This window comes from Pleurodeles waltl, chromosome 3_1 (assembly GCF_031143425.1).
Source record: "Pleurodeles waltl isolate 20211129_DDA chromosome 3_1, aPleWal1.hap1.20221129, whole genome shotgun sequence".
Classification (NCBI taxonomy): domain Eukaryota; kingdom Metazoa; phylum Chordata; class Amphibia; order Caudata; family Salamandridae; genus Pleurodeles; species Pleurodeles waltl.
This window is the reverse complement of record NC_090440.1, coordinates 646660978-647237693: the sequence shown is the minus strand read 5'-3', so window position 1 is coordinate 647237693 and position 576716 is coordinate 646660978. Positions and strand designations below refer to the sequence as shown.

At 43.8% G+C, this 576716-nt stretch overlaps 1 protein-coding gene across 1 annotated transcript; it reads left to right on the top strand.

Annotated features, from left to right (window-relative positions):
- Positions 1 to 140105: 140105 nt before the first annotated feature.
- Positions 140106 to 469749, top strand: LOC138284410 (intestinal mucin-like protein). Its single transcript, XM_069223147.1, has 15 exons — positions 140106 to 140495; positions 145644 to 145961; positions 164918 to 165465; positions 181815 to 181992; positions 213082 to 213099; positions 264676 to 264707; positions 281670 to 281844; positions 314223 to 314321; positions 323683 to 323723; positions 361469 to 361594; positions 370016 to 370114; positions 390387 to 390515; positions 392761 to 392806; positions 414253 to 414364; positions 468913 to 469749. Exons 2-15 carry the CDS (start codon positions 145793 to 145795, stop codon positions 469076 to 469078), a joined length of 1938 nt encoding a protein of 645 aa, XP_069079248.1. The 5' UTR covers positions 140106 to 140495; positions 145644 to 145792; the 3' UTR covers positions 469079 to 469749.
- The last annotated feature ends 106967 nt before the right edge of the window (positions 469750 to 576716 follow it).

Below are 576716 nucleotides of genomic sequence, written 5' to 3'. Positions count from 1 at the left end.
GCGGTCGCAAATGAAATTGAATAGCATTGCGAGTCGCAAATAGGAAGGGAACACCCCTCCCTATTTGCGAGTCGGAAATGCATTTTGCGAGTCGGATCCGACTCGCAAAATGCATTTCTGCATAGCAGAGAGGCTTTTGCGCCTCTGAGGTAGTTGAGGCGCAAACACTTTGCTACATCTGGCCCTTAGTCTCCAAAGGTGGCTCATGTATAGAATGGTGAGGCCAAGCTTTTGACAAGGACATTCTAAACTCAGTTTAGCCACAGGATCCAAATTCAATTCCATCTGAACGTTCCTCCATGCTACTCCATCAATAATGTTAAATACCTCTGCTGATTTTCCAAGACAGCAGATTAGTCCTCCACAATATTTTTGCGTTTTGTGGTACTGCCCAACTGGTAACGTCATGCCTCCACTTTCCTTCTAGTGCTACTTTTTACTTTCAGTACTTGGCCTTATATTCTGTTCTATTTGTAAGCAGCTCAGAATGGGCCACTGGCCTACTCAACAGTGCAAAAGTCTTCACAAGCAAGTTGAATTGTTTCTTCATATCTCTTAAAGCAGGAGAGTGTCATGTGAGCGTTAAGTTATTGTTTCCTGGTTCAGATCATTATGTTTAAAGATTTTTGTCAGGGCCATGACAATCTACTAATAAATTAAAAATATGCCCTCAATCAGAGTTAATATGGTATTATTTTTCTATCTCAGGAGGCAGAAATATTATAAGGCTTTCTGAACATTAGACACTCTCCAGCCTCAGTGCTTCTTTTCACAATATTGGTTCCATCTCAGATTTTGTTAACTAGTAGCATAATTCTCTTCAGCAGTTGTCTTCAGCTGTTCTTTGTATCTGAGACCCTTGGTTAATTTATGTTACATGAACCTAATGATATGTCTTTCTGGTAGCTGAAGTATATAATTTGCTCTAATAAAGCTAAAGTGACAAGTATGTTACTTTGCAAGTTCTGTTTTCCACAAAAGCAATGTGTTGATCTTGCCGATATATCAGGAGTTACTTGCAAGTTTAGATTATTAACTGGAATAATGAACCAGTTCTTCCTAAGACTTAGACTTGGAATGCTCCAGTGCCTATGAAGTTCTTCCATCAGATTCGGGATGAGTTGTTGTGGATCCAGAATCTCATTAAGGATGCTAACCAAGATGATATTCAAGTTTTTACACTTTCTTATTTCTGGCTCAATATATGTTCAACAACCTGTTTTGTATCATATGGCTGTGCAGTGTTTCAGGCTGAATGTATAAGTTATAAAAACAAACTATATGCTGACTATTAACTCCACTCAAACTTAATTTCATAATTAACATACAGTCAGAATTTATTGGAAACTGCAAGGCCTCCAACTTAGTGGAAATAAAACTCATCAACACTCCTGATATGGTCCTTTATCTGAGAGTTTAACCACATATTTTTGACGTGTAATATAAATTAAAAACATAATTAAACCTTAAAACGTTTTTCTTGTAAACAAATACCTTACTACTACAGTATGGATGACATAGCCAGTGTTCTAATTAACCTATAGCTTCAAGCATGGGATAATTATATCTTTCTTTTCCTGTTTATAGACCCACCTACTAATGACTGCAAACTTGCACTGGAAATCCTCAACTGGACAAATTGGTTCGATGTAACAAATCCATTGTATGATAATGGGGATTTTGAGACAATTCAGAACATCACTGCTGCAGGACATGAAGTATGTAAGGCCCCAAGAGATATTGAGTGCAGAGAAGAACCCCACCAGGATAATAGAACAATCGAGCATGTTCAAAATGTGATCTGCGAAAAATCAAAAGGACTTGAATGCTACAATGAGGGAGATGTATTATGTCTAAACTACCAAGTCAGATTCTTGTGCTACAGCTACAACTTTGAGGTGTGTCAAACATCAACACGACCGTCGACTTCTACCTTAACGATCTCTACTACCATCAGATCAACATCAAGAACAACCAGTACTCCTCCTACAACCAGATCAACCACTACTCCACCTTCTACAAGAAGTACAACAAGTGGTCCCTCTTCCACTGGCACAACTAGCACCCCAAGAACCTCCACTTCTACTAGCACAAGAAGCAGTACTTCCTCTTCTACAAGGAGTAGTACTTCTCAGCCCCCAGTAACCACAAGTAGTACTTCCTTTTCTACAAGTACAATACCTAGTACTCTCTCATCTACAAGAACACAAACCAGTACTCCCTCTTCTACAACCACTTCACTCAGCACTTCACAATCAAGTGGTAAGAAGAAATTATGTTGCAATTGTTCACTGATCTTCCTGCATATATTCCTTGTAAGTGTTTAAATGGATTGAAATCCAGCAGGAGCTGGCTTCAAATCACAAATAGATGTTACAATTTTACTGGTCTTTAAGCCATGCTCCCAAAATATGCTTAGGGTAGTTGTCTATAAGCAAAGTGAATTACATAAACATTGCTAGCTCTCGCCACAAAAATTATATTAGACGTTGAAACTCAAATATTTTTGAATGGTGCTAACTACAAAAGGCTTACAATTACAAGGAGCTACACTGGTTGTTAAAAACAAGGGCCTGTGACAATGCAGAAATGTTTAATAACTAGTAGGGCCCAAGTCAAAGTGGCTATAAGGTTATTAGAATGTTCTACCTACAGTTGGTAGAATCTTATGAATAGAAAGGGAAAACTTCAAGGATAAATATTAGAATTTTGGCAGATTGGTAGTACACCAGCTAAAATCTGACGAATTAAAGTTTTATTAGGGGTTGACAATAAAGCACAGGTTACGCTGTTTTCTTTCAACATTGTGAAATATGTCAAATTCCTGGGCGCCACCCATCATGAATTTCAGACTCACACATTCACTATACAATTTCTATAATATTATTACTTATATTTTGCCAAATACATCCTCCTCAGCCATGCAGAATCTTAATTATATGCACCCTTCTTCTAAAAGTATTCTTGCTTCTTAATACCATTACGTCTCAGGGCCTTATTACATGTTTCATGGGGTCATGCCAATTTACTTTGCCCCTCTGAAGGTAACCATTACCACAGGCAAATTCTTACACTGGGGTGAAGGTAACAGTAATACTTGTGGACAAATGTATGATGGAACAACGAATGCTAAAACGATGCATGCCTGAACAATGAGGTCGGAACAACGGCCACGTTGTTACCAGAAATGCCTTTACCACTGATGCCTTTAAAACGATTTTCAATGTAAAGGCATGCCTAGAAAATTCATGTGTAGGACAGCATGGTTAGTTCCTGCATGTCACCTCCAACCTGCCCTAATGTGCAAAATGATCCTACCCCTAATACTAAAAGGACCCCGGTCACCGACACTGTCCGTAAAAACAGAACTACGTAACCACTCCACCCCGAAAATTACAACTACCCTGACCCCCACCCCTAAAACACAACTACCCCAATACCCCCACACCCACCCCTAAAAACACAGTTACCCCAATCCCCCTACCCCTAATACTAAAATGACCACACCCTGCAACTAAAAAACAAAACAATACCGAAGAATCCACCACGCCCCTAGAAACAAAACTACCCGACCACCACACACCCCTAAAAAGAAAACTACCTCAAGCATCCCATGACCTTAAAACAAAATTACCCCGTCCCTAAAAAGACAACTACCCCTATCCCCTGCCTCTAATACGAAAACTACCCCAACCTTCCACCCCTGCCCCTAATACTAAATCCACCCTGACCCCCACCCCAACCTAATATTAAAACTACCCCTACCCTCCACCCCCACCCCTAATACCGAAACTACCCGACTCCCCACCTCAAAAAACTAAAACAACCCTGTTAGAAATGGGGTTTTTGGTTGGCAGTCAGGTTACCTCCTGTCCAAGCAAAAGCCCTCACTCTAGTCAGGGTAAGTCACACACTATCCAAGATTATCATGTGCCCACCCTCTGGTAGCTTGGCACGAGCAGTCAGGCTTAACTTAGAAGGCAATGTGTAAAGTATTTGTGCAATAAATCATACAATACCACCATATAGCACCACAAAAATACACCACACAGTGTTTAGAAAAATATATAATATTTATCAGGATAATTGTAGGTCAAAAAGAATAAAGTTGCAATGGAAAATTGTAGAAATATCACAGGGAAGTGATATAAAGTGTCTTAAGTCTTTAGAATGCAATACAGTGTCTTTCAAGCACAAAGTACCTGGTTTCTGGTGGAAAATCTCCTCAGAGGGCCACAGGAGAAGAGATGCGTGGAAAAAGGGGTGTGTGCGTCGATTTCTCCTCAGCACACACAAACTTGCGTCGTTCTTTTCCACGCGGGGAAGTCGGGCGTCGTTTTCCGGCACGCAGACAGTCTCTTTTTGTGGATCGCGGGGATTACCAGATGTCCCGGGTCTGTGCGTGGATTCTCCTGCTTGTTTTCCGGCTGCGCGTCGTTCTGCGGGGCTGCGCGTCGAAGTTTCGATCTCACGGTAGGCGTCGCGTCGATTTCTCCTTGGAAGTCGGGCGGCGTTGTCCTTGCGAGGCCGTGCGTCGAAAGTTTGGTCTCACGGCAGGCGTCGCGTCGATTTATCCTTGGAAGTCGGGCGGCGTTGTCCTTGCGAGGCCGTGCGTCAAAGTTTCGCACTCACGGTAGGCGTCGCGTCGATTTCTCCTGGAAAGTCGAGCGGCTTTGTCCTTGCGAGGTTGTGCGTCGAAGTCTCGATCGTCCCGAGGGCGTCGCGTCGATCAGCGTCGGTGTGCGGCGTTTTTCTCGCCGCGAAACAAGCTGTGCGTCGAAATTTTCGGCGCACGGAGCATCCAAGTGAAAGGAAGAAGTCTTTTTGGTCCTGAGACTTCAAGGAACAGGAGGCAAGCTCTATCCAAGCCCTTGGAGAGCACTTTCACAGCCAGACAAGAGTTCAGCAAGGCAGCAGGGCAACAGCAAGACAGCAGTCCTTTGTAGAAAGCAGACAGGTGAGTCCTTTGAGCAGCCAGGCAGTTCTTCTTGGCAGGATGTAGTTTCTGGTTCCGGTTTCTTCTCCAGCAAGTGTCTGATGAGGTAGGGCAGAGGCCCTGTTTTATACCCAAATGTGCCTTTGAAGTGGGGGAGACTTCAAAGAGTGGCTAAGAAGTGCACCAGGTCCCCTTTCAGTTCAATCCTGTCTGCCAGGGTCCCAGTAGGGGGTGTGGCAGTCCTTTGTGTGAGGGCAGGCCCTCCACCCTCCCAGCCCAGGAAGACCCATTCAAAATGCAGATGTATGCAAGTGAGGCTGAGTACCCTGTGTTTGGGGTGTGTCTGAGTGAATGCACAAGGAGCTGTCAACTAAACCTAGCCAGACGTGGATTGTAAGGCACAGAAGGATTTAAGTGCAAAGAAATGCTCACTTTCTAAAAGTGGCATTTCTAGAATAGTAATATTAAATCCGACTTCACCAGTCAGTAGGATCTTGTATTACCATTCTGGCCATACTAAATATGACCTCCCTGCTCCTTTCAGATCAGCAGCTGCCACTTCAACAGTGTATGAGGGCAGCCCCAATGTTAGCCTATGAAGGGAGCAGGTCTCCCAGTAGTGCAAAAACGAATTTAGGAGTTTTACACTACCAGGACATATAACTACACAGGTACATGTCCTGTCTTTTACCTACACAGCACCCTGCTCTAGGGGATACCCAGGGCACACATTAAGGGTGACTTATATGCAGAAAAAGGGGAGTTCTAGGCTTGGCAAGTACTTTTAAATGCCAAGTCGAGGTGGCAGTGAAACTGCACACACAGGCCTAGCAATGGTAGGCCTGAGACAAGAAAAAGGGGCTACTTAAGTGGGTGGCACAATCCGTGCTGCAGGTCCACTAGTAGCATTTAATCTATATGCCCTAGGCACCTGGAGTGCACATGACTGGGGACTTATAAGTAGATTAAATAGTTCAATCAGGTATGATCCAAAGTTACCATGTTTACAGAGAGAGAGCATATACACTTTATCACTGGTTAGCAGTGGTAAAGTGCGCAGAGTCTAAAAACCAGCAAAAACAGTATCCAAAAAGAGGAGGGAGGCAGGCAAAAAGTTAGGGGTGACTACCCTAAGGCTGTCAGGTCTAACAAACCCCAACCCTCCACCCCATCCCTAAGAACTAAAACAACCCCAACCACTCACCTCTAAAAAGAGAACAACCCGACCCCCACCCCTAAAAAAAAATACAACCCAGACCACTGACGAGTCCCTAAAAATAAAACCTCCCACCACAAAAAAGCCTACCCCGACCCACCACCCCTGCCCTTAAAACACAACTACCCCACACCCACCCATTACCTAAAAACACAACTACTCCGACCCCACACTGCCACCCCTAAAAAGAAAACTACTCCAACCCCACCCCTAAAAACACAACTAACCGCGACCCCGACCCGTACCTTAATACTGAAACTACCCCTACCCCTCACCCTCACCCCTAACACTAAAACTACCCTGACCCCCACCCTGCCCCTAAAAGCTAAAACTACCCGAACCCCACCCCTGAAAACAAAACAACCCCAACACTACCCCTAAAAACATAACAACCCAGACCCCCCACACTGACCCTAAAAACACAACTACCCCGACCCCCACCTCGCCCCTAAAAAAAACTCTACCCCAACCCTGCCCCTAAAAGCACAACTACCCCCGACCCCCACCGCTAATACTAAAACTACCCCAAACCCCACCCCAACCCCTAATACTAAAACTACCCCATCCTCCAATCCCACCCCTCATACTAAAACAACCCTGAGCCCCCACCACTAAAAATTAGGACTACTGCAATACTCCCACCCCTGACACTAAAAACCAGAACTATCCCGATCCACTCACCCATCCACTAAAACCAGAACTACCCTGACCCCAACCCTAAAATCCAGAACTACCCTGAGATCCCACCCTGCCCCTAAAACCAGAACTACCCTGACCCCCACCCACAAAAAACAAACTACCCTAACACCCCAACCTAAAAAATAAACTACTCCCACTCTCACCACTAAAAACCAGAACTACTCCGATCCTCCACCAAGCCCCTAAAAAACAGAACTACCCTGATCCCCCACTCTTGTCCCTGAAATGCAAACTACCCGAACCCGCCACCTATGCCCCAATCTTGTAATTCACCCCATCCCTAAAAACTATCCCCAACCCTACCCCAGCCCCATTTACCTGAACGCGACCTCTCCCAATCTGCTCTGCCTTTTTTACTGTCTTAACCACGCATGTGCGTAGTTCAGCACATGTGTGGTTAAGGCAGAGAAAAAGGGAGTCGTTGTTCATGCAACTGAGGTTCTGCTTGTGTTGTACACAACTTCCTTGTTCCAGAGTCATGGTTCCGGACGTTTCCCCTTGTAGACCCATGAAGCTCCCATATATGTTAAGAAATTATCTAGGAAATGTGAAACCTTTGGCTTGAATGGTTCGATTATTCCACATTTTCTCTGCCATTTTAGTCATGGATATTCCAACCCTCAGCATGTAGAGTCTTATTTTGAAGTGTACCATATTTCGAGTTTTCTCAAGGGGTTTGTAGGTATGTTAGAAAGAAATCATCAGGCTTCAAAGTGACCTTCGTGCTCCATCAGAAACTACAGGACAGTATAACAAGGCGCTTAGTCTCTGTGGAATTTAAACATTAACACTGATTAAAACAGAATGCTAGTACCAACTAATACGATATTCATTGCTTATATATAATTTAGATCATAGAGGCCTATTTATTGGGGGAAAATTTACCTCCATTATTAGTGTTTTTTTAGCAGTCACTAACTCAAGATGAGGAGGAAGGACTGAGTAGCATGGTTTGGATTCATACCCGAAATCTGCAGTCATGCTCGAGTATTTCCAGTTTTGATGAACTACTTATGTGGGATGTCTCAATAGAGGTTTTCAAACAATTATTGCTATTACGCCACATTTTTCTTCATGTTTCATTGAAAAATGGTATGTGGTGATTTTGTCACCATTAAATGTGTTAGGCTTGTATTTATTTGATGCACCAGAATGGGGAGATGTGACCACTATCAAGAAAAGTACCGAAGGTTAGTGGATATTGTGAAATACAAACACAAATAATAAAAATCAGGCATTATTCTATGTCAAACACTCTTCTCGCAAATCTCCTAAGACTATGAAGTTCTGCTCACCATTGGTTATGCCTCATGTGGTTGGTGCACTGTATGAATACTAAGCAATTTAGAAGCTGCCTTACCCTCACCTTCAATATTAGTACACACCAGCTCTTCTGCTAATACTATTTACCTATGTAGAAATTGGGATAAATGTATATATGCATGGTTGCTTACCTGCTGTCACATTCAGTATGTATGCACTACAGATTGTAAATACGAATGATAGGAATAAATTATTGGGCCAGAGACTTCATCACACAGCCATACTCAAGTATAGGGATACTGAGTGTCCCCACAGCCAAACAATCCATGGTTTTGAGCACTGAGTCACTTATAATACTGATTATAAACATACCTTATCCACGTAACGTTGGTTGTATTGACAATCTGATGCCTAGATTTGCTGTACTCTTATACTCTGAGGTCCATCTTCTTTTCTCAGCCATGACTTAAGAACAACTCTCTACCTCAAATTATGCTTTCTGATACAACCTTGGTTAAAGTAAATTTTCTCAAACCTGGATTTTGTGAGTTACACCCACAAATACCAAAAGATCAGCATTTCAGTCTTTGCTAGGGTGTTCTTTACAACCATCCCAGTCCCTAGGTATAGATATTGTTCTGAACGCCACCCTGAGCGCTGTTCATTCAACCACACATCAGTTCAGATCATCTTCTGAGCTGTCATTCTGACCTGCTCTCGCAGTCCTTGGAATATATACCTCACTCTTTCAGTCCTGAGCCTTAGAAATTATGATATCTTTATGCTCCTTTGGACCTTCTGTCCTTGGCATAGCTTGTTCAAGCCTAGGCCTCATTATTTATTCCTAGCAATCCTATAGTTTGTTCTCCTACATCTCAGCATGACTATCTTTCCCTTTTAAATAGCCAAGCTCCAGTAGTGACTGGCTTTCCTGCACCTGGGCATACCTCTTTGTCTTGAGCCGGCATATTTTGGTTTGTTCAAGCTCTGAACCCAGCTAGATCTGTCAGACGTAGCTCATATCACTTGAATCAGCCCTGTTTCTAAATTCCTCTTTCATTTTAGGACTACACAGACAGCAACAAACTGTTTGATTCCCTTTTCATGAGGACTGGCTTTGACATCAAGTTCATTGTGACTGCTGTACTTCTCCTTCAAATGGGAGAAGGTGAATAGAGTATGACTTATGTCTTCATGTTCCAGATGAAAACATTTGTTTAGAATAAAACCTGCTAATTAGACATGTATTCCTTATAGTTCCAGGGTTAGGCTACTATTTTACAGAAGCATTCTCCTGATTAAAAGTGATGCTTTTATTATAGATATTTTTAGATATACAAACAACAGATTTAACATATCAAATTTACTTTTTTTCAAAATAAAATACTGCGGTCATCTGGAGAATGAAAATGGGTGACAGAGGAATGGGTATTGTTAGTGTGTAGGAGAAGTTGTGTATTTACAGGGGTATATTTTCAAAAGTGTCAGGAACACTTTCATCAAACGTGGATGCTAAAACACTAGAATCTGAAATTGAAGAAATATGCAATTGTAAATGACAATGAATGTTAATTTTCTAGCCATTTTACTTTAAAGGATGATGATTTTGAAGTTCTGCATTAGTATTGGTTCAAACCACTAAAATTCTCCCTCTCTACTGAACAGCCTTAACACCATCACGCTGTGTCTATGCACGCGAGGATTGTGTATGGTCGGAATGGCATGATTCCACAAATCCAGCCAATGCCAGTGGAGATATCGAGACACCGGAAAGTTTAAGAAAGGCAGGAATTACAGTCTGTGTATCTCCAAGAATGTTTCAATGCAGAGCAAAGGAGCAGCCTGGCATACTATTAGAGGACCTCAACCAAAATGTGAAATGTGACGCTTCTGGACTCGTGTGTTACAATAAAGATCAAACTCAAGGAACCTGCCTCAACTATGAAGTTAGGTTTTTATGCTGCACCTATGAGCCTTGCAAAGGTAAGAATACCTGAATTTTGAAGCATTTCCCCCTCAAAATAATGTTATTCTCAGTTCCTAAGATATGTTTGCAGTTTGTTCAATTCAATGAAATGTAATTGTTTTCAGGGATGGCTTAATGCCTCATTTATTATTTTCCACCATATTAAATGTACCCATTTATGTGAGTTTTATGTAGGCCAATTCACAAACTTGGATTGTGTTTGAGGTGCAATTTCAAATAAAATACCTAAGTTGAACAGTTTATAACTTCTGTGGTTTTTGACAAACCTGTTCAATATCTGGCTGACCATTAACATGTTCTTCGTGCCATTACATTTCAGGTTTCATGGTGATACTTGGGGAGGTCATGAAATGGAGGGGTGTCAATAAGCTTTTCTTTAATAATAACTTGGGCTCAGTTTCTCAAACCTGCATAGAATTTGGGTGCCAGCATTTTAAGCACAGAACTGTCAACAATGTTGGAAACTAAAGAAGAGGAAATAAAAATAAATTATTTGATAATAACACTTGTGCTGCTTGACAGATCAGCTCATTAATTGAGTTACAGTTGCTGACAAATTAGGTCGGCAACTTTTTTCTGCACTAAACCACTAAAAGTGTCTCTTTTTTGCTACATTTTAGCACTGTGACAAGTTTTGTGCAATTCGGTTCAGCAGCGTTTTCTGTATCTGAAACCTAGAATTCTGATTAGAGCTATAACTCAATATGTCTCTATATAGCAATGTAAGTTTTGTTCTCCTGGATGTATCCACAGGCAAAATAATGAGGCAAGTACAGAACCTGGCAGTAGTTAATACTCATAGGATACTTGCACCTGATGGGGCCCTCCATGCATGGACTCAGTTTATGCGTTTCCTACTGAAACTCCTTCTGATGTCCCCTTCCAAATCACTTTAATTCTCTGCCCCCGGAGTAATCTTTGAGAATTACGCCAGAGCCCCCCTTGCCCTGGCCTCTTCTCCTCACTGCAATCGAAGCTTCAGGGTATACTGATGTCTTTCTTTTTCATCCACTTGATAATGTCTTTCTTTTTCACCTACTGGATGATGTGAAGATTGCTGGTGTTCATGTGGGCTCAGTGGTCTTATAATGTAGCAATGATAGGAGCAGGAGTGAAGGGGTGAAGACTGAGAAATGCAGCAATTCTCATTTCCTCCAAAATGTCCCTACGGAGAATGCTGACCTTTTCTTTCATCTCCTCTGTTGCTGTCATATTGCTTGTCTTAGGGCCAGATGTAGGTAGGTAGGAAATTGCGTCTTGCAATTTGCGAGTCCGTGCGACTCACAAATTGCAAGTCGCAATTTGGTATGCAGAAAGGTGTCACAGACACCTTCTGCAACTCGCAATGGGGTCGCAAAGACCTACCTCATTAATATTAATGAGGTGGGTCACAGTTTGCGACCCCATTGCGAGTATGGGCACTCACGGGTATGGTGGGCTGCTGGAGACAGCAGACCACCATGTCCGTGACTGCTTTTTAATGAAGCATTTTTTTTTTCTCTCCGCAGACCGTTTTCCTTAATGGAAAACGAGCTGCACTTAGAAAAAAAAACGAAACCTTTAGTTTCGGTATTTTTCAGAGCAGGCAGTGGTCCATAGGACCACTACCTGCTCTGAAAAATTATTTTTATTTCCATTCACAAAGGGGAAGGGGTCCCATAGGGACCCCTTCCCGTTTGCGACTGGGTTACCATCCACTTCAAGTGGATGCTAACTGCGATTTCATTTGCGACCCCTTTTGCGGTCGCAAATGAAATTGAATAGCATTGCGAGTCGCAAATAGGAAGGGAACACCCCTCCCTATTTGCGAGTCGGAAATGCATTTTGCGAGTCGGATCCGACTCGCAAAATGCATTTCTGCATAGCAGAGAGGCTTTTGCGCCTCTGAGGTAGTTGAGGCGCAAACACTTTGCTACATCTGGCCCTTAGTCTCCAAAGGTGGCTCATGTATAGAATGGAGAGGCCAAGCTTTTGACAAGGACATTCTAAACTCAGTTTAGCCACAGGATCCAAATTCAATTCCATCTGAACGTTCCTCCATGCTACTCCATCAATAATGTTAAATACCTCTGCTGATTTTCCAAGACAGCAGATTAGTCCTCCACAATATTTTTGCGTTTTGTGGTACTGCCCAACTGGTAACGTCATGCCTCCACTTTCCTTCTAGTGCTACTTTTTACTTTCAGTACTTGGCCTTATATTCTGTTCTATTTGTAAGCAGCTCAGAATGGGCCACTGGCCTACTCAACAGTGCAAAAGTCTTCACAAGCAAGTTGAATTGTTTCTTCATATCTCTTAAAGCAGGAGAGTGTCATGTGAGCGTTAAGTTATTGTTTCCTGGTTCAGATCATTATGTTTAAAGATTTTTGTCAGGGCCATGACAATCTACTAATAAATTAAAAATATGCCCTCAATCAGAGTTAATATGGTATTATTTTTCTATCTCAGGAGGCAGAAATATTATAAGGCTTTCTGAACATTAGACACTCTCCAGCCTCAGTGCTTCTTTTCACAATATTGGTTCCATCTCAGATTTTGTTAACTAGTAGCATAATTCTCTTCAGCAGTTGTCTTCAGCTGTTCTTTGTATCTGAGACCCTTGGTTAATTTATGTTACATGAACCTAATGATATGTCTTTCTGGTAGCTGAAGTATATAATTTGCTCTAATAAAGCTAAAGTGACAAGTGTGTTACTTTGCAAGTTCTGTTTTCCACAAAAGCAATGTGTTGATCTTGCCGATATATCAGGAGTTACTTGCAAGTTTAGATTATTAACTGGAATAATGAACCAGTTCTTCCTAAGACTTAGACTTGGAATGCTCCAGTGCCTATGAAGTTCTTCCATCAGATTCGGGATGAGTTGTTGTGGATCCAGAATCTCATTAAGGATGCTAACCAAGATGATATTCAAGTTTTTACACTTTCTTATTTCTGGCTCAATATATGTTCAACAACCTGTTTTGTATCATATGGCTGTGCAGTGTTTCAGGCTGAATGTATAAGTTATAAAAACAAACTATATGCTGACTATTAACTCCACTCAAACTTAATTTCATAATTAACATACAGTCAGAATTTATTGGAAACTGCAAGGCCTCCAACTTAGTGGAAATAAAACTCATCAACACTCCTGATATGGTCCTTTATCTGAGAGTTTAACCACATATTTTTGACGTGTAATATAAATTAAAAATATAATTAAACCTTAAAACGTTTTTCTTGTAAACAAATACCTTACTACTACAGTATGGATGACATAGCCAGTGTTCTAATTAACCTATAGCTTCAAGCATGGGATAATTATATCTTTCTTTTCCTGTTTATAGACCCACCTACTAATGACTGCAAACTTGCACTGGAAATCCTCAACTGGACAAATTGGTTCGATGTAACAAATCCATTGTCTGATAATGGGGATTTTGAGACAATTCAGAACATCACTGCTGCAGGACATGAAGTATGTAAGGCCCCAAGAGATATTGAGTGCAGAGAAGAACCCCACCAGGATAATAGAACAATCGAGCATGTTCAAAATGTGATCTGCGAAAAATCAAAAGGACTTGAATGCTACAATGAGGGAGATGTATTATGTCTAAACTACCAAGTCAGATTCTTGTGCTACAGCTACAACTTTGAGGTGTGTCAAACATCAACACGACCGTCGACTTCTACCTTAACGATCTCTACTACCATCAGATCAACATCAAGAACAACCAGTACTCCTCCTACAACCAGATCAACCACTACTCCACCTTCTACAAGAAGTACAACAAGTGGTCCCTCTTCCACTGGCACAACTAGCACCCCAAGAACCTCCACTTCTACTAGCACAAGAAGCAGTACTTCCTCTTCTACAAGGAGTAGTACTTCTCAGCCCCCAGTAACCACAAGTAGTACTTCCTTTTCTACAAGTACAATACCTAGTACTCTCTCATCTACAAGAACACAAACCAGTACTCCCTCTTCTACAACCACTTCACTCAGCACTTCACAATCAAGTGGTAAGAAGAAATTATGTTGCAATTGTTCACTGATCTTCCTGCATATATTCCTTGTAAGTGTTTAAATGGATTGAAATCCAGCAGGAGCTGGCTTCAAATCACAAATAGATGTTACAATTTTACTGGTCTTTAAGCCATGCTCCCAAAATATGCTTAGGGTAGTTGTCTATAAGCAAAGTGAATTACATAAACATTGCTAGCTCTCGCCACAAAAATTATATTAGACGTTGAAACTCAAATATTTTTGAATGGTGCTAACTACAAAAGGCTTACAATTACAAGGAGCTACACTGGTTGTTAAAAACAAGGGCCTGTGACAATGCAGAAATGTTTAATAACTAGTAGGGCCCAAGTCAAAGTGGCTATAAGGTTATTAGAATGTTCTACCTACAGTTGGTAGAATCTTATGAATAGAAAGGGAAAACTTCAAGGATAAATATTAGAATTTTGGCAGATTGGTAGTACACCAGCTAAAATCTGACGAATTAAAGTTTTATTAGGGGTTGACAATAAAGCACAGGTTACGCTGTTTTCTTTCAACATTGTGAAATATGTCAAATTCCTGGGCGCCACCCATCATGAATTTCAGACTCACACATTCACTATACAATTTCTATAATATTATTACTTATATTTTGCCAAATACATCCTCACCTCAGCCATGCAGAATCTTAATTATATGCACCCTTCTTCTAAAAGTATTCTTGCTTCTTAATACCATTACGTCTCAGGGCCTTATTACATGTTTCATGGGGTCATGCCAATTTACTTTGCCCCTCTGAAGGTAACCATTACCACAGGCAAATTCTTACACTGGGGTGAAGGTAACAGTAATACTTGTGGACAAATGTATGATGGAACAACGAATGCTAAAGCGATGCATGCTTGAACAATGAGGTCGGAACAACGGCCACGTTGTTACCAGAAATGCCTTTACCACTGATGCCTTTAAAACGATTTTCAATGTAAAGGCATGCCTAGAAAATTCATGTGTAGGACATCATGGTTAGTTCCTGCATGTCACCTCCAACCTGCCCTAATGTGCAAAATGATCCTACCCCTAATACTAAAAGGACCCCGTTCACCGACACTGTCCGTAAAAACAGAACTACGTAACCACTCCACCCCGAAAATTACAACTACCCTGACCCCCACCCCTAAAACACAACTACCCCAATACCCCCACACCCACCCCTAAAAACACAGTTACCCCAATCCCCCTACCCCTAATACTAAAATGACCACACCCTGCAACTAAAAAACAAAACAATACCGAAGAATCCACCACGCCCCTAGAAACAAAACTACCCGACCACCACACACCCCTAAAAAGAAAACTACCTCAAGCATCCCATGACCTTAAAACAAAATTACCCCGTCCCTAAAAAGACAACTACCCCTATCCCCTGCCTCTAATACGAAAACTACCCCAACCTTCCACCCCTGCCCCTAATACTAAATCCACCCTGACCCCCACCCCAACCTAATATTAAAACTACCCCTACCCTCCACCCCCACCCCTAATACCGAAACTACCCGACTCCCCACCTCAAAAAACTAAAACAACCCCAACCCTCCACCCCATCCCTAAGAACTAAAACAACCCCAACCACTCACCTCTAAAAAGAGAACAACCCGACCCCCACCCCTAAAAAAAAATACAACCCAGACCACTGACGAGTCCCTAAAAATAAAACCTCCCACCACAAAAAAGCCTACCCCGACCCACCACCCCTGCCCTTAAAACACAACTACCCCACACCCACCCATTACCTAAAAACACAACTACTCCGACCCCCCACTGCCACCCCTAAAAAGAAAACTACTCCAACCCCACCCCTAAAAACACAACTAACCGCGACCCCGACCCGTACCTTAATACTGAAACTACCCCTACCCCTCACCCCCACCCCTAACACTAAAACTACCCTGACCCCCACCCTGCCCCTAAAAGCTAAAACTACCCGAACCCCACCCCTGAAAACAAAACAACCCCAACACTACCCCTAAAAACATAACAACCCAGACCCCCCACACTGACCCTAAAAACACAACTACCCTGACCCCCACCTCGCCCCTAAAAAAAACTCTGCCCCAACCCTGCCCCTAAAAGCACAACTACCCCCGACCCCCACCGCTAATACTAAAACTACCCCAAACCCCACACCAACCCCTAATACTAAAACTACCCCATCCTCCAATCCCACCCCTCATACTAAAACAACCCTGAGCCCCCACCACTAAAAATTAGGACTACTGCAAGACTCCCACCCCTGACACTAAAAACCAGAACTATCCCGATCCACTCACCCCTCCACTAAAACCAGAACTACCCTGACCCCAACCCTAAAATCCAGAACTACCCTGTGATCCCACCCTGCCCCTAAAACCAGAACTACCCTGACCCCCACCCACAAAAAACAAACTACCCTAACACCCCAACCTAAAAAATAAACTACTCCCACTCTCACCACTAAAAACCAGAACTACTCCGATCCTCCACCAAGCCCCTAAAAAACAGAACTACCCTGATCCCCCCACTCTTGTCCCTGAAATGCAAACTACCCGAACCCGCCACCTATGCCCCAATCTTGTAATCCACCCCATCCCTAAAAACTATCCCCAACCCTACCCCAGCCCCATTTACCTGAACGCGACCTCTCCCAATCTGCTCTGCCTTTTTTACTGTCTTAACCACGCATGTGCGTAGTTCAGCACATGTGTGGTTAAGGCAGAGAAAAAGGGAGTCGTTGTTCATGCAACTGAGGTTCTGCTTGTGTTGTACACAACTTCCTTGTTCCAGAGTCATGGTTCCGGACGTTTCCCCTTGTAGACCCATGAAGCTCCCATATATGTTAAGAAATTATCTAGGAAATGTGAAACCTTTGGCTTGAATGGTTCGATTATTCCACATTTTCTCTGCCATTTTAGTCATGGATATTCCAACCCTCAGCATGTAGAGTCTTATTTTGAAGTGTACCATATTTCGAGTTTTCTCAAGGGGTTTGTAGGTATGTTAGAAAGAAATCATCAGGCTTCAAAGTGACCTTCGTGCTCCATCAGAAACTACAGGACAGTATAACAAGGCGCTTAGTCTCTGTGGAATTTAAACATTAACACTGATTAAAACAGAATGCTAGTACCAACTAATACGATATTCATTGCTTATATATAATTTAGATCATAGAGGCCTATTTATTGGGGGAAAATTTACCTCCATTATTAGTGTTTTTTTAGCAGTCACTAACTCAAGATGAGGAGGAAGGACTGAGTAGCATGGTTTGGATTCATACCCGAAATCTGCAGTCATGCTCGAGTATTTCCAGTTTTGACGAACTACTTATGTGGGATGTCTCAATAGAGGTTTTCAAACAATTATTGCTATTACGCCACATTTTTCTTCATGTTTCATTGAAAAATGGTATGTGGTGATTTTGTCACCATTAAATGTGTTAGGCTTGTATTTATTTGATGCACCAGAATGGGGAGATGTGACCACTATCAAGAAAAGTACCGAAGGTTAGTGGATATTGTGAAATACAAACACAAATAATAAAAATCAGGCATTATTCTATGTCAAACACTCTTCTCGCAAATCTCCTAAGACTATGAAGTTCTGCTCACCATTGGTTATGCCTCATGTGGTTGGTGCACTGTATGAATACTAAGCAATTTAGAAGCTGCCTTACCCTCACCTTCAATATTAGTACACACCAGCTCTTCTGCTAATACTATTTACTTATGTAGAAATTGGGATAAATGTATATATGCATGGTTGCTTACCTGCTGTCACATTCAGTATGTATGCACTACAGATTGTAAATACGAATGATAGGAATAAATTATTGGGCCAGAGACTTCATCACACAGCCATACTCAAGTATAGGGATACTGAGTGTCCCCACAGCCAAACAATCCATGGTTTTGAGCACTGAGTCACTTATAATACTGATTATAAACATACCTTATCCACGTAACGTTGGTTGTATTGACAATCTGATGCCTAGATTTGCTGTACTCTTATACTCTGAGGTCCATCTTCTTTTCTCAGCCATGACTTAAGAACAACTCTCTACCTCAAATTATGCTTTCTGATACAACCTTGGTTAAAGTAAATTTTCTCAAACCTGGATTTTGTGAGTTACACCCACAAATACCAAAAGATCAGCATTTCAGTCTTTGCTAGGGTGTTCTTTACAACCATCCCAGTCCCTAGGTATAGATATTGTTCTGAACGCCACCCTGAGCGCTGTTCATTCGACCACACATCAGTTCAGATCATCTTCTGAGCTGTCATTCTGACCTGCTCTCGCAGTCCTTGGAATATATACCTCACTCTTTCAGTCCTGAGCCTTAGAAATTATGATATCTTTATGCTCCTTTGGACCTTCTGTCCTTGGCATAGCTTGTTCAAGCCTAGGCCTCATTATTTATTCCTAGCAATCCTATAGTTTGTTCTCCTACATCTCAGCATGACTATCTTTCCCTTTTAAATAGCCAAGCTCCAGTAGTGACTGGCTTTCCTGCACCTGGGCATACCTCTTTGTCTTGAGCCGGCATATTTTGGTTTGTTCAAGCTCTGAACCCAGCTAGATCTGTCAGACGTAGCTCATATCACTTGAATCAGCCCTGTTTCTAAATTCCTCTTTCATTTTAGGACTACACAGACAGCAACAAACTGTTTGATTCCCTTTTCATGAGGACTGGCTTTGACATCAAGTTCATTGTGACTGCTGTACTTCTCCTTCAAATGGGAGAAGGTGAATAGAGTATGACTTATGTCTTCATGTTCCAGATGAAAACATTTGTTTAGAATAAAACCTGCTAATTAGACATGTATTCCTTATAGTTCCAGGGTTAGGCTACTATTTTACAGAAGCATTCTCCTGATTAAAAGTGATGCTTTTATTATAGATATTTTTAGATATACAAACAACAGATTTAACATATCAAATTTACTTTTTTTCAAAATAAAATACTACGGTCATCTGGAGAATGAATATGGGTGACAGAGGAATGGGTATTGTTAGTGTGTAGGAGAAGTTGTGTATTTACAGGGGTATATTTTCAAAAGTGTCAGGAACACTTTCATCAAACGTGGATGCTAAAACACTAGAATCTGAAATTGAAGAAATATGCAATTGTAAATGACAATGAATGTTAATTTTCTAGCCATTTTCCTTTAAAGGATGATGATTTTGAAGTTCTGCATTAGTATTGGTTCAAACCACTAAAATTCTCCCTCTCTACTGAACAGCCTTAACACCATCACGCTGTGTCTATGCACGCGAGGATTGTGTATGGTCGGAATGGCATGATTCCACAAATCCAGCCAATGCCAGTGGAGATATCGAGACACCGGAAAGTTTAAGAAAGGCAGGAATTACAGTCTGTGTATCTCCAAGAATGTTTCAATGCAGAGCAAAGGAGCAGCCTGGCATACTATTAGAGGACCTCAACCAAAATGTGAAATGTGACGCTTCTGGACTCGTGTGTTACAATAAAGATCAAACTCAAGGAACCTGCCTCAACTATGAAGTTAGGTTTTTATGCTGCACCTATGAGCCTTGCAAAGGTAAGAATACCTGAATTTTGAAGCATTTCCCCCTCAAAATAATGTTATTCTCAGTTCCTAAGATATGTTTGCAGTTTGTTCAATTCAATGAAATGTAATTGTTTTCAGGGATGGCTTAATGCCTCATTTATTATTTTCCACCATATTAAATGTACCCATTTATGTGAGTTTTATGTAGGCCAATTCACAAACTTGGATTGTGTTTGAGGTGCAATTTCAAATAAAATACCGAAGTTGAACAGTTTATAACTTCTGTGGTTTTTGACAAACCTGTTCAATATCTGGCTGACCATTAACATGTTCTTCGTGCCATTACATTTCAGGTTTCATGGTGATACTTGGGGAGGTCATGAAATGGAGGGGTGTCAATAAGCTTTTCTTTAATAATAACTTGGGCTAAGTTTCTCAAACCTGCATAGAATTTGGGTGCCAGCATTTTAAGCACAGAACTGTCAACAATGTTGGAAACTAAAGAAGAGGAAATAAAAATAAATTATTTGATAATAACACTTGTGCTGCTTGACAGATCAGCTCATTAATTGAGTTACAGTTGCTGACAAATTAGGTCGGCAACTTTTTTCTGCACTAAACCACTAAAAGTGTCTCTTTTTTGCTACATTTTAGCACCGTGACAAGTTTTGTGCAATTCGGTTCAGCAGCGTTTTCTGTATCTGAAACCTAGAATTCTGATTAGAGCTATAACTCAATATGTCTCTATATAGCAATGTAAGTTTTGTTCTCCTGGATGTATCCACAGGCAAAATAATGAGGCAAGTACAGAACCTGGCAGTAGTTAATACTCATAGGATACTTGCTCCTGATGGGGCCCTCCATGCATGGACTCAGTTTATGCGTTTCCTACTGAAACTCCTTCTGATGTCCCCTTCCAAATCAGTTTAATTCTCTGCCCCCGGAGTAATCTTTGAGAATTACGCCAGAGCCCCCCTTGCCCTGGCCTCTTTTCCTCACTGCAATCGAAGCTTCAGGGTATACTGATGTCTTTCTTTTTCATCCACTTGATAATGTCTTTCTTTTTCACCTACTGGATGATGTGAAGATTGCTGCTGTTCATGTGGGCTCAGTGGTCTTATAATGTAGCAATGATAGGAGCAGGAGTGAAGGGGTGAAGACTGAGAAATGCGGCAATTCTCATTTCCTCCAAAATGTCCCTACGGAGAATGCTGACCTTTTCTTTCATCTCCTCTGTTGCTGTCATATTGCTTGTCTTAGGGCCAGATGTAGGTAGGTAGGAAATTGCGACTTGCAATTTGCGAGTCCGTGCGACTCACAAATTGCAAGTCGCAATTTGGTATGCAGAAAGGTGTCACAGACACCTTCTGCAACTCGCAATGGGGTCGCAAAGACCTACCTCATTAATATTAATGAGGTGGGTCACAGTTTGCGACCCCATTGCGAGTATGGGCACTCACGGGTATGGTGGGCTGCTGGAGACAGCAGACCACCATGTCCGTGACTGCTTTTTAATAAAGCATTTTTTTTTTCTCTCCGCAGACCGTTTTCCTTAATGGAAAACGAGCTGCACTTAGAAAAAAAACCGAAACCTTTCGTTTCGGTATTTTTCAGAGCAGGCAGTGGTCCATAGAACCACTACCTGCTCTGAAAAATTATTTTTATTTCCATTCACAAAGGGGAAGGGGTCCCATAGGGACCCCTTCCCGTTTGCGACTGGGTTACCATCCACTTCAAGTGGATGCTAACTGCGATTTCATTTGCGACCCCTTTTGCGGTCGCAAATGAAATTGAATAGCATTGCGAGTCGCAAATAGGAAGGGAACACCCCTCCCTATTTGCGAGTCGGAAATGCATTTTGCGAGTCGGATCCGACTCGCAAAATGCATTTCTGCATAGCAGAGAGGCTTTTGCGCCTCTGAGGTAGTTGAGGCGCAAACACTTTGCTACATCTGGCCCTTAGGCCCTCATTCTGACCCTGGCGGTCGGCGGAGAGACGGCGGTCGGACCGCGAACAGACCGGCGGTATTAAAAATGGCATTCTGACAGCGGCGGTCCCCGCCGCGACCGACCGCCACTTCTCCACTCCGACCGCCACAGCGGTCATGACCGCGGGGCTGGAGTTTGCGCACTCCGGCCCGGCGGTCGTCCCAAGACCGCCAAGGGTATTATGACCCTGCCTACCGCCGCGGTTTCTTGCGGGCGGGAACCGCCGTGCGAACCATGGCGGTAAGCACTATCGGGGCCAGGGAATTCCTTCCCTGGCACTGATAGGGGTCTCCCCCACCCCCCACTACCCACCCGAGTCCTCCCCCCACACCCTCCACCCCCCTGCGACCCCCCAGAGGTGGTACGAACCCCCTCCCCACCCCCACCCCGACATGCACATACATGCACCCCGACATGCACACACCCCCAACACGCACATATACACACCCCCTACACACACATACACAACGGGGACACATACCCGCACACATACATGCAGACATGCGCACCTGCCGAACAGCACACATTACCCATAGACACAGCAGCACCCCCCGCCCGCATACACGCACTCACACACCCCCTCTACACACTCACACGCACACCCCCATGCACGCCCACATCACACAACACCCCACCACCCCCCCCCCTCACGGACGGTCAACTTACCTTGTGCGTTGGTCCTCCGGGAGGCGACGGGAGCCATGGGGAGGTGACCGCCAACAGAAGACCGCCAACAGAAGACCGCCACACAGAAATGTGGGTCGTAATTCTGTGGGCGGTGTTCTGCTGGCGTGGCGGTGGAGGTTGACCAGTCTCCACTTTCCCGCCGACCGCCAGTGTGGCTGCTGGCGGTTTTCCGGCGGAACGCTCCCAGCGGTCAGAATGCGCACAGCGGCATACCGCCGCGGTCGGCGGTCTTCACCGCGGCGGTAACTCGGCGGTCTTGCGAAAAGACCGCCAAGGTCAGAATGAGGGCCTTAGTCTCCAAAGGTGGCTCATGTATAGAATGGTGAGGCCAAGCTTTTGACAAGGACATTCTAAACTCAGTTTAGCCACAGGATCCAAATTCAATTCCATCTGAACGTTCCTCCATGCTACTCCATCCATAATGTTAAATACCTCTGCTGATTTTCCAAGACAGCAGATTAGTCCTCCACAATATTTTTGCGTTTTGTGGTACTGCCCAACTGGTAACCTCATGCCTCCACTTTCCTTCTAGTGCTACTTTTTACTTTCAGTACTTGGCCTTATATTCTGTTCTATTTGTAAGCAGCTCAGAATGGGCCACTGGCCTACTCAACAGTGCAAAAGTCTTCACAAGCAAGTTGAATTGTTTCTTCATATCTCTTAAAGCAGGAGAGTGTCATGTGAGCGTTAAGTTATTGTTTCCTGGTTCAGATCATTATGTTTAAAGATTTTTGTCAGGGCCATGACAATCTACTAATAAATTAAAAATATGCCCTCAATCAGAGTTAATATGGTATTATTTTTCTATCTCAGGAGGCAGAAATATTATAAGGCTTTCTGAACATTAGACACTCTCCAGCCTCAGTGCTTCTTTTCACAATATTGGTTCCATCTCAGATTTTGTTAACTAGTAGCATAATTCTCTTCAGCAGTTGTCTTCAGCTGTTCTTTGTATCTGAGACCCTTGGTTAATTTATGTTACATGAACCTAATGATATGTTTTTCTGGTAGCTGAAGTATATAATTTGCTCTAATAAAGCTAAAGTGACAAGTGTGTTACTTTGCAAGTTCTGTTTTCCACAAAAGCAATGTGTTGATCTTGCCGATATATCAGGAGTTACTTGCAAGTTTAGATTATTAACTGGAATAATGAACCAGTTCTTCCTAAGACTTAGACTTGGAATGCTCCAGTGCCTATGAAGTTCTTCCATCAGATTCGGGATGAGTTGTTGTGGATCCAGAATCTCATTAAGGATGCTAACCAAGATGATATTCAAGTTTTTACACTTTCTTATTTCTGGCTCAATATATGTTCAACAACCTGTTTTGTATCATATGGCTGTGCAGTGTTTCAGGCTGAATGTATAAGTTATAAAAACAAACTATATGCTGACTATTAACTCCACTCAAACTTAATTTCATAATTAACATACAGTCAGAATTTATTGGAAAGTGCAAGGCCTCCAACTTAGTGGAAATAAAACTCATCAACACTCCTGATATGGTCCTTTATCTGAGAGTTTAACCACATATTTTTGACGTGTAATATAAATTAAAAACATAATTAAACCTTAAAACGTTTTTCTTGTAAACAAATACCTTACTACTACAGTATGGATGACATAGCCAGTGTTCTAATTAACCTATAGCTTCAAGCATGGGATAATTATATCTTTCTTTTCCTGTTTATAGACCCACCTACTAATGACTGCAAACTTGCACTGGAAATCCTCAACTGGACAAATTGGTTCGATGTAACAAATCCATTGTCTGATAATGGGGATTTTGAGACAATTCAGAACATCACTGCTGCAGGACATGAAGTATGTAAGGCCCCAAGAGATATTGAGTGCAGAGAAGAACCCCACCAGGATAATAGAACAATCGAGCATGTTCAAAATGTGATCTGCGAAAAATCAAAAGGACTTGAATGCTACAATGAGGGAGATGTATTATGTCTAAACTACCAAGTCAGATTCTTGTGCTACAGCTACAACTTTGAGGTGTGTCAAACATCAACACGACCGTCGACTTCTACCTTAACGATCTCTACTACCATCAGATCAACATCAAGAACAACCAGTACTCCTCCTACAACCAGATCAACCACTACTCCACCTTCTACAAGAAGTACAACAAGTGGTCCCTCTTCCACTGGCACAACTAGCACCCCAAGAACCTCCACTTCTACTAGCACAAGAAGCAGTACTTCCTCTTCTACAAGGAGTAGTACTTCTCAGCCCCCAGTAACCACAAGTAGTACTTCCTTTTCTACAAGTACAATACCTAGTACTCTCTCATCTACAAGAACACAAACCAGTACTCCCTCTTCTACAACCACTTCACTCAGCACTTCACAATCAAGTGGTAAGAAGAAATTATGTTGCAATTGTTCACTGATCTTCCTGCATATATTCCTTGTAAGTGTTTAAATGGATTGAAATCCAGCAGGAGCTGGCTTCAAATCACAAATAGATGTTACAATTTTACTGGTCTTTAAGCCATGCTCCCAAAATATGCTTAGGGTAGTTGTCTATAAGCAAAGTGAATTACATAAACATTGCTAGCTCTCGCCACAAAAATTATATTAGACGTTGAAACTCAAATATTTTTGAATGGTGCTAACTACAAAAGGCTTACAATTACAAGGAGCTACACTGGTTGTTAAAAACAAGGGCCTGTGACAATGCAGAAATGTTTAATAACTAGTAGGGCCCAAGTCAAAGTGGCTATAAGGTTATTAGAATGTTCTGCCTACAGTTGGTAGAATCTTATGAATAGAAAGGGAAAACTTCAAGGATAAATATTACAATTTTGGCAGATTGGTAGTACACCAGCTAAAATCTGACGAATTAAAGTTTTATTAGGGGTTGACAATAAAGCACAGGTTACGCTGTTTTCTTTCAACATTGTGAAATATGTCAAATTCCTGGGCGCCACCCATCATGAATTTCAGACTCACACATTCACTATACAATTTCTATAATATTATTACTTATATTTTGCCAAATACATCCTCACCTCAGCCATGCAGAATCTTAATTATATGCACCCTTCTTCTAAAAGTATTCTTGCTTCTTAATACCATTACGTCTCAAGGCCTTATTACATGTTTCATGGGGTCATGCCAATTTACTTTGCCCCTCTGAAGGTAACCATTACCACAGGCAAATTCTTACACTGGGGTGAAGGTAACAGTAATACTTGTGGACAAATGTATGATGGAACAACGAATGCTAAAGCGATGCATGCCTGAACAATGAGGTCGGAACAACGGCCACGTTGTTACCAGAAATGCCTTTACCACTGATGCCTTTAAAACGATTTTCAATGTAAAGGCATGCCTAGAAAATTCATGTGTAGGACAGCATGGTTAGTTCCTGCATGTCACCTCCAACCTGCCCTAATGTGCAAAATGATCCTACCCCTAATACTAAAAGGACCCCGGTCACCGACACTGTCCGTAAAAACAGAACTACGTAACCACTCCACCCCTAAAATTACAACTACCCTGACCCCCACCCCTAAAACACAACTACCCCAATACCCCCACACCCACCCCTAAAAACACAGTTACCCCAATACCCCTACCCTAATACTAAAATGACCACACCCTGCAACTAAAAAACAAAACAATACCGAAGAATCCACCACGCCCCTAGAAACAAAACTACCCGACCACCACACACCCCTAAAAAGAAAACTACCTCAAGCATCCCATGACCTTAAAACAAAATTACCCCGTCCCTAAAAAGACAACTACCCCTATCCCCTGCCTCTAATACGAAAACTACCCCAACCTTCCACCCCTGCCCCTAATACTAAATCCACCCTGACTCCACCCCAACCTAATATTAAAACTACCCCTACCCTCCACCCCCACCCCTAATACCGAAACTACCCGACTCCCCACCTCAAAAAACTAAAACAACCCCAACCCTCCACCCCATCCCTAAAAACTAAAACAACCCCAACCACTCACCTCTAAAAAGAGAACAACCCGACCCCCACCCCTAAAAAAAAATACAACCCAGACCACTGACGAGTCCCTAAAAATAAAACCTCCCACCACAAAAAAGCCTACCCCGACCCACCACCCCTGCCCTTAAAACACAACTACCCCACACCCACCCATTACCTAAAAACACAACTACTCCGACCCCCCACTGCCACCCCTAAAAAGAAAACTACTCCAACCCCACCCCTAAAAACACAACTAACCGCGACCCCGACCCGTACCTTAATACTGAAACTACCCCTACCCCTCACCCCCACCCCTAACACTAAAACTACCCTGACCCCCACCCTGCCCCTAAAAGCTAAAACTACCCGAACCCCACCCCTGAAAACAAAACAACCCCAACACTACCCCTAAAAACATAACAACCCAGACCCCCCACACTGACCCTAAAAACACAACTACCCCGACCCCCACCTCGCCCCTAAAAAAAACTCTACCCCAACCCTGCCCCTAAAAGCACAACTACCCCCGACCCCCACCGCTAATACTAAAACTACCCCAAACCCCACCCCAACCCCTAATACTAAAACTACCCCATCCTCCAATCCCACCCCTCATACTAAAACAACCCTGAGCCCCCACCACTAAAAATTAGGACTACTGCAATACTCCCACCCCTGACACTAAAAACCAGAACTATCCCGATCCACTCACCCCTCCACTAAAACCAGAACTACCCTGACCCCAACCCTAAAATCCAGAACTACCCTGAGATCCCACCCTGCCCCTAAAACCAGAACTACCCTGACCCCCACCCACAAAAAACAAACTACCCTAACACCCCAACCTAAAAAATAAACTACTCCCACTCTCACCACTAAAAACCAGAACTACTCCGATCCTCCACCAAGCCCCTAAAAAACAGAACTACCCTGATCCCCCCACTCTTGTCCCTGAAATGCAAACTACCCGAACCCGCCACCTATGCCCCAATCTTGTAATCCACCCCATCCCTAAAAACTATCCCCAACCCTACCCCAGCCCCATTTACCTGAACGCGACCTCTCCCAATCTGCTCTGCCTTTTTTACTGTCTTAACCACGCATGTGCGTAGTTCAGCACATGTGTGGTTAAGGCAGAGAAAAAGGGAGTCGTTGTTCATGCAACTGAGGTTCTGCTTGTGTTGTACACAACTTCCTTGTTCCAGAGTCATGGTTCCGGACGTTTCCCCTTGTAGACCCATGAAGCTCCCATATATGTTAAGAAATTATCTAGGAAATGTGAAACCTTTGGCTTGAATGGTTCGATTATTCCACATTTTCTCTGCCATTTTAGTCATGGATATTCCAACCCTCAGCATGTAGAGTCTTATTTTGAAGTGTACCATATTTCGAGTTTTCTCAAGGGGTTTGTAGGTATGTTAGAAAGAAATCATCAGGCTTCAAAGTGACCTTCGTGCTCCATCAGAAACTACAGGACAGTATAACAAGGCGCTTAGTCTCTGTGGAATTTAAACATTAACACTGATTAAAACAGAATGCTAGTACCAACTAATACGATATTCATTGCTTATATATAATTTAGATCATAGAGGCCTATTTATTGGGGGAAAATTTACCTCCATTATTAGTGTTTTTTTAGCAGTCACTAACTCAAGATGAGGAGGAAGGACTGAGTAGCATGGTTTGGATTCATACCCGAAATCTGCAGTCATGCTCGAGTATTTCCAGTTTTGATGAACTACTTATGTGGGATGTCTCAATAGAGGTTTTCAAACAATTATTGCTATTACGCCACATTTTTCTTCATGTTTCATTGAAAAATGGTATGTGGTGATTTTGTCACCATTAAATGTGTTAGGCTTGTATTTATTTGATGCACCAGAATGGGGAGATGTGACCACTATCAAGAAAAGTACCGAAGGTTAGTGGATATTGTGAAATACAAACACAAATAATAAAAATCAGGCATTATTCTATGTCAAACACTCTTCTCGCAAATCTCCTAAGACTATGACGTTCTGCTCACCATTGGTTATGCCTCATGTGGTTGGTGCACTGTATGAATACTAAGCAATTTAGAAGCTGCCTTACCCTCACCTTCAATATTGGTACACACCAGCTCTTCTGCTAATACTATTTACTTATGTAGAAATTGGGATAAATGTATATATGCATGGTTGCTTACCTGCTGTCACATTCAGTATGTATGCACTACAGATTGTAAATACGAATGATAGGAATAAATTATTGGGCCAGAGACTTCATCACACAGCCATACTCAAGTATAGGGATACTGAGTGTCCCCACAGCCAAACAATCCATGGTTTTGAGCACTGAGTCACTTATAATACTGATTATAAACATACCTTATCCACGTAACGTTGGTTGTATTGACAATCTGATGCCTAGATTTGCTGTACTCTTATACTCTGAGGTCCATCTTCTTTTCTCAGCCATGACTTAAGAACAACTCTCTACCTCAAATTATGCTTTCTGATACAACCTTGGTTAAAGTAAATTTTCTCAAACCTGGATTTTGTGAGTTACACCCACAAATACCAAAAGATCAGCATTTCAGTCTTTGCTAGGGTGTTCTTTACAACCATCCCAGTCCCTAGGTATAGATATTGTTCTGAACGCCACCCTGAGCGCTGTTCATTCGACCACACATCAGTTCAGATCATCTTCTGAGCTGTCATTCTGACCTGCTCTCGCAGTCCTTGGAATATATACCTCACTCTTTCAGTCCTGAGCCTTAGAAATTATGATATCTTTATGCTCCTTTGGACCTTCTGTCCTTGGCATAGCTTGTTCAAGCCTAGGCCTCATTATTTATTCCTAGCAATCCTATAGTTTGTTCTCCTACATCTCAGCATGACTATCTTTCCCTTTTAAATAGCCAAGCTCCAGTAGTGACTGGCTTTCCTGCACCTGGGCATACCTCTTTGTCTTGAGCCGGCATATTTTGGTTTGTTCAAGCTCTGAACCCAGCTAGATCTGTCAGACGTAGCTCATATCACTTGAATCAGCCCTGTTTCTAAATTCCTCTTTCATTTTAGGACTACACAGACAGCAACAAACTGTTTGATTCCCTTTTCATGAGGACTGGCTTTGACATCAAGTTCATTGTGACTGCTGTACTTCTCCTTCAAATGGGAGAAGGTGAATAGAGTATGACTTATGTCTTCATGTTCCAGATGAAAACATTTGTTTAGAATAAAACCTGCTAATTAGACATGTATTCCTTATAGTTCCAGGGTTAGGCTACTATTTTACAGAAGCATTCTCCTGATTAAAAGTGATGCTTTTATTATAGATATTTTTAGATATACAAACAACAGATTTAACATATCAAATTTACTTTTTTTCAAAATAAAATACTGCGGTCATCTGGAGAATGAATATGGGTGACAGAGGAATGGGTATTGTTAGTGTGTAGGAGAAGTTGTGTATTTACAGGGGTATATTTTCAAAAGTGTCAGGAACACTTTCATCAAACGTGGATGCTAAAACACTAGAATCTGAAATTGAAGAAATATGCAATTGTAAATGACAATGAATGTTAATTTTCTAGCCATTTTACTTTAAAGGATGATGATTTTGAAGTTCTGCATTAGTATTGGTTCAAACCACTAAAATTCTCCCTCTCTACTGAACAGCCTTAACACCATCACGCTGTGTCTATGCACGCGAGGATTGTGTATGGTCGGAATGGCATGATTCCACAAATCCAGCCAATGCCAGTGGAGATATCGAGACACCGGAAAGTTTAAGAAAGGCAGGAATTACAGTCTGTGTATCTCCAAGAATGTTTCAATGCAGAGCAAAGGAGCAGCCTGGCATACTATTAGAGGACCTCAACCAAAATGTGAAATGTGACGCTTCTGGACTCGTGTGTTACAATAAAGATCAAACTCAAGGAACCTGCCTCAACTATGAAGTTAGGTTTTTATGCTGCACCTATGAGCCTTGCAAAGGTAAGAATACCTGAATTTTGAAGCATTTCCCCCTCAAAATAATGTTATTCTCAGTTCCTAAGATATGTTTGCAGTTTGTTCAATTCAATGAAATGTAATTGTTTTCAGGGATGGCTTAATGCCTCATTTATTATTTTCCACCATATTAAATGTACCCATTTATGTGAGTTTTATGTAGGCCAATTCACAAACTTGGATTGTGTTTGAGGTGCAATTTCAAATAAAATACCTAAGTTGAACAGTTTATAACTTCTGTGGTTTTTGACAAACCTGTTCAATATCTGGCTGACCATTAACATGTTCTTCGTGCCATTACATTTCAGGTTTCATGGTGATACTTGGGGAGGTCATGAAATGGAGGGGTGTCAATAAGCTTTTCTTTAATAATAACTTGGGCTAAGTTTCTCAAACCTGCATAGAATTTGGGTGCCAGCATTTTAAGCACAGAACTGTCAACAATGTTGGAAACTAAAGAAGAGGAAATAAAAATAAATTATTTGATAATAACACTTGTGCTGCTTGACAGATCAGCTCATTAATTGAGTTACAGTTGCTGACAAATTAGGTCGGCAACTTTTTTCTGCACTAAACCACTAAAAGTGTCTCTTTTTTGCTACATTTTAGCACCGTGACAAGTTTTGTGCAATTCGGTTCAGCAGCGTTTTCTGTATCTGAAACCTAGAATTCTGATTAGAGCTATAACTCAATATGTCTCTATATAGCAATGTAAGTTTTGTTCTCCTGGATGTATCCACAGGCAAAATAATGAGGCAAGTACAGAACCTGGCAGTAGTTAATACTCATAGGATACTTGCTCCTGATGGGGCCCTCCATGCATGGACTCAGTTTATGCGTTTCCTACTGAAACTCCTTCTGATGTCCCCTTCCAAATCAGTTTAATTCTCTGCCCCCGGAGTAATCTTTGAGAATTACGCCAGAGCCCCCCTTGCCCTGGCCTCTTTTCCTCACTGCAATCGAAGCTTCAGGGTATACTGATGTCTTTCTTTTTCATCCACTTGATAATGTCTTTCTTTTTCACCTACTGGATGATGAGAAGATTGCTGGTCTTCATGTGGGCTCAGTGGTCTTATAATGTAGCAATGATAGGAGCAGGAGTGAAGGGGTGAAGACTGAGAAATGCGGCAATTCTCATTTCCTCCAAAATGTCCCTACGGAGAATGCTGACCTTTTCTTTCATCTCCTCTGTTGCTGTCATATTGCTTGTCTTAGGGCCAGATGTAGGTAGGTAGGAAATTGCGACTTGCAATTTGCGAGTCCGTGCGACTCACAAATTGCAAGTCGCAATTTGGTATGCTGAAAGGTGTCACAGACACCTTCTGCAACTCGCAATGGGGTCGCAAAGACCTACCTCATTAATATTAATGAGGTGGGTCACAGTTTGCGACCCCATTGCGAGTATGGGCACTCACGGGTATGGTGGGCTGCTGGAGACAGCAGACCACCATGTCCGTGACTGCTTTTTAATAAAGCATTTTTTTTTTTCTCTCCGCAGACCGTTTTCCTTAATGGAAAACGAGCTGCACTTAGAAAAAAAAACGAAACGTTTCGTTTCGGTATTTTTCAGAGCAGGCAGTGGTCCATAGGACCACTACCTGCTCTGAAAAATTATTTTTATTTCCATTCACAAAGGGGAAGGGGTCCCATAGGGACCCCTTCCCGTTTGCGACTGGGTTACCATCCACTTCAAGTGGATGCTAACTGCGATTTCATTTGCGACCCCTTTTGCGGTCGCAAATGAAATTGAATAGCATTGCGAGTCGCAAATAGGAAGGGAACACCCCTCCCTATTTGCGAGTCGGAAATGCATTTTGCGAGTCGGATCCGACTCGCAAAATGCATTTCTGCATAGCAGAGAGGCTTTTGCGCCTCTGAGGTAGTTGAGGCGCAAACACTTTGCTACATCTGGCCCTTAGTCTCCAAAGGTGGCTCATGTATAGAATGGTGAGGCCAAGCTTTTGACAAGGACATTCTAAACTCCGTTTAGCCACAGGATCCAAATTCAATTCCATCTGAACGTTCCTCCATGCTACTCTATCAATAATGTTAAATACCTCTGCTGATTTTCCAAGACAGCAGATTAGTCCTCCACAATATTTTTGCGTTTTGTGGTACTGCCCAACTGGTAACGTCATGCCTCCACTTTCCTTCTAGTGCTACTTTTTACTTTCAGTACTTGGCCTTATATTCTGTTCTATTTGTAAGCAGCTCAGAATGGGCCACTGGCCTACTCAACAGTGCAAAAGTCTTCACAAGCAAGTTGAATTGTTTCTTCATATCTCTTAAAGCAGGAGAGTGTCATGTGAGCGTTAAGTTATTGTTTCCTGGTTCAGATCATTATGTTTAAAGATTTTTGTCAGGGCCATGACAATCTACTAATAAATTAAAAATATGCCCTCAATCAGAGTTAATATGGTATTATTTTTCTATCTCAGGAGGCAGAAATATTATAAGGCTTTCTGAACATTAGACACTCTCCAGCCTCAGTGCTTCTTTTCACAATATTGGTTCCATCTCAGATTTTGTTAACTAGTAGCATAATTCTCTTCAGCAGTTGTCTTCAGCTGTTCTTTGTATGTGAGACCCTTGGTTAATTTATGTTACATGAACCTAATGATATGTCTTTCTGGTAGCTGAAGTATATAATTTGCTCTAATAAAGCTAAAGTGACAAGTGTGTTACTTTGCAAGTTCTGTTTTCCACAAAAGCAATGTGTTGATCTTGCCGATATATCAGGAGTTACTTGCAAGTTTAGATTATTAACTGGAATAATGAACCAGTTCTTCCTAAGACTTAGACTTGGAATGCTCCAGTGCCTATGAAGTTCTTCCATCAGATTCGGGATGAGTTGTTGTGGATCCAGAATCTCATTAAGGATGCTAACCAAGATGATATTCAAGTTTTTACACTTTCTTATTTCTGGCTCAATATATGTTCAACAACCTGTTTTGTATCATATGGCTGTGCAGTGTTTCAGGCTGAATGTATAAATTATAAAAACAAACTATATGCTGACTATTAACTCCACTCAAACTTAATTTCATAATTAACATACAGTCAGAATTTATTGGAAACTGCAAGGCCTCCAACTTAGTGGAAATAAAACTCATCAACACTCCTGATATGGTCCTTTATCTGAGAGTTTAACCACATATTTTTGACGTGTAATATAAATTAAAAACATAATTAAACCTTAAAACGTTTTTCTTGTAAACAAATACCTTACTACTACAGTATGGATGACATAGCCAGTGTTCTAATTAACCTATAGCTTCAAGCATGGGATAATTATATCTTTCTTTTCCTGTTTATAGACCCACCTACTAATGACTGCAAACTTGCACTGGAAATCCTCAACTGGACAAATTGGTTCGATGTAACAAATCCATTGTCTGATAATGGGGATTTTGAGACAATTCAGAACATCACTGCTGCAGGACATGAAGTATGTAAGGCCCCAAGAGATATTGAGTGCAAAGAAGAACCCCACCAGGATAATAGAACAATCGAGCATGTTCAAAATGTGATTTGCGAAAAATCAAAAGGACTTGAATGCTACAATGAGGGAGATGTATTATGTCTAAACTACCAAGTCAGATTCTTGTGCTACAGCTACAACTTTGAGGTGTGTCAAACATCAACACGACCGTCGACTTCTACCTTAACGATCTCTACTACCATCAGATCAACATCAAGAACAACCAGTACTCCTCCTACAACCAGATCAACCACTACTCCACCTTCTACAAGAAGTACAACAAGTGGTCCCTCTTCCACTGGCACAACTAGCACCCCAAGAACCTCCACTTCTACTAGCACAAGAAGCAGTACTTCCTCTTCTACAAGGAGTAGTACTTCTCAGCCCCCAGTAACCACAAGTAGTACTTCCTTTTCTACAAGTACAATACCTAGTACTCTCTCATCTACAAGAACACAAACCAGTACTCCCTCTTCTACAACCACTTCACTCAGCACTTCACAATCAAGTGGTAAGAAGAAATTATGTTGCAATTGTTCACTGATCTTCCTGCCTATATTCCTTGTAAGTGTTTAAATGGATTGAAATCCAGCAGGAGCTGGCTTCAAATCACAAATAGATGTTACAATTTTACTGGTCTTTAAGCCATGCTCCCAAAATATGCTTAGGGTAGTTGTCTATAAGCAAAGTGAATTACATAAACATTGCTAGCTCTCGCCACAAAAATTATATTAGACGTTGAAACTCAAATATTTTTGAATGGTGCTAACTACAAAAGGCTTACAATTACAAGGAGCTACACTGGTTGTTAAAAACAAGGGCCTGTGACAATGCAGAAATGTTTAATAACTAGTAGGGCCCAAGTCAAAGTGGCTATAAGGTTATTAGAATGTTCTACCTACAGTTGGTAGAATCTTATGAATGGAAATGGAAAACTTCAAGGATAAATATTAGAATTTTGGCAGATTGGTAGTACACCAGCTAAAATCTGACGAATTAAAGTTTTATTAGGGGTTGACAATAAAGCACAGGTTACGCTGTTTTCTTTCACCATTGTGAAATATGTGAAATTCCTGGGCGCCACCCATCATGAATTTCAGACTCACACATTCACTATACAATTTCTATAATATTATTACTTATATTTTGCCAAATACATCCTCACCTCAGCCATGCAGAATCTTAATTATATGCACCCTTCTTCTAAAAGTATTCTTGCTTCTTAATACCATTACGTCTCAGGGCCTTATTACATGTTTCATGGGGTCATGCCAATTTACTTTGCCCCTCTGAAGGTAACCATTACCACAGGCAAATTCTTACACTGGGGTGAAGGTAACAGTAATACTTGTGGACAAATGTATGATGGAACAACGAATGCTAAAGCGATGCATGCCTGAACAATGAGGTCGGAACAACGGCCACGTTGTTACCAGAAATGCCTTTACCACTGATGCCTTTAAAACGATTTTCAATGTAAAGGCATGCCTAGAAAATTCATGTGTAGGACAGCATGGTTAGTTCCTGCATGTCACCTCCAACCTGCCCTAATGTGCAAAATGATCCTACCCCTAATACTAAAAGGACCCCGGTCACCGACACTGTCCGTAAAAACAGAACTACGTAACCACTCCACCCCTAAAATTACAACTACCCTGACCCCCACCCCTAAAACACAACTACCCCAATACCCCCACACCCACCCCTAAAAACACAGTTACCCCAATCCCCCTACCCCTAATACTAAAATGACCACACCCTGCAACTAAAAAACAAAACAATACCGAAGAATCCACCACGCCCCTAGAAACAAAACTACCCGACCACCACACAGCCCTAAAAAGAAAACTACCTCAAGCATCCCATGACCTTAAAACAAAATTACCCCGTCCCTAAAAAGACAACTACCCCTATCCCCTGCCTCTAATACGAAAACTACCCCAACCTTCCACCCCTGCCCCTAATACTAAATCCACCCTGACCCCCACCCCAACCTAATATTAAAACTACCCCTACCCTCCACCCCCACCCCTAATACCGAAACTACCCGACTCCCCACCTCAAAAAACTAAAACAACCCCAACCCTCCACCCCATCCCTAAGAACTAAAACAACCCCAACCACTCACCTCTAAAAAGAGAACAACCCGACCCCCACCCCTAAAAAAAAATACAACCCAGACCACTGACGAGTCCCTAAAAATAAAACCTCCCACCACAAAAAAGCCTACCCCGACCCACCACCCCTGCCCTTAAAACACAACTACCCCACACCCACCCATTACCTAAAAACACAACTACTCCGACCCCCCACTGCCACCCCTAAAAAGAAAACTACTCCAACCCCACCCCTAAAAACACAACTAACCGCGACCCCGACCCGTACCTTAATACTGAAACTACCCCTACCCCTCACCCCCACCCCTAACACTAAAACTACCCTGACCCCCACCCTGCCCCTAAAAGCTAAAACTACCCGAACCCCACCCCTGAAAACAAAACAACCCCAACACTACCCCTAAAAACATAACAACCCAGACCCCCCACACTGACCCTAAAAACACAACTACCCCGACCCCCACCTCGCCCCTAAAAAAAACTCTACCCCAACCCTGCCCCTAAAAGCACAACTACCCCCGACCCCCACCGCTAATACTAAAACTACCCCAAACCCCACCCCAACCCCTAATACTAAAACTACCCCATCCTCCAATCCCACCCCTCATACTAAAACAACCCTGAGCCCCCACCACTAAAAATTAGGACTACTGCAATACTCCCACCCCTGACACTAAAAACCAGAACTATCCCGATCCACTCACCCCTCCACTAAAACCAGAACTACCCTGACCCCAACCCTAAAATCCAGAACTACCCTGAGATCCCACCCTGCCCCTAAAACCAGAACTACCCTGACCCCCACCCACAAAAAACAAACTACCCTAACACCCCAACCTAAAAAATAAACTACTCCCACTCTCACCACTAAAAACCAGAACTACTCCGATCCTCCACCAAGCCCCTAAAAAACAGAACTACCCTGATCCCCCCACTCTTGTCCCTGAAATGCAAACTACCCGAACCCGCCACCTATGCCCCAATCTTGTAATCCACCCCATCCCTAAAAACTATCCCCAACCCTACCCCAGCCCCATTTACCTGAACGCGACCTCTCCCAATCTGCTCTGCCTTTTTTACTGTCTTAACCACGCATGTGCGTAGTTCAGCACATGTGTGGTTAAGGCAGAGAAAAAGGGAGTCGTTGTTCATGCAACTGAGGTTCTGCTTGTGTTGTACACAACTTCCTTGTTCCAGAGTCATGGTTCCGGACGTTTCCCCTTGTAGACCCATGAAGCTCCCATATATGTTAAGAAATTATCTAGGAAATGTGAAACCTTTGGCTTGAATGGTTCGATTATTCCACATTTTCTCTGCCATTTTAGTCATGGATATTCCAACCCTCAGCATGTAGAGTCTTATTTTGAAGTGTACCATATTTCGAGTTTTCTCAAGGGGTTTGTAGGTATGTTAGAAAGAAATCATCAGGCTTCAAAGTGACCTTCGTGCTCCATCAGAAACTACAGGACAGTATAACAAGGCGCTTAGTCTCTGTGGAATTTAAACATTAACACTGATTAAAACAGAATGCTAGTACCAACTAATACGATATTCATTGCTTATATAATTTAGATCATAGAGGCCTATTTATTGGGGGAAAATTTACCTCCATTATTAGTGTTTTTTTAGCAGTCACTAACTCAAGTTGAGGAGGAAGGACTGAGTAGCATGGTTTGGATTCATACCCGAAATCTGCAGTCATGCTCGAGTATTTCCAGTTTTGATGAACTACTTATGTGGGATGTCTCAATAGAGGTTTTCAAACAATTATTGCTATTACGCCACATTTTTCTTCATGTTTCATTGAAAAATGGTATGTGGTGATTTTGTCACCATTAAATGTGTTAGGCTTGTATTTATTTGATGCACCAGAATGGGGAGATGTGACCACTATCAAGAAAAGTACCGAAGGTTAGTGGATATTGTGAAATACAAACACAAATAATAAAAATCAGGCATTATTCTATGTCAAACACTCTTCTCGCAAATCTCCTAAGACTATGACGTTCTGCTCACCATTGGTTATGCCTCATGTGGTTGGTGCACTGTATGAATACTAAGCAATTTAGAAGCTGCCTTACCCTCACCTTCAATATTAGTACACACCAGCTCTTCTGCTAATACTATTTACTTATGTAGAAATTGGGATAAATGTATATATGCATGGTTGCTTACCTGCTGTCACATTCAGTATGTATGCACTACAGATTGTAAATACGAATGATAGGAATAAATTATTGGGCCAGAGACTTCATCACACAGCCATACTCAAGTATAGGGATACTGAGTGTCCCCACAGCCAAACAATCCATGGTTTTGAGCACTGAGTCACTTATAATACTGATTATAAACATACCTTATCCACGTAACGTTGGTTGTATTGACAATCTGATGCCTAGATTTGCTGTACTCTTATACTCTGAGGTCCATCTTCTTTTCTCAGCCATGACTTAAGAACAACTCTCTACCTCAAATTATGCTTTCTGATACAACCTTGGTTAAAGTAAATTTTCTCAAACCTGGATTTTGTGAGTTACACCCACAAATACCAAAAGATCAGCATTTCAGTCTTTGCTAGGGTGTTCTTTACAACCATCCCAGTCCCTAGGTATAGATATTGTTCTGAACGCCACCCTGAGCGCTGTTCATTCGACCACACATCAGTTCAGATCATCTTCTGAGCTGTCATTCTGACCTGCTCTCGCAGTCCGTGGAATATATACCTCACTCTTTCAGTCCTGAGCCTTAGAAATTATGATATCTTTATGCTCCTTTGGACCTTCTGTCCTTGGCATAGCTTGTTCAAGCCTAGGCCTCATTATTTATTCCTAGCAATCCTATAGTTTGTTCTCCTACATCTCAGCATGACTATCTTTCCCTTTTAAATAGCCAAGCTCCAGTAGTGACTGGCTTTCCTGCACCTGGGCATACCTCTTTGTCTTGAGCCGGCATATTTTGGTTTGTTCAAGCTCTGAACCCAGCTAGATCTGTCAGACGTAGCTCATATCACTTGAATCAGCCCTGTTTCTAAATTCCTCTTTCATTTTAGGACTACACAGACAGCAACAAACTGTTTGATTCCCTTTTCATGAGGACTGGCTTTGACATCAAGTTCATTGTGACTGCTGTACTTCTCCTTCAAATGGGAGAAGGTGAATAGAGTATGACTTATGTCTTCATGTTCCAGATGAAAACATTTGTTTAGAATAAAACCTGCTAATTAGACATGTATTCCTTATAGTTCCAGGGTTAGGCTACTATTTTACAGAAGCATTCTCCTGATTAAAAGTGATGCTTTTATTATAGATATTTTTAGATATACAAACAACAGATTTAACATATCAAATTTACTTTTTTTCAAAATAAAATACTGCGGTCATCTGGGGAATGAATATGGGTGACAGAGGAATGGGTATTGTTAGTGTGTAGGAGAAGTTGTGTATTTACAGGGGTATATTTTCAAAAGTGTCAGGAACACTTTCATCAAACGTGGATGCTAAAACACTAGAATCTGAAATTGAAGAAATATGCAATTGTAAATGACAATGAATGTTAATTTTCTAGCCATTTTACTTTAAAGGATGATGATTTTGAAGTTCTGCATTAGTATTGGTTCAAACCACTAAAATTCTCCCTCTCTACTGAACAGCCTTAACACCATCACGCTGTGTCTATGCACGCGAGGATTGTGTATGGTCGGAATGGCATGATTCCACAAATCCAGCCAATGCCAGTGGAGATATCGAGACACCGGAAAGTTTAAGAAAGGCAGGAATTACAGTCTGTGTATCTCCAAGAATGTTTCAATGCAGAGCAAAGGAGCAGCCTGGCATACTATTAGAGGACCTCAACCAAAATGTGAAATGTGACGCTTCTGGACTCGTGTGTTACAATAAAGATCAAACTCAAGGAACCTGCCTCAACTATGAAGTTAGGTTTTTATGCTGCACCTATGAGCCTTGCAAAGGTAAGAATACCTGAATTTTGAAGCATTTCCCCCTCAAAATAATATTATTCTCAGTTCCTAAGATATGTTTGCAGTTTGTTCAATTCAATGAAATGTAATTGTTTTCAGGGATGGCTTAATGCCTCATTTATTATTTTCCACCATATTAAATGTACCCATTTATGTGAGTTTTATGTAGGCCAATTCACGAACTTGGATTGTGTTTGAGGTGCAATTTCAAATAAAATACCTAAGTTGAACAGTTTATAACTTCTGTGGTTTTTGACAAACCTGTTCAATATCTGGCTGACCATTAACATGTTCTTCGTGCCATTACATTTCAGGTTTCATGGTGATACTTGGGGAGGTCATGAAATGGAGGGGTGTCAATAAGCTTTTCTTTAATAATAACTTGGGCTAAGTTTCTCAAACCTGCATAGAATTTGGGTGCCAGCATTTTAAGCACAGAACTGTCAACAATGTTGGAAACTAAAGAAGAGGAAATAAAAATAAATTATTTGATAATAACACTTGTGCTGCTTGACAGATCAGCTCATTAATTGAGTTACAGTTGCTGACAAATTAGGTCGGCAACTTTTTTCTGCACTAAACCACTAAAAGTGTCTCTTTTTTGCTACATTTTAGCAGTGACAAGTTTTGTGCAATTCGGTTCAGCAGCGTTTTCTGTATCTGAAACCTAGAATTCTGATTAGAGCTATAACTCAATATGTCTCTATATAGCAATGTAAGTTTTGTTCTCCTGGATGTATCCACAGGCAAAATAATGAGGCAAGTACAGAACCTGGCAGTAGTTAATACTCATAGGATACTTGCTCCTGATGGGGCCCTCCATGCATGGACTCAGTTTATGCGTTTCCTACTGAAACTCCTTCTGATGTCCCCTTCCAAATCAGTTTAATTCTCTGCCCCCGGAGTAATCTTTGAGAATTACGCCAGAGCCCCCCTTGCCCTGGCCTCTTTTCCTCACTGCAATCGAAGCTTCAGGGTATACTGATGTCTTTCTTTTTCATCCACTTGATAATGTCTTTCTTTTTCACCTACTGGATGATGTGAAGATTGCTGGTGTTCATGTGGGCTCAGTGGTCTTATAATGTAGCAATGATAGGAGCAGGAGTGAAGGGGTGAAGACTGAGAAATGCGGCAATTCTCATTTCCTCCAAAATGTCCCTACGGAGAATGCTGACCTTTTCTTTCATCTCCTCTGTTGCTGTCATATTGCTTGTCTTAGGGCCAGATGTAGGTAGGTAGGAAATTGCGACTTGCAATTTGCGAGTCCGTGCGACTCACAAATTGCAAGTCGCAATTTGGTATGCTGAAAGGTGTCACAGACACCTTCTGCAACTCGCAATGGGGTCGCAAAGACCTACCTCATTAATATTAATGAGGTGGGTCACAGTTTGCGACCCCATTGCGAGTATGGGCACTCACGGGTATGGTGGGCTGCTGGAGACAGCAGACCACCATGTCCGTGACTGCTTTTTAATAAAGCATTTTTTTTTTTCTCTCCGCAGACCGTTTTCCTTAATGGAAAACGAGCTGCACTTAGAAAAAAAAACGAAACGTTTCGTTTCGGTATTTTTCAGAGCAGGCAGTGGTCCATAGGACCACTACCTGCTCTGAAAAATTATTTTTATTTCCATTCACAAAGGGGAAGGGGTCCCATAGGGACCCCTTCCCGTTTGCGACTGGGTTACCATCCACTTCAAGTGGATGCTAACTGCGATTTCATTTGCGACCCCTTTTGCGGTCGCAAATGAAATTGAATAGCATTGCGAGTCGCAAATAGGAAGGGAACACCCCTCCCTATTTGCGAGTCGGAAATGCATTTTGCGAGTCGGATCCGACTCGCAAAATGCATTTCTGCATAGCAGAGAGGCTTTTGCGCCTCTGAGGTAGTTGAGGCGCAAACACTTTGCTACATCTGGCCCTTAGTCTCCAAAGGTGGCTCATGTATAGAATGGTGAGGCCAAGCTTTTGACAAGGACATTCTAAACTCAGTTTAGCCACAGGATCCAAATTCAATTCCATCTGAACGTTCCTCCATGCTACTCTATCAATAATGTTAAATACCTCTGCTGATTTTCCAAGACAGCAGATTAGTCCTCCACAATATTTTTGCGTTTTGTGGTACTGCCCAACTGGTAACGTCATGCCTCCACTTTCCTTCAAGTGCTACTTTTTACTTTCAGTACTTGGCCTTATATTCTGTTCTATTTGTAAGCAGCTCAGAATGGGCCACTGGCCTACTCAACAGTGCAAAAGTCTTCACAAGCAAGTTGAATTGTTTCTTCATATCTCTTAAAGCAGGAGAGTGTCATGTGAGCGTTAAGTTATTGTTTCCTGGTTCAGATCATTATGTTTAAAGATTTTTGTCAGGGCCATGACAATCTACTAATAAATTAAAAATATGCCCTCAATCAGAGTTAATATGGTATTATTTTTCTATCTCAGGAGGCAGAAATATTATAAGGCTTTCTGAACATTAGACACTCTCCAGCCTCAGTGCTTCTTTTCACAATATTGGTTCCATCTCAGATTTTGTTAAATAGTAGCATAATTCTCTTCAGCAGTTGTCTTCAGCTGTTCTTTGTATCTGAGACCCTTGGTTAATTTATGTTACATGAACCTAATGATATGTCTTTCTGGTAGCTGAAGTATATAATTTGCTCTAATAAAGCTAAAGTGACAAGTGTGTTACTTTGCAAGTTCTGTTTTCCACAAAAGCAATGTGTTGATCTTGCCGATATATCAGGAGTTACTTGCAAGTTTAGATTATTAACTGGAATAATGAACCAGTTCTTCCTAAGACTTAGACTTGGAATGCTCCAGTGCCTATGAAGTTCTTCCATCAGATTCGGGATGAGTTGTTGTGGATCCAGAATCTCATTAAGGATGCTAACCAAGATGATATTCAAGTTTTTACACTTTCTTATTTCTGGCTCAATATATGTTCAACAACCTGTTTTGTATCATATGGCTGTGCAGTGTTTCAGGCTGAATGTATAAATTATAAAAACAAACTATATGCTGACTATTAACTCCACTCAAACTTAATTTCATAATTAACATACAGTCAGAATTTATTGGAAACTGCAAGGCCTCCAACTTAGTGGAAATAAAACTCATCAACACTCCTGATATGGTCCTTTATCTGAGAGTTTAACCACATATTTTTGACGTGTAATATAAATTAAAAACATAATTAAACCTTAAAACGTTTTTCTTGTAAACAAATACCTTACTACTACAGTATGGATGACATAGCCAGTGTTCTAATTAACCTATAGCTTCAAGCATGGGATAATTATATCTTTCTTTTCCTGTTTATAGACCCACCTACTAATGACTGCAAACTTGCACTGGAAATCCTCAACTGGACAAATTGGTTCGATGTAACAAATCCATTGTCTGATAATGGGGATTTTGAGACAATTCAGAACATCACTGCTGCAGGACATGAAGTATGTAAGGCCCCAAGAGATATTGAGTGCAGAGAAGAACCCCACCAGGATAATAGAACAATCGAGCATGTTCAAAATGTGATTTGCGAAAAATCAAAAGGACTTGAATGCTACAATGAGGGAGATGTATTATGTCTAAACTACCAAGTCAGATTCTTGTGCTACAGCTACAACTTTGAGGTGTGTCAAACATCAACACGACCGTCGACTTCTACCTTAACGATCTCTACTACCATCAGATCAACATCAAGAACAACCAGTACTCCTCCTACAACCAGATCAACCACTACTCCACCTTCTACAAGAAGTACAACAAGTGGTCCCTCTTCCACTGGCACAACTAGCACCCCAAGAACCTCCACTTCTACTAGCACAAGAAGCAGTACTTCCTCTTCTACAAGGAGTAGTACTTCTCAGCCCCCAGTAACCACAAGTAGTACTTCCTTTTCTACAAGTACAATACCTAGTACTCTCTCATCTACAAGAACACAAACCAGTACTCCCTCTTCTACAACCACTTCACTCAGCACTTCACAATCAAGTGGTAAGAAGAAATTATGTTGCAATTGTTCACTGATCTTCCTGCATATATTCCTTGTAAGTGTTTAAATGGATTGAAATCCAGCAGGAGCTGGCTTCAAATCACAAATAGATGTTACAATTTTACTGGTCTTTAAGCCATGCTCCCAAAATATGCTTAGGGTAGTTGTCTATAAGCAAAGTGAATTACATAAACATTGCTAGCTCTCGCCACAAAAATTATATTAGACGTTGAAACTCAAATATTTTTGAATGGTGCTAACTACAAAAGGCTTACAATTACAAGGAGCTACACTGGTTGTTAAAAACAAGGGCCTGTGACAATGCAGAAATGTTTAATAACTAGTAGGGCCCAAGTCAAAGTGGCTATAAGGTTATTAGAATGTTCTACCTACAGTTGGTAGAATCTTATGAATAGAAATGGAAAACTTCAAGGATAAATATTAGAATTTTGGCAGATTGGTAGTACACCAGCTAAAATCTGACGAATTAAAGTTTTATTAGGGGTTGACAATAAAGCACAGGTTACGCTGTTTTCTTTCACCATTGTGAAATATGTCAAATTCCTGGGCGCCACCCATCATGAATTTCAGACTCACACATTCACTATACAATTTCTATAATATTATTACTTATATTTTGCCAAATACATCCTCACCTCAGCCATGCAGAATCTTAATTATATGCACCCTTCTTCTAAAAGTATTCTTGCTTCTTAATACCATTACGTCTCAGGGCCTTATTACATGTTTCATGGGGTCATGCCAATTTACTTTGCCCCTCTGAAGGTAACCATTACCACAGGCAAATTCTTACACTGGGGTGAAGGTAACAGTAATACTTGTGGACAAATGTATGATGGAACAACGAATGCTAAAGCGATGCATGCCTGAACAATGAGGTCGGAACAACGGCCACGTTGTTACCAGAAATGCCTTTACCACTGATGCCTTTAAAACGATTTTCAATGTAAAGGCATGCCTAGAAAATTCATGTGTAGGACAGCATGGTTAGTTCCTGCATGTCACCTCCAACCTGCCCTAATGTGCAAAATGATCCTACCCCTAATACTAAAAGGACCCCGGTCACCGACACTGTCCGTAAAAACAGAACTACGTAACCACTCCACCCCTAAAATTACAACTACCCTGACCCCCACCCCTAAAACACAACTACCCCAATACCCCCACACCCACCCCTAAAAACACAGTTACCCCAATCCCCCTACCCCTAATACTAAAATGACCACACCCTGCAACTAAAAAACAAAACAATACCGAAGAATCCACCACGCCCCTAGAAACAAAACTACCCGACCACCACACAGCCCTAAAAAGAAAACTACCTCAAGCATCCCATGACCTTAAAACAAAATTACCCCGTCCCTAAAAAGACAACTACCCCTATCCCCTGCCTCTAATACGAAAACTACCCCAACCTTCCACCCCTGCCCCTAATACTAAATCCACCCTGACCCCCACCCCAACCTAATATTAAAACTACCCCTACCCTCCACCCCCACCCCTAATACCGAAACTACCCGACTTCCCACCTCAAAAAACTAAAACAACCCCAACCCTCCACCCCATCCCTAAGAACTAAAACAACCCCAACCACTCACCTCTAAAAAGAGAACAACCCGACCCCCACCCCTAAAAAAAAATACAACCCAGACCACTGACGAGTCCCTAAAAATAAAACCTCCCACCACAAAAAAGCCTACCCCGACCCACCACCCCTGCCCTTAAAACACAACTACCCCACACCCACCCATTACCTAAAAACACAACTACTCCGACCCCCCACTGCCACCCCTAAAAAGAAAACTACTCCAACCCCACCCTAAAAACACAACTAACCGCGACCCCGACCCGTACCTTAATACTGAAACTACCCCTACCCCTCACCCCCACCCCTAACACTAAAACTACCCTGACCCCCACCCTGCCCCTAAAAGCTAAAACTACCCGAACCCCACCCCTGAAAACAAAACAACCCCAACACTACCCCTAAAAACATAACAACCCAGACCCCCCACACTGACCCTAAAAACACAACTACCCCGACCCCCACCTCGCCCCTAAAAAAAACTCTACCCCAACCCTGCCCCTAAAAGCACAACTACCCCCGACCCCCACCGCTAATACTAAAACTACCCCAAACCCCACCCCAACCCCTAATACTAAAACTACCCCATCCTCCAATCCCACCCCTCATACTAAAACAACCCTGAGCCCCCACCACAAAAAATTAGGACTACTGCAATACTCCCACCCCTGACACTAAAAACCAGAACTATCCCGATCCACTCACCCCTCCACTAAAACCAGAACTACCCTGACCCCAACCCTAAAATCCAGAACTACCCTGAGATCCCACCCTGCCCCTAAAACCAGAACTACCCTGACCCCCACCCACAAAAAACAAACTACCCTAACACCCCAACCTAAAAAATAAACTACTCCCACTCTCACCACTAAAAACCAGAACTACTCCGATCCTCCACCAAGCCCCAAAAAAACAGAACTACCCTGATCCCCCCACTCTTGTCCCTGAAATGCAAACTACCCGAACCCGCCACCTATGCCCCAATCTTGTAATCCACCCCATCCCTAAAAACTATCCCCAACCCTACCCCAGCCCCATTTACCTGAACGCGACCTCTCCCAATCTGCTCTGCCTTTTTTACTGTCTTAACCACGCATGTGCGTAGTTCAGCACATGTGTGGTTAAGGCAGAGAAAAAGGGAGTCGTTGTTCATGCAACTGAGGTTCTGCTTGTGTTGTACACAACTTCCTTGTTCCAGAGTCATGGTTCCGGACGTTTCCCCTTGTAGACCCATGAAGCTCCCATATATGTTAAGAAATTATCTAGGAAATGTGAAACCTTTGGCTTGAATGGTTCGATTATTCCACATTTTCTCTGCCATTTTAGTCATGGATATTCCAACCCTCAGCATGTAGAGTCTTATTTTGAAGTGTACCATATTTCGAGTTTTCTCAAGGGGTTTGTAGGTATGTTAGAAAGAAATCATCAGGCTTCAAAGTGACCTTCGTGCTCCATCAGAAACTACAGGACAGTATAACAAGGCGCTTAGTCTCTGTGGAATTTAAACATTAACACTGATTAAAACAGAATGCTAGTACCAACTAATACGATATTCATTGCTTATATATAATTTAGATCATAGAGGCCTATTTATTGGGGGAAAATTTACCTCCATTATTAGTGTTTTTTTAGCAGTCACTAACTCAAGATGAGGAGGAAGGACTGAGTAGCATGGTTTGGATTCATACCCGAAATCTGCAGTCATGCTCGAGTATTTCCAGTTTTGATGAACTACTTATGTGGGATGTCTCAATAGAGGTTTTCAAACAATTATTGCTATTACGCCACATTTTTCTTCATGTTTCATTGAAAAATGGTATGTGGTGATTTTGTCACCATTAAATGTGTTAGGCTTGTATTTATTTGATGCACCAGAATGGGGAGATGTGACCACTATCAAGAAAAGTACCGAAGGTTAGTGGATATTGTGAAATACAAACACAAATAATAAAAATCAGGCATTATTCTATGTCAAACACTCTTCTCGCAAATCTCCTAAGACTATGAAGTTCTGCTCACCATTGGTTATGCCTCATGTGGTTGGTGCACTGTATGAATACTAAGCAATTTAGAAGCTGCCTTACCCTCACCTTCAATATTAGTACACACCAGCTCTTCTGCTAATACTATTTACCTATGTAGAAATTGGGATAAATGTATATATGCATGGTTGCTTACCTGCTGTCACATTCAGTATGTATGCACTACAGATTGTAAATACGAATGATAGGAATAAATTATTGGGCCAGAGACTTCATCACACAGCCATACTCAAGTATAGGGATACTAAGTGTCCCCACAGCCAAACAATCCATGGTTTTGAGCACTGAGTCACTTATAATACTTATTATAAACATACCTTATCCACGTAACGTTGGTTGTATTGACAATCTGATGCCTAGATTTGCTGTACTCTTTTACTCTGAGGTCCATCTTCTTTTCTCAGCCATGACTTAAGAACAACTCTCTACCTCAAATTATGCTTTCTGATACAACCTTGGTTAAAGTAAATTTTCTCAAACCTGGATTTTGTGAGTTACACCCACAAATACCAAAAGATCAGCATTTCAGTCTTTGCTAGGGTGTTCTTTACAACCATCCCAGTCCCTAGGTATAGATATTGTTCTGAACGCCACCCTGAGCGCTGTTCATTCGACCACACATCAGTTCAGATCATCTTCTGAGCTGTCATTCTGACCTGCTCTCGCAGTCCTTGGAATATATACCTCACTCTTTCAGTCCTGAGCCTTAGAAATTATAATTCTTTATGCTCCTTTGGACCTTCTGTCCTTGGCATAGCTTGTTCAAGCCTAGGCCTCATTATTTATTCCTAGCAATCCTATAGTTTGTTCTCCTACATCTCAGCATGACTATCTTTCCCTTTTAAATAGCCAAGCTCCAGTAGTGACTGGCTTTCCTGCACCTGGGCATACCTCTTTGTCTTGAGCCGGCATATTTTGGTTTGTTCAAGCTCTGAACCCAGCTAGATCTGTCAGACGTAGCTCATATCACTTGAATCAGCCCTGTTTCTAAATTCCTCTTTCATTTTAGGACTACACAGACAGCAACAAACTGTTTGATTCCCTTTTCATGAGGACTGGCTTTGACATCAAGTTCATTGTGACTGCTGTACTTCTCCTTCAAATGGGAGAAGGTGAATAGAGTATGACTTATGTCTTCATGTTCCAGATGAAAACATTTGTTTAGAATAAAACCTGCTAATTAGACATGTATTCCTTATAGTTCCAGGGTTAGGCTACTATTTTACAGAAGCATTCTCCTGATTAAAAGTGATGCTTTTATTATAGATATTTTTAGATATACAAACAACAGATTTAACATATCAAATTTACTTTTTTTCAAAATAAAATACTGCGGTCATCTGGAGAATGAATATGGGTGACAGAGGAATGGGTATTGTTAGTGTGTAAGACAAGTTGTGTATTTACAGGGGTATATTTTCAAAAGTGTCAGGAACACTTTCATCAAACGTGGATGCTAAAACACTAGAATCTGAAATTGAAGAAATATGCAATTGTAAATGACAATGAATGTTAATTTTCTAGCCATTTTACTTTAAAGGATGATGATTTTGAAGTTCTGCATTAGTATTGGTTCAAACCACTAAAATTCTCCCTCTCTACTGAACAGCCTTAACACCATCACGCTGTGTCTATGCACGCGAGGATTGTGTATGGTCGGAATGGCATGATTCCACAAATCCAGCCAATGCCAGTGGAGATATCGAGACACCGGAAAGTTTAAGAAAGGCAGGAATTACAGTCTGTGTATCTCCAAGAATGTTTCAATGCAGAGCAAAGGAGCAGCCTGGCATACTATTAGAGGACCTCAACCAAAATGTGAAATGTGACGCTTCTGGACTCGTGTGTTACAATAAAGATCAAACTCAAGGAACCTGCCTCAACTATGAAGTTAGGTTTTTATGCTGCACCTATGAGCCTTGCAAAGGTAAGAATACCTGAATTTTGAAGCATTTCCCCCTCAAAATAATGTTATTCTCAGTTCCTAAGATATGTTTGCAGTTTGTTCAATTCAATGAAATGTAATTGTTTTCAGGGATGGCTTAATGCCTCATTTATTATTTTCCACCATATTAAATGTACCCATTTATGTGAGTTTTATGTAGGCCAATTCACAAACTTGGATTGTGTTTGAGGTGCAATTTCAAATAAAATACCTAAGTTGAACAGTTTATAACTTCTGTGGTTTTTGACAAACCTGTTCAATATCTGGCTGACCATTAACATGTTCTTCGTGCCATTACATTTCAGGTTTCATGGTGATACTTGGGGAGGTCATGAAATGGAGGGGTGTCAATAAGCTTTTCTTTAATAATAACTTGGGCTAAGTTTCTCAAACCTGCATAGAATTTGGGTGCCAGTATTTTAAGCACAGAACTGTCAACAATGTTGGAAACTATAGAAGAGGAAATAAAAATAAATTATTTGATAATAACACTTGTGCTGCTTGACAGATCAGCTCATTAATTGAGTTACAGTTGCTGACAAATTAGGTCGGCAACTTTTTTCTGCACTAAACCACTAAAAGTGTCTCTTTTTTGCTACATTTTAGCACCGTGACAAGTTTTGTGCAATTCGGTTCAGCAGCGTTTTCTGTATCTGAAACCTAGAATTCTGATTAGAGCTATAACTCAATATGTCTCTATATAGCAATGTAAGTTTTGTTCTCCTGGATGTATCCACAGGCAAAATAATGAGGCAAGTACAGAACCTGGCAGTAGTTAATACTCATAGGATACTTGCTCCTGATGGGGCCCTCCATGCATGGACTCAGTTTATGCGTTTCCTACTGAAACTCCTTCTGATGTCCCCTTCCAAATCAGTTTAATTCTCTGCCCCCGGAGTAATCTTTGAGAATTACGCCAGAGCCCCCCTTGCCCTGGCCTCTTCTCCTCACTGCAATCGAAGCTTCAGGGTATACTGATGTCTTTCTTTTTCATCCACTTGATAATGTCTTTCTTTTTCACCTACTGGATGATGTGAAGATTGCTGGTGTTCATGTGGGCTCAGTGGTCTTATAATGTAGCAATGATAGGAGCAGGAGTGAAGGGGTGAAGACTGAGAAATGCGGCAATTCTCATTTCCTCCAAAATGTCCCTACGGAGAATGCTGACCTTTTCTTTCATCTCCTCTGTTGCTGTCATATTGCTTGTCTTAGGGCCAGATGTAGGTAGGTAGGAAATTGCGACTTGCAATTTGCGAGTCCGTGCGACTCACAAATTGCAAGTCGCAATTTGGTATGCAGAAAGGTGTCACAGACACCTTCTGCAACTCGCAATGGGGTCGCAAAGACCTACCTCATTAATATTAATGAGGTGGGTCACAGTTTGCGACCCCATTGCGAGTATGGGCACTCACGGGTATGGTGGGCTGCTGGAGACAGCAGACCACCATGTCCGTGACTGCTTTTTAATAAAGCATTTTTTTTTTCTCTCCGCAGACCGTTTTCCTTAATGGAAAACGAGCTGCACTTAGAAAAAAAACCGAAACGTTTCGTTTCGGTATTTTTCAGAGCAGGCAGTGGTCCATAGGACCACTACCTGCTCTGAAAAATTATTTTTATTTCCATTCACAAAGGGGTAGGGGTCCCATAGGGACCCCTTCCCGTTTGCGACTGGGTTACCATCCACTTCAAGTGGATGCTAACTGCGATTTCATTTGCGACCCCTTTTGCGGTCGCAAATGAAATTGAATAGCATTGCGAGTCGCAAATAGGAAGGGAACACCCCTCCCTATTTGCGAGTCGGAAATGCATTTTGCGAGTCGGATCCGACTCGCAAAATGCATTTCTGCATAGCAGAGAGGCTTTTGCGCCTCTGAGGTAGTTGAGGCGCAAACACTTTGCTACATCTGGCCCTTAGTCTCCAAAGGTGGCTCATGTATAGAATGGTGAGGCCAAGCTTTTGACAAGGACATTCTAAACTCAGTTTAGCCACAGGATCCAAATTCAATTCCATCTGAACGTTCCTCCATGCTACTCCATCAATAATGTTAAATACCTCTGCTGATTTTCCAAGACAGCAGATTAGTCCTCCACAATATTTTTGCGTTTTGTGGTACTGCCCAACTGGTAACGTCATGCCTCCACTTTCCTTCTAGTGCTACTTTTTACTTTCAGTACTTGGCCTTATATTCTGTTCTATTTGTAAGCAGCTCAGAATGGGCCACTGGCCTACTCAACAGTGCAAAAGTCTTCACAAGCAAGTTGAATTGTTTCTTCATATCTCTTAAAGCAGGAGAGTGTCATGTGAGCGTTAAGTTATTGTTTCCTGGTTCAGATCATTATGTTTAAAGATTTTTGTCAGGGCCATGACAATCTACTAATAAATTAAAAATATGCCCTCAATCAGAGTTAATATGGTATTATTTTTCTATCTCAGGAGGCAGAAATATTATAAGGCTTTCTGAACATTAGACACTCTCCAGCCTCAGTGCTTCTTTTCACAATATTGGTTCCATCTCAGATTTTGTTAACTAGTAGCATAATTCTCTTCAGCAGTTGTCTTCAGCTGTTCTTTGTATCTGAGACCCTTGGTTAATTTATGTTACATGAACCTAATGATATGTCTTTCTGGTAGCTGAAGTATATAATTTGCTCTAATAAAGCTAAAGTGACAAGTGTGTTACTTTGCAAGTTCTGTTTTCCACAAAAGCAATGTGTTGATCTTGCCGATATATCAGGAGTTACTTGCAAGTTTAGATTATTAACTGGAATAATGAACCAGTTCTTCCTAAGACTTAGACTTGGAATGCTCCAGTGCCTATGAAGTTCTTCCATCAGATTCGGGATGAGTTGTTGTGGATCCAGAATCTCATTAAGGATGCTAACCAAGATGATATTCAAGTTTTTACACTTTCTTATTTCTGGCTCAATATATGTTCAACAACCTGTTTTGTATCATATGGCTGTGCAGTGTTTCAGGCTGAATGTATAAGTTATAAAAACAAATTATATGCTGACTATTAACTCCACTCAAACTTAATTTCATAATTAACATACAGTCAGAATTTATTGGAAACTGCAAGGCCTCCAACTTAGTGGAAATAAAACTCATCAACACTCCTGATATGGTCCTTTATCTGAGAGTTTAACCACATATTTTTGACGTGTAATATAAATTAAAAACATAATTAAACCTTAAAACGTTTTTCTTGTAAACAAATACCTTACTACTACAGTATGGATGACATAGCCAGTGTTCTAATTAACCTATAGCTTCAAGCATGGGATAATTATATCTTTCTTTTCCTGTTTATAGACCCACCTACTAATGACTGCAAACTTGCACTGGAAATCCTCAACTGGACAAATTGGTTCGATGTAACAAATCCATTGTCTGATAATGGGGATTTTGAGACAATTCAGAACATCACTGCTGCAGGACATGAAGTATGTAAGGCCCCAAGAGATATTGAGTGCAGAGAAGAACCCCACCAGGATAATAGAACAATCGAGCATGTTCAAAATGTGATCTGCGAAAAATCAAAAGGACTTGAATGCTACAATGAGGGAGATGTATTATGTCTAAACTACCAAGTCAGATTCTTGTGCTACAGCTACAACTTTGAGGTGTGTCAAACATCAACACGACCGTCGACTTCTACCTTAACGATCTCTACTACCATCAGATCAACATCAAGAACAACCAGTACTCCTCCTACAACCAGATCAACCACTACTCCACCTTCTACAAGAAGTACAACAAGTGGTCCCTCTTCCACTGGCACAACTAGCACCCCAAGAACCTCCACTTCTACTAGCACAAGAAGCAGTACTTCCTCTTCTACAAGGAGTAGTACTTCTCAGCCCCCAGTAACCACAAGTAGTACTTCCTTTTCTACAAGTACAATACCTAGCACTCTCTCATCTACAAGAACACAAACCAGTACTCCCTCTTCTACAACCACTTCACTCAGCACTTCACAATCAAGTGGTAAGAAGAAATTATGTTGCAATTGTTCACTGATCTTCCTGCATATATTCCTTGTAAGTGTTTAAATGGATTGAAATCCAGCAGGAGCTGGCTTCAAATCACAAATAGATGTTACAATTTTACTGGTCTTTAAGCCATGCTCCCAAAATATGCTTAGGGTAGTTGTCTATAAGCAAAGTGAATTACATAAACATTGCTAGCTCTCGCCACAAAAATTATATTAGACGTTGAAACTCAAATATTTTTGAATGGTGCTAACTACAAAAGGCTTACAATTACAAGGAGCTACACTGGTTGTTAAAAACAAGGGCCTGTGACAATGCAGAAATGTTTAATAACTAGTAGGGCCCAAGTCAAAGTGGCTATAAGGTTATTAGAATGTTCTACCTACAGTTGGTAGAATCTTATGAATAGAAAGGGAAAACTTCAAGGATAAATATTAGAATTTTGGCAGATTGGTAGTACACCAGCTAAAATCTGACAAATTAAAGTTTTATTAGGGGTTGACAATAAAGCACAGGTTACGCTGTTTTCTTTCAACATTGTGAAATATGTCAAATTCCTGGGCGCCACCCATCATGAATTTCAGACTCACACATTCACTATACAATTTCTATAATATTATTACTTATATTTTGCCTAATACATCCTCACCTCAGCCATGCAGAATCTTAATTATATGCACCCTTCTTCTAAAAGTATTCTTGCTTCTTAATACAATTACGTCTCAGGGCCTTATTACATGTTTCATGGGGTCATGCCAATTTACTTTGCCCCTCTGAAGGTAACCATTACCACAGGCAAATTCTTACACTGGGGTGAAGGTAACAGTAATACTTGTGGACAAATGTATGATGGAACAACGAATGCTAAAGCGATGCATGCCTGAACAATGAGGTCGGAACAACGGCCACGTTGTTACCAGAAATGCCTTTACCACTGATGCCTTTAAAACGATTTTCAATGTAAAGGCATGCCTAGAAAATTCATGTGTAGGACAGCATGGTTAGTTCCTGCATGTCACCTCCAACCTGCCCTAATGTGCAAAATGATCCTACCCCTAATACTAAAAGGACCCCGGTCACCGACACTGTCCGTAAAAACAGAACTACGTAACCACTCCACCCCTAAAATTACAACTACCCTGACCCCCACCCCTAAAACACAACTACCCCAATACCCCCACACCCACCCCTAAAAACACAGTTACCCCAATCCCCCTACCCCTAATACTAAAATGACCACACCCTGCAACTAAAAAACAAAACAATACCGAAGAATCCACCACGCCCCTAGAAACAAAACTACCCGACCACCACACACCCCTAAAAAGAAAACTACCTCAAGCATCCCATGACCTTAAAACAAAATTACCCCGTCCCTAAAAAGACAACTACCCCTATCCCCTGCCTCTAATACGAAAACTACCCCAACCTTCCACCCCTGCCCCTAATACTAAATCCACCCTGACCCCCACCCCAACCTAATATTAAAACTACCCCTACCCTCCACCCCCACCCCTAATACCGAAACTACCCGACTCCCCACCTCAAAAAACTAAAACAACCCCAACCCTCCACCCCATCCCTAAGAACTAAAACAACCCCAACCACTCACCTCTAAAAAGAGAACAACCCGACCCCCACCCCTAAAAAAAAATACAACCCAGACCACTGACGAGTCCCTAAAAATAAAACCTCCCACCACAAAAAAGCCTACCCCGACCCACCACCCCTGCCCTTAAAACACAACTACCCCACACCCACCCATTACCTAAAAACACAACTACTCCGACCCCCCACTGCCACCCCTAAAAAGAAAACTACTCCAACCCCACCCCTAAAAACACAACTAACCGCGACCCCGACCCGTACCTTAATACTGAAACTACCCCTACCCCTCACCCCCACCCCTAACACTAAAACTACCCTGACCCCCACCCTGCCCCTAAAAGCTAAAACCACCCGAACCCCACCCCTGAAAACAAAACAACCCCAACACTACCCCTAAAAACATAACAACCCAGACCCCCCACACTGACCCTAAAAGCACAACTACCCCGACCCCCACCTCGCCCCTAAAAAAACTCTACCCCAACCCTGCCCCTAAAAGCACAACTACCCTCGACCCCCACCGCTAATACTAAAACTACCCCAAACCCCACCCCAACCCCTAATACTAAAACTACCCCATCCTCCAATCCCACCCCTCATACTAAAACAACCCTGAGCCCCCACCACTAAAAATTAGGACTACTGCAATACTCCCACCCCTGACACTAAAAACCAGAACTATCCCGATCCACTCACCCCTCCACTAAAACCAGAACTACCCTGACCCCAACCCTAAAATCCAGAACTACCCTGAGATCCCACCCTGCCCCTAAAACCAGAACTACCCTGACCCCCACCCACAAAAAACAAACTACCCTAACACCCCAACCTAAAAAATAAACTACTCCCACTCTCACCACTAAAAACCAGAACTACTCCGATCCTCCACCAAGCCCCTAAAAAACAGAACTACCCTGATCCCCCCACTCTTGTCCCTGAAATGCAAACTACCCGAACCCGCCACCTATGCCCCAATCTTGTAATCCACCCCATCCCTAAAAACTATCCCCAACCCTACCCCAGCCCCATTTACCTGAACGCGACCTCTCCCAATCTGCTCTGCCTTTTTTACTGTCTTAACCACGCATGTGCGTAGTTCAGCACATGTGTGGTTAAGGCAGAGAAAAAGGGAGTCGTTGTTCATGCAACTGAGGTTCTGCTTGTGTTGTACACAACTTCCTTGTTCCAGAGTCATGGTTCCGGACGTTTCCCCTTGTAGACCCATGAAGCTCCCATATATGTTAAGAAATTATCTAGGAAATGTGAAACCTTTGGCTTGAATGGTTCGATTATTCCACATTTTCTCTGCCATTTTAGTCATGGATATTCCAACCCTCAGCATGTAGAGTCTTATTTTGAAGTGTACCATATTTCGAGTTTTCTCAAGGGGTTTGTAGGTATGTTAGAAAGAAATCATCAGGCTTCAAAGTGACCTTCGTGCTCCATCAGAAACTACAGGACAGTATAACAAGGCGCTTAGTCTCTGTGGAATTTAAACATTAACACTGATTAAAACAGAATGCTAGTACCAACTAATACGATATTCATTGCTTATATATAATTTAGATCATAGAGGCCTATTTATTGGGGGAAAATTTACCTCCATTATTAGTGTTTTTTTAGCAGTCACTAACTCAAGATGAGGAGGAAGGACTGAGTAGCATGGTTTGGATTCATACCCGAAATCTGCAGTCATGCTCGAGTATTTCCAGTTTTGATGAACTACTTATGTGGGATGTCTCAATAGAGGTTTTCAAACAATTATTGCTATTACGCCACATTTTTCTTCATGTTTCATTGAAAAATGGTATGTGGTGATTTTGTCACCATTAAATGTTTTAGGCTTGTATTTATTTGATGCACCAGAATGGGGAGATGTGACCACTATCAAGAAAAGTACCGAAGGTTAGTGGATATTGTGAAATACAAACACAAATAATAAAAATCAGGCATTATTCTATGTCAAACACTCTTCTCGCAAATCTCCTAAGACTATGAAGTTCTGCTCACCATTGGTTATGCCTCATGTGGTTGGTGCACTGTATGAATACTAAGCAATTTAGAAGCTGCCTTACCCTCACCTTCAATATTAGTACACACCAGCTCTTCTGCTAATACTATTTACCTATGTAGAAATTGGGATAAATGTATATATGCATGGTTGCTTACCTGCTGTCACATTCAGTATGTATGCACTACAGATTGTAAATACGAATGATAGGAATAAATTATTGGGCCAGAGACTTCATCACACAGCCATACTCAAGTATAGGGATACTGAGTGTCCCCACAGCCAAACAATCCATGGTTTTGAGCACTGAGTCACTTATAATACTGATTATAAACATACCTAATCCACGTAACGTTGGTTGTATTGACAATCTGATGCCTAGATTTGCTGTACTCTTATACTCTGAGGTCCATCTTCTTTTCTCAGCCATGACTTAAGAACAACTCTCTACCTCAAATTATGCTTTCTGATACAACCTTGGTTAAAGTAAATTTTCTCAAACCTGGATTTTGTAAGTTACACCCACAAATACCAAAAGATCAGCATTTCAGTCTTTGCTAGGGTGTTCTTTACAACCATCCCAGTCCCTAGGTATAGATATTGTTCTGAACGCCACCCTGAGCGCTGTTCATTCGACCACACATCAGTTCAGATCATCTTCTGAGCTGTCATTCTGACCTGCTCTCGCAGTCCTTGGAATATATACCTCACTCTTTCAGTCCTGAGCCTTAGAAATTATGATATCTTTATGCTCCTTTGGACCTTCTGTCCTTGGCATAGCTTGTTCAAGCCTAGGCCTCATTATTTATTTCTAGCAATCCTATAGTTTGTTCTCCTACATCTCAGCATGACTATCTTTCCCTTTTAAATAGCCAAGCTCCAGTAGTGACTGGCTTTCCTGCACCTGGGCATACCTCTTTGTCTTGAGCCGGCATATTTTGGTTTGTTCAAGCTCTGAACCCAGCTAGATCTGTCAGACGTAGCTCATATCACTTGAATCAGCCCTGTTTCTAAATTCCTCTTTCATTTTAGGACTACACAGACAGCAACAAACTGTTTGATTCCCTTTTCATGAGGACTGGCTTTGACATCAAGTTCATTGTGACTGCTGTACTTCTCCTTCAAATGGGAGAAGGTGAATAGAGTATGACTTATGTCTTCATGTTCCAGATGAAAACATTTGTTTAGAATAAAACCTGCTAATTAGACATGTATTCCTTATAGTTCCAGGGTTAGGCTACTATTTTACAGAAGCATTCTCCTGATTAAAAGTGATGCTTTTATTATAGATATTTTTAGATATACAAACAACAGATTTAACATATCAAATTTACTTTTTTTCAAAATAAAATACTGCGGTCATCTGGAGAATGAATATGGGTGACAGAGGAATGGGTATTGTTAGTGTGTAGGAGAAGTTGTGTATTTACAGGGGTATATTTTCAAAAGTGTCAGGAACACTTTCATCAAACGTGGATGCTAAAACACTAGAATCTGAAATTGAAGAAATATGCAATTGTAAATGACAATGAATGTTAATTTTCTAGCCATTTTACTTTAAAGGATGATGATTTTGAAGTTCTGCATTAGTATTGGTTCAAACCACTAAAATTCTCCCTCTCTACTGAACAGCCTTAACACCATCACGCTGTGTCTATGCACGCGAGGATTGTGTATGGTCGGAATGGCATGATTCCACAAATCCAGCCAATGCCAGTGGAGATATCGAGACACCGGAAAGTTTAAGAAAGGCAGGAATTACAGTCTGTGTATCTCCAAGAATGTTTCAATGCAGAGCAAAGGAGCAGCCTGGCATACTATTAGAGGACCTCAACCAAAATGTGAAATGTGACGCTTCTGGACTCGTGTGTTACAATAAAGATCAAACTCAAGGAACCTGCCTCAACTATGAAGTTAGGTTTTTATGCTGCACTTATGAGCCTTGCAAAGGTAAGAATACCTGAATTTTGAAGCATTTCCCCCTCAAAATAATGTTATTCTCAGTTCCTAAGATATGTTTGCAGTTTGTTCAATTCAATGAAATGTAATTGTTTTCAGGGATGGCTTAATGCCTCATTTATTATTTTCCACCATATTAAATGTACCCATTTATGTGAGTTTTATGTAGGCCAATTCACAAACTTGGATTGTGTTTGAGGTGCAATTTCAAATAAAATACCTAAGTTGAACAGTTTATAACTTCTGTGGTTTTTGACAAACCTGTTCAATATCTGGCTGACCATTAACATGTTCTTTGTGCCATTACATTTCAGGTTTCATGGTGATACTTGGGGAGGTCATGAAATGGAGGGGTGTCAATAAGCTTTTCTTTAATAATAACTTGGGCTAAGTTTCTCAAACCTGCATAGAATTTGGGTGCCAGCATTTTAAGCACAGAACTGTCAACAATGTTGGAAACTAAAGAAGAGGAAATAAAAATAAATTATTTGATAATAACACTTGTGCTGCTTGACAGATCAGCTCATTAATTGAGTTACAGTTGCTGACAAATTAGGTCGGCAACTTTTTTCTGCACTAAACCACTAAAAGTCTCTCTTTTTTGCTACATTTTAGCACCGTGACAAGTTTTGTGCAATTCGGTTCAGCAGCGTTTTCTGTATCTGAAACCTAGAATTCTGATTAGAGCTATAACTCAATATGTCTCTATATAGCAATGTAAGTTTTGTTCTCCTGGATGTATCCACAGGCAAAATAATGAGGCAAGTACAGAACCTGGCAGTAGTTAATACTCATAGGATACTTGCTCCTGATGGGGCCCTCCATGCATGGACTCAGTTTATGCGTTTCCTACTGAAACTCCTTCTGATGTCCCCTTCCAAATCAGTTTAATTCTCTGCCCCCGGAGTAATCTTTGAGAATTACGCCAGAGCCCCCCTTGCCCTGGCCTCTTCTCCTCACTGCAATCGAAGCTTCAGGGTATACTGATGTCTTTCTTTTTCATCCACTTGATAATGTCTTTCTTTTTCACCTACTGGATGATGTGAAGATTGCTGGTGTTCATGTGGGCTCAGTGGTCTTATAATGTAGCAATGATAGGAGCAGGAGTGAAGGGGTGAAGACTGAGAAATGCGGCAATTCTCATTTCCTCCAAAATGTCCCTACGGAGAATGCTGACCTTTTCTTTCATCTCCTCTGTTGCTGTCATATTGCTTGTCTTAGGGCCAGATGTAGGTAGGTAGGAAATTGCGACTTGCAATTTGCGAGTCCGTGCGACTCACAAATTGCAAGTCGCAATTTGGTATTCAGAAAGGTGTCACAGACACCTTCTGCAACTCGCAATGGGGTCGCAAAGACCTACCTCATTAATATTAATGAGGTGGGTCACAGTTTGCGACCCCATTGCGAGTATGGGCACTCACGGGTATGGTGGGCTGCTGGAGACAGCAGACCACCATGTCCGTGACTGCTTTTTAATAAAGCATTTTTTTTTTTCTCTCCGCAGACCGTTTTCCTTAATGGAAAACGAGCTGCACTTAGAAAAAAAACCGAAACCTTTCGTTTCGGTATTTTTCAGAGCAGGCAGTGGTCCATAGGACCACTACCTGCTCTGAAAAATTATTTTTATTTCCATTCACAAAGGGGAAGGGGTCCCATAGGGACCCCTTCCCGTTTGCGACTGGGTTACCATCCACTTCAAGTGGATGCTAACTGCGATTTCATTTGCGACCCCTTTTGCGGTCGCAAATGAAATTGAATAGCATTGCGAGTCGCAAATAGGAAGGGAACACCCCTCCCTATTTGCGAGTCGGAAATGCATTTTGCGAGTCGGATCCGACTCGCAAAATGCATTTCTGCATAGCAGAGAGGCTTTTGCGCCTCTGAGGTAGTTGAGGCGCAAACACTTTGCTACATCTGGCCCTTAGTCTCCAAAGGTGGCTCATGTATAGAATGGTGAGGCCAAGCTTTTGACAAGGACATTCTAAACTCAGTTTAGCCACAGGATCCAAATTCAATTCCATCTGAACGTTCCTCCATGCTACTCCATCAATAATGTTAAATACCTCTGCTGATTTTCCAAGACAGCAGATTAGTCCTCCACAATATTTTTGCGTTTTGTGGTACTGCCCAACTGGTAACGTCATGCCTCCACTTTCCTTCTAGTGCTACTTTTTACTTTCAGTACTTGGCCTTATATTCTGTTCTATTTGTAAGCAGCTCAGAATGGGCCACTGGCCTACTCAACAGTGCAAAAGTCTTCACAAGCAAGTTGAATTGTTTCTTCATATCTCTTAAAGCAGGAGAGTGTCATGTGAGCGTTAAGTTATTGTTTCCTGGTTCAGATCATTATGTTTAAAGATTTTTGTCAGGGCCATGACAATCTACTAATAAATTAAAAATATGCCCTCAATCAGAGTTAATATGGTATTATTTTTCTATCTCAGGAGGCAGAAATATTATAAGGCTTTCTGAACATTAGACACTCTCCAGCCTCAGTGCTTCTTTTCACAATATTGGTTCCATCTCAGATTTTGTTAACTAGTAGCATAATTCTCTTCAACAGTTGTCTTCAGCTGTTCTTTGTATCTGAGACCCTTGGTTAATTTATGTTACATGAACCTAATGATATGTCTTTCTGGTAGCTGAAGTATATAATTTGCTCTAATAAAGCTAAAGTGACAAGTGTGTTACTTTGCAAGTTCTGTTTTCCACAAAAGCAATGTGTTGATCTTGCCGATATATCAGGAGTTACTTGCAAGTTTAGATTATTAACTGGAATAATGAACCAGTTCTTCCTAAGACTTAGACTTGGAATGCTCCAGTGCCTATGAAGTTCTTCCATCAGATTCGGGATGAGTTGTTGTGGATCCAGAATCTCATTAAGGATGCTAACCAAGATGATATTCAAGTTTTTACACTTTCTTATTTCTGGCTCAATATGTTCAACAACCTGTTTTGTATCATATGGCTGTGCAGTGTTTCAGGCTGAATGTATAAGTTATAAAAACAAACTATATGCTGACTATTAACTCCACTCAAACTTAATTTCATAATTAACATACAGTCAGAATTTATTGGAAACTGCAAGGCCTCCAACTTAGTGGAAATAAAACTCATCAACACTCCTGATATGGTCCTTTATCTGAGAGTTTAACCACATATTTTTGACGTGTAATATAAATTAAAAACATAATTAAACCTTAAAATGTTTTTCTTGTAAACAAATACCTTACTACTACAGTATGGATGACATAGCCAGTGTTCTAATTAACCTATAGCTTCAAGCATGGGATAATTATATCTTTCTTTTCCTGTTTATAGACCCACCTACTAATGACTGCAAACTTGCACTGGAAATCCTCAACTGGACAAATTGGTTCGATGTAACAAATCCATTGTCTGATAATGGGGATTTTGAGACAATTCAGAACATCACTGCTGCAGGACATGAAGTATGTAAGGCCCCAAGAGATATTGAGTGCAGAGAAGAACCCCACCAGGATAATAGAACAATCGAGCATGTTCAAAATGTGATCTGCGAAAAATCAAAAGGACTTGAATGCTACAATGAGGGAGATGTATTATGTCTAAACTACCAAGTCAGATTCTTGTGCTACAGCTACAACTTTGAGGTGTGTCAAACATCAACACGACCGTCGACTTCTACCTTAACGATCTCTACTACCATCAGATCAACATCAAGAACAACCAGTACTCCTCCTACAACCAGATCAACCACTACTCCACCTTCTACAAGAAGTACAACAAGTGGTCCCTCTTCCACTGGCACAACTAGCACCCCAAGAACCTCCACTTCTACTAGCACAAGAAGCAGTACTTCCTCTTCTACAAGGAGTAGTACTTCTCAGCCCCCAGTAACCACAAGTAGTACTTCCTTTTCTACAAGTACAATACCTAGTACTCTCTCATCTACAAGAACACAAACCAGTACTCCCTCTTCTACAACCACTTCACTCAGCACTTCACAATCAAGTGGTAAGAAGAAATTATGTTGCAATTGTTCACTGATCTTCCTGCATATATTCCTTGTAAGTGTTTAAATGGATTGAAATCCAGCAGGAGCTGGCTTCAAATCACAAATAGATGTTACAATTTTACTGGTCTTTAAGCCATGCTCCCAAAATATGCTTAGGGTAGTTGTCTATAAGCAAAGTGAATTACATAAACATTGCTAGCTCTCGCCACAAAAATTATATTAGACGTTGAAACTCAAATATTTTTGAATGGTGCTAACTACAAAAGGCTTACAATTACAAGGAGCTACACTGGTTGTTAAAAACAAGGGCCTGTGACAATGCAGAAATGTTTAATAACTAGTAGGGCCCAAGTCAAAGTGGCTATAAGGTTATTAGAATGTTCTACCTACAGTTGGTAGAATCTTATGAATAGAAATGGAAAACTTCAAGGATAAATATTAGAATTTTGGCAGATTGGTAGTACACCAGCTAAAATCTGACGAATTAAAGTTTTATTAGGGGTTGACAATAAAGCACAGGTTACGCTGTTTTCTTTCAACATTGTGAAATATGTCAAATTCCTGGGCGCCACCCATCATGAATTTCAGACTCACACATTCACTATACAATTTCTATAATATTATTACTTATATTTTGCCAAATACATCCTCACCTCAGCCATGCAGAATCTTAATTATATGCACCCTTCTTCTAAAAGTATTCTTGCTTCTTAATACCATTACTTCTCAAGGCCTTATTACATGTTTCATGGGGTCATGCCAATTTACTTTGCCCCTCTGAAGGTAACCATTACCACAGGCAAATTCTTACACTGGGGTGAAGGTAACAGTAATACTTGTGGACAAATGTATGATGGAACAACGAATGCTAAAGCGATGCATGCCTGAACAATGAGGTCGGAACAACGGCCACGTTGTTACCAGAAATGCCTTTACCACTGATGCCTTTAAAACGATTTTCAATGTAAAGGCATGCCTAGAAAATTCATGTGTAGGACAGCATGGTTAGTTCCTGCATGTCACCTCCAACCTGCCCTAATGTGCAAAATGATCCTACCCCTAATACTAAAAGGACCCCGGTCACCGACACTGTCCGTAAAAACAGAACTACGTAACCACTCCACCCCTAAAATTACAACTACCCTGACCCCCACCCTTAAAACACAACTACCCCAATACCCCCACACCCACCCCTAAAAACACAGTTACCCCAATACCCCTACCCCTAATACTAAAATGACCACACCCTGCAACTAAAAAACAAAACAATACCGAAGAATCCACCACGCCCCTAGAAACAAAACTACCCGACCACCACACACCCCTAAAAAGAAAACTACCTCAAGCATCCCATGACCTTAAAACAAAATTACCCCGTCCCTAAAAAGACAACTACCCCTATCCCCTGCCTCTAATACGAAAACTACCCCAACCTTCCACCCCTGCCCCTAATACTAAATCCACCCTGACTCCACCCCAACCTAATATTAAAACTACCCCTACCCTCCACCCCCACCCCTAATACCGAAACTACCCGACTCCCCACCTCAAAAAACTAAAACAACCCCAACCCTCCACCCCATCCCTAAGAACTAAAACAACCCCAACCACTCACCTCTAAAAAGAGAACAACCCGACCCCCACCCCTAAAAAAAAATACAACCCAGACCACTGCCGAGTCCCTAAAAATAAAACCTCCCACCACAAAAAAGCCTACCCCGACCCACCACCCCTGCCCTTAAAACACAACTACCCCACACCCACCCATTACCTAAAAACACAACTACTCCGACCCCCCACTGCCACCCCTAAAAAGAAAACTACTCCAACCCCACCCCTAAAAACACAACTAACCGCGACCCCAACCCGTACCTTAATACTGAAACTACCCCTACCCCTCACCCCCACCCCTAACACTAAAACTACCCTGACCCCCACCCTGCCCCTAAAAGCTAAAACTACCCGAACCCCACCCCTGAAAACAAAACAACCCCAACACTACCCCTAAAAACATAACAACCCAGACCCCCCACACTGACCCTAAAAACACAACTACCCCGACCCCCACCTCGCCCCTAAAAAAAACTCTACCCCAACCCTGCCCCTAAAAGCACAACTACCCCCGACCCCCACCGCTAATACTAAAACTACCCCAAACCCCACCCCAACCCCTAATACTAAAACTACCCCATCCTCCAATCCCACCCCTCATACTAAAACAACCCTGAGCCCCCACCACTAAAAATTAGGACTACTGCAATACTCCCACCCCTGACACTAAAAACCAGAACTATCCCGATCCACTCACCCCTCCACTAAAACCAGAACTACCCTGACCCCAACCCTAAAATCCAGAACTACCCTGAGATCCCACCCTGCCCCTAAAACCAGAACTACCCTGACCCCCACCCACAAAAAACAAACTACCCTAACACCCCAACCTAAAAAATAAACTACTCCCACTCTCACCACTAAAAACCAGAACTACTCCGATCCTCCACCAAGCCCCTAAAAAACAGAACTACCCTGATCCCCCCACTCTTGTCCCTGAAATGCAAACTACCCGAACCCGCCACCTATGCCCCAATCTTGTAATCCACCCCATCCCTAAAAACTATCCCCAACCCTACCCCAGCCCCATTTACCTGAACGCGACCTCTCCCAATCTGCTCTGCCTTTTTTACTGTCTTAACCACGCATGTGCGTAGTTCAGCACATGTGTGGTTAAGGCAGAGAAAAAGGGAGTCGTTGTTCATGCAACTGAGGTTCTGCTTGTGTTGTACACAACTTCCTTGTTTCAGAGTCATGGTTCCGGACGTTTCCCCTTGTAGACCCATGAAGCTCCCATATATGTTAAGAAATTATCTAGGAAATGTGAAACCTTTGGCTTGAATGGTTCGATTATTCCACATTTTCTCTGCCATTTTAGTCATGGATATTCCAACCCTCAGCATGTAGAGTCTTATTTTGAAGTGTACCATATTTCGAGTTTTCTCAAGGGGTTTGTAGGTATGTTAGAAAGAAATCATCAGGCTTCAAAGTGACCTTCGTGCTCCATCAGAAACTACAGGACAGTATAACAAGGCGCTTAGTCTCTGTGGAATTTAAACATTAACACTGATTAAAACAGAATGCTAGTACCAACTAATACGATATTCATTGCTTATATATAATTTAGATCATAGAGGCCTATTTATTGGGGGAAAATTTACCTCCATTATTAGTGTTTTTTTAGCAGTCACTAACTCAAGATGAGGAGGAAGGACTGAGTAGCATGGTTTGGATTCATACCCGAAATCTGCAGTCATGCTCGAGTATTTCCAGTTTTGATGAACTACTTATGTGGGATGTCTCAATAGAGGTTTTCAAACAATTATTGCTATTACGCCACATTTTTCTTCATGTCTCATTGAAAAATGGTATGTGGTGATTTTGTCACCATTAAATGTGTTAGGCTTGTATTTATTTGATGCACCAGAATGGGGAGATGTGACCACTATCAAGAAAAGTACAGAAGGTTAGTGGATATTGTGAAATACAAACACAAATAATAAAAATCAGGCATTATTCTATGTCAAACACTCTTCTTGCAAATCTCCTAAGACTATGAAGTTCTGCTCACCATTGGTTATGCCTCATGTGGTTGGTGCACTGTATGAATACTAAGCAATTTAGAAGCTGCCTTACCCTCACCTTCAATATTAGTACACACCAGCTCTTCTGCTAATACTATTTACCTATGTAGAAATTGGGATAAATGTATATATGCATGGTTGCTTACCTGCTGTCACATTCAGTATGTATGCACTACAGATTGTAAATACGAATGATAGGAATAAATTATTGGGCCAGAGACTTCATCACACAGCCATACTCAAGTATAGGGATACTGAGTGTCCCCACAGCCAAACAATCCATGGTTTTGAGCACTGAGTCACTTATAATACTGATTATAAACATACCTTATCCACGTAACGTTGGTTGTATTGACAATCTGATGCCTAGATTTGCTGTACTCTTATACTCTGAGGTCCATCTTCTTTTCTCAGCCATGACTTAAGAACAACTCTCTACCTCAAATTATGCTTTCTGATACAACCTTGGTTAAAGTAAATTTTCTCAAACCTGGATTTTGTGAGTTACACCCACAAATACCAAAAGATCAGCATTTCAGTCTTTGCTAGGGTGTTCTTTACAACCATCCCAGTCCCTAGGTATAGATATTGTTCTGAACGCCACCCTGAGCGCTGTTCATTCGACCACACATCAGTTCAGATCATCTTCTGAGCTGTCATTCTGACCTGCTCTCGCAGTCCTTGGAATATATACCTCACTCTTTCAGTCCTGAGCCTTAGAAATTATGATATCTTTATGCTCCTTTGGACCTTCTGTCCTTGGCATAGCTTGTTCAAGCCTAGGCCTCATTATTTATTCCTAGCAATCCTATAGTTTGTTCTCCTACATCTCAGCATGACTATCTTTCCCTTTTAAATAGCCAAGCTCCAGTAGTGACTGGCTTTCCTGCACCTGGGCATACCTCTTTGTCTTGAGCCGGCATATTTTGGTTTGTTCAAGCTCTGAACCCAGCTAGATCTGTCAGACGTAGCTCATATCACTTGAATCAGCCCTGTTTCTAAATTCCTCTTTCATTTTAGGACTACACAGACAGCAACAAACTGTTTGATTCCCTTTTCATGAGGACTGGCTTTGACATCAAGTTCATTGTGACTGCTGTACTTCTCCTTCAAATGGGAGAAGGTGAATAGAGTATGACTTATGTCTTCATGTTCCAGATGAAAACATTTGTTTAGAATAAAACCTGCTAATTAGACATGTATTCCTTATAGTTCCAGGGTTAAGCTACTATTTTACAGAAGCATTCTCCTGATTAAAAGTGATGCTTTTATTATAGATATTTTTAGATATACAAACAACAGATTTAACATATCAAATTTACTTTTTTTCAAAATAAAATACTGCGGTCATCTGGAGAATGAATATGGGTGACAGAGGAATGGGTATTGTTAGTGTGTAGGAGAAGTTGTGTATTTACAGGGGTATATTTTCAAAAGTGTCAGGAACACTTTCATCAAACGTGGATGCTAAAACACTAGAATCTGAAATTGAAGAAATATGCAATTGTAAATGACAATGAATGTTAATTTTCTAGCCATTTTACTTTAAAGGATGATGATTTTGAAGTTCTGCATTAGTATTGGTTCAAACCACTAAAATTCTCCCTCTCTACTGAACAGCCTTAACACCATCACGCTGTGTCTATGCACGCGAGGATTGTGTATGGTCGGAATGGCATGATTCCACAAATCCAGCCAATGCCAGTGGAGATATCGAGACACCGGAAAGTTTAAGAAAGGCAGGAATTACAGTCTGTGTATCTCCAAGAATGTTTCAATGCAGAGCAAAGGAGCAGCCTGGCATACTATTAGAGGACCTCAACCAAAATGTGAAATGTGACGCTTCTGGACTCGTGTGTTACAATAAAGATCAAACTCAAGGAACGTGCCTCAACTATGAAGTTAGGTTTTTATGCTGCACCTATGAGCCTTGCAAAGGTAAGAATACCTGAATTTTGAAGCATTTCCCCCTCAAAATAATGTTATTCTCAGTTCCTAAGATATGTTTGCAGTTTGTTCAATTCAATGAAATGTAATTGTTTTCAGGGATGGCTTAATGCCTCATTTATTATTTTCCACCATATTAAATGTACCCATTTATGTGAGTTTTATGTAGGCCAATTCACAAACTTGGATTGTGTTTGAGGTGCAATTTCAAATAAAATACCTAAGTTGAACAGTTTATAACTTCTGTGGTTTTTGACAAACCTGTTCAATATCTGGCTGACCATTAACATGTTCTTCGTGCCATTACATTTCAGGTTTCATGGTGATACTTGGGGAGGTCATGAAATGGAGGGGTGTCAATAAGCTTTTCTTTAATAATAACTTGGGCTAAGTTTCTCAAACCTGCATAGAATTTGGGTGCCAGCATTTTAAGCACAGAACTGTCAACAATGTTGGAAACTAAAGAAGAGGAAATAAAAATAAATTATTTGATAATAACACTTGTGCTGCTTGACAGATCAGCTCATTAATTGAGTTACAGTTGCTGACAAATTAGGTCGGCAACTTTTTTCTTCACTAAACCACTAAAAGTGTCTCTTTTTTGCTACATTTTAGCACCGTGACAAGTTTTGTGCAATTCGGTTCAGCAGCGTTTTCTGTATCTGAAACCTAGAATTCTGATTAGAGCTATAACTCAATATGTCTCTATATAGCAATGTAAGTTTTGTTCTCCTGGATGTATCCACAGGCAAAATAATGAGGCAAGTACAGAACCTGGCAGTAGTTAATACTCATAGGATACTTGCTCCTGATGGGGCCCTCCATTCATGGACTCAGTTTATGCGTTTCCTACTGAAACTCCTTCTGATGTCCCCTTCCAAATCAGTTTAATTCTCTGCCCCCGGAGTAATCTTTGAGAATTACGCCAGAGCCCCCCTTGCCCTGGCCTCTTCTCCTCACCTCAATCGAAGCTTCAGGGTATGCTGATGTCTTTCTTTTTCATCCACTTGATAATGTCTTTCTTTTTCACCTACTGGATGATGTGAAGATTGCTGGTGTTCATGTGAGCTCAGTGGTCTTACAATGTAGCAATGAAAGGAGCAGGAGTGAAGGGGTGAAGAATGAGAAATGCGGCAATTCTCATTTCCTCCAAAATGTCCCTACGGAGAATGCTGACCTTTTCTTTCATCTCCTCTGTTGCTGTCATATTGCTTGTCTTAGGGCCAGATGTAGGTAGGTAGTAAATTGCGACTTGCAATTTGCGAGTCCGTGCGACTCGCAAATTGCAAGTCGCAATTTGGTATGCAGAAAGGTGTCACAGACACCTTCTGCAACTCGCAATGGGGTCGCAAAGACCCACCTCATTAATATTAATGAGGTGGGTCACAGTTTGCGACCCCATTGCGAGTATGGGCACTCACGGGGATAGTGGGCTGCTGGAGACAGCAGACCACCATGTCCGTGACTGCTTTTTAATAAAGCATTTTTTTTTTCTCTCCGCAGCCCGTTTTCCTTAATGGAAAACGAGCTGCACTAAGAAAAAAAACCGAAAACTTTTGTTTCGGTATTTTTCAGAGCAGGCATTGGTCCATAGGACCACTGCCTGCTCTGAAAAATTATTTGTATTTCCATTCACAAAGGGGAAGGGGTCCCATAGGGACCCCTTCCCATTTGCGACTGGGTTACCATCCACTTCAAGTGGATGCTAACTGCGATTTCATTTGCGATCCCTTTTGCGGTCGCAAATGAAATTGAATAGCATTGCGAGTCGCAAATAGGAAGGGAACACCCCTCCCTATTTGCGAGTCGGAAATGCATTTTGCGAGTCGGATCCGACTCGCAAAATGCATTTCTGCATAGCAGAGAGGCTTTTGCGCCTCGCAAACGGCGTTTTTCACTGTTTGCGAGGCGCAAACACTTTGCTACATCTGGCCCTTAGTCTCCAAAGGTGGCTCATGTATAGAATGGTGAGGCCAAGCTTTCGACAAGGACATTCTAAACTCAGTTTAGCCACAGGATCCAAATTCAATTCCATCTGAAAGTTCCTCCATGCTACTCCATCAATAATGTTAAATACCGCTGCTGATTTTCCAAGACAGCAGATTAGTCCTCCACAATATTTTTGCGCTTTGTGGTACTGCCCAACTGGTAACGTCATGCCTCTACTTTGCTTCTAGTGCTACTTTTTACTTTCAGTACTTGGCCTTATATTCTGTTCTATTTGTAAGCAGCTCAGAATGGGCCACTGGTATACTCAACAGTGCAAAAGTCTTCACAAGCAAGTTGAATTGTTTCTTCATATCTCTTAAAGCAGGAGAGTGTCATGTGAGCGTTAAGTTATTGTTTCCTGGTTCAGATTATTATGTTTAAAGATTTTTGTCAGGGCCATGACAATCTACTAATAAATTAAAAATATGCCCTCAATCAGAGTTAATATGGTATTATTTTTCTATCTCAGGAGGCAGAAATATTATAAGGCTTTCTGAACATTAGACACTCTCCAGCCTCAGTGCTTCTTTTAACAATATTGGTTCCATCTCAGATTTTGTTAACTAGTAGCATAATTCTCTTCAGCAGTTGTCTTCAGCTGTTCTTTGTATCTGAGACCCTTGGTTAATTTATGTTACATGAAGGTAATGATATGTCTTTCTGGTAGCTGAAGTATATAATTTGCTCTAATAAAGCTAAAGTGACAAGTGTGTTATTTTGCAAGTTCTGTTTTCCACAAAAGCAATGTGTTGATCTTGCCGATATATCAGGAGTTACTTGCAAGTTTAGATTATTAACTGGAATAATGAACCAGTTCTTCCTAAGACTGAGACTTGGAATGCTCCAGTGCCTATGAAGTTCTTCCATCAGATTCGGGATGAGGTGTTGTGGATCCAGAATCTCATTAAGGATGCTAACCAAGATGATATTCAAGTTTTTACACTTTCTTATTTCTCGCTCAATATATGTTCAACAACCTGTTTTGTATCATATGGTTGTGCAGTGTTTCAGGCTGAATGTATAAGTTATAAAAACAAACTATATGCTGACTATTAACTCCACGCAAACTTAATTTCATAATTAACATACAGTCAGAATTTATTGGAAACTGCAAGGCCTCCAACTTGGTGGAAATAAAACTCATCAACACTCCTGATATGGTCCTTTATCTGAGAGTTTAACCACATATTTGTGACGTGTAGTATGAATTAAAAACATAATTAAACCTTAAAACTTTTTTCTTGTAAACAAATACCTTACTACTGCGGTATGGATGACATAGTTAGTGTTCTAATTAACCTATACCTTCAAGCATGGGATAATTATATCTTTCTTTTCCTGTTTATAGACCCACCTACTAATGACTGCAAACGTGCACTGGAAATCCTCAACTGGACAAATTGGTTCGATGTAACAAATCCATTGTCTGATAATGGGGATTTTGAGACAATTCAGAACATCACTGCTGCAGGACATGAAGTATGTAAGGCCCCAAGAGATATTGAGTGCAGAGAAGAACCCCACCAGGATAATAGAACAATCGAACATGTTCAAAATGTGATCTGCGAAAAATCAAAAGGACTTGAATGCTACAATGAGGGAGATGTATTATGTCTAAACTACCAAGTCAGATTCTTGTGCTACAGCTACAACTTTGAGGTGTGTCAAACATCAACACGACCGTCGACTTCTACCTTAACGATCTCTACTACCATCAGATCAACATCAAGAACAACCAGTACTCCTCCTACAACCAGATCAACCACTACTCCACCTTCTACAAGAAGTACAACAAATGGTCCCTCTTCCACTGGCACAACTAGCACCCCAAGAACCTCCACTTCTACTAGCACAAGAAGCAGTACTTCCTCTTCTACAAGGAGTAGTACTTCTCAGCCCCCAGTAACCACAAGTAGTACTTCCTTTTCTACAAGTACAATACCTAGTACTCTCTCATCTACAAGAACAACAACCAGTACTCCCTCTTCTACAACCACTTCACTCAGCACTTCACAATCAAGTGGTAAGAAGAAATTATGTTGCAATTGTTCACTGATCTTCCTGCATATATTCCTTGTAAGTGTTTAAATGGATTGAAATCCAGCAGGAGCTGGCTTCAAATCACAAATAGATGTTACAATTTAACTGGTCTTTAAGCCATGCTCCCAAAATATGCTTAGGGTAGTTGTCTATAAGCAAAGTGAATTACATAAACATTGCTAGCTCTCGCCACAAAAATTATATTAGACGTTGAAACTCAAATATTTTTGAATGGTGCTAACTACAAAAGGCTTACAATTACAAGGAGCTACACTGGTTGTTAAAAACAAGGGCCTATGACAATGCAGAAAACGTTTAATAACTAGTAGGGCCCAAGTCAAAGTGGCTATAAGGTTATTAGAATGTTCTACCTACAGTTGGAAGAATTTTATGAATAGAAAGGGAAAACTTAAAGGATAAATATTAGAATTTTGGCAGATTGGTAGTACACCAGCTAAAATCTGACAAATTAAAGTTTTGTTAGGGGTTGACAATAAAGCACAGGTTACGCTGTTTTCTTTCAACATTGTGAAATGTGTCAAATTCCTGGGCGCCACCCATCATGAATTTCAGACTCACACATTCACTATACAATTTCTATAATATTATTACTTATATTTTACCAAATAAATCCTCCCCTCAGCCATGCAGAATCTTAATTATATGCTGCACCCTTCTTCTAAAAGTATTCTTGCTTCTTAATACCATTACGTCTCATGGCCTTATTACATGTTTTATGGGGTCATGCCCATTTACTTTGCCCCTCTGAAGGTAACCATTACCACAGGCAAATTCTTACACTGGGGTGAAGGTATCAGTAATACTTGTGGACAAATGTATGATGGAACAACGAATGCTAAAGCGATGCATGCCTGAACAATGAGGTCGGAACAACGGCCACGTTGTTACCATGAATGCCTTTACCACTGATGCCTTTAAAACGATTTTCATTGTAAAGGCATGCCTAGAAAATTCATGTGTAGGACAGCATGGTTAGTTCCTGCATGTCACCTCCAACCTGCCCTAATGTGCAAAATTATCCTACCCCTAATACTAAAATGACCCCGGTCACCGACACTGCCCGTAAAAACAGAACTACGTAACCACTCCACCCCTAAAATTACAACTACCCTGACCCCCACCCCTAAAACACAACTACCCCGATACCCCCACACCCACCCCTAAAAACACAATTACCCCAATCCCCCTACCCCTAATACTAAAATGACCACACCCTGCAACTAAAAAACAAAGCAATACCGAAGAATCCACCCCGCCCCTAGAAACAAAACTACCCGACCACCACACACCCCTAAAAAGAAAACTACCTCAGGCATCCCATGACCTTAAAACAAAATTACCCCGTCCCTAAAAAGACAACTACCCCTATCCCCTGCCTCTAATATGAAAACTACCCCAACCTTCCACCGCTGCCCCTAATACTAAATCCACCCTGACCCCCACCCCAACCTAATATTAAAACTACCCCTACCCTCCACCCCCACCCCTAATACCGAAACTACCCGACTCCCCACCTCAAAAAACTAAAACAACCCCAACCCTCCACCCCATCCCTAAGAACTAAAACAACCCCAACCACTCACCTCTAAAAAGAGAACAACCCGACCCCCACCCCTAAAAAAAATACAACCCAGACCACTGACGAGTCCCTAAAAATAAAACCTCCCACCACAAAAAAGCCTACCCCGACCCACCACCCCTGCCCTTAAAACACAACTACCCCACACCCACCCATTACCTAAAAACACAACTACTCCGACCCCCCACTGCCACCCCTAAAAAGAAAACTACTCCAACCCCACCCCTAAAAACACAACTAACCGCGAACCCGACCCGTACCTTAATACTGAAACTACCCCTACCCCTCACCCCCACCCCTAACACTAAAACTACCCTGACCCCCACCCTGCCCCTAAAAGCTAAAACTACCCGAACCCCACCCCTGAAAACAAAACAACCCCAACACTACCCTAAAAACAAAACAACCCAGACCCCCCACCCTGACCCTAAAAACACAACTACCCCGACCCCCACCCCGCCCCTAAAAAAAACTCTACCCCAACCCTGCCCCTAAAAGCACAACTACCCCGACCCTCACTGCTAACACTAAAACTACCCCAAACCCCACCCCAACCCCTAATACTAAAACTACCCCATCCTCCAATCCCACCCCTCATACTAAAACAACCCTGAGCCCCCACCACTAAAAATTAGGACTACTGCAATACTCCCACCCCTGACACTAAAAACCAGAACTATCCCGATCCACTCACCCCACCACTAAAACCAAAACTACCCTGACCCCAACCCTAAAATCCAGAACTACCCTGAGATCCCACCCTGCCCCTAAAACCAGAACTACCCTGACCCCCACCCACAAAAAACAAACTACCCTAACACCCCAACCCAAAAAATAAACTACCCCCACTCTCACCACTAAAAACCTGAACTACTCCGATCCTCCACCCAGCCCCTAAAAAACAGAACTACCCTGATCCCCCCACTCTTGTCCCTGAAATGCAAACTACCCGAACCTGCCACCTATGCCCCAATCTTGTAATCCACCCCATCCCTAAAAACTATCCCCAACCCTACCCCAGCCCCATTTACCTGAACGCGACCTCTCCCAATCTGCTCTGCCTTTTTTACTGTCTTAACCACGCATGTGCGTAGTTCAGCACATGTGTGGTTAAGGCAGAGAAAAAGGGAGTCGTTGTTCATGCAACTGAGGTTCTGCTTGTGTTGTACACAACTTCCTTGTTCCAGAGTCATGGTTCCGGACGTTTCCCCTTGTAGACCCATGAAGCTCCCATATATGTTAAGAAATTACCTAGGAAATGTGAAACCTTTGGCTTGAATGGTTCGATTATTCCACATTTTCTCTGCCATTTTAGTCATGGATATTGCCACCCTCAGCATGTAGAGTCTTATTTTGAAGTGTACCATATTTCCAGTTTTCTCAAGGGGTTTGTAGGTATGTTAGAAAGAAATCATCAGGCTTCAAAGTGACCTTCGTGCTCCATCAGAAACTACAGGACAGTATAACAAGGCGCTTAGTCTCTGTGGAATTTAAACATTAACACTGATTAAAACAGAATGCTAGTACCAACTAATACGATATTCATTGCTTATATATAATTTAGATCAAAAAGGCCTATTTATTGGGGGAAAATTTACCTCCATTATTAGTGTTTTTTTAGCAGTCACTAACTCAAGATGAGGAGGAAGGACTGAGTAGCATGGTTTGGATTCATACCCGAAATCTGCAGTCATGCTCGAGTATTTCCAGTTTTGATGAACTACTTATGTGGGATGGCTCAATAGAGGTTTTCAAACAATTATTGCTACTACGCCACATTTTTCTTTATGTTTCATTGAAAAATGGTATGTGGTGATTTTGTCACCATTAAATGTGTTAGGCTTGTATTTATTTCATGCACCAGAATGGGGAGATGTGACCACTATCAAGAAAAGTACCAAAAGTTAGTGGATATTGTGAAATACAAACACAAATAATAAAAATCAGGCATTATTCTATGTCAAACACTCTTCTCGCAAATCTCCTAAGACTATGAAGTTCTGCTCACCATTGGTTATGCCTCGTGTGGTTGGTGCACTGCATGAATACTAAGCAATTTAGAAGCTGCCTTACCCTCACCTTTAATATTAGTACACACCAGCTCTTCTGCTAATACTATTTACCTATGTAGAAATTGGGATAAATGTATATATGCATGGTTGCTTACCTGCTGTTACATTCACTACGTATGCACTACAGATAGTAAATACGAATGATAGGAATAAATTATTGGACCAGAGACTTCATCACACAGCCATACTCAAGTATAGGGATACTGAGTGTTCCCACACCCAAACAATCCATGGTTTTGAGCACTGAGTCACTTATAATACTGATTATAAACATACCTTATCCACGTAACGTTGGTTGTATTGACAATCTGATGCCTAGATTTGCTGTACTCTTATACTCTGAGGTCCATCTGCTTTTCTAAGCCATGACTTAAGAACAACTCTCAACCTCAAATTATGCTTTCTGATACAACCTTGGTTAAAGTAAATTTTCTCAAACCTGGATTTTGTGAGTTACACCCACAAATACCAAAAGATCAGCATTTCAGTCTTTGCTAGGGTGTTCTTTACAACCATCTCAGTCCCTAGGTATAGATATTGTTCTGAACGCCACCCTGAGTGCTGTTCATTCGACCACACATCAGTTCAGATCATGTTCTGAGCTCTCATTCTGACCTGCTCTCGCAGTCCTTGGAATATATACCTCACTCTTTCAGTCCTGAGCCTTAGAAATTATGATATCTTTATGCTCCTTTGGACCTTCTGTCCTTGGCATAGCTTGTTCAAGCCTAGGCCTCATTATTTATTCATAGCAATCCTATAGTTTGTTCTCCTACATCTCAGCATGACTATCTTTCCCTTTTAAATAGCCAAGCTCCAGTAGTGACTGGCTTTCCTACAACTGGGCATACCTCTTTGTCTTGAGCCGGCATATTTTGGTTTGTTCAAGCTCTGAACCCAGCTAGATCTGTCAGACGTAGCTCATATCACTTGAATCAGCCCTGTTTCTAAATTCCTCTTTCATTCCAGGACTACACAGACAGCAACAAACTGTTTGATTCCCTTTTCATGAGGACTGGCTTTGACATCAAGTTCATTGTGACTTCTGTACTTCTCCTTCAAATGGGAGAAGGTGAATAGAGTATGGCTTATGTCTTCATGTTCCAGATGAAAACATTTGTTTGGAATAAAACCTGCTAATTAGACATGTATTCCTTATAGTTCCAGGGTTAGGCTACTATTTTACAGAAGCATTTTCCTGATTAAAAGTGATGCTTTTATTATAGATATTTTTAGATATACAAACAGATTTAACATATCAAATTTACTTTTTTTTCAAAATAAAATACTGCGGTCATCTGGAGAATTAATATGGGTGACAGAGGAATGGGTATTGTTAGTGTGTAGGAGAAGTTGTGTATTTACAGGGGTATATTTTCAAAAGTGTCAGGAACACTTTCATCAAACGTGGATGCTAAAACACTAGAATCTGAAATTGAAGAAATATGCAATTGTAAATGACAATGAATGTTAATTTTCTAGCCATTTTACTTTAAAGGATGATGAATTTGAAGTTCTGCATTAGTATTGGTTCAAACCACTAAAATTCTCCCTCTCTACTGAACAGCCTTAACACCATCACGCTGTGTCTATGCACGCGAGGATTGTGTATGGTCGGAATGGCATGATTCCACAAATCCAGCCAATGCCAGTGGAGATATCGAGACACCGGAAAGTTTAAGAAAGGCAGGAATTACAGTCTGTGTATCTCCAAGAATGTTTCAATGCAGAGCAAAAGAGCAGCCTGGCATACTGTTAGAGGACCTCAACCAAAATGTGAAATGTGACGCTTCTGGACTTGTGTGCTACAATAAAGATCAAACTCAAGGAACCTGCCTCAACTATGAAGTTAGGTTTTTATGCTGCACCTATGAGCCTTGCAAAGGTAAGAATACCTGAATTTTGAAGCATTTCCCCCTCAAAATAATGTTATTCTCAGTTCCTAAGATATGTTTGCAGTTTGTTCAATTCAATGAAATGTAATTGTTTTCAGGGATGGCTTAATGCCTCATTTATTATTTTCCACCATATTAAATGTACCCATTTATGTGAGTTTTATGTAGGCCAATTCACAAACTTGGATTGTGTTTGAGGTGCAATTTCAAATAAAATACCTAAGTTGAACAGTTTATAACTTCTGTGGTTTTTGACAAACCTGTTCAATATCTGGCTGACCATTAACATGTTCTTCGTGCCATTACATTTCAGGTTTCATGGTGATACTTGGGGAGGTCATGAAATGGAGGGGTGTCAATAAGCTTTTCTTTAATAATAACTTGGGCTAAGTTTCTCAAACCTGCATAGAATTTGGGTGCCAGCATTTTAAGCACAGAACTGTCAACAATGTTGGAAACTAAAGAAGAGGAAATAAAAATAAATTATTTGATAATAACACTTGTGCTGCTTGACAGATCAGCTCATTAATTGTGTTACAGTTGCTGACAAATTAGGTCGGCAACTTTTTTCTGCACTAAACCACTAAAAGTGTCTCTTTTTTGCTACATTTTAGCACCGTGACAAGTTTTGTGCAATTCGGTTCAGCAGCGTTTTCTGTATCTGAAACCTAGAATTCTGATTAGAGCTATAACTCAATATGTCTCTATATAGCAATGTAAATTTTGTTCTCCTGGATGTATCCACAGGCAAAATAATGAGGCAAGTACAGAACCTGGCAGTAGTTAATACTCATAGGATACTTGCTCCTGATGGGGCCCTCCATGCATGGACTCAGTTTATGCGTTTCCTACTGAAACTCCTTCTGATGTCCCCTTCCAAATCAGTTTAATTCTCTGCCCCCGGAGTAATCTTTGAGAATTACGCCAGAGCCCCCCTTGCCCTGGCCTCTTCTCCTCACCTCAATCGAAGCTTCAGGGTATGCTGATGTCTTTCTTTTTCATCCACTTGATAATGTCTTTCTTTTTCACCTACTGGATGATGTGAAGATTGCTGGTGTTCATGTGAGCTCAGTGGTCTTACAATGTAGCAATGATAGGAGCAGGAGTGAAGGGGTGAAGACTGAGAAATGCGGCAATTCTCATTTCCTCCAAAATGTCCCTACGGAGAATGCTGACCTTTTCTTTCATCTCCTCTGTTGCTGTCATATTGCTTGTCTTAGGGCCAGATGTAGGTAGGTAGGAAATTGCGACTTGCAATTTGCGAGTCCGTGCGACTCGCAAATTGCAAGTCCCAATTTGGTATGCAGAAAGGTGTCACAGACACCTTCTGCAACTCGCAATGGGGTCGCAAAGACCCACCTCATTAATATTAATGAGGTGGGTCATAGTTTGCGACCCCATTGCGAGTATGGGCACTCACGGGGATGGTGGGCTTCTGGAGACAGCAGACCACCATGTCCGTGACTGCTTTTTAATAAAGCATTTTTTTTTTCTCTCCGCAGCCCGTTTTCCTTAATGGAAAACGAGCTGCACTTAGAAAAATACCGAAACCTTTTGTTTCGGTATTTTTCAGAGCAGGCATTGGTACATAGGACCACTGCCTGCTCTGAAAAATTATTTTTATTTCCATTCACAAAGGGGAAGGGGTCCCATAGGGACTCCTTCCCGTTTGCGACTGGGTTACCATCCACTTCAAGTGGATGCTAACTGCGATTTCATTTGCGACCCCTTTTGCGGTCGCAAATGAAATTGAATAGCATTGCGAGTCGCAAATAGGAAGGGAACACCCCTCCCTATTTGCGAGTCGGAAATGCATTTTGCGAGTCGGATCCGACTCGCAAAATGCATTTCTGCATAGCAGAGAGGCTTTTGTGCCTCGCAAACGGCGTTTTTCGCTGTTTGCGAGGCGCAAACACTTTGCTACATCTGGCCCTTAGTCTCCAAAGGTGGCTCATGTATAGAATGGTGAGGCCAAGCTTTTGACAAGGACATTCTAAACTCAGTTTAGCCACAGGATCCAAATTCAATTCCATCTGAAAGTTCCTCCATACTACTCCATCAATAATGTTAAATACCGCTGCTGATTTTCCAAGACAGCAGATTAGTCCTCCACAATATTTTTGCGTTTTGTGGTACTGCCCAACTGGTAACGTCATGCCTCTACTTTGCTTCTAGTGCTACTTTTTACTTTCAGTACTTGGCCTTATATTCTGTTCTATTTGTAAGCAGCTCAGAATGGGCCACTGGTATACTCAACAGTGCAAAAGTCTTCACAAGCAAGTTGAATTGTTTCTTCATATCTCTTAAAGCAGGAGAGTGTCATGTGAGCGTTAAGTTATTGTTTCCTCGTTCAGATCATTATGTTTAAAGATTTTTGTCAGGGCCATGACAATCTACTAATAAATTAAAAATATGCCCTCAATCAGAGTTAATATGGTATTATTTTTCTATCTCAGGAGGCAGAAATATTATAAGGCTTTCTGAACATTAGACACTCTCCAGCCTCAGTGCTTCTTTTCACAATATTGGTTCCATCTCAGATTTTGTTAACTAGTAGCATAATTCTCTTCAGCAGTTGTCTTCAGCTGTTCTTTGTATCTGAGACCCTTGGTTAATTTATGTTACATGAAGCTAATGATATGTCTTTCTGGTAGCTGAAGTATATAATTTGCTCTAATGGAGCTAAAGTGACAAGTGTGTTATTTTGCAAGTTCTGTTTTCCACAAAAGCAATGTGTTGATCTTGCCGATATATCAGGAGTTACTTGCAAGTTTAGATTATTAACTGGAATAATGAACCAGTTCTTCCTAAGACTGAGACTTGGAATGCTCCAGTGCCTATGAAGTTCTTCCATCAGATGCGGGATGAGGTGTTGTGGATCCAGAATCTCATTAAGGATGCTAACCAAGATGATATTCAAGTTTTTACACTTTCTTATTTCTGGCTCAATATATGTTCAACAACCTGTTTTGTATCATATGGTTGTGCAGTGTTTCAGGCTGAATGTATAAGTTATAAAAAACAAACTATATGCTGACTATTAACTCCACTCAAACTTAATTTCATAATTAACATACAGTCAGAATTTATTGGAAACTGCAAGGCCTCCAACTTAGTGGAAATAAAACTCATCAACACTCCTGATATGGTCCTTTATCTGAGAGTTTAACCACATATTTGTGACGTGTAGTATAAATTAAAAACATAATTAAACCTTAAAACTTTATTCTTGTAAACAAATACCTTACTACTACAGTATGGATGACATAGCTAGTGTTCTAATTAACCTATACCTTCAAGCATGGGATAATTATATCTTTCTTTTTCTGTTTATAGACCCACCTTCTAATGACTGCAAACTTGCACTGGAAATCCTCAACTGGACAAATTGGTTCGATGTAACAAATCCATTGTCTGATAATGGGGATTTTGAGACAATTCAGAACATCACTGCTGCAGGACATGAAGTATGTAAGGCCCCAAGAGATATTGAGTGCAGAGAAGAACCCCACCAGGATAATAGAACAATCGAGCATGTTCAAAATGTGATCTGCGAAAAATCAAAAGGACTTGAATGCTACAATGAGGGAGATGTATTATGTCTAAACTACCAAGTCAGATTCTTGTGCTACAGCTACAACTTTGAGGTGTGTCAAACATCAACACGACCGTCGACTTCTACCTTAACGATCTCTACTACCATCAGATCAACATCCAGAACAACCACTACTCCTCCTACAACCAGATCAACCACTAATCCACCTTCTACAAGAAGTACAACAAGTGGTCCCTCTTCCACTGGCACAACTAGCACCCCAAGAACCTCCACTTCTACTAGCACAAGAAGCAGTACTTCCTCTTCTACAAGGAGTAATACTTCTCAGCCCCCAGTAACCACAAGTAGTACTTCCTTTTCTACAAGTACAATACCTAGTACTCTCTCATCTACAAGAACAACAACCAGTACTCCCTCTTCTACAACCACTTCACTCAGCACTTCACAATCAAGTGGTAAGAAGAAATTATGTTGCAATTGTTCACTGATCTTCCTGCATATATTTCTTGTAAGTGTTTAAATGGATTGAAATCCAGCAGGAGCTGGCTTCAAATCACAAATAGATGTTACAATTTTACTGGTCTTTAAGCCATGCTCCCAAAATATGCTTAGGGTAGTTGTCTATAAGCAAAGTGAATTACATAAACATTGCTAGCTCTCGCCACAAAAATTATATTAGACGTTGAAACTCAAATATTTTTGAATGGTGCTAACTACAAAAGGCTTACAATTACAAGGAGCTACACTGGTTGTTAAAAACAAGGGCCTATGACAATGCAGAAAACGTTTAATAACTAGTAGGGCCCAAGTCAAAGTGGCTATAAGGTTATTAGAATGTCCTACCTACAGTTGGTAAAATTTTATGAATAGAAAGGGAAAACTTCAAGGATAAATATTAGAATTTTGGCAGATTGGTAGTACACCAGCTAAAATCTCACAAATTAAAGTTTTATTAGGGGTTGACAATAAAGCACAGGTTACGCAGTTTTCTTTCAACATTGTGAAATATGTCAAATTCCTTGGCGCCACCCATCATGAATTTCAGACTCACACATTCACTATACAATTTCTATAATATTATTACTTATATTTTACCAAATAAATCCTCCCCTCAGCCATGCAGAATCTTAATTATATGCTGCACCCTTCTTCTAAAAGTATTCTTGCTTCTTAATACCATTACGTCTCAGGGCCTTATTACAGGTTTCATGGGGTCATGCCCATTTACTTTGCCCCTCTGAAGGTAACCATTACCACAGGCAAATTCTTACACTGGGGTGAAGGTAACAGTAATACTTGTGGACAAATGTATGATGGAACAACGAATGCTAAAGCGATGCATGCCTGAACAATGAGGTCGGAACAGCGGCCACGTTGTTACCATGAATGCCTTTACCACTGATGCCTTTAAAACGATTTTCATTGTAAAGGCATGCCTAGAAAATTCATGTGTAGGACAGCATGGTTAGTTCCTGCATGTCACCTCCAACCTGCCCTAATGTGCAAAATGATCCTACCCCTAATACTAAAATGACCCCGGTCACCGACACTGCCCGTAAAAACAGAACTACGTAACCACTCCACCCCTAAAATTACAACTACCCTGACCCCCTTCCCTAAAACACAACTACCCCGATACCCCCACACCCACCCCTAAAAACACAATTACCCCAATCCCCCTGCCCCTAATACTAAAATGACCACACCCTGCAACTAAAAAACAAAACAATACCGAAGAATCCACCACGCCCCTAGAAACAAAACTACCCGACCACCACACACCCCTAAAAAGAAAACTACCTCAAGCATCCCATGACCTTAAAACAAAATTACCCCGTCCCTAAAAAGACAACTACCCCTATCCCCTGCCTCTAATACGAAAACTACCCCAACCTTCCACCCCTGCCCCTAATACTAAATCCACCCTGACCCCAAGGCCAACCTAATATTAAAACTACCCCTACCCTCCACCCCCACCCCTAATACCGAAACTACCCGACTCCCCACCTCAAAAAACTAAAACAACCCCAACCCTCCACCCCATCCCTAAGAACTAAAACAACCCCAACCACTCACCTCTAAAAAGAGAACAACCCGACCCCCACCCCTAAAAACAAATACAACCCAGACCACTGACGAGTCCCTAAAAATAAAACCTCCCACCACAAAAAAGCCTACCCCGACCCACCACCCCTGCCCTTAAAACACAACTACCCCACACCCACCCATTACCTAAAAACACAACTACTCCGGCCCCCCACTGCCACCCCTAAAAAGAAAACTACTCCAACCCCACCCCTAAAAACACAACTAACCGCGAACCCGACCTGTACCTTAATACTGAAACTACCCCTACCCCTCACCCCCACCCCTAACACTAAAACTACCCTGACCCCCACCTTGCCCCTAAAAGCTAAAACTACCCGAACCCCACCCCTGAAAACAAAACAACCCCAACACTACCCTAAAAACAAAACAACCCAGACCCCCCACCCTGACCCTAAAAACACAACTACCCCGACCCCCACCCCGCCCCTAAAAAAAACTCTACCCCAACCCTGCCCCTAAAAGCACAACTACCCCCGACCCCCACCGCTAATACTAAAACTACCCCAAACCCCACCCCAACCCCTAATACTAAAACTACCCCATCCTCCAATCCCACCCCTCATACTAAAACAACCCTGAGCCCCCACCACTAAAAATTAGGACTACTGCAATACTCCCAACCCTGACACTAAAAACCAGAACTATCCCGATCCACTCACCCCACCACTAAAACCAGAACTACCCTGACCCCAACCCTAAAATCCAGAACTATCCTGAGATCCCACCCTGCCCCTAAAACCAGAACTACCCTGACCCCCACCCACAAAAAACAAACTACCCTAACACCCCAACCCAAAAAATAAACTACCCCCACTCTCACCACTAAAAACCAGAACTACTCCGATCCTCCACCCAGCCCCTAAAAAACAGAACTACCCTGATCCCCCCACTCTTGTCCCTGAAATGCAAACTACCCGAACCTGCCACCTATGCCCCAATCTTGTAATCCACCCCATCCCTAAAAACTATCCCCAACCCTACCCCAGCCCCATTTACCTGAACGCGACCTCTCCCAATCTGCTCTGCCTTTTTTACTGTCTTAACCACGCATGTGCGTAGTTCAGCACATGTGTGGTTAAGGCAGAGAAAAAGGGAGTCGTTGTTCATGCAACTGAGGTTCTGCTTGTGTTGTACACAACTTCCTTGTTCCAGAGTCATGGTTCCGGACGTTTCCCCTTGTAGACCCATGAAGCTCCCATATATGTTAAGAAATTACCTAGGAAATGTGAAACCTTTGGCTTGAATGGTTCGATTATTCCACATTTTCTCTGCCATTTTAGTCATGGATATTGCCACCCTCAGCATGTAGAGTCTTATTTTGAAGTGTACCATATTTCCAGTTTTCTCAAGGGGTTTGTAGGTATGTTAGAAAGAAATCATCAGGCTTCAAAGTGACCTTCGTGCTCCATCAGAAACTACAGGACAGTATAACAAGGCGCTTAGTCTCTGTGGAATTTAAACATTAACACTGATTAAAACAGAATGCTAGTACCAACTAATACGATATTCATTGCTTATATATAATTTAGATCAAAAAGGCCTATTTATTGGGGGAAAATTTACCTCCATTATTAGTGTTTTTTTAGCAGTCACTAACTCAAGATGAGGAGGAAGGACAGAGTAGCATGGTTTGGATTCATACCCGAAATCTGCAGTCATGCTCGAGTATTTCCAGTTTTGATGAACTACTTATGTGGGATGTCTCAATAGAGGTTTTCAAACAATTATTGCTACTACGCCACATTTTTCTTTATGTTTCATTGAAAAATGGTATGTGGTGATTTTGTCACCATTAAATGTGTTAGGCTTGTATTTATTTCATGCACCAGAATGGGGAGATGTGACCACTGTCAAGAAAAGTACCAAAAGTTAGTGGATATTGTGAAATACAAACACAAATAATAAAAATCAGGCATTATTCTATGTCAAACACTCTTCTCGCAAATCTCCTAAGACTATGAAGTTCTGCTCACCATTGGTTATGCCTTGTGTGGTTGGTGCACTGTATGAATACTAAGCAATTTAGAAGCTGCCTTACCCTCACCTTTAATATTAGTACACACCAGCTCTTCTGCTAATACTATTTACCTATGTAGAAATTGGGATAAATGTATATATGCATGGTTGCTTACCTGCTGTCACATTCACTACGTATGCACTACAGATAGTAAATACGAATGATAGGAATAAATTATTGGGCCAGAGACTTCATCACACAGCCATACTCAAGTATAGGGATACTGAGTGTTCCCACACCCAAACAATCCATGGTTTTGAGCACTGAGTCACTTATAATACTGATTATAAACATACCTTATCCACGTAACGTTGGTTGTATTGACAATCTGATGCCTAGATTTGCTGTACTCTTATACTCTGAGGTCCATCTGCTTTTCTAAGCCATGGCTTAAGAACAACTCTCTACCTCAAATTATGCTTTCTGATACAACCTTGGTTAAAGTAAATTTTCTCAAACTTGGATTTTGTGAGTTACACCCACAAATACCAAAAGATCAGCATTTCAGTCTTTGCTAGGGTGTTCTTTACAACCATCTCAGTCCCTAGGTATAGATATTGTTCTGAACGCCACCCTGAGCGCTGTTCATTTGACCACACATCAGTTCAGATCATCTTCTGAGCTCTCATTCTGACCTGCTCTCGCAGTCCTTGGAATATATACCTCACTCTTTCAGTCCTGAGCCTTAGAAATTATGATATCTTTATGCTCCTTTGGACCTTCTGTCCTTGGCATAGCTTGTTCAAGCCTAGGCCTCATTATTTATTCATAGCAATCCTATAGTTTGTTCTCCTACATCTCAGCATGACTATCTTTCCCTTTTAAATAGCCAAGCTCCAGTAGTGACTGGCTTTCCTGCAACTGGGCATACCTCTTTGTCTTGAGCCGGCATATTTTGGTTTGTTCAAGCTCTGAACCCAGCTAGATCTGTCAGACGTAGCTCATATCACTTGAATCAGCCCTGTTTCTAAATTCCTCTTTCATTCCAGGACTACACAGACAGCAACAAACTGTTTGATTCCCTTTTCATGAGGACTGGCTTTGACATCAAGTTCATTGTGACTTCTGTACTTCTCCTTCAAATGGGAGAAGGTGAATAGAGTATGGCGTATGTCTTCATGTTCCAGATGAAAACATTTGTTTAGAATAAAACCTGCTAATTAGACATGTATTCCTTATAGTTCCAGGGTTAGGCTACTATTTTACAGAAGCATTTTCCTGATTAAAAGTGATGCTTTTATTATAGATATTTTTAGATATACAAACAGATTTAACATATCAAATTTACTTTTTTTTCAAAATAAAATACTGCGGTCATCTGGAGAATTAATATGGGTGACAGAGGAATGGGTATTGTTAGTGTGTAGGAGAAGTTGTGTATTTACAGGGGTATATTTTCAAAAGTGTCAGGAACACTTTCATCAAACGTGGATGCTAAAACACTAGAATCTGAAATTGAAGAAATATGCAATTGTAAATGACAATGAATGTTAATTTTCTAGCCATTTTACTTTAAAGGATGATGATTTTGAAGTTCTGCATTAGTATTGGTTCAAACCACTAAAATTCTCCCTCTCTACTGAACAGCCTTAACACTATCACGCTGTGTCTATGCACGCGAGGATTGTGTATGGTCGGAATGGCATGATTCCACAAATCCAGCCAATGCCAGTGGAGATATCGAGACACCGGAAAGTTTAAGAAAGGCAGGAATTACAGTCTGTGTATCTCCAAGAATGTTTCAATGCAGAGCAAAGGAGCAGCCTGGCATACTATTAGAGGACCTCAACCAAAATGTGAAATGTGACGCTTCTGGACTTGTGTGCTACAATAAAGATCAAACTCAAGGAACCTGCCTCAACTATGAAGTTAGGTTTTTATGCTGCACCTATGAGCCTTGCAAAGGTAAGAATACCTGAATTTTGAAGCATGTCCCCCTCAAAATAATGTTATTCTCAGTTCCTAAGATATGTTTGCAGTTTGTTCAATTCAATGAAATGTAATTGTTTTCAGGGATGGCTTAATGCCTCATTTATTATTTTCCACCATATTAAATGTACCCATTTATGTGAGTTTTATGTAGGCCAATTCACAAACTTGGATTGTGTTTGAGGTGCAATTTCAAATAAAATACCTAAGTTGAACAGTTTATAACTTCTGTGGTTTTTGACAAACCTGTTCAATATCTGGCTGACCATTAACATGTTCTTCGTGCCATTACATTTCAGGTTTCATGGTGATACTTGGGGAGGTCATGAAATGGAGGGGTGTCAATAAGCTTTTCTTTAATAATAACTTGGGCTAAGTTTCTCAAACCTGCATAGAATTTGGGTGCCAGCATTTTAAGCACAGAACTGTCAACAATGTTGGAAACTAAAGAAGAGGAAATAAAAATAAATTATTTGATAATAACACTTGTGCTGCTTGACAGATCAGCTCATTAATTGAGTTACAGTTGCTGACAAATTAGGTCGGCAACTTTTTTCTGCACTAAACCACTAAAAGTGTCTCTTTTTTGCTACATTTTAGCACCGTGACAAGTTTTGTGCAATTCAGTTCAGCAGCGTTTTCTGTATCTGAAACCTAGAATTCTGATTAGAGCTATAACTCAATATGTCTCTATATAGCAATGTAAGTTTTGTTCTCCTGGATGTATCCACAGGCAAAATAATGAGGCAAGTACAGAACCTGGCAGTAGTTAATACTCATAGGATACTTGCTCCTGATGGGGCCCTCCATGCATGGACTCAGTTTATGCGTTTCCTACTGAAACTCCTTCTGATGTCCCCTTCCAAATCAGTTTAATTCTCTGCCCCTGGAGTAATCTTTGAGAATTACGCCAGAGCCCCCCTTGCCCTGGCCTCTTCTCCTCACCTCAATCGAAGCTTCAGGGTATACTGATGTCTTTCTTTTTCATCCACTTGATAATGTCTTTCTTTTTCACCTACTGGATGAAGTGAAGATTGCTGGTGTTCATGTGAGCTCAGTGGTCTTATAATGTAGCAATGATAGGAGTAGGAGTGAAGGGGTGAAGACTGAGAAATGCTTCAATTCTCATTTCCTCCAAAATGTCCCTACGGAGAATGCTGACCTTTTCTTTCATCTCCTCTGTTGCTGTCATATTGCTTGTCTTAGGGCCAGATGTAGGTAGGTAGGATATTGCGACTTGCAATTTGCGAGTCCGTGCGACTCGCAAATTGCAAGTCCCAATTTGGTATGCAGAAAGGCGTCACAGACACCTTCTGCAACTCGCAATGGGGTCGCAAAGACCCACCTCATTAATATTAATGAGGTGGGTTACAGTTTGCGACCCCATTTCGAGTATGGGCACTCACGGGGATGGTGGGCTGCTGGAGACAGCAGACCACCATGTCCGTGACTGCTTTTTAATAAAGCATTTTTTTTTTTCTCTCCGCAGCCCGTTTTCCTTAATGGAAAACGAGCTGCACTTAGAAAAAAAACCGAAACCTTTTGTTTCGGTATTTTTCAGAGCAGCCAGTGGTCCATAGGACCACAGCCTGCTCTGAAAAATTATTTTTATTTCCATTCACAAAGGGGAAGGGGTCCCATAGGGACCCCTTCCCGTTTGCGACTGGGTTACCATCCACTTCAAGTGGATGCTAACTGCGATTTCATTTGCGACCCCTTTTGCGGTCGCAAATGAAATTGAATAGCATTGCGAGTCGCAAATAGGAAGGGAACACCCCTCCCTATTTGCGAGTCGGAAATGCATTTTGCGAGTCGGATCCGACTCGCAAAATGCATTTCTGCATAGCAGAGAGGCTTTTGTGCCTCGCAAACGGCGTTTTTCGCTGTTTGCGAGGCGCAAACACTTTGCTACATCTGGCCCTTAGTCTCCAAAGGTGGCTCATGTATAGAATGGTGAGGCCAAGCTTTTGACAAGGACATTCTAAACTCAGTTTAGCCACAGGATCCAAATTCAATTCCATCTGAAAGTTCCTCCATACTACTCCATCAATAATGTTAAATACCGCTGCTGATTTTCCAAGACAGCAGATTAGTCCTCCACAATATTTTTGCGTTTTGTGGTACTGCCCAACTGGTAACGTCATGCCTCTACTTTGCTTCTAGTGCTACTTTTTACTTTCAGTACTTGGCCTTATATTCTGTTCTATTTGTAAGCAGCTCAGAATGGGCCACTGGTATACTCAACAGTGCAAAAGTCTTCACAAGCAAGTTGAATTGTGTCTTCATATCTCTTAAAGCAGGAGAGTGTCATGTGAGCGTTAAGTTATTGTTTCCTGGTTCAGATCATTATGTTTAAAGATTTTTGTCAGTGCCATGACAATCTACTAATAAATTAAAAATATGCCCTCAATCAGAGTTAATATGGTATTATTTTTCTATCTCAGGAGGCAGAAATATTATAAGGCTTTCTGAACATTAGACACTCTCCAGCCTCAGTGCTTCTTTTCACAATATTGGTTCCATCTCAGATTTTGTTAACTAGTAGCATAATTCTCTTCAGCAGTTGTCTTCAGCTGTTCACCCTTGGTTAATTTATGTTACATGAAGCTAATGATATGTCTTTCTGGTAGCTGAAGTATATAATTTGCTCTAATAAAGCTAAAGTGACAAGTGTGTTATTTTGCAAGTTCTGTTTTCCACAAAAGCAATGTGTTGATCTTGCCGATATATCAGGAGTTACTTGCAAGTTTAGATTATTAACTGGAATAATGAACCAGTTCTTCCTAAGACTGAGACTTGGAATGCTCCAGTGCCTATGAAGTTCTTCCATCAGATTCGGGATGAGGTGTTGTGGATCCAGAATCTCATTAAGGATGCTAACCAAGATGATATTCAAGTTTTTACACTTTCTTATTTCTGGCTCAATATATGTTCAACAACCTGTTTTGTATCATATGGTTGTGCAGTGTTTCAGGCTGAATGTATAAGTTATAAAAACAAACTATATGCTGACTATTAACTCCACTCAAACTTAATTTCATAATTAACATGCAGTCAGAATTTATTGGAAACTGCAAGGCCTCCAACTTAGTGGAAATACAACTCATCAATACTCCTGATATGGTCCTTTATCTGAGAGTTTAACCACATATTTGTGACGTGTAGTATAAATTAAAAACATAATTAAACCTTAAAACTTTTTTCTTGTAAACAAATACCTTACTACTACAGTATGGATGACATAGCTAGTGTTCTAATTAACCTATACCTTCAAGCATGGGATAATTATATCTTTCTTTTCCTGTTTATAGACCCACCTACTAATGACTGCAAACTTGCACTGGAAATCCTCAACTGGACAAATTGGTTCGATGTAACAAATCCATTGTCTGATAATGGGGATTTTGAGACAATTCAGAACATCACTGCTGCAGGACATGAAGTATGTAAGGCCCCAAGAGATATTGAGTGCAGAGAAGAACCCCACCAGGATAATAGAACAATCGAGCATGTTCAAAATGTGATCTGCGAAAAATCAAAAGGACTTGAATGCTACAATGAGGGAGATGTATTATGTCTAAACTACCAAGTCAGATTCTTGTGCTACAGCTACAACTTTGAGGTGTGTCAAACATCAACACGACCGTCGACTTCTACCTTAACGATCTCTACTACCATCAGATCAACATCAAGAACAACCAGTACTCCTCCTACAACCAGATCAACCACTACTCCACCTTCTACAAGAAGTACAACAAGTGGTCCCTCTTCCACTGGCACAACTAGCACCCCAAGAACCTCCACTTCTACTAGCACAAGAAGCAGTACTTCCTCTTCTACAAGGAGTAGTACTTCTCAGCCCCCAGTAACCACAAGTAGTACTTCCTTTTCTACAAGTACAATACCTAGTACTCTCTCATCTACAAGAACAACAACCAGTACTCCCTCTTCTACAACCACTTCACTCAGCACTTCACAATCAAGTGGTAAAAAGAAATTATGTTGCAATTGTTCACTGATCTTTCTGCATATATTCCTTGTAAGTGTTTAAATGGATTGAAATCCAGCAGGAGCTGGCTTCAAATCACAAATAGATGTTACAATTTTACTGGTCTTTAAGCCATGCTCCCAAAATATGCTTAGGGTAGTTGTCTATAAGCAAAGTGAATTACATAAACATTGCTAGCTCTCGCCACAAAAATTATATTAGACGTTGAAACTCAAATATTTTTGAATGGTGCTAACTACAAAAGGCTTACAATTACAAGGAGCTACACTGGTTGTTAAAAACAAGGGCCTATGACAATGCAGAAAACGTTTAATAACTAGTAGGGCCCAAGTCAAAGTGGCTATAAGGTTATTAGAATGTCCTACCTACAGTTGGTAGAATTCTATGAATAGAAAGGGATTACTTCAAGGATAAATATTAGAATTTTGGCAGATTGGTAGTACACCAGCTAAAATCTGACAAATTAAAGTTTTATTAGGGGTTGACAATAAAGCACAGGTTACGCTGTTTTCTTTCAACATTGTGAAATATGTCAAAATCCTGGGCGCCACCCATCATGAATTTCAGACTCACACATTCACTATACAATTTCTATAATATTATTACTTATATTTTACCAAATAAATCCTCCCCTCAGCCATGCAGAATCTTAATTATATGCTGCACCCTTCTTCTAAAAGTATTCTTGCTTCTTAATACCATTACGTCTCAGGGCCTTATTACATGTTTCATGGGGTCATGCCCATTTACTTTGCCCCTCTGAAGGTAACCATTACCACAGGCAAATTCTTACACTGGGGTGAAGGTAACAGTAATACTTGTGGACAAATGTATGATGGAACAACGAATGCTAAAGCGATGCATGCCTGAACAATGAGGTCGGAACAACGGCCACGTTGTTACCATGAATGTCTTTACCACTGATGCCTTTAAAACGATTTTCATTGTAAAGGCATGCCTAGAAAATTCATGTGTAGGACAGCATGGTTAGTTACTGCATGTCACCTCCAACCTGCCCTAATGTGCAAAATGATCCTACCCCTAATACTAAAATGACCCCGGTCACCGACACTGCCCGTAAAAACAGAACTACGTAACCACTCCACCCCTAAAATTACAACTACCCTGACCCCCACCCCTAAAACACAACTACCCCGATACCCCCACACCCACCAATAAAAACACAATTAACCCAATCCCCCTGCCCCTAATACTAAAATGACCACACCCTGCAACTAAAAAACAAAACAATACCGAAGAATCCACCACGCCCCTAGAAACAAAACTACCCGACCACCACACACCCCTAAAAAGAAAACTACCTCAAGCATCCCATGACCTTAAAACAAAATTACCCCGTCCCTAAAAAGACAACTACCCCTATCCCCTGCCTCTAATACGAAAACTACCCCAACCTTCCACCCCTGCCCCTAATACTAAATCCACCCTGACCCCCAGGCCAACCTAATATTAAAACTACCCCTACCCTCCACCCCCACCCCTAATACCGAAACTACCTGACTCCCCACCTCAAAAAACTAAAACAACCCCAACCCTCCACCCCATCCCTAAGAACTAAAACAACCCCAACCACTCACCTCTAAAAAGAGAACAACCCGACCCCCACCCCTAAAAAAAAATACAACCCAGACCACTGACGAGTCCCTAAAAATAAAACCTCCCACCACAAAAAAGCCTACCCCGACCCACCACCCCTGCCCTTAAAACACAACTACCCCACACCCACCCATTACCTAAAAACACAACTACTCCGACCCCCCCACTGCCACCCCTAAAAAGAAAACTACTCCAACCCCACCCCTAAAAACACAACTAACCGCAAACCCGACCCGTACCTTAATACTGAAACTACCCCTACCCCTCACCCCCACCCCTAACACTAAAACTACCCTGACCCCCACCTTGCCCCTAAAAGCTAAAACTACCCGAACCCCACCCCTGAAAACAAAACAACCCCAACACTACCCTAAAAACAAAACAACCCAGACCCCCCACCCTGATCCTAAAAACACAACTACCCCGACCTCCACCCCGCCCCTAAAAAAAACTCAACCCCAACCCTGCCCCTAAAAGCACAACTACCCCGACCCCCACCGCTAATACTAAAACTACCCCAAACCCCACCCCAACCCCTAATACTAAAACTACCCCATCCTCCAATCCCACCCCTCATACTAAAACAACCCTGAGCCCCCACCACTAAAAATTAGGACTACTGCAATACTCCCACCCCTGACACTAAAAACCAGAACTATCCCGATCCACTCACCCCACCACTAAAACCAGAACTACCCTGACCCCAACCCTAAAATCCAGAACTACCCTGAGATCCCACCCTGCCCCTAAAACCAGAACTACCCTGACCCCCACCCACAAAAAACAAACTACCCTAACACCCCAACCCAAAAAATAAACTACCCCCACTCTCACCACTAAAAACCAGAACTACTCCGATCCTCCACCCAGCCCCTAAAAAACAGAACTACCCTGATCCCCCCACTCTTGTCCCTGAAATGCAAACTACCCGAACCCGCCACCTATGCCCCAATCTTGTAATCCACCCCATCCCTAAAAACTATCCCCAACCCTACCCCAGCCCCATTTACCTGAACGCGACCTCTCCCAATCTGCGCTGCCTTTTTTACTGTCTTAACCACGCATGTGCGTAGTTCAGCACATGTGTGGTTAAGGCAGAGAAAAAGGGAGTCGTTGTTCATGCAACTGAGGTTCTGCTTGTGTTGTACACAACTTCCTTGTTCCAGAGTCATGGTTCCGGACGTTTCCCCTTGGAGACCCATGAAGCTCCCATATATGTTAAGAAATTACCTAGGAAATGTGAAACCTTTGGCCTGAATGGTTCGATTATTCCACATTTTCTCTGCCATTTTAGTCATGGATATTCCCACCCTCAGCATGTAGAGTCTTATTTTGAAGTGTACCATATTTCCAGTTTTCTCAAGGGGTTTGTAGGTATGTTAGAAAGAAATCATCAGGCTTCAAAGTGACCTTCGTGCTCCATCAGAAACTACAGGACAGTATAACAAGGCGCTTAGTCTCTGTGGAATTTAAACATTAACACTGATTAAAACAGAATGCTAGTACCAACTAATACGATATTCATTGCTTATATATAATTTAGATCAAAAAGGCCTATTTATTGGGGGAAAATTTACCTCCATTATTAGTGTTTTTTTAGCAGTCACTAACTCAAGATGAGGAGGAAGGACTGAGTAGCATGGTTTGGATTCATACCCGAAATCTGCAGTCATGCTCGAGTATTTCCAGTTTTGATGAACTACTTATGTGGGATGTCTCAATAGAGGTTTTCAAACAATTATTGCTACTACGCCACATTTTTCTTTATGTTTCATTGAAAAATGGTATGTGGTGATTTTGTCACCATTAAATGTGTTAGGCTTGTATTTATTTCATGCACCAGAATGGGGAGATGTGACCACTATCAAGAAAAGTACCAAAAGTTAGTGGATATTGTGAAATACAAACACAAATAATAAAAATCAGGCATTATTCTATGTCAAACACTCTTCTCGCAAATCTCCTAAGACTATGAAGTTCTGCTCACCATTGGTTATGCCTCGTGTGGTTGGTGCACTGTATGAATACTAAGCAATTTAGAAGCTGCCTTACCCTCACCTTTAATATTAGTACACACCAGCTCTTCTGCTAATACTATTTACCTATGTAGAAATTGGGATAAATGTATATATGCATGGTTGCTTACCTGCTGTCACATTCACTACGTATGCACTACAGATAGTAAATACGAATGATAGGAATAAATGATTGGGCCAGAGACTTCATCACACAGCCATACTCAAGTATAGGGATACTGAGTGTTCCCACACCAAAACAATCCATGGTTTTGAGCACTGAGTCACTTATAATACTGATTATAAACATACCTTATCCACGTAACGTTGGTTGTATTGACAATCTGATGCCTAGATTTGCTGTACTCTTATACTCTGAGGTGCATCTGCTTTTCTAAGCCATGACTTAAGAACAACTCTCTACCTCAAATTATGCTTTCTGATACAACCTTGGTTAAAGTAAATTTTCTCAAACCTGGATTTTGTGAGTTACACCCACAAATACCAAAAGATCAGCATTTCATTCTTTGCTAGGGTGTTCTTTACAACCATCTCAGTCCCTAGGTATAGATATTGTTCTGAACGCCACCCTGAGCGCTGTTCATTCGACCACACATCAGTTCAGATCATCTTCTGAGCTCTCATTCTGACCTGCTCTCGCAGTCCTTGGAATATATACCTCACTCTTTCAGTCCTGAGCCTTAGAAATTATGATATCTTTATGCTCCTTTGGACCTTCTGTCCTTGGCATAGCTTGTTCAAGCCTAGGCCTCATTATTTATTCCTAGCAATCCTATAGTTTGTTCTCCTACATCTCAGCATGACTATCTTTCCCTTTTAAATAGCCAAGCTCCAGTAGTGACTGGCTTTCCTGCAACTGGGCATACCTCTTTGTCTTGAGCCGGCATATTTTGGTTTGTTCAAGCTCTGAACCCAGCTAGATCTGTCAGACGTAGCTCATATCACTTGAATCAGCCCTGTTTCTAAATTCCTCTTTCATTCCAGGACTACACAGACAGCAACAAACTGTTTGATTCCCTTTTCATGAGGACTGGCTTTGACATCAAGTTCATTGTGACTTCTGTACTTCTCCTTCAAATGGGAGAAGGTGAATAGAGTATGGCTTATGTCTTCATGTTCCAGATGAAAACATTTGTTTAGAATAAAACCTGCTAATTAGACATGTATTCCTTATAGTTCCAGGGTTAGGCTACTATTTTACAGAAGCATTTTCCTGATTAAAAGTGATGCTTTTATTATAGATATTTTTAGATATACAAACAGATTTAACATATCAAATTTACTTTTTTTTCTAAATAAAATACTGCGGTCATCTGGAGAATTAATATGGGTGACAGAGGAATGGGTATTGTTAGTGTGTAGGAGAAGTTGTGTATTTACAGGGGTATATTTTCAAAAGTGTCAGGAACACTTTCATCAAACGTGGATGCTAAAACACTAGAATCTGAAATTGAAGAAATATGCAATTGTAAATGACAATGAATGTTAATTTTCTAGCCATTTTACTTTAAAGGATGATGATTTTGAAGTTCTGCATTAGTATTGGTTCAAACCACTAAAATTCTCCCTCTCTACTGAACAGCCTTAACACCATCACGCTGTGTCTATGCACGCGAGGATTGTGTATGGTCGGAATGGCATGATTCCACAAATCCAGCCAATGCCAGTGGAGATATCGAGACACCGGAAAGTTTAAGAAAGGCAGGAATTACAGTCTGTGTATCTCCAAGAATGTTTCAATGCAGAGCAAAGGAGCAGCCTGGCATACTATTAGAGGACCTCAACCAAAATGTGAAATGTGACGCTTCTGGACTTGTGTGCTACAATAAAGATCAAACTCAAGGAACCTGCCTCAACTATGAAGTTAGGTTTTTATGCTGCACCTATGAGCCTTGCAAAGGTAAGAATACCTGAATTTTGAAGCATTTCCCCCTCAAAATAATGTTATTCTCAGTTCCTAAGATATGTTTGCAGTTTGTTTAATTCAATGAAATGTAATTGTTTTCAGGGATGGCTTAATGCCTCATTTATTATTTTCCACCATATTAAATGTACCCATTTATGTGAGTTTTATGTAGGCCAATTCACAAACTTGGATTGTGTTTGAGGTGCAATTTCAAATAAAATACCTAAGTTGAACAGTTTATAACTTCTGTGGTTTTTGACAAACCTGTTCAATATCTGGCTGACCATTAACATGTTCTTCGTGTCATTACATTTCAGGTTTCATGGTGATACTTGGGGAGGTCATGAAATGGAGGGGTGTCAATAAGCTTTTCTTTAATAATAACTTGGGCTAAGTTTCTCAAACCTGCATAGAATTTGGGTGCCTGCATTTTAAGCACAGAACTGTCAACAATGTTGGAAACTAAAGAAGAGAAAATAAAAATAAATTATTTGATAATAACACTTGTGCTGCTTGACAGATCAGCTCATTAATTGAGTTACAGTTGCTGACAAATTAGGTCGGCAACTTTTTTCTGCACTAAACCACTAAAAGTGTCTCTTTTTTTCTACATTTTAGCACTGTGACAAGTTTTGTGCAATTCGGTTCAGCAGCGTTTTCTGTATCTGAAACCTAGAATTCTGATTAGAGCTATAACTCAATATGTCTCTATATAGCAATGTAAGTTTTGTTCTCCTGGATGTATCCACAGGCAAAATAATGAGGCAAGTACAGAACCTGGCAGTAGTTAATACTCATAGGATACTTGCTCCTGATGGGGCCCTCCATGCATGGACTCAGTTTATGCGTTTCCTACTGAAACTCCTTCTGATGTCCCCTTCCAAATCAGTTTAATTCTCTGCCCCCGGAGTAATCTTTGAGAATTACGCCAGAGCCCTCCTTGCCCTGGCCTCTTCTCCTCAGTGCAATCGAAGCTTCAGGGTATACTGATGTCTTTCTTTTTCATCCACTTGATAATGTCTTTCTTTTTCACCTACTGGATGATGTGAAGATTGCTGGTGTTCATGTGGGCTCAGTGGTCTTATAATGTAGCAATGATAGGAGAAGGAGTGACGGGGTGAAGACTGAGAAATACGGCAATTCTCATTTCCTCCAAAATGTCCCTACGGAGAATGCTGACCTTTTCTTTCATCTCCTCTGTTGCTGTCATATTGCTTGTCTTAGGGCCAGATGTAGGTAGGTAGGAAATTGCGACTTGCAATTTGCGAGTCCGTGCGACTCGCAAATTGCAAGTCGCAATTTGGTATGCAGAAAGGTGTCACAGACACCTTCTGCAACTCGCAATGGGGTCGCAAAGACCCACCTCATTAATATTAATGAGGTGGGTCACAGTTTGCGACCCCATTGCGAGTATGGGCACTCACGGGTATGGTGGGCTGCTGGAGACAGCAGACCACCATGTCCGTGACTGCTTTTTAATAAAGCATTTTTTTTTCTTCTATCCGCAGCCCGTTTTCCTTAATGGAAAACGAGCTGCACTTAGAAAAAAAACCGAAACCTTTTGTTTCGGTATTTTTCAGAGCAGGCAGTGGTCCATAGGACCACTACCTGCTCTGAAAAATTATTTTTATTTCCATTCACAAAAGGGAAGGGGTCCCATAGGGACCCCTTCCCGTTTGCGACTGGGTTACCATCCACTTCAAGTGGATGCTAACTGCGATTTCATTTGCGACCCCTTTTGCGGTCGCAAATGAAATTGAATAGCATTGCGAGTCGCAAATAGGAAGGGAACACCCCTCCCTATTTGCGAGTCGGAAATGCATTTTGCGAGTCGGATCCGACTCGCAAAATGCATTTCTGCATAGCAGAGAGGCTTTTGCGCCTCGCAAACGGCATTTTTTGCTGTTTGCGAGGCGCAAACACTTTGCTACATCTGGCCCTTAGTCTCCAAAGGTGGCTCATGTATAGAATGGTGAGGCCAAGCTTTTGACAAGGACATTCTAAACTCAGTTTAGCCACAGGATCCAAATTCAATTCCATCTGAACGTTCCTCCATGCTACTCCATCAATAATGTTAAATACCTCTGCTGATTTTCCAAGACAGCAGATTAGTCCTCCACAATATTTTTGCGTTTTGTGGTACTGCCCAACTGGTAACGTCATGCCTCCACTTTCCTTCTAGTGCTACTTTTTACTTTCAGTACTTGGCCTTATATTCTGTTCTATTTGTAAGCAGCTCAGAATGGGCCACTGGCCTACTCAACAGTGCAAAAGTCTTCACAAGCAAGTTGAATTGTTTCTTCATATCTCTTAAAGCAGGAGAGTGTCATGTGAGCGTTAAGTTATTGTTTCCTGGTTCAGATCATTATGTTTAAAGATTTTGTCAGGGCCATGACAATCTACTAATAAATTAAAAATATGCCCTCAATCAGAGTTAATATGGTATTATTTTCCTATCTCAGAAGGCAGAAATATTATAAGGCTTTCTGAACATTAGACACTCTCCAGCCTCAGTGCTTCTTTTCACAATATTGGTTCCATCTCAGATTTTGTTAACTAGTAGCATAATTCTCTTCAGCAGTTGACTTCAGCTGATCTTTGTATCTGAGACCCTTGGTTAATTTATGTTACATGAAGCTAATGATATGTCTTTCTGGTAGCTGAAGTATATAATTTGCTCTAATAAAGCTAAAGTGACAAGTGTGTTATTTTGCAAGTTCTGTTTTCCACAAAAGCAATGTGTTGATCTTGCCGATATATCAGGAGTTACTTGCAAGTTTAGATTATTAACTGGAATAATGAACCAGTTCTTCCTAAGACTGAGACTTGGAATGCTCAAGTGCCTATGAAGTTCTTCCATCAGATTCGGGATGAGGTGTTGTGGATCCAGAATCTCATTAAGGATGCTAACCAAGATGATATTCAAGTTTTTACACTTTACTATTTCTGGCTCAATATATGTTCAACAACCTGTTTTGTATCATATGGTTGTGCAGTGTTTCAGGCTGAATGTATAAGTTATAAAAACAAACTATATGCTGACTATTAACTCCACTCAAACTTAATTTCATAATTAACATACAGTCAGAATTTATTGGAAACTGCAAGGCCTCCAACTTAGTGGAAATAAAACTCATCAACACTCCTGATATGGTCCTTTATCTGAGAGTTTAACCAAATATTTGTGACGTGTAGTATAAATTAAAAACATAATTAAACCTTTAAACGTTTTTCTTGTAAACAAATACCTTACTACTACAGTATGGATGACATAGCTAGTGTTCTAATTAACCTATACCTTCAAGCATGGGATAATTATATCTTTCTTTTCCTGTTTATAGACCCACCTACTAATGACTGCAAACTTGCACTGGAAATCCTCAACTGGACAAATTGGTTCGATGTAACAAATCCATTGTCTGATAATGGGGATTTTGAGACAATTCAGAACATCACTGCTGCAGGACATGAAGTATGTAAGGCCCCAAGAGATATTGAGTGCAGAGAAGAACCCCACCAGGATAATAGAACAATCGAGCATGTTCAAAATGTGATCTGCGAAAAATCAAAAGGACTTGAATGCTACAATGAGGGAGATGTATTATGTCTAAACTACCAAGTCAGATTCTTGTGCTACAGCTACAACTTTGAGGTGTGTCAAACATCAACACAACCGTCGACTTCTACCTTAACGATCTCTACTACCATCAGATCAACATCAAGAACAACCAGTACTCCTCCTACAACCAGATCAACCACTACTCCACCTTCTACAAGAAGTACAACAAGTGGTCCCTCTTCCACTGGCACAACTCGCACCCCTAGAACCTCCACTTCTACTAGCACAAGAAGCAGTACTTCCTCTTCTACAAGGAGTAGTACTTCTCAGCCCCCAGTAACCACAAGTAGTACTTCCTTTTCTACAAGTACAATACCTAGTACTCTCTCATCTACAAGAACAAAAACCAGTACTCCCTCTTCTACAACCACTTCACTCAGCACTTCACAATCAAGTGGTAAGAAAAAATTATGTTGCAATTGTTCACTGATCTTCCTGCATATATTCCTTGTAAGTGTTTAAAGTGATTGAAATCCAGCAGGAGCTGGCTACAAATCACGAATAGATGTCACAATTTTACTGGTCTTTAAGCCATGCTCCCAAAATATGCTTAGGGTAGTTGTCTATAAGAAAAGTGAATTACATAAACATTGCTAGCTCTCGCCACAAAAATTATATTAGACGTTGAAACTCAAATATTTTTGAATGGTGCTAACTACAAAAGGCTTACAATTACAAGGAGCTACACTGGTTGTTAAAAACAAGGGCCTATGACAATGCAGAAAACGTTTAATAACTAGTAGGGCCTTAGTCAAAGTGGTTATAAGGTTATTAGAATGTTCTACCTACAGTTGGTAGAATTTTAGGAATAGAAAGGGAAAACTTCAAGGATAAATATTAGAATTTTGGCAGATTGGTAGTACACCAGCTAAAATCTGACAAATTAAAGTTTTATTAGGTTGACAATAAAGCACAGGTTACGCTGTTTTCTTTCAACATTGTGAAATATGTCAAATTCCTGGGCGCCACCCATCATGAATTTCAGACTCATACATTCACTATACAATTTCTATAATATTATTACTTATATTTTGCCAAATACATCCTCACCTCAGCCATGCAGAATCTTAATTATATGCTGCACCCTTCTTCTAAAAGTATTCTTGCTTCTTAATACCATTACGTCTCAGGGCCTTATTACATGTTTCATTGGATCATGCCCATTTACTTTGCCCCTCTGAAGTTAACCATTACCACAGGCAAATTCTTACACTGGGGTGAAGGTAACAGTAATACTTGTGGACAAATGTATGATGGAACAACGAATGCTAAAGCGATGCATGCCTGAACAATGAGGTCGGAACAACGGTCACGTTGTTACCACAAATGCCTTTACCACTGATGCCTTTAAAACGATTTTCATTGTAAAGGCATGCCTAGAAAATTCATGTGTAGGACAGCATGGTTAGTTCCTGCATGTCACCTCCAACCTGCCCTAATGTGCAAAATGATCCTACCCCTGATACTAAAATGACCCCGGTCACCGACACTGCCCGTAAAAACAGAACTACGTAACCACTCCACCCCTAAAATTACAACTACCCTGACCCCCTCCCCTAAAACACAACTACCCCGATACCCCCACACCCACCCCTAAAAACACAATTACCCCAATCCCCCTGCCCCTAATACTAAAATGACCACACCCTGCAACTAAAAAACAAAACAATACCGAAGAATCCACCACGCCCCTAGAAACAAAACTACCCGACCACCACACACCCCTAAAAAGAAAACTACCTCAAGCATCGCATGACCTTAAAACAAAATTACCCCATCCCTAAAAAGACAACTACCCCTATCCCCTGCCTCTAATACGAAAACTACCCCAACCTTCCACCCCTGCCCTAATACTAAATCCACCCTGACCCCCACCCCAACCTAATATTAAAACTACCCCTACCCTCCACCCCCACCCCGAATACCGAAACTACCCGACTCCCCACCTCAAAAAACTAAAACAACCCCAACCCTCCACCCCATCCCTAAGAACTAAAACAACTCCAACCACTCACCTCTAAAAAGAGAACAACCCGACCCCCACACCTAAAAAAAAATACAACCCAGACCACTGACGAGTCCCTAAATATAAAACCTCCCACCACAAAAAAGCCGACCCCGACCCACCACCCCTGCCCTTAAACTTAAAACACATCTACCCCACACCCACCCATTACCTAAAAACACAACTACTCCGACCCCCCACTGCCACCCCTAAAAAGAAAACTACTCCAACCCCACCCCTAAAAACACAACTAACCGCGACCCCGACCCGTACCTTAATACTGAAACTACCCCTGCCCCTGACCCCCAACCCTAACACTAAAACTACCCTGACCCCCACCCTGCCCCTAAAATCTAAAACTACCCAAACCCCACCCCTGAAAACCAAACAACCCCAACACTACCCCTAAAAACAAAACAACCCAGACCCCCCACCCTGACCCTAAAAACACAACTACCCCGACCCCCACCCCGCCCCTAAAAAAAACTCTACCCCAACCCTGCCCCTAAAAGCACAACTACTCCCGACCACCACCGCTAATACTAAAACTACCCCAAACCCCACCCCAACCCCTAATACTGAAACTACCCCATCCTCCAATCCCACCCCTCATACTAAAACAACCCTGAGCCCCCTCCACTAAAAATTAGGACTACTGTAATACTCCCACCCCTGACACTAAAAACCAGAACTATCCCGATCCACTCACCCCACCACTAAAACTAGAACTGCCCTGACCCCAACACTAAAATCCAGAACTACCCTGAGATCCCACCCTGCCCCTAAAACCAGAACTACCCTGACCCCCACCCACAAAAAACAAACTACCCTAACACCCCAACCTAAAAAATAAACTACCCCCACTCTCACCACTAAAAACAAGAACTACTCCGATCCTCCACCAAGCCCCTAAAAAACAGAACTACCCTGATCCCCCCACTCTTGTCCCTGAAATGCAAACTACCCGAACCCGCCACCTATGCCCCAATCTTGGAATCCACCCCATCCCTAAAAACTATCCCCAACCCTACCCCAGCCCCATTTACCTGAACGCGACCTCTCCCAATCTGCTCTGCCTTTTTTACTGTCTTAACCACGCATGTGCGTAGTTCAGCACATGTGTGGTTAAGGCAGAGAAAAAGGGAGTCGTTGTTCATGCAACTGAGGTTCTGCTTGTGTTGTACACAACTTCCTTGTTCCAGAGTCATGGTTCCGGACGTTTCCCCTTGTAGACCCATGAAGCTCCCATATATGTTAAGAAATTACCTAGGAAATGTGAAACCTTTGGCCTGAATGGTTCGATTATTCCACATTTTCTCTGCCATTTTAGTCATGGATATTCCCACCCTCAGCATGTAGAGTCTTATTTTGAAGTGTACCATATTTCCAGTTTTCTCAATGGGTTTGTAGGTATGTTAGAAAGAAATCATCAGGCTTCAAAGTGACCTTCGTGCTCCATCAGAAACTACAGGACAGTATAACAAGGCGCTTAGTCTCTCTGGAATTTAAACATTAACACTGATTAAAACAGAATGCTAGTACCAACTAATACGATATTCATTGCTTATATATAATTTAGATCATAGAGGCCTATTTATTGGGGGAAAATTTACCTCCATTATTAGTGTTTTTTTAGCAGTCACTAACTCAAGATGAGGAGGAAGGACTGAGTAGCATGGTTTGGATTCATACCCAAAATCTGCAGTCATGCTCGAGTATTTCCAGTTTTGATGAACTACTTATGTGGGATGTCTCAATAGAGGTTTTCAAACAATTATTGCTATTACGCCACATTTTTCTTTATGTTTCATTGAAAAATGGTATGTGGTGATTTTGTCACCATTAAATGTGTTAGGCTTGTATTTATTTCATGCACCAGAATGGGGAGATGTGACCACTATCAAGAAAAGTACCAAAAGTTAGTGGATATTGTGAAATACAAACACAAATAATAAAAATCAGGCATTATTCTATGTCAAACACTCTTCTCGCAAATCTCCTAAGACTATGAAGTTCTGCTCACCATTGGTTATGCCTCATGTGGTTGGTGCACTGTATGAATACTAAGCAATTTAGAAGCTGCCTTACCCTCACCTTTAATATTAGTACACACCAGCTCTTCTGCTAATACTATTTACCTATGTAGAAATTGGGATAAATGTATATATGCATGGTTGCTTACCTGCTGTCACATTCACTATGTATGCACTACAGATTGTAAATACAAATGATAGGAATACATTATTGGGCCAGAGACTTCATCACACAGCCATACTCAAGTATAGGAATACTGAGTGTTCCCACACCCAAACAATCCATGGTTTTGAGCACTGAGTCACTTATAATACTGATTATAAACATACCTTATCCACGTAACGTTGGTTGTATTGACAATCTGATGCCTAGATTTGCTGTACTCTTATACTCTGAGGTCCATCTGCTTTTCTAAGCCATGACTTGAGAACAACTCTCTACCTCAAATTATGCTTTCTGATACAACCTTGGTTAAAGTAAATTTTCTCAAACCTGATTTTGTGAGTTACACCCACAAATACCAAAAGATCAGCATTTCAGTCTTTGCTAGGGTGTTCTTTACAACCATCCCAGTCCCTAGGTATAGATATTGTTCTGAACGCCACCCTGAGCGCTGTTCATTCGACCACACATCAGTTCAGATCATCTTCTGAGCTCTCATTCTGACCTGCTCTCGCAGTCCTTGGAATATACACCTCACTCTTTCAGTCCTGAGCCTTAGAAATTATGATATCTTTATGCTCCTTTGGACCTTCTGTCCTTGGCATAGCTTGTTCAATCCTAGGCCTCATTATTTATTCCTAGCAATCCTATAGTTTGTTCTCCTACATCTCAACATGACTATCTTTCCCTTTTAAATAGCCAAGCTCCAGTAGTGACTGGCTTTCCTGCACCTGGGCATACCTCTTTGTCTTGAGCCGGCATATTTTGGTTTGTTCAAGCTCTGAACCCAGCTAGATCTGTCAGAAGTAGCTCATATCACTTGAATCAGCCCTGTTTCTAAATTCCTCTTTCATTCCAGGACTACACAGACAGCAACTAACTGTTTGATTCCCTTTTCATGAGGACTGGCTTTGACATCAAGTTCATTGTGACTTCTGTACTTCTCCTTCAAATGGGAGAAGGTGAATAGAGTATGACTTATGTCTTCATGTTCCAGATGAAAACATTTGTTTAGAATAAAACCTGCTAATTAGACATGTATTCCTTATAGTTCCAGGGTTAGGCTACTATTTTACAGAAGCATTTTCCTGATTAAAAGTGATGCTTTTATTATAGATATTTTTAGATATACAAACAACAGATTTAACATATCAAATTTACTTTTTTTTCAAAATAAAATACTGCGGTCATCTGGAGAATTAATATGGGTGACAGAGGAATGGGTATTGTTAGTGTGTAGGAGAAGTTGTGTATTTACAGGGGTATATTTTCAAAAGTGTCAGGAACACTTTCATCAAACGTGGATGCTAAAACACTAGAATCTGAAATTGAAGAAATATGCAATTGTAAATGACAATGAATGTTAATTTTCTAGCCATTTTACTTTAAAGGATGATGATTTTGAAGTTCTGCATTAGTATTGGTTCAAACCACTAAAATTCTCCCTCTCTACTGAACAGCCTTAACACCATCACGCTGTGTCTATGCAAGCGAGGATTGTGTATGGTCGGAATGGCATGATTCCACAAATCCAGCCAATGCCAGTGGAGATATCGAGACACCGGAAAGTTTAAGAAAGGCAGGAATTACAGTCTGTGTATCTCCAAGAATGTTTCAATGCAGAGCAAAGGAGCAGCCTGGCATACTATTAGAGGACCTCAACCAAAATGTGAAATGTGACGCTTCTGGACTTGTGTGCTACAATAAAGATCAAACTCAAGGAACCTGCCTCAACTATGAAGTTAGGTTTTTATGCTGCACCTATGAGCCTTGCAAAGGTAAGAATACCTGAATTTTGAAGCATTTCCCCCTCAAAATAATGTTATTCTCAGTTCCTAAGATATGTTTGCAGTTTGTTCAATTCAATGAAATGTAATTGTTTTCAGGGATGGCTTAATGCCTCATTTATTATTTTCCACCATATTAAATGTACCCATTTATGTGAGTTTTATGTAGGCCAATTCACAAACTTGGATTGTGTTTGAGGTGCAATTTCAAATAAAATACCTAAGTTGAACAGTTTATAACTTCTGTGGTTTTTGACAAACCTGTTCAATATCTGGCTGACCATTAACATGTTCTTCGTGTCATTACATTTCAGGTTTCATGGTGATACTTGGGGAGGTCATGAAATGGAGGGGTGTCAATAAGCTTTTCTTTAATAATAACTTGGGCTAAGTTTCTCAAACCTGCATAGAATTTGGGTGCCAGCATTTTAAGCACAGAACTGTCAACAATGTTGGAAACTAAAGAAGAGGAAATAAAAATAAATTATTTGATAATAACACTTGTGCTGCTTGACAGATCAGCTCATTAATTGAGTTACAGTTGCTGACAAATTAGGTCGGCAACTTTTTTCTGCACTAAAAGTGTCTCTTTTTTGCTACATTTTAGCACCGTGACAAGTTTTGAGCAATTCGGTTCAGCAGCGTTTTCTGTATCTGAAACCTAGAATTCTGATTAGAGCTATACCTCAATATGTCTCTATATAGCAATGTAAGTTTTGTTCTCCTGGATGTATCCACAGGCAAAATAATGAGGCAAGTACAGAACCTGGCAGTAGTTAATACTCATAGGATACTTGCTCCTGATGGGGCCCTCCATGCATGGACTCAGTTTATGCTTTTCCTACTGAAACTCCTTCTGATGTCCCCTTCCAAATCAGTTTAATTCTCTGCCCCCGGAGTAATCTTTGAGAATTACGCCAGAGCCCCCCTTGCCCTGGCCTCTTCTCCTCACTGCAATCGAAGCTTCAGGGTATGCTGATGTCTTTCTTTTTCATCCACTTGATAATGTCTTTCTTTTTCACCTACTGGATGATGTGAAGATTGCTGGTGTTCATGTGGGCTCAGTGGTCTTATAATGTAGCAATGATAGGAGCAGGAGTGAAGAGGTGAAGACTGAGAAATGCGGCAATTCTCATTTCCTCCAAAATGTCCCTACGGAGAATGCTGACCTTTTCTTTCATCTCCTCTGTTGCTGTCATATTGCTTGTCTTAGGGCCAGATGTAGGTAGGTAGGAAATTGCGACTTGCAATTTGTGAGTCCGCGCGACTCGCAAATTGCAAGTCGCAATTTGGTATGCAGAAAGGTGTCACAGACACCTTCTGCAACTCGCAATGGGGTCGCAAAGACCCACCTCATTAATATTAATGAGGTGGGTCACAGTTTGCGACCCCATTGCGAGTATGGGCACTCACGGGGATGGTGGGCTGCTGGAGACAGCAGACCACCATGTCCGTGACTGCTTTTTAATAAAGCAATTTTTTTTTCTACCCGCAGCCCGTTTTCCTTAATGGAAAACGAGCTGCACTTAGAAAAAAAACCGAAACCTTTTGTTTCGGTATTTTTCAGAGCAGGCAGAGGTCCATAGGACCACTACCTGCTCTGAAAAATTATTTTTATTTCCATTCACCAAGGGGAAGGGGTCCCATAGGGACCCCTTCCCGTTTGCGACTGGGTTACCATCCACTTCAAGTGGATGCTAACTGCGATTTCATTTGCGACCCCTTTTGCGGTCGCAAATGAAATTGAATAGCATTGCGAGTCGCAAATAGGAAGGGAACACCCCTTCCTATTTGCGAGTCGGAAATGCATTTTGCGAGTCGGATCCAACTCACAAAATGCATTTCTGCATAGCAGAGAGGCTTTTGCGCCTCGCAAACGGCGTTTTTCGCTGTTTGCGAGGCGCAAACACTTTGCTACATCTGGCCCTTAGTCTCCAAAGGTGGCTCATGTATAGAATGGAGACCGCCAAGCTTTTGACAAGGCCATTCTAAACTCAGTTTAGCCACAGGATCCAAATTCAATTCCATCTGAAAGTTCCTCCACGCTACTCCATCAATAATGTTAAATACCGCTGCTGATTTTCCAAGACAGCAGATTAGTCCTCCACAATATTTTTGCGTTTTGTGGTACTGCCCAACTGGTAACGTCATGCCTCCACTTTGCTTCTAGTGCTACTTTTTACTTTCAGTACTTGGCCTTATATTCTGTTCTATTTGTAAGCAGCTCAGAATGGGCCACTGGTCTACTCAACAGTGCAAAAGTCTTCACAAGCAAGTTGAATTGTTTCTTCATATCTCTTAAAGCAGGAGAGTGTCATGTGAGCGTTAAGTTATTGTTTCCTGGTTCAGATCATTATGTTTAAAGATTTTTGTCAGGGCCATGACAATCTACTAATAAATTAAAAATATGCCCTCAATCAGAGTTAATATGGTATTACTTTTCTATCTCAGGAGGCAGAAATATTATAAGGCTTTCTGAACATTAGACACTCTCCAGCCTCAGTGCTTCTTTTCACAATATTGGTTCCATCTCAGATTTTGTTAACTAGTAGCATAATTCTCTTCAGCAGTTGTCTTCAGCTGTTCTTTGTATCTGAGACCCTTGGTTAATTTATGTTACATGAAGCTAATGATATGTCTTTCTGGTAGCTGAAGTATATCATTTTCTCTAATAAAGCTAAAGTGACAAGTGTGTTATTTTGCAAGTTCTGTTTTCCACAAAAGCAATGTGTTGATCTTGCCGATATATCAGGAGTTACTTGCAAGTTTAGATTATTAACTGGAATAATGAACCAGTTCTTCCTAAGACTGAGACTTGGAATGCTCCAGTGCCTATGAAGTTCTTCCATTAGATTCGGGATGAGGTGTTGTGGATCCAGAATCTCATTAAGGATGCTAACGAAGATGATATTCAAGTTTTTACACTTTCTTATTTCTGGCTCAATATATGTTCAACAACCTGTTTTGTATCATATGGCTGTGCAGTGTTTCAGGCTGAATGTATAAGTTATAAAAACAAACTATATGCTGACTATTAACTCCACTCAAACTTAATTTCATAATTAACATGCAGTCAGAATTTATTGGAAACTGCAAGGCCTCCAACTTAGTGGAAATAAAACTCATCAACACTCCTGATATGGTCCTTTATCTGAGAGTTTAACCACATATTTGTGACGTGTAGTATAAATTAAAAACATAATTAAACCTTAAAACGTTTTTCTTGTAAACAAATACCTTACTACTACAGTATGGATGACATAGCTTGTGTTCTAATTAACCTATACCTTCAAGCATGGGATAATTATATCTTTCTTTTCCTGTTTATAGACCCACCTACTAATGACTGCAAACTTGCACTGGAAATCCTCAACTGGACAAATTGGTTCGATGTAACAAATCCATTGTCTGATAATGGGGATTTTGAGACAATTCAGAACATCACTGCTGCAGGACATGAAGTATGTAAGGCCCCAAGAGATATTGAGTGCAGAGAAGAACCCCACCAGGATAATAGAACAATTGAGCATGTTCAAAATGTGATCTGCGAAAAATCAAAAGGACTTGAATGCTACAATGAGGGAGATGTATTATGTCTAAACTACAAAGTCAGATTCTTGTGCTACAGCTACAACTTTGAGGTGTGTCAAACATCAACACGACCGTCGACTTCTACCTTAACGATCTCTACTACCATCAGATCAACATCAAGAACAACCAGTACTCCTCCTACAACCAGATCAACCACTACTCCACCTTCTACAAGAAGTACAACAAGTGGTCCCTCTTCCACTGGCACAACTAGCACCCCAAGAACCTCCACTTCTACTAGCACAAGAAGCAGTACTTCCTCTTCTACAAGGAGTAGTACTTCTCAGCCCCCAGTAACCACAAGTAGTACTTCCTTTTCTACAAGTACAATACCTAGTACTCTCTCATCTACAAGAACAAAAACCAGTACTCCCTCTTCTACAACCACTTCACTCAGCACTTCACAATCAAGTGGTAAGAAGAAATTATGTTGCAATTGTTCACTGATCTTCCTGCATATATTCCTTGTAAGTGTTTAAATGGATTGAAATCAAGCAGGAGCTGGCATCAAATCACAAATAGATGTTACAATTTTACTGGTCTTTAAGCCATGCTCCCAAAATATGCTTAGGGTAGTTGTCTATAAGCAAAGTGAATTACATAAACATTGCTAGCTCTCGCCACAAAAATTATATTAGACGTTGAAACTCAAATATTTTTGAATGGTGCTAACTACAAAAGGCTTACAATTACAAGGAGCTACACTGGTTGTTAAAAACAAGGGCCTATGACAATGCAGAAAACGTTTAATAACTAGTAGGGCCAAAGTCAAAGTGGCTTTAAGGTTATTAGAATGTTCTACCTACAGTTGGTAGAATTTTATGAATAGAAAGGGAAAACTTCAAGGATAAATATTAGAATTTTGGCAGATTGGTAGTACACCAGCTAAAATCTGACAACTTAAAGTTTTATTAGGGGTTGACAATAAAGCACAGGTTACGCTGTTTTCTTTCAACATTGTGAAATATGTCAAATTCCTGGGCGCCACCCATCATGAATTTCAGACTCACACATTCACTATACAATTTATATAATATTATTACTTATATTTTGCCAAATACATCCTCACCTCAGCCACGCAGAATCTTAATTATATGCTGCACCCTTCTTCTAAAAGTATTCTTGCTTCTTAATACCATTACGTCGTAGGGCCTTATTACATGTTTCATGGGGTTATGCCCATTTACTTTGCCCCTCTGAAGGTCACCATTACCACAGGCAAATTCTTACACTTGGGTGAAGGTAACAGTAATACTTGTGGAAAAATGTACGATGGAACAACGAATACTAAAGCGATGCATGCCTGAACAATGAGGTCGGAACAACGGCCAAGTTGTTACCACGAATGCCTTTACCACTGATGCCTTTAAAACGATTTTCATTGTAAAGGCATGCCTAGAAAATTCATGTGTAGGACAGCATGGTTAGTTCCTGCATGTCACCTCCAACCTGCCCTAATGTGCAAAATTATCCTACCCCTAATACTAAAATGACCCCGGTCACCGGCACTGCCCGTAAAAACAGAACTACGTAACCACTGCACCCCTAAAATTACAACTACCCTGACCCCCACCCCTAAAACACAACTACCCCGATACCCCCACAACCACCCCTAAAAACACAATTACCCCAATCCCCCTGCCCCTAATACTAAAATGACCACACCCTGCAACTAAAAAACAAAACAATACCGAAGAATCCACCACGCCCCTAGAAACAAAACTACCCAACCACCACACACCCCTAAAAAGAAAACTACCTCAAGCATCCCATGACCTTAAAACAAAATTACCCCGTCCCTAAAAAGACAACTACCCCTATCCCCTGCCTCTAATACGAAAACTACCCCAACCTTCCACCCCTGCCCCTAATACTAAATCCACCCTGACCCCCACCCCAACCTAATATTAAAACTACCCCTACCCTCCACCCCCACCGCTAATACCGAAACTACCCGACTCCCCACCTCAAAAAACTAAAACAACCCCAACCCTCCACCCCATCCCTAAGAACTAAAACAACCCCAACCACTCACCTCTAAAAAGAGAACAACCCGACCCCCACCCCTAAAAAAAAATACAACCCAGACCACTGACGAGTCCCTAAAAATAAAACCTCCCGCCCCAAAAAAGCCTACCCCGACCCACCACCCCTGCCCTTAAAACACAACTACCCCACACCCGCCCATTACCTAAAAACACAACTACTCCGACCCCCCACTGCCACCCCTAAAAAGAAAACTACTCCAACCCCACCCCTAAAAACACAACTAACTGCGACCCCGACCCGTACCTTAATACTGAAACTACCCCTACCCCTCACCCCCACCCCTAACACTAAAACTACCCTGACCCCCACCCTGCCCCTAAAAGCTAAAACTACCCGAACCCCACCCCTGAAAACAAAACAACCCCAACACTACCCCTAAAAACAAAACAACCCAGACCCCCCACCCTGACCCTAAAAACACAACTACCCCGACCCCCACCCCGCCCCTAAAAAAAACTGTACCCCAACCCTGCCCCTAAAAGCACAACTACCCCCGACCCCCACCACTAATACTAAAACTACCCCAAACCCCACCCCAACCCCTAATACTAAAACGACCCCATCCTCCAATCCCACCCCTCATACTAAAACAACACTGAGCCCCCACCACTAAAAATTAGGACTACTGCAATACTCCCACCCCTGACACTAAAAACCAGAACTATCCCGATCCACTCACCCCACCACTAAAACCAGAACTACCCTGACCCCAACCCTAAAATCCAGAACTACCCTGAGATCCCACCCTGCCCCTAAAACCAGAACTACCCTGACCCCCACCCACAAAAATCAAACTACCCTAACACCCCAACCTAAAAAATAAACTACCCCCACTCTCACCACTAAAAACCAGAACTACTCCGATCCTCCACCCAGCCCCTAAAAAACAGAACTACCCTGATCCCCCCACTCTTGTCCCTGAAATGCAAACTACCCGAACCCGCCACCTATGCCCCAATCTTGTAATCCACCCCATCCCTAAAAACTATCCCCAACCCTACCCCAGCCCCATTTACCTGAACGCGACCTCTCCCAATCTGCTCTGCCTTTTTTACTGTCTTAACCACGCATGTGCGTAGTTCAGCACATGTGTGGTTAAGGCAGAGAAAAAGGGAGTCGTTGTTCATGCCACTGAGGTTCTGCTTGTGTTGTACACAACTTCCTTGTTCCAGAGTCATGGTTCCGGACGTTTCCCCTTGTAGACCAATGAAGCTCCCATATATGTTAAGAAATTACCTAGGAAATGTGAAACCTTTGGCCTGAATGGTTCGATTATTCCACATTTTCTCTGCCATTTTAGTCATGGATATTCCCACCCTCAGCATGTAGAGTCTACCCCATCCTCCAATCCCACCCCTCATACTAAAACAACACTGAGCCCCCACCACTAAAAATTAGGACTACTGCAATACTCCCACCCCTGACACTAAAAACCAGAACTATCCCGATCCACTCACCCCACCACTAAAACCAGAACTACCCTGACCCCAACCCTAAAATCCAGAACTACCCTGAGATCCCACCCTGCCCCTAAAACCAGAACTACCCTGACCCCCACCCACAAAAAACAAACTACCCTAACAACCCAACCAAAAAAATAAACTACCCCCACTCTCACCACTAAAAACCAGAACTACTCCGATCCTCCACCCAGCCCCTAAAAAACAGAACTACCCTGATCCCCCCACTCTTGTCCCTGAAATGCAAACTACCCGAACCCGCCACCTATGCCCCAATCTTGTAATCCACACCATCCCTAAAAACTATCCCCAACCCTACCCCAGCCCCATTTACCTGAACGCGACCTCTCCCAATCTGCTCTGCCTTTTTAACTGTCTTAACCACGCATGTGCGTAGTTCAGCACATGTGTGGTTAAGGCAGAGAAAAAGGGAGTCGTTGTTCATGCAACTGAGGTTCTGCTTGTGTTGTACACAACTTCCTTGTTCCAGAGTCATGGTTCCGGACGTTTCCCCTTGTAGACCAATGAAGCTCCCATATATGTTAAGAAATTACCTAGGAAATGTGAAACCTTTGGCCTGAATGGTTCGATTATTCCACATTTTCTCTGCCATTTTAGTCATGGATATTCCCACCCTCAGCATGTAGAGTCTTATTTTGAAGTGTACCATATTTCCAGTTTTCTCAAGTGGTTTTTAGGTATGTTAGAAAGAAATCATCAGGCTTCAAAGTGACCTTCGTGCTCCATCAGAAACTGCAGGACAGTATAACAAGGCGCTTAGTCTCTGTGGAATTTAAACATTAACACTGATTAAAACAGAATGCTAGTACCAACTAATACGATATTCATTGCTTATATATAATTTAGATCAAAGAGGCCTATTTATTGGGGGAAAATTTACCTCCATTATTAGTGTTTTTTTAGCAGTCACTAACTCAAGATGAGGAGGAAGGACTGAGTAGCATGGTTTGGATTCATACCCGAAATCTGCAGTCATGCTCGAGTATTTCCAGTTTTGATGAACTACTTATGTGGGATGTCTCAATAGAGGTTTTCAAACAATTATTGCTATTACGGCACATTTTTCTTTATGTTTCATTGAAAAATGGTATGTGGTGATTTTGTCACCATTAAATGTGTTAGGCTTGTATTTATTTCATGCACCAGAATGGGGAGATGTGACAACTATCAAGAAAAGTACCAAAAGTTAGTGGATATTGTGAAATACAAACACAAATAATAAAAATCAGGCATTATTCTATGTCAAACACTCTTCTCGCAAATCTCCTAAGACTATGAAGTTCTGCTCACCATTGGTTATGCCTCGTGTGGTTGGTGCACTGTATGAATACTAAGCAATTTAGAAGCTGCCTTACCCTCACCTTTAATATTAGTACACACCAGCTCTTCTGCTAATACTATTTACCTATGTAGAAATTGGGATAAATATATATATGCATGGTTGCTTACCTGCTGTCACATTCACTACGTATGCACTACAGATTGTAAATATGAATGATAGGAATAAATTATTGGGCCAGAGACTTCATCACACAGCCATACTCAAGTATAGGGATACTGAGTGTTCCCACACCCAAACAATCCATGGTTTTGAGCACTGAGTCACTTATAATACTGATTATAAACATACCTTATCCACGTAACGTTGGTTGTATTGACAATCTGATGCCTAGATGTGCTGTACTCTTATACTCTGAGGTCCATCTGCTTTTCTAAGCCATGACTTAAGAACAACTCTCTACCTCAAATTATGCTTTCTGATACAACCTTGGTTAAAGTAAATTTTCTCAAACCTGGATTTTGTGAGTTACACCCACAAATACCAAAAGATCAGCATTTCAGTCTTTGCTAGGGTGTTCTTTACAACCATCCCAGTCCCTAGGTATAGATATTGTTCTGAACGCCACCCTGAGCGCTGTTCATTCGACCACGCATCAGTTCAGATCATCTTCTGAGCTCTCATTCTGACCTGCTCTCGCAGTCCTTGGAATATACACCTCACTCTTTCAGTCCTGAGCCTTAGAAATTATGATATCTTTATGCTCCTTTGGACCTTCTGTCCTTGGCATAGCTTGTTCAAGCCTAGGCCTCATTATTTATTCCTAGCAATCCTATAGTTTGTTCTCCTACATCTGAGCATGACTATCTTTCCCTTTTAAATAGCCAAGCTCCAGTAGTGACTGGCTTTCCTGCACCTGGGCATACGTCTTTGTCTTGAGCCAGCATATTTTGGTTTGGTTAAGCTCTGAACCCAGCTAGATCTGTCAGACGTAGCTCATATCACTTGAATCAGCCCTGTTTCTAAATTCCTCTTTCTTTCCAGGACTACACAGACAGCAACAAACTGTTTGATTCCCTTTTCATGAGGACTGGCTTTGACGTCAAGTTCATTGTGACTTCTGTACTTCTCCTTCAAATGGGAGAAGGTGAATAGAGAATGATTTATGTCTTCATGTTCCAGATGAAAACATTTGTTTAGAATAAAACCTGCTAATTAGACATGTATTCCTTATAGTTCCAGGGTTAGGCTACTATTTTACAGAAGCATTTTCCTGAATAAAAGTGATGCTTTTATTATAGATATTTTTAGATATACAAACAACAGATTTAACATATCAAATTTACTTTTTTTTCAAAATAAAATACTGCGGTCATCTGGAGAATTAATATGGGTGACAGAGGAATGGGTATTGTTAGTGTGTAGGAGAAGTTGTGTATTTACAGGAGTATATTTTCAAAAGTGTCAGGAACACTTTCATCAAACGTGGATGCTAAAACACTAGAATCTGAAATTGAAGAAATATGCAATTGTAAATGACAATGAATGTTAATTTTCTAGCCATTTTACTTTAAAGGATGATGATTTTGAAGTTCTGCATTAGTATTGGTTCAAACCACTAAAATTCTCCCTCTCTACTGAACAGCCTTAACACCATCACGCTGTGTCTATGCACGCGAGGATTGTGTATGGTCGGAATGGCATGATTCCACAAATCCAGCCAATGCCAGTGGAGATATCGAGACACCGGAAAGTTTAAGAAAGGCAGGAATTACAGTCTGTGTATATCCAAGAATGTTTCAATGCAGAGCAAAGGAGCAGCCTGGCATACTATTAGAGGACCTCAACCAAAATGTGAAATGTGACGCTTCTGGACTTGTGTGCTACAATAAAGATCAAACTCAAGGAACCTGCCTCAATTATGAAGTTAGGTTTTTATGCTGCACCTATGAGCCTTGCAAAGGTAAGAATACCTGAATTTTGAAGCATTTCCCCCTCAAAATAATGTTATTCTCAGTTCCTAAGATATGTTTGCAGTTTGTTTAATTCAATGAAATGTAATTGTTTTCAGGGATGGCTTAATGCCTCATTTATTATTTTCCACCAAATTAAATGTACACATTTATGTGAGTTTTATGTAGGCCAATTCACAAACTTGGATTGTGTTTGAGGTGCAATTTCAAATAAAATACCTAAGTTGAACAGTTTATAACTTCTGTGGTTTTTGACAAACCTGTTCAATATCTGGCTGACAATTAACATTTTCTTCGTGTCATTACATTTCAGGTTTCATGGTGATACTTGGGGAGGTCATGAAATGGAGGGGTGTCAATAAGCTTTTCTTTAATAATAACTTGGGCTAAGTTTCTCAAACCTGCATAGAATTTGGGTGCCAGCATTTTAAGCACAGAACTGTCAACAATGTTGGAAACTAAAGAAGAGGAAATAAAAATAAATTATTTGATAATAACACTTGTGCTGCTTGACAGATCAGCTCATTAATTGAGTTACAGTTGCTGACAAATTAGGTTGGCAACTTTTTTCTGCACTAAACCACTAAAAGTGTCTCTTTTTTGCTACATTTTAGCACCGTGACAAGTTTTGTGCAATTCGGTTCAGCAGCGTTTTCTGTATCTGAAACCTAGAATTCTGATTAGAGCTATAACTCAATATGTCTCTATATAGCAATGTAAGTTTTGTTCTCCTGGATGTATCCACAGGCAAAATAATGAGGCAAGTACAGAACCTGGCAGGATACTTGCTCCTGATGGGGCCCTCCATGCATGGACTCAGTTTATGCGTTTCCTACTGAAACTCCTTCTGATGTCCCCTTCCAAATCAGTTTAATTCTCTGCCCCCGGAGTAATCTTTGAGAATTATGCCAGAGCCCCCCTTGCCCTGGCCTCTTCTCCTCACTGCAATCGAAGCTTCAGGGTATACTGATGTCTTTCTTTTTCATCCACTTGATAATGTCTTTCTTTTTCACCTACTGGATGATGTGAAGATTGCTGGTGTTCATGTGGGCTCAGTGGTCTTATAATGTAGCAATGATAGGAGCAGGAGTGAAGGGGTGAAGACTGAGAAATGCGGCAATTCTAATTTCCTCCAAAATGTCCCTACGGAGAATGCTGACCTTTTCTTTCATCTCCTCTGTTGCTGTCATATTGCTTGTCTTACGGCCAGATGTAGATAGGTAGGAAATTGCGACTTGCAATTTGTGAGTCCGTGCGACTCGCAAATTGCAAGTCGCAATTTGGTATGCAGAAAGGTGTCACAGACACCTTCTGCAACTCGCAATAGGGTCGCAAAGACCCACCTCATTATTATTAATGAGGTGGGTCACAGTTTGCGACCCCATTGCGAGTATGGGCACTCACGGGGATGGTGGGCTGCTGGAGACAGCAGACCACCATGTCCGTGACTGCTTTTTAATAAAGCATTTTTTTTTTTCTATCAGCAGCCCGTTTTCCTTAATGAAAAACGAGCTGCACTTAGAAAAAAAAACGAAACCTTTTGTTTCGGTATTTTTCAGAGCAGGCAGAGGTCCATAGGACCACTACCTGCTCTGAAAAATTATTTTTATTTCCATTCACAAAGGGGAAGGTGTCCCATAGGGACCCCTTCCCGTTTGCGACTGGGTTACCATCCACTTCAAGTGGATGCTAACTGCGATTTCATTTGCGACCCCTTTTGCGGTCGCAAATGAAATTGAATAGCATTGCGAGTCGCAAATAGGAAGGGAACACCCCTTCCTATTTGCGAGTCGGAAATGCATTTTGCGAGTCGGATCCGACTCGCAAAATGCATTTCTGCATAGCAGAGAGGCTTTTGCGCCTCGCAAACGGCGTTTTTCGCTGTTTGCGAGGCGCAAACACTTTGCTACTTCTGGCCCTTAGTCTCCAAAGGTGGCTCATGTATAGAATGGTGAGGCCAAGCTTTTGACAAGGACATTCTAAACTCAGTTTAGCCACAGGATCCAAATTCAATTCCATCTGAAAGTTCCTCCACGCTACTCCATCAATAATGTTAAATACCGCTGCTGATTTTCCAAGACAGCAGATTAGTCCTCCACAATATTTTTGCGTTTTGTGGTACTGCCCAACTGGTAACGTCATGCCTCCACTTTGCTTCTAGTGCTACTTTTTACTTTCAGTACTTGGCCTTATATTCTGTTCTATTTGTAAGCAGCTCAGAATGGGCCACTGGTCTACTCAACAGTGCAAAAGTCTTCACAAGCAAGTTGAATTGTTTCTTCATATCTCTTAAAGCAGGAGAGTGTCATGTGAGCGTTAAGTTATTGTTTCCTGGTTCAGATCATTATGTTTAAAGATTTTTGTCAGGGCCATGACAATCTACTAATAAATTAAAAATATGCCCTCAATCAGAGTTAATATGGTATTACTTTTCTATCTCAGGAGGCAGAAATATTATAAGGCTTTCTGAACATTAGACACTCTCCAGCCTCAGTGCTTCTTTTCACAATATTGGTTCCATCTCAGATTTTGTTAACTAGTAGCATAATTCTCTTCAGCAGTTGTCTTCAGCTGTTCTTTGTATCTGAGACCCTTGGTTAATTTATGTTACATGAAGCTAATGATATGTCTTTCTGGTAGCTGAAGTATATCATTTGCTCTAATAAAGGTAAAGTGACAAGTGTGTTATTTTGCAAGTTCTGTTTCCACAAAAGCAATGTGTTGATCTTGCCGATATATCAGGAGTTACTTGCAAGTTTAGATTATTAACTGGAATAATGAACCAGTTCTTCCTAAGACTGAGACTTGGAATGCTCCAGTGCCTATGAAGTTCTTCCATCAGATGCGGGATGAGGTGTTGTGGATCCAGAATCTCATTAAGGATGCTAACCAAGATGATATTCAAGTTTTTACACTTTCTTATTTCTGGCTCAATATATGTTCAACAACCTGTTTTGTATCATATGGCTGTGCAGTGTTTCAGGCTGAATGTATAAGTTATAAAAACAAACTATATGCTGACTATTAACTCCACTCAAACTTAATTTCATAATTAACATACAGTCAGAATTTATTGGAAACTGCAAGGCCTCCAACTTAGTGGAAATAAAACTCATCAACACTCCTGATATGGTCCTTTATCTGAGAGTTTAACCACATATTTGTGACGTGTAGTATAAATTAAAAACATAATTAAATCTTAAAACGTTATTCTTGTAAACAAATACCTTACTACTACAGTATGGATGACATAGCTAGTGTTCTAATTCACCTATACCTTCAAGCATGGGATAATTATATCTTTCTTTTCCTGTTTATAGACCCACCTACTAATGACTGCAAACTTGCACTGGAAATCCTCAACTGGACAAATTGGTTCGATGTAACAAATCCATTGTCTGATAATGGGGATTTTGAGACAATTCAGAACATCACTGCTGCAGGACATGAAGTATGTAAGGCCCCAAGAGATATTGAGTGCAGAGAAGAACCCCACCAGGATAATAGAACAATCGAGCATGTTCAAAATGTGATCTGCGAAAAATCAAAAGGACTTGAATGCTACAATGAGGGAGATGTATTATGTCTAAACTACCAAGTCAGATTCTTGTGCTACAGCTACAACTTTGAGGTGTGTCAAACATCAACACGACCGTCGACTTCTACCTTAACGATCTCTACTACCATCAGATCAACATCAAGAACAACCAGTACTCCTCCTACAACCAGATCAACCACTACTCCACCTTCTACAAGAAGTACAACAAGTGGTCCCTCTTCCACTGGCACAACTAGCACCCCAAGAACCTCCACTTCTACTAGCACAAGAAGCAGTACTTCCTCTTCTACAAGGAGTAGTACTTCTCAGCCCCCAGTAACCACAAGTAGTACTTCCTTTTCTACAAGTACAATACCTAGTACTCTCTCATCTACAAGAACAAAAACCAGTACTCCCTCTTCTACAACCACTTCACTCAGCACTTCACAATCAAGTGGTAAGAAGAAATTATGTTGCAATTGTTCACTGATCTTCATGCATATATTCCTTGTAAGTGTTTAAATGAATTGAAATCCAGCAGGAGCTGGCTTCAAATCACAAATAGATGTTACAATTTTACTGGTCTTTAAGCCATGCTCCCAAAATATGCTTAGGGTAGTTGTCTATAAGCAAAGTGAATTACATAAACATTGCTAGCTCTCGCCACAAAAATTATATTAGACGTTGAAACTCAAATATTTTTGAATGGTGCTAACTACAAAAGGCTTACAATTACAAGGAGCTACACTCGTTGTTAAAAACAAGGGCCTATGACAATGCAGAAAACGTTTAATAACTAGTAGGGCCCAAGTCAAAGTGGCTTTAAGGTTATTAGAATGTTCTACCTACAGTTGGTAGAATTTTATGAATAGAAAGGGAAAACTTCAAGGATAAATATTAGAATTTTGTCAGATTGGTAGTACACCAGCTAAAATCTGACAAATTGAAGTTTTATTAGGGGTTGACAATAAAGCACAGGTTACGCTGTTTTCTTTCAACATTGTGAAATATGTCAAATTCGTGGGCGCCACCCATCATGAATTTCAGACTCACACATTCACTATACAATTTCTATAATACTATTACTTATATTTTGCCAAATACATCCTCACCTCAGCCATGCAGAAACTTAATTATATGCTGCACCCTTCTTCTAAAAGTATTCTTGCTTCTTAATACCATTACGTCTCAGGGCCTTATTACATGTTTCATGGGGTCATGCCCATTTACTTTGCCCCTCTGAAGGTAACCATTACCACAGGCAAATTCTTACACTGGGGTGAAGGTAACATTAATACTTGTGGACAAATGTATGATGGAACAACGAATGCTAAAGCGATGCATGCCTGAACAATGAGGTCGGAACAACGGCCACGTTGTTACCACGAATGCCTTTACCACTGATGCCTTTAAAACGATTTTCTTTGTAAAGGCATGCCTAGAAAATTCATGTGTAGGACAGCATGGTTAGTTCCTGCATGTCACCTCCAACCTGCCCTAATGTGCAAAATGATCCTACCCCTAATACTAAAATGACCCCGGTCACCGACACTGCCCGTAAAAACAGAACTACGTAACCACTCCACCCCTAAAATTACAACTACCCTGACCCCCACCCCTAAAACACAACTACCCCGATACCCCCACACCCACCCCTAAAAACACAATTACCCCAATCCCCCTGCCCCTAATACTAAAATGACCACACCCTGCAACTAAAAAACAAAACAATACCGAAGAATCCACCACGCCCCTAGAAACAAAACTACCCGACCACCACACACCCCTAAAAAGAAAACTACCTCAAGCATCCCATGACCTTAAAACAAAATTACCCCGTCCCTAAAAAGACAACTACCCCTATCCCCTGCCTCTAATACGAAAACTACCCCAACCTTCCACCCCTGCCCCTAATACTAAATCCACCCTGACCCCCACCCCAACCTAATATTAAAACTACCCCTACCCTCAACCCCCAACCCTAATACCGAAACTACCCGACACCCCACCTCAAAAAACTAAAACAACCCCAACCCTCCACCCCATCCCTAAAAACTAAAACAACCCCAACCACTCACCTCTAAAAAGAGAACAACCCGACCCCCACCCCTAAAAAAAAATACAACCCAGACCACTGACGAGTCCCTAAAAATAAAACCTCCCACCACAAAAAAGCCTACCCCGACCCAGCACCCCTGCCCTTAAAACACAACTACCCCACACCCGCCCATTACCTAAAAACACAACTACTCCGACCCCCCACTGCCACCCCTAAAAAGAAAACTACTCCAACCCCACCCCTAAAAACACAACTAACCGCGACCCCGACCCGTACCTTAATACTGAAACTACCCCTACCCCTCACCCCCACCCCTAACACTAAAACTACCCTGACCCCCACCCTGCCCCTAAAAGCTAAAACTACCCGAACCCCACCCCTGAAAACAAAACAACCCCAACACTACCCCTAAAAACAAAACAACCCAGACCCCCCACCCTGACCCTAAAAACACAACTACCCCGACCCCCACCCCGCCCCTAAAAAAAACTCTACCCCAACCCTGCCCCTAAAAGCACAACTACCCCCGACCCCCACCGCTAATACTAAAACTACCCCAAACCCCACCCCAACCCCTAATACTAAAACTACCCCATCATCCAATCCCACCCCTCATACTAAAACAACCCTGAGCCCCCACCACTAAAAATTAGGACTACTGCAATACTCCCACCCCTGACACTAAAAACCAGAACTATCCCGATCCACTCACCCCACCACTAAAACCAGAACTACCCTGACCCCAACCCTAAAATCCAGAACTACCCTGAGATCCCACCCTGCCCCTAAAACCAGAACTACCCTGACCCCCACCCACAAAAAACAAACTACCCTAACACCCCAACCTAAAAAATAAACTACCCCCACTCTCACCACTAAAAACCAGAACTACTCCGATCCTCCACCCAGCCCCTAAAAAACAGAACTACCCTGATCCCCCCACTCTTGTCCCTGAAATGCAAACTACCCGAACCCGCCACCTATGCCCCAATCTTGTAATCCACCCCATCCCTAAAAACTATCCCCAACCCTACCCCAACCCCATTTACCTGAACGCGACCTCTCCCAATCTGCTCTGCCTTTTTTACTGTCTTAACCACGCATGTGCGTAGTTCAGCACATGTGTGGTTAAGGCAGAGAAAAAGGGAGTCGTTGTTCATGCAACTGAGGTTCTGCTTGTGCTCTACACAACTTCCTTGTTCCAGAGTCATGGTTCCGGACGTTTCCCCTTGTAGACCCATGAAGCTCCCATATATGTTAAGAAATTATGTAGGAAATGTGAAACCTTTGGCCTGAATGGTTCGATTATTCCACATTTTCTCTGCCATTTTAGTCATGGATATTCCCACCCTCTGCATGTAGAGTCTTATTTTGAAGTGTACCATATTTCCAGTTTTCTCAAGGGGTTTTTAGGTATGTTAGAAAGAAATCATCAGGCTTCAAAGTGACCTTCGTGCTCCATCAGAAACTACAGGACAGTATAACAAGGCGCTTAGTCTCTGTGAATTTAAACATTAACACTGATTAAAACAGAATGCTAGTACCAACTAATACGATATGGATTGCTTATATATAATTTAGATCAAAGAGGCCTATTTATTGGTGGAAAATATACCTCCATTATTAGTGTTTTTTTAGCAGTCACTAACTCAAGATGAGGAGGAAGGACTGAGTAGCATGGTTTGGATTCATACCCGAAATCTGCAGTCATGCTCGAGTATTTCCAGTTTTGATGAACTACTTATGTGGGATGTCTCAATAGAGGTTTTCAAACAATTATTGCTATTACGCCACATTTTTATTTATGTTTCATTGAAAAATGGTATGTGGTGATTTTGTCACCATTAAATGTGTTAGGCTTGTATTTATTTCATGCACCAGAATGGGGAGATGTGACCACTATCAAGAAAAGTACCAAAAGTTAGTGGATATTGTGAAATACAAACACAAATAATAAAAATCAGGCATTATTCTATGTCAAACACTCTTCTCGCAAATCTCCTAAGACTATGAAGTTCTGCTCACCATTGGTTATGCCTCATGTGGTTGGTGCACTGTATGAATACTAAGCAATTTAGAAGCTGCCTTACCCTCACCTTTAATATTAGTACACACCAGCTCTTCTGCTAATACTATTTACCTATGTAGAAATTGGGATAAATATATATATGCATGGTTGCTTACCTGCTGTCACATTCACTACGTATGCACTACAGATTGTAAATACGAATGATAGGAATAAATTATTGGGCCAGAGACATCATCACACAGCCATACTCAAGTATAGGGATACTGAGTGTTCCCACACCCAAACAATCCATGGTTTTGAGCACTGAGTCACTTATAATACTGATTATAAACATACCTTATCCACGTAACGTTGGTTGTATTGACAATCTGATGCCTAGATTTGCTGTACTCTTATACTCTGAGGTCCATCTGCTTTTCTAAGCCATGACTTAAGAACAACTCTCTAACTCAAATTATGCTTTCTGATACAACCTTGGTTAAAGTAAATGTTCTCAAACCTGGATTTTGTGAGTTACACCCACAAATACCAAAAGATCAGCATTTCAGTCTTTGCTAGGGTGTTCTTTACAACCATCCCAGTCCCTAGGTATAGATATTGTTCTGAACGCCACCCTGAGCGCTGTTCATTCGACCACACATCAGTTCAGATCATCTTCTGAGCTCTCATTCTGACCTGCTCTCGCAGTCCTTGGAATATACACCTCACTCTTTCAGTCCTGAGCCTTAGAAATTATGATATCTTTATGCTCCTTTGGACCTTCTGTCCTTGGCATAGCTTGTTCAAGCCTAGGCCTCATTATTTATTCCTAGCAATCCTATAGTTTGTTCTCCTACATCTCAGCATGACTATCTTTCCCTTTTAAATAGCCAAGCTCCAGTAGTGACTGGCTTTCCTGCACCTGGGCATACGTCTTTGTCTTGAGCCGGCATATTTTGGTTTGTTCAAGCTCTGAACCCAGCTAGATCTGTCAGACGTAGCTCATTTAACTTGAATCAGCCCTGTTTCTAAATTCCTCTTTCATTCCAGGACTACACAGACAGCAACAAACTGTTTGATTCCCTTTTCATGAGGACTAGCTTTGACATCAAGTTCATTGTGACTTCTGTACTTCTCCTTCAAATGGGAGAAGGTGAATAGAGTATGACTTATGTCTTCATGTTCCAGATGAAAACATTTGTTTAGAATAAAACCTGCTAATTAGACATGTATTCCTTATAGTTCCAGGGTTAGGCTACTATTTTACAGAAGCATTTTCCTGATTAAAAGTGATGCTTTTATTATAGATATTTTTAGATATACAAACAACAGATTTAACATATTAAATTTACTTTTTTTTCAAAATAAAATACTGCGGTCATCTGGAGAATTAATATGGGTGACAGAGGAATGGGTATTGTTAGTGTGTAGGAGAAGTTGTGTGTTTACAGGGGTATATTTTCAAAAGTGTCAGGAACACTTTCATCAAACGTGGATGCTAAAACACTAGAATCTGAAATTGAACAAATATGCAATTGTAAATGACAATGAATGCTAATTTTCTAGCCATTTTACTTTAAAGGATGATGATTTTGAAGTTCTGCATTAGTATTGGTTCAAACCACTAAAATTCTCCCTCTCTTCTGAACAGCCTTAACACCATCACGCTGTGTCTATGCACGCGAGGATTGTGTATGGTCGGAATGGCATGATTCCACAAATCCAGCCAATGCCAGTGGAGATATCGAGACACCGGAAAGTTTAAGAAAGGCAGGAATTACAGTCTGTGTATATCCAAGAATGTTTCAATGCAGAGCAAAGGAGCAGCCTGGCATACTATTAGAGGACCTCAACCAAAATGTGAAATGTGACGCTTCTGGACTTGTGTGCTACAATAAAGATCAAACTCAAGGAACCTGCCTCAACTATGAAGTTAGGTTTTTATGCTGCACCTATGAGCCTTGCAAAGGTAAGAATACCTGGATTTTGAAGCATTTCCCCCTCAAAATAATGTTATTCTCAGTTCCTAAGATATGTTTGCAGTTTGTTTAATTCAATGAAATGTAATTGTTTTCAGGGATGGCTTAATGCCTCATTTTTTATTTTCCACCATATTTAATGTACCCATTTATGTGAGTTTTATGTAGGCCAATTCACAAACTTGGATTGTGTTTGAGGTGCAATTTCAAATAAAATACCTAAGTTGAACAGTTTATAACTTCTGTGGTTTTTGACAAACCTGTTCAATATCTGGCTGACCATTAACATGTTCTTCGTGTCATTACATTTCAGGTTTCATGGTGATACTTGGGGAGGTCATGAAATGAAGGGGTGTCAATAAGCTTTTCTTTAATAATAACTTGGCTAAGTTTCTCAAACCTGCATAGAATTTGGGTGCCAGCATTTTAAGCACAGAACTGTCAACAATGTTGGAAACTAAAGAAGAGGAAATAAAAATAAATTATTTGATAATAACACTTGTGCTGCTTGACAGATCAGCTCATTAATTGAGTTACAGTTGCTGACAAATTAGGTCGGCAACTTTTTTTTGTACTAAACCACTAAAAGTGTCTATTTTTTGCTACATTTTAGCACCGTGACAAGTTTTGTGCAATTCGGTTCAGCAGCGTTTTCTGTATCTGAAACCTAGAATTCTGATTAGAGCTATAACTCAATATGTCTCTATATAGCAATGTAAGTTTTGTTCTCCTGGATGTATCCACAGGCAAAATAATGAGGCAAGTACAGAACCTGGCAGTGGTTAATACTCATAGGATACTTGCTCCTGATGGGGCCCTCCATGCATGGACTCAGTTTATGCGTTTCCTACTGAAACTCCTTCTGATGTCCCCTTCCAAATCAGTTTAATTCTCTGCCCCCGGAGTAATCTTTGAGAATTACGCCAGAGCCCCCCTTGCCCTGGCCTCTTCTCCTCACTGCAATCGAAGCTTCAGGGTATACTGATGTCTTTCTTTTTCATCCACTTGATAATGTCTTTCTTTTTCACCTACTGGATGATGTGAAGATTTCTGGTGTTCATGTGGGCTCAGTGGTCTTATAATGTAGCAATGATAGGAGCAGGAGTGAAGGGGTGAAGACTAAGAAATGCGGCAATTCTCATTTCCTCCAAAATGTCCCTACGGAGAATGCTGACCTTTTCTTTCATCTCCTCTGTTGCTGTCATATTGCTTGTCTTAGGGCCAGATGTAGGTAGGTAGGAAATTGCGACTTGCAATTTGCGAGTCCGTGCGACTCGCAAATTGCAAGTCACAATTTGGTATGCAGAAAGGTGTCACAGACACCTTCTGCAACTCGCAATGGGGTCGCAAAGACCCACCTCATTAATATTAATGAGGTGGGTCACAGTTTGCGACCCCATTGCGAGTATGGGCACTCACGGGGATGGTGGGCTGCTGGAGACAGCAGACCACCATGTCCGTGACTGCTTTTTAATAAAGCATTTTCTTTTTTTCTATCCGCAGCCCGTTTTCCTTAATGGAAAACGAGCTGCACTTAGAAAAAAAAACGAAACCTTTTGTTTCGGTATTTTTCAGAGCAGGCAGTGGTCCATAGGACCACTACCTGCTCTGAAAAATTATTTTTATTTCCATTCACAAAGGGCAAGGGGTCCCATAGGGACCCCTTCCCGTTTGCGACTGGGTTACCATCCACTTCAAGTGGATGCTAACTGCGATTTCATTTGCGACCCCTTTTGCGGTCGCAAATGAAATTGAATAGCATTGCGAGTCGCAAATAGGAAGGGAACACCCCTCCCTATTTGCGAGTCGGAAATGCATTTTGCGAGTCGGATCCGACTCGCAAAATGCATTTCTGCATAGCAGAGAGGCTTTTGCGCCTCGCAAACGGCGTTTTTCGCTGTTTGCGAGGCGCAAACACTTTGCTACATCTGGCCCTTAGTCTCCAAAGGTGGCTCATGTATAGAATGGTGAGGCCAAGCTTTTGACAAGGACATTCTAAACTCAGTTTAGCCACAGGATCCAAATTCAATTCCATCTGAAAGTTCCTCCATGCTACTCCATCAATAATGTTAAATACCGCTGCTGATTTTCCAAGACAGCAGATTAGTCCTCCACAATATTTTTGCGTTTTGTGGTACTGCCCAACTGGTAACGTCATGCCTCCACTTTCCTTCTAGTGCTACTTTTTACTTTCAGTACTTGGCCTTATATTCTGTTCTATTTGTAAGCAGCTCAGAATGGGCCACTGGCCTACTCAACAGTGCAAAAGTTTTCACAAGCAATTTGAATTGTTTCTTCATATCTCTTAAAGCAGGAGAGTGTCATGTGAGCATTAAGTTATTGTTTCCTGGTTCAGATCATTATGTTTAAAGATTTTTGTCAGGGCCATGACAATCTACTAATAAATTAAAAATATGCCCTCAATCAGAGTTAATATGGTATTATTTTTCTATCTCAGGAGGCAGAAATATTATAAGGCTTTCTGAACACTAGACACTCTCCAGCCTCAGTGCTTGTTTTCACAATATTGGTTCCATCTCAGATTTTGTTAACTAGTAGCATAATTTTCTTCGACAGTTGTCTTCAGCTGTTCTTTGTATCTGAGACCCCTGGTTAATTTCTGTTACATGAAGCTAATGATATGTCTTTCTGGTAGCTGAAGGATATTATTTGCTCTAATAAAGCTAAAGTGACAAGTGTGTTATTTTGAAAGTTCTGTTTTCCACAAAAGCAATGTGTTGATCTTGCCGATATATCAGGAGTTACTTGCAAGTTTAGATTATTAACTGGAATAATGAACCAGATCTTCCTAAGACTGAGACTTGGAATGCTCCAGTGCCTATGAAGTTCTTCCATCAGATTCGGGATGAGGTGTTGTGGATCCAGAATCTCATTAAGGATGCTAACCAAGATGATATTCAAGTTTTTACACTTTCTTATTTCTGGCTCAATATATGTTCAACAACCTGTTTTGTATCATATGGTTGTGCAGTGTTTCAGGCTGAATGTATAAGTAATAAAAACAAACTATATGCTGACTATTAACTCCACTCAAACTTAATTTCATAATTAACATACAGTCAGAATTTATTGGAAACTGCAAGGCCTCCAACTTAGTGGAAATAAAACTCATCAACACTCCTGATATGGTCCTTTATCTGAGAGTTTAACCACATATTTGTGACGTGTAGTATAAATTAAAAACATAATTAAACCTTAAAACGTTTTTCTTGTAAACAAATACCTTACTACTACAGTATGGATGACATAACTAGTGTTCTAATTAACCTATACCTTCAAGAATGGGATAATTATATCTTTCTTTTCCTGTTTATAGACCCACCTACTAATGACTGCAAACTTGCACTGGAAATCCTCAACTGGACAAATTGGTTCGATGTAACAAATCCATTGTCTGATAATGGGGATTTTGAGACAATTCAGAACATCACTGCTGCAGGACATGAAGTATGTAAGGCCCCAAGAGATATTGAGTGCAGAGAAGAACCCAACCAGGATAATAGAACAATCGAGCATGTTCAAAATGTGATCTGCGAAAAATCAAAAGGACTTGAATGCTACAATGAGGGAGATGTATTATGTCTAAACTACCAAGTCAGATTCTTGTGCTACAGCTACAACTTTGAGGTGTGTCAAACATCAACACGACCGTCGACTTCTACCTTAACGATCTCTACTACCATCAGATCAACATCAAGAACAACCAGTACTCCTCCTACAACCAGATCAACCACTACTCCACCTTCTACAAGAAGTACAACAAGTGGTCCCTCTTCCACTGGCACAACTAGCACCCCAAGAACCTACACTTCTACAAGCACAAGAAGCAGTACTTCCTCTTCTACAAGGAGTAGTACTTCTCAGCCCCCAGTAACCACAAGTAGTACTTCCTTTTCTACAAGTACAATATCTAGTACTCTCTCATCTACTAGAACAAAAACCAGTACTCCCTCTTCTACAACCACTTCACTCAGCACTTCACAATCAAGTGGTAAGAAGAAATTATGTTGCAATTGTTCACTGATCTTCCTGCATATATTCCTTGTAAGTGTTTAAATGGATTGAAATCCAGCAGGAGCTGGCTTCATATCACAAATATATGTTACAATTTTACTGGTCTTTAAGCCATGCTCCCAAAATATGCTTAGGGTAGTTGTCTATAAGCAAAGCGAATTACATAAACATTGCTAGCTCTCGCCACAAAAATTATATTAGACGTTGAAACTCAAATATTTGTGGATGGTGCTAACTAATAAAGGCTTACAATTACAAGGAGCTACACTGGTTGTTAAAAACAAGGGCCTATGACAATGCAGAAAACGTTTAATAACTAGTAGGGCCCAAGTCAAAGTGGCTATAAGGTTATTAGAATGTTCTACCTACAGTTGGTAGAATTTTATGAATAGAAAGGGAAAACTTCAAGGATAAATATTAGAATTTTGGAAGATTGGTAGTACACCAGCTCAAATCTGACAAATTAAAAGTTTTATTAGGTTGACAATAAAGCACAGGTTACGGTGTTTTCTTTCAACATTGTGAAATATGTCAAATTCCTGGGCGCCACCCATCATGAATTTCAGACTCACACATTCACTATACAATTTCTATAATATTATTACTTATATTTTGCCAATTACATCCTCACCTCAGCCATGCAGAATCTTAATTATATGCTGCACCCTTCTTCTAAAAGTATTCTTGCTTCTTAATACCATTACGTCTCAGGGCCTTATTACATGTTTCATGGGGTCATGCCCATTTACTTTGCCCCTCTGAAGTTAACCATTACCACAGGCAAATTCTTACACTGGGGTGAAGGTAACAGTAATACTTGTGGACAAATGTATGATGGAACAAGGAATACTAAAGCGATGCATGCCTGAACAATGAGGTCGGAACAACGGCCACGTTGTTACCACGAATGCCTTTACCACTGATGCCTTTAAAACGATTTTTCATTGTAAAGGCATGCCTAGAAAATGTATGTGTAGGACAGCATGGTTAGTTCCTGCATGTCACCTCCAACCTGCCCTAATGTGCAAAATGATCCTACACCTAATACTAAAATGACCCCGGTCACCGACACTGCCCTTAAAAACAGAACTACGTAACCACTCCACCCCTAAAATTACAACTACCCTGACCCCACCCCTAAAATACAACTACCCCGATACCCCCACACCCACCCCTAAAAACACAATTACCCCATTCCCCCTGCCCCTAATAGTAAAATGACCACACCCTGCAAATAAAAAACAAAACAATACCGAAGAATCCACCCCGCCCCTAGAAACAAAACTACCCGACCACCACACGCCCCTAAAAAGAAAACTACCTCAAGCATCTCATGACCTTAAAACAAAATTACCCCGTCCCTAAAAAGACAACTACCCCTATCCCCTGCCTCTAATACGAAAACTACCCCAACCTTCCACCCTGCCCCTAATTCTAAATCCACCCTGACCCCCACCCCAACCTAATATTAAAACTACCCCTACCCTCCACCCCCACCCCTAATACCGAAACTACCCGACTCCCCACCTCAAAAAACTAAAACAACCCCAACCCTCCATCACGTCCCTAAGAACTAAAACAACCCCAACCACTCACCTCTAAAAAGTGAACAACCCGACCCCCACCCCTAAAAAAAAATCCAACCCAGACCACTGAGGAGTCGCTAAAAATAAAACCTCCCACGACAAAAAAGCCTACCCCGACCCACCACCCCTGCCCTTAAAACACAACTACCCCACACCCACCCATTACCTAAAAACACAACTACTCTGACCCCCCACTGCCACCCCTAAAAAGAAAACTACTCCAACCCCACCCCTAAAAACATAACTAACCGCGACCCGACCCGTACCTTAATACTGAAACTACCCCTACCCCTCACCCCCACCCCTAACACTAAAACTACCCTGACCCCCACCCTGCCCCTAAAAGCTAAAACTACCCGAACACCAACCCTGAAAACAAAACAACCCCAACACTACCCCTAAAAACAAAACAACCCAGTCCCCCCACCCTGACCCTAAAAACACAACTACCCCGACCCCCACCCCACCCCTAAAAAGAACTCTACCCCAACCCTGCCCCTAAAAGCAAAACTACCCCCAACCCCTACCGCTAATACTAAAACTACCCCAAACCCCACCCCAACCCCTAATACTAAAACTACCCCAACCCCTAATACTAAAATTCCCCCATCTTCCAATCCCACCCCTCATAATAAAACAGCCCTGAGCCCCCACCACTAAAAATTAGGACTACTGCAATACTCCCACCCCTGACACTAAAAACCAGAACTATCCCGATCCACTCACCCCACCACGAAAACCAGAACTACCCTGACCCCAACCCTAAAATCCAGAACTACCCTGAGATCCCACCCTGCCCCTAAAACCAGAACTACCCTGACCCCCACCCACAAAAAACAAACTACCCTAACACCCCAACCTAAAAAATAAACTACCCCCACTCTCACCACTAAAAACCAGAACTACTCCGATCCTCCACCCAGCCCCTAAAAAACAGAACTACCCTGATCCCCCCACTCTTGTCCCTGAAATGCAAACTACCCGAACCCGCTACCTATGCCCCAATATCGTAATCCACCCCATCCCTAAAAACTATCCCCAACCCTACCCCAGCCCCATTTACCTGAACGCGACCTCTCCCAATCTGCTCTGTCTTTTTTACTGTCTTAACCACGAATGTGCGTAGTTCAGCACATGTGTGGTTAAGGCAGAGAAAAAGGGAGTCGTTGTTCATGCAACTGAGGTTCTGCTTGTGTTGTACACAACTTCCTTGTTCCAGAGTCATGGTTCCGGACGTTTCCCCTTGTAGACCCATGAAGCTCCCATATATGTTAAGAAATTACCTAGGAAATGCGAAACCTTTGGCCTGAATGGTTCGATTATTCCACATTTTCTCTGCCATTTTAGTCATGGATATTCCCACCCTCAGCATGTGGAGTCTTATTTTGAAGTGTACCATATTTCCAGTTTTCTCAAGGAGTTTGTAGGTATGTTAGAAAGAAATCATCAGGCTTCAAAGTGACCTTCGTGCTCCATCAGAAACTAAAGGACAGTATAACAAGGCGCTTAGTCTCTGTGGAATTTAAACATTAACACTGATTAAAACAGAATGCTAGTACCATCTAATACGATATTCATTGCTTATATATAATTTAGATCATAGAGGCCTATTTATTTTCAAGATGAGGAGGAAGGACTGAGTAGCATGGTTTGGATTCATACCCGAAATCTGCAGTCATGCTCGAGTATTTCCAATTTTGATGAACTACTTATGTGGGATCAAATGTCTCAATAGAGGTTTTCAAACAATTATTGCTATTACGCCACATTTTTCTTTATGTTTCATTGAAAAATGGTATGTGGTGATTTTGTCATCATTAAATGTGTTAGGATTGTATTTATTTCATGCACCAGAATGGGGAGATGTGACCACTATCAAGAAAAGTACCAAAAGTTAGTGGATATTGTGAAATACAAACACAAATAATAAAAATCATGCATTATTCTATGTCATACACTCTACTCGCAAATCTCCTAAGACTATGAAGTTCTGCTCACCATTGGTTATGCCTCATGTGGTTGGTGCACTGTATGAATACTAAGCAATATAGAAGCTGCCTTACCCTCACCTTTAATATTAGTACACACCAGCTCTTCTGCTAATACTATTTACCTATGTAGAAATTGGGATAAATGTATATATGCATGGTTGCTTACCTGCTGTCACATTCACTTTGTATGCACTACAGATTGTAAATACGAATGATAGGAATAAATTATTGGGCCAGAGCCTTCATCACACAGCCATACTCAAGTATAGGGATACTGAGTGTTCCCACACCCAAACAATCCATGGTTTTGAGCACTGAGTCACTTATAATACTGATTATAAACATACCTTATCCACGTAACGTTGGTTGTATTGACAATCTGATGCCTAGATTTGCTGTACTCTTATACTCTGAGGTCCATCTGCTTTTCAAGCCATGACTTAAGAACAACTCTCTACCTCACATTATGCTTTCTGATACAACCTTGGTTAAAGTAAATTTTCTCAAACCTGGATTTTGTGAGTTACACCCACAAATACCATAAGATCAGCATTTCAGTCTTTGCTAGGGTAATCTTTACAACCATCCCAGTCCCTAGGTATAGATATTGTTCTGAACGCCACCCTGAGCGCTGTTCATTCGACCACACATCAGTTCACATCATCTTCTGAGCTCTCATTCTGACCTGCTCTCTCAGTCCTTGGAATATATACCTCACTCTTTCAGTTCTGAGCCTTAGACATTATTATATCTTTATGCTCCTTTGGACCTTCTGTCCTTGGCATAGCTTGTTCAAGCCTAGGCCTCATTCCTAGCAATCCAATAGTTTGTTCTCCTACATCTCAGCATGACTATCTTTCCCTTTCAAATAGCCAAGCTCCAGTAGTGACTGGCTTTCCTGCACCTGGGCATACCTCTTTGTCTTGAGCCGGCATATTTTGGTTTGTTCAAGCTCTGAACCCAGCTAGATCTGTCAGACGTAGCTCATATCACTTGAATCAGCCCTGTTTCTAAATTCCTCTTTCATTCCAGGACTACACAGACAGCAACAAACTGTTTGATTCCCTTTTCATGAGGACTGGCTTTGACATCAAGTTCATTATGACTTCTGTACTTCTCCTTCAAATGGGAGAAGGTGAATAGAGTATGACTTATGTCTTCATGTTCCAGATGAAAACATTTGTTTAGAATAAAACCTGCTAATTAGCCATGTATTCCTTATAGTTCCAGGGTTAGGCTACTATTTTACAGAAGCATGTTCCTGATTAAAAGTGATGCTTTTATTATACATTTGTTTAGATATACAAACAACAGATTTAACATATCAAATTTACTTTTTTTTCAAAATAAAATACTGCAGTTATCTGGAGAATTAATATGGGTGACAGAGGAATGGGTATTGTTAGTGTGTAGGAGAAGTTGTGTATTTACAGGGGTATATTTTCAAAAGTGTCAGGAACACTTTCATCAAACGTGGATGCTAAAACACTAGAATCTGAAATTGAAGAAATATGCAATTGTAAATGACAATGAATGTTAATTTTCTAGCCATTTTACTTTAAAGGATGATGATTTTGAAGTTCTGCATTAGTATTGGTTCAAACCACTAAAATTCTCCCTCTCTACTGAACAGCCTTAACACCATCACGCTGTGTCTATGCACGCGAGGATTGTGTATGGTCGGAATGGCATGATTCCACAAATCCAGCCAATGCCAGTGGAGATATCGAGACACCGGAAAGTTTAAGAAAGGCAGGAATTACAGTCTGTGTATCTCCAAGAATGTTTCAATGCAGAGCAAAGGAGCAGCCTGGCATACTATTAGAGGACCTCAACCAAAATGTGAAATGTGACGCTTCTGGACTTGTGTGCTACAATAAAGATCAAACTCAAGGAACCTGCCTCAACTATGAAGTTAGGTTTTTATGCTGCACCTATGAGCCTTGCAAAGGTAAGAATACCTGAATTTTGAAGCATTTCCCCCTCTAATTAATGTTATTCTCAGTTCCTAAGATATATTTGCAGTTTGTTTAATTCAATGAAATGTAATTGTTTTCAGGGATGGCTTAATGCCTCATTTATTATTTTCCACCATATTAAGTGTACCCATTTATGTGAGTTTTATGTAGGCCAATTCACAAACTTGGATTGTGGTTGAGGTGCAATTTCAAATAAAATACCTAAGTTGAACAGTTTAAAACTTCTGTGGTTTTTGACAAACCTGTTCAATGTCTGGCAGACCATTAACATGTTCTTCGTGTCATTACATTTCAGGTTTCATGGTGATAGTTGGGGAGGTCATGAAATGGAGGGGTGTCAATAAGTTTTTCTTTAATAATAACTTGGGCTAAGTTTCTCAAACCTGCATAGAATTTGGGTGCCAGCATTTTAAGCACAGAACTGTCAACAATGTTGGAAACTAAAGAAAAGGAAATAAAAATAAATTATTTGATAATAACACTTGTGCTGCTTGACAGATCAGCTCATTAACTGAGTTACAGTTGCTGACAAATTAGGTCGGCAACTTTTTTCTGCACTAAACCACTAAAAGTGTCTCTTTTTTGCTACATTTTAGCACCGTGACAAGTTTTGTGCAATTTGGTTCAGCAGCGTTTTCTGTATCTGAAAGCTAGAAATCTGATTAGAGCTATAACTCAAGATGTCTCTATATAGCAAAGTAAGTTTTGTTCTCCTGGATGTATCCACAGGCAAAATAATGAGGCAAGTACAGAACCTGGCAGTAGTTAATACTCATAGGATACTTGCTCCTGATGGGGCCCTCCGTGCATGGACTCAGTTTATGCGTTTTCTACTGAAACTCCTTCTGATGTCCCCTTCCAAATCAGTTTAATTCTCTGCCTCCGGAGTAATCTTTGAGAATTACGCCAGAGCCCCCCTTGCCCTGGCCTCTTCTCCTCACTGCAATCGAAGCTTCAGGGCATACTGATGTCTTTCTTTTTCATCCACTTGATAATGTCTTTCTTTTTCACCTACTGGATGATGTGAAGATTGCTGGTGTTCATGTGGGCTCAGTGGTCTTATAATGTAGCAATGATAGGACCAGGAGTGAAGGGGTGAAGACTGAGAAATGCGGCAATTCTCATTTCCTCCAAAATGTCCCTACGGAGAATGCTGACCTTTTCTTTCATCTCCTCTGTTGCTGTCATATTGCTAGTCTTAGGGCCAGATGTAGGAAGGTAGGAAATTGCGACTTGCAATTTGCGAGTCCGTGCGACTCGCAAATTGCAAGTCGCAATTTGGTATGCAGAAAGGTGACTCAGACACCTTCTGCAACTCGCAATGGGGTCGCAAAGACCCACCTCATTAGTATTAATGAGGTGGGTCGCAGTTTTCAACCCCATTGCGAGTATGGGCACTCACGGGGATGGTGGCCGGCTGGAGACGGCAGACCACCATGTCCGTGACTGCTTTTTAATAAAGCAGTTCTTTTTTTCTATCTGCAGCCCGTTTTCCTTAAAGGAAAACGAGCTGCACTTAGAAAAAAAAACGAAACCTTTTGTTTCGGTATTTTTCAAAGCAGGCAGTGGTCCATAGGACCACTACCTGCTCTGAATTTTTTTTTTAATTTCCATTCACAAAGGGGAAGGGGTCCCATAGGGACCCCTTCCCGTTTGCGACTGGGTTACTATCCACTTGAAGTGGATGCTAACTGCGATTGCAAATGAAATTGAATAGCATTGCGAGTCGCAAATAGGAAGGGAACACCCCTTCCTATTTGCGACTTGGAAATGCATTTTGCGAGTCGGATCCGACTCGCACAATGCATTTCTGCATAGCAGAAAGGCTTTTGCGCCTCGCAAACTGCATTTTTTGCTGTTTGCGAGGCGCAAACACTTTGCTACATCTGGCCCTTAGTCTCCAAAGGTGGCTCATGTATAGAATGGGGAGGTCAAGCTTTTGACAAGGACATTCTAAACTCAGTTTACCACAGGATGAAAATTCAATTCCATCTGAAAGTTCCTCCATGCTATTCCATCAATAATGTTAAATACCGTTGCTGATTTTCCAAGACAGCAGATTAGTCCTCCACAATATTTTTGCGTTTTGTGGTACTGCCCAACTGGTAACGTCATGCCTCCACTTTGCTTCTAATGCTACTTTTTACTTTCAGTACTTGGCCTTATATTCTGTTCTATTTGTAAGCAGCTCAGAATGGGCCACTTGTCTACTCAACAGTGCAAAAGTCGTCACAAGCAAGTTAAATTGTTTTTTCATATCTCTTAAAGCAGGAGAGTGTCATGTGAGCGTTAAGTTATTGTTTCCTGGTTCTTATCATTATGTTTAAAGATTTTTGTCAGGGCCACGACAATCTACTAATAAATTAAAAATATGTCCTCACTCAGAGTTAATATGGTATTATTTTTCTACCTCAGGAGGCAGAAATATTATAAGGCTTTCTGAACATTAGACACTCTCCAGCCTCAGTGCTTCTTTTCACAATATTGGTTCCATCTCAGATTTTGTAAACTGGTAGCATAATTCTCTTCAGCAGTTGTCATCAGCTGTTCTTTGTATCTGAGACCCTTGGTTCATTTCTGTTACATGAAGCTAATGATGTGTCTTTCTGGCAGCTGAAGGATATAATTTGCTCTAATAAAGCTAAAGTGACAAGTGTGTTATTTTGCAAGTTCTGTTTTCCACAAAAGCAATGTGTTGATCTTGCCGATATATCAGGAGTTACTTGCAAGTTTAGATTATTAACTGGAATAATGAACCAGTTCTTCCTAAGACTGAGACTTGGAATACTCCAGTGCCTATGAAGTTCATCCATCAGATTCGGGATGAGGTGTTGTGGATCCAGAATCTCATAAAGGATGCTAACCAAGATGTTATTCACGTTTTTACACTTTCTTGTTTCTGGCTCAATATATGTTCAACAACCTGTTTTGTATCATATGGTTGTGCGGTGTTTCAGGTTGAATGTATAAGTTATTAAAACAAACTATATGTTGACTATTAACTCCACTCAAACTTAATTTCATAATTAACATACAGTCGGAATTTATTGGAAACTGCAAGGCCTCCAACTTAGTGGAAATAAAACTCATCAACACTCCTGATATGGTCCTTTATCTGAGAGTTTAACCACATATTTGTGACGTGTAGTATAAATTAAAAATATAATTAAACCTTAAAACGTTTTTCTTGTAAACAAATACCTTACTACTACAGTCTGACAATGGATGACATAACTAGTGTTCTAATTAACCTATACCTTCCAGCATGGGATAATTATATCTTTCTTTTCCTGTTTATAGACCCACCCACTAATGACTGCAAACTTGCACTGGAAATCCTCAACTGGACAAATTGGTTCGATGTAACAAATCCATTGTCTGATAATGGGGATTTTGAGACAATTCAGAACATCACTGCTGCAGGACATGAAGTATGTAAGGCCCCAAGAGATATTGAGTGCAGAGAAGAACCCCACCAGGATAATAGAACAATCGAGCATGTTCAAAATGTGATCTGCGAAAAATCAAAAGGACTTGAATGCTACAATGAGGGAGATGTATTATGTCTAAACTACCAAGTCAGATTCTTGTGCTACAGCTACAACTTTGAGGTGTGTCAAACATCAACACTACCGTCGACTTCTACCTTAACGATCTCTACTACCATCAGATCAACATCAAGAACAACCAGTTCTCCTCCTACAACCAGATCAACCACTACTCCACCTTCTACAAGAAGTACAACAAGTGGTCCCTCATCCACTGGCACAACTAGCACCCCAAGAACCTCCACTTCTACTAGCACAAGAAGCAGTACTTCCTCTTCTACAAGGAGTAGTACTTCTCAGCCCCCAGTAACCACAATTAGTACTTCCTTTTCTACAAGTACAATATCTAGTACTCTCTCATCTACAAGAACAAAAACCAGTACTCCCTCTTCTACAACCACTTCACTCAGCACTTCACAATCAAGTGGTAAGAACACATTATGTTGCAATTGTTCACTGATCTTCCTGCATATATTCCTTGTAAGTGTTTAAATGGATTGAAATCCAGCAGGAGCTGGCTTCAAATCACAAATAGATGTCACAATTTTACTGGTCTTTAAGCCATGCTCCCAAAATATGCTTAGGGTAGTTGTCTATAAGCAAAGTGAATTACATAAACATTGCTAGCTCTCTCCACAAAAATTATATTGGACTTTGAAACTCAAATATTTTTGGATGGTGCTAACTACAAAAGGCTTACAATTACAAGGAGCTACACTGGTTGTTAAAAACAAGGGCTTAAGACAATGCAGAAAACGTTTAATAACTAGTAGGGCCCACGTCAAAGTGGCTATAAGGTTATTAGAATGTTCTACCTACAGTTGGTAGAATTTTAAGAATAAAAAGGGAGAATCTCAAGGATAAATATTAGAATTTTGGCAGATTAGGAGTACACCAGCTAAAATCTGACAAATTAAAGTTTTATTGGTTGGCAATAAAGCACAGGGTATGCTGTTTTCTTTCAACATTGTGAAAAATGTCAAATTCCTGGGCGCCACCCATCATGAATTTCAGACTCACACATTCACTATACAATTTCTATAATATTATTTCCTATATTTTGCCAATTACATCCTCACCTCAGCTATGTAGAATCTTAATTATATGCTGCGCCCTTCTTCTAAAAGTATGCTTGCTTCTTAGTACCATTACGTCTCAGGGCCTTATTACATGTTTCATAGAGTCATGCCCATTTACTTCGCCCCTCTGAAGTTAAGCATACCACGGGCAAATTCTTACACTGGGGTGAAGGTAACAGTAACACTTGTGCACAAATGTATGAAGGGAGCAACGAATGCTGAAGCGATGCATGCCTGAACAATGCAGTTGGAACAACAGCCACGTTGTTACCACGAATGCCTTTACCACTGATGCCTTTAAAACGATTTTTCATTGTAAAGGCATGCCTAGTAAAGGCATGTGTGGGACAGCATGGTTAGTTCCTGCATGTCACCCCCAACCTGCCCTAATGTGCAAAATTATCCTACCCCTTATACTAAAATGACCGGGTCCCCCACCCTGCCCGTAAAAACACAACTACGTAACCACTCCACTCCTAAAATTACAACTACACTGACCCCCACCCCTAAAATACAACTACCCCGATACCTTCACACCCACCCCTAAAAACACAATTTCCCCGATCCCACTGCCCCTAATACTAAAACTACCACACCTGCAACTAAAAAACAAAACAATACCGAAGACCCCACCCCACCCCTAGAAACAAAACTACCCGACCACCCCATGCCCCTAAAAAGAAAACTACCCCAAGCCTCCCATGACCTTAAAACAAAATTACCCCGACCCCACACCCTGGCCCTAAAACACAACTACCCCGATCCTCTGCCTCTAATACGAAAACTACCCCGACCTTCCCCTGCCCCAATATTAAATCCACCCTGACCCCCCCAACCTAATACTAAAAATATCCCGACTCCCCACCCCCAAAAACTAAAACAACCCTCCACCCTGTCCCTAAGAACTAAAACAACCCCAACCACTCACCTCTAAAAAGAGAACAACCCCGACCCCTAAAAACAATACAACCCAGACCACTGACCCGTCTCTAAAAACAAAACTAACCCGATCCCCACCACAAAAAAACTACCAAGATCCGGCCACACCTGTCCTTAAAACACAACTACCCCACCCCCACCCATCCCCTAAAAATACAACTACTCCGACCCCCCACTGCCACCCCTAAAAAGAAAACTACCCCACCCCTAAAAACACAACTAACCCCGACCCCGAACTCTACCTTAGTATTAAAACTACCCCTACCCCTGACCCCCACCCCAATACTAAAACTACCCTGACCCCCACCATGCCCCTAAAAGCTAAAACTACCCAACCCCCACCCCTGAAAACAAAGCAACCCCAACCCTACCCCTAAAAACAAAACAACCCAGGCCCCCCACCCTGACCGTAAAAACACAACTACCCGACCCCCACCCCACCCCTAAAAAGAACTCTTCCCCAACTCTGCCCCTAAAAGCACAACTACCCCAACCCCTACCGCTAATACTAAAACTACCCCAAACCCCACCCCAACCCCTAATACTAAAATTACCCCATCCTCCAATCCCACCTGTCATAGTAAAACAACCCCGAGCCCCCACCCCACCACAAAAAATTAGGACTACTGCAATCCTCCCACCCCTGCCCCTAAAAACCAGAACTACCCCGATCCACTCACCCCACCACGAAAACCAGAACTACCCTGACCCCAACCCTAAAATCCAGAACTACCCTGACATCCCACCCTGCCCCTAAAACCAGAACTGCCCTGACCCCCACCCACAAAAAACAAACTACCACAACACCCCACCCCCACCCTAAAAAATAAACTACCCCCACCCTCACCACTAAAAACCAGAACTACTCCGATCCTCCACTCCCGCTCCTAAAAAAAAGAACTACCCTGATCTCCCACCCCGCCCCTAAAAACCAGAACTACCCCAACACCCCACCCAGCCCCTAAAAAACAGATCTACCCTGATCCCCACTCCTGCCCCTAAAATGCAAACTAACCCAAACCCCCCACCTATGCCCCAAGCCCTTAATCCACCCCATCCCTAAAAACTACCCCCAACCCTACCCCTGCCCCACTAACCGGAACGCATCCTATCCCTATCTGCTCTGCCTTTTTCTCTGTCTTAACCATGCATGTGCGTAGTTCAGAACATGTGTGGTTAAGACAGAGAAAAAAGGAGTTGTTGCTCATGCCAGTGTGGTTCCGCTTTTGTTGTACACAATTTCCTTGTACCGGAGTCATGGGTCCGGACGTTTCCCCTTATAGACCCATGAGGCTCCCATCTATGTTAAGAAATTACCTAGGAAATGTGAAACTTTTGGCCTGAATGGTTCGATTATTCCACATTTTCTTTGCCATTTTAGTCATGGATTCCCCCAGCCTCAGCATGTGGAGTTTCATTTTGAAGTGTACCATATTTCCAGCTTTCTAAAGGGTTTATAGGTATGTTAGAAAGAAATCATCAGGCTTCACAGTGACCTTCGTGCTCCATCTGAAACTACAGGACAGTATAACAAGGCCCTTAGTCTCTGTGGAATTTAAACATTAACACTAATTAAAACAGAATGCTAATACCAACTAATAAGATATTCATTGCTGATATATAATTTAGATCATAGAGGCCTATTTATTGGGGGAAAATGTACTTCCATTTTTAGTGTTTTTTTAGCAGTCATTAACTCAAGATAAGAAGGAAGGACTGTGTAGCATGGTTTGGATTCATACACCAAATCTGCAGTCATGCTCGGGTATTTCCAATTTTTATGAACTACTTATGTGGGATCACATGTCTCAATAGAGGTTTTCAAACAATTATTGCTCTTACGCCACATTTTTCTTTATGTTTCATAGAAAAATGGTATGTGGTGATTTTGTCACCATTAAATGTGCAAGGCTTGTATTTATTTCATGCACCAGAATGGATAGATGTGACCACTATCAAGAAAAGTACCAAAAGTTAGTGGATATTGTGAAATACAAACACAAATAATAAAAATCAGGCATTATTCTATGTCATACGCTCTACTCACAAATCTCCTAAGACTATGAAGTTCTGTTCACCATTGGTTATGCCTCATGTGGTTGGTGCACTGTTTGAATACTAAGCAATATAGAAGCTGCCTTACCCTTACCTTTAATATTAGTACACACCTACTGCTATTACTATTTACCTCTGTAGAAATTGGGATAAATGTATATATGCATGGTTGCTTACCTACTATCACATTCACTATATATGCACTACAGATTTTAAATATGAATGATAGGAATAAATGATTGGGCCAGAGCCTTCATTACACAGCCATACTCAAGTATAGGGATACTGAGTGTTCCCATACCCAAACAATCCATGTTTTTGAGCACTGAGTCACTTATAATACTGGTTTTAAACAAACTTTGTCCAAGCAACGTTGGTTGTATTGACAATCTGATGCCTAGATTTGCTGTACCAAAAGATTACCATTTCAGTCTTTGCTAGGGTGTTCTTTTCAACCATCCTAGTCCCTAGGTATAGAAATTGTTCTGAACACCACCCTGAGCGCTGTTCATTCGACCACACATCAGTTCAGATTGTCGCTTGACCTCTAATTCTGACCTACTCTCTCAGTCCTTGGAATGTATACCTCACTCATTCAATCCTGAGTCATAGAAATTATGATATCCTTATGCTCCTGTGGACCTTCTGTCCTTGCATAGGTTGTTCAAGCCTATGCCTCATTATTTATTTCTAGCATTCTTATAGTTTGTTCTCCTACTTCTCAGCATGGCTATCTTTCCCTTTTAAATAGCCAAGTTCTAGTAGTGACTTACTTTCTTACACCTGGGCATACTTGAACCTCCTTATTTTGGTTTGTTCCAGCTCTGAGCCCAGCTAGATCTCTCAGACGTAGCTCCATATCACTTGAATCAGCCCTGATTCTAAATTCCTCTTTCATTCCATGACTACACAGACAGCAACAACCTGTCTGTTTGATTCCCATTTCATGAGGACTGACTTTGCACCAAGTTTATTCAGACTTTAATACTTCTCCTTCAAATGGGAGAAGGTGAATGTAGTATGACTTATGCCTTTATGTTCCTGATGAAAACATTTGTTTAGAAAAAAACATGCTACTTATCCATGTATTCCCCATAGTTTCCAGTGTTAGGCTACTATTTTACAGAAGCATTTTTTCAATTTTTCTTTTATTATAGATTTGTTTAGATATACAAACAACAGATTTAAGATGTCAAATTTAATTTTTTTTAGCAAAATCAAATACTGCGTCATCTGGAGAATGAATATGGGTGACAGAGGAATGGGTACTATTAGTGTGTAGGAGAAGGTGTCTATTTATAGGGGTATATTTTTAAAAGTGCCGGGAATACTTTCATGAAACATGGATGCTAAAACTCTAGAATCTGAACTTGAAGCAATATGCAACTGTAAGTGTCAATGAATGTTACATTTCTAGCTATTTTACTTTAAAGAATGATGATTTTGAAGTTCTGCATTAATACTGGTTCCAACCACTTAAACTCTCTCTCTGTACTGAACAGCCTCAACGCCATCACGCTGTGTCTATGCACGTGAGGAATGTGTATGGTCAGAATGGCATGATTCCACAAATCCAGCCATTGCCAATGGAGATTTTGAGACACCTGAAAGTCTAAGAAGGGCAGGAATTACTGTCTGTGTATCTCCAAGAATGTTTAATTGCAGAGCAAAGGAGCAGCCTGGCATACTATTAGAGGACCTCAACCAAAATGTGAAATGTGATGCTTCTGGACTTGTGTGCTACAATAATAAGCAGACTCAAGGAACCTGCCTCAACTATGAAGTTAGGTTTTTATGCTGCACCTATGAGCCTTGCAAAGGTAAGAATACCTGATTTTCTGAAGCGTTTCCCCCTCAAATTAATGTTCTTCTCAATTCCTAAGATATATTTTCAGTTTTTTTAGTTCAATGAAATTACATTTGTTTCAGTGATGGAGTAATGACTCATTGATCATTTTTCACCATATTAAACGTTCAAATTTGTGTGAGTTTTATGTAGGCCAATTCACAAACTCGGATTATGGTTAAGGTGGAAATTCAAATAAAATACCTAAGTTGAATAGTTTATAACTTCTGTGTTTTTTGACAAACCTGTCTGATATCTTTCAGACCATTAACATTTTCATCTTATTATTAAATGTCAGGCTTCACGGTGATCCATGGGTGGGTGGGTCATGAAATAGAGGGTGTCAAAAAGCTTTTCTTTAATAATACCTTGGGTAGGTTTCTTAAACCTGCATAGAATTTGGGTGTCAGCATAGTAAGCATTGTCAACAATGTTGGAAATTAAAATAGGGGAAATCAAAAAAGAACTGATTTGATAATGACACTTGTGCTGTTTCACAGATCAACACATTAATTGAGATATCATTGGTGACCCTAAGATCGACAAATTTATTTGCATTAACCTATCAAAAGTGTCTATTTTCAGCTACATTTTAGTACCATGACAAGTTTTGTGCAATTCTGTACAGCACCTTCTCCTCTAGCAGAAGCTTAACATTCTTTTTAGAACTGAAAAGCAAAATCCCTCTGTAGTATGTCATAGCTTGTAGAACTTAGAATGGTAAGAGGAGAATCCAAAGCGCGGATGAAACGTGGAAGGAGAGGAGCGGTGAGAAGCTGGCAGTTAGTGGCATTGGATGGGGCCTCTGTAATGGAAAAAAACTACTTTTGGCAAACCAGTAAGATTTTTTCTTATTTTATGAACACCATACTTCACTGGCGATGAAGGTGGGATGATTTGTTTTTTCCCCGCCTGCTTTCTATTCACTGAACACAGAGGCCTCAACAGGATTACGATCGCACAAGAGCAACGGAGAGGTGAGCGACTTGCGTGAGCAACATACCCATGTGAACAACCTATTTTAAAAGGTTCTCAAAAGCATTATCTCTAAGATAGTGTTTTCCCCTCGACAGGCCTTTCTATGGAAACTGACTAGAACCACGTTACAACTGCTCCGTCTGTGTTTCCTTGACAACTCGTACCACTCATCCGCTCATCTAAACATGCGCTTGACTCCCATGCTCCCACGCGTGTGAGTTGCCATAACAACGCTGACAGCGTCCTCCTGAAGACGCAAAGGATTGAAGCAGCGGAAGACGCAAAGACGCAAAGACGTTCACTCACTTCTAAATTCTTCTCTCATGTACAATATCTTTCCATAACTTAAATTTGTAGGAAATAAACATGAAGATGAGTGGAAAATAAATATAATTAAATTACACCAACCTATAAGGAAGAGACACTTATAATAACTTTCTTTTCTTTGTTTTTTGCTTGGACCATTATTATAATTACAATGCAGAATGTCACTGTGCCCCTCTTTTTTCTAGCTTTACTAGGAGATCCACCTATCAAATGGCAAAAGTGGAAAAAGGTCTTTGAAAGATATTCCAAGGTCTGTGGTGCATCACTTAGAGTGGAAAGAAAAACTGCTTTACTCTTACATTGCCTAGGTTCTGAAGGGCAGGAGGTATTCGATAATCTTCCAGACATAAATAATGAAGATCTAAATGAATATGAAACTTGTGTAGAGAAATTGGACAGACATTATATTCCCAAAGTTAGCACAATACTTGAGAGATATCACTTTGGAAGGCGAAACCAAGAAGAAAATGTATCTGTGGCGGAATATTGTACAGCGCTAAGGAAATTAGCCTCATCTTGTAAATTTGGAACTTTGACAGAGGAAATTTATGTTAGGCTGTAACATAGAGAGAGCAATAGATGAAATTTGGCAAAAAGATGATCCATCACTAGAGGAAGTATTGATTTTGGCAAAGAAAATTGAACATTTTCCCATATGTGTAGAAACCATCTAAAAGGAGGAATGCAAAAATGATACCGTACATATAATCCAAAATCTCACAGAGAAAAAAGAAAGACCAGGTGGGCAGACTTATAAAAAGGAAAGAAAAAGTGCTTTTCAAGGGAAGTGTTTTCGTTGTGGCAGACACGGTCATATGGCTAACGACAAAAACTGCCCGGCTATAAAGGTGACATGCAATTTGTGTAAGAGAAAAGGCCATTACTCCAGTGTGTGCAGAACGAGAAGTGGGAAAGGCAATGTTTTTGAAGTTAGAAATGATTTGGATATCGAGGAAAGCAATGACTTTGATTGTGGTCAAATAATCCAACAAGTTGAAGGAGAAGAAAGCAAAGGAAGGAAAGGTCCCATCGAGGAAGTCATGGTAGATGGGGAAGGAACCAGAGTGTTATTTGATTCTGGAGCAAAGATCATGATTGTTTCAAAGGAGTTCTATATGGGAAAACTAAGGAACAGAGTTAAGTTATTCAAAGCGGATATCACACCGTATGCCCATGGTGGTGAACCCATTAAGCTCCATGGATACTTTTGGGGTTTGCTTGAGTTCAAACATAAATTCACTAATGCAAAGATTTGCATCTCTAAAAAAGTAGACAGTGTGCTCAGTTGGTTCCATCAGAAAGACTTGTGAGTAATTCTGGATCCCAATAGTGATCCACCTGTGAAGGTAAAGGATCAAGTCTTTATCAATACAATTGTGGATCAAGGAATATCTATTAATCAAAAACTCGTGGACAAAGATGATTTTGTTATGAGACTAAAAGCAAGAGCTCCATTGGTGTTTCGAGAAAAATTGGGATGTCTCCAACACTATGTTCATCATTTTGGTCTGAAGGAAGGTGCGAAGCATGGATGCAGCAAAGTTCGTGGAGTACCGGTAGCCTTACGTGGAGAAATGAAATTGGAACTGGAGAGGCTGCAGAAGGAAGGAATCATAGAAGAAGTTGAAGGAACCGAATGGTTGGCACCTGTAGTTGGTGCCAGAATGCCAAATGGGAGTTTACGCTTATGTGTGGACCTAAGAGAACTGAATAAGAATGTGATTGTGGATAGGTATCCCATACCCAATATTTCAGATATGTTGTTACTTGCAAGGTGCAAAGGTGTTTTCTACTGTAGATTTAACATCAGCATATCATCAGATTAGGTTGACTGAAGAATCTAAGGATCTCACTGCATTCATCACACCTTTTGGCACTTTTAGGTATGCCAGACTAGCATTTGGTTTAGTGTCTGCGGCCTCTCTATTCCAACGGGTTATGGAAAAAGTATTGAAAGATCTTGATGGTGTGAGGGTGTATCAAGATGTTGTTTTGGTATTTGGGAAAGATGAGGTTCAACATGAAGAGATGGTTGTTTGTGTGTGAAAAAGGTTGGGAGAATATGGGTTGACTCTCAAGATGGAGAAGTGCAGGTTTCGTTACAAATCTATAGAATATTTGGGTCATACGATAACTGGTGTAGGCATATCCCCGAAAAAGATACGGATTTACAATCACCATCAAATGAGGAAGAACTTATGAAATTTTTAGGTACGGCTGAGTATTATGGTAAATTTGTGAAGGGCTTTGCAAAAAGGTGTGTGAGCATGAGAAGGTTGTTTCGGAATGAAGTGGGATTTGTGTGGAGTGAAGAGTGTGAAAATGAATTTGGAGAGATAAAAGAGAAATTATTTAAAGCTCCCAAATTGAGAACTTTTAACCCCAATCTGCCATCGGTCTTAATTATGGATGCAAGTGCAAAAGGCTTAGGGGCTGTGTTACAACAGGGTGGCCATAAGGACGAACAAGTAGTCCTATTTTTGTCACGAGCCTAAAGGGATGCAGAATTGAACTATAGTGTTATTGAGAGAGAGGCGCTTGCTGTTCATTAGGCAGTGAGTAAGCTTAAGAATTTGTTGTGAAGAAACAAAGTCAAGGTAAGGACTGATCATAAGCCCCTTTGTGACATTTATAAAAAGAAAGGGGTTGATGCGTGTCTATCAGAATCACAAAATGGGTGGTGTCGCTACAAGATTTTGATTTTGATTTTAAGTATATTTCAGGTGCACAAAATAAGGTAACGGACACTCTATCAAGATTAGTGCTGGCAGGTGAATTGGAAGGTGAAAGTGAAGTGGATTGGGATGTCAAATTGTTGTGTGAGATTGAGGAGAATGGATCTGATGAAAGTGTTGTGACAAAGGAAAGATGGCGGAGAGAATGTGAGTGCGATAGCACAATGGTGGAAGTGTTGTCCTTAATAAAGGAAGGTTGGAAAAGCAGGAATGAAGGGAGTTGTGAAGCACAAAAATGTTGGCATGTGAGAGGTGAGTTGTCTAGTAATGATGGGTTTCTATTCAGAGGTACAAAGTTGGTTCCCCCCACCACATTGAGGCAGGAACTTATTTCTCTTGCTCACTCGGGTCATCAAGGAATGTCCAAGACCAAAGGGAGATTGCGTTTGACTTATTGGTGGCCAGGTATGGACACTCAGGTGGAAAGGTGAATCAGAGAATGCATGCAATGTATTATGAGCGAGAAGACTGTGAAACCCAGTGTTCAACCTATGGAGATAAGAGAATGCCCCACTCAGCTGTGGGAGGAGGTTGCCTTGGACATTCTGAGGCCTGTCCGTGGGGAAGGTTGTGAAACGTATCTGTTGGTACTAGCTAATCAATTTTCCAGGTGGCCAGAGATTAGATTTACCAGGAACATTGAGACTAAACAGGTAATTGGTTTTCTTAAGGAAGTGTTTGGGAGAGAAGGGATGCCTAAGAGCATTCTCACGGATAATGGGGTACAGTTGGTATCGAGGGAAACGGAGCAATATTTGGTAGACTGTTCTATAATTCATAAGAAATGTGCGCTGTACCACCCCGAAACCAATGCCATGGTGGAACGATTTAATAGGGTGTTGAAGGAGACCACAGCATTCCCTAAAGTTAGTGGATTGAACTGGAAGAAAGAAGTAATTAAGAGGGTTAAAGCATAGAGAGTCTCACCTCACGCCATTACTGGTAAAACACTTTTTGAATTACTCTAGGCTAGACATCCCAATATATTGGTGTCACCTAGGTGGATGAATGATATGGAAGCAAGGACTGGTGTGGTGGTGTCAGATAAGTGTTGGAGATGAGATGAAAAGGAAAAAATAAAAGCTCGTAAGGAATATTTTGATCACAGAAAGTCATCTTGCGTAACCAAAGTTAAAGTTGGAGATTGGGTTTTGATTCACAAGCCTGTGGGTAAAGGGAGAAATACTGATAAAGCCAAACCTATAAGGGTTGTGAAGCTGATCAACAACGCAGTAAGAACGGAGGATTCCAAGATGTGGAATCTAAATTGTGTGGTGGTACTCAAATGTAAAAATGTGTGGGATTAACTTGTATATATGTATACTGTGTTTTTGGTCTTTTTTTTGTTTTTTTTCCCTCTTTTCCTTGTTTTTTTCTTTCTCTTGGTTTGTAAAAGGGGTAGTTGTGTAGTATGTCATAGCTTGTAGAACTTAGAATGGTAAGAGGAGAATCCAAGGCGAGGATTGAACGTAGAAGGAGAGGAGCGGTAAAAAGCTGGCAGTTGGTGGTGTTGGATGGGGCCTCTGTAATGGAATAAAACTACTTTCGGCAACCCAGTACGACCTTTACTTTTTTTATGAACACCATACTTCCCCCTCTTTTTTTATATCAGTGTAACTTTTAAGCTTCTGGATGTATCCACAGGGAATGTAATGAGGCAAGTGCAGAACTTAGCAGAAGTTAGTACTCACAGGACACTTGCTCCTTCTGGGGTCCTGCATGCATGGACTCAATGTATGTGTTCCCCACAGAAACTTCTTCTTCTGCCCCATTCTGAATCAGTTTTATCCTCTGTTGCTGGAGTAGTCTTTGACCATTAAGACAGAGCTCCCCTGCCCTCTTCTCCTCTTTGCAAGTGAAGCTTGAGGGTATAGCGATGTCTTTCTTTTTCACCTACTGGATGATTTCTTTCCTTTTCACCAACTAGAAGATGTGAAGATTGCTGGCTTTCATTTGGGCTCAGTGGTCTTGTAATGTGGCAGTGAGAGGAGCAAGAGTGAAAGGGTGAAGGTTGAAGGCTGAGAATTCCTGGCAGATGTCTCTCCTCTTCTGTGGTCCCTAGGCTATTTATGAATTCCTCAGTGAAATTAGTTGTGTGCTACTTGGTGGTAAGATGGAGACAGGAGAAGGTTTAGTCCAGTTTTGGGGGTTCAGGTGCGCTGTTGACCAAAGTTAGTTTAGTAGTTTTTTTTGTTGCATTTTGAATTTTAATATGTTTTAAATTTAAAGCAATGGATGAGTAATTAAATACATCACAGTATTGTTTCTCAGTTGCAGCTAATTAATTTGATAAGCTGTGTATGTATTATGTGCAGTTTACATATGCAGCAGTTTCGTAAAATTCCAGGACTGAAGAAATATAATCACATCACCCTCATCCTGATGGTCTCACTTTGCTGTTTTACACCATCATCAAAAACAGCTGCATAATTTAGAAAGCCATCAGGGTAAGTACCCCTGTGTATCTTGCAGACAAGCTTGCCATGTCTTTTGGATTTTGGTGCATCGGCAGCCAGTTTACCATCAGACTTCAGACTAAAAAGTGTAAAAAGAAAAAACAAAACAGGAGACATTTTCCATCATTTCATTCAGGTTCTGGACCAACATCCCTTTATCAATCAGGACATCCCATCCCCCCTCATGCTGCTTCACTTTAGGAATGAGCTGGTAGCTCCCTTCTTTAAAGAACTCAATGCATTAACTGCCCACAGCCCAGCTTCCTCCTGTATAACTTTGTGAACGTCTGCTTGTCTTTGACCTGTGCCATGCTCCCTGCTTTTTGGCTAAGTTTGCACCTCAAAACTAACAAATACATATACGTGCATACATACTCCCTATCATAAGCTACTTCTATTATTTAAATCTATGGGTTAAAGGTGTTCATTAGTTTGTAATATTCTACCAGTTGACCATGTATATTCCAGTGGATATTCCAGTTGAGGTTCCCATATATCTTTAAGCTTTGATGTCCACAGGGAGCTTGTTGACTGGAAAGCAGGAAAAGGCTCTGGAAGCTTGTTATGTCCCTGTTGCTCAAATAGAAGGTCAGCAAAATGCCCCTTGTAGTCACTTCTTGGGTCCTGGGTTCAAGGCAAGCAGGTCCAGTCTTCCTGCCGGTTCATCAGATAGCAGGGCAGTTCTTTTTCTGATCTACACAGGTCCAGGAGTGTTTTGATAAGAGATCTGTGTAGTCCTAATGTAAGTTCAGTGCCAGCCTGTGGGTGGGAAGGGCACATCTTCCCACCCACAGGGTGGGAACAATTCTGGTCAGTTTCTCTACCCCGACTGGGATTGCTGTAAGACTAACTAGAGAAACAGAAGGGTGGCAAGCCTAGGTGTGAGCTTCATCTACCCTTCCAGCACCTTATGAAGTCAGAAAGGGGTTGGGCGAAGCCCACAGCCTATCCTTAGGTGCCCAGGAAGGGGCTGGGCACAGCAATACACATCTCTCTCCAGGAGAGCCAATAACAGTCAAGTGACGCTGAACACTGTAAGAAAGTTATATTTGGCTTAGGCAGTAAAATGCTAAATTTGAAAAAAGGCAATTTTCAAAATAGTCATTTAAAATCAGACTTGCCCATTAGGCTGGACGTTACTTTCCAATTACAATGATTAAATTTTCTAGCTAGTCCTAAGCTGAAGTTATGCATCGTAAAGAGTTATAATGTGAACCATGTTTATTCTATGGGAGAGCCAGCCTTGTTCAAGTAAAAAACATCTTAGGATATTACAGTACATTTAAAGCGTTACGTATACATACTTTACTTCCGTGCACCCTAGGGCTTGCCTTTGGGGTGGCTTACAGTTATTAGAAAGGAAGGTTTATACCGAACAAAAGGGTTATTTTTTAGGTTGAATTAACAGTTCAAAACTGCACATACTGGATTAGGAACAGGTTTGTAGGCATGATTGACTGTGCAACTTCAGTGGGTGGCACAATGAGTGTTGCAGCCCACTTGCAGTATGAAAAATACAGGCCCTTTGTACCTGTAGTACCATAAATTAATGATTTATAAGAAAAGCAAATGTTCTAATTAGGTGTATGCCAATGTTACCATGTTTAAAAGGGAGAGAATGGTGTGGCTGGAGTAAAGTGCACAAAGATCTATAGCCAACAACAACAGGTTAAGCTAAAGAAGTCAAAGATCTGGGTGAATACTACGCAAAATATGGTTATCACCAAAACAGCAAAGTATCAGTATGGAAAATATAAATTGCATGCAACAATGTCATTGGAATGTTTCAAGAGGATAATTTCCCCTAAATTGTCACTCCATTCACCCAAACAAAGCCATCACAACAAGTACCCCTGCTTATCATGCAGATAAGCTGACCATCTTTGGTGCTTTTCGGCACACCAGCAGCCAGGATACCATCAAACTAAGAAGCATAAAAAAACAAGGCAGCAGACATTTTTCATCATTGCATCCAAGTTCTAGAACAACATCCCCGTAGCCATCAGGATCAACCCACTCTGCCACCCGTGCTGCTCCAATTTAGGAATAAAGTGATAATTCACTTCTCTAAAGAACACAAGGCATTACAGGGCATATTTATGAGCCCCTAGAGCCACCAGTGCGTCATTTTATGTGACGCTTATGTGGAGCAATGCCTTGGGCATTATTTACAAGGTGGCTTTAAGCCACTTTTTGGGTCTTAATGTCACCTTGTAAATACGGCCCTTTCACATGCAGCACTTTGTGTGGAAGGAGCGTGCAATGGGTGTTGCTGTTGGCATGTCACATCAACATCTATTGCATTTTGACCCTACCCCAGAGTTACATGTTTTCCTAAACCTGAGGCAGCGCCAAAATCTAACGCTATCCGAGGGGTGGCGTTAGCATGGAGCAAGCATAGAAAGAGCAAAATGCCAGAAATAATTATTTTGTGCAGGGAGAAGTCCCTTCCTGCACATAAACAATCATTTCACACAGAAGTGCCAAATCGCCATTAGTGATTGTTTATGTGCCGGAAGGGACACCATCCCGCACATAAACAATCAAACCCCTCAACACAGACATCCATGCACGATGGTGCAAGGATGCCTGCATTGGCACTAGGCAGCTCAATGTAGCGCCAGTGCAGGGGGAAATGCAGGGGTGCGCCGTATTCTAATAAATACAGCACATCCCTGCATTTTTTAAGTGACGCAATGTGACACTGCCAATTTTGACGTAGCAAAGTGCTGCACCACTTTCAGTAAATCTGGCCTTAACAGTCTACCTCCTAGATTCCCCTGCTATAACTTGTTCACCATCTGTTCATCTTTGACTATGTGCCTTGTTCCTTGCTTTTTCACTAAGTTCACACTACAGAAATGTCACATGCAAATACGTATATACTTCCATTCATAAGCTGTTTCTTTTATTTCAATTTGCTTGTGAAATGTGTGCATTAGTTTCTGATATTCTAACAAGAAACGGTATACCTTCCACTGGATATTCAAGTCTAGGTTCCTAAATATTGTTGAGCTTTGAGGTCCACGGAGAACCTCATGCTGTATTATGTGAATCGTTTACTGCAATGTGCAGAATCCTCTAACTAAATTGTAAAAATAGACAGACTACCATGCCACCAAAATCTTGGCACTTGCCTTTTAGTGGTTAATAATAGTATAGAGGTAAATGTTCTTACATTCACTGGAAACTCCCTTACCAGCCCTACTAGGCTATCTGAGGCTTCTCTGGGGTAATGTGGTTTAACATTTTAGAGACTGTTGCTAATATCATATGCCAAATGCTATGGAACTCTATTGCATTTGGCATCTGTCCTCAACCTAAGCCTCTGCATCTTGAACTTTATATGGTAAAGTTTGATTAAGAATTTGAAATGTAAAATGCAGAGTCTACCTCTAGGACATAGACCGCTCGTCTGCTCACAACAAAGTGCCAACTCTTCCTCTCTGATGGGGTACGAGATGTCTTCTGTCACTTTCAATATGTAGACACAACAATTGGTGGTTCTTTTTGCATCAAAGAGTGCATTGTTATTATGAGGCCTTTTGATATTCAAGGACTTTAACCAAAAAGTTAAATGTTCTGGACTTGTGTGCTATGATAATGATCAGACTCTAGGAACATTTTTGTTCAATCTTCCATCACATTAAATGCACACATTTGTGTGAATTTTATGTAAAAGAATTCACAAATATGGTCTATGGTTAAGTTGCAAATTCCATTTTGACACCTACATTCAATAGTTTGTATCTTCAGTGTATTTTGACAAACCTGTCCAATATCTAGCAGATGATTAACATGATTATCTTACCATTGAATTTCATGTTTCATGGTGATCCATGAAATGAGGGGAGGAATGCAACGGAGGCGTGTCAAATAGGGGGTCAGTGACAAAGTGGAATAGAGTTCTCTAAACAAGTTTTTCAACCTATATTAAAGAAAAATATCCAACAGTGTATGATTAGGCTTCTTACTAATAGCATATATTGAAATGAACTGTCCTTCAGGAAACGGATTGCCAGCCTGTGTCAGATTAAGGGACTCTAGGTAATTTGTGGCCTTTTCTTTGTTAATGGTAGCCTATGCTAATCGATTATAGGCATAGCAGCTCACTATTTTACATTTAATTTTACTCTAATGCGCATAGTATGCCATGCACATAACATGCATTCAATAGTATTATTTGTTCTTCTGCTCCAAGAGGTCCACTAGATAAGCAGAGTAGATAGTGGGCCTGGCTAAACATTATGGGGAATATTTAAGAAAAGTGGCACTGCAACAAAAATCAATAAAGTCTTCTAAAGTTCAAAATTTAAATTCAAAGTTCACCAGGATTTTAGCAAATGTTCAGGGATTTCCTCTCATTGTGGCTTGTCTTCAAAGATGAACTGACCACAGTTAGTCAAATCATAAACTTCCAAATCTTACTCTTCATCTGCATACACTGATTCTAGATAAGTCACTGCTGGTGATGTATACTTTCAATTTGACACTCTTTTAGCAGTCTTTTGGTTGCAGTTGATTCATTTTTGTTATTCTCAGAATGGAATTCCGTTGTCTCTGGTTCTTTTCTGATTGATTCCTCTTCTCTGAGTCTTCCAGTGCAATATTTTGCTGGTTCTCAAGGACACAGTTCACTTGCCTCCTAGATGTGTATTCTGAGCTTCTGTTTCTTCACTTGCGATTACTGCAGAATCTTCTCCACTCAGCCGGAATTATGCCTTGATTGACATCAGCAACTTAACTGATTTTGAACAGCGTGGCAGAGGTCACAATAGTTCGCCGCAGTCTTCTAGAGCATCTGGAGGTGAAAGAAACTGATGACTTTCTACAAGTAGAAACTGCAGACATGCGTGTCTCCACGCCTATAGGGTGTATAAAGTAACGCTACCGTTAGAAGGAGACATTGAGTGCATAATAGACACAAACTTTGGGATCGTGTTGTAAATATATATGATGTCTTGTTGGGCGAAAAAGATTGGCCACCTGAATTTGTCCATACTCACCCATGTGGAGAAGATGTTATTAAACATTCTTTCTTGCCCCTTGTTCCGGAGGAACTCACTGAATCCTATGCCATTGATTGGGCATTGGCACAGGCACCTGTGTTATATTGCAATCATGAAGGATGGGATAAAGAATCTCCCTACCATGTAATTCCCATTAAAAATGAACCTCAACGCCAACCTCAGTATCCAATAAAACATGAAGCAAAAGCACCTGTGAGAGAAATACTCACACAACTAGAGTACCAGGGTGTAATTGAACCCTGTGTCTCCCCAATGAATAATCCTTTGTTTCCAGTAGCCAAACCGGACCATTCATACAGAATAGTTTTAGACTACAGACACTTAAACAGTCATACACGCACATATGCTATACAAAACTCACATAGTACAGCACTGATGAACAACATAGTGCGTAAAAAATACAAAACAACACTGGAGATTTCCAATGTTTTTTTCTGCCAGAATATAGCGCCTGAGAGTAGTGACTTAACAAGTTTTAGCGCACCAGCATCCCAGAATAAATACTGTCATTTACCTCAGGGGGACAAGAACAGCCCAGGACTGTTTGCAGCTCCTGTGACTGCAATCTAGCACAACATTGATCCTGAAGCATTGTCCTATGTAGATGATCTATCTTATGGATGATGAATTGCTACAACATTGAAGATGGGTAGCCCGCATTGCTGTGGGATTTGCTGAATTTGGCTGCAAATTCAACTTCAAAAAAACAAAAATAGCCTTCCTCAGCGTCCTGTTTCTGGGATATGAGCTATCGAGTGAAGCAAAGAGAAAGAGCCTCCAATCTCTATTGGGTTTTCAAAATTTTGGCAGAACTTACATTCCAGATTATGCTTCACGCATGAAACCTTTATATGACTTAATACGTCCTGACTTTTCAAGTACATTTTGGACAGTCAAACACACATGAATACTTAGGGAACTGCAGACAGACATGCTTGCAGCACAACACCTACACACGAGGGACAACAAAACACACTTGGTCATCAGAGTAATTGCTGGGGCCATTGGTTTCACTTATGTAACCTTTAATGAGGGTGAAACTGACCCGATAGCTTACAAATCACATTTGTACTCAGTAGCAGAACAACACTTTGCTCCCACTGAGAAAATTCTCACTGCTGTTCAGATGGCTGTCAATAAAGAAAGACCTCTAGCCCAGGGAAAACGCATTATTGTTGTTTCTTAAATTCCAGCCCTAGAGGCTGTCACAAAAGCAAGCGTCCCAAACGCTAAAGCATTACATCCACGTTGGATACAATGGGCCATGTCTTTGACAGCCACTGATGTAGACTACATCTTTGACCCAATGTTACAAACGCAAACAGTTCTGCAATACCAGCTGGAATATCCAATTCCAGCAAACACATTGCCCATCAAACAATATCACAGAGTCATGCACACCGATGGACCAGCACAACCTGCAATAGGCACAAAGCATCAATACTCTGCTGCTTGCGCAGTCGTAAGCAGCTATATGGAGGACAATAAATTCTGTCCACTCCATACATTTATGCAAGCCCTAGGGGATTGCACAGCACAATTAGCAGAGCTCAAAGCTCTGGTGATGGCACTGGAACATACGGATCCTGCTCAGTATACACTGATTTGTGATTCGTAATATTGTGTCCAGTCCTTCAATGAATACCTGCATTACTGGTGTCAGAATAGGTTCAGAGATTTTAAAGGCAACACCATTAAACACAGACTTCTGTCAACCAACCCACCTTCTCCTCCGACCCCAACGACGCAGCCCTCAGCCTCACGAACTGGATCACCAACTGCGCAGACAACCTCGCTCCCCTCAGACGCCTCCCAAGACAGACCAACACCAAAAAACCTCTCTGGTTCACTGACACCCTTAAGGAATCAAAGAAAACCTGTCACACCCTCGAGAAAGCCTGGCGCAAGGACCACACCGCAGATAACATGACTGCCCTCAAGAACGCTACCCGCGAACACCATCACCTGATCCGCGCCGCCAAAAGGAATTTCTTCACAGACAGACTGGACAAAAACAGCCTCAACAGCAGAGAACTCTTCAACATCGTAAAAGAGCTCTCCAACCCCAACGCCAAAGCCAACACCATCACACCCTCACAAGACCTTTGCAACTCCCTCGCCACCTTCTTCTATCCTAAGATCACCGATCTACAGGACAGCTTCGGACACCAGACCCAGCCGACCACCACAGAACCAACAACCCCAGCCATCACCCTCAACGCCTGGACCCACATCAACACAGAAGAGACCAAAGCCACCATGAACTCCATCCACTCCGGTGCCCCCTCGGACCCCTGCCCACACTTTATCTTCAACAAAGCCGACGACATCATCGCCCCGCACCTTCAGACCATCATCAACAGCTCCTTCTCATCTGCTACCTTCCCCAAGAGCTGGAAACACGCTGAAGTCAACGCCCTACTGAAGAAACCTACGGCTGACCCAAGCGACCTGAAGAAATTCCACCCCATCTCGCTCCTCCCCTTCCCTGCCAAAGTCATAGAGAAGACCGTCAACAAGGAGCTTACCAACTTCCTTGAAGACAACAACCTTCTCGACCCCTCTCAGTCCGGATTCCGAGCCAACCACAGCACAGAAACCGCCCTCATCAAAGTCACAGACGACATCAGAACCCTGATGGACAACGGAAAAACAGTCACCCTCATCCTCCTCGACCTCTCGGCTGCCTTCGACACCATCTGTCACCGCACCCTAATAACCCGCCTCCGCTCCACCGGGATCCAAGGCCAGGCCCTGGACTGGATCACCTCCTTCCTCTCCAAACGCTCCCAAAGAGTCTACCTCCCACCTTTTCGCTCAGACCCCACCGAGTTCATTTGCGGCATCCCACAAGGCTCCTCGCTCAGCCCGACACTCTTCAATGTCTACATGAGCCGACATTGTACGCAAACACAGCATCATCATCACCTCCTACACTCAGCTGATACTTTCCCTCACCAAGGACCCCACCAGCGCCAAGACCAACCTGCAAGATGGAATGAAAGACGTCACAGAATGGATGAAACTCAGCCGTCTGAAACTGAACTCAGACAAAACGGAAGTCCTCATCCTCGGAAACACCCCGACCGTCTGGGACGATTCCTGGTGGCCCACAGCCCTTGGCACCGCACCGACCCCCTCAGACCACGCACGCAACCTCGTCTTCATCTTGGACCCACTTCTCACCATGACCAAACAAGTCAACGCCGTATCATCCTCCTGCTTCCTCACCCTCCGCATGCTCCGAAAGATCTTCCGTTGGATCCCCGCCGACACCAGAAAGACCGTGACCCACGCCCTCGTCACGAGCCGCCTGGACTACGGCAACACCCTATACGCAGGAACCACCGCTAAACTCCAGAAACGTCTGCAACGAATTCAAAACGCCTCCACCCGCCTCATCCTCAACATACCCCGCAACAGCCACATCTCCGCACACCTGAGACACCTGCACTGGCTTCCCGTCAGCAAAAGGATCACCTTCCGACTCCTCACCCACGCACACAAAGCCCTCCACAACAAGGGACCAGAATACCTCAACCGCCGCCTCAGCTTCTACGCTCCCACCCGTCTTCTCCGCTCCACCAGCCTCGCTCTCGCCGCCGTCCCTCGCATCCGCCGCTCCACGGCGGGTGGGAGGTCCTTCTCCTACCTGGCGGCCAAGACTTGGAACACCCTCCCCACCATCCTCAGGACCACCCAGGACCACTCCGCATTCCGGAGACTACTCAACACCTGGCTCTTCGAGCAGCAGTAATCCCTTCCCCTAGCGCCTTGAGACCCGCACGGGTGAGTAGCGCGCTTTATAAATGTTAATGATTTGATTTGATTTGATTTGATTTGATCTAAAGGAAACGCTACCAAATGTCCATGTTGTACACACACTTGGACACCAGCACATTGGAGTACACGTTGCTGGGAATACATTGGCTGATGAAGCCGCAAAGTCAGCAGTGGCTGTAGCTGCTGTTGCTGCAGTAACTCGCTTGAGTTCGAAACCGGATGCAGGCATATGGACTGCCCTGAAAGCTATGGCTGATGGTACGCCCTATCCAGAAGCATTTCCTGACAAATATTCCTACTGAATGGGAGGTTTCCTGAACAAAGAAGTTAAGATCCAGGCGTAGGGGTGCGAGAAATTCCCAACAAAACCACAATTGAAGGGGTAGCATCTGTCCATGCTGGTGTGGTGGCTACAAAATCAATCTTACAAGCCTGCTATTGGTGGCCAGGTGTCTACAAAGAGACCAAGCAGTATTTCCTTTGTTGTGACATCTGCCAACAAATAAAAGTTTCAACTGCCAAACGCCCGCCGCAGACACCCCTCTTGATTTCAAATAAACCTTTACTATGTGGGTACTTGGACCATTGCGGTCCCCTAACACCGGACAGTGCATACAAGTATATTCTAGTCACTATTGATTCTTGCTCCAGATTTCTATGGGTGTGGACACAATGCTCGGCTGACGCTCGGACTGTTATTAAAGATCTGCGAGTCTTTATTGGTACATATGCAGTTCTGACTTTCCACTCGGACCAGGGCCCTGCTTTCACATCAAGGGCATTCAGGGACGCCATGGCTTGGTTGGGGATCCAACTCCAGTACTCTTCTCCATTTCCTCCCGAGGGAAATAGTGTAATGGAACGATTAAACTGTGATTTAAAGCAATGTTTAACAGCTAGAGTCCTAGGTACGGGTCATAGTTGGCTTAATCACCTGTCTGGAGTTCAGAGAGCACTTAACAATCTTCCTAGAAGGTCCCTGGGGGGTCGTACTTCATATGACTGCCTTTTTGGAACTCAAATGCATGTTTTAGATCTTGATGGTCCTGGCGTGGAGGCAGCGGAAACACCCTTTGACGTAAATTAACTTGTCACTGTCTTACGGAATTTATAACAATTCCGTGATGACAATTCTTCTATCAGTGCTGCCTCCACAGGAATCGAGGATGTACCTGTAAGGCCTACCGGCTAGATTCCTAGAGTTGGGGATCTAGTACGTGAAAAGGTTGCTGTGAAAAAGGAATTTGGTCCTTCTTATCAAGCACCAGTTCCAGTCTTGGGAATCCATCGTACCCGAACTGTAATTCTACCACCGTTGGCAGGTGCCAAAGAAAATCATTTTTTCTCCATTGACAATGTCAAACTATACCATGTGGCCAATCCTGCACAGGAGACCAAGGGGAACAACCAGTAGTTCCCGAATCCCTCTCGCTACTGGTCAAAAAGTTCCTCTACAAGTTGTGAGCAACAACACCAACACTTCTCCGAGCTTGGGGAGGGTGGAAAATTATCTTGCATTGGTTCCACTAACATCAAATAATACATATATTTACAAACATATCAACATATTTAAATATTACTTATATATTGATTTTATCATCTGCCGATAAATTATATTTTGACATGCACAAATATTTACAGGAGGCATGTAACCCTCTAAGCAATGTAAGAATCACATCTTGTGATTGATATAATTGCATATTAGTGAATTGCAATATTGCATATTGGTCAAACAGGCTCATCATAGAAATGTTTGACAGCCACAGCTCTGCCAACATTTCTAACACATACTCTAGTTCATACTTCCACTGCAGAATTTGTTCCAACATTCCATATGTGTCTGAAGGCCATCTTAAAGTAGATGTTTTAAGACACAACCCCATATAGAGGGCTTCCTTGTGAATTTTACATTTGAGGTTAAAGAAACTTTTTAATGGGGAAATTATAATATTAAACTAGGGAAGAAGGAAGCGATATTTTAAAGACCAATATAAAACAAGGCTCCGGGAATCTGTTTCTATTGGGTCCAATAAATAACTGATTTCACTAGTTTTCCCCATCCGAATGGGGAATAATTTGCAGTTCTTCACACATTCCACCAGTGTACACAAGACATTTTGAATTTGTACATTTTGGGAGGTTTGACATGCTGAAATTCACATGGAAACATTTCGAGTACATTTGCAAACCTCCAAATTTAGGGGCGCATTTATGAAAAGTGGGGCTGCACCAAGTGCAGCTCCACTTTCGTTGGGCACCGTAGCATCCTGATAATGCCACCATGTGTGTGCCGTATTCGAGATATGGCACACCATGTAGTAGTTAGGGAACTAGCGTCATCATTTTTTACGCTAGTTTGGAACTTTACAGGATTAGCGTCACAAATCCTGATGCTAAACCCGCAAAGCACCCAAAGGCCCATTGAAACCAGTGGGAGCCTCCTTTTAACGCCTGCTTTGAGCAGGTGTTAAAAATGCCGGTAAAAATGATGCAAAGAAATCTCTTAGATTTCTTTGCACCACTTTTTCGGCCCCCCTTGCATATATTATGCATGGCACAGGCATAATGTGGCACAAGGGTTTACAAAGGGGTGCAATGCTTGTAAATACGGTGTGGCGTTTTTGTCCATCTAACGCCACATTAGCGTAAAAAAATGATGCTAATGTGTCCTAAGGATGGAGCTAGGCACTCTTAAATCTGGGCTTTAGCATTCCTATTCCAGTGCAAACATTTGTTTCTGCAGGGATCGGAAAAAACGAGCCTCTATCTTCCTGACAATGGGCCTAAGCAATAATTTCCCTCAGCGCAATGAGGAATGTGTCTGTGGTTTACAAAGTCAAACTTTAAGCTGTGGAAACTGTGATGTTCTACCCTTTTGAAGGAACATTTTATAGACTTCGTTATTTTTTATCTTTTTATTTCAAATATTTATTTGGCTTTCTAATGAACTAAACCATTCATACTTTGACGTACATTGACTGCGTACAGTAACTTTTCCCATACCTCTATGTATCCATATAAATGATGAAACGACTGGTACTGTGTCACTAGAGACAGCGTTCGTGAGATCTGCAGCAATTAATAGTACATACACTTGAAACATGTCTATAGTAGTTTAGTTTTTGACTCGAGTAGCTGGAAAGTGGCCGCCGGAAGATCGAGGACTTTATTTTGCTCTTGTGCACATATCTGAGAATCTAAGCTACGGTAACAGTTGGGCGTAGCAAATTAGAACTGCAACTAACTTAAAGTACAGATAATGCCTAATACTTTTTATTAAATGAATCTAAAAATGTGCATTGTCATAATTACAATTGTTTATTAACATGAGGAAAGTAAATACTAATATGTATCACTTCACAGTTTTTAATTACTGATAGTGTGGCGAATCTATGGCGTGTACCCGCCCAAACTCTGAACAATAAATGAAATTATGTGCCATTGAATTGAGAGAAAATCACCTTTTTCTATAGAAAAATCTACATATGAAAAAACCAGTAGGCAACCTTCTCTGTCATAGGTTACCTAAAATCCATCTAAAAAGTGAGGCTCTCTGACAAAGAAGTTACACGCGTGTAATTCAATGTAAGATATACTCATATCTATCTTTTCCTACCACAGAGCCACTTGCTTCTGACTGCAAGCTAGCGCTGGAAACCCTGGCCTGGACAGAATGGTTTGACAAGACAAAGCCAGTGGCGGGAGCAGGAGAATTTGAGACAATTACGAATATCGAAGCTGCCGGAAAGGAAATCTGCAAGTCTCCAAGAGATATCCAATGCATAGCAGAAAGTTTCCCTTACACACCAATATCGACAATTAACGAGGATGTGATATGTAACAAATCTATTGGACTTATTTGCTTCGATGCTAAACAAAGATATCAACCATGCTTAAACTATAGAGTCCGATTTTTATGTTATAGCTACAACTTTGATGGCTGTCAAACATCAACATCAATACCTTCCACGTTTAAAACATCTCGGCCTACAACCAGCACAACATCTTCAGCCAGCACAACAAGCATTACGCCCTCCTCAACAAGCACAAAAACCAGTATTTCCTCCACTACGGTCTCTACAGCTGGTCCTTCTTCCTCTGGAACTACTTCTATCAGCACTTTATCATCAGAAACCACATCTAGTCGTTATGAAAGTACTTCACTTGCGGTAAGTAGGCAGCAGGCACATGTCTTTTCATACCTGACCTCTCCTAAAAGAGTGTTAAACATTTCACTGCTGAGGGTTATGTGCACCCTGGGAGAAGAGTGAAAAAAAAAAAAAAAGAAAAAAAAAAACAACGTTAGGTTATTCAAACACGTACCTTTTTGGTCTTATGATCCAGCCCATCCATTCAAACAATATATTATTTTCAGCACATTAAGGTTTATATATTGTGTGGGAAACTGGGTTGTTTGTTGACTGGGGCGGGAGCCCTGGTAGAGCATCAGCCACAATCCCTTGCAGGTTAAACCATAAAAAGTCACTAAATTAAACTGTGTTGAACCCTGGGTAACCTGGCACAAGAAAAACAGGCTAAACATAGAAGCAATGTTTTGAGTATTTATGTATTACACAAACCTCAATACAGTGAAAACACAACACCGTAAAAATCCCAAACCAATTCCGAAATATAGAGAACATTTTAATACATTATTTGACACCAAAACCATCAACATCCAAATAGTATGACCAGAGTTATGATTTTTTAAAGTTTAAGGTTCAAAATAGCAAGTCCTCAGTTTTAGAAAATGGCCACATGGGCATCTTTAGCACCACAACCAGGGATCCAGGAGTGAATGGTGACCTCTTGGGGGTTCAAAAGTCACTCAGGCTGGGTCCAGGTGCGGGTTCAGCATGGTGGGAGACTGTTATGTTCCCATGGCTCTGAACAGGAGGCCAACTAGACTAGTTCTTTGAGTCGTTTCTGAAGTCCTGGGTGCAGCTGAAGATGCAGGGCTGACCTTTGAAGGTTCAATGCAGGCTTCGGACTGCAAAGCAGTCCTTCCAGGTACAGCAACAGTCTGGCAGGACACGCAGCAGGTCACAGCAGGAGGCAGTCACATGAGAGTACTTCCACAGGTCCCGTAGTTTTCTAAAGAATGGGTTTGAGAGCCCTATTTATTTTATACCCTGGTGTCCGTCCTGCTCCTAGAAGCTGGGAGAAGTTTCCTAAAGGGTTCTTTGAAATTCCAAGAGTTTCCTGCCTCCCTTTGTCTGGCTCCTATCTGGCTGCACTGATAATACAAGGCTGTTAAGCCTATTGTGTGGTGGCACAGTCCAGCCTATTCAGGTGCAAGTGTTGCTGTGCTTAGCTCAGCCCCCCAATCAAGTCAGTTAATGGACCATTCAGGCTCTGCTAATCCCACTATTGTGTGACTGTCTGGGGTGAATTCACAAAGTCTTAACTGTCAGTTACATCCAGTCATGTGGCCTAAGACAGGCTGCAGGCACAGGGGGCTAAGGCCAGAAAAATGCCAGCTTTCTAAAAGTGGCATTTTCCAACTTGTTACTATACATCTGACTTCACCATTAAAGAGGGTTTATCATTACAAGTTCATAGATACCAAACATGATGAACCTAACACCTCCTGTTTAGGAATTCCAACCCCCAATGTTATCTTAAGGAGGGGTAGGCCTCATAGCAGTGAAAAAATAAATGTGAGAGTATTTTACTACTAGGGCATGAAAAAGTACGTGTCCTACCTTTTGATTACACAGCACTATCTTAGGTGGGATTTATATGTAAAAATGGGGGGTTTAAGGCTTGGCAAAGGAGTTTTAAATGTCAAGTTGACATGGCAGTGAGACACTTTCTTTGGGCTGCAAGGATAGGCCCGTGACATGTTTTAAAGCGCTACTTAAGTTGTAGCACAATGAGTAGCATTTAATTTATAGGCCACAGGTATATAGTATACCACTCTAGAAAGAACTAAAATACACAATCAGCACATGTTTAGGGGAGTAAGCACAAGCATGTTAGCACTGGCTAGCAGTGGTAAATTGCACAGAGTCCTAAATCCAACAGAGCAAAAATCCAGACAAGATGGAGGCAAGCAGGCAAAGCTTGGGGGAGGACCACCTTAAGGCTGACAGGTCTAACATATTGGTATAATTTCTACTCAATAATTCATTGCAACTTGAAGATAAAATGAATAATGTGGAGAATGTTTAATCAGATTTGATTGGTATTTGTTTATATTTTCTCAAATAGGCAAACACAAATGCCAGAATGCTAAGTGTTATAAATGGGATCTTTGGTTGGGAGTCAGGTTACCCCCTGTCCAAGCAAGGACCCTCACTCTAGTCAGGGTAAAGGAGAATCATCCTCAGCTAAACCCCACTCACCCCCTTGGTAGCTTGGCATGAGCAGGCAGGCTTAACTTCAGAGTGCTAGCTGTAAAGTATGTGTACCAACACACACAGTAACTTATGGAAAACACTACAAAATGACACAACACAGGTTTAGAAAAAAAGAAAATATTTATCTAAACAAAACAAGACCAAAATGACAAAAATCCACAATACACAAGACAAGTTATCAATTAAAAACCCAAAACAGTCTTCATGTAATTTTAAACACAACGCTAACGCAGTTAGCATGGAACTGTACCTGGGTGCATCAAAAATAACCCCCCACGGTTGAGTGTGCATCAAACAAGGCTTGCGATGCGTCGATATCACTCACGAGCGAGACAGTGCATCATTTCTCCTTCAGTCAAGTCGGCGTGTGTCGTTTCTTCGCTTCCCAGGAGAGCGATGAGACGATTCAAACCGTACTCTAGGGTCCAGGCAGGCCTTGCGTCGTTTTTACATGCCCAGTGATGTTTGCGTCAGAAATCCTGCCGCACGATGATCCGAAAAGCAAGCAGCTTGGGTCGCGATCTCACCAGCCTCCGGCAGCGATGCTATGCATCGCTTCTCCAGCCGCTTACGTCGATCTTTCAATCGACCTGCAGGCGAGCGTCGATTTTCAGCCCTGAAGCTGGCGGCGCGTAGATTTTTCAGCCACGGGTCAGAGTTGCGATGACCTTTTCCTTGCACAGCGGTCGTGCGTGGATTTCCCACTCTTGGTCTGTCATTTCAGGGTCCCAGAAACTGGATGAGCACCACTGGGCAGAGTAGGAGTCTCAGCAGAGGCTTCAGGTGCTGGCAGAGAGAAGCCTTTGCTGTCCCTGAGACTTCAAACAACAGGAGGCAAGCTCTAATTCAAGCCAGGCCTGACCCCAGACACACACCAGGGGGTTGGAGACTGCATTGTGTGAGGGCAGGCACAGCCCTTTCAGGTGTGAGTGACCACTCCTCCCCTCCTTCCTAGCACAGATGGCTCATCAGGATAGGCAGGCTACACCCCAGCTCCCTTTGTGTCACTGTCTAGTAAGAGGAGCAACCAGCCCAACTGTCAAACTGACCCAGACAGGGAATCCACAACCAGGCAGAGTCACAGAAATGATTTAGGCAAGAAAATGCTCACTTTCCAAAAGTGCCATTTTCAAACACAAAATCTTAAAATCAACTTTACTAAAAGATGTATTTTTAAACTGTGAGCTCAGAGATCCCAAACTCTACATGTCTATCCGCTCCCAAAGGGAATCTACACTTTAATCATTTTTCAAGGTAGCCACCATGTTAACCTATGAGAGCACCAGGCCTTGCAACAGTGAAAAACAAATTTAGCAGTATTTCACTGTCAGGACATATAAAACACTTTACTATATGTCCTACCTTAACCATACACTGCACTCTGCCCTTGAGGTTACCTAGGGCCTACCTTAGGGGTGCCTTACATGTAAGAAAAGGGAAGGTTTAGGCCTGGCAAGTGGGTACACTTGCCAAGTCAAATTTAAAGTTTAAAACTGCATTCACAGACACTGCAATGGCAGGTCTGAGCCATGTTTACAGAGCTACTAATGTGGGTGGCATAACCAGTGCTGCAGGCCCACTAGTGGCATTTGATATACAGGATCTGGGCACCTCTGTAGTAGGGACTTACCAGTAAAGCAAATATGCCAATCATGGATGAACCAATTACATACACATTTTGTATAGGAGCACTTGCAGTTCAGCACTGGTTAGCAGTGGTAAAGTGCCCAGAGTAACAAAAACAGCGAAAACAGAGTCCAGCACACATCAACAACCTGGGAAACAGAGGCAAAAAGTTGAGGGAGACCACAGCAAGGATGAAAAGTCTTACACTAAGAATCAAAATGTTGCTCTGATGGTATTTTAATCATATGTAATATTAGAGCAAATCACTGAATTGTGGCAGAATCACTGTTAGAAATGGGGTTTTTGGTTGGCAGTCAGGTTACCCTCTGTCCAAGCAAGAACCCTCACTCTAGTCAGGATAAGTCACACACAATCCAAAATTAGCCTGTGCCCACCCTCTGGTAGCTTGTCACGAGCAGTCAGGCTTAACTTAGAAGGCAATGTGTAAAGTATTTGTGCAATAAATCATACAATACCACCATATAGCACCACAAAAATACACCACACAGTGTTTAGAAAAATATATAATATTTATCAGGATAATTGTAGGTCAAAACGAATTAAGTTGCAATGTGAATTTGTAGAGATATCACTGAAAAGTGATATGAAGTGTCTTAAGTCTTTAAAAAGCAAACAAAGTCTCTTTCAAGCACAAAGTACCTGGTTTGGAGTGGAAAATCTCCTCAGAGGGCCACAGAAGAAGATATATGTGGAAAAATGGTGTGTGCGTCGATTTCTCCCCAGCACACACAGACTTGTGTCATTATTTTCCACGCGGGGAAGTCGTGTGTCATTTTCCGGCGCGTGGACAGTCTCTTTCTGTGGATCGCGGGGATTACCAGATGTCCCGGGTCTGTGCGTGGATTTTCCTGCTTGTTTTCTGGCTGCGCGTCGTTCTGCGGGGCTGCGCATCGAAATTTCGATCTCACGGCAGGCGTTGCGTCGATTTCTCCTCTGGAGGTCGGGCTGCGTTGTCCTTGCGAAGCCGTGCGTCGAAGTTCCGGTCGTCCCGAAGGCGTCGCGTCGATCAGCGTCGGTGTGCGGCGTTTTTCTCGCCGCGGAACAAGCTGTGCGTCGAAAATTTAGGCGCACGGAGCGTCCAAGTGAAAAAGAGAAGTCTTTTTGGTCCTGAGACTTCAGGGAACAGGAGGCAAGCTCTATCCAAGCCCTTGGAGAGCACTTCCACAGCCAGACAAGAGTTCAGCAAGGCAGCAGGCCAACAGCAAGGCAGCAGTCCTTTGTAGAAATCAGACAGGTGAGTCCTTTGAGCAGCCAGGCAGTTTTTCTTGGCAGGATGTAGTTTCTGGTTCAGGTTTCTTCTCCAGCAAGTGTCTGATGAGGTAGGGCAGAGGCCCTGTTTTATACCCAAATGTGCCTTTGAAGTGGGGGAGACTTCAAAGAGTGGCTAAGAAGTGCACCAGGTCCCCTTTCAGTTCAATCCTGTCTGCCAGGGTGCCAGTAGGGGGTGTGGCAGTCTTTTGTGTGAGAGCAGGCCCTCCACCCTCCCAGCCCAGGAAGACCCATTCAAAATGCAGATGTATGCAAGTGAGGCTGAGTACCCTGTATTTGGGGTGTGTCTGAGTGAATGCACAAGGAGCTGTCAACCAAGCCCAGCCAGACGTGGATTGTAAGGCACAGAAAGATTTAAGTACAAAGAAATGCTCACTTTCTAAAAGTGGCATTTCTAGAATAGTAATATTAAATCCGACTTCACCAGTCAGCAGGATTTTGTATTGGCCATTCTGGCCATACTAAATATGACCTTCCTGCTCCTTTCAGATCAGCAGCTGCCACTTCAACAATGTATGAGGGCAGCCCCAATGTTAGCCTATGAAGGGAGCAGGCCTCACAGTACTGTAAAAACAAATTTAGGAGTTTTACACTGCCAGGACATATAACTACACAGGTACATGTCCTGCCTTTTACCTACACAGCACCCTGCTCTAGGGGTTACCTAGGGCACACATTAGGGGTGACTTATATGTAGAAAAAGGGGAGTTCTAGGCTTTGCAAGTACTTTTAAATGGCAAGTCGAAGTGGCAGTGAAACTGCACACACAGGCCTTGCAATGGCAAGCCTGAGACAAGGTTAAGGGGGCTACTTAAGTGGGTGGCACAACCAGTGCTGCAGGTCCACTAGTAGCATTTAATCTACAGGCCCTAGGCACATATAGTGCACATTACTAGGGACTTATAAGTAAATTACATAGTCCAATCAGGTATGATCCAAAGTGACCATGTTTAAAAAGGGAGAGAGCATATGCACTTTAGCACTGGTTAGCAGTGGTAAAGTGCGCAGAGTCTAAAAGCCAGCAAAACAGGGTCCAAAAAGTGGAGGGAGGCAGGCAAAAAGTTAGGGGTGACCAACCTAAGGCATATCAGGTCTAACACGTGTCCCCCCCAGCTGAAAGTGGGGAGAGCTTCCCGACCTCCTGGGAGCTCTCATCGCTAAGGCGGAAGTATCTGGAGAGACCATCAGCATTGGTGTAGTCAACCCCTGGGCGATGCTCCACCGTAAAGTCCATCCCCTGTCGGGAAATGGACCACCTTAAGAGTTTTGGATTCTCACCCCTCATCTGCATGAGCCATCTGAGGGGCCTGTGGTCTGTCTGAACCCGGAAGTGAGTCCCAAACAGGTAGGGTCTTAGCTTCTTCAGTGGCCAGACCACAGCAAATGCTTCTCTCTCAATAGCACTCCACCTTTGTTCCTGGGGTAATAGTCTTCTGCTAATAAAGACTACTGGTTGGTCTGCGCCCTCCTCATTCAGCTGTGCTAGAACAGCCCCTATGCCGTGCTCTGAAGCGTCTGTCTGAACAATAAATTCCTGGGAGTAATCAGGGGCCTTGAGCACGGGGCCATGCACATGGCTTCCTTCAGAGAATCAAAGGCTTTCTGACAGGCCTCTGTCCAATTCACCAACCTAGGTTGTTTCTTAGAAGTGAGTTCTGTCAAGGGGGACACAATGGTACCATAGCCCTTGACGAACCTGTGGTAGTATCCAGTGAGGCCCAAAAAGGCTCTCACCTCAGTCTGTGTTCTAGGTGTTTGCCAGGCCTTGATAGTTTCAGTCTTGGCCTGGAGCGGCTGCACCCTTCCACCACCTACTAGGTGTCCCAAGTACACCACGGAACCCTGCCCAATCTGGCACTTACTAGCCTTGATGGTCAGGCCTGCCTGTTGCAGGGCCTGAAGCACCTCCTTGAGGTGGAGCAGGTGTTCCTCCCAGCTGAAACTGTAGACAGCTATGTCGTCTAGGTAAGCTGCACAGAAGGCATCTTTACCAGCTAGGACCCCGTTAACCAACCGGAATTGGTAATGGCCATCAGGGGTGGAAAAAGCAGATCTTTCTTTAGCCCCCTCAGTCAGGCCAATCTGCCAGTACCCGGAAGTAAGGTCGAACGTACTCAGGAACTTGGCAGCGCCTAGCCTGTCAACGAGCTCATCAGCTCGGGGGATGGGTTGAGCATCAGTCCGGGTGACTGAATTGAGACCCCGGTAGTCCACACAGAACCGGAGTTCTGGTTTCGCAACTGGGGCAGTAGCCTTGGGAACCAATACCACAGGGCTGGCCCAGGGACTACTGGATGTCTCAATAACCCCCAAAGTCAACATCTTGGAGACCTCCTCCTTGATGCTGGCCTTCGCCTTATCTGACAACCTGTAAATTTTGTTCTTTACAGGGGCACTGTCACCTGTGTCAATGTCATGCACACAGAGGTGGGTTAGTCCAGGTGTAAGGGAGAACAGGGGGGAGAACTGCTCTAACAGCTCATAGCAGTCCCCTCTCTGGGTTGGAGTCAGGGAGTCAGAGAGAATGACACCACCTACTGACCCATCCCCTTCTTTGACAGCGAGGAGGTCGGGGAGAGGTTCACTCTCCTCTTCCATGCTCTCATCGGTGACTAGGAGCATACTGACCTCAGACCTCTCAAAGTGAGGTTTGAGCCGGTTGTGATGGAGGACCCTTAGGGGTTGCCTAGGGGTCTTGAGGTCCACTAGGTAAGTGGCCTCCCCTTTGCGCTCCTTGATCTCAAAGGGGCCAGTCCAGCGGTCCTGGAGAGCCCTGGGCTCTACTGGCTCCATCACCCAAACTTTGTCTCCAGGTGAGAACTCAACTAGAGTGGCCTTCTGGTCGTACCACTCCTTCATCACCTCTTGACTGGCCTCGAAGTTACTCTGGGCCTGCTTCCAGAAGCGTTGGGTTTGTTTGCGGAGGGCCAGCAGGTAGCTGACCACATCCTGGGGAGGGGCCTGGGGAGCTCTCTCCCAGCCCTCCTTAACAATGCTTAGGGGTCCCCTGACAGGGTGACCATAGAGAAGCTCAAAGGGGCTGAACCTCACCCCTTTCTAGGGCACCTCTCTATAAGCAAACAACAGGCAGGGTAAGAGGACGTCCCACTTACGCCTCATGGCCTCAGTCAGGCCACCAATCATGCCTTTCAGGGTCTGGTTGAATCTCTCAACAAGCCCATTGGTTTGAGGATGATAAGGGGTGGTAAACCGGTAGGTCACCCCACACTCATCCCACAGGGTCTTCATTTATGCAGACATGAAGTTTGTGCCCCTGCCAGACACGACCTCCTTAGGGAATCCCACACAAGTAAATATTCCCAACAGGGCTCTGGTCACCACCTTTGCAGTAACGGTTCTCAGAGGGATTGCCTCTGGATAGCAGGTGGCATGGTCCACCAAAACCAGGATAAACCTGTTGCCCAAGGCAGTTTTGGGGTCCAAGGGACCAACAATGTCGATGCCCACCCTTTCAAAGGGGGTGCCAACGACTGGGAGTGGGAGCAGGGGAGCTTAAGCCGTTTCCCTGCCTTCCCACTAGCCTGGCAGGTGGGGCAAGCTCTGCAGAAGTTATCTGAGGCTTTCCTCATTCTGGGCCAATGAAAGTGGGTGTTAAGCCTGTAAAAGGTCTTGTCTTGGCCCAGGTGTCCTGCTAGGGCAATGTCATGAGCCAGGCTTAGTAGGAATTTCCGGTAACAATGGGGGACCACCAGCACACGGTGTGCCCCAGGACCTGGAATCCTACACTCACTGTAAAGGAGATAATTCTCCCAGTAAATATGGTGAGCGCCAGAGGTGTCACCTGCTGCGTGGTCTGTGGCCTGCTTCCTCAGACCCTCAAGGGTGAGGCATTCTCTCTGTGCCTTGCAGAATGCTTCCCTGGTTGGCCCCCCTCTACTTGCCAGCCAGCAAGTTCAGGTAGGTTACCCAGGGCAGCTATGTCCTCCCCGGTTGGCTCAGGGGCCTCCTCTTCCTCAGGGACCTCGTCTACCACCGTGGGAACATTGGAGCTGGGTTTCCCGCACCCCTGGCCCCCCTCTTTGGGGGCTGTCTGGGCAATTTTTCCAGGCTCCAGACACCCTTAACTCCCTTCCCGGGCAGCCATGGACCTTGTGGTCATGCAGACCCACTCAGGTAACCCTAACATCTCCAGGTGAGATCTGAGCTCTACTTCTTTCCAAGCAGTGTGCTCAAGATCATTGCCTAACAGACAATCTACAGGCATGGCAGGACTCACAACTACTTTCAGAGTACCCGAAACCCCCCCCCACTCAAAGGGAACCAGAGCCACCGGTAGGTGACTCTCACGATTGTCAGCGACTATGACCTGGTGGAATGTATTAGGGACTATCTGCTCTGTTGACACCAGCTGACTCTGGATAGTAGTCATACTGGCTCCTGTGTCACACAGAGCCTCCACCTTCTGCCCATTAATGGTGACCCACTGCCTGTACTTGGAAGTATTTTGGGGCATGTGGGCTTTGGGCACCATTTCTCTTTCTCCCAGGGACACTAGGGAAATCTCTACCTGCTCCCCAAAGCTATTTGGGTCCATCTCCCCCCCAAGCGCTACACTAGTCAACCCAGGTGTCTGTCCGGTAGTGGACGGTGCCCTTTTGGAGCACTGGAGGTCGCCTTTATAGTGACCATACTGGTTACACTCCATACATTTGGGGTTGGATTTCCCTGACCTATCATATGTCCCTGGTTTTTTCCCAAATCAGGAGAAGGAATGGTTGCCACCCCCTCCCTGGGAATTCTTTTGTGGGCCTTTTAAGAGTTCCTTATCTGTAAGTTTATCTCCCCCTCTTTCTTCTGTTGGGAACCCTGACCACCTTTGTGGGAGTCCCCCCCAGGTACCTTTTTGGACACTCTGGTGCTAACCCAGATGTCCGCCTCCTCAGCAAGCTTCCTGGGATCAGTCAGCTTACTATCTACCAAGTGCTGGCGCAACTCTGTATAGGTAACATTGAGTATATGCTCTCTCAGAATCAAGTCATATAGCCCTTTATAATTATCTACTTTGTTTCCCCGCACCCATCCATTCAGTGCCTTACTGGAAAAGTCAAAGAAATCTACCCATGTTTGTGTGGTTTGTTTGGTGCTGTCCCTGAACCTCTGACGGTATCCCTCAGGGGTCCGCCCAAACTTGGCAAGTAAAGTGGCTTCCTGAAGTGGGTATGTGTTTTGATCAGGTTGATCCAATGTGAGAAGTGTGTCCCTCCCCAATGGCGGCACATAACCCCACATAGCTACCCCCCATTGCCCTTCAGGAACCTCATGAGCCCTTAGTGCAACTTAATAAGCAGCTAACCATTTATCTATGTCATCTCCCACCACAAAACTGGGCACCACATTTTTGGGTATACGAACCTTCTTTTCTCCAGCAGGTCCTGTCTGTATGCTCCCACCATTATTGCTGGATTCAGACTGTCTTGCCTTGAGCTCCAGCTCCTTGAGACTCAGTTCATGAGCCAATAATAGTTTCTTTTCAGCCAAAGCTCTTTCAGCTTCCACCTGTTTCGCTGCCCTTTCAGCTTCATCTTGAATCTGTTTGGCTGCTCTTTCAGCCTCAGCTTGCTTGGCTTCTCTCTCTGCCCTTCTTTCCTCTTGTTGAGCCTCAATTTTCAGTTTTGCCATTTGCAATTGGAACTCCCTTTCCTCTCTCCTTTCCTCTGCAGTCAGGCTTTGCACAGAGACACTGCTCCCTGGTCTGGAAGGGGGCACAATTGCAGTGGTAACATCATCCACAGATCGCAACAAATCCTCTGAGGGGCCATTTTCTGGCTCCTCTTCTTCATCATCCTCTTCTAAATGGGCTTCTGCCCAGGCCCTCAGCGCCACTTGAAAGTCCTCCTTGGCCCCTTGAGTGGGTACCCTCATTGCCCTGCAGAACCCTTCTAGCTGTTTGACCGTATATGTATCCAACATGACTAGGTCAAAGTCTCCTATTTGAGACCCGGTCAGAGACATGTTGAGTGAGGATTTAGTTTTTGAAAATTGCCAGGAAAAACGAATTTGCAAAAAGAGATAAAAATCAAGTTGACCTTTAACTGTGGGTAGGTAGTGAAATACTTAGCTACTGTATGTCACTGCACAAATACAAGTCCTATCCTCATCGCTGATCACCAATGTTAGAAATGGGGTTTTTGGTTGGCAGTCAGGTTACCCTCTGTCCAAGCAAGAACCCTCACTCTAGTCAGGGTAAGTCACACACAATCCAAAATTAGCATGTGCCCACCCTCTGGTAGCTTGGCACGAGCAGACAGGCTTAACTTAGAAGGCAATGTGTAAAGTATTTGTGCAATAAATCATACAATACCACCATATAGCACCACAAAAATACACCACACAGTGTTTAGAAAAATATATAATATTTATCAGGATAATTGTAGGTCAAAACGAATAAAGTTGCAATGTGAATTTGTAGAGATATCACTGAAAAGTGATATGAAGTGTTAAAAAGTCTTTAAAAAGCAAACAAAGGCCCTCATTACAACTTTGACGGGCGGCGGAGGCCGCCCGCCAAAGTTGCGCCGCAGGAATACCGCACCGCGGTCTGAAGACCGCGGCCGGCATTCCAAGTTTTCCCCTAGGCTGGCGGGCGGCCGCCGAAAGGCCGTCCGCCAGCCCAGGGGAAAACGACCTTCCCACCATGAAGCCGGCTCGTAATCGAGCCGGCGGAGTGGGAAGGTGCGACGGGTGCTACTGCACCCGTCGCGTATTTCACTGTCTGTTATGCAGACAGTGAAATACAAGCGGGGCCCTCTTACGGGGGCCCCTGCAGTGCCCATGCCATTGGCATGGGCACAGCAGGGGCCCCCAGGGGCCCCGCGACTCCCCCTCCCGCCATCCGGTTCCCGGCGGGAGAACCGCCAGGAACTGGATGGCGGGAGGGGGAGTCGGAATCCCCAAGCCGGCGCAGCAAGCTGCGCCAGCTTGGAGGATTCCTTGGGGGCAGCGGGAAACCGGCGGGAGACCGCCGGTTTCCCTTCTCTGACCGCGGCTAAGCCGCCGCGGTCAGAATGCCCCGGTGCCACCACGTCCCGCGGCCCTGGCGGTTACAAACCGCCAGGGTCGTAATGAGGGCCAAAGTCTCTTTCAAGCACAAAGTACCTGGTTTGGAGTGGAAAATCTCCTCAGAGGCCCACAGAAGAAGAGATAGGTGGAAAAATGGTGTGTGCGTCGATTTCTCCCCAGCACACACGGACTTGTGTCGTTATTTTCCACGCGGGGAAGTCGTGCGTCGTTTTTCGGCACGCGGACAGTCTCTTTCTGTGGATCACGGGGATTACAAGATGTCCCGGGTCTGTGCGTGGATTTTCCTGCTTGTTTTCCGGCTGCGCGTCATTCTGCGGGGCTGCGTATCGAAATTTCGATCTCACGGCAGGCGTCGCGTCGATTTCTCCTCTGGAGGTCGGGCGGCGTTGTCCTTGTAAAGCCGTGCGTCAAAGTTCCAGTCGTCCCGAAGGCGTCGCGTCGATCATCGTCGGTGTGCGGCGTTTTTCTCGCCGCGGAACAAGCTGTGCGTCGAAAATGTGGGCGCACGGAGCGTCCAAGTGAAAAAGAGAAGTCTTTTTGGTCCTGAAACTTCAGGGAACAGGAGGCAAGCTCTTTCAAGCCCTTGGAGAGCACTTTCACAGCCAGACAAGAGTTCAGCAAGGCAGCAGGCCAACAGCAAGGCAGCAGTCCTTTGTAGAAAGCAGACAGGTGAGTCCTTTGAGCAGCCAGGCAGTTCTTCTTGGCAGGATGTAGTTTCTGGTTCAGGTTTCTTCTCCAGCAAGTGTCTGATGAGGTAGGGCAGAGGCCCTGTTTTATACCCAAATGTGCCTTTGAAGTGGGTAAGACTTCAAAGAGTGGCTAAGAAGTGCACCAGGTCCCCTTTCAGTTCAATCCTGTCTGCCAGGGTCCCAGTAGGGGGTGTGGCAGTCCTTTGTGTGAGAGCAGGCCCTCCACTCTCCCAGCCCAGGAAGACCCATTCAAAATGCAGATGTATGCAAGTGAGGCTGAGTACCCTGTGTTTGGGGTGTGTCTGAGTGAATGCACAAGGAGCTGTCAACCAAGCCCAGCCAGACGTGGATTGTAAGGCACAGAAAGATTTAAGTGCAAAGAAATGCTCACTTTCTAAAAGTGGCATTTCTAGAATAGTAATATTAAATCGACTTCACCAGTCAGCAGGATTTTGTATTACCATTCTGGCCATACTAAATATGACCTTCCTGCTCCTTTCAGATCAGCAGCTGCCACTTCAACAATGTATGAGGGAAGCCCCAATGTTAGCCTATGAAGGGAGCAGGCCGCAGAGTACTGTAAAAACGAATTTAGGAGTTTTACACTTCCAGGTCATATAACTACACAGGTACATGTCCTGCCTTTTACCTACACAGCACCCTGCTCTAGGGGTTACCTAGGGCACATATTAGGGGTGACTTATATGTAGAAAAAGGGGAGTTCTAGGCTTGGCAAGTACTTTTAAATGCCAAGTCGAAGTGGCAGTGAAACTGCACACACAGGCCTTGCAATGGCAAGCCTGAGACAAGGTTAAGGGGGCTACTTAAGTGGGTGGCACAACCAGTGCTGCAGGTCCACTAGTAGCATTTAATCTACAGGCCCTAGGCACATATAGTGCACATTACTAGGGACTTATAAGTAAATTATATAGTCCAATCAGGTACAATCCAAAGTGACCATGTTTAAAAAGGGAGAGAGCATATGCACTTTAGCACTGGTTAGCAGTGGTAAAGTGCGCAGAGTCTAAAAGCCAGCAAAACAGGGTCCAAAAAGTGGAGAGAGGCAGGCAAAAAGTTAGGGGTGACCACCCTAAGGCATATCAGGTCTAACAATCACTCTCTGTGGTGCACGGTTCATTTGCTGATAGACAGCAAATCCATAACTATACGGAACGCATGAAACGTATGTACCCCTAATTCTGTGCAGCCTAAGGTATCTGTTGGTGGAAGTCAGACGTCCTTATTATTGGCCATCTTAACACATTGAAAGTGAGATTTGAAAGATTTTCAGCATTTTTCCCCCATGCACGGTCATTCTCTCTAGCCTTCTCTTCCTCATACAAGAATATATCACTAATGGAGCTTAATGCACACCTGAGTTCTCATGTCAAATGAATTAGGTAACTTTTGAATATAATCTAATGCACATATTGTAAAAGACATCTTGAAACATATTTTTTCATTTGATTGGTAGCCACTTAGATTCATGGGTACATTAAAAAAATACACAGGTTTTATTCACCCTCAAATTCTGTTCACTAACATTTTATTAACATGTTATGCATAGTTGGTACTCAGTAAAAATAAAAAGTGTAAGTGGAGAGAATTGTAGATAAGTGTTGCTAGCCACAATTCATTGTGACTCATGAGGATTTATTTTAATGATCCCACTCTACTATAAGCTACTCCAATTCACAGTAACTTCAAACAGAAATGTAAAAGCCAAAAGACATGGATCATGAGTAGCTCTTTAGCAAATCAAGAGTCTCTTCTTTTATCTCTTTTACAGCTCTTACCATCATAGCCAAAACGCATTCATACATACTTAAAGGCACTCTTAGACGGCACTGTATATTTTGTCTCGCATGTTCATAGTATTTAACAACATCTGTATATTTTGTTCAAGGCAAAAGTATTTTCTGATTGTTACACACCTATTTTCTTAGCTGCTGTTTTATTAAAACAAGAAAAGAAGGCATAATATGAGCCTCCGGTCTTGAAATAAAATTCCCTGTTCAGGTCGTGAGAGACTCAAGAAGATTCACAGCTGCCCAATTAATGAAAGCTTCCTGCACTGAGTGTAACCCCCACCCCAGAGGTATCATAGGGATCTCAGTTTAGTACCACAATTTGTACCCAGGTGTGCATTTATGGTATAAAATGATAAAAAAATGTTTTTACTTGTGTTGATTTCCTTTATTCTATGTGAGAATGTTGCTTTTAGAAAAGCGGTCAATGGAAGTTCCTGTTATCTGCAACAAGAAGGTGAAAGCAGTAGAGCTGCACTAAACAATGCTTAATTACCTTTATTACCTTTATTCTACAATTTGGCTGGATGTCCTGGGTTCTGATGGTGAGGGACCGATCATCTGAAGAGCATTCCATTGTGATCCTCCTTGATGCTGCGCTGTACTGAGGAGTTGTAGGAAGAGTCCTCTGAATTGTCATCTCTCTGGGTGTTTATGTTTGGGGTCAATTTTGTTCCCCATTGCAGTTAGTGACATGCACCTCAGCGCATTACCACTCAAGGTAGATTCTGCTGCCATTGCAAGCTTAGATGCACAAATGCTGGGCTCCAAATTTAACCCTAGTGCTCTCACAAGCCAGCTATTGTTACCTCAACACAAATCATTTCACAGGTGACTTTGTGTTTCCCCAGGAAGCGCCAATCCTACTGCGATGCTATGACGAGTCATTGTTGGAAAAAAGGAAGCGAAAATCACCAACATTAGAGTAGTATAGAGTGGCACTACTGGGGATTCTTCCTAGGAGCTAATCATTGTTTTAAATAACCAAATTTCTTCATAATGTTCAGTAGTGGGCCGTAAACTCGGCCACGCAGTGGTCAGCAGAGTTTTTGCCGAACTCCGTGCTCCAAGCAGAGCACAGAGTGGGCAAAATTCCTCGAGCTCCACTGGCAAAGCAGAGTGTACCACCTACCCCTAATTTAGAGTTTTGGCTGACAGGTTACTTTGTTATAAACCTGACAGATATCCTGTCCGCCGTATTGCGGTTTCTATAGCTATAATGGCATCGTAATACGGTGGGTGGGAACACCATCTGTCAAACTCTAAATCAGGCCCTTAGTTTTGAAATAAAAGGGAAATTGAAGTTTCAGTGCTTCACTGCTTTCTTCAACCAAAGTAATTCCTCTTGTCAGAACATTCCGTAACCACTTCCTCAGTGTTCATTCACCGGCAAGCTTCAAGTTAATTTCTTTCACATCCATGCGGAGAAATCCGCTTATCAAGTCTCCACTGGCTCATTAACACGTGTATGTGCAGTATCTCTCTTTGCTTACAGAGGGCTTCAGAAGGTTTCTTTTGGAATGCTCTTAACATAATTGGTACTTATCAAAAGCTCATCTTCGTCTTTTTTCTATAGTAGTACACCTATTGTTATTTTGTCATGCTATATTTAAATTAGGATAGGGTGTTCTCAATGCCTTGCATGCTCGTTCTAGCAGATTCAGATTTGTTCATCACTGAATATCCATATTCTATTTTACAGCCTCCATTCAACTATACTATCATCTGTAAAAATGCAACATGCGTTTTGGACGAAACTAACAGCACTGTGATTCTGACTGTCTTGTGTCCGTCAGCGGTGGTTTTTACTTGTCCTCAGGGACAAGTTCAAGTTGAAGTTTATGACGTGGGTAACTGCTGTTACAAATACGAATGTCGAGGTAAGTAGAAATAATGGTAATTTGTGTCTGGAGAACTTTGAAAAGTAGTGGAGCATAAACCATATCTTCAATTGCATTGAGTGAGCGAGCATGAGAGACTAAGGGCCAGATGTAGGAAGCATTTTGCATGGTGCAAACTGCGAAAATCGCAGTTTGAACCATGCAAAATGCTCATTGCGATGCACATTCACATTTTGCGAGTCAGTACTTAACGCCGCCTTCTAAATATGGAGCAAGGCATTGCGCCAGCGGGGTGTCCCTAAAAGTGACCCTGTGATGGCGCAAGTTTCTCGTAAATGAGGCCCCTAGTGTTAGGTTGCTAGATTATATTTCCACTATGATAGATATGTTCATATTGTTTCATTGTTCATAACATGCTTTAGTGCTGTTTTAAGGACTGTGTCAAGCAGCAACCGCATTCCTTGTCATAATGTGGTAAAAGCCACCCCTAAATTACCTGTGCTCCACCCTCTGGTAGCTTGCCACAGAGAAGTCAGGCTTCAGTTAAAGGCAACGTGTAAAGTGCTTGTGCAACACACCTTGTTAAAAAAATAGAACATTCTTAAATAAAAAAATGGAGACCAAAATGGCAACAGTCCAATCAGTAGAACCGGAGATATGCAATTTTAAAGATTTTAGTAAACATAGCACCAAAAATCACAAAGCACCAGCTGTGGATATCTGGGCACGCCAGACTGGGACAAAGTCACAATCTCAGGCTGATGATGATGGAGTCTGGGTTGGCTATGGAGACCTACTTAGGCCTGCTGAAAAGAGTACCCTAAATCCTGGTTTGCAGAGCATTGTGAGGTTCCTCTTTGGAAATGCATCACACAGCCAAAGCGGTGCATCTGATCTAAGGAGCCACGAGGCTGTGATGCAAGGGTCTGCATCATCACTGAGGATCCCATTGATGGGGCTTGTGATGTGAAGCCAGCTACTGAGGATGCGGCATGCAGTCGGGATGACAGATCATTTCCAAGAAGCTGTGATGCTGAGTCCGTTGTTGGCATTGTGCCTGTCGTCACCGGGAGATGCAAGGGCCTGTGCCAAGGATGCATGGCTCAGTGGCTGGTTCCAAAGGTGGTGCGACCTGCAGCGTCTTTGTGACGGGATCAATCCTCACAGGAGCGAAAATGTGTTGGTTCTGCTTGGGGTAGTGCCGCGTGACAGAGGAGATGTGTCAGTTCCTTTGGTTCTACAGGGGCTGGCAGGCATCATATGGCCCACTTCCAAAGGTCCAGGGCTGGGGTGGCACCACTTGGCAAGGTAGACTCACAGATAGAGTCCAGTAGCAGGTGCAAGGTCTTTGGAAGCCTGTTGTGTCCCATAAGCTTCATATCAGGAGGCCAGCCAACTAGCCATTAAAGTCACTCTGAGTTCTGGGTTCAGAGCTGCAAGCCCAGTCCTTTTCACCAGAAAAGAGGGCAGCAGGTCAGCACAGTAGGGCAGCATTTTCTTCAGAAGCAGCAGTCCAGCACTTTGGCAGTCATTTCATCAGCACAGCAGTCCTTTTTTTCCTGGCAGAGTATCAACAGATCCAGAAGTGTACTGAAGAGTTGGTGTCTGAGCGTCAAGTATTTATACCCAGTTGTGCTTTTGAAGTGGGGTTAAACTTGTAGCGACACCGTTGAAGTGTACAGGTGCCCGGTCTCCCGTGCCGACTCCAGTCTAACTGCAGGGGGTATGCATCCCTTTGTGTAGAGACAGGACACAGCCTATTCAAGTGTAAGTAGGGCGGGGCCCACCTCCGCCTTCCCAACTTGCCACTGAGGGCCCATCCAGTCACACTGTGTCATTTTCTAAATTGTAACTTAAAATCCAACTTCACCATAAATTTTCTTTACAATTCCAGAAACACCAAACATGAACTGATTACCACTTCCCTTATAGAAATTACACTTTAATAAACTAACTCCAATGTTATCTTATGGGAGAGGTAGGCCTTGCAGTAGTGAAGAACAATTTAAAACGTACAAGTATATATCCTACTTCTTAAATACGCTGCATTTTGCCCTCTGGGCTTCCTGGGACCTACCCTAGGGGTAACATATGTATTTAAAAAGACAGATTTGGGCCTGGCAAAAGGTGTATTTTGCCAGTCAAAATATTAGGTTGAACTGCACACAAAGACTTTGCAATAGTAGGTCTGAGAGATCAGTGCTGCAGGCCCACTAGTAGCATTTAATTTAACAGCCCTGGACACAGGTAGTGCCACGTTGCTAGGGACTTACAAGTAAATTAGGTATACCAATTGAGTATTAGCCAATCTAACGTGTTAAAACGAGAACACAAGCATTTTAGCACTGGTTAGCAGTGAAAAGATGTGAAAAATCCTAAGGCCAGCAAATTCGAAGTCAGCAAAAATAGGAGGTCAGATGGTAAGAGGATAGGGGACAGACCATGCCAAGGATGCCAGGCCTAACAGTAATATTCTGAGTGGTTATTTTGAGTGTGCTAGGCATCAGAATTATTCCTTAACATGAACACTTTTCAGTATAAAGTGTCTTTTATTAGTGCAGTACTTGTGTGTGATGTGTGCAATTGGCCTTTCAAGTTAACTCTGCATCCCTGAATCCCTGTTTAGGTACTGTTAGTAACCTAGAAAGCACGGACAACACATCAACTATGTTTTGAGTGGGGTTGTGCGGGGATACAGTATTCCATTACTGGTCAATTTAACTAAGTTCACTCGTGACACCTGTGGGTGTAAAAGAAAGCCCCTTAGTAGAGATAAGCCAGAGTTAGAGGATCTGATTCACAAGGTATACTTACACTTTTTTGTATGCTTACATAATAAAAAGTTACAACTGTGGAGTCTCCACAGTCGTATACTTACTATTAACTCCATGTTTGTGAATACCAAAACAAATGTAAAGTTAAACAAAGGTTTAAGTTTACCTTTGTGAATCAGGCACTTAGTTTACCCAGCATGGTACCTAGCTTTGGCGCTCAGATATTTTGGACCCTTGAGTAGTATCTTTTAACATGCAACCACAAGTGAACCGTCATGACATCAATACAGAGAGGTATGTAGTAATCATGGTTACCATCGGAAAGACCTTTCATCATTGGCATGGTCTCCCCTATCTGTTTTCTTCAACTTCCTAGGTTGGTTCTGTGTACATGACACTTTACCACTGCTGACCAGTGCTAATGTGTAAGTGTTCCCTATATACAATATATGTGTACATTGGCTTATCCATGACTGGCATATTTGATTAACTAGTAAGTCCCTAGTAAAGTGCACAAAAGGAGCCCAGGGCCTGTAAAATCAAATGTTACTATTTGGCCTGCAGAAATGGTTGTGCCAACCACATTAGTAGCCCTGTAAACATGGCTCAGACCTGCCACTGCACTGTCTGTGTGTGCAGTTTTAAACTGCCAATTCGACTTGGCAAGTGTACCTACTTGCCAGGACTAAACTTTCCCTTTTTCTACATGTAAGACACCCTAAAGTAGGCCCTAGGTAGCCGGTAACCCCATGGGCAGGGTGCAGTGTATTTTAAAGGTGGGACATGTACTTATGTGTTTTACATTTCCTGACAGTGAAATACTGCCAAATTCGGTCTCCACTGTTGCAAGTTCTATCTCTCTCATAGGTTAACATGGGGGCTGTGTTTAAAGATTAATAAAGCAAATATCCCCTTTGGGAGCAGATAGAAATGTGAAGTTTGGGGTCTCTGAACTCACAATTTAAAAATACATCTACTAGGGAAGTTGGTTTTTAGATTGTGTGTTTGAAACCGCCACTTTTAGAAAGTAGGCATTTTCTTGCTTAAACCATTCTGTGACTCTGCCTGTTTGTGGATTCCCTGGCTGTGCCAGTTCAACAGTTGGGCTGTTTGCAACTCTCCTCTAGACGGGTACCCAAAGGGAGCTGGGGTATAGCCTGCATATCCTGATAGACCATCTGGGCTGAGGGGAGGGGAAGAGTGGACTCTTGCACCTGAAAGGGCTATGCCTGCCCTCACACAATGCAGCCTCCAGGCCCCTGGTGTGTGTCTGGGGCCTGGCCTGGGCAAGACAGGATCTTGAAAACAACAGAGACTTTTCTATGAAGTAGGCCTACTTCAAAGGCAGAAAGGGGTATAAGAAGAGCACCCGAAACCCCTGAAAATCAGATTTCTTCAGATTATTTCTGGAACCAAGAGGAACCTCTGCTAAGGAAAAGAGCTGGAGAGCTGGAGGAGGAGTACTGCCCCTTTGCCTGTGACTGTGCTTTTCTGGGTTGGCCTGCAGTAGCTGCTTCTGCCTGAGAGAGGACAAAGACTGACTTTTGTGTGGCTTCCCACTGGTGAAGAATCTCCAAGGGCTTGAACTGAGCTTGCCTCCTGTTGTTAAAGTCTCAGAAATATCAAAGACTTCTCTCTGCCAACATCTGGGCTTTCTGCTGAGAGTCCTGCCTGCCAAGTGATGCCCTAACTTGTCTCTTGGCCCTTGAAAGGTGAAGCTGGTGGAAAAGGACAGAAATCCAAGCAAAGACTGCTGTGCAGGGAAACTTTCGGCGCACCACCCGACCTGCGGCTCATAAATGACTCGACGCCAGCCTTGAAGCTAAAATCGATGCTCCACTGCATCGCGACCAGGAGATCGATGCAACATGCCTGGAGAAATGATGCGCAACACCCGTAGCAGCTGCTGTTAACAACGCAGGCCCCCAAGCAACGCGGTTTCTTGTTACTGTGCGACCGGATTTCAATGCAATATTGCTGATGCGGAAAATCAACGCAAACCCTGCCTGGACCCAAGGTGCCCATCCGGGATTGACGCATCGCTCTCTTGCGGAAGTGAAGAAACGACGCACGCCAACCCGACCTGAGGAGGAACAACTCACGGTCTCACTTGAGAGTGAGAAATCGCGCATCGCTCGCCTTTTTCGACACACACTCGCCGGTGCGGCTTTATTTTGACTCTACCCAGGTACCTTGCTGCAATAACAGCTTTTTCACTGTTTTCTCAGGATTAAGACTTTTAGGCCCTCATTATAACATTGGCGGTAAAAATAGTCTACTGCAAGTATGGCAGAAATCCAGCTGTGGCCATACTGGCGGATGGCGGTAAGGTGGCACTGCTACCACCAGCAGTGCCACGCCAGTAGACCGCTGCCAACCGTATTATGACAAATAATGTGGCCTGGCGGTGTTCTGCTGGTGGGCACTGCTGGCAGTAGCAGCGCCTCATCCCCTCTCCTGCCGGAGGACCCCCTGGATCCAGGTAAGTCAGGTCTCTGATGGGAGAGAGGAGTGTTATGTATGTGTGTCAGGGTGTGTGAATGTATGTGTGTATAATAAAGTGAGTGGGTGTGTGTTGAGTGTTGATTGTGTGTGTGCATGTACGGACGTGTGAGTGCGTGTGTGTTGTGAAATGTGAATGCATGTCTCCGTGTATGTTTGGAAGTGTGTGCGGATCTGTGTGTGATTGGATGTATGCATGCATATATGTATGTGTGAATGAGTGTGTTTATGCATGTGTGAAGGGGGCATAGATGTGCGGGGTGGGGTGGGGGTATGGAGAGGTAGGGGGGTTGGGGGTAACTGGAGAGGTGGGGGGAGACCCCTTTCAGTGACAGGGAAGGAATTCCATGTCACTGATATGGCCTACTGCCATGGTTTTCATGGCATTACGAACGCCACAAAAACCATGGCGGTAGGCGGGGTCATTATCCTGCAGACGGCACAATGGTGGCCGCCGGGCTTGAGATGGATATCTCCATCCCAGCGGCTGTTACCGTTGTGGCAATCGGAGTAGTAAATTGGCAGGTTGGCTACAGCCAACCTGCCAATGTCGTAATGTGGCGGTAAGTACCACCAGCTCTTTTGGCTGTACTATCACCACATTATCGCCGACCGCCGGGACTGTAATGACCCCCTTATTCTTTTTAAAATTAATGTCTTCTGTATGTTGATTTTTTGTCATTTTGTTTTTGTTTTGTTTAGATAAATATTACCTATTTTTCTAAACCTGTGCTGTGTCAATTTGTATTGTGTTCACTGGGTTACTGTGTGTGTGTGTTGGTACAAATACTTTGCATATTGCTTGTAAAGTTAAGCCTGCCTGCTCATGTCAAGCTACCAAGGAGGTAGGTGGGGGTTAACTGAGGGTGATTCTCCTTTACCCTGACTAGAGTAAATGCCGTTGCTTAGACGGGGGTAACCTGACTGCCAACCAAAGGCTCCATTTCTAACACCATCTACAAGGAAAAAGGGAGTAGCTATGACATTGATTTGTTAAGCTTGACTTTTAAAAGGGTATTTCCCATCTGTGGGTTTCCTGTGTTCTTTGAATCCAGATTATTTTGAATTCATCTGTTTAAAATGGTGACTTCTGTTTCCATAGCAGTAATAGGAGGCAGTTACTCAACATTTCAAGAACAGATGTGTCCCTGATACAGGCAGCATTCACATTTGTACATTTGTAGTAGCTCCTCATGCAGCATTTGATTTTCAGACATTTTACTCATGGATAAATCCATGCCTCAGGGCAAGTAGCAATACCACTTGCACACTATAGAGCACACCAAGATCTGGTAACTCCTTTGACCTACCAAAAACATCGAAACTAGTTTGGGAATACGTTACCACACACACGAGCTCACAGGGAAATGTCCTTTTGGTTCCCCTCGGTAAATGAGGGGCTACTTTGCCAGTACAGGCTGGATACGTACCATTTCCAAATCCTGAGACTGCTACTCACTGAAGTGATAGGGATCTTGGAAGACAAAGTACCACTCACCATATTTTCATCCGTCAATCCACCACCTTTTCTGGGGCGGTACCAATGCCATCAAAAGCCTGGTGGAAACAGAGCACAAAAGTCAAAGGACTCACCATTGGAGACACAGGGAAGAACCACACCGCATGGAACCCGAACTGCAAGATTTCCCAATGATCTTCTACGTTATGCTCCACCTGGAACACCAACACTGGCGAAGATGACGACGGTGAGTACAGCCGCCTAGCACACAAGGGACGGTGGGAGGAAAAAGAGAGTGACACACACACGCACAACACACACTTGACACTCACACACACACCCCATACACACAACCATATGCATTACAAAAACAATTTGATCACAAAAATCTGCAGAATAATGCAAAGGCAACAGGAATTTATGAAAATTATTGTAATCAGTCCAACAATAAATTCAACAATCCGATTTACGCATTAAACAGATCTGTACAAGTGTATAAAAAAGGGAAACTGCTCAGTCCATAGTTCACAGGGCCCACATGACCACAGGGCAAAGTACAAGGCCCCACTCGAATCCTGCCCCAATACGGAGAGAACACTGCAGGGGCATTAGTTGGCAAATAGGCAGGCACCTCAGGGGGAGGGGAGGCACCTCAGCCGGATGCAGAAACAAGCCCACTGGTTCTGGAGGGGGCAACATGCCCTGTGCTCTGTCCTGGGGAATGCAAGGCCACAATCTCTTGAGTGAGTGACTTGCCCACTGGTTCTGGAGGGGGCAACATGCCCTGTGCTTGGTCCTGGGGAGTGCAAGGCCACAGTCTCTCCAGTGGGTGACTTGCCCACAGGATCTGGAGGGGGCAGGCCACACAGCAACCCTTGGAGGCTGGACTATATGGCGCCCACCTGCAGTGACGGCTGCACTGTGGTGGTGGCTGTGGGAGGCTCCTGCTCAGCCCCTGCGCCCTCCGATGGCTGCCCTGTGGTGGTGGTTGTGGGAAGCTCCTGCTCAGCCCCTGCACCCTCCGATGGTTGCACTGTGGTGGTGGATGTGGGATGCTCCATACAGCCCCTGCACCCTCAGATGGCTGCACTGTGGTGATGGATGTGGAAGGCTCCTTCTCAGCCCCTGCAAACTCCGATGGCTGCACTGTGGTGGCGGTGGTGGGAGGCTCCTGCTCAGCCCCTGCACTCTCTGATGGCTGCACAACCAAGGCTGGCGGTGGGGGCTCTGTGACAGCTGCTGGTGCAGACTCCGTCCCCTTCTCTGTAGCTGGTGCAGGCTCCTTCCCCTTTTTTGCAGGTGGTGCAGACTCCTTCCCTTTTTTTGAGCTGATGCAGGCTCCTTCTCCTTTTTTGCAGCTGGTGCACGCTCCTCCTTCCCCTTTTTTTGCAGGTGATGCAGGCTCCTTCCCCTTCTTTTTAGCTTGTGGAGGCTCCTTACCCTTCTTTCTGGCGGGTGCAGGCTTCTCCCCCTTCTTTGTGGCTGGTGCATGCTCCTTCCCCTTCTTTGTGGCTGGTGCAGGCTCCTTCTCCTTCAGTATTGCTGGCCTGGAATCCTTTCCACCACAAGTAGGTGCTGCTACCACTGGGCCCGTGGACTGTTTGGCGGAGGTGCTTGGCTGGGTCTTTGCTACCCTGCCCATAAATGCAGGACGTGGGGGTGGAGGGGTAGGGAAGAGATCAATCTGGGAAAGGAAAAGCTTTTTAGGGGCATTGGGGCGGGAAGAAGGAGAAGTAGTGGGAATGGAGGATGAGGGAGTAGTTGTTAGAGGTGTTTGTCTGCTGGGATGGGTGCAGGTGCATGGGTTGTATGCTGTTGTGAGGTGGATGGCTGTTGGGTGTTTGAGTGCTTGCGTTTGTAAACTTTAGGAGAGGAGGACAAACATGGTGGGAGAGGACACAGGAGACGTGTGCATGGATGTTGTGAAGGTGTCTGCCAGAGAGGTGTGTGCTGTGCTTGGTGGGGTGATGATGCTGGTAGTGGATATTGATGTAGTGCATGCAGGTGTGAGTGTGGACATAACTGGGTGGGAGGTGGAGGAGGAGGAGGGGAGACAGTGAAAATAGTGGATGTTGTTGTGTCTGCAAATGAATGTTGTTTGTGTGATTGCCTGTGGGATGTAATGTGGTGCTTGTGTTTGCCTGTGAAACTCTTGGGTGTTGTCTTGTTTGCATGCTCGTCTGCCTGAGTGCTTGGGATGGGTTGGGGTTGAGGAGATTGGGACTGGGAAGTGGGAGTTGGAGGGGGGATGGTTGAAACAGGGAGAGTGGCTGCCATCAAAGAGGAGGCCAGAGCCTGAATTGATCTCTGTTGGGCCGCCAATCCACTGTGAATGCCCTCCAGGAATGCATTAGATTGCTGCCTTGGGGCTGCCAGCCCCTGGATGGCATTGACCATGGTTTTTTGCCTTACATAGCTGTATCTCAGGAGGTCAATAGCCTCCGCACTCAGGGCAGCAGGGCTCACTAGGGCAGGGCCTGAGGTGCCTGGGGGGAAGGAGATGCCAACCCTCCTAGGTGAGTGGGCGCGGGCAATTCGTTGAGGGGCTACTGGGAGGGCAGTCCTGGTATGGGGGTGGTGGCTGTACCTGCAGCTGGGGTGGTCACAGAGGTGTCCGCCACCAACAGGGAGCTCCCAATCGACGAGGTATCAGAGTATGTGTTGTCCCCTCTAGTATCCACTGTGGTGCTCCCCTTGCTCTCCGTCTCTATGGTGCCCTCAGCGTCGGTGGACTCTGCCTCCAGGGTCCTGTGGGATGCAGCTCCCTATGTTGCTGGTGCCTCTGCTCCTCTGCCAGATGATGCTAATGCACATAAGTACAGGATGACAAGACAAGAAAGGGGGAGAGAGACAAAGGATAAAAAAACGGGGGAGAGAGACAAAGGATACACTGGGTTAATGACTGCAACAACACCACAGTTAGCGTATACAGCACCCTCACACAAAGTTAATAGGCCTACGCGCTATGCATTGCACTACCTGTAAAATGGCTACTCAGCAAGTGAATGAGGAGGGGTACACCCCCCCCAACTGCAGCACACCTGGGACCCACGCAGCCCTGACCAGTAGTGAATACTAACAAGCTAGGGAAGCAGTATTTCATAATGAAACCCTTAACCACCAGAGGACCTACGCTGCTATGTCTGGCCTGACCTAGGGGCACCCACTGACACACAACCACCACCCGGATACAACCCCTCCAGCCGTCAGCTTAAATGATGGCCACTGCACTCACCCCCTTGTGGCTGCTGTGATGTCTTCAAGCGCCCATCCAGCTCAGGGTAGGCCACTGCCAGTATGTCGGCCATCAGGGGACACAGGGTCCAACGGGCCCCCCCTTTCTCGTTGGGAGGCCATCTCCAGCTGGGCTTCTGCGGTCTTCTGTGCCCAGTGTCTCAGGTCCTCCCACCGTTTCCGACAGTGGGTGCTCTGCCTTCCATAGACCCCCAGGATCCGCACCTCCTTGGTGATGGCATGCCATATTACTTTCATTTGATGGGCGCTGACCTGCAGAGGCAACACAGACAGGAGAACACCATTAGACAAACAGTCCAGCCAGTAACACAAATGGCCCACCATACCCGTTTCCATCACCATTAGCACACACATAGCCCAGCACACAACGTGTGCACCGCAAAGAGGACATACATCCACCCCCCCCTTACATGAGGCCTTCACACACACAACTCCATGCATTCATGCCACATGCATCGTGCCTACAGTGTACAAACCTGTTGGTCTGGAGGCCCATACAGCAGTCCGTACTGGGGTAGGACCCCATCCACCAGTTGCTCCAACTCCTCAGAAGTGAAGGCTGGGGCTCTTTCCCCAGTCACACGGGTCATGGTAGGTTGCAGACACAGGTCACAGCAGCGCATTCAGTGTAGGTTCTCTCCTATGGAAGGTCAGGAAACAAGTGATGAATCTGATAGAAAATGCCAGTCACGTCCGCGGCAGTACATACTGTCACCGCTGGCGTAGATCACCATTGGCCACTGTACCACATAAGGCCCAATTATAACCAATAAGGAATTGCACGGTGGTTCATGAACGCCTACCACCACTGCGCACAACATCAGCAGCATTACCTCACTTCCACCTGTCCTTCCACACAGGACAGTCGGACGCCATTTCGGGGGGGGGGGTGGTACAGGCCTATGGATTAATGGTGCATTACAGGATAAATAGGCACATACTTCACAAATTACATTGTCCCATAACATGTTTGCAGATTGCAGAATGCTGTTGTGGCTCCATTGTTGAGTTTGTGACAGCCTCCTCACTCTTTTGTCCCTTAGGTACCTACCGCTGCAGATGAATAGGAGATGGAGACATAAACCTGTGTACAGACCCCTGGTAGACTTGGCTACACTGGAGGACAGGCACTTAATACTCACCTATAAACTGGACAGGGCAACAATCACAGAGCTGTGTGCCTAATTGGACCCTGACCTGATATCTGCTATCCATCACCCCGCTGGGATCCCCCCTCTTGTGCAATTGCTATCAGTTCTCTATTTCCTGGCAACTGGTTCTTTCCAAGTGACAGTGGGCTTGGTAGCAGGAATGTCACAGCCAATGTTCTCAAATGTGCTGACAAGAGTGTTGTCTGCCCTGATAAAACACATGTGCAGCTACATTGCATTCCACCAGGTTGAGGATTTGGCCACTGTGAAGGCCTGATTCTATGCAATGGGACATATCCCCAATATAATTGGTGCGATTGACGGAACACATATTGCGTTTGCAACCCCGTGCCAGAATGAACAAGTGTTCAGGAATCGTAAGAGTTTCCACTCCATAAATGTGCAGATGGTGTGCTTGGCTGTCCGGTACATCTTTCAAGTCAACACTAAGTATCATGGGTCGGTGCATGATGCATTTGTCCTGAGGAATACCAGCATCCCAAATGTGATGTCGAAAGTACAGAGGCAGAGGGTGTGGCTAATAGGTGAGCCCTGGTTCCCATCCAGTATATGCTGGTGGGTGCCTATGGTGTTAGCCATATAGGATAGTGTGTGGCTAAATGTTGTCCCTCAATATTTGCAGATGACTCTGGTTACCCAAACTTATCATGGCTGCTGACCCCTGTGAGGAATGCCAGGACAAGGGCAGAAGAACGTTATAATGAGGCACATGGGCGAACCAGAAGGATCATTGAAAGGACTTTTGGCCTCCTGAAGGCCAGGTTCCGGTGCCTCCATCTGACAGGTGGATCCCTGTGCTACTCACCCTAGAAGGTCTGCCAGATAGTAATGGCATGCTGCATGTTGCACAAGCTGACCCTCAGACGCCTTGTACCTTTTATGCAGGAGGAGGAGCCTGGAGATGCCACTGTTGCACCAGTGGACCTTGTGGACAGTGAGGATGAGGAGGCAGAGGATGAGGATGTGGACAACAAAACATCTGTATACCATCAGTACTTCTAATGACACAGAGGTGAGAAAGTGCAACTTTACATTTATAAGACTTTGGTTGTATTCTGTGTGGCATTTACATTCTGGAATTTCCCACTTATTTGCCCACTTACTGTTATCTCTGGATATTCATTTTGCAGATGTTGGTGATTTGACAAATACTCCTGGTGTGATCACAATAGCAAGCTACAGGTCATTAATTCTATGCTCATTCTATGTACAGTTCATTTGCATTGGTTGTAGCTGTTTCAATCAATACATATTTGAAATACATGACATACTGAAAGTCGATTTTTATCCAAGGGTGTTTATTGAAGTGCTAATATATAGAGGGAAAAGTGCAATGGGATGGGGTGATGATGGAGGAAAGTCCAGGATTTTGTTCCAGTCTGTTCGTAGCACAGGTGCATTGTCCATGGGGACATAGAAAGGGGAGCAATGGAAGTTCAAGGTGGACAAGGTGACTGAGTGGGACACAAGGGGGACAATCAGGAGAGTCTAATTTCCTGGCGGTGGTCTTGGCAAATGTCTCTGGCTTCTGTCTGGTTCCCAGGGAACGTTTGTGGGGTGGTTCACCTTCTGCAGGGGGAGGGGTGCCAGTGGCCTGTTGGTCCTGTGGCAGGGCCTCCTGGCCACTAGCGGCAGCGGAAGTGTGGGGTTGGCCAGATGACTGGCTAGTGGCAGGGGCCTGCTGGTGTGACAATGCCTCCCTCATAATGTAGGCCATGTCTGCCAGCACCCCTGCTATGGAGATCAGGGTGTGGTTGATGGCCGGCAAATCCTCCCTGATCCCCTGATACTGTCCCTCCTGCCGCCGCCTGTTATCCTGCACGTTGTCTAGGATTGGGCCCATCGTGTCCTGGGAATGTTGGTAGGCTCCCAAGATCTTGGAGAGTGCCTCCTGCAGAGTCAGTTCCCTGCTCCTGTCCTCCCCCTGGTGCACAGCAGTCCTCCCAGTGTCCCTGTCGGCGTGTCCATCTGTCCCCTAAGCTGTGTGCCCACTGCCACTGACCCCAGTTCCCTGATTGTCTTGTGTGCGAAGTGTGGCCTGGGGTCCCTGTACAGGGGGTCACACTGCTGATTCATGTGTCCTGGAGACAGAGGTTTGGGGACACTGGATGAGTGCTGTGATGTTCGTTCCTGATAGTGGAGGCTCTGTGGTGGTCTGTGAGTAGGCTTGGGTGACTGGCTGTCCAGTGGTCCCTGATGGGCCAGGTAGATCATCCAGATCCTGAAGACCAGAGTTACTGTCATCACTGTGGGCCTCTTCTGTTGGGGGACTGGATAGTGATGGCACCTCCTCTCCAGTGACATTGGCTGGGGTACCTGTGGGGATGTAAATGATGTATTATGCTTCATGTGTCTGACATATTGTACATCCCTGGCTTCCCCTCTATGGTTGGTGTTGCCCTGCCAGCTTTTACTTGTGTATGTTGGTGTATGGTGGGATTGTTAGTTTCCCTATGCTGTGCATGCTTTAGTGATGAGTGTTCATGCAGGGCTGTGAGGGGTATCCATGCATTAGTACAGCATGCAGGGCTTGGCATTGGGATTAGTGTGATGTGATGGTGGAGTGTGTGGGATGGAGTGGAGTAGTGGGAGTGAGGGTGAGGGTGTGTGATGACATGCAGGTATGGGGGGTGATAATAGTTGAAAGTTGACTTACCAGAGTCCAGTCCTCCTCCAACTCCGGCCAGGCCCTCAGGATGCAGTATTGCTAGTACCTGCTCCTCCCATGCTGTGAGTTGTGGGGGAGAAGGTGGGGGTCTACCACCAGGCATCTATATAGCAAGCTGGTGTCTTGCTGCAATGGAACTTACCTTGCCCCGTAGGTCGTTCTACCTCTTCCTGATGTTGTCCCTTGTTCTGGGATGCTGTCCCATGGCGTTGACCCTGTCCATGATTCTCAGCAATAGCTCCATCTTCCTTGCTATTGATATTTGCTGTAACTGTGCTCCAAATAGCTGTGGCTCTACCCTGACAATTTCCTCCACCATGTCCCTTAACTCCTCCTCTGTGAAATGGGGGTGCCTTTGTGGTGCCATGGGTGTTATGTGATGTGTGTTGGTGAGGGTGTGTTAGGTAATATGTTGGGGTGTGTGATGTGGAGTGCGTGAGGGGTGTATGGGTGTGAGTGGTGTGTGTGTCTAGTTGTCGCAATGGTCTTGGTCTCAGTCTTGTGCCAATGATTTGTATTTGTAAGGGGTTGTTGGTACTGTGGGTGTATGGTTTATAGTAGTGTGTGGGTGTGGTGTGTGTATGGGTGTCAGATGTGTGTTGTTTGAATTGGCCAATTTAATGGTGTTTTGTCTGTGGGTGTCCATTGTGAGCGCGGCAGTATGTACCGCCAATGGTTTACCAATGTTGAATGTCCGCCGTGGTGATTCTTGGGTCATAATGTGATGGCCGTTGTCCTGTTGGCATAACGGTGTAGGTTTTGGGAACGCCACTTTATCACTGACTTTTGGTCTGGCGGATTTGTGTATGTGGCTGTATTCTGTCGGACTGGTGTGTGTGTCATAATATGGTAAACGGATATCTGCCACCGTGGTGGTAAGTTGGCGGGCGTCAGCATGCTAGTAAGCGGAAATTACAGCCATTGTCATAATGAAGGCCTATGTGTCTTCTTCTTGCAGTGGTGACACCTGAAGAGGTGTGTAACACCTGGGGAAGTATATTTTTGTTCATCTACAGTAACACAGAAGAGGCCTTTTCCCTGAATTGCAGCGCTGACTGGCGCAAATGAACCAGGACTTGACCCTGCTGCAGGCTTTTGCTGGATGAATCTTCACCATAACATGTTGTTCCTATGGTCCAGGAATCCTTAGCTGTGTCAACCTGGACTTCTCCCAACAATGCTAAAAAACTAATACTTACAAAATGTTTAGACTTGCAGAGAACCTGGACCAACCACCCAAAACAATCTGCCCAAGCTGTGCTGAAGAAACATGCTTCTCCCATTTGCAGCTTCTCCACAGAAGAAAATCATATTCAGTGGGTCATCAACAAGAAGGTATCCAGCCTTTTGACACTCATTGTCAGATAAAGCCTGCAACCTTGTCCCAATGGAGAATTGTGAGTTTTGAGAAAGAGATTAAGGGCCTGATTTAGATCTCGGCGGATGGAATACTCTGTCACAAACGTGACAAAATCAACAGCTTCAGTGGTACCTCATCCAATTGCTATCTGGCTCCATGAGGACTTCCTCAAATACAGGGTGGAGGATTTGGACTTCCATTTGAGACTATGTCTGACAGTAAAATCTTCGAAGTGCTTTTTGGCACTATTTTTCATTAAAAGTGCTATAATTCATATCTCCGGTTTCCTTTACTGCATATTTGTAGTTTTTTATTCTTTTTGCCAAAATTAAATTAGATTTATACTGAGTTGTGTTTTTGACTTTTTACCTGCTTTGGTACTTCTAAATGTTTTACAAATTTTCTTTAAGTTAAGCTGTTCTGCTCTATGCAGCATCTACCAGGTACTGTTTGTGATGTTATTACTTATGATTGACTTCCATCCACTCCAATTAATGAGCCACTTTCTTACAGGAGAAAATTCTCCTTATAGCTCGTGATGGAGGATGCAGATTAGAATTGAAGGAATCAGTGAAGAACACATTCCTTCAAAATATAAAAAAGAGCCAAGCATATGTCCAGGTATACAATCCAGAAGAAAATCCTAAAAGCTAAGAAGCAAAAATCTGAAATACAAATACCAGCAAAGGGTGATGAACAGAATGAAAAATAAAATAGGGGGAAGAATGCACTGCAACATTCACAGTGATTGTCTCCTCATAAATCTTGGATTAGGCACCTTTGTTAACAATCTATGTACAATCTTCTATTGTGAAATTGGCTGGAAAATGGATTATTATTTGAAGGGGGCGATTGCCTACCGCAAGAAGTAAAAACAACTCTTGCCATGGTAAGCCCATAAGTCACTTAATGAACCAGAGGTCAATCCCTTGGTAGCTATAGGACGGAACAGACAGGCTCAATTTAGGACAATGTGCAAGTATGTATGCAGCACCAAAACAGGAATGAAGTAAAAAAAAGGCAAACAATAAGGGAAATATTTATCAATGTATTGCTTCAACCTTGCACCACGCAAGGTGGGGAGGGTGCATCAACACTGAAATAAGATTTATCAATTTGCGCAAGGCTACCTTGAGTGTCCTTGAGTGGCTTGATAAATCTAGAGTAATGTAGCACAATGCAAATCGCTGTGTTGCATTAGTGTGTCCCAGGGAGACACTCCATGGGTGGGTGTATACACTCCAGATGGGTCCAACGCTCTCTTTCTAAATGCCTATGGATTATTTTGTAAAAGGATATGGGTTACCAAGGAGTTGTGGACCCCTTATATTGGCCACAGTGAGGATATTCAAAAATAAAATATTGGTAAACCCGTATTTCAACTGATAGTCCACATCTTCACATCAAGATTCATGTTTGAATTAGCATATCCAGCCAGGTCAGTAAATCCAATAAAGGTTTATTACGTAGTACATCCATGAAAAGCACAACACCAATATAACGTGCAGAGATGAAAAAAGAAGTGCTGACACATGTTTTGCCCCTAAAGGTGCGTAAACCTGGGGCTTTCTCAAGGCTATTCAAAAATTCTTAAGGTAGATTCTTATGAAACTCCATTATCATATTTAGGTAATCAAGGAACACATATATCGATGTGTACTAAAAATCACGGGATAAATCCCTAAGCTGGAGCATAGTCACTTCTGACTTAGAGATTTATCCTGTGATTTTTGGTGCACACTCCATGGGTGGAGTGTGGCTTTTCCCGTGCATCCACCCATACATTTTGGGGTGTTACTAGATTTACCATTACTGGTAACCCTGGGAATGCATCAAAATGCTACATCTCCCCAGGAGAGGTGCAACTAGGATAAATTACTTTATTTCTCCTTGTCTCTTCCTCTTTCTATGTGTGATGCATTCTGCAGCACACATAGAAAGATGAAAATGCCTCTGAGGATTGTTTTTGTGCAAGAAGATATTCCTTCCTGCACAAAAACAATCCTGCCTGCAATCCCACATTGCAAGGGTGCATGTGTTGGAGCTAGGGAGACAAAAGGGCACCAGTGCAAGGAAAGGACAGATATGCATCGTATACTGTAAAATATTTCCTTTCCCTTTCATGGAGCATAGCTAAGCAAAGTGGCTTCCTGTGCTGTGGTGTGGGAAAGCTTGATAAACATGCCCCTAAAAATTGCCAAACCGAATTACAAATACAGAGAATTTTTTTATAAATAGTACTGAAAAGGGCCATGCATCAATTATAGTCTTTAGTCACTGTAAATAGGGACCTATATGGAATTTGAGGCTGACCATAATGGCCTTGGGTGAGATACACCAACCAGGTTCATATTGGTCAAAGATTTTACCTTCTGACTTAGAGCCTGATTTAGATCTTAATGGACAAGTTACTCTGCCACAACAGGGATGGATTTCCCATCCTCTGATATATAAATCCCATTATATTATTTGGATTTATATTTCAGTGGACTGGTTATCCGTAACCGTTGTAATAGAGTAAATTTGTTCGCCAAGATCTCAATTAGCCCCTAGTCTTTTAAGTCCAAATCAACTACAGGAGTACACTTCTGAAGCCCCCCAGGACCTCAGGGGATGCACTTAAAGACTTATAGGGAGTTAGGCAGAGACCAACAACAGAGTACAGACCAGGTTCAGTTGTTACTGGTAAGCTCAATACATTTGAGAAAGGGCCTCTTGCAGCCTTTTGTCTCCTTGTAGAGGCACAGGAGGTCACCCAACAGACCCTTGCAATCCACGTCTTTGGCGTGGTTACAATGGGGACAGCAGGTCCAGTCATTCAGGGTTCCTCTTAGGTCTCAGACAGAAGGCTCAGTCCTCTTCCGATCTTCCTCAGGTTCAGTAGTGTTCTGAGGAGGGAAATTTGAGGGAAAAGTGTTTTATTTGCCAAAGTTTGAGGTTTGCAAAGGATTCTGGGTAACATAAACTGGTAAGAGCCCCACAAGTCACCCCATCCTGGTGTCTAGTTTTCAAAAGTGCACAAGTTTGGTAGGTTTCCCTAGGTGCCGGCTGAGGTAGAGGCCAAAAGACCACATATAGGCACATAAAAAAAAAACACGTCAGATTTCAATGCAAAAATTTGATGTGTCCATGTTGCATTTCCTGTCGTGGGCATTAGGCCTACCCACACAAGTGAGGTACCATTTTTATCAGGAGACTTGGGGAACACAGAATAGCACAACAAGTCTTATTGCTCCCTGTCTTGCTCTACATTTTTTCCTTCCAAATGTAAGACAATGTGTAAAACTCACGTCTATTTGAGAAATGCCCTGTAATTCACATGCTAGTATGGAGACCTCAGAGATGTGCAAATAACCACTGCTTCTCAACACCTTATCTTGTGCCCATTTTTGAAATACAAAGGTTTCCTTGACACCTATACTCCAGTCTTTATTTTCACCAAATGAATTGCTGTATATCGGGTATACAATGAAAACCCATATAAAGGTGCAGCTCATTTATTGGCTCTGGGTACCTAGGGTTCTTGATGAACCTACAAGCCCTATATATCCCCACAACCATAAGAGTCCAGCAGATGTAACGGTATTGTTTTTGAAAATTTGACATTGCAGGAAAAAGTTACAGAGTAAAACGTGAGAAAAATTGCTTTTTTTAGCTCAGTTTCAATATATTTTTTTTAGCTGTTACTTTCTGCATGAAAACCTTGAAGGATTTACATAAATGACCCCAAATTCAGAACTTTGTCTACTTTTCAGAAATGTTTAGCTGTCTGGAATCCAGTATTGGTTTCACACCTATTTCTGTTACTAACTGGAAGGAGGCTGACAGCACAAACAATAGTAGAAATTTGGTACGTCTTAGTAAAATGCCCAAATTGTGTTAAAAAATGTGGTTTTCTGGTTTAGGCTTGCCTGTTCCTGAAAGCTGGGGAGATGGTGATTTTAGCACCACAAACCGTTTGTTGATGCAGTTTTCAGGGGAAGAAAACACATGCTTTATTCTGCAGCCCTTTTTACAGAAAACATTTTCGCTGTATTTTGGCTAATTACTTGGTCTCCTCCAGGGAAACCTACAGACTCTGGGTACCTTTGGAATCCCTAGGATGTTGGAAAAAAAGGACACACATTTGGTGTGGATAGTTTATGTGGACAAAAAGTTATGAAGGCCTAAGTGTGAACTACCATATATAGCCAAAAAGGGCTCAGCGCTGGCGGGAGAGGTGTGGGGGACGGGAAGACCCAGCAGCTAAGGGGCTAAAAACGGCAGATGTGTTGCAGTGATGATGTAATATTTCAGGAACCATAAGACCTATATACTTCATTTTGGTGACAAAACATTGTTTTTGATGGTCAAGTAGTCTTAAAAATAACTCCTCAGAGTAACCCTTCTGCTATTTTCCAGAACGGGGGCTATAATAGAGGAAAGATAGACATATATAGAAATGAAACAAACAATAATGCTTTTTAATCCTTTTATGTATATGCCAAACAACGTTTATGATCTGAATATGAAAAAAAATAATGTTTATCTCTCCTCTTTTAGACACATTTTCATAGTACACTTTGTTTCGGGAATCGCTTGTGGTACGTTTTCAGAATGTTGAACATTTAAGAAGAGCATATCGACAGGGATATCTTTTTGTAGCACAGGTTTTGCAAATGACTGTATGTGTAAGTTCTGTGGGTGGAGGATTTAGAAATTTTGTAGGTTTTAGCACCCCATCAATATCAACTAAACAAAATCCACACAGATCTTTCTCTACTTATGCATGATCCAAAACATTTACACATCTTCTGATCAAATAGAATGCTCTTTTATTGCGTCCACGCACAGAATATGATGTTGGTGAAAGGTCACTTAGCGAGACTGATCTCTCAAACTCACTGTACCGAAGATCGTCAAATGTTTGAGAGTCAGAACTCGTTTTTCACACATGCACAAGGTATTTATTTCTGCCTTTAAAGTCACATTCTTCTTCTGTCTCGGCAAATCCTTTTAGAAACTTCACAGGTTCAGTAGTTAAAGCTCCAAGCTTTCTTTCAGTTATGCTCATTGTTCTCTTGTAGACATTTGCATGATTCTTTACATTCTTTGACAAATAGTTCAAGATAACTGTCAAAGACAATGTGCAGTTCTTTCAAGTTGCACACTGACTTTGATATCTGTATAACAGTCTGAACGATCTCTCCGAAGTTTTGCATGGCTGAAATCTTGACTGTTGAAAATGGGATTTCTGGTTGGCTAGGGTATGCACCTAAGCCAGGCAGAACCCACCCACTCTAGTCAGGGCGTCAGAGTTGCATATCCAAGATAACCCCTGCTCATCCCCTTGGTACCTTGGCACGAGGACTCAGGCCTATTCCAGAGGCAATGTGTAAAGCGTTTGCACAACACACACAACATATATGTGCTATCCTCACCACAAAGGAAACACAACACCATGTTATATAAAAATAAACTGTACTGCACACAACATTATTTGACCAAACACAACATGTCAGTTATACCCTGCTACCGAAGCAAAACATTAATCAGAACATTACACAGTACTATTAGTTTGCAGAAATCAGCAGTAGTCACACATGGGTTACTCATTATTCTGCAACATGAGCAGTAGTTAGGAAAAACATTATTATCGTAATGCACGTCACAAGATCCTCATAAATGCCCATATCAGGAACATTAGGGAATAAATGGCACGTCATTGAAACATCATATATTATGCTCATATCAGAAACATCAAAAGAATGTATGGCAACTTATACATAAAAAAACAGGTTAGGACAATATTCCCAGAATGTTCAAAACAAACATCTGGCAATTCCAAATACCTGTTCATGTCATGATGCGGGCACCTCGAGGGCTACGAGGGGAACAGGGGCCCAGGGACTCATTGCCACCAAACGTGGGCCGCTTTGGTGATAGGGGGGTGGAACGTACCCCCTCTGTTTTTATACAGGGGGCCCCTCCCAGGGCCCGTACCCAAACCGGGCACCTGCAATCTCTGTGGCCCCCTTGGGACACGACCAACCCTCCCAGGGGGGAGGCACAGCCAGACGACAAGAGGGGCCATCGGTGTGGGGTGCCTCCAATGAGGCTTCCTCCCCATCCACAACTTCCTACAACAGTTGGGGCCAAACTAGAGGAGGGGTCGAGCGGTCTGGGGGGCCACCGATGAGGCTTACTTCCCGCCCACGACCTCCTACAACTAATGGGAGCCCGGTGGGGCAGGGAGCCTCCGATGAGGCCTCCTCCCCGTCTGTCCTTACCACGACTTCCCTGGCACCCGACCTGGTGAACGAGCCTAATGCAGCCCACCAAGGCCACAGCTGTGAAGCCAGCAGGAATTCGGTCTGGTTAGTGTCCCGGGGGTGATCAACGTAGAGCCGGATTTTGCTTTATCATGCCCAGGGGCACCAGATCCAGCGCACTTCCAATGCGTTTGATGAAGAGGGATGCCCTGGTCGCAGTGGTGATTCTCCCCAGCAGCTCATGAAGCACTTCTCAAATCTCTAGAATAAATCCATCCAGGCCAATACGTAGAGCACGACTCAGGCTCTTCAGCCATTCACAGGAGAGGTGCTCTTTAGGCACCGGGGGGGCTAAAATGCAACGCTACTTGGGGGCATTTCCCAAATGGATTTCAAAAAGGTTGCAGAGGGCACGGGCCACAGCAGCCAGCCTCTGGGGACATCAGATGGAGCACAGGGTGGAAAGGCCCAGCACAGACCAGCACAAAGGGGATGCAGACAGTGGCAGTTCTTCCAAGTGACCCAGCAGGTCATAGGTCAGCACAGCAGCAGCAGTCCAAGGTGGTTCCTGGTGAGTACCTCCAGCAGCATTCTGTGTCCAGGGACAAGCATGATAAAGTCCAGAGTGTCTCTCTCGAGCGTTCCAAATTGCGGTGAAAAATCCCCTGTACTTATACTCAGTTTTGCAAAGGTTTAATGAAGAAGGGAAGAGGAGGTTCAAACCAGTTACAACTGTTTCTGGGAGAGCCCCCTCTCTCCTCCAGCACAGGCTCCAAACATCATTTGGGGGTAAACAAGCCCTTTGTGTGAGGCCAGGGCACAACCTTTACAGATGCAAGTGTGCCCGCCTCCCCTTCTCTCAGCACAGGAAGACCATTCAATATGCAGATGCACCTCTGTGACACTTCCACCCTCCCTGTGTACAGGCTGTCTGAAAAGTATGAACAAAGCCCAAATGTCACTCTGCCCAGACGTGGATTGGGGTAAAGCTGCAAAACACCAGAGTCATAAGCACAGAGAAATGCTCACTTTCCAGAACTGGCATTTCTGTAATGATAATAAAAAATCCACCTACACCAGTAAGCGGCATTTCTCATCACCATTACAATCATACCAAACATGCCTACGCTACCCCTCATAAATCAGACAATACCCCCTAGACATAAGGCAGGGCATTTCCAATGCAATCCTATGAGAAGACAACACTCATAGCAGTGTAAAACCAAATAGGCTGTTTGTCACTATCAGGATAGGCCACGCAACCAGGCACATATCCTGCCTTCTACATACATAGCACCCTGCTGATAGGACTAGCTAGTGCCTATCTTAGGGGTGACTTGCATGCAGTAAAAAGGGAGTTCTGGGCCTGGCAAGTAGATTTAGATACCAGGTCCCTGTGGCAGTAACTGCACATGTAGGCCCTGCGCTAGCAGGCCTGAGACAGGTTTGAAAGACTACTTCAGTGAGTGGCTCAAGGAACGCTGCAGGCCCACTAGTAACAATGAATTTACAGGCCCTGGGTATATGGATACCACTGTACAAGGGACTTACAGGTAAATCAAATATGCCATTAGGTGTAAACCAATCATACCAACTTTAGAAGGGAGAGCACCTGCACTTAAGCGCTGATAAGGAGTGGTAAAGTGCTCAGAGTCCTAGAGCCAACAACAAGAGGTTAGAAAAAATAAGAGGAAGGAGGCAAAAAGTCTAGGAATGAACCCGCAAAAAGGGCCAGGTCCAATATTGACCATTCGCAATTGTGACAGATAGCCCACAACGACACCGGTTTTCAATATGGACTTCTTTTCCCATTGTAATTCTTCAGGTGAAACTTTTTTTTCAGGCTCTTGTAGGAGTTTGTGCTTAACTGGTTTGGTTGCAGCATCTCCATCAAATAATGTGTTTGTTGAAGAAGATCATGCAACAGAATGTCCTTGATAAATTCACCCCTTTCTTTTGCTACATCCATCTGTCTATGTGCTTGCAAAACTTGTATTTTTGTAACCTGTTTTGTAGCGTCTGGTTGGATGAAACTCCTACAATGGCATATAAGCGTTAGTAGTTATGTCAAACAGCTTCTTTTCTTTCAATACAAATCTCTTCTGCTTCAGTTCTGCGTATAGTTTTGAATCATGTTCCAGGACATCTAGTAGACGTGTCTTTACATCATTATCCACACATTGTTTGGTAACAAAGTTGTGTAGTCGTACAAGCTCAGTCATTTCAAAGCGGTTTCTTTGCTGCTGCATGAAATGAAGAAGGCTGTCAACATGTTTAATGAAATGTTCCCCTCTCTTTCCCACAAGTTCATGGTGAGGAACAGTTTCATGATGCTCCATTCATTTGTCATCTCTCTGAAAACACTGCAAATAGAAAGGACTTCATGGCAAACTAGCTGCTATTGAACAACATATTTACTTTTACACGTCTGACCAACAATTCCCTTGGAGGTTCTCTGTGATCTCTAGATCGTATCTTCCCTCCTTGTCTTTCACCACAAAATGTCTTTGAATACATTTTCTGTAGAGGTATGGTTTTTACAGCTCTAGCTTCTTCGCTCTTTTCAAATACCAGGACCCAAATGTCAGGTAGTTTATGCAGTCAAGTTCATGACACATAGTAATCAGTGACTCCACAGTGCCCATGTGCAGCTCCCAATCACCTTTCCAGTCAGCATGTAATAAGTTTTCACTAGAGCTGTCATGTGTAATACATTTCCCCAGTACTTGCAAAGCTCTGTTTTTTCTTCACATTCTTTGCATTGTCTTTTAAAGGAAGTGCACCATGTGTCTTATTCACTTCTGAGATACGATATGCGAAACCTAAGTTGTTATTGTTGTTCCAGAAAATGCTCCAACGCAATGTTTCTATAGCCTCAGATATGATGCACATACCTTGTAATGAATTAACATAATGAGTTCCGCTCAATACGGACTGGATAGTTATGCTTCCAAAGATTTCAGCCTCAATAAGTGCATCATCTATGCTACATCCACTGAGATAACTTCCTGCACAATGCAGGACAACTTTTTCCATGTGGCAAATGCCCATAATTGGATAAAGATCATCAAATTCTACTGGATTGCTCATAAAAATGTCAGCTACAATGCAGAAAACACTTTCATTGCAGTAAATTGGCAGGATAGGCTGGTCTTCAAGCTGAGCACGCACATTTTGGAAATTATTTACAGCTGTGTATACAGTTGCGTAGTTTGCGAATGGAGGTCATATTACTGCTAAAAACCAAACCTTCTTCAGTGGGATGGGATTCTGGGAGATCAGAGCATGAATTCTAGCCTGCCGCTGTGTGCAGGTTTGTTTGTTCTGGGCCTACGTGCTCTGCGTTGATGTTACTTTCTTTACAGTCTGGCCACTCCACAGTCGAGTTAATTGCTGAGCGACAGTTCACTTGTGCCTTAGGTTTTCCTGGCTACAGCCCGCGAATAGCACAGTACAGTATTGAGGACCTTCTTCACTGAGCCTTACGGTAGGGTATGAATTTCTGGTCGGTTGTACTGGTCCACACTGGACTTGGTGTAATTTAAGGAGGCCTGTCTTGTCTTCTTAGTCCTAATTTATTCCTTGTTTATTTTTAGGCCTTCCATCAAGGTTGCCCTGTGTGGTCCTGCTTTACTGCCCTGACCTCCCTTATTATAACTACAGAGATTGCTTTTCTTGAAGAATTGGACTCCATAGTATAGTGCATGTTGCTTTTTTGTCACTACCTGGGTTGGGTATTTGAAGGAGTGAATTATAGAAGTTTCTATTCATGCATGTGTACATTCAACTGATTCCAGTGCCATTTTGGTGCCTTGACCTACCTTATTATAATTACTGAGGTTATGTTGTTTAAGAAGTTGGACTCCATAGTATAGTGCATGTTGTTTTTTATTGTCACTATGTGGTTTGGGTATTTGAAGGAGTGATTTATAGCATTTTCCATTCATGCATGTGCACCTATGCGTGTCCATATAACTGACTCAATGGATATTTTATGCAGTTTACACTAGTGTGTGATACTTCTTCAGTTGGGTCTATTTTATTTTGCTTTATCACACTGGGTGTTATCGCTTACCATATACTTCTCAGCATGATGTGACTCACACACTTGGGCTTAGGTGATAACTTTCATTAAGACTTGAATTAATACATAATTTTATCTTTTTCTCTCTATCTTGTTTTCTCTTCTTTCTTCATTGTTGTCCTATCTACCATCTGTTTTTCCCCGTTGTCTTCTCTTCCCCCGTTTCGCCCCAACCCCTTTTTCTATTTGTTGATGCTTATAGGCACTTGGTCATGTAATTAGAACCCCCTTCTCTTGAATGGTGATCCCAGCATTGTAACAGGGATCGTTCAGTGTTCTATCCATGCTCTGGGTTATGGATTGAAAACCCCTTCTCCTTGATCATAGTATTGGACTAAAGGATTGCTATGTGGTCCTATGAAGTGTTAAACTCTTTTCTCCTCGGGCACATTGGTTTGTCCTGATGATGATCCTTGTAGTGGACTAAAGAATCAAAAGGTCATTGACTGTAGTACTTTGACTCAGCTTTTGATTATTTGTATTCAGCAGCAGTGGGCATGAGTACTGTTGGAATGTGACCTCTATTCTTAAATTTTTTGTGTGTCACATTTCTAATGCCTGAGGAATGTCTTTTTTGTATATTGTAGGTTCTTTCCCTGTTTGTGTGTGCTTCCCCCCTATACAATTTAGTTTGTAAATAAATGTGCTGATTTTTACATTTCCTATTTTGGGAATTATAAATATTTCCCTTTAGTCTCTATTTTTCATTTTTCCATTTAGGGACCTGTGTTTCTTTAAAGCATTCTTGTTCCAGAAAGCATTCCAATGCAATGTTTCTATACTCTCAGATATGATGCGCATACCTTGTAACAAACTAACATAATGAGTTCCGCTCAATACTGGCTGGATAGTTCTGCTTCCAAATTTGTCAGCCTCAATAAGTGCATTGTTTATTCCATATCCACTGAGATTACTTCCCGCACACCTTAACACAACTTTCTTCATGTGGAAAACGTCCATCATTGGATAAAGACCATCAAATTCTACTGGATTGCTCATAAAAATGTCAGTTACACTACGGAAAACACCTTCATTACTGAAAATTGGCAGGATAGGCTGGTTTTCAGAGCATGAATTCTAGCCCACAGAGGAACTGTTTTTTCTCCATCCTTCAGTCTGCACTAAATAAGTGATATAATCAATTCAATTACATCAGCTTTGTGGACTGCGGCATGAGGTAGAAGAAGATCCATGTCCTCAGCCACTTTGAAACTTTTTGGTAGAATGGGACGTAGTGATGGCATATAGTCTTTGCACACATTGACCAGGCAATTGGGTTATAAGTTTGCAGCTTCGTTTGTTTATGCCTACAGCTGTCACAACATTTTTTCCAACAGCTACTTCAATGGTACAGTCTTGAAAAAGCAGCATGGCAGTATCATGTGTGCTGGATGTTCCAGACAAAGAAAAGCTCTCTTCAAAGCCAAAATTAGCATGAGCAGTGAATTCTGTCGTTGTACATTCTTTTTCAGAAAAATCTTAATTCCTTTTTTATGGATCAGTACAGAGTCATCAATGTTAACCATTACTTTGCTGATCTCACTGAGTGTGAACCCGTAGCCAGCACTCAAGAGTGGCTTTAAAACTTAACTTTGCTTTTTCAAAGAGTGCAAAACTTAACTGAGGGCTGGCAGTTACGTTGCTGCTGGGAACTCATTGTACATTCATCTTGTATGCAGTTCGGGTGGGCAGACGAATCCGCCGCAAATACATTCACCTCACTGTTTAGATCAGCTACTCGGCTGAAAACCTCATCTTGGAAGAAACTAGCTGCAGATAAAAACATGTTTCTCCTTTGAGATTCACATGCTCTGTACTTTGTTTTATTGTCAGTCCCTTTGGCCCTTGTTCTGGCTAAACCACAGATAACACATTGAAGATCCTCTGGTTTCTGATCAGTTGGAGGTGGACGAGGGGTAGTCATCGATGGGCGTTGCTTTTTGTTGTCATCACTTTCTCAGAAGCCTTGGATGCTTATTTTGATTCACTGGTTTCTGCAATTTTTTGGCAATTTTTGTCCAGGCTTTTGTCCATTGTACACGACTTGTAGCACTTGTTGTTATAATCATAAAATATTTCATCCTCTTCCTCCATCAGTTTCAACCTTTTGTGAAATTCGTCTTGCTGTATTTCCGCAGCATCTCAAACTTTCTTCTGTCCAGCCACAGTTGATGTTAGCTTTTTTTTAAATTATTTTAGCATATGACTAATTTCTCTTTGTTGAAGGAGTCCTCAGATTTTGTAGTTAGCAGCACTCTGTCATGAGGTAAAGATCATCTACTACCACCTGCTTCACTCATGTTTACTAATTTAAATCAACAAAAAACCTGAATAAAAACAATATTAAAATAAAGTACCAATATGATGGCTAAAATACATTGTTATAGGGCCTCCAGTTTGGAGAATGGCGCAAGAGTTGTTCTGAGGAGTTATTTTCTGTCTCTTTAAGACTACTTGAACAAAAAAAAACTACGTTTTGACACCAAAATGAACTATATAGGTCTAATGGTTCCTGGAATATTACATCATCACTGCAATACATCCATCATGTTTAAAAATGCCATCCAGAAGAATACTGGCCAGGAGAACTACCCAGCCTCATGGATGTTCATCACTAACTCTGAAAAAACTGGAAAGGTCATCAGCAGTGGCATGGTCAGTCCCAGAATGATGTTCCACCATGAAGTCAATACCCTCTAGGGAGAACAACTATCTTAGTAGTTTCTGTTTGTCACCCTGTATCTGCTTTAGCCACCTTAGGAGTCTCAGAACTGTTTGAATCTGGAGGTAAGTCCCAAATAGGTATGGTCTCAGTTTCATCAGTGCCCAGACCACAGCAAATGTTTTTCTTTCGATGGCACTCCACCTGTGTTCCATGGGTTGTTGCTGCCTGTTACTAAATGCTACACATTTGTCTAGGTCTTCCTCATTCAGCTGTGAGAGAACAGCCCCATTTCCATGCTTGAAACATCTGTCCGCACATTTAATTCTTTGTTGGGGTTAGGTGGGCCTTGAGGGCTGGTGATCGGCACATGGCCCCTTTCAGGGTGTGAAATGTCTTTTGACACACCTGAGTCTGGATCACATTGCTTGGTTGCTTCCTGGATGTCACCTCGGTCAGGTTTCCTCAGGAGAGGAGAATGTTGACCTCTCATTGCCCCCCTCAATTAGGGCAATATGCTAAAACCCTGATGTCAAGTCAAATGTACTGAGGACCTTGGAAGCCTGTAGCCCGTCAATGAGCTCATCGGCTCTGGATATGGGATGAAGATCGTTCTTGGTGACTGTGTTGAGGCCCCTGTAATCCACACAGAATCTCTGTTCTGGGGTGGATGCAAGAGGGTGCAGCCTTTGGTACCAAAACCGCTAGGTTGACCCAAAGACTAAAGGAATACTCAATCACCCCTAGTTTCAACATCTTGAAGACTCCATCCTTGATGCTGGCTCTTACATTGCCAGACATCCTGTAAGTAGCATTTTTAATATGCATGCTGTCCTTTCTATCAAAGAGATGGGTACCCCAATTGGTGAGCCTCCAGTGAGTGAAAATAGTGAGAAAAACTGCCCCAAAAGGTGGCAACAGTTAATTTGTTGATCTGCTAACAGACTGGGGGAGGTGACTACTCACTCAACTAATCTATCTTGACCTTGAATAGGAGAAGGTCAGGGAGGGGTTCACTCTCCTCCTCACCATCATCCTTCGGCATGAACATATTTAGGATCACTCTAAGTGAGTTTCAATCTATGTCTCGGGGACTCTGCTAGTCCCATGATCATGTCTTTCAGGATAATGGTGGACCTTTTAACAAGCCAATTGGCTGGGGGACATATGGTGTGGAGAACTTGTAGGTAACCCTACACTCATCTCACCTAGCCTAGCCTTCATGTAGGCTGACAAAGTTGGTGCCTCTGTCATATACTACCTACTTTAGACACCCTACAAGGGTGAATATTCCCATCAGAGCTATGGTCACCAACAGTGTAGTCACTGAACTTGGAGGTGTGACCCAAGGGTACTGGTTGGAATGGTCAACTATCAGCAAGATAAATCTATTGCCTGGGGCTATGTTTGGGTCCAGAGGCCCAACAGTGTTTACAATCACCCTCTTAAAAAAATGTTCTCAATATGTGGAAATTTTGGATTGGAACCTTGGGCTTCACACAGGACCTCCAGTATCCACTTGATTTAGTCCTCATATGGGCCAGTAAAAGTGAGTGACCAGGTTATCAAACATTTTGGCCTGCCCCAGAAGTCCTGTCAAGAAAATAACATGAGCCAACTCCAAAAGGAAAGCCCTATAGTACTGTGGGACCACCAACACCTTTGTTGTCCCAAGCTCAAGGACCCCAGGCTCACTACACAGCAGCCCATTAACACTGTAAATATAGTGATCACTAGAGATATCATACTTTTCTGGCCTTAATCGTTTGCCAAATAACCTCATGAGTAGGGCACTCTCCCTGCACCTTGCAGAAATCTCTGCCTAGTATGGTCCAACTGCCATCTGGCCAGCTCAGGCAGTTCTTCCAGGGCAGCCACACCTTCCCCTGTAGGTACCAAAATTGGATTCAAGGATGCATTTTGCCTAAGGAAATAGCACATATGTAAGGGTGACAAGAGATAACTATGTAGTTTCTAACGGTACAGGGACAGCTCACAGCAGGAAGAGGGAGCAATCCCTCTACATTTAGAAACTGCACCCCTCGGTGCCCTTACATACTTTCTGAAGAGGGAACAGTGCATCTATGTTTAAAAACACTGCAGATTAAAGTTTAGTCTGTAGTGCTTTTTCAAACATAGAGAGACACCTCCCTCTTCCCGCCCTGTTTTGAAATCACTGCAGTGCATAGCCCTTGGCACCCTTACATACTCTACAGTAGTACCTGCAAAGTTACAATAACTGCAGAGTATGTAAGGGTGCTGAGGGCTATGCACTGCAGTGAAGTGTTTTCTAAACCGGGTGGGAAGAGGGAGCAATGTCTCTACCTAAAGAAACACTACAGATAAACCTTTATCTGCAGTGGTTTTTAAACAAAGAGAGACTCCTCTCTCTTCCCACCCTGTTCAAATACCAAACCATTGCAGATTAGTTCCACTGGGCCGAGCAGCAGAATTTATCAGTAATTTCTGCATTACAAGAGTACCGTTTTGCATTTATTTTTGTAGAAAATAAACCTGTAATTTTACGATGTCAGGACCTTTACCACTCTCATAAATGAAAATAAAATACATCGTCTTGGAATTTTGTCACAGGGCAAACATGAATTTTGTCAGCAGGATTATAACGTACCACACAGGTAAATGTTCCTCATCTGTGGAGTGACATCAAAGGCCCAGCACAAATAATCCTCATACTCCAACTAATGCTGACATTCCAGGTGTCTTTCTTACACGGTCTACATTTGATAACACATTTATCAGCAAAAACATGTTGCTGTTTATTTTTCAACTGCTCGTGTTCTCCTTCTCTCCTTGTCATTGGTTACTAAGATCAATTGATCAATCGTTAACAAAATTAAATGTTAACAAATTATCTTCAATGTTTTGAGTATTTGTTCATGTGGCTAATATCTGACTTTTGTTTTTTATTTCTTACATGAAGATGCAACAACAGCAAACTGTAAGTATATGCATGCTGTCATTTTTCCATATAACATGACACTATACATGTCCCTATGCTGCCATCAAAGTGTTCTGATGACATGTGATATTTGATATCACCAGCAATGGATGATATCATTTAGAATTTCATTTCTAACATGATGTGTGATGTCATGAACAGTGTACTGGGTCGAGCTTTGGTTGCATTGGTAGCCATAATTAGTGACTTCCAGTGTTTGCCTGAAGACTGTTATCATTCCTATACTTTCACTATGTTTTTTGCTGTGAAGTGTTGTAGAGACAAATATTAGTTTTTTGAACTAAAGTAGCCATGCCATACATTTAATAACCTTTTAATTAATTTATATTTTGATTCTATACTGAATTTAGCTTTAATGTCAATGTAACATATTGCCCACAGACTTCTTCCATCTTCTCTAGAGGTTAGACGTAGGGCTTCACTGTAAAGTCATTGATTATGAAATTTGACATGCAATGGCTAATGTTGTATGTGAGATCATAAGCAACTTATTACTAGTTTGCCTAACCATTACTAGTGCATGTCAATGGTTTTAGATTTTGTTTGTAACCATTATTTCATTTTAACTTTTCTTCAGTGAATTCCTAAGGATTTCTTAAACATACGTTAAGCATCTATATACCCAGTGCTAACCACAGCTTATTTTTTTTCAGTAAATTTCTTAGCTCCTCTTTGCACGAATTTCCAAATTTCGGCCATCCTCACTGTCATGCATAGTACGGGCTGGCCCTAGTCACACACTGTGCCACTGGAGCATCATTTTTTAATGCTCCAGTGGTGCAATGTGCCAGCCCATATTTACAAGGCCATGCAGTGCCACCTTGTGTGGCTTTTCATAGCCTTGTAAATATGGACCCCTTTCACGCATAACGATGTGTGAAAGGGCGTTCCACGGCTGTTGCTTGCGGTGTTCCCATGCAACACCCACGGAACTGGGAGGAATTGGATGCATTTTCAGATTTACAAGTCTGGGAAAGCTTCAGATTCCTACACCACCTCAGGGGTGGCGTAAGAATGACACAAAGGGGAGAAATATATTTCTTTCTCCCTGTTTTTTCCTCTTTCTCTGTGTGCTGCATTCTGCAACACACAAAGAGGAAAATACCTCTTGTGATTGTTTTTGTGCAGGAAAGTGTCCCTTATGCACAAAAACAATCATCCCCGCAATGCAGGCATCCTTGCACTCTGGTGCAAGGGTGCCTGCGCTGGTGTTGGGCAGCAATTAGTGTGCAGGGGAAGAGGACAGGAATGTGCTGTATCTAGTAGATATGGTGAAACAAGGAGCGCCGCCCCGCTTCATGGGCCTCATAAATGAGGCCTGTTGTTTTTTCGGAACTGGTATGGGATCCTCTTGCCTGAACCAGAGGTGCAAGGGAATGCTACTCCTGCTCCTTGTTTAATCTTCTCAATGTATTTTCAGAACTCAGGGACCAAAAAATTGCATTCTATAATGGTGGCTGAAAAATTATTATTCTCAGTGTGGTCAGCCAGTCAGGGCTTCTGGTCTGGATACCTGGCTTTGGACTTATGTAACTAAAATTGGCCTTGGCAGATATAGATCCCACAGCCAAGCAGGTGTGAATATTTTTTCACTTTTGGGTAAGCAGGAGGTTTTATTGGTCCAGATGTCTCTATAATTTAACCACTTCATGCTTAGATGGAAATGTTTTTAAATTGCTAATGTATCAAAAACTACAGAATGGATGGGATTTCCGTTCTAAACGCACAACCCAATTTGGTGTAAGTCTGTTTGGGTGTATTTTCTGTATTGAGAAGCAAAGAATCTTATGGGCTTTATGATGGGAAATTATACTTTTGGCTTCCCCTTTTTTGAATTATGCTTGTCATATCTGCATGGAACTGTCATTAGACACCCAACATGGATGTATTTTTTGGTGCAGATTTAACGAACGCCAAAGTTATTAAGAAAACAAAAAATTCCTTTTCAGTAAAAATGTTGACTTAACCATAAGTTCAGAGGTACTTTTACTACCTGTGACAGATTTCCCCCTTGAGATTTGCATGATTTGCACAAATCTCAAAATATCAAAAGCAAGCTAATCATGGTAAGTTTCTGCCAAGTGTTGTGCAGATCTGTGAAAACTGCTTCAAAGATATTAGCAAATAAATATTTTTGGATTCAGATAACCTTGTCACCCCTTGCTGGATATGCATGAAACCTATACTGGATGTAACATACTAACACCCTTCCACATTCCATTCCTAAGTGTTAAAAAACATATCAAAGTTATTAATACAAAATATTTTTTGCCTTCTCTTTGATGGATCTGCATGAACCTTGTCATAACCACATGTAGGACATTGGGTTATTTGTTGGAGAGGAATACCCCACTTCAAGAAATAATCAAAGTCCTTGCTAGGGTGTACCACAAATGTCACTAAAAACATGTGCTTAAACTCTAGTAAATTGGCACATAGCAGTCAGGTTTAACTTAGAGGCAATGTGCAAAGTATTTTTGCACCAAGAGCAGAATGTGGACTGAATTCTGAAGAATGCAAACATTCCCCCACAGATCCTGGTTTAATCCTTTGTTTTTTTGCCCACCATGCCACCCCAGTTTGGACCTAGCTGTATGCAAATCAGTCTTGACCCAGCTTCCCAGGGAAACAGTTCTGCCGGAAATGCCAGACCAGGTGCTCCCTGGACTGGAAACAAGCATCCTTGTACAGTTTCGGGGTATCACTCATCATCAGCCAGGCTAACTTGAATACAGTGACACAATGAGCACAGGACCCATGTCTGGGCATACCCTTCCTACTTAGGGTGACAAAAGCAACAAGAAGAGACAATGGATGGAATCCTGAAAAATAGAGGCATTCACCCCAAGTCACAGATCTGAGTTTAATCCATTGTTTTTTGGCCCACCACGCCACCCCAGTTTGGACCCAGCCATGTGCTAATTAGTCTTGCCCCTGCTCCCCAGGGGAACAGTCCAGCCCAAACTGACTGGAGGGATGTGTTTGAAATGTTTCAATATTCCATTCATCATTTTATTTTGTACTGTTGAAAAAGTATGTTTGCAACACTGAAACAGTACTAAAGTGAAAACATAGCACAAAACCCCCAAACAAATTTAAAATAATAGGGGATATTTTAATAAATAAAAATCACTAAAAATCACTAAGTAGCATATAGTAATGATTTTTTAGAGCTTGAATAAAAAAAAAACACAGAAAACCACATCATTCCAAAGTGGTTATTTATTTGCATTAAACAGGATCAAAATTTAAGGCAAAAGACCGCATTCGGAAACAGAGACCAGATTTGTCCCAGTAGAAAGTTTAGGTTTGCAATTTTATGGAGAAAGTCCTTGTCGATGGGGTCGTTAGTGTTTTGTGCTTCAAGCTGGTTCCAAAAAAGGGCTCATCAACAGTGGCTGTCTGAAGAGCAGTACCTTGGTGGCAGCCTCAACTCCAATGGGAAGTTTGAGCCACTTGATGTCAATGGTGAGAAAGCTGTAAATAGGCAAAATCCAAAGTTTTGACTCAGGAAGGCATTGCTGGTTGGCATCAGTCCTGGTGAAATCCTCTACATTCAGAAGGAGGAAACTTTCCTGTAAGTCAAGCTTCCTTTAGCAAGGTGTTAGAAATGGGGTCTTTGGTTGACAGTCAGGTTACCCCCTGTTCAAGCAAGGACCCTGACTCTAGTCAGGGTAAAAGAAAATCACCCTCAGCTAACCCCTGCTTACCCCCTTAGTAGCTTGGCAGAGCAGTAGGCTTAATTTCAGAGCGCTAGGTGTAAAGTATTTGTACCAACACACACAGTAACTCAATGAAAACACTACAAAATGACACAACACCGGTTTAGAAAAATAGGAAATATTTATCTAAACAAAACAAGACCAAAATGACAAAAATCCGACATACACAAGTCAAGTTATGAATTTTTAAAGATTAAACTCAAAAATAGCGCTTAGAAACAAAAATGCTTCGATGAGATGTTAACACGGCGTCGTGACGGAGTCGTTCCCAACAAGCCGACACCAGCGGCGCCGGACACGGAGTCGTGTAGACCCCCAAGTACAGTACCTTTGGTGAAGAGTGAAAACAAGCTGATGCACGAAGTCGGGGATCGCGGGGTCTGTGCGAAAGGTTGAATCCACGCACTTTGAGCAGCGTCGGTCACGACGTGGTGCGGCAACTTCCACGGAGTCGCGGATTTCAGCGGGGCTGCTGCGGCGTCGGACCTGCAAAGAGCGCCGCGTTCCAGTGAAGGTCACGCCGTCGGGTGCAGGCGGCGTTTCCGGATTCAGCAGCAGCATCGGTCCGGAGTCGTCCGAAGTGGATTTCCTTGGATTTCCACCAGCTTTCCTTTCAAGGGCCCAGGGACTGGATAGGGCACCACTTGTCAGAGCAGGAGTCTCTCCAGAGACTCCAGGTGCTGGCAGAGAGAAGTCTTTGCTGTCCCTGAGACTTCAAACAACAGGAGGCAATCTCTAAATCAAGCCCTTGGAGATTTCTTCACAAGATGGAGAGGCACACAAAGTCCAGTCTTTGCCCTCTTACTCTGGCAGAAGCAGCACTCCAGGAAAGCTCCACAAAGCACAGTCACAGGCAGGGCAGCACTTCTTCCTAAGCTATCAGCTCTTCTCCAGGCAGAGGTTCTTCTTGGTTCCAGAAGTGTTTCTAAAGTCTGTAGATTTGGGTGCCCTTCTTATACCCATTTTAGTCGTTGAAGTCACCTTTCTTCAAAGGGGACTCCCACCTACTTGTGAAATCCTGCCTTGCCCAGGCAAGGCCTCAGACACAAACAAAGGGGGTTGGAGCCGGCATTGTCAGAGGCAGGCACAGTCCTTTCAGATGAGAGTGACCACTCCACCCCTCCCTCCTAGCAGAGATGGCGAATCAGGAAATGCAGGTTACACCCCAGCACCCTTTGTGTCACTGTCTAGTGCGAGGTGAAAAACAACCCAACTGTCAAACTGACCCAGACAGGAAATTCACAAACAAGGCAGAATGGTTTAAGCAAGAAAATGCTCACTTTCTAAAAGTGGCATTTTCAAACGCACAATCTTAAAATCAACTTTACTAAAAGATGTATATTTAAATAGTGAGTACAGGGACCCCAAACTCCACATGTCCATCTACTCTCTAGGGGAATCTACACTTTAATCATATTTTAAAGGTAGCCCCCATATTATCCTATGACAGAGACAGGCCTTGCAACAGTGAAAAACGAAATTGGCAGTATTTCACTGTCAGGACATATACACCACATTACTATATGTCCTACCTTATCCATAGACTGCACCCTGCCCTTGGGGCTACCTAGGGCCTACCTCAGGGGTGCTTTACATGTAAGAAAAGGGAAGGTTTAGGCCTGGCAAATAGGTACACTTGCCAAGTTGAATTTACAGTGTAAAAATACACACACAGACACTGCAGTGGCAGGTCTGAGACATGATTACAGGGTTACTTGTGTGGGTGGCACAACCAGTGCTGAAGGCCCACTAGTAACATTTGATTTACAGGCCCTGGGCACCTCTAGTGCACTTTACTAGGGACTTACTAGTAAATCAAATATGCCAATCACGGATAAACCAATCACATACACATTTTATAGAGAGAGCACATGCACTTTAGCACTGGTCAGCAGTGGTAAAGTGCTCAGAGTTCAAAAGCCAACAGCAACAGGTCAGAAAAAATAGGAGGCAGGAGGCAAAAAGATTGAAGATGACCCTGCATAAGCAAAAAAGTCCTACACAAGGCAAATGAGAAATTTGAATCTGACTGGTGATTCAACATCGGTTGAAGTAGCTCGGCAGTCTGGTGTGGTGTGACCCTCTTGGTCTTTTGGAGAAAAGTTCACAAAATGTTTCTAAGTCCATTTGCAGTTTATAGATAGGAAGAGTATATTCTAACACCAACCAGAGGTCCAGGACCAGCAAAGGCTAGTAGCATAATCCACAGCAGTTTCAGTTGCAACTGGTCAGCAGCAAAAGCAGAAAATTAAGTTGCAGAAGATGGCCTCTAGAAGCTTGTTGTGTCCATGAAGCTCACACAAGAGAAATCAGCAAACTGACATTTGAAGTTACTTCTGGGATTTCCAGAGGCAAGCAGGTCTAGGCTTCTTTCAGGCTTCAGACGGCAGGGAAGTCCTTTTTTTGAGTTTTCAAAGGGCATGGAATGTTCTGATTCCAGGTTCTGCGGGTACCACTTTTATGCCTAATGCCAGCCTTGGTCCTCGAATACACAGTTACATTGGTCTTCTCTAGTCCCAGCCTATGGCCTGAGTGTTTATTAATGGACTTGTTTCAAACTCTTTCCCTAAAGGCAGGGAGACTGGATAGGTTTGTCCCCATCACCCCTTTCAATTCGTCCTTGCTTTTGAACCCTTCACTTCCATAGCGAGATACAATACCCCACTGGGGTGATGGGGCTGGTAGGGCTCCACAGAGGAAAGTACTGCACTCTTTGCAGATGATGTTCTCTTTTACTAGATTGGGACTCACCTGACGGGACCATGATGTCTCTGCCTCTTCGAGCTCTATGAAGGAACCTCACTCTCCAAGGTTAACTCAAACAAATCCCAGTTAGTACAGATTTTAGGTTGGTATGGTAATCCTCCATTCCAACAAAGTTTTAAATACATAGTGTAGGAGGCTGGACTGGCTTATAGTGGGTACCTAGTGGTGCTTACACCTTGTGCCAGGTCCAGTTATCCCTTATTAGTAGATTAGAAGTGTTCTAGCAGCTTAGGCTGATAGAGGTAGCTATAGAAGAGCAGCTTAGGCTGAACTAGGAGACATACAAAGCTTCTACTATACCACTTATATCACTTAGCACAATATCACAAGAAAACACAACACTCAGAGTTACTAAAATTAAAGGTACTTTATTTTAGTGACCTAGGGCCAGATGTATCATCAAGGCCACTTGCGATTCGGAAATAGCGATTTTTAAGAAATCGCTATTTCTTACTCACAAAGTGCCATGTATCACATTTGTGAATCGGTGATAGCGATTTCTTAAAAATCGCAAATGCTATTACCGATTCGCAAATTGTGATACCAGCCCCATTCGCACCTATGGGCCTGTTGGCCCATATCTGCAATTTTTTTGCATTTCCAAAATTCCGATTTCTGAACCAGAAATCGCAATTTTGGAAAGTGTAAACCCCAGGGTGCTGGGGGCCCAAGGCCCCCTCTGCTGCACCCCAAAAGCTTTTTGGGACATGTAAGGTGCACACATGCCAAAAGGGCATGTGTGCTTTACATGTACAATTTAAAAATGCATTTTAAATGCATTTTTAAATTTTGCACATGGTTACCACCAAGTTCAACTTGGTGGTAGTTAGCGGTTCCTAAATGCCAAAATCGCATTTAGGAATTGCTTCATACATGTGCTAAGGAATCGCAAATAAGGAATCCTTATTTGCGATTTCTAATTAAGAGAGTCGCAATTTGCGACTCTCTCAACAGGGTCGCAATTTTAAGGAATCGCAATTTTAGCATTCTGTTTAGTATTTCATACATTCTGAAATGGCATTTTGCATTCACAAACGGGCATTCGCTCCGTTTGCGAATGCAAAATGCTTTCATACATCTGGCCCAATATGCTAAAAGTATCTCAGAGGATACACTACCTTAAGAGGTAAGTAATATACATAAAATATACACATAAACCAAACTCAGGTAAGTAAACAGTTAGAAAATGAGTGCAAACACTGTAGGGCACAATAGAATGCAATAGGAGACAATAGGTCTAGGGGCAACACAAACCATATACTCCAGAAGTGGAATGCGACCCACGAATGGACCCCAGGCCTAGTGTAGTGTGTATAGGGTCACTGGGAGTGTAAGAAAACACTAAAGGTGTCCAAGATACCCCACCCCAAGATCCTGAAAAGTAGGAGTAAAATTACCCTACTACCCCAGAAAGACAGTGAAGTCGAGATAGGGGATTTTGCAAGTACAACAACTGACTGCAAAGCACTGAAGAAGGATTCCTGTACCTGAGGACCTGCAAAGGAAGGGGACCAAGTCCAAGAGTCATGCAAGTGTTCGGGGGGGGGCAGGAGCCCACTAAACCCCGGATGAAGGTGCAAAAGGGCTGCCTCCGGGTAGAAGAAGCCAAAGACTGTGCAATAACGGAATGTGCCAGTAACCTCTCCTTTGGTCAGAAGATGTCCCACGGCGTGCTTGAGGACACGGAGTTGTTTCCATGCAGAAAGTCCGCAAACAAGCCTTGCTACCTGCAAGAGTCGCGGTTAAAAGTTTTGGGTGCTGCCAGGGCCCTGGAAGGACCAGGAGGTCGCCCCTTGGAGGAGGAGACAGAGGGGGCACTCAGCAACAGAGAAAGCCCAGGCAGAAGCAGGCAGCACCTGCAGAAGCACCCGCACAGGCGTTCAGAATAACTGAGCATGACGGTCGAGTCAGCACAACAAAAGGGAGTTCCATGAAGTCGGAGTCCAACTCAGCGAGATGTGCAATGCAGGACGGAGTGCTGGGGATCTGGGCTAGGCTGATACAGTTAGACACCACACAGGGAACACATACAGGGAATACTTTATGAGTACTGGGGTCCTGGCTAGCAGGATCCCAGTGACACAGGCAAAAACAAACAAACATACAGTAAAAATGGGGGTAACATGCCAAGCAAGATGGTACTTTCCTACAAATAGGAATCCACAGCTCCCTTATACCCGAGCCGGCCATGGAACCTTAAAATGACACCTCTCCTCCCCTTGATGAAAATGGAGCTCAAACTCTAGGCGGCCCTTCCACTCATCATACTGGGACTTGTGAACCTCTATAAAATGATGGTTCTTCTGCATTACCTCTATTTTGTCCAGAACTTCCCTCTATCAATCTCAGATTGGGGGCTTTGAGACCTCATCCTATGGGTCAACCATCCACACTGTAGTGCTTGGGCTAAATGCCAACTATCTGTATACAATGGCTGTGTGACAATGGCAGCTCTCCAATTGTGCTATCAAGCCACGCAATTACTGGTGATCAGTGACTGGTTGACCAGCAGATGGGATGACCCCGAGTGAGGTTCGGGCCTAATTAGCCTTCTTAAATCTTGATAAAGTCAGGGAAATGCTCTACCAAGATCCAACCCCTAAACACCTCCCCAAAGTAACCTGGGTAGACTTTTAGACCTGGCATGTTGCACTACGTTCCATGAGATGGTATGGCATTTTATTTTGTGCTGTTGAAAAAGTATTTTTGCAACTCTGCAATAGTACAATAGTACTAAAGGGAAAACATAGCACAAAACCCCCAAACCAATTTAAAATATATGGGATATTTTAATAAATAAAAATGACAAAACAGTCACTAAGTAGAATATAGTAATGATTTTTTGAGCTTGAATTAAAAAAAAAACACACACAAAAAACACAGAGTTCCAAAGTGGTTATTTGATTGCATTAGACAGGATCAAAAATGTAAGGCAATGGAGCGCAGTTGGAAATAGAGACCAAATTTGTCCCAGTAGAAAGTTTAGGCTTGCACTTAGAACATTTTATGGAGAAAGTCCGTGTCGATGGGGTCGTTAGTGTTTTGCGCTTCTGGCTGGTTCCGAAATGGGCTAATTGACAGTGGCTGGCTGAAGAGCAGTACCTTGATGGCAGCCTCAACTCCAAAGGGAAGTTTGAGCCACTTGATGTCAATGGCGAGAAATCCTAAATTTTGACTCAGGAAGGCATTACACAGACTCAGCAGAAGCCTGTTGTAGAAAGATTGCCACCTCAGACACACCATTGGCCTTCAGGGATTCCAGGCTTAGGGCATAATTGGCATTACAACACTGGGCAACATCCGGAAGGGGAACCATATTAACTCTTTCCAGGACCTTCAGACAAAATATGCCCTGTCTAAGACCCAGTTGCCTAAGTATGCGCTAGTCAGACAGGCTCCACCATGCATCCCCTGAATATAATGCATTGGAAGCCCAGTTACTGGAGGGCAACTTTAAAAATTGAGGGCTATCACACATTTATTACACGATGATTAACAATGCCCCTGATATCTTCACCACTTGAGGAGGAAATAGGAAGCTTGGATTAGTTTAGGACACAGACTGCCAATTAGCCCTAATGCCCTCCCCCCCAGATTTCAGTTTTCCCGACATATAGGACTGGCCCAGCTGAACTATCTTTATTGCACATATATTACCCCTCTGAAACTGTAACAAGCGGAGAAGCTACAGACTCCCATCTGCTTTCGCTGCCCTAGCCCAAACACAGTCTTTTTTTCCACATGGCATGGCTATGCCCTTTGATCATTGACTACTGGAAATGAGCAATGTCCTCTCTCAAGTCCTGGGATACCAACTCCCATTGATGCCTAAAGAAGCCCTGCTGGTGGCTCTAGACGAATCTGGTAATGCCAGAGGGGAAAAATACTTCATTGGTATGCCTCCAATAGTGGCAAAGAGAGATACACTGCCCCAAGATGGAAGTTTACTTCCACACCTATGATTACTGAATGGAGAAAGGGGATAGACTGATGCACGGCATAGCAGGAATCCTTCTATGTTTCATGAGGCTGACCTTCCAAACATGTACAACTATCAAGAAAATGGTTGGATCACTATGGGCTGCAGCTTTTTATGTAGATATTTTGATATGTACTCCTGTGTGGGAAAGTGTGGTGGTTATGACTGTTCCTGTGCAGGACATTATTCACAATCTTGTTTACGGTCTTGAAATCAATAAAATTGGCAATCAAAAAAAGCCTCAATGATAAATCCCTTAGTACCCTCCTGGAAGGAATCAGTTGTGGCCCTATTTTTACAAAAGGGAGCAGAAGTTGAAAGTAATCATACTAGTTGTTATCAAACAATCTCCCTACTAGATAGCACACTTAAAATATTTGGCAGAGTCAAAATTGGAAAATTGAAGGCCTGGGAGGTGGGAAATCAGGTCCTGTTTAAGCTGCAGTATGGTTTTCGCTCTGGCCTTGGAAGGGTTGAGCAATATCTTAACCTTGAGATTATAATAGGTAAATACATCAAGGCGAGGGGATAGGCCTTTAATTTAGCTTTTATGGATTTCTCCAATGCCTTTGACATGGTACACCAATTCATACTTTGGGTCATTAGAGAGGGGATGGGTTTTAAGAAAGCTCTGATAGACCTGTTATGTTGAATGCACTACAACTCAGTGTCCAAAATTTGATATAGACCAAATGGCGAACTCTCTCCTAAAATCAGTTCTTGGGAGTTTACCATCATTGTTCTATGGCCACTTTGCTCTTCTTAGTGTGTATAAATGGGCTGAAATAAATGCTATCTGTGTTCCACAGGGAGAAATATGCCACAGACTAGAAATCATTGTGTCTCGGTCCTACTATATGCCAATGATGCATTTCTAATTTATAGAACCATAAATGGTCTCATGATTTTGATTCAAGCTTTCAGCAATTTTATGAATAACCTGGGTCTAAAAACCAACTCAGTCAAAACATTAATCATGACACTTGGTCCCTGAAACATTAAAACAAAGAATTCTATCTTAGAGTGGCTGAGATGGTTGAAGTGCAACACTTTACGTACCTAGGTATCCCGTTTGCTGTCAACATGAACTGGGAATATTCACTTAAAACCAGGGCACTTCAACTTCAAAGGCCGGTTGAGTCTATTTTTAGCTTTCCAAAACAACTGGGCCACAGACCAGTGAGGGAGATTACCAACATTTGCAACAGTAAGTGTGTTGCAATGGGGAGTTATGGTGCCGGGATCTGGTGATATACCTGTGTTGATCAGATACAATGGCTAGAGAACAAATTTATATATAGCCTGCTGGTGGTTCCACAAACCTCTTCTATCTTTATGTGTCCCTCAGAGGCAGGGTTACCTGGAAGACAAAAATAAACCTAATCTGTTGCTAATGTGGCTGAATGCATGGGGTACTCCAGAGCTTTTTGAGAGAAATCATAGCAGATTGTCTGCTATTTCATGGCTAGCCTATGGCAAACTAGTTTTTAATACCTTGGGGATCTCAGAGTTTTTCACTTAACCAGAAGCATACAGCTGGCTCTAGAGGCTTGGTTAGAAACATGTTTATTAACCATTGATTCAAATTCTTGCAATGGAGTCCCAGAATATGAAATCATCTAGTAATTATGAACTAATCAAATCGACAATAGGTCTTGGGTGCTACTTAAATTCAGTTTTTAATACTTAGTATACATTTTATCTCACTTGTCTGTGTTTTAACAACATTCACATTATACTTTGGGGAATATTTACAAGCCTCTTACGCTCCTTAGCACCACCATAGCATAGTTTTTTCACATTACAGCTGCACTAAACGGGCCCTCATCCTGCTCCGTATTTACAAAGTGGCGCAATGGTACCATTGCGCCACTTTTCAAACCCTTGCGCCACATTATACCTGCATCAGGTAAAACGTATGCAAGGGAGACTTACCCCATCAGGGAGGCCCAAAAAATTCTAGTGGCATTTTTAACGCCTTCCCAGGGCAGGCGTTAAAGTGACAATAGTGCTATATCCTATGAGCCTCCCTGAGCTTTGCTGGACTAGCGCCCAATGCAGTCTCCAACCCCCTGGTGTTTGTCTGGGGCCTGGCCTAGGCAAGGCAGGATCTTGTAAACAACAGAGACTTCTCTTTGAAGTAGGCCTACTTCAAAGGCAGAAAATGGTATAAGAAGAGCACCCAAAACCCCTGATAATCAGGTTACTTCTGGACCCAAGAAGAATCTCTGCGAAGGAGAAGAGCTGGACGCTGGAGGAGGAGTACTGCCCCTTTCTCTGTGACTGTGCTTTGCTGGATTGGCATCCATTAGCTGCTTCTGCCTAAGACAGGACAAAGACTGACTTTTGTGTGACTTCCCACTGGTGAAGAATCTCCAAGGGCTTGAACTGAGCTTGCCTCCTGTTGTTGAAGTGTCAGAGACATAAAAGACTTCTCTCTGCCAGCACCTGGGCTTTCTGCTGAGAGTCCTGCCTGCCAAGTGGTGCCCTAACCTGTCTCTGGGCCCCTGAAAGGTGAAGTTGGTGGAAAAGGGCAGAAATCCACACAAAGACCGGCGTGCGGGGAAACTTTCAACGCACCACCTGCTCTGTGGCTGAAAAACGCAGCTCCGCCGGCCTCATGGCTAAAATCGATGCTCCACCTGCATTGCTGCTGGGAGATCGATGCAACACAGCTGGAGAAACAATGCATAACACCCACAGATGCTGCTGTTAACGACACAAGCCCCCAAGCAGTGTGGTTTCTTGACACTGTGTGATCGGATTTCGCTTGCCCGAACCCAAGTTGCCCGTCCAGGATCGATCGCACTCTTTCAGCAGAGAAGAAACAAGGCATGCCAACCTGACTGGAGAAGGAACGACGCACGCTCTCGCTTGTGGGTGAGAAATCGATGCATCGCTGGCCTCTTTCGATGCACACTCGTCTGTGCGGCTTTACTTTTTATGCTGCCCAGGTATTTTTGTACGCTAACAGCGTTTTCACTGTTTTCTAAAGGATTTACAATTCTTTTGCTTTTTAATTCATAACTTGACTTGTGTATGCTGGATTTGTGTCGTTTTGGTACTGTTTTGTTTAGATAAATATTTCCTTTTTTCCTAACCTGTGTTGTGCCTTTCTGTAGTGTTTTCACTGTGTTGGGTCAAATACCTTACACATTGCTTCTGAAGTTAAGCCTGCCTGCTCGTGCCACTCTACCAACGGGGTGAGTGGGGGTTAACTGAGGGTGGTTCTCCTTTACCCTGACTAGGGTGAAGGTCCTTGCTTGGACAGGAGGTAACCTGACTGCCAACCAAACACCCCATTTCTAACATTGGTGATCATGGGTTGAGATTGGACTTGTATTTGTACTTGACATACTGTGATTAAGTGTACACAACTGTTTTCAGTGCAGACCATTATGTGACCACATACTACTTGTCTTCGCGATTTTTGCTTTTTTTCTATTTTTTAGATTTTCCCCTACGTCCATATTTTTGTTGTACACTTTATTGACTCTTTGAACTTCATTTGGGAACTTATTTTTCTGCCTTTGGAACTTTGCACTTTTGACTCTTCATCCTGTCGCAATCTGGAGATGTATCAGCTGTAGATGCTTTTGATTTAGGGAGACTGGAGAGTTACACAGTTGCTCAACTGAAACAGTTATGTAAGGATCTTGCCTGTCCCATTAAGAGCTCCACCAGGAAGGAGTTGCTGCAAAAGGCACTGAGGGCCTGGTGGCAGCCAAAGAAGCTGAGGGGCACACAGAAGATGAAGATGAGGGTGAGGAGGAGGAGGAGATGCAGATTATTCACAATGGTATAGTGGGCGGGCCTGTTATGTCCAGGGGGAGGGTCGCCAGGGCAGGTAGCAGTCTGTCATCCAAGGGTCTGACTCCTGAAGAGTTTCAGGAAAGACAGGCAGAGAGGGCCCACAAGTTGGAGTTGGAGAAAATGAGGATGGCCATAGAAGAGAAAAAGTTATTGTTGGCTCATGAGCTCAGCATGATGGAGCTGGATCTGAGGAGCCAGTCTAGTAGGAATGGTGGCAGCAATAACTCAGTGCAGCCTGAGGGGAGAGTGCACATTACTAAGGACCTTGTGAAGGTTTACAAGACTGTTGGGGTTTAAGGGATATCAGTCTGCTCTCCATATGAATCTGTTACCTGAAGCTCATTGTGGGACGGGCCTGTGGAATCTCTACCCAGGAGTGCCCTGTAAAAAAGTACACCACATACCGGGGCCAAGAACAGCCCTGGCTACTAGTGGGATGTTGCATTGAGTGCACCACCCATTAGAATAGCCTGTCATGCGTGTATCTGACCTGACAAAGCAGGCCTGTGGAGGCGTAGCTGCACCATGGTTCAGGGTCGCACTTCTAACGCCATAGTGAGTCCTGAGTGGGCCCTCCACTACCCATAGAGCACCCCCTGAAGGGCAGAGCTGGTGGTAGATAGAAGGATGGGCCTCAGTAGTGAAAAACCCCCATCTGGGCTTTCCCTACCTAGGGAATCGTCTCTTCCCATAGATTTTTGATTATTGTCTGCCCAGTGGCCTTAGGACCCTGACCCCTTTCCCACTGTAAGTATGGTGTGAAAGTGTGCGCGCCTCTCCTACCTATGTTAGGAAGGGTGCTTGTCAGTGTGGGTAGGCGTACCCAGTGGTGATTCTGATATGTGACCAGCCTGCCATAGCAGGAATGTAGGTGTGCATTTGCACCCATAGTGTGCTTAAACATGCATCTAGTCTGACATAGCAGGCTTGTGTGTGCGCACTGGCACCCATGGTGTTTAAGTAAGCCTCCAGCCTGCTATAGCAGGCTTCTGTGTGTGTACTTGTGCCAATGGCATGCTTAACATGTATCCAGCCTGCCATAGCAGGCTTGTGTTTGTGCACTTGCCCCCTTAGTATTCTTCAACATGTACCCAGCCAGTCATAGCAGGCCTGGGTGTGTGCACTTGCACCTATGGTGTTTTTAAACAAGTATCCAGCCTACCATTGCACCTAATGTCCCCTTAAACATGTGCCCAGCCTTAAAATGCAGGCTTGTATTTGCGTAAGGGCATGTATGCCCAGGGAGTGTGTTTTCAGTATGTATGAGAGCTGCTCTGCCCAGTTGTTAACATGGAGGAAGTAAAATTACTCCTAGCTGCAATAGTAGGTTGCAGTGGAGCGGCCTCATCATGTTTCCTATCTTTGAATTCATCCTGACAAACCCCTTCCCCTGGTAAAAGTGGTTTTGTCAATAATAACTTAGACATGCCACTTCTAGAAAGTGGGCATCTCTGTTGTCTGAAAACCCTTTGTGTGGATTTTTAAATTCAACTACAGTCCACACTGGAGGTGGGGGAACACATCTGTGCATTCCCCAATGACAGCTATAAACCTTGGACACACAACTGAAATGACAGGCCTCTGCCATTTGGGGTCCTGGCTGGATGGATGGGGGGAGAGGTTTTGATACCTGGCCTCTCGGGCCAAATCTTGGTCCCACTAAAGATTAAGACCTGACTTACACAGCCCCATGGGAGACAGGACTGAAATTTAGGGAAGACAACTGTGGTTCAAGGGTGAACCCTTTGAACCTTCGCTAACTTCAAAGGCACACTACATTATAACCACTGGTGCTACACTGCAGCAATGGAGAGATATACTTGCGGAGACGCAAGACAGAGGTTACTGGTCGGCATCATGCACACTGCCAGAGGATTCTGTTGTGCACCAGGAGTAATTACTGCCCTAGGACGAGACTGTGCACTCTTCCTAAATTGTGGCTGACCTGGACGGATTACCTGCTGCTGTATAGCACTCAGGAATGTGTCTCCAAGGGCTTGTTGGCTTGCCTCCTGTTCACTGAGGGGGGTCTCAGAGACATCAAAGACCTCCTGAAAGCAACCTAATACACCTTCTACCCCTGACATCTGGAGAGCAATGCCCTCTTAAGTGCCAACATCATCTGCTGGTTTCCATCTGACAGCAGCAGAGTGAGTGTGGAACTAAGTATTGTGCCTGGAGACTGGTTTGCCTGCTGCGGAGACTGGAAAGTACTACCTGCATTCAAGTAGTGTGGCCCATCATCGTGGTGCAACGTCACGCATTAGAATCTTGTTGGTGGTGAGCAGATTCACTAGTTTCAGGACTCCACATGGCCCGCTTTATCGATTGTGCCACATTTCTCTCATGCGACTCGCTGACTGCACCCATTGCATACAGTGTTCGATTCACAGTTGTGACCCTCGAAGCTGGAGGCGTACACTTTGAATTTCTGCATTCTACCCCGGGTGGCACCCCTGAACATGCACCTCTGTGTGTGTGACCAGATTGATTTGGTGCTACTTAAGTCATTGTGCACAAGATATTTTGCCTCATTTCAGGGTGGAATGGAATTGGTAATGCTTTGTGTGTAATCGGATTGGTCTGGCGCAACTCTCGTCATTGCATACCGACGTTGTGCTTCATTCCTGGGAAGTACGGAATTGGTAACTCTTTGTGTGTAATCAGATTGGTTTGGTGGGACTCAAGTGCTCTTGTACTAGACATCGTGTCTCATTCCAGGGAGGTCAAGAATTGGAAACTCTTCATATGTGAACAGAGTCGTCTGGTGTGACTCAAGTCATCGTGTATCAGGCGTTGTGCCTCAGTCCAGGGAAGTACAGAATTGGTAACTGTTAGAAATGGGGTCTTTGGTTGACAGTCAGGTTACTCCCCATTCAAGCAAGGACCCTCACTCTAGTCAGGGTAAAAGAGAATAACCCTCAGCTAACCCCTGCTTACCCCCTTGGTAGCTTGGCAGAGCAGTAGGCTTCACTTCAGAGTGCTAAGAGTAAAGTATTTGTGCCAACACACACAGTAACTTAATTAAAACACTACAAAATGACACAACACAGGTTTAGAAAAATAGGAAATATTTATCTAAACAAAACAAGACCAAAACGACAAAACTCTGACATACACAAGTCAAGTTATGAATTTTTAAAGATTAAACTCAAAAATAGCGCTTAGAAACACAAAATGCTTTGATGAGGTGTTAACACAGCGTCGTGATGGAGTCGTTCCCAACAATCTGACACCAGCGGCGCTGGACATGGAGTCGTGTAGACCTCCAGGTACAGTACCTTAGGTGAAGAGTGAAAACAAGCCGGTGCGCGAAGTCGGGGATCGCGGCATCTGTGCGAAACGTCGCGATGTGGTGCGGCGACTTTCACAGAGTCACGGACTTCGGTGGTGCTGCAGCAATGTCGGGCCTGAGAAGGTCGTCACGTTCCAGCAAAGATCACAGAGTCAGTTGCAGGTGGCGTCACCGGATTCAGCAGCGGCGTCGGTCCGAAGTCGTCCAGAGTCGATTTCCTTGAATTTCCACCAGCTTTCCTTTCAAGGGCCCAGGAACTGGATAGGGCAACACTTGTCAGAACAGGAGTCTCTCCAGAGACTCCAGGTGCTGGCAGAGAGAAGTCATTGCTGTCCCTGAGACTTCAAACAAGAGGAGGCAAGCTCTAATTCAAGCCCTTGGAGATTTCTTCACAAGATGGAAGGCACACAAAGTCCAATCTTTGCCCTCTTACTCTGTCAGAAGCAACAACTAGAGGATAGCTCCACAAAGCACAGTCACAGGCAGGGCAGCTCTTCTTCCTCAGCTAGTCAGCTCTTCTCCAGGCAGAGGTTCCTCTTGTTTCCAGAAGTGTTTTAAAGTCTGTGGTTTTGGGTGCCCTTCTTATACCCTATTTCTCCTTTGAAGTACGCCTACTTCAAAGTAAATTCTCTTTGAATGTGAAATCCTGCCTTGCCCAGGCCAGGCCCCAGACCAGGGGGTCGGAGACTGCATTGTGTGATGACAGGCAAAGCCCTTTCAGGTGTAAGTGACCACTCCTCCCCTCTCTCCTAGCACAGATGGCTCATCAGGAAATGCAGACTACACCCCAGCTCCTTCTGTGTCACTGTCTAGTGTGAGGTGCAACCAGCCCAACTGTCAAACTGACCCAGACAGGGAATCCACAAACAGGCAGATTCACAGAAAAGGCATAAAGGCAATAAAGAAAATGCTCACTTTCTAAAAGTCGCATTTTCAAACACACAATCTTAACATCAAGTTTACTAAAAGATGTATTTTTAAATTGTAAGCTCAGAGACTCCAAACTCCACATTTCCATCCGCTCCCAAAGGGAATCTACACTTTAATCTAATTTAATCAGATTTAAAGGTAGTCCCCATGTTAACCTATGAGAGGGACAGGCCTTGCAACAGTAAAAAACAAATTTAGCAATATTTCACTGTCAGGACATTGAAAACACATTACTATGGGGGTCATTCTGACCCTGGCGGTCTTGGACCGCCAGGGTCACGAATGACGGAAGCACCGCCAACAGGCTGGCAGTGCTTCAAATGCCATTCTGATGGTCGCCCCGCCGGGGCCAGCAGTTTTCCGCCGTTTTTGCCCCGGCTGGGATTCTGTCCCCCGTACCGCCAGCCTGTTTCTGGTGGTAAGGAGTGTCCTGGGGCCCCTGGGGCCCCTGCACTGGCAGTGCAGGGGCCCCCTAACAGGGCCCCGGCCAGCATTTCACTGTCTGCTTAGCAGACAGTGAAAAGCACGACGGGTGCAACTGCACCCGTCGCACGGCCGCAACACTGCCTGCTCCATTCGGAGCCGGCTCCTGTGTTGCGGCCCTCATTCCCGCTGGGCCGGCGGGCGCTAACTTGGTTAGCGCCCTCTGGCACAGCGGGAATGTCAGAATGGGGGGCCGTGGAATTTTGGCTGCATGGCGGCCAAATGGCCATTTCCGCCTCCCGCCAAGGTTGGAATGACCCCCTATATGTCCTACCTTAATCATACACTGCACCGTGCCCTGGGGCTACCTAGGGCCTACCTTAGGGGTGCCTTACATGTAAGAAAAGGGAAGGTTTGGGCCTGGCAAGTGGGCACACTTGCCAAGTCATATTTACAGTTAAAACTGCACACACATACACTACAGTGGCAGGTCTGAAACATGATTACAGAGCTATGTATGTGGGTGGCACAACCAGTGCTGCAGGCCGACTAGTAGCATTTGATTTACAGGCCCTGGCACCTCTAGTGCACTTTACTAGGGACTTACTTGTAAATCAAAAATTCCAATCATGGATAAACCAATTACATACAATTTACACAGAGAGCATATGCACTTTAGCACTGGTTAAAGTGCTCAGAGTTAAAAAACCAACAGCACTAGGTCAGAAAAAATAGGAGGCAGGAGGCAAAAAGATTGGGGATGGCTCTTTATAAGCAAAAAAGTCCAACAGTAACGCTTCATGTGCAATTGGATTGGTTTGGTGCAACTCAATTCATCGAGGACCAGATGTTGTGCCTCAATGGAGGGAGGTACGGAATTGGTAACTCTTTGTGTGTGATCGGAATTGTGTGGTGCAACTCAAGTCATTGCGCACCAGACATTGTTGGTCATTACAGCCTCGGTGGTCTTTTAAGAAGACCGATGAGGGACATCCGTGCGGAAGACCGCCAGTAGTGGTGGTTTGCCGCACGGCGTATTATGACCGTTGGCTGCCCTCTGTCGTTTTTCCGATGGAGAGCCGCCAACAGCCATATTTGCGGGCGGCGGGGAAGTGGAGGTTGCTCCACCTCCACCGCCACGCCAACAGAACACCGCCGAGCTAATCACGTCCTGTGATTCTGCACAGCGGTGTTCTGTTGGCGGTGTGGTGTTGGCGGAGCTGCCCCCATGGCTCTCGACCCCTCCCGGAGGATCGACGGAACAGGTAAGTCGATCGTCCGTTAGGGGAAGGGGTGGGGGGATGTTGTGTGTTGTGTGGGTGCATGGGAGTGTGCGTCTGTGTATGTAGGGGGGGTGTGAGTGTGTGTATGCTTGCGGGGGTCGTGCGTGTTTCAGAAATGTGTGCATGTCTGTCTGTATGTATGTCTGTATGGATGTGTGCGTGAATGTGTGAATGTGGGTGTACGTGTCTGAGTGTGTGTGTGGATGTTGGCATTTATGTCGGTGTGTGTGCGTGTATGTGTGTTGGTGGTGCCTGCATGCGTGTCGGGTGTGTATGTGTAAGGTAATGTCGGGGGTCGGGGTCGGGAGGGGGGCCCTGCCACCTTTGGGGGGTGGTAGGGGTGGTGGGGGGTGTAGGGGTGGGAGTCAGGGTGGGGGTGGGGGGTGGAGGAGGGAGCCAAGGTGGGGGTGGGGGAGACACCTATCAGTGCCATGGAAGGAATTCCCTGGCACTGATAGTGCTTACCACCATGGATTTCACGGTGGTTCCTCCCGCTGGAAATCCACGGCGGTAAGCCGGGTCACAATACCGGCGGCGGTACTGTCACGGCCGCCGGGCTGGAGACCCAGGTCTCAAGCCCAGCGGTCGTCTCCGCCCTGGAGCGTTAAGCACCATGGTCATAATACTAAAAAAAAGACCCCCAGCCTGTTGGCGGTCTAACCGCCGCTTTAACACCGTCCGCAAGGGTTGTAATGACCCCCATAGTGCCTCATTCGAGACAGGTGCGGAATTGGTAAGTATTGGTGTATTGTAGTGCCTGGCCTGGTTAGGCATTATTCTTTTGTGAACAGCGTATGTCCTACGGTGACCCTCCCCATTCTATGCATACCAAGGCCTGCCCAGAATCCATGCTGTGGAGAACTGTGAGTCAGCTTCACAAGTAGTGGCAAAACGTCCATTTGTTGACTGTTTCCTGCTCAGCCTGTGATCTATTATTTTCCCCCTACCCTTCCCCCAGGATCTTTAATAAATGTAACTCCTGCTGTGATCAGCCTAACATCTAGGGAAAGGTTGCTTTCATCTTCAACCCGTGGAAGCGGGGTAGTAGTGATTGGGTTGAAGAGTTGAGGAAGGTTTGGGCCCATGGTGCCTGCAAGAGCAGTGACAACTGACCTGCGGCATTTCACTGCACCACATTAGGGTGCTGGGAACAAGTGTGTGCTGGTGTGTGCTATTCCAGTTTGCCTGATATCCATGGCACTGTATAGTGGTGTGAAGTGAGTGCTTGGGAGTGAATGCTTGTGATTGACTACACCGCACAGCAATGTTGCTGTACACATTGTTTCCTTGTCAAAAGACTATCATGTTGGCATTGGTTTTACCCGTAAGGTCTAAGCTGCAGAGCTATTTGAAAGTGCTGGAATTATCTGTGTACATATATTACTGCTAACGTTGTGAACCTGGGTGTTCCCCATTACTGTGCGCTACTAAATTGGAATAATTTCTGGTATGGGTCTTGTGCTGGCAACGGTTTCCCATGTGTACAATTTGCTCATATTGTATTTGACACGGTTGGGCCTATTACTGCTAGTGATATTTTTTAATGTGACTTATGCCAGAGTTACATGATGTTCATGTTGTGTTAATTAACGTATATGTTGAATACAAATCTTCCTTACATACCTAACAGGTGAAGTCTGTTTTTTGATGCTTGGTGTATTTATCGTGTACATGTGCGGTTTCAGTGCTTTACACATTGCCCTTATGATAAGACTGACTGCTCAGTGACAAGCTACCCAAGGGTGAGCGAAGGTTTTTCTATGAGTGTAATCTCCTGCCCCTGATGGGATAGGTAGGCTCTGCCTGGCTAGGGCCTTGCCTAAGCCAGCCAGATCATGCTGCCTCCAACATACCCTAACATCCAAATTCCCCTTGTGTCACATCCAGGTTCCTGTGTACCATCTGTGTCATGCCCAGCGGTCCAAGCGAAGGCACCTCTTAAAACAGAGAGCTGGCCCTGTGTCATACCCAGAGCCTTATGCATACCATCTGTGCCACGGCCAGCGGTCTAAGCGACCAGCAACCCAAAAACTCTGTACTACACCCAGGGGTCAAGCATACCGACTATGTTATGCCAAGTGATCCAGGCGATCACCATTCCCAATGCTGATAATAAAAAAAAGGGACTTCCGAGCATTATAATTTTCCTAGTGTGCCACACGACAAATGTTAGGACTAAGGCTCTGATGAAGTATTTTTCCCTTGTGATGGCTGCTTCAGGATGGACCTCTGCCCCACAGATTAAGCAGAACTTTCAATCAATTGCGGCGTCTGCTCACCTTTCTTCTTTGTGCAAACATGAATCTGTCTGGGCGAGATCTTCATCCTTTGGTCGCAGTCGAGTTTGCAGAATCAATCAAGTCCTGAACGGCTCACCAAAATGTTGCTCGAATGAGGTTTTACCTTAAAAAAACAAGAGACAAAATGTGTCTGGCAAAACAGGGAACAGTTTGTTTAATTAAACATTGCAGCTGGAAGAGAAGTTACAGCACAGGAGTCAGTCTGAGGATTGTCTCTCGAAGAGCATCTAAATGACCCATATTTTATCATTTATCTGAGAGCAATAAACACATCAACATTCTTTTTCTGGTGAAATATGTGAACTATTGACAAGGAGTCACAGGTACACTTTCAAGAAATGCAGGTGGGCCTCGATCTGGCATGGACACCATGTGGGCCAGTGAGTATGTGTCCAGATATCCGGCCTGAGGGCAGCGTGGTTACTGTGTGTGTAGTGTGTGCTGTGTCCAGATTGGCTGAGTGTACCTAACTACGTGTGCCATCTGACTATAAGGTGTTTTGGGAATGCATGTGTCCCTGTGCCATTTGTATTTTTTTGCCCAGCCTCCAGGGACCATGCTACCCTGACCTGTCAGTCAGTAACGTTCAGGCTTGGAAACGCAGAGCCTGCCTGACCACGTACCTACTTGCTGGGGTTCATGGAGCGTTCATAACTGGGGAATCCAACAGGGGTGATGTGACTTTTTCCATGTATGAAAATGTATTGCTCATGTATAAGGTGTTTTGTTGTCATGAATTTGGATTGATGTGATGTCAACACCGATGTTAACATTATCAAATACGTTATCCAGCTGTCGTGAGTATGACAGCTAACTAAAGTTAAAGTAGTCAAACAATACCATCATCAATCTTATAATACAAACTAGGGGAATCAGCACAGCAAGAGACAGAGAAAAAGGAAAAAGAGGGTACAACACAAACAATAAATATATACATGACTCATGTGTACAGCATCCATATTTGAGAAGGAATACCTAATGGGTTTATCTTGTTCGTCTAATAAACAGAAATTCCGTTCCACAATATGGTATGCTTAACATACCTTGTGCAACATAATACCAAGCTGTCTCGAAGTCTCAATCTCCACAAATCATAATGTAAAACATTCATAGATTCTGGCGAGCACATGATTCCAACCTCCGCATGTTATAGTCATGTACGGGTGTCACCGTTTCTAATTGAAAAAGGGTGTCAATCAATCAAATAAACTTTATTCAGCTGTTCACAAGCCATTAAAGCACATAATAAAAATAAATACTCATAAAACTACACAAAAATGGTAATAAAAACATTAAAAACATGTCAAGTACAATACAAATAGTCTCAGAAATTCATAAATTCATAAATTTGTGTGCGTCCTGCTCAACCCCAATAAAAACATTTGAACATCTCTGCAGACCCAAGTTACTATACAAAAGTCTAGATCGCACAGTTACTAGAGAAGAATAATGCATCCACATAAATTCACATTTTAGCAAACATTAAAATAAGCTCATATGACTCCTCATTGGACAAAAGTATAGTATAAAAATAAAGTGTAATACATGGACTCTGCTGTCGAAAGCACAACAAGAAGATCAGACTGTTTGTACTCCAAGCAGCTTCCTAAGAGGGCAAACTGCAATAAATCTCTTTAGTCAAACCAATTGAATGCAATCATACAGACAGCAATACATAGATATAGAAATGAAAGGTTTCCTAAGGTTCTTGAGGGGGCTAAGCCTAAAATCCAATTGTCAGCTCGTTCCTGTAATCTTCTCTTATGAACTATTAAATCACCAATCATAATTAGTTAAAATGTGATATATAATCAGCATATACAACTATTCAAGCACAAAGGCCCGGCACAAATGCTACTTGTTATCCTAGTTTTAGCGCTGTAAATAGTAATAAAATCAAATTTGAAAATAATGTGATTAAAACCAAAAAACAAAAAATGGAGACACCTAATGCGAGGGAAGCCTTCCCTCGAACATGCCTGTCTGAAAATCCCCAGTGGTCCAACAGTCCCTCATGATGTTAAAGCTCTGGCACTGTGATAGCCCTATGGCGAATAAACCTGCTGATGTTAAAAACGTAGTTACCGCACATACGACTAGTGTGGATGAGACATATCTGCATATTCTATAAGCGTTAGCTCGATCATGAAGTGGTAAGACTTTGCAAAGGGGAGTATCCATCTTCCTCTTGGATTACAGTTTATGTTTTCCAGAGCTGCGCCAGCACCTCATTGACAGCAAGCTGACTGACACCAGGAAGCTTGCACAGGAAGCGGACCGCTGGGAGAGCACCAGGGTCCAAAAGAGGTATGGGGGAGACCACGCCAAGGGTGGGCAGGGTCCCTCTCAGAAGAAAGGGGGGATAAGGGTAAACAGGGGGAGTTCTCTAAAGGGCCCCAAACTGATTCCCAGGGTAAGGATTCCCAACCCCCCAGTGAAAAGAAGCCATGGTTGTCCAAAGGGAAGCCAGTGGCAGGTGGTCCCCCACGTAAGTGCTATGCATGTGACCAGGTGGGTCATGTGAGGGGGGACCCCAAATGCCCCAAAAGTACACTGGCACCCACTGGTGCACCGTCCCAGGGTTTGGCCAGTGTAGCGCTTGGGGAGGAGTTGGTTTCAGGTGGGTGGGAACCAGCAGAAATGACCCTTGTCTCACTAGGGGACAGTGAGATGGTCCAGAGAAACCTAGTGCCTGATAACACTAAGAAGTACAGGCAATGGGTGACCATCAATGGACAGAGGGTGGAGGCTCTGAGAGACGCAGGAGCCAGTGTGACTACAGTGAGGAGTCACCTGGTGTCACCTGGTGTCTGAAGAGCAGATTGATCCCCGGGTACTTCACCAAGTAGTTGCGGTAGACAACTCTGAGCGCCTCTGCAGAGTGGCGCAGGTTCCCTTTGAATGGGGGGGGGTCTCAGGTTCCTGGAAAGTAGCTGTGAGTCCAACCATGCCTGTTGATTGTTTGCTAGGTAACGACCTGGAGGATTCCCCTTGGAAGGAGGTGGAACACAGGTCTCACTTGGAGATGTTGGGTCTGCTTGGGTGGATATGCGTATCCACCCGGTCTATGGCAGCCAATCAGGGTAGTAAAGAGCCCCTGGAGCCTGAAACAGTGTCCCAGGGGACCGCCAAGAAGAAGAAGGGCAGGGGGCGCGGGAAACCGGCCCCGAGGTTCCCACGGTCTGGAAGGAGGCAGAGCCTGAGGGTGACACCCCAGAACCTACAGGGGAGCAGGTGGCTGAACTGGGGGAGGTCCCTGAGCTGTCACAGTGGCAGCAGGAAGGGGGACCCACCAGGGAAACATTCTGCACAGCGCAGAAGGAGTGCCCTACTCTTGAGGGGCTGTGGCAGCAGGCTGCAGCCCAGGCGGCTGGCGGGGCGCCAGGTACTCACCTGATATATTGGGAGGATGGCCTCCTCTATAGTGAGCCTAAGGTTCCTCAGCCTGGGACAGCTCGTATGCTGGTGGTACCCCAGTGCTTCAGGGCCTTCCTACTGGGTTTGGCTCATGATGTGCCTTTGGCAGGACATCTAGGGCAGGACAAGACCTATAAGAGGTTTGTCTCCCACTTTTACTGGCCCTTGATGCACAAGCAGTCAGCTGCTTATTGTAGATCTTGTCAGACTTGTCAGGCAAGTGGCAAGAGTGGGGGGAAATGCAAAGCTCCCCTCCAACCTTTACCTGTAGTCAGTACTCCCTTTGAAAGGGTAGGAATTGACATTGTGGGGCCTCTGGGTCCCAAGACAGCCATGGGCAACAGGTTCATCCTGGTCTTGGTGGACCATGCCACACGGTACCCAGAAGCCATTCCTCTAAGGACGGTCACTGCCCCCGTGGTGGGACGTGCCTTAATGGGAGTTTTTACCCGCATGGGGTTCCCCAAGGAAGTGGTATCTGATAGAGGTACAAACTTCATATCTCCTTATATGAAGTCTCTGTGGAAGGTGTGTGGGGTAACCTACAAGTTCACCACCCCTTACCACCCCCAAAAGTAATGGTCTGGTTGAGAGATTCAACCGCACCTTGAAAGGCATGATTCAGGGCCTGTCAGAGCCCATGAGGCGTAAGTGGGACGTCCTCTTGCCATGCCTTCTGTTTGCTTACAGGGAGGTGCCTCAAAAGGGACTTGGCTTTAGCCCCTTTGAGCTCATCTATGGCCACCCTGTGAGGGGACCGCTCAGTCTGGTGAAGGAGGCTTTGGAGAAAGCTCCTAGTAAACCACCCCAGGATGTATTTAGCTACATGCTGGGACTAAGAAACCAGTCTGCCCGCTTCAGGAGTCTCGCTCAGGAGAACCTGGAAGCAAGCCAGGAGGATATGAAACGGTGGTAAGACCAGAATGCCACTCTGGTTGAGTTTCAGCCTCGACAAAAAGTGTGGGTCATGGCACCAGTGGAGCCTAGGGCTAAACAAGATAAGTGGACTGGGCCTTTTGAGGTGGTGGAAAGAAAGAGCGAGGTCACCTATCTGGTAGACTTGCAATCCCCCAGGAACCCTTTGAGGGTCCTACATGTCAACCGCCTCAAACCACACTTTGAGCAAACTGAGCTATCCATTCTCCTAGCGACAGATGACGGGGTAGAGGAAGAGAGTGAGCCTCTTCCTGACCTCCTGTCTGCAGGAGAGAAAGGTGGGTCTGTGGAGGGAGTGATCCTCTCCCCCTCCCTGACTGAGGAACAGCAGAGGGACTGTCGCCACGTGTTGGGACAGTTCGCCTCGCTGTTTTCCCTGATCCCAGGAGTCACACACTTGTGCACACATGATGTGGACACTGGGAACAGTACACCTGTTAAACATAAGGTTTACAGGGTGACTGACAGGGTCAGGGCTTGCATTAAGGAGGAAGTCTCCAAAATGTTAACCCTAGGGGTTATTGAGCACTCCTGCAGTCCTTGGGCCAGCCCAGTGGTATTGGTCCTGAAGGCTGCTGCGCCTGGTGCCACTCCAGAACTTAGGTTCTTTGTGGACTACTGGGGTCTCAATGCGGTCAGCAAGACTGACGCACACCCCATCCCCCGAGCTGATGAGCTCATTGATCGGTTAGGAGCTGCCAAGTACCTCAGTACGTTTGACTTAACATCTGGGTACTGGCAGATTGCCCTAACTGAGGGGGCAAGGGAGAGGTCACCATTCTCTACCCCAGATGGGCACTTCCACTTCAATGTGATGCTCTTTGGGATGAAGAATGCCCCTGCCACCTTTCAGAGGTTGGTCAACCAGGTGTTGGCAGGACTGGATGAGTTCAGTGCTGCCTACCTGGATGACATTGCTGTGTTTAGTTCCACATGGGAGGAACACCTGCAGCACCTCTGGAGAGTGTTAGAGGCCCTGCAGAAGGCAGGCCTCACTATTAAGGCGAGCAAGAGCCAAATAGGGCAGGGTTCTGTGGTGTACTTAGGACACCAGGTGGGGAGTTGCCAGGTGGCACCCCTACAGCCTAAAATTGACACGATTCTGGCTTGGGAGCCTCCCAAGACCCAGACTGAAGTGAGAGCCTTTTTAGGTCTCACAGGATATTACCAGAGGTTTGTTAAGGGATATGGTACCATTGTTACCCCCTTAACTGAGTTGACTTCTAAGAAGCAACCCAGGAAAGTGATCTTGACAGAGGCTTGCCAGGAACGCTTTTGATGCCCTGAAGGCTGCCATGTGCACAGCACCTGTGCTGCAGGCACCTCACTACTCCAAGGAGTTTGTTGTGCAAACAGACGCCTCAGAGCATGGTATTGGAGCAGTACTCTCACAGCTTAATGAAGAGGGCCTAGATCAACCCGTAGCCTTCATTAGCAGGAGGTTACTACCCAGGGAACATAAGTGGAGTGCCATAAAACGTGAAGCATTTGCTGTGGTCTGGGCACTGAAGAAGCTGAGACCCTACTTGTTTGGGACTCACTTCCGAGTTCAGACCGACCACAGGCTCCTCAGATGGTTAATGCAGATGAGGGGTGAGAATCCAAAACTGTTAAGGTGGTCCATTTCCCTACAGGGGATGGACTTTACGGTGGAACATCGTCCTGGAACAGAGCACACCAATGCTGATGGTCTGTCCAGGTTCTTCCGCCTTAGTGATGAGAACTCCCATGAGGTTGGGTAGTTGCTCCCCACTTTTAGCTGGGGGGGACACGTGTTAGACTTTTCATCCTTGGCGTGGTCTCCCTTAACTTTTTGCCTCTGTTCCCCAGGTTGTTGATGTGTGCTGGACTCTGATTTTGCTGTTTTTGTTACTCTGGGCACTTTACCACTGCTAACCAGTGCTAAAGTGCAGGTGCTTTTGTTTAAAATGTGTACGTAATTGGTTCTCCATGATTGGTATATTTGTTTTACTGTTAAGTCCCTAGTAAAGTGCACTAGAGGTGCCCAGGGCCTGTAAATCAAATGTTACTAGTGGGCCTGCAGCACTGGTTGTGCCACCCACACAAGTAACCCTGTAATCATGTCTCAGACCTACCACTGCAGTGTCTGTGTCTGTATTTTTACAATGTAAATTCGACTTGGCAAGCGTACCCACTTGCCAGGCCTAAACCTTCCCTTTTCTTACATGTAAGGCACCCCTAAGGTAGGCCCTAGGAAGCCCCAAGGGCAGGGTGCAGTTTATGGATAAGGTAGGACATATAGGGCCTCATTATGACCCTGGCGGGCGGCGGAGGCCGCCCGCCAGGATCCCGCCCTCCAAATTACCGCGCCGCGGTCAAATTACCGCGCCGCGGTCAAAAGACCGCGGCGGGTATTACGAGTTTTCCCCTGGGCTGGCGGGCGGTTCCAGTTAAACCGCCCGCCAGCCCAGGGGAAAACGACCTTCCCACGAGGATGCCGGCTCGTAATCGAGCCGGCGGAGTGGGAAGGTGCGACGGGTGCTACTGCACCCGTCGCGTATTTCACTGTCTGCAAGGCAGACAGTGAAATACATTTTGGGGCCCTCTTACGGGGGCCCCTGCCGTGCCCATGCCATTGGCATGGGCATGGCAGGGGCCCCCAGGGGCCCCGCGACCCCCCCTACCGCCATCCTGTTCATGGCGGCTTTCCCGCCATGAACTGGATGGCGGTAGGGGGGGTCAGAATCCTCATGGCTGCGGAGCGCGCTCCGCAGCCATGGAGGATTCCAATGAGCAGCGGAAAGTCAGCGGGAGACCGCTGACTTTCCGCTTCTGACCGCGGCTGAACCGCCGCGGTCAGAATGCTCATTGGAGCACCGCCAGCCTGTCGGCGGTGCTCCCGTGGTCGGTGGCCCTGGCGGCCACCGGCCGCCAGGGTCAGAATGACCCTCATAGTAATGTGGTTTATATGTCCCGACAGTGAAATACTGCCAACTTCGTTTTTCATTGTTGCAAGGTCTGTCTCTCTCATAGGATAATATGGGGGCTACCTTTAAATATGAATAAAGTGTAGATTCCCCTAGAGAGTAGATGGACATGTGGAGTTTGGGGTCCCTGAACTCCGAATTTAAAAATACATCTTTTAGTAAAATTGATTTTAAGATTGTGCGTTTGAAAATGCCACTTTTAGAAAGTGAATATTTTCTTGCTTAAACCATTCTGTGACTCTGCCGTGTTTGCGGATTCCCTGTCTGGGTCAGTTTGACAGTTGGGTTGTTTTTCACCTCACACTAGACAGGAGCTGGGGTGTGACTTGCATTTTCTGATTAGCCATCTCTGCTAGGAGGGAAGGATGGAGTGGTCACTCTCATCTGAAAGGACTGTGCCTACCTCTGACAATGCAGACTCCAACCCCCTGGTGTGTGTCTGAGGCCTTGCCTGGGCAAGGCAGGATTTCTCAAGTAGGTGTGAGTCCCCTTTGAAGAAAGGTGACTTCAAAGACTAAAATGGGTATAAGAAGGACACCCAAATCTACAGACTTGAGAAACACTTCTGGAACCAAGAGGAACCTCTGCCTGGAGAAGAGCTGATAGCTGAGGATGAAGTGCTGCCCTGCCTGTGACTGTGCTTTGTGGAGCTTTCCTGCAGTGCTGCTTCTGCCAGAGTAAGAGGGCAAAGACTGGATTTTGTGTGCCTTCCATCTTGTGAAGAAATCTCCAAGGGCTTGAGTTAGAGCTTGCCTCCTGTTGTTTGAAGTCTCAGGGACAGCAAAGACTTCTCTCTGCCAGCACCTGGAGTCCCTGGAGAGACTCCTGCTCCGACAAGTGGTGCCCTATCCAGTCCCTGGGCCCTTGAAAGGAAAGCTGGTGGAAATCCAAGGAAATCGACATCGGACGACTCCGGACCGACGGCGCTGCTGAATCCAGTAACGCCGCCTGCACCCGACGCCGTGACTTTCGCTGGAACCCGACGCTCTTTGCAGGCCTGATGCCACCGCAGCCCCGCTGAAGTCCGCGACTCCGTGGAAGTCGCCGCACCACTTCGTGACCGACACCGCTCGAAGTGCACGGATTCAACGTTTCGCACAGATGCCGCGATCCCCGACTTCGCGCATCGGCTTGTTTTCACTCTTCACCAAAGGTACTGTACTTGGGGTTCTACACGACTCCGTGTCCAGCGCCGCTGGTGTCGGCTTGTTGGGAACAACTCCGTCACGACGCCGTGTTAACATCTCATCGAAGCATTTTTGTTTCTAAGCGCTATTTTTGAGTTTAATCTCTAAAAATTCATAACTTGATTTGTGTATGTCGGATTTTTGCCGTTTTGGTCTTGTTTTGTTTAGATAAATATTTTCTATTTTTCTAAACCGGTGTTGTGTCATTTTGTAGTGTTTTCATTAAGTTACTGTGTGTGTTGGTACAAATACTTTACAGCTAGCACTCTGAAGTTAAGCCTACTGCTCTGCCAAGCTACCAAGGGGGTAAGCAGGGGTTAGCTGAGGGTGATTCTCTTTTACCCTGACTAGAGTGAGGGTCCTTGCTTGAACAGGGGGTAACCTGACTGTCAACCAAAGACCCCATTTCTAACAAGGGGACAGAAGAACAAAACGTGTTCGATGGTTTCCTCACAGGTTTTACAAAATGAACATTTATTGGCCTCGGATCTATTTTTCGGCCAATGGGCGATAAAACTATTAACTGGCAGGGTTCCGTATCTGAGTTGAAGGATTAGGGCACTTACATGGGCAGGTATGGCAAGATCCAAAAACTGCTCTGGCCTAGGTTCGTGGTTGACCATCAGAAACTCTGAGGTCAATCGTCCCACCCCTGCACTGTGGAGGATCTCCTCATTGGCCTTCTCCCAATACCTTTGCTAAACTAATGGGATGGAATTGGTGGGAATCAACTCCGGCCTCTCCCAAAAAAGGGGGAGAGCCAGTTTGTCACAAGCCATTTTCATTTCCCTTAACCAGATAACCTTTATCCAGTTACACTGGGACTTTATAAGATCTTTAATTGCCTCTCGAAAGGGAGCCAGTTCTTCCTTTTTCCATAAGCGAATCCAGTATAAAAGGGGTTTGAAGCCTGCTATATCTTTAATGCTGTTTGTTCCAAGGTCGAATCTAAGAGGGATCAGTGTCATGCCCTTCCCCAGCCTAGGTATATATCTAATGAAATGATTCTCTTTGGTTTGTAGGGCATCCAACTGCCTATGAAACCCCCAGAGCTCTGCCCCATACAATGCTGCACCTCAGATTTGGACTTTATATATTTCGAAAGTGGGGTTTAAGGGTGGACTAACTACACTTCTTACTTTGCAACCTAAGGCCCCTCCTCTTTGACATAAAGTGATGCTCCCTTTTCTAAAGGCCGCATCCCAGCTACCTGAATCCATTAATCTAATTCCCAGATAATCATACTCAGCAACCCTTTCCAGAGGAGTAGTATTCATTAAAATAGTCACTTTTGTTTTAATCTTCTGTGGGCTGTATAACATCAACTTGGTTTTCTTAACATTAACTTTAAAGTCAAAATCTCTACAATAAAGACAGAATTGGTCGGCCCGGTTTTGCAGTCCCTTAGGTGTTTTGGCTAATAAGATGGTGTCGTCCGCATAAAGCAGACCTGGAATTTTCTTACCTGCCAGTTTAGTTGAATACAGTTAATTAAATATTTAAGGCAATTATTTATTTATAAAAGAAAGAGGGACGGAGCTAAAACGCAGCCTTGCCTGACACCTCTTTCAATAGCAACTGGGTCTGTTAATTCGCAGTTTGCCACACCTAATCTGAGCAAAAGTGTTTTCGTGAAGTCAGACTATAAGATCTAAGAGGCATTTGGGGACACCCATATTCGATAATGTCAGCCAGAGTTTTTTCCTAGGGACCAAATCAAAAGCCGCTCTCAGATTGACAAAAATCACATATAGATTCCCACCTCCAACATCCACTGTCTTCCATTTAATTGCTAGGAATCTCAGAACCTGGTCTATTCTGCTAACCGCTGGTCTAAACCCTGCCTGAAGATCCGAAATAGCCCCATTCTCTGTAATCCACTCATCAAGGTGAAGCAGAATCTGTTTGCAAAGGGTTTTTGTAGGTTGTCAAGTAGACAAATTAGACAATAATTAGAGGGGTCATTAGGACTACCTTTTTTAAAAAGGGGGACTATCTCAGCTCCCTTCCATGTCAAGGGGATGGGTGCTCCTGCGGCAACTGCATTACAAACCAAGTTGAAACAGGGGGCCCAAATATCAGGGTTTGATTTGTAGAGGTCACCAGGTATTTTGTCAAGACCCGGGCCTCGCCCCACTTCAGAGAAATTATTGCTGCCTTAGTTTGTGCTACGGTAAATTGGATTGGGGGTGAATCGAGTTTCCCGTTTTCCACCAATGCCCTTGAAAAAGGAACATCCACTTCTGCATAAAGTGACCCAAAGTGTTTTGTCCATGTGACAAGAAGGATCGAGGTACCAGGCAGGGACCGAGGTTCGCCGCTATCATTTGAGATTAGCTTCCAGAACTTAGAGGTATCATTTGCTCTGGTGGAGTCCAAAACCGCAGCCCACCTTTCTTCCTCCCAACTTCTACGGGCCTTAATATTCTCCTGCTTGTAGCACTCTCTAGATTGTCTGATAGGCTCTCTAATCCCCATTCTCAGAACCCTCAATAACTTATGCTTAGCTTCCTTACATGAGTGATTAAACCATCTCTCACTTATTTTGTTCCTTGGTTTGGCAGCCGATTCTTTAATAAAATGTTTTTGGAGGGAATTATATAGTTCCATATGTGCAGCCAAAAGCCTATCCCCATCCTCAGGTGAGCGGAGCATATGCTCCATTCAATCTATTAGTAGGCTGTACATAGATGTGAGGGAGCTCAACGATGAATTCACTATGTCCCACTTGATGTTAAGTTTTTTGTTAGTTATAGCAAGCTGCTGCACATAGTCCTGCGATTCAGAGGCATCTAATGAGTGCAACAGACCCCTAATACTTAAGACTAATGGTTCGTGATCACTTTCTTCGTGTTCCTTTACTGCCATATCGATCATATATATCCCCATAGGCGGATATACAGTAGGAAATAATCGATATGGCTCTTATGGGCTCCCCACCTATAAGTGGGTGGGGTTTGGCATCTGAGCAGGAGCGGCCATTACAAGCACAGAGAGCGTATACAAGGGTGATCTGTTCATTCTAATGCTTTTATTCAAAGATAGCTGCGGAATACCCCAATAAATGTCCTCTTCTTCATAAAGTTCCTGGGCCATTGAATGGGGCTCAAAAGTCATATTAAAATCCCCAGCAACTATAATATAGTGGGAAGCAGATTTACAGAATAAAATATTATCTAAGGCCCTCAAAGCGTCAGTCACACAATTACTCCCCACACTTCTGCAATATGTGTTTAATAGTAGTAGGGGTTTTTCCATAGCAGTCGTCACTATCAGGCCTTGCAAGACGATACAGCCCGTGTCCATCTCTTCGATCTGGAACTTAAGGGAACAACTAACCCAGGTCAATAACCCTCCGGAAGGTCACCTAGAAGTCGCCTTACGGGCTGTGACTCAATAACTTTTGAAGCCGCACCTGAACTTCGGCTCCAAAGCCCATGTCTCTTGGAATAAGCAGATCTTGTGCTCATCTATAAAAAAATCCCCAATCAGGGATTTGCATTTTACGCTCTAGACCTGCTATGTTCCAGCAGAGAACTTTCCCCTGGGATATCAACTTGAGCTTGAGATACATCATTCAAGACTTCTGGTATAACTTGGGATGTCTTGAGTGGGTTGCTTGAAGGGTGCAGTGGGTTCGTGTCATACGCCCCATGTGGCACATATTAATTTATAATGTGATGTTAAATATTAATCCCCATCCCAATATGAATAAAAAGGTCACTGTAATAACAGGTTGAACTAACTAATTACCATATTGATCTTCTAAACACAAATATAGCTACATGTTAACGAAAGGACAGAAATAAAAAATGTGCCATGTGTATGCATGACATTCTGCTCAGAATCTCGTGGCTGATAGTTAGACAAGGAACAGGGGACTGACAAGCACCCACCATAAACAATCATTTGCAATGCAATAGGTCTCGCATGTGCTCGAGTTAGAACTAGTGGTAAATTCATAACTGGATTTTTTTGTCACATAAATTGGTCAACTCTGCCTCATAATTTGGTATTTTCGTGCCACATAATTCTAGTGGTCCTGCAAATAACTAAAGCACTTCTATTTACCTTCTTCCTCTAACTGCAGCAAAACATTAAAAAGTTGGCATTTAGCATCCTAATTTAAATCTGCCATGCTAATGTCAATAGACTACCACTTTCACTACCCCACCATCAGAGCTTCTGGCTGGCTAACACAATTCCCCAAAAAAAGATACAAGACAGCCACATAGGAGTAACAAGAAAAATAAACTAGAAGAGTCATCCTAACATATCAAGAGTGTTCAAACATAGTGTAATAAGGCTGTCAAGTTGGCCTGACTCATGGTCATAATTGTAATAAGGAGAGAGTTATAAAACATATACAATCATCATGTCCATTCACAACATACAACAATTTTTTTTAAATAATTTAGGACAGGGTGCGGAGAATGATTTCCGGATTTCCGGATGTAGATATTGAGATGTGGGTTCCCTGATGTCTGAGATGAGGACATTGGAGGCAGTCTAGGAGGTAAATAGAAAGTTTTTTTTTTCTCCTTTTAGAGGACAAGGGTTGAGAAAGACTTAAATCAGCATAAGTGGCAAGAGAGGGGACCAAAGTATGAGAGATAGTGTATTACTCAGAAACAAGGGAACAAAGCAAACGTTTCCTCAACGAGACACTGACTGAGAGTGTCTACATTATGTACGAGGGATTTCCAAACTAATATAATGAAAATCCTTTCGGGGATACAGGATTACGTTTTAACCCACTTTAGCAACAGGGGGTAGGTTTTCTCTCTGGAACAATCCAATGGTGTGGCAACTCAATTAGTAAGTGTATTTTTTCAATAGCAACATGGGAAATGTTTCCCAGACATAAGGCAGATGGGGGAGGATTTTAGCTGGACATAACTAGGGGAATCTTTTATTCCCTGTATAACTGATCTGGTGTCTGGCATGCTAAGAGGTAATGATGTAACAGAATGTTGGTGTGTGGTGTAGAGGGGTAGCTATGAGATGGGGACAGTTGGGCGGAGGATGAATCCCCGACAGGACCTACCCGCTGTTGAGATAACCAAAAGGCCATATTTGAAATAAAGAACTTAAATCCTACTTGAATAGCTCTAGGCTCACAGCGACACGCTGCCCTCCAACTACAGCACTTTGGAGACGAAGTGTTAAGGACCGCTATGGAAATGCAGCAAGATTCTGGTGGCAGTTGGGAGACACTTTTGGAAGAAGATGGCCCTTTGACCATCCAGGACTGGATCTGTCCAGCCTCAAAGCCACTGGCAACTGCACTGGTTCAGGCTGTGGGACAGGAGAAGACCTATGAGGGGGGTGGCCAAGGACTCGCAAGGAGCCGGATCAAGGGAACAATAAATTGAGATCATCTGTTCCGGAGTATAATACTAAGATTAAGGACAATACTACAGTGACATTGTTGAGGAGACAGCAGCAAGAGGCGGAAACCCCTTTATATTAAACACAGCCATGAAATAACTCATGGAGCTTCAGTCACTGTGACAGTGACATAAGGAAATTATTCTGACCATGAGTGGTCAGAATAATTTCTCATTTAAAGTGAATTTGGCACAGGCTAGTCCATGCCTTTGAAAGTCCTCTGTGCCCTGTTGTTAGTGTACTGCGATGTTTACACACCCCTCCATTTGAATACAACTGTTATATGCAGGGCTTCTACTCAACTCAACTCAACTCAACTCACAAGCCCAGCTACTGCTCTGTGTAAAGGCACAAGCTTGTCCTAAATCACTAGAGGTGTGCACACCGCATGATAAGAAACAACCCTGAGGAGTGCATGAGGTCTTACTGAGTTTCAGGACAGTGGATGGTTATTAAGAGGAATGACTAAAGATATTCCACATATTAAACCGGGTCTGTGCCACGGACATAATGGTTACGTCCTGCGGCACAGTGCTCATGTGCCGAGGACGTAACCATTACGTCCTCGGCACTGAGCTCAGAGGGAGCGCTAGCGTTCCCTCTGTGGGCTTAAAAGGCAGGGATGAAAGGGGAAGCCCTTCCCCTTGTACCCCCGAGCCCTATGACCCCCCCAGTGACGTCCAATGACGTCAGCGCGCAAATGCACGCTGACCTCATCAGAGGCCACTTCCCCATTGCGCTGGAAGCTCAGCTTCCAGCGCGATCGGAAAAGAAATGCAAAGCATTTCTCTTCCGATCATGTGATGGGGGCCTGAGAGGCTTCAAGGGAAGGAAAGGAATTTCCTTCCCTTTGAAGTCTCTCAGAGCATTTCAAAAGCCGGATTATGAAGCAATCCGGCTTTTGAAATGCCCACTAGACACCAGGGATGTATTTTTCAAGGGAAACTGGCCTGACGGGAGTGACCCCTTAGGCAAGGGTCGCTCCCCAAGGGAGCACATTTATTTTAGGCCATTTCTGCCCCCGGGGGGGCAGAATCCACTAGATGCCAGGGATCTTTTTTGTGTGTTTCTTTTGTTTTTGTTCTTAGTTGGGGAGCGACCCCTTAGGCAAGGGTCGCTCCCTAGGGGGCAAATTATATTTAGGCCATTTCTGCCCCTCCTGGGGGCAGATTAGCCTATTTTTATGAGGCAAGTCTGCCCCCAAGGGGGGCAGAAACTACCAGACACCAGGGAGTTTTTTTTTTTTAATGCCAAATTCACGGAAGGGGAGCGAACTAAGGGGAAATTTATTTTAGGCCATTTCTGCCACCCCCCAGGGGCAGAAACCTCTAGGCACCATGGCTATTTTTTTGTGCTTTTTTTTTGTTTTCTTCATTTTTTTTTTAGAGATGGGGAACGACCCCTTAGGCAAGGGTCGCTCCCCTGGGGGGCAAATTGTATTTAGACCATTTCTGTCCCCCTTGGGGGCAGATCGGCCGTTTTTTGTTAGGTCAATCTGGTCAATCCAAGGGGGGGGCAGAAACCACTAGGCACTGGGGATCTTTTTTTTTGTGCCAATGTCACGAAAGGGATGAGACCCCTTAGGCAAGGGTCGCTCCCCGGGAGGATTGGGGGCAAATTTATTTTAGGCCATTTCTGCCCCCCCTGGGGGTGGAAGCCTCTAGGCACCAGGGATACATTTTTTTTTGTTGTTGTTTTGTTTTTTAGAGGTGGGGAGCGACCCCTTAGTTAAGGGTCGCTCCCCTGGAGGGCGAATTGTATTTAGACCATTTCTGCCCCTCTTGGGGGCAGATCGGATGATTTTTGTTAGGTTAATCTGCCCCCATTAGGGCAGAAACCACTTAGGCACCAGGGATTGGTGTGCGTGTGTTTTCTTTAGGGGGGCAGCCCCTTGGGTAAGGATCGCTCCACATGGGGGCACATTACTGTTGGCCATATCTGCCCCCCATTGGGGGCAGATGGGCCTATTTTTGGAAGGCCCATTTGCCCACAAGGGGGGGGGCAGAAAGCCCACCAGAGGTCAAGGAAGTCTATTTTTCAAAAATAAGAGGGTGGTGGTATGGCCATACCCCCACCCCAAATAAATGGGGCCTAAGTTGTTCTGGCCACCTGTGGCAGATGGGGCAATTACCCCTGATCCACACCCCGGGGGGGGGGCAGAAAGTCTACTGGATCCCGGGGAATAAAATACAAAAAAAGTATTGGGGTGGTGGCTACCAACCAGTATGGGCCTGGTTTCGCCCCCACCTCAACTGAAGGGGGTAACAGTCTTTCAGCTCTCTCCGCACTCTAAAACATCTTATCCCACAGCAACCAAGAAGACATTTGATTATTTTGGGTTTTAGTTTTACATTTGGGCCATGAGAGCTTGGCTTACTCTCAAAATCGTCCCACTTGAAATGGTGAGGGCTGCACTTTATGGACTTTGGGACGCTGCCATGTAGAAAAATCCACAAGACCTAGACACATCTGAAAACTAAACATCTGGGTGATTCCAGGGTGGTTAGTTTCACATGCACCCCACACAATTTTTGTACCCACAATCCCCTGCAAACCTCCAACTTTGCTGGAAATCACACATTTTTCCCATGTTTTTGTGATGGAACCTTCCGGAATCTGCAGGAATCCACAAAATTCCCACTACCCAGCATTGTCTCATCTATACTGATAAAAGTTCTGCTGCCCTTGTCAGCCTAAAATTTTTTTTTTGCAAACTGCCCTTTTGGACCCCCTTTGGTTCCCCCTCAATATAGACATGTTTTTGGCTCTTCCCTTTCACAAGCACTTGGCCCACCTACACAAATGAGGTATCATTTTTACCGGGAGACTGAGGGGAACATTGGGGGGTATGAAATGTGTCCCAGAGCGGTGATCCCACACAGAAATTTGGGGAAAATTTGATTTTTTAGCTAAATTTGAGGTTTGCTGAGGATTCTGGGGAAGAAAACATTGGGGGATCCACGCAAGTCACACCTCACTGGACTCCCTCGGGTGTCTACTTTTCAGAAATGTCTGGGTTTGGTAGGTTTCCCTAGAAGGCTGCTGAGCCCAGGACCAAAAACGCAGATCCACCCCCTCAAAAACAGGTGGTTTTGTATTTGATAATTTTGATGTGTCCAGATAGTGTTTTGGGGCATTTCCTTTTGTGGGCAGTAGGCCCACCCACAAAATTGAGGGACCATTTTTATCGGGAGACTTGTGGGAACGCTGGGGGTGGAAGGAAATGTGTGGCTGCTCTCTGATTCCAGAACTTTCTGTCACCGAAATGAGAGGAAGGGGTATTTTTTTGGCCAAATTTTGAGGTTTGCAAAGGATTCTGGGTAACAGAACCTGGTCAGAGCCCCACAAGTCACCCCATCTTTGATTCACCTAGGTGTCTAGTTTTCAAAACTGTGGAGGTTTGCTAGATTTCCCTAGGTGCCGGCTGAGCTAGAGGCCAAAATCCACAGCTAGGTGCTTTGCAAAAAACAGCTCTGTTTTCTTTGTGATAATTTGATGTGCTCATGTTGTGTTTTGGGGCTTTTCCTGTTGCGGGCGCTAGGCCTACCCCCACAAGTGAGGTACCATTTTTATCGGGAGACATGGGGGAACACTGGGTGGGAGGAAATTTCTGGCTCCTCTCTGATTCCAGAACTTTCTGTCACCGAAATGAGAGGAAAAAGTGTTTTTTGGGCCACATTTTGTGGTTTGCAAAGGATTCTGGGTAACAGAACCTGGTCAGAGCCCCACAAGTCACCCCATCTTAGATTCCCCTAGGTATCTAGTTTTCAAAACTGTGCAGGTTTGCTAGGTTTGAATAGGTGCCGGCTGAGCTAGAGGCCACAATCCACAGCTCTGCAAAAAACAGCTCTGTTTTCTTTGTGAAAATGTGATGTGTCCATGTGGTGTTTTGGGACAGTTCCTGTTGCGGGCGCTAGGCCTACCCACGCAGGTGAGGTACCATTTTTATCAGCAGACATGGGGGAACACAGAATAGCAACACATGTGTTATTGCCCCTTGTCTTTCTCTACATTTTTTCTTTCAAATGTAAGACAGTGTGTAAAAAAGACGTCTATTTGAGAAATGCCCTGTAATTCATGTGCGGTGATCCCACACAGAAATGTGGAAAAATTTGATTTTTAAGCTAAATTTGAGGTTTGCTGAGGATTCTGGGTAAGAAAACATTGGGGGATCCAAGCAAGTCACACCTCGGGTGACTAGTTTTCAGAAATGTCTGGGTTTGGTAGGTTTCCCTAGAAGGCTGCTGAGCCCAGGACCAAAAACGCAGATCCACCCCCCGCAAAAACAGGTGGTTTTGTGTTTGATAATTTTGTTGTGTTGAGATAGTGTTTTGGGTCATTTCCTTTTGTGGGCAGTAGGCCCACCCACAAAATTGAGGTACCATTTTTATCTGGAGACTTGTGGGAACGCTGGGGGGTGGAAGGAAATTTGTGGCTGCTCTCTGATTCCAGAACTTTCTGTCACCGAAATGAGAGGAAAGGGTGTTTTTTCGGCCAAATTTTGAGGTTTGCAAAGGATTCTGGGTAACAGAACCTGGTCAGAGCCCCACAAGTCACCCCATCTTGGATTCCCCTAGGTGTCTAGTTTTCAAAACTGTGGAGGGTTGTTAGGATTCCCTAGGTGCCGGCTGAGCTAGAGGCCAAAATCCACAGCTAGGTGCTTTGCAAAAAACAGCTCTGTTTTCTTTGTGATAATTTGATGTGCTCATGTTGTGTTTTGGGGCTTTTCCTGTTGCGGACGCTAGGCCTACCCCCACAAGTGAGGTACCATTTTTATAGGGAGACATGGGGGAACACTGGGTGGGAGGAAATTTCTGGCTCCTCTCTGATTCCAGAACTTTCTGTCACCGAAATGAGAGGAAAAAGTGTTTTTTGGGCCACATTTTGTGGTTTGCAAAGGATTCTGGGTAACAGAACCTGGTCAGAGCCCCACAAGTCACCCCATCTTTGATTCACCTAGGTGTCTAGTTTTCAAAACTGTGGAGGTTTGCTAGATTTCCCTAGGTGCCGGCTGAGCTAGAGGCCAAAATCCACAGCTAGGTGCGTTGCAAAAAACAGCTCTGTTTTCTTTTTGATAATTTGATGTGCTCATGTTGTGTTTTGGGGCTTTTCCTGTTGCGGGCGCTAGGCCTACCCCCACAAGTGAGGTACCATTTTTATCGGGAGACATGGGGGAATACTGGGTGGGAGGAAATTTCTGGCTCCTCTCTGATTCCAGAACTTTCTGTCACCGAAATGAGAGGAAAAAGTGTTTTTTGGGCCACATTTTGTGGTTTGCAAAGGATTCTGGGTAACAGAACCTGGTCAGAGCCCCACAAGTCACCCCATCTTAGATTCCCCTAGGTATCTAGTTTTCAAAACTGTGCAGGTTTGCTAGGTTTGAATAGGTGCCGGCTGAGCTAGAGGCCACAATCCACAGCTCTGCAAAAAACAGCTCTGTTTTCTTTGTGAAAATGTGATGTGTCCATGTTGTGTTTTGGGACAGTTCCTGTTGAGGGCGCTAGGCCTACCCACGCAGGTGAGGTACCATTTTTATCAGCAGACATGGGGGAACACAGAATAGCAACACAAGTGTTATTGCCCCTTGTCTTTCTCTACATTTTTTCCTTCAAATGTAAGACAATGTGTAAAAAAGACGTCTATTTGAGAAATGCCCTGTAATTCATGTGCGGTGATCCCACACAGAAATGTGGAAAAATTTGATTTTTAAGCTAAATTTGAGGTTTGCTGAGGATTATGGGTAAGAAAACATTGGGGGATCCACGCAAGTCACACCTCGAGTGTCTAGTTTTCAGAAATGTCTGGGTTTGGTAGGTTTCCCTAGAAGGCTGCTGAGCCCAGGACCAAAAACGCAGATCCACCCCCGCAAAAACAGGTGGTTTTGTGTTTGATAATTTTGATGTGTTGAGATAGTGTTTTGGGTCATTTCCTTCTGTGGGCAGTAGGCCCACCCACAAAATTGAGGTACCATTTTTATCTGGAGACTTGTGGGAACGCTGGGGGGTGGGAGGAAATTTGTGGCTGCTCTCTGATTCCAGAACTTTCTGTCACCGAAATGAGAGGAAAGGGTGTTTTTTCGGCCATATTTTGAGATTTGCAAAGGATTCTGGGTAACCGAACCTAGTCAGAGCCCCACAAGTCATCCCATCTTGGATTCCCCTAGGTGTCTAGTTTTCAAAACTGTGCAGGTGTGCTAGGTTTCCCTAGGTGCCGGCTGAGCTAGAGGCCAAACTCCACAGCTAGGCACTTTGCAAAAAACAGCTCTGTTTTCTTTGTGAAAATGTGATCTGTCCCCATTGTGTGTTGGGGCTTTTCCTGTCGCGGGCGCTATGCCTACCCCCACAAGTGAGGTACCATTTTTATCGGGAGACATGGGGGAACACTTGGTGGAAGGAAAATTGTGGCTCCTCTTTGATTCCAGAACTTTCTGTCATCGAAAGGAGAGGAAAAGGTGTTTTTTTAGCCAAATTTCGAGGTTTGCAAAGGATTCTGGGTAACAGAGCCTGGTCAGAGCCCACCAAGTCACCCCATCTTGGATTCCCCTAGGTGTTTAGTTTTCAAAACTGTGCAGGTTTGCTAGGTTTCCCCAGGTGCCGGCTGAGCTAGAGGCCAAAAACCACAGCTAGCCACTTTGCAAAAAACAGCTCTGTTTTCTTTGTGAAAATGTGATGTGTCCATTTTGTGTTTTGGGACAGTTCCTGTCGCAGGCGCTAGGCCTACCCACGCAAGTGAGGTACCATTTGTAAAGGCAGACATGGGGGAACACAGAATAGCAACACAAGTGTTATTGCCCCTTGTCTTTCTCTACATTGTTTCCTTCAAATGTAAGACAGTGTGTAAAAAAGATTTCTATTTGAGAAATGCCCTGTAATTCACGTGCTAGTATGAGCACCCCAGAATGCAGAGATGTGAAAATAACCACTGCTTCTCAACACCTTAAGGTTTTCTTGATACCTATTTTTCATTTTTTATATTTCAGCAAATGAATTGCTGTATACCCGGTATAGAATGAAAACCCATTGCAAGGTGCAGCTCATTTATTGGCTCTGGGTACCTAAGGTTCTTAAAGAACCTAAAAGCCTTATATATCCCCGCAACCAAAAGAGTCCAGCTGACGTAACGGTGTATTGCTTAAAAAAATCTGACATCGCAGGAAAAAGTTACAGAGTAAAACGTGGAGAAAAATGGCTGTTTTTTTTACCTCAATTTCAATATTCTTTTATTTCAGCTGTTATTCTCTGTAGGAAACACTTGTAGGATCTACAAAAATTGCCCCTTGCTGCATTCAGAATGATGTCTACTTTTCAGAAATGTTTAGCTCTCTGGGATCCAGCATTGGCTTCTCACCCATTTCTGTCACTAACTGGAGGGAGGCTGAAAGCACAAAAAATAGTAAAAATGGGGTATGTCCCAGTAAAATGTAGAAATTGTGTAAAAAAATTGGGTTTTCTAATTCAAGTCTGCCTGTTCCTGAAAGCTGGGAAGATCGTGATTTTACCACTGAAAATTCTTTGTTGATGCCATTTTCAGGGGGAAAACCACGAGCCTTCTTCTGCAGCCCTTTTTTCCCATTTGTTTTTTAAAAAAATGACATTTTTGCTGTATTTTGGCTAATTTCTTGGTCTCCTTCAGGGGAACCCACAAAGTCTGGGTACCTCTAGAATCCCTAGGATGTTGGAAAAGAAGGACGCAAATTTGGCATGGGTAGCTTATGTGATCAAAAAGATATGAGGGCCTAAGCGCGAACTGCCCCAAATAGCCAAAAAAAGGCTCAGCACAGGAGGGGAAAAGGCCTGGCAGCGAAGGGGTTAATGGAGCGCATAGCAGAGAGATCAGAGATGCAGCAGCGCCTGTTAGCACAGTGGTCAAAGTGATGGGCAAACGTCACGTCTCAGGCTGCTGTGCAATGGTAGTCACAACTTAGGTGGTGTCTTGTTTCCTGCGCACGAGCTATGGGAAGCCTTATATCTTGACCGGTAGCAGAATTTCTGTGACTTCTATTTGCCTGTGCGGGTAGTGGATGGTCTAACAGGGTGTTGTTGGGTGATTGGTAAGCAAGATATGTTGAAGACTGAGTGACTGAGAATGTTTGTCCCTGTACTTTATAAGTAAAGCAATGGCTGTTTTTGTTGTTTGTAAGAAAGGGTCGTATGCAGCATCCTGCGTGTCCCCGTTCGCTGTTTGTGTGGCATGTGAAAGGGAACGATGTAAGTGCACAAAACAACATGTGGCTGTCTAAGTATTGTGTTTTAGCTGCAGGAAAGGATGTTATACAAGGATTGACAGTATTTGTATACCGAGTGGTCAATATTAACATTAACAAAAAAGTAGGCATTCACTCTGAAAGTCTGGATTGAAGTGCTAGTGAACGATGATTACTTCTCAGAGTAGTGAGAAACCTACAATAGTTGAAGCAGAATAAAAAAAAATATATAATTAGATGGAAGCAATAGTACATAACATTCGAGAATTACTTTGTGGTTGTAAATGATATAAAACAAATGTACATGCTCTTAGTATGCAGCTGTCATTCTTACCATGAGATTATCTTCACTAGAGCATGAAGAAGGGGTGTTTTTCTTACTGGGGACATTAACATTTTCTTTATTACTATCAAAGGGCATGATTTTCCTCACTAGGTACAAGGTAAGCTCTTAACTGAACAGATGTGTTGTCTCAACCCCAAAGACAGTTCTCTCACTACGTTCGTTTTTCACAACACGTTACAGTTGCTTTTGTAAGCATGCGAATTGTGTTCTTGCTCACTGGGGTAATTTGCCATAGTCAGTTGCCACTGAGGACCTGCGCACTTCTCTGCCCGTGGCTCTTTCCAGGGAAGGCACTGTGCGCTGATTTAGGGAGTTTTATTTATTTAAAGGAATCGTAGTTTTCGAAAGGGTTATGATGGTTTGAAGGAAGAGCGATATTGACTGCAGGCTATGGAAGATACGTATCTTGTTCGCGTGATATCCTCTAAAGAGAGTGAGCAAGGGCTTTGCTGCTGGCATGGTCACCGTCCGGTAATGTCCCGGGCATTCAATGAAGGTGACCGATCAACAAAGACAGGGGCATTAACAAACAAACGTGCACTCTAGATCACACTTCGAGGTGGAATCATAGCTTTTTAAAATTCACCATTAATACACAACCAGCAGAGGTATTTGAGTGTTCCTCGGTTTGCGCTTCTGCACTGGCACGGTAATGCAGGCCTCCCAACAACCCTTTTCTTTGCACTCCAACCCTCGGCTACCCTGCCTCCAACCCACCAACTCCGGTGCCCTGGCACACTACTTAGGAGTAGATCCATTACCATTGTGGCTGGAAAACAAAGATACTGGTCTGAGAAAACATGGTGACTCAGATCAAGGTCAGTCTTGGGCAAACGCGCAGGCGTCGAGAGTGATCAGAAGCCGGGTACAGGAAGTAGACGAAGAATAACACCTTACCTGTCCACAAATGTGGTAGCAAAAGTGTCTTCTTCCCTTCTTAAAGAGTTGTTTTCCTGCATGCCATCTCACAAACACAAAACTAGAAGCTCAGGCTCCGGAAAGCAACAATGGTCGCCCGTTTCAGTTAGAGAGAGCGGGGGCCCAGAGCTGCCCTCGCAGTGTTATGTGTATGTTTTTCTGCCTGTTTCTTATTTTTTACAATGTATTTAGTTTGTTTAAATAAACTCTAAATTGCATATTTGCTTTATTTAAATCCAGGCTCCTGAAATCATGCTCAAACAAACATCGTGACTGCAGTCACTAATTAGCAGTGCACTCCCTTTCAAGCAGCTCCAGAGCACAGCAGCTGGTCTTTTCCAGCTATGGCCCCACAACAAAGAAATTAAACCTCTCATTCCAAGCCCACCATGGGAGCTCAGATAAACAAGGGTGAACTGGCCATGGAAAAGTTCCCCCTTGTTGTTGGTTTGATGTTTCAGATGAAGCAGGGGGGAGGAGGGACTTGCCCGAGGTGGCTGCTCAGGAACACACATCCAAGGTGTAAGATGAACAGCCAAAAAGTAACATAAAAAGTCCCCTACAGAAGAGGTAATCAGGACATAGCGTAATTACACAGTACTTTGTACTGCTCCCGTAGTGAAAAAAGGCAGGCCAAAGAGGCAGAACTGACCACTAGCAAGCAAGGATTTTTGAAGGACACTGCAACTAACATGAAAACGCTGGAACTCACAGTATAGTATACTTAAAAGTATACAGAAGGCCAAACGCTAATGCTCGACCTAAAAAACAAGGACTTCAGGGTGTATCTACCAGTTCGCTACCATAATATCCCAATATGATACAATGTAGCAAATATGTATCCTAAAGGCTGTGAAAGCTATGCCTGCTGATACTTTGTAACAAACTGAAAGTCTACATACGGGGAAAATGAGCCCCCCAAAAAAGCAACAAGGCCAGTAGAGCTATCCCGCTCCCATAAATTGTAACCAATTCAAAGCCATTTAACTAGGAAAGTACACCTGTTCCCATAACAACAAGAGCACTGTCTTAATTTCAGTTTCAATGATCATGTTAAGGAACCATGTATGTAGAGGCTGCAAACATCCCACTCTACATCAATGAACAGTGTATAGTTCCCGTACTGAATGAGGAGCCATATCTTTATGCTCCTGTGTAGTACAAATCAATACGCAAAGATGAAACAGGGCAAACCCTTCACCATAGGCAGATCGAAAAACCACCTTCTCCATCCCAATCGAGACTAAACCCAATAACACTTCCTTTCCGTTGTTGAGCATGTACCACATCTAAATTAGTATTACTCATAATTCCCATTGGCAATCAAAGACAAGTTACAAGCGCATATATGACCTTGTGAAATTATCCATGTGTAAGCACAAAAGGTCAAAAGACTACTCCTTTCTTTATGCATTGGCTTACCAGAATAAGTGTCAATAACAGTGTCATGCATGGCACATTCGTCTCCTAACAGCATTGCATCTTTTTTACTGGACATCACCCCATGATTGCATTTTAAGGGTTTAATAGCAGTTGCATGTTCATGTGCAGTTGTTTAAGTACTGTCTGTTACTTCAGTGCTATGAAAACCAGGACTTTTTGTAGTGCTCCCCCCATTTTGTGCCCCATGACTGGACAGCCTCTGCCAGGCTGATCCAAGCTGTCTTAATGAGGTGTCAAGCGGCCTGCATTGAGACAAAAGGACTTCAGGTAGGTGGAGCTCTATATGCTGCAGATAAGAATGCAGGAAGGGGGCTGGGTAGCCAAACTGGTCTTCAAAGTGGGAATGACAGGACAGGACACAGGCTTACCACTACTTCCTGCACCCCCAGACAGATAGAAGGTCCAGTAATGGACATAGCAAAGGGGCTGGAAGGGGAGTGTTAACGACATTTAGCCACACAAGTGGGATGGCCTAACCAGATCTTAACATTAAGGAGAGAATAGTGCTTTCTGGGACAAGAATATGGCACACTTTGGAGGAAGTTGTCATACTTCTGGGTGTCACCCTCAGAGGTGAACCCAGCTTGTCACCCAGGAACACTTGATACATATGGGAGAGTTGCCTAGAAATTCAGATCCCTGCCTGGAAACTACAAGAAGAATAAGGACTGCCCTGCTGAAACACTTGTCTGCACACTAAAGGATTGCACTCTTAAGGACTGCATGTGAACACCTGCACACATGATAATCTACCTTGAGACAAGGCTATGTGTTCAATGTAATTGAATGGTACTTCAATGAACCTAAACGGATCTTACAAGTTTGGAGGATCTGTTGGCGCACCTAGTCATTAATAAGTAAACTTACAAAGGGGCACGCATAGGTCGATTAACCTTTTGATTCGCATGGAGTATCCTAGCTGTGATGTGACCAATGTTTCTCAATAACCAATACACAATATTCAATAATCATTACACTAGTCATTAATCAGCAATTAATAATCATCACACCATGACCTTTCAGTCATGAATAACCATAATCCAGTATACTTTTTAGTAATTTTATTTCTCTATTAGTTACAATACCAAGTCATGAGGTTAGTTGAAACTCAATCCAATTCAATTTTATTTGCATTAATTTATTAAAAGGTGCCAAAAACATAACCTAATCAAAGCTTGTATAAGAGCACATTCTAACGCATTAGCATAGGTCAACAAATGAATTAAAAACAATAAGTCAAACTGTGTCATAAAGTTCAGCAAATCAGTCCGTCAACCCTTATCTCCGTAGTCTGTCAATCATCATAGAAAGTAACCCTTATCTAATCCAAGTTAGCATCAGCATGTGGGACTTCATGCAAAACAATTTAGTACAAGAATTTAGAAAACATCTAGCTAAGAAAAACTATTTAGACAGCGCAGTTGGTACCTAGAAAGAAAAGGCACAAAAAGATAATTCAGTCACATTGTCATATCTACCTACCCCTGGTATCGATCAGCAACAAAGTCAATCTTCGTCTTCAGGTCATCAGTCGATCAGCATCACATCAGGCTCTCAATAAGTATGAGCCCAATGACAGAATCTCGAATCACCTCTTCGATCTCACAGTCTCTTCCCTAACATCTGAACTCTCTTCCCTCTGTCACATTGTTATATCAAAGTCATCCAGACTATCCCCCATTTTCTAATTTGTCACTTAATGATGCGATTTTTCCCTAACCCATAAATTTTGTACATCAAATCTATGAATTCTAATATTTCACAGTTCTCATGTCGTTGATTGGTTCGCTTTACGATGTTCTCATCATTCGGGTCAGGTATCGAAAATGTTGCATCTTCTTCTTCAGTCAGTGTCTTCATTGTTCAAGTCCTGGGAAAGTACACGCAGTATTTCATATGTTATTACTCATTTTGATATGATTCGTGAATTTTGGTGGCCACTCTCCGAGGTTACAATTTCAAACGTGCACATGATTTTTCTACGTTAATCATTTTCTACCAATTTCATCATTCAAAATACATAAACATTCATTAATAAATTTTAATTAAGACGTTTGCGTTAACAGAACTTTAATAGCTTATCTTGTGACATACTCTGCTGCATCCACAGTTTCTATTTCAGTTCATGAATATAAAAATTCATAAACATTTAGGAAGTTAGGGGTAACCACCAATGACATTTTGGCAGCTATATCACTTTAAAAGCAGGTGACAATCAAGTGCGGATATAACTTGGACTGTGTTGCTACATTTGAATAAGACCTGAAGGCTTCCCAACCAGTGCTTAATTTGAGCTGGTGGTTGCAGGTGGGGCCCACCAGCACTCATTAGTGGAGTCCTGCACATAATTTTTCCTCAGCAGGTTTTTATAACAGAAAGGCAAAACATAGTGACAAAGAGAGAAAGAAGGGATTTAAAAGAACCTGCCAGAGGGAATCCTGGTATCCACCACACTGATATTTCATAGTGCCAGCTGCCGCATTCTGACAAACTGTTAGGCCCCAACACTTATTTACAAATTAAGAACTGTTCCAAGCATTGCTCAACATATATTTCTGTGAGGGTGAGAATTGCTCACATAATCAACAAGAAACTATGTCATAAAATGGATGATCTGTTTCTATGGGAAAAGGACTGTGCTGCATGTTTCTAGACCGGTGTAACTATAATTTTTAATTTCGGGGTGCAAACCTTTAAAAAGAAACTCACTGTATAAAAACTACAGTTGAGTGGTGTTAAGGTTTGCTTCTAAGCATAGAGTACAATATGATAAACACCCTTGTAATAAAAATGTCAGCTGAAGGCATATCATGGTTACAAAAAAACTAAAACTACTAAATCTTACACATTTCACGCTGTTTTGGAGCTCTAACTCCCTTCAGAGCACTGCACAAAACAATACTGACATCTGAGAAAAAATCACAAATGACTTTATCAGCTGCTTTATTGATATTATAGTTGATGTCATCACTGATGGTTTCATGTATGATATGACTAATATCATAGTGGATTTTTACAGTGCCATTGGGCACCAAACGTTACACAACTTGCACAGGGAAACATACAAATCACCCACACGCAGTGTGAGAAAACTCTTTGTTGGACACGGCTATTTGTGTTTTGTGTTTCAGAAACAAACCCATGGAGGGTTGATTAGGGGGTTGTTTCTGAAAGACAAACATGGAAGTTTAACGAGGCCAAAGCAAGATGGTACCCGGTCATAAACCTCTTTACCTTCTGTGCAACCTCTTCATTGGCAGGTGCAAAGAAGGCAATGACATCCCCACCAGGCAGGTGAGAATCATGTGAAATGGAGGGCGGTTCTCTGCCATGGGAGCTGACAGCATGACGTCTGATAGCCTGCAGGTTTACCTGCCAGGGTCTAAGTAACCTTCTTTATCAGTTAGCAGAGGAACCAACATGTGCAAGCGTTTTCTCTGTTTGAGTCAGATTTTATGTAATATGTGATTTAACACCATTGATCTCTTCATTAAACACTATACTGGAAGCATTGCAACAAATGAAAAATGGATCGGAAATTTTGTGTATTTCTTTTAGATGGATCTAATCTTTTAGTAACTGCAGTACATGTAGCATGTAAAAGGGCATCTGTTGAACAATTGTAATGGCTTTGGCCCATATTTATGGGCTTTTGACGCAGGGCAGCAAGTTCCCTTCACGGGCTGCCCTATATCAAAGGGAAAGGGCAGGAATGTGCCATATCAATTGCACATGGTGCACTCCTGTTCTTTACCACTGTTCTGGCCATAGAGCAAGGGTGTCTGCCTTGTAAGCAGGATTGTTTTTGTGCAGGAATGGGTATCTTTCTGCAAAAAAACAACAGTGGGAGACTTTCTGCATCAAAAACAATGGATGTTTTGTGAGAACACCCACTGCAAACCCCATAGAATGCCTCTCCTGTGCAGAGTAAGGCAACACAGCGATTTGCACTGCCTTGCCTTACTCCAGATCTATGAGGCCATGCAAAGTGGCTTTGTGTGGCCTCATAGATATGAGTTCAAAGTTTGCACCACCGTTGCGTCACCTGGTGGCACAAGATGCTTATAAATATACCCCTTTGTATGTAAGAGAGCAGCAGTCACTACAAGGCTTTGGAGCAATGGGACATGGTAAATCATCCACGTTGTCTTTTTATTCCAGATGCTAGAAAGGCACTGTTTTAATTAATGTACTGTTTGTCTTGGAATTGTGTTTAGGACTGGGATTATTAACAACATATTTCCCTCTCTCGTAGCCTGTGCAGGACCTGATGGAAAAACCAGACAGGTGAGCAATATTTAAATAACAATGATATGTATTCAAAAGATGCTTTTCGTACCTAAAATGCAATTGTGCATACCATCCATTTGGGGTCATTGCAGGTGCTTTGGAGGAATCATGAGATGTCTTGTCTGGGGGCACAGCAATACGTGGTGCAGTATTAAAATTAACTAATGGTAATTCCCTCTCCTGCTCTGGGCCATTCTAAGTTCTTCAGCTGGAAAGGGGATAATAATGGGGAAATATTTGTTTTGGTGCCTATCTCTACATGTTATTTCCCAATTTTGGCAATCACTTCACCCAGACATTTCACCTGCGTGAAATACCCGTTTGAATGATTTCTGACCTGTGGTATTGCTTTGGGACTGGTCATTTTAATTCAGCTTGTAACTCCTGCAACTGGCCAAATTAGGGTTACGAGCAGTGCTTAATTTGTAAATAAAAACGTCCCAGTGCCCAAACCCCTCCTCTTAAACATGCAGCTGCTGCAATAAAATGTGCGAACATGGAATACTGAGGCAGCATAATCCTGAAGGCATCTTGGGCCTCTTCAATCCATTTAAAGCCACTCACTGCCATCTTCAGCTCACTCTTGCATCCTTCTGCTTTCTCCCATTGTGACGCTTTTTCGTTTTTCTCTTCCTCCATCTTTCCCATATGTGTCTTTTGCTCACAGTAAATGCTTGAGGCAGAAAAATGAGTACCGGCCCTCAAAAATAAGTGCTGGTGCTCCGCACCGGAACCAAGAAGCACAAATTAAGCACCGGTAAACAGGTGACTCTTGTTTGGAGTAGTATTCTGCACACAAGGTATGCTGCAAAAAGGTTTCATTCTTACCTGGAGTCTTTGGTCCCGAACGTCCAACAGATCTTTTGACAACATGATTAGTAAGAGGTTCTCGCTCCAGCATTTGCCTTTTCATCTTGCTTTGGCATGTGATATGAAGCTTGTCATAACTACTAGGTATGCGAAAACAATCTTCATGCACACATGGGCATATACTTTGTTTTCAATATATGATTGGGGGGTTTTACTGAAAGTAGTAGGCCAAACATTACTGCTAAACAAGTCTTTTCATGTGGCTTCTGTATCACCTGTTATACCCGGCATCCTTGGAGTGGTTTCCATCTGACTTTTTGCCTTCAGACCTACTGTTTTGCTGACGTTGTTTCTTCTGACATTAGGACATTGCACACTTTACCACTGCTAACCAGCTCAAAAATGCTTGTGCTCTTTCCCTAAAATATGGTAAAGTCCGCTTATCCCCAACTGGCATCATTTTTTACCTTTAAGTCCCTAGAAAAGTGCACTCGTGCCCAGGGCCTGTAAATTAAATGCTGCTAGTGGGTAGGGTACCCCAATCACTCGAAATTCCTTAGTCCATAAAGTGGATATGTAGAATAAATCACTATGGAACTGATCAAATCATACATCCACCAACTTCCACTCACCCATTGGGTACCGACAGCTGAGACAGAAGCAAAACAAGAGGATGGGTCAAAACAATAAACACATTTTTAACAACTGGTATTCTTTAGCAAAACCTGAAAATACTGAAGAAACAGAAAAGACTCAACAAAAAAGGAATTTTTTTGCTCACAAAATTTAGCGTCAAAATCTAGCCTCTCCATCCGTACTGGGCTGTTTTTTTTAACTTTCCAAAGTTTTAAGATTTTCAAAGGATTTAAGCTGAAATTGCCACACTGGTAGGATTTCCTAATAATGGCTCCTGGGAGAAAGATGCACGGTTTAGCAGAAAGTTTTGAAAGGCTAGATAACTGAAGTAGAGCCCATCAGAATTCCTCAGCCAGTGAGCAGAAATATCAAAGGCCTTTAGGCGGGGTTTGATACATTTTTTGCCTCTGTAGTAAAATACATCACAGTTTTTAGAAATCCTAAACCAGAGCAGGCTAGGTCAATTTACCAACTGGTACAAGGGAATCTGGTGGACTGTAACCCCGCACACCACCTAAGTATTACTTGAGGATGGTGCAGTCCGGGCAATGCCCATTTCTGTGATACTAAAGGAATATCTGTTGTATTAGTCACCTCTGAAGTCGTTCACTATGTATAAATACACAAAAGTGTCCTTCCTTCCTAGGTATTATAAAGCCTTTGTTCAAATTAATGTCCTCACCTAGTGCAAATAATTTGTATAAATACAATTAAAAAAATTAATACGAATGTTGCAGTGAAAGTTAATAATAGTCAAGACATAAAATGAATTTCAAAATTGGGGTTGTATTTAAAAAAAACATTGCACTGAGTAATGGATTCAGCCTTTAGTAACCGACCCCTCCCTTCTAGCCCCTAGGCAAAATTTCTTAATACCAGAAGTGCCTTTTAGAATTTCTTAATGTGAATTCTAACCCACACACTTTAGCTGAACAACAGTTTTGTTTATTTAGCTTCTGTACTTGAAGAAGGTCACTGTCTGTCTCAGTTATGCTGTTTCTGAGCTCATTAGCTCCAAGGAGCAGTAGCCTTTGCTAGGGATCTGTGCAGCTCAGCTCTCATGAATCCCCCAGGATGTTGAAGATTCCTCGCTGCCAACAGGGGTAGTTTCTTCATTGGAGCATTGGAGCATCGCCCCCCTCACACACCTGCTACAAATCACCACACGTGTTAACTTTAATTTAAAACATAAAAAGATTTTTCTAAATTAATTCAGAAGAATTCAAAAGGGGTGACGCAGTGCAGCCGGAGTTGTGTTGAGCATTGTGCTCAACTTCTGGGCAAGGTATGGCCAAACTGATTGGCAGGCAACAGATATTCCATTGAGTGGGCATGTCTGGTTTGACAGGTTTCTTAGCATGACCAACCAGACATGCACACTTTAGTCCCTCCAAGCCAGCGCTTTTAAGGAGCCAGGGGTACATAGTACAGTTCCCCTGGTCTCCTTTGGAGCGCTGTGTTCACCTGCCCACCAATCCTTATGTTGTTCTCATGCTGTTTACTACTAGAATAGCATGAAAGCGGTTCCCGTGCTCGGAAGGCAGCGCAGGGGTGGGAGCAACCAGAACATGACCAATCACTGTGTGGCTTTATTTTTAAGTCTTTCAGTGATTGGCCATGTTCTGTTCCTTGTGGGGTCGAATCATATGATACACTAACACTTCCAGTAGGAAGCAGTAGATGGATGAGTAATTGTTTCCTGTACCCAGCACCTAGCCTCTACCGCTGCTTCCCATTTGCTCAGTGCTATCTTGATAATGTACATGTATTACAGTAATCAGTTGGTGGTTTACTGCAGGCTTCACCCACACACTGTGTTTTGCTCTCTGGGCAACACAACACTCAGAGAAACACTGCACCAAACACACACAGACCAGATATGTACATGAAAGGGTGGCGTTTGGACATAGTTGCCAAGGTTTCAAATTGCTATGTGTGACATTTTCATGACTTCAGTTTAAGTATGAGTGACATTTCAACGACTATGAGTGACACTTTCTTGCAAACAAAATCAAGCAATGAAGTCCTTGGAAACACATAAATATTTGAAATTACACCCTTTTCAGCAACAAAATATTGATGGAAATATAAAAAAAGACAACGATAAAAACGAAAAAACAACGCCAATATTTTTCTGAATATGTAGAAGCCTAAGCCTGAACATCAAGCTGACAGAACACTTGTTTCTTCTCTCTGCTCTAAGAGGCCTTACCCCCTTGTTCCTATCCATTATAACTCCCTCCCTATTAATGTTTCAAGGCACACTCTCCAGCAGTGCTTAATTTGTGCTTGTTGTTTCCATTGCGGAGCACCAGCACTTATTCTTTAGGGCCGGCACTTAAGTTTCTGCCTCAAGAATTTACTGCGAATAAAAGAGACATATGATAAAGACGGAGGAAGAGAAAAACGAAAAAGCTACACAATGGGAGAAAGCAGAAAGCTGCAAGAGTGAGCAGAAGAGGCAGGGAGCGGCTTTAAATGGATTGAAGAGGCCCAGAATGGTTTCAGGATTACGCTGCCTTAGTATTCCGTGTTTGCACATTTAATTATGGCAACCGCATGTTTAAGAGGAAGGCTTTGAGCACCAGCACGTTTTTATTGACAAATTAAGCACTGTTCTCCAGTCTTCTCACATTACGCTTTTGCCACTGCTGCTTTCAGGGTTCAAGGATTGAGCACTGTTGGAAAATGGGTTATTGGTAAGGGAAGGTAAGTAGCTACACTTAGCAATAGGCCACTAACCTCCACTTAGGTCCAGTTAGGTCTCAGTAAATTAAACCCAGCTCGACCCTTGGTAGCTTGACAGCGAGCGACAAGGCTTAACTTAGGAGAAAGAGTTTAAAGCATTCAACTATCACAAAACAGTAATTAAATAAAATGCAGAAAACAGTTTAAAAATCCAAAACCAATTTATAAATCAGATGAGGGGAACCTGAGATATGAATTTTTAAAGAATTATTGTTTTCTAGCGCCCAGAAACAAAAAGAAACAAAAAAGAAACGATCTGGTCATCTGGTCGTACCTCGACAAGGGAACAGTCAAAGTTTAAGGCCGACCACGATGGAGCCCGGCTCGGCTACAGCTCGCGGGAGGCCTCGGTCAAAAGTTTACCTTCGCACTTAGTCGTTTTTCTGAAGATTTTCTTCAGTTGGACGAACCTGCCAGTCCAATCTGACCTCATGGAACTCTTCTCCGGATAGGCGTGGCACAGCCCTCAGTGGAGATCTTTACCTTCGGACTAAGACGTTTTTTTGAGGTGAAAATACTTCGACCGGGGTAAATCTGGATCTTGATCCGACGTCCTTGGACCCCTCCTCTGATACGCTGGCTGGGAGGTCCCGTTCAACTTTCTATGTTCGGACTTAGGCTCTTTTTTGGAGATTTTCTTCACCGGGACGAACCTGCAAATTAGGCCGGGTCGCAGTTGAGGCAAGCCGGCTAGAGTTGCTGCGGCGGGTCGGTGCCTCTATGGTCTTTTTTTCAAAAGTTCTCCAAACTCCTCCAAACTTCTGGATCTTCTCCCAGATGTTCCTTTAAGGTTCTTTTGGGGTCCACAGCTCACCCCAAGGTTCCAGAAGCTCTGAGATGATCCTTGGGGGTGTGGACTACAACTCCCAGAATACACCTGGTGCAAACTCCTTTTTGGCCACTGGACAGTGGTCAGCTGGTTCATTTCTTCAGGAGTTGGTGCAGGGGACTCTGGTTAGCACTTTTTCACCTGTAGCAAACAGGGAGTCCCTCCTTGCACCAGTTGAAGCTAGGCAAAGTCCTTCCTGTGGTGAAGCCCAAGTGTGCAGCTGGTGCAGTCCTTAAGAGTGCAGGTTCCAGGTGCAGGCCAGGGGTCCAGAAGGGCAGTCCTTCTTCTCCTTTGGTTCCTCCTTTTTGAAATCTGATGGGGATCTGGTAGGGAACTGAGGTGTGGCTTCAGGTCTGCCAGTTTTTTCCTTGCTCCTGGGTGAAAAACAGGGGGGTCCTGGTTCTCCAATCAGGGGCAGGGTCCTTCCCCCTGTGATGACCACTTCCCAGGAAGTGTGGCAAAAATCAATGCCAGGAGGCAACATTCCTCAAAAATCCATCATGGCTGAAAGTGATTTTTTGAGGTTACATCTGACTGAGCCCACCCACTGGTGTGGCTAAAAATCATAAACACACCCCTCTCCTGCCCTCTCCTAATCTAATTAAGGGGGCACTTAGTTGTCTGGGGGTGCAGGATGTGGGGGTGTTGCTGCTTTGCTCCAAATGTCCTTCTCTGCCCTTGAAGACCAGTTTGGCAGCCCTCCCCTTCCTGCCTCACCATCTGCTGGGGGGAGATCCCCTCCCACAGGCACATCTCTTTCTGTGAAGCCAGGCCACTTCACACCTCATCAAGGCAGCCAGGCCAGGCTGCCAGAGGCTGGTCAATCAGAGCACAGCTGCAAAAACAAAGCAGGGCTGAAATTGGTAACTTTTCAGGTAAAGTTTAAAACTCTTTACCTGAACAAGTTATATTAAATCCCACACTGGAAGTTGTGGGATTTATTATAACAATTAATTTGATACCAAACTCTTCGTATCTGTCACTTAAGGGGACCTTTAAAATTAAAATAAAGTCTCCCATTCTAGCCTATGAAGGCCATTCACTACAATTAGGGAAAAACGGATTTGGCTGTTTTTACCTCACCAGGGCTTAAAAAAATATTTTTATAAGGTCCCTGCTTATAGTTACATGGCACCCAGCCCTAGAGGCATATAGGGCACACATTAAGGGTGACTTATATGTAAAAATAAGGTAATTTAAGACTTTGGAACTACTTTTAATTCCAAAGTCGAATTTGCATATAACTTTAGTTTAAAAGCAGCCAGCAAGGCAGGCCTGCCTTTAAAATGACACTGGGCACCTGTGGGTGCAATACCTATGCTGTGGTCCCTAAACCTACATGCCCTACCATATACTAGGGACTTATAGGTAGGTTGACTTAGCCAATTATAATTAGCCTAATTTGCATATTGATTTTACACAGAGCACAGGCCCTGGGACTGGTTAGCAGTACCCAGGGCACCATCAGAGTCAGGAAAACACCAGCAAAAAGTGGAAAATGGGGGCAAAAAGTTAGGGGGCCTCTGCAATCAGCCCTGTTCTCTCGCAAGCACTATACAAAAAGCACCAGTGCACCCAAAGAGAATATTTTTTTTCTGATGTTTAATTTGGGTTTCACCACTTGACCGGAACAAAAACATGTATTTGGTTAGGACAATCAATTATTGCAGGACGTTCTGTGGACCTAGAGCTTCTTTGAGAAAGAGTAAACCCAGAAGTTTAAGTGAGAGGCAGAATACTGGATTGGATCTGTTAATGTTTTTAATCAGCAGGATTAAGTGTGCTCAACTGAGCTAGATTAGGTCAGATTCACACAGTTTAGGCTGAAGAGATCCACATAACTCTGATTTGTTGCTCCTGTTGATCTACATTTATATGCAGTAGCGGCTCCCTGCACAGTGAAGGGGCGGGGTGGCGCACGACCGAGGGGGGGGGAGAGAGACAATAAAATCATCATAAAAATTAAATTAAATAAAAAAATCTTACTTGACTCCCGAGTCCCCACCACATCTCTGGTCTTCAGGCTGCACTGCAGGCACAGACTCCCTTCCTGCACTCTGGCCGATCCTAACGCTACTCTTGTGCTGCTGGCCCTGAGTTGGTGCTCCTAGGCGGACTGGGAGTATGTGCCTGCTCTCTCCAACCTGGCAACACATTGCTGGGTTGGAGAGAGCTCAGTGGTCATTCTGAGATGGCCGGCCAAACAGACATGCTCACTGAGGGGAGTGCTCACCACTCCCCCTTCATGCTCGTCATACCCATGGCCCCGCCACTTTAAAAATAAAACAATAATAAACATTGTTTATTATTGTTTTATTTTTAATGTTTTGCTGCTGCTGGCGGGGGCGATGCCCCTATACTATAGCGGAGGAGCTGCCAATGTTTATTTGATCCCGCTCGACCAATTACCTGCAGCCTGTGGTCTACGTATGTAGACAAGGCTCAGATTTGGTTGATCTTTATGATGAGTTTACTATTGCCCTTGCCAAATTAAATCAGTTGACAAACATCTTTTGCTGGAGGTGTGGGTGCAGATTATACCCTTGCCATTTGAAATTAAGCTGTATATCTGAAAGAGAAAACTAGTTGCAGATTCCTTATCTTGGAATTCTCCCCAGGCATCAGACTGGATTCAGAAACTTTTCTTTAGCAGTACCTCTGCGCGTCGGTAGAGGGGGGTCGAGCGACTCTGAAGCAACATCATCCCAGACATGATGTTGGCGAAGTACATATAGTCCCTCCCCCGACGCGCCAACATCAGTTTCATCTTTTCTATGCAGCAACATGGAACTGGAGTTGAAGTAGACCTCTGGGCCTTTTTCACCCTGTTTTTAAGGGTATTTCTCCGTAATTTTACTTTTGTAGTGTATATGCCTTCAGGTTCTAAGCCTGTCCTGTGATCGACAAATGTTGGTCATGCACCCACATTCGGTGTGTTTGTGGTGTCTAGGCACTCACCTTGACGCTGAAGATTGAGACACCTGTTATCAGCTGAAGCCCAAGTCCTCACAGGAGTGTCGGATAAAGCTCCTGGTGGCATGGGTGGAAAAGTTTTCTAGGAGGCTTCAAAGTCCAACTTCTTCCTCTCGATCTAGGGAGCACTCTCGAAGTCATTCAAGTACCGCTCCAACGACGTTCCCTGGTCCATCGGCATCCTCAACTAAGTGTTCCTGGGTGGTCATGCCCTTCGACATCACCGCCACAGAACACCTCTCCTTAAGTGGAGTTTGCGCTGGAGTCAACCCCATCTCTTCCACATTATCCGGGTGCCAGGGTGACTCTGACCAAAATGCGGAACTACTACTGGTCCCTGCATGCTATTTTTGGGTCTTCCCCGCCCTCTGGAGCACCTTCAGGCCCTAAGCAGGTGGCGAGTGCTCTGATGGGGTCTCCACCGGTAGCTTCGTCCTCAGTGCCTGTTCAGCCTGTCAACTTCGACTCTGGAGTCGGATCGACGCTGATGCATGGCCTCTTGCAGCCACCATCGTCCGTGCCTGATCCTGTGATACCAACATTTTCCACGGTGCCTGTGGCTCACTCGACTTCACTCAACGCCCTTTCTCCGGAGTCAGATGCCACCACCTCTGAGGAGCTTTCTCCCTTGATCGACATCGACGCCAGGAGTGGCTCCATTAGATTTTGATGTTCTTACAGGGCTTGGCCGTCTTTATTTTCCTTCAGAGGTTCCTACACATCCTCAGCCTCCTTTTTCAGGCCCCCTTTCATTTTCTCAATCGGATTGGGTGCTTGACTTAGCCAATGCGAATAGTCTTGATTCCTTGCCAGCGTCCAGCCTACTCTCGTCCCCTGGTTTAGCGATTGAGGCAAGTTCTGCATTCGCAGACATGTTGAGGTGGGTGGCTGATATGTTGCTCCATTACTGGATTTACATCCTGATCAGACTTCTACTGAACCAATCCTTCTGTATTGTGAGGCTCTTTATGACATCCTTTTGGCTGTTTGGAGCCAGCCTGTTTCTGGTCCCCCTGTGGAGCGTACTATCTCCCACAGACACCGGCCTGCACAGGAAGATCAGTTATGCCTTCGCTGCCACCAACCACTCAGAGTTTTGTGGTCCAAACTGCTTTGGCTGCACATGATGTGATGCAGATCCCTCCTGCCCCCCACAGCAGGAAGCCAGACAGCTGGATGTTGCTGTCTGGAGGATATCCGCCTCCTCTAGCGGTGCCTTATTTTCCACTAACACCTCCTGTGTACTGGCTCATTTCTCCCATGTTCTGTAGGATTTGGTGGAGCGTTTGTTACCACCTCCATCTGAGGAGCTCAAACTGCCCTTGATACGGGATGGTCAGCAGGCGGCCAAACTCACGATTCGCTTTGGTATGGATGCCACTGATTTCATTGGTCAGCTTATGGCTGTGTCGCTTGCAATAAGACGAAGGGCTTGGCTAAGACATTCACATTTTTCGGCTTCCATAAGGGATTCTTTGCTTGACATGCCATTTGATGGCAAATCTCTTTTTGGAGCACACCCAGATTCAGCAGAAGCGTTAGAGCTTTTCATAGTAAGGACTAATGTTACGTCCACCTCTGAGCCCAATCACCTACACAGTTGCATGCTGTTTTGGGTTACCGAGGTCCGTGCAGGTGTGTATCTATGCATGCACATGTTTCTTACAGTTGACGTAGACATCTGGATTTCTGTTTAGCTCCAGAGTGTACTCCTGCTTTTGGCAGAAGCATGGTTCTTACAATTTAGCTGCCTTATGTAGTTGACTTTTCCACTTGCAATTGTGCTGCTGCGCACCGTTTAAGTCTGCAGTCATATAGCCACATAGAGCAGGAGCTCTACTTCTGGGGCATGGTCATAAGCCCTTCTTATCATTTGACCTTCCAAAACTGTGGCTCAACTTCATATATCTTGGTCTTTTCATACCACATATGGTGGTTATCGTTTTTGTTGTACTTTCAGACCAAGTCTGCCGCACCTTAATTTTACCTTTAGGCGGGTCGCCTACAATCTGTTTCTGTGGAGATTGGGTTAAACTATTGCTCTTTTGAATATTTAGATGAAAGCTATTTGTTAAATTTTCCTCCTTCTTGTTCCTAGTTGGGATATTTACTTGTACTCCTACAGGAGCATTTCCTAAATTCTTTAAGGATTGCTGTCCATCAGCGCTGCATTTCCATCCTTCTTCTACAGGAGGTCTTTTCTCCCATGTTTTCTACGGGATTTGTAATAGACATTGTCAATGTTTTTTCTTTAGGATTTACTGTTCTGTTCGCATTTATCCACCTGCAGAACCACATGGTGGCCTTTGAAGGTTCTAATTTTACCTTCCTCCTGTTTTGGTGGGTGACTGTTGTCACATACCTTGTGAATTAAAAAAACAAAACAACAGGAACACCTTAATCAGTTCACTTGATCAACCTATGCTCACATATTCCTTTTCTGTGCCTTTTCTGTGCAGCCCATGTCCACTGCAGTAGTTCCTTTACATACATTGCTTGGAATGCTAGTATTCCCCGTGGCGTTATGCTAACTGTCATAATCCTTCACACAGGATAATGAAGGTTCGGTTCTAGGTGTGTCTCTTCAAGCAGCCCACCTATTATCTCTTTCTTAGCTATGCTGCGGAATCACATACTTTTTTGTATGTACTTCTTGGCTGCATTCTGTGACATTTCACCTCTCTGATATCTATATATTATCGTTGCCGGAATGCCTTCCATAACCAATGGTTTTGTTGGGTGTCATTTGGTCTGTTATTAATCTTTTGTACACTCCTTTAGGGGTTGTTTCCCTCAACATGTGTTTCTTTCCTACCTGTTCACATCTCTACAGGTACTTTTTCCTACATTTCCTCCCCAGGCATTACAATTTATTGCAGCTCAGTGGTGGGACTGTTTTTTCTCTGTCCACTAGTTGTCTTCCTTTATAATCTTACAGGTTTCTAAGTTCGACCACTTTGGTCCTTTTCAGACATTGCCGAGTTCTGCTGGTTTCAGCATCCTGTTGTTCTAAACCTAAGAATTTTCTGTGGCCTCATGGTCACGGTCAAAGACCTTCACTCTAATTGGTGGGACTTTAAGGCCTGTCTCTTGACAGACCTCACCTTTAATTTCTTTTCTTCTTCTGCCCTGGTCCTACCTTCAGTTTTCCACAGCTGTTTGCTTTCTCTTCAATGTTTTTTTCCCCATTGTTTGTTTTGCTTGTTTTCTTGCGTTCTGTGCTTCTGTGCTGCACCATTCTGTTGGCCTTTTTGAGCGGATAGTTATTCCACTTTCTGTTGCCCTTGATGGCTGCCTTTGTTTCCTCTTCATCGCTGTTTTCGTTGAAGGGTGTTTCTTCCTCCGCTTCATTTTTCTGTCAGGTTATTTCATTGTATTATGACAACACAGTGACATTAGGTTCTTTTACCTAATGCCATGCCATTTCCACTGAAAGGGTTCTATTACCAACCCTCCTATGGTGTTCTGTTTTGTCTATGGTGTGCATGTTCTCTTGCACATTTTGGGCTGAACTTTCTTAGTCCTTCAAGTCTATCATCCCACTGGGTTTTATAACTAGTTTCTTCTAGTTCTTCTAGGTCACACATTGCTGTTTGTCTTCGTACAACTTATGGTGTTCTCCTATTTACTTCAGCACATCAAGTCCTTCTGTTTTCACTTAGTGTGTCCCTTCACAAGTATGCTCTGGTTTGGGGTTATCTATTTCTGCAGTGATAAAGCTGTCACTGGCACATTACTCTGGTCCTCTGGTACCAATTTTGTTGCCTGTGACTTCTATCCAGTTTCATACCTACACGTTATACCATGATGAGTGTTACATGACTATCTCCCACAGTCCATTGGACATTTTTACCCCTTTTGTCATTCAGCTATTTATAGGCAGCTCTGCCTCCCTCACTTGTCGTGGTCACTATCACTATTCTTTTCCAGTCAGGACTTCTCATATCTCCTGTTGATATGTCGGTCACCTATTCATTGTGGGTAACTTACATTATCCTCTCATCATGTCTGTCTCGTGCCTGGTTTACTTCCTCTTTGTTGCGAGGTTGTTCATTGCGAGACTGGTGAGAACTGTTTGCAACCCTCCTCCTGGGTTGATATTGCTTTGGTATCTAATTGGAAGATAAGAAATCGGTAAGGCCTTATCTGGTAGAGACTCAGACTAGCCACAGATTCCTTATTGACTCACCCAAACTCCCCGCTTACGATCTGTGTTCTCTTCAGTCGCGCTTGGGATAGTCTGCTGTATTTTTATTATTGTGAGTATAACATCATGATTTTTCAATCCTAGTTCGCATATAAACTATTCCTCTGCCAGTTTCTATGTGGCTCTGCATTGTTGTGTGGATTCTAGACACAGATGAAACTGACGTCTGTGCGTCGGGGAGGGTCTATATAGACTCCACTGACGTCATGTCCAGGGATGACATCGCTACAGAGTCGCTCAGCGTTCTCAACCGACGCGCAGAAGTAGTGCTGAGGAAAGGTTTCTGGATCCAGTCTGACGCCTGCGGAGAATTCTATGATAAGGAATCTGCGGCTAGTCTGAGTCCCCACCATAGAAGGACAGATCCATTAAGCAAGAGTGGATTCTGGCCCGCTTCTAGCCCCTGTATTTTTTCTTATGTTTTTACAGCTGTTGTGAGTGAATCTCTTTGATTTAGTCTCACTCACTCTGAGCTTCCCCTAGCATACACTTAATTGCTAACTAAAAAAAATTGGAGATAAGAGGCTCTGCACTGGTTACACATCTATTTTTGCACACACTCATGTGGCCAAGTTTTCTCTCAGCGGTGGGATTACTGTCTAACATCTCCTGGTCTGCACACAGGTAACCTGTTACAAACGAGACCTCAAGTAAATTGACTTTGGTCCGTGCAGGCCTTATAACTTAAATGGACATTAACAAAATCACTTGCTCATTTCTTTTTGACTATAAGGTGATTGTAGTGCTTTATTTGAAGTCTGCAGGTTTTTACTACAATCGCACTGCAGATAGGAACGACATCAAAATACTAACTTCACACTGGAACATTATGTACAAAAGAATATATTTTTTTTTCCTGTTTTCTAAAAGGTCCAAAGTGAAAAAATAACATTAATTTGTCCATAATCGTACTCCTTCATATCCTTTGAGTTTTTTATTATTTTCCTGTAACAGCCCATAATGAGATTCAGACTTTAAACTACATTGATGGGCCAAGTCAATTACTCTGCTCACCAGCAGATAAATCAACCCTTCCCCAGACACAAGCCCATTTGGGGGGGCTAGATTATCATTCTACGGGGACAGGAAAGGGGTGTGAGACAAATCTTCATGAGCTAGTTATCTCATACTTATTGATACACTCGGACATGCCCTTTATCGCAGAGGTGTAGGGTGAAGCCAGTCCTCTGGTATTGCTCACACAGGGGCTTCTTTTTGAAAAATTTTAGTTTTCTTATTTCAGTTAGGTTCTCTGGTGACTGTGACTGAACACAATTTCAATTTGCCATCTTGGAAAATCCTAAGGATGTTGTGCAGGAGATGAATGAAGTGAGGAGGGATGAAGTGGCATCTTTGGATTCAGCAAAAAAGGACACCTTTTAGGACTCTACATCTGTACTCTTAAAAGTATGCACAAGGGTAGAGCTCTGGGAGAAGAATTAAGAAGAATAGTGACTGAGGATGGATCTGATTGCTGTTGAACCCCTACCTGGGGTGGACTCTAGGCTTGTACTTCTAAGGACTCTGTGAAATCTTGTATCCAGATCCAGTAACACTATCTTTCTCACACCCTCTGTGGAACAGTAGAAGGTTGAGTTATTGCGGACTCTGCATGAGAGGGCTCCCATGGTACCTCTGTGGACTGGTTTTCAAGTGTGTACCAGTGGAGCGAAATTCTCTAACTCCTGCCTTTCAAGAGGCCTAGAGGCTGTCAGGCCTGGGGAGTGCAAGCAGGCAGTGTGACCTTACTTGAAGGATCTAGGTTGCTGCTTCAAGAACACCCCGGGCAAAATGAATATCCAGGAACTGAGACAGATTTGCAGGTGTTGGGTCCTTTTCAGTTCCATGTTGCTAGAATGAAACAGCTAGGTGTTGACGCTGCTAAATAGCTTTGAAAAGCAGGCTCTCTTTGGAAAGAAGGCAGTTGAAAAAAAAGCTCCTAAAATTCTGAAAACGTTAGATATTCCTAGTTCTGGTCAGTAGAATATGTAATTAGGAGCAAAATGCAAAACCCATTTAATTTTGTATACATGCATCTGTGATTATATCCCATTTTTGGTCTTTGTTTGGTCCTCAGAGAACCTGTTGCTTTGTGGGTCCCACAGAAATCTCAAGCTTATTGCAGTCACTCACACTCAGAGTTAGTGGTGCGGCTGCCTCAACCATGCACATGAAGAGTCTCCAGATCTGATTAGATAACCCTACAAGTGGAGGCTGCCCTTCCAATGCATCTCAAATACATGCTGCCCCCCTGCCTTTCTCCTCGCACTTGCAAGGACCACTTGGGGAGAGCCGGAAGCAGGAGAGGGAGAGGAAAGAGGAATTTGGCGCCCCTGGCAGCTCCTTCACAAGTGAGTCAACCAGACAGTCAACTTGGCTGCTCATCCTTGGTTCCTTATGTGGCTCATGTATCCACAACACAAGGGCCCAATGCAGGAGCGGGAGCACCACAGAGCACCTCATCAGAAAAAAAAAACATGCTGGCTGGTACATTCTTCAGCAGAATGAAATGGAAAGGTTGAACAACTGTGGTCATATCAAAGGGTGCACCCCAACCGACTAAGCTGGTAAAGGATTTCCTCATAATGTTTAGCGAGAAGATACCCTAATTTGCATATCCCTGGCTATGCTCTGGGAGAGCAGAGCACAATCCAGCATACCTGTGAGCACTGAGGCTGACCAGGATAGGTGATGGCCACACTGGAGCCCCTCCTGTGTTTTTTTGTGTCTGATGCCCTTAATCACACGGAGCACAGAACGATTGACCCGTGGGAAGATTCTCTCAGTTTCCAACTACTCCTGTGGCCAAATCATGATCCCATTCTTTGTGCTACACCAACACAGAAGGAGTTTGTACATTTCTTTTTTCTATTTACAGTGTATACATTAACTTGAAAAATCCTGGAGTAAGTGCATGTGCTACGAACAGCAACGTTTTGAAACGGGAGGAAGGAATTCTCGCTTTGTGTTTCTGTTCTGCAGCCCATGCACTACCATGTAGATGTTTTACGTTTTGTGCATGCACTGAAGACATGAAAAAGAAATACAGACTCATTCTTCGTCAGTGCAACACAAAGAACAGGGTCGTGATAAGGCCCATGGAACCCTTTGTTCTGGGGTAGCTTAATGGTTAGATCCTGTCATTACTTGGTGACCATGGTAAAAGTAAGACTTTTGCAGGGCATAATATTGTGGAAATGTACTGATATGTACATTGTTGACAGTAAATCACTCCATGTATTGCTAGACGTCATTGTAATGCAGCGCCCCTTAAAGAGTTTCAGTGTTGATTGACATTGTGTTTGTCTTTATGCTTTGTCTTTGATTGTTGGGGTGATACCCTGCCACATCCAATAGACTAGATTTTTATTAATACACCCCTTCATGCTGAGTTAGACGAATGGGGGGAGGGTTGCGTTTTTTTGGTTCAGAGATTGCTGTTGTGCAGACCTGTACATATGCTTTCAGTGCACAGGTTCCAGAAACCATTTTAGGGATTACCTGAGCTGTGGGACCTTTCTTTAATGTGTGCTCTCCGATGGTTATACGACCATTTAAAGAGTGTCACCGTAGGTATTAGCTCTATATATTTGTCAGTTTATGTGTAATAAAGCATGTTTCCTTTTTATGAGGAAGTCTGGTTAGGTGTCAAAATTACTGAGTGCCGGTTGTTGCAGTGCTCAGTTCTGAGTCTCTAGCCCGCAGCACCTCCCCAGAATAAACCTTTGACTTCTGCCTGCAACCCTAAGAGGTAAATGATAAAATGGGATACTTGGTTCTCACTTGGGGAATCTGCAAGCTGGGTGTTCCAGGACAGAAAGAACCCAGTTTTTACAGTAAAGGCCTAGCACACCTCGGCCCTGGTTCCCTCCGACTCAGACTGCTTACACCTTATTGTGGATAGGTCTACTGCCTAAACCTTTGTGGTAGCTCGTATATGAAAGCCTAGGAAATCTGAGCTCTAGTCTGGCTATCTGCTGATGTAGAGTGTTCAGTGTATTTATATGTTTTATGTCTTGTGCCTCTCGTGCATTTTCGTTTTAATACATAAGTAAGTAAAACTGTTTTTCAACAAAATGTTTTGAATGTGTACTGTCAAATTAACCACATTTTCCTGGGGTAGGAAAACTCCCAAATCCTCCTATGAAGATGTGGGCTCACTTGCTTCGCTCGCGCTCTCAGCGCTAAAAGGAACACCGTTGACACTAGGGATTAGAGGGGAGGGCGCTTGCCGGTATTCTCCCATGAAGAGGTACCTATTGCCGTTTTCAACGAGTGATCCTAGCAGGGGAGCAATGAAATGTAACTCACAACAATAAGGGGGCATGGATATGAACAGAACTTTGAGACTGTAAACTATTAGGTCTGGGAGCACTGCAGTAACTTTACGACAACGTGGAGCCGAAATCTCAAATGGGCTTTAGAATCTGCCAGAGGTGTCACTGTAGCATCTGTCTCTGGTAAAGAAGGCAGAAGGTAACACAGCATCAAGATGTTCATTCCTCAGATCTTTAGTCAGACGTAAAATAGAAAGATGCCCTTCCCAGAGTTGCAGGCAACATTGGGAATGCATAGTGAGCTGGTAATTGCCGTCTCTGTGATTTACATGATTTATAGCACCTGATGGAATGTGATAGGAAAGGGTACAATGTATACAAAATTGAAAGGACACAAAGGACATCTCTTCTCTTTAGTCTTCCTTTGTTATCATAACAACGTTATCAAGCTTGGTTTGTGACTCTCTTTCTGTTTGCAGGTCGGGGACTCATGGATTACTAACTGCAACATGTGTACTTGTACCACAAAAAACAAAGTGACATGCTCAAAGTTCATCTGTGGAACATTGCCAAACTTAACTTGCACTGAAGAAGGTTTCGAAGCTGTCTCGTTTTTCGCCCAAGAAGACCCATGCTGCCCTAAAAGAGAATGTCGTGAGTACCACCTGACTTGTGCTTGAGCAACAGAGAACAGAGAAGCAATTTGAAAGTGAAGGGAGGCTGTGTGTTCTATGACTGTCCCTTCATTAATGATGCACTCAAATTTGGAATGAAGCACACAGTTCAGTAACCCTACTGATCTGACATAATATTATTTTTTTAATGTAAACTTTGCACATGAAAAGGTGAGCATGCATTACTGGTTTAAAACGAACCAGGTGTAGCAGAGACATACGCTTATTAAACAGGGTCGATAACAATGGTTTAGTTGTGAAAGAATAAGGGCCTCATTTACTTAAAAGTGGAGCAGTGTGGCGCTGCGCCAAAACTGGCAGCGCCGCACTGCATCACTTCAGAAACACAGGGATGCGCCGTATTTAAAACAATACGATGCACTGTTGTGTTTTCCCTAGTGCTGGCATTAAAATTAGCTGCCTAGCGCTAACGTAGGCAATCTTGCACCATAGTGCAAGGGTGCCTGTGTGGCAGGGAATGACACCTTCCCGCACATAAACAATCATCAATGGCGTTTTTCTCTTCCTAGGAAAAGCAAACACAAGGTGAAATAAAAGTATTTATCCCTGTAGTGTCGGTTTTAGCACTGCCTCTGGTTTGCAAATCCTTCGTAAATCTGGGGCAGCGTCAAAATGTGATGGGTGTTGCAGTGGAACGCTCACAGCAACACCCATTGTAAGCCCCTTTGCTGCAGAAAACTGCGTCGGTTGCCATATGTAAAAGGCGGTGTTAAGCCACGCAAAGTAACTTAACGCAACCTTGTAAGCATGGGAGATGGCAGTAATGGCACCTTGTAAATAAGCAAATTTTTCAAAGAAGGCCACGGTGCCACTGCTGAATGTTGGGGTTGCCAAATAATAAGACTGCCTGGTGTCTTATGACAGTATACTCTCCTTGCCCCTATGTCGCACTCTCAGAGGTTCCTTTTAATGTCTGCTTTCTCCCTTTGCAAAATTCTTTCCATTTTCTCTGCTTCATTTTCCCTGGTTTGCTGCTTTTTTCTGTCTTGTTCTCGATCGAAGTTTGATGGTTAAAAAAATAGGTCCCGGCCGCCAAAAGAGTGCCAGTTACCCCCTGCCCTGCAACCACCAGCTCAAGTTAAGCACTGATGGACAATAGTGAAATCTCTGCAAAAGGATTATGGACGTGATGCAAACCAGTGATACACCAATCAAACACTGCTTTTAAACCGAAATATAAGTTCTGAAGCACCCTATGTACTAATATGTTGTATTTCTTATTTGCAGGTTGTTGTACGTTGTCCTTGTTAATGAATGTTAAGCAGGCAGGTCCCATTTGAGAGAGACCCTCTCTAAGTCGTTGCAAATGCATGTATGGTGGCGTGCAAGGGACAGCAGACCACGATCCCTGCATTTGCCTTTCCATTCGGAAAACATTTTTTAAAGCGTTCCTTGTCCATTAAACAGATTCCTGTTTCCTGCTCAGCAATACTCAGGTGGTAAATGCAGTGGCCACACGGACCATTGTCTCTTCCCGCTTTCAACCAATTATTCCCATAAGAGGAGCTGTGCTAAGAGGCGGCTTCCCTCATGCAAATCAGTGTCAACTCCAACTTGAGAAGTTGTAACTTTTAAATGGTCTGAGGCCTCAAATTCTTGCCGCAATCCACAGTCTTTCCTGCCCCTTCCTGTTTGTAAATGAACATAGAATACCTATTTTAAGAGTCATAAAAGCTCTTCTGAATCACAAACTGGTTTTTGTCTCTTATCAACAGCTGCTTAAATATAAACTTAATCTGCTCCACATTTAGTAGTTATGTCTGTCATCTGTTTAATTTTGCCTACATATAGTAAATACACCAAGGTTGGAAATGTACATTACTATGATTAGTCTTTGCTCATACGAAGTTGCACAGCCACTCACCACTGACACTGCTCCCTTCGAGGGCTTACTCTATCCTGAGTCACATATAAAGAGTTCTATCAACTTTAGTGAAAGAGGCCTTCTGTTTCCTACTATTCTGTGATCTCCTTCTGACTGTTGTTCATTGCTGTTTTTGCAAATCTTAGCGGCTCTCGGTCGGTGTCTCTTTCGCCCGTTTCAAGGTTCAAGATTTCTTTCTCTTCCTCAATGGATGGAATAGTTGTGGGTCTCTAATAATTTAAATTAAAGATCAGCTTAAATGGAAACCCCCATCTGTATGAACTTGATCTGCTTGCTTCGAAGGTATTCAGTGGGGAAACAGCCCTTACAACGAAGGCTAAACAATGGAAAGCCTTTATAACTAAGGCTTTGCCAACCAAAAAGCTTTTACAACACCAGTCTTTTACAATGACATTTTTTACAACGAATGTGTCATTACCTTACCACGGATGCCTTTCATGGTAAATGCAAGTTTTTTGCACGTAAGTAGAAAGTATTTAATATATATATATATATATCCTTGTGCTCCTGGAAAATCAATGCGTTCCGAAGAAACTACAGTCCCTTGATCTGATCTCTTTTCTAAAGTCTACAATATCTTAGCTCTGCAGGAAACATGGGCTGAGCTGAGTTGTTCGATAACTGGCTTTATTGAGCACTGAAAGCCAGCTCTTAGCGAGAACAAGTACGGCAGACCAAAGGGTGGTCTATCTATATACACCTCAGTTAAATTGCAAGGGAACATTGATAATTAGCAATGGGAGATTACAGCACCCCTCTTGCTGAATAACCTTTACATCAATACCTGTGCAAGAAAGAAAAGGTCAAAACTCAATTGTTTAATACTGATTCTATGCGATTTAGCGAGGGATTATCCTCAAGCAGACTGTTTGATAATTGGGTATTTTAATACAAGCCTTGTCCAAGACCATTATGAGGACGTTGATGGGTCTCTTCCAGGGAGTAATCAGAAAATTAGGGGGCACATGTACATAACATTTTTCCTGTCGCAAACGGCCCGATTCGCAGAATCGGACCGTTTGGGACAGGAAAAAAACATTTTGGTATGTGCAGAGCCTATTTTGGGATTCCGTAGTCTATTTACCAAATTGAAAAATAAGTTTGTGAGTCACAATTAGGAAGGGGCGTTCCCTTCCTAATTGCGAGTCGCAGCGCAATGTAGCATTGTTTTGTGACCGTGAATGCGGTCACAAAACAATCACAGCTAGCACCAATTTGAAACTGGCGCTAACCCATTTGCAATCTGGAAGGTTGTGAATGGCAGGAAAAATATTTTTTCAGCGCAGGCAGTGGTTTATGGACCACTGCCTGCTCTGAAAAACTGAAAAGAAAACTTTTCATTTTTGTTTTTGAAATGCATCTCGAATTCCTTTAAGGAAAACGGGCTGCATTTAAAAAAAAAAAAAAAACAGCTTCATTTAAAAGCAGTCATAGACATGGTGGTCTGCTGTCTCCAGCAGGCCACCATCCCTGTGAGGGTGGCCATTCCCAAAGGGGTCACAAATTGCAAACTACCTCATGAATATACATGAGGTAGGTCATTTGCGACTCAATTGCGAATCGCAAACAGTGTAAAGTACACTGTTGTACATCTGGTTTTGCAACTTGTAAATTGTGAGTCGCTAAGACTCGCAGTTTGCAAGTCACAAAAATGGATCTTTGTACATGTGGCCCTAGGTGACTTGTGGTTCTGCAGCTAAACAGTGTGGGCTATAAAGTGTTGAATTGTCAGTTTCCAGAAGATATACCACTGAACTGGTCAAGAAATCTGCTCCTATCTTGATTACACCATCTCTATCATGGAAATGCTCTCTTCCTTAGAAAGTTATTGTATTGCTCCATGCACAGAGAGTGGCCATTGTCCACAGATCATTACCATAAATTCCAACTTATCACGCCTATGCCAGTGTTATGTGCAAAGGAATATGCACAGAGAATCTTAAGTGCCTGAAAAGAAGTGCCACTGTCAGTGATACCATCATGGCAGAATGTACCCATTTCTTGGCTGAAGCTGGAGCAGGTAATGTGTCTTTGTTTACAGAATGGACGAACCTCATCACCGGATTGCTTGCTAAATTCCTATGAACAGCTTGACGGTTCAGACTAAATTTGCTTCCCTTGCATCCAACAGGCTCAGTCGTGTAGATGCTCCACTCTGGGAGTTCTGATCCCTCCCCCAGAAGGCTTAGCCTAGCTCCTCTTGCCCCTAGGACATCCACTTAATGATTTGCTTCTTCATTTATTGCACTGGTACCTTGTGACTTAACTTTGGTCTTGATGTAATGCTGGTATTTAAACAGTCTCTGAGTGTCACTATCACCTATCAGTAATTCCAGTGCGATGCAATTTTGTCGATGACTGTTTTATTGAATAATTTTCTGGTATATCTTGTGCACCAGCGCTTGGGAGACTTTTTCCCTCATTAGCAGATCAGTGATGTGTGTTTTCGCAAAACGTTTTAGATGCTCCCTGTGGCAGGCACATTTGACAGACCGCACGTTCTTGTAGGAGGCTGGCCTGGTTTCAAGTGCGTACCTATTGTTCTTACACCTTATACCACGTCCAGTTATCCCTTACTAGTGAAATGTAGGCAGTGTCTAGAAGCCAGGCTCTCTAGAGGTAGCTGTAGCTGAGCAGCCAAGGCTTAACTAGGAGACATACAAAGCTCCTGCAATAACACTGTAGTCACACAGTACTCACACGAAAGAAAGAAAACACTCAGTGTTACAAAAATAAATGTACTTTATTTTAGTGACACAAATGCCAAAAATGCCATAGAGACTATACTTCACTAGGAGGTAAGTAATACACAAATTATATACACTAGTATGCAAAAACAGGTGTAAAAACAGTTAGAAACAGTGAAAACTTTGAAAATCACAGTAGTAAGAAATGGGCCTAGGGGGAACACAAGCCATATACTAAGAAAGTGGAATGCGAATGTCGGTTTCCCACGTAGGCAAGTGTAGTGTGTAGATGGTCACTGGGAGTACTATAAATCACCAACGGTAAGTACTTGAACCCATCGCAGAGCCCAGGAAAGTAGGAGTAAAGTACAGTAACTTTCCCAGAAGACACAGAAACACTAGAAAGAAGATTATGCGAGAACCAGAAGAGAATGCAAGACACAAACAGTGGATTCCTGGACCTGAAGACCCATGGAAGAAGGGGACCAAGTTCAAGAAGCACAAAAGAGCCAAGGGAGAACAGGAGCTTATGCTAACCCGGAGAATGAAGGTGCAAAAGAAGAACCTCAGGTGAAGAACAACAGTCAGTACTGCACCCATGAAGATGGATGCAAGTTCCTGGTTGGTGCAGCAAGCCTTGGCACACACAATGCTCACGTTAGTGGAAAATGGCGCTGCCTAGAACCCGGAGGGACCTGGTGGATTCAGGAATCGGGGTAATTGAGCTTTTGACAGTCAATGGGCTAATCCAGTGGTGCTGGTACCCAAACCTAATCCCCAGAGAGAAAGGAAAGAGTTGAGGTTCTGTGTGGACTACAGAGGACTGATTGCAGTCACCATATGTCTAGAGCTAATGAGCTCATTGATAGGTTAGGGGCTGCTAAATATCTGAGTATCTTTGATTTCACTTCAGGCTCTGGCAGCTTGTCCTCAGTGAAGGAGCAAAGATGAGGTCAGCATTCTCCACACCAGAGGGACATTACCAACTTAAAGAAATGACCTATGGCTTAAAGAATGCCCCTGCCACCTTCCAAAGGTTGTTGGACAGGGTCCAGTATGGACTGGAGCAGTTCAGTGAAGCTTTTCTGGACAGTATAGCTGTGTACAGATCCGCCTGGGAGGATCACTTAAATCACCTGAAGTAAGTGCTTCAGGCCCTGCAGAGTTCAGTTGTTTATCTGGGTCAAGTTGTAGGTGGAGGCCATGTAGAACCTCTCCATGCTAAAATCCAAGCCATATTGGTTTGGACTGCACCTACAACCCAGATACAGGTCATGGCCTTCCTTGATCTGACTGAGTATTATAGAAAATGTGTTCAGAACTGTGTGACCATTGTGGCTTCCCTGATAGAACTTCTGAAAAGAGGCCAAAGACAATCATGAGGACCCCTAGAGTGTCAGAAGGCCTTTGACAGTCTGAAAAAAAGATATCTGTTCAGCAGCAGTGTTGCCGGCCCTTGACTACTCAAAGAGATTTGTGGTTCAGACAGATGCTTTAGGCATGGCATTGGGGCAGTGTTAGCACAGGTAAATAATGAGGACCTTGATCAACCAGTTTTCTTCATTAGCATGCAACTTCTCCCCAGACAGCAAAGATGGAGTTCCATTAAGAGGGAAGCCTTTGTTTTGGTGTGGTCCCTGAACAAGCTGAGACCATACTTGTCTGATACTCACTTTCATGTTCAAACTGACCAAGGACCTCTTGGATGGCTCATGCTGATTAGCAGGCAAAATCCTAAATTGTTGAGGTGGTCCATTTCCCTACAGGGGTTGGACTTCACAGTTGAACACAGACCAGGTGTGGCCCATGTTAATGCAGATGGACTTTCCAGATTTTTCCTCTTAACTGATGAGGTCTACCATGGTGTAGGTTAGTTACCCATCACCTTTCATTTGGGATGGGGCCATGTGAGAAAGTCATAATTTTACCATGTTCACCCCCATTTTTTCTGATTGATGCTAGTGGTAACTGACTGTGCCCAGGCTCTGCTAACCAGGCCCAAGACCAGTGCTCTGAATAAAAGGTATATTGTAAAGTACTGCAGCTATAATTAGCAATGACAGACTCCTATAAGTCCCTAGTAGATAACAGGACAAGGGGGATTCAAACAACCTGTAAGTCCCTAGTATATAATAGGACAAGGAAGTTTAGAGGCCCAATAGATTTCCTGCACTGGAGTGTGCACTACTGTCTCTCATGCTATAATTTTTAAAGGCAGTCCTGCCTTGCAGACTGATGTGTGCAAATTCGACTTTAGAATTAAGGGAACTTCAAAAGTGATATTCTACCTTCTTTTTACATATGTCACCCCTAAGGTCTCTCCTAGGTGCCCCAATGGTGGGGTGTCATGTAACTATAAGCAGGGACATTATAAAAGATGTTTTATATTTCCTAATAAGGGAAAACTGTGCCTTTCATTTTTCCTCATTGTAGACAGCTCCGTAGGCTAATATGGGAATATTTTCCATATGTATTGCTAGGAAGGAGCTAAATGTGTCACGAAAGGACTCAAATTATTGGTGATGATAAATCAAACAACTTACCACGTGAATTTATTATAACTAATACAGAGAAGCATTGTTAAGGCTTTCTTTAGTGTAAACCAAATTCCTGCCTGCTAGTGGCCTTTCCTGATTGGTCAGCCTTAACAGGATTAGTCAGGCTGCTCTGATGAGGTCATAAGTATCCTGCACTAAGCAGAGGTTATCTGATGGGGAAGGTCTGCAGCTGCAGAGGCCAGGCCAGGAAGGGGGCTGGGTATTCAATCAAAATGGGCTTCAAAGGCAGCATGGCACAAACGAATGTCAGCCAGCCCTCCCCTCTTACCCTGTGCACCACAGTTAAATAGCAAGCCCATGAAAGGAATTTGCAGATGTCTGGGGGGGGGGGGTTAATGGAAGTGAGACACCCCAGTAGTCTTGCTCCTCTAGAGAAAAATTGTCCATGTTGGATTTTAAATTGCAGTACTTTATTGGACAAGAAAATACCACACTTTGGAGGACACTGTCATGCCTTTGGGTGGCACCGTGCAGCTCATTGGACAGCGATGCCACCCTGCTTGTCCCAAAGATGATTGAATAAAAGTGGCTGAACTGAATTGCAACCCAGATCTGCCTTCTTAAAGAAAAAGAAGAAGGACTGCCCTTCTAGAACCCTGGTCTGCAACCCAGAGGACTGCACTTTAAAGTACTGTTTGTTTTGCACACTGGAACTACAGACTTAAGGACTTCACCTTGCCTTCAAAAGGACTTAGGAGTGGACTCCCTGAAAGCAACATGATAACAGAGCTTTCCTGCACCAACTTTCACATAAGTCCCCAGCCTGAAATTTGTCCAGTAGACTTTTAAGGATTTGTCCTGGTGCATTGTGGAAACTGTGGTCCTAAACTTCCACGGACCATCTCAGAGCTTCTAGACCCATGAATATGTGGTTTGAACAGTTGGAATCATCAAGAGGAGCTCAAGGGAGAGGTTTCAGTAGTTTGGAGCAGCTTTTGGAAAAAGTTGCATAAGTAGTCATTTTGGTGTCATTTTAAAGATAAAAATATTTACTTTTTTATACATTGGTGTGGCGTTTTTATTGTGTTGTGTCTTACTTATTTACTGTGTTGATTAAATGCTTTGCAAACCTGTCTCCTACGTTAAGCCTGCCTGCTCATTGGCAAGCTACCTGGGGTTGAGCCAGGGGCTGGTGTTTTGAGACCTTGACTGGGACTAACATTGTCTTGGGGCATTATTGCTAGTGGTAGTTGTGTACTTATCTCTACTAGTAACTAGCCCCCAATATAAAGACACTTGACAAAATGACTCTTTGTTTTGTAAATTATAGCTCTATACAAACTGGATTGGCCACTACATAACAGTAAATTTGTCAGTGGTTTGTCTCTTATACATTAATATTTTAACATGATGCCAACAAGTCTTTGTCTGGTACACCCACTTCACAAGAGGTAGAGTTGCTATTGAATTTGTTTGAGAAATATTTCCATAGTGGACATACATAAAGAAGTCACTTGAAGACCCATACATGCTTTTGCAAGGCATTATTGCCTACACATAGATTGCAGAGCAAATGCCCAGGGGAATCAAGCCTGTCTGCAGAATCATTTAAGGTAGTCTACTTTTGGTATTTTTCTTTTGCCTTTTCATTTCCACCTTCAAAAAGGATACACTTGCTATTCTCTTCAGTGCTTATGACTACTAATGAAAATACCCTGGAGTAGAAGTAATAGCTCCTTACACATAATTCCAACTCTCCTCTATTAGATCTTCATTACATTCATATTTGTTTGGGTTATTTGGATTTTTCGCCAGTCAGCCCAGTGGAAACTGTGCAGCAGCATTGGTCTTGGCTTCACATGGAGCCGAGGCCAATGCCGTCATGCAGGGGGGCCCTCAAGCACCTTCAGAATGCGCACTGTCCGGAGAGCAGACAGTGCACCTTCCGAAGGGTGCTGGGTGGGGGGCCTGTACTGCTCATGCCATTGGCAATGCAGAGGCTCCCCTGTGGCCCCTTAGCACTGGCTTACTGCCAACCTTTTCATGGTGGTCAGACCAACATGGAAAGGCTGGTGGTAAGTAGAGTTGTAATCAGCCAGGTGGCTGTGAATTAAGACCACCATCTGACCATAAGAAAGTATGTTTACGGCGGGGACCATGGGCTCCTGGTGGTCCGACCCCCAAGGTGCTGACCACCAGAGACTGCCACAGTTGCGGCGGTCTAACCACCAGCCTTGCAATGAGGCCCTAAGTCTCTCTTTTTTAATACTTGAAGCATGAATACAGCAGCAGTCTGAATTAGTTGGAGTCATACCACGCGCATTGTTGGTGCGGCTAGGAAAATACTATTCCCATATTCCAATTTTAATTGTACAATGGTGTTAACTATAGGGATTTTTTATTTAGAAACTAAAAAAGGCAAAACCAACCATAAACCTATTAAATAGTTTTGTGGAGTGTTTTGCCCTCATATCACCTCACTAAGTACATCTTACCCTCTTTTCTAGGGTGAAGGCACTGTGGGAGATCTATACATTACTCTCGTCTGAGTTAAGAAGAGTTTCTCTCTGATATGTTTTCCTCTAGCAAAAGAGTATTACCAAGAAATAATCAGGTGTAATCATTTGACAGCCTTCAATTTCTTTCTGCTGATCCTTTAATTGACCACTGCTTGACCTGTTTTCACCTATTATTCTGACATTTTAGTTCTACGTTTAGAATGTGCAATTTTGAACTTGTCCACCCTTCATATACTGGAGGCCTTTGCGTAATCCAATTCTTGCATATTTCTTATCTGGCTAACAGTATTAAATATAACAGCAATTTGCTTATTGTCAGTAGTGGGGAGAATACATCAGCCACACCGAAAATAATTAGCGAAGAGCTTCCTTTGACTTCATGATGCAATATCTCAGTTATGACATTACTAGCTTTATTCCAATAAAATTGTATCACTGGACAATTCAGAAACATATGTAGCGTATCTGCTCTTTCTATTCCACACATATTGCACTTATGGATTATTTGAGTTCCAATTCTTGACAGCTTCATCAGTGTCCAGTAGGCCCTGTGGTAAGTCAACAAATAGTTCTTCCTAAGTGGGGTGCCTTTAACTGTAGTATAAAGAAAACACATAGACACTTGCCATAAGTCTTTTTCCCAGAATTCCCCAGCTAAATTGAACTCTCCATTTGCAGTGTCCATTATCAGCTAATTCCATAGCACTATTTAATTCTTTGTTGCTGTAGTATTCTGTGACCGTTAAACCAGCTTACTTGAACCCTTTAACCCTTTACGTCTTTTAGTGGATGATACCAGTTATTCAACTAGTAATATTTATATTTGGATAATTCTCCTTCAGTTATGTATTTATCTCTACTTCTTCCCACAAGAGTAATCTTCAATCCAGAAACAGCTGTCCCCTCCGATCGATACCATTTTTCTTTAATGGTTCTCCAAGCTTGCCTCTCATGCAGTTTGGTGTTTTGGGTGAATCCCAGAGTAGAGCATCTTAACTAAAATAAGATATTCCCTCTATCTTTTTTTAAATTGACCAACAACCGCGCTGACGCCTGTAAGACCATTAACTTAATTTTCTTGAAAAATGTTATTGCTCAGAATTTGTACAGGAAATGTGAAACTCCTTGCCTTTGATGTCTTTTGTCATAGCCACCAGTGTTAGACCTCATTTTTCATCTAAAAAGCCCAACAGTATTATTGGAAATCAGGGCTAGCCAACTCTCTTCTTTCTCTGTTCCTTCTCAGTTTTTCCAGGAGATTCTTATTCCCTTGGATAGCCATAGAAATGTGGTTAGCTTCCTGTGTATTATTTGTAGAGACTCTTACTTAAATGACAAAGGTATGGAATTAAATAAAAAGGTGAATTTGGCAAAACTGACAATTTAATCAGATTAGGTCATGTTAGGTCTACAATAGATTGTTAATGGGAGGGTCATCCATTTTCTCAATAATTTCTCAGTTTGCGCCAATGCTTTATTAAAATCTACCTCTGCTACCTTATCTAAATAATGTACTATTTATATCCCTAAGTTCCTCGATTCATTCTTCACTTCACTACATTGTATATATATGTTCAAGACTATGATTTATGTTTTCTAGGAGTTCACAGAGTTGCCTGACATTTCAACAAAATTCTGATTACTTGTTTTATATTGGAGAGGGAATTTCTCATGTTGGATGTATATACCACTAGGTCATCCTCATATAGTGCTACCTACCTCTCCCAGCCATTACATACAAAAGGGTCAATCCCACTATTATGTCCTAAACTCTTTGCCAATGGTTCTATATACTTGTTACTTAATACCAATATGAATCTGAGCAGTAAGGTTACCAATCAGTAATATCCTTGCTCTCAGGTCACTACAGATTTGATGAATTGATGTAGAAAACTTTTCTTCCCAAAGTAAGGGTTAGCTGTAAATATTTTAAGTTAAATCCATCAAATACCTTTGATTCATAGTTTGTTAACACAGCCATGGGTTTATTATATGTTGTCACCATAGTTATTGCACATATCAACCCATATTTCAGTTTGTGTACGTATCTCCCAAAAGGAAACTCTTTTGGTCTTCATGGATCAGCACTGCTACAACCTTGCATTTCTGTTTTGCTATTACACTTGTTAATATTTTATAATCCCAATTCAACAGGAATATTAGTCAATATGACTCACACTCTGACTTTTATCTGGTTTTAAAATAACATTGATAGTAGCCTCCATTGAGGTAGGTGGTAATGGGAATCCAGCCGTATACAGAGAGTTAAAATATAGGAATGACTTTCTCCCATAGCACTTGATATAGCTTGATGGGTATACCATCCAGCCCTGCTGCCTCATCTCTTTTAATTCTCTTAATTGAGTCTCTAATCTTTTCTTGCTGGATCTCCTAGTTTATCTCTGTTGTACATGTTACACTTAGGCTCAGGAGGGATATTTTTGTTAACCACCTTTCTGTTTTTTCCTTCTTCCTCAGCCTCTATCTCTACCTCTTCCACGTAGAGCTCTTGATAGAGTCCTAGGAAGGTGCCTCCTATATCCTGTGCATTCATAAGCAAAACCTGGTTGTCCCTTGTCGCACGCCTTGTCTTATCTACTTTCGTCTTCCATGGTAGCAGCTTACTGCAATTTTCATCATACTCAAAATGCACTAATCTATTAACTTCCAATCTTGTTCATACTCTCTTTCCCAGAGTGCTTTCTAATTCTTTCTTTAAATCTTTTAATCTTCTTTCTACGTCTGATCTCATGGTTTCCTCCAATAAGTGGTCCCTTAGTAATTCTTCAGCGTTTTCTATCTTCCTCTCTAATTTTTCACACTCCTTCTTAAACTTCAAAGAGATTCCCTTCATTAAGAACTAACACTACTGCTCAATAGTCAGATAGATGTTGTACTGGGATGTGTCTTATATCCCGGACCTCTTTCAAAATAACCTAATCTATTAGAACAAAAATTGATTGATTTTTGAACGGTGACCATATTTCCTATCATGAAAATGTACATCTTCTTTCCTCCCAAGCCCTCAATCTTCATATGTCATGCAGTCCGAAATCTTTTCTCATCTTTCTTACATATGCATATGTCTTGGTGGAATTTATTACTTGCCTTTTCGAGGACCTGTCCAGTGTGTTATCAAGCAGAACACTGAAGTCTCCATCCACTACTATAGGTTCTAGTAAGTCTAAAACCAATTTACTAAGCATTGTGTTTTTGCCTTGAAAAAGCTGTCGCTCTATAAGTGCTGTAAGTGATCTGTGGGTAAGGAACAAACCTGGGGTGACATCGAATTGCTCCATCAGTGCGTCAAAAGTCAACAGTTCCCCATTACTGAACAAATTCCCCATTGTAGAGATGTTGTATGCGGCTAGCTTTGAAACCCCTGTTACATCATGCCCGACCGGGAGCGTATTTAGGCAGCACAACGGCATGTCCGGTGTATATGGGGGATTGGATCTTGTACGCTGTAAACTGTAAAATGCGCACCAACAGCTGTGCAGTACATGTAACTCTGATGGATTTATCACGCGTTGCCCTCTTGGGTTCGATAATATCCCCAGGAGGGTTTTGATGGAGTGCTCTGTGTGGTGTCCCATGGTCGTGTCTGACTGTGCTGTATGTAATGCCTTCCCCAGCCACTGTAGCTGGCATGCCAGATAGTATAAATCAACATCCAGTGCTGTCATCCCTCCCTCCACTATGGGCTGTTGGAGTTTATGTAATGCCAACCTATGTCTTCCCGTCCCCCAATAAAACTAGTTAGAATGGAGGAACGAGTAGAGGCAGTGTCGAGAAGCAGGACATTAAGCTAGGTAGAGCTATCATTTTTAATAGCGCTATTCTTCAGGCCGCCAATGGAAGTAGCGTCTTCCAGAACTGGACATCTGTTTGCAACTTCCAGATCACTCTATTCGCATTTCCCTCCAAGAGGTCCCCGGGTTTGTGATAAATGTTTACAGCCAGATAACGGAAAGTGGAAGAAGTCCACTCAAGGCCTAGTGTGTTCCTCACCCTTGGTGTCCTCTCCTGGAGTGGAAAAATGTGGGACTTCTGCCAGTTAATACGAAGTCCTGACAATTCTCTAAACTTCTCCAGCCGGGCAATTGCTCCTGACAGTTCTTTGTCCGCATTGTCTAGAAAAAGTATCATATTATCCATATATAGTGTGATTTGATGAGACCGACCCTCAATGCGTAGTCCCTATAGTAACTGCCAGTTCTTGCTACCTGCGCCAGTGGTTCCATCGCAATGGCAAATAATAGAGGCTAGAGAGGACAACCTTGTCTGGTGCCCCTGCTGACCTCCTATGCCCTTGAGATTATGCCCCCCATGCGAACGCGGGCAGTGGGTGTTGTATATAACAGCTTAGTCAACTTAATGAATCCCCCGGCCCAGGCCCATCGGCGTTATTACAAGCTCCAGATAATGCCATCAAAGACTGTCAAATGCTTTCTCAATGCCCACTGCTATAATTGCTGTGGTTCGTAGGTTGGGGGATTGTGACTGTATTATTTTAGTCAGTCATCTGATGTTAAGGGCAGTGCTACGATGCAGGATGAACCCTGTCTGATCTCTATGAATCAGCATTTGCATATGAGGCATAAGTCTTGTGGCTAGGATCCGTCTGAGTATTTCATAATCCATGTTGAGCATGTCAATGGACAGTACGAGCATATGTCAGTGGCGGGACGTCCTGGTTTCAACAGAGGTAGTACTATAGCTTTGTTTGTGGATGGGGCAGAACTCAAGTTTGCAGCACCTCTGAGTAGAGTGCGCTGAGTTGTGTAGCTAGGAGGTCTATATAGGCACTGTAAAACTCCACAAGTAGTTTGTCTGCGCCGGGTACCTTTCCTCTAGCCATCCCCCCCTGCTGTGGCTATGTCTGTGGGGGATATTGGTTCCTCCAGTGCTTGCTGAGCCTCTTCCCTCAATTCAGGAAGATGAAGGCCCTCTAAACACTGCAATTGTGCTGGGTTTAAGGCCTCTTGTGGGGGGGCATATAGTAATGAGTAATAAGTAATAAATCTAGTGTTGATATCCCCTTGCCAGTAGAGTCTCTTCCCTGTTGGGTCCTCAATCTCCATCACCTGAGAATGTTGTCTCAGCGGGGCTGAGAACCAGGCCAGTAACGCCCCTGCCTTGTCCCGCTCTGCGTGCTGTCTGGAGATATACTTTTTGTAATCAAAGCATTGCAGTTTTTCAGTTGCCAATGCAACCTTTTCCCTAGTTTCAGTAATAAGAGGGGACAACTCCGGAGCCCCAGGTCTCTTATGTTCTAGTTCTCTAAGTTCTTCCTCGTACTTTCCAATCGCCCCCTCGAAAGACCTCCTGACCCCGACCACTTCCGCCATGCACTGACCTCTGATAACCGTTTTAAAAGCCTTCCATTCTAGTGCGCAGGTGGATGCAGTGCCCTGGTTACGTTCAAAGTATTCTCTAATTGGGTCCTTGATGGATTGTCTGAAGGCGCTATCTTCCAGTTATTCTACTCTAAATCGCCAATCCGGTACTGGGGGTGATCCCTTTTCCAGGCTAGCATAAGCAGTAGAGGGTTGTGGTCAGATACCGTGTGGCAGAGATATTCGGCTTCTATTGCTGTGCTATTTACTTCAGGCGATGCCAGAAGAACATCTAATCAAACATGTAAGTCATGTATAGGCGAGTAAAAGGAGTAATTTCGCTCCCGAGGGTGAAGGTGTCTCTGGCAGTCCGTGAGGTCCCAGTGTTGTTGCCAGTTGGTGAAAATCTCAGCCGTCCCATGAGTGGGAGAGTGTTGCAGAGATCTATCCAACTTCGTATCTGCATTACAATTAAAATCTCCACCTATTATGGTTGCCTGAGTGAGGTGCAATCCGAGCGTATGAGACAGGTTGTTTAGGAAGGTGCCTTGATCCTGATTATGCGCATAAATTCCTCCCATTGTAATATCCCTACCCTCCAGTATACTGGACACCAGGACATAGCAGCCTTCCTTGTCTATAACTACATAAATTTTTTTGAACGGTACTCCCTGTCCTATCCACACCAGGACCCCTCTCGTGTAAGCCGAGTAAGCTGTGGCGTAGACCTGACATACAGCTTAGCTATAGCCTTAACCTCCTTATCTGTTAAGTGTGTTTCCTGGAGGATTGCTATATGCACTCCCTGTCTCTTGAGTTGACTATAGATTTTATATCTTTTATTCATTCTAATCAATGCCCTAACATTCCAGGTAAGGAATTTGTAATTAAGAGGTCTATCCATAGTCTGTGTGTAAGTGTGGTGTACCTATCTTTTTTTTTGCCCCGGGTGGCCAAGTTTTGCAAGTCAATGAAGATATTCCTGCCTGTAGTAATAAATGAGATGGAGCTGATACTACTAGTGGTGACCGAACAATGAGAAACAAAACAAATTCCACAATACCCCAACTCCCTCTCCCCAGGACCGGCATCAGAACTATCTCCGTCCAAACCTTCATAAACAGTTTTAACATTGTAGTTGGGGGCGAAGTGCGAAAGACCAAGAGCAGGTCCTGAGGCCCCTATCCCATCATCTAGTTGTGCAGAGTTGTCCATTATTACCCGGCCCCAGCATTGAGAGTTCAGGTGCAATGTTGTAGTTGAACGAGTGGAGGCACCTTCTTGCTAGGCTGTATAGTGTTTGTATGGGTTCCTATTGATCAGGGATGCATAATTATGATTCATCTAGTGCCATCGGAAGTGGACTGGTAGGCAAGTTCAATCCCTCCTTCCAAGAAGAGTTGATGGTGACGGTGAAGGATGGCGTTTATCATAGGATTTCCTGTGAGGTCACCGGGGTTACTTTCGACAGGATGTCTGAGGTGTCACAGGACAAGCAGGAAGCGCTAACAAACGTAGAATCTTGGTCAGAAAGTTTCACAGAGGGGTGCGAGGAGCCAGGTCCCCCCCGTTTAAAGATGCTGCGCGTTTACTGCATCACACATTTCCTGTAATGCTTGGCTGCGTAGGGGTGCTGCAAGTGTCAACAGCTTCCCATTTTTTCTTTGTGCCCCCGTTTGCATCCGTGTTGTGCTTTCCAGGGTCTTTTCCGATTCAGGGCCAAGTGATTCCAGCCATTCTGGCACCTATTGCGGCATAGTGAAGAAAAGTGTGTTGTTGTTTGTGGTGATTTTCAGTTTAGCGGAGAATTGCATGGCATACCGGATGCCTCGTTCTCTTAATTTTTGCTTGATCTCGGCAAAAGAAGCACTTTGCTTTTGAGTGTCTCTAGTAAAGTCCAGAAATATAATTATCAGCTGATCCCCCATTTTAATTTCCCCTTTCAGTCTTGCCTGTGTCATTATAAAATCTCTGTCCTCGAAATGAAGCAGTTTAGCAATGATCGGACGTGGTCTCGCTCCCGGAGCCGGGGGCCTTGCCGGCACTCTGTGTGCCGGTTCAATTGCGAAATATTGCGATAGGCCCTCTGGGGCCACTGCATTGCGTATCCATTGTTCCAGATATGTTTCCATATTAGGTGCTTCCTGTTCCACTTTTTCTGGGAAACCAACCAGTCTTAGATTACTTCTCCGTGCTCTGTTTTCAGCGTCTTCTGTCCATGCCTCTAGAGTTTTAATTTGTGATGTTAACTCGGACACGTTTTTAGTTAGCTTCTGACATTTTGGGGCAAGTTGTTCCAGGGATTTTTCATTTGTAACAACTCTGTCTGTTAGTCGGCGATGGTCATCCCTAAGGAGGGTCAAATCTACAGAGAATGTGTCAATTTTAAGTTCTGGGGCATCTCAGGATGCCTGTATCGCTTGTAATATGGCATCTAGGGTGGTCTCCTGGTGCAAGGCCCTGTTCAGCTCGCCGTCATCTCTGTCCGTCTGGGGTCCTACTGTCACTCCACCACCCGGGCCATCTCGTTTTTTCGGCTTACCCATGGCTGTGCCCGCTTCTATCTTACTTGGGACTGGCGCCTCTTCCCAAATTAGCCCAGGCCTCTGTGTGAGTGTGCATTTTCAATGACACGCTGCCCGGTTCTGCGCCTCTCTAGTGGTCAGCCCCACACACTGTGGGTCCATCAGTCAAAGCAACTATTTTCAAGGTGTGGCGAGGGTCCCACTATTTCCCGTCCCCTTGGGTGAGGCACCAGCAGCCTGGTACTTTCCGCAGGTGCAATGCGAGCGTTCTTGATAACAGTCACAAAGTTGTATTGAACTGCGAATCTCTTTATTCAGGCCCAGCACCAGCACTTTCAAGTTAGGGCCCTTGGGAGTTGTTGCAGCCTCTTCTGCACGAGTGTTCAAGAGTTATGAAGCTCCAGCACGCCTTTGTCCACACTAGCCCTGCCGTCAGTCACTCAGGGGCACGGGCGAGAGGGTGATCACTGCTCTGCTTCCAATGAGTCCTGGATTGTCGGCCCCTTTTGTTGACAGTTCCTCGTTGTGCCCCAGGGGTTCGGCGACCCGCCTCTGGGTCCAGGCCCCGCCGCGGAGGTTTCACTGTTTACTGTCGGACCGCTGCCATTTTGTCGAGCAGTCGCTCGTCGCGGATCGCGTGTTTAATCGCTCCAAATCTGTGCCAAATCCCTTGTAACCTAGTTTTCGCTGCTCAAGGCAAAAAAAACACAAGGCTAGTAAGGGTGAAAGATGCCGCACCTACGTAGAGTGACAACCAGTATAGCGGAAAAATTTCAATGAAGTGAGAAGCCGGTGCCAGGTGGTCGGGTGCCTTACTACCCTAGTAGGCACAAATATGTGTACCAAGGTGCACAATAACATCAAAAGCAATATGACCACGGCACACAGAAATGTACAATCCAAATTCGTATTGAGGAAAAGTATCCCTGGTAGTAAGATTCAGGATGTGGAGAACAAAATATGAAGGTCCCAAGTTGGTATTGCACAGTGTCTTTAATCGTAGGCACAGTTTGCCACAGGATTATGTTGTCTTCGAGATAAAGCCAACACGTGTTTCGTCACTCAGGTAACTTCATCAAGGCCGCAAAACAGTAATCAATGCAAACTAGTATGTAAAAGTACCCGTAGGCGAGTAGGCCTAATCTGTGTCTACAAAAGATTAGTGCCTGTCTTTTGCTACCGACAAGTGATCAAACATGCACATCCATGTGAGTAGAGAAAAGGCAGGCATAGCAACCAGAAATGGTAGGTGGGAACCCTACTTGGTTGTGTAGAGGAGGGAGAAAAATGAGGAGGAGAAAGAAGTAAAGAAAAGAGAGAGGACACCTTGCCGTAAGAATGTGATAAGGTGTAAAAAAATGTTTTATATAAAAATCCCTAATTGACGTGTTACACGCGTGAAGTAAAGTGTATGGTATACTGTGCTCCATGGAGTCCAAGTTGGGCCTACCTAAAAGGTGAGGCACAGAGTGCTAGAGAATAAGTATGGAAAAAGAAAGATAGTATATTAAAGGAGTGCTCATAGAAGGACTCCTGGTAAGGACAGAGTAGAACTTGTAAAGAGGGCAGAAAAAGGGAGCGTAAAGGAGGAGAGGGTTGAAATTGGAATCATACCTGGGCCGTCCGGCCAAGGGAATGAGTATTGGAGAAAACCGATGATAAGGTAAGTGGGTCTTATGTAGTAGATACAAATCTGAAAAAAACGGTATTGAACCAATGAGGGATAGTAACTCAACTATAACAAGTCAGAGTACAAAGAAAAAATTGTTGCGTTGGATTGCAGGCTAGATATATGAGAGTCACAGCTTGATATTACCTTGTGGTATGGATTGTGTGTAGGAGGAAATAGCTCACGACAGTCGGTATGTAGGAATCCAGTAGTAGCAGGGTAAATTAGCGAGGCCCTGATAAGCCTTGGGTCGAGACCCTGCATGAGTAAAAAACTTAGAATTAGGATAAAGTATTGAAGTAATCAGACGGAAATGAACTGTGAAGATGGCGTGCAGGGAAACCCCTAAAGTTAAGAGAGCAACCTGTTGAGTTAGAAGTAGTGCGCGTATAGGCGGGGAACAGTAGGTAGAGTAGCAGTAAGAAAAAGACGGCAGTCCCAAAACAAAATGCGTGGTCCAACCATTCTAAAGCACATTTAAACGTATTGGAAATGTGAAAGCTAGCGTATCTAGCTCTAAGTTAAATCAGCGTCATATAGCCATGCTAAGTGTATGGTAAATCAAATCCCCAGGGACACCACCTGCCACCCTCGCCCACCGCTGGAGGACACCCATGGATAGGGGGACCCATCCCAGGTAGGTACAGGTAAATTGAGGTAAGTATAATGTTTTATTTTTTTTAAGTGCCATATGAGGGCCTAACTTGGGCCCCCCCTACATGCCACTGTGCCCCCGGCCATACCCAGTGGACTAAAGTCCCCTGGCCATGGCCATTGGTCAAGGGGGCATGACTCCTGTCTTTGCTAAGACAGGAGTCATTGCAATGGGGGTTGTGCATCAAAAAATGGCGCAAGTCCGGTTTGAGCCATGATTTTTTACTCAAACCTGAATTACAACCCCCATTTTCCCCTAAACCGGCGCTGCCTGGTTTGAGTAGTTTTTTTACTCTGACCAGCCCGCAGCGCCGGCCAACATTAATCCTTAAATAAGGCGCCCACCTGGCGCGTAGGAATGGCGTTAGCCGGCGGTATATTTATTGGCGCCGGCGCTGATTTATGTAAAAAAGTATAAATATGGGCCTCAGTGTGTCTCTGAAAACCTGCACCTTTCTTCTTATTGGGATTTCTTTAAAGGAAGGATCTGCAGTTGGGTGGCAAGAACATATATAAGTACATTTCTACTGTGCATTCAACTGTTCAGGCATTCATATTTACCCAATTCTATCATTCTCCTAACCAGGATCTTTTGAAAGACTAGCCTCCCACTAAGAGAACAATATTAACTTAATATCTTCTTTTTCCCAGGATTCAGAGGTTTCCAAGTGTTGGAAAATGGGTTATTGGTAGGGCAGGTAGGTACCTACACCTAGCAACAAGCCACTAACCTCCACCTAGGTACAGTTAGGTCTCAGTAAATTAATCCCAGCTCAACCCTTGGTAGCTTGGCAACGAGCGTCAAGGCTTAATTTAGGAGACAAAGTGTAAAGCATTAAAATATCACAAAACAGTAATTAAATAAAACACAGGAAACAGTTTAAAAATCCAAAACCAATTTATAAAAATAGTTTATATTTTTATCTTTAAAATGACACAAAAACGATTAAAATCGGTTCAGGGGAACCGGAGATATGAATTTTTAAAGAATTATTACTTTTCTAGCGCTTAGAAACAAAAAGCGCCAATCGGGTCATCTGGTTGCACCTCGACCGGGGCAAAGTCAAACTTTCAGGCCGACCGCGATGGAGCCCTGCTCGGCTACAGGTCGCGGGAGGCCTCGGTTAAAAAGTTACCTTCTGACTTAGTCTTTATTTTGAAGTTTTTCTTCACCGGGACGAACCTGCCAGGTGAATCCGACCTCCTGGAGCCCTTGTCCGGATACGCGATGTGGGTTTCCTCGGTGAAGACTTTTACCTTCGGACTTAGTCGTTTTTTCGAGATGAAAATCCTTCGACCGGGGTAAACCTGGATCTTGATCCGACGTCCATGGAGCCCTTCTCGGATACGATGGCTGGGAGGTCCCGGTCAACTTTTTACCTTCGGACTTAGTCTCTTTTTTGGATGTTTTTCTTTACCGGGACGAACCACGAAGTCAGGCCGGGTCACGGTTGAGGCAAGCCGGCTAGAATTTCCGCGGCGGGTCGGTCCCTCTCTGGAGCTTTTTTCCAAAAATTCTCAAATCTTTTCCAAACTTCTGGGACTTCACCCAGATGTTCTTTTAAGGTTCTTTTGGGGTCCACAGCTCACCCCAAGGGTCCAGAAGTTCTGTGATGGTCCTTGGGGGGTGCGGACTTCAACTCCCAGAATGCACCTGGCGCAAACTCCTTTTTTGCCACTGGACAGTGGTCAGCTGGTCGTTTTCTTCAGGAGTTGGTGCAGGGGACTCTGGTTAGCAATTTTTCACCTGTAGCAAACAGGGAGTCCCTCCTTGAACCAGTTGAAGCCAGGCAAAGTCCTTCTTGTGGTGAAGCCCAAGTGTGCAGCTGGTGCAGTCCTTCTGAGTGCAGGTTTCAGGTGCAGGCCAGGGGTCCAGCAGGGCAGTCCTTCTTCTCCTTAAGTTCTTTCTTCTTGAAATTTGGTGGGGATCTGAGGTGTGGGGGCAGGTCTGCCAGTTTTATCCTTGTTCCTGGGTGAAAAGCAGGGGGGCCCTGGTTCTCCAATCAGGGACAGGGTCGTCCCCCTGTGATGACCACTTCCTGGGAAGTGTGGCAAAAATGCATCCCAGAAGGCAACAGTCTCCAAAAATCCAACATGGATGAATCTGATTTTTGGAGGTTACATCTGGCTGAGCCCACCCACTGGTGTGGCTAAAAATCATAAACACACCCCTCTCCTGCCCTCTCCTAATCTAATCAAGGGGGCACCTAATTGTCTGGGGTTGCAGGATGTGGGGGTGTTGCTGGGTGCTCCAAATGTCCTTCTCTGCCTTTGAAGACCAGTTTGGCAGCCCTCCCCCTTCCTGCCTCACCATCTGCTGAGGGGAGATTCTCTCCCCCAAGCACATTCCTTTGTGTGAAGCCAGGCCACTTCACACCTCATCAAGGCAGCCTGGCAGAAGCTGCTGCAGGCTGGCCAATCAGAGCACAGCAGCAAAAACAATGCAGAGCTGAAATTGGCAACTTTTTAGGTAAAGTCTAAACTTTTTACCTGGACAAGTTATATTAAATCCAACAACTGGAAGTTGTGGGATTTATTACAACAATCAATTTGATACCAAATTCTTGGTATGTAACATTTAAGGAGACTTTAAAATTTAAAATAAAGTCTGCCCATTCTAGCCTATGAAGGCCATTTACTTCAATGAGGGAAAAACGAATTTGGCTGTTTTTACCTCACCAGGGCTTATAAATCTATTTTTATAAAGTCCCTGCTTATAGTTACATGGCACCCAGCCCTAGGGGCACATAGGGCACACCTTAGGGGTGACTTATATGTAAAAATAAGGTAGTTTAAGACTTTGGAAGTACCTTTAATTCCAAAGTCGAATTTGCATATAACTTTAATTTAAAAGCAGCCAGCAAAGCAGGCCTGCCTTTAAAATGACACTGGGCACCTCAGCAGTGCACCGAGGTGTGCACCACCTATGCTGTGGTCCCTAAACCTACATGCCCTACCATATACTAGGGACTTATAGGTAGGTTAACTTAGCCAATTATAATTAGCCTAATTTGCATATTGATTTTACACAGAGCACAGGCCGTGGGACTGGTTAGCAGTACCCAGGGCACCATCAAAGTCAGGAAAACACCAGCAAAAAGAGGAAAATGGGGCAAAAAGTTATGGGGCCTCTGCAATCAGCCCTGTTTTCTCACACCAAGGCTCTCTGGAGAACAGTTCAAAAGTTCACAAATATACAAATTACTAATGTATTTTACAGGAAAAGAAAACTCCTTCTCAAGGTTCAGTTTTCTCAATCACAGTCTCTAGGAATTAGTCTGAGCACTGAGGTTTGTCTCTAAGACTGACAAGTCTGCAAAGCAAAGAGTTCTTGAATATATATGTACATATATACATTGGCAAGTCTGGAAATCATACACAAGGATTCCTTACTGCAGTTGCTTGAAGTTCTGTTGATAGCCAGTTGTTTGAAGAAGGAAAAAATTCAGCTTCTTCAAAAGGGAAAAAGTAGCTGGTGTGCACACCATAACAAGCAAAATAATTAATTACTCAAAAATGGAGGAATTTTCTATGAAACGTAGTGCCTCAGGAACACTGCTCATTTTCCTCAGGATGACAGTTGAAGTGCAGGGCTCCCAGAGAGAAACAGCTGAAGGGAAGCTTCAGCACGAGAGTAAGGATGAAACACTAGAGCATTGACCTCACAAGGATTTGTGGTCACCATCTTGAGTGGCAGTTAAATCTGAGGAAGCTAGTTCTAAGAACAGCCTCTGCAAGAGCCACCAGGAGTGAGGACGCCGCTGCAACCAATGCGGGTACAAGGAAAAGGGGAATCGTTTTTGCAGAGAGAAGAACTTAACAATGCTGGCAATGGTTTTTGTGATACATTTGCCTGTTTGGACCTGTTTGGACCTGGTCCGGCCTACGGCCAGAGAAGCTGCCCATTTACTCCATTGACCAGAAAGGGCCTTACTCCCTACTCTTCAATCAACATGCAAACAGATTATCAGCAAAGACATCCAACTCTTGCATCACAAAAAGACCTCATACAGATAGCAATGTGTCATCAACCAACACAAAACCCCAAATACCACACATATACACATTTCCACCACAACTACAACAGTAAAACACCTTTGTACTCACAGCAAACACTACTCTATCCATTCCCACTAACACAACCTGCCATCACCCACACAACACAAAAAAAATTATACATTACTTTCAGCTATCCACGTACACACTCCCTGTTCACACAAACCAACAGCACTATCCTCTTTGCTCCCGCCAGACCCCCTTTTATCATGACAATACCTAAACCCAGCCTTCCAACACACCATCTACAAACACCCTTCACCTCTCTTCACCAGTTACACACAATCATACAATCCTCACACTCCACTTCACCACACGTATTACCTCCTCCATTCATCACAACTAACACAAACTCCCCTGACACAATTCCACCCACTCTTATACACCTCATACACTCATCTCCAAAACAAATCACCACCCCTGTTGTACTCTAATACCACTCACCAGCACTAACTCACATACAAATCCTTCACTACTACACAATATCCCCTCTCACTATTCCACAAAAACAATACAGACCACACACATCAGCACATCAAAATAACACAAACATTTATTATACTTTCCGTCAAACCCACTCCCACCCTCATGACTACACAAAGAATGCAAATCCTGACCAATCTTTACCGATACATTCTCACTCTTCACAAACATTTACCACAAGCACCACAACACAGCAACATTCATTCACCTGCCTCTCATCCATTGCACAATTTAGAGCCCTAACCCATAGTCCTTCCAAACGAAACAGACGCAAACAAAATAAACAACATGCCTCTCTTTACAACTTCACATCCCCTTGTCTATTGCATCATAAGGCTACCCTACAAAAAATGTACACTCTTCATGTCTCTCTCGGCCACCAAGTCCACCACCAACACACACAGACCCAACATAATGCCTCCTAAGCCTGCTGGAAGAGGAATACTAAATTGAAAAACAGGACTATTGTGACCCTAACACAGTTATCATAACTAACACTACACCTGCTACAAGCTCAAAGTATATTGCACACCCTTCTTCGAAACAAAACAACACCACCACTAACACACTTTTTCTAAACTGCCAGCTCATAAATGCTCGATAACTCTCAGAAAACAAGCACCACATCTATGACCTGCTCACAGACATGAAACCTGACTTACTATTCCTAACAGAGTCATGTTTGGCAGATAACATGGCCCCAGTGTTGCATGAAGCCATTCGCCCGGGCTATCAAACCCTCCCACACAACCGTATAGGCAAGAGAGGAGGTGGACTAGCTATCATATTCAAACAAGGAATAAATTGCAGTAAAACAGACAATATTTCCATACAAGGTTCTGAAGCCCTCCTCACCAGATGCCATCTTACTACAACTTCCTCCTGTAACTTTCTCCCCCTTAACAGACCTCTAACTAACAACTCAGCATTCCCAGATGCTTTTCTAGATACAGTCTCAAACCTTATTACATTATACTCAAACCTATGCATTCTTCAGGACCTAAATATTTGGTTTGACAAACCCAATATGCCCCATCCAAAAGCTATCACCACTGGCCTAATCGCATTGAGCCTCCATCAGAATGTACACAATCCCACACACATCGCTGAACACATCCTAGAGGTAATTTTTGCTAAGCCTGAACTAGTTATCGTTCATAGCATCACACCAATCACATAGTCAGACCACCACTTGATAACTTTCCAAAATAAAACACCACGAATCAACACAACCCACAACTATTTACATACATCGAACATGGAGCAAACTCAATTTTAATTACTTAGAAACACAACTAACAGCCAATACAAATCTAGATACAATTAATTCTATTTGAAAAACTTTAAGTGGCCACAGGAAGCTTTTGATATTCTAATACCACTCAGAAAAACTAAATAGGGCAAAAGAAAAACAACACCTTGGAGAAACACAGAACTTAAAGAGACAAAGCAACAAATCAGAAGGTTACAGCAGACCTGGCTCAAAACAAACAACATTCAAGACAAACCGCAGTTACGCAAACGTAACAAAATATACAAATCATCAATCTAAAAAGCTAAAAAGAAAGTACTAATCAGACAGAAGTCAAAATGCTAAGTCTGCAGACACATTGGACTCCAATTTAAAACAGTAGAAAACCATCAGCACCAACCCCTTTCCTAAAATCCCCACTAAGAATAAACCAACCCAGCTTCTACAGTCCTTCAAACAAATATCACAAGGTGAATTTATGGGTTTGGTCAAAGCAGGCTTTGCCCTTCTGACCCTTGTCCATCACACATCTCCAAGTATATTCTTTTATCTACTTCTGCTGCTACACCTGTAAGAAGAATCATCAACAACTCTTTAACTTCAGGAACTTTTCCTGAAGACCTGAAAAAGGCATACATACAACTGTTATTAAAGAAAACAAACCTAGACCCACAGGACTCCAACAACTACAGACCAATCACAAATGGACCTTTCCTGGGCAAACTGATAGAAAGAGCAACATTCACCCAGATGTCACAATTCATTGAAGATAATTCCATACTTTCAGACTACCAAACTAAATTCCGCCCAGGAAGAGGCACTGAATCAGCACTCAAAGCAACCTGGGATGATCTTAAAAATGCAGTTGACTGCAATGGATTTGCTGCACTACTTCTCTTGGACCTCTCGGCTGACTTTGATACATGACATCCTAATTCAAAGACTCCACGAAGCCAGCATAGAAGGGACTGCTCTCGACTGGATTACATCATACCCTCAATACAGAACTAATATTATCTCTTCTTCCCCCTTCTCATCCAGACCGTACCTCACAATAGCAGAGGCCCTCAAGGATCAATCATCTCACCTTTGCTTTTCAACAGCTACATGATATCATTACCAGAACTGATGAATGATGTTCAATTCACATGCTACAACTATGCAGATGACACACAAATACTACTTAAGTTGGAATGCCCCAAAGACATTGAAAACTCACATATCTTCATTTGCCTCAAAGATGTTGATCAGTGGATGACTTGGCGCCATCTCAAACTAAATGCCTCCAAAACGGAAATACTCATATGGGGTGACTGGAAAAATGATGACCCACTGTGCACCAGGCCTCACGATCTCGAACCACCTCCTCAATTGTCCAAGGAAATTAAAAGCATTTGAATTACCATGGACTCCAAGTTAACAATGAATGCCCAAGTGGACAAATTAGCACAAACAAGCTTCATCACTCTGAAGACTCTGCAACATATCTTCCCCCACCTCGGATTTCCACACGAGGTGCAGGCTCCATTCTCTCTTGTACTAAGCAAACTGGATTATGCCAATGGCCTCTACCATGGATCATCTCTATTATGAATAAAACTACAATGTATTTAGATCCCCACTGCCAGGCTAATATTACATGTAAAGCCACAAGCCCACATCTCCTCTGCCTTGAGAGCACTACACTGGTTACCCGTTGCCAGAAGATCCACCTTCAAGCTGCTTTGTATCACCCACAAAGCTATACATGGAACAGGACCACTTTTTATCAGAAACAAAATAACCAAATACATTCAACAAAGAAACCTCCGCTCAAGATTGGCATCCCACCTTAGAACACCACCATACAAGAAAAAGCCCATAGGTGGTACATCCTTCCCATTCAAGCAGCCAAACTATGGAATTCATTACCCCCAAAAATAAGATCCGCTGATAACTATCTGGTCTTCAGAAGAATACTCAGAAGTTGGCTCTTTGCTTCATAACCACCATATTCAAAGAGCAATGGACTGCATTTCCCTGTGTTGATAAATATTTTTAAACTGATTATGTGTATATTCTACATATGTATAGTTCTTTAGAAATATGTATCACTACTATGTCATAATAATAAATTACACACGGTTAAATAGGTATATGTATATATATATATATATGTATATATATATATGTGTGTGTGTATGCATGTGTGTTTGTATGTGTGTGTGTATATACGTATATATGTGTATGTTTTTCTATGCTTAACATGTTCATAGGTCTTTGCAGAGCTCCTAGATAAGTTGGTATATGAGATACTTATGAATCAGTGATCTCATTTATATCACACTTATCAAATGTTTTATTATCATGAGCATTTCACTATTAAAAAATTGAGGAAAGATAAATGTTAGAAATGTACAATTATTAATTAACTTCGAATATTACATATCTTGAAAGTCTGTGTTTATACAATACTACTTTTTTTCTCATATTATACCCATTATTATATTACATGAACATATATTCTCTTTTTATGTTTTTATATATCTATTTATTACTTTAGTCCTACTGTACTAGAGAGAAAAAAGAAAATAAAACCTATAAATAAAATTCAAATTATAAATAATTAATTAAAGTAAAGAAATGAATAAAGAAATTAAAGAAAAATTAAAATACTGATTAAAAAATGTATATATATAAACGAAATTATAAATAAATAAAAATAATATAAATGTACTCTCTGGTAAACTTTACTTTGTTTACCGATCACTATATGTCATGTCTCAATCAATCTATCCTCCATCCCCCACTCTGACTCAACCCAAACCCACTCTACTACTTTCATCTCCAAATTAATCCTGCCTAAGCTCTTCCCTCCTCTTCCACATCTAGCTCACTCAAAGCTCAGTTTACTACTATGATCTCCCATACAACCCTTCTAAATTCTCACTCATGTATCTCACCTTTGACATCCAACCCCTCGCTACTATGATCTCCCTAACCCTTTCCACAGGCTCTTCCCTCCTCCATCTCTCCTTTATTCATCCCAAGCCTCATCCTATTACTATAAACTCCCAATTAACACTTCTGGATTTTTCCCTCCTATATCCCTCCATTACTCAAGTCAATTCAACTAACAAACTCATATATCCTCTGCTGAAATTAACTCACAATAGTACTAAAACTGTACTCATATTTCCCTATAATAATCCTCCACTAATTTCTCTTGGGTTCTGGAGTAGCGTGCTACTCGCCAAAAAGTGCTTCTATGTCAGGGGTACTAAGCGCTTTATAAATACTATTACAATGCAATACAACACAATATTGGGTCTATAGTAACGGTAACTGTGTATAGAGGGCCTACCTGATGTATTCGTAATTTTGCTACTACCTACCTCCCATTTGTCACATTGGCCACCCCCTTTGAACAACATGCCTGGTGTGTACATACCAGCTGCTTGGCCCATTCTTGATTTTTAAAAAGGGATCTACATTATTCCCTCAGCAAATACGTTCCCAGTAATATTATGATTTGCGCCTCACAGTTTTGCAGTACTGCAGTATTTTCCCCATCTATACTTTGTCCTCACTCAGTTCACATTACACAATAAGATATATACTGGTGTTCATTTCTCTTTCTTTGTTTTCAATCTTCCATTTATATAATTTTTAGTGCATGCATCTCCCTCCCATCATCACCAGCATAGTTAAGTTTGTCCATACATTTTCCTAGGTCTCACTGATAGTCTTGAGTCCCCTGTGACATATCTGTTTAATAGTGAAGATGACCCTATTTACTCTCAGGGTCTTTTACTTTGAAGCAGTGGATAGAATGTGTTTCTTTACTTCATAACTTATAAAGTTCACCACATTTTTCCATTGGATTTTCCTACTGGTATTGTTCTTAGAGGGATTACATGGGACTCGCTGAATATCTTTCTTTAGGGCTATCATGCGATCTTTTAGGTGGATGGCTTTACTTAGCATATCTACTACAAATAGCTTCAAGTCATCCCCCTAGACGTCCTCCGGAATGTTTAAAATCCTGAAATTATTCCTACGTATATTGTTCTGCAGTCTTTCCAGTTTCTTCTGACTCTTTCTTTCTCTGCTACAATCTCAAGATGTCTTCAGTGCTTGTCTCCACCACACCTTTGAGCTCCTTTACTGCCTACTCAAGTACCTGTGTGGTTTGTAATAAAATATCTTACTTACTTTCCATCATCTCACTGGCCCCAGTATTTCTTTTACGTTGTCTTCTGATACTGAAAATACGGAAAACCTAGTTTTACCTTGTCTGTTAGAGAAAATATCAACTTTTCAATGTGCCCTTCAGCAGGGCCTAATACTCCTTTTTGTCTTTGTGACCTGATATCATTATCCTCTCTCCTTGCCTACTCTATATTACTTTTCTGATTTCTGTACTAATTAATGTTCCCAAGGTACTGGGATCTTTTTTCTGTAGTCATAGGTGCTACTTCCTCACCTGATTTGACTGACATTTACTCAGTAAATCTCCCTTGCCCACTAATGTCTGTCCTTTCTGCCCACTCTTAAGGTCTTAACAGGGCAATCTTGTTTTATTGCTTTCTGCTCATCTAGTTCCCAGTCAGCCCCGCCTCACACTTCTTTTGTCATTATACTTCTTAAACAATACTTTTTCTTAGGTTGTTTTGCCACATTCCTGTTTTGCCTATCCCTTTCCTGACACTTTGACAGTGGAAACCTTCTTATTTGCTTCCCTGCCGGTTCACTCTCTCCCGACTCTTACCTTCAAGAGGCTTCTCATGCTCTCTCTGCCTCTCACTTCTTCCAACATTGGTTTAACATTTGTGTTGTACTTTCCCACATCACAAAGCATCTAAGTATCTCCTGTACGCACAGTATGCATGTGTTGACTCTGCCGTAAACTTCCAGAAGAAGAATTTGTGCTACCTCTAAGTAGTCATGCCTCAACTCCTTAGGTCAGCCAATGAGGGAAGGCAACAGTCTCAGCCTCGTCACAGAGTGGGATGGGGTCAGTGAGACTGCTGACCCTACCTCATTCTGTGACAAAGTGTCACTGATTGACACTCGCCCTGGGTGCTTCAGGGCTTAAACCTGAAGCGCCCAGGTCAAAGTCAATGGGTGACGCTTTCCTCATCACCCAGGGGAGGGCCTCGAGACACCTTTGCTGAGCAGAGGAGGTCACGCCTATAGGAGCTGTGACCTCCTCAGCCCAGCAAAGTTCAACTTAGGCAGCCAGGAGTCTGCGCAAATCGTGCATGTCTCACGCCTGGCTGTCTGAGCTGAAAATGAAGAGTGTCTGTCAGGCTGATCTTTGTTCAGGCTGACAGACACTCTTCATGAGGGGCAACAGTTGGGGAAGTGTGGCCCCTCCACCCTAAAGGAAGGCCGCACCTGCATATGTGGTGAACCTGCCCCCACATTCAGAGATACTGGGGAGAGATTCTGAAATGCATTCGCCAGATTATGGGCACTGAGCTCCCACTCAATCCGCTAGTTGTGTTTGTGTGATCCAAGAGTTGCCCTATGTTTGCATAAACAACCCCTATCAGTAAAATAATTTCTCAGCTTCTGATTGGTGCTTGATTGTCTTTGGCCCAGGTATGGAAGCAAACTGATATACCCCTTATGCATGTGTGGTGGGGTAAGATATGGCCTATTTATGCTATGGAGAAAGTTTAATCTATTATCCATGATTCACAAACAAAATTTCATAAAGTTTGGAAGGCTTTTGTGATTGTGGGGTGGATTTCTTGGCTACTTGTCCTCCTGCACTGATTCACAGGGCCGGCCTCCAGGTGGTTGCGCAAGAAGCCCATGCCTCACCCTGAGGACACACCTATAGGGGGCCAAAAGGGAAGGTGGTAATGGGGATGGGGCGAACAGGGTGGTTGTTAGAATGTATAGACACTGTTTTAGACTGGCAGCTGATGTATGTCATAAGAGTTATGCACATTTGGGATGCTGATTTGTGTTCTCCCTATTAGCTGTTATTTTTGTGTATTTTGTGCTGAAAAAATAAATAAATATAATGTTAAAAAAAGAAAGGAACCAATGTAGATTTCTAGGTTACAAACTGATTTAAGAAAAGCAGGGTTATACTGATAAGCAACTCCTCTTAGGAACACAGGCAAAGACAACTGCTATTGGTTCTCCTACCTACAGGGAATGAGGAAATACTGGTGGTGCGCCGCACAGTATTGCCTGCTATGCAGCCTTCAGCTTGTAATGCTACATTGTTCCCATTTCCTCTCACCCTTCTTCTAAAAATGATTTGTGGAAGTGTTTTTCAGATCGATTGGTTATTCATAGTGACTTTGTTTTCTACTTTAAAAAATTGGCCAGCTTAGCCTGTCATCTCGGTTATCCTAAACATTGCTTTTGCTAGACAAACTGGCTCTTATCAAAATAAAAAGGTATTTTGATTTTTGTACATGTTTGTAAAAAAAAACAGCCCTGGGATGCAGCTCGTGGGTAGAACAATTCACCTCTTATAACTATAATAATAAAGATTCAGATGGAGGAGAAATAGAATTGCAAGTAGGTAACTGTTACTTAGTAATTAGAGGCTAGTGAACGCACAGTGTTTTAGTGAGGAGCCAAACATAGTGAAGACCAATTGAAGGTTCTGTGCATTGGCGCTTAAGACCCCCATCCACTTGAGGTACAGTCTAGTCTTCTGCAGTTGCGAGCAGGGTTAAAAAAAGTTAAGACTTTCAAAAATGTTCTGCCTCCTACTATTGCACACTTATCTTTCTTTCATCTTTCTTATTTACGCCTTACAGGGTGTAACCCCAACCTGTGCCCCAAAAAACAACTCGTCTGTGCACTCGGCTTCCAGCTGACTGTGGAATTTGGACTTTGCTGTGCTAGACTCATCTGTGGTAAGTTGCAATCTTCTACTTTACGTTATAAAACAGCCACTGTACACAGGCAATTGGGATGGTGGTGGAGTCAGTGAAAACTGCTTGTTCAAGAGAAATTAGCTATTAATCCGGGTTAGCACACATGTTCCTAAACTGTGTAACCCTTAAGTGTGTGTAAATGCCACTGTATAACCCCATTAGTTTAATCATTTGCAAAATGGTAACGAACATTGTGCATGATGGCGAACTTATAACGCACCCCAGATTTTCGCTTGTTTCTTCGTTTTATTCTTAATTTGTAAGTGTTGCATATAGACAATATTAACATAAAGGGATATTAATAATGTACAGGTGTTACAGATAAACAACATAAACGTTCACAAAAATCATAAAAAGCAACATAACACAGGAACCAATGCAAATTTACAACATCCGTGGGTTCTAAGGGTATATGAAAATATTACATATATAGATCTTCCAAGGAAAAAAATGAATAATATGGCTAGGTCATTTAGTAGGCAACCTAGAAACAAATGACCCTTTCTCTCACTTTTAAAAACTGACAAATTTGTGCACAGCCCTCAATTATTTCAGGTGTTTCAATTTGGTGGTGTCCAAGTTGTCTTAATGTTGCCTGGCATTTTTGTTGGCTTGGGTTTTAACTTTGTGAGAGTGGCAGCTCACTGATGAGGTATCCTATACTGCAACATCCCAGGAGTTGCCTACTTCTTAATTGTTAGAAATGGGGTCTTTGGTTGACAGTCAGGTTACCCCCTGTTCAAGCAAGGACCCTCACTCTAGTCAGGGTAAAAAAAAATCACCCTCAGCTAACCACTGCTTACCCCCTTTGTAGCTTGGCAGAGCAGTAGGCTTAACTTCATAGTGCTAGGTGTAAAGTATTTGTACCAACACACACAGTAACTTAATGAAAACACTACAAAATGACACAACACCAGGTTAGAAAAATAGGAAATATTTATCTAAACAAAACAAGACCAAAACAACAAAAATCCAACATACACAAGTCAAGTTATGAATTTTTTAAGATTAAACTCAAAAATAGCGCTTAGAAACAAAAACACTTCGATAAGGTGTTAACACGGCGTCGTGACGGAGTCGTTCCCAACAAGCCGACACCAGGGGCGCTGGACATGGAGTCGCGTGGACCCCCAAGTACAGTACCTTTGCGCGAAGTCGGGGATCGCGGCGTCTGTGCAAACCGTTGAATCCGCACACTTCGAGCGACGTCGGTCACGACATGGTGCGGTGACTTCCACGGAGTCGTGGACTTCAGCGAGGCTGCAGCGGCGTCGGGCCTGCGAAGAGCGTCGCGTTCCAGCGAAGGTCACGGCGTCAGGTGCGGGCGGTGTCACCGGATTCAGCAGCAGCGTCGATCCGAAGTCGTCTGAAGTCGATTTCCTTGGATTTCTACCAGCTTTCTTTTCAAGGGCCCAGGGACTGGATAGGGCACCACTTGTCAGAGCAGGAGTCTCTCCAGAGACTCCAGGTGCTGGCAGAGAGAAGTCTTTCGTGTCCCTGGGACTTCAAACAACAGGAGGCAAGCTCTAAATCAAGCCCTTGGAGATTTCTTCACAAGATGGAAGGCACACAAAGTCCAGTCTTTGCCCTCTTACTCTGGCAGAAGCAGCACTGCAGGAAAGCTCCACAAAGCACAGTCACAGGCAGGACAGCACTTCTTCCTCAGCTATTCAGCTCTTCTCCAGGCAGATGTTCCTCTTGGTTCCAGAAGTGTGTCTAAAGTCTGTGGTTTTGGGTGCCCTTCTTATACCCAGTTTCTCCTTTGAAGTAGGCCTACTTCAAAGTAAAGTCTCTTTGGAATGTGAAATCCTGCCTTGCCCAGGCCATGCCCCAGACACTCACCAGGGGGTTGGAGACTGCATTGTGTGAGGGCAGGCACAGCCCTTTCAGGTGCGAGTGACCACTCCTCCCCTCCCTCCTAGCACAGATGGCTCATCAGGATATGCAGGCTATACCCCAGCTCCCTTTGTGCCACTGTCTAGTGTGAAGTGCAACTAGCCCAACTGTCAAACTGACCCAGACAGGGAATCCACAAACAGGCAGAGTCACAGAAATGGTATAAGCAAGAAAATGCTCACTTTCTAAAAGTGGCATTTTCAAGCGCACAATTTTAAATCAATTTTACTAAAAGATGTATTTTTAAATTGTGAGCTTAGCGACCCCAAACTCCAAATGTCCATCCGCTCCCAAAGGGAATCTACACTTTAATCAGATTTAAAGGTAGCCCCCATGTTAACCTATGAGTGGGGCAGGCCTTGCAACAGTGAAAAACGAATTTAGCAATATTTCACTGTCAGGACATATAAAACACATTACTATATGTCCTACCTTAACCATACACACAACCCTGCCCTTGGGGCTACCTAGGGCCTACCTTAGGGGTGTCTGACATGTAAGAAAAGGGAAGGTTTAGGCCTGGCAAGTGGGTACACTTGCCAAGTCGAATTTACAGGTAAAACTGCACACACAGACATTGCAATGACAAGTCTGAGTCATGACTACAGAGCTACTTATGTGGGTGGCGTAACCAGTGCTGCAGGCCCGCTAGTAGCATTTGATTTACAGGCCCTGGCACCTCTAGTGCACTTTACTAGGGACTTACTGGTAAATCAAATATGCCAATCACGTCTAAACCAATCACATACACATTTTGTGAAGGAGCACTTGCACTTTAGCACTGGTTAGCAATGGTAAAGTGCCCAGAGTAACAAAAACAGCACAACCAGAGTCCAGCACACATCAACAACCTGGGGAACAGAGGCAAAAAGTTAAGGGACCATGCCAAGGATGAAAAGTCTAACATTAATCATCCGAGATAACAGTGAGAGAGAGTTTAGTAGAAAGGTGGGAAAAATATTTCGGAACGTCTAAGGTAAAGGAAGAGCGCCTCTGACTTGTATTAGGCAAACAAAGTATGCACTTAGCTAATCTACATATCAATGGACCTTTATAAGTTCAGATCTTCTCAAAGTGGCTGCTGCAGTAGGCGGACACAGTGTAACTGAGGTGTTCTTTTGAATTTCAATGAGACGTATGAATAGGGTGGTGACATTTTCAAGCACCAAAATTCGGATCCTAAAATTGCTTTCATGTCAAATGCAAATATTTTTTTTCTGGGCTGGAAAATATATAGGGGCTGTTTTCTGCGTGTTGGGAGATGATGATGAAGGAGAACTAGCATAATTGTAAACAGCCATGTTCAGTGTTCCAGGACTAAAATTACTAACATTCTAGGACAGGTGTTTGAAAAAAATACAACCCTTGAAAACAAATGTTGATCTGTACATCTATTTTTTGCAAGACAGTGTTTCGTTGAAAGAACTGTGCACCATGACGATGCTGGTACATGGTGGCAAGCTTCACCGATAACTGAATTGAGTCTCATGTTCTTGCTTGACATTTCAATCCAAGATTTTCCACTCCGACTCTTGTACCTCACTGTAAAACCTAGATGTGAGGCTCCTGGACTATTAGTGGGGTCAATTTCATTTGTTAGTTTACTCTGCCCCATACGCTGCCCAAGCTAGCAAACAGCTTCTACTGCCCACTGATCAAGGAAGTTGTGTTCGGAAAGGGTACTGTAGGAGTGTCTGATAAGAAATAAAACGATGCTGCAACATAACATGAATTGATTTTAAACAATGCAGAAAGAGATATATGAAAGTTTACCTCCGTATTGTAAATTATTTTGTGCAATTCAGAAATCAGTAAATCTCCTAAATAATTGATATGACTTTGCAAAGTAGAACTAATAGAACAGGCTTTGAAAAATCAAATAGGTCTGGCTTTAATGTGCTAACACATACATACATATAAAGACATTCAGAAATGTTGTTTGCATTGGAACTCCCTCTTGCGCTAACAAGAAAAATATAGTAAGTTTTTAAAGATATCACAGTTTGCTGCTAGTTTTAAAGAGCCTAAATTCGCGGAAGCCATATAGACCCATTAATGGTGGTATATGGTAATTGTGACTTAGCCATCACAGTGACCATATTGTCTTACCTCATATCCATTGCAAAGAACTACAAAGACTCGTGTCTATAGACATCAATGACACTAATTATTGATGCATACATTGGCTATTAACTGTAAAAGCATATAGAGTTAATTACAGTGCACATCTACTGCATCATAACATACTTTCTGTGGCATACCCTCGGACATTTCCAAACTTTCCAAAAATATGCGATCAAAAAAGTATGTTTTTTTCTAGATTCTAAACTGTCAGTTAACAAGGTGATGACATCACAGTGATTGACTTCACACAACTCTAGATCTTATAATGAGATTGCAGCAAATCCCATCACCTCACATCAAGGTCAGAAGAAACGAGATAGTGGATTTTGACTGAGAAGACATCATGAGATAGAAATGTCATGACTGTTAACTAAAGTGGATAGCCTGAACATCACTGACATGTATCTTCACCAGTACACGTACGAATAAAGGCAGCTACCTATGCACAGCACGACACTTTCGTCCCCCCAAAACAGAAACTCACCCATTAGTTAAGAACTTGCAATAATAAACATCCAGACCTATTGACTTCGTTAATTTGTCTTTTTGCATTGCCACATGTGGTCTTTACATTCCAGTGACCCAGTAATGGATTACAAGTTAATAGCATTTTACTGAGCTGCGTTTACGATCAAATGACAATAGTTTCAATTAATTTTACCAGACAAAAAAGGCAGAGGTCTTTGCTGAAAGCTTCGTAAACCATCGAAAGTTCCATATACTGCTGCCCCTAACCAATGCAATCCTGAGAAATGTATTTTGCTACATTTTATGACGTTTGTGAATTCTAGGGGAAGAAATGTATTTGCCTTAATTGGAGAGGTACGCGCATTCCGTGGATAAAATAAAACAAAACATACTATTTTCAAAGGTAAAGTGTTGTTTATGTAGTAGAACACACAAATACAACCTTTGGCTTCAGTCTAACCACGAAGGTGCAATACTATGAAGTGTCCGTTACTCTGAGGCGGGCAACTCTAAAACCCCACCATCTCTCGAGTGGTTACTAGTTGCATGACGTACACAAATGAGAACATTGTAGAACTGCGCAGTCCCGCTTGTTAGTGACTGGAACTGTGAGTAAGAACCTTGCAGGTAATCATGGGACTGCAAAAGCAGTGCTTTAAAAAATAATAAAAACGAATCGGAACTCCGCAAGTGAAATGTAAACTTTATTTGTCAAAGTATCACCGAAATGTAACAAACATTGGCAAAGTCAATGGGTCTGACCTTGGCAAGCTGGCCAACAGTTATTTTTTTTTTTAGTGCAAGCATATGCCACAAAAATGAAAATAAATGAACACACCTGTCACATGCTTCTACTAAAAATGTGAAACTAAAAGAAAATACATATGCACTGGTGTCATTTTACTAGTGATGGCCAGATCTAAAAGGTACAGGCCAGCGTTACACTCAGGGGATTATGCATCAGCTCTCTGGGCTAAAGTAACTGACAGTAAAGATAAGGGAACAACAGAAGGATTCTGTGGACACCGCAGCTCTTAGCATTTCTACCTCCCTAAGGTTACTTGCTGCAAGGGAGCTAGAGAGAAAGAGATAAGAAAGAAAGAAGGGAGAGAAGGAAGGACAGACACGATGGATAGGGCGAAATAGAGAATTAGTGCAAGAAGAGGAAGGTAGTGTACTGGTCTGAACATTCTAGCTAGGGCTACTTTTGGTTCCCTACTCCAGTTTTGGGAGCATCGTCGCCTGAAACTGCCCAAAAGCCAAAATCCGAGACACTAGAGATAGCCACCTCTTTGAAGCATATGACTGCAGACACGTGGGCCACACAAGATTCATCACATTTCATTTTCATGTAGAACTAAAGGAAAGAAGGCGTCTTTTTATTCCATCATTAGTTACCAGAGAAACCTATTTTGTTTAAACACAATAGAAACCAATGTAGCACGTTTCATAATATGTGGACACATTTTAAAAACATGCATATCTTGACATACTAATATTATTATTGTAAAGAAAACTATGCAGTATTTGTACTTTGTCAATGGCACGCTTTCATGATACTGACTACTAGAAAAATAACCAATAGAAGCCACAAGCACGAAAGAAGAACTGACTGCATACGGGACTGAATAGCAGAGTCGAAATAGGTAAGAAACACTGCAGAGACCATAGCTCACCAAGGCGAGTAGACTGGCAGGCTTCTTGAAATGCGATATGTTCACATTGTCCAGCACTACAAAGCAAAAAACACATCAATATGGAACACTTATTTTAGTTCAACAGGGGAAATCTCAGGCAGTGGCACATGAGCTATTCTCAAGGGTTGGCACCACAGGGGCTCGACTAGCCCTCTCAGCCTGACTAGGGAGTGTCAGGAGAGCAGATTCACGCTGAGAAAGACTTTCTGAATCTTGAGTTTTGTGATTGACCTCTAGTGTAATCATTGAGAGTCTATTCTACCAAACAGGCTTCAGCGGCCCAAAGTTGGAAAGGTCTTAACAGATCCTGGCTGAGATAGTTAGTGGTAGTGGCACCACGATGCAGTGTTTCAGTAGCTCGTGGGCAGCTAGGTCAAGTGTTTTTGTAGGTAGAGTCACCTCAGACCCTGTGGTTGAAAATCTAGAAGTAAGTCCCCCACCTCTATAGTGGGTAAAGGAACAGCAGATTTAGTGGGCTGGCATCCTATCAATTTATAACATAACTCATTTTCTGCTAAACTCGAAATGACTCTTTTAATCACCTGTGATGGTGATTACAATCCTTGCTTGTTTGAATCAAAATACATATATTCATGTCACGTCAATATATACACAATTTGATGACATCCCAAAGTGGTGTCTGAAGTGAATATTACTCTGCAGAATCATAACCACTTCATTTCTTTTAGAGTAAAATATGTTTCACAGATCCATAGCCATCCTGGAAAGCAGGCATGATGAAATGATGTATTCAGTTCAGGGCAGTGATTGGGCATTGATTATGTTATGCAATTATTCTAATCATGAGTATAAGGAATCGAAGTTTATAAGTCACTCATGTCAGAAATAAACTCTTAGCATTTGCCTGACACTATTACAGCTACACCAGTGGAAGTTCTAGTTTGGGAAACAGGGAGGTCTTAAGGTTAGTGACGTCTCAGATGTATGGAAGAACAGCAGTGTGAGATAAAAAGGCCCTATCTTCAGGCCTGTCGTTTGCAAGTAAGAGAAAATTCGAAGGGGAAAGTCTATGAGGAGCTTCAAGATGGCCTGTGCTATTCTGATAGTCACCATGTCCCTGGTTTATGAACCTTCATTCGAAGCCTTTTAAAAGGCCTACTAGTGAATGCAAACATCTCTACCTCTTTGTGAACACCTAGCACCACAATGATACACTATATACCTTTAAGTGTGTATATAGTAGGGAACATACCATTGAGACATTTGATTTGCACCCATACTCATCCAAGGAACCTAAAGTGACAAAGACACAAATTATTGTTCTATTAGGCAAGCAGGAATCCATCAAATATCAGAGATCAACAAGAAGTGTGGGGTATTGGAAAAAATAATGTTAACATTTCAAAGTTAATATGCAACAGTCAAATGCAAGAAAATGAATATAAGAATTGGGCAGTATTTTGAACATAAAAAAAATTGATGTAGTTCTGAAGTCATAGGATGCCTACACAAATATGTTTTAATACATATCCAGTAATTGTATTTTTAATCATGGTCCACCCATTTATTATAGACCATCAAGAATAAAAATTGATTGGTTTATCTTCATTAAGTTTATTATTCTCAAATTGAGGTCAAATAACCTTCACCGCTAGCCCGACACATGTTTTTCGGCACCCAACTTTTTTAAGGCTCACAAAGAAATCTAAATTTTTGAGAGCTACAAAATATAAATCTTTCAATAAAATGTAAACATATACTTGTATAATCCTTCAAATTATACATAATCAAATTCAGTGCATTGCTTCAAATATCAACTCCAAAATCCTTCAAATGATACATAATCAAATTCAGTGCATTGCTTCAAATATCAACTCCGTATATGCTTATTAATGCTCAAATTACATTACATTGACACATTATTTCATGTTATGAAATTGCTCAAAACTATCATGGTAGGTTTACATTGCAAGATCCACAAAAACATTACAAAAGCAACTGAGTACAGACAACAATGGAAAAACCCGTTAAGACCCATATAACAGTGAAAATTAATGAAAATAAATAGTCTAAGACGGAAGAGTGGAAAGCTATCGGTAGATACTGACACTTTCTAATACGCAGAACAATTATACTTCCAATGATAATTTTGCAATTCATTAACTATTGACAAACTATTGGAAGTGCTTCACAAATTTCATAGTTTCAAAATGAACTAGATAATCATAAATCAGTGTAGAGTCAGAGTTTAGTAACGTATCAATTAGGGTATTCAGGAGAAAAGAAGAAATAACATTCCTTGTGTGTGTGTGTGTGTGTGTGTGTGTGGCCTATTGCATTGGCTACTCAAAAACTGAAAGATTTTTGGAAAGAACATATAAGAGCAAGCAGAAATTGTAATTTGAAACATTCTATGACTTTACAATTCTGATTATTAGCCTTTGAACACATTCAATTAAATAAACTTGGGGGTAATATGGAATTTAATTCTGTATGCTTGGTTGTGATCTGATATGAGGGTGGAGATTTAGTAGAGCGTCTGGCAGCACTTCTTGCTTTTTTCCCAGTCTAGTCTTTCTGCTTTTCCCAGTCTTGTCTCTCTCTACAGTTACCACTGTTGGGTGCTGCTCAAGTAAATATCTCCCACCGGTAGCAGCATTCAAATATGGCTTGTGTATATTGACAACAAGGGAAAATTATCATCATTGTCATATATACTGGATCTTGAAGGAATCCACTTCTGAGCACTTGTAATTATTGTTATAATTGTTATTACTATTATTAATGTTAATATTATTGTTTTTATTGTTGTCTTTCTTTTGTGGTATTATTATGATTATTATTATTTCCGTACTGTATATTATATAATATAATAATAATAGTAGTTATTATTATTATTATTATTGCTGTTGTTGCTGTTGTTATTTTAGGGGGCAGGAAAGCTATAGCGAATGTGACATGGGTTTCCCAGTATACATCAGGATCATTCAAAACTCTAGAAAAAACAGAAAAAGGTTTACAATAAGTCTGTGTTCTGATTTAGTGAAAAACTGTTCTTTACGGTATCACCAAAAACATATTTTTCAGGTAGGAATGCAGGAAATTAGTTTGTGTCTTGCATGCATCTGTATTTCATTATTTTAATGCACAGTCTTGTAAATCAGTCTAAACAATATAACTTTCAATCCCAACAGTCCCAAAAGGAGTCTGTGTTCAGAACAATGTTGAATACAAGGTAAGAATCAACAAACACATTTTATGTTTCACTTTTGATCTAAAAGTTAGGGTATCTAAAAGGATTATGTTGCAGCTTCACCTAGATCCAAGATCCAAAGGAATGTAAAGCAAATTGGTAATAAACTGCTTTAAGTTTTATCCTTTTGTAGGGCTTTTATGTTTCATTATACTTGTTGAGGATTTGGTCCACATTCCAGGTTATGGAGGAGCATCTGAGAATAATCTAAGGTTATGGTCAGTGGGCAAGACGCAGACAGTATGCAGAAACACAGCTCCTGCACGTACCAATGTTGAACTTCTATGCATGAGTGTACTGCAAACAATTTCTCCTGTAAAAAGTTTGTTAATGTGGAAAACAGCCTTTGTCACGAAGGTGAAACAAGGAGAGGCCTTCATAGAGATGGATTTTTACGAAAATGCCTTTACAATGAAAGGCTTTTACAACAAATCTTTTTACATCGATTAGGCCTTTACCATGGATGCCTTTTACAACAAAAATCATGGTAAATGTACATATATTGTAGGTAAATAAACAGATTTTAAATATATATGTGTGTGGATATATATGTGCTAAATATATATATTAATATGTGTATGTGTATAATTTGTAGAATATATATCTTTTTAGGATGGGAATGGGTTTTTGGGTGGTAAGAACATTTTTAGGTTTTAGGGTGGGTATGGGTTTTTGGATGGTAAGGGAATTTTAGGTTCTAGTTAGGGTGGGTATGGTCTTTTGAGTGCTAAGGGCATTTTTATGGATTAGGGTGAGTATGGGCTTTTGGGTGGTAAGGGAATTTTCAGGGTTTAGGGTGGGTACGGGTTTTTGGGTGGTAAGGGAATTTTTTGGGGTTTAGGGTGGGTATGGTTTTTTTGGTGGTAAGTGAAGTTTTAGGTTTTCAGTTGGTTTTGGGGTTTTCAGTGGTTTGGGAATTTTAGGTTCTATGGTGGGTATAGGTTTTTGGGTAGTAAGGGGATTTTTAGGGTGGGTATGGGTTTTTGGGTGGTAAGAGAATCTTTTGGGTTTAGGATGGGTCTGGGTTTTTGGGTGGTAAGTAAATTTGTAGGGTTTAGGTTTGTTATAGGCTTTTAGGTATTAAGGGATTTTTTAGGATATAGGGTGTGTGGGTTTGGGTGGTAAGTGGATTATTAGGTTTTAGGGATGGCATGGTTTTTGGGTTGTAAGGACATTTTCACGTTTCAGGGTGGGTATAGGTTGGGTATTTACATTTAAGAATAGGTATAGGTTTTTGGGTGGTAAAGGAAGGTGTCGTTTTTAGGGTGGGTATTGGCTTTGGGTGGGAAGGGAATTTTAGGTTCTGCGGGGGTGTGGGTTTTTGGTGATAGGTGAGTTTTTAGGGTTTAGGGTGGGTATGAGTTTTTGGGTGGTAAGGGAAGGTTTAGGGTGGGTATGGGTTTTTGTAGTAAGGGAATTTGTAGGTTTTAGGGTGGGTTTTGGTTTTTGGGTGCTAAAGAAATTTTAGGTTCTAGGGTAGGTATGGGTGTGTGGATGGCAAGGGAATTTTTAGGGTTTAGAGTGGGTATGAGTTTTTTTGTAGTAAGGTAACTTTTAGGTTTTAGGATGGGTTTTGGTTTTTGAGTAGTAAGGAAAGTTTAGGTTCTAGGATGGGTAGGGGTTTTTGCATGATAAGGGAATGGGTGTGTATGAGTTTTTCAGTAGTATGGGATTTGTTTGGTGTTTATGGTGGGTATGGGTTTTTGTGTGGTATGTGAATTTTAGATTCTAGGGTGGGTATGGGTTTTTGGGTGGTAAGGGAATTTATAGGGTTTAGGGTGGATACAGGTTTTTGGGTGGTAAGGTGATTTTGAGGATTTAAGGTGGGTATGGGTTTTTGGGTCAAAGGGGAATACTTAGGGCTTAGGGTGGGCATACGTTTTTGGGTGGTAAGGGCATTTTTCAGGTTTAGGGTGGGTATGTTTTTTTGGATAGCAAGGGGATTTTTACAGTTAAGGATAGGTATGTGTTTTTGGGTGGTAAGGGAATTTGTAGGTTTTAGGGTGGTTATTGGCATTTGGGTGGGAAGGGAATTTTAGGTTCTACGGTGGCTGTGGGTTTTTGGGTGATAAGTGAATTTTTAGGGTTTAGGATGGGTATGGGTTTTTGGGAGATAAGGGAATTTTTATTGTTTAGGATGGGTAAAGGTTTGTGGGTGGTGAGGGAATTTTTAGGTTTCATGGTGGGTTTTGGTTTTTGGGTGGTAAGGACATTTTATGTTCGAAGGTTGGTATGGGTTTGTGGGTGGTAAGGACATTTTTACGGGTTAAGGTGGGTATGAGTTTTTGGGCGGTAAGGGAAGTTTTAGGGTTTTGGGTGGGTCTGGGTTTTTTGGTAGTAAGGGAATTTTTAGGTTTTAGAATGGGTATGGTTTTTGGGTGGTAATGAACTTTTAGGATCTAGGGTGGATAGGGTTTTTTGGGTGGTATGGGAATGTTTAGGGTCTAGGGTGGGTGTGAGTTTTCCAGTAGTAAGGGATTGTTTAGGGTTTAGGGTAGGTATGGGTTTTTGTGTGGTATGTGAATTTTAGGTTCTAGGGTGGATATAGGTTTTTAGGTTTTAAGAGAAGTTTTAGGATTTAGTTTTGGGTATGTATTTTGGGGTGGTGAGGGAATTGTGAGTGTTTAAGGTGGGCATGGGTTTTTGGGTGATTAAGGGAATTTTTAGGGTTTAGTGTGGGCATGGGTTTTTTGGTGGTAAGGGAATTTTTCAGGTTTAGGGTGAGTATGTGTTTTTGGATAGCAAGTGGATTTTTAGGTTTTAGTGTGGGCATGGGTTTTTAGGTGGTTGAGGACTTTTGACGTTTACGCATGGGTATGTGTTTCTGGGTGGTAAGGGACTTTTTAGGTTTTAGGGTAGGCATGGGTTTTTGGGTGGTGAGGGGATTATTAGAGTTTAGGGTGGGTATGAGTTTTTGGGTGGTAAGTGAATGTTTATAGTTTAGGGTGTTTATGGGTTTTTGGGTGGTATGTGAATTTTAGGTTCTAAAGTTGGTGTGTTTTTTTTGGATAGCAATGGGATTTTTAGGTTTTAGTGTGGGCATGGGTTTTTGGGTGGTAAAGGGTTATCTTCCTGTTTTAGGATTGGTATGAGCTTTTGAGTGGTAAATTAATTTTTACATTTAATAATGGGTATGCGTTTTTGGGTGAAATTTTTATGGATTAAGGTGGGTATGGATTTTTGAGTGGTAAGGGTATTTGTAGGGTTTAGGGTGGGTATAGTGTTTGGGCGGTAAGTGAAATTTTCGATTTTAGGGTGGGTACACATTTTTGGAGTGTGGAGTGTTTGGATGGTAAGGGAATATTGGGGTCAGAGGCTATTTTTTAGGGTTGTTAGAAGGTGTATATATTTAAATTCGGAATTGTGGATATAAAAACTGAAGTAAGGGGCCACCTGGAAATGCCTGTGAACAAGGTCTTGGCAGACCGAAACGCGTAAGGCAGCATTAATTGCATGTAATCGAATTGAAGCCCAGAAAATAAAGAAGCAGCATATACGGCAACTTTGGAGTGCGGTTTATTCCTTCAATTTGATAAAGGAATCTGTGTTTCATATGTAAATGTATATATATATATATATATATATATATATATATAACATTTGGTTGGGACAGCGTGTGTTTGTTCTTTGCCGGCACTTTAGAGACCATTTTATAAGTGCCATTCATTTATTATACTCTTTTATGCGGTGTTAATTTAACCTGCATGTGAACTTTTTCAATAAATTGGAGCTGATGATATTATATACGAGTGATTTTCAATTCTACATTTCACGAGCCCGTCTGGATATTGTGCAGCCCTTTGGTGTGTGACTGAATTGTTTTTGAAAATTATATATATATATATATATATATATAAATATCCTAAAAATCATACACACACAAATATTTTTATATATACATTAAAAAAATATAAATATATGCATGTATGTCTCTCTCTCTCTCTCTATATATATATATATATATACATATATATATATATATATATATATATAAAACACACAAATGTACATATGCAAAAAGGGTTCATACTTGCTTGTTAAATACTTACATTTACTGGTAAAGGCTTTCATTGAAATGGCAGATTAATTGTAATAAATGTCTTTGTTAAAGCCTTTTGTTGTAAAGGCATTTTCATTATAACGCTTGCGTTATAAAACCATTTGTTGTAATGGCATTCGCCATGCTATCATACATCTGGTTTATGTGCATTTGGGTCCTGAAAATGTGCATGAAAGGACTTTAATGAATCTAATTATATGGATAACAAAACTGATTGTGTTTGAATACAATCCATTGTTGCTTATCTTTGCTTCCTTTCTGTGTGTGTCTCTTGGTTAGTGAGAGTGGAGGTATGTAACCCAAGATTACCTAAACACTGTGATCTGAGATGGAAGTTCTCGGATTTTTGAAAGAGTAGAGAAAAGGTAACTTAGGTGGGCTCATGGACAGAAAAAATATAAAAGTAAACACCATTCTTGAACCCCTTTAAATCTACCCAAGAATTGATGCTTTTGTATGTTGTACAAAAAGCACTCTAGTTTTTCTGCCACTCAAATGTAATCAACATTTTAACACTGATAGAGGGAGGCAGCAGGAACTGCCAAGGAACTGTCAGCAACCAGCCAGCAGGCAGTGGGAGAAGTAGGGATGGGACCAATAGGATGCCAGTATCCTTACTTCTGCCACAGCCACCATTCTGTGGATCTCCAAGCCTGTAGAAGTCAGTAATGGTATTTTTCAAATTCTATATGTCCTTGTGGAGGGATGGCAGTGGGGCCTGGCAATCTGGATATACTAGTATCCTCCCGGCTCTCTCTGGGGCTCAAGGACCTTCTGTGTTTCCCATTTTCCCAGGTGCATGGTAATTGTTGGATCTGGCCCTTTTACAGGGTCATTCCCCAGATTTTTTCCTTTTTGCCTCCTTATTTTTCTGACCTTTGTTGGCTGATGTTTTGACTCTGAGCCCTTTTTCACTGCTAACCAGTGCTAAAGTGCATGTGCTCTCCCTTACAAAATTGGTATGATTGGATTATACCTAATTGGCATATTTAATTTACCTATAAGTCCCTTGTAAAGTGGTATCCCTATACCCAGGGCCTGTAAATTAAATGCTACTAGTGGGCCTGCAGTGCTGCTTGCGCCACCCTCTGAAGTAGCCTGTCAAACCTATCTAAGACCTGCTAGCGTTTCCTGCCACAGAGACCTGGCATCTAAATTTACTTGCCAGGCCCTGAACTCCCCTTTTACTACATATAAGTCACCCCTAACTTACACCCTAGCTAGCCCTTTGGGCAGGGTGCCATGTATGTAGAAGGCAGGACATGTGCCATGTTGCGTGGACTATCCTGGTAGTGACAAACAGCCTAACTTGGTGTCTCACTGCTGTGAGTGCTGCATCCTCATAGGATTGCATGGGAAATGCCCTGCTTTAGGTGTAGGGGGTATTGTCTGATTTATGAGGGGTAGCGTAGGCATGTTTGGTATGGTTGTGATAATGGTGAGAAATGCTGCTTACTGGTGTAGGTGTATTTTTTATTACTATCACAGAAATGGCATTTCTAGAAAGTGCACATTTATCTGTGCTTATGACTTTGGTCTTCTGCAGCTTGCCTCCAATCCACATCTGGGCAGACTGACAGCTGGGGCTTTGTGCATACTTCTCAGACAGCCTGAACACAGGGAGGGTGGAGGTGTCACAGAGGTGCATCTCCATATTGTAAAGCCTTCCTGGGCTGAGAGGAGGGAGAGGCGGGGCACACCTGTATTTGTAAGGACTGTGCCCTGGCCTCACACAATAGTGTTGTTAACCCCCCACTGACGTTTGGAGCCTGTGCTGACAGGAGAGAGGGGACACTCCCAGAACCAGTTGTAACTGGCTGGAACCTCCTCTCCCTGCCATTGTAAAACACACTGTAAACCCAGTATAAGTACAGGGGAATTTTCCCCACAATTTGAACATTCTTGGGACATGAAACTGGACACAGAACGCTGATGAATGGACTCACCGGGAAACCACCTAGGACCTCTGCTGCTGTGCTGACCTGTGACCTGCCTGGTCACTGGAAGGAACTGCCACCATCTGCACCCCTTGTGCTGGCCTGTAGTTGGGCCCACCAGCCCTGTGCTTCTTCTTGTTTTGCTTGTTTCCAGGGGCAGGGTGCTGTGGCCCCTGACCCCTGCAACGATCCCTGCAGCTTAATCCTTAGCACTGAGAGAGCGCTCTTCTGTGCCCAGGTGCACTTCGAGGCACCTTCTTTTTCTGCTGGAATCACCGCTGCAGCCCGGGCTTGTGGAAGTGCCCTCGCGCTTTGTGAAGCGCTCCCTTAATTGCCCCAAGATCACTGCCGCAACCCGGGCTTGGAAACGAGCCCTCGCGTTTTCATAAGCGCTTCTCTGCTGTTGAAATTACCGCTGTGAGACCCGGGCGCCGCATCTGCGTCTAGCGCAAGGATCGCGCTGTCTCTAGTGCTCCCAGGGCACTTTTTAAAGCAAAAGAAAGGAGCTAGCATGCTCCTATTGTGTCCCCTGGTGACGCGCGCTTTACGGAGCGCCCCCGGGGCACACGACGGCACCAAATATCAGAGCTGCCTCTCTCACGGACGAGGGAAGGCAGCAGAGTGGCTCGCGCACCGGACCGGGTGCCGCCACATTAGGAAGCAGGTGAGGAGCCTCAACAGAGGCCCCTGCTCCCTTTAATTCCTTTTGGGCAGCTGCACTGCGGACAAGGGCGGCTGCCTCTTTCTGCGCAGGACACGGGGAGGAAAGGGAGTTTCCTTTCCCCCAGCCACTGCCCTAGAGGCACGATCACCCCCACTACTTGAATCTTTGTGGCGCTTTGGGCCCCCCTTTTGGAGAAGGCAACAAGGATCGCGGGTCCCCAGAGGGGTCCGTTCTTTTCACTGTAGAGAGGGTGCAGACCGCCCCTCTCTCCCAAGAGACCTGCGTGGCCCCAGTTGTCGTTCATAGGAGCGCTGGGGGCCCCCATACTCCTCCTCTCAGGCACTAGGAGTGCCCTTATTTCCAGAAACAGGTACTCTCTTGGCCATATGTTTTTCCAGTGTTCTTGCTACAGGCATTAGGGATGTGTGTTATTCATGACCTTGCATATATGTGCTAATGTTCCTTTATGGGCATGTCTAGCTGATATGTATTTTTATGATTCCAGAGTCCAGAGTACTTACGTATTCTGATGTGACAACTGCGTATTCTCGCAGAGTAATAGTAACTTGGGTAACATTCTGACAACTGCTAAGGTAGCAGGGTATTCCTTACGTGTAATGTTGGTCTAATTATATTTTGGGCAATACAGATTATTTTTACATAGCTCAGTGTTGTGTTTACTTTGTGGTGTACATTTTACGTCACGTGTGTTGTGTGGGTTGTGCAAACGCTTTACACATTGCCTCTGGGATAAGCCTGACTGCTCCTGCCAAGCTACCAAGGGGCTGAGCAGGGGTTATCATGGATGTGTAAATCCCTTGCCCTGACTAGAGTGGGTAGGTTCTGCCTGGCTGAGGTGCATACCCTAGCCAACCAGAAACCCCATTTCTAACAGTAATCCTAAGAATTGCCATGATCGGATGGGATGCCCAGGCATGGGAAATTCTCAGATTACCCCCTGCACTTCTGTTAGACTTTTCATCCTTGAGTGATCTCCCTTAACTTTTTGCCTCTGTTTCCAAGGTTGTTGATGTGTACTGGACTCTGTTTTTTCTGTTTTTTTTACTCTGGCCACTTTACTACTGCTAACCAGTGCTAAAGTGAAAGTGCTCCTATACAAAATGTGTATGTCATTGGTTCATCCATAATTGGCATATTTGATTTACTAGTAAGTTCCCATTACAGTGCACTAGAGGTGCCCAGGGCCTGTAAATCAAATGCTACTAGTGGAGCTGCAGCACTGGTTGTGCCACCCACATTAGTAGCTCTGTAAACATGGCTCAGGCCTGCCACTGCAATGTCTGTGTGTGCAGTTTTAACTGTAAATTTGACTTGGCAAGTGTACCCACTTGCCAGGCCTAAACCTTCACTTTTCTTACATATAAGACGCCCCTAAAGTAGGCCCTAGGTAGCCCCAAGCGCAGGGTGCAGTGTATGGTTAAGGTAGGACATATAGTAATGTGTTTTACCTGTCCTCACAGTGAAATATTGCTAAATCCGTTTTTCACTGTTGCAAGGCCTGTCCCTCTCATAGGTTAACATGGAGGCTACCTTTAAATATGATTAAAGTGTAGATTCCCTTTGGGAGCGGATACAAATGTGGAGTTTGGGGTCTCTGAGCTCACAATTTAAAAATGCATCTTTTAGTAAAGTTGATTTTAAGATTGTGTGTTTGAAAATGCCACTTGAAAGTGCGCATTTTCTTGCTTATACCATTTCTGTGACTCTGCCTGTTTGTGGATTCCCTGTCTGGGTCAGTTTGACAGTTGGGCTGTTTGCACCGCTCTCTAGACAGTGACACAAAGGGAGCTGGGGTGTAGTCTGCATTTCCTGATGAGCCATCTGTGCTAGGAGGGAGCGGAGGAGTGGTCACTCACACCTAAAAGGGCTGTGCCTGCCCTCACACAATGAAGTCTTCAACCCCCTGGTGTGTGTCTGGGGCCTAGCCTGGGCAAGGCAGGATTTCACAAACAAGAGAGACTTTCCTTTGAAGTAAGCCTACTTCAAAGGGCAAAATTGGTATAAGAAGGGCACCCAAAATCAAGGACTTTAGAACATATCCACAAACCTAGAGGAACCTCTGCCTGGAGAAGAGCTGAAGAGCTGAGGAAGAAGAGCTGCCCTGCCTGTGACTGTGCTTTGTGGAGCTATCCTGCAGTTGCTGCTTCTGCCTGTGCTAGTGGACAAAGACTGGACTTTGTGTGCCTTCCTTCTTGTGATGAACTTACCAGGAGCTTAATTTAGTGTTTGCCTCCTGTTGTTTGAAGTCTCAGTGACAGCAAAGACTTCTCTCTGCCAGCACCTGGAGCCTCTGCTGAGACTCCTACTCTGCCAAGTGGTGCCTATCCAGTTCCTGGGACCCTGAAAGGAGAAGCTGGCAGGCCAAGAGGGAGAAATCCACGCACTGACCGCGGTGCAGGGAAAAGATTGACGCAACTCTGATCCGCGGCTGGAAGATTGATGCACGTGGCTGGAGAAATGGCACGCAGCATTGCTGACGGAGGCTGGTGAGATTGCAACCCACGCTGCGTGTTTTGCAGATCATCGTGCGGCAGCCCGAACCCGAGAGTGCGGTTCGAATCGATGCATCGCTGTCCTGCAGAGAGAAGAGATGACACACGCTAACTCGACTGAAGGAGAAACGACACACAGCCTCGCTTGTGAGTGATATCAACGCATCGCAAACCTTTTTTGACACACACTCACCAAAGCAGGATTATTTTTTATGCACCCAGCTACATTTCCATGCTAACAGCGTTACCGTTGTGTTTAAAATTATATGAACGACTCTTTTTTATTTTTAATTGATAACTTGACTTGTGTATTGTGGATTCTTGTCATTTTGGTCTTGTATTGTTTAGATAAATATCTTCTATTTTCCTAAACCTGTGTTGTCTCATTTTATAGTGTTTTCATTGAATTACTGTGTGTGTTGGTACACATTCTTACCCCTAGCACTCTGAAGCTAAGCCTGCCTGTTCGTTCCAAGCTACCAAGGGGGTGAGCGAGGGTTAGCTGAGGGTGATTCTCTTTTACCCTGACTAGAGTGAGGATCCTTGCTTGGACAGGGGGCAACCTTTCTGCCAACTAAAGACCCCATTTCTAACAACTTCTATACATGCACAGCAGTGCATAGGGGAATCCTGTAGTCTCTGCCAGTTGCTGAGTTTGCTGTTACATCATCATGGTAATAACCACCACTGCCTCATCTTTTCCCCTGCCTAGCTACCAATCTAATCAAAGCAAATATCTCCAGTGGGCTGTTGCGAGGGATGCATATTTTGCACACATTGTATATGTCAACCTCAAAATTATTACATTTCTATTTGAAAAAAAGAAAATGTTGGAAAGAAATATGAACTTGAAATAATATTTTACCAGAGCACTGGGATGAAACCATATTTTATCCTTTCTTCTAGAATGACAGGCTTTTTTCTCAAAGTGACTTCCAGAGAGAAAACTGTTTAAGGGGGACATTTGTGTGGTTCTATTTCCACCATGCAAGAAATGCTTGGCGGCACTAACGAGCAAAACTAAAGTTGCCACCCTTCCTAGGGGAAGGGGACATTTTCAGAACACACATTTAATATATACCAAATATGCTGGAAGTTTTCTCCCTCCAAATCACAGTAAATTGTACAGTTTCTGTGCAAGAATACCACAACAGTATGCACCATGGTAAAACCTTTCAAAAGCTTGTCTTGCCCGCTGTCTAAAAGAGAGGTAGATTTCAGACAAAAATGATTGTGACTTCTCCTGCTTTTTGCTTATCATTCCATTTACAGCCTTCCTTTAAGCAGGTCCATATTTCCCATGCCTCTTTTTGTTGAAAACCCCAGTCATTGATATCCTTCAAAGTGGGCTTACAACCAGAAATGAATAAAGAAAGGGAAAATGATCCAAGGGAAAAGAGATCTGGTCAATGTTGGCAGATACTGTGGATGTTTAGTGTGTGTGCAGTTTTGCTTGTAAGTTTTAAAACATTTTGCCTTTCAATCCCTAGCATAAACTGCAGTTTATTTTCAGATTCTGACTTTATGGAGGTTAAACGACATCCAAATCGATTAATTGAGTTTCATTTGTGGTTTCTGTAGCTTTGTGTAAATCACCCTTGTAGGGTAGATATAATCAGTCTTTTATTAAATACTTTTGCTGTGCAATATTGTGAAAGGGTCAGGTCTCATCCCAAAAGACAAGGGCTGCAGTGGGCATCTCTTAAGTATCAGCCTCTCTCTCACAGGTGAATGCTGCAGTGGTTGCTTACACTGCATAATAACGGTAATGAGCATTTGTTCCCTTTGTGCAAGCGGGTCCTTTTGATGCACTTTTCAAATCACTTGAAGAGTATCACCCTCCTTGGGCATAATTTCATCCTCCAAGTAGCTCTCTTAGACCCTCCTTGGGAGTCAGGTGGAGTGGAATTACTTTATGGAATTCTGCTCAACATGATTTGAAGGAGGCCAGTTTTTCCTCACCTGTTTTTTGAAGTGTGAGAGAACCAGACTGAATTGTACTGCATGGACATTCCACATTGTAACATTGAGAAGCTTTGGCTGACGCAACAGCCAAACCTCATTCTACATTCATTTTTTTTACAGGTTATATAAAATGTCCCCCATGCTAGAAAGAAGAAAAGGGTGTGCCTATTCAAACTCTTAAGATACATGGATCAATATCAGAAAATAGAAAACATATTCTTCCTGGAATAAATACAACCTTACTTAGTAAAGTGTTTTGTCATTATCAGACAAACATCAAGACTTTTTTTGCATCTCTTTATCCACATTATCAAGTGCAGGCACCCAAAATATATGTGCCTTTTTGTAGTCTCATCATCCATTTATATTGTCAATGGTAGAAATATTATGATTTAGGCATATGATGAATGCCTTTAAAAAAATTACCTCCAGTTCACATCTGTGGAAGTTTCTGTCAAGAGACAATTTAAATAAATACAGGGTGGGTTGAGGAGATAGTGCTTGACTAACCTCTCCTGATTCCCCTCCTTTCTCTTAACTCATTTTTATTCCTCTTCTTTGCAATGCCTCATCCCTCCCGAACAATCCTCCAAATGCAAGTCCTTTTCAAGGGCTTTTCCATCTGGAACCTCTCTGATCTAATGTAAAAGCAGTACCTTTTCTTCTCTCCTTTCTTCACCCTAAAACATTTTCTCCCACCTTCTTTTTAAACGACCACTGACTGAAATGCCATTGCCCTCACATGTCCATATAACAACTTTTTATAAGGCTCCTGGGGATAAGAACACCAATACTGCTATCTCTATACACAGCTCATACTCAGCCAACCTCTCTAATGCTAGATATTTGTGCACATCCGATCATGCTTCTTTGTTTACTTTCACTTACCCTTAGAACCTACATACTGATGTCCACAACTAGTACTTTAGGCCATCCTTCGTTATTAAAGCCCACTCCCTTGATCTTCTGACTGATACCATCAGTGCTTTGCCTAGTAAAATTGAAAATCATTCGTCAAATGTTGACCTTTTAGGATTGAATATCTCCAACACTCTAATCACTGGAAACCCTTGTTCAAATGTTGCATTAGATAAGGTTGTGCTCAGTTTGCACATTACTCAGGATTCTGTGCTTTCGTCAAGAGGTTAATTCAGCTACTACCTCTGCACAGAACTGTTTCACTTCTCGTACTTATCAAAGTCAAGGTTTGCTTAAAGGTTATAGCCATGATCTTCAGCCCAAACAGATAACTACTATGGCTTCAAACATAACAGACTCTCTCCTGAATTTTGTTAAACCTCATGAATGCAACTTATTTCTGAGAACCATAACATTCCTATTATGATGAGAATTACCTATATGTTTTAGACAAAGATGACCCATATTCTTTATGGCTGACATGTATCCGGCTCTCTCCATACACCCAATAAGCTAGTGCTGTGTGCCTATAAGCAGGCACAGAGCTGCACTGACTGAAAGGATAAAGTATTGTGGAATTTTTATGGAACATAATAGTTGGACTCACAGCTCTCACAGCTGGTGGCATTAGTGGATTTCAGACAATGGGATCTTGTTGACATCTTCAGAGTCAGGAATGTTTGTGACAGTCCACTTTAAATTGTTTGAGGCACTGTTAGAAGACTTTGGTTATCATGGATTTTTCTTTCTTTGCTACCTCCAGTCGAGACATGCATTGGAGGTATATAAAACAAAACCAGAACTGATCAATGAGTTCAGTCTACTAGAAGCAAAAATAAAAATGGAACCGATTGCCATATGAGCAATATCACAAGTAAATCATTCACTGGTGGTGAATGCAACAGATCAAAAGAAGCTTTGAGAGCCCAGTGGGAAAAGGAGTTGGGACACACAGAAGATGAAGAATAGCTGGGGTTGCTGTGTGGATGGTCATTTTTGAACTAGCAATGTCATTACCCTTCCAACCCATTTCACTGAAGTGCTTACACAGCCACTACTACACTGGATGATTAGAAAAAATAAGCACATCCCAATCATCAGATTTCCCTAAATATAGATCAGATCATTGAGCTTTTTGCACATTGTATGGATCTGTCTTAAAAAGGCTTAGTTCTGGCAAGTGATTGAATCTACACTTTCACAAGTTTTGGGGTGTCTGGAGGAGCTAACCCTGAAATTGACCCTTCTGGAAATTGTAAGGCAATGCGAAGATACACAAGCCAAACCTAGGGGGACCTGGGTGGGTTGCTAAGGGAGGCATTGCAAGTAATTGACTTCCAAATAGCACTCCATGAGTGGCAGTATAGCCTGGTGGAATGGACAGGTGTGTATACACCTTGAAAAGGATGTATTAGCAAGAGAGTATACAAATAAACATCAACTGATTTCTGGTCCCTGGGTGAAACATTTTGATCTAGAATGTACTTGGCTCATTGAATAACTAACACAGATGCATGGTTATGGAAAACTGAATAAATATGTTTGCAAATTCACAGTGTAGTTTTATTACGTACATTGATACTTGAATAGTAAATAAATTGCCGGTGGGGCAATGGCATGTCCATTCAACAAGGAAGTGATATATAGAAAAACAAGGGAAAGGGTAATTCTGGATTCAAAATCCAGTGACAACTATTGTAAACTTGAGACATCTAATAAAGTGTAATAGAAGGGGGACAAGAACAACAATGGGGGCAAGTCAACTCCCACCCAATTAAGTCTGACCACTATCACTATGGGTTAGGTGAAGAATTTGCAAATATGATGGGCATGTCAATTCACGGAATTTATCCAAGAGATAACAAATACAAGACTCCCATGTCTTATCAAAAAGTAGCAGCAACTGTGTCACAGCCGCCGTCAGCTTCTCCAACCCACGTAAGTCCCACAGTTTATGGAGCCAGTCTGAAAAAGTTAGGGTTGCATTCAATCCCCATTGAGAAAGCAAATGCTGTTTAGCAGCCCCAAGTGTCAACATAATGGTGCAGCCTTTAGTAGATTTAAGAGGGTAGGTTTATAAGTCTGGAAACCACAGTAGGACGTAGTTATGGAATCAGGGAATGCCTGTGTCATAGATCTCAGAAGGAACAAATTTTAGGACACTGCCACAGAATAAGTATAAGGGTACCTGCTTGTCCACAGTGTCGCCAGCAAGCTCTGTTACTTCCCGACTTTCAGCCGGTGAGCCAGTAGTGGGCTATCTTAAGGAACAGTTCTTAACTAGCTGTGTTACGTGGTGAAACACAAGTGAGGTGCAGTTTGTCATGCCACTCGATCTGTAAAGGTGTGTTCACATTCTGTCTCCCACCTACATCATGTAGGAGTTTTAGTCAGTTGTGGTGGTGTGATCAGAGGGTATATACCCAATAGGAGTTGTTTGTCAGAGGTGCGAGTGAGCAACTACTTCTCAAACTGTGTAAGGGGTCTACTGGCATGACGGCAATTCGAAGGCAGTGATACCCAATGTCAAATGGCTAAGTATTGCCAGTGGGCCGTTGCAGGAAGGCCTTAACCTGACTGGAGCTGGGTGAAGTCCATAATTCCTTCAGCATCTAATAGGTTGCCTCCTCTTTCATAACGCGCCCCCTGTGACGGATGATATGCAGGGTCAGTCAGAGTGAGGGGAAAGAATGGGTTCGCTAATATTTGTGTCTGGGGAGAGAAGAGAGTGGACAGGCCCTTCCATGTTTGTACCTGATCCCAAACGCCCATCATAGCTCGCAGTACAAGGGAGATGTACACTCTAGGTGGGTGGTGCGGCTTTTGGTAGCCATGCCACCGTCCAGATGTGCACACCTGCTTCCACCTGATGAATAAATCACCAATGTTTTTCAGTGCTCCGGCAGGACCTTTTCACCATGTAGCACAATTGGGCGTCTTGACAATAGCTCATGAGTTGGATGACTCCCAATCTTACCTCTCCTTGAGGTACGCAAGCCTGCACTTTCACCATTCTTGCCTTCTTGCCCTCCCACAGGAACTCACAAATGAGACTATGCAACTTATCCAGTATCAGTGGGGGAGGTTATAATGGTAATTTCTGTCTATCATAGAACACCTTTGACAAAAGTGTCATCTTGACCACAACCAATCCACCCAGCCAAGAGAGGCCATAGCCCTTCCATTTAGACAAATCTGAATGAGCATTCAGCAGGAGCACAGCATAGTTGTGTTCTGCTGTGGATGCTGGTGTAAGGTGTATCTGTAGGCCAAAATATATCACCCCTGCTAGGCCCAGGTGACTAGGAAGGCAGTCTCTAGCAGTCAACGTATCAGTGCAGCTCTTTCTTAGCAACTCTCAGTCTTCAAGGGCTTGCATAGTTTCCCTTTTTTGCGATCAAGCCAGCCGCAGGTGCAGCAACTCCCGCAACCCCTCCTGAGTCAGCGTGTCACCAAAGAGGGACGGCATATCAGTCAGAAAACGGGCCTCCTCCAGTGAGCAAATGCTCTGCGTTTCATTGTTCCAGCCAAACTGGAGGTGGAAAGGGTGTCCACATTTATACCTGATCCCTTTCTCGTGGAGGAAATCTGTCAGAGGATGGAGGGACAGGCAGCACTGCAGTGTCACAGATGAGATGTCTTGATACAATCCTTTTTTGAGACCTTCAAGTCTATGGTGTTCTGATCACAGACTGCTGATAGAATGGCCTCTTTTTGCCTATTGTGGTGCAAACGTGAGGATATCCTGTGCTTGGCCAGGGAAGCGGGTCGGACGACCAGCCCTGTGGATGCAGTCAATAACTATGTCCTGGTCCTTGAGCATCGGCTCCACATGTAGGAAAAGACATACTGTAAACTCCTCAAGAATTCCCACTATTGCCTGCTTAGGGACTCCCTTAATACGGATGTTGGAGCGCCGGCATCAGTTCTCCGAATCCTCCAGGTGGTACTGCAGTTCCAGGTTCTTGTCGTGCAGTGCAAGCAGTTCATGGTGGTGATGGCCCAGTTCCTGTTCAAAGGCATTGTGAGTCTGTTCAAGTGAATGTACTCGCTGGCCAAACTCACCAACATCTCTCTAACCTCAGATGCTAACTCCTGCTTAAGGGTTGCAAAATCATCCCTGAGGACCCTGAGGAGTTGATCCAGGAACAATCAGGGCATTGTGACTCTCCAGTACTGGGGCCTCCTCTGCTGCACCCAGGTCTGGAGCACATTCTTTGAGCAAGTCCTCCTTCTTCACTGGGGTTTTGGCAAAGAGGTCCATAAAAGGTGCCTTCCTTTTTAGTATGGCGCTGCAAGGTCATTGTGGCCTAAGGTAGATGTCCTGTTTCGGCAAGGGGGCGCAAGCCCAAGGGCTGAGGGGATATAAGCTCACCTGCCACCTTCAGGGCAAGCAGCTCTGTCTCCCAGGCCTCTCCCAGCGCCCACTGTGGTCTTGTAGGCCTCGCTCAGGTGGTGTGGAGAACACAACTGTGTAATCTATGTGTATAGGAGATTGGCAAATGAGGACCTTAGGGTCCGATTGCTGGTTTAGTGGACAACTTTAGAAGTTGGATATGTTGGCCCTACCGCTCTATAGTCTGTGAATGTAAGTCAGAGGATTTTAAAAAGATCCCTCTTATGCACTGGCAGCCAGTATAGCTCTTTGAAGGGCCGCAGAAGGAGAGATACGTGGAAAAATGATGTGTGCGTTGATTTCTCCCCAGCACACACGGACTTTCGTCGTTATTTTCCTCGCGGGGAAGTCGTGCATCATTTTCCAGTGCGCGGACAGTCTCCTTCTGTGGATCGCGGGGATTGCCAGATGTCCCGGGTCTGTGCGTGGATTCTCCTGCTTGTTTTGCGGCTGCGCGTCGTTCCGCGGGGCTGTGCGTCAAAGTTTCGCTCTCACAGCAGGCGTTGCGTCGATTTCTCCTCTGGAAGTCGGGCGGCGTTGTCCTTGTGAGGCCGTGCGTCGAAGTTCCGGTCGTCCCAAAGCCGTCGCGTCGATCAGCGTTGGTGTGCAGCATTTTTCTCGCCACGGAACAAGCTGTGTGGCAAACATTTCGGCGCACGAAGCGTCCAAGTGAAAAAGAGAAGTCTTTTTGGTCCTGAGACTTCAGGGAACAGGAGGCAAGCTCTATCCAAGCCCTTGGAGAGCACTCTTACAGCCAGACAAGAGTTCAGCAAGGCAGCAGGCCAACAGCAAGGCAGCAGGCCAACAGCAAGGCAGCAGTCCTTTGGAGAAAGCAGACAGGTGAGTCCTTTGAGCAGCCAGGCAGTTCTTCTTGGCAGGATGTAGTTTCTGGTTCAGGTTTCTTCTCCAGCAAGTGTCTGATAAGGTAGGGCAGTGGCCCTGTTTTATACTAAATTGTGCCTTTGAAGTGGGGGTGACTTCAAAGAGTGGCTAAGAAATGCACCAGGCCCCCTTTCAGTTCAATCCTGTCTGCCAGAGTCCCAGTAGGGGGTGTGGCAGTCCTTTGTGTGAAGGCAGGCCCTCCACCCTCCCAGCCCAGGAAGACCCATTCAAAATGCAGATGTATGCAAGTGAGGCTGAGTACCCTGTGTTTGGGGTGTGTCTAAGTGAATGCACAAGGAGCTGTCAACTAAACCTAGCCAGACTTGGATTGAAAGGCACAGAAAGATTTAGGTGCAAAGAAATGCTCACCTTCTAAAAGCGGCATTTCTAGAATAGTAATATTAAATCCGACTTCACCAGTCAGCAGGATTTTGCATTACCATTCTGGCCATATTAAATATGACCTTCCTGCTCCTTTCAGATCAGCAGCTGCCACTTCAACAATGTATGAGGGCAGCCCCAATGTTAGCCTATTAAGGGAGCAGGCCTCACAGTAGTGTAAAAAAATTTAGGAGTTTTACACTACCAGGACATATAACTACACAGGTACATGTCCTGTCTTTTACCTACACAGCACCCTGCTCTAGGGGTTACCTAGGGCACACATTAGGGGTGACTTATATGTAGAAAAAGGGGAGTTCTAGGCTTGGCAAGTACTTTTAAATGCCAAGTCGAAGTGGCAGTGAAACTGCACACACAGGCCTTGCAATGGCAGGCCTGACACAAGGTTAAGGGGCTACTGAAGTGGGCGGCACAACCAGTGCTGCAGGCCCACTAGTAGCATTTAATCTGCAGGCCCTAGGCACACATAGTGCACTCTACTAGGGACTTAGAAGTGAATTAAATAGCCAATCATGGATAAACCAATCAATAGTACAATTTACACAGAGAGCATATGCACTTTAGCACTGGTTAGCAGTGGTAAAGTGCCCAGAGGTCAAAAGCCAACAACAACAGGTCAGAAAAAATAGGAGGAAACAAATACCTGGCCATGAATGGGTGCAGTAGCGGCGCTAGTCGCGTTCCGGCCTCAGATGGTCGCAAACGGTCTTTCCTTTGGTGCGCCTTCGCTTGCCAGCAACTCGCCCGCTGCGCATCTGCGGCATGTGCCCCTTTAAGTAGTGGAATACAGCTAAAATTACCGCCATGAAATGAACTCTAAACTAGTACGGCAAGTTCAAGACAGTGCAAAAGTGCAAGAAAAGAACGCACTCAAAAGAAATCAGGTAATAAAAAAAACATCAGTTTCAAATAAAAAATCCCCACAATCGCCAGATAGCGCTCTTCAAATTACACTTTACAGTCAAGGCGCGTGTGACCAGACTATTATGTTGCGTAATAATGTGCAAGTGAATTACATGCATTTAGCACACTTCTTCTCTTCATTTTCAGCTTAACGTTCAGAAAAAAATTACATGATGGGCAGTAACAATAATCATCATCTTTTAGATTGATTTAAGGACCTCTTCTCTGAGAACAAAACCTCAAAGTTGTGACCAAAGCCTTGGTATTATCAAGAATTGACAGCTCCCTTGTGCCTGTCACCCAGACAACCACATACACATGACACTCAGTCACATCTGCATTAATCTGCATACTGAATGGATCTTCCTGGGCTGAAAGGGTGGAGGGTCTGACACTTACATTTCAAAGGCCAGTGGCCTGCCCTCACACAATGGACTGATACACCCCCACTGGGACTCTGGCAGGCAGTACTGGGCTGAAAGGGGAACCTATGCACTTCAAAACCACTCATTGAAGTCTACCAACTTCATGGGCAATTTTGGGTATATAAATTGGGTCTCTGACCCCACCAAATCAGACACTTCTGGATCTACATCTCATCTGGACTGCTTTGCTGAGAAGGACCACTGCTCTGCTGTTGCCCTCCTGCCCTGCTGGCCTCTGCCTTTGCTGGAAGAACTCTGCTTTCCCCCAAAGTGATCTCCAAGGGCTTGGATTAAGCTTGCCTCCTTTTTCTGAAGTCTCAGGACCAACAAAGACTTTACCTCTTCAAGAAACTCCTTGTGTGTCAAAAATCGATACAACGCCTGCAGAAATCGACACAAAGCCTGCATCGCGGCTGAGAAATGGCCGCACAGCCAACTGGAATGACGCAGCACTGACACCCCGACCGGGAATTCCATGCAGTGCCTGCCTTGCAATGAAAAAATTAACGCATCCCCTATCAGATTGACGCAGCGCCTGATCCTTCTTCCAGCGCATCAAGAATTTTCATCACATCATCCCTCAAACATCTCCTCGTTGCAGTGAGGAACCAAGACTGTGCGCTGAAAAACTAAACAAACCCTTGCAGCATGGAAAGAAACAACGCATCTTCTGTGCTGTGCTGGAAAATTCAACGCAACACACTTATTTTTCCACACATCTCCTCCTCTGCGGTCTCCGTGCACCGTTATTTTTTACGCATCGCAGGTACTGTGTGTAACAAAGAAACAAATGGGAATTTCTAACGATTGAGACTCTTTTAAAACTTTTAAAAGTGATATTTCAACTTGTGCTTATTAGATCTTTTTATCTTATATTTTATTATTCAGATAAATATTATCTATTTTTCTAAACCTGTGTGGTGTATGTTTTTGGTGTTTTCGCTCTGTTACTGTATGATTTATTGCACAAATACTTTATACATTGCCTTCTAAGTTAAGCCTGACTGCTCAATGCCAAGCTACCAGAAGGTGGGCACAGGAAAATTTGGACTTACCCTGACTAGGATTGTGGTCCCTACTTGGATGAGGGTGTAAGCCTCTTCCAACTAGAGACCTCATTTTTAGTAACCACCAGCATAACTTCTTAATGTGATGTAATGATGTAATTTGTGAAATTAATAGGAAATTTTGAAAATTATGAGAATTCCACTGTTGTAATGTAATTTTTTTCTGCACTTTACATTGAGTGATAACTCAGAGAGACTAGGTAGTGAAAAAGCAAAAATCTACAGGAGTTAGAGTAGGCCAGAGCCTCATTCATCTCAGAATATTTCCATGCTTCTTTCCCTAATGGTAACATTTGCCTCCTAATGCTGGAATGTATGAAAAAGATGAGGATCTTGGAACATAAATCATCAAAGCAGTGTCAGAACTCTATCACACTATCTAAAAAGTGGAAGCAAGGGGTGTCCAACTAATGACAATGACATTAGAAGGGGTTCAGGAGAAACAAGAGTTGGAGACTAGGGTGGAAGAACTCAAATTCCAACATCATGAAATGTTGACAGCACTGTGAAAAAGGGTTCAAATAGAACAATTTGTGCAGCTATGGTGTTCCACAATCAATCTAACACTCTGAGCTTGAGCAATTCAGCCAGGACCAATTCCAGAAGGAATCAGCTATTCATCAAGACCACATGCATGTTGTCTTCTGTTCCCACATTGTCCGCAGTTCCCATGAAATTATTAACCCTGATGTACTGATAAGCCTTCCTTTTTTTCAAGATCAGGGAGAAAATCCTAAAAGCAGAAAACCGATCTCCCATAATGATGTTGCAATTTCCATATTTCAAGATGTGTTTATCTACTACTCTGTCAAAAGGGATGTCTTTTACAGGCACACAACCCCTGCTATCTAAACAGGTTCCATATTTCTAGGGATACCTTATTTCCCCACTTTTCCATTTGAGTGAGAAACAGCATTCAATGACCCCATGGAGAATAGCACGATGATTAAGAGGGTGAAACTTCAATACCATATGACAATCGCAATGAATAAGAGAAAAACAAGCAGCAGGATGAAGACTAAACACACGATGAGTGTCTGTTCTCCACAATAGCAAAACTCATTGTCCAGGACCTTACAATGTCTCACTAAACCTATGGATTGAGATAGCATCTTCCTCTGGGTTTTGAAAAACGTTTTCCACCCTCACTAAAGACTCGCTTGCTCGAGCTCAACCTCGTCGATATCTAGGTCCTACTCACCCATGATAAAGAGATTGTACATTCTTCTGTAATCTTCAGAAATCCCACTGAAGCACATATCACTTTCCTTCTTAACAGAGATTGGCAGACATGTCCTCTCGACTGAAAAACCTATTAGTTTGCTTTGTTTTTAATCTCACACCACCACCTTGTAAGTTTAAAAATAATGAAATTGTTTCTGCAGCCTAGTTTTCTGGAATAACATCAGAGCAGTTTAAAAAAAACTATTTGTCTGAATATATAACTGAAAATATGCCTTAGGCCCCTTATGAAACATGTCAGTGACTAATGGGAAAACTTATATCTCATACTGCCACCTTTATTAGGTGACCAAAATACAGACATGCTGAATTAGAAGCACATATATATAAATTTGAATCAGACCTCAACAATTCCTGATATGCACACAAATCAAGATCTTAAAAAGGTCAGGGGCAAATTGGAGACTGTTTTTTATTAAACATGCAACCCCTAGCCTACTTGATAACAAGCAATTATACTACAAGAAGGATGAAAAGGCTGATCAGATTCTAATCTATAAAATATAGGTACCTAAAATTCAGGATCAGGTCTGTTTGGTTTCAGATTATATAGAGCTGCTCATTTCACAGGGCTGATGCCTAACAGTCTCACAGGTTCTGTATGTCCACGTCTTCACTGTCTTGGTCTGCTTGAAGTAAGGAAGACCCTCACACAAGGTAGTGCCAAGCAGAAGGTACCCCATATAGAAGGAGACTCAAGGAGGAAAAATCCCAAAAGGAAAAACCTCTCAGTTGGAGGTGAGACTTCGGAGCTGTTCAGGACGTATTGACCTAAGGAACAACTAGGCAGCCCATGAAGGAGATGAAAATCCAGTAGAAATCCAATTTTGACAACAGGATATGTGGACCAGATGCTGGAGAGTAATTGGGGGACAAAATGTAGGAAAATTGGGAGGTAGGATGAAATAACACCAGGGAATAACCAGAGAAAAGGTTAGAAGTGAAGAAACACAAGAAAGTACTGCTCAAAGAATTGCAACGTAAGGAGTAGAAGGCTCTCTCCCCTTTTATAGACAGGATGTAGGAACTAATGTCAAAACCAGCTGCCCTTTATCTTGGCTTGGGAAGGTTTCTGTAGGAATACAAAATTAGCTGCCTTCTTGGATTGGGAAAGTATACCTTCACAGAAGTCTCTGCAGAGGAACCCTGGGAAGGAGAAGTCCAGTTTACTGGAGACTCTGTGCACATTTCATAAGGAAAACCCAGCACAAAGAAAACATCTAGGGGAGAGAACTGCACTGGTGGACTAGCTGCTGAAAGGTGGGCTTGTTCAGTAAAGGTGGAGGCCTGCAAGCCCTGCCAAAAATCTCCCCACATTTTAGGTTTAGAGGAGACTGCGTGTATTGCACGTGCAAGGCGTAATAAGAAGAGAATGGTGGGTGGGACAGTGGCCTCTGCAGAGACAGCACAACTCCACCTTTCTGACTAGTGAGTTATAGACATGTTTACACAGTTGTTTCTGCCTATATTATGCAGACCCATGTGGCTTAAAATAACAATACAATGTCCACTTCCTAACAATCACACCAAATCTTATATATGCCTCAACATCAGAAGACAATTTATATCAAACCATTTCTCATTTGCAATGTGAAAGAAAGTACCAAGGCCTAATGAATTTCTGTCATCCAGCTATAAAGCATTTATTGATCTATTGGTCTATCCTGTTCACTTAAGACTTTCATTATTTTTATGTTATGGACAGAGTGACACCTCGAATTAAGAAACCCACTTTATCTCTGCTGCTCAAATCTAAAAAGTATTCCCTCCATTTGCCCATTTAAATAGTGATTTAAACATTTTCACCTAGATCCATATGACCATACTTGAAGATATATGGATGATACTAATCTCCCCCTACAAAGCAAACTATATAAAAGGTTGGATTGGAGATAATGCCACATTAGACTTTTTATAATCTAGACTGAGCCATATACTACAATACTCAGGATAACCTTGTCTTGCCTGATCCGAATAAGGTGGTTAATAGAGTGAATTGGAATGTTCTTCATTGGACTTTAGAGAATCAGGACTGGGTCCCTGGGTGCTTTCCTTCATCGCAGCAAACTTTGCTGCTCCGTTGGCTACACTGAAAAATTCACTCCATCCTATCCATATCAATGACATTGCCTTGAGGAACAGGCCAAGGCTGTCCACAGTCTCCAGTGATCTTCACCCTCTCGATTGAAGCATTTGTTCAAAATGTTATGCTCAAATCAAGAAATCAAAGGATTGCACACATTTCTTTGGCCATGTTAAAGTTGCCTTATTTGCAGATGATATTCTGTGCTATCTGTAATCCCCAACTATCAGGTCTTCTACTACTAGAGGAGCTATAGCGTTACCATACATTTTGGGACTTAAGACCAACTACCAATAATAAAAAGGTATTGTACTGGCCACAAAAAAAAGAGTACAAGAATATATTTTGGAAAGAAGGCTTTGGGCATGCCACTGTAGGTTTGGTATCTCTTCACTGGCCTGCCACCTACCACCAGGGCATATATAATCTTGTATGATCTTCTGAATAGGCAGGATAAACAGTATAAAAATGGAAAGTATCAGTTCTTAGTAGGTATGTTATTTCCACTGAGTTGAAAATAGGTTTCAGCTCCTTTTTCTCAGTTAAGGAAAAATCCTTAGTGCAAGCTAAAACAGGAATCAAGCAATTGAGAAATACTCCATGGTCCACAAGCACTCAGGCCTTTTCTGACCATTTCCGGGCCAGGATCATTTTGAGGTACTGAAATGGAGCAGTGAGAACTCTTTGAATCGCTCCCTTTCCATTTCCCTGATACTAATTGTTAGACCTGACAGCCTTAGGGTAGTCATCCCTAACTTTTTGCCTGCCTCCCTCCACTTTGTGGACACTGTTTTTGCTGGTTTTTAGACTCTGCGCACTTTACCACTGCTAACCAGTGCTAAAGTGCATATGCTCTCTCCCTTAAAACATGGTAACCTTGAATCATACCTGATTGGACTATTAATTTACTTATAAGTCCCTAGTAAGGTGCACTTTATGTGCATAGGGCTGGTGAATTAAATGCTACTAGTGGGCCAGCAGCACTGGTTGTGCCACCCACTTAAGTAGCCCCTTTTCCTTGTCTCAGGCCTGCCATTGCAAGGCCTGTGTGTGCAGTTTCACTGCCACCTCGACTTGGCATTTAAAAGTACTTGCCAAGCCTAGAACTCCCCTTTTTCTACATATAAGTCACCCTTAATGTGTGCCCTAGGTAACCCCTAGAGCAGGGTGCTGTGTAGGTAAAAGGCAGGACATGTACCTGTGTAGTTATATGTCCTGGTAGTGTAAAACTCCTAAATTAGTTTTTACACTACTGTGAGACCTGCTCCCTTCATAGGCTAACATTGGGGCTGCCCTCATACACTGTTGAAGTGGCAGCTGCTGATCTGAAAGGAGCAGGAAGGTCATATTTAGTATGGCCAGAATGGTAATACAAAATCCTGCTGACTGGTGAAGTCGGATTTAACATTCCTATTCTAGAATTGCCACTTTTAGAAAGTGAGCATTTCTTTGCACTTAGATCCTTCTGTGCCTTACAATCCACGTCTTGCTGGGCTTGGTTGACAGCTCCTTGTGCATTCACTCAGACACACCCCAAACACAGGGTACTCAGCCTCACTTGCATACATCTGCATTTTGAATGGGTCTTCCTGGGCTGGGAGGGTGGAGGGCCTGCTCTCACACAAAGGACTGCCACACCCCCTACTGGGACCCTGGCAGACAGGATTGAACTGAAAGGGGACCTGGTGCACTTCTTAGCCACTCTTTGAAGTCTCCCCCACTTCAAAGGCACATTTGGGTATAAAACAGGGCATCTGCCCTACCTCATCAGACACTTGCTGGAGAAGAAACCTGAACCAGAAACTACATCCTGCCAAGAAGAACTGCCTGGCTGCTCAAAGGACTCACCTGTCTGCTTTCTACAAAGGACTGCTGCCTTGCTGTTGGCCTGCTGCCTTGCTGAACTCTTGTCTGGCTGTGAAAGTGCTCTCCAAGGGCTTGGATAGAGCTTGCCTCCTGTTCCCTGAAGTCTCAGGACCAAAAAGACTTCTCTCTTTCACTTGGACGCTCCGTGCAGCGAAAATTTCGACGCACAGCTTGTTCCGCGGCGAGAAAAACGCCGCACACCGACGCTGATCAACGCGACGCTCTTGGGACGACCGAAAATCCGACACACGGCTTCGCAAGGACAACGCTGCCCGACCTCTAGAGGAGAAATCGACGCGACGCCTGCCGTGAGATCGTAATTTCGACGCGCAGCCCCGCAGAACGATGTGCAGCCGGAAAACAAGCAGGAAAATCCACGCACAGACCCGGGACATCTGGTAATCCCCGCGACCCACGAAAAGAGACTCTCCGCGCGCCGGAAAACGACGCACGACTTCCCCGCGTGGAAAATAACGACGCAAGTCTGTGTGTGCTGGGGAGAAATCGACGCACACACCCTTTTGCCATGCACCTCTTCTTTTGTGGCCCTCTGAGGAGATTTTTCCACTCCAAACCAGGTACTTGTGCTTGAAAGAGACTTTGTTTATATTCTAAAGACTTAAGACTCTGTATATTTTTCAGTGATATCCCTACAATTTCCCATTGCATACTTTGTTCTTTTTGACCTACAATTATCCAGCTAAATATTATATATTTTTCTAAACACTGTGTGGTGTATTTTTGTGGTGCTATATGGTGGTATTGTATGATTTATTGCACAAATACTTTACACATTGCCTTCTAAGTTAAGCCTGACTGCTCGTGCCAAGCTACCAGAGGGTGGGCACAGGATAATCTTGGATTGTGTGTGACTTACCCTGACTAGAGTGAGGGCTTTTGCTTGGACAGGGGGTAACCTGACTGCCAACCAAAAACCCAATTTCTAACACTAATAAATGTAAAAACTCAAGCATACACTGTAGAATTTGAGTTTGGAGAGAGAGTAAACTTGAAATCGGCTGACACAACTTGTACATTGGGCATGACAGGATAGCGTTAGCATGGTGCCAGCAGGGGTTCCATATACATGGAAGACTTTTATGTTGATGGTAACATTTCACATAGATATAGAGGGCTCAAGATGAGCCAACCCTTTAAATCACATGTATTTGTGCAGAGACGGTCAGATCATCTACAAAGAGACATTCTCGAACGTTCTTGGTCTAGAATTTGGTAGAGGGCTGCAAGTTATTTCTCTTGTACATAGTACAAAGAGAGCACTTAGAAGGTAATGCTCAGAAGGTATCAGACAGTGAGGATGAGGGGAGCGCTTGGTGGCTAATACACAAACTGAAGGAGAAGTGGAAGCATGAGCTCTTGCTATCATATGTAGTGGGCATGCAATTGTAAATAAGTTTGGAAATATGTTCTGTTATAAATAAAATTAATCACCAGTAAACAGACACTGTTCAATCAACTGGTTGTGGTGTTGGGTGATGTTGACAAAGGAGACCTATTTTCCCTCTCATCATTAGCTAGTACATTGGTTTTACAGCTATAGCAATTCCACCTGGGCTTTTTGTACTTTAACATGCTGAACAATAGCAAAGAGTGTATATTTCCTTCCAAAACATTTACTGTACATTGTAACTCACTAATTGAGCTTTTTAAATTAGCTGTAAGACCACTGTAAAGGGTGTTTAAACAGCATTATGGCATAGAAAGTTAAATTCCATGTGTAGGCTGCAGTGCATGGTCGCACCATCCACACATATGGCAAAAATGAATGTTGGCCAGAAGCACCACTGTCACAGTGACATGGAAGTTTAAAATTCCTTTGCACAATCAGATAAAGCATTTCAGTGTGTAGGCCTTGTAATATTTCCCCCAAATGTCCTTTATACACACATATAAAATGGATACAAAAATGCACCAAAGGTATTTCCTGCTTCCTTTAGTTTTAAATCTCTTTTATTGCACTTCAAGAAATAAACAATACAGAACAATCTCTACACCACCTCTGTAGGACAGTGATGTGTAACAATGGGAAAGGGTGGTTAACCAGAGGGAGGGGAAGTTAGGAGGATAGACTGGCAGAAGAGAGGAGGGGGTAAGATAAAGGGGAATGTCAAGGGATGGAAGGAAGGTAGGGAGCGATCTGCTGGACAACTCACAGCATCAGAGAATGCAATGTGTACAGGCCAGAGAGGTTGACAAAGCAGATTAAGCTACTACTTGTACCACTCGGTCAACGTCACTGTCCGTTTGTGTGAGGCGAAGTACCCGCAGAAAGGCTGGGTAGGATAGTTCCCTAAATTCTTTAGATAGAAACTATACAGGGTTTTATCAAATTGTGGTAATTTGCGGTCCACCATCGCTGTCAGTTTCTCTATGTCAAGGAGTTCCCATAATTTATGCTGCCAATCCAGCTGCATTTGCAACCTATTTTCACCCTACTTGTACAGGATGACTTGCTTGGCTGCACAGAGAGCAAGGGTACTAGCCCTCCCCTTCACCGATCAGAGGGGGTATGTTAGCGTGTTGCGGAGGTCCAAACAAAATATAGCTGGGGAACTTGGGCAGGTCGGTTTTGTACATCTTGTCAGTGTCTGCCAAGACATCCGTTCAGTATTACTGTATTTTAGGGCAATGCAAGAGAATGTGTATCTGCATTGCTTCCAGTGTCTCTCATCCCTGCCCTGTTCCCATTCAACCGTTCTAGCAGGGGTGTGGTACCAGTAATGCATAATTGTAAGTAAAGTCTCCTTACCGCAGGCGCTACAAGCAGATGCGCAAGTTTAGTGCAAAAAGACCTTAATCTGTGGGACGAGTAAGTAGCCATTTCTCCAAATATGTAAACGGGTCAGCAGGTGTGCAGGTGTGAGTCTGGCTGTGTAACACAGTGCTGTATAGCAACATACTGCCATTGTGCACTGGAAAGGATTCCACTGGATCTGTGCAAAGTCCAGAAGAGCATCTTGGTCTAATAAGCCCTCACCCTTTTGCAATTGCCTTTTTGCCACTGTGAAAATGCAGTCCCCAAGAGAGCTGGAGGTAAGTCGGTATTCCCCATGATCAGCATCTGTGGTGATATATGGGTAGAGAGCTTTTGTACCAACTGCTGCCCCTTATCCCAAACGCCTACCAAATCCCTGACTATGGGAGAGATGCAGACCCTTGGTGGTTAGTGTGGCCTAAGGAGCCAAGCCATGGTACTTTCCAGATATGTATCCTAGCTACTGCTTGGTCTATAAAGCACAAGTGCTTCTCTGTGTTTTCATTCTACCAAATAGCGGAGTTGTACAGCCTGATAGTTCTGCATCAAGTCGGGAATGCCCAGCCCACTTTCCGCCACTGCAAGGAATGCTTGTTTCTTTGCATTGCCTTACTTTTTATTATCCCATATGTAATCTTCAATTAAATCCATGTACGTACGGGGAGGCTGCAGTGGCAATGTCTGCATAACATAGAGTATCTTGGGTAGAAGGGTCATCTTAACCGCTGCAAGCCTTTCCATCCAAGAGAGGTAGCTTCCCTTTCAAGTTTGTAGATCTGATCAGACAGTATGGAGCAATGCAGCATAGTTGCGCTCCACTGTACGCTTTAGTGTGGGAAATATTTGCAAGCCTAGATATGTTACCCCCTGGGTGGCCCAAGGAAAGGTAACGAGACTTTGTAGTTAGGGGTGGTAAGATTAACAGCCTCTGATTTCTGGTGGTTTACCTTAAAGCCCAAGGCTCTCCAAAAGGTTTTTGATTCCCGCATCAGCAGTGGGAGAGATGTGAAGGGTTGTGTAACAGCTATCATTACATCATTTATCATTTTATGCTCCCGATCCTCCTATGGTAATGCCTGCTATATGGAGGTGTCTGCACACTCTTTCTGTGAATGGCTCCATTTGGAGGGCAAAAAGTAGTGACAAGGGGCATCCCTGCCAGGGACGTGTGCTACATTGCAGAGTTGTGACATCAGCCCATTGACTCTGACTGTAGCTACACCGTATCCTTCACCAGAATCTGTTACCAAGACCAGCCTAGACCAGCACCAGCTGAAGATATGGCTAGTGGCCTTCTCAGCATCAACTAAGAGTAGGAGTGCTGGAGTACGAGAGCGACAATTACTATCTATGAGGTGGAAGAGGTGCTTGGTGTTGTTGCTGCAGCCCCTCTCAGGAATGAACCAGGTCTGATCAGGGTCTACTAGGCTCTGCATATAAAGGGCAAGGAGGGGTCACCAATATACTGGTGAAGACCATAGCATCAACACTGAACAATGAGATGGGGGCGATATGAAGAACAGAATGTTAGGTTCTTTCCAGGTTTGGGGTGTGGCCTATCGTATAGTATCTGTGAGGGGCCTGATGCACTGAAATAATATAGAAGGAGACAAGGAGGAGGCCAGTGGGACCGCAAATGCCTTATAAAAGTCAGAAGTGTAGCTGCCTTAGCCAAGTCCTTTACCTGAATGCAGGTGCGTTATGGGTATGAGTACCACATTGGGATAAATATCCCTGTGTAATTGTAAGGAAGCATCTTCAGGGATGCAGTCAGTCTGGACCTGGTTTGGGTAGGTCCAAGTCTCCCCCAGGTAAAGCGCCTCCACTGTGTACAATTTAGGGTATAAGTGCTCAAATTCATGAGTGATTTGCTTGTCTTAAAACACTCTGCAACCCTGTGACCCTTGAATCTCTGATATTCTCTGTTTGAGTGCCTGAACGCATAGCAGATGTCCAGAAGTTGCCCTGCTTTATTGGCCCCGAGTAATATTTTTCTTAAGTATGAAGGAGATCACATTCTGCCTTGTTCATGTCTGGGGCCTTAAGCGATTTTCTGGCTATTGTAAGTTGGCTCTGTTCTTTATGGGAACCAGACTGCTTCTGGGCCTCCTCTAATTCCCTCACCTGTCCTATGTGAAGTTGCTTGTCTTCCATGTCTCTTTTAAGTCAGGCAGTAAAAGCTATAAAGTTGCCTCGTAACATTGCTTTCACAGTGTCCCACAGTAAGTCAACAGGGGTATCAGGTGTGTTATTGGTTCTCAGAAAGGTACGGATCCCGTCATTGATTTCAAAGATAGTTGAGTCATATGTCAGTAACTGATGATTGAGGCACCAGGTGTAGGGTTGAGATTTGGAGTCTGAGATGCATAGAGTGATAGAGACAAGGTAAGTGGTATGAAACAGTGACTACGTTAATGTCCACCAGTGTAGTAGCTACTGTAAAGTAGGGAGAGGTCAGAAAGAAATCTATTCTGGCATGTGTATGGTGAGCTGCTTAGAAGTATGTGTAATCTTTTATTGCTACATGACGCAATCACCACACGTCTACCAATCTCTTGTCCCCCAGCCATTTGAGGCCTGCTTGTGTGAACACCCCTGCCTGCCCTGTCTTCTGAGCAGATCTGTCCAGGAGTGTATCAGATACTGAGTTAAATTTGCCCTCTGTTAGAATGTCTGCATCGGGTTGGCCATCACCCAGCCCATAGCATCCAGGAAGAAGGCCTCCTGATGGTCATTTGGGGTGTAAATGTTATTAAGTGTTAGATGCATAGGGAAAGTAGGCTTCCCGGCAGCTCCACCTGTCTAGCTGACCCAACGCGGGAAGTGCAGGTCCAAAGGGATTGTCATTCCTGCCCTCTCCCTGGTCCACAGTAGAAGTATTGGTGATCAAAGCATGGACTGTAGGTGTTTCTAGTCCCCTTTGAGAGGGTGGCCTTCTTGGGTAAGGAAAATGTCACAGTTGGAGATTCTAAGCACGGAGAAACATGTTAGAAGCTTCACTGGCCCACTGAGGCCTCAGAGGTTTAGACTGAGTTGTTTAACTATTGGCTGGAGTGTGAAATAAAGGCAGACAAGCAAGGATGGATCGAGCAGCAGTGTGTTCTCCCCTATCGGGCCAGCTTAGCCATCACCACCTTAGGCAGTATCCTTGCATGAGTCGCTGAGCAAGAGGAAAGGGGATGCAACACAAAACAGAACAACTGGAGCGTTCACCTCCCAGGAACAAGGTGAACAAAGTTAGAGAGGTCAATTTCGTCGGCGAGTGAGTCCATGAGTCAGAGTTGGAATATAAGTGGGGCTCTGCCGCTTCACAAAAAAAGTGTCACTAAAGAGGGGATAGGGTGACTAGGGTTTCTTAGTTCTAAGCAGGAGTGGCCCCCGGCACCATGGTGATCAGGCCAGATGTCCAGCAGATAAGGTGCAGGCAACCTAACATCTTATTAGTCATTTACAGGGTCTGACATAGTGTCTCACATGCTGTCCTGGCACTGGAGCTGGCGCAGTAAGGCTGTTATCTTTTTGTGGCTCTCTGTTTCCGTGGGTTTACAAAGGTACTTTTTTGCTGTTTGTGAGGGGTGCTACAATGCGCTGAATGAGTGAGGTGGGCGCCGTGGCTTCGGGTGTTGGTTCTCCTACATCTGTGGTGCCTCTATGCCCAGCAATGAGTTCGCCTCCTCCAAGGTGTAGATTGCGCATGTCTTGTTAATCCAGATGAAGATGAGCCAAAAGGGGTGACACCCACTTGTACCAGATCCCCTTCACCCTTAGGAAGGCAGTGGCAGGTCGAAGTTATTTCTCTACAGCGATGTACCGTTACACATGATAAGTCTTGGTATAACCACATCTTTGATCCCTCAAAGGTGTTAGCATCTGGTCTCGCACTGTCAACATGATGGCTTCTTTCTGATGGTCATGATGTAAGCAGGTCAGGATATCCTGAAGCGTGCCATGGGACTTAGCTAGTAGGCCTGCTCTATGGATGTCCTCCAGAACAATGTCATTGTCCACAAGGTCTGATGCCACATGGCAGAACAAAGGGATGATATAGTCCTCCAGTTTCTAAGAGTCCATCTGAAGAGGCACCCCTTTAATTCTGATGTTAGAGTGACACAAAGGGGGTCATTCTGACCCTGGCGGCCGGTGACCGCCAGGGTCACCGACCACGGGAGCACCGCCAACAGGCTGGCGGTGCTCCCAAGGGCATTCTGACCGTGGCGGTTCAGCCACGGTCAGAAAGGGTAAACCGGCGGTCTCCCGCCGGTTTACCGCTGCCCGATTGAATCCTCCATGGCGGCGGAGCACGCTCCGCCGCCATGGGGATTCAGACACCCCCTACCGCCATCCTGTTCATGGCGGGAAACCCGCCATGAACAGGATGGCGGTAGGGGGTGCCGCGGGGCCCCTGGGGGCCCCTGCAGTGCCCATGCCAATGGCATGGGCACTGCAGGGGCCCCCGTAAGAGGGCCTGCAAAGTATTTCAGTGTCTGCTTTGCAGACACTGAAATACGCGACGGGTGCAACTGCACCCGTCGCACCCCTGCAACTACGCCGGCTCAATTCTGAGCCGGCGTCCACGTTGCAGGGGCATTTCCGCTGGGCCGGCGGGCGCTCTTTTGGAGAGCGCCCGCCGGCCCAGCGGAAATGTTTGAATGGCCGCCGCAGTCTTTTGACCGCGGTGCGGTCATTTGTCGGCGGGACCTTGGCGGACGGCCTCCGCCGTCCGCCGTCCGCCAGGGTCTGAATCAGGCCCATAGTGTTTTTAAGATCTTCCAAGTGATATTTTAGCTCCTCGTTTTGTTCCATAGTTCTAATAGTTCACGTCAGGCGTCATCGAGTTCATCTCCTCTTGAGTTCTTGGCTTGTTCCAAAGTGACTAATCTTTGACCTAGCTCTCCCAAGTCTCTCTTAATGTCCTTGACATCTGCTGACATATCTTGCTTAAGGTCAGCAATGATGTCTCTCAAGGTGCTAAATTGGGTCTCTAAAAAGGCACTGGTGACAGGTGCCTCCTCCTCTGGGGGTCTGTTGCAGTCACAGTCACGTTGGAGCATGTTGTAGATTAGACAACCTGATGTTCAGTTATTTTGACGGCGGCCTACTGAGCACATCCTTAAAGGTAGTGTCTTTTTTGTTGAGGTGAGTGGACATTTTGTCACTAGGTCTGCCCCACCAATAGGGGTGGGATGACTGCTGAAAATCAGGGTCCACCAGTCCCTGCTGCTTGGAGTGCCCATGTGTACTCTCTTACTCTTAGGGAGTCCCTTTGGTCAGGTATTCATCAGTGGAGTCTTGTCAGAGGAGCGGGGAAGGAAGGGAGAGTGAACGGTTGGTGAAGGGTCGACCCCCGCACAACTAAAACGCGAGGATCACCTTGAGCCTCATCTTCTGTGGTTGCATCCCCAAGTGTGTGTGTGTGGGGGGAGAAGGGGTTCATGCACTGCAAGTCCCACCAGGTGTGTCTACTAATGCACTGAGGCCAGGATCCCACTGCTGCTTAATCTGTTGGGTCCATTGGGACCCGATACTCACTGAGGCTGCTACGGTGGTGGGTGCTTTCTCGGACGGTCAAAGTTGAGAGCGCTGTGGCGAGTTGCCCTTCCGGGGTGTGTGGTTTGGGTCCTAGAATCATACCAGTCATGGTGTTATTCCCCCTGCGAGTCCTCAGTTTCAGTAGGGCCCACAACAACCTCTGTTGCTGTCTCTGAGGGAATAGGTGTTGCTCTCAGCAGTGCCCCTCTGCCTCTCTCTGCATTGCATCTGGGCCTCTCTCTGCACTGTGTCTGTGCCTCTTATTTTGCCAGTGAATTAAGGTCACTGCAAGCCATTTCTCAGAGCCTTAACCAGCAGCGCGGGACCTATCAACATTTGCCATCCAGTGCCCCTATGCCACCTCAGGCCAGCCCCTACGTAGTTGTGCTGCTTCAGTATCACAAGGCGTGCCAAAGAGCCTTGTATCATTGGAGGCCCGATCCAGTTCTCGGTTGCCGATGTCTCCTCTTAGGCCCAGTGCCGGCCACCGTGCTGTGCTCACACCCCATGTGGGGCTTTGGCCATGTATCACCACGCTCTCATTGCCATGGGACTTGCCGATTGCAAGTGCTGGGCAGTTCAGCGGATGCTGGTAGGCTGAAGGCAATTTAGTACGGCACTCTGGGGCCTTCAGGATCAAGGCTCCTCAGCGGCCACCATCTTAACTGTGTCGGAGCTCCTCTACCGTGGTCAGAGAACTCGCCAACAGATGCTGATGCAACTCCAAACCTGTAAGACTGCTGTCCACTGTGATCAGGGGGCTTCCTTCAAAGTGCTGAAGCCTTGTGGTGCCCAGGAGCACTCCGAATCAGCTGCCTTTGCAAATGAGGGAAGCAGAGCTCTGTGGAGATGCAGCTACTCAAGAGCCATCTTGGACACACCCACTTCCCTGCTTAATTTATAAAATCTGCTTTAATGATGAAATGAGACTATTGATAACTTAAATAGAAATGTAACTTTATTAAAATGTAATTTAGGTTGCCTGAGCCAGAACTGGCTTAAAGCCAGCTCTACCACTTATCACACCTCCAGTGCTGGTATATATATGCTTGGCTGGGAGAGTTAAGGATTTGGAGTACGATGACCTGCTTCAGAGCTCAGGAAGGGTCAATTGATGTTGACTGCTGACCACTAAGCAAGGATTAGCTACTTGGAAAGGGACGGGGACAGTTGGCAGAACAATGGAATCCTTTCACACTACCTAATTTTAATTGGAAACTAGAAAGGGAAAGACCACATGTGCAAGATACTCTTTTTTTGGTCCAAATATCTGCTGGCTCTCTTTCAGCATTCTGATGAAGGCATGCAAGAGAAGTGACCCTATTAGCCCTGGATGAATACCTCTGAACATGAAGTACCTTAAGTATGATGTGTGACCGCGGCCACTTGTTGGAAAAGTATTTATTGTGAAAGTCCTTTTAGAAGGGTGAATATCATTCATGCCTCTATTCTGACGCTATACATTCAACTTAATTGAATGTTCGTGCCCCTTATCCCTAAGCCTTTCAAGGCGAGTCCTTCTTTAAGGGGGCATAACTGGATTTTAAAAAGTTCAAGGAACATCAAAAAATAAGAACAAACAATAACCAACTTTGGTCAATGGTAGGCCCCTCTATAACACAAGGTATATGTTCCCTATTGTAAATGGAGTACTGTTGTCTTACTTTTTTTGCCCTTTTAGATAGCTTGAACTCGACCCCACGGGACTGGAGCGCTTTACATGAGCACCAAATATAACATTGGAGTGCCCTACAGGAACACAAGTTACGATATTCAAGAACACAGTCATTTTTGGGAGGCGAGAAGACATTTAGGGATTTGCCTAGAACCATAGGGTATTGAGCCAGCACCGAGATTCAAACCTAGTTCCTCAGCTCTAAGGCCGGCTGCTCTGGCCGATACACTACATACGGGTGGAATGATTGAGGTGCACATGTAACTAACAATGACGATTCGTAGGCTAAAAATCACGATCTACTTAACCTTGCCCTTAAAATAGCTCGTCTCCAACCGGTGGATGAGGAGGGATGTACGCAAGCAGAGAGAGGGTATTGTTGGGTCTGGTGATGCCAATATGGATAAAACATGCCTATGGCGACCGGCGGATGCTCCGATTCTAGACCCATGGAGGGCAGAATTGGACTTTTACGCTGCTTGTGAGACTAACCGAAGCATCACAGTATATGGGAAGCAGGGAAATACATCAGGTGAGGTGGAATAAATAATTACCTACGGACAGAACGAATATCGCGAAATGGGACATATTCAAAACCGGGAGGTAGTTTCGATCAAATTCAATGTGATTTATTGTTGCTCAAATGTAAACTGTCTATGATTAATATTAACAGCGATGGTGTGCTTTAATTAAAAAAAGTAGAATAAAGAGTTTTAAAAAATCATGATGTGGTCGTCTTGGTGATTCACATTAAGAGTTATGACTACCTAGTTCGTACTCTAGTTTGTCACTGCCATACAGCTACACTACAACATTAAAACAGCATGTATGATACTCATGTGCTGGTAAAATGACAACATCTTTAAGAAGGCTTTCGGATAACTATCCGAGATGTGTGCTAGCAACAAACAGTTCTTTTTAGACAAGGAAACAGTGCTTCATCTTTTACAGTGATGATTTATGGTATTTGAAATATGGTTTGTAAAAAGGGTTTTGAAGTGTTCCAATAGTGATTTATTTTGTGAAAACTGGGGTTTCAAGTTTGTGGCTGACTTTACAGCAATGAAGTTGCCACTGAATTATAATTTAGGAACCATGGGCCAGATGTATGAAACAGATTTGCCGGTTGCAAACAGCCCATCTGGCCGCTGGCGACCGGTAAAAGGCTTTTGCCCATGTACCATCCTTATTTCGCCAGTCGGTAACTGGGGGAACGACTCACACAATAAGTATTTTGAGTCGCTATTAGGAAAGGGCGTGCCAAGGGCATCCCTTCCTAATAGAAAGTCGCAGGGCCGTGTAAGAATGTTTTGCGACTGGAAATGTGGTTGCAAAACATTCTCAGTTACCACCGGGGAGGGGTCCCCAAGGGACCCTTTTCGAATGGGGGTGCACACATTTTTGAAGAGCAGAGAGTGGTCCCACAGACAACAGCCTACTGTTCAAAAATGAAAAGAAAACTTTTCACTTATTTTTTTGTTTTTTGTAATGTAAAGGAAAACAGGATGCATTACAAAAAAAAGACTGCTTTATTTAAAAATAATCAAAGACATGGCGGTCTGCTGCCCCCTTAAGGCCGCCATTCCCTTTGGTTGTGGCCATTCCCAAATGGATCGCAAATTGCGACCTCCCTCATGAATACTAATGAGGTAGGTCTCTTGAGACCCATTTGGAAATCTCAGTGTCAAGCACACTGTACAACATCCCAGTTTGTGATTTCTTAATAGCAAATCACAAAGAATAGCTATTACGGAACCACAAGCCACTTTTTATGTACATCTGGCCCAAAATGAATATTTAAGATGCAGAACTGCAACTTTTCAATATCCCTGTAGGAAAAAAAACAGCTTTGCAAATATATTTTCACAGCTCAGTGGCGCTAACAAATATGATCCACCATTATTTGAAATCTAGGTTAAGACATGATTCAATTTTAAATGTTACTTTAATTTTTGAATGCACCTCTCAGGTCTATCAAATGAGAGAAGAGATGCGAGCACACAACTTTAAAAACATGGTAACCAAAATCGCAGTTGTGCTACTGCAACCAATAAGTGCCTCTTTGGGCTAGTTATGTTAGGGAGGGAGTGGCTATTATACAATGGTTAGGTAAAATAGATTTGGGAGGGAAGGAACCTTCTAGACATTTTCCTAAATTGATTGGGGCTTGGTATAGACGCCCAAGCCGTGTCATGTTTAAGTATTTTGTCTTGACATTGTTCTTTTTCCTTTGATAATCAATGCAATTCTGAAGAGCTGTTGCATCAAAGTCACACTTGTGCCAGACAATTAAAAGTGAATTCATTTAATCTCTATGTCATTCGTCGCCTTTGCTTAGGGTAATGTTGTGACTTTTCAAGCGGAAATGCTCAACCTAATACTATTTTTTCAAGTTTCTGTTTTTTTTGTCTTGTATTTTCTTAGCCAAACATGATTGTTCCCTCCACTCAAGGACCCTGTTTTTCGTGTACGTGCAGCGACAGAATGAACCCGAACTCCCAGCTAAACGAGATAAAATGTTCTACGCAGATGTGTGCACCATGTCCACCGGTGAGTTCTTTCTGTTTATCATCATCTGAGACATATTCTTTAAATTATCAACTCCGCACTCTCGCAGTTACACAGCCATTCGAAATAGCACTGAAGAACCCTCACCATTACTTAGTCTGAAACAGGATCACTGCCCATTCAGCACTACACAATCAGTATAAATATAAAAGGGGCGATCAGACTGCTGCAGAGATAGTGTAAATATTGCTTGAGCTGCTTCATCGTACCACCTTTAGTACATGTACCTCTGGAGCAACTTTACTGTGACACAGCAAATAACACTATCACCAAACCCCCCTCACTGCCCCTTACTAAGTACACATGTGATTTGTAAACCCTCACTGTTACAAAGTCCACAGTAATATCCTGGGGCACCCTCTCTGCTTCAAAGCATGAGCTATACATTCATCCTATTTAAACGTGAACGAGAAGCAGGACCAGAGCACCCGTTGGATCACCGTACTCAACAGATTGAGGATATTGCCCTCAATTGTGGACAGCATACATGAAATACTGTTGAACTAGCAACAGTTAAAACATGAGCCGTTGACTACCTTAGTAGACATTTTTTACAGTGAAAATTGTTTCCTCTTCTTAACTCTCTCTCTCTGTCACTTCAGTCGGTTTGATCACCTACGGCTCCGATTCTGATTAGTTGATAAATGGAGGTGGAGGTATTCCAGTGGGAGTACTGATGCAGGTATCTAATCCCAAAATAGAGCCCACTCTTACTTTTCAGGCCTGAAATTAGGAGTAACATGCTGCACCCAAATTACTGCATCCAATGCCACATATTTCCTTTATTTCCATATACATTTTCTATCTGCTTTGTGCAGAAAAAAGTGTCCAGAGGCACTTTTGTTTCACTAGTGCATTTCCACACCCAGTAAAAACTTGAGGGGTTATTTACAAGAGGCCTGCAGCACCGCAGCATCACTTTTTTAGACGCTTTGGTGGTGCAGGCCTCTCAATCATATCTATGAGGCCATGCAAAGCCACCCTGCGTGGCTTTGCATGGCCTCGTGGATATGGAGTAAGGCAAGGCAGTTCAAAGCGCTGTATTGCCTTACTCTGCGTCAAAGAGGCTTTCTATGAGCGTTGCAGTGGGTGTTCCCACCAACACCCATGGATTTTGACACTCCCCCAGATTTACAAAATCACGTAAACCTGGGAGCAGCACCAAAATCTTACGTCTCCCCAGAGCAGGCGTAACAAGGAAAATTCCACTGTGGATTGTTTTTGTGCAGGCATGTGTCCCTTCCTCCACAAAATAAATCCTGCCAACAACTCAGATACCTTTGGAACATGGTGCAAGGGTTCCTGCTTTGGCAGTAGGCACCAAATTGTGTGCCGATGGTGACTGAAAGGACAGCAATGCATCATACCACCATACCTCGCAAATACAGTGCATTCTTGCCCTTTGGATGTGGTGTAGGGCAGCGTAGCAAAAAGACTCGATGTGCTGTCCTATGCCAAATCGTTATAAATGAGGCCCTTGGAATCTAGCAGTGCAGTATGATCCATGGAGATATTTCTCTCCCCAACTTGAAATCAGGTGATATGTATGCCTCATAAGAGTGAGAACTGAAGAAGTTGTGGAAGGAAGGTCAAAAAAGGTCAAAAAAGATTGCTGTGATCATCAGAGTTGGGGACTGGCATGATTTACCTTCCTCCACAGGTAGAAGAGCGTTCTGATTAGCTGGTCTCTACCAATGAGTCATTTGATGACATGGATTGGAGCAATCACAACTGAAGCTATTCTTGATAGATCATGATCGTTTTTAATGGGCGAGCGCAAAGCGCTCCGTCCATTCTGTAAACTCTCTTTGGGCTTCAAACCACACCAATGTCACTTCAGTCACTTACATTGGTTTCTGGGCTTGCCTTTTAAAATCCGCTTGTTTTCTTTTGTGAAAGGCATGCATACATCATGCCTTTTCCGGTGCTTAGCCCACCTACAGAGCACCGGCAAACTACTAAAAACATGCAAGGCTCGATGTTTTCAGCCTGGGTCTGGACTACTTTATCTGTTTATTTTCCATGCAGCGCGATCGCGCTGCATTTTACATAGTGCGATAGCGCTGCTTTTTTTTTCTTTACAACGCTAATAGCTCTAATTTGAGCAAATGCGAGACCCGTTGCATTGAAAATGCTTAGTTAACCTTTAATCCTGCTCTCTCACTGCTACTAGAGCAGTGTTATATATGGACAAAGCCCCTGACAATTTCACCATGACTCGAGCGTACCTTAGGTTTCTGTCACTGGCGCACGCTCAAAGTTTGTATATCTAAAATTTGAGAATTCTCACTTATCATGAATAGTGTGTGAAATCAGAAGTATTCCAATGCACATATAAAAGAACTATGTGCAAATGGGGACAAGGACGAAGAATGAGACTGGATCCACCTTATGTACTGGAGTCTATTTTTCCCAAAGGACAGTATCTAACATCGAAACTAACAGGCAGGTGGTGTACAACCTGTAATTAAATAGTTCTATTAACTAACCTTGGAACTCCCCATATTATCGAGCCTTAAAACGGATTAAGACCAGCACTTGAGAATTTTTCATATCAAACTGTCGGTATAGCTAACAGTGAAACACGCTTTTGTAATCAGTCAATATATGCAGCAGTTTATCTTTTTTTAAGGGTCCACTATCAGTACGCCTCTTTTATTGTCTAAAGTCCAGCCTAAAGAGTGGTCAATTACCCTACCTGGCCAAGTTTGCGAACATGATTGTGATCGGTTGCCAATAGGGGTGTTTCAAGAAAGACATTTTACATGTGAACGTTAGTAGTTTGTTTTGTATCCAGGCGTGGGCATTGAGTGCACCAAGGCTCTGCCTTGCCTGACAGGTGAGGGAAACTCGGATACTTTAACTTTGCTTGACCTGTATCTTCTACTTGATTAACTAAATAACAGATACCTGCTAACTGTCTTTGGAAGGTGGGCTGCAAATGATCAGGAGGTCTCCCTCGGATCTCACTTCATGCGTCACTGACAATATGTAACAAGCATTTGCAATGAAATGGGAACACCCACGCAACGCCCATGGAACACCTCCCTAGGCGCAGAGTAAGGCAACGAAGATGTTTGCCTGAGATTTGCCTTACGTCAGATTTTTTAAGCCACTCAGTCACACAATGTGGTTTTGTGTGGCTTAAAAAATCTTATTTAAGATTTGTATCGCTGTTGCATCACGTTGCGTGGTGCAAGAGCAACCTAAACGGGGTCATAAAGATAGCCCACTGTTTGACATATATCCCTTTCTCCAAACACATAGTAAAATCTCCTAGTATAGTCTGAAACCTTCTTGGAGTCTTGCAGCAGCAGATGGACTTCAAATAGTTACCCTTTACAGTGCTAGAAACAGAATAGCTATCTTCTTACTCCAAAAGACATGCCTTGGCAAGTTAGTATTATGACAGGATTAGCACCTCTCTGTTGAATCTCTAATTCCACAAAAGGTAGCCTAGATATCTTAGAGTATTTGAGGTTCAGCTTCAGTTTACTGCCTTCTGATCACTGCTTGCTTCAAATTCTATTCCATATGTTGGAGTAATGCTATGATAGCGCATTCATTATTATTGAAAGGATACTGATTCAAGTGAAAAAGGGAATGCAAAATTGGTGCATTGATTTTATTTAAGAGAACATGCCTGAATGAATAAGCCCAAAGGTGCATGGTTACCATTGGAAAATGAAAAAGCGAGAAACAATCTCATCCTTTAACTAGATCTTCGGTAAGGTAAACATAAATGCTGCTCCTTTTATAAGGCTCTTAAGGGCTTAGTATTACAGGAGAGAAGGGTCCTCAATGCCCATCAGCATGTCTCACTCCCCTATAGATCTCAAACAACTTTTTAGTTTACTGTGTGCAAAATGTAATCAAGATTCTTGTGTGTTCAGAATGTCAGTGCTTATGAAATTTAACTGCAGGTATTTAAGAGTTTCTGACATTTTCTTTACAACCACATTGAGCTTTGATGCAGTTGCTGGGGGAGGTATTTTCTGGCCCCCACCACCCAAGCCCCTGATGCCCTAGAGTTACAGCTATGGTTGAAATTCTGCAACTTGTAATCAAGGCCTCAGACCTGTTTTAGGAGAAGTGATTTAAGAGTATATTTGTAGATGTTATTGGCATCTTCAGATCCAGAAGATCATTAAGAGCAGTCCTGAAGTTGTCAATGGGCGTTTTCAGCTCAAGGATTATGCTGAATGTTGTAATCTAGATCCACACCAACTAAGTGAAAGGTTTCCTATTGACATTATTTAGTGCTCTGCCAGGACTGCAGCCCAATTCCATCCGAACTGGAGTGCTCAACACATACCAGTACATACAATCGAACAGAACTTAGAACCCAATAAGGAAGTAATAAGGAGCAAGTACCATTTATATTTAAATATTAGACAATATAAAAACATAAGACTAAAGTACAGCAAAGGGGCCAAAGGAAAGAATGGAATATTAAGAAACATCAAGGGTAAGTCATCTGATGAAGGTTTCCCAATGAGTGGTGGTAGGCAACCTAACAAAAGTGAACACATTTATTGGCCACAATAGGATAGGTAATATTCGTTTACATTAAAAAGACTGCATGACTGTAACATAATGAGCAGCCAGCCCTACTGAAGGGATTAATCCATCACATATTTATTTTGGCAAGTGAGTGTTCTCCTACTGCTCACACCCATTCTAAATGCGTCTGCCTCTTCCACTACTTTCACAGATATTTGGAAACATGCAACTGTCCTTCTACTGCTGAAGATATTCTTCACTGACCCTTCAATAGACTCAACACTGAATACCTCAATAACCACCAACTCCTAGAAACCACTCAGTCTGAGGTCAGATCTACCCACTGCACAGAAATGGCCCTTATCGCCGCCAAAGTTGACATCTACATTACTTTAGATATTTGAGACACTAAGGCCCTCATTCTCCTGGATACCTTCATAGAGTTTGATGTGGTCTCCCATCCCATCCTCATCAAACACCTACACAACATAAGAAATCAAGGACATGCACTGCAATGAATCTGCTACTTCTTTACTGGAAGGACCCAGTCAGTCAGTTTGCACCATACATCTCGGACGCACATGTCCTCATCTCTGGAGTTCTGAAAGGATTCTTTCTGAGCCCAACCCTTTTCAACACATACATGATCCCTTCAGTCATCCTCTCTCCAGAAATCAATGTCCTCTCCTAAGCCAACAACATGCAAGTTATTGTCTCCCTCACAGACAAGATGTCCAACACCTGGATCAAGAACAATGACTGCATGACTGAATCATCCCACTGTATAAACACCAACTATCTGAAGAAAAACACCTACAAGACTGAAATTGTGATCTTCAGGAAGAGCATTTCAACCTGGGACTCCACCAGGTGGCCAACAGAGCTAGGATTGACACCCACCCCCTCTATCCACATCAAGAATTTCTGGATCATCATTGACAGCAATCCCAACATGTCTGCCCTTTCAACGCCTTCACATCTCATGCTTCCTACTTGGATGATGCTGATGAAGATTTTCAAATGAGACCCAATCAGCACTCGTAAAACCATCACACATTCCCTGCTCACAAGCAAGCTGGAATAAAGGAACCCCCTTTTTGCCAGGATAAAAAAAAACTCACCAGAAGACTGTAAACCATCTAGGACTCAGTGGCCAGGATCACTCTCAACCTCCCACCCCACACTCACATCACACCACATCTGAAGGAGCTCCACTGGGCCCCTATACACAAATCAGCACAATTCAGACTCCTCACCGACACTTTCAAGGTATTTACATTACACTAGCCCAGCATACATCAACAATCGCAATTGCAATTGCTTTCAAAAACCTTCTAGACATCTACGTTCAGTCAAACATCTACATTCAATCATCCCACACATATGAAAAACCAGATCCGGTGGTTGAACCGTCTCCTATATGCCACCAGAACTGTGGAACAACCTGCCACTACACATAAGAATCATAAAATTGCTACTAGACCTGGAGGTCGAGTAACTTGAATAATCTATTCGACCTAACTGCATTGCACTCGTCCCATAAACGTGTCCCAAACTGTGTGATCCTAGGCAAATATTTTATTTTGCAGAGCCGCCTTTTCCTTCATTCTCTCATATGAGAGCATCTTCAAATATGTGAGTTAAGCATTTCTGCTGTACCAAAAACCTATTTTATTTGATTAAATAGACTAAACGTTGATCCTTAATAAGAATCTAGCCCACATATAGGGTACACATGATCTGTGACTTGTCTCTTGGTTTATTAATAGCATTGCCATCAGGGAAGAAGTTTTTCCCAGTTTATTTAAACACTCACTTTTATTAAATGCATTACTAAAGCATGATGTGGTAGCATACTGTCATTTACATACTACATTTCCAAGAAATGTTCACAAACCTTTCCACTAAGTTGCAGCTTTACTGATACAACTATGTAGTGGATCTGTGAAAACTGGGTTTCAGAAAACATATTCATAATTTGCACATCACCAAGTGTTTGTTTTGATCCTACTGAAACATGTTTTCATCACACTGAAAAACAAAAAAATGGTCTTTCACAGCTACTAACATGTATTTTGAAATGTTTGTACAGTTGACATAGTTATTTACATGTTGTGTGTTAGTAAAGGCCTACACAGCCTTTCATTTCACACTTTTTACAGCAGGCCAGACAGGTCACCCTACAAAATCCTGGAACTCTGCAGTCAGAATGAAAAAAGACAAACTGACTTTTGATCTCTGTCTCAGAACACAGACCAAATGTGACAAGAACAAGATTTCAAGGCATCTTTTTCAGTTTCTGACTGAACAGAACACCTGTTTTTGAACTTGCCAGAAGGGACGAGTAGGTCCATAAAATAGCTTGACCCGATAATAATGACTCAATATAGCAAGTGGGTGACTAGATTTTTCGAGGTCTGAAGAACATTTGGTTTTAATTGAGTTACTAGAGACAGTTGGCCTTGTTTGTGCAAACAAAATCGCGCTTTCAGCAGCCGGCTGGATTATGTCATATTCCACAGTTGCCAGAACACATACATTTCAATGCCAAGGTGCATGTAGGAGGCTGTAAACTGTGGTGTGATTGAGCAAGATCAGTACATCTCGCACCTGTATACAGCTGACAGTGGCAGGTTTGAGTTATGTTTGAGTTCTCTAAGTTCCTTGAACTGTACTAGGCTCATCTAGACTGCTACTAGCAGAACTGTCACCAAAATGTTGTGATATGGAGCAACACCAACTCAGGAAAATGTTTCAACGTAACTTTATTCATAGCAGCCTACTTCCAGTCGACTTGGCATGCTGGACAGACACCATTGCAAACAATGGCACAGAACGTAGAACAAGGATTCTAAGATCAAAGATCACAACACAAAACCTATCCTGAGCCTTGCATATACCCTAAAATGGTCAGAAAACAACAGTGGACTACGAGCAAGTGTCGATCAGTGCCAATCAGGGGCTCAAACATGATTTAGGAGAAGCTTCTAAGACTAGATTTGAGAATGTCAGTGGCATCGTCAACTGTGGGACATCATTAGGAATAGGCCTAAAGATGTCAGTGGCATCTTCAGATCATGAAGTAATATGCTAAACCCATCCTAAGTCTTCTACACACCCTACAACAATGAGAGACAAGACAGTGAGCTTTCAGCTAGGGTCAATCGGTGGAAACCTGTAAGCTCTTGATGGTTCAATATGAATTAAGACATTTATTTCCAGGTGAGCAATCATAGTTTTGAGTACCTACAATTCTTTAAATAAACACCACATCCTTGCAAGAGCCTTGGACCTTGAAACTTTTTGTGTTGCCGTTCCTCCGGCTAAGATGTATATAAAATAAAATTTGAAATCCATTGTTTGTCCTCATAAATTGCTAGGCGCTGCACACTCTGTTAGCTCAAACTAGTTAATTTAGTTTAAACTAAGCCCTACCAACCTGGAGTTGGAAATGTCTTGGTTCGGTCTGACCAAAAGGATATACACCTGAGTTATCATTACAGGTAAGCAGATGTATTATGTGTCAAGAGTTCAAGAGTCATTTCATTTATACACTTTATCCATTACTACGTATATCAATGAAGAAATAAAGCTTTTCATTTGTACCATTAAAAAGGTTGTTCCTGTTAGCCATCCCACTGTAAAAGCTTAGAAATCACTCACATTTGCTGTATAATGTATGGAATTATAGAAATATCTAAAGCACAAATACATACAAAAAGACAATAGTTAGCCTCCAAGTCACCAATATAAGCAGCAACTGTTGCCTTGGTTAGTTTAATGTTGATGTTTGTGTTGCAGAACCAGAATGGAGATTAACATTGATCAGAATGTTCTTTCATGTCCACTGTTAAATCAACATGGACTGATTGCACATCTTCCTTCATTATTCCTCTGCAGGGTCAGGATCGTGTAGCAGTCGAAGGAGTATGCTGTGGCAAGTGTGTTCATGTGGCTTGTGTGGTACAGAACAAAAAAGGCTCACCTGAGATTCACCAGGTAACATGTAACATTGTTTTTGTGCTTGAGTCTTGATTTGTAAGTCCAACGTGAAATTTCACTCCATCCAGTCAAAACTGGCTCAGTGCTCCCACATCTGTTTTTCCAGGGTACAGGAACACTGGCCTGATTTTACAAGACAGAAATTCCAGCCAGTAAAATCAATTAAGGCTCAGGATTCAACTCCACTTGACCTTTTTCTCTCTGGCAAGGACGGAGTATGCAATGCTCCCTACTGCTAGAACTATTTCTCCCCTTCCATATCTTATCATCCCTCCTCCCCTTCCACCATCTCTCCCACACAGAAGCCCCCACATACATTTACTGCCTGCTCATTTGCAGGTGGTAAATGTGTGCATTTCTCCTTTCAGAATGTGGAATACCTTCTCGAACACTGCAGAATAACTCTATGTCCATCCAGTTATTCCCCTTTCAAAGGGTTTAGCCCATAATGAGGTGTTAGCACATGACAGCTGTCTTAAGTGTACAGAAATGGCACCTCACCAGTATCTTGCAGTGTTGTGAATCATGAAGTAGATTGTGGGGCAGGAAAGGGTCAACCACTTCTTACTTAGGTAAGTGATGTCCTCACACCTTTATTTTATTATACGTTAACTGGATCTAATGGGATAAATGTAATAAATGCTAAGAATAAATTCTAAGAAGTGGCAATAAGAAGCCTGGATACCATAGGGCATTGGAAAAACTAATTGGTATAGAGTGGCATAACTAATAGTGTACAAGGGTGTAATATGTTGGAACTAAAACTGATCCCGTTCTAGCTTAGGCCCTGATTTAGAATTTAGCAGACAGGCTATACCATCACAAACATGACAGATACCCCGGCCTCCACATTATAAGTGCTATTGTATATAATATGGCAGACCGGATATCTGTCACGTTTGTGATGGATCAATCCATCAGCCAAACTCTAAATCAGGCCTTTAGTCATACAATACATCTAAGAGCTCTCAGAAATTTATACTGATGATGAATAGAAGCACTTGTGATAATGACCACTGTTACTTTAAAGAACAATTTAGCTTCACATGGAGATAACTGCATATGGTACTGGAGAACTTGATAAGCGAGATGACATGAGATTCCATGTACCACTTAATATAAATACATATATTCTACTCGCTTTCCTGTGACTGTGTTTAGAGCGAGGTCTGCATTAGTAATGGCACCATTTTCAGACGCTAACAGGGTCAGCTGTCTAGTCCTCATCTGAGCTGTGATTTAATGGACCAGGGTACACAGGTGCACAGTGGACACACCAAAGGCCCACCAAAGGGAAGTCCATCTGTTCCCGACCAAGCCAAGACCACGCCTAGTCTCAGGCCCAGAACAATGTTCTTTGCCGTAACTGCAACATGAATGGCCAGGTGGAACATTCATCACCATGATCAACATCAACTGCCCAGAGGCTACTCATTTTTCAAATGCACGTTAATGAACACTCATTCTCTCATTAAGCACAAATCAGATTTTTTTTAATCCTTTAGAAACTCATACCCCTGATTTGGCATTTTTAACTGAAATGTGGGCTGATGAAACCTCTGACTGATTTAACTGATGCGTTACTACCCCGTTTTGACATCACCAGGATAGACAGAGTAGGCAAACAAAGGTGGGGGTCTAGCAATAGTCTTTTGTGACCATCTTGAAGTATTAAGTGAGCTGGTCTTCTTTGAGGACAGTGAAAACAATGTCACTTAACTGTAAACTATCTGAGAATAGTTTTAATGGACTTCTGATCTACAGGTAACCTAGTCTTAAAAGCAACATTTCTTGATGGGATGGGGTTGAAGACATTTTAGAATCTTGCATGTAACACCCCAATTTTATTATCCTAGGAGTTTTAAATTTTCATTTAGAGAGTGGTAACAATAAAGATTGAGACCATCTCATCAATATTTTAAAGAGTTTTGGTCTGGATCAGCTGATGAACATTTCCACACATGCTGCCGGACATACACTTCACGGACATAGAAATTACTGATATTTTACCCATCATCTGGTCAGACCACAAAGTAATCTATTTTTGTCTATCTTTTTCTCCATCAATTCCTGTTAGTAACAAGAATGTACAAAGAAAAAATATTCACGCCTCAATAAAGCAGATTTGAGTGATATTTTAGAGAGGACTCGACCCACTATTATGAAAGATGGCAATTTAACAGTAGGCAACTATACTGAATGGCTGGGGACAGCAACTTCTATGTTAGCTCCACCAAAAATTGTTAAAAACCACAGAAGTAGACTGTCAGAGCGTTGGTTCTCTTGTCAGCTCAAGGAGCTGAAACAGAAATGCAGAAGACAGGAAAACATCTGGAGAAGAAATTATCTGGAGGAAGAAAAAGTAAAATATAAAACTTTATTCATGAAAATAAAAAAAGTGAGGAAACTAAGGCGGTGATTCTAACCGCGGCGGGCGGCGGTCGCCGCCCGCCATGCGGTTACCGGCAAATGACCGCACCGCAGTGGCCATTCTGGCTTTCCCGCTGTGCTGGCGGGCGACCGCCAAAAGGCCGCCCGCCAGCACAGCGGGAAAGACCCAGCAACGATGAAGCCGGCTCCGAATGGAGCCGGCGGAGTTGCTGGAGTGCGACGGGTGCAGTAGCACCCGTCGCGAATTTCAGTGTCTGCTAGGCAGACACTGAAATTCTTTTTGGGGCCCTCTTACGGGGGCCCCGCGGCACCCCTTACCGCCATCCTGTTCCTGGCGGACAGGATGGTGGTAGGGGGTGTCAGAATCCCCATGGCGGCGGAGCGCGCTCCGCCGCCATGGAGGATTCTGTAGGGCAGCGGAAAACCGGCGGGAGACCGCCGGTTTTCCTAGTCTGACCGCGGCCGAACCGCCGCGGTCAGAATGCCCTGCTGGGCACCGCCGGTCTGTCGGCAGTGCTGGTCAGAATGACCCCCTAAATATTTCTTGGAGAAAATCCTAGCAGCAAAGAATTTAACACGAGAACTTTTTAAAACTGTTCAAGTCTTGTCCTCATTTTCAACATCAAGTCACATAGCTCCTCCTTTCTAGGTGTTCTGCTACAAGTTATTGGAATTCTTTAAAAATAAAGTAGAAAACATATGTTAAATTAAACTGTAGTAGAAGGTCCGGCTCTCATGTTTTGGACAGTGCCTCAGTACAGGGCGACTGTTCTTTAGACTAATTTCCACCCCTTATGGAAGAAAACGTAACGGGGCTTGTAGCCCAAACAAAATTAGGAGGACCTCTTGAAGATGTTGCAGGAACGGTTGTCCCTCCCTTAACCCTGCTACTAAATTCTGTTATTGACTCAGGTCAGTTTCCTACAGAATGGAAGAAGGGCCCTATTCTTCCATTACTGAAAAAGCCTAGTGTGGACCCTAAAAAGGTAAAGATCTACCGGCCTATGTCTGAGCATGGTGTCCAGGGCCATATCTATCAGTGATGCAACCAGTGTAATTGCACCAGGACCCAGAGATGTAAGAGGTCAGAGCCTGTTGGCATCAGCCACTGATATGGAGACACTCTTGGGCTGTACTGAACCTGATCTCCTGCCTTGTGACCTGGGATTTCTCTCTCATTTGATTGGTGAGGAGTGCGGTGGGGGAGCAATGCATTGTCTTTCTCCCTCTTCCAAAGAACTACCTAGTCATTTGCAAAAAGTCTTTCAAATAATTCTATACATGTTTTTTTAGTCCCACAGACGGAGCTTTTTTTTAGCCTGCGGTTGCTTGTGGGGGCCAGTGGCTTTTATTTTTGGGGACCAGCACTTATTATTCTCCATCAGAGGGCAAGAGATGGAAAAACACACAAATTTGAAAGACCGAGGAAGAGAGAGCCAGAAAACATGTCACCCAGTGAGGAAGAAGGAACTAGCAAGAATGAGAGAAAGTATTAGGGAATGTGTGGTGGTGGATTTAAGACTACCCACCTTGGTATTCGGCACAGCAATGTTTAATTGTACCAGGCAGTGTTTTTTTTATTTTATATTAAAGGTTGTCAAGCCATCAACCACAACACTGTGAACAGTAAACCGACATTATGCCTTCTGCTGACAGATTGGAGGCAGAATGTGTTGTGCATGGCTGCCAATATTCGCTCTTGCACACTATGCAACATTTTGCCTTGGGCCAACTGTTAAGTCTCCTCAGAATGGAAGGAGGCGCTTTATTTTTTGGGAAGGCGACCTCCACTGAGCAATGAATATCACGCATGATGGCGTAAGTAGCTTTTCTGTTGCATTTTTTTTCAGGTGGATGTCTACATGTGATCAGAAAATACTGTCAATCACAGGTTACGATACAAAAGAGCCAATGGCTGATGTGGACTAAACTATTACCTCATGCAGTTCACTATCATTTTTGTATGCAGAGTGTAAATGACACTCAGGCGAAGAAGGTGGCGGATGCCAGAGAGTGCTTCCACATCTGCAAAGCGTATGTCAATAGTGAAATCCGAGCGAAGTCATAAAATTTAAACAATATGGTGTTGGGTGCCAGGCTAGCCCTAACACCTGCCACCACTGGTGTCGGAGGGCCACACACTGAAGAGTGGGTGGTTGCCTAAATATTGAAAGAAGAGTGGCCAGGGCACACCAATAGCATGAATCCTGATCCTGATGATGTTCAAGAATAAATAGAAAGTTTGTTCTTGGAATTTGATGTGTAGATATTTATTATAAGTGCAGGTAGAAAGTAGAAATCTCAATCAAAAGACTGCGTTGTACAAAATGCCCATATGTCCAGAGCAGCCAGATGGTGATAAATGGTCAAAGTTTCAATAGGATGTTCGAATGTAACAATAAGTCCATACAGCAAAACAGCCAACACGTGTTTCGTCTTCAAGAGTTTGTCAAGGCTTCAGATGTATATAAAACATTATATGTAAACACGGAAGGTACATAGATCAAGCTGCTGGTAGTCATGAGTCCTTGAGTCATATTTAATTTACTTGTAAGTCACTAGTAAGGTGCTCTAGAGGAGCCCTGGGCCTGTAAATCAAATGCTACTAGTGGGCCTGCAGCATTAGCGGTGCCATCCACATAAGTAGTCCCCTAACCATGTCTCAGGCCTTCCATTGTAAGGCCTGTGTGCAGTTTCATTGCTACTTCGACTTGACATTTAAAACTACTTCCCAAGCTCTAAACTTCCCTTTCTCTGCATATAAGTCACCCTCAGGTAGGCCCTAGGAAACCCAGAGGGCAATGTGCTATGTACGTAAAAGGCATGCCATGCACTTATGTGTGTGGTAGGGGAAAACTCACAAATTCATTTTCCACTACTGTGAGTACTGTTCCTCTCATAGGCCAGCATTAGAACCACCCTTATATACTTTTAAATGGTAGATTCTGATCTGAAAGGAGTAGCCCTGTCATGTTTAGTACGGCCAGAAGGGTAATAGAAAATCCAGATTACCGGTGAAGTTGGACTTAATATTACTATTTTAGAAATGCCACTTTCAGAAAGTGGGTATTTCTCTGCACTTACTGCCATTTGTGCCTTACAGCCTATCTACAATCCACGTCTGGTCTGTGCTGATTAAGAGCCCCCCTTGTGCTTTCTAACCAGACAGCCATAAACACAGGACACTTAGGGGGTGATTCTAACTCTGGCGGGCGGCAGCAGCCGCCCGCCAGGCGGGAACCGCCATGCGGCCAAAATAGCGCTGCCCCCATTCCAACGTTCCCGCTGGGCCGGCGGGCGCTAAGCAAGTTAGCGCCCGCCGGCCCAGCGGGAATGAGGGCCGCAACACAGGAGCCGGCTCCGAATGGAGCCGGCGGTGTTGCGGCGGTGCGACGGGTGCAGTTGCACCTATCGCGCTTTTCCCTGTCTGCCAAGCAGACAGTGAAAAGCTTCATGGGGCCCTGTTAGGGGGCCCCTGCACTGCCCATACCAGTGGCATGGGCAGTGCAGGGGCCCCAGGGGCCCCAGGACACCCCTTATCGCCAGCCTCTTCCTGGCAGTGAAAACCGCCAGAAACAGGCTGGCGGTACGGGGCCGGATTCCCTAGGGCAGTGCTGCTTGCAGCGCTGCCCTGGCGGATTCTCCCAGCCGGGGCAAAAAAACGGCGGATGACCACCGGCCCCGGCAATCCGACCGCGGCTTTACCGCTGCGGTCGGAATGGGGATTGAAGCACCGCCAGCCTGTTGGTGGTGCTTCCGTCATTCGCGCAAGACCGCCAGGGTCAGAATGACCCCCTTAGTCACATCTGCATTTATCTGCATACTGAATGGGTCTCGCTGGGCAGGTAGGGTGGAGTGGTTCTCTCTTACACTTCAAAGGCCATTGGCCTGCCATCAAACTCGCCAGAGGGATCCTGATACACAAAGTTGGGTTGAAAGGGGGACTTGTGCTCTTCAAAACCACTCTTTGAACTTTCCCCCACTTCAAAAAAGTTTTGGGTTTATACATACCTGGTCTCCGACCCCACCAAATCAGATACTTCTGGATCTACACCTGGACTCTGTCAGAAGGACCGCCTGACTGCCCAAAGGACTCATCTGAACTGCTTTACTGAGAAGGACTGCTGCCCTGCTTGTTGCCCTGCTGGCCGTTGGCCTCTGACTCTGCTGGAAGGACCCTGCCTTCTCCTCAATTGCTTTATAAGGGTTTGGATTGAATTTGCCTCCTGTTTCTAAACCTCTGGGTCAACAAAGACTTCATCTACTAGCTTCTATCTAGTTCACTGACTTCAGTGACTCCAGAACGATGCCCCTGCCCAATGCTGCACTGCTGCTTGCTCCGGCTAAATGGTCCTCGCTGAACCTAACGATTGCAACATGAGTCCGACATTGCCGAGTGCCGCTGTTGTTTTGTGGTGTGACTGTGGCACTGCAAAGTTGACACATCACGTCTTGACCAACTGCATTCATCTACCCCACTGGGTCACGAGGAACTGACATGTTGCCACCGATGTAGCATCAGCTCCCTTGCAACCGGACGGAACCGATGCCTCACCTCTCCTGCCTCGCTGGAACGATGCCGCACCAGCTCCAGTGACGCCTCACCTCCCAGACTCTGAGAAACTTCTTTGTTTCTTTGTTTCAAAAGTACTGTGCCTGGGGGTCCATGGAACTCCGTGACTGGCACCATTGGCTTTCGGACTATTGGGAACGAGTTGGTCAACGATGTTGTGATAGCGCCAGTTGAAGCTATTGCATTTCTAAGCACTTTACTGGGATTTAATCTTTAAAAATTCATATTTTGGATTGTATACATTGGATTTTTGATATTTTTACCTTATATTATTCAGATAAATATTATCTATTTTCATAAACTTGTGTGGAGTATTTTTGTGGTGTTTTCACTGTATTACTGTATGAGTTATTGCACAGATACTTTACAGATTGCCTTTTTCAGACTATGCTGAATCCTGCCGATAGGTCCAAGAGGATTAAGACTGCTGTCTCCATGCGATCGAGGAGGGATCTGATGTCTGTGGCTGCTGTTAGGGCTGTTTCCTTGCTGTGGTTGCAGTGTAAACCAGACTGGGAGGCGCCGAGCAGGTTTTTACTTTAGAGGAATTCTGTGAGCTGGATGGCGATGGCCTTCTCCATGACCTTGGAGGAGCAGGGGAGCAGAGAGATGGGGTGGTAATTTTTTGAGCTTGCTGGAGTAGGTGGAGGGTTTTTTCAGGAAGGGTCTGACCTCCACGTGTTTCCATTCGTTGAGGAAGGTTGCCGTGCTCATGAAGGCGATGAGGATGTTGGTGAGTTCGGTGCCTATTTCTTTCATTCCCAGGTGGGAGAGGTGGTGGGGGCAGGGGTAGCTGGGCACATAAATACCTCAGACTAAACTGCCTACAAAACATCCCTCAATCACTACCACCAATGCATCAAGAAAGCTAAGCAATCAGCCCTCTCAAACCGCATCAAAATAAGCACCAACTGCACAGAACTCTTCAACATAGTCAAAGAAGTTTCCCGCCTGTTATCTGTGGAAAACACTGCCCATCCATCCCAAGAACTTTGCAACACTCTATCAGACTACTTTCACAACAGAATAGCTACCACCTACAACAACTTTTAACCCCAATCCAACTAAATCAATATCAACATTCTAGACCACCCCGAGCACGCCACCGAGCTATCACCTCCTGGACATCTCTCACCACATGGGACACCACCAGCATCATGTTCTCTATCCACTCTGGGAACAGTTGCTTCTCCTTCCATCAACCAACCAGGCTCCTACACTCTATAGGACTCCTTTTTGCACATATTTCACACAAACACAGAACCAGATCAGAAGGATAAGGATGAGCATTCTTGTGCATTGCTCCTAAGTGTGGAACAGCCTCCCATTCACATCAGAGCTTCCTCCTGTCACCTTGAATTCTGCAAGAAGCTGAAGCCCTGAATCAATTAACCAAAACTCCATAGGCAGGGGTCGGCACAGACACCTGCTAAGCATCTGGATACCCTCAGTACTGTTTTAGAATTAAACATAATATAACATGCTGCCTATGTAATACCTTTTCATTGTAAATAGTCCATCCCTCTATCATCAGGCATAACATTTCCCTAGTCACCAATCACGTCTATAGATGTTATAATTGGCTTGTCACCATAATCAACTCAGGCCTACTCTACTGAGTATATGAATTCCCACATTGCAACCATTAGGTATGAAGAAATAATGAAATACTACTTCCAAAGCACAAACAGCTGCTTCCACAAAGCATCCAGGGGCTAGTCAGAAGGCAGTGTCTAATCATCATCTAGTCCTTCCTAAAAAGTAATCTTTTTCAAAATAGGGCTCAAAGCCTAATCTCTTGTGCGTCAGGGGCAAGTTGTTCCAGAGTTTCACACCTGATTTGAAAATCCATGACCCTCTCTCCTGGCCAGCTTTATTCTTGGAACAACTGGAAAATTCTGATTAATGGAGCTCATATCTCTCTTTGGCAGATACCCTCAGAATCTCTGCTGAAGAACAGGAAAACCCTTTGTGTGTTAACCCTGAATGTGATCAGCAGAACTTTAAACTCACTTTTTTACCACCAGCCAGTGAAGCTATTTAAACACCTATCTAATGTAATATCTCTTTGGGGTACTCAAGATAACCCAAGCAACAGCAGTTTGCACTATTTTAAGTTTGTTTAATAATTTTGCATGGTGTCGCAAAAAGAGGACATTTGAATAATTGAGTTGTGAAGTCACCAAATCCTGCACAGTCATCTTTCTAGTGTTTACAGGTTAAAAAAAAAACATTTTGCAGTGACCTTAATAGGCCGAAGCATGATCCAGCAAATATGGAATGTAAGAGAGAGGTCATTCTCAAATTTTACTCTGTGAGTTCTGGCTGACAAAGCTAGGGCAAGGGGAGAGGTCTGAGAACTTGCAGTCAGAAACACCCAAGTTCAAATGGAGAGGGATGGCCAAAGACCAAAACGTCCATTTTGTAGGATTTGAGCTTTAGGCAGTTCAGTCACATCCACTGTGCTAAAGTGTTTAGCGATCCCTGAAAGTGTTCCTCCAGTATACTATTTACAAGTTGGAAAGATAATAGTAATTGTGTGTCTTCTGCATAAGTTATAATCTTAAACCACAGAGCTCAACCACCTCACCTAATGGAACCATTAAAATGTTAAATGGAAAATATTGTGGGGCTTAGGGCCAAGCCCTGCAAGACAGTGTATCTTAAGTCACTGACATAAAATGTTTTCCTATATCTGACCTAAAGTACATTCAAGCTTTCGTTTGAAGGAAAAGAGTCTCCTTAGCCAAAATAACAAACTTGTACAAGGGGTTAAATAAGTGCCTTTTTTCAGAAAATGCAAAACAGTGGTTTAATGGAACTTACTTTCACCATGTGTGCTCCCCAAGTCACTTTGTGACATAGCAGCCTATGAATGCCAACAATTCAATATGAAACTGAACAATCCAAGGTTTTAACATTGAGCCAACATCAACAATACACTCTGAATAGGATTTTGATTTGTTCAGTGATAAAATCTTGGACTGTCCAGTATAGTTTTCATTTGTTGGGAGGCAGACCTTGAAGCCTGTAAACATGGATGCACCCCTGTGAAGCTCCGAAACAAGAGCGGGCTCTGTGCCTCAGTGTGCATCCTATTGGTGCCACTCTGTCCTACGATCGTCTGCATACCCGGTAAACACCTGAGGCTTCTTTATGGACTGAGCCAATGCCATTGGGTGCCGCGTTATAAACCTGAATTGCTGGGTCTGGTGAGGCAAGAGTGGGCCTTCTGTGTGGTCTGCTCCTCCAGTGCAGACCCACCTGCACCTGCTGCTGGTTCATTCTTGCCTTTATTGCTCTCCAATGGTGAGTGAAAAACTGCAAAGGGGATCCTGGGACCTGGTCTGGAGCTGGGTGTAATCTGGAGTAAAGGCGGGTGCCCCACTCAATAACAGACACCCCATGACGGTCCCCAACTGCCATGGACAGAGAACTCAACAGGTCTCCTCTACCCTAATCAGGTACACATTTGTTTTTTTCAGAGGCAGTGTCCAACCACTCACAAACCTCCCTCTCAGTAACAACAGTGATTTCTACTCCAGCGATCCCAGAGACTCTGTTGTTGATGGTGCTTAAAGAATTGGTAGACATCAAATCGATTACCTCAGTGGTTTGGGCCACAACAACAGAAACACCACCTCTTCAGGGGGACATAATCTCCTTAAGAACTCAGCTTATTTGTCTGGAGTGTTAGGTTGTGTACTTGGAATGCAGGACAGAGTACAACCCTAAAAAGGGGAGGGAAATCTGATGACTACACAAGAAGATCATTGATCTAAAAGACCATAGCCACAGAGACAATGTGCCTGTTATTGGTGCCCCTGCAGTCATGGAAAAAACGACCTATCTGCATTCCCACAAGTTTTCATTCTGGCAAATTTGTATCTCTACTTCGACCCCCATTGGAGCTCCAAAGGGCCTACCTCACAAAAACACACTCAAGTTCATCCTCCACTCAGTCTCCCCACATCTTGATCTGCTGTACCCGACCCCAATAACTCTAGCTATAGGCTCATCTCTTTCATTAATGTTGACCTTAAAAATCTGGCTAAGGGTTTTGTGATCCGCCTAAACCGTATTATCCATCAATCTATCCATCCCATGCAGGTGGGATTTGTGCTGGGCTGTTCCCCTGCCAACCCCCAACAACTGCTCTCCCATATCATTTGGCAAATCTGAGCAGATACGAAAGACAACATTCTTATCTCCCTAGATGCTGAGAAAGCGCTCTTTAACGTGGAATGGGATTAACTGTTCCGGACAATGGAACGTATCGGTATTTGAAGGGATTCCCTTACTGTGGTCAAGGGACTGTACCACCACACTACTATATCAGTTACTTGCAGAGAACAGAATTTTCCCCTCTTTTCTGTACATCGGGATAACAGACGTGGCTGCCCTCTTTCGCCTTTGCTGTTCATTTTAGCCTTGGAACCACTGGTGATTGTGATTAGCAATAATGGCATGATCGATATTCTAGTGACATTATCACACACCACAGATTCAGTGACCGCTTTAGTGCACCGCATAGAGTCCTTTGCAGGCTTTTGGGGCAACAAGATAAAGTGGTCAAAATGTGTGGAAATACTACAAATCCCCACCACTGTGCAGGCCTCTGGGATTATATGAAACCGACTTTACAAACGGAGATTTCCAGCAACTATATCGCCATTACACAACATGAGTGAGCTCACAGCTCTCCTACCCACTCTCCCGGTGGCTTTCTACTGTGATAGGAGTGGCAAAGGCTTCAGTTTTACACCTCTGTCACACTGCCACAGGCCCGTCACTTGAATCCCTGGAGATGTATGTAGTTGCATCGTTAGAGAGGTTAATGTATACATTGAATGACCTTCCTTGCATAGCACTTCTGCTTAGACAGGCAGGCTGCAACCAGCTGACACTCCCCGGTCTTTTCCCTATCCCTTCTACCCATGCCACGCCGCGCCCGGTATGCTGGACGATAAAAGTTCAGGTACTGGAACCCGGCAATATTCCCTAATAAGTTTCCTGTTTCCCTTTGGAGATCCCTGATGTTTTAAACTATTTAACTTTATATTCCCTGATGTTCATTTTACGTTTTCTAATGTACCAGGCTCTGTGACGCCACATTCAAATGGTGATTGATACGATTATGTACTGATTGCTCACTGTTCCTGTTAATGTTTTCCTTTTTCTTGTGGCTAGCTTTTATTTGATGTAGTCACAGCCATATAAACATGGTTCGGCTTTCCTATATGGCAGCTCCCTCTCGCTGATTGTTTCTACTCACATTTCAATTTCAACAAAGAACTGTGATTTAAAAATAAGGTTTAATTTTGCTACAACATTAGCGTACAACCAAGCTACCATATGGTATATGGTAGCGCATTGGGGTTCCAGGGGATTCCTATGGGCTGCGGCATATATTTTGCCACCCATAGGGAGCCCAAGCAAAGGGTTCTGCAGGACTTCGATTGTAGCCTGTGTGAAAAGGTGCAAGCACCCTTTCACTGCCACTTTTCGCTGCTTCAGGTCACTTATATCACCCCTGTCGCAGGCCTTCTAGCCCCGGAGGCAGGGTACAAAGTGCCTGTGTGTGAAGGCACCCCTTTACTAGCAGAGGTACCCCCATGAACTCCAGGCCAATTTTTCCGGACTTCGTGAGTGTGGGGACACCATTTATACGCGTGTACTGGACATAGGTCAATACCTATGTCCAGCTACATAATGGTAACTCCGAACATAGACATGTTTGGTATCAAACATGTTAGAATCATACCCCAATGCTTTTGCAAGCATTGGTTGTATTATCCCGTGCACTCTGGGGGCTCCTTAGAGGACCCCCAATATTGCCATTTCAGCCTTCTGGGGGTTTCCGGGTAGCCCACACTGCTGCCACGTCCCAGGCAGGTTTCTGCCCTCCTGTTGCTTGAGAAGCTCAAGCCGAGGAAGGCAGAACAAAGCAGTTCCTTTGGAAGAGGGGTGTAACACCCTCTCCCTTCGGAAATAGGAGTTACAGGTTTGGGAGGGGTAGTCTTCCCAAGCCACTGGTAATGCTTTGAAGGGCACATTTAGTGCCCTCCTTGCATAAACCAGTCTACTCCTCTTCAGGGACCCCAGTCCCTGCTCTGGCATGAAACTGGACAAAGGAAAGGGGAGTGACCACTCCCTTGTCCATTACCACCCCTGGGGTGGTGCTCAGAGCTCATACAGAGGGTCCCTGGGTTTTCCCATCTTGGATTCAAGGCTGGCAGGGAAATCTGGGAGCATCTGAGTGGCCAGTGCCAGCAGCTGACGTCAAAGCCCCCTCCTGATAGGTGGTCACCGAGCAAGGTGAGCAATCCCCTTTCAGGGCTATTTAGGGTCTCTCTCTTGGGTGGTTCCTCAGATTGGGTTTGCAAGACTCCAGCAGGATTCCTCTGCAACGTCCACTTCAATCTCTGACCGAAGAAACTGCATCTGGACGCTCCATGACCCGACAAGCTGCAACAAAGAAGCAAGCCGCCTCCTGCAACATTGGATCCACAGCTCCCTCCAGCAACTGCAACATTTCCCTGGTCGTGCATCCTCTGAGGACAGTACGTCTTCAGCCTGCACCAGAAAGAAGAAGGAAACTCCTTGGGGTGAAGGAGTCACTCCCCTGCTTCTGCAGGCACCAACTGCAATAACGACCGGCTTCGTGGATCCGCTCTCCTGCAGAGGTGCATGGATCCTGCATCACGGGTGGTGTACTGAAGTAGTTCTGATGGTCCTCTATTCCATCTATCGAACCTGGGTGGAGGTAAACCCTTGCCTGCCCACACAGGACAGTAGCCCTATGCACTGTGTCCTTTGCAGCTGCCAAGGCTTGTTGGCATCTTTTCCAAGGGATCTTCAGACATCCTGAAGCTCAAGCCCCCAGCAATTCATCCTGCGATGCACAGCTCCCTGAGTGATTCTCCAGCAGGGTGGGAGCCCGTTTTGTAGTGCTGCACGAGGCTCTTCTTTGACTTTTGTGTCCTCATCCTGTGAGGCTCCTGTGGGTGTTGCCTGTGCTTCAGTGGACTCTCTGTGTTGGTGAGGGCCCCCTTTGACTCCCCCTTCCTGGGTAGAGTCCACCCGGTCCCAGGCAGCTCCACATTCTACTAACCACGAGTTTTGCGTGTGCCAAGGCTTGTAGGCGGAACCCGAAGACGAAAACCTGAATGTAATCCTCCTTCCAGCGTGGGAACATCACCTGCATCCTCCAGGAACTCGACTTCATCTTTTTGGGTGCAGTGCTGACTCTCCTTTTTCCATCGTTGACTCACCTCTTGCACCTTCAGTATGGTGGGTAGAGTCTCCCGCCCTTCCTGGACTCTGCTGTGCTTCTTGGACTTTGTCCCCTTCTTCCACAGGTCCTCTTGTCCAGGAATCCACTGTTGCTATCTTGCAGTCTCTTTCGGGGCTTTGCATTATTATTATTCTCTTCTAAGTGGGTGTTCTGTGGAATTTATAATGATTTACTCCTGCTTTCCTGGTCGCTGGGGTGGGTTGTGGTACTTACCTTTGGGCTATCCTAGTACTCTCAGCTCCCCTTTACACACTCCACTTACCTAAGTGGGGGACCGACTCTCACATTCCTTTTTATTTAGTATATGATTTGTGCTCTCGATAGGGCTATTTCTCTCTATTGTGATTTCACTAATTGCACTGTTTTCTAACAGTTTTTATGCCTATTTCTGTATACTAGTGAATATACTTTGTGTATTACTTACCTCCTAATGGAGTATAGCCTCTGTGGTATTTTTGGTATTTGTGTCACCAAAATAAAGTATCTTTATTTTTGTACCACTGTTTTCTTTCATGTGTGTAAGTACTGTGTGTAACTACAGTGGTATTGCATGAGCTTTGCATGTCTCCTAGATAAGCCTTGGCTGCTCATCCACATCTACCTCTAGAGCTCCCGGCCTCTAGACACTGACTACACTACACTAATAAGGGATAGCTGGACCTGGGACAAGGTTAAATACCGTAGGTACCCACCAAACACCAGGCCAGCTTCTACAACTTCCTGCTACAGCGTTTTTAATGACGGCAGGGGAGGCATTTCTTAATCTACTTTAATATAATTTTGTGATATTATCATTACTAATACTGCTGCTTCAGATCTTAGTTCCTAGGATAAGTGCGATCTAAAGTGCATAACTGCTGCCTCAGTCTGTAAGGTCTGTGTAGTGTGTCATGAGTAGATAAGTCAGAGATAAGCTTGTAAAATCTGTCTAACCAGAAATCCTTCCAAAGCTATCCAGCTTTGTTGCCTAATATCTAAGATTGTGAGATCTGTCTAACTCTCAATTTCCCCATCTGGCACCTTCCACATAAAAGCACGTTAAGCATGAAAATCTGTGTGCAGTGCTGGATTGAACCCTGTGGAGGACCCTAGGCAGTCAAAATTTCAGGCCTCTCTCGCAAATTATCTCCTAATACGTTTTTAATTTTACCACCCAACAATTTTAACAAATCAATTTTCTTACACAACTAAATATTACACATACGTAGTTTGCACCAATTTTATTTTAACAAACAGACAGCTGACAGAAGATGAGCTCTTCAGAGACAAACAGTTATGTGAATCTGATATCTATTGTTATGTACTTTAAGTTATTAATGGGTACATTACATTAATACAGTATTTTCTTCATAGAGTCTTTAATATAAAGTTTTCGTTTCTTTTGAGTTGATTCGTTTTTTTCTATCTTTTGGAAACAATTTAAGTAAGCTTGATTGTAATTTTCTTTTAAGATCAAATCAATATTATTTTGATTGGTTATCTCAGGGCCCCTAAAAGGAGTGGAGTCAATAGGCGGTGCGTACTTTACCTATTTGGTAATCTGGCACTGTCTGTGTGGAAGGTTAGAATGAAAAAATAGATTACGTTGAAAGATAAAGTATAAGGAGAGAAAACATATAGGGCCTGATTCTGACTTTGGCGGGCGGCGGAGGCCGCCCGCCAAAGTCCCGCCGACAAATGACCGCACCGCGGTCAAAAGACCGCGGCAGCCATTCTTACATTTCCGCTGGGCCGGCGGGCGCTCTCCAAAAGAGCGCCCGCCGGCCCAGCGGAAATGCCCCTGCAACGAGGATGCCGGCTCCGAATGGAGCCGGCGGAGTTGCAGGGGTGCGACGGGTGCAGTGGCACCCGTCGCGTATTTCAGTGTCTGCATTGCAGACTCTGAAATACTTTGTGGGGCCCTCTTACGGGGGCCCCTGCAGTGCCCATGCCATTGGCATGGGCACTGCAGGGGCCCCCAGGGGCCCCGCGGCACCCCCTACCGCCATCCTGTTCCTGGCGGGAGACCCGCCAGGAACAGGATGGCGGTAGGGGGTGTCAGAATCCCCATGGCGGCGGAGCGCGCTCCGCCGCCATGGAGGATTCTCCCGAGCAGCGGAAAGTCGGTGGGAGACCGCCGACTTTCCGTTTCTGACCGCGGCTGAACCGCCGCGGTCAGAATGCTCGACGGAGCACCGCCAGCCTGTTGGCGGTGCTCCCGTGGTCGGTGACCCTGGCGGTCACCGACCGCCATGGTCAGAATGACCCCCATAGTTTTATAAAATGAAAGGGAATCCAGGGCAACTTCCATATTTATTTGAACTGTGTGTAAAGTGCACAGGTTTAGGCTCTCCATTTTCAAAAAGAAATTCCTGGGCACAGGGCAACAAAGGGTGCGAATCAGAGGGTGCGAATCTCAGGAGAGGACTACCTTCATTTGGTGGACTATTAATTATACTACTGTCTCTTCTGAACCACTTGTAAAATCTGTGATATTTACTATATTTCATAGGGAGATGTAGCTATAAATTGCAGCACTTGGTCAAGTAAAACATTCTGAGGCGCGAGGTTGGATTTGCCCGCTTTGTGCTTGCTATGTTGAGAGACCCCATTTTGTATTCTTGCATTAGCGCACTTTGCTATCATTCTACGCCAATGATGGTGACTAAGTCCCATATTTAGGCAAGGCTCCAAGGTGGAGAGGGTCCAAATGCTATTCTCCTGTGTAAATGCCTAATTCAGCAGGTAGGGGACTCGATCAGAGGACAGGGACCCAAACGTCCTCAAAAATAGAGTATACACCATCAAAGAGAGGTAAAAGTCCCACTCAAAAGTTCTTTAGGCAATCAAAATCAAAGTTTATTGCATTGTATTAACAATAGTTATTTTGCTTCCAAGTGTTCAAAAAAGAGGAAAATCACTTCTTATCCTTTAGTAAAAGCAACATCCAAAATAATGGCACGAGAGGAAGGAAAGAATTACTTACATATGATCTGCGCTTTGATATCGGTTTTTATCTATCACACAAATAGTGGTGACTCTTTTCGCAGAATATTCTGCCCCTTTGTTCACAAATTCGGTGTATTCTATGGATATCTTTTCACTAATACTCTTTCACTAATATTATCAACAAGTTTTTCATTTGCTTTTCAGCCTTGAGAAAGCCCCGGCTTATAATGCCAGAGGGGGCGAAACACGTGTTGGCTGTTTTTCTTTCCTTCCTCTATGCTAACAGGGATGGGGAGGTCTAGGGGGAACCAGGGTGTGTGCACCAAATTATGGCGCTACTCTGTTTTGAGGCATAAAAATTGCCTCTAAGTAGTGTAGCTCTATTTTTCTGGTGCACAACCCCCATGGACATGGCTCCTCTCTTCGTAAAGACAGGAGCCATGTCCACCATGGAAAGCGACATGCAGGGGGCCCCAAGTCAGGGCCCCCGATCAGTGTTGTGTAAAAAAAATAAAAATACACCCCCATCCTTAGGTGTCCTCCTAGTGGGGGTGGGGGTATCCCTGGGGCCAGGGAAGGGCACCTGTGGGCAATGTACAAGGCCCCCATTCCCCCGTGCTGGATTTTAGCATGGGGAATAAATATGGCGCAAAGGCCATATCGTCCTTTTCTGGATGGGAATGCCTACCTTGCATCTCATTGATGCAAGGTAGGTTTTCCCCTCCAGAAAACTACGCCAACTCCATAACTTTAGCACTAGACGTGTCTAGAGCCAAAGTATAAATATGGAGTTAGGTTTGCGCTGAATTAGTGCAAAAAAATTATGCTAATTCAGCACAAACCGAGTATAAATATGGGCCTTAGGCCCATATTTATACTTTTTGACGCAAACCTGCATTAGCGCATGTTTGCGTCAAAAAGTATAGCGCCGTATTTATATTTATGGAATGGCGCTAAGGCCCTGTTAGTGTCCTTGGAAAGGACACTAACAGGGCTGGGGAGGCATAGGGGGAACCGGGGCATGTGCACCAAATTAAGGGGGTGATTCTGACCCCGGCGGTCTTAGACCGCCGGGGCCAGGGTCGGCGGGAGCACCGCCGACAGGCCGGCGGTGCCCCGCAGGGCATTCTGACCGCGGCGGTAAAGCCGCGGTCAGACCGGCAACACTGGCGGTCTCCAGCCAGTGTACCGCTGCCCTGTTGAATCCTCCAAGGCGGCGCAGCTAGCTGCGCCGCCGAGGGGATTTCGACCCCCCCTACCGCCATCCAGTTCCCGGCGGTCCGCCCGCCGGGAACCGGATGGCGGTAGGGGGGGTCGCGGGGCCCCTGGGGGCCCCTGCAGTGCCCATGCCACTGGCATGGGCACTGCAGGGGCCCCCGTAAGAGGGCCCCTACAAGTATTTCACTGTCTGCTTGGCAGACAGTGAAATACGCGACGGGTGCAAATGCACCCGTCGCACCTTCCCACTCCGCCGGCTCGATTACGAGCCGGCATCCTCGTGGGAAGGTCGTTTTCCCCTGGGCTGGCGGGCGGCCTTTTGGCGGCCGCCCGCCAGCCCAGGGGAAAACTTGAAATACCCGCCGCGGACTTTTGACCGCGGCGCGGTATTTTGGGGGCGGAATTCTGGCGGGCGGCCTCCGCCGCCCGCCAGAATCAGAATCACCCCCTAAGTCTCTACAGTGTTTTGAGGCAAAAAAATTGCCTCTAAGCAGTGTAGCGACATTTTCTGGCGCACACCCCCATGAACATGGCTCCTGTCTTCGCAAAGACAGGAGCTTGCCCACCACCCCAATGGCCATGCCTAGGGGACAAATGTCACCTAGGCATGGCCATTGGGGCCAGCCCTGTGCAGGGAGCCCCAAGTAAGTGCCCCCGAGTGGCAGGGAGTGGTCTCCAACCATGGAAATATGCCTACAGGTCCCCTTATGCCTTCCCAGACCCAGGAGTGAAATAATGGCGCTAAGCAAGCTTAGCGCCATTATTTAAGGCCCCCTTGCTGGATTTTAGCATGGGGATAAATAGGGCACAAAGGCCATATCGTCCTTTTCTGGTTGGGAACGCCTACCTTGCATCTCATTGATGCAAGGTAGGTTTTCCCCTCCAGAAAACAACGTCAACTCCATAACTTTAGCGCTAGACGTGTTTAGCACCAAAGTATAAATATGGAGTTAGGTTTGCGCTGAATTAGCGTAAAAAAAATGACGCTAATTCAGTGCAAACCGAGTATAAATATGGGCCTTACTTTTTAGGCCGACAGTCAGAGGCGTTTTAAGGTGTGGACAAAGTAGGCCCTGGGCTAGGCCCCAGCCTTTCAGGGAGCCCCCTGATTGAGCCAGCTCTTTTCTGCAGAGAGTCTAGCCAAGATGTCCTTGAATAATTCATAAACAAATTGTTTTGAATACCAGTTTCCTTTCATTTATTTGTAATGTAGATGATGCATGAGAGTCTATTATAGACATTTTGTAGAGAAATGTGTTTATGTTTCATGCAACAGCCATAAAAAAAGTTCATTTTAAATCAAAACAGGACCTGACAAAAGAGGAATCGGATAGTGTCACACAGATTATTTGCAGTAAAATGAATTGGCTGCTGCTGTGTTAAAATATTAAAACCTCGTCACTATCCCTGCATATTAGATGTAAAATAATTTTGAATTTGGATGTGTGTGCCAGGGCACTGTCAGTGACCTGGGAAAAAAAGGGCATGAATGAGCTTAAACTGGATCATAAAGTCAGATCTCTTCCAAACAGGGCCTCCCAAAATACGCTCGGCACAGGGCCCCCAAAATCCTTAAAATATCCCTGCCAGCGGTTGGTGAATTTGGCAGGCAGTAGCCTACCACAGTGTGTGTGTGTGTGTGTGTGTGTGTGGGCTCATTCTCGTAAGCTTACCGTCAGGGAACAGGCCTTTGGATTTGGTTCCTGATAAAGGTGGAGGAAAAAAGTATTTCAGTTAGAGAAGGAAAAAATGACATTGTAAAAACAAAGGTCGGTACGTGAGTGATATTGTTCTCATGCTCTGTTGGGATACGGGTGGATGGCAGATTTAACTTGTATCACTTTTTGTGCTTCCTTCTTTAGGTTGGAGATACTTGGGTTGACCCTGACGAAAAATGCAAAAAGTTCAGATGTGATCAAGTCAAAGAACAAATCGTTGTAGCAACTGAAAAAGACATCTGCCCACCCTTTGATCCGGAAGACTGTGAAGAAGTACGCCCTTAATATTGTTTGTGATGGTCATTCTATATCTGTAAGATAATTTTTATTTGAAAGGTGGAGTTCACTTTACAAATCCCTCCTCCAATCTCATCAGTACTCATAAATCAGTCTTTGAAGAAGGATAGGCTGGCTTTTCTTCTGCCTTTTGTTAAAACTGTTTCTCAGTGAGGTGTGGCACCTAAGGTGTACACAAGAAGTGCTAATTTAGGACAGGTAATTGCCACAGTTTTAGTCTGATGCTTATTTTAAATCATATGATGCCAGAATATCGTATGTTTTTTCAAAACATATAGTTGGATTGGAGTTAATAATATAAAATCCCACGCAAATAAAATACTATTTGTTAAATGATATTTTGGAAACTGCATGATACTCAGACTACATTTCTGCATACCACATTTCAATCACAAAAGCATCTTAAATAGTTGAAGGGCTAAACAAATGTTTTTTTTTGGCCATCTTTAACACTGGCAAATTACTGCTAAAGGCATGTGCTGCATTTGGCTCTAAATCCAGCAGAATTTTTTACATCTAAATAACAGACCATAGCATAGTAGCATACACAAAGCAACATTACATCTCGATTAACACATAACAGGCTAGAACACAAAACAACACCAAAAAGCAATTTAGAACAACCACTACGTCGAAACACAACAACGTCAGAGTGCAGTGGCAGGGCAAAAGAAGAGCACACGAAAATCAATACACCACATCCCTTCTACAACAAAATGCCGCACAATAAATATGCACATTTTTACTACCCATTAATACATTCATAAATCTTTTTTCATTCATTATACGATAGTAGCAGGCATGAGGAAACTTAGTAATGATAAAATGTGAATCCAACTCGGATTTGGCTAGGGGAATCCCTTCAGATCCAAAATCTAAAATGTAATCTTTTCAAATCGAATTGCGTGCTTTAATATTGTAATTAGGGAAGTTGTAATGGCGAAATTTTGAAAGAAGAAAAACGGTGGCAATACACATGTTCGAATGTTATTCGCTTTTTCATAAAGCCTGCTTATAAACTTTGCAACTTCTTGTTTATAAAAACGTATTCAGGTCCAGTCTTTTACCAAAAAATTAAAGCATGCTATTTTATAAAGGCCTAATTAAAGGCAGTGCGTTGTGCACAAGACTGTACAGCCCCATGACACAGTTTCTCTTCAAAGATTACGGAAGGCAGATTGACGAAAGAAATGCTTCGGCGCTAGGATGCTGTTTACGGTGGAGAGACATAAAACACAGCACCCTTCTAACAAATTATTCAGTACTCCCGACTGTTCTTTCTGCTATACGAATATGGTGGGTTTTCAGCTTTATGAGTCCCATGTACAAGGGTTGCAAGTACTCCAAAGTCAAAGCAGAGAAACAGGTAGAAGATAGTTTACTTCACTGTTGATGCACATATGCAAATAAAAAAAGAATACACCAGCAGCCTCAGAATAGCAGGGGTGACAATGAACTCCACTCCACTCGCGGAGTTTGCGGATTTTTTCTCACTCTGCACTCTGCTTAGAGCGCAGAGTTCTGAAAAATGTCAGTAGCGGAGCAGAGTTTTTTCCTCGCTCATGTTCGCCAACATTGAGTTGGCGACCGCAAGCAAGAAAAATCTTACTCAAGACCACCTCCCAGCAAGATTTCTCATTGCAGGCGGTCTCAGATGGCTGCAACCGCTTGCATTGAGAAACGTTACTTTTACATTGAAGAAGCTGCCGCTCAAGTAGAAAATCTACTCAAATGGGAGAAAATAATTTTTCAGCGCGGGACAAACACCTGGTGCTAAAAATCAGCGAGAACAGTGTAATCTAATGCACTTCGCTGCTTGCTGAACATTTCTGTTATGTTTGGGTGCCCTGGGCGTTTTCTTTAGTGTGAATCTTAAACTCCATCTGCCCTATTTGTTTGTCCTTCATCCAGTGTTCTGAGTGTTAAAGCTCCCTTCTATAACCGTGTGTCCACGAAGTATGCCAGTTTTCATGTTTTCCTCCGTAGCAGATGCCAGACCTAGAGCACTAAAGAGAAAGATGAGTAACCTAAACATTCAAAGCACCAGCAAAGAGGAATGCTTTTATGCTGTGACCTAGCTGCCAACTAGCCTCATGTCATGTGGATCCCCTTCAGCCAGTCCTGGGTTTGTGGTCAGCAAGACTTTGCATACAGAGACACATAAAGGACGTCATTACACTACTTTATTATTTATCAATAATCCTCCTTTTTTCCCTTTTAGGACACTATAGAGGCTTCCAACAAAAGCTGCTGCTTGACATGTCAAGGTAAAGATGTTAACTTCTGGAAATGGAATGGAATGGCTTGTTATGCTACGTTATGATATGTTATGTTATGTGGAAATGTATGGTGCAGGCTTATCACCCATGAGAGTATCCATAAGCAGAAGCATGGACCACTGCAGTGATCCCAGAAGAACAACCAGGTCTTCAGCTTCTTGTGAAAGCTGCGAAGTGATGTGGCATTTCTGATGTGTTGAGAAAGTTTATTCCAGGTTTTGGTGACTTCTGCAGATGCAGGTGATTAATGTGACGGAGAGAGCGGCGGACTGTAGTTGTCTGGATGGTTGTTAGAATTGGAGTCAGTCTTTGAGGTTAGCTGGTCCTTTGTTGGGGAGGGCTTTTTAAGTATGGATGAGACAAACAGCTTAAGTTTGCAGTGTTTCTGAATGGGTAGACAATGAGGCCCAATGAGGTAGCAGGTGATGTGGGCAGTTCTAGGGATGTCTAGGGTGAGTCTGGCAGTGGTGTTTTGGATGGTCTGGAGTCTTTGAGTGAGTTGGTTGGAGAAGTCAACGTAGAGTCCATTGTCATAGTCAATTCTGCTGGTGATTAGGGCCTGAGTGACCATGTGTCTTGTGTGCTTGAAGAGCCCTTTGAAAAGCTTGTGAAGCCTTCTGATGGTGTGGCAGTAGGATGCGATCACACTGTTTACCTGTTTGTTCATTGCTAATTTGTCATCAAGGATGATGCTGAGGTTTCTGGCATGGTTTGTGGGGGGGTTAGGAGGGTGGAACCCAGGTCATTTGGTCTCCAGAGGAGTCTCAGGGGAGCTCCTCTTTACAAAGATCAGGATCTCAGTTTTGTCTGTGTTGAGACTGAGGCAGTTCTCTTGCATCCAGTTGGCTATGTTGGACATGGAGAAAGATGTATGTAACTTGCTGAAATCCATAACAAATTCATCTGACAAATTATATTTTATGTGTAGCAGTTTTAAACGTAATAACAGACGTACCTTCCTAAATCTAATTAATCTGTGAATGTCCTATATCTTTTCAGTGCTGTCAAGAGAAATATTTGTGTTACTTTTTAAACTCATGTTGTGTCATTGTAATGAGGAACAAACTATGATGGCCAGTATAATCAGAGAAAAGTGATTTATTAGCAGTATTGTGAATACATTTCCATAGCAAGCAATTATTAATTATGTTAATATTGCACATATGAAGAGTATCTCCAAGAAAGGCTTCCCCATCTGAACACATAGTGGAGTGGAAAACACATAATAGTTGAAAATGAATGCACATGCTTTCCTAGCAATGAAAGATGTGTGGTATAATTTGAAACCAGGGATTCGGACAGCAATTTCTGTCTTTAGTTGGTTAAGCTTACTAAATGTTATACATGGAGTTTTATTATTCCATAAAAAACTCAACCAAAATTAAAACTGAGGGAAAAAGATTTGTTAACAAAGACACTAGCCCTAGGAAAAAAGTACAGTAACTTTATCAAAGATAAAAAACGGGGTGCAAAGCGACACCATTGATGGGATTTAAATATAAATTGTTAATTTATGCAATCAAAAGCCTATTGAGCATCAGGTTTAATGGGAGCAGTCAGGATTTTGAGTTTGGATGCTAATGAGATCACATTTGAAAAAGGCCCTTGCATTACCTTTGATAAAATCAGATTGGCTAGTTTTGACTAAATGAGAGATAATAGAATCAAGATAAACAGGCAACATTTTTGCATATATCTTAAAATTGAAATTTACTAGATGGCTAGGGTGATCATTTTTACAGTAGGAAGGATCTTAGGACCTGATTTTGAGTTTGGCGACACTCACGATCATTAAATCTTATGGGGATCAAAATACGGCTGACCGTATATCCATCACATTTGTGACTGAGTAACTTCTTCGCCAAACTCTAAATCAGTCCCTGAATCTGGATTAGGGATTACAGTGAATAGGGTGTAAAGGAATGAACATTGTAGATTTGTAGATTGATGTTATGTATAATAATATATATTTATATGCATGCATATATTTCTATATTTCTATTAATTTAGGCGCAAACAGAGATTAAACTGTATCAATAAATTAAATTAGTAAGCCATTAGGAACTGGGGCCTTAGCTTTTTTCAAACATTTGATGGTGTGTAACATTTTAGCCATAGCAATATCTTTAGCCAGGGTATCATAATCAGATTCCTGTGAGTTAGGAGGTTTAGGTAGACTTGCTAAGACATTTTTGAGATCCTACTCTGAAAGATTAATCTCTTCTGACTATAACAACTAATAGAGTTTTTCAAAGGAAGTGTAGATGGAAGTATGAGAAAGTGATATTGATTTTTCTGTTACATTTCTAATTGTACTGATTTGCTTATGTTCAGTTTTTGAATTTCAGATAATTTGCTAGCATTTTACCTGATTTTTCTTACCATCATGGTATTTAGATTTAATAAGTAATAATGTATTACATGCTTCAGGGTTAACTGTTATGTTTAATTCCATTGCGCTTTAAAAAATGTATTTTACTTATTGTATAGGCCGACAAAATAATACAGGTGAGCAAGACCTGAGTATTCAAGAGTGATAATAGTTATAGTTTACAGTGTACACAAACAAATATGCATAGTACCAACAGAGCTAAAACAGACATGGCCTACAGATAGACAACAGTATACAGCAGTTGTGACAGTGGATCCACTTACATAAGAAAGTGGCAGATCACCTAATGTTAAGTATTAGTAGTGCATTATATAGGAGGCAGTCCAGCAACGCATTCTTTATCCATTAGTAGGAGTGGAAAAGTAGGTCCACAGTGACTCCCAAAAATCTCAAGGCATCGGGGCACTGGGCAGGGTATTAGCATATGTTTTGGATCATTCTTCATATAGAGTGAGCCGATCTGGACAACTAGGGGCTCTCCGACCACCCCATGCCACGGGTGACTAGAGATTTGCCCAGCAATATTGTTGTCAAAGTTCGTTTTTGAAAGACCCTAGGAATCTTTTTAGCATGGCCGAGGAGAACAATATCGAGGGTAAGCCGGAATTCATGGTTTTTCATTGTCTCCACTGCTGCCATGACTTGTCCTCAGAATGTGGCACCCCTCAGACAAATGGAGAAAATCTGACCACCATGCACCACATCTTTTGTACCTAGTGTCCTCTGTGTGATCCTGCGTGGCTTGAGTTATCGGGTTAGGTATGCCCTCTGTAGGAATTTGTAATGTAGTAACCTGTACTTACCATTAGGGAAGAATTTTCTGGTTTGTTGGCAAAAATACTTCCACATCACATCAGTAATACCCACACCACAACCTTGACCTCTGTGCCTTTGCCAAGGCAGTCACCCTCTCTAGCTGGATCCATGAGTGCAGAATACACTTGTGTGATGAGCTTGAATGGCAGGAAGTAGACATTACAGGCTACTCTAAAGGTTCTTTAGGTAATGTTATGTAGAGTCGGCAAGCTGCATGATAAATCATGCCATATGTGATAGTATCCATTAGCATGTTCTCAGTTAGACCTAAATGTACCTGATATATTTTAAATTCATGGTTTATGAATAGGTCACCCAATGAGTTGATATGTTTCTTACTAAGTTACATCATCATTGTGGAGGTTCGGTGTATCTGGAGTGGGCCATATTGTGGCCAGTGGCAATGCAGTGCAACTCACTATGTGTATCTCTCTTGTAGGTCTAACAAACTGTAAGTTGGGGACATCTTGTATTCAGGGGGTGTATCTGCCCCTTTCCCAGAGAGACATGTGTTGCATTAGCTATTGTGTATTCAGTGATGAATGAACTGTACCTGTGCCACCCGGTTGTACACTTCAAAATGGGATGCTGCAAACCTGTCTCTATCATATGGCTGTATTAACCTAATCCTTCTGAGTGTAGGTTGGTTGCCCACCCATGCTAGTTTGATCATGTATATTTAGATGGACAAAAATTCCCTGTTCAATGAAATGGGTATGATCTGGTACATGTGTAACACCTTTGGCAGTATTACCATCTTCATCAGGGTTATTCTGCCTGCAAGCGATAGTGGGAGGGTGATCCGCAGATCCACCTGTGTGCTGAGCCCCACTATATATTTCCCATAGTTCTCTAGAAGGAGGGCTTGTGCGTCTGTGTGGTAGAGTCTTCCCTGATAGCAGTCAGGCCACATTGGCCCTTGGGGAGACTATCATGGATTTCAACCAGTTGATCTGAGGACCTGAACAACAGCCAAACTGTATAGCTGCATCAATAATGGGGCACAAATTCACTTCTGGGTCTCTCACCACCAGTACAAAAAGTGTAACTGTATAGCAGGTTGATCCAGCAGCAGCTATGGAACTCCTGAAGGACACAGTTCAGAGGTTTCACCATGAGAGCAAAGAGAATTGGGGATGGGGTAACCCTGTTGAGTTCCTTTACTGACCTGGAATGCTGGAGATACCCCTCTATTTACCCTAACTTGGGTGAGAGGGTCTGAATATATTAATTTGACCCACATTAATAGAGCCCTGCCAAGTGCCATTCTATCTAACACCTCTAGCAGAAATTGCCATTCAACAGTGTCAAACACATTTGCAGTATCCAAAATGCTGCTAATTTCTTTTAGGTCACGGTCTCATTGATGTGTGATAGCGGACAACAATCTAAAGTTATCAGTGGGGGATGTGCCAGGTAGTAATCTGGATTGATCTAGCCAGAACAGGTGGGGCATAAAGAGGAGCAGTCTATTTGCCAGTATCTCAGCCAGAATTTTGCTATCTACATTAAGGAATGAAAGATGGTGGTAAGAATGACACCTCTTGGGAGGCTTGACTGGTTTAGTGAGAGTGATAACTATAGCTTATCTCATGGCCTCTGGAAGTTTCTGTGCTCTATATGCCTCCTCGTAGACCTCCAAGAACAAACAAGGAAGCTCCTCTGTGTGTTACGTATAGAATTAAGTGCAGAGTCCGTCACTACCAGAAGCACTCCCATTTCTGAGCTGTTTTATCACAGATTTAATCTCTTCCACTATTATCCATTGACATATTATAGTGCATTCCTCAAGCCCAGGTACATGTGGATATCAGAAATATCCACCTACAATTTAGAAGTGTGCAAGTCTTTATAAATGGCAACAAATGTGTCAATAATGCTGCCAGGATTGTGCACACATGCCACTCAGGTGTATGTATGTGAGTGATATAAGTTGCTGCCCAGTTAAGTTTAAAGTAGAGCAGCCAGTGTGTGTCCTGATGTCACCCTCTCCATATCTCCAGGCCTGTGGATGTTTACTAAAGAATGTCACTCTCTGTTGGCCTCTTCCTTGAACTCCATCAATTTAGAGTGCATTGGGCTCAAGAGTGCTCCATCTTAAGGAGAGTCATAATGTTGCCCAAGGGCATGCAACTTGCATTGTACCACATTAAGTGTAGCTTTAGGGTCCCATTGCCCTTCACAATACACTCCTTTTGGGTGACAGACTCAAGGGCTTCCCACAGGGTTGTGATTGAGGCAACTGAGCCCTTTTTATCCTTATGCAATCCCCAAAGGCCTGTCGTATTTCCTCCTTGAATTCTGAATCCAGGATGTTCTTTAGTTGGAGAGGTGCCACATATATATCAGGCTACAACCACTAGGCCTCTCCAGGGTTTGGTTAACACCGGGGAGTGGTCTTATAGGGTCCTGAGAGGTAAGCTATCTCCCTCATCCAGCCAACCATATCCCTGGACACCAGCCAAAAGTCGATGCAAGAGGAAGAGTTATGAACCAAGAAATGAAGGTGTATTCCCCTTTTATAAGGTGTTTAGTTCTCCATAGGTCTACAAGTTAAAAATGTTGTATTACACCCAAGAGTGCATCCTGAGCTCTGGTCTGGCATCTATCACTGTGATCAGAGCAATCTAGCACTGTGGTTAAGATGAGATTGTGGTCATGCCCCCATGTACCAGTGTGAGGGACAGACTGCGCATTGTTTCAATAATTCGGGGCTATCCATGTTTGGTCCATTCATACTGATAAGGGTGACATACGTGTAGTTGACCATTGCCTGTAAAATAATGAATCTGCCCTGCAAATCCATCTTGGTGCTGACCTTTTGAAATTGCACTGATTCATGAACATGTTTTGCAACTCTTCTGAAGAATTATGAGTAAAAGTACCTGTGAGTGCTATATGTGGAGGCAAGGTTATTAATTCAATAGGATGGTTGATGTGTTTAATATACAAATATAATGTCCACTGCATGCCTAGACAGATAGGCAAGGACCTACCTGCACTTACGGGTAGTATTAGGCCCTGCTCGTTTCATGATGCTATTTTTAAAGGACAAGAGCTGTTAGTGTGTCTATTGGTCATTAAGAGTAGGTAACTATTGTGACTATATTTCAGTATTAATAAGAGTATTCAAAAGTTTTCCCTGCCTCATTTTGAACTAACTCCTAACCCCTCCTCCCACCCACACTAAGATCCAACTTCCCAGTGAACACCCAATACATTTGAATCTGTGCAGCAAAGATTCTGCAACAAAGAAGTTTAATAGATATCAGAACTTATTCCCACAATGGCTTAAAGCCAAAAGCGGCCAGAGTGGCAGTGTGATTTTGCACCAGGTACTCATCATGAGCATGCAAATAACAATACAACACAGCAATGTCATTTACTTTGTGAACTCTGTGGGATAGGCATAAGCCCAGAGCCATATCACAAGTCTTTGTTAAACACTTCAAATACCAACAACATGAGAAATTGTTATGTGAGACAGGCAAGGTGTGGACTCTCCTGTCCGGCTGGGGTTTGGTATTCCATAGAGTGAGAATGTAATTCGATCTCTGCAAGGGACGACCTAAAGTGGGCCTTATTGTGTGGTCACCCAGTGTCACTTGCTGTCACAAGCTTCTGGAGCAAAGAGAGAGCATCCCCAGGGTCCAGATCCACCTGCATCTTGTCCTTCCAGGTGAATCAAAGTCATGCAGGGTAGAGCATGGCATAGGATATGCCACATTCCTGTAATGTCCTCTTGCTATGAAGACATTTCTTCCTGGATTCCTGTGTGAAATGAGGCAAAAATTAGAGGCGCAGTCCCTTTGAACTTATTTCTTTTGCCTCCCTGGCCAGTCTCAATAGCTGATCCAGTCCTTATAGTTAAAAAAATTTGCAATGATAGGTCATGGGGGTGCCTCCGTAACTGGACTAGTGTCCAAGGATTTAGGATCTTGCTGAATCACAAATTCATTGGAGATGCTGTTTGCTCCTCATAGAGATAGCAGCAAGTTTTCGATGTAGTCTTTAGGGTGGCCCATAGAGGTGGATTCTGACATTCCAGTTATTCGGATATTACTGCTCCTTGATTGATTTTCCAGGTCTTCATTTTTAAGCTGGTTGCAACATACTTCCTCCTGTATCTTTTTCATCATTTTGGATTATTGTGCATGTTCATCCTCTATGTCGGAGATCTATTGTTCATCAGCAGTAATATACATATACTGCTTGTCAAGGCGGTCCTTCATGTCATCCATCCTCTGTGTCACAGAGTCAATTTTAAGGTCTATAACAGAGAGGCTTGATTTCATCTCTAACAGTTGGGGTAAAATGTCAGCCGGCATGAGCAATTCATTGTGTACTCCCTGCCAAAGAGATGTGTAGCTTTGGATAATGGATGTTTGTCACTTTTGCTAGCATCAAGCACCAGAAGTAACTGCCTGGGGTCTGTTTTGCCCCTGGTGGCTAAGGGGACTTAATGGAGGGACTTTGAGATCAAAAATTCAGGATCTGCTGCTCACCCTGAGAACTGGTTCTAGGATACTGGGTTGTGGCCTATGCAGGTACCTGCACTAGAACACTGGTTATAACCACCCTGCAGTCTTCACAGCTAGGATCTCAACAGTTAATGTGCTTTAATGCCAGTTAAACTGGGTCAGGGCCTCATAAGCATCCATGTACATGCAACTGCGAGTGCTGATAGGGGGATACAAAATGTCTGTGATGAAAAATAATTTGTGAGAGTTTAAATAGAGATTGTCACCCAGCTATCCCTTGGAATTGTGCACTCACATAAGAAGCAAATCTGTCTGGTCATGCCCCAACAGAATCGTCAACACCAGGGATCTCCCAAATCGAGTAGACACCCTGCCCTGCTGCTTGATACCACCACAAGGCCCTTCAAGGCATCCCTCTGCCCATGTTGGGCAGTCTCATTTAGTCTACAGCTCCCTGTGTAGGAAGCAGCTATGACCCGCTGTCCCTGGTTGTGCCTCTGCTTCAAACCTGACTTTTCTGGAAGCCCCTTGAGCACCACTATGGGGGTCAGCAGTCAGGCCAAGCTCCTCACAAACCTGCAGAGGGACCATCTCACTTAGACACTCCTGACTGACTTCTTCCTACCAGTTCAGCCTTCACATAAGACCACATAAGACACTGCTTGGGAGACATTCTTACGGTTTTGCAGTAGATCATCCAGGTGCTGGGCCTCTTTTACATTGCCAGGTACCGGGATGAAGAGCACATTGATGCAGTAGTCATGAAGTGAATTGTACTGGAGTTTGACAGATAGGCATGAAAGATTTTGGGCTCCAGTTGTCCCTCATCTTGTTGCGCTGCTTGACTAACCCTGTCTAATTCCATTATGTTCTTAATTAGATTACTTTGGTCATAATTGGGTTTAGAAGCATAGTATTGATGTTAAAGAAGGTTTGCCTTACTAGAAAAAAACATTTACTCAGCTTCATCTGGGCTAAATATTTTATAACACAAAATCTTGAAGAGGATTTGAATGTATTGAAGGTATTCTGAAGGTCTTTTAAAATGGAAAAATTAATCTGAAAATTATTTTTACATTTAGCAATAATATTCTTATCTGATAGAATATATTTTTTAAAGTGCAATTGGTTATATTTAAGGGTATCAAACGGGGTATCAAAACTAGAGATGACTGATGTGTGATCAGATATATAAATACAGCCCAGGGTCGAGGATTGTAAATATTATGAAAGTGATTGTGAAACAAAAATGCAGTTCATTCTGGTTAAAGGCCCATGAGAAGAGAAATAAAAAAGTATTCCAAACAATCTGGACTACAAGAGAGCCATGAGTTAAAGTTAAAGAATGTGTTGAAATAGTTGCTTTAAAACTTATCTGGCTTAAATTTAAACTTCAATTTAAGGTCTATAAGTGAGTCAAATATTTCATTAAAATCCCCACAAAACTTAATATTGGTGTTAAGAAGAGTAGCTAATTTTACTATCATTGTATTCCAAAACTGTGCGATCAGATTTTCCTGGGTCAGACACATTGATTAAAGAAAGAGTTACTTATCTCATCTATACTGACATTAATCAAAGCCCATTACACTCAAGATTTACATTCTTAAAAAAATACACCCTTTTTCCCTATTCAAAGGAGAAAACCATTTAACACTAAGCATCTTTTAGGTTTGTAAGATTTAGCAACACAATGTGTTTCATGTAGAAATACTATCAAAGTATTTAAGCCCTCATTACAACTTTGGCGGGCGGCGTTTAACCCCTGTCCGGCTGCCAATGTGGCCGCACTCCTGCAGTGGTCATTATGACATCCCCGCTGGGCCGCAACATGGGAGCCATGGTTCATACCGCCATGAAAAAGCTGGCGGGGAGGGGACTCGTAATCCCCTAGGCAGCGCTGCAAGCAGTGCTGCCCTGGTGGATTAAATCCGCCGGGACCATCGTGGCGGAAAACCGCCTGTCCCGGCGGTGGGACCCCGGCGCTTCTGCCGCGGTCGTAATACCTGAGTTTACACTGCCAGCCTGTTGGCGGTGCAACCTCCGAAATAACCCTGGCGGTCTTTGACCGCCAGGGTTGTAATGAGGGCCTTAATTTTGAACGATGAGATAGTATCATTAGAAGCTTCAAAGGGTTACCCAGCACATAGACATTACAGGAGGCAATGTAGATCATAGGGGTTGAAGACAAACATGGATGTAGCACATGACTTGACAATCTGCAAATAGAAAAAGAAATAAGAAGTGAGAACAAATGAGGAAACTAAGAAGCAAACAGAATGAGAATTCATCTTAAAAAACAAAAGACAAGAAGCGTCTGGGAAAAATAGGAAACAGTTAATTTAATTAAACATTACGGCAGGAAGAGTAGTTACACAACGGGGGTCTGAGGACTGTCTCTTGTAGTGCATTGAACTGAAGCAAGTTGTATACATTTATGTGGATGCAATAGAGTCATAAAAAAGTGAACATTTGTCACAGAGTCATTGAGCATTTTTAGATAGGGCTTCTACCTGGTATGGACACAATGCGGGCCGGCAAGTATGTGTCCTGATGTCTATCCTGAGTGGCACATGGTCACTGTATGTGCTGTGTCCTGATTGACTAAGTGTACCTAACTATGTGTGGCTTCTGACTTTATGGGGATTGGGGAATGTGCATCCCTCCAGCCATATGTGCTTTATTTCGTCCAGTCTCTGGGAACCATTGTAATGTTGCTGGGTATCTGTGTGATCTGTTCTGAGTTTTCATGTTTGTGCGTTTGGCTGTCAGATAAGTTTTGCCCCACCTGTGACCTGTCAGTAATTAACCTTCAGGCCTGTGTCTCAGAGCCTGCCTGACCCCATACCTATGCAGTGGGGTTGATGGAGAGTTCACAAAGAGGTGAATATAAAAGTGGTGATGCAACTTTATTTGTGTAGGAAAATGTATTGTTCGTATGTAAGAATGTCTTGTTGTCGTGTGCATTATTAATAATTAGTCCTGAAGAATAAAAGTAATACATTTAAAAACACAAAGGGGGTCATTTTGAGTTTGGTGGTTGGAAAAGGCCGCCAGCAAATTCCTGCTGTCAGGTTGCTGCCAGTGCGGCAGCCTTCCCGCAGGCACCATTACAAGTTCCCTGCTGGCTCAGCAGGCGGAAACAGTGTTTCTGCCCGCTGGCCCAGCGGGGAACAGCCCACAATATTGACACTGGCTCATAATGGAGCCGGTGGCAATGTTTTGGTGAATAGGGTGGAATAGCACCAGTCACGCTTTTCACTGTCTGCAGAGCAGACAGTGAAAAGCACGATAGGGCTCTCCATTGGGGCCCCTCCTCTACCCATCCTACGTGCATGGGCAGTGCAGGAGAACCCATGGGGCTCCCTGCATCCCGCCTCCACCAGCTTTTACATGGTGGTGGAACCGCCATGTAAAAGCTGGTCGAGAGTGGGCAGTGCAGGAGAACCCATGGGGCTCCCTGCATCCCGCCTCCGCCAGCTTTTACATGGTGGTGGAACCGCCATGTAAAAGCTGGTCGAGAGAGGGCTCTTTTATGATTAGGACCGTCAGCACCACCAGTCCCTCCAGTGGAGGGAAACGTGCGGTGCTGGCGGTCCGACTGTGGCCCAACCACAAAAGTCATAATGTGGCGGTCTGACATCGCCAAAGCGGTCAGACCACCGATTTAACAGCGGTCAGACCCCCACCATGACCCTGACAGTCTGTAGACTGCCAGGGTCGAAATGACAGTCAGTGTGTCTCAGCAACATAACAGGATGGTCAATGGGGCATACATAATGTTTATTGAATGAAACTGAAGCTCAAGTAAGTTATTGTGAGAAATGGGTTATTAGTTAAGGGGTTGACTGCCCACCTTAATTAATAAGCGCATTCATCATCAGGATGAAATAGTTAAGTTATTGAATTAACCTGAGCTCAATCGCATGGTAGTTATGGCACAGACCAGGCAGGCTGAAGTTAGAGGCGATGTGTAAAATATTTATGTGGTTGCACCAAAATAGTATCAAAGCGCAACAAAAAACAAACTCATTTAGATTTTTTAATATAAATTAAAGGACACCAAAACAAGAAAATATCTAGTAAAGACAACTGGAGTTTTGAATTTTTCAAGTTTTAAATAACAATAGTACCAAAAGGTGTTACATGCCAACCTGGTCAACCGGTTGAGGTATAGTAGGACTAACTGTAATTTGAGGCAACCACGATGGCGCACAGGTCAGATATAGGGAATGGGTTTGACCCAGTCAGAGGTTTTTCTTTCAGAGTTGGTCTAAATAATAGAAGTTCAAACTTTTCGGTGTGGCAAGTCAACAGAACATAGCCCTTTACAAGGTCAGATAGTCAGATCAGGTCCTGGTGAAGCAATTTCTGTTTGACAGGAAAGCTCTGAGTGGGAGAAAGTAAACTTTTGTGTCCAGAGAAGGTCCATCCCCAGCCATATACTTGTGGCGTCTTCATCTGGTCAAGATTTCTTTGTTCGCACCTAGTCACTTTTTTGGAGTTTGGATATGTCTACTGAGGCAGGGCTACATGCTGTAGCTGAAGATGGTGCCACAAGGCCAGATACTTTTTCAGCAAGGTCTTGCAGCAAAAGATTTGCTGTCTCAAAAAAGCTCCAAGTGGGAGAAGCCTGACTCTTCAGCCCATCTAAACCAAATTTTGGTTAAAAAGGCATGGCAGGTTTGTTCTGGTTCTCTGGAGGTCTTTGGAATTGAAATGTTTCTAACTCCCAGGTTTTCATGGATGGAAGGAGACATCCAGCAGCACACAGCCAAGGGTTCCAGGACCTCCAAAGCTGCACTATGTGTTCAGGTCTCTCTGCAACAGAGGCCACCAGCAAGGCCCATGGCAGGTTCAATTGGAACTGATTAGTTGGGGAATTGCTGAAAAGGCATCGTCTAGCTTGTTGTGTCTCTGTAGCTTGAGAATAAGTTCAGCCTCATGACTCTTGGAGTCCACTTCTTTGTTTTGGGTTTATGAGGGAGCAGGTCCATTCCAGGGTTCATCTCAGTTCACAGATAGCAGGTCCAGTCTTCTTCTATTCTTTCATAGGTCTAAAAAGTGTTCTGAAGAGGGTACTCATGTCGTCACATTTATGCCTGGCATCAGCTTGTGGCTGGTAGTGTCCTCTGACTCCTCCCTATCCAATAGGATCAAACTTCCTAGGGTTATCCTACCTTGCAGTATTTCCTGTATGCCCTGCTGCAGACAATTCCACAGTGTACTTCTCTGCCTAAATCTAAGATTATGAAACCCTAACCCCCTTGTGTAGAGCCTGTGTACCCACCCAAAAGGTGTGGCCAGGGATATGAGCAACTTCTCCTCCTCTGTGGACAGTTCAAACCTGTTCTTGGACAGCTCCCCTCTGACTGGGATTGGTGCCTGCCTGACTTTTGACTCTGACAAACTAAGGCAAGGGCCTTTCTAGTTGTCATCTGACTTTTTCCCATGATAGGGAGGCCCCTCTAAAGTAAATTAAGTTCCTGGGTGTATCTTAATGGTCATCTTTCCATAGGAACAAAGAGACACCCCTTTAGCACTAAGGGGTCTGCAGCAGAGGGCTGCAGCTGGTGGCTAATGCAGATTAGCCGCTCGAGGCTTTAGGCAGGGAAGGTTAGCCTTCTAAAAGTTCCTTTTCCTTAATGTTTTCCAAATACTTTGCCATTCAATAGGGCATTTAATAAATATGACAAAGAGTTCTGGTATGAAGTATGTTGGGGTCTCCTAAATGCATTTAAGATTACTAAATTTATTAGTGCATCCCTTTTTTTCTCTATAAATCAGCCACCCTTACTACAGCGAAAATAGCTTTTAGGTGCTAGCCACTTTAAGGGCATTTTAACATTAACTTTTTACATGTCCTACTTTTAAATACCATGCACCCTGCTTTATGAGCTATAGGGCCAACCTAAGGGTGTTTTAATAATATTGAAGTGTAAGGTTCAACATTTCAAAAGTGTTTATTTTGACCAGTAGTATTGCAGCTTTTACACTGCCTTAGGCAAGTTACTATAGAAGCCATGTTGCACTCCCACTATAGTAGATGGCAAAATAGGTGCTGCAGTTCCTTAGTGCCATTCCTAGAGGCAGTCCACTAGTGGTACAGTAGGAACTTATTGGTAAGTTAAATATACTAATTAGGGTTGAATCATTTCAACCATTTTTAATGGGGAGTTATCGGCAGCAAAACAGATAGCTCAAAAATCTGGAGGATACCCAACTAAAGATGATAATTTCCTATATTTGATAAATGAAAATTCAAACTCCAATCTAAGAACGTCCATATTTGTGAAGAAACAACAACACAGACATCTTAACTTGGCAGGACCCTCAAAATATTTGGTATCACCATTTTGTGTAACCTTGTAGATGTATGGATGTAAGATACAATATCTAATGTTCAGTTGTATCAGTTAAGGACAGAAAAACAAAAAAAATCATTTTTTCTTGGATTGTTGGCAGTTAATAAAGCTTGGGAAATATATAAATTATGTCTGGAGCAAAATAACTTTGCTGCTTTAAAAACAAATCAGTGTATTCTAGAAATAACATTATGATGCCCTTGGTTTGAGAAGATGAAATCGACTAAGACAGTGAGCTCTCTAAAGAGTGGGAAGTGAAGAGTTAGTGACACCTGCTCTGGTAGGAATAATTTCAAGAAATATTACACACCACCTCCTTCCATTCCTTTCGGTAGTCCATATAAATAGATTCAGGAACAACATGAATATAGGTTATGATTTTCAAAAACTTCATTGTGTTTTTGAAGCTGAATAATCTTGTGCTGCATCTTGGTTATCTATGTCTACATATATCATGCATTTCTTTCATTCATGTCTCTGCCTCTGCCTGTTTTCCATCAACACCCATTTTGTCTTCAAATAGCTGTACCTTAGGGCCATATGTACGAACACATTTTCCCATTGATACAAAATGGGAAAAACCCTTTGCTACATCTGGCCCTTATAGTGCCTAATTTCAAAGGGGGAATTAGCATGCTAACTTGGTTTTGCTGTGTCAAAAAACACAAGCTGGTTCCTCCTGTAGGCCAAATTACAGATCATTTCATCTTCCATTTAGTGGACGATTACTGCTTGCTGGAAGTGCAGGGGTAAGAGGGTGTTTGAAGCTAGGGGAGGCTGTTGCCTGGCAGCAAGGTCTGTACTAAACTCTCCTCAAAGAGCTGGAAGCATCAGGTACAGAATGGGTTATGACCATGCTTTCAATGCTTACCTTGGTCTGCAATAGTTTTGCACGTTTGGGATTGCAGGTAGAACAGCACATCAGGGTACATCTTGAAGGAAACTTCAGTCTTGTTATCATACACAGTAGTACAGAAATATGTTGACAAGGGAAGTTCGACTTATCCAAGGGAGAGGGTGTTAGTGTCTTCATACACACGGTTTCGGTGGTCCCTGTGCATGTGATGAATTTCCGAACTAACTCCTAGTTGCCACTGCAAGGAGACAGAGAGTAATGTTAGTAAATAGACAGCAGACAACATTTCAGTGATGGCTTTTCTACTAATTTGTTTGTTAGGAAACATGTAAAGGATAGACTTTTTAAATATTAGTCACATTTCATTTCTGGTCTCATGCCCTGTATCATGCAAAAATACAAAACAACTTTTTGGACATACCTGATGATAACAACCTGATGCAAAAAGGAGTACAAAACGGTACTGGCAGTCTTTATAACAATAACAACCTCATTATGAGTTGGCTGTAATAATTCCTGCTGTTTCCCCATCCTGAAATGACCATTACCAAGGGTCCTGGTAATTTTAGACATGGGGAAATAATTGGAGTCATTACTTTTTGGGAAGCACATGCAGAAATCAGATTTACTATGCCTTTTTCTGCTTTTTACTTAGGTGTTCAAACAGTAGACTTGTACATTTTAGTATTTTTTTACACTAAAATGACAAAAATCCAATTAGTAGAACCAGAGTTCTGAAATTTGAAAGCTTAAAGTGAAACATAGTGCCAAACGATCAAAGTGCCAACCATAGACATCTAGGGCCAGATGTAGCAAAGGGTTTTTCCCATTCTGTGTCAATGGTAAAATGTGTTCGTACATATGGCCCCTAGTCCTGTGAGACCGGGCCAAAGTCAAAAGTTATGGCTGTAGGAAAGTACCATCTTGCCTGGCATGTTACCCCCACTTTTACTGTATGTATGTTTGTTTTTGCCCATGTGTCACTAGGATCCTGCTAGTCAGGAACCCAGTGCTCATAAAGTATGCCCTGTATGTGTTCCCTGTGTGGTGCCTAACTGTATCACTGATGCTCTGCTAACCAGAACCTCAGTGTTCATGCTCTCTCTGCTTTTAAAATTGTAACTGGCACTAGTCACTAATTTTACCAATTCTCATTGGCACACTGGAACACCCTTATAATTAACTTCTATATGGTACCTAGGTACCCAGGGTATTGGGGTTCCATGAGATCCCTATGGGCTGCAGAATTTCTTTTGCCACCCATAGGAAGCTCAGACAATTCTTACACAGAACTGCCACTGCAGCCTGAGTGAAATAACATCCACGTTATTTCACAGCCATTTACCACTGCACTTAAGTAACTTATAAGTCACCTATATGTCTAACCCTCACTTGGTGAAGGTTAGGTGCAAAGTTACTTAGTGTGTGGGCACCCTGGCACTAGCCAAGGTGCCCCCACATTGTACAGGGAAAATTCTCCGGACTTTGTGAGTGCGGGGACATCATTACACGGGTGCACTACATATAGGTCAATACCTACAGTATATGTAGCATCACAATGGTAACTCCGAAAATGGCCATGTAACATGTCTAGCATCATGGAATTGTAACCCCAATACAATTCAATGCATCCCCGGGTCTCCAGCATAGAGCCTGGGTACTGCCAAATGAACTCTCCGGGGTCTCCATTGCAGCTACTGCTGCTGCCAACCCCTCAAACAGGTTTCTGCCCCCCCCCCCGGGGCTTGGGCAGCCTGGTCGCAGGAAGGCAGAACAAAGGATTTTCTCTCAGAGAGGGTGTTACACCCTCTCCCTTTGGAAATAGGTGTGAAGGTCCTGGGAGGAGTAGCCTCTCCTGGCCTCTGGAAATGCTTTGAAGGGCACAGATGGTGCCCTCCTTGCATAAGCCAGTCTACACCGGTTCAGGGATCCCCCAGCCCTGCTCTGGCACGAAACTGGACAAAGGAAAGGGGAGTGACCTCTCCCCTGACCAGCACCTCCCAGGGAAGGTGCCCAGAGCTTCTCCAGTGTGTCCCAGACCTCTGCCATCTTGGATGAAGAGGTGTGAGGGCATAATGGACAGCTCTGAGGGCCAGTGCCAGCAGGTGACGTCAGAGACCCCTTCTGATAGGTGCTTACCTTTCTCTTTAGCCAATCCTCCTCTGAGGGCTATTTAGGGTCTCTCCTGTGGGCATCTCAGCAGATAACGAATGCAAGAGCTCACCAGAGTTCCACTGCACTTCCCTCTTCGACTTCTGCCAAGGATCGACCGCTGACTGCTCCAGGACGCCTGCATAACCGCAACAAAGTAGCAAGAAGACTACCAGCAACATTGTAGCGCCTCATCCTGACGGCTTTCTCAACTGTTGCCTGGTGGTGTATGCTCTGAGGGCTGTCTGCCTTCACCCTGCACTGGAAACCAAGAAGAAATCTCCTGTGGGTCGATGGAATCTTCCCCCTGCTAGCGCAGGCACCAAACTTTCGCATCACCGGTCCTCTGGGTCCCCTCTCATCCTGATGAGCGTGGTCCCTGGAACACCGGAGCTGGGTCCAAGTGTCTTTGACAGTCCAGTGGCCCTTCTGTCCAAATTTGGTTGAAGTAAGTCCTTGCCTCCCCACGCCAAACAGTTATCCTATGTACTGCATGAACTGCAGCTGCTCGGGCTTCTGTGCACTTTTGCAAGACTTCCTTTGGGCACAGCTTAGCCCAGGTCCCCAGCACTCCGTCCTGCATTGCCCAACTCACTGAGTTGGACTCCGATATCGTGGGACCCTCTTTTGTGGCTCTGAGTCGACCATTGTCCTCAGATCTTCCAAGTGCCTGTTCAGGTACTTCTGTGGCTGCTGCCTGCTTCTGCCTGGGCTCTCTGTATTGCTGAGCGCCCCCTCTGTCTCCTCCTCCAAGGGGCGACCTCCTGGTTCTTCCTGGGCCCTGGCAACACCCAAAATACTCAACCACGACTCTTGCAGCTAGCAACGTTTGTTTGCGGTCTTTCTGCATAGAAACAAATCTGCATCCTCCAGCACACCGTGGGACATCTTCTGACCAAAGGAGAAGTTCCTGGCACCTTCCGTTGTTTCAGAATCTTTGGCTTCTTCCACCCAGAAGCAGTCCTTTTGCACCTTCATCCGGGGTTTAGTGGGCTCCTGCCCCCACTGGACACTTGCGTGACTCTTGGACTTGGTCCCCTTCCTTTACAGGTCCTCTGGTCCAGGAATCCATCTTCAGTGTTTTACAGTCAGTTGTTGTCCTTGCAGAATCCCCTATCTCGACTTTACTGTCTTTCCGGGGTAGTAGGGTAACTTTACTCCTACTTTTCAGGGTCTTGGGTATCTTGGACACCCTTAGTGTTTTCTTACACTCCCAGCGACCTTCCACACATTATACTAGGCCTGGGGTCCATTCGTGGTTCGCGTTCCACTTTTGGAATATATGGTTTGTGTTGCCCCTAGGCCTATTTCTCCCTATTGCATTCTATTGTGTTCTACATTGTTTGCACTACTTGTCTAACTGTTACTTACCTGATTTTGGTTTGTGTGTATATATTTGGTATATATTACTTACCTCTTAAGGGAGTATATCCTCTGAGATACTTTTGGCATATTGTCACTAAAATAAAGTACCTTTATTTTTAGTAATTCTGAGTATTGTGATTTCTTATGATATAGTGCTATATGATATAAGTGGTATAGTAGGTGCTGTGCATGTTTCCTAGTTCAGTCTAAGCTGCTCTGCTATAGCTACCTCTATCAGCCTAAGCTGATAGAACACCTCTAATCTACTAATAAGGGATAACCGGACCTGGCACAAGGTGTAAGTACCACAAAGTACTCACTATAAGCCAGGCCAGCCTCCTACAATGGCCGACTGCAATGGAACACAGTTCAGATACAAGAAGTGGATTGGGCCAGGTCCCCACTGAACTTCAGACTTAGAAGTATTTTTTGAGACAGAAATGGATGAAAAGGTAAAGATCAGCAGGAAATGGCAGCTGTCAATTTCTCAGGAGGAGGTGACGTTGACGGTGAGCCGCTGGATGTAGTTTCAGGAATTTCTAATTTGGGACCTGGGCCTGATTTAGATATTGGTGGACAAGTTACTCTGTCACAACTGTGACGGATATCCAATCTGCCAAAATCTAAATCCCATCATATCATATGGGATTTAGATTTTAGCGGACGGGATTTCCATCACCGACTGGGGTTCCACGAGGCAGAGTAAATTCCCACCCTGTAAACTCTATATATGTCCCTAAGTCTTTTATGTCCCAGTCAACCATAGATGTTTACTTCTAAAGTCCTCAAGAACCTCAATGGAGGCATTCAGAGGCTCACACTTTGTCAGGTAGAGGCCATCAGCAGGGACCAGTCCAGGTACAAGTACCACAGGTCAGCTGGGTACTTCCAGGAAAAGGTCACTTGAAGTTTGTTGTCTCCCTGTACCTAAACCCAAGAGGTCAGCCAACTCCTCTCGGAGTCAACGTCTTTGTTCTGGGTACAAGAGGGAGCAGGTTCAACTCTTCAGAGCTCCTCTCAGATCACAGACAGGAGATCCAGAAATTGTGCTGAAGTGAATGCCTGGAGATCTTCAGCAGGTCCAGACAGTGTGCTGAAGTGAGTGTCTGGAGATGGCACTTTTCAGCCTGGCAGCAGCTTTTGAGAGGGGGTGAGTTCTGGATGTTCCCTAAATAGTGAAGTAAAGGTTCTCAGGGAATCACTGCCAAATATTTCAGTACATCCAGTTTGCCATGTGTTAGGGCATTTTTAAGATGGCAAAAGTCTCTGGCCACATTAAACTTTGGCTTTGGGGGCTGGGGAGGTTTGTGGAGAGTGTACTATGGTAAGCCTAATGTCCTCCCACATCTAACATTAACATCCTGTTTGAAGCAGGCACTGCATCCACAACGAACACAAGGACAGAGGTCTGAGAGGACAAAAGCAGGTCACTTCAGTAACCAGATGGAGGAAATACAAGAATTGTCTCTTTTTCAAGTGGGCTCAAAGTGTCCCGTGTGGTTAAACAGACCTGTAAAGCAGGATTTGACAGTGTGGTGTCACAGGACACCCCCAGACCCCGCTCTGGATATTGTGTGAAATAAGAGGATTCATCTATGCCCATTCAGCTTATTGTTTGCTTCTGGGAGTCATTTCACACCTCGTTCACACCTATTCAAGACTGAAGACAGGCTGAGAGCTGTCGGATGCTTATTCTAATAAGCCTTCTGTCCATTCAGGCACATAAAGGGTAACTTTCTAAAAGTTACGTTTCTAAATCAAGCTTTATCCGAGAAGTTGACTTTTTAATAACTATTGCAAATAGATTTTTTTTAGCTGGTCTCATTCCCAAGATGTACAGCATTAGTATTTTACTCTGTAAACTACTTATGTTACCTAGGATAAGTTGTCACTGTAGAGACATAGTAACATTCATTTATTACATGTTCTATCATTAAAAAAAATCTCATGGACCCTGACCTGTTAATATTTTAAATATAGGGGCCTGATTCACACAGATACATTTTTGTGTAAGTTTACTATTTTTGCAATACAACAAGGAATTTTATGAGTAGTATCTTTACAACTGCCTATTTTGTTGTGTGCTGAGTCTCTGCCATGAGAGCGGGGACTCCTCAGTCTTAAAGGTACTACTGTGAATTGCAAAAAAATCATAAACTTACACAAAAGTGTACGTTTACCTTTGCGAATCAGGCCCAAGGTTTTTATTGGTCAAGAAGAGTTCTTTTAGCAGCTTGCACTGCAGGTTTTAAACTGCAGCAGTTGGCCTACACATGGTTGACCTGAAGCCATGTTTGTTCAGCCACTATTGTGGAATGGCGTAATAGGTGCTGCAGTCCAAGTGGCATTTACCTTTCAGGGCCTGGATGCACTTTCTACAGCAGATACTTGGGACTTACAGCCAAGTTCAATGTGCCAATTAGAACTGCACCAAATTAACCATGTTTAAAGGGGGAGTACAGGCACTCTACTCCTGATTAGCAGAGATGAAGTGCACAGAGTTCTAAAGCCATTAAAGCAGATATGGCAAAATCTGGGAGGACATCACTCCAAATATAGTTTTATCCTAAAGTTTGAACATTGGCATGTGCATTTTCATTTCAGAGATACCTACCCACCACGTAATGATTCTAAATAAGGTTGTCAGTCCTCTGCCAAGGAGTGGAAGCCAAAGCCTCTGCTGGCCTAGCTGGCTGTTGGTCTACTTTCCATTGTATAAGGAAGGCCATCTGTTTGATAAGGGGATGACCAGTTAGGGAGGAGATTACATAGTGCCATTCAGGTTGGCATGGCATGATATTAGGCTGTCACTATAAGCTGCTGAATATGGTGTGTTCCTGACTGCAAAGGAGCTACGCTTCCTGCTTGCGGCATCTCTCTCTCAATGAATGCTTTGTTGTGTTTTTCTGAATAATGTTCTGGGCAAAGGTCCAAATACTGTCACATTGAACAGATTTATTCATATTCACCTTTCAAATTTTTCTCATATTGGCCTCTTTTTTTTTTAGCAAAATTGAAAAAGTGTGCCCTTACTAAGGTGTCTGAAAATATCAATGTGGAAGGTTGCTTCGGCGTTGCTGAGATAGGGATCTGCATCGGAAACTGCTTAAGTACTGTTCGGTAAGTGACATCAAGTTGATTTGATGATGCAAATCACTGTCTTCATTGCATAGCAGTTGGCTATCACAACTGTTATTTTTTCAATATCTTCTTTGTTGCCACTGCATACGATTTAACTATTAAATGGGCAATACATAACGGGGGTCATTACGACCCTGGCGGTCGGTGATAAGGCGGCGGAAAGACAGCAAACAGGCTGGCGGAAAAAAAATTGAATTATGACCCACCATTTCACCATTTCGACCGCAGTGGCGGTGAAGACCGCTGGGCTGGAGCATGCGGTCTCCAGCCCAGCGGTCGTCACTAGACCGCCGACAGTATCAGGACCCTGCATACCGCCATGGATCTCGGGTGGTTGGGAACCGCCATGAGATCCATGGCGGTAGGCACTATCAGTGCCAGGGAATTCCTTCCCTGGCACTGATAGGGGTCTCCCCCACCCCCGCTACCCCCCACAAATTCTCCCCCCGCACCCTCCTACCACCCCCCAAAGGTGGCACAACCCCCCTCCCTACCCCGACCCGAACATGCACATATACACACCCCTACACGCACACACACCCAACATGCACATATACACACCCCTACATGCACACATACACCCCGACAACACATACCCGCACACATACAAACAGACATGCAACACCGTCCAACCCGCACTCATTTCCCATACACACAACACCCCCCGCACGCATACACTCACTCACTCACCCCTCTACACTCTCACACGCACACCCCCATGCACGCACACAACACCCCCCCACCCCTTTCCCTAAAGGACGATCAACTTACCTTGTCCGTTGATCCTCCGGGAGGGGATGGGATCCATGGGGGCAGCTCCGCCACCAGGACACCTTCACCAGAACACCGCCACACCGAATCATGGGAAGTGATTCAGTGGGCAGTGTTCTGTTGACGTGGCGGTGGAGGTTGAGCAACCTCCACTTTCCTGCCGTCCGCCAGTATGGCTGCTGGCGGCTTTCCATACGAAAAAGGACGGCGGGCTGCCAGCGGTCATAATACGTGGCGCAGAAGACCGCCACCACTGGCGGTCTTCAGCACGGCGGTACCTCAGCGGTCTTGCGAAAAGACCGCCTAGGTCGTAATGACCCCCAATAAGTCATTGGAATGAGGAGTTTATAGTGTAATCAGGTTGCATTTAAAGTACTACTTGCGCTTTCAAAAGTGTAATAGACTAAAATGGATGCCTCGAAAGGCAGCAAATATGAAAATTGCAATAAAGGTGCAGATCTACATTTCAGGAGAGTAGATGAATATGATGTTTCGGTGATTCTTCAAGAGTTGATTGGTGTGGGTGATAGGATATGTTTTCTTTACTCAACGAGTATTTAGGTATGTGGAGTGTTACGGTAATAAGCACAGCAGACAATACTCTGAAACACTACATTTAGTGTAGGCTTTACAGGAATAGTGCTGTTGAGGAAGGTGTAAAGGGTAGGGTCATAGGAGAGTTATTCGTTTGAGAAAAATGCTTATAGGAGAAATTTGGATTATAAGGTTTTAGTTTGATGTCAAGCAGATTATTATGTACAGAAGATATGAGATCTGTGCTCTCTTAGATGGTGAGCTGCAATAAGGAAGTATGAAGTGGGTGAGCACATATCAAATGTGTGTTATTCCACGAAGAGTTATTTTTTTGTCTGCTGCTGTTTAATTCTTTATGGACGGACCAGGAGTTTGGTTGACAGCAGGAAGCTGTATTAAAAGGATGTGGTGGCTAATGAAATGCATCGGGTTTTGCTAATGACTGTATTTTAGGTTTAGCTTTGGTCCATCACTCCTGCTGTCATTAAATTACCTGTTTTTATTACTTAATCCCATCACTGCCAGGCCTTTTCCCCTCCTGTGCCGAGCCTTTTTTTGGTTTTTTAGGGCAGTTCACACTTAGGCCCTGATAACTTTTTGTTCACATAAGCTACCCACGCCAAATTTGCATCCTTTTTTTACAACATTCCAGGGATTCTAGAGGTACCCAGACTTTGTGGGTTCCCCTGAAGGAGACCAAGAAATTAGCCAAAATACATAGAAAATTTTTTTTTTTTCAAAAAAATGGGGAAAAGGGCTTCAGAAGGCGGCTTGTGGTTTTTTCCCTGAAAGCGGCATCAACAAAGGGTTTGCAGTGGCAAGATCACCATCTTCCCTTCAGTAACAGGCAGACTTGAATTAGAAAACCCCATTTTTCAATACAATTTTGACATTTTACTGGGACATACCCCATTTTTACTATTTTTTCTGCTTTCAGCCTCCTTCCAGTTAGTGACCGAAATGGGTGAGAAACCAATGCTGGATCCCAGAAAGCTAAACATTTCTGAAAAGTAGACAAAACTCTGAATTCAGCAAGGGGTCATTTGTGTAGATCCTACAAGTGTTTCCTACAGAAAATAACAGAAGAAATAAACAAATATTGAAATTGAGGTGAAAAAAACAGCCATTTTTCTCCACGTTTTACTATGTAACTTTTTCCTGCGATGTCAGATCTTTGAAAGCAATATACCATTACATCAGCGGGACTCATCTGGTTGCGGGGATCTATAGACTTGTAGGTTCATCAAGAACCCTAGGTACGCAGAGCCAATAAATGAGCTGCACCTTGCAATGGGTTTATATTCTATACCGGGTATACAGCAATTCATTTGGTGAAATAGAAAAAGTGAAAAATAGTTATCAGGAAAACCTTTGTATTTCCAAAATGGCAACAAGATAAGGTGTTGAGAAGTAGTGGTTGTTTGCACATCTCCGAATTCCGGGGTGCCCATACTTGCATGTGAATTACAGGGCATTTCTCAAATAGATGTCTTTTTTACACTCTGTCTTACATTTGGAAGGAACAAATGTAGAGAAAGACAAGGGGCAATAACACTTAGTGGGTCATTCTGACCTTGGCGGACGGCGGAGGCAGTTCGCCAAGGTACCGCCGTCAGAACACCGCACCGCGGTCGAAAGACCGCGGCGGTGATTCTGATATTTGCCCTGGGCTGGCGGGCGGCCGCCAAAAGACCGCCCCCCAGCCCAGGGCAAATTAACCTTCCCACTAGGATGCCGGCTCAGAATTGAGCCGGCGGAGTGGGAAGGTGCGACGGGTGCAGTTGCACCCGTCGCGTATTTCAGTGTCTGCTGGGCAGACACTGAAATACTTTTTGGGGCCCTCTTACGGCAGGGGCCCCCAGGGGCCCCGCGGCACCCCCTACCGCCATCCTGTTCATGGCGGGAGAGCCGCCATGAACAGGATGGCGGTAGGGGGTGTCAGAATCCCCATGGCGGCGGAGCGCGCTCCGCCGCCATGGAGGATTCAGACGGGCAGCGGAAAGTCGGCGGTACACCGCCGACTTTCCGTTTCTGGCCGCGGCTGAACCGCCGCGGTCAGAATGCCCAGTGGTGCACCGCCAGCCTGTTGGCGGTGCTACCGCCGACCTCCGTCATGGCGGTAATTACCGCCATGGTCAGAATGACCCCCTTATTTTGCTATTCTGTGTTCCCCCACGTCTCCCGATAAAAATGGTACCTCACTTGCGTGGATAGGCTTAGCACCGGCGACAGGAAATGCCCCAAAACACAACGTGGACACAGCACATTTTCACAAAGAAAACAGAGCAGTTTTTTGCAAAGTGCCTAGCTGTGGATTTTGGCCTCTAGCTCAGCCGGCACCTGGGGAAACCTACCAAATCACCCAGGGGAATCCAAGATGGGGTGACTTGTGGGTCTCTGACCAGGTTATGTTACCCAGAATCCTTTGCAAACCTCAAAATGTGGCCAAAAAAAACCTTTTTCCTCTCATTTCGGTGACAGAAAGTTCTGGAATCTGAGAGGAGCCACAAATGTCCTTCCACCCAGCGTTCCCCCAAGTCTGCCGATAAAAATGGTACCTCACTTGTTTGGGTAGGCCTAGTGCCCACGAAAGGAAATGGCCCAAAACACAACGTGGACACATCACATTTTTTCACAGAAAATAGAGGTGTTTTTTACAAACTGCCTACCTGTAGATTTTGGCCTCTAGCTCAGCCGGCACCAAGGGAAACCTACCAAATCACTGCATTTTTGAAAACTAGACACCTAGGGGAATCCAAGATGGAGTGACTTGTGGGGCTCTGACCAGGTTCTGTTACCCAGAATCCTTTGCAAACCTCAAAACTTGGCCAAAAAAACACTTTTTCCTATCATTTTGGTAAGAGAAAGTTCTGGAATCAGAGAAGACTCCCAAATTTCCTTCCACCCAGTATTCCCCCATGGCTCCTGATAAAAATGGTACCTCACTTGTGGGGGTAGGCCTAGGGTCCGCGACAGGAAAAGCCCAAAACCACAACGTAGACACATCAAATTTTCACAAAGAAAACAGAGCTGTTTTTTGCAAAGCACCTAGCTGTGGACTTTGGCCTCTAGCTCAGCCGGCACCTAGGGAAACGTAGCAAACCAGTGCATTTTTTAAAACTAGACACCTAGGGGAATCCAAGATGGGGTGACTTGTGGGGCTCTGACCAGGTTCTGTTACCCAGAATCCTTTGCAAACCTCAAAATTTGGCCGAAAAAACAGCTTTTCCTCTCATTTCGGTGACAGAAAGTTCTGGAATCAGAGAGAAGCCACAAATTTCCTTCCACACAGCATTCCCCCAAGCCTCCTGATAAAAATGGTACCGCACTTTTGTGGGTGGGCCTACTGCCGGGAAAGGAAATGCCCCAAAACACTATCTGGACACATCAAAATTATCAAATACAAAACTACCTGTTTTTGCGGGGGGCACCTGTGTTTTTGGCCATGGGCTCAGCAGCCTTCTAGGGAAATCTAACAAACCCAGACATTTCTTATAACTAGACATCCGAGGGAGTCCAGTGAGGTGTGACTTGCGCGGATCCCCCAATGTTTTCTTAACCAGAATCCTCAGCAAACCTAAAATTTAGCTAAAAAAACACAGTTTTCCCACATTTCTGTGTGGGATCACCGCACTGGGACACATTTCATACCACCCAATGTTCCCCTAAGTCTCCCAGTAAAAATGATACCTCATTTGTGTAGGTGGGCCAAGTGCTTGTGAAAGGGAAGAGCCAAAAACATGTCGATATTGAGGGGGAACCTAATGAGGTCCAAATGGGCAGTTTGAAAAATAAAATTTTTAGGCTGAGAAGTGCGGCAGAATTTTTATCTGTATATATGAGACAATGCTGGGTGGTAGGGATTTTGTGGATTCCTGCAGATTCCGGAAGGTTCCATCACAAAAACGTGGGAAAAATGTGTGATTTCCAGCAAAGTTGGAGGTTTGCAGGGGATTGTGCGTACAAAAATGGTGCGGGTGCATGTGAAACACACCACCCTGGAATCACCCAGATGTTTAGTTTTCAGATGTGTCTAGGTCTTGTGGATTTTTCTACATGGCAGCGTCCCAAAGTCCATAAAGTGCAGCCCTCACCATTCCAAGTGGGACGATTTGGAGAGTAAGCCAAGCTCTCATGGCCCAAATTTTACACTAAAACCCAAAATAATCAAATGTATTCTTGCTTGCTGTGGGATAAGATGTTTTAAAATGCAGGGCAGAGCTGAAAGGCTGTTACCCCCTTCAGTTGAGGTGGGGGCTTAACCAGGCCCATACTGGTTGGTAGCCACCATCCCAATATATAGATATTTTTTAATTCCCTGGCATCTAGTAGACTTTCTGCCCCCGAGTTGTGGATCAGGGGTAATTTTGGCCCCAATCATTTGGGGTGAGGGTATGGCCATACCCCCACCCTCTTATTTTTGAAAAAAAAACTTCCCTGGCCTCTGGTGGGCTTTCTGTCCCCCTTGGGGGCAGATGGGCCTTCCAAAAATAGGCCCATCTGCCCCCAATGGGGCGCAGATATGGCCAACAGTAATGTGCCCCCATAAGGAGCGACCCATATCCAAGGGGCTGCCCCCCTAAAGAAAACACACGCATACACACACACCAATCCTTGGTGCCTAAAAGGTTTCTGCCCCCATGGCAGACTGGCCTAACAAAAATCGGCAGATCTGCCCCCAAGGGGGGCAGAAATGGTCTAAATACAATATGCCCCCCCAGGGGACCGAACCTTGACTAAGGGGTCGAAAAAACATCAACAAAAAAAAGTGTTGATCCCTGGCGCCTAGAGGTTTCTGCCACACCTGATAGCAGATCGGCCTAATAACAATAGGCCGATCTGGCCCCGGGGGCGGGGCAGAAAAGGCCTAAAATAAATTTGCTCCCCCCCGGGGAGCGACCCTTGCCTAAGGGGTCTCTCCCCACCTCTAAAAAACAAAAACAAAACAAAAAAAAATGTATCCCTGGCGCCTAGAGGCTTCTACCCTCCCTGGGGGCAGATTGACCTAATAACAATAGGCCGATCTGCAAAGTCCTAAAATAAATTTGCCCACCTCCCCCGGGTAGCGACCCTTGCCTAAGGGGTCGCTCCCCACCTCTAAAATACAAAACAAAACAAAACAAAAATCCCCTAAAAATGTATCCCTGGCGCCTAGAGGCTTCTGCCCCCCTGGGGCAGAACGGCCTAATAACAATAGGCCAATCTGCCCCCGGGGGGGGGCAGAAATGGCCTAAAATAAATGTGCGCCCCCACCCCCCTGGGGAGCGGCCTTTGCTAAGGGGTTGCTCCCAACCTCTAAAAAACAAAAAAAAACAATGTGTCCCTGGCGCCTAGAGGCTTCTGCCCCCCCTGGGAGAAGATCGGCCTAGTAACAATAGAAACAGCCTAAAATAAAATTGCCCTCGCCCCCCACACCACCTGGGGAGCGACCCTTGCCTAAGGAGTCGCTCCCCTTTCGTGACATTGGCGCAAAAAAAAAATATCCCTGGTGCCTAGTGGTTTCTGCCCCTCTTGGGGGCAGATTGACCTAACAAAAATTGGCCGATCTGCCCCCAAAGGGGGCAGAAATAGTCTAAATACAATGTGTCCCACAGGGGAGTGACCCTTGGTTAAGGGGTCGCTCCCCACCGCTAAAACACAAAACAAAAAATTATCCCTGGCGCCTGGGCAGATCGGCCTAATAACAATAGGCCGATATGCCCTCGGGGTGGGGGGACAGAAATGGCCTAAAATAAATTTGCTCCCCGTCCACCCGGGGAGCGACCCTTGGCTAAGGGGTCGCTCCCCACCTCTAAAAAAAAAGAAAATAATTATCCCTGGCACCTAGGCAGATCGGCCTAGTAACAATAGGCCGATATGCCCCCGGGGACAGAAAAGGCCTAAAATTAATTTGAACCCCTGTCCCCCATCCCCCTTGCCTAAGGGGTCGCTCCCTTTGTGTGACATTGGTGCAAAAAAAAAAGATCCCCAGTGCCTAGTGGTTTCTGCCCCTCTTGGGGGCAGATTGACCTAACAAAAATCGGCCGATCTGCCCCCAAGGGGAGCAGAAATAGTCTAAATACAATGTGCCCCCCAGGGGAGCGACCCTTGGCTAAGGGGTCGATCCCCACCTCTAAAAAACTAAAAAAAACTAAAAAATATCCCTGGCGCCCCTAATAACAATAGGCCGATCTGCCCTCAGGGGGGGCAGAAATGGCCTAAAATAAATTTGCCCCCCGGGGAGCCACCCTTGCCTAAGGGGTTGCTCCCCTTCCGTGAATTTGGCGTAAAAAAAATAAACTCCCTGGTGCCTAGTGGTTTCTGCCCCCCTTGGGGGCAGACTGGCCTCATAACAATAAGCAATTCTGCCCCCAAGGGGGACAGAAATGGCCTAAATATAATTTGCCCCCTAGGGAGTGACCCTTGCCTAAGGGGTCGCTCCCCAACTCAAAACAAAAACAAAAGAAACACAAAAAAATAAACAAAAAAAATGATCCTTGGCGCCTAGTGGATTCTGCTCCCCGGGGGCAGAAATGGCCTAAAATAAATTCCCCCCCCAGGGAGCGACCCTTGCCTAAGGGGACGCTCCCCTTCCGTGAATTTGCCATAAAAAAAAAAACTCCCTGGTGTCTAGTGGTTTCTCCCCCCCTTGGGGGCAGACTGGCCTCATAAAAATAGACCGATCTGCCCCCAATGGGGGCAGAAATGGCCTAAATATAATTTACCCTCTAGGGAGCGACCCCTGCCTAAAGGGTCGCTACCCAACTAAAAAACAAACAAAAAAATTATCCCTGGCGCCTAAGGCTTTTAAAAATATTGCCCCCCTGGAGAGCGACCCTTGCCCAAGGGGTCGCTCCCCTCATGCCAGTTTCAATTTTGAAAGAAATCCCTGGCGTCTAGTGGGCATTTCAAAAGCCGGATTGCTTTACAATCCTGCTTTTGAAATGATCTGAGAGACTTCAAACGGAAGGAAATTCCTTTCCTTCCTTTTGAAGCCTCTCAGTGCCCCATCACATGATCGGAAGAGAAATGCTTTGCATTTCTCTTCGGATCGCGCTGGAAGCTGAACTTCCAGCACGATGGGGAAGTGGCCTCTGATGAGGCGCGCTGACGTCATTAGACATCACTGGTGGGGTCAGGGGGGGTCGGGGTGCAAGGAGAAGGGCTTCCCCTTCCATCCCTGCCTTGGGGGGGTGGGAGGGAACCCCACGGAGGGAGGGTTAGCACTCCGTCCAGGCTCCAGGCCGAGGACGTAATGGTTACGTCCTCAGCACAGGAGCACTGTGCCACAGGACGTAACCATTACGTCAGCAGCACAGAAGTGGTTCAGGATTGTGTAAATGATAATTTGGAAGTGTGTGATGTAGTGAAGGCCTAAAGAGTGGTAACATAGTGATAATAAATGTTGTGTCATTGTTAACGTTTCTCGCCTAAGTACAAGCTTTCAACATTTTCCTAGCACAAAATATATAAGAAAAGGGGCTGATAGCTCAGGATTGAGCTCAAGATTGAATCATGACATTCAGATTTTTCATACGCAGGGATGTGTAGCTTTGAGAAAAAACCCAATGCGTTGTTCAAAGAGAGTAGGTATAACGGAAAAATAATAGACCAGATTCAGTGGATTTCAGTCTGAGATTGTGGTATTTGTCACTAACTAAGATTTCCAAGTCAGGGATGAGCACTTGCGGTAAATGAGGGTAGTTTTGGATAGTCCAGTGGGGAATTGGAGGGCGGGGTGAGAATGGAAATAACATCTCTCATGTGCTGTCTCAGAGTCAGATCTGACAGGAAATGTGATTTAATTTAGATTTGTTGGCAAGAACAATGGGCCAGATTCAGGAAACGGATAGCGACTCGCAAACGGCAAAAATTGCCGTTTGCGACTCGCTAATCGCGTTTCCCTATGCAGAAATGCATATTGCGAGTCGGTACTGACTCGCAATATGCATTTCAGAATCGCAAATAGGAAGGGGTGTTCCCTTCCTATTTGCGATTCGGAGTGGCATGCAATACCATTTGCGACCGCATATGCGGTCGCAAATGGTGTCCCAGTTACCATCCACTTGAAGTGGATGGTAACCCACTCGCAAATTGGAAGTGGTCCCCATGGGACCCCTTCCACTTTGTGAATGGACCCACAAATATTTTTTCAGGGTGGGTAGTGGTTTCCTTTAAGGAAAACGGGCTACACTTAAAAAAAAAAAAAACTGCTTTATTTAAAAGCAGTCACGAACATGGAGGTCTGCTGACTACATCAGGCCTCCATGTTTGCGAGTGCCTAGACTCGCTATGGGGCTGCAATTTGCGACCCACCTCATGAATATTGATGAGGTGGGTCATTGCGACCCCATAGCGAGTCGCAGACGGTGTCTGAGACACCGTTCTGCATTGGAAATTGCGACTTGCAATCCCCAACTTTGCTACATCTGGCTCAATGTTACATGTTGCTAAGTAAATAGGATTAACATTTTGGAGCAAAATCCCATTTAGGTACAATATCCCATTTAGTTGCAAAATCACCCTTTGCCCAACAAGATACAAAATGGTGAACCACTTTTAAGAGCACAAATCACCAAATGGTGAAATTGGTGTGAGAAAAGTCTTGAAGGGGCAAAAGTCAAATTGAGGTAGGAAAACACATTTAACTCATATTTATGTTTAAATCACTTTTAATTGCAAATCTATGTTTGGTGCAACATTTATTTATTTAATTTTACATTTTATCAAATAGGCAAATACGTCCTAATGGGTATGAGAGTGCTGTACATGAGGACATTTATATGGCAGTTTACTGAAGAACAGATTCACAACATTGCACAAAAGAGCACATATTTAGTACAAAGGATCGGGATTACATGGAGAAATTGATCAGTGAAGATTTTTTGGAAATTAAACATTTGAACTTTCAGTACATCTCCCATTTCAATAAGTTTACAGTTTATTTACTTATGGCCTCCAAGGTCTCATTACTAAGGTCAAAATGTAGTTCTAGTGTATTGAATTGTTTCTAGTACAAGATAGACGGGATACTGATGGGTGCTAGTGGTTATTCTGGCTTTCTTCCAAGGCCCTACATGCTTCACCTTATCAACAATATTGGAGTGGTTTCCTGGTATGATGCGAGGGCCTGTCAGCATTCTTAAGACATACTGGCCCATATTTATACTTTTTTTAGCACCGCAGTTGCGTCCTTTTTGACGCAACAGCAACCCAAACTTACAAAATACAATAGTATTTTACGTCAAAAAGCGGCGCAAATGCGGCGCTAAAAAAGTATAAGTATGGGCCTCAGTCTGTCCCAATTGCTGGACTGCCTGTCATACTGCGCGTCAACCTGCTGATTTCAGATACACGAAGCTGTGCATGAGACAAGGTAGGTCCAGGTGACGGACATCCCCAGTGCTCCAGTCTTCATCCAGTACTGGGAGAAGCAGGATGGCTGAGGGGAGTTTGTGAATGGAGGAGCATTAGGATGAGTCACAGGGTGTGTATGAGTGAAAGCGGTGGTGAGATGCTTGCTATGCTGAGATACTGGATCCAATTATAGGTTGATGGTGGGCATATTTGGTCATTCCAGAGTGAATCATCAGGATGTCCCTTTAATTGGCTTTAATTAATTGCCTTTCCATTCACCCTTATCTAGATCAGAATATTTGTAGAAACATGTAAGATGGAAAAATACATTAAGGAGCAAAAATCCCATTTAGGTACAAACCACGTTTAGATGCAAAATCCACCAGCTCAAAATGTCTTCCACCAAGGAGCATTTCTGTAGTGCTTTGCTCCACCGCTGCCAAAACAGCTCACTGTTGACTCTGGTGGCTAATTTAAGATGACAACAAATCTGTGTGGACACTGGATTGAATTAAATGCTGTAAAAGGTCTAGTCCTTGATCAGCAAACAGAACCAACTGCTTAGGGCAGCAAAGTAGCAACACAATAATGTTGGCCTTTCATTCCTGATAACTAAAGTTATCGCTAACACCAGGAATTCTGTAGCAATCCCACAGCTGACAGAACCAATGTGTCTAAACGCAAATAAAAAACAATACAGTAACTTTAGGATTACTCTCTTAGTACTGTGGAGTGAAGGTAATAAAGACACCTAAGTCTCACACTACCCATAGATTAGACCAAGAAGAAATTGCCGTGTTTTTGCATGTCAGGGTTGAAATCTGAGTTCGACTAATCGCTAGTAGTCAGATGCACACAATTTAGAGCAGACATTAGTTAAGGCTTAGCTGAAGTGCAGGCTTACATGCACAATATACATCTCCGGTTGAAATCCACATAAAGCAGTTACAGTACATGACAACTTATTTCAACTATATGTCTCCTAGAAGCCTAAGGCAGTCAAATGTGAAGACCTGGAATACAAGTTGAAACATGATAACATTTGTGTTTGTGACTTGGGAGAAGTTACTAAGGGACAACATAGATATTGCATAACAGAATAGTTCAGAGGGATACTTAAGCAGCATCCTTATTTCCACATTGGAGCTGAAAGGACACAAAGGGGATGGCCAGAGACAAGTGCACAATTATAGGTGCCCTAGAGACAACCTTGTCATAGGGCTCAGCTCCCTACTTAAACAGAGAATTCTGACTCATGTCAAATCCATGACATCCATTCAGCATGAAGATAGCACTGCCCTTCTGTATCAGGACTTACCAGTTGCCACTCTACAAAGAAGGCAAGCATGTAGACCAGTGGTTTAAGAATTCACGGAGCCAGAGATACACTAAGGATGACTTATACTGGAGGACAAGTAGTTCTGCTGGTGAGGCAAAAAAACAGTGATTCTTTATTTGGATTAAGAGAAAGAAGTACTCAATGTGAGCATGGATAAGAAAACAGACCACTCTTTGACCCCATTTTTAGACACACAAATTTGTGTGAGGACTACGAAGAAGAAAATTGAACAGTTATAAAGCCTAAAGGACAGGCTTCCCCAGCCATAAAATAAATACACTTGCTTCAAGTATTACAGAGAAGTTCCTCTTCGTTTTCAGCACATCACAAGAGGTGGATAACCCTTCCACAATAAAATGGATCCAGGAAGAAAAAAAATGAATTGAAAAGTCATCCCAAAAGAGATTCTGCTGAATGAGCGCAGTCTCCATAACATTCTAGGGGAATGTCAGATCCATGAGTTCATTGCCCTTGTATCTTCCTCCAGAGTACCAAAGATCTCTGGGCCCTCGTCCTGTAAATAGGAGCAGAAGACTTCAGAATTAAAAATAGCCTATTGTCTTAACACTGTGGTAGAACCTGAAATTAGTGGTTTAACACCTTTAATGTGGATTGTTGTAGGAACATAAAAAAGGTGAGACCAAAATAGAGGTATAGGAGTGTCAACCAAAAGAGAAGACAAATGAGAAAAAACGGGATCTAGATTATGTCCCGCTGAATGGGTAGAAGTATATCAGTTACAGCAGGCCTAGGGCCTGAAAATTGTCAACAATGGATGACACCAGGCTACTATTAAAATGAAAATGAAAGTTAAGATCACCCAAAACAGTAAAATTGGCACTCTTCATTATAGGAGGGATGGTCTAGCTATTGATGAGCGCCAATGACTTGTTGGGTCAGAGGAAGTGATAAATTAAATCACCCGACAACCCAAAAATCATGCCCTCACAATCTGGAATATCTATGTGCTCCATATAACCGGAGAATACAGGTTTAAACAAATTGAAAATCCTCCCCCGAGCCCTCCAGACGATCATGTCTTAAAAGGCAGTACTCATCAGGTGAAACCTGCACTATCATATACAATGAAAACTCATTCAGCCATGTTCTAGTACAAAACAGAGCATCTGGCTTATAGTCAGCAATACAAGCACAAAGTTCTGAATGATCAGTCATTGGTAGTTCATAGAGAAAAATTATAAGTTACTTTCCTACCATCTGAAATGCTATTGAGGGTAGACGGAGTTGTAGGTGCCCAATTGTCTCCAATCTGCAAGCTGCAAAAATGGCAGCTGCCTATGTTATCTGAAAGAACCAAATTGTGTGTGCAGATGTGCAAAATCACAGGCATTGAAAAGGGAGCATGTTAGATGACTATATAAAATTAGCTGGGATAGAACAACCAAGGTTCCTCTCCTCTGCACCCTTTCAGGTGCTGACAGCTGTTAGCCAGCCACTTACAATCTAACCATAAGACACAACAGATAATTGCTGCCTATTAGGGCCACTAAATGCAGTCATAGAAGAGGATACAGCTGCAGTTCTGAGCACTTTCAAAATGACTGCGCTTTTTTATTTTTGTCTTTTGTTTTTGCCGGGTGCCACAGGCCCACTTGAGGCACTCAAAACCTATTTTTTGTTATCGGAAGGCAGCGCGGGGAGCCCACTCATGTGCAACTATGTCATTTGGCCTGTTTTTTGTCGGTGCTTCAGTTCCACCCGGGCAACTTCACATCATGTTGGGGGCTTGTGGAAGGCACAAGGCCCATCCTGGGTGCCCATGGGAGCCAGCAACAGTGAAATACTTTTTGCCTGGCAGAAACCCAATTCCTCTCGCTGAGGGAGCCCATTCCCTGTTCCTTTCCTGCACTTTCATAGGTAGGGTTGTTTGCTTATCCTCCTGCCTGAGACAGGAGCAATATTGGTTAGCAGCCCTGTGGGATGGACTTCCCTGGGGCCAATACCTGGCTCAGAGGGCCCCTGTTATTTTTTTTCTTTTAAAAAATATGCATGCTAGGCCCTGGGGGATATGGTACCCTGGGTCAATAAGTGGCTCATCTATTTAAAAAAAAAAGAATGTGCTTTCCCCCCTCCTCCCTCAGCCCTGGGGCACCATGACGGAATGTGAATCGAAAAGGACTGGGTTATATTGCATCATTTCACATGTTACATGATATTTCCACAGTTTCTATATTATTAGAAGTTCTAACTAAAATGTCACTAGTGAGTTTGTGAATGAAGCACCTCCTTTCGAAATCAAGAACAGGTCATCTATACATCTCATCCATACCACAACAGTTTCATGTAAGACACAAAGGGACATATTTACAAGCCCCTAGTGCCACCGGAGCATCACTTCTTGTGGCGCTCAAGTCGCACATAATGGGGTGGCGGTGTTAAGCCACTTTTTGTGGCTTACCGCCGTCTTGTAAATATGTGCCCCCAACATAGCTTTCTGAGACAGAAAGGCATGCCATAGGTGTTGCTATGGGCATACCCATGCAATACCCATTGCCTTTTGACACTGCCCCAGATTTACAAGGAAACCTAAATCTGAGGCAGCTTCAAAAACGAACGTCACCCCAGGGGTAGCCTTAGCATGGCACAACAAGAAGAAATAATGTTATTTCTCCTAATTTCTGCTTTTTGTTTTTGTGTGTGTGCTGTATTCTACAGCACTCGTAGAAAGAGCGAAAGGCCATGAATGATTGTTTATGTGCCAGCAGGAGCCTCTTCCTGCACAGAAACAATCCTTAAATAATGATGATTTGCTACTTCTATGTGTGCTGAATTCTTCAGCACACATAGGAGTTACAAATCATCATTATTGATTGTTTATGTTCAGGAAGGGACATCTTCCCGCTCATAGAAAATCATCCCTGCAACACAGGCACCCTTGCACTATAGTGCAAGGGTGCCATTGTTAGAGCTAGACAGCTAAATTTAGCAACAGCGCTAGGGGAGACACAGGGGTGCGCTGTATTTTCGTAAACGGCTCATCCCTGTGTTTGTCAAATGAAGCAGCATGGCACTGCAAATTTTGGTGCAACACGGCGCTGTGCCACTTCTTGGTAAACATGCCCCAAAATCCCCACTATGGAGTACATGCTCCTCCCACCAGCCAATATGCAAATTTGCTGTGCTTGGGGTGAAGTAGGTACCCATAGCTGTTTACTGTGTTTGACGATAAAGGGTTCTATCAAAAGAAAAAATATTCTCTGTCAGACGCCATTCTGTCGTTCTTAACAACATCCTTGTATGGCCATAATATCTTATTGGACTGGATCTGAGAAGGTGCTAGCAAGCTTTGAAACAAGCCTTGTGCAGTACACTGGTACTGTTACTGTTACTGTTGGAAATGATAATCTTTTGCATCATGCAACCCCAGATTTTTACCTGGCTGTTCGAGATGGCCTTAGAACTTTGTTCACTTTACCCCTGCTAACCAAAGGTCAATTGCCTGGGCTTCTCCAGATGAAACTGGCATTCCCCTGATTGGCATAGTTACCTTACCTGTGAGTTCCTGCAGTATGGTACAAAAGGACCTGTAAATTACATGTCATGAGTGGACTGCAACATCCATTGTGCCATCCTCTATAGTCAAAATGAAAACATTCATGGAAGCCTGTCATGTGTAGCTTGACTGTGCATTTTTACACTGCAAATTCATAGCAACACAACAAGATGATGAAACTTTTTAAACACTCACCCCAGTTACAACTCTGGGTTTAATCCATCATTGTTTTGCTCACAGTGCCACCCCAGTTTGGAACCAGCCATATGCAAATCAGCCTTGACCCTGTTCTCTATGGGAACAGTCCTGCCCAAACTGCCAGGCCAGGTCCTCGCTGGACTGGACTGGGACTGGTTTTGGGGTATCACCCCTCATCAGCCAGGCTAGCTTGAATCCAGTGGCATAATGAGCAAGGGACCCACATCTGGGCATACCAATTTCAGTATGGGCAAACATAGCAACACAACAATATGATGGAGGGAGTGCTGAAACCTTTTGAAACACTCACCCCCAGTCACACATTTGGGTTAAATCCATTATTCTATTGCTCACCATGCCACCCCAGTTTGGACCCAGCCATATCCAAATCAGCTTTGACCCTGTTGCCCAAGGGAACAGTCCAGCCTGAACTGCCAGGCCAAGTCCTCTCGGGACCGGAAATAAGCATCCTGGGACCGGTTTCGGAGTACCACCCCTCATCAGTCAGGCTAGCTTGAATCCAGTGGCAGAGTGAGCATATGGTACAAAACTGTTTCGGCCACCTGTAAATTAAATGTCACAAGTGGACTGAAGCATCCATTGTGCTATCCACTATAGTCACAATGTAAACATTCCTGGAGGCCTGCCATGTGTAGCTAGGCTGTGCAGTTGTACACTGCAAATTCAGCCTGTCAAAATAAACTCTTTTGACCGGCCTAACCTTCCATTAAAATTTCAAGTCACAGCTAAGTAGGCCTTACTGGCATTGAGGTATGGTGCATGGTATTTAAAAGTAGGCCATGTAAAAGGACATGTCCTTAGTAGTGGTGGGAGGAAATCATGGAATTTGACTCAGTGTAAATCTGCAGAGTTACAGAAAAACTCTGTGAGATTACATGAAGTTCTGCCAACAGGTGGAAATAGGCACAGTGTGCTACTTGTACTGTGATTTAGTGAGAATAGCACTACGCTGTGTGCCTGAGGACACAGCTACTTGAGTTGATTTTGCTGCCACTGGAATATATTTTCTACTCAAGGGGCAGCCTTCTGAACCGCACCCACATTAGAAAAATCTTGTCGAATGTCCTCCTACCAACCGGAAATCGCGCTAGGAGGACCAAATCTCGCTCGCTAACTTAACATTTTAGAGCTGGGTGCAAGAAAAAATTCAGAAACACAGTGATTGGCAGAATTTGTCCAAAACTCTGCATTACAAGAGTAATGTGGAGTCAGCAAACCTTGCCAATTCCGTGGGCAGAACTGAATAATACACCCATCCATTGCTTTTACAAAGAAAATGCCCTAAGCTATTTTCACTGCAGCAGGGTTGGCTGTTCAATAAGAAAGCACTATGATAAAGTATTAACATCTAGCTAGGAAGAAGCTACCATTTTTCTTTTTGGACTTTTTGACTAAAGCCTATGAATGTCCATTTGCATAAACATAGAGATCTGAAAAGTAAAGGTTAGAACAAATATGCATTTACTCATTCATAGAAACGTAACTCATTTATAGACTCTTGACGAAATGCTTCTCCGAGATATCAGGTAGAGACCTCTTCTGAAATGAGGGCAAAGCCCCTTCTTTGAAACATGGAACAAAAGTAAAACACGACTCAGAATCAAGAGATGGCAAGAACTTTGAACTATGATGATACACAGAGTATCAATTCTGTAACATCTATGTATTCACAACATAAACTTTTGATCATGACTTAGAAAATCTCAAAGAATTAAATATGCTTTTAACATTTTAAGCTTTTCAAAGAACAATGGAAACTATGATTTGCTTATCTCCAGAAATACTTTCACAACAATAAATGCCAAAAGGTTTTACTCATTGAACTTAAAGCACTTTACTTCTGTGAACGGAAACGCCTTGAATTGCTGTGCACAATAGCGCTTTACATCTGTGAACTGAAACACTTTGAATTACTGTGCCAAAAGAGCGCTTTACCTTTTTGAAGTAATAGCTTCCTCGAAACTTGGATTCAGCAATGCCTTACCGATACGAGTACGACCTACTCATTTTGTAATGCACCATGGACTTTGGTTAGACAACACTCTGCCATTCAGGAACTCTGCTCTTCTCCAGAGAAACCCCCATGAGGTCTGGCTGCATTGAAGTCTTCAAAATAGTGAGCAACGTGCTTGGGTGTGGCTGGGCTTTATAGGCCTGTAACACCCCAAGATGGTTGCTGCCACTAAAAACATGGGAATTGTAGTCCCTTCATAGAATACCACTGGTAAGTGCATCTTGTCCACCAATGCCCTGAACCTGCAGCCCTATGAGCTTTGCCACAGGGCAGACGACGCTGATGGTCACCTTTGGAACAAGAGGGGATGACAAGTGGTGTGAATAAAGCACCACAGAGTTGCGCATTGGAATTTCGGGCGAGACCTGGACCGCGCCTGGACTTATTCCTGACACTAGGCTGATGCCAGGCATAAATGTGGATCCCACAGTACTAAACACTTTCTGGACCTGTGGAAGAACAGAAGAAAACTATAACTACGGTTTGTGACCTGAGAAGAGCCTAGAAGACTGGACCTGCTATCCTTCTTGTACCTAGGACAAATAAATGGAATCTGAGGGTAATAAGGCTGCCTCCTGTTCAATCCACAGGGCATAATAAACTTCAAGGAACCTTTCCTTTATCTGCCAAGCTGAGCAGTTCCAAGTGGACCTAGCCTGGTACCTGAGGCTGGCTTCTGCTGGAGTGCCCCCAAGGCACTGAACCCTTGAATGGCATGAAAGTGTACTCCTCCTAACATAGTCTGAAACTTTTGGCTTCAAAGACCTTTGGAGGACAGGGATCAAACAACCAAGCAGATCTGAAGAACGTACATTGCCAGTGGGCTAAAGCTTCAGATGGTTTCTGCTCAGGGTTTTCTGTAGTAGCAAATTCAATTCAGCAGGACCTCACAACTTGCTGCCTTGACCCACTGAGGATTTTTGACTTCGATTTCAGAGAATAAGGGCCACATTATGAGTTTGGCAGTCGCGAGACCGCCAGCCTCGTGGTGGCCTGAGACTGCCATGGCTGTGGCGGTCCGACCACCAAATTACACGTTTGGCGGTCAGACTGCTATCTGACTGCTGTCTCCACCAGAACCCTAGATCCTGACTGGGTGAGGGTGGTCTTCCCCCAGACATTTTGCCTTACTCCTCTTATCCTTGCTGAACTCATTTTTGTTGGACACATTGATACTTCTAAGCTGGTCTAAAGTGATCGTGCTGTCTTCCTTAAACATGTCATCCTGAAACATGGTAAAGCTGGCTTATACCCAATTGTCATATTTCATTTATTTGTACGTCCCTAGTAAAATGGTACTACATGTTCCCAGGACCTTTATATTATATGCCATATAATATATATATATATATATATATATATATATATATATATATAGTAAAATGGTACTACATGTTCCCAGGACCTTTATATTATATGCCACTAGTGGACCTGCAGCATTTATTATGCCACACACTTAAGTACCCCTTTCAACTATGTTTCAGGTCTCTCGAAGCAACCTGTCAAGAGTTCTAAACTGCCAATTTGATTTGGCAAAATAAACACTTTTCCAGGACTAAACCTTCCTTTTTATTATATTTACTTCATGCCTAAGGCATGCCCTAAACAGCCCATAAGACAGGGTGCATTGTGTTTAAAAATCTTGATATGTATTTTTTAAGTTTTACATGTTTTGTTACTGAAAAGCACCAAGATGTGTTTTTCACTACTACAAGGCTTACCTCTCCTACAGGATTCCTTTGGGTTACCTTATTACAATTATTAGGAATTAACTTTTGCTTGGGACCCAGTAGAAAAGTTGTAATTGGTGCCCAAGGAATCGTGATTTAAAATCCTCTTTACTGGTAACATCCCATTTTAAGTCACAACCTTTAGAAAGCACAAATACAACAAGGTGATGGATGGATTGCTTGAATTAATTTCAGCCACTGGTGATCACTCACGCCACATCTAAATCCATTGTTTTTTGCCCACCATGCCCCCTCAGTTTTGGACCCAGACATATGCAAATCGGTTTTGAACCTGCTCCTCATTGACCAGTCCAGCCCGAACTGCCAGGGCAGGTTCTCTCTGGACCAGAACACAAGCAACCTAGGACCAGTTTCACCCTAATTAGGGCTTTCAGGTCGGTGTAGCTTGGGTCCAGTGACACAGTGAGCCTGGGATCCACATTTGGGCATACCCAGTGCACTTAAAGCAGCACATGCAAAAGCAGTAACTTGATGGATGGAATGCTTGAATTAATCTCAGCCACAGGTGATCACTCGGGCTGCATATCAATCTATTGTACTTTGTCCACCATGCCACCTCAATATGGACACAGTCAAATAGAAATCAGTCTTGACCCTGCTTCTCTTGGAAACAGTCTAGCATGAACTGCCAGACCAAGCAACCAAGGACCAGTTCCGCCCTAGTTAGGGCTCTTTAGTCAGGTATAGCTTGGTTATAGTGGCACAGTGAGCCCGGGACTTAGATCTGGGCATATCTTTGCACTTAGGGAAGCAAATACAACAAGGTGATAGATAGAATGCTTAAATTAATCTCAGCTACTGGTGATCTGCCTGGTGAGGGGTGGCTGTGTGATCCCCTACCTCTAACAAAAGGTATTGGGCCTCGGGGGCTAGGTTCCAGGGGCTTGAGATCAGCCTGGAGAGGAAGGCTACATGTGACTCTCCTCCCCCAAAACAATAACGCCTTGTTTCCCCGGTCCCTGGCTCAACCAGGGAGCTGTATTAAACAAGTGCAGGAGCCAGAACTTGTATTTAACATTATTTTGCTGCAGATTCACTGTAAAATAAAAAAAACACATATGGCCCAAGGCAGATACATCAATATTTCACACAGTGCAGCAAGCCACCTGTCTATGTTTTGTTGTGCTGTGTGAAATGACAAGGGCAAGAATGCACCATATTTGACATTATGCAGAGCATACATGTTCTTTCCTTGAGCTGGTACACAATTTGCTGCCTTCCCCCAAACCAAGGTGCAAGGATGTCTGCATTTCAGACAAAATTGTTTTTGTGAAGAAAGAGGCACCTTCCTCTGTCTACATGTGGTGTTGAACGCTTCGAATAGTTAGGTGAGTATGTCAATGACACATTCACATTTTGAACTAAAAAAAACAAAGGAATTTACCAGTTATAGATAGCAGAGCTAACTAACTTGCACCGCGCCATGCACTGCTTATGACCTCACATATTACATCACTCATGACATGTTGAATGATATCATTTCTGATATCACTGATGACATCTCAAATTACATCATTGATAAACATCACTGATACACTGCGTGATGAAGCTCCTCAAAACTTTGTAGGCTTATTTTCACACATTACATAGGTGGCGGATGGAAAGTTTTATAATGTGTGGTCAATTGGGTGGCAAGAAAAAGGGGGGGTCCCAAAACAGGTTTTGACCAAATGCAATTTGCATAGATTTTCTGTATTGAACGTAGCCTCAAATCGACTGAACAAATTGTATTGAGATTTCACAATAATGTACATTAGCTTATGTTGATGATCCTTTTTGCTATTTCAAGTGATGTCATGAAGTGCTTATGAAGATACAAAGCCCAAAATCGCAATACTACTAAAAGTAGTGAGGAAGCCTTAAAAATAAACCAGACTGAATATGTTAAGTTGCAGATTTACCACATAGACAGCAGCACTACAGCATACACCACTCCATTCTGCCATATTCCAGTATAAACCATTCTTATGTACACCACTCCACTCCAGGCAATGCCACTCAATTCCATGCTCCTGTACGCCACTCCAATATAAGATATTCAACTCTACGTGCTCCACTCTACTCCTCTCCACTGTACGAGATCCACTGTACACCATTCCACTCTGCTGTATTACATTGTACACAACTCCGCTGTACATCACTTCTCTTTATGCTCTTACTCTCTACACACCTCCATTTTATGCCACTCCAGTCTATGCCACTCCACTCTACACCACTCCACTGGACTCTACTCCACTATAGGCTATTCTACTCTATGGCATTCCATTGTATGCAACTCCACTCTACCTAATTCCACTGTATGTCACTCCACTCTACAATACTCCACTCTATGCTATTCCACTGTAAGCCACTCCACTATAGGCCACTCCAGTGTTTGGCACTCCACTCTATGCCACTTCATTCTACGCTATTCCTGTATATGCCACTCCAGTGTATACCACTCCACTGTATGGTATTACATTCCACCCCATTCCACTGCATGCCGTTCTGGTTTGCAACACTCCACTCTACGCTATTACACTATACACAACTCCACTTTATGCCAGTCCACTCTATGCTGTTACACTGTACACAAGTCCACTCTATGCCACTTCATTGTACGCCACTGCACTGTATGCCAGTCAACTATATAGTACTCCACTATATGCTATTCCACTCTATGCTATCCCACTGTAGCCCACTCCACACTATGCTATACCACTCTTTGCCACTCCACTATACAACATTCCACTGTATGCTATTTCACTGTATGCTACTACACCTTGTGCTACTCCACTTTATGCCAGTGTACACCACTTCACTCTATGCCACTCCATTCTATTCTAGTCCATTGGCACTATTCTTCTCTATGCCACTCTACTGTATGCTTTTCCACTATATGCTATTCCAATCTACACTATTCCACTTTACACAACTCCACTGTATTCCACTCTACTCTATTCCACTCTACGCTCCTGCATGCTACGCTATTCCACTGTATGCAACTTCAGTCTTTGCTCCTCTACTGTATGGTATTCCACTCTACCCCACTCCTGCACACCACTCCATTCTACCACTCCACTGTATGCTATTACACTCCACCTATGCTACTGTACACTAATTGTCTACACCACTCCACTGTAACTTACTACACTGAATGCTATTACACTCTATGCCACTCCACTATACAAAATTCCATTATATGCCACATGACTGTCTGCCACTCCAGTCTCCGCTACTTCACTGTACATCACTCACTATTCCACTCTACGCCACTCCACTCTTCGCTATGCTACTGTATGCCACTGCACTAAATGCTGCTCCAATCTAAGCCACTTCTGTGTACTGTCCTCCACTCTACATATCACCATTCCAAAAAATTCTACTACACTCTATACCACTCTCCTAGACTCTACTCCACTCTATCCTTGTACACTTCACTGACCAAATTTGTACTTGACTCTATGCCCATACGCTCTCATACAAGACTCTACTCTACTCTGAACAGATTCCAACACTGTATGACGCAGCACTCCACTCTACTGAATGAGACGTCACACCAATTTATAACAATTTCCTTGACTCTAGGCTATGCCACTTCAATGTACACCTCTTCACTCTATGCTAATCTAGTATACCCTACTCCACTCAACGCCACTACAGTGTACACTTCCCCACTCTATGCTATTCCAGTCTATGTCACTCCACTCTTCACAGTACAGTATTCCACTGTATGCTGCTCCACTCGATCCTACTCCATTTTACAGTAATCCCCTCTGTGTAAACCAGTCAACTTTATGCTTCTCCAATGTGCAACATTTTCCTCCACTCTATATAACTCAACTCTTTAAAGGTCTTCTACACTTTATGACACTTTGCTCCACTCTATCCCCGTACATGTCACTGTCCAACTCTGTACTCCATTCTCTGCCAGTGCACTCCATTGTGTAAATCTCTATTCTATCATATGACACTTTTCTATGCTTTAGGACACAGTAATCCAATCTACTGTACGAAACCCCACTTTACTTTATAACAGTTTACTACCTGCACTGTGTCACTACACTCTATTACATGCCTCTCTATTCTACAGCATGCCAATGCACTCTATTACACTTTACTCCACACTACGTTATGTCACTTCACTCAAATCTACTGCACTGTACGAGGCATTAGATCACTCTACACAGCTGGATAATAACAATCCACTCTATGCAGCTCCACTGTTTGACACACTACTGTACCCTATGCAATTCCACTCTAAACACTCTACTACATTATATGCCACTCTCTGACACTCCTGTCTATACCCACACAATCCATTGTTCAAACTGTACTATACTGCATGCCGCTGCACAACACTCTATTCTACTCTGTGCCTCTCTATGATGCTGTATGATATTCTAGTCCACTACACACCACTGTATGCATTTTATTGCCACACTACTCTACTGTAGCTGCAGTACTTTTTAATACTGTATTACATGCCATTACACCCTACTGTACTACAGAGTACTGCAATTTATTACATGATACTTGAATAGATGCAACACCACTCTACTCTACTGCACTTCACGCCACTATAGTCTGTGACACGCTACTCTACTCTGACACCTTTACTCCACTCTATGCTACCCCATTCCAGTGTGCTCCACTCCACTCTATTACACTTTATCCCAATGTATGCCACTGTACCATACTCCAGACTACACTGCTCTACTGTTGGAAAATCTACTCCATTGCATGCAATTTCTCTCTACAACACTGTACTTCAGTCTAGGACACTCTAATCCTCTCTATGTCCATCCACTCTACTTCACTGTACTACACTGTATGACATTCAACAACACATTACTCCTCTCTATGATATACCACTCCACAATATCACACAACACTGTACTCTACAACATTTTCATCCACTGTACTCAGCAACACTATGCTTGATTATACTCCACTCTATGACACACTAGTTCACCTTATTCAGTTCTAAAACACTCTATTCCATGCTGACAGTCTACAACACCTTACTCTACTGTAAGACTCATCAGTTCACTGTACTACTCGGCACTCTAGTCTAGGTTAATTGACTACACTATATAGCACTTTACTACACTGTGTGATGCGCTTCTTGACTCTACTCCACTCTATTTCACGCTACACTACACCACTCTATGACAGTAGACACTATAACACTCTTCTCCACTAGACTGTTTAACACCCTGATTAACAACACTCAATTCAATGACATTGGACTGGGCTTAGGGCCTGATTAGAAGTATGGCGGTCTCAAAACTGACAGACTCACAGTGATGGTTGGACCACTGCGGCTTTAGTGGTCCAATCGCCACATTACAACCCTGTCAGTTGGACCACCAAAACACCACCATTCCTGCCAGAATCTTTGATCCAGACGGACTAACAGCTGTTGTGGTCTAATCAGCTAGGGCGGCGCTAAAGTCAGCCCCACCGTGCTGATTACATCGATGTTCTCTGCCAGCCTTTGTATGGTGGTTCAACCACCATGAAAAGGCTTTATTACCTTTATATGTTACTATAGTTACTTTTTACTATTTCTAACTATATATATATATATATATATATATATATATATATATATATATATATATATATATATATATATATATTTATATATATATATACCTTAAAAACAATATTTTTGTGTATATGTTTCGATAGTGTAAATTCTTTTTTTTCAATACATTTGTATTTTCAATCATAAGTAATATTTTTGTCACAACAGTTTTGTTTCACGATATTTAGAGTTTCAATATTTTCTCAGTAAATCTTCCAGAAGCTAAATTGAGAGCATATTTTCTGTAAATTCATACTATCTTTCTCAAGCATATTAGAATGAAGTCTGACGTTCTCATTAAAAAATGTACTTCCAACAGGAGCAGTCTGTCTGTTGATTCCCTTGTGTTCTGCAGTCTCCCAGGGTGTTCTTGAGAACAACTAGAGTGCTAACAGCCTTACCTATGACAAAAGTATGGCACACCTGAAGCCATCTTGATTGAATCAAACTGGTAAACCTTTAACCATTTAATTTTGAAAGGAACAAAATTAGGAGGGTTCTTTTAGTCATAGAAATTATGGATAGTGCTGTAGAAAGACAAATTAGGACATGTTTTAAGTGAGTTCTCAAATGTCTTCCTCTTCGATGACATCATAACCTTCTGAAATGCTGACCGAAACATGCACTTTCAACACCAGCAGAAGACTACCAGTTAATTTTCTTGTGGCCAGCAGCTTCATGACAGTGTTCTAATGGGCAACTAGAGTGCTAACATTCTAAATGTATGCCAATGTGTGGCACACATGAATGCCATCTTGGTGGAATCAAAGTGTAAAACTGAGCGCCTTTTCTACTGAGGTTACTGCAGTAAAAGATGATAAACAACTCTCCCAAGATGGCCACCAGAGAAAACTATTCAAATGTAGCACAAATATTACCTAAATGCAGCAGAAGTGTAGTCCAATGATAGAAGCATGCAGAATACTTAGTTTATTTTATTTGTTTTTGCAGTTTATATAGCGCAGAGTTGACCTGAAGATATTGGAGTGCTTTACATGAGCATCAGTTACTTTACACAAGGATACATTCATTTGGTTTTAGGCATGGGGCGATTAAGTGATTTGCCCAGAATCACAAGATGTCAAGGTGACTGTGAAATAGCAAATAATTTAAAAGTGCTTTGTCACTCTTTGAGAACACAAAAAACTTTCCTCATTTTAGTTTCTTAGAGCACTAACCATGAGTTTTACAGGAATAAGACCCTCTCAGTCTTATAAAGGAAATTCTTTAGGTATTACAGTTTTGATTACATCAACTTGACGTCAGGCATGCCACACTTTTGTAATAAATATAGAATGTTACCAGTCTAGTTGTTCATTAGAATACTGTGGGGAGGCGGAGGCAGTGTTGCCAGATTGGGCTATTTCCCACACAAATGGGCGACATTTTTCCCATTTGTGCGAGAAAATAGTCAACTGGGGGGTGGCTATTTTTTGGGCTTCTTTTTTAATGTTGTGCTGATTTTTTTTCCTCGGGGGCGCCTGCACTCCAGTGCAAGTTCATTGCCATCATGGTCTATGAACTTGCACTTTGGACGCGTCACTCACGTCACTCCGACTCGTCTGTCACTGTCTCTGATGCTCACGAGTCTCAGAGTGTGCACCGCCACGCTGAGATGACTGACAGCCACACACTGAGCCTGCCTGCCTCTGCGGCAGCGCGTCGCAGACTGCGACTGCGGCGCATAGACAGTGGTGGCGAGGCCTGTGTAAGCCAGGCAGCGCTGGGCACTGTTTGCAGTGAAGTTGTTGGGTGGGTGGGATCACATCGATGGTTCATGTCACGTCACTGCTTCACTCAATCTCCGATGCGAGTGAGAGTTGTGGTTGGTGTCGTGACTCGTGACTGATGGTAAATTGTAGCATGGAAATTGTTGTTGGTGCAGGGTGTCAATCTAGTAGCGCGCAAAAGCGCTACCAATTGACGGCCCTGCAAAACATTATTGGCCTGCCCCCGCTGCATTATTTAAAATGCTGGCTGCGATGCGCTGTCTCTCATTGGCAGTACACGGGCCATGTGGTGGTGTCTTGTGTGTGTGGGTGGCTCTTCTCTTGGCGCCATGAGCCTCAGCCTGCACATGTGTGGTGGTGGGCCCCCCTGGAAAAGTCTCTTCTTGAATTGACGCCAGCCCCAGAGTGCGACTGCGAGATTGGGGCCTTAGACACCCCCCTTACCCCCTTCCTACCTATGGCGCCTACCTACACTGACGTGCGGCCGGTTGGTGTGCTGCTGTAGAAAACAAGGTAAGTGTACTTCAATTTGTGCCTTTCGACTTGTGAGTAGATGTAGTCCTTATTTTTAATATTCAGGGGCTAATTGTGGATTGAGAGTGCATAGGATGTAAAGCATGGCAGGATTGAATAAGAATCAGTGGCATCCAGGGTAGCATAGTCAGTGCTTAATTTGTCAATAAAAACGTGCCGGTGTCCAAAGCTCTTCTCTTAAACATGCGGCTGCTGCAAATAAATGTGCAAACATGGAATACTAGGGCAGCGTAATCCTGACGCCATGTTGGGCCTCCTTAGTCCATTTTAGTCAGTCCCTGCCATTTCACCTCACTCCTGCAGCTTTCTGCTCTGTCCCTTTCTGACGCTTTTTTAAATTTTTGCATTCCCCCGTCTTTCTCATTTGTGTCTTTTGCTCGCAGTAAATGCTTGAGGCAGAAAAAAAGAGTGCCGTCCCTGAAAAATAAGTGCCGGTGCTCTGCACCACAAACAACAAGCACAAATTAAGCACTTGATGGAATCACATGAAAGTTGGTGATGACAAAGAGTTATTGTTTTTGACTCGTAATGCAAGGGGGTTACCAGCTGAGTTGTGCAGTGTGTGCCGTGCAGGGCAGTGAAATAAAACTAAATCATTCAGTTTGGGTATTACTTAAACCATTTTATCTGAAACCTTTTTGCACGTTTGGTAGCAGTCTATCTCATACTGCCAGTAATGCAACTTTAACCAAATGACTTACATTTGCACAACACACACTTCTCCATTGCAACAACAAATATTTCATTCTGTGGCTTTTTGGTTACACACAGACGTTTCAGTGCATTAACTAACAGAGGTTTCATAATATACAGTGATTAACTTAACTTTTTTTATTTTTTAGTTTAAGGCATGAGTTATGTATGTGGCTGCCTGAAAGAGAATATTTTGGGGTTTTTTAGCCACACGTTTAACCCCACCCCATTGCATGCAGCATCACTGTTCGAATACTTTTTTTAATGCTCTTTGAGCTGTGTGCTCAGCTGATTTATTCATTTATTTCACTCCAGTTGCAGGCAGTGCAAGCACAAATGTGGTCTCATTGTCTAAGCTAAGCAAAATGAGGGTAAATGGTCAGTGCTCAGCCTCACTGCATGGTTCTGATCGCGATCTTAGTGCCTAAATTATTTACATCACTTCTTCTCATGCTCTGCCCAGGGTAGCCATTGCTTGCATTTGACACAAAACACTTGCCTTTACCAATAATTTAGGTTTAAATTCACCGAGTTTGGGTGACTGTATTCTGGCCTCTGGTAGGAAATGTTTGCTTCATCCTACGATTGCATTATTTCAGTGTTTAAAGTTTTGGCTACTTTTTGGGCTGAGACCGGTTCATTTGTGCTTACTTTGGGCTGGTCGTTCAACTGCTTTGGACTTAAGAAGGCTTTTAAAATCTGGCAACACTGGGCAGATGTCAGGGGCACCAATTTGGATAATTGAGGGCAGGGAGGAGGGTGAAGAGGCAACAAGTTGCCCATGGTGGGCAGGGAGGAGGGGCAGTTGCACACAACATACCATGGGGGACAGTGGAAAGTGTGGCAGGGGAACAAACCAACCATCCAGGACAGGCAGGCGAGGCTGTGGCAATATAACAGACCATTGAGGTCAGAAGGAAAAGGCAGTGGCGGTACAACCATACATGCCAACAGGCAGATTCAGGAAGGAAACTCCTGTTGTTTTTGAGTCCAAAAGGTCTTCATTTTATCTGGCTTCTCTCTGAAATATCCACTTTTTCTATATAGGTTAATGGGGAAAATCAGTTCCACAAGTTTTTTTCAAAATCTCCCTCTTACCAAGTTCAAAATGTTAGTAAGTATGGTACATTGTATCACAGAGGGTGGGAGGAATAACGTAGGGGCATGTGTGTGGATAACAGAGGGCAGGAGGGAGATGGGCAAGTGCACCAAACTGCCCTTACAGAGCAGGTGTCAGGGTTTGCAGCCGCACAAAACACCACAGAGGGCAAGCTTGACAGCAGTACAGCACAAAGCACCATGGAAAGCAATAGGGAGGGGACAGGGCCATGCACATGGACAACAGAAAGCAGTGGGGAAAAAGGCAAGGACAGCAAGCTGATCATACCGGACAGACAGGAAAGACAGTTGCAGCAAAACAGACCATGAAGGGCAGGAAGTAGGGGGCAGGGGCACGACAACACACCAGATAAAGGCAGGAGGGATGTGATAAGGGCATCCACATGAAAAACTATGTGGGCTGTTAACTGATACCAGCAAATGCTGCAAGAGCTTCTCGGAGAGGAACATCTGCACAAGTGTAAATCCAGCATAGGGGTGTGTGGCCAAGATGGCGACAGGAGCGGTCGCATAACTGTGAACTCCATCCAGCGCTGAACTTCTCCTGGCCCTACTTGTTGCCCCACATCCTGCTGACCAATGGGGAATGATGCCTGGACTGGGAAACTACTGAGTAAGCATCAGGAAGATACTTTGGCCCAGATCCTGACATCAGAAGTGGCAGAACTGACAGATGACGTGACCAGTCTGGACTATAACGGCTGTCGCACACTGAAGGCTGCCCGCCCGAGACCTGACAGCTTGACGGAGGGTGGACTGCTTGTAGAGGTGTGATCTGCACAACGTCTACCCCCAAAATGGTAATTTGGTGGCTGAGGGGGTGCCATGCTGGTAGACTTTGAGACGACCCCTCCCCTGTTGCCTCTTGACGCACCAGGTATGTCCGCCATTACCGACAGCAGATATGTGGTGCACCCTGCCCTCACAATGCTTTAGAAGGACTTTCAAAATGCTCACAGCACAGTGGAGGGCTCAGAATGCGGCACAGGAGGCCATCCTTAATCAACACCTACCAGATACTTGCAGTGCGGAGGAGTGTCTGATGCTGGTGGGTGGCTGCTCTTTCTTTGTGCTGTCAATATCGGCCACATGGTGCATGGTGAGACATGGGCCTGAGGTGAGGGCACTGATGTGGAACTGGCCTGCTTTAGCCCTTAGGACCCGTGAGACATTTTTAACTACTTTGTTGCCCCAGATTCCTTTTGGGCAACCCTACACCCTAGGAGAAATGTTACACTTTTGAGTATTCTTCTGGATAACTAATAGGTGGTTGCCTACATATTGATGTTAACCCCCCTTCCATCTGGACAATAAGGGGCGACTCTCCTCATTGATGGGCTACTGCTGTGGGATTGCAAATTGTACCAGCCAGGTAGCATCTTTTCCAACCCGCATTTTTCAGTCCTTTTGTGGCCCCATCCCACCTCCACACACAATGTTGAGGAAGAGATTGTCTGACTAGTGGATGAATAGGAGACAGCAGCCCACTATGCACCAGGTGAGGTCTTTTGACTCTTGAGGAACTACATGCTGGAGGTGTGAGTGTATGCAGTTGGACAGGAACAGGGGGTGTAAGCACAGTTTGTCTTCTGGTGCGACAATGAGAGGGAGATACTGGGTGCGCAGCCCGCCTCTGTAACTCCATGATGGTGTGCCCTAAGGCTTTCGAGCCGGGTGATACTCAACAGGCTCTTGCTATGTCCAAGACAGAGACACTCATGATGAGATAGCCTCCCAGAACAGATCATGTACTACAGGAAACCACTAGCAAGTTTGTTCAACTTCTTACGGTTTTACAGGTTCTACAGGTGGCATTGGAGCCGAAACAAGATAGCTTGATCATAGACATGGGTCACCTTTGCGTAGAACATAGCAAGTTGAAAATCTGAGTGTCCACAAAAGAGGCAATAATAAAGGAGGTACAACAGGTAGTTTCTAAGATAAAGGCTGAATTGGCTGACTTACAACAGGAAGTGGACATCCTTAAGCCAGGGTACGAAGACCCGGTGGGAAGATCACGATGGAACAACATACAGGTGTAGGCTTACATGAGGAAATTGAAGGCTCAAGCATGGATCCGTATCTGGATCATTGGTTGGCACAAACAGATTTGGGGGACAAGACATCCACTTTTTTTTGGTTGAGCAGGGTCACTAGGTGCTGGGCCGACCACCACCAGTGGTGGGACATCTATTTAACTACCGAGACAAAGACAACATAGTACAAATCACTCACACAAAAGGCCCTGGGCAAGTGGAGAATCAGACAGACTACACAGTGGATATTAGGAAACATAGGGCTCCTGCTAAACCTTGAAGCTGAAACTCCGGCAAATGGGTATCAAATATGCGTTGATTTCCTTGGCCAAACTCCGGGTTATGGCTGGTGACCAGGCACTCTTATTTCAAACTGCCATTGAGGCCTGAGATTGGTTATAGTCCAAAGGTGAGCACCTTCTGGGGGAACAACATGAAACAGAGGATGGCTACACAATGGTAAAGAATCAGCGCCAACCGAACCGCATGACCCATTCTCGCCCCTATCGGGATCAGGCAGAGCAGGAAAGAGAACAAATTGTAACTGCACTCGTCTGGGTAGGGTATCCCAAAACAGAGATCATCACCGGATAACTGGACATCTCGGATACTCCTTCCTTAAGCGGCTCTTTCTTGGATGAGTTGCCGAACACACTTCAAGGAGGCCCTGTGGTCACTCAGATGACTGCTGATCTCTTTGGCTGATTTCCGCTTAACTATATGCTTTCTTTTTTTGATTAGTCAGAACTCTGATACCAGGGAGATTATATATCTGACTCGGTTGTTCTGATTCCATGGGGATGGTGGGACAGAGGACACTACATTCAGATTATGGCACCACTAGATGGAACAAGTGATATTCCTGTTGCATCAAACTTTGATGACCACGTATTACCCCCTGTCCAATGAACTATTTGATGGTTTTGTTTTTACACTTTGCAGGATTACTGGCCTGTTTTTGCACCTTTACACAGTGGCCTGAGGACGAGAGTTTGTGTTAATACTGGGGAATGTGTGTGTGGGTCTGGTTACCGGGGTATTATGATTGGCCCCGTTATGGGAAACTGGTGTGGGTTTATTTTCTTCTTTCCTCCTGACAACACCAATATACAACTTTTATCACGTCCAACGTGAAAGGTATGGGTTAAAATATAAATAACATAAATTATACGCCTACCTGAAGAGGCATGGGGATCATTTTGCCTGTCTTCAAGAAATGCACCTTACATCACTGGAACTTTTTAGACTGAGTAAGAGGTGGTGTGGTGGGGTATATGGCACTACATGCTCCAGTTACGCAAGGGGTGTGTTGATTTGGGTAGCCCCAAATGTGCCTTTTACAGTACTGCATACTAAAATTTACTCTGAGGGTCGATGTGTAGTGCTGGGTGGGGCAATGGACAGACTACCTTTAACACTGGTAGCAATCTACTACCAGAATACGGGGCAACAGGTATTTAACACAACACTCACACCTACTCTACTGCCGGACCCAGCAGCACACACACTGTGGTGCAGGGATTATAATGGCGTAATTGATCTGGCAGTGGATAGCTCCACACCCTCTTCCGGCAACACACCCTTGCTCTGTCTCACAGTACATAAGTACATGGGTGCATGACTTACAGGTGGAAGAGATCTGGCACCTACTGCATCCTACAGATCAGGAATAGTCTCATTACTTGACAGTGCATAAACTACACTCTAGGTTGCCTATGGTTTTCCCTTCTCAGGCATTGCTTCCACGGTGTGTGAGATGCGTGAGAGTGGAATAATAAGGAAAGGCCCTGTCAGACCACAACTCCTTACTTGTTTTGCTAAGTTTGGGTAGACCCAGACAAAAGATCCCTACCTGGAAGCTGAACACTAAAGCATTGGCAGACGAGGGGTTCAGCTGACAGATCTGTGAAGCCATTGGCAACTACTTCTAATATAATGAGGCTACAGCGTCAAATGTATTGGCTGAGTGGGATGTGTTTAAAGTTATGTTACATGGGATATGCAAGAAAACAGCTTATAGGGTGCGGAAGGGATTGAATGATGAGGTGGCAGCCATGTAGGACCATTTGGGAGAACTGGAGCGAGTGTGTCCAACAGACCGAGACCAATATCAAGCTCTTTCAGCCATGAGTAAGGAGTATGGACAATTAGGGACCAGACTGTCTAAATATGATCTTAAAGTACACACTAAACTACAGGGGGCAAAGCAAGTAATTTACTTGCATGGTTACTATGCTCCATGCTTAGACTCCCAATTGCTTAATTATGACTATCGACAGGGAAGATAGTGAACACCCAGGATGATATCAACAGAGAATTTGAAAACTACTTCAGTGACTGACTATGATATACTCACCACTTATTTAACACGGGTGCATGTGCCCACAGTTAACCCCTTGCAGCAGAAGGAGCCAGATGACCCAATCAAATTGGAAGAAGTACAGACGGCAATAATCCATATAGCTGGAGGAAGGACCCCAGGCACCAACGGATTCCCAATACGATTCTATGCCCATTACCACGCTCAACTAGTGCCATGTCTCTTTAAAGCACTTATACTGGTCCTCCCTAAACTGTGATGGGATCCCTTAAATGTGAAATCCTACAGGCCTCTATCCCTCCTCAACCTTGACTACAGGGTACTTGGGAAATTACTGGCCAAGCACCTGATCATAGAGGTCTCCTCCCTAGTACATCCTGACCAGAACAGTTTTATTCCCTGCTATAATACTTCTATTAACCCAAGGCACTTTTTCCATGTTATGAATTGGGTCAGACACACTGGAACGAAGGGCTAGACCACCTCTAGAGATATCAAAAAGCATTTGACACATTGGCCTGGCTTTACTTGAACTTATGTGATTTGGACCTTCTGTCCTACACTGGGTGACAATATTGTACACTAACCCCATTGCTAGGGTGAGCAAGAGGGATATGTTATCCAATCCATTCCCGGTGGGTAGGGACTGTAGGAGGCAGGACTGGCTTGTAGTGAGTACCAAGGGGTACTTACACCTTGCACCATGCCCAGGTATCCCTTATTAGTGTAGAGGGGTGTCTAGCAGCTTAGGCTGATAGAAAAGGTAGCTTAGCAGAGCAGCTTAGGCTGAACTAGGAGACGAGTGAAGCTCCTACAGTACCACTAGTGTCACTTGCACAATATCATAAGAAAACACAATACACAGATATACTAAAAATAAAGGTACTTTATTTTTATGACAATATGCCAAAGTATCTCAGTGAGTACCCTCAGTATGAGGATAGCAAATTCACACAAGATATATGTACACAATACCAAAATATGCAGTAATAGCAATAGAAAACAGTGCAAACAATGTATAGTCATTATAGAATGCAATAGGAGCACATAGGGATAGGGGCAACACAAACCATATACTCTGAAAGTGGAATGCGAACCACGAATGGACCCCAAACCTATGTGACCTTGTAGAGGGTCGCTGGGACTGTAAGAAAATAGTGAGGGTTAGAAAAATAGCCCACCCCAAGACCCTGAAAAGTGAGTGCAAAGTGCACTAAAGTTCCCCAAAGAGCACAGAAGTCGTGATAGGGGAATTCTGCAGGAAAGACCAAAACCAGCAATGCAACAACAATGGATTTCCAGACGAGAGTACCTGTGGAACAAGGGGACCAAGTCCAAAAGTCACGATCAAGTCGGGAGTGGGCAGATGCCCAGGAATTGCCAGCTGTGGGTGCAAAGAAGCTGCTACTGGACAGTAGAAGCTGAGGATTCTGCAGGAACAACAAGGGCTAGAAACTTCCCCTTTGGAGGATGGATGTCCCACGCTGTGGAGAGTCGTGCAGAAGTATTTTCCTGAAGAAAGACCGCCAACAAGCCTTGCTAGCTGCAAATCGTGTGCTTGGGGTTTTTGGATGCTGCTGTGGCCCAGGAGGGACCAGGATATCGCCAATTGCGTCAGGGAACAGAGGGGGCGTCCAGCAGGACAAAGAGCCCTCTCAGAAGCAAGCAGCACCCGGAGAAGTGCCAGAACAGGCACTACAAATTGGAGTGAAACAGTGCTCACCCGAAGTTGCACAAGAGAGTCCCACACCGCCGGAAGACAACTCAGGAGGTCGTGCAATGCAGGTTAGAGTGCCGTGGACCCAAGCTTGGCTGTGCACAAAGGATTCCTGCCGGAAGTGCACAGAGGCCAGAGTAGCTGCAAAACACGCATTTTCCAACAATGCAGTCTGGCATGGGGAGGCAAGGACTTACCTCCACCAAACTTGCACTGAAGAGTCACTGGACTGTGGGAGTCACTTGGACAGAGTTGCTGGATTCAAGGGACCTCGCTCGTTGTGCTGAGAGGAGACCCAGAGGACCGGTGATGCAGTTCTTTGATGCCTGCGGTTGCAGGGGGAAGATTCCATCGACCCACTGGAGATTTCTTCAGAGCTTCTAGTGCAGAGAGGAGGCAGACTACCGCCACAGCATGCACCACCAGGAAAACAGTCGAGAAGGTGGCAGGATCAGCGTTACAAAGTTGCAGTAGTCGTCTTCGCTACTTTGTTGCTGTTTTGCAGGCTTCCAGCGCGGTCAGCATTCGATTCATTGGCAGAAGGTGAAGAGAGAGATGCAGAGGAACTCTGATGAGCTCTTGCATTCCTTATCTAAGGAATTCCCCAAAGCAGAGACCCTAGATAGCCAGAAAAGAGGGTTTGGCTACTTAGGAGAGAGGATAGGCTAGCAACACCTGAAGGAGCCTATCAGAAGGAGTCTCTGACGTCACCTGCTGGCCCTGGCCACTCAGAGCAATCCAGTGTGCCAGCAGCACCTCTGTTTCCAAGATGGCAGAGGTCTGGAGCACACTGGAGGAGCTCTGGGCACCTCCCAGGGGAGGTGCAGGTCAGGGGAGTGGTCACTCCCCTTTCCTTTGTCCAGTTTCGCACCAGAGCAGGGCTGAGGGGTCCCTGAACTGGTGTAGACTGGCTTATGCAGAAATGGGCACCATCTGTGCCCATGAAAGCATTTCCAGAGGCTGGGGGAGGCTACTCCTCCCCTGCCTGAACACCTTTTTCCAAAGGGAGAGGGTGTAACACCCTCTCTCTGAGGAAGTCCTTTGTTCTGCCATCCTGGGCCAAGCCTGGCTGGACCCCAGGAGGGCAGAAACCTGTCTGAGGGGTTGGCAGCAGCAGCAGCTGCAGTGAAACCCCTGAAAAGGTAGTTTGGCAGTACATGGGTCTGTGCTAGAGACCCGTGGGATCATGGTATTGTGCCAACAATGCCAGGATGGCATAGAGGGGGCAATTCCATGATCTTAGACATGTTACATGGCCATATTCGGAGTTACCATTGTGAAGCTACACATAGGTAGCTGTATTCCTATATGTAGTGCACGCGTGTAATGGTGTCCCCGCACTCACAAAGTCCGGGGAATTGGCCCTGAACAATGTGGGGGCACCTTGGCTAGTGCCAGGGTGCCCACACACTAAGTAACTTAGCACCCAGCCTTTACTAGGTAAAGGTTAGACATATAGGTGACTTATAAGTTACTTAAGTGCAGTGGTAAATGGCTGTGAAATAACGTGGACGTTATTTCACTCAGGCTGCAGTGGCAGGCCTGTGTAAGAATTGTTAGAGCTCCCTACGGGTGGCAAAAGAAATGCTGCAGCCCATAGGGATCTCCTGGAACCCCAATACCCTGGGTACCTCAGTACCATATACTAGGGAATTATAAGGGTGTTCCAGTATGCCAATGTAAATTGGTGAAATTGGTCACTAGCCTGTTAGTGACAATTTGGAAAGAAATGAGAGAGCATAACCACTGAGGTTCTGATTAGCAGAGCCTCAGTGAGACAGTTAGTCATAACACAGGTAACACATACAGGGCACACTTATGAGCACTGGGGCCCTGGCTGGCAGGGTCCCAGTGACACATACAACTAAAACAACATATATACAGTGAAATATGGGGGTAACATGCCAGGCAAGATGGTACTTTCCTACAGGGACAAATGCCAGTGCTGCCCATTCTCACCTCTGTTGTTTGCCTTGGTGATGTATCCCCTGGCACACAAGCTGCGGGACTAAGCTCCACAAAGGGGCCTTGTGCTGATTGGTTGACACCAGATAGTGTCTCTTTACGCAGATGGTGCTCTAATCTATTTGAGGACAGATCATACAGTGCTACCAGAGGTCATGGTATTGCTGACTACATTTGGGTCCCTGTCTGGACTGTGTGTCAATTGGTACAAGTCATACTTGTTCCTACTGATGCATATTCCCGAGGACTGTTGCAATACTGTGTACTGAGCTGACCTAGCGGTTTGACTCCATTGGATACCTGGGAGTACAGATATACTATGAACCACACGACCTTCTGGAGGGTAACTTAGGTAAAGAAGTGACTGCGTTATACCTTTTGGATCATTCTGCCCTTTTTCCCCATGGGCAGTATTGCCATTTCCAAAATATTGCTCCTACCACGTCTTTTCTACTATTTTGCATCATTTCCATTGTTCATTCATCGGACCTTCTTTACAGATGTATGAAGCGTGCTGACGGACTTGATTTGGGGCATGTGTAGACAGTGTGTAGCCCTACAAAAATTATTCAACCTGCTGGAAGAAGGGGACCAGGGTGCCCAGGATTACGAACACTACAGTGCTGCAGCTCAACTGCAGTGGCCATCACGTTGGCATGGGGAAGCACTAGCCCTTGAATACACCAGAATACAAGATTAACTGTTGGGTAGACCACTAGTGCACAGGCTCTTTGATGCCACCCCACCTGGTGCTGGAGATGGTGTGCTGCTGAGGACAGAGCTGTACACCTGGAAATAAATATGCTGGTACGGGGCGAAGTGGCACTCTCTATGCACCCAGTCTTGTGAAGTGGTTTATACCGAAATGTGCATGCTTGAGGACCATACATTGTGTCCTAGATTGGGAGGAGGCGGTCATCATATTCTAGACAGATGTGGTGTCTGAGGTCGGGTGCTGTGTCTATGACATTCTAACACTGGATCATGGATTGGGACTGGAACAGTTTCTGTTATACTCAGCTCTACAGGGCGTGATGCAGCAGACTTGGGGATCTGACCGGGCGCAACCCCCTGTGATGGTACCACTGGAATCAGCACTGACATGAGGGAACACCACACTTATACTGTGCATTACGGACTCCCTTGTTTGAGGAATTTGGAAAACTTAGAGACTAGTGGAAATTGGTACTTGGAAGGGACATCACAGTGGGGTCGATTCCTGCAATGAGTGTAAACTGGTTACGCGAAACAAGCTGTTTCGCCTTATACAGTTCTACAACCTACATCATGGACATCTTATCTCACACACAGGATCAGCAAGATGCTCCCAAGTGCCCCTAATGTTTGTCCGAGATGTAAGTCGGACGACGCTAACTTCCTTCATATGGTGTGGTCTTGCTCACTGATATGCCCCTTTTGGGAACAAGCTCTGAGAACGGTGTTGGAGGTGACAGACAGCTTATTCCCACCTGAGCTACTTAGATGCCTACTTTACACAGGCCAGATAACTAAAATAACAAGGGCCTGCTGCAATTCTAAAATCTGGCATTAATACTGGCCAAATGTTGTATTAGTATGGCCTGGAAATCAACTGAAACTTCAGCTTATGCGTTCGTGGGCAGATATGCGTTGATGGGCATCAGTCGAGTGGAAATGGTCTACAAATGTTTCGGAATGAGGGGATAAGGGCCTAATACACCAAGGAGTTGGGATACCTTCCTATAGAAGCTTGAGACACACACGGATGAGCAACCCCCCTTGAATGTCCATCCTCTATAATTGGCAGGCTGTATATGATCTTTACCTCTCACCTGCCACCTCTAAACAACCCCGTAGATGAAAAATCAGATATCTCTGTGGGACCCATCCAGGCTACCTTTAGGTGACAATAAGCGGTAACCCCTCCATCCATAATTTAACCCTCAATGAGATTCGAAACAACTCTTGAAGATAAAAGAGTAGGGACCTGTGTCATAACCGTAAACACACAAGGGGTAGTAGGGGAATGGGCATAGATTTTTGGCTTCTTTATTTAATTTTCTTGTATTATCCTTTCTTTTTATTGTTCATTGCAGTTGTTTAGTTTCATTAGTGAGTACACTGTACTGGTTGCTGTGCTGTTGATAGACAAGATAACTAGGTGGCAGCAATCTGTGTTACTGGCCCGCTATTAGCAAATGCTTTATTCTTATTAGACCATGCACCTGATCTTACCTGAGAGTTGGGATGTGGGGTGGGGGGGGGGGGGAGAGGGTGCAGATATCTAATAGCTACGGAACTTCAATTTGAGTGCATGTTTTCTGACTTCCTTCTCCTGACACAATACAAAATTAGTGTGTGGAAAATGTGTTAACTTTGTAAACCTCATCAAAGCTATATAAAATGCAAAAAAGATATTTTTTTAAAAAGTATGAATCCAGGGGAGAAGAGCAGACAGGTGTGCTGAGAGGTAGGTGAGTTTTAATTTAAACATTCATCCCGCCGAAGAACCTTCTTTGAATGCAACCTGTGTCTGCAAAATCCAAAACCTGACATTTCTACTTTTAGGAAATGTAAATATTCCAATGGTGAGGTTGGTTCCCATTGTCAACTGCAAATCGATTTTTCAAAATGAGAAACAGCCGAAGCTCAAAATTTGGGTATTAATTTAATATGTTTAATTTTGGCCAGCACCAACATGCAGGGATAATATGTGCCAGAGCCCTTTTGTGGGAACAGTAATCAGCTGGGAGACAGAGAAAGCAAGAAAATATTCAGATGAGGGTCTGTTGTTGCACAGATTTTAAATGCAGCAAACTTGTTTGTAAGAGCTGCACAAAATAGTGGTCATCGAAGGGCTGTACCACAAAACACTGGTTTCAGCAAATGATCTGTTCATGTGGCTTTTGTGAGAGACGAACATCGCTGATTACACCGATCTGTGCAAAGGGGTAATAGGCGCTACATAAATACATGTGTTTCCAATTTTGCTGCGAAATCAGTGAATGGCCTAAAAATCACAGTCACAGACCTTCCCACTGAAAGATCAGGGTTCTACTCCAGGTGTGCCTGTGGTTGTTTTCTGTCTTTAATTTCTTCTAAACTTCAAAAGTTTAAGGTTCATACTGAAAGGTGATCTCACTCTTTTTAGTTGACAAATAATTTTTTATTTTCAATTTGTCTGTAAATATCTGGTTCTAACTATATAATCCATCTACGCCTAAAAACTCACTCTCTCCCTTTCACTCTTTCTCACACTCACACACACACACTAATAGCCTTATGTAACCATTCACAGACCCACTCAGACACTCACGCACCCACACACAGACCCACTTAGCCCCTTGTGCACCCACTCACAGCCGCACTCAGACCCTCATGTACTCACTTACAGATACACTCAGACTCTCACACACTCACTCACAGACCCACTAAAACCCCTATGCACCCACTCAAAGACCCACTAAGAAACTGACGCATACACTCTCACACCTAGAAAGACACACTCACGGCCACTCACACCCAGATACACACTGTCACAGCTATTCTCACATCAAGAGGGACAGGCTGCGGCCAACTCCCGCTACACACAGGCAAAGGTTGTGCAAATTGTAGGGTTGGGTGGGTAGGGCACGACTGAAGGCCCCCTCTCCTTTTAAAAAATGGCCAGCCATGGGGGAGAGTGGGTCCCAGGGGTCTAGTAAGGCTTGAGGAGGGGGACCACATGACCACCTTCCCTTTTTGTTGCATTTGACCCAAGGGGATGGAGTCCCGGAGGCTGAGGTAAAGTAGGGGAGTGGTGCAGCACAGAGCCTCTCTATTTTATTATTGTATTTGGCTCCGGGAGAGCAACAATTATACTGCAAATTTTACACTGATATTTTAAATTATATTATTAAAGATGTCATGACTGTTGTTATATATGGGGTAATTATCAGTGCAAGGCAAGGGCTAAAGTTATAGTTACTTTAGGGCACGAGATATAGTTACTTGAAATAACTATAACAGCTCAATGTATGTGGTTTTGTATGTTTGCAATGTGAGGCTAACTATAATGTTGCTGTAACATTTGTTTTTTTAAGTGAATTTCCATGTTTTTTTCAGTATATTTCCTAACTATGACGTTGCTGTAATCTTTGATAAATTTTTTTAGTGAACTTCTATTTTTTTAACATAAAGTAATTTTTATTACTTTACATTAATCCAACCATACATGCACACAGCCTGCGGCTAAGCCCTGTGGCCAACTCCCTATAACCACTCAACCCCGTGCCCCGCACTGCCTTTGCCCATGCATGGTGGGGTTTGGCTGCAGGGCTTGGCCTGAGGATAGACACTGTGGCCAACCCCTACAAGCCCCCAACCTGCACCATGCAAGGCCTTCAGCTGTGTGTGGCGGGGGCTGGTCACAGGGGCCTGTAGATGGGAGAAATATTCAGCTCTGTTTCCCAGCCTGCATCACTGTGGAAACAGATCTGAAGTCGGCTCCTAGCTTGCAGTAGCATTTTTAAAGCTCCTGCCAGCTGGGAGCAGACATAGGGGGTCATTCTGACTCCCGCCGGCCGCGGTAACCGTCCGGCCGGCGGGAGCCGCCAGAATACCGCTACGCGGTCAGAAGACCACCGCGGTAATTCTGAGTTTCCCGCTGGGCTGGCGGGCGACCGCCAGAAGGCCGCCCGCCAGCCCAGCGGGAAACCCCCTTCCATGAGGATGCCGGCTCCGAATGGAGCCGGCGGAGTGGAAGGGGTGCGACGGGTGCAGTTGCACCCGTCGCGATTTTCAGTGTCTGCTTGGCAGACACTGAAAATCTTGGTGGGGCCCTGTTAGGGGGCCCCTGCAGTGCCCATGCCAGCGGCATGGGCACTGCAGGGGCCCCCAGGGGCCCCACGACACCCGTTACCGCCAGCCAGGTTCTGGCGGTCAAAACCGCCAGAACCAGGCTGGAGGTAAGGGGGTCGGAATCCCCATGGCGGCGCTGCTTGCAGCGCCGCCATGGAGGATTCCCCAGGGCAGCGGGAAACTGGCGGGACACCGCCGGTTTCCCGTATCTGACCGCGGCTGTACCGCCGTGGTCAGAATGCCCATGGGAGCACCGCCAGCCTGTTGGCGGTGCTCCCGCGGTCGTTGGCCCTGGCGGTAGTCTACCACCAGGGTCAGAATGACCCCCATAGTGTTTGCTCTTTTCTTTTTGCTATGATTTCCCCAATTTTCTGCCTGATGTCAGTGTGTTTGACTGTGTTCACTGGGATCCTGCTTACCAGGACACCAGTGATTATGCTCTCGCTCCTCTAACTTTTGTCACTACATACTGATAACTCAGTATTTCACCCAAACTGGCATACTGGTGTCCCCTTATAAGTCCCTAGTATATGGTACCTAGGTACCCAGGGCATTGGGGTTCCAGGGGATCCCTATGGGCTGCAGCATTTCTTTTGCCACCCATAGGAAGCCCATACAAATGCTTCTACAGGACTGCCATTGCAGCCTGTGTGAAAAGGTGCATGCACCTTTCACTGTCATTTACACTGCACCAAGTCACCTATAAGTCACCCCTATAGCAGACCCTTCAGCCCTGAGGGCATGGTGAAGTTTACCTGTGTGTGAGGGCACATCTGCCCTAACAGAGGTGCCCCACAACCTCCAGGTTCATTTTCCCAGACTTTGTGAGTGCGGGATGCCATTTTACGCGTGTACTGGGCATAGGTCGCTACCTATCTCCAGCTACATAATAATAACTCAGAACAAAGGCATGTTTGGTATCAAACATGTTGGAATCATACGACAAGGCTTTTGAAAGCATTGGATGTATGATTACATGCACTCTGGGGCTCCTTAGAGGACCCCCAGTATTGCCATTACAGCCTTCGGAGATTTTCCAGGCAGCCCCAGCTTCTGCCACCTTTCAGACAGTTTTCTGCCTTCCTGTTGCTTGAGCAGCACCACCCCAGGAAGGCATAACAAAGGACTTCTTTTGGGAAAGGGGTGTTAAACCTTCTCCCTTTGGAAATGGGTGTTACAGGCTTGGGAGGGGTAGCCTGCCCAAGCCACTGGAAATGCTTTGAAGGGCACAGATGGTGCCCTCCTTGCATAATTCAGTCTACATCAGTTCAGGGACCCCCATTCTCTGCTCTGTTGCAAAACTGGACAAAGGAAAGGGGAGTGAGCACTCCCCTGTTCATCACCACCCCAGGGGTGGTGTTCAGAGCTCCTCCAAAGGGTCCTTGTGTTTTCCCATCTTGGGTTCCAAGTTGGCAGGGCACTCTGGGAGCATCTGAGTGGCCAGTGGCAGCAAGTGCTGTCAGAGCCCTACCCTGATAGGTGCTTACCTGTGTAGCTGACCAATCCCCCTTTCAGGGATATTTACGGTCTCTCTCTTGAGTGAATCTTCAAATTCAGATTGCAAGAATCCAGCAGGGATCCTCTGCATCCTTTACTTCACCTTCTTACTGAAGAAACTGCACCTGGACCCTCAAGGAACTCTGCAAACTCCAACAAAGAAGCAAAGCAAAGAAGCAAAGACGACTTCTGCAACATTGTATCTTCAGCTCCTTCCAGCAACTGTAACTGTTTCCCGGTCGTGCAGCCTCAGAGGACAGCCCATCTTTAACCTGCACCAGAAGAATGAAGGAATCTCCCTTGGAGCGAAGGCGTCACTCCCTTGCTTCACCCCTTTGCAGCACCCGTCTGCAGCAATGACTGGTGGCATGAGTCCCCTCTCCTGACAAAGTGCGTGGATCCAGCATTACAGGTGGTGGTCTCAGGTGGTCCCGACAGTCCTGATGTCCTACTGTCCAATTTGGTGGAGGTAAGTGCTTGCCACCCCACACAAGACAGTACCCCAGTGCACCACTTGTTTTGCAGTTGCCAAGGCTTATTGGCATCCTTCCATGAAGTTCTCCGTGCACTGTACAGCTCCAGCCCCCCACACTCCTTCCTGTGACGTACAGCTTCCTGGGTAGTTCCCCTGCGACGTGGGACCCTTTGCTGTAGTGCTGGGACTCATGTGCGCACTGCTTGGTCTTCTGAGGGCTCTCTGAGTTGCTGAGAGCCCCCTCTGACTCACCTCCTGGTAGAATCCACTAGGTTCCTTATGTTCCCAGGCAGTGCCATTTTCCGCTAACTGCAAGCTTTGCGCGTGCCAAGGCTTGTTGGCGGAATCCAGCGACACAAACCAGACTGCGATCATCCATCTGGCATGGCACATCATCTGCACCAACCAGGAACCCGCATCCATCTTCTTGGGTGCAGTACTGACTGTTGTTCTTCACCAGTGGTTCTTCTTTTGCACCTTCATCCGGATTAGCAGGAGCTCCTGTGCTCCATAGACTCTTCTGTGCTTAGTGGACTTGGACTTCTTCCACAGGTCTTCAGGTCCAGGAATCCATCATTGGTGTCTTGCAGTGTCTTCTGGTTCTTGCAATATCTTCTTTCTTGTGTGTTCTAGGAAAGTTATTGTGATTTACTCCTGCTTTCCTGGGCTCTGAGGTGGGTTCTATTACTTACCTTTGGTGTTTTCTAATACTCCCTGTGCCCCTCTACACACTACACTTGCCTAGGTGGGGAAACGACTTTTACATTCTGCTTTCTTGGTATATGGTTTGTGTTCCCCCTAGGCCCTTTCTAACTATTCTGATTATCACTATTTGTACTGTAATCTAACTGTTTTACAGCTATTTCTGCATACTTGTGTATATATTTAGTGTATTACTTAAGGGAGTATAGTCTCTATGGTATGTTTGGCCTTTATGTCACCAAAATAAAGTACCTTTATTTTTATAACACTGAGTATTTTCTTTCACGTGTGTGAGTACTGTGTGACTACAGTGGTATTGCATGAGCTTCGCATGTCTCCTAGTTAGGCCTTCGCTGCTCATCCACACTACCCCTAGAGAGCCTGACACTGTCTACATTTCACTAATAAGGGATAAGTGGACCTGGTATAAGGCGTAAGTACCTTAGGTACCCACTACAAACCAGGCCATCCTCCTTCATCTCTCCCTTGGTTGGAACATAGAAATTGTTCCGGCCAACTGAGAGCAAGCAAAGGTTTCTCTGCCCACGTTAGTGCGGACAGGGAAACTGCTATGTCCCACAGGTGAGCACCCTGGGACATAGCTGGTGCCGGCCCTGGGGCATAGGGCCCCCAGGGGCATAAATCCCCCAGGGCTGGCAGGCCCCCCATTTGCTTTTGCAGCCAGGCCCCGGGGGATGGGGTCCCCTCGGCTGAAAATCGGCCTGGGAAGGGGAGAGCCACACAGCCTGCTCCCCATTATCAAGATGGTCGGCCCTGGTGCATGATGTCCCTGGAGCCAAAATCAGCCATTATAAGGGGTCCATGTATTCAGCTGGGCCCCAGGGAATGGAGGCCCCAGAGCCAAAATCAGGCTGGGTGGCATACTGGGGGCATATAAAATAAAGTGCATGGAACCGCAGATTTTTTTCTTGGTCCCCACTCGACGAATCACCCAAGAACTTTCAAGACAGCAGCTGAAATGATTGGCAAACTTGTGTGGAAAATGTTGTGTAGATTTGTCAAATGGCGCCAAAGTTTTTAGTTTTTGGTAAAGCAAAAAATGATTTTCCTATGGAAACTAGGTCCTAACTATTACTACATACTGGTGACGGTGTATGTATATATATATATATATGCAAAACAAGAAGAGAGAACTCTGGGTAGTTCCCAATTTTAGGTAGAGAGCAGCTCCAGTAAGGAGCACTCTGTGACACTCTAGAGTTACTCACCTAAAATGTCTGTTTTTCTTGGAAAGTGTTTAAGCATAGGATTGCCACAGTGCCATCCGCATTGAGCTAGAAAGCGACTAAATCTTTTGCTATTTTTACAGCAAAATCTTTAAGCATAGGATTGGCCCAGTGCTATCCTTGTGGAGCTGTAAAATGACAAATATGTTTCACCACTCCAGGCACAGTATTACAGATGTGGACTGGTAAGATACCATCAAAGCCAACCTGAAAAGAGCAAAAGCAACCCCCAACACCCCGACACGTGTTTCGATGCCATTACATCTTTGCAGAGAGGTTTAGCTTTGTCCAGACACAAAGGAGCACTCAGTATAAGTCAAAACAACACCCTTTCATGGTTAGGGTGGTGCATAAATTATGGGAACTACCCAGAGGTCTCTTCTGTTTTCCTTAATTTGTTGCCTGACAGGGAGACGATGAACTGTCTGGATAGCTGGAGAAGCAGATTTAAACTTGGAGATGCCCAGCAATAGTCGGTGGCAGCATTTTGCAATGTTTGAAGTTTATTTAGGTGTTGCTGCTACATACCAAGATAGATGCCATTTTAATAATTCCATTTTGAAAGCACCCAAACCCAAAACCATTGTCTTTTAGGCCTCAAAGGACAGAAAGGGGCGAGGTTTTTGTTTTTTTCTTTATCAACCTTGTTGGACTTTTGGCCTTACGCAGGGACATCCCCAGTCTTTTTGCCTCCTTCCTCCTGGTTTTTCTGACCTCTCGCTGATGGCTCTAGGACTCTGAGCACTTTATCACTGCTGACCAGTGCTAAAGTGCAGGTGCTCTCCCATCTAAAGTTGGTATGATTGGCTTATACCTAATTGGCATATTTAATTCACCTATAAGTCCCTTGTACAGTGGTATCTCTATACCCAGGGCCTGTAAATTAAATACTACTAGTGGGCCTGCAGCGCTGCTTGCGCCACCCACTGAAGTAGACTTTCAAAACCAGTCTCAGGCCTGCTAGCGCAGGGCCTGTATGTGCAGTTTTCTGCCACAGGCACCTGGCATCTAAACTTACTTGCCAGGCCCAGTACTCCCCTTTTACTACATGTAAGTCACCCCTAAGGTACGCCCTAGCAAGCCCTATGGGCAGGGTGCCATGTATGTAGAAAGGCAGGACATGTGCCATATTGCATGGCCTGTCCTAGTAGTGACAAACAGCCTAACTTGGTGTCTCACTGCTGTGAGTGCTGCCTTCTCATAGGATTGCATTAGATATGCCCTGCCTTATGTGTAAGTGGTATTGTCTGATTTATGAGGGGTAGCGTAGGCATGTTTGGTATGGTTGTGATGGTGATAATAAATGCTGCTTACTGGTGTGGGTGTATTTTTTATTACTATCACAGAAATGCCACTTCTAGAAAGTGCGCATTTATCTGTGTTTATGACTCTGGTGTTTTGCAGCTTGACTCTAATCCAGGTCTGGGCAGAGTGACAGTTGGAGCTTTGTGCATACTTTTCAGACAGCCTGTACACAGGGAGGGTGGAGGTGTCACAGAGGTGCATCTGCACACTGAATAGTCTTCCTGGGCTGAGTGAAGGGAGAGGCGGGCACACCTACACTTGTAAAGGCTGTGCCCTGGCCTCACACAATAGGGTCGTTAACCCACCACTGATGTTTGGAGCCTGTGCTGAAAGGAGAGAGGGGGCACTCCCAGAACCAGTTGTAACTGGCTGGAATCTCCTCTCCCTACCATTGTAAAACACTGTAAGAACTGACTATAAGTACAGGGGAATTTCCCCCACAATTTGAACACTCTTGGAAATTGAACCTGGACACAAGACGCTGCTGAATGGACTCACCAGGATGCCTTGGACTGCTGTTGCTGTTGCTGTGCTAACCTGTGACCTGCCTGGTCACTAGGAGGAACTGCCATCATCTGCACCCCTTGTGCTGGCCTGTAGCTGGAACCACCAGCCTTGTGCTCCTTCCTGATTCATTGTTCCCAGGGGCAGGGTGCCGTGGCCCCTGACCCCTGTAACTTTTCCCTGTACAAGGAGTGCTGCCTTGATATCCCCTTTGCGCTGAGAGAGCGCTCTTCTGTGCCCTCAGGCACTTCGAGGCACCTGTTTCATGCTGGAATCACCGCCACAACCCGGGCTATAAGTATGGCCTTAACGCTTTGAAAAGCGCTTCCTGGATGGCCCCCAGTTATCCCGGTCCCCAGAGGGGCCCGTCAATAATATAAAGGAGGTGCGTGCCGCTCTCTTCTCCACAAAAGGATGTCAGAGGCCCCCATTTTGCACATAGGAGTGCCGGGGGCCCCATTGTTCATCCTCTGGGCACTGGAGGTGCCTTCATCAAGCTAGGTACTGTTAAAGGAACAATATATAGAACATAAGTTCTTATTAGAGACTTCTCCTGATTTATATATTGCCTACCTGTTTTTGATGGTGTGTCAATATACATCTGCAAATGTTCCTTTTATGGGCATGACTTGCTAATATGTTTCCCTAACTTGCCATATGTTTTCTAATGTTCCTACTATGGGTGTTTTATGATATTCTTATGACAAGTGTTCTAATGTGATAAATTGTTTCCTGACTACTGCTTATGTTGCAGAATACTAAGTAACCTGTGTGTTATGTGTGACTACTGCTAGTTTGCAGAGTAACTAATGTGTAACGTTCTGACAACTTCTAAGGTAGCAGGATAGTACTGATATGTGATGTTTGGTCTGATAATTGCGTTGTGTACAATACAGTATATTTTCATATAATCTGGTGTTGTGTTTCCTTTGTGGTGGGGATATTGCGTCACATGTGTGTGTGTGTTGTGCAAACGCTTTACACATTGCCTCCGGGTTAAACCTGACTGCTCGTGCCAAGCTACCAAGGGGGTGAGCAGGGGTTATCTTGGACATGTAACTCCCTTGCCCTGACTAGAGTGGGTAAGTTCTGCCTGGCTGAGGGGCATACCCTAGCCAACTAGAAACCCCATTTCTAACAAACCTCAACATCGTACAATATGTTCCATGCAATTTTTTTGGTACTGAAGAAAAAAGATTCAAGCAGGGCAAAGATTCTACATACTAAGTCCCAGATTTAAGAAGCATTAGTGCCACGTTAGCGTCATTTTTTATGCTAATGTGGTGTTAGGCTTCAAAAATGGCAGCGCCATGTTTACAAAGTGTCACAATGCATGCATTGAACCACTTTGTAACACTTTGCACCACATTATGCATGTGTCATGCATAATGTATGAAAAGGGTGTGTTCCCCCATTAGGGGGAATGTGGAAATCGTGCAGTGGAATCTAAGGGATTCCATTGCATCATTTTTGTGGCTACTTTTAACGCCTGCGCAGAGCAGGCATTAAAAGAGAGCGGGGAACACCATTGGTTACAACGGGCCCCATGTACTCTTTAGGGTTGGCACCAACATTTTGGTGCTGACTCTGAACAGTACATCAATGGTGTAAAACATTTTTTCGTTATTGCCCCCTACCCTGTGCCTTGGTGCACAGTATTTTAAATACGGGGGCGCTAAGGGGCTCAAGAAAAGTGGCGCTGCACTGGGTGCAGCACAACTTTTCTTAAATCTGTTGCTAATTATTGTAAGCAGCCTGAGTTATTAGACAGAATTGTCTCAGCATGACAATTTACACTCAACATAGAAGACTGTGTGCAGCAAGTACTAACCTAGGTGCATGTGCTTGTTTTACTTCAGAAGATCTATTATCTGCAAAGTTTTTACCACAGTATGAACACAGCAGGTAGTAGTATCTTTCACAGCTTCTGACCTTGGTTATTTTAAATGAATAGTTGCTCTTTGAATATGTTTTGCATAGAGTACACTCTGTGCGTACTGGGGGAGCACAACAAACAATCCAGGTGGACATGTAGACATTAGTAGGAAGAATATTCCCTCTCCCCTGAGTTCAGGGATCTCCAGGTATCGATCAGGTGCCAGCTCTCAATCCAGCTCTTAAATGCCCCAGCTGCCTTGTCCACCACTTAGGTGGGTAATGGGGGAGGGTGCAATGGGCTGAGAGTGGTGTCTGTTATGCAGTTAAAATGACCCCAATAATTGTGGGATAATGTGTCGAGTTGGCCATTGTTAAACTTTTCATCCTTGGCGTGGTCTCCCTTAACTTTTTGCCTGTGTTCCCCAGGTTGTTGATGTGTGCTGGACTCTGATTTTACTGTTTTTGTTACTCTAGGCACTTTACCACTGCTAACCAGTGCTATATTGCAGGTGCTCCTTTACAAAATGTGTATGTAATTGGTTTATCCATGATTGGCATATTTGGTTTACTAGTAAGTCCCTAGTAAAGTGCTCTAGAGGTGCCAGGGCCTGTAAATCAAATGCTACTAGTGGACCTGCAGCACTGGTTGTGCCACCCACAAACGTAGCTCTGTAATCATGTCTCAGACCTGCCATTGCAGTGTCTGTGTGTGCAGTTATAACTGTAAGTTCGACTTGGCAACTGTACCCACTTGCCAGGCCTAAACCTTCCCTTTTCTTACATCAGGCACCCCTAAGGTAGGCCCTAGGTAGCTCCAAGGGCAGGGTGCAGTGTACGGTTAAGGTAGGACATTTAGTAATGAGTTTTATATGTCCTGACAGTGAAATATTGCTAAATTCATTTATCACTGTTGTAAGGCCTGTCCCTCTCCTAGGTTAACATGGGGGCTACCTTTAAATATGATTAAAGTGTTGATTCCCTTTGGGAGCGTATGGGCGTGTGGAGTTTGGGGTTTCTGAGCTCACAATTTAAAATACATCTTTTAGTAAAGTTGATTTCTAAGATTGTGTGTTTGAAAATGCGACTTTTAGGAAGTGAGCATTTTCTTGCTCATACCATTTCTGTGACTCTGCCTGTTTGTGGATTCCCTGTCTGGGTCAGTTTGACAGTAGGGCTGATTGCACCTCACACTAGACAGTGACACAAAGGGAGCTGGGGTGTAGTCTGTATTTCCTGATGAGCCATCTGTGCTAGGAGGGAGGGGAGGAGTGGTCACTTACACCTGAAAGGGCTATGCCTGTCCTCACACAATGCAGTCTCCGACCCCCTGGTGAGTGTCTGGGGCCTGGCCTGGGCAAGGCAGGATTTCACATTCAAAAGAGACTTTACTTTGAAGTAGGCCTATTTCAAAGGAGAAATTGGGTATAGGAAGGGTACCCAAAACCACAGACTTTAGAAACCCTTCTGGAAACAAGAGGATCCTCTGCCTGGAGAAGAGCTGAAGAGCTGAGTAAGAAGAGCTGCCCTGTGCTTTGTGGAGCTATCCTGCAGTTGCTGCTTCTACCAGAGTAAGAGAGCAAAGACTGGAATTTGTGTGCCTTCCATCTAGAGAAGAAATCTCCAAGGGCTTGATTTAGAGCTTGCCTCCTGTTGTTTGAAGTCTCAGGGATAGCAAAGACTTCTCCCTGCCAGCACCCTCCTACTCTACCCTGTGGTGCCCATCCAATTCCTGGGACCCTGAAAGGAGAAACTGGCAGCCTAAAGAGAAGGAAATCCATGCCCAGAACACCGTGCGGGGAAAAGAGCGACACAACTCCGATCTGCGGCTGAAGAATCTACACACCGCCGGCTCTGCAGCTGAAAAACGGCACTTCCAGGAAATGCGACCGAAGAATCAACTCACGAAGCAGGAGAAATGACGTGCAGCATCACCGATGGAGCCTGGGAGATCACAACCGGCGCTGTGGGGTTTTCGGATCCTCATGCGGCTTGATTTCCGACTCAAGTACCGCTGTGCATGGAAAAACAACGCAAAGCCTGCCAGGACCCAAGAGTGCTGACCGGATCGACGCATCGCTCTCCTGCGGAGAGAAGAAACTACGCGCCCCGACCCGGAAAAAGGAGAAATGATGCACGGTCCCGCTCGTGAGTGCAATCAACACGTTGCAAGCCCTTTTTGATGCACACTCGCCCGTGCAGGGTTATTTTTGACGCGCCCAAGGTACCTTTTCACACTGACAGTGTTAGTGTGTGTTTAAAACTACTTAAAGACTCTTTTTGCATTTTTATTGATAACTTGACTTGTGTATTGTGGATTTTTGTCGTTTTGGTCTTGTTTTGTTTAGATAAGTATTTCATTTTTTATAAACCTGTGCTGTGTCATTTTGTAGTGTTTTCATTAAGTTACTGTGTGTGTTTGTACAAATACTTTACACCTAGCACTCTGAAGTTAAGCCTACTGCTCTGCCAAGCTACCAAGGGGGTAAGCAGGGGTTAGCTGAGTGTGATTCTCTTTTACCCTGACTAGAGTGAGGGTCCTTGTTTGAACAGGGGGTAACCTGACTGTCAACCAAAGACCCCTTTTCTAACAGCCATGTACAAGGATAGGCCATCAAAGGAGGCATTCTAGTCTTCATTAGTTGCATACACATTTATGAAGGCCAAATCTTTTCCATTCAGCCTCTGGGAGAAAATTGTATACCTCCCATCAGTGTCCACTGTCACCTGGATTTTCTATAATGGGACTCCAGTGTGCATCCATATTAGAACCCCCTTGCAGAGGCAGAGTACTGAATGAAATACACCTGACCCCTCCATTGCCTTTGGAACGCCAGGCCCTTCGCTCTTTTCAGGGGAGTTTCTTGCAGCATTACTATCAGTGCCCAGCTTTGTTTAACTTATGCCTGCACATTAGAACACTTTCGCATATTGTTAAAACCCCAGACATTCCACCTAACAACTTTGCATTTTCCCGTCATAGGTAGAAATTAAGCCAGTGGATACAATCAACCACTCGATGACCCACACCTCCCCCTACCCCACTATGCCATGTTTCACAATTTTATTATCCCAGAGCCTTGCCAAACTAAAACATGTAAAAGCTATAAACAAAAATCAACAACTTACCCCTCCCCTGACCGATGAGTCATTGCGCCCTGTCCAAACACAAGCAACTATTGAGCATTGTCCAAAGTAACTCTCCAATAACCTCTAGAGAAAGGTTGGGGAGTGCATGAGGCCACCTGATTTTCTCAGCTCTGCCCTTCCCTCCCGGGCCCCGCAAGCCTCTGTGTAGCTCCAAAATTTTATCTATGTGTTGTGGATGGGTTCATCTTGTTCAGATCAAGTCATCTGTTGTGCTGGGGTCACCGCAGGGGCATTCATGCCTCCAATGCGCTCTGCTGCAAGTCAACTGAAGCAGGTAGTTATGTGGTCACACGAGTCCCCCTGTCCATCTGGGTCTGGCGCACTGAAGAGTATTGTGGCTGCAGCGTGAACCACCAGGCCTCAGTAAGCGCTACCTACCCTCTCTCTGTTTCCTCCAAGACTGGCGTTTAGTTTGGGATTTGACCCAGGGGAGCCTGAGGAAACTGGCTGCAGTGCCTGCAACGTCACATCAAGATAATACAGTCAATTTTAATGTATACATGTATGATATCACAGCCATTACCAGGAGATGACAGATCTTGCTGTTACCTACAATGGAAATTAATGAAATACTGTTTATAATATGAAAATGTATAATCATGGGACCATCTTAGGCTGGGTCTCTTTTGTTAGGATGTGTCTCTTTAGGACTGAGGACTTTATTATAGTTTGTCGATGGTGTGAGTTATAGCTTATGGCAGTTATATTATGGCAGATGGAATACACACCACTATTTGCGAGTATCCTGTCCGCCAGACTGTAGATAAGATCCTAAGGGCCAGATTTACATGGCCCTAGTTCCTCCTTGCGCCACAGTAGCGTAATTTTTTTCATGATAATGTGGCTCAAGGAGGCACTTTTCACCATGCCATATTAAAGTGGTGCGATGCACGCATTGTGCCACTTTGCCACCCCTTGCACCACATTATGCCTGCACCAGGCATAATGAGCCATATTTATGAAGGCCCTAGGACCACATGTACCACATTAGCGTCATTCTTTTGACAAAAACACTGCACCATATTTACAAAGTGGTGCAGTACATGCGCCACTTTGTAAACCCTTGTGCCACATTATGCCGGCGCACACGTTCTGGTGTTAGGTGGTGATAAGGGTGCGCAGAAACAAGTGGGGCATCCGTTCTGATGCGCCACTTTTTCATAAATATGCGCAAATGTATGCAGAGGGGTTGTTCCGGCATTAGAAGGCCCGCAAAAATGGTGGAGTGAAATCTACAAGATTTCACTGATCCATTTTTGGCGTCTTTTTTAACGCCTGCTCAAAGCAGGCATTAAAGTGTTGCACACATTGTAATCAGTGGTCCTTCTTGCACGTTACTGCACTAGTCTCAAGCAAAGCTCCACAATAGCACCCACAATTTTGATGCTATTGCCCTAACATGCGCCATGGTGTGCTGCATTGTAAATACGGTGCAACCATGGTGTTGTTGGGTGACGGTAGGAGCACGCAAGAAAAGTGGCAAATCGGGACCAATGCGCTACTTTCTTGAAAATCTGTCCCTCAGGCTGTTCTATAAGAACAAATGTTCAACTACCACACATTTGACCGAGAACTTAGAATTCGAGTGATTACCCTCTGATCTGACTGCCTAGCCTAACCCAGGGGTCCATTAAAAATGTAAACTCTTCATTCACAGCTGAAAGCCTGTTCTAATTCTGTGAAAAGTAATTTCGTTTAGAATAGGAGGAAATACAGTATCTTGCCTGGCTAAGAAATTCTTTCCGTCGCATTTTTTCATTACCAGTACTTCTTTTTGTGTTCCTCTGCAGATATTCAATTGATGGAAAGATAATCTACCGCAGCTGTGCCTGCTGTAAAGAGATGACGATGACTAAGAAATCAACAATACTGTCCTGTCGGAATGGAAAGCAAATAAAATATGAATATCCCACAATTGCCTCTTGCGGATGCATACATGCTGACTGCGTCAAGTAATCATTTTGAGGTGTGCTGCAAAGTAGTGAAGGGATCAGTGATCGGATTAACGCGATGCTAAAAACTGTATTGACTGGCTGATGCCCAGTACATTATTCACAGTAGCGTCTGTATGAATATTTGCTTCCAAATTTAAAAAATCCGCTGTCTTTGGAGCCGCACAACAACGTGTCAAAAAAGCCCAAACGAAGTTGACAAGTTTGCAGTTTTCTACTCCAGCGGTGACATTAGTCTAAAATAAATTATGTCCATTTTTCTCTAAAATGGGGCCTTCTCATTTGAATTGCAGATTAGTCTTCTAAACTGCAAATTTAAAGCTGTGGATCTGCCGGCTTGCATATTAAATCCCCTTCTCTCATCTTTGATCTGCACCCCGTCTTGTATGTCAGGCTGAAAACAAGTTCAGCAGCCGCCAGTAAAGTTGCCCGGAGAGAAGGTGCCTTTGCATGGCCTGCTGACCTCTCCCAATGAATGAAACTCGGGATTTTTTCAGTTCAGTTTTTTTGGGTGAGATGTTGGATCAGAATACTTGTTTGTCATATGGGTCATCAAAATTACGAACTCTGTGATACGGATACCATGGTGGGAAAGGGAATGTATGCTTGCTATCTTTTATATGATTCTTCTTGTTATGGAAATCTCTGGTGATTAATAAACTTTGATATTGAGAACGTGTTATTTTTATCAAGTTCATTTCACAAATGTTAACAGTTTGTCCGAATTAACAGAGTACTTCATAAATGCCTTCAGGAGGAAATCAGACCAGGAAGATACTATGGGCTAAATATTTAACTAAGACCTTATCCTCTGGTTTTAATATTAATAATAAAACAATGACCTTTTTGTATTAGGCTTCCAGAAGCCAATAACGGCATCGTGAATATAAAAACCATGTTTCAGCCCAGAATTGAGATTTGGGATGATACAATTTGGTTGCCTGCATGCACGCATGACTGTAGCCATGAAATCCTTCTGAGGGGCCATTTTCTCATCGGTTTGCCCGTCGAGGTCAAACACCTACAACTACGGCTGAAAGTAAGTTCAGACATGTACTTTTCAGGTTTACCAAACACGAGCAGAGATCCCAATAAATCCAGATGGATAGGCACTCACCGCTCGGTATATGTGTACGTTTGTGTCTACGGACGCACAGAGTCCAATAAGATGTTAATGCACAAACGCAAACCTGGTGGGCAATCTGAAAGTCAAATAACCTACTTAAGAATGCACCTTGGCCATACCCGCACACCCAACAAAGATATTCAACGCATGTTATCATTAGAATATACAAACCAAGCGAATGTTCTCACGTTTCCTACACCAAGCTCCGGGTTGTAATGGATTGAAATCAAGGCTAAAGGTACCGAAACAGGCTTGTGGTGAAAGACAATACCAATGGCAGAATGCACGCCTTTAATAAATGCACATAACATTGTAAGCAAATGCGGCATCAACATCTGTTTCAGGCTGATTGAAGTCTGGGTCACAACGCTTCCGATATTTGGCCTGTTACACAAAAAAATATGTTTCACAAGAGAATTCCCGCGTGATCTTTCCATTTCGATGTTTTATTTTTTGTGGTGTATTACTCTCTAAAAATGATTTTACAATCCTGAAGAACAGCCTGCCTTTACTTATTTTCAATTAACAATTGTTGTCATCTGCTTGAACAGTTACCCATATTACTCGCATCAAGAGTAACCAGATGTTGCTGTTAGGCTGTTGGCGCAGGCTTCGGCAGGAAGCAGTGGTAATAGCTAGGCCTAGTATTCAGACACATTATCAAATGCTGGTTAATGCTGAATTGATCGCCATAATGAATTTGGCTTCTGCGGTGCACCCCGCAATCCTAAATCATGTTAACTAAATCCCACTTCATGCATAAAAACCCACTCCCGTTACATGCTACAAAAGCTGTACCAGCCATGAGGTGTCCTCTATCAAAAGGTAATGTGTTGTTTTTCTGATATTTGAAGTCTTCTAAAGCAGACAATCAGATGCCTTAATGACATCACAGGAAGTGACATCATATGTCATTAACCCTGATTTTTTTCCAGGAAGGCATATCACGACTGCATGATTAGTATAACAGAATAACACAAATGTCTATTTTTGATACCACCTACTTTATGGTGCTGACTTGTTCTTTGAAAGTTATGTGGCATAATACTTGCCCTAACGTATACCAAGCAATCAAAGCAAGTAAGCCAGACCTATTTGAGAAAGGTTTCCCACGCTGAAAAAAATATGAAAAGAATGGTTGAATTTGTGGATTTTAACAGGAATGCTGTAAGCGGTGACCGGGCTCTCATTAAATATTCAAATACTTTCATGGTATGCCAAGCCAATGAAACCTGACGTTTTCCAGGGGTTGACCCATTGTGTTCAAAATATGGTGGAGGTACCTCAATATGTCAAAAATTGCCTTCATTGTGCCTGGGCTAGCATTTTGTTATAGATAGCCTCATATTCCATGGGTACCCCCTTATTTAAACAATGGTATAAAATATACCAGTGCCAGAATTGTAATTCATGCTGTCCATATACCATAGATGAATCATTTGTCAACAATTACTTCAGTTGGTCAGAACCAGCATTTTGTCATGGTTGACACCCTCCCATATGCCAGGTTGTCCACCTTTATGCCAAGAATGTATTTTATTGTTGTAGTACCAGCATTCCACCACTGGTGTCCCTATGCCAAGAATTTCCCAAAGTTTTCCAGATTTTTTTAATGAGTGCCTTATATGCCATGAATTATCTCTAGTATGCCAGTATTAGTAATTTACCATTCCCCTCATTATTGCCAGTATTTCGGCACAGGTGCCTGTCACAATAAGAAATGCTACAAGTATGCCAGGACTAGTATTTTGCCCTGGGTGTCTCTATAAGACATTAATTACCTTCAGTATGTGATGGCCATCAACAAACTCGCAAGCATCACATCACATTTCTGCTCACATTCACTCACACTTATTCTGTCACTCACACTCACTTATTCATTCTCACTCACACTCTCTAAGATTCCATTACACTCATTCCGATTTATTCTCACTCAATTGCATTCACTGTTCACTTTTAATCTCACTCATTCAGGTTTATTGACACTCAGGCCCAGGTTAACTAAAGCTTTATTCGTCAATGCAACTGTAGCACAAAGTGTTCGGGGGGATATACTATTCAACACAAATCAGCTCTGCGCTGCTTTGCGTTATTTCATATCAAGGGTGCGTTCCATGAGATGAGTTTTGATGCAAATCCCTATAAACATACATTGGCAGAAAGGAATTTGCACGAAAATTCTGCTGCTCTTCGGGGCAGGTGTAATGAGGAGAAATGTTTTCCGTTCACTTTTTTTTCCAATTTTGCATGTTTGCTGAATTTTGCAACATACACTCAAATTGGGAAAAGCCTTAAAGCATAGTTTTTGTACCATAAGGGACACCTTCAGTGTAAAACCTGTGCAGCTTAATTACAATTCAAAATGCCCACTTGCAATTCTCAATGTCATCCACATTCCCACATGATTAGACACAAAAATGATTGGAACGCTTACTCAGTCACATAGATCAGAATAGCATCACCTGTAGCAGTGCAGGCAATCAAAGGGCCTGATTCATATATTGGCAGAGCGGGTATACAGCGCCAGAGTTCCCTCCTTGCCAAAATAGTGGTCCACCCACCAAATTTAATTGTAGGTGGATCTTAAATTTGGATATAATGGAGACTACTCTATCTCCACCTTGGCCATACTTCTTGGACTGCCAGGCCGAGTGAGGCCTGTCGGATAAATGTTTGCATGTCTACCTTCCCAATTTAGATAGGCGGACATTTAGTCATTTTTTTACTGATTTCTGATTGTAAGGAACAGTAAAAACATGTTAATGCTTCCCCAGCCATGGAGGCGAGATCATTATATTTTTTCTTTACAGAACGAAAATCCCGTTTTGGAGTATCTTTTTTTGTAAAGAAAAACATACTATTTTTTACAATGCTATGTTTTGATCAGCTTCGTAGCACAGAGTAACATTCACTGCCAGGAACTGCTGTGACATTGGTTCCTGGCAATGTTTTTAAAAAAGACCGCCTGCTTGGCGGTCACTTATGAATGAGCCGTGATATAAATCTGACCCATAATCTTGGGACAGGCACAGCAGAGGCAGCCGCAGTACTAGCTTTCCTCACGGCACAATGCAGATAAAGAATCGGCAGTGGCAGTGCATATCTTCATAGTGGGGCCTGGGGTGGCACACACCTATTGAGGCCAGTCTAGTCTTCTCCCCATAGTAGAAAATACTCCATGACACTTATGTGTGAGAAAGAACACCTCTTGATCACACACACAGATACACACACAGACAAACACATAACAACAGCAACAACATGTGATGCATATGCATAGTTGCATTTTGGAATAAGGCTAGAGTAGTATTCAAACACTGCTTAATGCTGTCATTGTTATGATGCTCAACATAATTTCAGTCAGAGGTGTTGATCGGATGCAGCTTGCCTTGGACCAACGTGCGAGAATATCAGTTTCCACTTGCTAGTGTCAGAGTACCCAATGTTAGGAAGTCATTTCCATTCAGTATCACAAAGCCTATGTGAAGCACATTTTCCTATTCCAGGCAATTTGACACCAAGGAGCCTCTCATCAATCCCTGCAAAAATGCCACCTGTGGGATGGTGCAAATGTATTTTGGAAATATCCTAATACTTCAGGATCTGCTAAGCAATTGTGAGCCTTCACAACATAAATTGCAGCTTGACATAGCCTGTCAATTTTAGGCCTAGGTGACAAACTCTGCTCTGGTGGCGAAGTTGGTGGAGGTTTGGCCACTCACGGAGTTCCAGCCAAGTTCCACTGACCACTGCTTGGCAGAGTATTTTCTTGTGTCTGGCTTGACAATGGTGAGTTGGTAAGTGTGACTGAAATGGCATCCCTTAACATGATTTTCAGGTGCTAAGAGTGCACCTGGTGCAATTTTCCTAATGTGGGCAGTTACTGGCGGTTGCAACTGTTCATGTTGGGAAAGCTGCAGCTCGAGAAGAAAATCTAGTTGAGGGGCAACAAAACCAACTCAAGAGTCAGCACCCTCTGGTGTGCTGCATGGCACCATTGATGTTGATTTCTCAGCGTGGAATGAGCCGATTTCTGCTCGCTCATGGAACTTCGAGGAATCTCTCCGAGTTTTTATGTAACTCCCCTTCATCCTTCAACTTCCTACTAGTTTAACATTCTGTACTTTCCTGGTACATTATCAGTCACAATACCACTACGTTTATATTTGGAAGCTTCAGGGTGGGGGGGGATGTATATAGGTACACAATGGGTGGAAAAAGAAACATATACACAGATCTCACAGTAGCCTATTTCCTCTGCCCTGTCCTACCCTCAGCAAAAGAAGGGATGGATTCAGGGACTTGCAGTTTTACTACATGCAGTATGTACAATGCTGTTCTCTTAAAAATAATAACATAGAACAAGCTGAAAACGACCCTCATGGAATGCAGCAGCATGGAATTAATTTATCTGCATTGCACATACTGTACGCTGACTTGCCTCTATCTGCTGGCATTTTAGGCAAATATGGGAACTGGGGCATAGTCGATGAAAGCTATGTGTCCAAGATCACACAGACTACACATGTCAGGGTATAAACCATTATCCTTATTTTAAACCTACAACTTTGCCATCAGCCAAATTTGCTGTTGAAAATGTACATCTTGCACAAACGTACAAGTTAGCACAACTGCCCAAACGATTGCTTTCATAAATATTGTTTGCGTTACTTTACTCTTCATCTAAGGAATCCTGTCTACTTACAGATAACAAGCACTCCCAGCACTACTGTATGAATATACCTCTGCAGAACATTACTTTAACTTTTGTATAAACAAATACTGATTGTATAAAGACAACTTCTCACTGCAATATTGACAACACAGAACATATAATGAAAGTGCTTGGATTACTTACCGTTAAACACGAGACAAACTTAGAGCAATATTGGATCTTCTGAAAATCGATATATGACTGGCTTCAACGAATGGTAAATGGAGGACACCTCTAATGGGGTAGACAAGAGAATGCTCCGCCATGCGATCAGTTTGAAACGAGTTGAATTCAAACATCTGAAATAAGTAATAATAACGCTTTTTATCCCTCATTGAAACGGAGGTCTGAAGTATGTATCTTCGTGTTGGACCCTTTAGTCAGTCTTGTATTTTAATCAACAGAATTTTGTCCAATTTGGAACGACCTATTGGCATAAGAGGCAGGAATATTTTATTGTGTTACACAAGGCATTGCACAATTTGACACTTCTAGTGTTTCCAGGTGCCTGTTTCTGTCGCACAGGGCACTAAGCCTCCAGCCGGCTATTCCACAGGCTGAGGTAATGGTGAAATGAAGGGTGGTGGCAATGCCAGTCTCTGAAGAGCAGGCAAAATGCCAGTCTCTTAAGTTCAGGCAAACCTTGATTGAGGAGAGCACAGTCACTAAAAGAAGACTCCATGAGCTGTGGTTTTCAAGATGGCATCAGATCACATTGAGTTCGGGCACCCCTGTTAAGAGGGGCAGGTTGTTAAAGTGCATGGCAGCATCCCTGCAAAAGGCATCTGGTGCAAGCTAAAGGCCCTTTGATTGCAGTTAGCAGGCACTGGTGTACCCACGGTAGATGACAATATCTAGGGTCAAACTGACTTTAGCAGCAGAGAAGGGATTTGGTGGGGAAATGCTCCTACAGAGGTGCAGTATATTCCACTTGTCCTTTGGGAAGCATATTAAGAGCTAATTATGAGCTAGCAGTGTGCTTTATTATGGTGAAAACACAACAAAATTTAAAAACATGAATATGTTCAGTCGGATAACAAAAAGTAAGGTAGGAGAGAAGCAGCTAATGGCAGTGAGGGTACTTTAGGCGCTGATGACCTTTCAGGTGTGAAAAGAACTCTTGATCATTGGGACTCGATTTTCCCTCTGGAACCCTGACATTTAAGGGTGGGTCAGCAACTAAAGCCTACATATTTTCAGAGGTGCGGCCACCCAATTCTCTCCTAGAGAGCATTAAGACTGAAGATAGCGAGACACCAATGGGATAGTTACTAAACCACTTGTGGGAGTTTGCACTTTCAGTTCCAGTCTGGTTCTTGAGTGGAAATGTGTGATTTATGTCTTTCTCCATTCGATTCCTCTGTTCCCATTGGCCTCTCAGTTTTCTCTGAGTCCCTGTTACATGTTCCTTACTACCCTGTGTTTCTCTTTCCTTCCCATTGTTATTTCCTGCAGTAGCTCTATCCAGAGTTTACAGAGTCTGGAATCTTTCTAAAATTAAATGTATAGAAGGCAGTTTATCCCATCCTGTGCTGGATTGCAAATGTCTTATTTTGACAGTGGACCATTCTGTACGAAGTTTCAGCGTTGTTGATACCTATTGTTTGATACATATTGATACTTTGTTTCAATAAAACATTATTTAAATACAAAAGTTGGAATTTGTATTGAGGCCAAGAAGGTGGGCACATAACTGGCTGCAAGATTGGAATGCATGTATGTTGCATGTCAAAGGTTCCGATCTTGACAGGCTCAGCTCATCTTGTCATTCCTTGTAGGCAGCTACAACTAGAACCTCTGTCTAATGCTCTTCGCTGCTCTAACATTGTGAAATTTAAAATCCAGAGCCATGAGCCTCGAGGCTTTGAGGTTAATTGGTTGTACGTGCAAAAGCAAGAAAATGTTAAATGTTTTGAAAGCCATCATTTAAAGAAGAGTTATGGAATCAGAGTAGCTCAATAGCCACCCACGGGTACTGTATTGCACAGCGATTTATATAGCGCTTTCCATTCACGTTGTGAGACCAAAAGCCCTGTGCTGGGTGGCGTGTTTGCATTTCTTATAAAGGGCTTCCTACGTCTTGCAAAGTAAGTTGGCCTGTGTGTTAGTTTGACAACTGACATCAGGTGTAAGTGGTTTTCCTATCACAGCTGAACCTGTTTCACATTCTGAGAATATGAAATGATTGGGAAGTGACTAGAACGATCCTAAGTAGCTACTAAAAGTTACATACATCTTTTTGCAGGGGGTGCATAACTCACTGGTTTATCATGGGTGGGACTTGTGACCTGCCGGTAACATTAGGATCTGTGCAACAAAAGAATTAACCCACCAAACTGCAGATGTGCTCTAACATTACACAATGCGTTGCAGTAGGCCTATTTTTTCAAACACGTCTTTTTATTAAGGTTTCTGAACAGCATTACAGCATGGCAGTAGAAGAACATACAATGCATACAGAGGCAGTCAATCAATCAGGAATTTGTAACGCGCTACTCACCCGTTAGGGTCTCAAGGCGCTGATGTAGGGGGTGGGGGAGGAAGATGGGTAGGTATTGCTACTGCTGGAACAGCTAGGTCTTGAGAAGTTGCCTGAAGATGAGGAGATCTTTGGTCTAGCGCAGATGGGATGAGTTTTCCACATTTTGGCAGCGAGGTGCAAGAATGATCTACCGCTGGTTGTAGTTCTGTGGACGCTTGGGACGGTTGCGAGGGTGAGGTCAGCGGAGCAGAGATGCCGGGTCGGGGTGTAGAAGGAGAGCCGTCTGTTGAGGTATTCCGGTCCGGTGTTGTGCAGTGCTTTGCGAGCGTGGGTGAGGAGTTTGAAGGTGATTCTCTTGCTGACTAGGAGCCAGTGCAGGTTTCTCAGGTGGTCTGTGATGTGGCAGTGGCAGGGGATGCCCAGTATGAGGTGTGCGGAGGCGTTCTGGATGCATTGCAGCCTCTTCTGGAGTTTGGCCATGGTTCCTGTGTAGAGGGCATTGCCGTAGTCGGGTTTGCTGCTTACGAGGGCTTGGGTGACTGTTCCTCTGGCTTCGGTGGGTATCCATTTGTAGATCCTTCAGAGTATACAGAGGGTGTTGAAGTAGGAGGAGGAGATGGCGTTGACTTACTGGGTCATGGATAATGAGGAGTCCAAGATGAATCCTAGGTTGCGTGCGTGGTCGGTGGGAGTCAGAGCGGCTCCGAGAGTGGCAGGCCACCAGGAGTCATCCCATGCAGAGGGGGTGGAGCAGAAGATGAGGACTTCCGTCTTGTCGGAATTGAGTTTGAGGCAGCTGCTCTTCATCAGTGGTCATACATAGCACAAAGGAAGAACATAAGGGATTCAATCCCTCCAGGTAAGTGGGGTTTCCGCAGTACTGGGCCAAGGGGACACAAAAAGAGGCCATGAGGAGAGGGAGGGCAGAAATGACACAGCATAGGAGGGGACATTATGGCATGCATGGGGGAGCAAGATCTTCGTCTGTGAGCTCTGAGGCGATCACATGGGAACGGGGATGCTTTATGAGGGGCAAGCAGCAGTCCTCGAGCAGACAAGGTGCCAGGCTCTGAGGAAGACCCGGACTGCAGCTAGATTAATTTAGAGAGCAAGGCATCTGAACTAGCGGCCAGCAGGTGCCTTCAGGCCAGAGCATCTTCCCCATGTAATATCACAGCCTCAGCTTTCACCTATCGAGTAAACAGCACCATCCACTGAGCTGAGGTCAGAGGGATGGGGGACGTACAACAGATTGTTATAGTATTCTTAGCCACTATGACAACCAGATCTGTAGCAACCCTATGATTGCGTAGTCTAGGATCAATGCCAAAGGCATCTACCTACCAGGTGGGGAGATCAGGGATACCTGTGAGGTGTTCCAGTTGTGTAAGGGCAGAGGGCCTCTATGTGTTTGAATGTGTGCAGTCCCATAAGATATGTTTCAGGCCAGCTGCCTGGGCGTCACATCTAGGGCAGGAGACGGAGGCACTAGGCGAGTTTTGTGCTATCTGTTTAGGGGAGAGGTATGCGTAGTAAAAGATGTAAAACTGAATACGTTTGAGGTTAGTGTTGCAAGACACCCTACGCGTGTATGCAAGTGCCGTTTCCCATTCCCCATCCGGAAGTGAAAACACAAAAAATGGAGCACTCTGGCTCACAATCCAGCATGAAGTCAGCCGCAATGCATCATGGTAAATGCAGTGCATGTTTGTTTTATAGCCTTAAAGTAATCTGTAGTTTTTCACATTAGTGGGAGCAGCAAATGCTATTAATCTATGGACATGTGTTTCTGAGTTTAGCCCTTCATCAGCAGAGAGAAGCTTTGTATGTAGGGTTGCTGGAAAAGCTTCAGACCAAAAGTCGTCAGCTCCTCGGTTCAAGGGAGCCTTCCTACACAGCAAAAAACACAAAAAAGGGAGCACACTGTCTCACACTCCAGTGTAAAGTCAGTCCCAATGCATCATGGTAAATGCAGTGCAAGTTTGTTTTATGTCCTTAAGGTAATCTGTAGTTTTTCACAGTAGTTGGTGCAGCAATTGCTGTGTATCCCTGGACACGTGTTTCTGGGTATAGCCCTTCATCAGCAGAGAGCAGCTTGGTCTGTGGGAAATGCTGCCAAAAGTCCTCTCAGATTTATGTACCACTCACTGGCGCACATCTGCTTCAAACCCAAGCTCGTCAGCTTGTAGGCTCAAGGGAGCCTTCTTACACAGAAAAAACACAAAAAGGGAGCACACTGCCTCAAACACCAGTATGAAGTCAGCCCCAATGCATCATGGGAAATGCAGTACAATTTTGTTTGATATCTTTAAAGTAATATGTAGTTTTTCACTTTAGTGGGTGCAGCAAGTAGTGTGAATCCCTGGACACGTGTTTCTAGGGTTAGCCCTTCATCAGTAGAGAACAGCTTAGTTTGTGGGGTTGCTGGAAAGGCTGCTAAAGTCATCTCAGATTTATGTGCCACCCACTGTTCCGCAGGTGCTTCAAACCAAAGCTCGTGAGCTTGTTGGCTCAAGAAAGCCTTCTTACACAGAAAAAAACACATTAAGGGAGCACACTGCCTCACACTCCAGCATGAAGTCAGCCCCGTGCATCATGGTCAATGCAGTACAAGTTTGGTTTACATCCTTAAAGTAATCTGTAGTTTTTCACCTCAGTGGGTGCAGAAAGTGCTGTCTATCTCTGGACACATGTTTCTGGGTTTGGCCCTTCATCAGCAGAGAGCAGCTTAGTCTGTGGGGTTGCTGCAAATGCTGCCTAAGTCATCTCACATTTAAGTACCACTCACTGGCGCGCAGGTGCTTCAACCCAAAACTCGTAGTCTCAGGGAAGCCTTCTTACAAAGAAAAAAGTGCAAAAAAGGGAGCACACTGCCTCACACTCCAGCATAAAGTCAGCCCCAATGCATCATGGTCAATGCAGTACAAGTTTGGTTTATATCCTTAATTTAATCTGTAGATTTTCACCTTAGTGGGTGCAGCAAGTGCTGTGTATCTGTGGACACGTGTTTCTGGGTTTAGCCCTTCATCAGCAGAGATAAACTCCATCTGTGGGGTTGCTGGAAATGGTGCCAAAAGTCCTCTCATATTTATGTACCACTCTCTGGTGAGCTGGTGCTTCATACCAAAGCTTGTCAGCTCGTTGGCTCAAGGCAGCCTTCTAACACAGAAAAAAAAAATGAGAGCACTCTGCCTCACACTCCAGCATAAGTCAGCCCAAATGCATCATGGTAAATGCATTGCAAGTTTGGTTTACATCTATAAAGTTATTTGTAGTTTTTCACCTTAGTGGGTACAGCAAGTGTGTTGAATATCTGGACACGTCTTTCTGGGTTTAGCCCTTCATCAGCAGAGAACAGCTTATTCTGTAGGGTTGCTGAAAATGCTGCCAAAAGTCCTCTCATATTTATGTACCACTCGCTGGAGCGCAGGTGCTTCAAACCAGAGCTGGTCAGCTCGTAGGCTAAATGGAGCCTTCTTACACAGAAAAAAACACAAAAATGGGAGCACACTGCCTCACACTCCAGCATAAACTCAGCCACAGTGCATCATCGTCAATGCAGTACAAGTTTCTTTTATATCCTTAAAGTAATCTGTAGTTTTTCACCTTAGTGGGTGCAGCAACTGCTATGTATCTCTGGACACGTGTTTCCGGGTTTAGCCCTTCATCAGCACAGAGAAGCTTTGTCTGTAGGGTTGCTTGAAATGCTGCCAAAAATCCTCTCAGATTTATGTACCACTGTCTGGAGAGCAGGTGCTTCATACCAAAGCTCGTCGGCTCGTAGGCTCAAGGGAGACTTCTAACACAGAAAAAAGCACAAAAAAGAGAGCACACTGCCTCACACTCCAGCATAAGTCAGCCCCCATGCATCATGGTAAATGCAGTACAAGTTTGGTTTATATCTATAAAGTTATTTGTACTTTTTCACCTTTGTGGGTACAGCAAGTGCGTTGAATATCTGGACACGTCTTCCTGGGTTTAGCCCTTCATCAGCAGAGAACAGCTTAATCCGTGGGGTTGCTGAAAATGCTGCCAAAAGTCCTCTCAGATTTTGGTACCACTCACTGGAGCGCAGGTGCTTCAAAACAGAGCTCGTCAGCTTGTAGGCTAAATGGAGACTTCTTACACAGAAAAAAACACAAAAAAGGGAGCACACTGCCTCACACTCCAGCATAAACTCAGCCACAGTGCATCATCGTAAATGCAGTACAAGTTTCTTTTATATCCTTAAAGTAATTGTAGTTTTTCACCTTAGTGGGTGCAGCAACTTCTGTGAATTTCAGGGCACCTGTTTCCGGGTTTAGCCCTTCATCAGCAGAGAGCATGCTGGAAATGCTGCCAAAAGTCCTCTCAGATTTATTTACCGCACACTGGCGCGCAGGTGCTTGAAACCAAAGCTCGTCAGCTCGTAGGCTCAAGGAAGCCTCCTTACACCGAAAAAACACAAAAAAGAGAGCACACTGTCTCACAATCAAGCACGAAGTCAGCCCCAATGCATCATGGTAAATGCAGTACAAGTTTGGTTAATATCCTTAAGGTAATCTGTGTTTTTTCACCTTAGTGGTTGCAGCAAGTGCTGTGTATCTCTAGACACATGTTTCTGGGCTTAGCCCTTTATCACCATAGAACAGCTTAGTCTGTGGGGTTGCTAAAAATGTTGCCAAAAGTCCTCTCAGATTTATGTACCACTCATTGGCACGCAGGTGCTTCAAACCAAAGCTCGTCAGCTCGTAGGCTCAAGGAAGCCTCCTTACACAGAAAAAAACCCACTAAAAAGAGAGCACAGTGCCTCACAGTCCGGCATGGAGTCATTCCCAATGCATCATGGTAAATACAGTACAAGTTTCTTTTATATCCTTAAAGTAATATGTAGTTTTTCACCTTAGTGGGTGCAGCAAGTGCTGTGAATCCCTGGACACGTGTATCTGGGGTTAGCCCTTCATCAGCAGAGAACAGCTTAGTTTGTGGGGTTGCTGGAAAGGCTGCCAAATTCCTCTCAGATTTTTGTGCCACCCACTGCTGCGCAGGTGCTTCAAACCAAAGCTCGTGAGCTCATTGGCTCAAGAAAGCCTTCTTACACAGAAAAAAACACATAAAGGAAGCACACTGCCTCACACTCCAGCATCAAGTCAACCCCCGTGCATCATGGTCAATGCAGTACAAGTTTGGTTTATATCCTTAAAGTAATCTGTAGTTTTTCACCTCAGTGGGTGCAGAAAGTGCTGTGTATCTCTGGACACATGTTTCTGGGTTTGGCCCTTCATCAGCAGAGAGCAGCTTAGTCTGTGGGGTTGCTGCAAATGCTGCCTAAGTCATCTCACATTTATGTACCACTCACTGGCACGCAGGTGCTTCAACCCAAAACTCGTAGTCTCAGGGGAGCCTTCTTACACAGAAAAAAGTGCAAAAAAGGGAGCACACTGCCTCACACTCTAGCATAAAGTCAGCCCCAATGCATCATGGTAAATGCATTACAAGTTTGGTTTACATCTATAAAGTTATTTGTAGTTTTTCACCTTAGTGGGTACAGCAAGTGTGTTGAATATCTGGACACGTCTTTCTGGGTTTAGCCCTTCATCAGCAGAGAACAGCTTATTCTGTAGGGTTGCTGAAAATGCTGCCAAAAGTCCTATCATATTTATGTACCACTCGCTGGAGCGCAGGTGCTTCAAACCAGAGCTGGTCAGCTCGTAGGCTCAATGGAGACTTCTAACACAGAAAAAAGCACAAAAAAGAGAGCACACTGCCTCACACTCCAGCATAAGTCAGCCCCCATGCATCATGGTAAATGCAGTACAAGTTTGGTTTATATCTATAAAGTTATTTGTACCTTTTCACCTTTGTGGGTACAGCAAGTGCGTTGAATATCTGGATACGTCTTCCTGGGTTTAGCCCTTCATCAGCAGAGAACAGCTTAATCTGTGGGGTGGCTGAAAATGCTGCCAAAAGTCCTCTCAGATTTCGGTACCACTCACTGGAGCGCAGGTGCTTCAAAACAGAGCTCGTCAGCTCGTAGGCTAAATGGAGTCTTCTTACACAGAAAAAAACACAAAAAAGGGAGCACACTGCCTCACACTCCAGCATAAACTCAGCCACAGTGCATCATCGTAAATGCAGTACAAGTTTCTTTTATATCCTTAAAGTAATTGTAGTTTTTCACCTTAGTGGGTGCAGCAACTGCTGTGAATCTCAGGGCACCTGTTTCCGGGTTTAGCCCTTCATCAGCAGAGAGCATGCTGGAAATGCTGCCAAAAGTCCTCTCAGATTTATTTACCGCACACTGGCGCGCAGGTGCTTGAAACCAAAGCTCGTCAGCTCGTAGGCTCAAGGAAGCCTCCTTACACAGAAAAAACACAAAAAAGAGAGCATACTGTCTCATAATCAAGCACGAAGTCAGCCCCAATGCATCATGGTAAATGCAGTACAGGTTTGGTTAGTATCCTTAAGGTAATCTGTGTTTTTTCACCTTAGTGGTTGCAGCAAGTGCTGTTTATCTCTAGACACATGTTTCTGTGCTTAGCCCTTTATCACCATAGAACAGCTTAGTCTGTGGGGTTGCTAAAAATGCTGCCAAAAGTCCTCTCAGATTTATGTACCACTCATTGGCACACAGGTGTTTCAAACCAAAGCTCGTCAGCTCGTAGGCTCAAGGAAGCCTCCTTACACAGAAAAAAACCCACTAAAAAGAGAGCACAGTGCCTCACAGTCCGGCATGGAGTCATTCCCAATGCATCATGGTAAATACAGTACAAGTTTCTTTTATATCCTTAAAGTTTATATGTAGTTTTTCACCTTAGTGGGTGCAGCAAGTGCTGTGAATCCCTGGACACGTGTATCTGGGGTTAGCCCTTCATCAGCAGAGAACAGCTTAGTTTGTGGGGTTGCTGGAAAGGCTGCCAAATTCCTCTCAGATTTATGTGCCACCCACTGCTGCGTAGGTGCTTCAAACCAAAGCTCGTGAGCTCATTGGCTCAAGAAAGCCTTCTTACACAGAAAAAAACACATAAAGGGAGCACACTGCCTCACACTCCAGCATGAAGTCAGCCCCCGTGCATCATGGTCAATGCAGTACAAGTTTGGTTTATATCCTTAAAGTAATCTGTAGTTTTTCACCTCAGTGGGTGCAGAAAGTGCTGTGTATCTCTGGACACATGTTTCTGGGTTTGGCCCTTCATCAGCAGAGAGCAGCTTAGTCTGTGGGGTTGCTGCAAATGCTGCCTAAGTCATCTCACATTTATGTACCACTCACTGGCACGCAGGTGCTTCAACCCAAAACTCGTAGTCTCAGGGGAGCCTTCTTACACAGAAAGAAGTGCAAAAAAGGGAGCACACTGCCTCACACTCTAGCATAAAGTCAGCCCCAATGCATCATGGTCAATGCAGTACAAGTTTGGTTTATATCCTTAATTTAATCTGTAGTTTTTCACCTTAGTGGGTGCAGCAAGTGCTGTGTATCTATGGACACGTGTTTCTGGGTTTAGCCCTTCATCAGCAGAGATAAGCTCCATCTGTGGGGTTGCTGGAAATGGTGCCAAAAGTCCTCTCATATTTATGTACCACTCTCTGGTGAGCTGGTACTTCATACCAAAGCTCGTCAGCTCGTCAGCTCGTTGGCTCAAGGGAGCCTTCTAACACAGAAAAAAAAAAATGAGAGCACTCTGCCTCACACTCCAGCATAAGTCAGCCCAAATGCATCATGGTAAATGCATTACAAGTTTGGTTTACATCTATAAAGTTATTTGTAGTTTTTCACCTTAGTGGGTAGAGCAAGTGTGTTGAATATCTGGACACGTCTTTCTGGGTTTAGCCCTTCATCAGCAGAGAACAGCTTATTCTGTAGGGTTGCTGAAAATGCTGCCAAAAGTCCTCTCATATTTATGTACCACTCGCTGGAGCGCAGGTGCTTCAAACCAGAGCTGGTCAGCTCGTAGGCTAAATGGAGCCTTCTTACACAGAAAAAAACACAAAAATGGGAGCACACTGCCTCACACTCCAGCATAAACTCAGCCACAGTGCATCATCGTAAATGCAGTACAAGTTTCTTTTATATCCTTAAAGTATTCTGTAGTTTTTCACCTTAGTGGGTGCAGCAACTGCTATGTATCTCTGGACACGTGTTTCTGGGTTTAGCCCTTCATCAGCACAGAGAAGCTTTGTCTGTAGGGTTGCTTGAAATGCTGCCAAAAATCCTCTCAGATTTATATACCACTGTCTGGCGAGCAGGTGCTTCATACCCAGGCTCGTCAGCTCGTAGGCTTAAGGGAGACTTCTAACACAGGAAAAAGCACAAAAAAGAGAGCACACTTCCTAACACTCCAGCATAAGTCAGCCCCCATGCATCATGGTGAATGCAGTACAAGTTTGGTTTATATCTATAAAGTTATTTGTACTTTTTCAGCTTAGTGGGTACAGCAAGTGCGTTGAATATCTGGACACGTCTTCCTGGGTTTAGCACTTCATCAGCAGAGAACAGCTTATTCTGTAGGGTTGCTGAAAATGCTGCCAAAAGTCCTCTCAGATTTATGTACCACTCACTGGAGCGCAGGTGCTTCAAAACAGAGCTTGTCAGCTCGTAGGCTAAATGGAGTCTTCTTACACAGAAAAAACACAAAAAAGGGAGCACACTGCCTCACACTCCAGCATAAACTCAGCCACAGTGCATCATCGTAAATGCAGTACAAGTTTCTTTTATATCCTTAAAGTAATTGTAGTTTTTCACCTTAGTGGGTGCAGCAACTGCTGTGAATCTCAGGGCACCTGTTTCCGGGTTTAGCCCTTCATCAGCAGAGAGCATGCTGGAAATGCTGCCAAAAGTCCTCTCAGATTTATTTACCGCACACTGGCGCGCAGGTGCTTGAAACCAAAGCTCGTCAGCTCGTAGGCTCAAGGAAGCCTCCTTACACAGAAAAAACACAAAAAAGAGAGCACACTTTCTCACAATCAAGCATGAAGTCAGCCCCAATGCATCATGGTAAATGCAGTATAAGTTTGGTTAATATCCTTAAGGTAATCTGTGTTTTTTCACCTTAGTGGTTGCAGCAAGTGCTGTTTATCTCTAGACACATGTTTCTGGGCTTAGCCCTTTATCACCATGGAACAGCTTAGTCTGTGGGGTTGCTAAAAATGCTGCCAAAAGTCCTCTCAGATTTATGTACCACTCATTGGCACGCAGGTGCTTCAAACCAAAGCTCGTCAGCTCGTAGGCTCAAGGAAGCCTCCTTACACAGAAAAAAAAACACTAAAAAGAGAGCACAGTGCCTCACAGTCCGGCGTGGAGTCATTCCCAATGCATCATGGTAAATACAGTACAAGTTTCTTTTATATCCTTAAAGTAATATGTAGTTTTTCACCTTAGTGGGTGCAGCAAGTGCTGTGAATCCCTGGACACGTGTATCTGGGGTTAGCCCTTCATCAGCAGAGAACAGCTTAGCTTGTGGGGTTGCTCGAAAGGCTGCCAAATTCCTCTCAGATTTATGTGCCACCCACTGCTGCGCAGGTGCTTCAAACCAAAGCTTGTGAGCTCGTTGGCTCAAGAAAGCCTTCTTACACAGAAAAAAAACACATAAAGGGAGCACACTGCCTCACACTCCAGCATCAAGTCAGCCCCAGTGCATCATGGTCAATGCAGTACAAGTTTGGTTTACATTCTTAAATTGATCTCTAGTTTTTCACCTCAGTGGGTACAACAAGTGCTGTGTATCTCTAGACACATGTTTCTGGGTTTAGCCCTTCATCAGCAGAGAGCAGCTTAGTCTGTGGGGTTGCTGCAAATGCTTCCTAAGTCATCTCACATTTATGTATCACTCACTGACGCGCAGGTGCTTCAAACCAAAGCTCGTAAGCTCAGGGGAGCCTTCTTACACAGAAAAAAGCACAAAAAAGGAGCACACTGCCTCACACTCCAGCATGAAGTCAGCCCCAATGCATCATGGTCAATGCAGTACAAGTTTGGTTTATATCCTTAATTTAATCAGTAGTTTTTCACCTTAGTGGGTGCAGCAAGTGCTGTGTCTCTATGGACACGCGTTTCTGGGTTTCGCCCTTCATCAGCAGAGAGAAGCTTTGTCTGTAGGGTTGCTGGAAATGCTGCCAAAAGTCCTCTTAGAATTATGTAGAAATATCTGGCGTGCAGGTTCTTCAAACCAAAGCTTGTCAGCTCGTATGTTCAAGGGAGCGTTCTTACACAGAACAAAAACACAAAAAAGGAGCACACTGCCTCACACTCCAGCATGAAGTCAGCCCCAATGCATCATGGTAAATGCAGTACAATTTTGTTTTATGTCCATACGGTAATCTGTAGTTTTTCACCTTAGTTAGTGCAGCAAGTGCTGTGTATCTCTGGACACGTGTTTCTGGGTTTAGCCCTTCATCAGCAGAGATAAGCTCCGTCTGTGGGGTTGCTGGAAATGCTGCCAAAAGTCCTCTCAGATTTATGTAACACTCTGTGGCGACCAGGTGCTTCATACCAAAGGTCGTCAGCTCGCCGGCTCAAGGGAGCCTTCTAACACAGAAAAAAACACATAAAGGAGAGCACACTGCCTCACACTCCAGCATAAATCAGCCCCAATGCATCATGGTAAATGCATTACAAGTTTGGTTTATATCTACAAAGTTATTTACAGTTTTTCACCTTAGTGGGTACAGCAAGTGTGTTGAATATCTGGACACGGCTTTCTGGGTTTAGCCCTTCATCAGCAGAGAACAGCTTATTCTGTAGGGTTGCTGAAAATGCTACCAAAAGTCCTCTCAGATTTATGTACCACTCACTGGAGCGCAGGTGCTTCAAACCAGAGCTGGTCAGCTCGTAGGCTAAATGGTGCCTTCTTACACAGAAAAAAACACAAAAAAGGGAGCACACTGCCTCACACTCCAGCATAAACTCAGCCATGGTGCATCATCGTAAATTCAGTACAAGTTTCCTTTATATCCTTAAAGTAATCTGTAGTTTTTTACCTTAGTGGGTGCAGCAACAGCTATGTATCTCTGGACACGTGTTTCCGGGTTTAGCCCTTCATCAGGAGAGAGCAGTTTAGTCTGTGCGGTTGCTGGAAATGCTGCCAAAAGTCCTCTCAGATTTATTTACCGCACACTGGTGCGCAGGTGCTTTAAACCAAAGCTCGTCAGCTCGTAGGCTCAATGAAGCCTCCTTACACAGAAAAAAACACAAAAAGAGAGCACACTGCCTCACAATCCGGCATGAAGTCATTCGCAATGCATCATAGTAAATACAGTACAAATTTGGTTTATATCCTTAAGGTAATCTGTAGTTTTTCACCTTACTGGGTGCAGCAAGTGCTGTTTATCCATAGACACATGTTTCTGGGTTTCTCCCTTTATCAGCAGGGAATAGCTTAGTCTGTGGGGTCGCTGAAAATGCTGCCAAAGGTCCTGTCAGATTTATGTACCACTCATTGGCACGCAGGTGCTTCAAAGCAAAGCTCGTCAGCTCCTCAGCTCGAAGAAGCCTTCCTACACAGAAGAAAAACACAAAAACAGGAGCACACTGCCTAACACTCCAGCGTGAACTCAGCACCAATGCATCATGGTAAATGCAGCACAAGTAGGTTTTATATCCTTAAAGAAATGTGTAGTTTTTCACCTTAGTTGGTGCAGCAAGTGCTGTGTATTTATGGACACGTTTTTCTGGGTTTAGCCCTTCATCAGCAGAGAGCACCTTAGTCTGTGGGGTTGCTGGAAAAACTGCAAAAAGTCCTCTCAGATTTATGTGCCTCTCACTGGTGCGCAGGTGCTTCAAACCAAAGCTCGTCAGCTCGTAGGCTCAATAGAGCCTTCTTACACAGAAAAAAACACAAAAAAGGAGCACCCTGCCTCACACTCCAGCATGAAGTCAGCCCCAATGCATCATGGTAAATGTAGTACAAGTTTGTTTTATATCCTTAAAGTAATCTGTAGGTTTTCACCTTAGTTGGTGCAGCAAGTGCTGTTCATCTCTAGACACATGTTTCCGGGTTTAGCCCTTTATCAGCAGGGAACAGCTTAGTCTGTGGGGTTACTGAAAATGCTGTCAAAAGTCCTGTCAGATTTATGTACCACTCATTGGCACGCAGGTGCTTCAAACCAAAGCTTATCAGCTCGTCGGCTCAAGGGAGCATTCTTACACAGAAAAAAACACAAAAAAGGGAGCACCCTGCCTCACACTCCAGCATGAAGCCAGCCCCAATGTATCATGGCAAATGGAATACAAGTTTGGTTTATGTCCTTAAGGTAATCTGTAATTTTTGACCTTAGTGGGTGCAGCAAGTGGTGTTTATCTCTAGACACATGTTTCTGGGTTTAGTCCTTTATCAGCAGGGAACAGCTTAGTCTGTGGGGTTGCTGAAAATGCTGCCAAACGTCCTCCCAGATTTATGTACCACTCATTTGCACGCACGTGTTTCAAACCAAAGTTCGTCAGCTCCTCGGTTCAAGGGAGCCTTCCTACACAGAAAAAAAACACAAAAAAAGGGAGCACACTGTCTCACACTCCAGCGTAAAGTCAGCCCCAATGCATCATGGGAAATGCAGTACAAGTTTGTTTTATATTCTTAAAGTGATATGTAGTTGTTCACCTTAGTGGGTGAAGCAAGAGCTGTGAATCCCTGGACACGTGTTTCTGGGGTTAGCCCTTTATCAGCAGGGAACAGCTTAGTTTGAGGGGTTGCTGTAAAGGCTGTCAAAGTCCTCTCAGATTTATATGCCACCCACTGCTGTGCAGGTGCATCAAATCAAAGCTTGTGAGCTCCTTGGCTCCAGAAAGCCTTCTTACACAGAAAAAAACACATAAATGGATCACACTGCCTCACACTCCAGCATGAAGTCAGCCCCAATGCAGCATGGTCAATGCAGTAGAAGTTTGGTTTATATCCCTAAAGTAATCTGTAGTTTTTCACCTTAGATGGTGCAGCAAGTGCTGTGTATCTCTGGACACATGTTTCTGTGTTTAGCCCTTCATCAGCAGAGAGCAGCTTTGTCTGTGGGGTTGCTGCAAATGCTGCCTAAGTCATCTCACATTTATGTACCACTCACTGGCGTGCAGGTGCTTCAAACCAGAGCTCGTCAGCTCGTAGGCTAAATGGAGCCTTCTTACACAGAAAAAAACACAAAAAAGGGAGCACACTGCCTCACACTCCAGCATAAACTCAGCCATGGTGCATCATCGTAAATTCAGTACACGTTTCCTTTATATCCTTAAAGTAATCTGTAGTTTCTCACCTTAGTGGGTGCAGCAATTGCTATGTTTCTCTGGACACGTGTTACCGGGTTTAGCCCTTCATCAGCAGAGAGCAGTTTTGTCTGTGCGGTTGCTGGAAATGCTGCCAAAAGTCCTCTCAGATTTATTTACCGCACACTGGCGCGCAGGTGCTTGAAACCAAAGCTCGTCAGCTCGTAGGCTCAAGGAAGCCTTCTTACACAGAACAAAACACAAAAAGAGAGCACACTGCCTCACAATCCGGCATGAAGTCATTCGCAATGCATCATAGTAAATACAGTATAAATTTGGTTTATATCCTTACGGTAATCTGTAGTTTTTCACCTTAGTGGGTGCAGCAAGTGCTGTTTATCCATAGACACATGTTTCTGGGTTTAGCCCTTTATCAGCAGGGAACAGCTTAGTCTGTGGGGTCGCTGAAAATGCTGCCAAAAGTCTTGTCAGATTTATGTACCACTCATTGGCAAGCAGGTGCTTCAAAGCAAAGCTCGTCAGCTCCTCAGCTCGAAGGAGCCTTCCTACACAGAAGAAAAACACAAAAACAGGAGCACACTGCCTAACACTCCAGCGTGAACTCAGCACCAATGCATCATGGTAAATGCAGCACAAGTAGGTTTTATATCCTTAAAGAAATGTGTAGTTTTTCACCTTAGTTGGTGCAGCAAGTGCTGTGTATTTATGGACACGTTTTTCTGGGTTTAGCCCTTCATCAGCAGAGAGCACCTTAGTCTGTGGGGTTGCTGGAAAAACTGCAAAAAGTCCTCTCAGATTTATGTGCCTCTCACTGGTGCGCAGGTGCTTCAAACCAAAGCTCGTCAGCTCGTAGGCTCAATGGAGCCTTCTTACACAGAAAAAAACACAAAAAAGGAGCACCCTGCCTCACACTCCAGCATGAAGTCAGCCCCAATGCATCATGGTAAATGTAGTACAAGTTTGTTTTATATCCTTAAAGTAATCTGTAGGTTTTCACCTTAGTTGGTGCAGCAAGTGCTGTTCATCTCTAGACACATGTTCCGGGTTTAGCCCTTTATCAGCAGGGAACAGCTTAGTCTGTGGGGTTACTGAAAATGCTGTCAAAAGTCCTGTCAGATTTATGTACCACTCATTGGCACGCAGGTGCTTCAAACCAAAGCTTATCAGCTCGTCGGCTCAAGGGAGCATTCTTACACAGAAAAAAACACAAAAAAGGGAGCACCCTGCCTCACACTCCAGCATGAAGCCAGCCCCAATGTATCATGGCAAATGGAATACAAGTTTGGTTTATGTCCTTCAGGTAATCTGTAATTTTTGACCTTAGTGGGTGCAGCAAGTGGTGTTTATCTCTAGACACATGTTTCTGGGTTTAGTCCTTTATCAGCAGGGAACAGCTTAGTCTGTGGGGTTGCTGAAAATGCTGCCAAACGTCCTCCCAGATTTATGTACCACTCATTGGCACGCACGTGTTTCAAACCAAAGTTCGTCAGCTCCTCGGTTCAAGGGAGCCTTCCTACACAGAAAAAAAACACAAAAAAAGGGAGCACACTGTCTCACACTCCAGCGTAAAGTCAGCCCCAATGCATCATGGGAAATGCAGTACAAGTTTGTTTTATATTCTTAAAGTGATATGTAGTTGTTCACCTTAGTGGGTGAAGCAAGAGCTGTGAATCCCTGGACACGTGTTTCTGGGGTTAGCCCTTTATCAGCAGGGAACAGCTTAGTTTGAGGGGTTGCTGTAAAGGCTGTCAAAGTCCTCTCAGATTTATATGCCACCCACTGCTGTGCAGGTGCATCAAATCAAAGCTTGTGAGCTCCTTGGCTCCAGAAAGCCTTCTTACACAGAAAAAAACACATAAATGGATCACACTGCCTCACACTCCAGCATGAAGTCAGCCCCAATGCAGCATGGTCAATGCAGTAGAAGTTTGGTTTATATCCCTAAAGTAATCTGTAGTTTTTCACCTTAGATGGTGCAGCAAGTGCTGTGTATCTCTGGACACATGTTTCTGTGTTTAGCCCTTCATCAACAGAGAGCAGCTTTGTCTGTGGGGTTGCTGCAAATGCTGCCTAAGTCATCTCACATTTATGTACCACTCACTGGCGTGCAGGTGCTTCAAACCAGAGCTCGTCAGCTCGTAGGCTAAATGGAGCCTTCATACACAGAAAAAAACACAAAAAAGGGAGCACACTGCCTCACACTCCAGCATAAACTCAGCCATGGTGCATCATCGTAAATTCAGTACAAGTTTCCTTTATATCCTTAAAGTAATCTGTAGTTTTTCACCTTAGTGGGTGCAGCAATTGCTATGTTTCTCTGGACACGTGTTACCGGGTTTAGCCCTTCCTCAGCAGAGAGCAGGTTAGTCTGTGCGGTTGCTGGAAATGCTGCCAAAAGTCCTCTCAGATTTATTTACCGCACACTGGCGCGCAGGTGCTTGAAACCAAAGCTCGTCAGCTCGTAGGCTGAAGGAAGCCTCCTTACACAGAAAAAAACACAAAAAGAGAGCACACTGCCTCACAATCCGGCATGAAGTCATTCGCAATGCATCATAGTAAATACAGTACAAATTTGGTTTATATCCTTAAGGTAATCTGTAGTTTTTCACCTTACTGGGTGCAGCAAGTGCTGTTTATCCATAGACACATGTTTCTGGGTTTAGCCCTTTATCAGCAGGGAACAGCTTAGTCTGTGGGGTTGCTGAAAATGCTGCCAAAAGTCCTGTCAGATGTATGTACCCCTCATTGGCAAGCAGGTGCTTCAAAGCAAAGCTCGTCAGCTCCTCGGCTCAAAGGAGCCTTCCTACACAGAAGAAAAACACAAAAACGGGAGCACACTGCCTAACACTCCAGCGTGAACTCAACACCAATGCATCATGGTAAATGTAGTACAAGTTTGTTTTATATCCTTAAAGTAACTGTAGGTTTTGACCTTAGTTGGTGCAGCAGGTGCTGTGAATCCCTGGACACGTGAATCTGGGGTTAGCCCTTCATCAGAGGAGAGCAGCTTAGTTTGTGGGGTTGCTGGAAAGGCTGCCAAAGTCCTCTCAGACTTAAATGCCACCCACTGCTGCGGAGGTGCTTCAAACCAAAGCTTGTGAGCATCCTTGGCTACAGAAAGCCTTCTTTCACAGAAATAAAACACATAAAAGGAGCACACTGCCTCACACTCCAGCATGAAGTCAGCCCCAATGCATCATGGTCAATGCAGTACAAGTTTGGTTTATATCCTTAATTTAATCAGTAGTTTTTCACCTTAGTGGGTGCAGCAAGTGCTGTGTCTCTATGGACACGCGTTTCTGGGTTTCACCCTTCATCAGCAGAGAGAAGCTTTGTCTGTAGGGTTGCTGGAAATGCTGCCAAAAGTCCTCTTAGAATTATGTAGAAATATCTGGCGTGCAGGTGCTTCAAACCAAAGCTTGTCAGCTCGTAGGTTCAAGGGAGCCTTCTTACACAGAACAAAAACATAAAAAAGGAGCACACTGCCTCACACTCCAGCATGAAGTCAGCCCCAATGCATCATGGTAAATGCAGTACAAGTTTGTTTTATGTCCATACGGTAATCTGTAGTTTTTCACCTTAGTCAGTGCAGCAAGTGCTGTGTATCTCTGGACACGTGTTTCTGGGTTTAGCCCTTCATCAGCAGAGTTAAGCTCCGTCTGTGGGGTTGCTGGAAATGCTGCCAAAAGTCCTCTCAGATTTATGTAACACTCTGTGGCGAGCAGGTGCTTCATACCAAAGGTCGTCAGCTCGCCGGCTCAAGGGAGCCTTCTAACACAGAAAAAAACACAAAAAAGAGAGCACACTGCCTCACACTCCAGCATAAATCAGCCCCAATGCATCATGGTAAATGCATTACAAGTTTGGTTTATATCTACAAAGTTATTTACAGTTTTTCACCTTAGTGGGTACAGCAAGTGTGTTGAATATCTGGACACGTCTTTCTGGGTTTAGTCCTTCATCAGCAGAGAACAGCTTATTCTGTAGGGTTGCTGAAAATCCTGCCAAAAGTCCTCTCAGATTTATGTACCACTCACTGGAGCGCAGGTGCTTCAAACCAGAGCTGGTCAGCTCGTAGGCTAAATGGAGCCTTCTTACACAGAAAAAAACATAAAAAAGGGAGCACACTGCCTCACACTCCAGCATAAACTCAGCCATGGTGCATCATCGTAAATTCAGTACAAGTTTCCTTTATATCCTTAAAGTAATCTGTAGTTTTTCACCTTAGTGGGTGCAGCAACTGCTATGTATCTCTGGACACGTGTTACTAGGTTTAGCCCTTCATCAGCAGAGAGCAGTTTTGTATGTGCGGTTGCTGGAAATGCTGCCAAAAGTCCTCTCAGATTTATTTACCGCACACTGGCGCGCAGGTGCTTGAAACCAAAGCTCGTCAGCTCGTAGGCTCAAGGAAGCCTTCTTACACAGAAAAAAACACAAAAAGAGAGCACACTGCCTCACAATCCGGCATGAAGTCATTCGCAATGCATCATAGTAAATACAGTATAAATTTGGTTTATATCCTTAAGGTAATCTATAGTTTTTCACCTTAGTGGGGGCAGCAAGTGCTGTTTATCCATAGACACATGTTTCTGGGTTTAGCCCTTTATCAGCAGGGAACAGCTTAGTCTGTGGGGTCGCTGAAAATGCTGCCAAAAGTCCTGTCAGATTTATGTACCACTCATTGGCAAGCAGGTGCTTCAAAACAAAGCTCGTCAGCTCCTCGGCTCAAAGGAGCCTTCCTACACAGAAGAAAAACACAAAAACGGGAGCACACTGCCTAACACTTCAGCGTGAACTCAACACCAATGCATCATGGTAAATGTAGTACAAGTTTGTTTTATATCCTTAAAGTAACTGTAGGTTTTCACCTTAGTTGGTGCAGCAGGTGCTGTGAATCCCTGGACACGTGAATCTGGGGTTAGCCCTTCATTAGAGGAGAGCAGCTTAGTTTGTGGGGTTGCTGGAAAGGCTGCCAAAGTCCTCTCAGACTTATATGCCACCCACTGCTGCGGAGGTGCTTCAAACCAAAGCTTGTGAGCATCCTTGGCTACAGAAAGCCTTCTTTCACAGAAATAAAACACATAAAAGGAGCACACTGCCTCACACTCCAGCATGAAGTCAGCCCCAATGCATCATGGTCAATGCAGTACAAGTTTGGTTTATATCCTTAATTTAATCAGTAGTTTTTCACCTTAGTGGGTGCAGCAAGTGCTGTGTCTCTATGGACATGCGTTTCTGGGTTTCACCCTTCATCAGCAGAGAGAAGCTTTGTCTGTAGGGTTGCTGGAAATGCTGCCAAAAGTCCTCTTAGAATTATGTAGAAATATCTGGCGTGCAGGAGCTTCAAACCAAAGCTTGTCAGCTCGTAGGTTCAAGGGAGCCTTCTTACACAGAACAAAAACATAAAAAAGGAGCAAACTGCCTCACACTCCAGCATGAAGTCAGCCCCAATGCATCATGGTAAAAGCAGTACAAGTTTGTTTTATGTCCATACCGTAATCTGTAGTTTTTCACCTTAGTTAGTGCAGCAAGTGCTGTGTATCTCTGGACACGTGTTTCTGGGTTTAGCCTTTCATCAGCAGAGATAAGCTCCGTCTGTGGGGTTGCTGGAAATGCTGCCAAAAGTCCTCTCAGATTTATGTAACACTCTGTGGCGAGCAGGTGCTTCATACCAAAGGTCGTCAGCTCGCCGGCTCAAGGGAGCCTTCTAACACAGAAAAAAACACAAAAAAGAGAGCACACTGCCTCACACTCCAGCATAAATCAGCCCTAATGCATCATGGTAAATGCATTACAAGTTTGGTTTATATCTACAAAGTTATTTACAGTTTTTCACCTTAGTGGGTACAGCAAGTGTGTTGAATATCTGGACACGTCTTTCTGGGTTTAGCCCTTCATCAGCAGAGAGCAGGTTATTCTGTAGGGTTGCTGAAAATCCTGCCAAAAGTCCTCTCAGATTTATGTACCACTCACTGGAGCGCAGGTGCTTCAAACCAGAGCTGGTCAGCTCGTAGGCTAAATGGAGCCTTCTTACACAGAGAAAAACACAAAAAAGGGAGCACACTGCCTCACACTCCAGCATAAACTCAGCCATGGTGCATCATCGTAAATTCAGTACAAGTTTCCTTTATATCCTTAAAGTAATCTGTAGTTTTTCACCTTAGTGGGTGCAGCAACAGCTATGTATTTCTGGACACGTGCTTCCGGGTTTAGCCCTTCCTCAGCAGAGAGCAGGTTAGTCTGTGCGGTTGCTGGAAATGCTGCCAAAAGTCCTCTCAGATTTATTTACCGCACACTGGCGCGCAGGTGCTTGAAACCAAAGCTCGTCAGCTCGTAGGCTGAAGGAAGCCTCCTTACACAGAAAAAAACACAAAAAGAGAGCACACTGCCTCACAATCCGGCATGAAGTCATTCGCAATGCATCATAGTAAATACAGTACAAATTTGGTTTATATCCTTAAGGTAATCTGTAGTTTTTCACCTTACTGGGTGCAGCAAGTGCTGTTTATCCATAGACACATGTTTCTGGGTTTAGCCCTTTATCAGCAGGGAACAGCTTAGTCTGTGGGGTTGCTGAAAATGCTGCCAAAAGTCTTGTCAGATGTATGTACCCCTCATTGGCAAGCAGGTGCTTCAAAGCAAAGCTCGTCAGCTCCTCGGCTCAAAGGAGCCTTCCTACACAGAAGAAAAACACAAAAACGGGAGCACACTGCCTAACACTCCAGCGTGAACTCAACACCAATGCATCATGGTAAATGTAGTACAAGTTTGTTTTATATCCTTAAAGTAACTGTAGGTTTTGACCTTAGTTGGTGCAGCAGGTGCTGTGAATCCCTGGACACGTGAATCTGGGGTTAGTCCTTCATCAGAGGAGAGCACACTGCCTAACACTTCAGCGTGAACTCAACACCAATGCATCATGGTAAATGTAGTACAAGTTTGTTTTATGTCCATACGGTAATCTGTAGTTTTTCACCTTAGTCAGTGCAGCAAGTGCTGTGTATCTCTGGACACGTGTTTCTGGGTTTAGCTCTTCATCAGCAGAGATAAGCTCCGTCTGTGGGGTTGCTGGAAATGCTGCCAAAAGTCCTCTCAGATTTATGTAACACTCTGTGGCGAGCAGGTGCTTCATACCAAAGGTCGTCAGCTCGCCGGCTCAAGGGAGCCTTGTAACACAGAAAAAAACACAAAAAAGAGAGCACACTGCCTCACACTCCAGCATAAATCAGCCCCAATGCATCATGGTAAATGCATTACAAGTTTGGTTTATATCTACAAAGTTATTTACAGTTTTTCACCTTAGTGGGTACAGCAAGTGTGTTGAATATCTGGACACGTCTTTCTGGGTTTAGCCCTTCATCAGCAGAGAACAGCTTATTCTGTAGGGTTGCTGAAAATCCTGCCAAAAGTCCTCTCAGATTTATGTACCACTCACTGGAGCGCAGGTGCTTCAAACCAAAGCTGGTCAGCTCGTAGGCTAAATGGAGCCTTCTTACACAGAAAAAAACACAAAAAAGGGAGCATACTGCCTCACACTCCAGCATAAACTCAGCCATGGTGCATCATCGTAAATTCAGTACAAGTTTCCTTTATATCCTTAAAGTAATCTGTAGTTGTTCACCTTAGTGGGTGCAGCAACAACTATGTATTTCTGGACACGTGTTTCCGGGTTTAGCCCTTCCTCAGCAGAGAGCAGTTTAGTCTGTGCGGTTGCTGGAAATGCTGCCAAAAGTCCTCTCAGATTTATTTACCGCACACTGGCGCGCAGGTGCTTGAAACCAAAGCTCGTCAGCTCGTAGGCTGAAGGAAGCCTCCTTACACAGAAAAAAACACAAAAAGAGAGCACACTGCCTCACAATCCGGCATGAAATCATTCGCAATGCATCATAGTAAATACAGTACAAATTTGGTTTATATCCTTAAGGTAATCTGTAGTTTTTCACCTTACTGGGTGCAGCAAGTGCTGTTTATCCATAGACACATGTTTCTGGGTTTAGCCCTTTATCAGCAGGGAATAGCTTAGTCTGTGGGGTCGCTGAAAATGCTGCCAAAGGTCCTGTCAGATTTATGTACCACTCATTGGCACGCAGATGCTTCAAAGCAAAGCTCGTCAGCTCCTCAGCTCGAAGGAGCCTTCCTACACAGAAGAAAAACACAAAAACGGGAGCACACTGCCTAACACTCCAGCGTGAACTCAGCACCAATGCATCATGGTAAATGCAGCACAAGTAGGTTTTATATCCTTAAAGAAATGTGTAGTTTTTCACCTTAGTTGGTGCAGCAAGTGCTGTGTATTTCTGGACACGTTTTTCTATGTTTAGCCCTTCATCAGCAGAGAGCACCTTAGTCTGTGGGGTTGCTGGAAAAACTGCGAAAAGACCTCTCAGATTTATGTGCCTCTCACTGGTGCGCATGTGCTTCAAACCAAAGCTCATCAGCTCGTAGGCTCAATGGAGCCTTCTTACACAGAAAAAAACACAAAAAAGGAGCACCCTGCCTCACACTCCAGCATGAAGTCAGCCCCAATGCATCATGGTAAATGTAGTACAAGTCTGTTTCATATCCCTAAAGTAATCTGTAGGTTTTCACCTTAGTTGGTGGAGCAAGTGCTGTGTATCTCTGGACACATGTTTCTGGGTTTAGCCCTTCATCAGCAGAGAGCAGCTTAGTCTGTGGGGTTGCTGCAAATGCCACCTAAGTCATCTCACATTTATGTACCACAATCTGGCGCGCAGGTGCTTCAAACCAAAGTTCGTAGGCTCAAGGGAGCCTTCTTACACAGAAAAAAACACAAAAAAGAGAGCACACTGCCTCACAATCCGGCATGAAGTCATTCCCAATGCATCATGGTAAATGCAGTACAAGTTTTGTTTATATCCTTAAGGTAATCTGCAGTTTTTCACCTTAGTGGGTGCAGCAAGTGCTGTTCATCTCTAGACACATGTTTCCGGGTTTAGCCCTTTATCAGCAGGGAACAGCTTAGTCTGTGGGATTACTGAAAATGCTGTCAAAAGTCCTGTCAGATTTATGTACCACTCATTGGCACGCAGGTGCTTCAAACCAAAGCTTATCAGCTCGTCGGCTCAAGGGAGCATTCTTACACAGAAAAATACACAAAAAAGGGAGCACCCTGCCTCACACTCCAGCATGAAGCCAGCCCCAATGCATCATGGCAAATGTAGTACAAGTTTGGTTTATGTCCTTAAGGTAATCTGTAATTTTTGACCTTAGTGGGTGCAGCAAGTGGTGTTTATCTCTAGACACATGTTTCTGGGTTTAGTCCTTTATCAGCAGGGAACAGCTTAGTCTGTGGGGTTGCTGAAAATGCTGCCAAACGTCCTCCCAGATTTATGTACCACTCATTGGCACGCACGTGCTTCAAACCAAAGCTCGTCAGCTCCTCGGTTCAAGGGAGCCTTCCTACACTGAAAAAAAACACAAAAAAAGGGAGCACATTGTCTCACCCTCCAGCGTAAAGTCAGCCCTAATGCATCATGGGAAATGCAGTACAAGTTTGTTTTATATTCTTAAAGTGATATGTAGTTGTTCACCTTAGTGGGTGCAGCAAGAGCTGTGAATCCCTGGACACGTGTTTCTGGGGTTAGCCCTTTATCAGCAGAGAACAGCTTAGTTTGTGGGGTTGCTGTAAAGGCTGTCAAAGTCCTCTCAGATTTATATGCCACCCACTGCTGTGCAGGTGCATCAAATCAAAGCTTGTGAGCTCCTTGGCTCCAGAAAGCCTTCTTACACAGAAAAAAACACATAAATGGAGCACACTGCCTCACACTCCAGCATGAAGTCAGCCCCAATGCAGCATGGTCAATGCAGTAGAAGTTTGGTTTATATCCCTAAAGTAATCTGTAGTTTTTCACCTTAGAGGGTGCAGCAAGTGCTGTGTATCTCTGGACACATGTTTCTGTGTTTAGCCCTTCATCAGGAGAGAGCAGCTTTGTCTGTGGGGTTGCTGCAAATGCTGCCTAAGTCATCTCACATTTATGTACCCCTCACTGGCGCGCAGGTGCTTCAAACTAGAGCTCGTCAGCTCGTAGGCTAAATGGAGCCTTCTTACACAGAAAAAAACACAAAAAAGGGAGCACACTGCCTCACACTCCAGCATAAACTCAGCAATCATCGTAAATTCAGTACAAGTTTCCTTTATATCCTTAAAGTAATCTGTAGTTTTTCACCTTAGTGGGTGCAGCAACTGCTATGTATCTCTGGACAAGTGTTTCCGGGTTTAGCCCTTCATCAGCAGAGAGCAGTTTTGTCTGTGCGGTTGCTGGAAATGCTGCCAAAAGTCCTCTCAGATTTATTTACCTCACACTGGCGCGCAGGTCTTAGAAACCAAAGCTCGTCAGCTCGTAGGCTCAAGGAAGCCTCCTTACACAGAAAAAAACACAAAAAGAGAGCACACTGCCTCACAATCCGGCATGAAGTCATTCGCAATGTATCATAGTAAATACAGTACAAATTTGGTTTATATCCTTAAGGTAATCTGTAGTTTTTCACCTTAGTGGGTGCAGCAAGTGCTGTTTATCCATAGACACATGTTTCTGGGTTTAGCCCTTTATCAGCAGGGAACAGCTTAGTCTGTGGGGTCGCTGAAAATGCTGCCAAAAGTCCTGTCAGATTTATGTACCACTCATTGGCAAGCAGGTGCTTCAAAGCAAAGCTCGTCTGCTCCTCGGCTCAAAGGAGCCTTCCTAAACAGAAGAAAAACACAAAAACGGGAACACACTGCCTAACACTCCAGCGTGAACTCAACACCAATGCATCATGGTAAATGCAGCACAAGTTGGTTTTATATCCTTAAAGAAATGTGTCGTTTTTAACCTTAGTTGGTGCAAAAAGTGCTGTGTATTTCTGGACACGTTTTTCTGGGTTTAGCCCTTCATCAGCAGAGAGCACCTTAGTCTGTGGGGTTTCTGTAAAAACTGCAAAAAGTCCTCTCAGATTTATGTGCCTCTCACTGGTGCGCAGGTGCTTCAAACCAAAGCTCGTCAGCTCGTAGGCTCAATGGAACCTTCTTACACAGAAAAAAACTCAAAAAAGGAGCACCCTGTCTCACACTCCAGCATGAATTCAGCCCCAATGCATCATGGTAAATGTAGTACAAGTTTGTTTTATATCCTTAAAGTAACTGTAGGTTTTCACCTTAGTTGGTGCAGCAGGTGCTGTGAATCCCTGGACACGTGAATCCGGGGTTAGCCCTTCATCAGAGGAGAGCAGCTTAGTTTGTGGGGTTGCTGGAAAGGCTGCCAAAGTCCTCTCAGACTTATATGCCACCCACTGCTGCAGAGGTGCTTCAAACCAAAGCTTGTGAGCATCCTTGGCTACAGAAAGCCTTCTTTCACAGAAATAAAACACATAAAAGGAGCACACTGCCTCACACTCCAGCATGAAGTCAGCCCCAATGCATCATGGTCAATGCATTACAAGTTAGGTTTATATCTACAAAGTTATTTATAGTTTTTCACCTTAGTGGGTACAGCAAGTGTGTTGAATATCTGGACACGTCTTTCTGGCTTTAGCCCTTCATCAGCAGAGAACAGCTTATTCTGTAGGGTTGCTGAAAATGCTGCCAAAAGTCCTCTCAGATTTATGTACCACTCACTGGAGCGCAGGTGCTTCAAACCAGAGCTCGTCAGCTCGTAGGCTAAATGGAGCCTTCTTACACAGAAAAAAACACAAAAAAGGGAGCACACTGCCTCACACTCCAGCATAAACTCAGCCATGGTGCATCATCGTAAATTCAGTACAAGTTTCCTTTATATCCTTAAAGTAATCTGTAGTTTTTCACCTTAGTGGGTGCAGCAACAGCTATGTATCTCTGGACACGTGTTTCCGGGTTTAGCCCTTCATCAGCAGAGAGCAGTTTAGTCTGTGCGGTTGCTGGAAATGCTGCCAAAAGTCCTCTCAGATTTATTTACCGCACACTGGTGCGCAGGTGCTTGAAACCAAAGCTCGTCAGCTCGTAGGCTCAAGGAAGCCTCCTTACACTGAAAAAAACACAAAAAGAGAGCACACTGCCTCACAATCCGGCATGAAGTCATTCGCAATGCATCATAGTAAATACAGTACAAATTTGGTTTATATCCTTAAGGTAATCTGTAGTTTTGCACCTTACTGGGTGCAGCAAGTGCTGATTATCCATAGACACATGTTTCTGGGTTTAGCCCTTTATCAGCAGGGAATAGCTTAGTCTGTGGGGTCTCTGAAAATGCTGCCAAAGGTCCTGTCAGATTTATGTACCACTTATTGGCACGCAGGTGATTCAAAGCAAAGCTTGTCAGCTCCTCGGCTCGAAGGAGCCTTCCTACACAGAAGAAAAACACAAAAACGGGAGAACACTGCCTAACACTCCAGCGTGAACTCAGCACCAATGCATCATGGTAAATGCAGCACAAGTTGGTTTTGTATCCTTAAAGAAATGTGTAGTTTTTCACCTTAGTTGGTGCAGCAAGTGCTGTGTATTTCTGGACACGTTTTTCTATGTTTAGCCCTTCATCAGCAGAGAGCACCTTAGTCTGTGGGGTTGCTGGAAAAACTGCGAAAAGACCTCTCAGATTTATGTGCCTCTCACTGGTGCGCAGGTGCTTCAAACCAAAGCTCGTCAGCTCGTAGGCTCAATGGAGCCTTCTTACACAGAAAAAAACACAAAAAAGGAGCACCCTGCCTCACACTCCAGCATGAAGTCAGCCCCAATGCATCATGGTAAATGTAGTACAAGTCTGTTTCATATCCTTAAAGTAATCTGTAGGTTTTCACCTTAGTTGGTGCAGCAAGTGCTGTGTATCTCTGGACACATGTTTCTGGGTTTAGCCCTTCATCAGCAGAGAGCAGCTTACTCTGTGGGGTTGCTGCAAATGCCACCTAAGTCATCTCACATTTATGTACCACAATCAGCGCGCAGGTGCTTCATACCAAAGTTCGTACGCTCAAGGGAGCCTTCTTACACAGAAAAAAACACAAAAAAGATAGCACACTGCCTCACAATCCGGCATGAAGTCATTCCCAATGCATCATGGTAAATGCAGTACAAGTTTTGTTTATATCCTTAAGGTAATCTGCAGTTTTTCACCTTAGTGGGTGCAGCAAGTGCTGTTCATCTCTAGACACATGTTTCTGGGTTTAGCCCTTTATCAGCAGGGAACAGCTTAGTCTGTGGGGTTACTGAAAATGCTGTCAAAAGTCCTGTCAGATTAATGTACCACTCATTGGCACGCAGGTGCTTCAAACCAAAGCTTATCAGCTCGTCGGCTCAAGGGAGCATTCTTACACAGAAAAATACACAAAAAAGGGAGCACCCTGCCTCACACTCCAGCATGAAGTCAGCCCCAATGCATCATGGCAAATGGAGTACAAGTTTGGTTTATGTCCTTAAGGTAATCTGTAATTTTTGACCTTAGTGGGTGCAGCAAGTGGTGTTTATCTCTAGACACATGTTTCTGGGTTTAGTCCTTTATCAGCAGGGAACAGCTTAGTCTGTGGGGTTGCTGAAAATGCTGCCAAACGTCCTTCCAGATTTATGTGCCACTCATTGGCACGCATGTGCTTCAAACCAAAGCTCGTCAGCTCCTCGGTTCAAGGGAGCCTTCCTACACAGAAAAAAAACACAAGAAAAGGGAGCACACTGTCTCACACTCCAGCGTAAAGTCAGCCCCAATGCATCATGGGAAATGCAGTACAAGTTTGTTTTATATTATTAAAGTGATATGTAGTTGTTCACCTTAGTGGGTGCAGCAAGAGCTGTGAATCCCTGGACACGTGTTTCTGGGGTTAGCCCTTTATCAGCAGAGAACAGCTTAGTTTGTGGGGTTGCTGTAAAGGCTCTCAAAGTCCTCTCAGATTTATATGCCACCCACTGCTGTGCAGGTGCATCAAATCAAAGCTTGTGAGCTCCTTGGCTCCAGAAAGCCTTCTTACACAGAAAAAAACACATAAATGGAGCACACTGCCTCACAATCCAGCATGAAGTCAGCCCCAATGCAGCATGGTCAATGCAGTAGAAGTTTGGTTTATATCCCTAAAGTAATCTGTAGTTTTTCACCTTAGAGGGTGCAGCAAGTGCTGTGTATCTCTGGACACATGTTTCTGTGTTTAGCCCTTCATCAGCAGAGAGCAGCTTTGTCGGTGGGGTTGCTGCAAATGCTGCCTAAGTCATCTCACATTTAAGTACCCCTCACTGGCGCGCAGGTGCTTCAAACCAGAGCTCGTAGGCTAAATGGAGCCTTCTTACACAGAAAAAAACACAAAAAAGGGAGCACACTGCCTCACACTCCAGCATAAACTCAGCCATGGTGCATCATCGTAAATTCAGTACAAGTTTCCTTTATATCCTTAAAGTAATCGGTAGTTTTTCACCTTAGTGGGTGCAGCAACTGCTATGTATCTCTGGACACGTGTTTCCGGGTTTAGCCCTTCGTCAGCAGAGAGCAGTTTTGTCTGTGCGGTTGCTGGAAATGCTGCCAAAAGTCCTCTCAGATTTATTTACCGCACACTGCCGCGCAGGTGCTTGAAACCAAAGCTCGTCAGCTCCTAGGCTCAAGGAAGCCTCCTTACACAGAAAAAAACACAAAAAGAGAGCACACTGCCTCACAATCCGGCATGAAGTCATTCGCAATGCATCATAGTAAATACAGTACAAATTTGGTTTATATCCTTAAGGTAATCTGTAGTTTTTCACCTTATTGGGTGCAGCAAGTGCTGTTTATCCATAGACACATGTTTCTGGGTTTAGCCCTTTATCAGCAGGGAACAGCTTAGTCTGTGGGGTCGCTGAAAATGCTGCCAAAAGTCCTGTCAGATTTATGTAACACTCATTGGCAAGCAGGTGCTTCAAATGCAAAGCTCGTCAGCTCCTCGGCTCAAAGGAGCCTTCCTACACAGAAGAAAAACACAAAAACGGGAGCACACTGCCTAACACTCCAGCGTGAACTCAACACCAATGCATCATGGTAAATGCAGCACAAGTTGGTTTTATATCCTTAAAGAAATGTGTAGTTTTTCACCTTAGTTGGCGCAAAAAGTGCTGTGTATTTCTGGACACGTTTTTCTGGGTTTAGCCCTTCATCAGCAGAGATCACCTTAGTCTGTGGGGTTTCTGGAAAAACTGCAAAAAGTCCTCTCAGATTTATGTGCCTCTCACTGGTGGCAGGTGCTTCAAACCAAAGCTCGTCAGCTCGTAGGCTCAATGGAGCCTTCTTACACAGAAAAAAACTGAAAAAAGGAGCACCCTGCCTCACACTCCAGCATGAAGTCAGCCCCAATGCATCATTGTAAATGTAGTACAAGTTTGTTTTATATCCTTAAAGTACTCTGTAGGTTTTCACCTTAGTTGGTGCAGCAAGTGCTGTGAATCCCTGGACACGTGAATCCGAGTTTAGCCCTTCATCAGCAGAGAGCAGCTTAGTTTGTGGGGTTGCTGGAAAGGCTGCCAAAGTCCTCTCAGACTTATATGCCACCCACTGCTGCGGAGGAGCTTCAAACCATAGCTTGTGAGCATCCTTGGCTATAGAAAGCCTTCTTTCACAGAAATAAAACACATAAAAGGAGCACACTGCCTCACACTCCAGCATGAAGTCAGCCGCAGTGCATCATGGTCAATGCAGTACAAGTTTGATTTATATCCTTAAAGTAATATTTAGTTTTTCACCTTAGTGGCTCCAGCAAGTGCTGTGTATCTCTGGACACATGTTTCTGGGTTTAGCCCTTCATCAGCAGAGAGCAGCTTAGTCTGTGGGGTTGCTGCAAATGCCACCTAAGTCATGTCACATTTATGTACCACAATCTGGCGCGCAGGTGCTTCAAACCAAAGTTCGTAGGCTCAAGGGAACCTTCTTACACAGAAAAAAACACAAAAAAGAGAGCACGCTGCCTCACAATCCGGCATAAAGTAATTCCCAATGCATCATGGTAAATGCAATACAAGTTTCGTTTATATCCTTAAGGTAATCTGCAGTTTTTCACCTTAGTGGGTGCAGCAAGTGCTATTCATCTCTAGACACATGTTTCCGGGTTTAGCCGTTTATTAGCAGGGAACAGCTTAGTCTGTGGGGTTACTGAAAATGCTGTCAAAAGTCCTGTCAGATTTATGTACCACTTATTGGCACGCAGGTGCTTCAAACCAAAGCTTATCAGCTCGTCGACTCAAGGGAACATTCTTACACAGAAAAATACACAAAAAAGGGAGCACCCTGCCTCACACTCCAGCATGAAGTCAGCCCTAATGCATCATGGCAAATGCAGTACATGTTTGGTTTATATTCTTAAGGTAATCTGTAGTTTTTTACCTTAGTGGGTGCAGCAAGTGCTGTTCATCTCTAGACAAATGTTTCTGGGTTTAGTCCTTTATCAGTAGGGAACAGCTTAGTCTGTGGGGTTGCTGAAAATGCTGCCAAAAGTCCTCCCATATTTATGTACCACTCATTACCACGCATATGCTTTAAACCAAAGCTCGGCAGCTCCTCGGTTCAAGGGAGCCTTCCTACACAGAAAAAAACACAAAAAAGGAAGCACACTGTCTCACACTCCAGCGTGAAGTCAGCCCCAATACATCATGGTAAATGCAGTACAAGCTTTGCTTATATCCTTAAGGTAATCTGTAGTTTTTCACCTTAGTGGGTGCAGCAAGTGCTGTTTATCTCTAGACATATGTTTCCGGGTTTAGCCCTTTATCAGCAGGGAACAGCATAGTCTGTGGGGTTGCTGAATATGCTGCCAAAAGTCCTCTCAGATTTATGTACCACTCATTGGCACGCAGGTGCTTCAAACCAAAGCTTGTTAGCTTGTCGGCTCAAGGCAGCATTCTTACACAGAAAAATACACAAAAAAGGGAGCACCCTGCCTCACACTCCAGCATGAAGTCAGCACCAATGCATCATGGCAAATGGAGTAGAAGTTTGGATTATGTCCTTAAGGTAATCTGTAATTTTTTACCTTAGTGGGTGCAGCAAGTGCTGTTTATCTCTATACACATGTTTCTGGGTTTAGTCCCTTATCAGCAGGGAACAGCTTAGTCTGTGGGGTTGCTGAAAATGCTGCCAAACGTCCTCGCAGATTTATGTACCACTCATTGGCACGCATGTGCTTCAAACCAAAGCTCGTCAGCTCCTCGGTTCAAGGGAGCCTTCCTACACAGAAAAAAACACAAAAAAAGTGAGCACACTGTCTCACACTCCAGCGTAAAGTCAGCCCCAATGCATCATGGGAAATGCAGTACAAGTTTGTTTTATATTCTTAAAGTGATATGTAGTTGTTCACCTTATTGGCTGCAGCAAGAGCTGTGAATCCCTGGACACCTGTTTCTGGGTTTAGCCCTTTATCAGCAGAGAACAGCTTAGTTTGTGGGGTTGCTGGAAAGGCTGTCAAAGTCCTCTCAGATTTATATGCCACCCACTGCTGCGCAGGTGCATCAAATCAAAGCTTGTGAGCTCCTTGGCTCCAGAAAGCCTTCTTACACAGAAAAAAACACATAAATGGAGCACACTGCCTCACACTCCAGCATGAAGTCAGCCCCAATGCAGCATGGTCAATGCAGTAGAAGTTTGGTTTATATCCCTAAAGTAATCTGGAGTTTCTCACCTTAGAGGGTGCAGCAAGTGCTGTGTATCTCTGGACACATGTTTCTGGGTTTAGCCCTTCATCAGCAGAGAGCAGCTTTGTCTGTGGGGTTGCTGCAAATGCTGCCTAAGTCATCTCACATTTATGTACCACTCACTGGCGCGCAGGTGCTTCAAACCAAAGCTCGTAGGTTTCAAGGGAGCCTTCTTACACAGAACAAAAACATAAAAAACAAGCCCACTGTCTCACACTCCAGCATGAAGTCAGCCCCAATGCATTATGGTAAATGCAGTACAAGTTTGTTTTATGCCCATACGGTAATCAGTAGTTTTTCACCTTAGTTAGTGCAGCAAGTGCTGTATATCGCTGGACACGAGTTTCTGTGTTAAGCCCTTCATCAGCAGAGATAAGCTCCATCTGTGGGGTTGCTGGAAATGCTACCAAAAGTCCTCTCAGATTTATGTACCACTCTCTGTGAGCAGGTGCTTCATGTCAAAGCTCATGAGCTCGTAGGCTCAAGGGAGCCTTCTAACCTAGAAAAAAACACAAAAAAGAGAGCACATTGCCTCACACTCCAACATAACTCAGCCCAAATGCATCATGGTAAATGCAGTACAAGTTTGGTTTAAATCTATAAAGTTATTTGTAGTTTTTCACCTTAGTGGGTACAGCAAGTGCTGTGTATCTATGGACACGTGTTTCAGGGTTTAACCCTTTATCAGTAGAGAACAGCTTATTCTGTAGGGTTGCTGACAATGCTGCCAAAAGTCCTCTCAGATTTATGTACCACTCACTGGAGAGCAGGTGCTTCAAACCAGAGCTCGTCAGCTTGTAGGCTAAATGGAGCCTTCTTACACAGAAAAAAACACAAAAAAGGGATCACACTGCCTCACACTCCAGCATAAACTCAGCCACAATGGATCATCATACATGCAGTACAAGTTTCTTTCATATCCCTAAAGTAATCTGTAGTTTTTCACCTTAGTAGGTGCAGCAACTGCTGTGTATCTCTGGACACGTGTTTCCGGGTTAGCCCTTTATCAGCAGAGAGCAGCTTAGTCTATGCAGTTGCTGGAAATGCTGCCAAAGTCCTCTCAGATGTATTTACCGCACACTGGCACACAGGTGCTTGAAACCAAAGCTCGTCAGCTCGTTGGCTCAAGAAAGCCTTCTTACACAGAAAAAAAACACAAAAAAGAGACCACACTGCCTCACACTCCAGCATGAAGTCAGCCCCAATGCATCATGGTCAATGCAGTAGAAGTTTGGTTTATATCCTTAATTTAATCTGTAGTTTTTCACCTTAGTGGGTGCAGCAAGTGCTGTGTATCTATGGACGTGTTTCTGGGTTTAGCCCTTCATCAACAGAGAGAAGCTTTGTCTGTAGGGTTGCTGGAAATTCTGCCAAAAGTCCTCTCAGAATTATGTAAACATCACTGGCGCGCAGGTGCTGCAAACCAAAGCTCGTCAGCTCGTAGGCTCAAGGGATCCTTCTTACACAGAACAAAAACATATAAAAGGAGCACACTGCCTCACACTCCAACATGAAGTCAGCCCCAGTGCATCATGGTAAATGCAGTACAAGTTTGTTTTATGTCCATACGGTAATCTGTAGTTTTTCACCTTAGTGCAGCAAGTGCTGTGTATCTCTGGACACGTGTTTCTGGGTTTAGCCCTTCATCAGCAGAGATACGCTCCATCTCTAGGGTTGCAGGAAATGCTGCCAAAATTCCTCTCAGATTTATATACCACTCACTGGCGCGCAGGTGCTGTAAACCAAAGCTCGTCAGCTCGTAGGCTCACTGCAGCCTCCTTAAACAGAAAAAAACATAAAAAAGAGAGCACACTGCCTCGCACTCCAACTTGAAGTCAGCCCCAATGCATCATGGTAAATGCAGTACAAGTTTGGGTTATATCTTTAAAGTAATTTGTAGTTTTTCACCTTAGTGGATCCAGCAAGTGCTGTGCATCTGGAGACATGTGTTTCTGGGCTTAGCCCTTCATCAGCATAGAGAATCTCCGTCAGTGGGGTTGATGGAAATGCTGCCAAAGTCCTCTCAGTTGTATGTACCACTTTCTGGCTAGCAGGTGCTTCAAACCAAAGCTTGTCAGGTCGTACGTTCAAGGGAACCTTTTTACACAGAAAAACACACAAAAAAGGGAGCATACTGCCTCACACTCCAGTGTAAAGTCAGCCCCAATACATCATGGTAAATGCAGTACAAGTTTGTTTTATGTCCTTAAAGTAATCTGTAATTTTTCACCTTAGTGGGTGCAGCAAGTGCTGTGTATCTCTGGACACATGTTTCTGGGTTTAGCTCTTCATCAGCACACAGCAGCTTAGTCTGGTGGGTTGCTGGAAATCCTGCCTAAGTCATCTCAGATTTATGCACCACACTCTGGCCAGCAGGTGCTTCAAACCAAAGCTTGTCAACTCGTAGGTTCAAGGGAGCCTTCTTACATACAAAAAACACAAAAAAGGGAGCATACTGCCTCACACTCCAGTGTAAAGTCAGCCCCAATACATCATGGTAAATGCAGTACAAGTTTGTTTTATGTCCTTAAAGTAATCTGTAATTTTTCACCTTAGTGGGTGCAGCAAGTGCTGTGCATCTGGAGACATGTGTTTCTGGGCTTAGCCCTTCATCAGCATAGAGAAGCTCTGTCAGTGGGGTTGATGGAAATGCTGCCAAAGTCCTCTCAGATTTATGTACCACGCACTGGTGCTCAGGAGCTTCAAACCAAAGTTTGTCAGCTTGTCAGCTCGTAGGCTCAAGGAAGCCTCCTTACACAGAAAAAAACACAAAGAAGGCAGCATACTGCCTCACCCTCCAGCGTGAAGTCAGTCCCAATGCATCATCTTAAATGCAGTACAAGTTTGTTTTTATGTCCTTAAGGTAGTCTGTATTTTTTCACTTTAGTGGGTGCAGCAAGTGCTGTGCATCTCTAGACACATGTTTTTGGGTTTAACCCTTGACCAGCAGAGAGAAGCTTTGGCTGTGCGGTTGCTGGAAAAGCTGCCAAAAGTACTCTCAGATTTATGTACCACCCTCTGGCGAGCATGTGCTTCAAGCCAAAGCTCGTCATCTCATAGACTCAATGGAGCCTTCTTACATAGAAAAAAACACAAAAAAGAGAGCACACTGCCTCACACTCCAGCATGAAGTCAGCCCCAATGCATCATGGTAAATGCAGTACAAGTTTGTTTTATATCCTTAAAGTAATCTGCAGTTTTTCACCTTATTCGGAGAACAAAGTGCTGTGTATCTCTGGACACGTTTTTCTGCGGTTAGCCCTTCATCAGCAGAGAGCAGCTTAGTATGTGGGGTTGCTGGAAATGCTGCCAAATGTCCTCTCAGATTTACATACGACTCACTGGCACGCAGGTGCTTCAAACCAAAGCTTGTCAGCTCGTACGTTCAAGGGAGCCTTCTTAAACAGAAAAACACCCAAAAAAGGGAGAACACTGCCTCACACTCCAGTATGGAGTCAGCCTCAATGCATCATGGTAAATACAGTACAAGTTTGCTTTATATCCTTAAAGTAATATGTAGTCTTTCACCTTAGTTGGTGCAGCAAGCGTTGTGTATCTCTGGACACGTGTTTCTGGGCTTAGCCCTTTATCAGCACAGTGAAGCTCCATCAGTGAGCTTGATGGAAATGCTGCTAAAGTCCTCTCAGATATACGTACCACCCTCTGGCTAGCAGGTGCTTCAAACCAAAGCTCGTCAGCTCGTAGACTCAAGGGAGCCTTCTTACACAGAAAAAAACACAAAAAAGGGAGCACACTGCCTCACACTCCAGCATTAAGACAGCCCCAATGAATCATGGTAAATGCAGTACAAGTTTGTTTTATATCTTTAAAGTAATCTGTAGTTTTTCCCCTTAGTTGAAGCAGAAAATTCTGTGTATCTCTAGACACTTTTTTTTCTGGGGTTAGCCCTTCATCAGCAGAGAGCAGCTTAGTCTGTGTGGTTGCTGGAAATGCTGCCAAATGTCCTCTCAGATATATATATATACCTCACTGGCGCGCAGGTGCTTCATACCAAAGCTCGTCAGCTTGTAGGCTCAAGGGGCCCTCCTTACACAGAAACAAACACAAAAAAGGTAGCATACTGCCTCACACTCCAGTGTTAAGTCAGCCCCAATGCATTGTGGTAAATGCAGTACAAGTTTGTTTCATGTCCTTAAGGTAATCTGCAGTTTTTCACCTTAGTGGGTGCAGCAAGTGCTGTGCATCTAGACACACGTGTTTCTAGGTTTTGACCTTCATCAGCATAGAGAAGCTCCCTCTGTGGGGTTGCTGGAAATGCTTCCAAATGTCCTCTCAGACTTATGTACCACTCTCTGGTGAGCAGGTGCTTCAAGCCAAAGCTTTTCAGCTCATAGGTTCAAGGGAGCCTACTTACACAGAAAAACACAAAACAAAGTTGGGCACACTGCCTCAGACTCCAGCATGAAGTCAGCCCTAATGCATTATGGGAAATGCAGTACAAGTTTGGTTCATATCCTTGAAGTAATTTGTAGTTTTTAATTTTAGTGGCTGCAGCAAGTGCTTTGAATTTCGGGACATGTGTTTCTGCGGTAAGCCCTTCATCAGCAGAGAGCAGCTTAGTCTGTGGGGCTGCTGGAAATGCTGTCAAAAGTCCTCTCAGATTTATGTACCACGCACTGGTGCTCAGGAGCTTCAAACCAAAGTTTGTCAGCTTGTCAGCTCGTAGGCTCAAGGAAGCCTCCTTACACAGAAAAAAACACAAAAAAGGCAGCATACTGCCTCACCCTCCAGCGTGAAGTCAGTCCCAATGCATCATCTTAAATGCAGTACAAGTTTGTTTTTATGTCCTTAAGGTAGTCTGTATTTTTTCACTTTAGTGGGTGCAGCAAGTGCTGTGCATCTCTAGACACATGTTTTTGGGTTTAACCCTTGACCAGCAGAGAGAAGCTTTGGCTGTGCGGTTGCTGGAAAAGCTGCCAAAAGTACTCTCAGATTTATGTACCACCCTCTGGCGAGCATGTGCTTCAAGCCAAAGCTCGTCATCTCATAGACTCAATGGAGCCTTCTTACATAGAAAAAAACACAAAAAAGAGAGCACACTGCCTCACACTCCAGCATGAAGTCAGCCCCAATGCATCATGGTAAATGCAGTACAAGTTTGTTTTATATCCTTAAAGTAATCTGCAGTTTTTCACCTTATTCGGAGAACAAAGTGCTGTGTATCTCTGGACACGTTTTTCTGCGGTTAGCCCTTCATCAGCAGAGAGCAGCTTAGTATGTGGGGTTGCTGGAAATGCTGCCAAATGTCCTCTCAGATTTACATACGACTCACTGGCACGCAGGTGCTTCAAACCAAAGCTTGTCAGCTCGTACGTTCAAGGGAGCCTTCTTAAACAGAAAAACACCCAAAAAAGGGAGAACACTGCCTCACACTCCAGTATGGAGTCAGCCTCAATGCATCATGGTAAATACAGTACAAGTTTGCTTTATATCCTTAAAGTAATATGTAGTCTTTCACCTTAGTTGGTGCAGCAAGCGTTGTGTATCTCTGGACACGTGTTTCTGGGCTTAGCCCTTTATCAGCACAGTGAAGCTCCATCAGTGAGCTTGATGGAAATGCTGCTAAAGTCCTCTCAGATATACGTACCACCCTCTGGCTAGCAGGTGCTTCAAACCAAAGCTCGTCAGCTCGTAGACTCAAGGGAGCCTTCTTACACAGAAAAAAACACAAAAAAGGGAGCACACTGCCTCACACTCCAGCATTAAGACAGCCCCAATGAATCATGGTAAATGCAGTACAAGTTTGTTTTATATCTTTAAAGTAATCTGTAGTTTTTCCCCTTAGTTGAAGCAGAAAATTCTGTGTATCTCTAGACACTTTTTTTTCTGGGGTTAGCCCTTCATCAGCAGAGAGCAGCTTAGTCTGTGTGGTTGCTGGAAATGCTGCCAAATGTCCTCTCAGATATATATATATACCTCACTGGCGCGCAGGTGCTTCATACCAAAGCTCGTCAGCTTGTAGGCTCAAGGGGCCCTCCTTACACAGAAACAAACACAAAAAAGGTAGCATACTGCCTCACACTCCAGTGTTAAGTCAGCCCCAATGCATTGTGGTAAATGCAGTACAAGTTTGTTTCATGTCCTTAAGGTAATCTGCAGTTTTTCACCTTAGTGGGTGCAGCAAGTGCTGTGCATCTAGACACACGTGTTTCTAGGTTTTGACCTTCATCAGCATAGAGAAGCTCCCTCTGTGGGGTTGCTGGAAATGCTTCCAAATGTCCTCTCAGACTTATGTACCACTCTCTGGTGAGCAGGTGCTTCAAGCCAAAGCTTTTCAGCTCATAGGTTCAAGGGAGCCTACTTACACAGAAAAACACAAAACAAAGTTGGGCACACTGCCTCAGACTCCAGCATGAAGTCAGCCCTAATGCATTATGGGAAATGCAGTACAAGTTTGGTTCATATCCTTGAAGTAATTTGTAGTTTTTAATTTTAGTGGCTGCAGCAAGTGCTTTGAATTTCGGGACATGTGTTTCTGCGGTAAGCCCTTCATCAGCAGAGAGCAGCTTAGTCTGTGGGGCTGCTGGAAATGCTGTCAAAAGTCCTCTCAGATTTATGTACCACGCACTGGTGCTCAGGAGCTTCAAACCAAAGTTTGTCAGCTTGTCAGCTCGTAGGCTCAAGGAAGCCTCCTTACACAGAAAAAAACACAAAAAAGGCAGCATACTGCCTCACCCTCCAGCGTGAAGTCAGTCCCAATGCATCATCTTAAATGCAGTACAAGTTTGTTTTTATGTCCTTAAGGTAGTCTGTATTTTTTCACTTTAGTGGGTGCAGCAAGTGCTGTGCATCTCTAGACACATGTTTTTGGGTTTAACCCTTGACCAGCAGAGAGAAGCTTTGGCTGTGCGGTTGCTGGAAAAGCTGCCAAAAGTACTCTCAGATTTATGTACCACCCTCTGGCGAGCATGTGCTTCAAGCCAAAGCTCGTCATCTCATAGACTCAATGGAGCCTTCTTACATAGAAAAAAACACAAAAAAGAGAGCACACTGCCTCACACTCCAGCATGAAGTCAGCCCCAATGCATCATGGTAAATGCAGTACAAGTTTGTTTTATATCCTTAAAGTAATCTGCAGTTTTTCACCTTATTCGGAGAACAAAGTGCTGTGTATCTCTGGACACGTTTTTCTGCGGTTAGCCCTTCATCAGCAGAGAGCAGCTTAGTATGTGGGGTTGCTGGAAATGCTGCCAAATGTCCTCTCAGATTTACATACGACTCACTGGCACGCAGGTGCTTCAAACCAAAGCTCGTCAGCTCGTCAGCTCGTAGGCTCAAGGGAGCCATCTTACACAGAAAAAAAACACAAAAAGAGAGCACACTGCCTCACACTCCAGCATGAAGTCAGCCCCAATGCATCATGGTAAATGCAGTACAAATTTGTTTTATATCCTTAAAGTAATCTGTAGTTTTTCACCTAATTCGGAGAATGAAGTGCTGTGTATTTCTTGACACGTTTTAATGGGTTTAGCCCTTCATCAGTTGAGAGCAGCTTAGTATGTGGGGTTTCAGGAAATGCTGCTAAAAGTCCTCTCAGATTTATGTACCACTCACTGGTGCGCATGTTCTTCAATCCTAAGCTTGTCAGATCGTAAGCTCAAGGGATCCTTCTTACACAGAAAAAAAACACAAAAAAGGGAGCATAGTGCCTCACACTCCAGAATAAAGTCAGCCCCAATGCATCATTGTAAATGCGGTACAAGTTCGGTTTACGTCTTTAAGGTAATCTGTAGTTTTTCACCTTAGTGGGTGCAGCAAGTGCTGTGTATCTCTGGACACGTATTTCTGGGTTTAGCCCTTCATAAGAAGAGAGAAGCTCCTTCTGTGGGGTTTCTGGAAATGCTAGCAGAAGCCGTCCCAGATTTATATACCACTCTCTGTGGATCGGGAATTCAAAGCAAACCTCGTTAGCTCGTTGGCTTAAAGGAGCCTTCTTACACAGAAAAAAACACAAAAAGTGATCACACTGCCTCACACTCCAGCATGAAGTCAGCCCCAATGCATTATGGTAAATGCAGTACGAGTTAGGTTTATATCCTCAAAGTAATTTGTAGTTTTTCCCATTCTGGGTGCAGGAAGTGCTTTGAATATCTGGACACGTGTTTCTAGGTTTAGCCCTTCATCAGCAGAGAACAGCTTATTCTGTGGGGTTGATGGAGATGCTGCCAAAAGTCCTCTCAGATTTATGTAACACTCACTTGCACAGAGATGCTTCAAAACAAAACTCTTCAGCTCGTAGGCTCAAGGGAGCCTTCTTACACAGAAAAAAAAAAAAAAGGGAGCACACTGCCACACACTCCAGCATGAAGTCAGCACCAATACATCATGGGAAATACAGTACAAGTGTGTTTTATATCCCTAAAGTAATCTGTAGTTTTTCACCTTAGTGGTTGCAGCAGGTGCTCTGTATCTTTGGACACGTGTTTGTGGTTTAGCCCTTCATCAGCAGAGAGCAGCTTAGTCTGTGGGCTTGCTGGAAAAGCTTGCAAAACTTGTCTCACAATTAAGTACCACTCACTGGTGCGCAGGTTGTTCAAACCAAAGCTCGTCAGCTCATAGACTCAGGGGAGCCTTCTTAAATAGAAATAAAAACACAAAAAATGGAGCTCACTGCCTCACACTCCATCATAAGGTGCGCACCAATGCATTATGGTAAATGCAGTACAATTTTGTTTTGTATCCTTAAAGTAATCTGAAGTTTTTCACCTGATAGGGTGCAGCACGTGCTGTCTATCTCTGGACACTTGTTTCTGGGTTTAGCCCTTCATCAGCAGAGAGCAGCTTAATCTGTGTGCTTGCTGGAAATTCTGCCTACCGTCCTCTCAGATTTATGTACCACTCACTGGCGCACAGGTGTTTCAAACCGAAGCTCGTCAGCTTGTAGGCTCAAGTCAGCCTTCTTACACAGAAAAAAACACAAACAAGGAAGCACACTGCCTCACACTCCACCATGAAGTCTGCCCCAATGCATCATGTTAAATCCAGTACAAGTTTATTTTATATCCTTAAAGTAATGTGTAGTTTTTCAACTTATTGGGTGCAGCAAGTGCTGTGTATCTCTGGACACATGTTTCTGTGGTTAGCCCTTCATCGAGCAGAGAACAGCTGAGTCTGTGGGGTTGCTGGAAAGGCTAACAAAAGTTCTGTCAGATTTATGTAACGCTCACTGGCGCACAGGTCCTTCAAACCATAGGTCTTCAGCTTGTAGGCTCAAGGGAACCTTCTTACACAGAAAAAAAAACACAAAAAAGGGTGCACACTGCCTCCCACTCCAGTATGAAGTCAGCCCCAATGCATCATGGTAAATGCAGTACAAGTTTATTTTATTTCTTTAAAGTAATCTGTAGTTTTTCACCTTAGTGTGTGCAGCAAGTGCTTTGTATCTATGGACAAGTGTTTTTGGGGTTAGCCCTTCATCAGCAGAGAACAGCTTAGTCTGTGGGTTTGCTGGAAATTCTGCCAAAATTCCTCTCAGTTTTATGTACCACTCACTGGTGCACATATGCTTTATACCAAAGCTCTTCAGCTTGTAGACTCAAGAGAGCAATTTTACACAGAATGAAAAACAAGAAAGGGAACACACTGCATCACACTCCAGCATTAAGTCCACTTGAATCCATCATGGTCAATGCAGTACAAGTTTATTTTATATCCTTAAAGTAATCTGTAGTTTTTCAAATTATTGGTTGCAGCAAGTGCTGTATATCTCTGGGGATATGTTTCTGGTGTTAGCCCTTTATCAGCAAAGAACAGCTTAGCCTGTGGGGTTCCTGGACTGGCTGCCAAAAGTCCACTCAGATTTATGTACCACTCACTGGTGAGTAGGTGCTTCAAACCAAAGCTTGTCGGCTCGTCAGCTCGTAAGATCAAGAAAGCCTTCTTACACTGAAAAAAACACCAAAAAGTGAGCTCACTACCTCACAATCCAGCATAAAGTCATCCCCAATGCATCATGGTAAATACAGTACAAGTGTGTTTTATATCCCTAAGGTAATCTGTAGTTTTTCACCTTAGTGGTTGCAGCAGGTGCTCTGTATCACTCCAGAATAAAGTCAGCCTCAATGCATCATTGTAAATGCGGAACAAGTTCGGTTTACGTCTTTAAGGTAATCAGTAGTTTTTCACCTTAGTGGGTGCAGCAAGTGCTCTGTATCACTGGACACGTATTTCTGGGTTTAGCCTTTCATAAGCAGAGAGAAGCTCCTTCTGTGGGGTTTCTGGAAATGCTAGCAGAAGCCGTCCCAGATTTATATACCACTCTCTGTGGAGCGGGAACTTCAAAGCAAATCTCGTTAGCTCGTTGGCTCAAGGGAGCCTTCTTACACAGAAAAAAACACAAAAAAGTGATCACACTGCCTCACACTCCAGCATTAAGTCAGCCCCAATGCATTATGGTAAATGCAGTACGAGTTAGGTTTATATCCTCAAAGTAATTTGTAGTTTTTCCCCTTCTGGGTGCAGGAAGTGCTTTGAATATCTGGACACGTGTTTCTATGTTTAGCCCTTCATCAGCAGAGAACAGCTTATTCTTTGGGGTTGCTGGAGATGCTGCCAAAAGTCCTCTCAGATTTATGTAACACTCACTTGCACAGAGATATTTCAAAACAAAACTCTTCAGCTCGTAGGCTCAAGGGAGCCTTTTTGCACAGAAAAAAAAAACAAAAAAGGGAGCACACTGCCACACACTCCACCATGAAGTCAGCACCAATGCATCCTGGTTAATACAGTACAAGTGTGTTTTATATCCCTAAAGTAATCTGTAGTTTTTCACCCTAGTGGTTGCAGCAGGTGCTCTGTATCTTTGGACACGTGTTTGTGGTTTAGCCCTTCATCAGCAGAGAGCAGCTTAGTCTGTCGGCTTGCTGGAAAAGCTGCCAAAAGTTGTCTCACAATTAAGTACCACTCACTGGTGCGCAGGTTGTTCAAACCAAAGCTCGTCAGCTTGTAGGCTCAAGTCAGCCTTCTTACACAGAAAAAAACACAAACAAGGGAGCACACTGCCTCACACTCCACCATGAAGTCTGCCCCAATGCATCATGGTAAATCCAGTACAAGTTTATTTTATATCCTTAAAGTAATGTGTAGTTTTTCAACTTATTGGGTGCATCAAGTGCTGTGTATCTCTGGACACGTGTTTCTGTGGTTAGCCCTTCATCGAGCAGAGAACAGCTGAGTCTGTGGGGTTGCTGGAAAGGCTAACAAAAGTCCTGTTAGATTTATGTAACGCTCACTGGCGCACCGGTTTCTTCAAACCATAGCTCGTCAGCTTGTAGGCTCAAGGGAACCTTCTAACACAGAAAAAAACACAAAAAAGGGTGCACACTGCCTCCCACTCCAGTATGAAGTCAGCCCCAATGCATCATGGTAAATGCAGTACAAGTTTATTTTATTTCTTTAAAGTAATCTGTAGTTTTTCACCTTAGTGTGTGCAGCAAGTGCTGTGTATCTATGGACAAGTGTTCTGGGGGTTAGCCCTTCATCAGCAGAGAACAGCTTATTCTGTAGGGTTGCTGGAGATGCTGCCAAAAGTCCTCTGAGATTTATATAACAATCACTTGCACAGAGGTGCTTCATACCAAAGCTTGTCAGCTTGTAAGCTCAAGGGAGCCTCCTTACACAGAAAGAAAACACAAAAATGGGAGCACACTGCCTCACATTCCAGCATTAAGTTTGCCCGAATGCATTATGGGAAATGCAGTACAAGTTCACATTATATCCTTAAAGTAAGCTGTAGTTTTTCACCTTATTGAGTGCAGCAAGTGCTGTATATCTCTGGAGACATGTTTCTGGTGTTAGCCCTTTATCAGCAAAGAACAGCTTAGTCTGTGGGGTTGCTGGAAAGGCTGCCAAAAGTCCTCTCAGATTTATGTACCACTCACTGGTGAGTAGGTGCTTCAAACCGAAGCTCGTAAGCTCGTCAGCTCGTAGGATCAAGGAATCCTCATTACATGGAAAAAAACACAAAAAAGTGAGCTCATTGCCTCACACTCCAGCATGAAGTCAGCCCCAATGCATCATGGGAAATGTAGTACAAGTTTGTTTTATATCCTTAATGTAATCTGCAGTTTTTCACCTTGGTGGGTGCAGCAATTGTTGTTTATCTCTGGACAAGTGTCTCTGGGTTTATACGTTCATCAGCTGTGAGCACCTTCATCTATGGGGTTGCTGTCAATGCTGCAAAAAGTCCTCTCAGATTTATGTACCACTCACTGGTGTGCAGCTGCTTCAATCCAAAGCTCGTCAGCTCGTAGGCTCAAGGGAGTCTCCTTTCACAGAAAAAACACAAAAAAGGGAGCATAGTGCCTCGCACTCCAGAGTGAAGTCAGCCCCAATGCATCATGGGAAATGCAGTACAAGTTTGTTTTACGTCTTTAATGTAATCTGTAGTTTTTCACCTTAGTGGGTGCAGCAATTGCTGTGTATCTCTGGACACGTGTTTCTGGGTTTCACCAGCAGAGAGAAGCTCTGTCTGAGGGGTCTCTGTAAATGCTGCTGGAAGTCCTCTAAGATTTATATACCACTCTCAGTGGAGCGGGTACTTCACAGCAAACCTCATTGGCTCAAGGGAGACTTCTTACACAGAAAAAACACAAAAAAGAGATCACACTGTCTCACACCCCAGCATGAAGTCAGCCCCAATGTTTATGGTACAAGTTAGGTTTATATCTTCAAAGTTATTTGTAGTTTTTCACCTTAGTGGGTGCAGCAAGTGCTTTGAATATCTGCACACGTGTTTCTAGGTTTAGCCCTTCATCAGCAGAGAACAGCTTATTCTGTGGGGTTGCTGGAGATGCTGCCAAAAGTCTTCTCAGATTTATGAAACACCTGCATGCAGGTGCTTCAAAACAAAGCTCTTCAGCTCGTAGGATCAAGAAAGCCTTCTTACACAGAAAAAAACACCAAAAAGTGAGCTCACTACCTAACACTCCAGCATAAAGTCATCCCCAATGCATCATGGTAAATGTATTACAAGTCTGTTTTATATCCTTAATGTAATCTGTAGTTTTTCACATTGGTGGTTGCAGCAAGTGGTGTGTGTCTCTGGAGACGTGTTTCTGGGTTTATACCTTTATCAACTGTGAGCACCGTCGTCTGTGAGGTTGCTGTAAATGCTGCCAAAATTCCTCTGAGATTTATGTACCACTCACTGGCGCGCAGGTGCCTCAATCCAAAGCTCGTCAGCTCGTTGGGTCAAGGGAGCCTCCTTACACAGAAAAAAACACAAAAAAGGGAGCATAGTGCCTCACAGTCCAGAATAAAGTCAGCCCCAATGCATCATTGTAAATGCGGTACAAGTTCGGTTTACGTCTTTAAGGTAATCTGTAGTTTTTCATCTTAGTGGGTGCAGCAAGTGCTGTCTGTCTCTAGACACGTTTTTCTGGGTTTAGCCCTTCATCAGCAGCGGGAAGCTCCTTCTGTGGGGTTTCTGGAAATGCTAGCACAAGCCGTCCCAGATTTATATACCACTCTCTGTGGAGCGGGGACTTCAAAGCAAACCTCGTTATCTCGTTGGCTCAAGGGAGCCTTCTTACACAGAAAAAAACACAATAAAGTGATCAAACAGCCTCACACTCATGCATGAAGTCAGCCCCAATGCATTATGGTAAATGCAGTACGAGTTAGGTTTATATCCTCAAAGTAATTTGTAGTTTTTCCCGTTCTGGGTGCAGGAAGTGCTTTGAATATCTGGACACGTGTTTCTAGGTATAGCCCTTCATCAGCAGAGAACAGCTTATTCTTTGGGGTTGCTGGAGATGCTGCCAAAAGTCCGCTCAGATTTATGTAACACTCACTTGCACAGAGATGCTTCAAAACAAAACTCTTCAGCTCGTAGACTCAAGGGAGCCTTTTTACACAGAAAAAAAAACATGAAAGGGAGCATACTGCCACACACTCCAGCATGAGGTCAACACCAATGCATCATGGGAAATACAGTACAAGTGTGTTTTATAGCCCTAAAGTAATCTGTAGTTTTTCACCTTAGTGGTTTCAGCAGGTGCTCTGTATTTCTGGACACGTGTTTGTGGTTTCACCCTTCATCAGCGGAGAGCAGCTTAGTCGGTGGGCCTTCTGGAAAAGCTGCCAAAAGTTGTTTCACAATTAAGTACCACTCACTGGTGCGCATGTTGTTCAAACCAAAGCTCGTCAGCTCATAGGCTCAGGGGAGCCTTCTTAAATAGAAAAAAAAACACCAAAAATGGAGCGCACTGCCTCACACTCCATCATGAGGTCCGCACCAATGCATCATGGTAAATGCAGTACAATATTATTTTATATCCTTAAAGTATCTGTATTTTTTCACCTTATAGGGTGCAGCACGTGCTGTCTATCTCTGGACACTTGTTTCTGGGTTTAGCCCTTCATCAGCAGAGAGCAGCTTCATCTGTGGCCTTGCTGGAAATTCTGCAAAACGTCCTCTCAGATTTATGCACCACTCACTGGCGCACAGGTGTTTCAATCCAAAGCTCGTCAGCTCGTAGGGTCAAGGGAGCCTCCTTACACAGAAAAAAACACAAAAAAGGGAGCATAGTGCCTCACAGTCCAGAATAAAGTCAGCCCCAATGCATCATTGTAAATGCGGTACAAGTTCGGTTTACGTCTTTAAGGTAATCTGTAGTTTTTCATCTTAGTGGGTGCAGCAAGTGCTGTCTGTCTCTAGACACGTTTTTCTGGGTTTAGCCCTTCATCAGCAGCGGGAAGCTCCTTCTGTGGGGTTTCTGGAAATGCTAGCACAAGCCGTCCCAGATTTATATACCACTCTCTGTGGAGCGGGGACTTCAAAGCAAACCTCGTTATCTCGTTGGCTCAAGGGAGCCTTCTTACACAGAAAAAAACACAAAAAAGTGATCAAACAGCCTCACACTCATGCATGAAGTCAGCCCCAATGCATTATGGTAAATGCAGTACGAGTTAGGTTTATATCCTCAAAGTAATTTGTAGTTTTTCCCGTTCTGGGTGCAGGAAGTCCTTTGAATATCTGGACACGTGTTTCTAGGTTTAGCCCTTCATCAGCAGAGAACAGCTTATTCTTTGGGGTTGCTGGAGATGCTGCCAAAAGTCCTCTCAGATTTATGTAACACTCACTTGCACAGAGATGCTTCAAAACAAAACTCTTCAGCTCGTAGACTCAAGGGAGCCTTTTTACACAGAAAAATAAAAATGAAAGGGAGCACACTGCCACACACTCCAGCATGAGGTCAACACCAATGCATCATGGGAAATACAGTACAAGTGTGTTTTATAGCCCTAAAGTAATCTGTAGTTTTTCACCTTAGTGGTTTCAGCAGGTGCTCTGTATTTCTGGACACATGTTTGTGGTTTCACCCTTCATCAGCGGAGAGCAGCTTAGTCGGTGGGCCTGCTGGAAAAGCTGCCAAAAGTTGTTTCACAATTAAGTACCACTCACTGGTGCGCATGTTGTTCAAACCAAAGCTCGTCAGCTCATAGGCTCAGGGGAGCCTTCTTAAATAGAAAAAAAAACACCAAAAATGGAGCGCACTGCCTCACACTCCATCATGAGGTCCGCACCAATGCATCATGGTAAATGCAGTACAATATTATTTTATATCCTTAAAGTATCTGTATTTTTTCACCTTATAGGGTGCAGCACGTGCTGTCTATCTCTGGACACTTGTTTCTGGGTTTAGCCCTTCATCAGCAGAGAGCAGCTTCATCTGTGGCCTTGCTGGAAATTCTGCAAAACGTCCTCTCAGATTTATGCACCACTCACTGGCGCACAGGTGTTTAAAACCGAAGCTCGTCAGCTTGTAGGCTCAAGTCAGCCTTCTTACACAGAAAAAAACACAAACAAGGGAGCACACTGCCTCACACTCCACCATGAAGTCTGCCCCACTGCATCATGTTAAATCCAGTACAAGTTTATTTTATATCCTTAAAGTAATGTGTAGTTTTTCAACTTATTGGGTGCAGCAAGTGCTGTGTATCTCTGGACACGTGTTTCTGTGGTTAGCCCTTCATTGAGCAGAGAACAGCTGAGTCTGTGGGGTTGCTGGAAAGGCTAACAAAAGTCCTGTCAGATTTATGTAAGGCTCACTGGCGCACCGGTTTCTTCAAACCATAGCTCGTCACCTTGTAGGCTCAAGGGAACCTTCTTACACAGAAAAAAACACAAAAAAGGTGCACACTGCCTCCCACTCCAGTATGAAGTCAGCCCCAATGCATCATGGTAAATGCAGTACAAGTTCATTTTATTTCTTGAAAGTAATCTGTAGTTTTTCACCTTAGTGTGTGCAGCAAGTGCTGTGTATCTATGGACAAGTGTTTTTGGGGTTAGCCCTTCATCAGCAGAGAAAAGCTTAGTCTGTGGGGTTGCTGGAAATTCTGCCAAAAGTCGTTTCAGTTTTATGTACCACTCACTGGTGCACAGGTGCTTTATACCAAAGTTCGTCAGCTTGTAGACTAAAGGGAGCAATCTTACACAGAAAAAAAAACAAAAAAGGGAGCACACTGCATCACACTCCAGCATTATGTCCACTTGATTCCATCATGGTCTGTGCAGTACAAGTTTATTTTATATACTTAAAGTAATCTGTAGTTTTTCAAATTATTGGGTGCAGCAAGTGCTGTATATCTCTGGGGACATGTTTTTGGTGTTAGCCCTTTATAAGCAAAGAACAGCTTAGTCTGTGGGGTTGCTGGACAGGCTGCCAAAAGTCCACTCAGATTTATGTACCACTCACTGGTGAGTAGGTGCTTCAAACCAAAGCTCGTCAGCTCGTAGGATCAAGAAAGCCTTGTTACACAGAAAAAAACACCAAAAAGTGTTCACACTCCAGCATAAAGTCATCCCCAATGCATCATGGTAAATGTATTACAAGTCTGTTTTATATCCTTAATGTAATCTGTAGTTTTTCACATTGGTGGTTGCAGCAACTGATGTGTGTCACTGGAGACGTGTTTCTGGGTTTATACCTTCATCAACTGTGAGCACCGTCGTCTGTGAGGTTGCTGTAAATGCTGCCAAAATTCCTCTGAGATTTATGTACCACTCACTGGCGCGCAGGTGCCTCAATCCAAAGCTTGTCAGCTCGTAGGGTCAAGGGAGCCTCCTTACACAGAAAAAAAACACAAAAAAGGGAGCATAGTGCCTCACACTCCAGAATAAAGTCAGCCCCAATGCATTATTGTAAATGCGGTACAAGTTCGGTTTACATCTTTAAGGTAATCTGTAGTTTTTCACGTTAGTGGTTGCAGCAAGTGCTGTGTGTCTCTGGACACGTTTTTCTGGGTTTAGCCCTTCATCAGCAGAGAGAAGCTCCTTCTGTGGGGTTTCTGGAAATGCTAGCAGAACCCGTCCCAGATTTATATACCACTCTCTGTGGAGCGGGGACTTCAAAGCAAACCTCGTTATCTCGTTGGCTCAAGGGAGCCTTCTTACACAGAAAAAAACACAAAAAAGTGTTCAAACGGCCTCACACTCATGCATGAAGTCAGCCCCAATGCATTATGGTAAATGCAGTATGAGTTAGGTTTATATCCTCAAAGTAATTTCTAGTTTTTCCCTTTCTGGGTGCAGGAAGTGCTTTGAATATTTGGTCTCGTGTTTCTAGGTTTAGCCCTTCATCAGCAGAGAACAGCTTATTCTTTGGGGTTGCTGGAGATGCTGCCAAAAGTCCTCTCAGATTTATGTAACACTCACTTGCACAGAGATGCTTCAAAACAAAACTCTTCAGCTCGTAGGCTCAAGGGTGCCTTTTTACACAGAAAAAAAACATGAAAGGGAGCACACTGCCACACACTCCAGCATGAGGTCAACACCAATGCATCATGGGAAATACAGTACAAGTGTGTTTTATAGCCCTAAAGTAATCTGTAGTTTTTCACCTTAGTGGTTTCAGCAGGTGCTCTGTATTTCTGGACACGTGTTTGTGGTTTTGCCCTTCATCAGCGGAGAGCAGCTTAGTCGGTGGGCCTGCTGGAAAAGCTGCCAAAAGTTGTCTCACAATTAAGTACCACTCACTGGTGCGCATGTTGTTCAAACCAAAGCTTGTCAGCTCATAGGCTCAGGGGAGCCTTCTTAAATAGAAAAAAACCCACAAAAAATGGAGCGCACTGCCTCACACTCCATCATGAGGTCCGCACCAATGCATCATGGTAAATGCAGTACAATATTATTTTATATCCTTAAAGCATCTGTATTTTTTCACCTTATAGGGTGCAGCATGGGCTGTCTATCTCTGGACACTTGTTTCTGGGTTTAGCCCTTCATCAGCAGAGAGCAGCTTCATCTGTGCCCTTGCTGGAAATTCTGCCAAACGTCCTCTAAGATTTATGCACCACTCACTGACCACAGGTGTTTCAAACCGAAGCTCGTCAGCTTGTAGGCTCAAGTCAGCCTTCTTACACAGAAAAAAACACAAACAAGGGAGCACACTGCCTCACACTCCACCATGAAGTCTGCCCCAATGCATCATGTTAAATCCAGTACAAGTTTATTTTATATCCTTAAAGTAATGTGTAGTTTTTCAACTTATTGGGTGCAGCAAGTGCTGTGTATCTCTGGACACGTGTTTCTGTGGTTAGCCCTTCATCGAGCAGAGAACAGCTGAGTCTGTGGGGTTGCTGGAAAGGCTACCAAAAGTCCTGTCAGATTTTTGTAACGCTCACTGGCACACCGGTTTCTTCAAACCATAGCTCGTCAGCTTGTAGGCTCAAGGGAACCTTATTACACAGAAAAAAACACAAAAAAGGGTGCACACTGCCTCCCACTCCAGTATGAAGTCAGCCCCAATGCATCATGGTAAATGCAGTACAAGTTCATTTTATTTCTTTAAAGTAATCTGTAGTTTTTCACTTTAGTGTGTGCAGCAAGTGCTGTGTATCTATGGACAAGTGTTTTTGGGGTTAGCCCTTCATCAGCAGAGAAAAGCTTAGTCTGTGTGGTTGCTGGAAATTCTGCCAAAAGTCCTCTCAGTTTTATGTACCACTCACTGGTGCACAGGTGCTTTATACCAAAGCTCGGCAGCTTGTAGACTCAAGGGAGCAATCTTACACAGAAAAAAAAAAAAAAAAGGGAGCACACTGCATCACACTCCAGCATTAAGTCCACTTGAATCCATCATGGTCTGTGCAGTACAAGTTTATTTTATATACTTAAAGTAATCTGTAGTTTTTCAAATTATTGGGTGCAGCAAGTGCTGTATATCTCTGGGGACATGTTTCTGGTGTTAGCCCTTTATCAGCAAAGAACAGCTTAGTCTGTGGGGTTGCTGGAGAGGCTGCCAAAAGTCCACTTAGATTTATGTACCACTCACTGGTGAGTAGGTGCTTCAAACCAAAGCTCGTCAGCTCGTAGGATCAAGAAAGCCTTCTTACACAGAAAAAATTACCAAAAAGTGAGCTCACTACCTCAAACTCCAGCATAAAGTCATCCCCAATGCATCATGGTAAATGTATTACAAGTCTGTTTTATATCCTTAATGTAATCTGTAGTTTTTCACATTGGTGGTTGCAGCAAGTGATGTGTGTCTCTGGAGACGTGTTTCTGGGTTTATACCTTCATCAACTGTGAGCACCGTCGTCTGTGAGGTTGCTGTAAATGCTGCCAAAATTCCTCTGAGATTTATGTACCACTCACTGGCACGCAGGTGCCTCAATTCAAAGCTCGTCAGCTCGTTGGGTCAAGGGAGCCTCCTTACACAGAAAAAAAACACAAAAAAGGGAGCATAGTGCCTCACACTCCAGAATAAAGTCAGCCCCAATGCATCATTGTAAATGCGGTACAAGTTCGGTTTACGTCTTTAAGGTAATCTGTAGTTTTTCACCTTAGTGGGTGCAGCAAGTGCTGTGTGTCTCTGGACATGTTTTTCTGGGTTTAGCCCTTCATCAGCAGAAAAAAGCTCCTTTTGTGGGGTTTCTGGAAATGCTAGCAGAAGCCGTCCCAGATTTATATACCACTCTCTGTGGAGCAGGAACTTCAAAGCAAACCTCGTTAGCTCGTTGGCTCAAGGGAGCCTTCTTACACAGAAAAAAACACACAAAAGTGATCACACTGCCTCACACTCCAGCATGAAGTCAGCCCCAATGCATTATGGTAAATGCAGTACGAGTTAGGTTTATATCCTCAAAGTAATTTGTAGTTTTTCCCGTTCTGGGTGCAGGAAGTGCTTTGAATATCTGGACACGTGTTTCTAGGTTTAGCCCTTCATCAGCAGACAACAGCTTATTCTTTGGGGTTGCTGGAGATGCTGCCAAAAGTCCTCTCAGATTTATGTAACACTCAGTTGCACAGAGATGCTTCAAAACAAAACTCTTCAGCTCGTAGGCTCAAGGGAGCCTTTTTACACAGAAAAAAAAACATGAAAGGGAGCACACTGCCACACACTCCAGCATGAGGTCAACACCAATGCATCATGGGAAATACAGTGCAAGTGTGTTTTATAGCCCTAAAGTAATCTGTAGTTTTTCACCTTAGTGGTTTCAGCAGGTGCTCCGTTTTTCTGGACACGTGTTTGTGGTTTCACCCTTCATCAGCGGAGAGCAGCTTAGTCGGGGGGCCTGCTGGAAAAGCTGCCAAAAGTTGTCTCACAATTAAGTACCACTCACTGGTGCGCATGTTGTTCAAACCAAAGCTCGTCACCTCATAGGCTCAGGGGAGCCTTCTTAAATAGAAAAAAACCCACAAAAAATGGAGCGCACTGCCTCACACTCCATCATGAGGTCCGCACCAATGCATCATGGTAAATGCAGTACAATTTTATTTTATATCCTTAAAGTAATCTGTATTTTTTCACCTTATAGGGTGCAGCATGTGTTGTCTATCTCTGGACACTTGTTTCTGGGTTTAGCGCTTCATCAGCAGAGAGCAGCTTCATCTGTGGGCTTGCTGGAAATTCTGCCAAACGTCCTCTCAGATTTATGCACCACTCACTGGCGCACAGGTGTTTCAAACCGAAGCTCGTCAGCTTGTAGGCTCAAGTCAGCCTTCTTACACAGAAAAAAACACAAACAAGGGAGCACACTGCCTCACACTCCATTATGAAGTCTGCCCCAATGCATCATGTTAAATCCAGTACAAGTTTATTTTATATCCTTAAAGTAATGTGTAGTTTTTCAATTTATTGGGTGCAACAAGTGCTGTGTATCTCTGGACATGTGTTTCTGTGGTTAGCCCTTCATCGAGCAGAGAACAGCTGAGTCTGTGGGGTTGCTGGAAAGGCTAACAAAAGTCCTGTCAGATTCGTGTAACGCTCACTGGCGCACCGGTTTCTTCAAACCATAGCTCATCAGCTTGTAGGCTCAAGGGAACCTTCTTACACAGAAAAAAACACAAAAAAGGGTGCACACTGCCTCCCACTCCAGTATGAAATCAGCCCCAATGCATCATGGTAAATGCAGTAAAAGTTCATTTTATTTCTTTAAAGTAATCTGTAGTTTTTCACCTTAGTGTGTGCAGCAAGTGCTGTGTATCTATGGCCAAGTGTTTTTCGGGTTAGCCCTTCATCAGCAGAGAAAAGCTTAGTCTGTGGGATTGCTGGAAATTCTGCCAAAAGTCGTTTCAGTTTTATGTACCACTCACTGGTGCACAGGTGCTTTATACCAAAGCTCGTCAGCTTGTAGACTCAAGGGAGCAATCTTAAACAGAAAAAAAAACAAAAAATGGAGCACACTGCATCACACTCCAGCATTAAGTCCACTTGAATCCATCATGGTCTGTGCAGTACAAGTTTAATTTATATACTTAAATTAATCTGTAGTTTTTCAAATTATTGAGTGCAGCAAGTGCTGTATATCTCTGGGGACATGTTTCTGGTGTTAGCCCTTTATCAGCAAAGAACAGCTTAGTCTGTGGGGTTGCTGGACAGGCTGCCAAAAGTCCACTCAGGTTTATGTACCACTCACTGGTGAGTAGGTGCTTCAAACCAAAGCTCGTCAGCTCGTAGGATCAAGAAAGCCTTCTTACACAGAAAAAAACACCAAAAAGTGAGCTCACTCCCTCAAACTCCAGCATAAAATCATCTCCAATGCATCATGGTAAATGTATTACAAGTCTGTTTTATATCCTTAATGTAATCTGTAGTTTTTCACATTGGTGGTTGCAGCAAGTGATGTGTGTCTCTGGAGACGTGTTTCTGGGTTTATACCTTCATCAACTGTGAGCACCGTCGTCTGTGAGGTTGCTGTAAATGCTGCCAAAATTCCTCTGAGATTTATGTACCAATCACTGGCGTGCAGGTGCCTCAATCCAAAGCTCGTCAGCTCGTAGGGTCAAGGGAGCCTCCTTACACAGAAAAAAAACACCAAAAAGGGAGCATAGTGCCTTACACTCCAGAAGAAAGTCAGCCTCAATGCATCATTGTAAATGCGATACAAGTTCGGTTTACGTCTTTAAGGTAATCTGTAGTTTTTCACCTTAGTGGGTGCAGCAAGTGCTGTGTATCTCTGGACACGTTTTTCTGGGTTTAGCCCTTCATCAGCAGAGAGAAGCTCCTTCTGTGGGGTTTCTGGAAATGCTGGCAGAAGCCGTCCCAGATTTATATACCACTCTCTGTGGAGCGGGAATTCAAAGCAAACCTTGTTAGCTCGTTGGCTTAAAGGAGCCTTCTTACACAGAAAAAAACACAAAAAAGTGATCACACTGCCTCACACTCCAGCATGAAGTCAGCCCCAATGCTTTATGGTAAATGCAGTACGAGTTAGGTTTATATCCTCAAAGTAATTTGTAGTTTTTCCCCTTCTGGGTGCAGGAAGTGCTTTGAATATCTGGACACGTGTTTCTATGTTTAGCCCTTCATCAGCAGAGAACAGCTTATTCTTTGGGGTTGCTGGAGATGCTGCCAAGAGTCCTCTCAGATTTATGTAACACTCACTTGCACAGAGATATTTCAAAACAAAACTCTTCAGCTCGTAGGCTCAAGGGAGCCTTTTTGCACAGAAAAAAAAACAAAAAAGGGAGCACACTGCCACACACTCCACCATGAAGTCAGCACCAATGCTTTATGGTAAATGCAGTACGAGTTAGGTTTATATCCTCAAAGTAATTTGTAGTTTTTCCCCTTCTGGGTGCAGGAAGTGCTTTGAATATCTGGACAAGTGTTTCTAGGTTTAGCCCTTCATCAGCAGAGAACAGCTTATTCTTTGGGGTTGCTGGAGATGCTGCCAAAAGTCCTCTCAGATTTATGTAACACTCACTTGCACAGAGATATTTCAAAACAAAACTCTTCAGCTCGTAGGCTCAAGGGAGCCTTTTTACACAGAAAAAAAACATAAAAGGGAGCACACTGCCACACACTCCAGCATGAGGTCAACACCAAAGCATCATGGGAAATACAGTACAAGTGTATTTTATAGCCCTAAAGTAATCTGTAGTTTTTCACCTTAGTGGTTGCAGCAGGTGCTCTGTATTTCTGGACACGTGTTTGTGGTTTCGCCCTTCATCAGCGGAGAGCAGCTTAGTCTGTGGGCCTGCTGGAAAAGCTGCCAAAAGTTGTCTCACAATTAAGTATCACTCACTGGTGCGCAGGTTGTTCAAACCAAAGCTCGACAGCTCATAGGCTCAGGGGAGCCTTCTTAAATAGAAAAAAAAACACACAAAAAGGAGCGCACTGCCTCACACTCCATCATGAGGTCCGCACCAATGCATCATGGTAAATGCAGTACAATTTTATTTTATATCCTTAAAGTAATCTGTATTTTTTCACCTTATAGTGTGCAGCACGTGCTGTCTATCTCTGGACACTTGTTTCTGGGTTTAGCCCTTCATCAGCAGAGAGCAGCTTCATCTCTGGGCTTGCTGGAAATTCTGCCAAATGTCCTCTCAGATTTATACACCACTCACTGGCGTACGGGTGTTTCAAACCGAAGCTCGTCAGATTGTAGGCTCAAGTCAGCCTTCTTACACAGAAAAAAACACAAACAAGGGAGCACACTGCCTCAGACTCCACCATGAAGTCTGCCCCAATGCATCATGTTAAATCCAGTACAAGTTTATTTTATATCCTTAAAGTAATGTGTAGTTTTTCAACTTATTGGGTGCAGCAAGTGCTGTGTATCTCTGGACACGTGTTTCTGTGGTTAGTCCTTCATCGAGCAGAGAACAGTTGAGTCTGTGGGGTTGCTGGAAAGGCTAACAAAAGTCCTGTCAGATTTATGTAATGCTCACTGGCGCACCGGTTTCTTCAAACCATAGCTCGTCAGCTTGTAGGCTCAAGGGAACCTTCTTACACAGAAAAAAACACAAAAAAGGGTGCACACTGACTCCCACTCCAGTATGAAGTCAGCCCCAATGCATCATGGTAAATGCAGTAGAAGTTCATTTTATTTCTTTAAAGTAATCTGTAGTTTTTCTCCTTAGTGTGTGCAGCAAGTGCTGTGTATCTATGGACAAGTGTTTTTGGGGTTAGCCCTTCATCAGCAGAGAACAGCTTAGTCTGTGGGGTTGCTGGAAATTCTGCCAAATGTCCTCTCAGTTTTATGTACCACTCACTGGTGCACACAGGTGCTTTATACCAAAGCTCGTCAGCTTGTAGACTCAAGGGAGCAATCTTACACAGAAAAAAAAACAAAAAAGGGAGCACACTGCATCACACTCCCGCATTAAGTCCACTTGAATCCATCAAGGTCTGTTCAGTACAAGTTTATTTTATATCCTTAAAGTAATCTGTAGTTTTTCAAATTATTGGGTGCAGCAAGTGATGTATATCTCTGGAGACATGTTTCTGGTGTTAGCCCTTCATCAGCAAAGAACAGCTTAGTCTCTGGGGTTGCTGGACAGGCTCCCAAAAGTCTACTCAGATGTATGTACTACTCACTGGTGAGTAGGTGCTTCAAACCAAAGCTTGTCAGCTCGTCACCTCGTCGTATCAAGAAAGCCTTCTTACACAGAAAATACACCAAAAAGTGAGCTCACTACCTCACACTCCAGCATAAAGTCATGCCCAATGCATCATGGTAAATGTATTACAAGTCTGTTTTATATCCTTAATGTAATCTGTAGTTTTTCACATTGGTGGTTGCAGCGAGTGATGTGTATCTCTGGAGACGTGTTTCTGGGTTTATACCTTCATCAACTGTGAGCACCTTCGTCTGTGAGGTTGCTGTAAATGCTGCCAAAATTCCTCTGAGATTTATGTACCAATCACTGGCGTGCAGGTGCCTCAATCCAAAGCTCGTCAGCTCGTAGGGTCAAGGGAGCCTCCTTACACAGAAAAAAAACACCAAAAAGGGAGCATAGTGCCTCACACTCCAGAACAAAGTCAGCCTCAATGCATCATTGTAAATGCGATACAAGTTCGGATTACGTCTTTAAGGTAATCTGTAGTTTTTCACCTTAGTGGGTGCAGCAAGTGCTGTGTATCTCTGGACACGTTTTTCTGGGTTTAGCCCTTCATCAGCAGAGAGAAGCTCCTTCTGTGGGGTTTCTGGAAATGCTGGCAGAAGCCGTCCCAGATTTATATACCACTCTCTGTAGAGCGGGAATTCAAAGCAAACCTTGTTAGCTCGTTGGCTTAAAGGAGCCTTCTTACACAGAAAAAAACACAAAAAAGTGATCACACTGCCTCACACTCCAGCATGAAGTCAGCCCCAATGCTTTATGGTAAATGCAGTACGAGTTAGGTTTATATCCTCAAAGTAATTTGTAGTTTTTCCCCTTCTGGGTGCAGGAAGTGCTTTGAATATCTGGACACGTGTTTCTATGTTTAGCCCTTCATCAGCAGAGAACAGCTTATTCTTTGGGGTTGCTGGAGATGCTGCCAAAAGTCCTCTCAGATTTATGTAACACTCCCTTGCACAGAGATCTTTCAAAACAAAACTCTTCAGCTCGTAGGCTCAAGAGAGCCTTTTTACACAGAAAAAAAAACATAAAAGGGAGCACACTGCCACACACTCCACCATGAAGTCAGCACCAATGCATTATGGTAAATGCAGTACGAGTTAGGTTTATATCCTCAAAGTAATTTGTAGTTTTTCCCCTTCTGGGTGCAGGAAGTGCTTTGAATATCTGGACAAGTGTTTCTAGGTTTAGCCCTTCATCAGCAGAGAACAGCTTATTCTTTGGGGTTGCTGGAGATGCTGCCAAAAGTCCTCTCAGATTTATGTAACACTCACTTGCACAGAGATATTTCAAAACAAAACTCTTCAGCTCGTAGGCTCAAGGGAGCCTTTTTACACAGAAAAAAAACATAAAAGGGAGCACACTGCCACACACTCCAGCATGAGGTCAACACCAAAGCATCATGGGAAATACAGTACAAGTGTATTTTATAGCCCTAAAGTAATCTGTAGTTTTTCACCTTAGTGGTTGCAGCAGGTGCTCTGTATTTCTGGACACGTGTTTGTGGTTTCGCCCTTCATCAGCGGAGAGCAGCTTAGTCTGTGGGCCTGCTGGAAAAGCTGCCAAAAGTTGTCTCACAATTAAGTATCACTCACTGGTGCGCAGGTTGTTCAAACCAAAGCTCGACAGCTCATAGGCTCAGGGGAGCCTTCTTAAATAGAAAAAAAAACACACAAAAAGGAGCGCACTGCCTCACACTCCATCATGAGGTCCGCACCAATGCATCATGGTAAATGCAGTACAATTTTATTTTATATCCTTAAAGTAATCTGTATTTTTTCACCTTATAGTGTGCAGCACGTGCTGTCTATCTCTGGACACTTGTTTCTGGGTTTAGCCCTTCATCAGCAGAGAGCAGCTTCATCTCTGGGCTTGCTGGAAATTCTGCCAAACGTCCTCTCAGATTTATACACCACTCACTGGCGTACGGGTGTTTCAAACCGAAGCTCGTCAGATTGTAGGCTCAAGTCAGCCTTCTTACACAGAAAAAAACACAAACAAGGGAGCACACTGCCTCAGACTCCACCATGAAGTCTGCCCCAATGCATCATGTTAAATCCAGTACAAGTTTATTTTATATCCTTAAAGTAATGTGTAGTTTTTCAACTTATTGGGTGCAGCAAGTGCTGTGTATCTCTGGACACGTGTTTCTGTGGTTAGCCCTTCATCGAGCAGAGAACAGTTGAGTCTGTGGGGTTGCTGGAAAGGCTAACAAAAGTCCTGTCAGATTTATGTAATGCTCACTGGCGCACCGGTTTCTTCAAACCATAGCTCGTCAGCTTGTAGGCTCAAGGGAACCTTCTTACACAGAAAAAAACACAAAAAAGGGTGCACACTGCCTCCCACTCCAGTATGAAGTCAGCCCCAATGCATCATGGTAAATGAAGTAGAAGTTCATTTTATTTCTTTAAAGTAATCTGTAGTTTTTCTCCTTAGTGTGTGCAGCAAGTGCTGTGTATCTATGGACAAGTGTTTTTGGGGTTAGCCCTTCATCAGCAGAGAACAGCTTAGTCTGTGGGGTTGCTGGAAATTCTGCCAAATGTCCTCTCAGTTTTATGTACCACTCACTGGTGCACACAGGTGCTTTATACCAAAGCTCGTCAGCTTGTAGACTCAAGGGAGCAATCTTACACAGAAAAAAAAACAAAAAAGGGAGCACACTGCATCACACTCCCGCATTAAGTCCACTTGAATCCATCAAGGTCTGTTCAGTACAAGTTTATTTTATATCCTTAAAGTAATCTGTAGTTTTTCAAATTATTGGGTGCAGCAAGTGATGTATATCTCTGGAGACATGTTTCTGGTGTTAGCCCTTCATCAGCAAAGAACAGCTTAGTCTCTGGGGTTGCTGGACAGGCTCCCAAAAGTCTACTCAGATGTATGTACTACTCACTGGTGAGTAGGTGCTTCAAACCAAAGCTTGTCAGCTCGTCACCTCGTCGTATCAAGAAAGCCTTCTTACACAGAAAATACACCAAAAAGTGAGCTCACTACCTCACACTCCAGCATAAAGTCATGCCCAATGCATCATGGTAAATGTATTACAAGTCTGTTTTATATCCTTAATGTAATCTGTAGTTTTTCACATTGGTGGTTGCAGCGAGTGATGTGTATCTCTGGAGACGTGTTTCTGGGTTTATACCTTCATCAACTGTGAGCACCTTCGTCTGTGAGGTTGCTGTAAATGCTGCCAAAATTCCTCTGAGATTTATGTACCACTCACTGGCGTGCAGGTGCCTCAATCCAAAGCTCGTCAGCTCGTAGGGTCAAGGGAGCCTCCTTACACAGAAAAAAAACACCAAAAAGGGAGCATAGTGCCTCACACTCCAGAACAAAGTCAGCCTCAATGCATCATTGTAAATGCGATACAAGTTCGGATTACGTCTTTAAGGTAATCTGTAGTTTTTCACCTTAGTGGGTGCAGCAAGTGCTGTGTATCTCTGGACACATTTTTCTGGGTTTAGCCCTTCATCAGCAGAGAGAAGCTCCTTCTGTGGGGTTTCTGGAAATGCTGGCAGAAGCCGTCCCAGATTTATATACCACTCTCTGTAGAGCGGGAATTCAAAGCAAACCTTGTTAGCTCGTTGGCTTAAAGGAGCCTTCTTACACAGAAAAAAACACAAAAAAGTGATCACACTGCCTCACACTCCAGCATGAAGTCAGCCCCAATGCTTTATGGTAAATGCAGTACGAGTTAGGTTTATATCCTCAAAGTAATTTGTAGTTTTTCCCCTTCTGGGTGCAGGAAGTGCTTTGAATATCTGGACACGTGTTTCTAGGTTTAGCCCTTCATCAGCAGAGAACAGCTTATTCTTTGGGGTTGCTGGAGATGCTGCCAAAAGTCCTCTCAGATTTATGTAACACTCCCTTGCACAGAGATCTTTCAAAACAAAACTCTTCAGCTCGTAGGCTCAAGAGAGCCTTTTTACACAGAAAAAAAAACATAAAAGGGAGCACACTGCCACACACTCCAGCATGAGGTCAACACCAAAGCATCATGGGAAATACAGTACAAGTGTATTTTATAGCCCTAAAGTAATCTGTAGTTTTTCACCTTAGTGGTTGCAGCAGGTGCTCTGTATTTCTGGACACGTGTTTGTGGTTTCGCCCTTCATCAGCGGAGAGCAGCTTAGTCTGTGGGCCTGCTGGAAAAGCTGCCAAAAGTTGTCTCACAATTAAGTATCACTCACTGGTGCGCAGGTTGTTCAAACCAAAGCTCGTCAGCTCATAGGCTCAGGGGAGCGTTCTTAAATAGAAAAAAAACACAAAAAATGGAGCGCACTGCCTCACACTCCATCATGAGGTCCGCACCAATGCATCATGGTAAATGCAGTACAATTTTATTTTATATCCTTAAAGTAATCTGTATTTTTTCACCTTATAGTGTGCAGCACGTGCTGTCTATCTCTGGACACTTGTTTCTGGGTTTAGCCCTTCATCAGCAGAGAGCAGCTTCATCTCTGGGCTTGCTGGAAATTCTGCCAAACGTCCTCTCAGATTTATACACCACTCACTGGCGCACGGGTGTTTCAAACCGAAGCTCGTCAGATTGTAGGCTCAAGTCAGCCTTCTTACACAGAAAAAAACACAAACAAGGGAGCACACTGCCTCAGACTCCACCATGAAGTCTGCCCCAATGCATCATGTTAAATCCAGTACAAGTTTATTTTATATCCTTAAAGTAATGTGTAGTTTTTCAACTTATTGGGTGCAGCAAGTGCTGTGTATCTCTGGACACGTGTTTCTGTGGTTAGCCCGTCATCGAGCAGAGAACAGTTGAGTCTGTGGGGTTGCTGGAAAGGCTAACAAAAGTCCTGTCAGATTTATGTAATGCTCACTGGCGCACCGGTTTCTTCAAACCATAGATCGTCAGCTTGTAGGCTCAAGGGAACCTTCTTACACAGAAAAAAACACAAAAAAGGGTGCACACTGCCTCCCACTCCAGTATGAAGTCAGCCCCAATGCATCATGGTAAATGCAGTAGAAGTTCATTTTATTTCTTTAAAGTAATGTGTAGTTTTTCACCTTAGTATGTGCAGCAAGTGCTGTGTATCTATGGACAAGTGTTTTTGGGGTTAGCCCTTCATCAGCAGAGAACAGCTTAGTCTGTGGGGTTGCTGGAAATTCTGCCAAAATTCCTTTCAGTTTTATGTACCACTCACTGGTGCACAGGTGCTTTTTACCAAAGCTCGTCAGCTTGTAGACTCAAGGGAGCAATCTTACACAGAAAAAAAAGTAAAAAGGGAGCACACTGCATCACACTCCAGCATTAAGTCCACTTGAATCCATCATGGTCTGTTCAGTACAAGTTTATTTTATATCCTTACAGTAATCTGTAGTTTTTCAAATTATTGGGTGCAGCAAGTGCAGTATATCTCTGGAGACATGTTTCTGGTGTTAGCCCTTCATCAGCAAAGAACAGCTTAGTCTCTGTGGTTGCTGGACAGGCTGCCAAAAGTCCACTCAGATTTATGTACCACTCACTGGTTAGTAGGTGCTTCAAACCAAAGATTGTCAGCTCGTCAGCTTGTCAGCTCGTAGGATCAAGAAAGCCTTCTTACACAGAAAAAAACACCAGAAAAGTGAGCTCACTACCTCACACTCCAGCATAAAGTCATCCCCAATGCATCATGGTAAATGTATTACAAGTCTGTTTTATATCCTTAATGTAATCTGTAGTTTTTCACATTGGTGGTTGCAGCGAGTGATGTGTATCTCTGGAGACGTGTTTCTGGGTTTACACCTTCATCAACTGTGAGCACCTTTGTCTGTGAGGTTGCTGTAAATGCTGCCAAAATTCCTCTGAGATTTATATACCACTCACTGGCGTGCAGGTGCCTCAATCCAAAGCTTGTCAGCTCGTAGGGTCAAGGGAGCCTCCTTACACAGAAAAAAAACACAAAAAAGGGAGCATAGTGCCTCAGACTCCAGAACAAAGTCAGCCTCAATGCATCATTGTAAATGCGGTACAAGTTCGGTTTATGTCTTTAAGGTAATCTGTAGTTTTTCACCTTAGTGGGTGCAGCAAGTGCTGTGTATCTCTGGACACGTTTTTCTGTGTTTATCCCTTCAACAGCAGAGAGAAGCTCCTTCTGTGGGGTTTCTGGAAATGCTGGCAGAAGCCGTCCCAGATTTATATACCACTCTCTGTGGAGCGGGAATTCAAAGCAAACCTCGTAAGCTTGTTGACTCAAGGGAGCCTTCTTACACAGAAAAAAACACAAAAAAGTGAATACACTGCCTCCTACTCCAGCATGAAGTCAGCCCCAATGCATTATGGTAAATGCAGTACGAGTTAGGTTTATATCCTCAAAGTAATTTGTAGTTTTTCCCCTTCTGGGTGCAGGAAGTGCTTTGAATATCTGGACACGTGTTTCTAGGTTTAGCCCTGCATCAGCAGAGAACAGCTTATTCTGTGGGGTTGCTGGAGATGCTGCCAAAAGTCCTCTCAGATTTATATAACACTGACTTGCACAGAGGTGCTTCATACCAAAGCTCGTCAGCTTGTAGGCTCAAGGGAGCCTCCTTGCACAGAAAGAAAACACAAAAAAGGGAGCACACTGCCTCACATTCCAGCATTAAGTTTACCCGAATGCATCATGGGAAATGCAGTACAAGTTTACATTATATCCTTAAAGTAACCTGTAGTTTTTCACCTTATTGAGTGCAGCAAGTGCTGTATATCGCTGGAGACATGTTTATGGTGTTAGCCCTTTATCAGCAAAGAACAGCTTAGTCTGTAGGGTTGCTGGAAAGGCTGCCAAAAGTCCTCTCAGATTTATGTACCACTCACTGGTGAGTAGGTGCTTCAAACCAAAACTTGTAAGCTTGTCAGCTCGTAGGATCAAGGAAACCTCATTTCATGGAAAAAAACACAAAAAAGTGAGCTCATTGCCTCACACTCCAGCATGAAGTCAGCCCCAATGCATCATGGTAAATGTAGTACAAGTTTGTTTTATATCCTTAATGTAATCTGCAGTTTTTCACCTTGGTGGGTGCAGCAATTGATGTTTATCTCTGGACACGTGTCTCTGGGTTTATACCTTCATCAGCTGTGAGCACCTTCGTCTGTGGGGTTGCTGTCAATGCTGCCAAACGTCCTCTCAGATTTATGTACCACTCACTGGTGTGCAGCTGCTTCAATCCAAAGCTTGTCAGCTCGTGGGCTCAAGAAAGTCTCCTTTCACAGAAAAAACACAAAAAAGGGAGCATAGTGCCTCGCACTCCAGAGTGAAGTCAGCCCCAATGCATCATGGGAAATGCAGTACAAGTTTGTTTTACGTCTTTAATGTAATCTGTAGTTTTTCACCTTAGTGGGTGCAGTAAGTACTGTGTATCTCTGGACACGTGTTTCTGGGTTTCATCAGCAGAGAGAAGCTCTGTCTGAGGGGTCTCTGTAAATGATGCCAGAAGTCCTCTAAGATGTATATACCACTCTCAGTGGAGCGGGAACTTCAAAGCAAACCTCATTGGCTCAAGAGAGACTTCTTACACAGAAAAAAACACAAAAATAGAGATCACACTGCCTCACACCCCAGCATGAAGTCAGCCCCAATGTTTATGGTACAAGTTAGGTTTATATCTTCAAAGTAATTTGTAGTTTTTCACCTTAGTGGGTGCCGCAAGTACTTTGAATATCTGCACACGTTTTTCTGGGTTTAGCCCTTCATCAGCAGAGAGAAGCTCCTTCAGTGTGGTTTCTGGAAATGCTGTCAGAAGCCGTCCCAGATTTATATACCACTCTCTGTGGAGCGGGAACTTCAAAGCAAACCTCGTTAGCTCGTTGGCTCAAGGGAGCCTTCTTACACAGAAAAAAACACAAAAAAGTAATCACACTGCCTCACAGTCCAGCATGCAGTCAGCCGCAATGTATTATGGTAAATGCAGTACGAGTTAGGTTTATATACTCAAAGTAATTTGTAGTTTTTCCCCTTCTGGGTGCAGGAAGTGCTTTGAATCTCTGGACACGTGTTTCTAGGTTTAGCCCTGCATCAGCAGAGAACAGCTTATTCTGTGGGGTTGCTGGAGATACTGCCAAAAGTCCTCTCAGATTTATATAACACTCACTTGCACAGAGGTGCTTCATACCAAAGCTCGCCAGCATGTAGGCTCAAGGGAGCCTCCTTACACAGAAAGAAAACACAAAAAAGGGAGAACACTGCTTCACATTCCAGCATTAAGTGTGCCCGAATGCATCATGGGAAATGCAGTGCAAGTTTACATTATATCCTTAAAGTAACCTGTGGTTTTTCAGCTTATTGAGTGCAGCAAGTGCTGTATATCGCTGGAGACATGTTTATGGTGTTAGCCCTTTATCTGCAAAGAACAGCTTAGTCTGTGGGGTTGCTGGAAAGGCTGCCAAAAGTCGTCTCAGATTTATGTACCACTCACTGGTGAGTAGGTGCTTCAAACCAAAGCTTGTAAGCTCGTCAGCTCGTAGGATCAAGGAATCCTCATTACATGGAAAAAAAAAAAAAAAGTGAGCTCATTGCCTCACACTCCAGCATGAAGTCAGACCCAATGCATCACGGTAAATGTAGTACAAGTTTGTTTTATATCCTTAATGTAATCTGCAGTTTTTCACCTTGGTGGGTGCAGCAATTGATGTTTATCTCTGGACACGTGTCTCTGGGTTTATACCTTCATCAGCTGTGAGCACCTTCATCTGTGGGGTTGCTGTCAATGCTGCAAAAAGTCCTCTCAGATTTTTGTACCACTCACTGGTGTGCAGCTGCTTCAATCCAAAGCTCGTCAGCTCGTGGGCTCAAGGGAGCCTCCTTTCACAGAAAAAAACACAAAAAAGGGAGCATAGTGCCTCGCACTCCAGAGTGAAGTCAGCCCCAATGCATCATGGGAAATGCAGTACAAGTTTGTTTTACGTCTTTAATGTAATCTGTAGTTTTTCACCTTAGTGGGTGCAGCAAGTGCTGTGTATCTCTGGACACGTGTTTCTGGGTTTCATCAGCAGAGAGAAGCTCTGTCTGAGGAGTCTCTGTAAATGCTGCCAGAAGTCCTCTAAGATTTATATACCACTCTCAGTGGAACGGGTACTTCAAAGCAAACCTCATTGGCTTAAGGGAGACTTCTTACACAGAAAAAAACACAAAAAAAGAGATCACACTGCCTCACACCCCAGCATGAAGTCAGCCCCAATGTTTATGGTACAAGCTAGGTTTATATCTTCAAAGTAATTTGTAGTTTTTCACCTTAGTGGGTGCAGCAAGTACTTTGAATATCTGCACACGTGTTTCTAGGTTTAGCCCTTCATCAGCAGAGAACAGCTTATTCTGTGGGGTTGCTGGAGATGCTGCCAAAAGTCTTCTCAGATTTATGAAACACCCGCATGCAGGTGCTTCAAAACAAAGCACTTCAGCTCGTAGGCTCAAGGGAGCCTTTTTACACAGAAGAAAACACAAAAAAGGGAGCACACTGCCTCACATTCCAGCATGAAGTCAGCCCCAATGCATCATGGGAAATACAGTACACGTGTGTTTTATATCCTTAAAGTAATCTGTAGTTTTTTACCTTATTGAGTGCAGGAGGTGCTGTGTATCTCTGGACACGTGTTTGTGGTTTAGCCCTTCATCAGCAGAGAGCAGCTTAGTCTGTGCCCTTGCTGGAAAAGCTGCCCAAAGTCATCTCAAAATTAAGTACCACTTAATGGCACATAGGTGCTTCACACCAAAGCTTGTCAGCCTGTATGCTCAAGGGAGTCTTCTTACACAGAAGAAAACACAAAAAAGGGAGCACACTGCCTCACATTCCAGCATTAAGTCAGCCCCAATGCATCATGGTAAAAGTAGTACAAGTTTGTTTTATATCCTTAAAGTAATCTACAGTTTTTCAAATTAGTGGATGCAGCAAATGATGTGTATCTCTGGACACGTGTTTCTGAGGATAGCCCTTCATCAGCAGAGAACAGCTGAGTCTGTCGGGTTGCTGGAAAGGCTACCAAATGTCCTCTCCAATTTATGTAACTCTCACTAGCGCACAGGTGCTTCAAACCAAAGCTCGTCAGCTTGTACGATTGAGGGAGCCTTCTTACACAGAAAAAAAAAACAAAAACTGAGCACACTGCCTCCCACTCCAGCATGAAGTAAGCCCCAATGCATCATGGTAAATTCAGTACAAGTTTGTTTTATATTCTTAAAGTAATCTGCAGTTGTTCATCCTATTGTGTGCAGCAAGTGCTGTATATCTTTGGACACGAGTTTCTTGGATTAGATCTTCATCAGCAGAGAGCAAGTTAATCTGGGTGGGTTGCAGGAAATTCTTCCAAAAGTCCTCTCAGATTTATGTACCACTCACTGGCACACAGGTGCTTCAAACAAAAGCTTGTCAGATTGTAGGCTCAAGGGAGTCTTCTTACACAGAAGAAAACACAAAAAAGGGAGCACACTACCTCACATTCCAGCATGAAGTCAGTCCCAATGCATCATGGTAAATGCAGTAAAAAACTGTTTTATATCCTTAAATTAATCTGCAGTTTGTCCAATTAGTGGGTGCAGCAAGTGCTGTGTATCTCTGGACATGTGTTTCTAGGGTTAGCCCTGTATCAGCAGAGAACAGCTGAGTCTGTGGGGTAGCTGGAAAGGCTTCCAAAAGTCCTCTCAGAAATATGTCCCACTCAGTGGCACGCAGGTTGTTCAAACCAAAGCTCGTCAGCTCATAGGCTCAGGGGAGCCTTCTTAAATAGAAAAAATAAAAAATAAAAGGGAGCAAACTGCCTCACACTCCAGCACGAAGTCCGCCTCAATGCATCATGGTAAATGCAGTGCAATTTTATTTTATATCCTTAATATAATCTGTAGTTTTTCACCCTTTGGGGTCCAGAAAGTGCTGTCTATCTCTGGGCACTTGTTTCTGGGTTTAGCCATTCATCAGCAGAGAGCAGCTTAATCTGTGGGTTGCTGGAAATTCTGCCAAAATTCCTCTCAGATTTATGTACCACTCACTGGTCTACAGGTGCTTCAAACCAAAGCTCGTCAGCTTGTAGGCTCAAGGGAGCCTTTTTACACAGAAAAAAAAAAAAAAGGGAGCACACTGCCTCACACTCCAGCATGAAGTGTGCCACAATGCATCATGGTAAGTGCAGTACAAGTTTATTTTATATCCTTAAAGTAATGTGTAGTTTTTCACCTTAATGGGTACAGCAAGTGCTGTGTATCTATGGACACATGTTTCTGGGTTTATACCTTCATCAGCTGTGAGCACCTTCATCTATGGGGTTGCTGTCAATGCTGCAAAAAGTCCTCTCAGATTTATGTACCACTCACTGGTGTGCAGCTGCTTCAATCCAAAGCTCGTGAGCTCGTGGGCTCAAGGGAGCCTCCTTTCACAGAAAAAACACAAAAAAGGGAGCATAGTGCCTCTCACTCCAGAGTGATGTCAGCCCCAATGCATCATGGGAAATGTAGTACAAGTTTGTTTTACGTCTTTAATGTAATCTGTAGTTTTTCACCTTAGTGGGTGCAGCAAGTGCTGTGTATCTCTGGACACGTGTTTCTGGGTTTCATCAGCAGAGAGAAGCTCTGTCTGAGGAGTCTCTGCAAATGCTGCCAGAAGTCCTCTAAGATTTACATACCACTCTCAGTGGAGCGGGTACTTCAAAGCAAACCTCATTGGCTCAAAGGAGACTTCTTACACAGAAAAAAACACAAAAAAAGAGATCACACTGCCTCACACCCCAGCATGAAATCAGCCCCAATGTTTATGGTACAAGTTAGGTTTATATCTTCAAAGTAATTTGTAGTTTTTCACCTTAGTGGGTGCAGCAAGTACTTTCAATATCTGCACACGTGTTTCTAGGTTTAGCCCTTCATCAGCAGAGAGCAGCTTATTCTGTGGGGTTGCTGGAGATGCTGCCAAAAGTCTTCTCAGATTTATGAAACACCTGCATGCAGGTGCTTCAAAACAAAGCTCTTCAGCTCGTAGGCTCAAGGGAGCCTTTTTACACAGAAGAAAACACAAAAAAGGGAGCACACTGCCTCACATTCCAGCATGAAGTCAGCCCCAATGCATCATGGGAAATACAGTACACGTGTGTTTTATATCCTTAAAGTAATCTGTAGTTTTTCACCTTATTGAGTGCAGCAGGTGCTGTGTATCTCTGGACACGTGTTTGTGGTTTAGCCCTTCATCAGCAGAGAGCAGCTTAGTCTGTGCCCTTGCTGGAAAAGCTGCCCAAAGTCATCTCAGAATTAAGTACCACTCAATGGCACATAGGTGCTTCACACCAAAGCTTGTCAGCCTGTATGCTCAAGGGAGTCTTCTTACACAGAAGAAAACACAAAAAAGGGAGCACACTGCCTCACATTCTAGCATTAAGTCAGCCCCAATGCATCATGATAAAAGTAGTACAAGTTTGTTTTATATCCTTAAAGTAATCTACAGTTTTTCAAAGTAGTGGATGCAGCAAATGATGTGTATCTCTGGACACGTGTTTCTGAGGATAGCCCTTCATCAGCAGAGAACAGCTGAGTCTGTCAGGTTGCTGGAAAGGCTACCAAATGTCCTCTCCAATTTATGTAACTCACTAGCGCACAGGTGCTTCAAACCAAAGCTCGTCAGCTTGTACGATCGAGGGGGCCTTACACAGAAAGAAAAATAAAACTGAGCACACTGCCTCCCACTCCAGCATGAAGTAAGCCCCAATGCATCATGGTAAATTCAGTACATGTTTGTTTTATATTCTTAAAGTAATCTGCAGTTGTTCATCCTATTGTGTGCAACAAGTGCTGTATATCTTTGGACACGTGTTTCTTGGTTAATCTGGGGGGGTTGCAGGAAATTCTTCCAAAAGTCCTCTCAGATTTATGTACCACTCACTGGCACACAGGTGCTTCAAACCAAAGCTTGTCAGATTGTAGGCTCAAGGGAGTCTTCTTTCACAGAAGAAAACACAAAAAAGGGAGCACACTGCCTCACATTCCAGCATGAAGTCAGTCCCAATGCATCATGGTAAATGCAGTAAAAGTCTGTTTTATATTCTTAAATTAATCTGCAGTTTGTCCAATTAGTGGGTGCAGCAAGTGCTGTGTATCTCTGGACATGTGTTTCTAGGGTTAGCCCTGTATCAGCAGAGAACAGCTGAGTCTGTGGGGTTGCTGGAAAGGCTGCCAAAAGTCCTCTCAGAAATATGTCCCACTCAGTGGCACGCAGGTTGTTCAAACCAAAGCTCGTCATCTCATAGGCTCAGGGGAGCCTTCTTAATTAGAAAAAAAAACCACAAAAAGGGAGCAAACTGCCTCACACTCCAGCACGCAGTCCGCCCCAATGCATCATGGTAAATGCAGTACAATTTTATTTTATATCCTTAATGTAATCTGTAGTTTTTCACCCTATGGGGTCCAGAAAGTGCTGTCTGTCTCTGAGCACTTGTTTCTGGATTTAGCCCTTCATCAGCAGAGAGCAGCTTAATCTGTGGGTTGCTGGAAATTCTGCCAAAATTCCTCTCAGATTTATGTACCACTCACTGGTGCACAGGTGCTTCAAACCAAAGCTCGTCAGCTTGTAGGCTCAAGGGAGCCTTTTTACACAGAAAAAAAACACAAAAAAGGGAGCACACTGCCTCACACTCCAGCATGAAGTGTGCCACAATGCATCATGGTAAGTGCAGTACAAGTTTAGTTTATATCCTTAAAGTAATGTGTAGTTTTTCACCTTATTGGGTGCAGCAAGTTCTGTGTATCTATGGTCACGTGTTTCTGGGTTTAGGCCTTCATCAGCAGAGAGCACCTTAATATGTGGGGTTGCTGGAAATGCTAAAAAAAGTCCTCTCAGAACTATGTACCACTAACTGACACATAGGTGCTTCACACCAAAGCTTGTCAGCTTGTAGGGCCAAGGGAGTCTTCTTACACAGAAGAAAACACAAAAAAGGGAGCCCACTGCCTCACATTCCAGGATGAAGTCAGCCTCAATGTATCATGGTAAATTCAATACAAGTTTTTTTTATATCCTTAAAGTAATCTGCAGTTTTTCAAGTTAGTGGGTGCAGCAAGTGGTGTATCTCTGGACGCGTGCTTCTGTGGTTAGCCCTTCATTAGCAGAGAACAGCTGAGTCTGTGGGGTTTCTGGAAATGCTACCAAATGTCCTCTCAGATTTATGTAACGCTCACTGGTGCACAGGTTCTTCAAACCAAAGCTTGTCAGCTTGTAGGCTCAAGGGAACTTTCTAACACAGAAAAAAACACTCAAAAGGGTGCACACTGCCTCCCACTCCAGCATGAAGTCAGCCCCAATGCATAATCGTAAATTCAGTACAAGTTTGTTTTATATTCTTAAAGTAATCTGGAGTTTTTCATCCTATTGTGTGCAGCAAGGGCTGCCTATCTCTGGACACGTGTTTCTGGGATTAGCCCTTCATCAGCAGAGAGCAGCTTAATCTGTGGGGTTGCTTGAAATTTTTCTAAAAGTCCTCTCATATTTATCTACCATTCACTGGCGCGCAGGTGCTTCATACCAGCTCGTCAGCTCATTAGCTCGTAGGCTCAAGGGAGCCTTGTTTTCAGAAAAAAACACAAAAACGGGACCATACTGCCGCATACTCCAGCATGAAGACATCCCAAATGCATCATGGTAAATGCAGTAGAAGTGTGTTTTATGTCCTTAAGGTAATTTGTAGTTTTTCACCTTAGTGGGTGCAGCAAGCGCTGTGTATCTCTGGACACCTGTTTCTGGGTTTAACCCTTCATCAGCAGAGAGAAGCTCTGTCTGTGGGGTTCCTGGAAATGCTGCCAAATGTCGTCTCAGATTTATGTACTACTCTCAGGGCAGCAGGTGCTTCACACCAAAGCTCCTCAGCTCGTTGGCTCAAGGGAGCCTTCATACACAGGAAAAACACAAAAAAGGGAGCACACTGCCTCACACTCCCGCATTAAGTCAACCCCAATGTATCATGGTAAATGCAGTTCAAGTTTTTTTATATCCTTAAAGTAATCTTTAGTTTTTCACCTTAGTGGGTGCAGCAAGTGCTGTGTCTCTCTGGACACGTGTTTCTGTGGTTAGCCCTTCTTCGGCAGAGAAGAGCTGAGTCTGTGGCGTTTCTGGAAAGGCTACCAAATGTCCTCTGAGATTTATGTAACGCTCACTGGCGCACAGGTTCTTCAAACCAAAGCTCGTCAGTTTGTAGGCTCAAGGGAACCTTCTTACACAGAAAAAAACACTCAAAAGGGTGCACACTGCCTCCCACTCCAGCATGAAGTCAGCCCCAATGCATAATGGTAAATTCAGTACAAGTTTGTTTTATATTCTTAAAGTAATCTGGAGTTTTTCATCCTATTGTGTGCAGCAAGTGCTGCCTATCTCTGGACACATGTTTCTGGGATTAGCCCTTCATCAGCAGAGAGCAGCTTAATCTGTGGGGTTGCTGGAAATTCTTCTAAAAGTCCTCTCATATTTATGTACCACTCACTGGCGCTCATGTGCTTCAAACCATACTCATCAGCTCATTAGCTCGTAGGCTCAAGGGAGCCTTGTTTACAGAAAAAAAGACAAAAAAGGGACCATACTGCCTCACACTCCAGCATGAAGACATCCCAAATGTATCATGGTAAATGCAGTAGAAGTGTGTTTTATGTCTTTAAGGTAATCTGTAATTTTTTGACCTTAGTGGGTGCAGCAAGTACTGTGTATCTCTGGACACCTGTTTCTGGGTTTAGCCCTTCATCAGCAGAGAGAAACTGTGTCTGTGGGGTTCCTGGAAATGCTGCTAAAAGTCCTCTCAGATGTATGTACCACTCTCAGGGGAGCAGGTGCTTCACACCAAAGCTCATCAGCTTGTAGGTTCAAGGGAGCCTTCTTACACAGGAAAAACCCAAAAAAGGGAGCACACTGCCTCACACTCCCGCATGAAGTCAGCCCCAATGCATCATGGTAAATGCAGTACAAGTTTTTTTATATCCTTAAAGTAATCTTTAGTCTTTCACCTTAGTGAGTGCAGCAAGTGCTGTGTATCTCTGGACACATGTTTGTGGGTTTTGCCCTTCATCAGAAGGGAGCATCTTAGACTGTGGGGTTGCTGGAAAAGCTTCTAAAAGTCCTCTCAAAATTATGTACTACTCACTGGCGCTCAGTGGCTTCAAATCAAAGCTCGTCAGCTCAGAGGCTCAAGGGAGCCTTCTTACACAGAAAGAAAATACAAAAAGGGAGCACACTGCCTCACACTCCAGCATGAAGTCAGCGCCAATGCATCATGGTAAATGCAGTACAAGTTTATTTTATTTCTTTAAAGTAATCTGTAGTTTTTCACCTTATTGGGTGCAACAATTGCTGTGTATCTCTGGACACGTGTTTCTGGGTTAGCTCTTCATCAGCAGAGAGCAGCTTAGTCTGTGGGGTTGCTGGAAATTCTGCCAAAAGTCCTCTCAGTTTTATGTACCACTCACTGGTGCACAGGTGCATCATACCAAAGCTCGTCAGCTTGTAGGCTCAAGGCAGCAATCTTACACAGAAAAACAAAACAAAAAAGGGAGCACACTGCCTCACACTCCAGCATTAAGTCCGCCCGAATGCATCATGGGAAATGCAGTACAAGTTTACTTTTATCCTTAAAGTAATCTGTAGTTTTTCACCTTATTGAGTGCAGCAAGTGTTGTATATCTCTGGAGACATGTTGTTGGTGTTAGCCCTTTATCAGCAAGGAACAGCTTAGTCTGTGGGGTTGCTGGAAAGGCTGCAAAAAGTCCTCTCAGATTTATGTACCACTCACTGGTGAGTAGGTGCTTCAAACCAAAGCTTGTCAGCTCGTCAGCTCGTCAGCTCGAAGGATCAAGGAAGCCTTATTACACAGAAAAAAAAAAAAGTGAGCTCACTGCCTCACACTCCAGCATGAAGTCAGCCCCAATGCATCATGGCAAATGTAGTACAAGCTTGTTTTATATTCTTAATATAATCTAGTTTTTCACCTTGGTGGGTGCAGCAAGTGATGCTTATCTCTGGACACGTGTCTCAGGGTTCATACCTTCATCAGCTGTGAGCACCTTCGTCTGTGGGGTTGCTGTCAATGCTGCCAAAAGTCCTCTCAGATTTATGTACTGCTCACTGGCATGCAGGTGCTTCAATCCAAAGCTCGTCAGCTCGTAGGCTCAAGCGAGCCTCCTTTCACAGAAAAAACACAAAAAAGGGACCATACTGCCTCACACTCCAGCATGAAGACATCCCAAATGTATCATGGTAAATGCAGTAGAAGTGTGTTTTATGTCTTTAAGGTAATCTGTAGTTTTTCACCTTAGTGGGTGCAGCAAGTACTGTGTATCTCTGGACACCTGTTTCTGGGTTTAGCCCTTCATCAGCAGAGAGAAACTGTGTCTGTGGGGTTCCTGGAAATGCTGCTAAAAGTCCTCTCAGATTTATGTACCACTCTCAGGGGAGCAGGTGCTTCACACCAAAGCTCATCAGCTTGTAGGTTCAAGGGAGCCTTCTTACACAGGAAAAACCCAAAAAAGGGAGGACACTGCCTCACACTCCCGCATGAAGTCAGCCCCAATGCATCATGGTAAATGCAGTACAAGTTTTTTTATATCCTTAAAGTAATCTTTAGTCTTTCACCTTAGTGAGTGCAGCAAGTGCTGTGTATCTCTGGACACATGTTTGTGGGTTTTGCCCTTCATCAGAAGGGAGCATCTTAGACTGTGGGGTTGCTGGAAAAGCTTCTAAAAGTCCTCTCAAAATTATGTACTACTCACTGGCGCTCAGTGGCTTCAAATCAAAGCTCGTCAGCTCAGAGGCTCAAGGGAGCCTTCTTACACAGAAAGAAAATACAAAAAGGGAGCACACTGCCTCACACTCCAGCATGAAGTCAGCGCCAATGCATCATGGTAAATGCAGTACAAGTTTATTTTATTTCTTTAAAGTAATCTGTAGTTTTTCACCTTATTGGGTGCAACAATTGCTGTGTATCTCTGGACACGTGTTTCTGGGTTAGCTCTTCATCAGCAGAGAGCAGCTTAGTCTGTGGGGTTGCTGGAAATTCTGCCAAAAGTCCTCTCAGTTTTATGTACCACTCACTGGTGCACAGGTGCATCATACCAAAGCTCGTCAGCTTGTAGGCTCAAGGCAGCAATCTTACACAGAAAAACAAAACAAAAAAGGGAGCACACTGCCTCACACTCCAGCATTAAGTCCGCCCGAATGCATCATGGGAAATGCAGTACAAGTTTACTTTTATCCTTAAAGTAATCTGTAGTTTTTCACCTTATTGAGTGCAGCAAGTGTTGTATATCTCTGGAGACATGTTGTTGGTGTTAGCCCTTTATCAGCAAGGAACAGCTTAGTCTGTGGGGTTGCTGGAAAGGCTGCAAAAAGTCCTCTCAGATTTATGTACCACTCACTGGTGAGTAGGTGCTTCAAACCAAAGCTTGTCAGCTCGTCAGCTCGTCAGCTCGTCAGCTCGTCAGCTCGAAGGATCAAGGAAGCCTTATTACACAGAAAAAAAAAAAAGTGAGCTCACTGCCTCACACTCCAGCATGAAGTCAGCCCCAATGCATCATGGCAAATGTAGTACAAGCTTGTTTTATATTCTTAATATAATCTAGTTTTTCACCTTGGTGGGTGCAGCAAGTGATGCTTATCTCTGGACACGTGTCTCAGGGTTCATACCTTCATCAGCTGTGAGCACCTTCGTCTGTGGGGTTGCTGTCAATGCTGCCAAAAGTCCTCTCAGATTTATGTACTGCTCACTGGCATGCAGGTGCTTCAATCCAAAGCTCGTCAGCTCGTAGGCTCAAGCGAGCCTCCTTTCACAGAAAAAACACAAAAAAGGGACCATACTGCCTCACACTCCAGCATGAAGACATCCCAAATGTATCATGGTAAATGCAGTAGAAGTGTGTTTTATGTCTTTAAGGTAATCTGTAGTTTTTCACCTTAGTGGGTGCAGCAAGTACTGTGTATCTCTGGACACCTGTTTCTGGGTTTAGCCCTTCATCAGCAGAGAGAAACTGTGTCTGTGGGGTTCCTGGAAATGCTGCTAAAAGTCCTCTCAGATTTATGTACCACTCTCAGGGGAGCAGGTGCTTCACACCAAAGCTCATCAGCTTGTAGGTTCAAGGGAGCCTTCTTACACAGGAAAAACCCAAAAAAGGGAGCACACTGCCTCACACTCCCGCATGAAGTCAGCCCCAATGCATCATGGTAAATGCAGTACAAGTTTTTTTATATCCTTAAAGTAATCTTTAGTCTTTCACCTTAGTGAGTGCAGCAAGTGCTGTGTATCTCTGGACACATGTTTGTGGGTTTTGCCCTTCATCAGAAGGGAGCATCTTAGACTGTGGGGTTGCTGGAAAAGCTTCTAAAAGTCCTCTCAAAATTATGTACTACTCACTGGCGCTCAGTGGCTTCAAATCAAAGCTCGTCAGCTCAGAGGCTCAAGGGAGCCTTCTTACACAGAAAGAAAATACAAAAAGGGAGCACACTGCCTCACACTCCAGCATGAAGTCAGCGCCAATGCATCATGGTAAATGCAGTACAAGTTTATTTTATTTCTTTAAAGTAATCTGTAGTTTTTCACCTTATTGGGTGCAACAATTGCTGTGTATCTCTGGACACGTGTTTCTGGGGTTAGCTCTTCATCAGCAGAGAGCAGCTTAGTCTGTGGGGTTGCTGGAAATTCTGCCAAAAGTCCTCTCAGTTTTATGTACCACTCACTGGTGCACAGGTGCATCATACCAAAGCTCGTCAGCTTGTAGGCTCAAGGCAGCAATCTTACACAGAAAAACAAAACAAAAAAGGGAGCACACTGCCTCACACTCCAGCATTAAGTCCGCCCGAATGCATCATGGGAAATGCAGTACAAGTTTACTTTTATCCTTAAAGTAATCTGTAGTTTTTCACCTTATTGAGTGCAGCAAGTGTTGTATATCTCTGGAGACATGTTTTTGGTGTTAGCCCTTTATCAGCAAGGAACAGCTTAGTCTGTGGGGTTGCTGGAAAGGCTGCAAAAAGTCCTCTCAGATTTATGTACCAATCACTGGTGAGTAGGTGCTTCAAACCAAAGCTTGTCAGCTCGTCAGCTCGAAGGATCAAGGAAGCCTTATTACACAGAAAAAAAAAAAAAGTGAGCTCACTGCCTCACACTCCAGCATGAAGTCAGCCCCAATGCATCATGGCAAATGTAGTACAAGCTTGTTTTATATTCTTAATATAATCTAGTTTTTCACCTTGGTGGGTGCAGCAAGTGATGCTTATCTCTGGACACGTGTCTCAGGGTTCATACCTTCATCAGCTGTGAGCACCTTCGTCTGTGGGGTTGCTGTCAATGCTGCCAAAAGTCCTCTCAGATTTATGTACTACTCACTGGCATGCAGGTGCTTCAATCCAAAGCTCGTCAGCTCGTAGGCTCAAGCGAGCCTCCTTTCACAGAAAAAACACAAAAAAGGGAGCATAGTGCCTCGCACTCCAGAGTGAAGTCAGCCCCAATGCATCATTGTAAATGCAGTACAAGTTTGTTTTTCGCCTTTAAGGTAATCTGTAGTTTTTCGCCTTAGTGGGTGCAGCAAGTGCTGTGTATCTCTAGACACGTGTTTCTGAGTTTAGCCCTTCATCAGCAGAGAGAAGCTCCGTCGGTGGGGTTTCTGTAAATGCTGCCAGAAGTCCTCTCAGATTTATATACCACTCTATGTGGAGTGGGTACTTTAAAGCAATCCTCGTTGGCTCAAGGGAGACTTCTTAAACAGAAAAAAACACAAAAAAGAGATCACACTGCCTTACACCCCAGCATGAAGTCAGCGACAATATATTATGGTAATTGCAGTACGAGTTTATATCCTCAAAGTAATTTGTAGTTTTTCACCTTAGTGGGTGCTGCAAGTGCTTTGAATATCTGAACACGTGTTTCTAGGTTTAGCCCTTCATCAGCAGAGAATAGCTTGTTCTGTTGGGTTGCTGGAGATGCTGCCAAAAGTCTTCTCAGATTTATGTTACAGTTCTGCACCCAAGTGCTTCAAAACAAAGCTCTTCAGCTCATAGGCTCAAGGGAGCCTTTTTACACAGGAAAAAAAACACAAAAAAGGGAGCACACTACTTCACACTCCAGCATGAAGTCAGCCCTAATGCATCATGGTAAATGCAGTACAAGTTTTTTATATGCTTAAAGTAATCAGTAGTTTTCACCTTAGTGGGTGCAGCAGGTGCTGTGACTCTCTGGACACATGTTTGTGGGGTTAGCCCTTCATCAGCAGAGAACAGCTTATTCTGTGGGGTTGCTGGAAAGGCTGTCAAAAGTCCTCTCAGATTTATGTACAACTCACTGGTGCGCAGGTGCTTCAAACCAAAGCTCGTTAGCTCGTAGGCTCAAAGGAGCATTCTTACACAGAAAAAAAAGACAAAAAAGTTAGCACACTGCTTGATACTCCATCATGAAGTCCGCCCCAATGCATCATGGTAAATACAGTACACTTTTAAATTATATACTTAAAATAATCTGTAGTTCTTCACCCTAGTGGGTGCAGCAAGTGCTGTGTATCTATGGATACGTGTTTCTGGGGTTAGCCCTTCATCAGCAGAGAACAACGTAGTCTGTGGGGTTGCTGTAAAGGCTGCAAAAGTCCCCTCAAATTTATGTACTACTTACTGGTGCGCATGTGCTTCAAACCAAAGGTCATCAGCTTGTATGCTCAAGGGAGCCTATGTACACAGACAAAAAAACACAAAAAAGTGAGCACACTGCCTCATACTCCAGCATGAAGTCAGCACCAATGCATCATGGTAAATGCAGTACAAGTTTGTTGGTTCCTGATAGGGGTGGCTCTGTGGTGGTCTATGAGTTGGCTTCGGTCACTGGCTGTCCAATGGTCCCTGATGGGCCAGGTAGGTCCTCCAGATCCAGAAGTCCAGAGTTACTGTCATCACTGGGGGCCTCTTCTGTTGAGGGACTGGATAGTGGTCGCACCTCCTCTCCACTGTTATTGTATGGGGTACCTGTGGGAATGTAAATGATGTATTATTCTTCAAGTGTATGACATTTGTACTTCTGTAGCTTCCCCTCTATGGTTGGTATTGCCCTACCACCTTTTGCTCGTGTATGGTGATGTATTGTGGTACTGCTAGTTTCCCTATGCTGTTCATCCTTTAGTGATGGGTGGCCATTCAGGGCTGGGAGGGCTGTCCATGCATTAGTATGACATGCAGGGCTGGGCATTGTGGTTAGTCATATGTGTAGGTGTAGTGTGTGGGATGGAGTGAAGTGATGGGAGTGAGGGTGTGTGATGGCATGCAGGTAGGGGGAGATAAGTGGTAAATGTTGACTTACCAGTCTCCAGTCCTCCGGCTACTCCAGTGCATCCCTCAGGATGCAGTATTCCCAGAACCTGCTCCTCCCATGCTGTGAGCTGTGGGGGAGGAGGATGGGGGCCACCACCAGTCGTCTGTATGGTGAGCTGGTACCTTACTGCTATGGAACCTACCTTGCCCGTAGGTCGTTCCACCTCTTCCTGATGTCATCCCTTGTTTTTGGGTGCTGTCCCACGGCGTTGACCCTGTCCATAATTCTCCACCATAGCTCCATCTTCCTTGCTATAGATATCTGCTGTGCCTGTGCTCCAAAGAGCTGTGGCTCTACACTGACAATTTCCTCCACCATGATCCTTAACTCCTCCTCAGTGAAACAGGGGCGCCTTTGGTTAGCCATGAGTGTTGTGTGATGTGTGTTGGTGAGGGTGTGTTGAGTAATGTGGTGGTGTGTGTGATGTGGAGTGTTTGAGGGGTTTATGGGTATGAGTGGTGTGTGTGTCTAGTTGTCTCTTTGCTCTTCCTCTCAGTCTCCTGGCAGTAATTGTTGTCTGTAAATGGTTGTGGGTAAGGTGGGTGTGTGTTTTATAGATCTGTGGGTGAGTGGGTGTGGTGTGTGTATGGTTGTCAGGTGTGTATTTTTTCTATTGGCCAATGTGGTGTTGTTTTGTATGTTGGTGTCCATTCTGAGCACAGCGGTATGAACTGCCAATGGTTTACCGCTGTTGAATGTGAACAGATATCCACCACAGTGGTGGTAAGTTGGCGGCCGCCAGCGGGGTTTACTGCCAGTGTCATAATGAGGGCCTATATCTCTTATGTAGGAATTTAAATAGGCTTTTCGATTTTTAGTTTAAAGGATTTTTAGATTTTGGATTTCACACCCTTGTTCAAGCAATAGGAGAGGATGTTGTGTATCCATTTTAGTTTGCTTTGGTAAAGGAATTTAGCTTAGCTTCGGCTTGCAGGGCTGTGCTCTTTTACCTAGATAAATATGCTCTGTTTTATTATGCATTTTTATTCATTTTTAGTAGTACTTGCAGTTCTTGCATTTTATAAGAAATGTTTTCATGTTAAAATCAGTTGCCGTTCCATGAAAGCGTCAATATCAGTGTACATATTGGATTGTCATCATGTCCCTTTGCTTCACGTTAGGATGTCTGCACGGACAATACCATGGGCCTTGTAAAAACACTTTGTGAGACCAAGGTCCTTAGAGGTGGTTTCACTCAGGATATTCCATCTATACTGCACACACTTAGCAGCAGACCTCAGCCTTTGTGTCTCTATGAAACCTGATTTTGGAGACTGGGAGGCTGACCTTGTTCTAAGGTAACGGCGGTTGTGGCACTTCTCATGGACATGGCTTGGGCAGATTAGGTTGATCATGCCTTGCTAGACAATATGCTTTAGGGAGGAATTTGCATATTCTTGTTTTTTTTGCAAAATGCTGGGATTGTTTATATTCACATTGCTTATTCTCACAATCATGATTCTGTCTCGTCATTATCCTAATCATTGCAGTTCATGCATTTTATTGTAGATTGTAGTCTTTTAAATAAATGTATCGAATACTGTTGTACATCTTCTTTCTTGCCTGTGTGTGTTTAAGAGACTCACTTCTAACGAGAGAAAAGCATAAGACTTGTTGCACCGTGATTCCCCTGAGAGGATTTCAGAGTCCATGTGCTAGGCTGCCATAAATACCTTCACCGTTTGGGTTAGGGTGAGGTGCTACTAGAATGCCGGAAGGGTTGGGCCGTCAGATGCCAACTGGTGTAGGAGTGACTCAGCTACCCACAATCAGAGGTGCTGCAGCCCCTAATTCAGCAGCCTTGTAGAGCTACAAGAGTCCATACAGCGCAAGAATTCTTTGACTGTAATGAGAGCACAGCCTTTTCCCCGACTGGAGTGGAGTGGGAGACATTCAAGGTCTTGCTTTGGGGCAAGAGCATACAGGCAGTGGTCAGGGTCTGGCCTGTGATCCTCTGTATGTTGGAAGTGGCTGAGCACAATTACATTGATGTGGAGCAAAGGGCCACTGAGGAGCCCCTCCTCCTGCCAACACTGGCCCCAGTTCAAGAAATGGAAACCCAGCTGCTGAACTTGTTTGTTTATTAGAGTTTGCATCCTATACAGCCAGGATGCATGCTGAGGTGACAGATTGGACAGGCAATTGGTATGGCTATCTAGCAGGGTTACCAAACAAACACCAGTGCTTGGGTTCCACGCTTCAGGCTGCAGCTCCCTCCACTCTCAGCAGGAGATTTTTGAAGTCTCTATAGTTTACTGTGCCAGTCTTCCCAGCCCAGCTCCAAAAACCCCAAGATCGGTCACGGAAGAGTTTTTGGGCCCTGTGCAACACCCTAGGCTTACCCCAATTGAGTAGCTAGACCTTGATGCCCTCCTTACAATCCAGGTGATACGAGCAGCAATTGTTGCTTTAGCACTGGGAAGTCACCTGAGACTAATGGCCTCCCATCTGAATTTTATAAGTCTTTCCATGGTGTGTTGAGTCTGTGGCTCCTTAAGCTCTATGAGGGGGGCTTACTGCCAGGACCCTTCTGGCCACGAACTGCGATTTCTTCATAGCCTCGTTGCACAAACTGGGCAAGGACTTGTTCAACCTTTCGTCCTACCATCCCATTGTAATCCTAAAAGTAGACTACAATATCTTGACCCTGATACTGGACTGCAGTTTTCAGTTGGTTTTGTCCTGCCTGAGCCACAGTGATCAAAACGGTTTCATTCCGGGATGGAATACTTCCCTGTGTGCCCATGGCTATTGAGCATCATAGAGACGGTCACTGGTGGCACAAGCAAGCACTAGTGCTGAACATCCGAAAGGCCTTCAATTCCCTTAGTTGTGGTTACATTTTTGCAGTCCTGAGAAAGTTTGATTTTGGTCCTTACATTTCTAAGTTCACTCGGCTTCTACATACCTCTCCCACAGCTTGAACCCACTTAGGAGGGTCAATATCGGGGCCCTTTGCAGTTGGGTATGGCACCCAGCTGGACTGCCCTCTTTCACCCCTGCTCCTTGCCAAGACTATTGAGCTGCTGACCTCTTGGGCGCAGTCTGAGGAACTAGGAAAGGGTATAACCCTGTCCATAAGAATCCATATGGCCTCTTTGTATGCGGACAATGTCCAGCTCCACCTAAGCTACATTGACTCTGACCCATCTGAGGTGTCTCATATGCTAGCAGACTTTGGCAGGGTGTCACAACTATTAGTCAGCTGGGACAAATCCTGTTTCTTCCCTTTGGTGAAGGGGATGGAGCAAAGGGTCATTAATATGGGGTGTGACAATTTTGATGGGAAACCTCCTCTGTTTGATCTTTGGGGATTAGCATATATCAAACAAGCGCAGACAATCTGGAGGGTAATGTGGTGGCGGCTGTGGCCTCAATTCATGCATACATCCCCTTCTGGGTGTTACTTCCCTTGCCAGTGGCTGACCAGGTGGCAATCTCTAAAATAGTCATACTCCCACGTCTCCTTTGCTACTCTATACGTAACCCCCTTTCCCTCTATTGTGCCCTATTTCGGGACTTTCATGGCCTTCTAAGAGATCTCCTCTGGCATGGGCCATGGAGACACGTGTCCCCTACACAGCTCCAGCTCTCCCCGGATTGGGGTGGCCTGGGGGTACCCAACTTTGAACACTACTACCTGTCGGCCCATTTGCAGTGGCTTTCCTGTTGGGTGGCGTGCTGCTACTTGGAATACAATAGAATGATTGCTCCGCCTTCTCTAGTGCATTCCTCCTGCACCTCGTCCACTGCCAAGTGAAAGCCCCCCTGCCTCTTCTCCCAAGGGTAGCTCTTGCATGCCTGAAGTGTGTGCTTTGCCTTACAAGACACATTCCCTTGTATGCCACTGCAATTCGGTTGCTTGGACTCCCTATTCTGAGGGACAGGCTCACCAGTAGCCACCTCCTGAGGTTGGAGGAGGCTGGCATCTCTTGTGTGGGTGATCTTCATGCAGATGGGCATGTGCTGCCTTTCGAGGCTCTGGTGAATCAATATGCCCTCCCTGAAGGCCAGTTTCTCTCTTATACTGCCCTGAGGAAGGTACTGGAAGAAAAGTGGGGAGCGCAGGGTCCATAACCTGCCACACATCAACTCGTGCAAACTCTCCACACTATGGGTGCAGGCCATAGGCTAATCATGTGACTTACTCAGGCCATCCTTGTGACCACACCGATTTTTTTCCAGTCATTATGGGTATGGGGTGAGGGGAGCAATTTCAATCACTTCTGGAAGCACCCACCCAGTGTACCCACACCTCTGTCCCCAGGACACGTCATTCAGCAGTGTGCCCACCTGCAGAGGGACCCCTTGCCACACCACGCCCACAAGACAATCAGGGACCTGGGGTCAGTGGCAGTGAGCACACCATTCAGGGGATAGGGGCACAGGCCAACAGGGACACTAGGAGGACTGCTGTGTGCCAGGGGAGGACAGGATCAGGGAACCGACTCTCCAGGAGGCAGTCTTCGAGATCTTGGGAGCCTACAAACATTCCCAGGACATGATGGGCCAGATCCTTGACAACGTGCAGGAGAACAGGCGGCTGCAGGAGGGACAGTATCAGGGGATCAGGGAGGACTTGCAGGCCATTAACACCACCCTGATCTCCATTGCAGGGGTGCTGGCAGACTTGGCCAACATCATGATGGAGGCAGTGTCACACCAGCGGCCCCTACCACCAGCCAGCCACCTGAACAGCCCTCCACTTCTGCTGCCGCTAGTGGCCAGGAAGCCCTGCCACAGGACCCAGAGTCCACCAGCCTCCCTGCCCCTGCAGAAGGTGAACCACCCTGCAAATGTTCCCTGTGACCCAGACAGAAGCCAGAGACACTTGCCAAGACCACAGACAGGAAATTAGACTCTCCTGATTGTCCCCCTTGTGTCCTACTCTGTCATCTTGTCCACTGTGAACTGCCTTTGCTCCCCTTCCTATGTCCCCTTGGACACTGCACCTGTGCTACAAACCAACTTGAACAATACCCTGGACTTTCCTCCATAATCACCCAATTCCATTGCACTTTCTTAGCACTACAATAAACACCCTTGGATAAAACTCGACTACTAGTATTTCATGTATTGCAAATTTGTATTGATTGAAACAGCTACATCCATTGCAAATAAACTGTACATAGTGAGAGCATAAAATGAATGACTTGTTGCTGGCTGTTGTGATCACATCACAACATTGTTGTCATGTCACCAACATCTGTAAAATGATGATCCATAGGTGAGAGTAAGTAGAGGAAACAAGTGGGTAATGCCAGCATGCCAATGCCACACAGAATACAACAATAGTCATAGAAATGTGAAGTTGCACTGTCTCACCTGTGTGTCACTGGAAGTACTGATGGATCACTAATGTTCTGTTGTCCACATCCTCATCCTCTGCCTCCTCATCCTCACTGTCCTTAGGTCCACTGCTGCCACAGGGGTATCTCCAGTCTTCTCCCACTGCAGAAAAGGTACATGGCGTCTGAGGGCCAAGTTGTGTAACATGCAGCATGCCACTACTATCTGGCTGACCTTCTCTGGTGAGTAGCACAGGGATCCATCTGTCAGATGGAGGCACCTGAATCTGGCCTTCTGGAGGCCGAAGATCCTCTCAATTATCCTTCTGGTTCACCCATGTGCATCATTATAATGTTCTTCAGTCCTTCTCCTGGCATTCCCCGCACACTTTCCTATTTGGCTAACAGCAGAGGCATTCACCAACATACACTGGGTGGGGACCAAGGCTCACCTATAAGCCACACCCTGTGCCTCTGAAGTTGGAACATCACATTTGGGATGCTGCTATTCCTCAGGACAAAGGCATCATGCACTGACCCTGGATATTTAGCATTGACATGGGAGATGTACTGGTCCGCCAGGCACACCATCTGCACATTCATGGAGTGGAAACTCTTACGATTCCTGAACACCTGTTCATTCTTCCGGGGGGGGGGGGGCAAATGCAATATGTGTACCGTCAATCGCCCCAATAATGTTGGGGATATGTCCCATTGCATAAAACCCGGCCTTCACAGTGGCCACATCTTCCACCAGGAGGAAATCAATGTAGCTACACATGTGTTTTACAAGGACGGGCAAGACTCTTGCCAGCACGATTGAGAACATTGGCTGTAACATTCCTGCTGCCAAGCCCATTGTCACTGGGAAAGAACCTGTTGCCAGGAAATGGAGCACAGATAAAACCTGCACAAGAGGGGGGATCCCAGTGGGCTGACGGACAGCTGAGATCAGGTCAGGCTCCGACTGGGCACACAGCTCTGTTATTGTGGCCCTGTCCATTCTATAGGTGAGTATTATGTGCCTGTCCTCCAGTGCAGCTAAGTCCACCAGGGGTCTCTACATGGGGGTATGCCTCCATCTCCTATTCATCTGCAGTGGAAGGAATCTAAGGGACACAAGAGTGAGTAGGCTGTCACAATTTGAACAACTATACAATAACAGCAGTCCACGTCGTGCAATCATGTTTTGGGACAGTGTAATTTAAAAGTATGTGCCTAGTTATGCTGTAACGCAGAAATTATCGATAGGCCTGTTCACCCCCCCTGAAATGGCGACTGTATGTCCTGTGTGGAGGCACAGATGGAAGTGAGGCAATTCCACTGACATGCGCCGTGGCGGTAGGTGGTCGTGAACCGCCGTGCAATTCCCCATTGGATATTATTGGGTCCACCACCATTTTGTCTATCTTTCCTCACTTTTTTTCTGACCTTCCACAGGAGAAGACCTAAACTGCATGTGCTGCTGTGACCTGTGTCTGGAACCTACTATGGTCTGTGTGACTGGGGAAAGGGCCCCAGCCTTCACTTCTGAGGAGTTGGAGCGACTGGTGGATGGCATCCTACCCCAATACGGACTGCTGTATGGGCCTCCAGACCAACAGGTGAGAATACAGTGGGCACAATGCATGTGTCATGAATGCATGGAGATGTGTGTTAAGGCATCATGTAAGGGTTGTCTGTTGGGGGTGTACATCATGTAAGGGATTGTCTGTTGGGGGTGTACATGTTGTGAGCTGGCCTCTGTGTGTTGAACTGGTGATGGGATCAGGTATGGTGGGCCATGTGCTTGACAGGCTGGACTATTTGTTGTATGGAGTTCTCCTGTATGTATTACCTCTGCAGGTCAGCGCCCATCAAAAGAAGGGAATATGGCGTGCCATCGCCAAGGACGTGCGGACCCTGGGTGTCTATGGAAGGTGGAGCACCCACTGTCGGAAATGGTGGGGGGACCTGAGACGCTGGGCTCGGAAGACCGTGGAGTCCCAGCTGGGGATGGCCTCCCAACGAGGAAGGGGTGCCCGTCGGACCCCGACCCCCCGATGGCCCACTTACTGGCAGTGGTGTACCCTGAGCTGTATGGATGCTTGAGGGAATCACAACAGCTTCAAGGGGGGTGAGTGCAGTGGGTATCATTGCAACTAATGGCTGGTAGGGTGGTATCCAGGTGGTGGCTGTGTGTTAGGGGGTGCCCCTAAGGCCAGGCTGTTTGCTTTTCACTAATGACGGAGCTGACAAAAATCTCTGGAATGCACTTCTTAGTTCAAAGAAGACATTTATTATTTCACCACAAGGTTCCTAAAAGGAGATCAGCATGTTGAAAGTGTAGGAAGGTAGCCTCTTTCGAGAATTGTTACCCCCACTTTTGGCCTGTTTGTGAGTATATGTCAGTGTATTTTTACTGTCTCACAGGGATCCTGCTAGCCAGGACCCCAGTGCTCATAGTGAAAACCCTAGTTGTCAGTGTGTTTTATTTGTCTCACTGGGACCCTGCTAGCCAGGACCCCAGTGCTTATAGTTTGTGGCTTGTATGTATCCCTGTGCAGTGCCTAACTGTGTCTCTGAGGCTCTGCTAACCAGAACCTCAGTGCTTATGCTCTCTCTGCCTTTAAAATTGTCACTGCAGGCTAGTGACCATTTTTACCAATCCTGATTGGCACACTGGAACACCCTTATAATTCCCTAGAATAGGATACCTAGGTATCCAGGGTATTGGGGTTCCAGGAGATCCCTATGGGCTGCAGCATTTCTTTTGCCACCCATAGGGAGCTTCGACAATTCTTACACAGGACTACCACTGCAGCCTGAGTTAAATAAAGTCCACGTTATTTCACCGCCATTTTACACTGAACTTAAGAAACTTATAAGTCACCTATATGTCTAACCCTCACTTGGTGAAGGTTAAGTGCAAAGTGCCCCAACATAGTTTAGGGCAATTTCCCCGGACTATGTGAGTGTGGGAACACTATTATACGTGTGCACTACATATAGGTCAATACCTAAATGTAGCTTCACAATGGTAACTCCGAATATGGCCATGTAACATGTCTAAGATCATGGAATTGTGCCCCCATGTGAAATCTCGTATTGGGGTGCAATCCCATGCATCCCCGGGGCTCCAGCATGGACCCCAGGTACTGCCAAACAAGCTCTCTGGGGTTTTCACTGCAGCTACCGCTGCTGCCAACCCACAGACAGTCTTCTGCCCTCCTGGGATCTGGGCAACCCAGTCCCAGGAAGGCAGAACAAAGGATTTTCCTCTGAGAGAGGGTGTTACACCCTCTCCCTTTGGAAATAGGTGTTAAGGGCCTGAAAAGAGTAGCCTCTCCTGGCCACTGGAAATGCTTTGAAGGACACAGATGGTGCCCTCCTTGGATACGCCAGTCTACCTCAGTTCAGGAATCACCCAGCCCCTGCTCTGGTGTGAAGCTGGACAAAGGAAAGGAGAGTGACCACTCCCCTGTCAATCACCACCCCAGGGGTGGTGCCCAGAGCTCCTCCGGTGTGTCCCAGACCTCTGCCATCTTGCATGCAGAGGTGTGAGGGCACAATGGAGGCCTCTGAGTGGCCAGTGCCAGAGATTTCAGAGACCCCTCCTGATAGATGCTTACCTGACTAGGTGGGCAATCCTTCTCTGAGGGCTATTTAGGGTCTCTCCTGTGGGCTTCTCTTCAGATAACGAATGCAGGAGCTCATCAGAGTTCCTCTGCATCTCCCTCTTTGACTTATGCCAATGATCGACTGTTGACTGATCCAGGACGCCTGCAAAACTACAACAAAGTACCAAGAAGACTACCAGGGACATTGTAGCGCCTAATCCTGTCGGCTTTCTTGACTGTTCCCTGGTGGTGCATGCTCTGGGGGCTGTCTGCCTTCACCCTGCACTGGAAGCCAAGAAGAAATCTACAGTAGGTCAACCGAATCTTCCCCCTGCTAACCCAGGCACCAAACGTTTGCTACATTGGTCCTCTGTCGCCCCTCTCATCTTGACGAGTGTGGTCCCTGGCACACAGGTGCTGGATCCAAGTGCCCCCAACCGTCCAGTAGTCCATCTGTCCAAATTTGGTGGAGGTAAGTCCTTACCTTCCCTCACCAGACAGTACTCTTGTTTACTGCGTGAACTGCAGCTGCTATGGCTTCTGTGCACTTTTGCAAGGAATCCTTCAAGAACAGCACAGCCCAGGTCCCCAGCACACCGTCCTGCATTGATCAACTCACTGAGTTGACCACCAGCTTCGTGGAATCCTCTTTTTTAGTGTTGAGATGACAGCCTTGCTCAGTTTTCTTGAACCCGTGTTCAAGTACTTCTGTGAGTGCTGCCTTCTTCTGCTTCTCTGTATTGCTGAGGGACCCCTCTGTCTCCTCCAAGTGGTGACCTCCTGGTCCTTCCTGGGCATGGCCAGCACCCATTTTCTGTAACCACGACCTTTGCAGCTAACAAGGCTTGTTTGTGGTCTTTCTCCAAAGAAACAACTCTGCATCCTCCAGCATTCCGTGGGGCAACGTTTGTTCAAAGGAGAAGTTCCTGGCATCTTCGGTTACTGCAGAATCTTCAGCTTCTTCCAACCAGAGGCAGCCATTGTGTACCTTTTTCTGGGGTTTAGTGGGCTCCTGCCCCCCCTGGACACTTTTGTAACTCTTGGGCTTGGCCCCCTTCCTTTACAGGTCCTCAGGTCCAGGAATCCATCTTCAGTGCTTTGCAGTCTGTTGTGGTCTTTGCAGAATCTCCTATCACGACTTTAGTGTGTTTCTGGGGAAGTAGGGTAACTTTACTCCTACTTTTCAGGGTCTTGGGGTGGGGTATCTTGGACACCCTTAGTGTTTTCTTACACTTCCAACGACCCTCTACACACTACACTAGGCCTGGGGTCCCTATAGTGGTTCGCATTCCACCTTTGGAGTATATGGTTTGTGTTGCTCCTAGGCCTATTGCAACCTATTGTATTCTATAGTGTTTGCACTACTTTTCTAACTGTTTACTTACCTGATTTTGGTTTGTGTGTATATTTTGTGATTTGACTTACCTCCTAAGGGAGTATATCCTCTGAGATATTTTTGGCACATAGTCACTAAAATAAAGTATCTTTATTTTTAGTAACTCTGAGTATTGTGATTCTTATGATATAGTGCTATATGATATACATGATATAGTAGGAGCTTTGCATGTCTCCTAGTTCAGCCTAAGCTGCTCTGCTATAGCTACCTCTATCAGCCTAAGCTGCTAGAACACTACTAATCTAGTAATAAGGGATAACTGGACCCGGCACAAGGTGTAAGTACCATCAGGTACCCACTATAAGACAGGCCAGCCTCCTACAGAAAGCGCATGTTTAAAAATAGTCACAGCAATGAAAGGAAAACATACCAAAATGATTCTCCACTGCATGTACACAGCAAGTATATGTATTTATATTATGATGCAAAGCAAATAATGAATTAAAAATGCCTCATCGTAGGGCCTCCAGGTTCTTCATCTTTCTCATACCAGAAAGACGAGGACCCTGTTCCACTGCGAAAGAGAAAGAGATCTCTACCCTCAAGGGAAAGATATCAGGTATCTGGCGTCTAGAATCCTGATTGAGGCCACTGACTCTCTCACTGTCGCACTGGGTCTTGTTATATCTTAAAAAAACAAAAGGAGCTTTCTGGAAAAAAAAACTAATTTCACAATTTAAACATGCCGGCTAGTTCAGGTATGCTTTGAAAATAACACGTTGGGGTTTGGCCACAATCCTAAGGTGTCAAATCAAAACAAGGCTGTTCCCTGTCGTCTGAGTACATCCTTATCAACCAAAGCCCTTGGTGAGAAAAAGCACGAAAACAAGACAGAATGCACAGTTTATAATGTGGAAAATCTCAGGCAGCTTTAACATGGCAGTGTCTAATGCTACAATAAAGTCATTAGGCAGAATGAATCTAAGGCTAAACTTAATGCAAAATGTAGTCTGTAACTGGTAAACACTGGATCTAGGTGCAAAGTGGTGCAACACAAAGTCAGTGGTCAAAACACATATTTCATCACAGTCCGCACTTTGATCAAAGACTTTGTGTAAACTACAGATTGAAAATCAACCTCTCTCTTCTTTGTTTTCTTTAAAAAAAACATACATTATAAGTAAATCAGATATGTATTGTACACAGCATCATGAAATGATAAAAGCAATTACGTATTGATCTTATAAACAGTTAAACCAGACACACCTACAATGAAAAGACTGAATTTTATATATTCTGATTGGGATAATAACTGATTGAATAGTGTCTCTAGGATAGCAAGTTGGTAAGCAACATTAGTTCTAATCATGTAAATGTACATGGTCCCCCTGCAATGTCTGCTGCAATATAGATGTTACCATACCGAATAGACAGCCGACTGGCAATTGAAACATGCATAATGAGACTGGCAGCAGTCATCAAATGATAACAGGCCATGGGTTAGTTCAAGAAAAAATTTAATCAAACAGGTTGGCAGAACATCCATGGTACTCTGCATTGTTCCCATGCAGAACTTTGATCTGTGAAGCACAATTAGCACTAAATGGATCCATAGGTTTTGTACTTTAAAAGCAGCAGGAGTGTTGCATAATGGTGATCAATCAGGTTCAAGTTGGGGGTGCGGTCCCTCCACAGACCCCACATGCAAATGCCCAAAGGGAGACCACACAGCAAACTCACGGTCAGTGGCAAGTCGTAGTAAGATCTGTAAAAGAAACAAGTAAACACTCCTGTCAAGAACAAAAGGGATATAATTCCATTAAAAAATCACCTTTTCCAAACATGAAAATACATTCAATAAGTTTGTTTTATCCAAGCACCCATCCCAAAATTGAGAAAGTCCTGATAAACAAGAAAACATATTTGCCGAGACATCATAAGGCATTTTAATTTCACATGCATTTTCAAACATGGTTTGCGGTGCTTCCTTAAACTCTCTGAATAAAAATATATTAACACTTTTAAATCGTGCACTCTCAACCTCCAACCTCCCTTTTTAAACTATCAGATCTCTGACGAAATGTTTTGCTTTTCAATAATGACTGAGCTGACAAAAACTCTGCAATGCACTTCTTAGTTCAAAGAAGACATTTCGGCCCTGATGTATACTTTTTTTTGCCCCGTGTTAGCATCATTTATTGATGCAAAAGTGGCAGAAACTTACAAAATACAGTTGTAATTTGTAAGTTTGCACCAAAAAATGACGCTAATGCTTTGCAAAAAAAGTATAAATCAGGGCCCTATTATTTCACTACGAGGTTCCTAAAAGGAGATCACCCTGTTGAAAGCACATGTTTAAAAATAGTCACAGCAATGAAAGGAAAACATACCAAAATGATTCTCCACTGCAATATACACAGTAAATATATGTATTTATATTATAATGCAAAGCAAATAATGAATTAAAAATGCATCACCGTAGGGCCTGCCAGGTTCTTCTTCTTTCTCATGCCAGCAAGACGATGACCCCGTTAAACTGCAAAAATGATAGAGATCTCTAACCTCACGGGAAAGATATCAGACATCTGATATCTAGAATCCTGATTGAGGCCACTGACTCTCTCACTGTCGCACTGGGTCTTTTTATATCTTTAAAAAACAAAAGAAGCTTTCTGGGAAAAAAAAAAAACCCTAATTTCACAATTCAAACATGCTGGCTAGTTTGGGTATGTTTTGAAAATAACACGTTAGGGTTTGGCAACAATCCCAAGGTGTCAAATCAAAACAAAGCTGTTCCCTGCCATCTGAGTATATCCTTATCAACCAAAGCACTTGGTGAGAAAAAGCACAAAAACAAGACAGAATGCACAGTTTACAATGTGGAAAATCAAGTCATTAGGCAGAATGAATCTAAGGCTAAACCTAATACAAAATGTAATCTGTAACTGGTAAATTCTGGACAGCTCATCGAGGTGCAAAGTGGTGCAACACAAAGGCACTCATTATAGACCGCCAACAGAGGAGCGGTCCGGACCGCCTAATAATGAACCAAACAAAACTCATGCATCCTGCGTACCACCCACAGCCAGGAAAGGATTCCCGCTGACGATGGCAGAGGCTGCCCGCAGGCCGTCGGAAAGGCCCAACCTGCCCATCAAATTATGAACCCCAATTCCGCCGCCAGTTCCGGGGTGGGAACCACCGCCACACAACGCCAGACGGAATGAAACAAATAGAGGGAAACACTCACCGGAGCCCAAAAAAACATGCAGCAGCAGCCACGGACAGAGAGCTGCAGATCATGCCAGCCTTGCTCGTTGCCATATATCTACATGACCGAGACTGCCAACGAAGACGACGACGGTAAGTACCGCAACCTACAAAACAAGGGAGGAAAGGGAATAGTTACTTACCCACCCACTCCACCCACTCCGTAAAGCCCCCCCAACCCTTCCCAGCAGCAATAGTCAGACACCCCACACCAAGACGGATGTACCCGACTGAAGGCCACTGCAACTTGGCCATAGGACGTACAATAGCACCACAGCCATAAATTATTTAAACAAACACCAGGTTGAAACTGTGTGCAGCCCAAATACAGGCCACACTGAAACTTTATTATGAAGCTCACTGAGCGAAATTATGAAAACACGGCCAATGGCCAGTCCATAAAAAGTCCATTTTCCTTGGCCACAACTGGCCACACCTAACTCCCACAAGGGCTGGGTACTCAACTCAACAGGGCACCATATGGGGATCCAGGCACCTCACGGAATTGGGGTGGGGTGGTGGGGATGGGGATTTACAACGGGGTGGGACTTTGATTTGCGTGAGGAGGTTGGAGGGGGGTAGGCTTCTCCTTAGAAGGGGGTGGGGGCTGTTTGGCACGGGCAGAGCTGGATGCCTTGGGCTCAGAGCGGGCCTTCTTCTTAAGTGGAGAAGGGGCACGGGAATGGGAAGGGTGGACCAGGGTGGGCTGCGACGTGGAAGGAGTGGAAAGGGCAAGGAGGTGGGCATGTTTCGGGACAAGACGGGGTGGGCCAGTGGGTTCAAACAGGTCTACAGTGGAGAAGAAAAGTTTATTGGGAGCAATTTGGGTGTGGATGAGGGTGTGGGAGTGGAGGCAGAGGGAGTTCATGTATGGGGTGTAGGTGTGAAAGTAGTGGGTGCGGTGACTGCTCAGTATGCTTTGGTGGGGTGGATGTCTAATGGGTGGGTGTCTTGCTGCGTTTGAGTGTTCTGGGAGGTGGGTGGTGGACACCTTGGAAGAAGACAGACAGCTAATGTGGATGTATGTTGGGTGGGTGTCTGCAAGTCGGGTAAGTGTGCTGCATGTGTACACTACAGTGGAGTTAGTGAGTGCAGGTGTGGTGTATGTGGTGCATGTATGGCTGTCTGCTATTGTGGTGAGTGCAGGAAGAGGAACAGTAACAGTGAGTGACGGTACAGTGCATGAGGGTGTGCATGTAGAGGGGACAGACAGGGAGGCAGAAGAGGCGGCAACACTGGGGAAGTGGACGTTGTTGTTTCTGCAGGTGTATGTTGGCTGTGTGAATGCTTGTGGTGGGAGGTGTGGTGCTTGTGTTTGGAAGTGTGTTTTTTGTGTGTTGAAGTGCTTGACTGCATGTCTGAATGTGTGCCTTGGACGGGTGAAGGGAGTGGGGTGCTGGAAGGGGTAGAGGAGGTTGGAGGGGGGATGGAATGGCCAGGGAAACTGGCTGCCGTCCAAGAGGAGGCCAGAGCCTGAAAAGATCTCTGTAGGGCAGACATGGCACTGTGAATGCCATCCAGATAGGCATTAGTCTGCTGCACCTCTGATGCTAGCCCTTGGATGGCATTGACGATGGTTGTCTGCCCTATAGAGATGGTTCTCAGGAGGTCAATAGCCTCCTCTTTGAGGGCAGCAGGGCTGACTGGGGCAGGAGAAGAGGTTCCTCGGGCAAAGGAGATGCCCACCTTTCTGGGTGGGCGGGCACGGCCAACTCGGTGGGGAGCAGAAGGGAAGGCACTGATGGTATGGTGGTGGTGGAAGATTTCACGGTCTTGATTTGTCCACTAGTGTCCGCCACCGCCGGTGGACCCCCATCAGAGGAGGTTTCAGAGTCACTACCACCGGTGGTAGTAGACTCCCCGTGGAAGTCCCCTTGCGCTCCCACCCACTGGTCCCCTGGGCGTAGGTTGTCTCTGCCTCCGAGGATCCGTGGCCCGCTGTCTCCCCACTAGCCGGTGCCTCAGCTCCCTTGCCTGATGTTGATGCTGTACCAGACACACAAAAGAGAACAGGGATGGGGAGACAAAACAGGAGAGACACTTGTAAGTAGCTGAATGCTGATACACAATGGCCAGTCATACACCTACCCAGCAGACACACCCAACATGCAGCACCGTGCACTAGGCCCATGACCATGGCCCTGACTACTGAGCAGTATTCTGACCTACACCCATTTCCTGTCATTACATTGTTGCTGAGGTAGGTGAAACCTGACAGGGACACCTCTATACCCTTTGGGGAGCAGACAGTAGCTGGACACCAAACTCCAGGTTGAAGTATGCGCTATGAGTGCTCATCACGTTGTGACTGCTGTGCAGCCTTCAAGCGCCCATCCAGGTCTGGGTACGCCACCACCAGGATCCTTCGCATTAAGGGGGTCAGTGCCCGACGGGCACCCCTATCACGTTGGGAGGACTTCCCCTGCTGGGCCTCACTGATCTTCCACGCCCAGTGCCGCAGGTCCTCCCACCTCTTCCGACAGTGGGTGCTGCTCCGGTTGTAGAACCCCAGGGTCCACACCTCCTTGGCGATGGCATGCCAATGTGCTCTCTTCTGGTGGGCGCTGACCTAGTAGGGAGACACAGAGAAGAAACACAGAGGTCAGGCACCTGCTCGATGGCAATAGCTGGCTGATTGTTAGATAAAGGACAGACAGTACTCCCAGACATGCAGGACAGTGGCACGCAGCATTCCATGCACCAAGCCCCATCCTGGCTCATAGGAACGCACATCAGAGCAATCCACTCCATCCATTACACACACAGTGCCCCCCAAACCAGGACTCACCTGTATCTCTGGCAGGCCGTAGAGTCTGCCGTACAGGGGCAGGACCCCTTCCACCAGTTTCTCCAGTTTTTCCTGGGTGAAGGCCGGGGCCCTTTCCCCTGCACCACATGGAACATCCATAGCCAGAGGCAGGCCACAGCAGTACATGGAGTGGAGTACTTGTCCGCCCAAGATCAAGGAGTCAATTGAGCACACAATGATGAACGCACGTACGTTCCACAGCAGAATGCACCGTCACCACCGGCGATGATACACCAAGATTCCCCATTGGCATCCATGTTATCCAATGAGGGTGCGAACAGCAATAAACACTGCTGAACTCTGTGACGTCAACCACTAGCGGTCTTAGGTCACTTCCACAACGAAGGGGCAGAACTACAGTGGGCAGACATTTTGCCATCACCTACGCATCTTGAAATTCAATTTAGTCACAATGCTGGGCTTACTAGCCATATGAAGCACATAAGTCTCTATCCATAGAGTATATTATCACACATGATTTACTCTGTTCCCTCTTAGTGATGTCAATGTACATCTTTCAGGTTGCAGTTATTGTAAAGACACTACTATGAAGAATGCAGTGAATGTGTTTAGCAAATATGTGTGTGTGTGCACATGACCTCTCACAGGTACAGACCCTTGTGGCGAAGAAGGGTACCTTCTGTGTGCAGACCACTTGTGATATGGGGACCATGGTGGAGCGTCAGATCATTATAACTTACAGACTCACACATGCAACTATTCAGGATTTATGTACATTACTGGATCCTGCACTGACTCCCGGAAATCGTAATCAGCATGCCATTCCAACTGAGGTGCAGGTGCTCTCTGCACGCCATTTCCTGGCCACAGGCTCATTTCAAGTGACAGTGGGCATGGGTGCTGATTTCTCACAGCCATTGTTCAGCCAGGTACTCACAAGATTTCTAAAGGCATTTGTACAACATCTGCAATTCTGTCTGCGATTTTCCCAAAGTGCTGAGCTCCCTGCCATGAAGTCAGACTTCTATGCCTTTGCAAACATTCCCCATGTTATTGGTGCCATCGATGGAACCCACACACCCATCATCCCCCCAAGAGAGAGTGAACAGGTGTACAGAAACAGAAAGAACTTTGACTCCATGAACATCCAATTGGTATGTACAGCAGACCAGTACATATCCCATGTGAATGCCATGTTTCTGGGTTCAGTTCATGATTCATTTGTTTTGAGGAACAGTAGTGTGCCACAAAAGATGGAGAGAGGGTGGATCATAGTGTGCCTGTCACTAACTGACACATTGCTGAAAAACAGCCTGTCAGACTAAAGAAATTCCAATGACAACTTTGTATTGGCCATTTATCTAGGTGATTCTGGCTATCCAAACTTGCGTTGGCTCCTGACTACAGGGAGTAATCCCAGGACGGATGCAGAGAGGAAATACAATGAGGCTCATGGACGTACTACGAGGGTGATAGAGAGTACTATAGGTCTCCTGAAGGCTAGATTTCGGTGCCTACATATCTCTGGGGGTTCCCTGGCCTATGGGCCTGATAAGGTGTGTAGGATAGTGGTGGCCTGCTGCATGCTGCACAACGTGCAAGTGAGACATTCAATCCCCCTTTCAGAGGTGGAGGGTGCTATAGGTCATGATCTGTTACCTCAGAGAGGTGAGGAGAGTGATGGTGAGGATGGGGAAGGGGAAGATGTAAATTCCAGAAACCAACTGATACAACTCTACTTCCAATAACTGCCTGAGACTTCAGCCTGTATATGTGGTTAGTGACAGATACTATAAGTGTGCCATGTCAACTAGGGGGAATTGGTCATGATGTGCCAGTCATGGACCTCTTCAGCATGGTACAGACAAACAACATAAGCATTCCCTTCTAGACTATTTAGAAACACACTGTACCAGCAGCATGCACAATTTGACAATAAAGTTTATCCCTGCCTGTTGCATTATTACTCCACTTTGTTCAACATTGAAGACAGGGGACAGTGTTACAGGTGAGATATGTTGTTTATTGGTGGAATACAGTGAAATGTGCTATGTACAGTGATGGAAGTCGTAATGGTTGGTTGTCCTCAAAACCAACTTGGTGGCAGGCCTGTTTGATTTCATAGGTGGGTCCTATTTGTAGTTCAGTACATCATTTAGCCCTCAGCTAAGTGCAGTTTGTGAATGAGTGGGTCGGTTGCTTGGCAGTAGCAGCAGTGTCAATTGTTGGTAGGGGGCTTGTTCTTTGCTGGGTTTCCAGTGCCATATTTTGGCCTGAGACTACGTTTGGGCGCCTGCTGTGAAGCTACTTGGAGTGACATGGTCGGCCCTTGTGATTCCTTGGAGGGTTTTTCCTGTGCTGTTTCAGCTGCTTGGGACAACTGTTGCTGTTTGTCCAGGGCTGTTGTGGGGGCCTCTTGTCTGGTGTGGGTGTCTGAGGGTTGGTTGACCATCTGCAGCAGTGCTCCAGCAATGGTGGCCATTGTGGCATTGTGTTCTTTCCACTGCTCCATGGCCTGTTGGTGGTGTTGCAGCTGCATCCTCTGACTTTGCTCCAGGGTGGTTACAATCTGTGCCAACCTGTCTTGGGTATGTTGGTATGCCCCCAATACCTCTGTAATGATGTCCTGGGGTACTGCATCTATCCGGTTTCCTACCTCCTGACCCACTTGACCTTGCCCTGGCCCCCTGTGCCTGTGCCCCCTGCGCAGGTCTGGACGTGCCACTAGTACTGGGGCCCTCATCTTCCTACATGTTGGATGTGGGAGACTGTGGCCTCTGTTGCTGAGTTCCACTTGTTTGTGCCCTGGGTCCACTGATGTGGGCACGCCTCCCCTGGTCTGCTGGTCTTGACTGGGTGTTAGGGGTGACAGTGTTTTCCTGGGTGGGACTGCTGCATGGTGAGCATCCAGGGCTGTGTAAGGGGCCTGTCTGATCATCAGTGTCCAGGGATCCTTCACCAGTGTCCTGTGATGTGCCTCTGTCTCCATGGAATGCTGTGGCACTCCTTGTCCCCTCCATTAGGGTGATGGTGCCTGTTGGGAGAAAACAGGGCTGATTGCAGAGGCCCCCTAACTTTTTGCCCCCATTCTCCACTTTTTGCTGGTGTTTTCCTGACTCTGATGGTGCCCTGGGTACTGCTAACTAGTCCCAGGGCCTGTGCTCTGAGTAAAATGGATATGTAAATTAGGCTAATTATAATTGGCTAAGTTAACCTACCTATAAGTCCCTAGTATATGGTAGGGCATGTAGGTTTAGGGACCACAGCATAGGTGGTGCACCCATAGGTGCACTGCTGAGGTGCCCAGTGCCATTTTAAAGGTAGGCCTGCCTTGCTGGCTGCTTTTAAATTAAAGTTATATGCAAATTCGACTTTGGAATTAAAAGTAGTTCCAAAGTCTTAAACTACCTTATTTTTACATATAAGTCACCCCTAAGGTGTGCCCTATGTGCCCCTAGGGCTGGGTGCCATGTAACTATAAGCAGGGACTTTATAAAAATAGTTTTATAAGCCCTGGTGAGGTAAAAACAGCCAAATTCGTTTTTCCCTCATATTAGTAAATTGCCTTCATAGGCTAGAATGGGGAGACTTTATTTTAATTTTTAAAGTCTCCTTAAATGATGCATACCAAAAGTTTGGTATCAAATTAATTGTTGTAATAAATCCCACAACTTTCAGTTGTGGGATTTAATATAACTTGTTCAGGTAAAGAGTTTTAAACTTTACCTGAAAAAGTTGCCAATTTCAGCCCTGCATTGTTTTTGCTGCTGTGCTCTGATTGGCCAGCCTCAGCAGCTTGGCCAAGCTGCCTTGATGAGGTGTGAAGTGGCCTGGCTTCACACAAAGGAATGTGCCTGTGGGAGGGAATCTCCCCTCAGCAGATGGTGAGGCAGGAAGGGGGAGGGCTGCCAAACTGGTCTTCAAAGGCAGAGAAGGACATTTGGAGCAACCAGCAACAGCCCCACATCCTGCAACCCCAGACAACTAGGTGCCCCCTTGATTAGATTAGGAGAGGGCAGGAGAGGGGTGTGTTTATGATTTTTAGCCACACCAGTGGGTGGGCTCAGCCAGATGTAACCTCCAAAAATCAGATTCAGCCATGATGGATTTTTAGAGAATGTTGCCTCCTGGGATTGATTTTTGCCACACTTCCCAGGAAGTGGTCATCACAGGGGGAAGGACCCTGCACCTGATTGGAGAACCAGGACCCCCCTGCTTTTCACCCAGGAGCAAGGATAAAACTGGCAGACCTGCACCCACACCTCAGTTCCCTACCACATCCAACAAGGAAGAACAACAGAAGAAGAAGGACTGCCCTGCTGGACCCCTGGCCTGCACCTGGAACCTGCACTCAGAAGGACTGCACCAGCTGCACACTTGGGCTTCACCACAAGAAGGACTTTGCCTGGCTTCAACTGGTTCAAGGAGGGACTCCCTGTTTGCTACAGGTGAAAAATTGCTAACCAGAGTCCCCTGCACCAACTCCTGAAGAAAGCGACCAGCTGACCACTGTCCAGTGGCCAAAAAGGAGTTTGCACCAAGTGCATTCTGGGAGTTGTAGTCCGCACCCCCCAAGGACCATCTCAGAACTTCTGGACCCTTGGGGTGAGCTGTGGACCTCAAAAGAACCTTAAAAGGACATCTGGGAGAAGCCCCAGAAGTTTGGAGAAGTTTGGACAACTTTTGAAAAAAAGCTCCATAGAGGGACCGACCCGCCGTGGCAACTCTAGCCGGCTTGCCTCAACCGCGACCCGGCCTGATTTGCTGGTTCATCCCGGTAAAGCAAAATCTCCGAAAAAGAGACTAAGTCCGAAGGTAAAAAGTTGACCGGGACCTCCCAGCCAGCGTATCCGAGGAGGGGTCCATGGACGTCGGATCAAGATCCAGGTTTACCCCGGTCGAAGGATTTTCACCTCGAAAAAACGACTAAGTCCGAAGGTAAAAATCTCCACCGAGGATTCCAGCATCGCGTATCCGGAGAAGGGCTCCAGGAGGTCGGCCTTAAACTTTGACTTTGCCCCGGTCGAGGTGCAACCAGATGACCCGATTGGCGCTTTTTGTTTCTAGGCGCAAAAAAAAAAAAAAACTTTAAAAATTCATATCTCTGGTTCCCCTTATCCGATCTTATTCGTTTTGGTGTCATTTTAAAGATAAAAATATAAACTATTTTTATAAATAGGGATTGGATTTTTAAACTGTTTCC

Excerpts from the sequence above, each read along its gene's own strand:
- LOC138284410 (XM_069223147.1), top strand. The coding sequence starts at position 145,793 with ATGTTTAATTGCAGAGCAAAGGAGCAGCCTGGCATACTATTAGAGGAC. Across the intron at positions 165,466-181,814 it reads ATGAAAGTACTTCACTTGCG|CCTCCATTCAACTATACTAT; the intron begins GTAAGTAGGCAG and ends TCTATTTTACAG. Across the intron at positions 414,365-468,912 it reads AACTGCTTAAGTACTGTTCG|ATATTCAATTGATGGAAAGA; the intron begins GTAAGTGACATC and ends GTTCCTCTGCAG.